This window comes from Danaus plexippus, chromosome Z (assembly GCF_018135715.1).
Source record: "Danaus plexippus chromosome Z, MEX_DaPlex, whole genome shotgun sequence".
NCBI classification, from domain to species: Eukaryota; Metazoa; Arthropoda; class Insecta; order Lepidoptera; family Nymphalidae; genus Danaus; species Danaus plexippus.
The window spans coordinates 11,897,501-12,467,500 of NC_083559.1; the positions used below are offsets into that span (position 1 = coordinate 11,897,501).

Sequence of the window (570,000 nt, forward strand, 5' to 3'; positions counted from 1 at the left end):
ATCAAACGTGCGTTAAACGCTCACTTCCACCGTCTAAGCCCCTCTCTCTACCTAACCTAATTTGAAAAGAACCTACTAGGGCTACCTTCGAAGTACGTTCCAAGAATAAACTGATCTGGATAGGCTCAAGTCTTTTTGTAGGTTGTAGAGAGATTTAGCCATTACACCTCTCGCTCCCACTTCTAACGCGTACAAATCCACGACGAACCTATCTAGAGTGAGTTCCTTGATGGCGTGTTCTTTGGGGATCTCCCAAGGAACCGGAAGTTCTGTTATCACGTGCTTTAAAATTCGCGAATACAAACAATGTCTGGTCTGGAGGCCGACGCAGAGATATCTTCTGGGATTTTGTATTGTTTCTCATACGTATCCATCATTATAGTCCAGTTAAATTAATTTGAATAAAATCGCCGAATATATACATAAATATGCATTAACAAGCACTTAGGTCAAGTAACACTAAGAAAAACATTAAATGCTAATTAATTAACGTCATTAAGAAAATCTAATGTCTCCTCCATTCTACATGATACTGGCAGAATATAGTGTGCACAGTTGGAGGCCGTATTTAAAACAACCAACCGACCAACCAAGAGAATGGAATGACCGTACATCATAAAAATTTTGAGTTCGCATGTCTACAATCTCGACTAAGGAGTGTTTTTTATTAAGACACAAAAGACAATATAAATTTTTTTAAGACATTTTGAAACTTATTACAATTTATCTTGTGTTTTACATTTTTGTATAAACAAATTTTTGCTGTACATTTGGAACTTTTATTATTATAATACATAACTACAATCTGCATTAAGTGATATAGAATTATCAATAAATTTAGACGAAACAGCTAAGAAAGGAAAAATGTTAGAGAAACCGTTTAAAAAAAAAGTAAATAAATTTCAAAACACTTTATTAATAAACAAATAGCACCTTTTGGTAACTCGTTTTAGAAATTACGAAAAAATATCAATAAAAAAAAATATACAATTCATTAATTATTACTAATATTAGTTGAGATTAATTTAGCCTTTAATTGTTAAAATAAGATCAATCGCCAAAACAAAGATGCATATTCAAATTCTTATACATATAAAGGGATACACAATATATAATAAAAGAATAAAATCAATAACCAGTGTGCTGTCGTGTCCAACGTATAAGCCACTGCAAGTGTTTATCATACAATTCAAGAGTAATACTAAAGATTATATGTCAATACATTTTTTTTATATATAGTCTATGTTTCTTTGGAGCAGAGTGGGCAAGCTAGGGTTCCCATTGGATCCCAGGCTGGCAACATTTTCGGTTGCTGCTTAAACACATCAAGTACATCAGATGGCACATACTTTTTGTCTACAACCACCTGAAATTTATAAAATTATTTGTTTATATGTAATGAAAATGAACTGTTTTATTGATTAAAAAAAAAGTTGCAATAGTGATACATATTGAGGAAATATCTGTCAATATTTAATTCCATGTGTCCAGTGATTGTTTCCTAATTTAAAACATCAACAAGGAAAATCATACGTATTAGTAATATAAAAAAAATCACATACAACTATAAAATAATATATATGGACTAGCTATGATAATTTGTGCGGAAGGTTCTCATAACTCACATAAAACATAATATAGGTGAGGGTGAAAAAAAAGTTTAAAGATTTGTTTCTTAATATTGCATTAATTTTAGTGATACTATGAATTACGTATTGTATGTTTATTTGCTTATCTTTAATAACAAAGAAAACTATATATATATGTATGTTTATACAATAATTTAGGTGACTTTTTAAATAACATGGGCTTAAACTATAAGAAATGTGGTTCTACCCATCCAATTATGGATATACTCACTTGAAACCAAGTTTTTGATATTTTTGTAATTACCTCAAAAACAAATTCCTCAAACCACGACTTTGTCAGTAGCAGATATCCCTTGTCGTATTCTTTGTCACCATACGAGTTTTCCACTCGGAATTTTTGAATGTTGCCCTGTTCCTGATACATCAAAGTAATGTTATTGGCTTAATTTAATGTGTATAGCGATAATGTAAATTACAAGTTGGTTTATAAATATCAGAAAATTAATATTAGTTTGGAAGAATAATAGATCTTATAAGTATAATGATATTTAGGATACAATGTCTCTAAATAAAAACAAATTTCCCTTAATATGAGAGTTCTGACAAGTAAGGTAAACATTGATAGTAAATTAAGTTTGAGTAAATAGATCAAAAGAACATTTATACAGTACAAAAAGACCAGTGTAGGTTGATGAGAACAAACATTCGAATGACTTTTAAACTAAATTACGAGATTGCACAAATAAATATAATATATAACACATATAAGTATATTTATAAAGAAAAATCGATCATTATGACAAAAAAAAAATCATAAATGGACATGTTATACTACAGATATACTTATATATATGTACATATATCATATTTGTATACAAGGTGTTCATTTGTGCACTTTGTGTATTTTATATTATTATTATTATTATGCCTGTGATTATATTACTAACATCTATTCCTACAGCTGTAAAGACCATTGCGTGCGTCATACAAGAGTCCCCATACAAGAGACGGTCTGCTTTGCAGAGACCTATCTGAACCTCCGTGTTGAATACCAGACGGTAGTCCTGACTGTGAACACATTATGTTATATTTTTAACAATATTCTATTGCATTTTAAATATTACTATTGGAATTCAAATCAATAATGTCCCTTGTATAATGTGATAATCAGTAAGCCATTAACAAATTCTTCTTTCTATCTTTGGATTCTTGAATATCTATAAGAACGATTTTAAATAGATTTTTTGTGTTATCAATTATATTTAGTATGTATGTAGTAATGAGTTTATATTCCTAACTAGTAAATTAGGCTCAGAATACATGATTGGGTTTAAATATGCATGACAACATTTTGGGCTATAACAAAATATTATTCTTGTTATATTGTTGATACAGCATTGATGACAATATTAGCTTGAACCAAACTTTATGTTTTTTAATTTTTAAAAAAGCAATACTCTAGAATAAAACATCAAATTTAAACATCTTTTCTAGTCTGTGGAAGTCTGTGTTTTCTCCAAATTTTCACTGCAAAAGGGAATAGGTTTTTACTGTGACTATACTTGCATCAGGTGGTATAAAAAGTCATATGCTATCCAGTTCTTATATAAAAAAGTTGAATTATCAATATATAGTGAGGAGACAATGTGGCAAAGTAATATATAATTGGTATGATGTGTCTTAACTGTCTTCACTTCTAAGTTCCTAGATAATTTATATTTTATATAATAGGGTGTGGAGAATCAGGAATTTCATTTTCGTGCTATATATAATAAACTTACGCGTCCAAATCTTCAAGACCATTTTTCCTTTCGAATCTCTTACTTACTTCGGAACCAAACCAGACAGCCTCACCACCCTCTATACTATCTGCTACGACTCTGCAATAAAAAAATGATTAATTTATTTATTTCCGTGTGAAGTCAAAATTAGGTTTCAATATTTAATAATACAAACCGCATGAGAGTCTCTATGGGTTGATTGTTGTAGGCTGTTTCACGTCCTCCTACCACGTTACCGAGACACTGTAGGGTGTAGAGTGCGCCAAAGGGATTGGACGACCGCGGGTCGCTCACCAGACATACCTGGATACGGGATATTCTACATTAATTTCTAATACGATAAGCGCTTTTAGATACTTTTGATAGCCGATTTTTACACAAACTAATAAGTCTAATCGACTTTACTATCATACTTTTGACAGTAAATATTTTATATGGACTGCGAGACAAAACTCAAATGTTCTAAATACCTTGTCATCTACATTGTACAATGGCTTCACATGCTTCTGGTAGAACTCTTGAGGTGTTAGAGGACCGAAGCTATTATAAGCCTTCTCTTTGTTGTAATACTCAAAAGTGAACTTGTCAGGAGGGGTCCCTGCAACAGATAAGCGTAGTGACCAATAAAGTTATATTAAATTCATAGTATATATACTGTGCTGGGCAAGACTGAATGACAGATGCTGATATAACAAGGTGATCTACCTACATTACACTAGACATCATATTATTTAACAATACCGAGCAAGTGTAATTAATATATAACAAGATGTTACAAACATGTTGGTGATATGCAACTTGGAGAAGAGAAGCGTGGAAAACATACAACCTAGTGGAATTCACAGACACAAGAATTGGTCAGTACTATGTAAAATTTAATGTAGGCAAATTTTGTAAATGTATATATATTAGTAACGAACCTAGGCATGTAGCTACGATGTTGTATATGACAGCTGTCTGTTTGTCGATTGCGTTCTGAATGACGTCTTCCGCGACCTTAGAGTCGACCATGTCACGCAATTCCTTGGCATATTCGCGTAACTGTACGGAAGTAAATGTTTTTAGACTAAGTTTTAAAAGAGACCCACTAGAATAGTGTTCCAGTAACATAAAAATAAATTAAGTAAAATCTATAATATTATATTTTATGTACCATATATAAATATTTTGATATCAATATATAACAATATACCTTGGTCTTAATTAGCGCGTTCATGTGCAGACTTCTCCTAGAGCTGAATGATTCCGGGAAGCATTTCTTTGGCATCAGGCCGTACTTGTTAACCAGATTCACTATCATGTCCCACTGACCGCCGTCGTTTATTGGATCCTGAAACAGTATTATATAATTAATCAAACCTCTTTTTAACATTTGGCTAGTTTTTTTTTGTTAGGTAATACAACCAGCCAGTGATATATTAGATTTTTTTTAAAGTAATATAAATCTGCATAATAAATAACAAAAAATTAATTCGCTTCAATTTGCAATATATAGATAGGAAAGCATATAAAAAATACAATATTAAGATTGCTTTGCACAAACATAGCTATTATATAATTGTGTTCATCTCAATAAAGCAAAATATGACTTAAAACACTTAAAATTTTTATGTATATAATTGAATTGATTATTAAAAGAGGTTTTCCATGAAATCATGAACTGTGAAGTAAATAAACATTTTCAATTGAATTGTGATATTATTGTTTATTATTCATTACGAAATCTGAGTAATTAAATAAACTCAGGAGTAATGTTGGCTATTTAATAACATAGTTAATTTTTATAGCAATAAAATCAATACACTCCATCACTTGGGGGTCTCAAATACGGCTTATATTTTAAAGTGTATGTTGCAATAGCATTAATTAAATTATTGTGATAAGTGTAATGAATAATAAATGCTTATCATTTTATTGTTCGCACATGCTACATATTTGATAATGGTGATAAAACAACACTCAACATATCTTTCTATGAAATTTATCTAATATAAAAATCTCTGTCTTTTCATGTTATAACCAACTGAATTGATTGAATAACTTATATATATATATATATAATATGCATATTAAGGTATGATGCGAAAATCAGTAAGCCATCAATGTTTACATAAACCATCAATTCTCTTTATAGTTCTTACTTCATAGTTAGTGTTGCTTGTTAAAAAAAATATTTTATTTGTGTAATAATCAAGTCTTTTCAGTTCTAAAATATAAATTAAACTGTTTTTATATGTATTGTACATTATCAGGGAGTATTAATAAATTATGTAAAGGAATAGTTCATCAAAATGAATATGTAAAAGATAAGTATATGAAACAATGAAGTATTATGAAAACCAATAATCCTATTGCAGAGATAAGTTTGACTTTATCAGTAATTACTACACTTGTATTATGAGAGATTGAGCAGTTGTTATCAGAGTCAATATCATTTATTACCAGTAAATAGTGTACAAATGCATACACATATAGTTTACAGAATGTTTGTAGAAAATTAAGTGTTGTATGATATATATGACATATTGCAGTATGTAAATACATAATTAACACCCATCAAGCTGTTTGAAAGACATATTCAAAAACTTATTAACAATGTATATAGATATGAGACAAGCAGATAACAGGTATATATAAATATTAAAGTAATCATAAAATAACATGTTTGCATATAAAGCAACCTGCCGGGCATAAGACATCCAAGAACAAAGAATATTCTTTATTCAAAAAATTCATTATAATGTTGGATATAACATTCATAGACATACATTAACATATTACATTACAAATCTTTGAATTTATATGACAATACCTTAAGCAGAAAGTTGACAAGTCGTCCGTCAAGCTTCTCCCCTTGTTTGGCCGTTTTAACAATGTTGTTCAACCAGTAGTGAGATCTCTCAATCTTATCCCAAAAGAACAGGTAACTGTAATTTAAATAAGGCAGATTAAAGTGATTATATGGTATCAGTTACATTTGGTTGTTTAATATACTGTGTAACACTGTTCATAATGAATATCAATCAAAACTTAGTCACTGTTTTATATTAATGAATCTGTATATACAAAAAGATTGAAATTTGGATTACATTTTACAGAAGAAATTTTCTATATTCACACAAACAGAAAAGTTGTCCATTAAGGATCATTGTTATCTGATAAGTATGTGTATAAGAATTATAAATATTTGTTGTTCACATAGTAATTAATTTAATACAACTAATATTTCAATTTGTCAGCATCATATTTCTATAGATATAAGATTCATAATTGCTTAAGTTTGTATACTACCAACCATACCACAATTTTCCCTATTACGCTTTTAGCTAGAATGAGTAAGAAACATAAATATACCTTTGCGAGAATTCAAATTCTTCAATGCCATATTTCTTCATGAACGGCAGTCTTATCACATTTAGAGCGGCAAACAGCCAGCACCGACCAGAATTTTCCTGGTTTGTCACAGGCTTTCCTTCTGACTCTATCTATAAATGTTGACAAACATGAAATTTTTCTATAACACTATTTGAAAAACATGTTTGTCTAATAACCTGTTAGTTTTAAAATAGATGCCAGTGATTATTACCTTAACATTGTAAACATGGAGAGATCTATCAGTCTTTCTTCTGCTAATAGCTACTTCAAATGGATCAAAGCGGGTGCAAACATTTTGAGCTAGTTCATTTTTAGGACAGCCATAGAAGTCATTTTTTAGTTTTTCTAAACTTTCAAGAGTCAAAGGTTCTGAAAGAAAACAATATTGAAAAATTATTAGTGTTATATCTCTCTTGTGGTATGTTTATATATTGCTATATAATAGATTTCAGTTTCCTTCCAATAACTTCATATAGAGTCATAAATATTATTGGGATACACAAAAATTTTCTTTTTATTCTATCAAACAACTTTTTGAGGGGTCTGATAATAATTTTCTTTTGACTATACTCTTTAAAAGCTATGACAATACAAACCCTGACTCCCAAAGTCTCCTTCACTTACACTCTCCAGTTTGTATTTAATTAAAACAGATGTTTCATACAAATGAACTCACTTGAGAAACATTTAGTATTCTTGTATCTTAAAAATGTTATATTCACAATTCTATATAAAGGTAGTTTCATAAACACGTTCATTTCATGTTGTACCCATTATAATAAAATTAAATATAGAGCATCTTCAAGGTTTAAATCCCCTATATTTCTGACGAAATAATGACCTGACAAATACTGATTGACATGGATTTTTTTTTCATCTGGTCTCCTATAACATTTATATACGGTCATACTGTTAATTTAAAATAAAAGAACGTTGCCACGTTCTTAAATACAAAGCAAAAAGGTTGAAAAACAATATAATTAACAAAGGTACTTACTGGAAGACATAGCAGCGGAAGTTATTTTTATTCTAGAAAAACTGTTAGTCAAAATACGTGTTATCAACTTGGGATTTATAATCATTTAATCCAAAACTGAAGATAAATTACGACAATATGCCTCTAGAGTGCACTTTATAGCTATCTAGCTATGCCTGTAGAGGTTGAAAATTGAAATCTGCTAAGTAATTTGGTAGGGTTGCCAGTTTAGACACAATAAAAATTTATTATTTCATATTTAATTGACAATCCTTAAAAAATGCTATTTGTACGTTATACAATTTCTATTTCAAACAATTTTACATAAATTTTTAGTATGAAATACATTTAAATTATAATTCATGTAACTATAAGGTTTATAGTAAAGGTACTCACTTAAATAAATAAGTAAATGTACCTACTTATAATAAATCTTTATAGATACTCATACAAGATTCAATCTAGGTTCTTTCTTATTATGTTTTTGATAAGAATTGGTATTGTCTTATTGTACTATAATTTAAGATAAAAGAAACCAATAACTGCAATGATGTCTATATATAAATTAGGGCAATAACACGAATTTTAAAACACACAACTAAGTATAATAATTTAAAAAAGCATTCAATTAGAATTTGCGAAAAAAATCAATACATTTTGTTTTAACACAGTTGGTAACACCAACACTAGGGGTGAGTTATGTAAAGGCTGAATATATTTCACCCTTCAACTACATAGTTAATAAATTTATGTAAGTTTTTAATTATTCTGCGACTATTTAATATAACAATTGAATAAAAATGGCATTAAAAGCCTACGAAGATGCGTGTATGAGAGCTGAATTATTTGGACAACCTAAGCCCGACAGAGATGAGTTTCTGTCAAAACATAAACATTTAGATGTCTCGGAATTTGAAGAAGTGGACATAAACAGCACAGAGGTAATTTTCATATTATTTGCAAAAAAAAAAAGTATATTCTCATGCTCCAAAATATTCTTATCATTATTGAAACGTCGATCGTCAACTTTGCTAATGTTTTTCTGGCAGGATTTTGTTTTCTTAATCGATTTTTCTATGCAAGGCAATAAATTTATGTACCTAATGAGTATAGTATCGTATAGTATCTTTTTGGTGTGTCTTATAATAAAAAATAATGATAAATCTTTTAATGTGGCTTAAAAACAGTACAAACGTCCTTTATGTAACTATAGTTATTGCGTCATAAAAGCGAATTATAATGCAGTTATATAAGTTTTAACGAAATAACGTAGATGTCATTGCAAAATACTTTTGAAACGAACTTGTATTATGGGTTATAATTTTTATAGGAAAACTTTGTTTAATATGTGCTTATAAACTTAGAATTAATTGTATATATTAATTTTATATAACTATAATGCATATTTCTAAGAAACCCTTTTTTTTTTCAAATTAATATTTTAAGTTGTATTGTGTTCTAAGTAATAAAAATATTTGCTTTGTATATCAAAAATTCTTTTCAAATTAAGAAGCTATTATGTAATTTAAAATTTTACAATTTTATTATATCTATATACCCCATTTAAAACGTTATTGCTTTGCGAGTTTTAGAGATAAAATATTATCATATTAACATGATTTGTTTCTTGTTCTTTGTTTTGATAGGTAGAGGTTTAATAGGTAGAGAATGATATTATGGACTGTTTTCAAAGAACCTCGAAAGTCTAAACCGAATAATAATAGGTATAAAAAGAGATTTCACAATATTTCAGCAGCCAGATATAGGTTTCTGTTAAATATACTACAATTATTGTATAACGATGCCTATAAAACAGCCTACTATTAATTTACCTACTATTAAGTTAATAAGATATATTAGTCTCGTAAGTTTTTGAGAATTATTATAAATGTATGCTAATTAAACTTCAAATTTAAGTGTGCAAAGACTTGAAGCACTAAAATAAGGGTATTTGAAATAGATATGTACATACTTATAATAACAGAAAGAGCTCATGAAGACGTTAAATTTTCGTTTAAACTGGTCTCAGCGGTTCATATGCAGAACGTGTATCAGATATCAGAAATATCAAATTTGAAGGAAATATCACCAATACACAGCTGATATAGTTTTGCAGATATCATATACCTATACATAAAATAGTTCAATATGGGCTGTAGAAGGAAAAGTTACTGAGAAATGTGAAAAGTTTATAAAAAAAAGTTCGACTGCAAGGCCGGGTGTGAAAATTCCTATTTAGTTATCGTTATTGAATAAGATCAGTAAGCGCTTTTCTAATTTGTACGCTTAGTCATGTTGTCATTGTCATGTTACATATGGAACGTTAACAGTCTTTCATTGATAAATTTCTTCATATTATAATATTTACGTAGCTTATTTAATGAGATACGTATCTGCCGATGCAAGCTTGGACTATACTAGCACCATCTACGAATGTAGCAAATATTATCAAAGGATATCCGTGTAGTAATAAACCGCGCCTGGACTTTAGATAGCTAAAAAAATTTCGTCCAGGTTGAATTATAAGTCCAAACATTAAACTTATTAGAATGGCTTTGACTTAGACCAGAAAATATAAAGCATATGAAAACTGTAGCATTAATATATATTAATAAGAACGTTGTAAGAAATATTGGGAAGGAATAACTAATATTATGATGTAACGTCTCTGTCGAATGCAGACTACAAAGTCGGATACCCTAACAGCTTGTCAGGTCATTTACCCATATAGCGGATGTGTATAAAGGTGTAAAAGATGCGAATTTGTTGATGCCCATACCGGATATCTTAAGGGATATGTGGTTATCTTTATGTGTCCCACCATGAGGGCATTAAGAGAATGCAGATTCACCATTTATGGTATTGAAAAGATTGATAGTATTTTGTGGAAGACCGACAAATGTAAAGGCGTCAGAAAGGAGTTTTTACTAACAAATGTCAAGGTGACAGCAGATGAAGAAACAAAGAAAACGATCTTTTAGTGATTTGATGAACAAATAATCTTTTATTAATGGGATTGGAGGAGAGAATTGTACTGACAGTTATAACAGGAACACGATGTAAAATAAAATTGGTTATTTTTACATTACTTATAGGTATAGAAAATAAAGTCAACAAATTTAGTTAACAGTCATTAGGTAGCAGCGAATTCTGTCAACGTTGAGAATCCGGAAACAATAATATAAAATTATCTCCTATAAGCGGTGACGACTACAACTAGCAGAAACCTTCAATGAAATTCATATTGTCCTAAGAATATCGTGGCGGTCTTCCATGCATCCAGCACACATGTTTTAGAATCACGTAATAAAATTATAAACCACTTGAAATATTAAAATAAAAGAAGAAAGCAATAAAAGTATTTGATAGTTTTATATCATGTTAATCAAGTTTTATATCATGTTAATAAAAGATCTCTTAATTCAGAACCTATGATTAGCGGTTTTTTTATTATTATTTTGAACTTATTAAATTGGTTAATATTGATAATATTGTGAAAGATTTTAAACAAGAAACAGTTCGTGTCATCAGGGAACTCAAGTTTTGATCTTTAATAAAGTATCTGACCAATAAGTTGTGTTAAATATACCTAACTAGATTACAAAGATTTCAAAGGTCAGTTTTACAACTATTTACATTCCAGTAGCTTCAATATAAATAGCTGTAGATATACATGTGACTATTTAATAATAAAAGTTTGTGCTTCAATGAACAATGTGACAGATATTTTATGTTTTAAAAAATGAGAGAACAATAGGTACATGAAAATACACAGAGCATTATATTAATTGATTTAGTTGTACCTATTGATCGATTATTTTATTAGTCTTTAACGTATGAAAGTCAAGGATTGATCATAATTTATGTATTTGGTGATCAACACCAACATTGGACATTAACAGTTAGCCTTTTTTTTAATTTATAAGTTTTTATTGTTTAAGATTAGCTATTAAAGATATTTATTTAAAACGTAAAATGGAATTAAGAACAAAAGAAATAATAATAGTTAAATGTCATTTATGAACTACACTATATTTCATCACATATAAATTTTTGTTTGATGACATCATCCATCTTCATAGTTATTATCTATATATTTTTATGGGAATAATAATATTGTATGACAGCCAGAAATATTATTTGACACTTTTTTTTTATTAATCTGTAACAAAACTGTATATGTATCTAACAATCGAAATTTAAATTATGAGATATTCAAATCCTGTGTTAAGGATCCCTTTTTCAAAGACAAGATTTTATTTCCTTTTTTGTATCCTATTGATATATTTTATTTGATTTATGCTTTTTCTATATTTTTATAAGAAGTTTATTATTACATTATTAAGTTACAACTTATACAGACATGATAATTTCTTCTGTAATCTTTATCTGTGAGCTATTTTTGTACGTGACACTTTTCAGTTGTTCTCCAAGTTGAATATGTAGCTGTCTAAAGTCTATATTTAGAAAGATTTGAGTGAATATGGGATGTGACCTGTGAATAAATTATTTGTAGTAACATAAATGTATACATACATATATGTATGTACAAAATGTTTTATTCATGAAAAATAATAATGAAAAGATGGAAAATTATGGAAATTACGACTTTATGTATTGGTTAAATGATTTTAAATACATAAAATTAATATTTGATTTTGAAAACAGCTGCGTAAATTTAATTTTCACGAATATTTCTTTTTAAAATTTAAATGTATGTGTTTTTAATATATGTATATTTTTTCAAGTGCATCCGATTATTTACATGATGTAATTATATAAAAGATCGCTTTAATATTTTTACTTGGTTTCTGAATGTATGACATGACCTTTCATGGATGTATTTATTGGTTTTCTATACCCAGAAATGTTTAGGGTTGCACAAAAAAATGCAAAATTCTGTAACATTCACAGACATAAAGTTATTGTAAACGTTGAATAACAGCGTCCATAATTAAACTAGACGTTTTGTTATGTAAAGAGCATCTGTTCTGCAAAATAAAATTCACGTGTTTAAAATATTGTGCAACATACTATTAAGGATAAAAAATTTTATGTATAAATGGGGTGAAAGTTTTCTAAGTTTTCACCCCATTACACGTGAATATCTCAGTTTGTTTTATTTAAGATGCTTTTTAATTATTTCAGAACACGGCCATGTTGGATGAAGAATTAAGAGAAGCCAGTGGAGCTCTGACTGAGTTAAATACAATCCTTAATTCAACTCAAACAAAATTAAACCGACTAAAGGTAAATGAAAATTTATTCGAGTTATCAAAAAAACATTTATTAGATACATTCACTTTTATATTGTTCTTTCATATAAAACATTATATTACTCACCGTTTTAAATTGTATAACAATAATTTTGGTAACTATTTATACACTTAAAACAATTAAATAAAACGTCAGTGTATATAAACGTTTAAACATTCTGCAGGGCGTCTGCGGCACAGTTACAAACTTCTTCCGCATTAAACTTGCGGCGAAGGACAATTTATCTTACTCCAGCGAACCAAGTTATATCGGTCAGACAAATTACGATAAGGACTATATTCCTCCGAAAAATTCAGACGTGGGTTTTATAAATACAGGCCTTGGCCCCGACGACAATGAAATGACACCTCGCGCGAGCAATCACAAACAAAAAGGCGCTGACATTAATTCCGCGCTAGCAGATTTAGAAGCGATGGAAATTGTCGAGAATACATCTTTATTGGGTCAAGCGGCTGTTTTGGATCATCAGAGGAAAATTACATCTCAAATAAGCAAGTTGGATAAAATGATTCTTCAAGCAGACAGAGCTCAAGAGTCACTGAACAATCAAAATAAACAAATGAGGGCATTTCTTCGATAATTTCCTGGAAGTTACGCATGTTTTTTTCCGCTATAGCCAAATTACTTCAATCATCTGTTAAAGCTTCAAGACTTAGATATTCGTAAATGTGGTGTTGTTTGGTAAATAAGTACCTGTATAAATATATTAGACACTGTTAATTCCTTCTAATGTAAACCAACTGTTAGAAAATAATCTTATATAGACTAGTTGTGATTACTAATATATAATTGTGTTTAATATATTCCTGAAGTAATTTTAGCTCTAAAACAAACAAGAAGATTTCTTTCAGTCCCGAACCAATAACGTCTCGTAATGAAATATTCATATAGTTTTTGTTCTATAGTTTAGAATGATGGAACTTCTTCGTGCTTGCAAAAAAAAAGTTACCGACTGTTAACTGTTCGAATTTATTCCCCAACATTTCTTACAAAACTTTTCCGGAATCATGAAAATAGTCTCTATCGTGTTTCTTTATTCTGTCAACAATTGTGTATACTGGTTTTTAATTACTTAGTTGTTTAGTTAGGAGAACTTTTTTAATGTCAATCGTATGTCACGTTTAATTTTCTTTTTACTGACAGATATGAACTAGGGTTCTCAGCGAATTTCTTACCTAATATATACGTGTACTTGAAAAATAAATGTGAAAAAAATTATGTACATAAGTACTGCGAAATAACAAAAAGAAAAAAAAATATTAAAGCTAAGTATGAATCAAAATGATCTTTATATGTAATATAAATGTTAAATATATTCTATTTTCTGTTTTAAAGTAAAAGTTGTGTAATCCTCTTCGCAGACTCCCATGCAAGTGTTTACTCAATAAACGTTATTAACGTTTTGTGGGTATTCGCATAATATTAGTTGTGCAGCTTTGTATAAGTTTCCCTGGCCCTATTGTACTCGCTTTAACTAACTTCGTTACTAAAATATTACGATTTCTGTACAACTTATTTTCGTTCTCGTTAGCTGATGAGGTTCTAATGTTGGTAAATCTTATTGTGATGTGATGTTGGTGCTTCTCTTGTTATAAAGTATACTCTGTAGAAAGTGGTGTTAAAATGCTGCTAGTGTAGGTTTTGTAATCATAGTACGTTGTATTGATTAACGATATGTATATTAACATAAAAAAAAAATCTTAATTATTTTTCATATAGCTGGGTATTTATTCATACTTATATTTCGATTCAGTATATTTTTAACTGTATATCAATGATTTGATAGCTTGTTGACAAATAATAGCTGTGTGTATAGGGTGATATGAAATGTCAGATAGAATTCTTTAAATACATAGAAATACAGTTATTTTAGGTGCTTTACTGTGTGTATTATTTTATTACTTATATTGATTATTCCCGATTCATGATATTATAAACATATTAGTTCTTGTTATACAAACCTTTATAAAAGATTACGTAATATTCGTACATTATGAAATGTTTTCCTACTAGTCGCATTATTATATTATATAATAGTAAATACATATACGAATATTTGTATCATACCTCTTATACTCTTCCGGTACGTCATTTGTGAGCTGGCAGAAAATAATATAATAATTACAATATTGAGTGCAGTGTTATCATAAAAATTATATTGTCGACTTCAAAGTCGTTGTTCACAATGAAAGACCATGAATTAAATAGCTATTTATAATAATGTCTTATATAACAAAAATGTAGGCAGCGTAATTAAGTTGTAAAGATAAAATTTTATCCAATAAAACAGTTATATTAAAAAGTGTTGATCAAATTAAGTCAGTGTTATCGGAAGTGCATTCTGGACAGAATATGAACATCAAAGACCTATCGACATTGCCTTGTCAAAGAGACAAGGGCAAACAAAAACGTTAAACGCAATCACATCAACCGTGAAGTCTTCGAATATATAAATGTTCTTATTAGCCCTGAGCTATCAATCTTGCTCAAATTTCCCGTAGAAATGTTACTGCTATTCGTTCTCACACATTTAATTATCTTCATAAAAGCCAATACATACCATAAATACCCGTACGTATTTCTTCTCGACGTCGGCAATGAAGAAATAGATAAAAGTGATATTGAGCAAATCCGATTGACCATTCCTGGAGGGTCAATGGCGGTGAAGTACCCCGCTGAAGGTGATGGTAATTTGATAGCGCACCTCAGAATAACTGCTATAGATTTTGGGATTGATTTAAAAGCTAACATCGCTGAAGGAGGCCCCGGCTACAAATACGTTGTGATAGTATTTTCTGGTAAGCCAGGAAAATCTTATGACGCTGTTGTTTCTATACAAACGCTGCCACTTGACGATGTTGATGACGTTAAGAGCGATGGTTGTAATAATAATGATCTGTCAAATGCTGTTGATGATGAGACCGATGATAACAATAATGAAAACACTGTCCAAGACGACACTGGTTCAGAATCGATGTCTGTATCCAACAGTCAATCTGAAGTGATGCAATCCAGTTCAAATGTTTATAAATATGCTGTGAACGACGTCTCTGTTTCTGGAATGCAAGAATCTCCAGATAACGATTTTCATGAATCTGTTGGAAATGTTGAACAGGAAGAGACCAATGTAAATAGTGATAATTATTCCCATGGTAATAGTTATATAAAAGACGATTCTTTCGAAAGTGATTCATCTGTTGTCTCTGGTAATAAACTGTCCGATAAATATATAGCTTTTAAGCCTCACATCTACGGAGGTATTAGATTTTACCCTCAAGCTGCTGTTTACACCCAAGGTACTTATAAACAAAGTGACGTTGACACGCCCTTATCTTTCGATGATGGTAACCAAAATGGATATAAATTTAATAAAAATCAAGCTGACGATGATGACGATGTGTCTGTAGATTATTGAAAAGCCAAAAGTTTACTTTAACCATTTTTAACAAAAAAAATTGTTTGGTCCTAAATAACTTGATAACTGGTTACACTTTTAAATGTTAAGCAAATCAATTGAAATGACTCGGTTTATTTTAAAACCGAAACAACATGTATCGAAAAATGTTGTGTGTTTATTTATTAAGGAATAAATATTAAATAGATAAAAATATTCACAATATTTGATTGTAATAACAATGGTGAGTCCTGGTGTCTAAGATCGAGTCAATGACTTGCAACTAAATCTATTAGTATAGATTCAATAAGAACTAAAGAAAATATTTTTGGGACATTCAGTTGACTATTTCTATATAATATCATCGAAGTAATTTAATTAATAATTTATTTAATTAAGTCTGAATTTTTTATCCACACAAAAAAAGTTTAACATAGAATGAAAATCACATGAATTCACGTGTGATGCTTTCTGTATGAATGATAAATGGACAGATAATGCAATGAACGATACCGGTTTATTTTTTAATAAACTATAATTACGTAATAAGTAATAAAGCAAAACACTGTTCTAAGGAAGCTTTTACTATGCCTTAGAAAATTATTGTCCTCATGCTTCGACATAAATACGTATACGTAGCTGTTATGTAACAAACTGTAAAAAGGTTTTTTAATTCAAAAATGACCTAATTTTAATGAATATCTTAAAATTACTATCGGGTTTTTCTTAGCGATACTTACTAAAATTCATTATTTTAAAATCTAGATTAACTGGAAATTTCCGCGGAGGTAGCATTCAATAAAAATATAGTTTTTTTGTTGTTTTGAGTGGCAGATCTAAGTGTTTTAAATTATGAATGCTCGATTAGTGGTTTAGGTACAACGAAAAGCAGAAAATTGATCATCAGAGAAAAGGAAAAAAATAGGAATTAAGTTTTCAAGAAAATATCAAAATCTACAAAGGACCTCTCATATATTGAATTTACGTCTTGAAGAGCCTCCTTCAAACCAATTTAAATTGAGAACAGAAAAACAAACACTTTGTATTTGTTATGCATTTGCATGCATATGTTTTATGGCAAGCGGCATTTCAATTTACTTTAATGGATACGTGTACAAATCGAGCCCTTGGATATCGATAAGCCACCATTATATCAACGTACTCGTGTGGTGTGGGCGTACACGCGCTCGCTCCATATATATCCACGTGAAAGTAATTTTTACCGTCAAAATGATCAACTCGGATAAAATAACGAAGTCGTACTCTGTATGGGGTAAAAATCAAAAGTATTGAAGTTTTACACGTTCCGTCATTTATTTCAATGACAATGACAGGTTCGTCATTGAAAATCGTAAATAAACATACATTTATGATTATATCAGTTAGTCTTTTATTGTTATATTATGAGCTAAATCTCCAATATTAATCAGCTACATACCTTATTTATCTTAATAAAGTTTCCTTTAAACATTTTCCATTTATTTATATACAAAATTTTAATTTTTTTGCGAAATAAGTTTAAAACAGACATGGAATTTTATATGAAAGAATATGTTTAATACTATGTATTTCACTAGACTTTAGCAGTGAATTCTTCACCAAACAAATAAAAAAAAAGTTATGGAATATTTTAATAACTAAAAAAATTTTAAAGATGCTATCAAAAATTTTTATTTGTAATTAATTACCTCCACAAGAATCTCTTACAAAATAAAAAAAAGGTTAAAGAAAAATAAAAAAAACACGTTAAAGAAAAAATACGGCGTTTAAAAATGGAACAATATTCGTTTATCTCATACAAACAAAACAAACGCTTCGATAACTGAATTCACATCTGTATGCACTGACGAGTGACGTTACTTGGTCGGGCTGTGTAACGGTCAATAAAATTGCAAATTTTGCTTTTTGAGGCAAAGAGATCTATCGAGATCAGCCCGTTCCATTATTCCAGATGTTTTAACAATCACATAACAGTTCCACGAAATAAGGCTAAAGTCAATAGTTTTCCTTTTATCGTTTTGTCGACACGAATGGGAGCGAACGTATTTCTGTTAATTTTTTTGTTACTTATTATGCTTATTTAACTTTTGTCTTGTCATACCTTCAATATAGATATATATATTATTGTATTCTATTTAATTACTAATAAAACGTTTTGACATTTTTTATAGTACATATTAATTTTGAGGGCTACACAATAATAAAATATGAACAGCTGAAACACATTTTAAATATATTAATTTATTACATAATAAAATATGTTTTTTATTATCACGGTCAGAATACAAAAACGTTTTGTTTAAATACGCCCTAGAGCATTTTAAAATGCGTTATAAAATATTTCATGTATAAAACAAAACTTTGCGGCTGGACGCTGCATATTTAGAACAAAAACGGTGACCGAATGAGATTTGAAATGGAAATGTCATGTCGAAAATAGAACGAGAGAACCGCTATCAAATAAGTACGTGAGAGTTAGACAGTTATATTTTTTTTTATTTAAGTTTTTTACTTGATATTTTTTCAGCTATTCATATAAGAATAAAACAATAGATCTAATTAAAATGAAACAAAAGAGATTCCTCTACAACTTTCTTTTATTTTCATCTGTCCAAATACTATTATGACTGTGAAGTTTACTTACAAAAAAAGTACCTATAAAGGCAAGTAAACCTTATGGATGCAATATACGAGTATATGCATCATAATTTTCCTGTTGGTACGCTATATACATTTTATTTTCAATATGTTTAGAATTGAATTAACTTCAAGGTTTTTAAAATAAGATATGGACGCCAAAAGGATTATAAAGTTTACAAACATATCATTTGAATGGGTTTATTAATATCTCTAATGTAGATCATTGGGTGCCCTAATTATTGTCGTATGATTCACAGAAACATTTATCGTTATGTTGGATTTATCGCTTATATTACAAATAATGATTTTGTTTATTTGACATTAACTTCAACAAGTTTTTGGTAACCTTATAATTTTTTTTTCATAATCTATAATCTCTTTCATAAATTTACATTATATATCTGTATCATTAATTGTAAAGACAAAGGTCCATTGGTTAAACATATATTTCAACAATCTATTGTATAAATACAAACAATAGCCCTATATAGAAATTAACTTTCAATTTTATTTGTGCTCAATTGAAATAACGAATCCGTCCTTCGTTCAAATGCTATCCATTAAAAAAAATAATGACAATAGAGTGCAATTTCAATTTTACGAGATCCCTGACATTTACAATTAGAGTTGATTCCAGGTTGACTGGAGCACGTGTAATAATTTTGTAAATAACACTAAGTGGAGTGTAACCAAATGAATCTTATTTTAGCCGAGGGTTTACTTACCTACTGGATGTTGGTTGCTCGTTTTTCTAACATCTAATTCGAGCGGTCGACTCACTTGTAGGAACGAGGAATCGTCATTTTAGTCTACAATAGTTTAATTTACTTCCAAAGCAGGACGTTACGCTTATTTTATATAATTTATACAATATTTTTTATAATTAAAGAGTGGTATTATTGTTTATTGAATTACTGATTGTTTTATTTGCTCTCTTATAGTCTATCTATTATGCTAGCCATATCATGAGGTGTACGAGTTTCAGGTCAGGCTAGGTGAACATATCAATCTAACTCATTCGGCCTTCAAACAACGAGGCTCTTACGTGATTCAATTGTTATTATACATCATATAATATTATCACAAGTGAGAAATGTTACGTATTATGTTCACGATTTTTTCCTATACCGAGAGAATAATAATAATAATTTCATAAAAATAAAAACTAAATGCAAAGTTGGTGACATAAAGTTGATTTCACGATTTCAGTTGAAACGGAAGCCGAACTCTTTTATTATATTAATAGTTCAGGGCTTAAACCATCGATGAAATGTTAAGAATTGCAGGTCATATCTTGAATCGCCTTCCAAGATATCCTGAGACCTATCGAACTTATGTGGACTGATAAAAAAATAATTACAGAACATATAATTTCTTCATGACAGAAGTTCAATTGCCAATAGAGTATTTACGTCACCAAAATAAAAAAAAATGTGATGACTAACTGCAAAACATTTAAAACAAATACATATTGAGATCAAAATATGAGTCAGATTCTGAGGAGAAGTTTTCATTTGGAGAAGAAAATACGAATTGGTTTTGTAATATAACGATATAAAGCAAAAATGTTATTTTCATTAACTTCCTAAGGTAATACTTCATCAGAAATGTTGAATTTTTTGTTTATTCTGTTCGATTTCAATATATATTACATGAATTTGCCCTTTACATTATAATTAAACTTAATAGAAAGATTCTATCTTGGTTACCTGGAAATCTTTTGTCGTCAAAGAACAGGCGTCAAGTCCCTGTCAAATGCCCTTTTATCCCCCGTCTAAGCTTTCACATAGCGCTGAAGGTGGCTTGCATTAGCGCGAGGACAATAGACCTGTCTAATTGGTTAAGTCCTCGAACTTTCTATACAGATAATCTGACTCCAGGTTGAAAAACTTAAACAAAGAGGAAAAATGTATGCTCTTATAAAAAATATACATTTAATTTATATTTATTTGTAATAAATCTTTTTAACTCAAACATTATCGGGAATTATAATAACCAATCCGGTTTTAAATAATCTTCGTAGTGTGAATATAAATTCTTGGTAATTTTATTTGTATTTATGACATAAGTCATAAATTTTCTATTTCAAAATATTAAAGATAAATAACAATAAAGCATAATTTCCTCACCTTGATATCCAGTATTAATTCATTATACCTCAAAAGTCATATTATTGACCGGAATTTTCCATTTTGATTTTTTTTTTTTGTAATAAGCGCATGATATTAAACATATTTGCAAGAATTCCGTATATAGATTACATGAAGCAAATATTGATAAAAGTGAAATTTTCCACTTGCAACATAAATTCTACGCCACCTGCTACATTCAAGGTTCAGGTGAATAAATAAATTTGAGAGTTTACAGTTTAAACGTCACCAGTTTATTGTTCTCTGCACCAGAACTACACTTGGCTCAATAACGTTGTTTCATACTAGTATTTTTGAAATCGCTATAATGCTACGGAACTAAAATGCACTAGCATTTGCCAGCGACTCCCTCCGCTTGGACCTCAGAGTTGTTCTCTGCCGTTACGGCCAACGAACCCGGACTGCACTTCATGGTTCCATCTGTGTAGTTTTAGGATCGGGTTGGAATTGGGATAAAAGGTAGCCTATGTCCTTCTCCAGGATCTATCTCTACACCGAACTTCTTCATAATTGGTTCAGTGCTTTAGTCGTGAAAAGTTAGGAGATAGACAGAGATATAGACAGAGATACTTTCACATCAGCAATATTAGTTGTGATTATAAACTCTTTGAATTTTCTCGGAGTCCCTTCTCCCAAATCGTTAATGAATTTCATCATAGTGACAAGTATCATATCTCTTAACTCTTAAAAAAATTAATTTTCAGTTAAAAAGGGACTATGTTAAAAATCTAGTGAACCTGTGTAAGGACGTCACGTTTACCTTTTATACAGACCATATATACCTTATTTGTTTTACTCACAAAAAATATTTAACGAATAATTTGAGTTGTCTGACAACGTTAATTCGTAAACACCAGATACCAGGCTACCATGTCCATGTAGGAGATGGGATTGAAGTTTCCTTTCTTTATTTCAACGCAACGTTTTTATGTTTTGGCTCTTAAGGACGAAAAATCAGTGACAGCTGAAAATCCATGAATTCCCTTCGTACATTTTCCACCAATAGGATGATTCTTTTATATGTGTTTAATAAAATGTTACTGATAGTTAATTCGTCATTCTAATCGTTTTAACTAAAAAATAATACATGAAGTAAATTTATTATATATTTTATATTCTACATAAAAAAATCATAATAGTTTTTTATTTAGGTAATGTGAATGCGATAATCTTCTTTCCGCATTTTTATGTTACATTTTTACTTTACTCTTCAGATTTTCATGACGAGACGGAAAAAGTTTTCACTAGCGTTATAACGAAAATAAATAATATTTCTTAAGCTAATTAATTTTCACTTCCGGAAATCATTCTTTATCAATACAAAAGAGGGATTTATAATAATTGCCAATGTATTATTTAGCACCTTTCATTCGTCTTTCATCTTTATACACGCGAGGGAATAAAGGTTAAATTTATGTGTTTAATATCGAATTGATACAGACGAGAACTCATCCTCATCAGAAAAACACATGAATGCCCGTTCTAGTAGTAAGTATTTTATGGCAAAACAAATTATAAAAATTCTATCTGAAACACAAGTCACAAGTTTGTTGTATTAAAGATATCATTTGTGACTTTGAATTTGTAATTCGGATAAAATTTTCCTTATTTTGTCGCGGTGTGGAAAATTTTAACAATTTTGTTGCGTGCTAAGTGTATTTGTGTCAGCGTGCATCAATTTGTTTAGACTTTAGTAGGCCTAGTCGAGGAAAGCTTGATCGTTATCTCATCTCATCTCCATCTGAAATAAAACGTCCTTGAACCAAAACATATGCACTGGTTTATTGACTTCTCTGTATTCGAGGACTCCTCTATTTAAAATATTTAATATTATTTTCTAATTGCCTTTTATTAATAAAATATTTTACACTGAATATTTCTAGATTATTAATATATCCTTATGCTTTTCTTTTTTATGGCTTCTATATTTTCAGCATACGATAATTGAATTAGTTGAATAGAAAGAGTCTTTGCCACGCTGAAGGCTATAAAAGATATATGGTTACTTCGTGTAATATTTGGAAATGTACCTATTATAATTGTAAAATATTATAATAATTTATGTTGTTGAAGATGTATTTTGTGACTTAAAAGAGATATATAAAAAGTTCAACTACGCTGACAATATTCCGTTTTAAAAAAACCTAAAAATATTTAAATTAAAACCATTCTTAACAATCAACATTTGTATTAATTACGCTTACATGTTAAGAAAAATGTTACCTGAAACTAAATTAGTGTCCGAGTTCATCGGTCTTATTATAGGAGTTCAATGAACAAACAACAATAGAGAATGTACTCAGTCGAAATGACATCCAATAAGGATATAATATAACATAAGATTTTGAAAATGTTGCATTATAAGTTGGTTAAGTAATATTTTAATGTTAGTTTAAATACGTTACATGCATTGATGTATATTTTATGAGTTATTATTTAAAATTTTAGTAATTCACATACCTTCACTGATTCACAACTTATTTCTGTGGATAAAATGCTAACAGAGCGCGGCCATCTTTTTTGCAGCTGTCAATTAATATGACGCCATTTTATGGTGAGTTATTGCTTCTTCGTTTACGATCTTATAAATTGATACTTACTTTAAAACTGTGGTTAAATTACTTTATTTTAATTTTATATATGAATTCTCATCGAAAATATTAATAAGCTATTTCACTAAAAAAACATCTTATTGGTTTATCTTATCAATAAATCAATTTAATAAAACGAATATTTTAAAACAAAATATCGTTATGACGCAAGATATGTTTATATTTCTTAAAATTAGTTTAATATCTTTGGCTTGTTATCAATAACTTTTTATACCTAACATCGCAAGGAATATACGCGTGGAATAATTTTAAAATAAAATTTTCAGAATCGCATCAAGATCAGTAAATACTTCTGTCTAATCTTGGGTCCTCGACGTTGGCGTTTAATTTCTTAAAAAAACTAAGGAATATTTTTTTAAACAAATTAAGTTGACATGAAGAATCATCGACCTCAATGAAAACTCATCAAGTATAACGAAGGGCTTGTTTAAACTGACCGCGTTTTAAGTTTAAAATCTTTACTTCCTGCCTTTAATAAAAAGGCGGACGCTCCTGTTTATTATAACAAGGGGAAATATATGATTAAGTATTTATTGAACGGATACTTCCGTGAGTGTTTGACATTTTAGGAAATTTAAACACTATTATTTTAAATTCACAAAGCAAATAAAATAGAATTAAAACAAATTGTGTGAGACAAATAAATTGAAGGACCATGGCGCTAAGAACTCACTCGACATCATCTGGGGAACTTTTTCTTCTGTTAAAAAGTAATAAAAATACAATAAAACAACGAACGTAATTATATGTTTTGTGTATTTCCAAAATGTGTGTGTGTGTGTAAGCATTTATAAAGACACTTCAAGTATTGAAAAAGACTCAGAAAATATAAATTTTGGAAAAAGAAATTAAGCATAATAAAAAAATATTTCAAGATAAAGATTATTTGTCGTTTTAAGTGATGCTGATTTGAGACGGATAAAATATCAGTCACTTCGTCTCTATGTAGGTATAGTTTACAATTTTCTTTATCTACCCAAACTAGTAATTTTTCATTCTGTGTTGTTATTACTGCTAATTTGAGTCATCAGTCAGTCATAAGATCATACCGTAGAACTAGGAATCATGTTTAGGATTGACAAGGTCGATAAATACATCACATAGTATAAAATTGTACAAAGATTCCTCTTTCAAAAGAGTACCCTGTGATGTCTTACATCCAAAAATAATATCTCCGATAGCAAAAATAACTTTTAACGAGCTATTCAACGTTTTGCTATTGTTAATTATAGACGGAAACTATTCCACACAAAGTCACATCCAACTAAAACAACTTGTGTCTTTTCACAAGCAACGAACGTCTGCATCACTCATTGGACGTCATTACTCTTTACGTGTGAATATAAATAGGATGAAACAAAATTAATATTTAAAATCATAAATAATCAGAAAACAAATTTCACTTGTCTTGGGTACTTTAGTTTCACTTGATTGATGTTTAATAAATATTATTCCCTGTCATTAACAATTAATACACAATTACGTAGTGTCATAATATGGCCTAACACTTAGTAATTGTTTAAACGAAGGTATTTATTGTTTGTGAATATAGGATTTTAGTGTGAGAGCTCTGATAATGATCTGTTTTTATATAAGTATTGAGAGCATGAATTATTTATTTAGGATATTGGTTCTTTAATAGTGGGCAGTGCTGTAAAAGAACCAATATCTCCTTTGGACTCCTATGTTATTGATATAATCGTATTTATCAAGAACATGAATACAAATTATACTCAATTCTGTAGGCCTGTTAGATTTACATAAAGGTCCAGGCAGAGAAAAAATAAATAAGTTCAATAAACAGAGCGCTTTCATTGTATATAAGATTACACTAAACTTGTCTGTGACAATTATGTCTTATTGAAAATAAATATTATAAAATATATGTTTTAGACAGATATGACGCAAATGTTAGAACTGTCTTATATATTAAGGCCAAGCTCTTACAGAACCACTCAATACATATCAAATATAATTTATTTAAAAAAATTAAATTATGAAAAGCAGAGCTTCAATTTATTACTTTCAAATGAAAACGAATATAGACTTTTAATTTCAAATAAATTAAAAGTCTATAAATATCGTCAATAGCAACTAATCAATACGGTAAGATCTTAGAGCTCTACTTATTACAAAAATATGTATAATGTTTTTAACTCTTCATATTATTTATATTATACTAATGTTCCCTCTTAAATAATCATTGTTGTACCGGATATAGATCGGTCGTCTGCGTATTTCAATCCAAACAGATAATGTTCGAATCTAAAAATAATACAAAGAGGATTTATTCAGTAACAGTAAATTGTAATAGCTAGTGCGGAAGTTGATTAAATTTTCTACGTAGGTTTTAAATAGCTTACCTGCAATGCTATTAGGATACTTCCGTTATGTCACGGCATAACATATATTGATAATATATCACTTAAATTAAAAGAGGTTATATCGATTCGTACAGAGAATCAAAAATAAGGGAGTAATTTCTATAAGATCATTTCGTTTTACTTCCGTCTATCGGCGACGACATTCTAAAGGAGACGCTTTGATTTTAATGGCTTTAGATAACTGACATCTGAAATTAATATCAAATACGTGACATGAACTTCCATAAATGAAAGTCGTATGTTTTCTTATTTATTTTTTTAGTTCTGGCAATGTCACTTGTTATATTTTGTCAACTGAATCGTCAAATAGTTGAATTGTTGCGAATTATTGTTATTCGGTAATCTTCATAATTGTCTTATCTGTTTATTATCTGGAAGAAATAATCAGACGGATAAGCGGACTCATAGAAAAACATACAAAAACATTATAAAATAGCTTTTATGTTAAGTTTGATTAAATGTGTGAGCTATTTGAATAATAAACCATTTATTTTTGCTCACAGACACATCCAACTCATTCATTCAGTATGTATGTATTGATTTCATAGTGGTTTTACATAATTTCAATTCCCTAACTTATTGCTTAAGCCGACTTTGATAGACTAATGGCATATAAAAAAAATCATGCAATAATATAAAATGAATTGTTAGTATTTGTGTATTTTGCAAGTTGTTAAATATTTATAAATTATGTATTCAGTACACTTAAGGAACGTGAATTATTACGAATAAAACAAACATACGTCTTATTTTCCTCATAAAACGTATAATAAATCCTTTATACGTCCTGGTTTACGTTTATTCATATTCACTGCAATCACATTTAGGATTGCATCTGGTGGATTGAGGTTACGAAGATGTTCCTAAGTGCAGTCCTAAGTTGAAATTTATGGATAATTCTGCGAGAATCGTTTCACAATATCATTCCATGTTGTTTAAGTTCGCAGAATTTAATTGAAGTGATATTTTGTTTTTATGATCACTAAAATCCAATAGTCTTTCTATTTGTCGATTTATTGTTCTTGTATGTATTTCTTTTTTGTCTTGGTTTGGATTCCTGTGTTTCCATCTAACAATTTCCTTATTGGTTGCTAAGCCAACCGATCTGTTTAGGTTTTTTCATAACTGCGCTATCAAAAACTGAAGGTTGATTGAAAATTCATTATCTTTTTAATTTTCCTTGAGCATCACTCAATCAAGCCGGTGGAGCACGACAACCTTGCTTTTTGTGTCTTCCTTGTCTAAATCGTGACTTTGCAAAAATATTTGTTTACAATTTCTTTAGCAGGACGTTCGTCTCGTTCCATTGAGTCTCCATTGAGTCTCAATTGAGTCAGCCGGGAAATCTCTATGTAAAACCACTTAATAACACGTTGATCGCTGAATGATGACTAAATTTATAACTTCTATTAAATAACAACTAGTTAACATCTATAGAAAATCTCAAATATATATATTATAAATATAACAAAGATTTTTTGTTCTCCAATACAAAAAAAGTGATTTTTCTTTTAATTAAATGTGTATGTATTCCTATACAGAGCTCCTGCTCTGAACAATTTCATTTTCTGTTGCTCCATTAAAATCTCTTGTAATTTAAAATGTACACTCTTATAGTAAAAGTAAAAACGGACTTATGATATTTAACAAAATAACGCAATTCTTAAGAGAAACGAAATTATAAGCGTAACACGAACTAATAATAAAAAAATTATGTATTTCATTATTTTATTCTACATACATACAATAGGTGTCGACTTTACATTTGTTTGTAAGTAATGAAAATGTTCCCTTCATCTGTCGTTTAAGATTTATCATTATTAAGAATAAATTTATTGTTGTTAAAGAAATATTGTAGCTCCTTTTAAAATCGTGGTACTGAACTAGTTCTATTCAACGATTACCAAGAACCAATGGCAAGGTTACGAAGGTCAAATCTCACTAACATTATAAACACAGTTTATGAGACTTGGTTTATTATTGTTTGTTTTTTTTTTTTAATAACTGAAAAAAATATATATAAATTCCAGACTTAAAGGCTGAAAGATTTCAAATTAATAACGGCAGATTTCTAGGCATTGTGTTGCTTAGCCTTGATTTTAGTGTCTGCGGGGGATTTTCTGTGATTATCAACTACGTTAAAAAGGGTATCCTTATATAGCAGGAAAGTATGAAAAATTCAAATAGTGTTCATAGCTCACGTTTCTGTCAACGTGTACGTTTTGACACAGGTTACAAGTCGTTATTATATACGTGATGTAACAGTAATATATTTATTTTTCTGCTATTTAAATAACCGCTTTTGTGGCCATTAAATATTTTAATGGTATATTAACCAGATTTATGTATAAAGATAATGTTTTAATAAAAATACCCTCAGATTTTTTTTATTTCTTTTGTTTGTTTTTATAAAGTTACTAGTTTAGATTAATATATTTTTTTATAATAGATATGATCGTTTACATTACATTAAGACGCAGGTAGACAATATTATTAGGTTTTTAATTTTCAAAAAAGTAAGTAAAATGATGTATTTTAATATGTGTAAATTTTTTTAATGGCACAGGATTCGCAACGCGGATCACGTTGTCTGAAATTTTTGCGATTGATTAAGAATGTTAATTATAGATAACATCTTAAAATCAAAACGTGGTCACGCGAACGTTTGCCGGTTTTTCTTACAAAATTAAATGATTACTGTTCAATATTCATGCTTCGCTACATTTATTTTATTTAAATAATTAAACATTTTTCTATCTTATTTTCTTTAGACCTGTAATAATTACATTATAAAAGCGAGGTAGGTAGAGTTAACTTCTTTGTTTTTATTTGTGATGGTTTTGTCTAAAGTGGATTTGTAGATATAGAAAAATAGAGTGAGAATATAATTTCGTTTATATTGTTAGCTCTCTAATGCATATAACATGTATTTCTTGCTAATCGAGTAGATTTGTATTCTGGTGAAGGAAAAATAATTTTAAAAAATTGAAGATTGCTACATCATTGGCGTAACTGTTTATATTTGGAAATTATTTAGTAACCCTTGCTAATGAAAATCACTATCAACCTCCACTAGTTTCGTCTTTTGTGACAAGTAGTTATCTTCTATTTAAAGTTTAAAAGAAAGTAATTCTCGCCAGGTAAATGAGATTCTTATCGATAGATAAGTGAGATGCGAGATATTGATTCGGGGGACTGTAGTAGTCTCTCAGTAAACTAATTGTTTTAAAATATAAGACACTATAATTTCTATGTAAATATTATATATAGTATTCATTCCTTTACAAGAAAATTTTTCTCCCGAAGTGACACTATATTTTAATTTCAAATATGTTATTTAATATCTCCACCTCGGGATAGAAAGCTTATCTCGGCTCAATTATCTTTTCCTAGAGAAGATTTTATGAAATAAGAAAGAGAAAACATTTTTTTTTTATGTGCATCACTTTGCGCGGTATAAGATATGCAAAGTTAGTATATTTTTTATATAATCATATGATGAGGTGCTTAATATTTTCAACGATACCCAACTGAGTCAAAACTTGAATAATACGGGTGCAAAATGTATGCTATACCCAGCGATCTACCTACATAAAATCTCATATATATGACTGGATATTCTTATAATATATTTGGCTACAGTATCTAGACACATTTGCAGTCATAATGGCCTTCAAAAAGAAGAGATCTTGTTAGAAATGAAGCCTTTAAAATTTTTACTACGTCACGCTGAAAACGTGAATAACAAAAATAGCCACGAATTTTCCTCAGAATATGAACGCCTGTATAGACGTAGTTACTTACCTGAATTTTTTAGGTAAATCTTATAACCGTCTGCCCGTGATCACGGTTGCTGCAAAGTAACCGAAACGTCGGGATTATGTAGTTTTTAAATAATAAAATCCGCGTAGTAAATCCGAATAACACTAGTTTCATTTAAATGAATACTCGCGAAAATCTTAGATCTCATTAAATCTTATAACCTTTCGTCCATTGGCACCTTGCATAACATCAAATATTTGATTACTAACTCCTGTTTGAAGACACGTGATATGCGATATTTAGTGCATATAACGAGAATGTTCTAAAATCAACTGCTCCATATAAGTTGCTCATCTCCTGAATGAAAATTTATCGACCGTTAAGTACTAAAACATTTTATTGTCTAACGATAGCTGTGGATATTGTTAGAATAGTGCTAACGTAATTTAAATAAGTTCAGCTGTGTATTATACTAGATTTTGCTCGTGAATTCGTTTACGTTAAAATGCAAAAAGTTAAAACTATTACCCGTAGTAGTGCAAGTTAAAAAAAAGTTTTATAACCTTCAGCCAACAAAGCTAGCTGGTAATTATCTTAATATTACATAATTTTGATTCGTCACGTCTATTGGTTGTAGAGTTACGGTGTAGAGCAGCTTTTCACGATAAATATGATATGCAAAGCCAAGATTTTTTTTTTAATTCGGATTCTTATTTCGTAAGAGAAATCCTTTCAATGGAAGAAATAAAAATTATATATAATAACATTAACTTAGATCACAGAACCTTGTTTTATTTAATGAAATGAATTGAATCTGTCCAGCCCAAGTTTAGTCTGAAACAAATACAGCTACGGAAAAGTTTTGAAGATATTTTTTTTTTTTGGTATAAATATTTCCGATATTTTTTCTTTAAGAAACAATCAGACAAATTTTATTCCTTTTTATACATAGATATACAACTTATTTGGCAACAACAACTTTTGTGAATAAATTACATACTATTAAAAATTTATTATTTCTTCAACAGCTCAACTAAAGCTTCATGTAGGTACTAACTGTATAATATAATTTTAACAAAACGGAGTAAATAATTTTAGATTATTTCAATAGCAAAAAAGTTATGTTCTCAATTACTCCACTATACGACATGCGTAAATCTATGAGATTAAACCGTTTAATTGAAAATCTATGCAAACTTTTTTCTATTGTTCGATAAAATGATAAATTCAAGATTCAAACTTGAAGTTCGACTACATGAACATTATTAAACAGTATCGAATTAGAACGTGTTTGTTGTAACATATTTAACGTGTTCACTTTCAACAAACACATGAATAGTAGAATTCTTCGTGTATTAATAACACGCCATCAGCCACAAGTCTCGTTTGAGTACATGCGTTCCGCGACCTCATTGCATTTAACAGGTATATATTGTATTACAATACGCTATTAATATTGTTGTCTATGACGTTTTGATGTCCACCATTCGTTTGGATTGAATTTTTATTTACAAAAACATCTAATTTATTTCGTTTTTGTCCGTTTAAAAATAAAGTTTAATTTTTATTATTGTGACCTCTATCCGTCTTTATGTGCTCCTGGTACGTTTTGACAATGTGACGGTTTTACGGAGCAACGACGAAGATTAGAGCGTTATCAATAGTGGAAAAACTGTTCAGTTGGGGTACTTGGACTCACATTTCATAAAGAGAAACCATATGTGCATTGAACCAAAGAAATCATAAATATCAAAGTTGGGTAAGTTATAATAATAAGAACATTTTTTTAATCCAATTAAGAAGATTTAAAAAGATATTACAATTACTAAAAATATTCTTAAATAACAATTTTTATTTTTCTCTTTATTTAAAATAATTATGCAGCTTATGGACTTGTAAATCAGCTAAGAATATCGTTGTTCACTTTTCTCAGAATTTGTTTCATCTTTCTTAAGTTCGCCGATAAAAATATGCACTTTAAATAGATTTTTTTTTTTGCAGATTCTGTAACTTTTTTCAAACTTCACATTAAATTATTGGTTTTAGCTAACTGGGTCATAGGTGAAACTTTCCAAGGACTGTGTCTGGACTCCGAAAGTAACTTGCTGTTTTAGATCCCTTGTGTATTGTTCTGGTAAAAGTTATGCTTCTGTATAAGTGCGGTTTTAAATGCATTTCTCAACAAATATGAGTTATCTTTTATGGACTTGTTACCTTTAAAAATTTACGTAATTCTTAAATGGAAAATATGAAAAATTTATTCAATAATAACAAAATATAAGAGTGATTCGAACGACTTGCAGAATTCGAATAAAAAGTAAAGCAAATAAAATTTCATTTTTATTCTCATATTTATAAATAACAAAAGCGTTTCAGATAAAACACAATATTTTTGAAGTTAAGTAATAGCCATTTATTGTATACTTAATGATAATCAGATTTCTTATGTAATGTTTCGCATACTATGTGATGTATTTACTCAAAAAAAATCTAACTTAGATAAAAATAAAATACGAAGTGCGTCCAAAATACGTTGAAGTAATTTTCTAGCGAGAAAAGCCGAGTGTCGGATATAGGTTTTGCTTTGCGTATCAAGTTGTTATTTTTGGTGAACTTTGTAAGTATAAAAGTAACGAAGAGAAATAGATGTAAGGTTTGTAGTGACTTGCAGATCATCAGGGAGACCTTGAAATAGAAGAAAAAACACACATATAGTACATATATATTCTATTAGTATTGAGTCTGTTAACAATATTTGTTTAATTTTAAAACGATTCACAATATATGATAATAAATTTAAATAGACTATGTCTAACTATAAGAAAATAATGTTTGAAAGTATTAATGTTATTTATCAGTATTCTGAGGACACGGGATGTGACTGTCTCTGCAGGCAAAAAATTAGGCTTGCTCCATAATATGTTATCTTGTGTCCTTCATTTAAGACCATTCATAAGCAATCCTAAACATATATTTATAGACAAATTTTAGCTGAATCCTTAAACAGTACTACGATAAATATCATAATACGGTGAATGCTATTTCTGTTCTGAATGTTAGAAAATTTGAATTTCTTTAAATAAGTTATTCGTGAGACGCTATAAGCAGTTTGTAGCTTAAAAGCCTTGAACCAAATTTCATAAAACACTAATCACGTTCCGCGATTTCTCTTATGTTACTTTTTATGTCACCTTAGATGTTATTATATAGACGTTGTATTTTACATTGTGATAACCTTCTGTGGATGTGTACTTAGCTTAAAATAAACTCGAGACGAGCTTCAGTCAAAGCGAAGTTTAATTTTTAAATTAGACTTCGCTTTGACTTAGGCTTGACTTTCCGAAATTATATAGTGAAAATATTTGAACAAAATATTTTATAACGCTATTATTCTTAAAATAAATTACTATAAATATAATTGTGTCCAAAGGTTATAATAATGTGCCATTTATATACGTACGTACGTTCCAATTGTATTTATTGTTTGTATGAAAGGGCGTTGTACCGTTGCTTCTGTTTTAGAACAACGTGAAGAATGAATAACTAACATTATTGTTTACTCCTCCATGTGGATTATTAAAACAAATACGGTACATCAATCTAAGTATTCGTATGACGCGTTCGAGTCCTGTCACGTGTCACAGAATTACTTAGAAACTGTATGACATTACGTAATACATCGTGGTTTATTGGCAGTGATTCAAATCGTAAAGTTCATATTTAAATTGATGTGTAGTGTTACGCGTATTTTCTATTTACTTTTTTCATTATAATTTTTTGTTAAACTTACTATGTAATTGTTTATAAAAGTGTGTCTTTGTAATTTGTTTCAAAAAGGGTTTCCTTTACTCGATGTTCTAAAATATTTAAATTAAGGTCAAATGGAATTGTCAAAAAAGCTAGAAATCTATAAAGACAATATGTGAAACTATTTCAGCGTTGGGAAGCTGTTAGCGTTTTCAATGACTCCTGAAAATAATAAAATTATTTGATTTCTAAATACATACATACCCACGTATGGACACACATAAATGCATCTATCTATAATCTATATATATTTTAGTAAATTATGTCAGAGTTTCCATAGACTGTATAAAATTACACATTAAAAAATTAGCTTTCCTCTTTACTTTTTCATTAATTTTAATTATCTCCATCTCAATATATTTTTTGCCTATTACGTAATTATATTTTGTTAATTTCTGTTTATGCTAATTCGCAAAAAAAAAGATTTTCAGATAGTCGCGTTCATACTTCACTATTTTGTTTTGTTTGGATTTTTTCCCTTAACGGTTACATTATACGTGAGCAAGACACATTTCCAAAAACAATTCCGAAATTTAGGTCACAAAGTCCTGTTACATAGATGCATATTCAACATCTTTCGTGAAATTTCGTCTCACCTACCCACAATGTAAGTCATTCCTGGCTTTTATATTACGAAAACTGAATCTGTAACGTTCAACCTTCTACACTGCAGCACTTATGTATAATACACAGAAGCTGGTCACGTGTACATAATAATTTTATAATTCACCCTCGGAATTTACACGAGACCAGTCTTTATAAATTCAGTGAGTTAGTGGACAGTCGTCTAGATTTTTGTCTTGCTATTTTCTAAGGCACATCACTGTAGCATCTTTACTATTTTTATTATATTCTACAAAAAATGAAGGTTGTACGGATTTTAAAAAAAGCCGATAATATAATTTGGGTAATCGGAAAATGATTTAAATTATAATATTTTTATAATATATCGTATGTAATGTATCAATTTATTTGACATTTGTCTAGATTTTATGCCACTTAAGCTTTGATACCAATTGATTTAATTGCAGATCCCTTTTAAGAACGTTTATTTATTATTTCGTATCCGCTTACGTCGTAGGCAGTACAATAGGGCCGGCAAACTTGCGATTAGTAAAATAATGTCAATGCTGTATTTTTGTGATCATTTATCATTCACTTAAGCTGTGATCTGTTTACAGTGTTATCAAATAAACTGTATCTACTCTAACCTTCATATTTTAGTTTGTGTGTTAACGTCCTTTTAAAAATAGTCCTAACTGAATTGTTTATTGATGTATTTGATTCATAATGGGCTAGAATGTTTTGTAACAATTGTGTTCACTACCAGATGTGGGTCATCGTTAAAACTACATACCACTTAAATATGAATCTCATTAATTTAATAATATAGTATGTTGGTTTTCTCTCCTCTTATTAGTTTATTGTTTGTAAATACTTATATAAACATATTTTTTAAAGAAATCGTTAAAATTAATTTCTCAAATTAAGGATAAAAAATATATATATTATTAGGGGATTAACAAAATTTGTCTGTTCCTAGCACAGTTTATGTTTATACAAACATTATAGAAACAATTATAAATAAATAAATAAATAAATAAATAAATAAATAAATAAAGAAAAATTCCAATCGGTGCTATCGACAAACATTATAATCCGTTGTAAGTAGAGAGTGAATGACATAAAGCCACATATTTGACAAACATTCAAGCTATGGTATGTAGCAAATAAACAATATGCATTCTGTTAGGAAGTGTAAATACTCAAGTCTGTTGATTCACGAGTACGAGAAACAATTATAACGATGTACTTGGGCTCGCCTTGCGATCAACCTCGCGCTGAGTGCAAGTGCTGTAATAATTACTTATCGATAATTTGAAGTACAATGTAATTTAAGCATAATGTTAAGGAAATATTGTAAATTTAAACATGATTATTTTTTTTTTTACTGAGGAAAATAATAGGCACAAACGCGGTAACGGCTTAGGTGACAAGGGCTGCCACTTTGAGAAAGTATTTTCTTGTTGATTTATCTAATGAATAATAAGATGCGACTAGGGTTTAATGGTTTCATTGATCCAATAGTCCATTTAGAAAGAACGTATTGCTTTTCGTAGGGGTTTGAAAAACAAAGATTAATTCATTCGTAATCATTAAAAGATTTCTGTATAGACATTATTGAATAATGGAAACCAAGAATGAAGATTATTTAGTCTTTTGAAAGAATATGGAAAGAAAATTTTGATTAAATTTATATAAAAGTTGAAACGTTTATGTATATCGACGTATGTGATGATCATCCCTAAATCTATAAACCCCATTACCGCTATCTCGACCCCGGACTCGAGTGCTGCAGACGCTAGTTCATCCTCGCGTGTTCTGCTATTTCTTAGAAACATTTATTCTATTGGAAAATATTTCTTATTTCAGCTGAAATTCATCACAAATCAATATGATTTATTATGAAAAATTCTGTCATTGTATATATATGGTCTATTAACATAGTTTCTTGGGTCATAAAACATTCAACGTGATTATAATTTCACGCAAATGCAGTTGAGCTCTGTTTAGTAATATTCTGTGAATGCATTTTAAAAAAATCTTACATATAAAAAAAATATACATATAAAAAGAATAATGCCAAAAAAATATAATGAAATTTCCAAAATTAATTGATCCATATAAAAATATTTTGTATCGTTGAAAATATCCTGTCATAAATGAGAGAAAATTGAAGTTTTAGTTTATTTCCTCCTATACAGTAAATCTCAAACTGAAATCGAAATAACAAAATGTGCATTTTTGAAAAATTTTGGTGATTTAGTAAGCGGATAAATAAAAAATATCACAAGTATATGTTTATAAATGTTACTTGGTCTACGTATTAAATGAATGCATTCATTAAGAAGATATGCATCAGTTACTAAATATTTATTCCAGAACTGAATTAACTCAACATTAGCCAAGTCAGTCATAATATAAAACGCAGCTGGCGGAAAATTAACTCGTAATGTGGAAGTAAGTAATTGAAATAAAAAATACAATCGGAGAATAATTACGCGGTCTTTGTTAGGACTTCTTTTGACTTTGAAGGTAAAGTTTTGAAACTATTGACTTATTCATGATATTTAGTATACAATTGAAATTTAAGACCATCTCTTATATTTTGAAATTAAAGAATCTGATAAAGCTAAAAAGTCGGTCTCATTATTTGCTCACAATGTTTTGTCTGTTTACTCTACATTGTATTACAGGTGGGCAGTAGTTAATGTGTAGGTGCGTCAATGACAAACATCATCTGAATATAGGGTTTATATTCTCACTAATTTCTGCAAGTTTTTTCAGTTTTGTATGATTTGATCAGGAATTTTAATATTTTACCTGCCTTTATATTCAGAATTATTGCTTTATTTTATAAAAAAAAAAAATATTTCGAATATAATACTTGTCTTAAATTTAATTGCAATAGGTATAAATAAAATACGAAAATAATGAGAGGAAACCTCTTAGCATTCAACGGATTCACCGTGCGGGTGCCGGGACCAACGCGTTGCAGGGAGAGGAGCTTCAATAGTGCTTGGGACTTGCGACCCAGGTGTAGGTTTAAAGGTCCCCTATCTAACGCGCGTTAAACTTTCACCTCCACCGTCCAAGCTCCTCTTTCTACCTAACCAAATTTGAAAAGAACCTACTAGGGCTGCCTTCGAAGTACCTTCCAAGAATGAACTGATATTAGTTATGGACAGGCCCAAGTCTTTTAGTAGGTTGTAGAGGGATTTAGTCGTTATAGCCCTCGCTCCCACTTCTACCGCGTACAAGTCCACGACGAACCTATTTCGAGTGAGTTCGTTTGTGAGCTATTTATTGACCTTGATGGCATGGTCTTTGGGGATGATGGTTTCTCTATATCACAACGGTAAGCTCTATTATCACAACGCGCTTTAAAATTCGCGAATACATAAAAAAGTCTGGTCAGGAGGCCGACGCACAAATATCCTCTGAGATTTTGTATTGTTTCTAATATGTATCCATCATTATAGTCCAATCCGAAGTCGTTTTAAGGATAAAGTAAGGCTTGACGTTTCATTTTATTAACTTAGTACTTTCCTTCACAAAACCTACTGATCGCTCGTTTGTGGTTATTTCCTTTTGCGCTCTGGCTACCGAAAGACTAAACGCTTCATGTATAATTTCCAGAACCCTATCATGATGACGCCAGTATTGACCGCTATCCAGGTATACTTTACATCTCACCAACAAGTGCTTAGCAGTTCCAATTGCTTTCCCATAGATATAGCAAGTTTTTTCGGTACTTTTACCGCATCTTACTAAATTCTTCTGATCTAGGAGAGTCATTTGCAACGCATTGAGATATAATTTTAGCAATGCTGGCGACCAATCATGAATTAAGGTGCGCTATTTTAGTGCTAATGGGATACTAAAATCTTCTATGTCTAACCACTCGATCTGCATCTCTAAACTTATTGCATGGATCTTACATTTATCATTTTCGTCTTGCCGAATAAAAGACTTCAATATATCTTGGGCTTTCTTACTTGATCGTAACCCTACTCTGTTATTCTGTGCTCCTATCATAAATTGCTCATGGAATTGAAGTCTTGACTCTAGCTCTGGGGCAGCTTTGTCTTTTGGGAGCGATGTAACGACGTCATCATGGAATTTCCCCAGCATATATCTCTTGGAAAATCATAGGTGTTTATAGAGCTCTCATGGCCGTTTTAGACTCATCCCAAAACTATTGTCGATCAGCTGACAGTGAGCTCGAGTCACAACTTCAACACCTTTACGACTCCTGCATCTAATTTTGACAAAAGGGTTTTATTAAAATCATAGACGAGGAAAGGCCAATTTAAACGTGAAGTTAGGTAGTTGTCGTAGATACAAGCTTTTTTGACGTTACTGATCTTGGCTATCTACCTTGTTAAGATCGTTTAAAAAGCTATCTACTATTCCTTCTAAAGATGAAGTACGACCTATATTATCAATGTTACGACCGAGAAATTTAAATGGTGCATTTTCCGTAATCGTTGAAATGCATTGACCGCCCAACGATAATCCCGGATCGTATGAGGTATATCTTGTATTCTGCTTACCGAGACGCAGACAGTGACATTTATTTGGTTTTTTCCTCAATCCATTCGTCCACTTACAGATTTATCCACTACATTCAATAGTACTTGAAAGTGTTTTCGGTCACGTGTCAGTATAGCTAGATAGATAGATCATCAGCGAGGCTAAAATGGATTCTGTGTATTTATTATTAAACTTGAACCAATAGCCCCATTTTTTCTCGTTGCTGATTAGTTTATCTACTATAATATTAATTACAATATTAAATACTATTGCAGATAAACAACTGCCTTGATAGTCCTACATTGTAATTCAAAGTTCTTGAAACGCCTTCTTGAGTTATTATAGAAAACTTTAATTTTGAGTAATATGACGCGTTCATATCACTAATTAGGGGAAAGTTAAGCATCTTAGCGAAAATAGCATCAATTCATGTTGTATAGACCCGAACGCGTGCTGTAAGTCTATTCAACAAACTGTAATTTTCCTCTCGCTTATATTTATGATAATTTGTCGTATACATAATGCTCATTGATAAGATCGATAACAGCTCTAATCTGGGCTATAGAGCTGAATGTGTACAATTATAGTTCTATTCGAGCTGTTAAAAAAAATGGTGTTCTAATGAAGAACCGATGGAAATTTCATTTCTAAATCATTGAAGTTTTTGAAAAAATAATGAGATCTAAGACTTTCGCGAGTTTTATTCATTTAAATGAAACTAATATATTTCGGATATACTACGCGGATTTTATTACATTACAACTACATAATCCCGACGTTTCGGTTACTTTTCAGCAACCGTGATCACGGGCAGACGAGATGTGATTGAAAAAATATTTGACCTCGTTTACTGACGTAGGTTATTGAATTTTAATTTATTTGAAATACTAATAACTAAAATGAAAAACATGAAGTAAATTTTTTACGTGAAGTTTAGACTTTCATAAATTATAGCAAATACAAAGAAAAGCTTTTTATTTAACTATTATTCTCAAAATATTTGTAATAAAATTATCACCACACAATATTTTAGAATTTTAATTAGAACAGGTAATTGACAACTGTTATGACGAAATTAATAAACTGTACACAAACTTTCAATTGATGTGATTGTATTTTTATAAAAATAGATTTTTCTTTTCCGATCAGGCAGTTATTAGTGGCAATAAATTATACATTATATCATACGTAATATATATTCAGACCCAAGGGTCATATGCATTCTGCCATTGCATTGTTTTAAAATTGATTTTACAATTAGTTAAGTTTTATGACACATTAATAGTGATGGCAACATTGTGATCTGAATTATCGATGAACCCACAGTAGAACATTCAGCTACAATAAAGGTAATGATATTATGTATTATTCACTCTAGCTGGTATCCACGTGTCTCTCGACATTTTAGACAATTACTTCTGATTCGTCCACAGAATAAGTGTATTTATATATTTTTATATTTATCTAATAAATTAAATTATACAAAAACACACACAAACATATATATACATACAGATATATATATTAATGCAACAAAATATTGTTTTCTATTAGACTACGTATCAAGGTCCCTTACATATTTCTTGCATCGTCCACCCGATAAATTGTATATATAAGTTAACGGTAACAACAAAATCATTGCTCTATTTAAAATATATTTGTTATAATAAAGTTAAGGATAAAGTCAACAATGGCTAAACTTAACAATGTCAAGAACATCTATGAGGAAAGTAAAGCGAGTGAATCCCCTTATTTATTTATTTTTATAATGGAGAAAATCGTCAAATGACCCCTCTTGTCCTGGGTGGGGCGAGAGGGAGTGTCAGACTACTACTTACTAAAACCCATCGTATCTTCTTCTGCTCCTAGCCATGCCGCGTTACTTCAATACGCTTGCACCCGTAACCCGGCTTGGCAACGGCTCTAGGGCCCCATCTGTGGTGGTGGTGGTCTGATGACTCTGTGAGGCGCGCGCAGTAAGCTACGCGCCGTACGGTTGGCTCAGGTTCTGATCGGACGACAAGCTTCCCTTGCTCGCCGTCCGCAGACCTGCGCTTACGGTAGCTGGAGATCGTCTCATAATCCCCAACGCCTGGAGCGTCCTATAAGGCAGCTGGGGCGTGAGGAGGGTCGTTTCCTCACGAGCTCCGCATCCTCCTTAGCTAGCATGATTACTTTGCAAAAGGAGGTGGCAGCTTCCCAGTGCCTCTCGCTCCGCACCATGGCCTGAACTAAGGCCGGGCGCGAAAGATCGCCGCCGCCTATAGCTACCCTGAGAACACGACGGTGCTCAGCCCAAACTGGCCATTCCGCCACCGCGCGTAGCGAGTGATTCCCCTCGCTTCCAATTTATGGTGAAGAAACAATTCATCGTTTTAAACGTTAGCCTGATTTGGATATGACAGTTTCTAGAAGATGTTTAAGATCTGTTTTGTTATTATTTTTTTCAATGTAAAAATTGTACGAAAAAATTTCATGAATATTCACATAAGATGTTTTCTTTTGATCTTATATCTGTCATGTTCTTATTATCATACATACTCGTATGTTAGAGCACATTTCATAATAGTAGCCAATTATAAAACTTTTTTTTAATATATCAAAATGACATACACATCATTTAATTAAAAAATATTTGAAAAAATAATACAATGTTTCCGACACTTAAAACTTTTATGAATCGGTCAATTTGTCGAGAATTTCATGTTCAAACCAAAAGTAGTTAAATATTAATAAAATCCATTTTGAACACAAATCGCCGTATTCATCTGACGTAAAAGCCTTAAAACTGTAATAAACACATCCTCATAGTCATAGCATACATTGTTTTTATTTTACCCTCACTCACACTGTTACAAAGTTTGTATACCATGTGTAAAGGTCAGTAATACACTTGGCAAACAAAACATCGCATAAGAATTCCTCTAATAAAGACCCCACCTACAGACTGTGGTAATGAAATAAGCAAAGTAAGGCGAGATCATTCCGTTAGCAGTTACCCGGTCGGTGCACCCGCCAACCACAGAAGACGTATAACAAAGTCGGCGTGGAAACATACCGATATAGGTCACAAATTGTAAGACATGTCAATGGGCTATCCCGTTCTAAGCCTTCTTTACGATATTTTATTATCATATTTATTGTGACAAATGTAATGACGTTTCTATCGTGCCGCTTCTAGAGGTTTTATTTCAATTTTTTTTTTGAGGAGCGTGAAAGAATGTCTTATTTTTGATTACACAAACACCTCTTTTGTTAATTATTTACATAGATGTAACAATTCAATGATATTCACTTACAAACTTCAATTATCCTATATTTTGTTTTCGTTTTATAATATTTTTCTACAAAAAAGTATAATACCAAAAATGTTATAACAGTGATAAAAAAAAAATATAAAAAAAAATCTTTTTAAAGTTCTGACTTAACTTGACTTTGACATTGCAACTACAAATCAAATACACGGAAACTGTATTACGATGAAAAGTAATTTTCAACAATTAACTATTTTCGCATGTATTATATCGGGTTCAAAAACTGGGCTGGCCTAAAATATCTTTAATATAGATATCTAGATTGACGGGAGAATTAAGGGATTTCAAAGTATCTTGACCTTTTTCAAAGCCCGATGACGTCATTAGATGACAATTACCCCAAAGGTAGGAAAAATATTAACAATGGAATACTTAATGTATACTAGTCATTTTATTTGGTTGTAAAAAATGCTTTTATCCTAAGAATGTGCGATCTTGACTGACTAAGATATATTTAGTCAGCGCACTTTCAGTGAGGCGTACTTTAAGTTTAGTATGGCATGTACTTAGTAAAATTTTTGGTTACAAACAAAAACTGTTTGAAATTTATCACAATATGGTCACTTCACTAAAAAAAAACATTTATATGCTTTAATAAAGAAAAAAATAAAATTCATTTTAAAAATGAAATGTAAGTTTTCGATTGACGTACTTACTTATTTATTTGTCTTGGACTGATACGGATAAAGCTAGAAAAAGTCGACACCATTTTATATTGATAATTATATCCTCACTAGCTTCCTTCATTACGAGTTAGTAAACCATTAAATATAAATAAAATCTATTACATACAAATGCTGGTAGTTTACGTTTTAGCGTTAGTAAAGGTTCAGGGCTGCACTCGTGGGGATCGTTGAACCTTACACGTGTTGCATTTGATCTCTGACCCGACAGTGCATTTTCTTGGAAAGTTTTTCATTTCCATGTCATTCTTTTTACGTCAATGCTCTGTTATAGTTGTTTGTAGCTAGAAAGCAAATTGATGGCAAATTTGATGGGGCTGTGACCCTGTTTCGTTGGAAAATTTCGTGTTTTCCTTTTTTTACATTGATCGCTAGGATCATTGGCGTGTTAATAATTTGATTTAAATGTGTGCATTTAGAACAAAAGGGTTTTGCTGTGAAGTATTTTTTCTATAAATTTTGATATTTTATTAAACTCTCTGTAATAAAATAATTAATTTGATGCTTCGTAAATTAATAGCATCAACAAGTAAACAGTTTATAAGTCTAATGAAATTTCAAACAGCTCGATTATGGTAAACAATTAACCCGCCGTAAAAAGTTTGAAACGTGGTGGATTATTGTTTTAATATAAGCTCAAAAATATATATAAGGATTCGGCATTCAGGTTCCAAAACATATAACTGCTGTATTACATTTATAACTTAAAAGTTACCATGTCTTTTGTAAATTAACGAATGGCACAAACACATTTTGGTCAGAGAAGGAGTGATTGAGAAGCCGTTGTTTAATATTTAAATACAGGCACTATCAAACAAACACTACAATGTTGTTTTAATGTTAAAAATGTAACGATCGTTTTCTTTTCATTGTATTACAACAGTGTTGTATTAATAATATTTTAATAGTTTGATACACGTGTAGCATTTGACTACGCTAAATAAGTGTAACTAAATAAATGAATTTAATTGTTTCTTTGTATTAACATTTGTAAATTTATACGGAACTTTTCTTTTTCTTAAATTCTATTTCATGATAATTTATAACGTCTTGTGATTTAAACCAGAAGATTATATTTAAATTTAGTTTACCAGACGGTCTCGGTCAAGGTTTGTCGCGAGCATATGATGGTAACTGTATATATTTGTGTATGCGATAGCTCTACATGAACTATGGTTTGAGGAATACGTCTGATGATTTATCATAATTATTCATGACGTATTCCGATGGACTAATGGACTAGGATTGATGGTTTAAGGATTGAAAGAATGAAATTTTTTCTCATGTATGCTATGTAGCTTTAGAAAATAGACTCTCTATTCGTGATAGATGTTGATCGAACGAAAACTAACAGGTAGTCTAAAACGATACATGTCTATAATAAAAACAAACTTTTCAACATATAATGGATTAACGTTAGTTAATTTTTATAATATCTATTGATGGATTAGAATTAAGTTTTATATGAATGTATTTAAGATTAAAAATTGCTATCTTGATTTATAGAAAACTAGTACATGTTTCAGTATCACAATCCATTTTCGATAATCTCAATGTTATTGATGAATAAAATATAATGAATATTTCTTTGTATCTATCTCGGGACTTGTCTTTGAATAGTAATATCTCGCATGCTTCGTGGTTCCAGGTGTTCGTTTCCAATTTTTCTGTCGTTGCGCAAGAAACACATTTAAATAAAAGCTTTTAAAACATTTGCATGTTTTTAATGGACGCAGCGGGTCACTTGACTAATGGCTTAAAGTCATTCCGTTGGAATGTTTTAAACATGCTTCTAAATTATTACAATATTTAGGGTGAATAGATTTCTATACAAGTATTATATGTAGAAAACAAATGTATATAGTTAGAATTGATAGTATACTCTACCCGATCTCAAACTTATAAATGATGTTTATAACATATCTTTATATATTAAGGAGAATTTATTGATCTTTTTTGAATTTTCTATCGTCGAATGTTGATTTACTTAATTTATTGTTAAATTAACTAAAGGACAAAGCCCCGTCTTCTCTATAATTTCTGAATTGGCAACGCTTATATTGCCTGGTGATAGCCAAATGTCCTTGCGTGTTGATAATGGATGATTGTTTTCATCTGAGAATAGACTTCTCTCGCTTTAAGTAGTTTATCTTTTAAGATAACTTATGATACAAATTTTGATGGAGACATGAGTTTTTGTTATTCTTCTGGTTTGATGAGAATTTTTTTATTTTTTAATGTAATAAAAATTACATACAGCAATTAAAGACTACGTACAATATAATTAATAATTATATTTCGTGTAACGAAATTCTATATATGCCGTTTTTTAATCTAGATCAATAAATTATTTTTTAAATAGTTATAATAATGCGTAGGCTTTAAAAAATAAACCCATGTAGCTGATGCCTCAAAGGTTATTTCTTCGTAGTTATTAAAAGCTATCTTTTTAATTTCTTCATTGGCACTGAATTGATCTGTGTAATCAAATAATCAATTAATATTAAGACCTACCAATAAAGATTCAGTTCAAAATAATTATTAGAATAAAATATAGTAAGGTGTCACAAGGGCGAAGGATTTCCTTTATCATCGATATAGTAATATCATTAAAATTTTCGTCGTAACAATTACCGACAAAGACAATAGGACACGTGAACTAAAATTTAAGGAACGTACACTTTTATTGGACCTGATTAGAATATTATTACACCAATAAAGATTTTAAATTACATTGAAAAAATCAAGACTGATAAAACATAATAGTGTGTTGTGATTAATAAAAAAATGTTCTTTAGTAGTTAATAATTACTTACTCTGCTGCATAAAAGATGTGTTTATGAAGATATGTTATTTTATATATTATTCAGTGAAATTAAATTAAATTATTTAATATATTTGACGTAGAACATGAGAGTCTCAATTTCAGTTTGCATGGAACTTACGAGATTGTTGTTTAAGGTGTTATATTAATGTTTATCGGAAGATTGGTTTGAATAACAGTTATAGTTATTTCTGTGGTTGAGACTTGAAAAAACTGAAATATCCTTACGTTCCTTTTTGGTAACATTTCTATTTTTGTCTCGTCTTTAAATTTCTTTCTTTATTGTGAAATCGCTAACAGCTTACCACGTGATAAAGTTATACTAACTATATTTCATTGTATAAAAACATAATAATTTTATATTAATAATAACTTTTCGTAACGACATTCAGTTACTCGAGTACAACAGGTGGGGAGTGCAAGTATTTGCGAACTGTCTACGCACAAATACAAGTAAATATATTTGTTGTATCAGATGGCGATTTAATAACAAATGTACGCAATATGAACCGTAGGAAATAATAACTATGACTATATATACTGTCTGATAATCATACTTTGTTTATTCCCATACTGATTGTGTTGAAAATAACGAATAATATGTCGTACCTACTGAATCCAGGAAGAGGTAATGAAAAAAAAATACACGACATGTGTTCGTTTTTTTTTTTCAGAAAAAAATATTTAAATACAATTGAATTTATTTACCTCTAACAAATATGACTATTGTTTACAATGATTTTCTTCAACAGTTCGAAAAATTCCGTACAAACTTCTGTTTATATAACATATAATATTTTTCTTTTTAATCTCCCCAGGCTTCCTTTTTACGTAAGAAATATGTTTTTACATGCAACCATAGATAAAATTTCATCACTACAGACTAATCGATTGTTTCAATATAATGTAATGATATAAAACGTAGCAACAGAACAATGGAAAGCAAGATTGCATTTCTGTTAGATGCGTACTTCCGCGTACGCAAGGTCGCGAATGATCTGGGACGGACGTGATTACCTACTGTAATAAAACACATAGAATTCTTCTTCTGATAACATTTTATATATTTGATTTTAATCTAAGAAAGGGCCTGATTTTCATATACTTGAAATAATCCTTTCAGTTCAAAAGTAGTTACAGATAACCGGATTGTTTACATTTTTCTTGAATAAATTTCGTTCATGTTTTTGTGCATTCGTTAAAAAGACAAGAAACGATGTAATATTTTTGAATGCTATTATCCAGTACATTTTGTTTTTGTTTCTGTCTTTGTCGAAGTCATTCGACAATAGTATAGATAGGTAATGACGCCACTGACTATACCAATGTCTGGCAAGAAAATTATTCAATGTCTTTATAAATAGAAAGATAAATGGTAACATGGATGTGTTCTGGAAATTTCGTAATGTAATGCCATCTAACTAATCATAGTTTCATTTTGTTTTTATTCACACATAAAACATAATATACATATACTATAACAAGCTTATAAATGTTGCCGTATAGTGATCAATTTATAGTTTATTATAGAACTGTATAAAAATTAATACAAATAGGTTTAAATCTAAACATTGTTTTTTTTTCTATACATTTTATTGTGTATTCATAATAAACTGCCGCAATCCGAGATTAATAAAATGGCGTAATGAGATGCCTGTATAAAACTTATTACATAACGTAATTTTATCTGTGGGTAACATTTACACAGCTATCATATTTTTATTTTTAATAACTGCTGTGCTTTGAAATTTTTGATTATATTATTGTTTATAGAATCATTTTCATGCAAACGCATGTGAATATGAGGAGAACAAAGTTTAGATCTCAGTAATGATATCATGAATCTAACATTGTTGCTATGCCGATTTGAATACCACCAGTAGCAAGCGACACCAGTGTTAGCTATTTGAACCATCGGTAAATATCACATCTAATACGATCGAATCATATATTTTTAAGCTATGAATTTCATATTGCAAAGTTACATAACTTCTCAAATAAGAATGTATCTTTACAAGATAATGTTGATAACAATCTTAACGCTGTCAAAGAACAGGATATAGAATTCATTTAAAATTCATAACATATTCGTAGGTAACATATAATATGATATAAGTAAAATATATGACTGTCTATAACAGAACAATGATCAGTAATTATTACATGTCAAAAATTATGTATACTCAGAAGTAAATGGGATTTTGTTTATGGTAATCTTTTTTTTTTAACAACGTGTGAATGGTATTGTCAAGGGAATAGTATAATTGATGTTAATAGTTTCTCGTTACTATGATTTGTTTCTAAATAAATTATGTTATTTTATAAAGAAAAAAACACTTGTTTAACATTAATAAAATATGTATTTATTTTACAAGTATGGTTGATATTTTTTCATGAAATGCTAAGACGATTCGTAAGAAATGGGTTAGGTTTAGGTTAGTTTAAGGTATAACATCTTGACATAATTATAAGTACCTTGAATAAGTGAATTTTTTGTATTGTTTGCTACAGCCAAGACATCTTGTTTCGGAAAACGATTTGGGGCTGTAGATTAATATTTTGTATGGGCTCATTTTAATTAGCTTAAGAACTTCAAAACAGGCAGAAACTTTGACGAGCTCTACTTTAATCCAAGGTTTTGTATCTACCAATTAAATACGAAGCCTTTTAGCTCTTCATTCGTAAAAATTTATTATTGCGAAATTCATATATGCGGTATATTAAAGTATAAAGATGGAGTTTTATTATCAAAGAAAAATTTGAAGCGTTTCGTTTCGTTTGAAGTTTGACGATGTAAAACTCAATCTTGGAGTAAGGGCACATTCATATAGAGTAAGTTAGTAATCGCAAAATTTCATACAGATTTTGCATGAATTCATTCTTAACTTTCGCTCACACATAGCGCTCAATTATTTCATATAACTAAGCAATGTCTGTTACATAATGAGATCTAAGATTTTCGCGAGTTTTATTCATTTAAATGAAACTAATATTTTTCGGATAAACTACGCGGATTTTTAATATTTAAAAAATTACATAATCCCGACGTTTCGGTTACGTACGGAAACGTCGGGATAATGTAGTTTTTTAAATAATAAAAATCCGCGTAGTTTATCTAAAATTATTAGTTTGATTTAAATGTCTGTTACATTTATATTCCTTTTACTGAGAGGAAATAGGAATCAGATAGTCCTGAGCAAATTGTGTTTCGATAAATCATATTTTCAATTTCATGTTGTCATATTTTTATTTATTTTTCCGCTTGAAATCTTTCGTTTAAATGTTATACAAAATACAATAAAAAAATATCATTTCATAATAGACAGCGCTATACAAAAGGTTAAACAATTACCATGAAAAATGTTTTTTTTTCTACAGTAATATTATACTATATAGTAAGTCATAATAGTGCAATCGTAATAATTATATTCCTTACTCTGTTTCCGGTATTGCGTTTGTTACTAATGATGTCGGGCGGATAGAGCTTTTCACGAGGTACTTTTTTAGTTGACAAGCTACTTAGGTTACTCACTTTTTTACTTATTTATCATACGATACATGCATGTCACATATGTTTGATGGTGACCTGTTTTAGGACAGTAATGGGATTAGAATAGAGATCTTCAGTGGATCAGAAGAGAGTCTTTGGCGGATGTGATTGAACATGATAGAAAAAAGCTTACAGATGTCTTCTTCTCTACATTCACAATTCCAATTATAAAACCAATTACACCAATAAATAAATCTTTCATAAGATAGAATTTTTATAAGAAATTTTATTCGAGAACATTCAGTGTTCCGGGTTTAAAATATAATCTTTTAGATTAACTGCAAACACATTGAACAAAGATTAAACGTTCGTAACCGTTTACTTTAGTTATGCAGGGAGACTATGGATTGTTAGATGTAAATATTTGTATTACGTTTACTGCAATAGTAGTCGGCGGTATGCAGAACGTGATGAACACGTTCTCTATCACGAGCTTCGTATTGGGCAACACACACGTGCTGTGTTAGAAAACATAGCACATAATATCGCTCTATCACAGAGCAATATTATATCAAACAATTGAATATGATAGACATGAGAGTTTTCATTATACTTGCTCATCATTTACAGCCATATTATTTGCTTTATCCAAAAATATATTTCAATAATTGCAATTACAGTTCAAATCAAGATTTTGCGTGAATGATCAAAGAGAACATACATAACCAAATTAACCAAACTGTAATGTAAATTGACAATTGGAAGATTTTTTACATTTTCAGAATTAAAAATATCAAATAATTCTACAAAATCCAATTGGATGGAAACCGATTTAGTCTTGGAGTCATATATATTGATGAAATGAGAACTTCCTTTTGAAAGGTCATCAATAAGTATCATGTTAAAATATATATTGAAATCTTTTTTTTAGTATGACCCAAACAACATATAATTAAAAATTAAAAAAAAAAACATAAATCAACTTTTCTTATAAATATAAAATGAGTTAGTAGCGTGTTATAAATGTGAGGAAAAATTATGTCCGTCATACTCCGTGGTGTAATTAATGACGTGCAATCGCTTTACAAACGTTAATTGCGGCGATGTCTCTGGCATTTTCTTTTACGGTGACGAAATATGTCTTACGGGAACATCGAGTGATGTGACATTAAAAAATAATCCGTAAACCATGTAAGGGTTAAGTTAAATCCAAATGTACTGATTTGGTATCACGTTAAAGTTCACTCTTTGTTTCCTTACGCTGGACAATCCATTACATTACGAGATCGCCTCATACTTGATAGTGTGAATACGTCATTGAGACTTTTTCCTGACTTTTTTTTACAAAAAAAGTTAAATTACAGCATTATGTTATGATTGAGTCATGGAGGGAAAATTATTGAATGGCTGGTTTTTCTAAGCCCATTCATAAACATGTTTACGTTTAGTCAAATATTACTCAATTATTTTTTCCCGTGTCAGTAAGATTAATGACGTAATAGTTGACGGGAAACAGTACAAATTGGATCACAAGTTATTTGAATGGTGTTTTCCTGTTCCAATGTTGATAGCTATATTAGCACACGTTATGCACGTGCGCTTCAAGAATTGGTCATGATTGTGTCTGGAAATTGATAAATGTGTAATGGATTGCATTGGAACTAAACAAATAATAATAATTAAATGTACAGTCTAATAAGATATCATGTTGAAAATGAGTGTTACAAGTAATAAAAATTAAATAAACATTTTCTTCGATTAATAACATAAAAAGGCAAATAATAAAAATAAAAAGAAGAATAAAGAGAAATATATTATAAAACAAATTCAATTAATGTTCCTATAATTAATTTTATTTTATAATTATTGGCTCTCAATTAATAAATATTAAAAAAAAAAGCCCTAATCTTTGGGAAACATATATTAATGTACCAGGCTAACATGGTATCAGAAGAGTTTAAAGCGTTATTTAGTTTTTGGTCAGTGGGTGAAGACCTTCTATATGTGTAATGGTATAAATTAATTCCCATCACGCCACACCTCTTTGTTTACTTGTTACTATGTTATTCTTCGAGGTCACATTTTAGAGCGATGCCTGTAAAGGTCTTTCTATGAGTATTTCTATCTATAGAGGATTAGTGTTTAGATTATTTTAATAATAACAGATCCAATTCGCTTTCGGTATTCGTTTTGTAATATTTTATAATTAACAAATTTCAATTCAGGGATCTTGTTTTCATTAGGTAATCACATTTATACTGAGATAAATGGTGAGTTATTATAGTCATTGTTTCACAACGAGTAGTTAAAAACAATTTGATGACATAAAATTTTAGTGTTTTCATAAGTCAGAACTTGAAAATGTCATATTGTTTTAAAGTATTAATGGAAATAAATGATAAAATGTGAAAATAATGTATGATAAGTATGTACTTATATATCAAGAGATTGTAAACATATTTGTCACTTTAATCAAAATGTGCAAAAAAATATGAGCATAGCAACAGGAGCTTCATTGAGATACAACGTTTAAAAGTAATTTGTGGAACTTGCGTATAACCGTTATAATATAACCGTTTATGAGTTTGGATTTTTGTGAATAGTTGAAATAAGTAAATAAAAATAATTCTGATGTCTATTTTGAGTCAAAGTAACTTTTATGTAAAAAAAGAAAATAGTTTTAATGAAAGAGGTACAGTGTTCATTGTGTCGGAAAAATACACACACACACATATATATACCTACATATATTACCTGTCACGATTTTTTTTCATTTTCATTTCTAATTGATATGAAGGATATTTTATTATAACAAAATAAATTGATTTCTTTCATACTATACCCATCCATTTTATAAAGTGTGGGTAATCACCAAATCATATCCGTTCTTCCCTAACGCCTAGGAAATGTAAAAAAGGGATAATATAAATAGAAATATAAATAGAAATTAGTTTTCAAACTATTTCAAAAAAGAAAAGTCCAGCTTAAACGATCAGAAGATCCCGACCATCCCATCGAAAAACAAAGTTTTTCGCGATAGAGTGCCATCACGTCACGTCACAAGAAAAATATTATTAAGAACTATTAAGGTAAATGTGTATAAGATATATTAGTTTTACAGAATTCTTACTCTCAGACACATAGACATGTTCTCGACTCACAAACAAATACATATACATAATTTTATAAAACAGAAAGAAAAGCAAGGAATAGTCTCTTGGGGTAGAATTTGACCTAGTACACTCTCCTCTGTAAATACTTTGTAAAGACAGGAATACCCAATTATTATTTATCTACAATGAATAAAACGACAAATTTTTTTTTTCCTTTGTACTTTTCCTTCATAATGATTTCCAAAACCTTCCACCACAGTTTTGACAACTTTATTCCGTAAAGCCGGTACAGTTGGCAAATTTATCGAGCAAAAAATAAAGTGAGAATTTTAATTTGTGAATAATATTCGTGAAAACTAAGCCAATGTTATTTGTTGACTATACCATCATACTTCTTGAAGTGTAATGCTTTACACGTGTACTTGTGAGCATTGACTATAAGCATTTACATATCTTCTATTAACTCTACATTCTCATATTCTAAATCATAAATCATAAATCATATCTCCATCAGTTACATTGTATTCATGATTTATCACACATGCTGTAACAAGATTTAGGGTTGTCTATATTTACTGTAATAACTCCGGACATTTTCTAAGTGTTGGCAATCCTTACTTCATAGATCACTCGACTATTGCACATAAATGTAATTGTGTGTGATGTCGTATGGTCAAATGTGAATTAAAAAATAATGTTTTATATTTAATATATTTCACTGTACGTATGTTTTATACAGATTTTGTTTTCAGCTTTTATTTGGATTTATAATGGAAATTATTACTTATTTAAATGAACCTTTATACTTAATAAATGTTATTGTTTTAGAGTTAAATTTAAAGACATTTTATGTCATAATATTTAAATACAGTTGGTACTGATTTTTTCACATGAAATGAATCTATATGAAATAAAGAATTTTCAAGAACTCGTAGTCTCTGAATATAAATGATTATAAAAATTGAATCACTTTAATGTATCGCGTGGTTTTCAGGAATGATAAAAATACGTTCTTTGAGTGTTAAGTGAATAACATCTTAGGAATTCCTTATCAATAATTGTCTATAAAAGGTTTATATACTAAACATGTCTACATGTCTGTTGATATTCTTATTTTCATGAGAATTTTTTTAAATTTTTAAATATATAATCTTAATTGATTATGTATTACGTAGAGATTGCGATGAGGGGATTATTCTTTGTTCCACTATAATGAGAGATATTAAAATAGGAGATTAGCTTTGACATAAAATAAAAAATTCCTTATATTAAATTCTTTATAAAAATTCTTTATAAAAATTTCTTATAAAAATTTCTTATCTTAGAAATTATATCCCATACAATTTAATATAAAATAATAAATCTTACTTATATTAGATGAAAATCCTTACTTTTTAATAATATAAGAGTATTAAAATATTATAAAAGCACCCATGATTAATGCTTGTTAATTAGTTACTTGCTTGACAAAATCCTCTATAGCGAGCAAACTCGAGAGAAAGAGCTAGTGTTTACTGATATCATATTAACTCAAACGGTATTACACATTGAGTTACAAAAATATATCATTTTACTTATGAATCATATTTTATTGGTTTAAAATAAACATTTTTTCTTACACTGTATAATATTTTTTAGCAAGGGTATAATTATAGTTATGGTGAATGTTATAAGAGTACATAAGAGTGACATCATTGTTAGCGTTTATTTATAATAAAACAATGTAATATGGACGTATGCATCTCTGACGATTTTTACCGCCGCCATTCTTTAGATTATAACTTATAAAACGAGAGAGATCCAGTGTCAATATCAAAGGTCGAAGACTACCTTTTGAAATAAAAATGTTAGTTTATTATTTTTGTATTGAACTTTACAACGTTACGTTAGTAGGTCACAAAATGCATCTAATCGTTTAAGTAAGTGCAATGTAGGTGTTTCTGTGACTCCAAGAATTTATTATTTGTTACTCGAAGTATTAAAATGTTAATATATAAATGTAAACCAGTTTATTTAAGTCCCTTCATGGATGTTTGCTTTTCATACTTGTAGCTCGTTTGTAATGGTGATAGTATGTAAGAGCCTTGTGTATCCAACAAATATTTTTTAGTTGTTTTTAAATTTATTTCATATTTTTTAATGTACTGTACTGCATTTGATAGGGGCGCTTTAAACCTGAGTCGCAAATCCCAGGCACTGTTGAATCTTCTCTTTTTACAACGCGATGGACCTGGCACCCACGCGGTTAATCCCTTGAATGCTGAGAAGCTTAGAATTTATAATTTATCAAAGAGTTTTTATTAAATCTGCAATCAGTATATTTATATATATTACAGACTATTGATAATACTAATCACCGTCTGACAAGGGAAATATGCGGCTGAGTTACGTCACGGTAGCAAATTACAGAATTCAAGTAATTTTGAAATCTATGTAATGATTTAACACGGAATAGATTGCAAACGTCGCTGATAAAGGGGGTTCCCCTTCTAAGTGGGCCCTCATAAACTACAATTAACGAGAATCCCATAAAGTGTGTGGACACTTAGAAAACAAAAGAAAACGTGGCTTAATAAATATGTATGGAATATATAATAATGTGTAGTTATACTATATTAGGTACAAAATGACATACTCCTTTATAGACTTCTGGAATATTTACTTTTCAAACCATATTAATATTATTACAAATTATTAAATTTTAATCGAAGTCAATGGAATGTTTTATGACAAAGTATGAAGACCGTCCAATATTTTGTTTATTGTAGTAATTCTATAGGTTTCATTAATAACAAAATATTATTCTACATCCTCGTATAATTATTTACTTAAAACTATATATCTAGTCTGAACTATTTAATTTGCTTTTGTATATAGTGTGTACTGTGTAGCTGTTTGTTATGACGTAGGTGGTGTTTGAAAATTTCAATGAAATCTGAGTCTAGTATTCGATTAAAAAAAAAAAAAACAATTTAAGAGGATGAGAAAACTCATGAAAGAAAAATATTAATATCTATAGACAAGGTGTGTGATAATTTTCGTGTTGAACGAATATTATAAAGACATCGTATTTAGTTGCCCTTTGTTATTCTAATTACGTTTGGTGGCAGCGAAGGATGCAGGAAAAACACTTTTACTTATAAAACTAAATTCAATTCTGCTTGCTATATAGATGTCATTAAGTCGACGATTGACTCTCGACGGAATATGTGTTGAAATCCATTCTCCATTCCCACCGGTGGTGCAAGGCGTGAGGTGTCATCTTCACTTTCCCATTCCCACCAATGGCTCAGAGTCAACATTCGGTACTTAAGACCATTGATTCACTATAAGTAATAAGGTTATTTCTCGGCTATACTTAAGATTCTGACGCCTAACATTCTGAAAAATATTTATGTTTTATAATTATCTGTGGGATCGTATTGCATTACGGGAATGTAAAATAATCCTTTGTTCTTTGTTTTCTTATTCCTCGAAAGCTATCCAATCCTCAGGCGATCCGGACGGAATGAGTTCGTAAATATAATATTTTTTAATTATAAAAGAATCTGCTTATTTAATAAAATTGCCTCAGGCTTATGAAATGCATCAAAACACGAAAGTATTTCTTATAATATTTCCATTACAAATAATATGAATAAACCAAATAGAAGAGTAATATAACGGAATATAATTATAATTTATATGAAATTAATTTATAATGAAATTAATTTATAATGAAATTTACACAATTTAGTTGCACTTTTGCCTCAACTCGAACAGCTGATTGGCATTGGGTTTTGTATTAGCGTAATCGTCTGCAAACCTAGTATCTTTTTGTTCAAAAACTGTATTTATGTGTTGAAAAGTACAAGAAATTGTTAGCTATATATATAAATATATACTATATACATATCAAGAAAGCAGGCTTAAACATACTTTTGAAAATTATATTCATTAAATGCTACTAGCTATTCATTTGTAGAGGAAACAGAGTTCCAAAGTTTTCTAATTAGAGAAGTCGTAGTTTGTCGTCGTATGTGACGCAGATTGCCAACGTCCGCTCTGTTTATGGTAATATAACTGTTAAATGCTATTCAGATATCAATTATGATCACTTATTAATACTAGTTTCATACCATGGCGTTCCATCACTTAATGTTGCCATGACGTAATTTAGATTATAAATATATTTGTAAAGCAAAGTTATCCAGTTTATGTTACCTTATATATATGTATCTTTTGTTATAAACAAACTTGATTAACATATTATAATTCATAGTATGATGATTCTGTCCATTCACGTTCATAATTGCTTGTAATTTAAGTGACGTTAAGTAAAAGATTGCACACTGCGTGCTAAAAATGTTATATTAATATGTTCAACTGACGCCATTTTAATTTTCAAATGTACGGAATGAATGACGGTTTTGTAATGAAAATATTGAGTTAATTGATACTTTTGTTACTAAACGTTAAAACATTTAAATAATAGTTAGGTACTCGTGCAATCTCTTTGTAGGTTTATGATATTTTAAATTGCTATTTCTTAGTTTTCTAGCCACATTTAAACATGTCAGTTTAGCATATGCGTTTATGTTAAGACAATAAATATGAATGTATAAATGGTAAGTATGCTTTTTGTTTTTTTTTTCATTTCAATTTCTATTCAATGTATAATTGGATCTGTTTTGAAATATTTCATCTATCCGTGATGATTTTCTTAAACTAAGCAAAGCATATCATATCTTTGTTAAATTTGATAAAATTGTAATGCTTATCTCCACCAGATAAGGAATTACAAACTATAATAAGTGATTAACGAACAGACGATAATAAAACAAATAAATGTCATCGTTATTTTACATCAATATTAACGAATACACATTTATCAACAGTAGGCAACTAATCTGACTGGCAACTTGTAATAGTAATCATTACAAATTCTTTTTAATTTCAATAAATAACATCGAAAAAGTTTCTACATGTTTCAAAAAGGAACACAAACAAACATAATACAACAGGTATATCAATGAACGAAAATCATGACACTTGCAGAGAAAGTATCGCCCGTACAATGTGTAACATTGAGACATAAAAATTTAATAACTTTCATGATGTTTATTATTTAATGTTTATTAGTTCGTGCAGTGAAACATCAAGATATTATTCTAGAATTTGGCAGCATTAGACATCCACAGGTAAAGTTAACGACCGGATGACATGACCATTTCTGGATCAATGCCAACATCCCCGATACTAATTCACCGTAAAAAATATATTTACTATTAACTTCTTCTACAGGATATATTATACTTGGTCACTTTTACTTTTAAGGTATTTCATTTATTTGTAATATGAATATTTATAGAACTCCAGACATATACAAAAATATATGTTATGGATTTATGAAAATAATTAATTAAGGTATCTTTTTTACGTAGCCTTGGCCGCAAATCTATATTTTGTATACCAGTCTAGAAAAAAAAAAATTGGATTACTAGCTTGTAATCTTAAATGTAAATGTAAATTGGAAGGTACATTATAACCGTAAAAAAATATTTATTATTCATTAGGACTACAAAAGTTAAAAATTATGTATTTGAATTATTTACAAATATGTAAATACATACAGCATTTAAACACTAAGATGACTATTTTGAAAGCTTTTACGCATGCTTTACGAGTTAAGCGTGTTCCAATTTTAAGTTCAAATCCTAACGGCCACGTTTCTCAATAATGCGATACAAAGCTCCGGGCTCTGGCTGTATGTATGCGGCTCACGGTTCAAAGTGAATCCGCACGGAGTGGGGATACCAGTTGCCACGCGTTTCTGACTGCGATACGACCCGCTCAAATAACCAGTTGTCAACGGACAGCCTTACGAGAAAGACGCGGCCGCTAAGACCAGCGTGTTCTCAAAACTTCACGCAACTTTATTGCAGTTCCGAGCGAACTAAGTGTTAGATTGCTTGCAAAGTGCTTTAGTACTAGTGATGACATTTGTTTGGAACGTTAGTTGTTTTTGTCTCCTGGACGAACGTTAAAGTCAGAGGGGATGGAAGCGAAGCACCGGCTCGTTGAGGAGGTGGTGCTCCTTGTTCTGTTTCTGGTATCGACGGCCAGCAATTCTTTGGCCCTCTTGGTTTTCTGTCGTCGACCCGGACTAAGGACTATTTCTAATCGGTAAGCTACCGCTTCTTTTATTTTTCTCGTTTTTCATATTTTATATTTATATTTTGCTGTTGTTAAATAAATCAAAACTTTAGTGTTGACTTATATAAATTAAAATTATTATCAAGGTAGACGAGTCACTCAAATTAAATGCAGAATTGATAAAAACCTTCAAATTCTTATGCTAAATTCCATCGGAACTCATCACGTTGAAGTCACCCTCTTGGAAAAAATAACAAAACTAAGAGACACAAAGTTAAACACTGGTTATAGTTGCATAGAAATAATAATAAAAAAGATCCATTGTTAATATTTTAAGAATAATATACGATAGATATTTGAAAACAATAACGGAAAGACAAAGAACGCATTGTGAAAGTCTAGAAACCCCGCATTTGTTTTAAGTACTTTTTCCTCGGAGTGGATAGATCCCATAGCAGTTGGTTGGAAGCCAAACCTCATATTATTATTAGATCATTAGCGTCGGTCAGTCCTACCACTCCTACCTGCCTCTTATGTTTACTTTTGCAATACATTCTGTTGTACGTTCCAAGTTATAAGGTAAAAAATTGCTTGATAAATTTCGTCAGCATTAGAAGGTCGCGATCCGCTCCAAGATAAACGAAAAACCTTTTGACCATTTAACAGTTACCAGATGATTCACACTAACTCCGATTTGATATACGATACTAGTATTAGCGTATAAATTTGATAATTTTTAACATTTTAACGTAACAAAGACACTTCACTTAAGTTTACCACAATGCATTCTGTATGAAAAACCAGCTGTAAAAAGTTTAATTGACGGCCAAGCTTCATAAAATATAATGGATTTAATTTATTACGTTATTAAACTATTGTCAAAGTAAAAAGTACTTTTATTAATAATATGAACATTTTACACTAGTCTGCGAAACGACGCTAAAATATCCCAGAAGACATGTCCCAAATAGCGGCGGAGACTCAAACGGCTGCTCAATTACAGATCGTAAAATAAATCGTTTTAGAATAAACCCGACTGAATTATTGACATCGATTTTTTATAAGTCATTAAAATTAAATGTTTATATATATTCTTACCATTTTAAATACAATATAACACGAGTATTAAATTACAATATACATCTATATATAGCCAGTTCTAAGATAAATTACAAACGCCTGTATTCCATTAATGATTCATAGAAGACGATGTTAAGTAGATGGTGTCGTGGAAAATAACATACAAATAAGCAAATAAGGACTTTACCCCTCATACAGACGAATACAGTCCACTCCATTGACGGTACAAAGATATAAACAGATAAGAGGGAATTGTGTCGACAAATACACACGAACTGGGTCTATCCCCAATGCTGTGACATAATAATATTATCGCGTAATGGATAATAAGTCATCACTTTCTACCGGGTCTTTGAACTTCAATGTTTATTTTAATTTAGTACGTTTATATACACTTTAACTCCGTATGATTATATCCCGAATTATTCGCTAGACGATTGTGTGCTAAGAGCTGTGATGCGCGTTTCAGGGTAGGTATACACTGTGTGATTTTCGGCACTAACTTATTTTATGCTCTGCATCTTTCTGTGGTTGCTTTACTTTTTATATACAGTATATACGCGGTTTTATTTTAACACCAAATATATTTGATATTTTATTTATATTATATTCACAAAGGATAACTGAAATCAAAAATCATCAAAGAGGAAAATCAAAAACAATAATATTATATTATTGTACGCGTGGAGGAGAAAAACCATAACTGTCAATTATGTAATATATTAACATATATGGATGATTGAATAAAGATTTAAAATAAAATAACGTTTATGTACAAACAAAATCAATAATGTTTATAAATCCTATATTTGTATAAAAAAAATTATTAAAGATGATCGGGTGTTTGATACAATTTTACTAAAATTTGCAATAAATCTTCAGTTTTTTAGCTTATTTATCAGAATAACGCATAGACAAACATTTTTAGGTATTTAGTCGACTTTAACCATGACATCCGAGTGACTAAGCGAAGCTGCGGGAGGCAGGTAATCTTAAAATAAAACCAGTTTTTTTAACATTAACACATGTTTAGCTATATTTTTAAGTTGTACTTTATTCGATTTTATAGTAGTATTATGAATTAGCGAAATTTATAATGTAAATACGGCTGTGAGACTTATTCAGTAACTATATTGTGATGTAACAGCGTTTTCATACGCACTAATATTGTTATGGCGAAAGTAACTTTGTATGTTTGTTTATCTTTTCACTGTTGAGTAAAGTCGATTTAAATCAAATTCATTTGATAGGACCTCGGAGAATATGGCCTACTTTTCACGGCGGCAGCCGAGAATTCCAAGCGGGCGAAGCCGCGGGTGAAAGCTATTCATTTATTTTTCCTGTAGCAGTTATATCCGATAATACATTGCAAACGACACATGATTTACGAATTGAAACGTAGATAACTTCAACTTATTCTATTATCAATACAATATGTTTTATAAATATGTTTTTGTATTTTCTTTTAATCATATATAACTTGAGCTTGAGCGCATACTTTGACTTAAAAAACATCACTATTATTGAAGGACACACACGCAGGTCTGTTTGTATTTCAGATCAAAACTATAAAACGGATTTTTTAGTTCACAGTAAAGCATCTTATTGTGGTGTGATTTAGAGCAAGCCTGACGATGAATCTGATCGAGGAGGTTGCTTAAATATTAAGGTATATACACACATATGTGCTTTATCGCTGCGAATGTTTTGAATGTTGTATGTGATGAATCTTTTTATTGTAAGCGTTTCTATCGTAACTAGCACAAATCACAGCGAAATCCATTTTATAAATCAGCTGACGTAAGTACTGTAACTTTCAGATGTTAAATTCTACTTCACCTATGCTCTGTGTGTTCAGGTGTAATGTTAATAATTGCGAAGTTTATTTACTGTTCGAATCGGAATCAAAACATATTGTTGATTATAAAATTATCATTATGGAAAAAACCAAAGGACTCTAAACGAACCGCAGTCAGCATCAACCTTTTATTCATATCTTGAAATGGATACTTATAAACAAGTCGAACTGTTTTTCAACAGGCTACCTTATTACATGTACCGTTCATAACATTTTATTTTAAATGGTTCCATTTTTAAACATGTCAAAGGATATTTACTTTTCCAGTAATGGCTCAGATAAAATTATGTCCATTGCACTCGTTCTCGTTCATTAACAAAGCGATTAGACAAATCGTTTTGGCTTAAATAAACGAACGTAATATGAAAATAATTGCTTTGTTTCCCTGTGACGTTAACCTTAAAAGAACAATCGTTCTAAAAAACGATCATTTTTGTTTACAAATAACGGCGTATCGATGGTCCTGTGTTTGAAACAACTTACATTTAACATTGCATTACAAAAATCAATACAATTTATATTATATGTGTTACTGATGCGCAATAACAGTAATTCACAATCACACAACGCAACGCCGTCGGTCGCTGAACCGTCAATGAAGGAGAAAGTCATAGACAATTTTAAAAAAGTCTGCTTAAGACAGGTTGAGGTCGTTATAAACCAGGTCGATAGATTAAAAAAAAATCAATTTATGAACAACACTGATAATAGAAGATTTTTTGATTTGATACACTGAACAGATCGCACAGACCATACGATATTTAATCTGTGTCAAGAACTATCTGGCTAGACCACTTGAAATATAATTGTAAATGTCTGCGCGTGCTGCTTTACAATAAAGAAACAAATTATTAAATACAATTACGAAGTTCAAGGATTCCTGTTTAAAGTAAACATTGGTTTAAAAAAAAAAAGATTTATATAAAAATTAAACGAGTACGGATATACATATATTGTAATAGAATGTAAATTAGTGGAAACCAGCTACCATGCTTTTACTGAAGCCATAAAGACAGTATAGAATACACTTTCTAAAGAGCATATTACATCTGACTGCGTTTGTAATTCGCGTGATTTATGAATCAATCAAATGAAAAATTAAAAAAATTCAATGACGATAAAAAAGTATGTCGTTTCTTCAATCTATAGTAAACTCCATAACAAAATACAATATTCATAAAAATCTTCAATAATTGTAATATACATGTATTAAATAAAATAATATATTATAATCATTAAAATTTATTAATAAATTTTAGTTAGAAACTGGTTTCTAAGAGGAAACATTACGTCATAAGTATAACGGTCGACTTAGAAGCAAAGAGTTTGTTAAAATAATCACAGGTAATGTGATATTGTAATAGTAGGTACTCGATGAAATAAATCGTTGCTGAAATTTGTATCTGTAAAAAATATAGTTGGTAACCGTTGATATACATTTTTTTTTTTAATTCGTATCATGCCATACTTTTTGTTTATTAATATAGTAAGATTTTATTCTCATAATAATCATCATATGGTTAACAGAAATTCGAAATTTTCGAAATATTATTATATCCTGACATTTGACATTTGCTAAATTATGATTTTTTATAGCATTATGTATAAATTGTTAAAGTACCTAAAATTTTGCTGTTCCTTTTAAAATGTAGATTGTAAAATGAAATAGAAATAATGGTACCAATTGACAGAACGACTGAATCACTGATGACTAATATGTATAACTTAAAAAGTTCCAAATAAAGAGGCTTTTCATTCCATATTTAAAATATTTCGCAAACTGACATATTATGACTGCACTTATTCCTATTAAAATATTTTTAACTTAGCAATATTATTGGAAAGAAATTCAATTTAAATAAATATTCTCTATTCCTTTTATTTTAAATATCTTCAGATATCAATATCTCTTCCAACATCATTATTTCTCTTCCAATATCATTATTTCTCTTCCAATATCATTATTTCTCTTCCAATATCATTATTTCTCTTTCAATATTTGAATACTAGAACTGTTTTTGATATGATTGTATAGCATAAGATGCGTATAATAAGTATATAAGGATATATGTTTCATGTATAGAATAGCTATGATATAATACTTCATGCATGTATGTATACATTTGAACATAATACATCGGTTCGGTTATCAGCTGCCGACGATATTGAATTTTTTGAAAATTAACATATGAAAAGCGCCGGAAACGACTTAGACAATCACGACTTGTAAGAAACTTTTGGGAATTTACGACGTTCGAATCCATCAACGACGAACGAAATCACACGGGTGTATTTAATTGATACGTAGTATACATAGTTTTCTGTAACAAAACCTGACACAGCCGACATCTGTGTGTAGATATCTTGATCTTGCGGTCAGATTGCCTTACATACGTAAGGTTGGTTTGTTATATAGATCGTATTATATTATTCACATCATAAGCTATTAAATTAGCATCAAATATAATAAGCCCACGTTTGCAGTGCCAACCATATGCTATATAATTTTAAATCACTCAATCTCAACAAAAAATTTTAAACTTCTGAATTCAATCCATCCCTCTCCCTCTTCAATTATTTATTGTATTATTTATTACATTTTAATAAATAATAAAAATCTATAATGGAACTTGAAAGTCGTTTAAAACAACTACAATTCAGCCTTTGTGTGGGAACTGGTTTTCTTGTTGAAACCATTTTAAGCTCTGTTCATAAATGATTAATGCAAAATTGTTAAATAAGATCTGTAACAGATCTATAGCAATTCTTCTTATGAACAAAACAAAAGTAAGAACGAATGAATAAATATTTATCTTGCTATTTGAATACATTTAGGTTGTGATTAATATTTTAAAGTATTAGTCTTATATTGTTCCACATTGTACTAAATTATATCCTATTATTTGTTAAAACTATTGTCAATGCGATATGGGCTCTAACATAATGGAATACATCATAAAATTAATTGAACGTTCCGCATATTACAGCAAGATTAGTTGGCACTTAGTCATGTTTAAAGATAAATGAAATTCTTAAATAATTGTGTATGACAGATGTTTTTGAAATCCTCACAATAGATCGTGTAATCGGCAATGAAGACGCGGTAGTGTGATTTATTAAAAAAAAAAAATAATATGTAATGTTTTATTTCCACGTTCAGAATAATCACATTCACGATTGTTGCGTTAAAATTAAACAAATAACCATATAATTGAAATAGTATGCAGAAACTTCATTAGATTACATTTTAAGGTAACAGTGACCGTGGCACGTTAAACGTAGGAAGTAAATGGTAATTATCTTTGAAGAAATAATTAAATATAAAACGGTAGTTGCATGTCTCGGTGCTGAATAAATACACCGTAAATATTAATGAAATAGCATATACGGGCTTTAGGTATTGACAAAAATATATGTAAAACAGATCGATTTTCGCTGTTTCGTCTGTGTTTCCCCAAATTAATTCTAAATCTGACAACTTTTTAGTAAATATCAATGTATTATGCAAATATATCAAGAGATTTTGGTTCTTCAATATCATTTTACTAATATTGTATAGTTTTACGATTGAATTGTAAATCTTAACTATAACTTAGTAAACGCTTAATATAAAATACAATTAAATTTCAGTTGTTTAAACATTAAAAAAAAAATATATTTTGTCTATCATTAAATTGATAAAAAGAATTATATTTAATATGCGCATTCACTGAATACATAATTAGGTAGAAAAAATATATATCCATTTGAATATCACTCACCGTTTCCATGATTTACGAGTGATTCGGCCGTGTTGCGGATTACATAGCGTAATTGATTACAAGTTGGCTGAATAATGTTACGTTACGGGATGGCTATAATTATAAAACAGTTATTATCTTTTCTTTAATTATCTTTTGTTCAGAGCGTTGGCTGAGAAAAAAAAATATATTTCTAAATCTCAAAAGTAACGATATAATAAAATTATTCTTTCACATTTTCCTTCCCGTCATTGTAATTTGACTGGTCTTTTTGTTCTCAATTCGGTAAACCAAAGTAAGAAAAATGACATATAAATCCTGTTACAATCGCAGGTACAAATTCCGCAATCACAAACGAGCTGGACAGTGGACAATAGCAACTAATTGGCGGGAAAACGTCATCAATTGTTTCAGTTAACACACATCCACATGTTATATGTTATTTTATTTTTTGTGTCCCACAATAGAATGTTCGGAGAATTACACAACTGGCATTCAATTGAAACGACTTAACGTATTTACTAAAGTGTAAATAATTTTGTATCGGATTTGCATTTTATTTTTATCGTTTCATTAAACCTTCAGTGGGCTTTAGTGATCTGTTGAAAATGAGAAAATAGACCAGATAAAAAGTAAAACTTGTGGTGAGAGTCGTTTCAGCTATTGTTCCAAGATATTTCACGGATATTGGCCTACCGATAGTAATCGTTCAGAAGCGAAAGAGAACGCTTTGTTGTTAATATTAAAAACAAACTGAATATCTAAGTGAAATGTTTTGTAATTTAACAGATTTTGAAACATTTGGTACACGACGCCATTATCTAGATTAATTTGAAGCTAGTTTGCGGGTCAACCTGGCATTACGCTGAATAGTTTCTATGGCTACATTTTAAATTAGGTCAGCCTGAGTACCTGATGTGTTTTCAGGTCAAGGTCAATGCATGTAACACGTACATATAGAGAGGGTCGCCCTTTTCGTATTCATTTATTCCTATCCGCATAAAGAAATCGATCCTTGCCAGTTAATTAACAAAATTGAAAATATTCACTGGTCATTTCTATTGCTTCATTATATATGATATATATTATGAGGTAACTATTGAATAAAAGTTAGGAGTAATTTTCTTTATTTGTACCATTTACTGTAAGTGAATAAGATTTATATATAATGAATGGGAACATTAGACTCCGTTGAAGCTTTCAGCCCTAATCGCGGGGGTTCCTTCGCTGCCTAGTCGAATTTCATGGTCGGTTTCGCAAAGCTTTTTACTGATACATCTTGTCCGCTTTTTAGGAATTCTTAAAATTAATAACCACTTAAACATCGTGTTCCTTTTTCTGGTACTTCTTTTGCTATTTGTTTTTTATTCTTTACCATTTGCTAATTTACCCACCGTATAGTATGTGTGGTACCATTCTGTTCCTCTGAAGACTATCTGTTATATTGCACTAAGAAGTTCACTGAATAACAATTTTATATACCACTGTTTTGTACACCTGATCCATGTTTAGTTGCGCATACGCACGAACAATGGTGGCACTTCCTCAACAATGGTAACCATTGTGACATGTATCCATAGAAATTTCTACATACAATACGTAAGAATAAAGTCATGTCAAATTTATTACGCTGTAAATGGATTGAAAAAGAAAATATGCCATTTTTTTTTATTTTAAGTACTTAGTAATTTAAACTTTCCAAAATATCTTAAATACTGTTGTGATTTTATGATTGTGCCATTAAAGAGTATTACCACAAGGAAGATATAAAAATTAACGACAATATTTATCAATGTCTACGCTAATTACTTGCGCTGACTGACCAGCAGGGCTTCATTGAATTATCAAAATATGCTACGCCCTTTAAAATTCCTGGCATTCATCATCACAATGATGCCAACACAACTCTAATAAAAAATATCATACATTTAAGACATTGAATGAAACGTTCATGTCCTGCCAAGATTTATATGAAGAACAGCTTAAAGTGTCGCGTCATAAACGACAATTGTTAATTGGATGACGTCACAGAGTTCGCAAGAATTGCCGCGGGGTTTTGAAATATTGTCCACAAATTATTTACGCAACCACTATTTATATAATGTTTAGAAGTAAATCATTTACTATTATGGAAATAATAATACCTAAAAACACGTATTGAGGGGAGAGGTATTCAATTAAAACGGAACTCGTCTGTCTCCTGCGGGACTAAGTTATGCGAAACGTATTTTTAAAATAATCGTGTAATAATCCATACATTATTCAACGTCTATCAACGAGGAAGGTCGTTGCATCCCGCAGACGATTGGTATTCAAAGCGGATGGTTCTTACAATAAAAAAACAAAGAGCCGAAAACACTGATAGTAAATCATAAATTTATTTTATTCACGATACAAGGAAGCTTCACGAAGGGCTGTATTGTTTTTTTGTTTGGTACAATACATTATTAATAATACTGAAATTTAAAATACGTTTGTCATTATAACTTATAGTATAGCATCGGAATAGATATATTAAAAAAAATATATAAAATTCATAGCTTCATTGATTACAGTCCTATCGGATCTCCTTGTTTTCAATATATTATTTATTAAAGTGAATATTAATCTCTCTTGTAAATTAGTGAAATTGTACCCAATGTGTTGCAGAAGGAAATGCGAAAGTTGGAGAAACTTTGAGATCGGTTACAACTTAGGCTTAGAAATGTTAACTCTTACAAAAACATTTCAAAATATATGTGAATTTTTTTCCCGTAATCAGTGTGTTAATTACAATGTATTGGTAATGCAATCCGTAACAATTTTTTACGTTCAATAATTAGTGATACATTTGTAAATATAAATCCGGTTTCATGTGTAGGAAGTAAGTTATAAATAATAGAATAAATATTTCTCAAGTTAATAATTTAATATTAAGTAAAAAAATATGCTTTTAAAACTATTCTATGTATTAGGTATCTTAAATTTAAAATGCCACGACTTTTGTTTATCGGGAATTACCGGAAGAAACCGAATGAAGTAATTAGTGATTGCTTCCTACATCCTATGCCTCTATATGTACACAACCTTTGCTTGCGTACGTCGAGATTTACGTCAGCACAACACTATTGTTTAAGCATTGATAAATATGGTTGAGAACATCGTTTATTTTCTCCACATAAGTGAACTTAATTCATCCTTAATCATTTTATAAATAACGATTTTGTACATCGGTTACAATTTCACATCTGATAAATAATATTGATGGAATTTGAAATACGTGATGTCAATAGTTACAGAGAAAATAAAAAATTACTATTGTTTCCGAGGCCTAATATTTATATGATTTACTATCTATAATATTACCTGTTTTGTAGCTCAGGCGAAAGAGTGCGGTAAACCAATATAGACATAAAAACATTTTAATGTTTATTATTTCATTATGTATCTTCACAGCAAAATAAAACAAGCAAATGCGCAACATTCTATCCAGGCTGGTTTGAAACCAGTTTATAAGAATCCCCTTTCTCTGCACTTGTGTAAGTCTATCTAAGCGAGTTGTAACGGAAAATTTTCAAACGTTGCCGAAATATAACAATGAATCATTAGACCTTTTCTGACCATCCTTTTATGATTTACGGATACTTTTAGAGGTCTCTCTTGATGGCTGATTAAGGTTGTATAAATATAAACATTATACTCGACTTTTATAATCAATTTGTAACAATTTAAACTAAGCGTATTATTTTTTTTTTCGTTAAATATCCATTGCAGTTCCGACAACAATTAAAATGTATTTTGTTTTAATATTTATGTCATTGGAACAATGGATTCTTTGTCTTTTATTACAATGACCGCAACCGTTCAAAAGCAATGAAATAACAATATTCGTACAATCATATTCGATTTATTACAGACAAAAAACATTTCGACGTCATTAAGTTTAAAGTTCTGCAGCTTAATGTGTACTTGTGTTTATATTATGTAATAACTGAATTATAAATGATATATGCAAGCCGACTCATAAATGGACGAATAAAGATTTTCATATTACGTTTTAAAATAGCATGTTGTAGGTAGAAGTTGATCAATTATGTATATCAATATCCGCTTTACTTGTTACTAAAGGCTCAGCTATGCTCAAGTAATCGATAAAGTAACATTTAAATACGAATTTGTTTTTTTACGGTCTATGTATGGGCTTTCTAATACGACCTTAATATTAATATATATGTTTATAGATGTATACAAATATGAGATATAATTTTCATGATTAAAGTTTAACTTGTGTTTTATGTACGTTACAGCTGCATACAGTTAATGGCCTCAACTTAAGTATATTTAGATAAAACGAAACGAGGGCGCCTATAAACGTTACAATTGTTATATTAAAAGCAAATTTTTACGTTGACTCTCCACTCAAAGTCAAATATGAAAAATTTGTAGAACGAATAACGAGAAACTACGAGTTTTGTGTGGGCGCAATCAAATATCATCCAGTGTAATTAACAGTCTTTTTCATTTTTGGAAGTCTCTCAGAACATAAATAAAGATTTCTCAGAATTTATTTTATGTTCTAATTGTCAATGTTATAAATACGTAGAGGAATTGATTATCATATGTAATTTTAAAGTGGAATAATTTAAACATCGGGCCATTCGACTCGAGCTGTACTGCAGTATATGTATGTAAATATTGTAATCAGCTGTAGTATCTGCTTAGGAAATTTCCCCGACATGTTTATATTTTGGTTCAATTTAACTAAATCTGTGGTGACTTTGCTCTTTGACATTTGCTTCAAGGTGATCGAAATAAAATAAGAAAAAAACTCAGTTATTTGGAACATTTAGAATGATATACCATACGTACCCGGGTTTCCCCGGCCTTGATGGTTATTTGTTAATAATAATAATAATTCAGAATCAAAGAATTCAGATGTTGTACACGGCTGTAACATAAACATGCTTTTAACCGGCATATTCATCCTAAGTAAATCAGTAAAAATTGCGCACAGGTATTATTTTTATTACCAATATTAAAGAAATATAATTATATGACATTGACTTAAATAGCGATCGGATTGATTCATGGGCTATAAAATTTGTAGGGAAAATTTTTTTTGCTACTTAATTTACTGGTATTATATTTGACACACTTTCTGGTTCTAGTGATGACGTTCTTATTTTTTTTATAGATTTGTTTGTTCACCTTCGGAATAGTGCAAAATCATCTTCCGGTCAAATGGGACATGTGGCGAAAAACTTATTTTTTTTTTAGTCTAATTTCATCTTCAAATTCCGCTTTAGAATGTGTTTATATAAAAAAATAAAAATCATACCTGCCTCATATTTTCGCAACGCTATGAAAACTCAAAGTACATAATGTAAATATAAAAACATAGACAGACAAACTAACATGCAATGTATTATGGCCGTCCTTGACATAGTTTTAATTGCTTGTGTTTCATTGCAGCCGCATTTTAGTTAAAACAACCACATTTGTGTTATATGAGTTAATATTTATGAGAGTATTAATTTTAATAACTATCGACTTCTATAAATAATTAATAAAGTAATGTTGGTCCGTTTGAAGTCATCTTTTGATTGAAACTAAAGTAGACGCATCCTTGGCAACAGATTTATTCAGTCATTCGAGAGTGATTCCGCCTATATAAGATATATATGCATGTTGCATGTATGCAATATTAAAGGAAAAATTTGCTTTTCAAATCTGACATGTTGGAAGGTCTTGGGTTAACAATGTCAGCATATCATGAAGGGCACAAGGGCTGCAAGGGCAGTTTATCCTACATATGCTAATGGGAACATTCTGGAACATTATTATAGCAATGTGTTACTATGAGCATAAATAAGACTGGCTGATCAGTCACTGGCAAACCAGCGACAGAATGTCCATTAAAAGTTAAAATCCTAAAAAGGAGAGTCCATTTTACATAATATATTTGTTTTATATTTATTGTTAATTGTGATCATGATTTTGAATATCTGATTGCCAGTTGTTTGTCCGTTAGCACTCGAGAGGCAATGTTTGCTTTAATTCTTTAAATAACCTTGCCTTGAAATTGGAATATAAAAATAATTGATAATGTTTGTAATGTACAGTAACAGTTTCTTAATATAATTAATAATTTGTTACATTAATATTTTATGACGGATAGGTCGAAATGTTTGTATGCACTATGTTACAATCGTTTTCAAAACCTGAGAGAGCGGACGCCGAACATGTTATTTCATTTTCATATATAGATTCGGGTTTGAATACAATAAACATTGTTCTAATGGTAAGTTTGTTGTTTAATTTTCTGAATGGTTATAGTCTCCTGACCCGGGCATAAGTTTTGAGGCCAACATTTGTAATTGAGACCGGAATGGTAAATAGCACGTGAATAGTGTAACTCGGTCGTTCTGCAACGCTTTACGAAAGTCCTCCGCACGTTAGGCGTTTAGGTATTATCTACGGACATATCTAAGTTGCAAAAAAATATTGGAATAGCGACCGATGATGCAAAGTAAACTCTATAGCTTGGTGTCAATGTAGACATAGGCTTGTAAACAAATATCATTGTAACCTCAAATTACCGTCACAAGTCTTATGATGCATTGTAATTCGTTCTAAGAGTTTGTATACTTCTATTTTTGGTATATTGATTTAGGACTTGGTCGAACACTTTTCATAAACTTGGAAGTTGATACTTATCACTAAACATACGAGGACAGGTTGCACTGTTTTGGATTCGAATATTATTCATAGCTGGTATTAAAAAAAAAAACAGTTAAAAATATATATTTTAGAGAATGTTATAAATGTACCTCTGATTCTGAGCTGAACATTCTTGGTTTTATTAATTAACATCTATTTCTCTTTGTTCTAGGTTTGTCATTAATCTACTGGCGACAAATTTGGTGACGACCTCCCTTCTTGCGCCCGCGCTGTCTGGCGAGTACTTTGCAAGGGAGGGAGGCAATTGGATAGAAGCTGGTGATGTTGCGGCTTCGGCCTGCAGTTTGGCTGCGCTCTTGGCGGTCATGCTGATTGCTCTGGACCAACATCATGCCATCACTGACCCTCTCCGGTGCCACACTCGCTTGCTCCAACGCCGCCCAGCAGCTTTATGCGCAGCTACTTGGCTCGCTGCAGGTTTAGCAGCAACGATTCGTGCTACCATTGTAGTATTCCACCATTATTATCCGCAAGAACTAATTGTGCAAAGAGTGGAGCTTTCTTACTATGTCGTGTACTTCATCGCTGGTGTTCTCCCTCCAGTGGCAACAGTTTGCGTCATGTACACAAGAATATATCGTGCGGCTCGGTCTTCTGGCTTAAGAGCGAGGGCACATGGAGCCAGTGCTCTACAACTTCACGAACCGGCAATCAATTTACCAGACTTGGTCGAAGAAGGCGAAGGTCTTACTTTAAAAATTGATGCTCCTGACAACGTCGCTGAAAGTAACCGCAAATTTGGACCGTTTTTGCTTCCTCCCGAACGACCTGCCCGATGCCCCTCCGTGGCGAGCTTGCGAAATGCAAGGAAAGAGGGCAAATCGAGTGAGGATCTACGAAAATGTTTACCATCGGTTAGCTCCGCTCCGTCTCTGGCTGCGCCATTATTATCTGTTCCACCTCGACCGATTGCAACACCGAGCTGTTCAAGAATATCGTCTATTAGGTGTAGAATTTCTAACGCTTCTTTATTTAGATATAGAGAAGAATCTCGTGCTGCTCGAGTTGGACTATTGACGGGTGCACTAGTTATGTTGCATTTGCCACACGCATTGGCAGCTTTTGTGTCGGCCGTAGTGCCAGGATTAGCAGTGAGCGTTCGAACTCCAGCGCTTGCTTTACTATTGCTCGCTTCAGCGGTATCTCCTTTTCTTTTTGCTCTGCGTTCACGACGGGTACAGCGTGAAGCACGGCGTATGTTTCTACGAGAAAAGAGCCCGTGGGATCGCGTAGCGGGTGCAGCGTCGTCAGCGGCTGCTGATGGACAGCGTGCTCGTGCTGCTTTAGATTTGCTGCGAACGTTGACACCGGGAGTTGATGAAGTGGAGAATGCAGATCGTGGTACGGCACCTGAAACTGGAAGCGAAGTGTACCGCAGCTCCTTCAGCTCTGGTGGTAGCACACAGCTGTCATCTGCTTCAGAAGAGTGACACACTCTCTGGCGCCCATCGAAGTCTTCGAAGGTGCGCTTCACTACCCGACCCACCGCTGTTTTCATCTGTGATACTAGTATAAGAGGACCAGCGCTCGGCGCGACCGTCAGACTGATATAGTGTAAGATAATTTATTAGTAAGTCCATGTACCTTTCCGCTGAGCGGACAAATTTTATTACCTGACATTAATGTATTGAAGAAAAATAAAAATCATATTATAATACATTTTATTGTTTAATTTATATCACTTGTTTAATTCACTGCTAAGAACATAGTTATTTAAAGAGAATTTAAAATAATATAGGATACTGAAAAAAAAATAACATCAAATTAATAACAAATTATAGAAATTATTAAAGGTGAAATCCTCATTATATCCTCATTAGCTAACAATATAATAATATCATTAACAAAGAAAAGCGAACTGAATGTATAAACAAACTGAATGAATTTAATAAAAACAGTATCACAATTCAATAAACAGTTAAATGCAAATGAAAGCCTTCATTCAATCAATTTGAATGTATTCAACAATTCTCACGATGTTTACCTTTACACCACGTGCTATGTCCAATCTAACACTATATAATTCTAAGCCCACGTTTATATTATACAAACTTAATTATACAAAATAATTTTGTATACGACCGCAATATTTGCACAATCTAAACAGTGGTCGGTTTTAATTGAATTTAAGATGCAAATATACTACAAACAATTCAACATTGGGCTAACGAATCTAATTCAACATTGGGCTAACGAATCTAATTCAACACTGGGCTAACGAAACCTTAGGCCGAATAATATTACATATTTTAGATTCCTAAAACACAATTTACTGCTATTGTACTAACTAGTTAACACTTCAATGTTATTGTCTTGCCCTTAAGAGTATTAATAAAGTTTGAAATTTGAAGAGGTTTTAATATGAAATACACCTTTTACAATTTTAAGTAGGGAGAGTTTGGCTGTAATTTTAAAATTGTCAAGAAAAGCCACATCAACACACTAAACGCAGTAACCAAAACATGTTAATAAGCAATGATAATGGTGAATACCAGAGTTCATTATTTAATGCTATTTGATACTAGCGACTTTGTCAATGTCACTTCATATATAGTCAAAGTTTTACGTATACGTCAAAATTACATAACTGAACACGTGGTCCGTAAGAACATTAGGGCAATGCATCTAAGACCTGAATCTTAGAAAATATAAGGGCCAACTATCTAAAATATGAAACTGAGAGGTGTACTTGTCATTTATGAGGCGGTTTTCCGTACCGCACACACGACTGCAGGTCTCGTATATCTTTTATGTAGATAATTAATAGATCAAATACAAATTATCGCAATCAATATACGAGGGTAGGAACTTTATATCCGAAGGTGGGTGTACAGACTTGATTATCGTCTCTCTTGAAAAAAGGAAGGCTTTAAAATCGTTCTATTAGTGTTCTCTAAAAATTATTATAATGGTCTTTAGAAGAAACGTAAGAAATAACACAAAAAAATTAATCTGTGTTTACCGTTAATAGTTGAAATCTTATTATCTTAAAATTGCTTCCACTTTAACCCGGCTGGTTGTTTAAGCGTGGTGTTCAGATTTTAAATTCTACGTCAAAAGGAGATTTAGGTAAAGTTAGTGAAATTTTAAGGACGTATGAAGACCCAATGTCATATTGAATAAACAGATCGAAATATGATGCAACAAGTAATATAAATTACTTAAAAAGTAAACATTAAAATCATATGATTTATTTTATCATTAAATGTAATAGATACAAAACGTAAGCTTAAATATAATAAATATATCAATTGTTTTAAGATAATATTTTGTATGGCAATTATATTATATTAACCGTCTAATATTTTTTTTGTTTTTTTTTTCCACACATTTGTCTTTCCTGTAAAAGTAGTTTACTTTTAACATTATAAATTGTTAGTCGAAATTTATAAGAATATATAATATAAATATTGATGAAAAGTTTTTGGACTCCGGTGTTTCATTTTGACTCTGGAAAGAAATATAACGACGACAAATACTATTGGCAAGTTTGAACATGGAAAGTTACAAATTTAATCAAATAAATCTCAGTACAGGAGACACCTGAAAAGCATAGTTATTAGTTAATCAAATTCGAAGAGTAGGTAAAGCAGATATTCAATAAAATATTTAGAAAAATAGTTTTTTTTTCGTATGTAATTTCATGTATGTAAAATTGTATTTTAGAATAATGTAAATTATTTAACCTCGTGTTTCTTATCCCCTGAGCTTGTTTTGGGGTCTTTTGTCAAGGATGAAAGATGTGTGCAAAATGTACTTCTATTCTGTTAGACGAAAGGAAAATACAGCCAGGATTTCTGTTTATTTTGGTATAAGGTAAATAATTTCATGCCTTACGGAGTGATAGATATTCATATCTTCGGGACAAACATAATTAGAAGGTAAGATAAAAAATCGAGAAAGTAAAAATTCAAGTCAGCATTTACATCAACAACCAATAGCAGCATAAAATCTATCGCTTGTATAATATTTGAAGAATTAAGTTTACGTATAAATATGAAGCTTGCACTTAAATGTCATATGAACCCACCAGTCTAGTGAAGTTTATTTATACTTTAATAATGAAATTGATTATTATATTTCAACTCAAAAATCCCTTTTTTAACGCTCTTATATTTAAACTGAGCCGTATAAAGCCACACAGTTCTTATTAAATGAACTTTACAATGGTGCTTAGTATTTTTTTTTTTTATTGAAAAATACATTAGTAATGCAACTGAATGGAGTATTTAGCTCAAAGGCATATGTACAATAAATTTTAACTAAGAAAGGTTAGATACAAAATAAAAGAAATATTTTACCTCCTCTTTTCGATGTGGAAAATGTTTTCACGATAATTTTTTAGATATATGTATTTTTAGTTCGGTCTAACAACTAATTAATTAAATTTTTCTCATGTCTCATTTCATTGTCTATATGTAAAAGCGACGTCTAACATAAGCTTTCATGTATGTTTTTTCATATGTAATTCGTATCAAACACTACAAAAATATTTGTACAAATGAGGCGAGTTTCTAGAAAAAAATCAATGAAAAAAGTGCTAGTAAAAGCCTTTATATAAATAAATCATAAGAACACACAACAAGTCAATTAAAAGTAATTCGGACAGAACGGGACAGACTTCAGAACTAAGTTGGTTTCTTAAATGATATTATTTTATTTTTGAACAAGATAGACTTTTGTTTCATAAGTTTAGCCATCAGTATTTCGTGGTTGCATTGTTAATTTATACTTTACAGTCTTTGTGTTAATTGAATTTTATAATTCTTTTGAGTGCAAACGATTTTTTTATTTTTTATTAAAGCTTTGAAATTAATTCCAAGAATTTCACTATTACTGATCCGTAGTAAACAAAAGGTCAATGAACAAGACTATCAAAATCTTAGTTCACAAATTAAAGAAATTGATCTTTTAAGTTTAAAATTTTTTAGGTATTTGGTGATTATACACTGGTGGTAACAAAAGCAATTTATTATTTATTAATTTCTTTGATGAATAAAAAAAGATTGATAATACGCAAACAACAATAAAATGTTTCGAGAATGATAAGTTAAATTCAATTTCCTGTGAGGAGATAGGCGTGAGGTTGGTACTACTGGGTTTGCGTGCAAAAAATTTGATTCCCGGAATCCCTAATCTACCTTTCGCCGGCGGTCTTTTCTCGTAATTTGCTCCCATATTCCAAGGCCCCGGGGCGTTGACATCCCTTGAAAAACAATTTAAGACGTTCATGGTCGGAGGTAGATCCTTCCAACAAAAATATATTTACATATATTTATTAATAACTAAAAATATTCCTATTTATCTAACATGAATTCAATTCATTATATTACATTTTATTTATTTTTATTTTATTTTCTCTCTGTTCTTTGTTTTTTTTTTTATCCGAGGCCGTCTAAAACTTGTCCCAATTGATGAATACATAATTCTAATATTACTTTACGAATGTGACTAAACTTGGTATTGGTATGTACTGACCAAATTAGTTGACGTTTGTGTTTGCATTGTGCATCAGAGCATGTGCGACTCGTACAATGTGTGCATCTAAATATTCAGTTAACCTCACGAATATCAATATGTACTGGAAGCTGTATGAAAGTTTGTCCAGTAGTTTTAGACTGACCGACACTAAAAAGATAAACTCTGTTTTATAATGAAACAGAATTTATCGGGTCGACATTATCACTTGTGACATTCGTCCAAAATGAGACTATGTCTGGGAAAGATACCATTTTTTAATTGAAATGATGTAATTATAGAAACATATTTCATTAACGGAGATATTTTATATGTTGTGTTTACGATTGTTCTTCATAATTTTTTAATATAACACGGTTCTTACTAAGTTTATGTCATGATAGTGTACAATATATGATTATTTTGCAAAACTCATGTCTACTGTAACAAACAAATAAGAGGTAAATTGTTTTTTGTTAAAACAAATTTTTCTCTACTCGTAAACAATGCATCTAATTTATCAGAATAGCTTTAACACTTTTGAATATAAAGTATTTTGTCACCGGCTCTATGCGAAGGTAAGGGAAGCTGATAAATATTATGTTGTTGCTTCGTTCTAAATTTATTCAATTTTAAATTAAATATTTATATTATGTGTTAATGTAATGTGATGATATTAAATTATAATTAACCATTAATTTAAAATAATTGCGATCATGTTATTTCTGCGAACGAAACCAAAGTGTCATGGCCGAATGACGTAATTTTTTTTTTTAGATCTTGTTTTGTCTATGGCAATATATGGTTAACACGTTAAATATCTAAAAATAATATGAATTTCTACTTAGTTCTTTAACTTCAATATACTTGTATATCACACATATCTATTTTCTATATTAGTCAATTATTTTTTTAAAGTATTTCAAAAACCACACACGAAATTTATATTGGAAATGTATTACTAGAATGTTCTGACTAAGTCGAAACCATGAAAGACATAATGGCTGTCCTCACATCGCCATTGCTGTAACCAGATTAGGTGCGCTAAAAGCATAAAACATTTTCATTGCCACATCCTTGTAGATAATGCAAAAGCTGTTGACGTAAGAGCGTTCGAGAATTAAGATACAGCGAATTTATGCAATTGATTTATGCTGCCCTTGATTACTTTCAAAATATTCTATTACTGCGTTCGTAATAGAGAAGCACGTGAGCGAACATATACTATGACACGTATTAAAAACTTTTTAATGGTTTAGTAGTTTCCTTGTAATGGACAATTTTGTTGTTTTACTTTATTTTATAATTTTTTTTTATGATGTGAGAGATATGTAAAATAATCCGATGGGTATCGATTTAAATGAGATTTCCAGGATAAACGGTTGTGAGCTGGCGAAATGTTAAACTGTTTTGATTTGAATCAATACCGCTACACAAAATAGATTCAGGCCATCGTGATGTTGTTTTTAAACGTAAATTTACATTCACTCGTATAAAATGGATAGGTAGATTAAAAATAATTTGCCTTAGTCGAATAAAAATAACATTATGTTTATCACAATAATAAGGTTTGAAGGCATTAAGGTAGAATTAGATACGAACACGGTAACGAGAATATTCAGAGGTCAAGTTTGTGAATTTAAAAAAGTTATAGATGGCTTAAAGATTTTGATCATACATATCTGTTATTTAAATTCGATGTCCTTTTGATTTTCATTAGAATAGGCATTGTCGATTTCTTTATCTAGTTAATGTATTTCCATACGTGAATTTCAAATAAGCTATTGTTAGATGGAAAATTTTGTATATTTAATTTTATATTTTAAACAAATAATATATATATCAAAAGCGTACCGAGAACTTCAACCACCATCATTGTGGTGGACCACTGAGTGTTGACATTTGATGTCGCAATAAACTCGCCTGGTTTAGAATAACGAAACATTATAATATGAACCTTTCTTTTTAAACAGAACTAACATTACTCCGCTTGTTTCAAATGTGGCAATACGTAATACATTTATAATGTTTTGTAACGCATCCATAAAATAAAGACATTTCGTAACAGGAAAATCGATTCATAGAAACACATTAAGATGTAACGAATATTGTAATAGTTAGCTCCGGGAATGTCATAGTAAATAAGAGATCGAGATATGCAAAGTATCTAAAGAATGGTATTGCGTCATTATTCATATGAAATTCAGTTATATTGTTGAAAATATAAAGCATGCTTCTTTAATTGGCACAGCCGTCTACATATAGCAGCAGTCATGTGAAAAACACAATCACATAAAGAAATATCTGATTAATTTCATATTCTACAATACATAACAAAGACCCATAAAACAGTTCTACCATAACATACATATCCAACAAAATTTCACATATAAAAATATAATAAAATCATTAAAAATTAACATCACAGAAACGATTTATTAAGTGTTGAATCTGCATAAAAATAATTAAAGGAAGCCGTTATCTTTTAATTCAATGTACATTTTTATTCACAAAGAGTAAAGTCACGAAATAATGTTTGAATATATACAATTTATAGTCCTAATGTCGTGACAGCCCTGCGGCGCCGGTTGCTAAAACTGTGCGACTGACTTTCCTTTGTTTAGCGGTTTCTTAATATCTTAACTAACTCGCCTACATGATCTAATGATAAGCCCTTGTGGATAATTCTAGAACAAATTTTATTCGCATTCAGGTTATTGTATCGACTAATTTGCTATCATTTTTATAGCTATTTAGGTTTATTCAGGGCTGCATATTTATGCACTTTTATTTGTATTATTTATTCAGACAATTTTAGAGTTGCAAGGATAAAAAAACTAAAGATCAGTGCTTACTCTAATACAATATTGTATCAAGTTATACATTAATTTGGTGAATTCTTTAGATGAAGATTTTGGTGATATTCTTGATGATAATGAATTATTTAGTAATCTCTGTCTTCTTGTTCTTCTTGTACTGTCGTGTGCAGTGGGGTACTAAAATTATAATTGGTACATTTTTAAAACACATCTTAAACATTTTCGAAAACACGTGGTTGTAATTGTAATTAAATAGTTGTAAACTCGATAATGGTTTTTCAAATTCAATATTTATTACATTTGAAAAAATTGTACCGTTGTAATTTAATAATATTTACTTACTTATATTACTCTGTCGATTCTGTCGTGGAACAGACATAGAGATGACATTTTTAAATACTTTTAAATGACCGTAGTTTGTATAGACATGCAACATTTACAGCTAAAATGTATCGACAAGCGTTTTAATATTAGCTAATTAGTTTGTAAACGGTTTTCCTTCATAAACAGTCGCTTTTATAAATATGCATAAAAATGCATATTTATTAAAATTTAATTAAGAAGCCAAAGCGATGAGCTATTTCTTTATCTATCAATTATATTGACATTTTAAAAATAACAACTGTTTAATTAAGTCACTTTATTGACATATTCAGTAAAACCTGTATAACAAATATTTTGAACCCGTATCTTGAACAGTTAATGCATATTCATAATATTTCAGTTAAATTTAATTTAAATTTATCGAAGGTCAAATTAAACTTAATATGTGATATAAATATTGAGAGTATTTATATAAAGGTACATCCAGGCTATTTACATACTGGCTTATTCAGATATCAATTATAGCTACCTATATACTACACATTAATATTAAATACTAAAAAATACTATATATTATCATACGCACATTTAGTCATTTTAATACCGCTGCTGTAACTTCGAATGTTATCGTCTGTTTGTTTGTTTGTAAATTCTTACCAGTCTTACATAAATAGACTGAATCGGAACAATGGATGTTGGACGAGGAAGTTATTTCAGCTATTTAGAAAAAAACTATTACTGATTATGGTACCTTCACATAGTACATGAAGTCCTGTTTGTGTCTTATATTAACATTTAATACTCTCCTTATTAAATCAATCACAATAATCATGAAATATTACACTATTTATTATACTCTTATTAAATTCATGTAAAATATTAAACAACTATGGGAATTCACGAGCTATAAGCTATGTGACAACGTCACCTAGTTATGTAGGTGTTAATATATTTTTTACTTAAGAATTATTTCAGATCTAGAAAGATTTATGATACGGATGATATTGAAAATATAGCAAATTTATTAAAATCTAATATTGATATTTGGGCTAAAAATTTTGTAAGATTTTTTATAATAAAAAAAATTTACATGGATCTTACGATATGTTACTTAATGTCAAAAACTAACGCAACGCAGAACATTGTTTAATAGCTATGTCATAACAGTGATATCAACATATTGTGGAAGTCTATCTTATCAATACGACAGAAACGTTGATGTAAATAGTGGTAATAATCAAAGGGACGTACAGAACACAAACAATAAACAAAATAATAAAATCGTAATGTAAGAATTTCCATATGAAAAATAGTTGCTATGTTATATTTTAATAAAATATTTAATTTTGTACTTTGCCCTTAAATTGATGACTACAAGTTTTGTTTCTAAAATTGACAGTTTTTATTGTAAGGCTATGTATTCACTGTGTTGGTCGTGATTAAAATAGTCTCATATGTCATATCTTAATCGATCTTTTTGTAAGTTTTATTCGGAAAATTCACTTAAAAACATTTGTTTATGTAGGAATTTGTAGATCTAGATACTTTGTAACAAAACGGTGTAATAAAACGATATAGAATTATTTCATCTTGCATTTGGATGGTAACGAAAATATGTTTTATTAGATAGAAAGAAAACATTAAACAATATATGAATTAATTTTTTGAATTTAATACGCTAACCACTTTATGTACGTTGGTTTAGTTATAGGAAGCGATCAGTTGTCGTGTGTGAATTATAGGTTTTGACAAAAAAATTACTAGTAACTTCTAATTTTATGTAACATGTTATACCCTTTACTTGTTTATCTATATTTAGTTTGTTAAACATTTTTACATTGTTTGCATAATATTACTGTGTTTATCGTTTCCTAAGTTTAGTTGATATATTCATTAATAATATTGATCATGGATATTTTTTATTTCTTTTCGCTATATTTAATTATTAATAAAAATATATGATTCGTTATTATATTTTCTTGTACGATGTTTATTTTTTAATAATGTTCTGTATTAAGCTAATATTAAATATTGGATTATTGAATAACACAGAAAAAAACAAAAAATAATAATAAATTACAAAAAAAAAAAATACTTTCAATGTTTACGCTTTTATTATTTCAGTTACTTTACGAAAGAGACTCATATTTTAAGATTTACCCGATTATCATACAAAATAAGCCAATAAGTGTACAAATATAAGCATAACTAAATAAGTCAATGGGTAACTTTGTCCACTATTTAACACAGACAATTTTTTCTTTGTATAATTTATAAAACATTCCCGATGTCAAAAAAATTATGGCATATGAAAATTAATAGTTTAAATTAAAAAACACGCCATGACAGTTCTTTAGGATAGAATGAATGTGCAATGCCTAAGGAACAAATAATTTCATCTCCAAATTGGCCCATGTCATGTGCTCAACGGAAATTCTAATAGAATTTCAAAAATTTACATAATACTTTCTTGCAAAAAAATTTTCATATTCATAATTTTCCAGAATTGAATATACCGAAGAATACCAGTTGATTCGATTTTGTTATATCTTTTATTGATCTTTTCAGATTACGTTATCTTTCATTTCTTCTTAATGTTATACGATTAGATATGACTGTTTTAAGGCTTGAAAGTAAATTTACGATAATGAGTATTTCTTGAAAGTAAGTTTACGACAATTTATAGCATAAAAAATTCTTGCTTGAAATATCTTATCTTTTCTCAAGCATTTCTAAATAGCTTCAAAACATTTTTTCTTTATAATTTCGACGATCCTTTATAACTTTAAGTTTCATTCACTTTATATCCTAGGACTGATTATACGAATAAGTATCTGTATAATTCTTACTTCTTAGTATTTTCTTTGGTATCAAAAAGTAGTTTTATGATAGAGGTCTATCGCGTCATATAATTAGGACATCTGGGGGCGGGGAACGCGTCATTCATTCACAACACCGATAAGTGATCGGTATACTATGATACGTCAGAGACGTTTATGAAAATAATACAGAAGATCGTAAATACATATATTTATATTTTTATTTTTACTAACAATAATATTTGTTATTCCTTTTATCATTCAAACTCGTGCCCGTATAATAAATTATGTGATGAAATTGATTTATTAATAGAGTATTGTGGAATGGTGAGATAAGTGATGTATAATTTTACTAAACAATATCATTTTATGTGTACTCCGCGTCGATAACTTGACCTGTGGCGATGTTAAAATCTTGTTACTTCTATCTATATACGTATCATCAATTTAGACATTGACACAAATAATTCGTCGTTAAAAACTTATGAAATTAATACATTAATTGTTTTTTATATCAATTTGTTAAGATTTTAAATGAAGTGATGCTCTAAAATTACAGAAGTACATTTTTTATGTTTTAAGGAAAAATGTGTTTTGTATTTAAATATAAAAAAGGAAAAGTCTTCCAACATCTCATTCAATACATTTTCAGTACACAATGCTACTTCATATGCACAGCGTGTAGCAACTATTTTGATTATTTCTTTCTTTAAGGAGGTTTTATAATAAAACGTATAACACTACATACTCGATCGTATTCATTGACACGATAAAAAAAACTAAATAATTTATAAAAAAAATACTATTCTAAACCCATACTTAAAAACTAAATTCCGTATATATGTATGTAACATATGTTGGTAGTTTATCAAAATTTATACTTTAGTAATAGTTTTATGAACTTATCATTACTTTGTTAATGATCTTAGAGCCAACTTAATAAGTGAAAATACTTTATAATTAAATTTCTATAGAATATTGATAAGTCTTTGGTTTCAATCACATGACAAAGAAATTTTGTGGAATAGAGAATTGGTCTAAAAATCCTGATAATAATAATTTAAAGAGATATGTGTTTCTATAAATGGGTAGAATGTCCCTCGTATTGGTAGAGAAGGGATTTGATGTGTTGTCAACTTTAAATATGACACATAAGACGAATCTATTATGTACATACCTACTTAAAAAAAAATTAAGGACTTTTTACAAAAATCTTCATTTTTTGTAATAGTAACATTCCCTTAGTTTGCATGTTATTTAATTTGATATATTTGCCTTTTTTTGGCATAATTGTAAGTTTAGACTCCACACTTGCTATGGTACTCATACTGAATACGTAGGTTAAGCATCCTTGTGGGAACAGGGATGTTTGTAGATGCCATATATTATTGTATGTAAGAAATTCAAATATTAAACAACAATATATAGAAAAATTTCGGGATAAAAGCAAAAAAGGTATGAAAAACAGGTGATTCTAAAAGCACTATGTTCACACACAGACGTTGATGTATCGCAATTTTTATCCTGTAAGTTTTGATGTTTTATTCTGCTACGAGTTGTATCGCGAATCCGTCTTATACAATGACACTTATTGATAGATTTTCCTCAAGAATAGAATATTCATAAAATTTTATAAAGAAAATTATGCAACCTATATGTTAAATTTCGTTGAACATAACGCTTATAACAACATTTGTTATCAAAATAAAAATAAATCTCATAACATGCAGTAAATTAAAAATAACGTTGTGAATTATCAAGTGAATGTACGGAACCTTGAACTGCAATTAAACTTAAATAACGAATGTAAGGAGTAGCAATACAATATACAAAGACTTCCTAGGTCGATGTCTGTAATATAGAACTTGAGATATAATCGTTTCTTTGTTAACCTTCTTGATAAAAAAGAGGTTTATGTTGCTAATATTACATTCGAAAGTTTCAAAGCAACCTTCTCATTGATTTTAGGGCACTACAGAGATTTTGGGGCATCACAGTGAATTTTTTACATGTTCGTATATAAATCTTAAAACTGGGAAACCATTTTTATTCATTGAACAAAACCAAAAAAACTATGAATAAAAATCGAATGTCAATTCTTCTTTAACATGGATGCGTAAAATACGTTCACATTTAATTATAAAACGAAATTTAATTTCTCGGTTGAAATTTCATTCAATTTATTCATTATTATTAATTACCACACAAAAGTTAGACATAATATAATTAAATCAGTATATGTTGCAAACACAGACACAATCATAGGAAGTCTGTAGTCACAAATACAAATTTAATTTGAATATGTCTCTTTGTTTTGTTTGCTACAGTAGAACGAAGACTTTAGGGACTTCCCCTATTCCAAAAAAATAGAATACTAGTAAAAACAATTTAAAAAATATATGATGGAATGAAGGAGCTTGTATTTATAATATTTATTTTAATTATTCTAACAATAAGTATGGCTTATAGACCGTGAAATTCTGTTAACAAGCTGGTAATTCTATAGCATAATTTATCCGCGTAATTAAATTAAATACCTGTGTTTATATTGATTACATGTTGTTAAATTTTAAAATATTGAAAAATTTATACACTTATTCATCTCAATGGAAAAATAACCGGTGTCAGCTAGCAACAAATTATATTGAACATTAATTAGTGCCATGAAATGCGTGAATTCATTAAATTTTCCATTGAATATTTATAAGCCATACATTTCATAAGTGATGGCGAAATCTAAACGAGTGGGTCATTTGGAAAATTCGTAAATAAATATGGGTTCAATGACTCGTGATTCATCGGTGGGTGTGTGCAAAGATGAATAAAAGGGAACGATGGAATTTCATGTTGAACTCGATAAATGTGTTTGATAATAAATATTAGAGACTTCATCCGCCGTATCGCAGACCAGGTTGACGATCTGTGAGATGTTGAACTTCAATTTAATTTGCTGTATCTATTCCTAAGCATAGAATAATGAAATGATACGTCTAATTATATTTAAAAAAAGATAAAAATACGTACATAAACCTAAATTACTATAAACATTTAATCAATAAGTGATTGACATTATATACAAACCTTTATAAATAAGAATAGTAGAGTTTAAATAGGATTAATTTTCTTTCTGTTTTAGAATTATTTAAGCCATCTGCAGTATTCCGGTGGTGTAGTATTCTTTGCCTTCATGTTTTGTCGAAATCGATAGGGCCTACCTGCACGTAACCTTGACGCTTTGCATGTTAAGAAGCCTCTTACGTATCCTGAATATTGTCTATATGGAATTATAATTTTACAGACGTGGAATTAAGGTCTGTTATCGTATAACTACATTTATGCTATCAGTTTGGAGCTGTAAGTATAAGCTGTAAGGTATTCAATGCGTCAACAAATGAAACCGTAATTTGACCAGAGCTGACGTTAGATATTATTATTTCATATAATTCTTGTAATAAATATCTGTTGAATAAAATTTAGGTGTCTGATATAACCACGAGTCTTCTGGAAAGAATGCTATGAAAATTATATTTATAAATATTATAATATAAGAGTGTGTAATCTAAAATGGCAAATGAAAAAAATAAATGTATCTTTGATAATTTTCAAAGGCTTTGAATATAATTTGATTGCAGATTGGAAATTTTTCGTCTTAGAAATGTACTATGAATATCAGATAATTACTTAGTTACTTTCGTAAGTTTCCAATACGGGATATTAACTATTGGAAAAAAAGATACAGTGATTTTCAACAGTCAATGTTGTCTTACTTTCGAAGTCCAGTTCCGATAATATTCACATTCCATTTCTATACCGTTCATATTATACCGACGTAAGATATCACCACAATATAATAAAAAACTATTGTCAATGACGCATGCACTTAACCCGGTAAATATAAACAATTATCTCATATCTAAAACTTGTTTAGATTTACGTCAGGTTTACGTCAATTTTTTTTGACAAAAAAGAACTATTTTTTTTTCTTATTCATCCAGATTGCATCTAATGTCTTCGTTAATTTATAATAAAACCGGTTGTTTGGTTTAATTTAATGAAATATATACATCAGATCAGATAAGAAATTGACAAAAAGTTTTCATATTAATATTACATCTGTATAAAATCGATTTTCCAAAAAAAATTAATGTGTATCTGGTTCCGTTTAATATTTCATTTCAAATTTCAATATTTTTTTACATTTATTAAAGCTACAAAATAAATACAAAATGAAATTTATGACCGTATTAGTCAGAAAACAAAGACATGGAAAAGGATGACTACTAGATAATATAGAAACATATTTAATGAAATCCATGGTCATAGTTGTGGGGTTTATATGGCTTAGGTTATGTTATATCGGTACTGAAGCAGCCTGACCAAAATGACACCCAAATCTTTTCGATACATTACACACACACACACACACACACACACACACACACATAAAATTTAGCTCTACATAAATTAATGATATGTTAAGGTTTTCAAATAAACTTTCATAATTATCCGTTCAGAAACAACGACTAAAGTAAATCAAGGTTTTTCACATATATATTTAATAAGATAGATAGATAGACGTTCAGAAATGTTTATAGTCTGAACTATTTCTAAATTTATTATAACGCTACATTCTATATATCTATATATATCTATATATATCTTTAAAGAAATATCTGGAAACGCCCAACTGCTATTGGTTGTTTTAACGTCATATCCATCAAAGTATTGTTTCGTAACCACCTTTTTAAAACAAGATGGATGTCTTGGCTGTGGTTAGTACCCATATCATACAATCAGACATATCTTCGAAGAGAGAAGAAGAAGAACTATAAATTACGCGTAGTATACGCGTTATACGAAAATATTAGTTTAATTTAAGTGTATAGATATATAAGGTAAACATATATTAAATACATTGAATAGCACTATCCTAATCAGCAAGACGGTTCTTTATGTGATTATTCGTGTGTTTTTGTGTGTGTGTATGCGGGTGTGAGTGTGTATTTTTCTGTGTAAATAATAAAAAAATAAAGTAGCTATTTTCCTGCCACAAAAAAATCTGTTGATAGTTAAAAAACCTAAACATTACCACTGTGTCTACCTTTTCACACCTCTAAATATAACATCTGCGTATCTATTTCTGAGAATTGTGAGAACGAACTTTGACATCAAGTTATTTTTGATGAGATCTTGCTCTGGGCCGGATGTCATTCGGGATTCTTTGGAAAATAAACCTGTGTGTGATATTTAAGTGTTACAGATATATGCATATGTTATGTCACTGTTATCTTGATACAGTTAAAAACTCAACAAATAGAAACACACACACACACATACACCCAGCGCAATAAAAGTTATTAGTCAAAAATTCATAAACTATTTCTTTTATAAGAAACATTTTTTGAAATTGCTCTCTTTTCATAATATTTTAAAACCAAAATTCATACTATAATTCTCTGGTTCGATTTACGAAGTAACGTATAAATTGTATTGACTTTAAATAAAAGCGCGTCGTGCGAATACATTACATCAATATTTTCCTGGAGCGTGCAAAATAAACTTTTCTCATTGTAATAAAATTCATAATCGCGTACCATAATCTTATATGTTTCAACGTTGTTTAATATGGTTTTTCCTTATTGTTGAATTCGAGCACAGAATTTTGGCAACTGATAAAATCGCTGAGTTGAATTTATAACTTATTTACAATCTGGTAACGAATAATTCAATAACATATCATACTTAATAACATACATGATTGAAATGATAGCAATCAAATGATAACAAAGAATAAGGTTTTATAAGCACCCAGATTGTTTAAGCAGATATATGCAATACACAAATTTTAACACAATTTGTGGATTTTGTCAACGATTAATATTTTTTTTTTATTGTTAGCAGGCAAACATTTCTATGAACCCCAAGTGATTATGTTGAAATAATATAAGTGTAACACATTTTAAGACCTTATTTACCCACTTCTTTATCTATTGAATTAAACAAAAAATAAGTGATGTTTATAAATTATATAAAAAAAATAATTAATCATTTTTATTTGATAAATTTAGTGAACAAAGAATATAAATGAAATATTGTAATGTATTCAACGATTGCTTCTTTTGTGGTGCTATTAGGTAGTAGGAGTTCCTCTTAATAGTAAATACTGTCTATTATAGGTAAGTGAATCTCATTTTCGTAATTTCAACGACTCGATAAAACTCTTCTCTTTAAAATTTGTTATGTAAATTGCTGAAGTTATATGTACATATTTATGATTTTCATAACCATCCCTTAAGGTTTGTATGACAAAAATTAAAACCTAGTTACAGGCTTACACGATGGCTTGAAAAGCTTATAATAAATAAAATTATATGCAACTTCATCGCATAAATTATTTTCCATATTTTTGCTGTCTTTGTACTCTATATCCCTCAGACACGAAAACCTCCAGTTTACAAGGCCTTTATCCTCTATAAGACGATCGCTCGCAGAACATGTAAAAACGTATTGAATTATTGAGGAAGAGATATTATTGGAGTCATATCATTCGTTCTCTGCTGATTTAAATCAAGCCTACAGAGCAATTGAACTTTGCTCTTGGATTACTGAGAACGTCAACCTGTATAAATGCTTTTGTACAAATAAATATTAATATCCTTTTTGATGTCAGACTCGTTGTATTACAATTGATTGATATATTCCTATAAAGGCCGAGGACCTCTATAGATGTTCATATTTAATAGTGTAAATTTAATATGTCATATTGTTAACATATTTACATATGTCTTCTGTGTATGATAAAGGTTTTTATTATGTATATTTTCTTGTTCTTTTTTTTCCTACATAAACTATTTTCCTTAAGTCACCTGCGGCGGAATGATTTAAATGTATTGGATACATTATAAATTGAAAATTTACACGAAATAGGAAGTTAATATTGATGTCAAACCAAAGGTTTTTTTTTGTGTCTCTTTATTGTAAAGAAGTTACTTAAGACATTTGATGAAATCTGGTTTGAATAATCGCTCTGAGTGAGTTTTCATGACACCTTTTACCTTCCACCTGGGCTTTTTTGTTTCTACCTTACCTAAACCTAAGATTTTTTTTTGCTAAGCTGACCTTAATTTTTTCCAATTGTATGAAGACTTGTATGTGACAGTTATTAATTTAAGATATAGATTATTTTTCTTTGGATTACATTCGGATTAATGTTAGACGATTCAACGGAAGTGAAAAACCGAACAATGTGGTATTAATGGTTGTCAATGACTTAGGCTTAAAGCTTCAATTACCACCGATTATCATACCCGACACGGCAAATATGTGTCACATAGTTTGTTAATTTTTTATGTTGTCAGGCTATAAATGAGAATATTGTCTATCTGTTTGAAAATGACTACTCAACTCATGGACACCTATAAGTCCAATTCAGGTAGGTTGGTCGCCAGTATCGTGGCTTTACAAACAAAACTTGTATAAATACGAGTATGTATTGAATGTATATAACACATTTTCCGTGCTATATTTTATAAACGTATCACTATATGTGAAATTAAATTAGAAAATCTCTGAACTGGCAAAATTTTATCTGAGAAATAAGATTGACCCAAAATATAACTCAAATTGTGTGTGAGATTTGTTTACCAACACAAATAATGTTTACTTTCAGTAAGGGACACTATTGTTGGACCACAAGGAAATTGTTATTTGCTCTCTGTTATTCAGTTGAATCTCTTCAAATATCTGGGTTACCAGTATCAAATGTGATACGTGAAATAAATGTTCACAAACTTACCACTACATAGAACGGGATACCTTAATATGGTTTTAGATTTGGAATGAAAGAAAATACTGAAGTAGACAATATAATATGTGTCAGAGAAATGTTTTATCTACTCATCAGCCAGGTACTATTATTCTGTACTTACAAAATATTTATACCTATGTAATATCTTTAGTAAAAATTATGAACTGTGATGAAACTCGATATTGCCTTCTACTTCATAATTTTTATTTACAGTACAATAAATATGTCTTACATGACGCGTCCGGTCCGAAGACATTTATCACACTATCTCAATCAATAAAGATTTCTTTTGTTGTCGTTTTTCTTTGCAATTAATTTGTTATACAAAGAACCATTATTTACTTTTGTGATATTTTAATCATTGGCATTAAGCTTGAAATTCACAATTGTTAGCCCGTTCCATTTTCATTTCAACAACTATTGTGTGTTGCTGTATTGTATTCTAAGTACGTAAAATAAAAATACATATTTATATATGTTATTGTTATTATAAACATGATAATAATATGCAAATAATATATGCTTTTGGTAATTTTTTTTTCATGTCAAAGGGGGCCGGCCTACCTAATGGAGATAGTACCGTCACCCATGGATCTCCGCAAAAAAATTGCGGATGCGTTGCCTTGTTTGGGGAAGAGGGAGAGGAAAGGGTGGGAAAAGGGAAAGGGCAACCGGTTCTGTCATAATCGGAAGAAAAGTAGCCGTATTAAACTACTTTACTTCGATCTTCTGTGAGAGGGTGGTACTTGCCCGGTCGAGCCAGTCGTTGTTCGAGCTGCAGTAATTTGACCACAGCTAGGCTCTACCACCTTAATTTATCAACACCATGAACAAGGTGTTTGTCAATAATTAATATGTTGAACGAAAATAACATTTAGTTCTTCGTAGGTGTCAGAGAAAGCTGACCTTATTATAGAAGTTTAATTTTATTATTATTCGAGTTCGAGCGTTAACCCTTTAATGGTGAGAATAACACTTTGAGAGCCGAACACTTTGTTAAGGGATGGATGTTTTTGTGATAAAGAGCGCCCTATTTTTGATTTAGGTGTTGTGAAGGTTATTCACCTTGGAACGTTTACTTTTAATTTATTTAGCATCAGCTGGGTGGGTTCCTATTCGTTTATTTACAATTTAAAATAAACAATGATTGCTACTAATCAGAAAATTATTTTCATTATTGTTAATAATGATAATGAAGGTTGTTCTTCGTTGAATTTCTCATGTAAACGCAGTTGTTAAATATATTACGTTACGTTATGTTACATCTCATCTTTTAAAGCAAATTTTTTTGCTATTTTTTTTTTCTACGATATAAAAGGAAAAGAAATGTAGAGACTGTCTCGTTTATCGTTTAAGATGGTATTCATTACAATAATTTATTATTATTAATAGTCTCGTACTCCTGAGAGATTGTAAATAATGGAAAAAAAATGTATAACATCATGGTATTCGAATTCGAAAATTATTAAAATAGCTACGCAATGGTTTATCATAGATGGCTACATCTACTTAAACATGACATAATATGTCATACAAGTTATATGTAGAAATTGATACGTCCGCGCCATGCTCATAGTCTTTCCATGAATACCATTATCATCAATAACTAACACAATAATTATCATTCACTATATTTGTGAGGGCTGATGTAGAAATATTAAAGTAGACAATGTGATAACTAACACTACTAAGGAGATTTAGTTAAGTCTTAAAAAAGTTTTAAAATTAGATTTATATAAAGTTTTGGTTTAGAGGTAAGCCGATAGAAATATTCAGATATAAAAAGATTCATAATCATCGTCTGTCGTGAGTTATGACACTATGTTATATACTTGTTAAGACATATTTACATGATTGCAGTTACTCAGCGCCAGCTTTATCTATATATATATACTAAAAGATAAAAATATCAAAATATTTTACTTTCCTCTCGAAGTAGTTCCTGAATTCGAATATTCTCATACATACGATATCCACGGTAGCTAATGATAAAGGGAAACAATGTTGTAATATATTATGTCGATTGACAAATAGAGTTACAAGTTCGGATTACAGGTGGAGTCGGGTTCGTGTTCTCACGTACATTCTGGTAAACAATATAATTGCAAATCTACGTTATTTGATCAGTCCCCTCAATAATATACATCAGCACACGCCTATCCACGTGTTTATACACAGGATATTTCACTATTGAAATTAGATGGCAAAATGCTTATGAAAACAAAAAAATATATACATATATATATATATATATTTATTTATATGTTTAAATAAAGCATTCTGGATACAAATTCGAGCTTGTGGAGATAAGATAGTCCTTTTATTATTTACGTTACTTATTTGCAAATATGTAGCCAATAATGTTTTGGTTCAGTCTAGTTTTTTAGTATATGCTTTCAAACATTTAGATGAAAAAGCAACATTTTCAGGTTCAGGTATTTAGGTTTAATTCGATTTTGCTCTGTGATACGCTTTATTTCAAAAAACAATTATGTGACTAACTAAACAGCCCTTCCCGTCGTCGTAGTAGACGTCATTCGATGTCTTCGAAATGGCAAGCATTTGTTACATTATATTGAAACTATTTTTAAACATTGTCATGAGAAAAGAGAGGAAAATACACGTTCATATTCAATGTTATTATAAAGTAAAATTAATTTTGTCGCTTATACTAACTAATGTAACCCGAAGGCACATAAGTTGTATTACTTTTGCTTTAACTGACGTTGTAAAATCATATAATACAGAATGTATTAGTTTAATAAATCATATAATTAACAATTCTAAAAATAAAAGTTGACGTAGAAAAAGAGTCGTCGTTTCTTGATACAAAATATTACTCAATATTATTACGTAATCAACTTTTAGGACAAAGAAAATTTGTGTACACGAGCTTAAAGAAAGAATAAGTAATTATACGGTCTAAATAATGTATACGTAAAAATACATCTATTTAAATATATATTAACTTATTTATATATTTTCACTTTTTAGTAAATTTAGGTAAAAAATAATCATTACGTAAAAAAAGTATGCAATGAACATACTTAAGCAAATATTCCGAACGTAAGCATTATACGTAGATATGATGCTCTTACGATTCTGAATTTAGATACGTCATTGAATTAATAAAGAAATTATTAGACATTTAGTATCCGATGTCGATCAATTTTAGAAATTAATAAAACTTAGGTATCTGTTAAAATTTAACATCTAAACAGTATAAGAGGAATAATACAACTACTTCAATTTTGTAATGATTTATCTATAACATATATATATTCCTTCATTTGATTCAAAGCGTCACTTACACTTGAATAAATTATTTAATAAATTTACAGTAACCTTCGAAAAAGCATAGCCAAGTTAGCGACAAGAAAAGCTGATAGTGCGCAGTAATAAAATCTCGTTAAGAATAGCTGAGTTGTAATGCATAGCTCGTGTGACACAGTTTGAATGACCAGGTTGGATTTAGGCAGTTGGTATCAATCCGAGACAGGCGGAGGAGAACCAAGTAAAGGACGGCTGCATTTTCATGACTCGACTACAGCAAAACAGTCATCAACCAATAATTTTTGTAAGTGATTTTTCGGGAAGTCTATTTCCTTCCATATATATATACCTTAAATTAGTATAAATTAAAAAAATCTATAATTATTCTTGTGGTTAATTCTTAAGGCGTGTAAGAAGGACACACAGATTAATTATATTTTAAGTATATCTTTAAATTATAGCGAGACGATGATATGAAAAGTATTGTTTTTTTTTTCTTTTGCTATTCACAGAAAACTTTTCCTTCCTCCTATTTAAACTTACTAAGCAGTAGACACCTGTGAGACGTCGACCTCAGCAGAAAAATGTGAAATCATGAAATATTAAAAATATAACATCTACTGTTAATTGTTTTATATTATTTAATATAATTAAGCAATATGTAATATTAAAAAAAATCTATTACATTAGAACATGGTTATGAAATTTGTTAAAATGCTGGCAAATTAAAAATGATGAATGAAAGCATTGTTTTAAACATTTACGTAACTAACATAATTTTTATATGACATAATCATGTGTATTGTAACATTGAGAAGAATCGCTGAGAGATGTTATTGTTACAGCGATATAAAACAGTGCTGTGGTATAATTACTGACAAATAAAATTAAGATGAATAGTCACTGCCGTGAGATTGGGCAGTAAACTTGATAAGTTAATTTCGACCTTTTCCTCTCTTACAACATGACTATAATATTTTAATTTCGTTTACAGAGAGTTTCTGTTGACTATTTTAATGGTTATTGTTTTTTTAAAAGCGGTTTCATATAAACAATTAATAAATTTAATATAAAGCTGTGACGCATGAGGAACATGTTTTTTTTTAATTTAAGCTTCTTGGTTCACATAACAAACATACTTTCATAATTCGTTCTTCCGATTGAGCGAAAAGTTTATGTCTTAAAATTAATATCACCCGACGAGAGATTCATTACAAACACTGTAATTTTTGAATCAAGGGCAACAGACGTATAGCCACAAATGTGATCCTTTTAAAATGACTCAATCGGAATGTTTAATGTAAAAAATTTAAATCAAAAACCAATGAGCGAGAGTTCATAACAACGTTAATAAACAAAAGTCATTTTTATACAAATTTTTAGCTAAATAAAAAAAATGTCTCATAGATAGGCAATGTTTTCAAATCACAACCGTAAACTAAACTAAAAAGAATCTAATAAAACTTCGTTATTACTCAAGAGATAATATAATGTTATAAATTTAGCCTAATTCCGTGACATATCTTTGGTGCGAATAGACCGAAATTGGAGTATCTATTGAGGTGACCAACTGCGGCATAATTATTGCCCCAAAAGCTGTAATACGTCGGTCGTAAACGTGGAAATAAATTGATATCTAACTTAGTTACTACCATTAGGGCCAACTAAAGAAACTCAATCCGCGTTATAAACTAATCATATTTAATTATTACAAATACTTCCTTTATTTTGTGATAACTGATGTAGATGGGTAGACTATGTGCTGGAGTGGACTTTCTTGTATTAACCTAACCCATATGAAACTCATTTTAACTAGGACAATACAATAGCTACTATAAGTCCCTCAATCGTTGAAGTTATCGACAAACTGAATGTAACTCTTAAATTAGGGACAACAAGAAACATTATTCATCAATTAAGTGGTACACAACCAACATTTTGAAATCTTATAAATGATTATTGAAATTGTTTTATTTTCTGTAAACAAATGACAAAAAAAAATATATCGTTGTTTGGTACAATTAAATAAATAAAAGGAATCTGTAGAAATGCTTAACACAAATTGAAATGAATTTATTTGTCAATGCCAAGTTCGTTGTTCTGGAGGTTTTCTGGAGGTCAGAGACTTCGTTATGGGGATGTGGCTGGTTTTAAAGAGTACTTTTTGGTAACTAATAAACGAGCCAAATATTATATTAGCTTTTCTATTAGCTTTAATAAAATTATCTTTATATTACTACTGATTTTCAAACAGGTGGGTGTTCTGAATTAAAGCCTACGTGTATAGCTTTAAAGCTGTTATTAAAAGTAACTCGCAAATATATAAATAAAAATATTTGTAACAGTTTTACATATGACATACAAGAAATATATATTTTATTACGACTGCTCGGCGAAATTAACACTTAAATTCCTTAAAAAAATATTCAATGTATTTCCTAAATTTTTAATTGTTGTGTTTCAATTAAATTGCAACAGATTTAGATGTCTTTTATTATTGTTATGGAAGAACCGCTACAATTTTTGAATGACAAATAAAACTCTTAACAAGTTATTTGTATCCGTAGAATCGTTGTTAACTAAAGATAAAATTATTTATAAAGTATAAATTATTTATATATTCTTTCCTAGTCCCGAAACTTAACTCCTGAAGTAAGGTATTTTTCTTTTAAACGGAACTAATATTTTTCGGATAAACTACGCGGATTTTTATTATTTTAAAAAACTACATAACCCCGACGTTTCGGTTACTTTGCAGCAACCGTGACCACGGGCAGACGAGATGTGAATGTCTGTCATTTGGTCCTTGTTATTTATCACCTACCGCCATCGATTTCTTAATTTTCTGGCGTACCGCTCTGGACGCCGACAGAATGCGCTTACGGTGTCTTGAGGTCCTGCGGTGTGTTTACGGACATACATAATTACTATATTATAAAAGAATATTTACAATTTTGTCATCACTTTAAAATAAACGAACTTCAACAATTACAAAAAAAAATCAGTGACAAGAGTTATTTTGGAGTCGATTATGTAAATTTTCATATTTCAAAACTTCGCTTGAAACATTTTCAACATCGTGACCAACCTCCATCAACTTTTGTTTCTTTACAGAATTTTCTTCCGCGCCAAAACTTAGAGATTATATAAAAGGACATTTTGCATATATTGTAACAAATTATATTAAAATTTTGAATAACCGTAATAAATACCACAGCATTTTTTATAGTTCTAACATATTCCTCATAATATTACTAGAATACGCAAAGAAATCTTACTCCTGATGCCATAGAAACAAAGCAATCGGTTACTCATTTGGTTATTTTAAAGCTGTATTTAAAGTGTGCGTGCAGTTAAATGTGAAGCCGGACACGCATCCGTTGGGGGTCGTAAATATCAACATGTGTGGAATTCCCTTGGGTAATAAAAAAACTAAATCGTTATTTATACCCTTCAACGTTTACAGTCCATTAATGTTTAGAGTATAGAGGACCTAGTGCGAAATTTCTTACTGTATCAACTACAATATATACCTAATATGTGACTGACTGTATATATTTTACTGATTGTCAACACGCTACAGGACGTAAGTATAACAGATTAAAAAAAAACTCTAAAAACATTAATTGCTTTAAAAATATTATTTTCTAAAATAAATATAAATTTAAAAAATGATTTTTTTTTTCAACCTGATGATAAAACCTGATAGAATAAAACCATTGATTACCAGGACATCATGAAGATAAAAGCGATAAATGGATCGCGACACTACCCTCAGTATTTTCGTAAAAGGTACCTATAGAAAAAGATTTTTTTATTTCTTATATTATTTACACTGTAATGACAACAAAAACGACCTTCCGCATTGAATTTATTGCCATCAGGTAATAAAACATAATGTAAAAAATATATAAAATAACTTCCAATATACTACTACTACACGATAGCAGTAAAAATTATATAAAAATATCTCAAGCCGAGCAAAGATGTTTAAATGTCCAAACATTCACTAAACTTGCGTTTAATTTAAGTATTTCTATTACTCTCATATGGAAGTTACAACAAAATTTACTTTAAGAAGTTTTTGGATCAATGTCTCAAAACCGTCCAAAAATATTTACATACTTCCGCATTTATTTTATATCACTAGAAATTACCTTAAAAGTTTTTAGTACTCACAACGATCTAGATAAGAGTTACAACAATGAGTTATAAATTGAGTGAATCGTAAAAGGAGTTGTACCTCTGCCCCACTTAGAGCCAACTTTCAATGTCTTTAAAATATTGTCCAACACAATTTGCCATCGGCCATGACATACTGAGGTGAAATGTCATTGAATAGTTTCCCATTCCCATAAACGGTAATCGAAAATAATATGGTGTCCTGATGTGAGATGAATGGGAGTCTCCATGGCGCTGAAGGACAAACCTTATTATATAGTAAACTAGAAATTCTTATAAAAACTATATAAATCATTAAACTTAAATTAGTTACTCTAATTCATTACATTTTACATGGCATGAGTACGATTAAAATTTACTATTTTATGCTTACCTTATTTCTTGACCTAAGTCGAGAAATAATACAACCTGTTTTTAATACAAGCATATTGTTTGCCTTTGTTATAGGAACTGAAAAAATATAAAGATGTCTTAGAATATTAAGGATTGATTTATTTTATTTTAATATTAATGAATGCCGATAAGAAATGACAAGTCGGCATCATCAATCTAAGCATTGACGTTTTTGTTTATTTATTTTATCAAACTGAATTTTATTTTGAATAATAAAACGTTCTTATTCAATATATACTTTATATTTAGTTAATGACTAAGTATATAAGAATAATAAAATATATGCATTGACAACGTCAAAAATCAATTTAGTTAAAATGACACCTTAAAATAGCAATGAACTCGAACTTTTAATTTAACTTTAGCGTTACGAATATAATTTCGATACCAGGAAACATATTATGGCTTCCTCCGATAGTGATTCTATGAATAAATCAGCGTTCTTTGTGAGCATAATTGGGTTTTTGTACCAACGAGATCAGTGACTCAATAAATTCAGGTCTTTTGTATAATAATTTATTAATTAAATTTAGCACGTCTTGAAACTGTAAATCTTCTCCTGCTCCTGAAGCAACATCTGGCGTTTGAAAGCTTTAATTTATCATTAAGTACACAAAATGTTTTAAGGAACAATTTAATCTGAATTAATTGAATTTATATGTGACTAAGAGACACAAGACACAGGTTTAAAATAATATATTTCTTCTTGCTGGACTTAGTGCTTGACAGTCATTCTAAATGTTGATAAATGGAAATTTATATAATACTAGTTTATGCCCATGACTTCATCTGGCTTCAGTTTCAGAATTAGAAATGCTGACAGGGTGAGACCCTCTTCCACCCTAGAGGCCGTAAATAACCAGATTTTGGATGACCGTACACCCGTTCTATATAGTGTAACTAACAAGACTTTCTTTTATATATACGTATGTATATAGATTAAATACCTGGAATATTTATCATACATAACTTTTTAAAAAGGTTTTTTTTTTTATTTTTTTATCGTGAAATGACAAAACACACAACATTGTATGATGGTAGCAGTAGGGTAGCAGAAGCTACGCGCAGCTTACGCACACATTGATAAAGTCGCCCGACCAATAGTATACCAATAGTAAATATGTGAGAGCAGGATACCGTAACATATGAGAAATTAAACTTTAACCCACACAAAATACGGTTCATAATGAAAATACGTTATGAAAATGTTTCAGACTTGTTCCATCATAAGCTACCCTTTCTATTTCAAGGTACTTATGCTCTCCTAGTACTTTTATTTAATCGAGACGTTCTATGACAAACTAAAAACATGTCTAAAAATCTGTCAAATGACGTAATTTAAAATAAGTTCATTGGCAATCAATAATTAGCATATTTAAATGCGATAAATAATTAATTTTAACGCCATATCTTATAAGACTATTTATAGAGTCGCCCTTTGTAGCTAAATTATATATATGTTCTTAATGTCTATTATCCCTTTTCTTTATGTCTATTATTCATAAACATGTTACGTGTAAAGAAAAATGTGACTAATGGCTACTTTGCAACAACAACAAAATAAGAATTTTACGTAAGACTACCCAGGAAATTTTCTATTTGTGGAAACCCGTGCTGTACACGATCTTCTCGTTAAACGTTTTAACAATTATTGCTACGTCATTATAAATATACGAGTTTATAAAAAGTGTAGCATTACCACGTGGTCTTATTGCGACACTAAAAATACTGGTGATATTCCTTTGGCCGGGAAACCTCGGGGTTATCATGGGTCCTTGCCTCTTTCGTACGTAGAATGAGTAAACATATCTCGACACGGGAAACTATCGCCCCTTGGCTTAAAAAGTTAAACGTGGTTTTATTCCTATTAGAAAATTAAAAATATACTCGTATTAACTGCATTTTATTAAAATAACTGCTACATGTCAAAGCGTCTTTTCAAATATTTCTATTTAACATCATAGTTATAGCAATTTATTATAATTATAGGAAATTATAAATTTATGGAAAACCCCGCCCCCTCTTAATAACAAACTTAAATATTTTTCTGCGTTTTGTTTTTGATGTAAATCTATATTATTATCTCATTAATTGCGCTGCAGTTATTTAAGGTCATTTAACAATTATTACAACATATTACGCTCTGGTTTGCGGAAACTAACCATTTTATGCAACTTAATGTATATGTTAAATATAGTAGTGATATATTAACTTAAATAAAATTAACCACTTATTAAATGACTAATCCCGTCTTTTATTTTCCAAACATTATATGAAGGAAACCGGGTTTTTTTAAAAAATGACTACCTAATTGATTTTATTTTCTATACAAAACTGATTATATAATTTACAAGTACTTCCCCTACACCGGGACTTGTTTTCATTATTTTTGTGACTCCTAACTCTTAAGTGAACAATAACTTCTTTGTATTGTTCACGCTCTTACAGTGATGATATACATGATCTTCTTACATCAATCTTTATAGAAATCATTTCAAACGAAATCTTCATTATTAAATTAATTTGTTTCTAGGACAGTGGGACACAGATAAGCCATCCGTATCTTTTTAAGCACTGACTAGAGAGCGGAGGGCTACCTATTATGATCTAATAAGTCCGACTTTCAACGCGTTCCAGACTTGTCTTCCTCATTTCTGACGAGAATTAAATCAGACAATGTTGATTTAATTGTCTTTGATTTAATCACAGTCAAAATGTAATGAATTGTTAGTAGAAAAGTAAAGTTAGTTTCTAAAGAATGATGTGATCTACCTTATATTTTCATAAAGACTTTAAGGTGTTTGTAAGGTTCGTGTATGTATTATAAAAAGCAATTTGTGTAGTAATTTTATACATTGTGTTATCAACTCTAAAACTACGTATCGTAATATGAGCAGCCTCTGACGTCATCAGTTATTTGCTTTTTATGAGGCCTGCGCTGCGTAAGTTGTCCTATTTTGCCATTTACGTAACCAGACCGTGTGGCCTAATGGATAAGGCGTCGGACTTCGGATCCGAAGATTGCAGGTTCGAGTCCTGTCACGGTCGAAAACCACTTTTTGTTATTAATGTTAAATTGATATACGAGTATATACTTTATATTATATATTTTTTTTAATCCTTAATAGACTTTCAGTATTACAAGGTTTAGAAAAATCCTTTATAAAAGTGCTTTATATGACTAGTTACAATGATATAAGCTCATTCTATCATTAAATATATAAAAGTGACATTAAATTTATAGAAACTATAAAAGAGCTGAACCATGACACACAAATATATAATATTTACGATTTATATCTATATAAATAAAAATGGAGGTTGCTAAGCGCATATGTTAAAAACGGCTCAACCCAGGGGGCTAATTCGTTTTGTAAGTTCCACGGAAAATTTTTATGCTAAAAAAATTAAAATTGAAAAAAATTACGGGGAATCGTAAAAATAATAGGATTTCAATAAAAATTTGCTGTCAAAGAGAGGACGTAAATTGTCAACGTCAATATAGAACAAAAAATGCGCGTTTGAATTATTTATGGTATATAATATTCAAATTGGTTAGACTGTTTGAATACAATTTTTATAAAAAAAAAAAGTTATGTATTGTAATGTTACGGGAAGTAAACGACTGCAATTTCCACTGCGATCTGCCTTCGCAATGACCATAAGTAAATCACAGGATCACTCTGCAACTATTTGCGCCGTTAATCTGGGAAATCCATTTTGCTCACATGGATAGTTTTATGTTATTAGCTCCAGCGTTGAAACTTTGTTAACTTATTTGTTTACGCGCCAAATAACCAACCAAAAAATATTGTATACCATGAAGCATTAGAACGAGTATGTATCATTAAGTTTATAAAGTATTGGAGTCTACAAAATATAAAACTTTTTGTTTATGATTGGGACATAAATAAGGTAATCGCTTGAAAAACGTCGCATTTATTTAATTTTTACTCTTAAGTTTGGACAAAATGAAGTTTGTTCCGGCAGTTTGTGTATATAGTTCATTTCAATGGAATTTGACAATCTTGTAAAAAAGCAATTGACCACGACTACTCCGTTCTTGCGTGCAATTGAATGTAAGTCCTCATAATAATGACATCTCAATGAACCCACCACTGTTTTTAACAAACTTTTCATCACTAATCAACTGTGTGTATATGTTTATTTTATATAATAATTTTGAACACGAAAATTTATTGCGTTTGTCAAATTAACACGATCATTTTTACTCGTAAATGTCTATTTGTGTTTGAAAATTGAGTGTTGTACATGATAAATATATATGTAATTAACTAGTCTTTGTCCGCGTCTTCCTCTGCGTTACTTTCGAATTTATAAATGTATAGCTGACCGGTCGAACTCTGTTCCTCCTTAAAGGCAGTAAATAAGAAGATTTTGGTATTTATCATATTTATTTATTTATTTCGATCGCATGATAAGTATCTTACGTCCTTTTCCTGCTTCTGAGCTATCTCTCCACCAATTTTCAGTATATCCCGTAAAGCCGTTCTTGAGCTATAAATAGTGTACTAGTAACTAACATGACTTTCTTTTGTATATTAAGATATTTATAATCTATATATAATATAATCCATATACAACTGTTATTGTTTGAAAAAAAAAAGAGCCAAATATCTAGGGGTTACCCTGGTTAAATATTTCACATTTAACCCCCACATTCAGATAGGAATAGGGTAGCCTACATCTTAGGTCGCCTATACCTTCTGATCTGCAGTAAAAGTAAATTGTCCCTTAGAAATAAAGTCACACTTTACAAAACCTGCATACTTCCCGTCAAGTCCCACGCAAGCGCGTACTTCGCAACGCCCGTCCCTTAACTCACAGCCACAGGCGCACCCTTGTACATCAGGAATTCTGATCTCCATAGGGACCTCCAACTTCCTACGATAGCTGCGCATTTCAAGACGATCTCAAAGAGATTTTTCGAAAAAGCAAAAGTACATCCCAACCCGTTAATAGTTAAAGCGTGTGACTATTCCCCATCACCCAACTCCCCGATAGGCAAGAGGCGTCCCAAAGACGTTCTCCGAGACCCTGACGATAAATTAACAACCAACAATACAAACACAATGACCCCCATGACTCAAAACCACACCTACATACACCGCCTTCACCGGCGAAATCGAGGTCCCGTTTCATACACGTCGCTCCGGCGTTCCGCCGTCGGGGGACGTCATGCAATCTCCGGATGTATCCCTCCGTCGGCTATTAGGCCATTAGGGCTAACAGAAACAGACAAATCGAAACAAAAAAAAACAGGCTCTGATGGATATCAGGTAAAACTTAGTAAAATTTCATTTTTTTTCTGGTATTTAGCACGCGGAACTCAACATAGAAAGCACTAAAAAGTACAAATGAAACATTTTTTACATCGTTAGTGAGCTTGAAACACTTATTGACTTTGATGGCATGGTCTTTAGGAATGTTAGTTTACTAAGGAACCGTAAGCTCTATTAACACAATGCGCTTTAAAATTCGCGAAAACAGAAATATGTCTGGTCTGGACGTTGAAGCGCAAATATCCTCTGGGATTTTATATTGTTTCTCATACGTATCTATAGGTATCTATAAATACATAAAAAAAATAGTAAATTAAAGTATTTTTTATATAAATACTTTAATACAATAAATAAGATTAAAGTATCTTAAAGAGTACTCACATCACCAGAGGCATAGACAAGTCTCTGTCAATATCAGCCGAACACGTTTGTTTACAAGTTTGTTAAATTCTATTGAAATGAACTATAACAATAACGAGAACTATTTTCCTCCTTTTCCTTGTTACCTTTACAAAATGCCTTTTTTTTGTTTTCAGAATTTATTCGAATGTCAAATAGGTTTTTAAATGACATATAAGATAATAGTATTAAATACAATACCAAGTTTTTTTAATTGCTTACATGTCTCTATAAGTAAGTATAAAAATGCCTTTTTACTAGCAAGAAAAAATCCTTTACTACCATATTTATTATACGTTTATCTAAATGTTATGTTAAAATATGACTGGAATTCACAGTCCCATGAATGTATTGTAGTCAAATAAAGTGTCTTGATCAAGGAGATCTAAAGTGTTCAAATTTCTTATAAAATTTTTTTTTCATTGTATCTCTATTATTCTTGTCTGTTATTTCGGTCATTCAAAAAATCACCTAAACCCGGCTCGTTAAAACTTATATATAATTTAATCTGGATTATTTTGTTTCTTATTATTGATAAATAAATATATATATAACATTAAGATAAACAAACAAAAGTAGAATCTGTTATAGAAATACCACGGCTTCCCTTCAATTGTTCGTCAAATTTCCACCAACATTTGTGGTGACGTGAACGAATTTCATATAAAGGCACAATAATAAAAATTAATGTGGTTTCCATTCAGCGCATCGCTAGAGGAAAACTTAAATAAACACAAGGAATCAATTTTGATCATCACTGCATACTTAAAAGCGACTTCAATTGTCATATCAAGAGGTATTAATTTACTGGCTTCTGTCCCTGACTTCGTCCGTGTGAACTTAAGAATTTAGTTTAGTAACTACCGAATAATTTGTTAATTTGTTGTAAATAATAGATACGTCAATCTATTGCAACGATATCTATCATGTGTAACGTGTCTTCATACGAAATACAACTGCTATGACATGTCATTACGGGAACTTATTGGATTAAGGGATGTTTAGATGATATGTTATGGTATGTTCAAACTATATTCTTGTGAAGTATTTCCTAATCTAATCATCTAAACTGTGTTATTGTCAAGTATTTCCACAAAGACTTTCATATACGAAACTGTTAACATCTACCATTTATAAAAATAATGACAATAGATAAAATTGTATTCTTCTAAAGTTCTAAACGATAACATACATTCTACTACTACATACTACTACTACATACTAGTAGATAGATAATAAAATAAAACAAGTCACAATTTACTAGTTGCAGCGTGGTCATTTAAAATTCATAAAAACTCTTTGTCATAACAATTTAAATTCTATAGGCGATTCTTTAAGTTAATCATTATAAAAGACCTTAGAATATGTTAAGTGGTTCTTTTGTACAGTATACATTCGAATTGGTATGTAAGGGTTATTTCCCATATCATGATTTTAAGAACGATTGAGGATAACGTTTGCTCGGTGACCTCATGATTACGTCGTGTCCTAAATTACAGTAGAACATTACATATTGCTCATCACAAATACGACATTTCGTAATAGTTTAACAAAACAAGTTCAAAACAGACACAACTGAAGATATTTTTATAAAACTTTATAATAACTTTGATTTTCATCTTATATTTTAATAACATTATCCGCAGCGAAGCTTCTGAAAGCCATCGTGCATAGCACATAAAGGAGGTTTATCATATAAATTTGTATATAGAACACTACCTTTACTGAAATTGATATAATTAGTTACTAGGAGAATATAAAAACTTGAAAGTTAACTTAACTTACCTGTTAAAACATTAACATAATAAAAAAAAACTGTAATTAATAAAAAAAAATTACACACGTACATTTTTCAGCTACTAGGTCGTGATTTAAAATTTACAATAATATCTTGTCAGTAATAGTGTCAGTATGTCAGTGTATTTTATTTTTTACGTAAAAACTACTGAATAGTTTTTTAGATGACCATACAATGAATTGATGCTTTACACACCAGTATAACAAATATACGTATGTAGGAATACATACGTAAATTATAACTTTTTTGACTTGATAATTTAAAAAAGTTTTATTTTAAATTTATATTTAAAGAATGCGAATTACATTGTTGTGACTGAGAATTTGGTGCTTCGTGAGCTTGTAGCATACTCACCTTTCTTTAAACTGAATGCTATGTTGATTCCCAGAAAAGAAACTACATTTTGCAAAAAAAAAAATCTCAGAGTAACGACATACAACTAAATTTCAACCTTAAGAATAAGTCATTTGAATATTGAATTGTTTAAAAAGCAGCAGAACATCAACAATTATTGTTGTGTTGGCGTACAATAACTACTCATCACACACTTCCATTGAACCCACACGGATGTTTTTGAAAAAAGTACTTAAAGCTGTTGTTGCCGAAAGACAATGTAGTTAGAATTTTTTAATATGCACAAGTTTTAAAGCAACAGTTTCTGAGTTCTTAAGACGTGGTTGTTTAACTGTCATTAAAACCAAATACATAGCTTGTATACAATTAAACAGCATATAATATATTCTTACTTACATATCTCTTACTTATTATTACATATATATACTGGCCAGTGGCCTTTGATTGCTGATTGTCACCAAGACTAGTATATGACCCATAACATTTTACCAAGATGCAAACTGCCCTAAATTATATTTTATTGCAAATATTAATGCTTAAGAAAAAAATACCAAAGATACAGTCATATATTTTGTTGTATGTATTTCATATATTTTTGTAAATATTTATAGAATACTTTCAAACAGCCTGATAATTTTGAAATCATAGTATTACGGTGCCTCAACGATGTGTATAAGGTTTGTTTGTACTTATAATCGATTTTATCAAAAACCCTTATAGTGTAGTTTGGTTCCATTCCTTATATTAATTTATTTACATATATATAAGACCTATTTCAGTTCGACTCGGCACACGACAAGGAATAATCAATCCACTTCAAAAAAATAGAATGAATTTTTAAATAATATTACTGTTTTGTTTTAAAGCTCTTAAAATTATTTAAAAAAAACGTTATAGAAACAAAACCTGTCACAGCTTGCGAGGCGCCTATAATACATGTAACTTTATCCATTTCTTAAGAATAGCGACAAATTAATATTAATTCCAGGAGAAGTAAACTTAACCTTGGCATTAATTTGTAGTTTTCTAGAATCACCTATCGATTGACAGGCAATACTTAACGGCGAGTGATCGCTGTGTTTCCATTATATACAATGACGGACGTTATTCGTCCAATAAATAAAAATGTTGACATTTGGAAAATATTCCACGATTACAGTGTGAATGAAGCCATAGCATAAAAAAGACGGACGTTAAAATGTTATGTTATTCTTCATAACTCAGGGAAATGGTTTGTATAATTGTTGTTAGAATTTTTTTCTAGATTTAGTCTACTTTCTAAGGCAACTTAACCGAGCCTGTATTATTTACATAACTCCTCAATTTTCCAAGCAATTTACTGCTCGTTGTATGCTGTGAAAGCATTCTATTATTTTTAAATTAATGGTATTAAGACTCGACTAAGGCTTATATAAAAACCATAAGCAATGTAATGCCGATTATTTTATTTTCGTATTTTTTTTTCTTATTTATAATTTAATTAATTACTATATTCAACTTGACTGGTTCTAATTTTTAAGTGAAATAGATTTATTAACATAATATCCAGTCATAATTAAAATATAATGCAGGTTTTTTACTATAATGCAGCGTTGCAGGGAGAAGATCTTCAACAGTGCCTGGGACTTGCGACCCAGGTGTAGGTTTAAGGGGCCCCTAACTAACGCACGTTAAACGCTCGCCACCACTGTCCAAGCTCCTCTCTTTACCTTAGCGAATTTGAAACGAACCTGCTTGGGCTGCCTTCGACGCACGTTCTAAGAATGAACTGATGTTTGTTCTTGGCAGGCCTAAGTCTTTTAGCAGGTTGTAGAGAGTTTTGGCTGTTATAAGTATTATAATACATATATTGAAGTAGTTTTGGTCATCAAAAAGAAAAATCGATCTTCATAGTTATTTTTTATCTCTGTGTATATATATCTACTTATATTTAACAATACATATAATATAAAAAACAATAACCTCAAAAATATCCAGGTGATAGTGGACATATTGCACATTGAGTTTTCTGCGAAGCTTTTGTTAGATTAATGGAGCACAAGCATGACATTAAGACAAGCCCATACACAACAGCTATACAGGAATGAATGGATGATGTAATTACATAACAAACTATAAAAAATATATTGACATATTGTACGTTACTATGTAGTCCAAATCTAGATTAATTATAATATCAACACCACACTCCTAAGTGACCAGTATTATTCATTGTGATTTTAAATATTCAAACTTCGTAGTAGGTGGTAGAGCCTAGCTGTAGTCATGTTACTACAGATCGAACATGGGCTGGCTCGACCGGGGAAGTACCACCCTCTCACAGAAGATCGGCGTGAAGTAGCCTTTAACGGCTACGTTTCGTCCGATGGGTGAGAGCCGTTTGCCCTTTCCCTTTTTCCACCTTTTCCTGACATTCCCTCATTCCCACCCTTCCCTATTCTTAAAAAAACCAAGGTTGGCAACGCATTCGCAACAGAGATGTCCATTGGCGATGGTAGCTACTGCCCACCAAGTAGGCCGTCTGCTCGTTTGCCACCTTTAACAAAAAAAAAAACTTCAGCAAAAGCTAAATGTTACTAATAATAAAAATTATAAAGACGTTAGTAGTCTTTATGATATTTAAGCAAAAGGAGATAATGTCAAAGGGAAAATGAAATTGTACTATTTGTGCATATTTTAAAAGACTGTTAAGTCATCAGAACAGCTAATTTTAGTTAACTAAATAAGAGTCTAATTTCATTACTTTACTAAATTCATTACTTTTACCCATTAGACTAACTACTAAGAAATGATACATATTTTTAATTCTGTCCAAATGAATTGCCTTGTCAAAAGAGAAATGTCTGTTGGTTCTGAACGTCGTTCACTCATAGTATTATTTACACACCAGGGCACACAACATAACTCTATAACGACGCACATGACCGGTGACGTGGTCGTTGGTAAAATGCGTCTATGTACTTAGTGTTTTAAGTCAACAACTTTACAAAATTACAAAAAATAGTCACAGAAACCACAAATTCACAAGAAAAACGGTCTTAAATTATTCTTTACTGTATTTTGTCGGTTGAATGAGTGAGATAAAATAAATAATACCCTATCTGATACTCAAATAGATTTATTTCCACCTTAGCCTTTCAAATATGGTTGCATGAATGGACCAGATAAGTTAGTAAGTTGCCAAAAATATGTCTTTTCTGTTGTTACTACATGTAGTATGCCTTTTGAGTACCAATAAATATTTAAATTGCTAATATTAACGCCCTAAGATTTTTATATGCGGTGCCAATTATATTTTTCAAATAACAAATGTAATATAATAGTGAAATTAATAGTGCCGTTATCATTTCGAATTATATATATAGAGAAGAAATATTCGGAGATTATTATAAATTAGTTAAACGTCGCAATGTCAAATAATTGGTGAAAAGATGCAATAAAAGAGTTTCTTTAGCGACTACTGTAATGTGCTTTAGGTTTATTTTTAACATGTTTTAGTAAGACAAAAAGGCAGCAGTATAGTCCATAACTAACTAGTTGGTATAACTCGAAATACCTTCGAGGGATTCAGTAAACTGTTTCGACTTTAAAGGTTCATTGAACCTAAGAGGAAAATATAACTAAGGGTGCTTGGAAAATTGCTAATGCATATTGATTTTTCTGAGCCCTACATGTATAAATTGTAACACGACATGGCATAGGGAATAAGATCCTACAGTCACCATTTTCACAAAACATAAGAATAATAATTACATGCCTCAGATACAGCCAAAAGAAATTAATGCTAAACAAAACTTTTTATTCTAGTGAAGATTAAAAAAAAATCTATCGTGAATATCCGATTGTCGTGTATTGCAATTATTAAATATTAAAAATAAAATAAATTCTATAATTGATTTCACATGTCATTCCTATTAGTATAATGCATTTGATGGTACACGGAATTCTTTTGAAAATCACAACTATTAAGTAAAACATTAATTATTGTAACAAAATATTGTATATTGTGCATAAGTTTCTAACGTAAATTAATTATGAAGTTTAATTTGATAAAAAGGAAATATCTCTATTTAATTACTAGTAATAGCTTTTAAAATAGTATACTTGATTACAACGCTGTCGTTATGAATATTTTTTTAATGATTCCTGTAGGGTACATGTCTATTACGGTAAAGTTAGACGCTAAAGTTAGTTCCGTATCATAATTATAGTACAAGTATCATTATAACATACTTAGAGAAACCATTTCCATGACATAAACTGAAGAAATAAATTTACAACAAATGATATACAATTCACTTTATCCAATTTGAATTGTCTGTATGACACGCTTAGTTGAGATCTCCTAAGTTTTAACTCATTAAATTTTCATTATTAACTTGCAAGGTGACTAACAAGCCTGGCTTGGTGAAACTAATTAACCCATCGTCTAACTAACTCACCGTGCACCTTGCAAAAAGTTCCGTCGCTCAAACTTCCAGCTGAAAGCACATAACGTGCCTGAAAGCTCTTGGGATATTATTAATTAATAAAAGTCCAACCTCAAAGAAGCATATACACTTACATATGTATAAGATATAAATTATTACAAATGTTTGTTGCATTTTAAATAAAAATGATGCAATTGCAATGATACTCTTTTTTAATAATTTGTTTTTACAAATGAATGAATATTAAACGCGTTGCGTTTTAGTAATATAACTACTAAAAGAAGGTAGCACTTTGATAAAAAAAATTAGTGATTTTCATTCAAAATTTTCATCCATCAGCAAAGCCAATATACGAAATAATTTGATTAACCTACGCTAGCGAGAAATTTTAACTTTGACATGGCTCACACAAAAAGAGAACTGAATATGGCTGGCGCAGGCTTTTAAAAAATTATATTCACTAATAAAATTTCCTGTTCTATCCAACTAGTTTTACCTTTTAAAGTCACTTTTACCGCCGATACCAAATATCTATTACGGGTACTTTTCAGTTAACCATAATATATTTATAAGTTATTGCAATTATTTTTAACTAGCACGAGTTATTGATTTTGATGTTCTTTTTTGGTCATTTATGAAAACAATACGAATATAAGCAGGTAAGTGCGTTTTATATAAGTTTACATAAAATTAAAATTTTATTTGGCGAATCCATCGAAAAATTTAAATTATTTTATTTGAAAATTAATCATATTGGGGATATCCAAGTATTAACTTCATTCTTAAAAGATAAGAGCCATCACTTAATGGCGTTAGAGAAATTAAATAGGAATACAATAGAACTGTTTGGTTTTGATCATCTTAAAACTTAAGTTTTCATGTGTTAATTAATATTTTCATCAACTTATCAACATTGCAGTTGAAGGCGATAAGATGAATTAATTTCTTACGTATATTTTTTCTTACCTAATTGGAACAGCTTAAATTAATTGTAAAACCTTTTAACAAGCATCATGAACGCTCTGTTTTCTATTTTATATTCTTCTAATCCAATATTTTCTCAGTATTCTGTTTAAATTTATTTCATACTAAGAAACGTTACTTCGAATTTGAAAGGTTAATAGCTAATTAACAGAAATAATAAAAAAAAATCTTCATCACTAGTCATTTTTGTATTCGCTCCTACATTGGAGTTAAGTTAGGTAATATTTTCAATATGTCTGTAACAATTCCTTGGTTAATTATATTAATCCGTCCAGATAAAAAAATGCCTTCATTCATTATGAAAGCAAAAATAACACCCGTATGGCAATAGGATAATATTCTACACGAAAAAATTTCAAGATCTTTTAATTAATTTTTATGATAAATCGTACTTGTTTTTGTTTTGTTAATAGGAATCAAAAAAATATGCACTTATATAAAACGTATAATAAATTGCAATAAGAAAAATACGAGTTTTCAATTGTTTTTTATTTTAGTTGTTATCGATAGACAATGAAAGGTTTGTTTCTTGTTCATTAAAATAATACAAATTCTCAATTATATATTTTATCTTTAAACAATTTTTTTTTTCAGGTTTTCGTTTTTGATTCCCCTATGTTATTAATTTCCATCTAATTAGTAGACTACTTACTCTTTACTTATTTTACTTTTAATAAAAAGGGCTTTTTAGGGCTCCCCTACAATATAATATATATTTCCGCTGTTCGTAACGGTTTTGAAATAAGGGGTTAATAGAATCCAAAACATCCTACCAGGAGAGCATAAAACTATGAAGATGTTGTTTCGACAGGGGTTGAACGAGATAGCTATATTATTATAGCTATATTCTAGCTCGATAGCGCAGTTGCGTAATTTAACTATAACGTAACGGAAATTGTGTTGAAAGCCGGAAGGGGGAGTTTCCGCTCTTGTAAAGTGTGTGGACCCCCTCTTTCACTCTTCAACATTGGACAGTTTATCTCATTATAAATATTACGCCACAATTTTCTACTGGACGGTTTAGATAACGCCCAACATACAAAATAATATAAATTAAATATAAATAATTATTTAGATCCCACAACGTGAAAACTTTTACTAGTTAAGAAGATGTTGAGGAGGAACAGGATTAATTTTATTTGTTAAAATTTTGTAAATATTATAATAGACATGGAGTAATGCACTTTTTTATATATTTACTAAAAAGAAAGCTAAAATGACCAAGTAATAACCAAACTTTACGTTTAAAATACAAGGTTCCGTTTATTACGTAAACTCTTAAGCATAAGTACCAGGATATCATGAACTAAAGGAGTTAGTCAGAAAACTTAGTTGCTTCGAAATGTGATGTGGTATTTTCTATGCATTACTATGGAAAAGGACTTATATTTCTGCGATGGATCATGATAAAATTATAGATATATGGAAACCAACCAGAATATATATTATTTGAAATTCAATCTTCATTTCCATGTTCAATTTATTTTTATACATAAATGTATTTTAAATGTATTTTTTTTGTACATGTTCTATATTCGTATAATAAGTTTTAAGAAATTAAATAAAAAAGTGTATACAGCTCGTTTGTTAATTACGTTTTAGAAGCCCGCATTAATTAACAAAAACATATTTAACATTGCTGAAACAAATATAACAGCTGTATTAATTTATTAACTTGTTAGAAAAGATTTCTGTAAATCTGTTAAAGGCTGGTCTAAATGTACGTGAGTGTACAAGTTTTATAGGACAGCCCTGTATTTCTGTTGAAGCAAGCTCTTCCAAATTTATATTCTCCTAGTAGCCAAAGCTCTGAAACAGAAAAGAATTTAAAAAAATTAATAAATTTAATTTACTTTTAAAATAAATAGTCTGAAAAACTGTCTCTCTGTCCAACTGTCCGATACAGAGGCGAAACTTTACAGAGAATTTATTTTTGTCGTAACAAAATATCATAAATAAAATTAAAGGTTTTATTTACATTGACGTCTACAATTTTATTTTACTATTTATAACATTCAAATTATTTTTATCAATGATAACTTAATAGTAAAATTTATTTAAAATTATTTCTATTATTTACTATAAATTTATTACTAAACTACGTACATGATGTAAACAATAAAGTTGATGATTTTTTTTCAACTGGGAGAATATTTTATTGTAAAAAAAAATATTTTATTTGAAGATCTATTAATTCTGCTGTCACTAGTTCTCCATAAAGAGGTGTCTTAAACTTCTCTTATTCAATTCAGAAAATCAAAGCTACTGACTTAATAATAAGTGAGTACTGAGTTGAGTTGAAAGAAAACTCACATACTTTAAATTCATTATCATAATTGTGGTTCAATTTCTCAACAACTAGAACATTCATTTTTATATGATATACGGAGAGAAATGTATGCACAATGAGTCTTTTTTCTTTTATTTACTTTCCAGCCTTTTCAAAGACAATGTATATGAAATGTTACAGCACTCATGTATAGATTCAGCATAAGTCATAAATTTTTGACAATGAAATTAAAGGTGGAGTCTAACAACGAGTTAAAAGCAGTGAAATGTTTTCTTTTGTTACAAATTATTTTAATATCAAGCCCCGATAACTAAGTTTGTAAAATAATACCCTCGGTTAATGAACTTGAATCATAGCTTAAAAAGTAACTGATAAATTACGCCTAATTAAAGGTATTCTGAGTAATCGACGTGGATTGTTTATATTTATTTATTTGCATGGCTTAACTTTATCTACAAAATATAGAAAATTATTCCATTAGTTCGTATAGATAAAATTAATTTCTCTTCAAAATATCCTTCCTCTCTCTTTCTCTCGCAAGGTTGGCGACCTTCTCTGATGTTAGTTCAAACCTACCCCATTCACTTCTTGCTTCTGTTCTGTTCCATCCAGAGTACAGGTACCAGGAGAATAGGACACATGAAGTAATGGTTTCAACGAGGAATAAAAGCGAAAGTAGTACTAAGCCAGATGCAACAGGCCATTTGATGGTACATGTAAATCAAAACTTTCACTTTCGTTGCTCTTTCCCGACTGAGTTATGATATCCTAGTAATTGTGCTTCTAAAGACAAACGTTTTTTTTTGCAAATAGATAAATAACTATAATTTTGTTTAAATCGGATGCATATTGTTGGAAAAACCCGAATCTCTTTTTTTATTTTTAGTATCCATATTTTTTTACAGTGAATTAATTATATTCTAGTGTTTTTAGTACTGAGTATTTTTTTTTACAAATTAACTTTTAATTGAATCGATCAATTGTAAAATCTAAGTATGGTTGGAATGACAATCTGTACTGTAATAAGATTTAATCAATACAAAGGTTTACTTAATCTCAGTCAATCAATCTCAATATCAAATGTTTTCCAGGATTATGTTATTAACTTGTAACCTATAATTTAGATTTAATCTCGCACGTGGCCTACTATAATCGTTAGACGACAATTAATGAGTTGGAATTATAATGACAGTTCCAAAGATTTTCCTCTATTATTTTCATTCCTTAATGTTAGAGACACGAGACTAGTAATTAAGATAAAAATAAAAAATAACTAGCAGCTACCAAACGTTTTGTATAATTTTATGCAAAGATAAAAATTTTAATAACGTAATTTTTTTACCCGGCCGATTAAATTCGTACAATTTACAGTAAGTACATTTCTACAATTCGTCCATGATATCTGACAAAAAACTTAATACCGATATATCCTTTGTGTATAAGGACGGTTTAATAAAATTTACTATAATTAAATTTTTGATTAACCTTATTTGGTAATTTCCACCCATTTCTTCTATCTCAATAAACTTAATTTAATAAAATCAAAAATCTCAAACATCTTCAGAATCCTAACTACAAATGAATACTGTATATGTCCAAATATCATACTAATTCAGTACAACAACAACAAGTAATTGATTAATGAAATTTTTAATAAATTCTATTAATTAAATTTATGAAAAAATATAAACTGGAAAATATCGATATATATATAAAAGAAATTACACCATTTGTAACGCAAGACCGACTGTAGGGATTTGGATAAAATTGTCCGAGAGCTAGCTTAGAATCAAGAGCCGAACAAAGGATACTTTTAATCACGTTCAATCAAAAAAGGAAAAACATTAACTCTTAATATATTCAAAATCAGCTTATTTACTGCCTCTAAGGCGGAACGGAGTTCGCCCGGTCAGCTGTCATTTCTAATTTTGAAATTGACGAAGACGAAGTTGCGGGCAAAAACTAGTTCATATATCCGCAATTTTATTTAAAGTGACATATACATAAAGATCAGTTATTTTGAGATGAACAATAATGGTGCGCTCACCAACTTTATCTAAGGCAAAATTGCTACTGTATATGTTTTTATTCAAATCTATGTTGAGGGGGTGATGGACCTCATTGGTGGGCATTAACTTAATATATAGGACAATTTATTAATCAAATGATGTGGGTCATTTTGACTTTGAGCATGCAGCTGCTATTCAGGAAAACTCTATAACAAAACAGTACGATCTCGAGGCAGATCACATTATCTGCACCTGAGATGGGCAAAGTGTTGAAAGTACATGTGCCCTGACCGTCCAATTAATGTTAAAAGAATTTGGTAAGAATTTGACAGTGACATTTAGGATAACAAGTCTCGAAAAAATATGATCACTAGCGTCAACTTTAAAAAGCCCTCATACGTAGGTATAAAAGTAACTTTTGAGGAATAAATAGGATGTTCTTGGATCTTATGTGGATTGGAATCTTTAACCAAATTCTACAATTTTGTTTATTTATGGACGTTCAACTTTCAGTTCATGTACAACAACGATATCCTCGACAGATCTTGCGCTTTTTCATGCACATGTCTCTTGAACGAGTGGACTCAAATCATACATGAGATTATAAATATTTCTCTCAGGACGATGATTATGCAAACCGAAAAATGGTTGAAGCTAATAGTTTCTTAAGCAGAAGACAAATTTTGATAATACCATTTTATTACTTGTACGTATATTATCCGACCAAGGTGTTTTGACAAACAGAATGAATAAAAGTTATAAGTTAGTTATATTTAAGTTATAATAAAAAAAATATTTAAGTTATAGTTTCCATAACATACCCGTTATCAATAGTTCTGAAATTCCTGGTGAAAAACCTTTTGTTAATTATAAATATTAGAACAAAAATATATGACGAATTATTAACTGTTTGCAACTGGCTGTGTGTGAAGTTGCTGAATGGTATGCAAAAGCAACTGTTACTTTTTAAGGAGTCTGTTTAAGTAACTGAAGTATCTAAGGTAATTAATTTCTTTAAATGTTTGTATTAAGAATATTTTTTTTATAAAGTTTTATCATTACCGACTAGAAGCATAAGAATTGAGGCAGCAATATTGTGTCAGCCGGTGGTAATGCGACCGGTGATAAATGAACGAAAAGTTTCGAGGCGATTAAAATGAATTTTAAATTTAGAACCAAAGCAATAATTAGAAGAATTATTCAGCATAATTGTCAGTCCTTTTGCAAAATTAGACTTTGATACATAACTATACATTGAGTATTTTTGCATTCATAGATAATTGTTTATATTTACTACTACACTGAGTAATATGGACAAAATGTCAACCTGTTTTACTAAGTTATTTTTACGTTAATATTACCGACAGCCTTTTCAAAAATATTTAAACACAATTGAATTAAAATTTCCTCTTCTTTTTGTAAAAGGGAGGGAGAGTTGAAAATATAAAATATTATATATACTTAAAAAAAAGGCCCTATACATATCTTTTTTGTTATTAAAAACAAGACTCTCTAATTTTTAAATAATGCAAAAGAAATTACTCGCAAAAAAATATAATTAACAGCCGCTTTAAAACCTTTAGTTGCTCTAAATTAAACTATCTTTATGTATTTGATTTGTTTTTGTTTATTGATGTAAAGATTTTTTTTATTTCTGGCAATTTGACTTCATTTATATTTAGGTGGCAACACTGAACACCGGCACTGCCGCAGTGGTGATAATTGACAGATGATTAAAGTGTACGTCCGCATGTGAAGAAATCTTGTAGGTGTTTCCTGAACATATTGCTTAAATAAAATTTACAATGCCGGATATTCAGAAACTTTCTTTAGGTAAGTTAAAACTCTTATAGTGGTTATTGTGTGATTACTAGGGTTAGAAAAGAAAATAATTATATGCTATGATTTTTATAGACGAACTGTACACGTCTGAGAAAAATGGCAACGATGAAACTGGAGATGGCTCTTCCGAAAACCCGTTCAAGACAATCTTACAAGCAATGCGGCACGCTGGAAAAGAACCTTTTCCTACCATATACGTTGACTCCAAAGAAGACGGTGGTAAATACGATGTTGCAGCGAAATCACAATTAAAGAAAATACAAAAAATATGGGTTAGAGAGATGCATAAAGCAAACAACAAAGAAAAATTGGAAGAAGAAAAGGAAGAGAAAAGACGCCAGAACTTAGACGAAGCTAAGAAAATAGTTATCAAAGAAGACCCCTCATTGCCAAAGGCCATCACTGTGAAAATACTTAATGGTAAAAAAATTTTTCATATAAAATGCAGACTTTTATTTATGTGTAATGTAAGCATGGTTGAATCTCATAAGATGATGCAATAAGTGACTTCATTGAGTATATTCCTAATCAATTCAATGCACTTTGCTTGTGACCTCATATCTAACAAATGTCACTTTAGATCTTTTAATTTAAGAAAATTAACTTTCTCTCATGTATGAACTGCTAACCTATTACTATCTTTTGGCTATTTCTTAGTCTGAATGAAATATTTTTATCAAAATGTAATTATTTGTTATAATATATAAAATAATTGTTGTTTAATTAATAATATATATAATTTTCAGCTGGGGAATACCGAGGTCAAAGGATTTGTATCCGTGGCTGGGTTCATCGTATGAGATGTCAGGGCAAGGCTCTCATATTCTTAACCGTAAGGGATGGTACTGGTTATATGCAGTGTGTACTCCACGGTGCACTATGTCAGGTTTATAATGCCCTAATACTGTCAACTGAATCTTCTGTGATTATGTATGGAAAACTCGAAGCTGTACCAGAAGGACAAACGGTGCGTAAACATTTGATTTATATTTGTGATAGATATTTCGCAATAATAGTTTATAAAATCCATTGCATATATTCCACTATACATATAAATTATTGTTACCTTTTGCTAAGCAATTACTATAGCATAGCTGCTCGGCAAATTTTCATTCCATTTATATTTTGGCTTCTTCGTTTCTATATTTTTAGCTGTGTATCATAATTAATAAAAACATAATTTGTTTTACACAAAAACATATCTTATTATGTACAATAATAAAAAAAAATGATATCTAATGCTGTGCAAATAGTAATTGTGTTAATTTTGTAGCAAATTAGTTACATCTTTTGCTTGTTTTATGAGCATTTTTAATTCCATTGATTATCTCTTTTTGGTTACACATGCATATAAACATTCAATAACATAATTTATAATTGCTATGCTATTGCAAAGCAATTGGCATTGCTAATGTGGTCAGCGAAATTTGTATCATATGAACTGTGTTTTAGAGTATAAAATTGACCGTATTATAAAAATACTAGCTATTAGAAAATTTCATGAATTTAAATATATATATTTTTTGACAAATTCTCCTCTGAATGTGATCACTTCTTAAGTTTAAATAAAAATTATTCACATACATACATAGTTTTTCTTGTGTTTATGATGTTAGTTTTTAAATATTGTATAACTTAGTATAGCACAGCTGAATAAATAGTATAAGAATTGTTTTGAGTACATTCTATTCAATTTTTATTTTAACTTATATAACTTTATATTTATATTGTCTTTAAAGGCACCAGGAGGACATGAATTGACGGTGGATTATTGGGAACTAGTTGGTTTAGCTCCAGCTGGTGGTACTGATGCTGTTCTCAATGAAGAGGCACATCCTGACGTTCTACTGGACAACAGGTAAATGACAATTCACAAAGAATAAGACATAGTTATTGCTTCTTATATATCTGGATATTGTTATGGTCAGCGGAACACATTCTATTTAATAGATGTGGTGATACTGAACTGATTGATATTTTTTGGTTGCTGTTAATATTGTAGGTATTTTTAAATAAAATTTTTGTTACTTCAATGCAACTGTACTGATAATTTTTTCTATGTTCCAGGCATATAGCGATCCGTGGTGAAGCGACCATAAAAATTCTTCGCGCACGTGCTTTAGTGACTCGCGCTTTCCGGGAACATTTTGCTTCAAGAAACTACACAGAGGTAACCCCACCCACTCTGGTCCAAACGCAATGTGAAGGTGGTTCAACTCTCTTCAAGTTTGACTATTTTGGGTGAGTATCCTTCACCTTAGTCCCTGGAAATATATGCACCTCAAACACACAACATTGAAATGGGTTCCAGTTAATTAATTTTTATCCTATATTTTCTATTTGAGCTAAGTATTTAGATCATACACATTGCTTATATTTTTTGCATCAATATATAAAAATACCTCCATCCTACAGACAACAAGCTTATCTGACGCAGAGCTCGCAGCTGTATTTAGAAACGTGCCTGGCGTCGTTGGGTGACGTGTATTGTATAGCGCAGAGTTACCGGGCGGAACAGTCCCGTACTAGAAGACATCTGGCAGAGTGAGACAACACTACATAAATATACTATTCTATTTCATTCTATCCAACTCTACTAAGAAGTCTCACTTGTTCACAGATACAGCCACGTTGAAGCTGAATGTCCCTTCATTTCTTTCGACGAATTGCTGGATAGGATCGAAGATCTGGTTGTTGATGTTGTGGAACGTGTTCTTGATTCACCAGAGGGGAACCTTGTTCGTGAACTCAACCCGAGTTTCCAGGTAATACATTATATAATTTTAGATAGAAAGGAATTACTATTTAAAATATTGCATTATTTCTCGCAAGTTATAAGTTATAGACACTTCTAAACATTCATGAAGTCACAATTAGTTACTATACTATAGTTGATTACTATAAATTAATTTATTTTGTCCCCAGCCTCCTCAGAAGCCTTTCAAACGCATGACTTATATAGAAGCAATTGATTACTTGCGTGAGAACAACATTACTAAGGATGATGGGTCGTTCTATGAGTTTGGAGAGGTGAGTTTTGATAAAGATATTATATATAACAAATTTAATATTCATATAAATGTAATCATTGCAATGAATATATCAGACAGTACAGAATTGATCATTACTAAGAAAGAAATATCAATCAATTTTAACTAAATGCTACATGATTTTTCCCCTTTGACATATGCTTTATATGTTACTTAAATTTTATGTAACTTTATTAGTCAATATAGTTGTGTGCCAGAAAATATTAAATAGCTTCATATTTATTGGAGTGATACATGTTACAACACTCAAAAACTAGAGTACATTAAGAAAGAAGAAGTAGGTTAACAATGTTTATTTACTAAATACAGGACATCCCAGAGGGTCCAGAAAGGAAGATGACGGATAAAATTGGGGTGCCCATACTTCTTTGCAAGTTTCCAGTTACAATCAAATCATTTTATATGTCGAGATGTCCTGAAGATGAGCGTCTTACTGAATCCGTGGATGTGTTGATGCCCGGTGTTGGTGAAATTGTTGGCGGGTCCATGAGGATATGGGACAATGAGGAACTATTGAAAGGTTTGTGCTATATAGAATTTATCGTAACATTACTGACAACTGTTTCGTTGCCTGGGATTAAAATTATCATCGATAGGTTACTTTACCTGGTTTATTTTTCATATAAAATAAATCTTACTCCATTCCTAAAAGATTTTTGTATCTTTATAGTTTAAACTTAGTATGACCATAAGTAGGTGAATATATAGTTATAAAGCGGAGCCCCTACAATATCCCCTTGGTGGTTATAAAATTCAATTGATTTTTATTTATTGTATACTATATACGTGTATTGTTCCAGGGTATGAACGCGAGGGCATTGACCCTTCCCCATACTACTGGTACACGGACCAACGTAAGTTCGGGTCGGTTCCTCACGGTGGTTACGGCCTTGGCTTGGAGCGCTTCCTATGCTGGTTGCTGGACAGATACCACATTCGCGAAGTCTGTCTCTACCCACGTTTCCTCGACAGATGCACCCCTTAAAATATATATGATTTTTTAAAATTTTATTTCTTCCCCATTAAAATGTTTTGACTTTCATTTTTTTCGTCATTTATATTGGTTTGAAATTCAGTTTATCTGTGCTTGGTTTGATTTTATCGTTTGTTTTATATAAGTTAGATATAACTTATACCGTCTCAGATATTCCTTAAATATTTCTCGTTTAACTAGAAGTAACTTTAATAATTAATTTTGAAATCGTCAAGAATATATATTGAATAACTAGCATGAAGTATATTTCCTTATGTTTACAACTAAAGTAGATAAGTTTAGTCTCAATCGAGCCACTGGTTGTTAGTTAGTTGTTAGTTAAACATTTGCTGTTCTACCCCGCGGCATGACATGTTGAAGTTTGCAAACGAGCAATGCCATTATAATTTTATCGACGTACGAATTGTTACGGAAGTAGCTATCTAGGTGAAGGATTACATCAAAATAATATTATATATATAAATATAAAAAAATATATCGTGTTTCAATAAGATATAAAATTAGGAAAATATTTGTTATCATGAAGAATAAAGCTTACCTACTACGTTATCAGTTTTGCATAGATTTATTCTATAGGTAATATTTAAATAACAAAGCCTTTTGTTGCAGCACTAGTTGTATGCCAGTGAATATTATATATATATGCCTTCGTGTTCAAATTATTACACCAATAAGAACCTCATTCCATAACAGTTTTAATAACCGTTGAATTTGATCGTTTTTAAATGTCATAATAGTATAATATAGATATTTGGAAATCAATAATATAATGGATCTTTATAACGCTCGTATATGATGTTAGATATTTCATTAGATAATAAATTTTAATCACGCTTGAAGGAGCTTTTAGTTTCATTTAAACATCTTAAAACTGAACTGGAGAGAGTAAATAGTTTTGCAAGTCGACGATTAAATGAAATATTTTATGGACTTTAATGTTTTCGTCAAAGATGTTAATGGAGTGGTATTTTGCCAATGGCAGCATTGTTATTTGTTGAACGAATGATAATTTCGATAACTGTGTGGAGGAAAAACGGAATGAAGATTTATATTCGCCAAATGTGTCTTAAATTGATTCAGATCCTGTTGACTATAATTATTATGAAAAATAACTAAATGGCAGAGAATTATTTTTATCTTTTAACAATGAAGTAAGATTTGTTAGTTGTGTTTTATAGATCTTCTATTTCATCGGATACATTCGAGATATCTTTTATATTTATATATCGATACTACTTAAATAAAAATCCAGGGTTTCTAATAAACGCTTGGAAATTACATGTATATTAACGAATTCTATGTCTTGGACAGTTTCAAATACATTGAAATAGTTCAAAAATTTTTACGAACGCAAATAATAGGTTAGTATTCTTTATTCTATACCTATAAACAACAACAATGTATCATTATCACACTTCTATCTTTAAATATCAAGTGTCGACAGTTTTTTAAATATGTACCTTGAAATCATTATAAATACACAGATTATAAATTCTTAAGACCTAACAAATTATCACCAAAAGTTACTTCTTTATTTTGCAACTACCTGTAGTGAAAGTAGATAGTATTGTTTTTAAATTCTAATTTATAAACAAGTCTTATTATTACTATAACACTAGCTTTGCTCGCGACTTCGTCCGCGTTTCTGTCTTTTTTCGTAAAAATGTAGAATATGTCCTTCCTTACGGTTCAGTGGTTTTAATGTAACAGCTGTCTGTTAACTTTCGTATTTTAGTAGGGCAATATAATATGTCAATCCACAATACTGGTGAAAAATGCAAGGAACCGCAGAATATTAATAGCTGTGCCTTCGACTCCGTCAGCGTGTAACTTCTTGTTTGTTATTAAGTTAATTTATTGCTAATATTGTTTAGATCACTTTCACACGAGGGGTTTGTACCTATGGAACGAAAATACTTCAGGGCAAAATCTCCGGGTAAACTATGTTGAAAGTTGACCTGTCCGGCACGTGAACATGAAGATTTCTAGAACTGCTAACCCGGGAAAGAGCGACGTAAAACTGACCATGCGAGAAACAACTGACATCGAGATCTACTCCAGCAACACGAAAAGTCTGCCCTTGAGCCTTATTATTTGAAATTGCATAACACACCGATACTAGGAATTGCGTTATTTTAAATTGGAATGGAAAATTATTTGGTACTATGGGAATTCTGGGTATAAAGACAGTTTTTCCTGCACCGCAACCTGTTAAAATTTGAGCATCGATTACATTATTGCAACTGGGTTACTTTTAGCCTAGATCCATTGCTAAGTTGTGGTGGTCTTAAAATTCGGAGCAGAATAATCGGAACGCCAATTTTTAAACAAATTTCATGAGAAGGAAGTCCGGGGATATTTAAAGAATTAAAAAATTCTATCGCATAATTAGTGGCTTCTTGTTCATAGACCATTCTATTTATTGAACTATTCTATAAAATAACAACACAATAAATGAAAATAAACTATCTAAAGTCTCTAAAAGTCGCGCTGAAAAGCACGGTTTATAATATCAATTATTGTCTTTCAATAAAGTCGAACGCTCTGAACGCGTCAACAGCCAAATACGCGCGGCGTCCAGCGGGGCAACCGTTACCCAAAAATAGTCCTAATATCATTATTCAGTACTAACGCGCGATGGCTTATTAGCGTATTTCATGTATAAATTCGATGTCTCTATACCGATTTCTATGAATCTTTTTTTATAAAATAGTTAATTATGTTGTTTTTTTTTATTAGGGAGGAGTGAGCGTATTATATACGTAGGAGTGAACAAATATAATTCGAAAGCTCCGAACTGCTAAGCTATCGGAAGTTACACGTGTTATTATGAGTCAACCATAAAAGATAGACATATGCTGTTCGGGGATATTTTTTATATAATTTTATGTAGAATTTTTCCGTCATACACAATTTCTTTGTAGCTTTAGCCATTAAGGCTGCACACGCGACGGAAGCTTAAAAAATTAAGTAATCTCCCGTTTTCCCACCATTTCCCTTCACTGCTCTACTCCTATTGATTGTAGCGGGATGAAAAGTATACTGTAACCTGCCTAGGAGTATGAAAAATAGTTGTACCTAGTTTTGTTAAAATCCGTTGAGTAGTTTTTGTTTCTATAAAGAACAGACATAAAGACAATAATTTTACTGATTGCATTTGTGGCATCAGTATCGATCACTCATCATCCTCTAATATTTATTTTGAACATATTTTTCATGTACAGAATTGACCTCTCTACAGATTTATTTTAAGTATAGATTAAGGCAATTATAGTGTGAAGCTTAAACTAATTTTCACACATTAAAATCATATTAAACTAGTAACTATCCTCCACTTAGTGATGTTCTAGTAAGTTTATAATCTGTTGAAATCAATTTTGACAGTTGAATTACGAATAAATCAATTGAATGGTATAAAATTAATTTAGAAAATAAAACTTAATGCCTAATATTTAGAAGCTAGAGACGCTTGATTGTGTAACTTTATAAATGTCGTATATAAATAAATACAATGTTACTGTTATATAACTTTAATTTTGGTAAATACCTACGTTGTAATTTTTTTTACGTAATACGTTTTTATGTTGCAGTATTATTAGTGTTCTTTTAATAGATATTAAATCTTTATACATCATACCGATGCCACTTTAATTTAATATATAATATTAAACTCATTATACGATCGCATATAAAATGCACATTTGAGTTGTTATGCTCAGAGGTTATATATCAGGGGTTACTAGTACATAATAAAGTGGCCATATAAAGTACTTTGAAAATTTAATGGACGTTTATTTCGCATTCAATGTTAATATTGTTTTAATATTTCGCTATTTTCCATATATATTTTTTAAGGAAAATTTATTTTCTTTTAGTCCTTTACGAAATCAAGAACTCTTTGACTAAATTAAAAAAAGCCACTGGATTATCCGCATGCACGTTATGACCCGCATCTTGAACATATTTTAACTCAGCAGCGGGAAAATAATTCTTAATCCCTGATAAATCTCCTGCCCTGAAAGTGGATATATTTTAAATTTCCTACCTTATATATAATTTTAAAATAACAGAGAATTTCTAAATCAATTGTTCAATTCCTTTTGAAATTTACAAACAAAATAAATTACTAAATGGCTCACTGCAAATATCTAGAATTTTCGCCACCGATGAAAAGTGTTTTGCCGGGGTACTGCTTTCCATTCAGTTCATTAGGAAAAGAGGCAATATCAGGAAAATATTTCTCAAGGACGTCTATATTACACAACCAACCAAGAGATTTATCTTCCTTAACTCCGATATTCATTAATATGAACCCTACAGCATCACCGTCAATTGCTCCTGACGCTACTAATGCTTCCTTTGCAATATTTCTAGCTTTATAAACGTTCTGAGAGTCTTTAAAATTGACTGTTTTCATCGCTTTTGCCAACTTTGGAAAATAATCGCTTAGTGTTCCTGGTGTAGAAATCGGGGATATATCGACCACAATTAAACTATTTACTATGTCCGGCTGAAATGTAAAGGCTATGAAATATATATCATCAAGTGAATCACACAGCGCACTTACGAAATAGTGGTTAATATGAAATATAATATTGCCGAGGATAGCAATCATAAAAACTAATACAACTCGACCTTGGTTAGAGCCACAACCATCCCCGTTCTGCCTCCCATACTGTGTCCTATAATAACCGTCCTAGAGATGCTTAATTTATTTAATAATTCTAAGACATCAGACGCCAGGTCCGGGTAAGTGTGGCTATCTGTGTGCGGACTCTCTCCATGATTTCTCATATCCACAGCGATTACCGCCTTGTTAGTAGCTACACTGATTTTCTTAGACATAGTTTCCCAGTTTTTCTTAGACCCGAGTAAACCGTGTATTATTATGACAGGAACATCGCTCATTACACCGTGTATTTTATACGCCAAACTAACTGCAGTGCGTTTGTAATACCTAAAACCTCTCCACTGTATTACTTTCTTTACTTTGTAGAAACATGCACTCATTTCTCTTGATGCTTTCCATCATTTATAATTGAGAAAAATGACATTCTTCACGTACGTACATATTTATTGTCTATTATCTGTGGATAATTGAACCAAAAAGTTTATTCGTTAAGAACAAATATGTTTATATTATGAATTTGATGTGTCGTTACGCCTAATTAAATTAGTATGAGAATGCCGCTATATTAAATAATGTTAAAGGGTAACGAAGTCCATCTAAGTAGGTAGGTACGATACATGGTTCCAAGTGCACTATTACCTAAGGCGCTATGTCTACACTCTACAATATATGGAAATGAATTATTGAATTTCATTGTAAAAAAATTAGGATAAGAAATCTCCCTCGTCGCATACAAACTCAACTGTAAGGCTATACTCTGTGACAGCGGTAATTACTTCTAAGCTCCCCTATTTCCAGCTCAAAATATAAGACAATTTCATACATTCCATATGATTTATATAACATTTAAAACCAATTGATTTGAGATCCCGAATCACAAAATAGTTACCTTCAAATCGTTATTACATAGCAAGGACATAAATCAATGGACTGAAATCTTTAAACATAATCTTACAGCCAAAAATAATTGGCATACTGTATAGTTTAATTTCTATAACAGTGAAAACCCAATATGTATTTTTATTTAATTCATATTTATTTGCTTAAAGTTCACACACTGATAAATACGAGATATCATTTTCACTCTTGACTCTTCATGAAAGCTATGACAAGTTCGAGAAATGTCTTCGGATCCTCGACATGAATGTTGTGGCCAGTCTGTGGTATGTACGTAATGACAGCACGAGGAAACATCTCTCTTATCGACGGCAGGTCGTCTGGACTGGAAAAATACACTTCTTAGTTACGAAAAACTTAACATAAAAAGTGAATACTTAGATTTTATTATGAAAACAATTTATCAATGTATTTCAATTTAAATAAATCACTTTTGAAATAACTATATAAAGCTTTTTAAACTTGTTTACGCAAATGTTTGTATAGTTCATCCTACAATGCTATTTACTGTTTCTTATAACAATTGTAACCTTTTTAAACTCTGTTAAACATTGTACACGTATAACATTGTCTATTTAACATATAATAAAACCTCTTTAGAGGTCATATATCATAAATCAGTCTATAATAATACCAATAACCAATTCAAATGATCAATACAATAACTTCAACAGATACAGATTTAGTGTTCATACATAATAATAATAATTAAATATTATATCCAATATTACTCCATCTTATTTCTTACTCAACTATCCACTACTGCCGATTTTGCGTTTTGTAATTTTATATTGGGACACATGGAATTGATTTGAATAGTTTTTTTTCATCGTTCACTTATTTTTCTTATAATATATCTTTAAATTATAGTCGTATCAAAATCCATCCCAAATTGAATCGTTACAAAAACAGAGACGTCATATTTTCTTTATAACACTCTGTTAATATTAAAAATTTCACATGACTTACGGAAGATAATCTGATAACTGACCCCCTATAAATAATGTGGGGCCATAATACGTTTTTTTTCTCAAACTCTTCGGAAAGGAAGATATGTACTTGAAGTGACGTATCAATATGTCCAAATTACATGCCCAGCCAATGGTATGATCAGATTTCATTTTTACATTTGACAATACAGCTTTCAGCAATAATTCGTTATTTATCGTATTCTCCAATTCCTTTCTTGTATCTTCCTTCGCTTCTTTAATACTTTTATGTTTTTTAAAATTGACTTTCTTCATGGCGGCTAAGACTGTGGGTAAGCCTTCAGAGAAATCTCTGGCAGTTGATGTAGGTGATATATCTATTATTAGCAATCCAGCAACTTTTAGTGGCTGTAAACAATAAAAGGGGCTAAGAAAGTATAAATTAAAAAAAAATCAATGACTTCCGTTTCCTCATACAAAATATATGAATTGCTGCCTCCCGGTATAACTAATACTTATAACTACTAATTAACATGTGATATAAATTAAATAGCTTTCCGTTATACTAACAGCTAGTAAAGAGACGCTCATTGAAGCTCTTCCACCCATACTATGCCCTACTAGATATGCTTTTTCTATGTTTAACTTTTCATACAATTTCAATATATCCGCAGTCAAGTCCTCGTATTTATGGGAATTCATGTGTGGGCTGTCTCCATGATTTCTTAAATCGACTGACAAAACCGACCTTTTAGTCACATTCATCATGGTCTTGCCAATACTATCCCAATGTTTTTTACATCCCAAAAGACCGTGTAATAGAAGTATTGGAGATTGGTCACCATCTCTCGCAGCTTCTCCATATATTCTGTAAGAAAGGTTCGCAGCCGTTTTCACTGAATAGTGTGGTGTTATTTTAACTTGCGATTTGTAGCTAAGGATTGGAAAGAATTTGGATTCAATGAGAAATATTAGATTTTTGTTAAAATAAAAATGTAACATGTTTTGACAAATATAAATGTCATTTTTAAATGGCGTTTGTATTAGCAGTCCAGCTAAAACTTTAATAATTACTGTTTAATAGGCATTGGGTCTTTGGACGCTTGAAGGAGAATATGATAGGAGGATATGATTTTAAATATATATTGAAATGATCAATTACGATAAAATGATCGCAATAAATTCTACACAGACTTATGCAAAGATCAATCTATTAGGAGATTGAGAAATCAAAACTTTTAAACAATGACCACATATACTTCACACAAAACAATCTCTTTATCCAAACCTCTTTAAACGTTGGCTTAAATAACAAGTGTTTCGCCTTAGCTATATTTTTTTAATTCACCCGAAGATGTCACTAGTTTGACTGTATAGATTTTATTTTCAGCACCTGAAAAATATGTGACATAAATCTATATATCCAAGAGCATCTCGTTATTTTGTATAAGTATGAATCGATAACAATCGCAAAAAAGATTTCTAAGGATAACATCTATTTAAGCTAACCTTAAGCATTTATTTCGGAATATGCAGTTTAAAGGTTAAAAAGTTATTGATTAATGAATTTTATCATCTGTAGATTGCGTTATATTTACACCCTAATTTAGAACCACAGCTTTCAAATAGACAAGTTATCTTCTGTAAAAAAATTTATTTCTCGTAAAAGTTTTAAAATTCGACATTATGTGGAATAAAAAACTGGCGTTAATTAAAAGTAGATTATGTTTCCACAGATGAAGATGATCAAAAGTCTAAAAATTAAATTGGAAAAAAATAAATTTAATGATGTGTGAATATGAAATATACCACTTCATTTAAAATTATATTTTGTATATCTTTCATAACGTGGTAAAGTAAAAATTACAGTAAGTAGATAAAATAGTATGTGAATAGGTCTATTTAGTGATAATATTGGAATATGATATATTTAACGTAGATACATGTCGAAAATGAGAAACTTGCACTGGTGAATATTTGCAATTTACTGTTACAATGTAATTAGCATGTAAATTTGTTAAGAAACATCGCCACGAACATACATATATACGACATAGGAGGGATAAAAGAAAATAAAGGAGAAATTCGTATTGAAATAAATTTTTTGTGTATCATACAGTTAATGAAGTCGTTTCTGATATAGAAATAAATCACAACAAAATCCATTGAATATAAAGGATTTTTGCACAAATCATTAAAAAATCAAATTTCAAAAATGTTTTATTATTTCGGATGGCTTGGAATTAAATATTTTAAATACTTTTTGGCTTTTTTTCGGAGTGACGTAAGGTTTTTTTTATAGTCATTCTGCAGTTAATGTAATTCATTTACACTTGAACTTTAACACTTCAAGTAAAATGTCTCGGCTAGCCGGAATTGTACAAAAATACGGTTTTATTACATTATTAATTTTTAAGTATTTTAAGGGTATATTCGTGATGATCATTGAATTCTTAGTGCCTAAAGTAAACAAATTCTCATCAATCAAGACTTCTTTGAGAATGCTTTGAACAAAAGTGAAAAAAATATATTTTATTGGTGTCATCTTCAGACTACGTATGTAAATTATGCAAGAAGTCTTTGGAAGTCTTATAATAAACATAGACAAACTTATGTCTTAATACATCTGTCTCTGTCTCTGTCTCTGGCATACATTTTCATTTTTGTTGAAAATGCGTTAAATGTGTAAATTATACACAAGTTGAGGTTCACTGAAAAAATTGTAGATTGTTTTGGCTCCAAGATAATAAAATTATGCTCACAGTCAGTAACATTGTTATCTTATTTATATATATTTCATAAATAAACAGAATATACAGTACCGATTTCAAAACTGATTAATTTTTCTGAAGAGAAGTTTATTTGAAAGCATAAAATTTATCTAATCAAATTTAACTTCAGCTACAAAATTAAAAAGCACAAAGTCTCGTGAGACATTTAGTATTAAAATTACTTAACATGGTAATCTTAGCCTTGCAGCTTTCCATATTACCGCAGATGTTTGAAGTATGAATGATCCTTTTTTCTGCATAGCTATTACATAAATAACTTATTGACTAATCAAAATAATTGCGTGTTATTCTATGGTACATTTTATATCCATTCTATTTTCCTGCACCACAACCGTCCAGTTTCTAACACGGGAAAGTAAACTTAACGTTTTGTCCGAATAAATCCAACCAGATATGTTGCAAATTTTTTTGTATTATTGATTTTATTAAATACCACTATTAAACAGTTATATTAACCCGGGGTTTGTATGTAAATATTGTATCAATTTTGATAATTTTAATAATAACCTTTCCGTCTTTACAATGTAATACATACATTAATGTTAATTTAGTGCATTTGACTCCTAGTGATTTCATTTAAATAAAAATTCTGTCAAGCGAGAGTGGTGTTGTTAGTGTGGTTCTTGTACGTCACTTATTCATGACATTAATTTTTTAAATATTTATAGAGCTATAAGTACATACAAGCTTTTCTCCTCGACATCGTTCGGGTAAACTTCGTAGATAAAGAATGAATGATGTGTGATTTAAAAAAATATTGGAAAACTACCTTTAGGTATATTTAAGATCGTTGTTACGTTTTATTCGATTTTTTTAAGGTATGTCGTGGTACTGAAAAAACGACGACTTTTTATGGTAATATTTTACTTACGATTTTATTGAGAAACATAAGCTATATCCCAAAAAGATTTTATCAAAGTCCGTTCCGTATTTTTCGAGTGAAAGAGTAACAAACAATTCTCTATCCATCTTCACAAACTTTCGACATTATAATTAAATAAGTACATTTTACTTCTTAAATTAATTATTATTTCTAATTTTGTAACACAAAACAATTATTATTTTCATTTAACGATTTGGTCAAAATTTTTAAATAAATGCTTAATTTTGACAAAACTATAATCAATCAGTCACTGGAAGAAACAAAGAAATAAATTGTGGGTAGATGTCGCAGTGCAAACCAGTTTTATTTATATCATGGACTTTAAAGAATTAAATAGTGCCAGACATCAAAATATTAATTATTGATTTACCCACATTACAATATTAGACATAGATTACAAAATTAATACAGCAAAATATTTTTCCTTAATACATAACATTCTAATAATAAAAAAAAATCAGCTCTTATAGAAAGGTTTTGAGTGGTTTTCGAACAAATAGTCTCTGATTTTTTATATTTATTTTTTTTTATAAGTTCTGCGGATCCCTAATATATTTCATCTATGTTAATTGTTAACAACACTTCGTACAGATTGTAAATACGAACACAACAGTCTACTGGGGCGCGGGCGAAAGACGTCCGATTGATTGTAGTGAGTGACATTCAGAAGGTATTTATTGGACTTTACACATTTATTCGTAATTTTAATTGCAACATTAATTTGAATATGAACAATACTTGAATTATTTAAAAAAAAATCTAATAATTATGTATTTTTGCGATTATTAATTGTTAAAATGCTGTAAACTAAGCGATATATATTTTTTTTTAATTTACAACAAATAAATAATGCGTATTAATTATTTGGAAGTATTGAAAACAATTTAAAAGGTCAATGTATATGATTTTCATTGATCATATGCGTAACACATGTAACACTTGAACCTCATAATCATGCTGTCATGCATGCATATGCATTGTCTAGTTTCATCATACTTTTACCTATACTATATACTGTTTGTTCGAATATTACGATTTTATCCTTATAAAAATTGCAATTTATATTAGTTTAAGCAAAATTTACTTCAAGGGATCATGTCTGGAGCATATTTTATTTAATAAATAATAATTATATTATTAGTTTGGGCGATAGTCTATTATAGTCATTGTGTTTCTTGTCTCAGATAATTTTAATTTACTTGTGATGAATATTAATATACATTTATCTGAATCCAATCAGTATAAAAAAATTACAAGTAACTTTTTAATATTTAAATAATCTTAGGGTAATTTCCACCCACCCTCTCTCATCGGGTCAACAATTAACCTATTAAATTTTATTAATTTTATACTAACATATCATTTGTTTTTATCATTTTCATTATAGCATGTTTCAAAATCGAGTGTTGCGAAGTTTGTGTGTTTTAATATCGTTCCTTTGTTTAAAACGCGATTTACTTCGAAATAATTGACAGCATTTGAAGTTAATTTTAGGCTGTTCAACGCTATCTTGGCTTTCTATTTATTATTGCAAATTATTATTTGCTAAAATGAGTTATGATATTGTGGGATCCATTTGACAAATGTGTTCTACATGACAGATAAAGCGAAGACAAGTGGACAGACAAGTCTATTTTGTATATTATTTTAAAAATTCAAATACTTTTTTACTTTAATTTTGTACACAACATTTATTGATAGGGAATAGTAATGATGTCGTTCCAGTTAACTGTGGTCGGCTAATTTTCATCAGGCTTGTAACTTGCTGTTCGCCATTTAGTATTTAAATGGTCTATTGTAAATTAATGATTTGTAATCCTTCCTTTATATCGCGTGCTTCTATTTCATAATGTCGTTTTCGGTGGGTTTTTTTCTTCGCACATGTAGCAATGGCTTACAATACACTGATATAAATCTTCGTTAATTTTTTTATACGTTTACTGTCTTTAAACCTACAAACAAACATACACTCACACATTCGCACACACAAATATTCAGGCCAGGCTAATTTTTGCAATTTTAAAAGTTATTAAGCTGGGTAATTCATAACTTTAACTGCTTGTATTCTTTAAAATTTCATAAATATATATAAATATATAATATATATATTTCGTGCTAATTACGTTACAGAAAACAGTAAATTTCTATATAAAAGGCTTGAAAACTTAAAAAATTAGAAGCAGTTAGAATTATAAACAAAATGTTGTTTAGTTCGCGTTTTTATAAAATAAACAAAGGTTTAAAGAGGTTTTTTAAAACCAAAACCTTTCAACGATCACTTTTAAGTTCAAAAGACAAAATTAAGCACACAATAACAATGTGCTACTTTTGGATTATTAAAATTATATTGCGTGTAAGAATAATAAAAAATATATCACACACTAAGGTTAAGGACGGATACAAAGGTAATATTGCTTCACGAGTGCTCGTTTCCAATACCTTTGAAGATATCAACTCTTAATATGATACAGAAAAATATACATATGATTAAAAATATATAATAAAACGCCCTCATTTATATATATATATCTCCTCAGCTTACATAAGTATACTGTATTTATAAGAAAATATAATTATAATTGTACCGATTACAGGTTTTTGTTCTTATGTATCTTTGTTTTTTTTTTTTTCAGAAGGCGCCGGTATGGGGACGCTTATCGCAAATATAACAAAATATTACAACTACCTGAACGATGACTTGGCAGGTATTGTAAATGTTGATACTTAAAAAAATATCAAACTATTTCATACAGGTCAAGATTATGTTAAATTTTATTTTATTTTATATTGTTTACGCTCAGCCTCACGCGATAACATTCCCTTTATTAGCGCCTTGCAACGATTACTTTTTGTAATCCATGAGTATTTTAAAATAATTTGTATAACATCTTTATAATACAGCATCGCTTCACACTCACTATGGTAAGCTTGTGTTAGATGAGCAGAAAATGAAAATTTCCATTTATAAACTTAGCCTTGATAGTTGTTGAAAATATAAAACGATAATGGGAGATTATAACGCACAATTTACTTCAGATCCTCGGACTAACCATTTCTTCCTGGTCTCCACGCCCATACCGGTGATGTCGATCATGTTTCTATACCATCGATTTGTTAAATCTTGGGGACCAGCGTTTATGGCCAATCGACCTGCATACGATTTGAAGAGACTTCTTATTTTATACAACATCATACAGATACTCCTTTCTGGATTACTCGCATTTGAGGTAAACTTTCTTTTTCTAAAATTAACACTTATAAATGCTATGATTTTTCAAAACCTTTCTATTCATATAGTGCCACACACTTAAAATGCCCAATGGATAATTATTTGACAAAAAATATATATATGCTTGTCCAATACCAAAAATAATTTACAATAATTATAATTAAATACATTCGAACAGCTCGTTTTTACGAAAAATATAGAACAAATTAATTGTAAAATAAAATAATTCTCATTACTATGTTTGTAATCATATCAAAATTCTGAAGCTATTATGATGAAAAAAATATATATCCGTCTAATGATATAAATGAATAAAAATCATCACTTACAATTTATCTTGTGACCAGACAAAATATCTACATACAAAAACACTACTAAATTATACATCAGTACACAGAAAATATAAATCTAAGTTCCTTCAGCTAACACTGCTCTTGCTAATCATGTGCCTGAAAAAGTTTCTCAGTGTACTTAGTTCGTACGAATATACAATAAATGTATTTTATATGAATACACGACCCGCAGTGTCTTCGATGGCTTTACCTACCAGGTTACTACAGTCTCTGGTGCCAGAAAATCAACTACGAAGACACGGAAGTGGAACGTATGGTCATCAATTACGTGTGGTTATATTACGCCATCAAACTTGTAGATTTATTAGATACGGTAAATATAAATTATAAGTGTTATTGAATCTATAAATTATTTTTCATAATTTCTTTTTAATTTAATAGAAATATGTATGTATATAGAAATCTCAAATTAAAATCATGAGACCACTTTTATTTATCGCGTCAATTGATTTTACATTTATTTATTTTCACAATTTTTATAGAGATCATGCAGTATATAATTCTTTGTGTACTTTATTTATTATGAATGCTCCGGATATCAGGTCAAAGATCGTATAATGTACGTTTGTTACAATTTAAATTTATGCATCTTGTATGAACTCCGAAATTCCTATAAACTATGAATTAGCATCAAAATTTCAATTTAAAATTTATTATAATTCCAGTATATGTACACCATGAACAATGAAAATATTTACAATTGCTAATCGTTTAATGTTTGCTGTTTAAGGTTTTCTTCGTCTTCCGTAAGAAATTCAATCAGGTATCTTTTCTGCATGTTTACCATCACCTGGGCATGTGCTTGCTGGGATACGTTGGAACTAAATACGTCCCCGGTAAGACAACAAAAAATTTAAACTTAGACTTTGGACCAATTACACCAGTTTCGGATAACTTAACTTTCTCTGGACCTCTCTGACCTGATATAAAAACATGTTGGATTTTAGTCGTATTTGATATTAATATGTTAGAAGAAATATGACGAAACTGGATAACACATCAGCAGGCTTTATCAATTATAGAGGTAACATAATTTATTGGTCTGAAAACTGCCCCTAAAATTACCGGCTACTAAAATTTGTGTTTTTCATTTTCTATAGATATATTTTGTGATTATAACGTGAGACGCATTTTTATCAAATAACATTTGTTACAAGTAATTATCAAAAGGGAGGTCGTCTTCCTTGTCATATCAAATTACCTAAATTAATCTCTACGACAATTAATGAACGCGCTATTAATTTTATTGTTAATATTTGAGGCATAAAAAAATATTACAAATGAATGATTACAAAACACTTTTACCGTATACGTTAAATTTTATAATTGCGTGACCTTTAACTTCGATAAGGTCATATCTGGACCAATGCCACAAAATGTCAAGTACCTTTGAGGTCAAAGTTCAGTAAATCTTGTGACATATGACACAGGTCCAGCTTCCAATAAAGCGTGGCGAGACAAAATTATCCAATACTTGTTCGATTGAATTAAAATAATAGATATTGAAATGGAAATGAAAATAATTTAAAATTAAATTATTTAATGCTGGTTATTAAATTTAAAATGTCACTCATTAAACTAAATTTACATCCGCTTAAATTATTATTGCTAGTGTATCAATAACTAAAAATTTATTGATATTACAAAAAAAAAGGATGTATTGTGAGACATTTTCGAATAGGTTTAAATAATAAATACGTGTTTGTACTTTATGGTACAAAAATATTTAAAAAATAATTTTAACTTTAAAAGTAGTATCGTTACATTATATGACTCCTAACCCTAAACCCTTTAATGTTCATAATATTTCGTCCATATATTTCTTATATTATATCCAATAACAAAATAATTCGCTATATGACTGTTACGTGATAATCATTTTCATATAAATTTTAGGTGGACACGGTATAATGTTGGGTTTTATAAACTCCTTCGTGCACGCAGTGATGTACACCTACTATTTAATATCGGCCGTTAAACGTGAGTGGGTTAGAATATGGTGGAAGAAATACATCACACAACTACAGATTGTAAGTATTAATGCCATAATGTTTACCCCAAATCAGCATCGTCACTAAATACTATACGTTAATAGTATTTCATTCATACATAGGTAAGATAAACAAAATTTATGTGTGTCATTAATTCAAAATTATTTTTTGCAGTTACAATTCCTTCTCCTGATTATACACTTCGGCCACATCTTATTTGAACCCTCATGCGGTTATCCAAAATGGGTGTCCTTTGTATTTTTACCCCACAATATATTCATATTGTTCCTATTTTCAGATTTTTACCTTAAGGAATACATTCACAAAAAGAAGAAATAAATTATTTTTATTATTATATAGCCAAATTGTAATATCGTTTATAGAATAAAGCAAATTATTTATATGCATTATTGTATTTATTAATAAGTGTACATTTTTATTTTACTTTCCCGTTCCATATTTTCAACTATTTGAACTTAACGTAAAGTAATTAATAATAATTAGGTACTCTACATAATTTTTTAATATGCTTTTACTATACATATAAATATACTTATTATTATCAAAACTGTCCGCTTTATAAATACAGCAATAAAATGTTCCTAATCAGGCATACAACCAAATGAACGATACAGTCTTAATCAGATATAGAAAAAAAAATTGTGTTGTGAATTAAAATTCTCTGTCACTACGGAAAAAACTATAAATGTTAAGGAATTCAAAAGGTACGAAATTTCTTTAATAGACTGTTTACTAAATACTAGTCCTCGTGTTTATGCCGTCTTCACTGATATTCCATTACCTGCCTAAATCTTATAACTATTGTGTAATAATTACAAACTCATATTTAAAGCTCTCATCGTTTATTTCCAACCTTCACGATAAAGATTTTTAGTGGACAAAGGTTTTACGTGTACAACAGTACAGGTAACACTATCACCTCTCTCCTCTCCGAATTTATCTAAGAGCATTTGTAGGAATGCTTTTATTTACGTTCGTAACCCTATTATTTCCTTTATTATTCTAAAATCTACAACAACTTGCAATTTAAAATATTCTTTCCTCGTAATTCGTGTTCACTCCTTAAATCTCCTTTTTAGGACTCGTCGTCATCGTGTTGTCCAACTTGGATCAGTTCATACTTTTTGTCTTTGAAACTTATTTTCTATACTTCCTCTCTCTTATACGATCACAAGATGACATTGAGTTATAGAAAAACGAGTATCACAAAACAAATTTTTTGTAGTTTCTGGAAGTGTTAAAACTTTGACTACTCACAATAATACTCTCCCATTTCTTAATCTTACTTTTGTGTCTTTACCCAGGAAAGTACTGACTCATCGTTACTTATCCTCACCTTGCATACACCCCGATCGATTATACCTATCATATAACTTCTCGATTCATAAAAAAAGCGTAAAATAATTATATACATATAGTTTCACCTGGCTTCTTTGCGGAGACAAAGGCCGGACAAAGGATTATTTACACAGTAGGTACGGCGAAGATAACTTTTAACAACATTTTTATACAGCCTCAAGACTCCCATGCTCAGTTGAAATCTATGCGAACATAAAGCGTTTCTGAACGATGGCTCTAAATATTAGAAATATAATATTGACTGTTAAGGAAAAAGATATCATGGCCAGAAAGAAATATTTCTCTTCGTTTTAAAAAATTGCTTGATCTCTGCAACATAATACGGAGAAATGCTAAGTGTCAGTAGGGATATTTTAAGATGGTTCCATTATTAATAAATGCACTCTAGCGAACATGCAAAATTAATACTTAACAAGAATTATTTTATCTATCCCTCTCATCAAATATTGTGAACGTAAACAGCATTAGAAATCATTACTATCACTTACAATGTTTCATTAATTTCTATTACTTCTCCTACCATATGGAAAAACTACTTCATTCCTTTACCTAAAATTTAAAAATCATTCTTCTCATCTACATCTCATCTGTATTTTTTGACTTTGCTGTTTATCTAAACTTTATAGTTGCTGTGTCTCTGTATGCATGTACATACCTATGTACGATAAAATAATCGGAATATGATATTATTACTGTTATGATTTGTTTATAATTATTTATTTTAAAATTTACTACTTTAATGAGGTTACCATTTGTTTGTCCCTTATACTTATTCATGTCTAAGAGTACTAAACTGAAAAAATCTTTTAAGTGAAATAAGTTATCCACGATTTGTTAGATCTAGCTACATATAAATAAATAAGAAAACATTTATTACATCATTTTATATTCAAATATTTTTTTTTAAATATATTACTATGTTTAGGTTTCTTGATATATTCGGCACAGGTAATCAAAGTAAAAATTAATCTGGCAAAGCTGTCAACAACCAATGACAATACAATGCAAGACGTCAAATTACAACACTGACGCAAAAGTTAATATTTGTTTTGTTTAATTAATAAAATTATCACGTACCTGATTGTTGTCGACTTTGTGTTAAAGTAATTTAATTCTTTAACTTATTAAGTGTCACTTAAAACACACTATTTAATATGACACAAGAAAATACAAAACGTCCAGGTGAAACAGCCCTGGAGAACATGAAAATACTTAAAAATGAAAGTTCCCTTTTTAAGGTACCTAAAGTGCCACCAATTAAGAGAAAAGTCACGAAAACACATATCTTGGATGAAGAAGATTATGTACAGGTAAATATAAACTCAGCTTAAGAACTGTAAAGATCAATCTGTTATTTCGTCACAATCATAATTTATCCATAATTTTGATATTTTTCTTCAGGGAATAGCACAGATCATACAGAGAGATTTCTTCCCAGATTTAGAAAAACTTAAGGCGCAAAATGATTACTTAGAAGCTTCTGAAAACAAAGACTATGCCAGGCTACGACAAATTGCCAAAAAATACAGTGGGCATAGACCACCTACAGAACCATGTGAGCGTCTATGTTATCTTCAATATGTTATCAAGTTATTATAGTGATAAAAAACAATAATTTGGACGTGTTAATAACTTAAAAATTACTTTTTGTAGATAATTCTCCTGCCACATTTGACACACCAAATGCCGATAGACCTTTTTCTCCATCCTCAGCAGAAGCACAATCAATACCTAAAGAAACTGTTGAGACCTTTAAGGATATAACTGATAAACATACTTTAGGTAAGTATATGTTTCTTAGTATGTTAAACTTGATATTTTTGACCCCAAAATCAATTGTATTTTTTTTCATTTATTGTATATTTAACTGAACCTCTTCAATATCACAAACTTTCTAATTGAACATACAGTGTTAGTTGATATCTAGCTGGTGAACTTAAATTTAACCAACCAGATTCCTTCCTTGCGCTACATACAAGTGAAGACAATGCAAGCTACAATCGCGTTATAGCACTTGAAAACAAGAAGAAAGCAAGTAAAATTGCTTCCCAGTTGCAGTCAGAGGTCACCTCAGCTATTCAAGCTGACAATGCATTAGCATTGCCATCTTTGGAGCAACAGGCTAATCAAGAAGAGAGACCTCATGAGGTAAATACCCAGTAATTCTAAAATTCAGTCTATGGTATACTAACATATGTCTAGATGCCTTGATGTATGGATGGTAGGTAATCTCTCATACAAAACTACTATTTTATGATAGCCATAGTATATTTCATATAAGCATGCTATAAATATATAGTTAAATTTTTGGTTTGTACTGGTTACGTTATCACATAATTATTTAAATTGTTAAACCGATTGTCTGATTTGTTTATTTTAAATTATTAATAGTATAAAATTTTCTTGTATTTTTGACAGTTCTTTTAATCATACATAATTCCTTCCAGTAGAAATGCACTATTAGTCATGAAACGTTTTCTATAATTTTAGCTGGACACATGGAGGTATCGGGCCAAGAACTACATAATGTATGTGCCGGACGGGGCTGAATCTCAGCTGCCTAGCCCCAAACCAGAGCTGCAACACCACAACACTAGACTTACAACACAAGTATTTGATTCAGCTAAGAACAAAGAAGCGATAACTGCTTTGGCAAGAAGTCAGGTGATTTTATATGTCAAAATGTTACATTAATAAGTTACTAAATTGATAATGAAGTGTCCCATAAAGTTATATTAAATTCATAATATATATACTGCGCTGAGCAAGACTGAATGACTAATGCTGATATCTACCTACATTACATATTATTTAACAATACCGAGCAAGTATAACTAATTACACAAAAGATAAGTATGTTGTCAATACTCATTTTATTTCTATATAAATCAATGTCTCAAAATGTCAAAAGTGTGGGTACCGACCATGACCAGTAAATTTTACCATAAGTTAAATTACCATTCCGTAATACAACTTAAAAGAAAACACCCTCATATATAATGACTATTCCAGGATTCAGCTATCCAAGGCAAGATTGGTGTTGATGGTGTCAGTATAGGCGAGAAGCCGGAGTACAACTTCGTGTCGACTCCATCACCTAGACCAGGAGCTGGTCCGGACCAGTCCCCGCTCATGACCTGGGGAGAGATTGAGGGCACTCCATTCAGGCTGGACGGAGGGGACACGCCTCTACCTGCGTAAGACCCACACAAACATCATCACATATAAAAATAAGAGATAAGAGACTAAACGAAAGAGGCGAGTGCGTTTCAGGGACAGAACTCATGAATTAAAGCCTACACCATTATAGTATTCAACTTTTAAAAATTTACTCTTATTTAGAAACGTGACAAGATATATAAGCATTGCGTTGAAATTCATTAATTGATTCAATATGAGCATTTCTTGCGTACAGTGTGGGCGCAGGCATGGCTTATCGTATGCTGGAGTCGGGCTCCCGCGAGAGGATCGCACTGCAGCTGGCGGAGAGAGCTGCGAAGCGGAGACGACCAACAACACCAACACATACCATGAAGACGCCTGGGAGGTTAGTGTACACTCATACAGCACAGGAATATTACCCGAGTTGAAACACCCTGTATGATCATGAGTATGAACATTCTTGATCAGGCACAGTAATTAGTCCGGTTTGACCAGATCCATCTAATTGAAAATGCTGATGTTTGATATATATTATATAGATATGATATTTTATATATTTATATATGTAAACTTTTTCTAGATGAAAAAAATATTGCACATTATGGTGTCAGTATGTATTGGTTATTATTTGTGATTTTCCCTCGATTCATTGTGCATTGGCTGATATTAATCCGTTTGAATTTTATGTTTCAAAGTTAATTTGTCAAAGCATATTAAGCTTTTTATCTTTTAAACAAGAGTCATATGAATTCGCAGTTCTTTATTATTATAATACATGGCATCGCATTTAGAAATTTTTCTATAAATAAAATCGCTTTGTTTTGATAATTGATGACGTTATAATTTTATTACAGTTTCAGAACCAACACAGAGAGGTTGGCAAGCATGTCGCCAGCGGCAAGGAAATTGGCGGCAAAGCATTTACTGTCGCCACGCTTGAAATTAACACCCAACGCCATGGGTATATCGCATAAAACACCAAAAATAACCCCATCCCCAGGAACACCGTTGGTGGCAACTCCAAAAACACCATCTTCACCTAAAACATCTGAGAATCCATCTCAAACTCCAGAGAGCAGTTCACAGACGGATAAAAATCTCACAGATAATCTATTACAGATAAACCTTGCAAAGAGGACAAGGCTAAAAGCACAAGATTTCTTCAAATAAATTTACACGTTAATAAAGTCTAGCTTTCATCAAGTTCTATTGAATTTTATTTATATTTTTTCTTGTCTCATACATATAGTCTTAGTTATAGCAATAAAAATGTAGTATAAAGACTTTTTTATAATGTAATATCACTACCCTCAAAACTTTTCTTATGTGAAATCGTTATTTATGACAGTTTTACAAAAAAAAAAAAAAAAACAAAAAAACATTAAATAAATATAGTTATAGTTATAATAATTTGTATGTCTTTTATTGCTCAATTCCACAGATAATTAAATATTATTTTGATACATTCTTTAAATTAAATTAAATTAAACAATAATTATGTATTTTGTTTTCATAAGCACAATATTAATTACCTTAATAATACTGTATAAATTATAGTTAAGATTAATTTATTAAGGTCTTGTAGTTTTTATTAAGGTTTGTTTTACTAAAATAAATAAACATCAGTTATAATACCTCTTTGGTAGTTTCCTTATTTAATAGATTACAATAAAACAACATAATAGATATAATAATGATTTCTTTTAAATATTTATATATAAGATTATTAATTATAATTATCGGTACAATATCATATGAATTAATAGTGGTCTCTAAATACCTAGAATGATTAACTGATAGGCTATCACAAAGATGATAAAAATGATAAGGCAGTAGTGAAATAATTCGCATTACAGATTACAATACACATTTTGTATCTGACCTAAAATTTTTACGTATCCCTCTATTGAGGAAAATCATTGCTTTTATAAAGATATTTGTTAAAACAATGTTCTAATAACTAATTAACAATTAATATCATGTTGGAAATAAAACGTTTGTCCTTGATATTAGTAATTCTTTTATAGATTTATGTATAAATTAATATATAGCTACTTAATAGTTAATATGTTTACAACGACCACCACCATACAATCCCAAATTTTCTCCCTTAGAACTAGTCACAGTATTAATACCACTCATAAAACTTACATAGAAGTGCCCTTCGCGCAAAGGCAATAAAGGTATTGTCATCATTACTATTACAAAAAACTAGATGCGTATTACAAATCATTCATTTGCCCACTATTTAGGTATTTTATTTGGAATGTGAAGTTTATTTAAAACACAAATTTTACTTCTCAATTTGAGAAAAAGCACTTATAACTGTATCACCAGATCAAAGACAAAAGTTCTTTGTAAAGTGGCAAAGGAGGTTGAGGTTTCTCATACTCTGAGTTCGGCTTCAGTTCAGCGTTGTCCATGGGGTCCTCTTTAAATATATTAACATATGATTTAATAATTCCAAATCTAAAGAAAGCCATGTACGGGAAATACTTCATTAAGAACAAGCTAAATCTGAAATTTAAGTTCAGATATATCCTGCCTATATATGACGTGTAAAAGGCAGAGAGTATATAGTAAAGCGCCGTTTTATATTTGCCAGCTAGTGGTAGCCGTTTATATGGCGGCACCGTTTCCAAGCTGTCGTAATCTCTAATGTAAATAAGATGTTTCCTTGGAGGCAGATCAATTAAAGGCTTTGCCATTAGTGATGATGTTTCGATACCTGGAAAATATTTAACATGCGTCAATGAAGATAGAATAAAAATTTAAAAATATTTTAATATAAGTATGTTAATGTCACTATCGGTGTTTATTTTTTGTGCTAAAATAAAAGTAATTTTTGATTATGATATATTCATGCAATATATTGAAACACAAAAGCTTTACCAATTTCGTCCGACCGTCCATTTAACTGCTTCATACACTTCTGCTGCAGCTCGATCCTGTCTTGTTCCGTATAAACATACCCTGGGACCGAGCACAAGTACTTCGTAAAGTATAGCATCCCATCGATATGTACCGTGGGATTGACACACCACAGACCTTCCAGCATGGCGCGTGATACATGTTCGAAGTATTCTGGAACGTTCTCTAGACAGGGGGTGTACACACGATCCAGCAGTATCTGACAGGCCTGACGGGTTTCATCAACGTTCTTGCGGCACAGATTATACCTGTAACGTACGCAAAATTAACTCTACTATTAGTAGAATCTTACAAACACATGTAATTTTTTAATAAATATTCTATATACTTAATAATATAGTATTACTTGTCCTCCAATCCGATAAGATGTCCGATGGTCCGCCAAAAGTGGTTGTATGCTTCCCAATCGCCAGTTTCAAATTGACGGATGCCGAATTTGTCCGATTTGATCATCGAGAAACCAATGAAACCGAATTGTGTGAGTGCAAGGTCCCTTTGGGAGACTAGCGGTTGATTTTTGAGTTTCGCAGCTAAACTTGCTTTGAAGTGACGAGTACGCACAGTGAAAAGGGATCTCCAAGATCTGGAGAGACATGGACAAATATAATATCATCTTACAAATAATTTGGCACCTTTTATTATTAATAACTGCTGTTCCAACTCGTATATAATAAATATGTATATGTACCTACTTTTTAATAAATTCTCCTCCTGAGTATTGTCCTTCCGCCCTTACCAATAACTTCATAAAAAATTATATATAGCATTGTCTGTTATAATGGATATCTTTATTAGCTAATCGTGTATATACGACAGATAGGTTCAGCCTTCAGGTTACGCAGTAAAAATATGAAGAAACTCACCTACTACCAGGTTTCAATTCGTGTTCGAACCAGCTAAGCGTGTGAAGTAACGTTGAGAGGTAACGTTTGTACGCCGTGTACGGGGAGTTTGAACGTTTTGTGCCAATTAAAACTTGTAATATGGATGGTATAGCGAACACAGCGACGAGGCCGTTCAGCATCGACGACGACAGCATATAACAGTTGTTCCAGTAGAATCTCCTGGCTCTGCAAAGTACAGTTACTGAAAATCATTAAGGTGTAAAAAATAGAATAGAATATATTGGAATAGATTTTGTATGCTAAGTTACGATTATTTATATAACGGGAATTTTTAAAATAGGGGATATATTGAATCGTAATTCAAAAAAACTCGCTTATTTTTTTTCTATTACTATTTTTGTGTATTGTTTACGATATTTTCTTACGTGTTTATGTTCGAATATCATAGAAGACTTTTAATTGCAATCCCATAGGAAAGAAAAGTTTTTATTTTTTATATAAAATATAAAATCACAAAGATAAAGAAAGCGCGCACAATTATTGTACGATATTATAATTAGATACAGAAACCGCTAAAAACTATTTTTGTCAGCGTCGACAATTTGGCCATTGCTCAAATCTAAAAATGTTATTAAAAAACTCATTGACGAGTTACATTAATTACGAATTATATATCTCATTACAATACGAACCAAATATTTAATTCTTATTTACACCATTCTTCTACTCAATTTGACCTAAAATACGTTGTTCTATTTCGTCAACGCTCTAGACACAGGTTGCCAATTGACTTAAGACATTAGCGGTTAAATAATACATACTATAAATATTGGTTTACGTTTGACGGTATGCTTAGTAGAGTTCTGCATCCGCAAACTTCATACGAACCGTTTCCCGTTACTCAATAACATACATTAATACTCTAATCTGCGAAGACTTATGAATGCAATATTGAGCTTCAGTGACTAATAATTTATGTTCGCAAATAATATAACATACTGTTTTATGTATAGACAACTTGAGACGTCGCGTATTTAATTTAACGTTGTGAACTTGTGGTAAGGACATGGATATCGGGTTTCGTGTAATTGTGTACTGAAGAAATATATATCTCTCAGTGATGTTGTGAGCGTCTTGAATAACATTGTCATGATTTTTACTGTTAATATAAATATAAAAAAACATAGGAGTAATTGATGCCTTTAATATATCGAGGATACATTTTCTTGTTAGATGTTTCATCTTTTTCATATCTGTCATACAGTTACCCTATCGTAATGGCTGAGTTATTGCTTTGAATGGCTTGCCAGCATTGTTTAGTGAGAAACTACATTTTTGATTAAATGGCTAATTAAGCTAGTTAATGGAGCAAATACGGGATAAGAAACTTATTAATTTATTAACAAAATATTACACGAATGCCTAAATATGAATTGCGGATCTTTGCCTTATTAATTCCGAATGTTTCCAAAATTAAATTAAATAAAAAAGTCACGAGCAAAATAAAGTGACATCACCTACAATTTCTAGGTCATTGGCCCTTATGAAAATCCATTTATATTTGGACCTTTTTTTTTTTTTTTTTGATGACGCAGGGAAACTCTTTTTACGAGCCGTCTAACCGGCCTTGGTGGGACCGGAGAGGATGTGTGAGACTCGGCCTGGGCAGGCCCCTACTCACTAAAACCACTGCGAAAGCCATCGGCCGCTATGTTGGTGCACCCCGGATCTGTCAGCAACAGGGCACACCAGCGACTGGCCGGTCCTGGCAAAGACCGGACTTACTCCCTCGGAGAAAGGGGGCGATCCCGGCAATTAGGATCGCCCCGACGACGCCGGGCTTTCACAGGGGCCGGGTTACCAGCCCGACCCCAGCCCGGAGTGCAGGGGCGCTATTGGAGCCGTTGCAAATATCGCCTCCGGCGCACCCCCGTCCGTCGTCTGCGGAGGGAGGGTGCATCAGCCGCATCCTCCCTTTCCCGCTCAGATGCCTCCTTCGTGGACATGACCGTCTCACAGAAGGAGGACACCGCCAGCCAGGACCTGTCACTCTCGAGCATCTTCTCCGCGATACTCGAAAGCGACAAGTCCACTCCGCCGAGAGCCGCCACAAGGTCTTGGCGCTGCGCAGCCCATCTCGGGCACACCTCGAGGGTGTGCTGGGCCGAGTCCACCGCAGCGCCGCACTCATGACAGCCTCTTCCCGGCTCTCTCCTGGCCGTCCGACACAAGTAATCACCAAAGCACCCGTGCCCGGTGAAGACCTGCGTCAGACGGAAAGTGAGGGGTTTGCGTTTCCGCCTCATCCAACGCTCTAGGACCGGACGGAGCGCTGCCGTTGTACGTTTACCGTACGGCTGCCCCGCCAGGTCCTCCTCCCACTCCCGCATAAGACGTGACTCCCCCTGCCGGCGAACCGCCCGGATCTCTTCTGATGAAGGGTTCTCTCCGAGAGCCCTCCTACCCGAGACGTAGGAGAACACCTCGGCGAGAACCGACGCCACAAGATCCCAAGGCGGATCGCCGGCAAGAGTCGTCGCTGCGGCCCAGGAGACCGTACGATACCCCCTAACCACCCTCACCGCGGGTGCCCTTTGCGCCGAGCGCAGTAGGGCCTTGACCCCGCGGCTCATCGAGCGATCAGCCCAAACGGGAGCACCGTACGTGGCTATACTCCGACAGACCCCAGAGTATAGCCGCCTGCAAGCTGCGCTGGGTCCTCCGAGGTTCGGGAGGAATTTCCCCAGCGCACCTGCCATCCTCATGACCTTCGGCCCCAACTCCCTGAAATGGGGCACGAAGGTCCACCCTCCGTCAAGGGTGAGCCCCAGGTATTTCATGGTCGGGCTCACCCTGACCCTCCCTCCTCCTATGAGGAGGGTGGCACCCGGCGGGGGTCCTTTCCGCCCAGTCCCGCGGAAGAGAAGGGCTTCGGTTTTGTCGATTCTGACCCGAAGCCCCAACCTCTCTATGCGGCTGATCACGAGGTCAGTTCCGACCTCGGCCAGCCGCGCCGCCTCCTTGTAGCTCCGTCCCCGGGATAAGACGAGGATGTCATCTGCATAGCAAATGACACCCATCCCGGGGAGGAGGCGACTCCGCAGGACCCAGTCGTATCCGACATTCCACAGGACAGGTCCCAAGACCGAGCCCTGTGGAACGCCGTTTTCGACTGTCCACCACTCTATGAACCCCCTCCGGTTCTCGACTGCCACCCTCCTCTGGGAGAGGTAGTCGCCTATCAGCCTCCTCAGATACAGGGGCACTCCGAAGTACTCGAGTGCCACCTGTATCGCGCTGTGTGGGAGGCTGTTGAAGGCGTTGGCGATGTCCAACGACACCGCCAACACTACCTCTCCTCTGCGTTCCGCCTCTTCCGTCACCACCCTCAGGCGTTTGAGGGCATCGACGGTCGACCGGCGGGCTCGGAACCCGAACTGGGACTCTGACAGTCCCGGGCCCGAGCCTTCCTCCAGATGCCGAACGAGACGGGTAGCCATTATCTTCTCCAGGGCCTTCCCCGCCTCGTTCAGCACAACCACCGGTCGCACCGCCGAAGCCGAGTCCGGTGGCCGGCTGCCTTTTGGGAGTAGGCAAAGCCGGCCTTCCTTCCAGGCCCTCGGGAACTGCCCGGACCTCAGACAGAGATCGAACAGCTCCCTGAGGGCTCCCCCGAGGTGCACTAGGGAGAGAGCGAGAACTCTCCCGTGCACCCCGTCCGGACCCGGTGCGCTCTTCTTACTCTGGAGGCGAGCCAGAATCGCCTCCATTTCAGACTCCGTGACGGGCGGTGGAACGCGGTCGCCCTCTTCCAGCGTCGGCCGGGCCATTCTGGGGGGAGTGAATCCCGCAGGAGCGTCGGGGAAGAGTTCCCCGACGATCCCCCTCAGAGCAGCCGGCTGGAGCATCTCCGTGATGGGGGCCAACTGGGCGCAGATTTTATTCCGCGTCCGCTTGTATGGTCGGCCCCAAGGGTCTCGGTCGAGACCCTCCACCAGCTCCAGCCAGGCTGCCTCCTTGGCCCGGCAGATGGCCTGCTGCAGGATCAACTTTTTCGCCACGTAGATCCTGTACAGCCGGCCATCTCGCTCCTCGTCCTGGGGGCGGCGACGCCTGCTCCGGGTGTATGCCCTCCTGGCCCCGTTGCAGGCGACCCGGAGGTCGGAGATGTTGTCCGACCACCAGTACACCGCTCCCCGAGGGGGGGACGCCCTACGGGGGGCATCGCCGCTCTGCAGACGTTTTGGAGAACGTCTCCAAAGCGACTAGCCCCTTCATCCACCCCCAACTCCGCACTCTCCGGGAGGCTCCAGCGGCCGACAACGGCCGCTTCTTCAGCAAGTTCCCGGTTGAGCTTTGACAGCGCCCAACGCGGGAACCTACTTCTCTCCCGGGGCGACGAGGAATTCGACGCTGGACTCCGGCGACCGGCAGGAGAAGCAGACACTTCGAACCGTATGTAGCGGTGGTCCGAAAGCGTCTCCACTCCTGCCTCAACCCTCCATCCCTCCACTCTGCGTGCGAAGGTCGGAGTGGCGAACGAGACGTCCACCACTGAACCTCCCAACCGTCGCACGCACGTCTGGACTGTCCCCGTGTTGAGTAGGGACAGCCCGGCAGTTAGCGCCCATTCCTCCAGTTCCCTTCCTCTGGGTGTTGTGAGGGGGTTTCCCCACGCCGTGGACTTGGCGTTGAGGTCCCCCATCACAACCACCTGGAGAGGCGCTAACTGCCCTACTACCGGCCCGAGAGAGTCGAGAAATCTCTCGAAGGCCGGCAGGTCGCGGTTCGGGGAGAAATATACCCCGACTATGGCAATCTCCCCGCGAACCGCAGCCACATACCCGTGGCCCCTCGCTTTGACTGCGAGGGGGGGCACCGCGCCCGGCCGCGTGACGATCACGACGGAACCGTCCATGTCTCCCACCCAATGAGGTTGGGCAGGGACACAGTACGGCTCCGACATGACCGCCACGTCAACGGCCCACTCCACCATGGACTGCAGGAAGAGATCCTGAGCCCCGGCGGAGTGGTTGCCGTTGGCCTGCAGGAACCTGAGATGTCCGGCCATTACTCGGACATCTCAGCTCCTGACGCCTGCCTCGAAACCCCAGCCCTTGTTGGCTGGGCCGGAAGTTTCCCACGGGTGGATGGGGGGCGGCACGAATGACCCCCCATCACATGGTCCGCCGGCTTGCTCGCGTCCGCGCACACAGCGCAGCGTGGTGACGCGGAGCACTGGGCGGACCTGTGGCCCTCCTTGCCACAGCGGTAGCACAGACCGCTGCGGTCTTTTGGGCTGGGGCACGCGGCCGCAACATGCCCCATTCCCAAGCACTTGAAGCAGTGCTTGGGTCGTGCCTCCATGTATGAGAGCCGCACCTGGCTCCACCCCACCGATATATTACCCAACTGCAGCAGCTTTTTGGCCGCCGCAGCCGGTACCTCCAGCAGGGCAGAGCCTGTGCCGCGAGGCCCAGATCGCACGTTGCGCACCCTGACCTGGGCCTCGGTGCAGCTCCCCTCTTGCGCGACCGCGGCTACTAGCCGGTCCGCGGTCGTTGTGTCGTTGAGGCCCGTGACCCTCACGTCCGTGAATTTCACAGGCCTCGACACCTCCACCTCCCCTGCCAGTGCGGATTTCAACCTCGCGGCCAAGGCGTCAGCCTTGTCCGCACTGGTGGAGCCAGGCACCTCAATGATGCGGGCCCCCGTTGCCGTTGCCCGGATTTTTAGGGGCCCTATGCCCAGCTCCTTCCTATCCACCTCCTTTTCGGCCCTCAGAAGGACCGACAAATATGACGCTCCCTTGGCCGCTGCCTCAGGCCGTAACTTGAGCATTACGGCCTGTGAGCGCGGGAGCGTCACTTTCTTAGGGCCCTCCTTAGGGCCCGCCTTCTTTTGTTGTGGTGCCGGCGTCTTGGGCACCGGCACCACTTCCGTCTTCTTCTTGGGGGCCTTACGGCGGACCACCTCCGTCCACTCCGCCGCATTGGCCCCGTTCCCCACTTTACCCGGTCCCTTTTTCCCGGTCCCTCCGCCCGACGTCGATGGACCGAACGCGGTCCATGCCACTTCCTTCCCTCCATTAGTCCCCTTGCCTTTCCCTTTGGAAGGCGCAGGGAGGGAAGGGAACTCATCCTCCGATATTAACACCGGCGCCGATGAAGCCGGTAAGGGGGCCGATGACTTCACCCCTCTCGAAAGGGCTGCCTGGCGGATCGCCGTCTTGGCGGCTAAGGCGACGGCCGAATTGTCACCCGCCAGAGGGGGGCGGGTGAATTCTTCCCTCATGAGCCGGGACTCCAGCGCAGAAAGCCGCCCATCGACCAGGTTGCCAACCAACCTGGCGATGTTGGCCTCCAGCATCTGGAGCTGATCATGACCGACCAGCCCGTCTGAAGCCGCCTTAGCCGCTGCCGTCCTCTCCTTCCTCATTTCCTCAAATTGGAGGCGGTGTGCGCGCACCTCCTCCTTGAGACCCGCGTTCTCTCTCTGGAGCCGACCAATGTCAGCTCTGAGACGGCGGGTCTCTTCCGCCTCCGTGCGCGTAATAAGCACGTCCAACACCTCCCTCAAGAAGGCCGAGGCCTTCATGATCTTGGACGAGTACCCCCCTTTGAGGTTTGAACTCTTCCCGACCAGATCCTTAATTAGGTTGAGGCTCTTTTCTGCCTCAACGACGATGGCCTCCGCCCCCATAGTCTCCAGTTCTAGAGGAGCCTCCCTCTTCTTCGCTCTTACCCCGTCCCTCTCCCTCCCGAGGCTCCTTTCCAAGCAGGAGTCAAACGCGGCCTCTAACTCCTCTTCCTCCCGTTCCCGCAGGAATTTCTTGGCTTTACCCAGCGTACGAACGCGGCCTCGCCTTCCCACCGGATCCGATTTTCGGATAACACCGCCCCCAGTCTCGGTGTCGGAGCCAGACACCTCCGAAAAGAGTCTTTTTGCTCCTAACGCTGATTCTGGACGCGATGACATCGAGTCATCCGCACCACAACTATCCTCCATCGACTTACCCGGAATCCCCCCCGGGCACCCCCCCCACCATCATACTCCCTATCACCCATCTCACAACGAACCAACAACCACAAATCAACAACGAAAGCACCGAAAAACAACAAAAGTAGCGAAAACCGGAATTTTCAATTTATTAATCCATTTATATTTATATTTGGACCTACCATAAATATTCATATAGAGAAACCTAGATAAAATTAGTTTCATAAAATATATTAATTATTACTCACTTATTGAACTGTTTCTCATCGAACCATTCTGGTAATTTCATCTCCAAATCTTCAGGCTTTTTGGAATCAGATGGTTGTTCGAAGGCATCTTTAGAAAATAAGCCCTCTATGTATTCATCCACTGTAAAAAAAAAATCATATACTTACTATCTCTGAAGATTAACAAGGTTTAAGTTTCGTGAGTCCAACTTTTTAAATTTTTGTCTAGTTATAAATAATAAATTCCAAATGTCTCAGTTAACAGTTAAAAAGAAAGTTAACATGTTTGGGCTCATTCAAAGTATCGTGACGTAGAAAACAGTCTTCTTCACAGTCACGAGCGAAAACGAGTTATATTATTAACTAGGTGCCAGCCCCGGCTTCGCACGGGTTCTTTACAAAAAAAAATATCAAACAGAATATTTAATTTTGTAAATTATTAAACTTATATTATGATAACTTTCAAATGGTACGCCTGAGAATACAATTCTTATTTTTAAATGATTTAAAAACTAATTTACAGACATTGATGTAGGCTTCAAAACGAACTAATTTATTTTGCTGAGACTTAAAAGCGTATTTATGTAAATAGCTTTCCAATAATCTCTTTAGGAATGCCAATTTTTAAAAGTTGTAAAATGAGTATAGTATAGACATATGCCATCCCGGACTTTTCTGTAGACCCATATATACACATTAATACACAATTCCACCATATATTATTTTGTTATATCTCAAAGACTTTAAAAGTTCTCAGACGGCTCATGTTTTCCCGACATCTTCAACAAATATCGTTAATGTACACACAAGTAAATACAAAAACTTATATACTAAAACCTTCCTCGAGAATCATGCTATCAGATGGTGATCATTGTTTGATAATCTGTGCAGTAGTTTTTCCGTTTATCGCGTACAGACAGACAGAAGGACGCAACGAGGGACTTTGTTTTATAACATGTATTGATTGATATGGACAGGAAGTAGGCGTTTAGAGTGACAGCGTATTTGTGTTTATTTGTTTGCGCAAACAAATATTCCTATTCATTTTAATAATAAGGATTTAAGTTTAAATGATACGTTAAAAGAAAATGTATGTAGTTTATTTAAAAGTATCATCTATCTCGGTTTGATAGATCTGAATCATAGAATAATTGATAATTGAATTATTCAGAAGATTTAACATTGTTGCAAATATATCTAGAGATAGCCAAGTCCTAAGAACAAAATTATCATATAGACCCATAAAATTATCTTAATTGGTGTAATTTTAAAGAGTGGTTTGGTTTGAGGTGAAATTAATAAATAACAAAGAAAAACTGGATAACATTAAAGGGTATTTTTATGCCCAAAAAAATTATGGTTTACGCGAATAGACGGTACAAAAAAAGGAAGTACATTAAACTAACAGTACGATACTTTCGGGGTCTACTAACATCGTTTCAGTTTAAAAATTCAATTAAAATGGGTTCTTATAACAAATTATTAGTTATTTTGTTAACAAACAAGCTTTGTATCTTTACAATCTTGTCAACAATCCTAAAAAGTAGCAGAAATATTGTATAAACATTTGCAATGTCCGAACAAAAGCTAATATTGTTTCAGCGGTTAAATCTTCTCATAGGCGATTTAAAATTAAAAAATTATACATATTTTTTAATGAATTTTGAAAGAGTTCTATTTACCACTAAATACTTAATCTTTACAACAATAGACATTCACGGGCGTTACGTTAGAAAAAGACATTATAAACGCCAGCTGAATAATAAAAAGAATATTAAAAATTTTATTCTATTCAATTGCTAGAATACTTAAACATGACATATTTAACAAAGGTATAGCGCGTTGTTAGTTGATAGGTACGTAATTATATCGAATAAATAATACTACAATTCCTTATAAGGAAATAAACGACACTACACAATATGAATGCAAAAGACAATATTAAACAAAACACCATCGTCATGCTGGCTCCTTCATCATTTTAATGGCGGCCATAAAGTATCAATAAAATGTAGTTTTCTATTCGATATGTATTTAAATATCACTATAAATGAGTTTTATTACTACACCACTTTTATCTCTTTTTGTCCACCCGAGTGTTTATTCAAAAACATTAATATAATTCGATTTCCCTTTCGCTCTGCTTGCCGTTCCATACAAATAATTTCAGAAATTTATTATGCCTATAAATAACGGCATAACGGCAGCGAAATCATGTTTTATCTCGTACAAAGATCTTTATCGTTTACCAGCATATTATGTAAAGAATTTAAATTTACTTGTTTAATAATACTACGTCTTTATGTACATTGGATTTATGATAGGGATTACTTATTATATTTTACACATTAAATATTATTATTTTTTTATACATTCCTTAAAATATACTAAATTTCTAGAGGTGTTGATTCTAGCCATCTCATTTTAAAGGCGTAACAGATAAAATAACACTGACAGTAAATAAAAAACATCTTAGAATATCATAAGGAAACGAATTTGTGTCTTTTAAAACTTCATAGTATTAAAAAAAGTGAACAACTAATGAAAATAACTCAACTCAACTCTAATGTTAGATACCTATTGTGTCCCATTACGTGCTCGTATGTATTATATCCTTGTACCAATCCAATGGTATTTTATTTAATAAGAATAATCTATGATTGTTTTACTCATTCTATTCAATAATAATAAATAAGTACTTGTAATGTACGGTCAAAATCGTCGAACCCGATTTATTTCTGGAGCGACGACACGCGGGTGTGTTGTCATGATAGTTCCAAAATGATTCTTTACATTTCGATACTAGCAAATATAAAAAAAAATTCACTCACAAAATATACATCATTATAATTAAAAACCACACTTTGTCCTTTTTAGATTGTTAAGATTCTCGTTGCATTGAAAGAAATTAAAAAATATATATGCCAATATTTTGTTGAAATAAATTGTGATGAAAAAAATAACAAAAAAATCGAGCACACCTTGATCTTGGTGTATCTTGAACCACGAGAATAAAATTAGAAGGCCTTAGAATTTTAACAATAATACATTATTAAATTTATGTTTTCTTTTATCACAAATAGAATAAAATAATCTTCAGATTATTTAGAAAAAATAAAACTTAAACAGTCACTCAAAGCCATCTTCTAAATTAATTTATAAAGAAGGTTGATCTTCCATTGAATTAATGTTATCTTTATTTTATATTATATAAATTTAAAGCCTGCTAATTAACAACATCAACATTTTCTAAATGATAAAAACATAAGAATAATGAAAAATTCTTAAAAGAGATCCCTTAATATTCTGATAAAAAGTAAAAATAAAACGACATATTTAAAAAAACTGTTCCTATCAAATCTATATGTTTTCTTTTAAAGAGAATAGGAATAAACACAAAAATTATCGTTAGGGGCATGTAATAACGTCATTGTCTTCATATACTTACCCACACGCTATACAAAGGCGAGATTGGTTGATTGGAATTTTGATAACCTCTAATAAAGTTGGTCTCAAACAAATTAGATATAAACCTATTCAAAAATAAATGTAACATTGCATAACAAAAACAAAACAATAATTTTTCTCTTCTTTTACTTTTTATATATATAAAAAATATATTTTATTTCATTAAAAGACAAAACATTAAAAACTTGTTTAGTATAAAAATTTGTTACATCACACATTTAGAAATTAATGCGTAGAGATTTCAAAACAAGCGACCATCATACCACTCCCAACTAACGAAGTAATTCACTTTGAGCATAAATGATTTAGACGACGAAACCTCTTAGCATTCAATGGATTCACCGAGCGTGCCGGGTCCATCGCGTTGCAAATTTAAATAAATTTTTGAAGAATTGCAATTATTAAATTGGTTTATAAAATTCGAATATTTTTACATATGTGTGTAACATCGGCTTGTAATGGCAAATGTGGTAAAAACATGTGATCCTTCAAAAATAACAATATAAATAATGGGTAAAATTTCAACCGGACTGATTTGATGGTTTTGAACTATGATTGAGAAATATCAATAGCTATGAACAAAGTTATCGTCGTAACTCTTAACGGTACAAACGGTCAATATTGCGACATTATTACCGGTTATAAAAAAACAGCACATTTATCGGTTCTCCACAACCCATACCCAATCAAAAACAATGGTGCCTAAAAAGTATGTGTAGTTATATACCTAGGTATATAATTTGACTCTGTTAAGTGATATTTATTATATATAAACAGTTATTTATTACGTCAAACAATTTGTGGCTTATTATATATTATTAGGTGGAATGAATAGAACCTTCTTAAATACTGACTCAGCTGTTTTATAGTTCGAAAAAAACATATTTTGTGTAAAAAACGGACGTCTAAATAATATAAAGTCAAAGGTAATTATTTTGTTTTTTCGGTGTCTATGGAAAGTCAGAAAATTCAAGGTACATTTATGGAATTTAAGGTTTGCAAAACCAAAAAACTATGTCAATTCGATCAATAAAGGTAGAGATTTCAGTTCATTTAGCCAACAAAATCCTAAGCCTTCCATTATGACACAACAAAAGCATGGCAGTAAGAACTCACCGTTCAAATTCATTCTAAGCAACTCAGCACTACCACGAAAAAAGAATTTGTAACTGTATTTTCTACCGGGTTTTATTCATAATAACGTACGAAGCAACTGACGCGTCTGCCGAATGATAAAACAAAGTGACATAGGATCCGACCAAGGCCAATAACCAGTAGAGCCAAACGAAGAAGAAACTCTACACTACAGAAAATACAAATCTAGATGGCGCTGTATAAAAATACTATATTTTAGGATTTCACTTGTTACGTGTCACATATGTAGATGTCCCTCTTACGATTTATATTTCTTACAGTTTTAATTGTTAGGTTTGTATAAACTAGATGGCGCTTTTAGTAATAAATAATAAACCTTAATATATCATTTTGATTTCAATGTGTCTATGATTAATTTCTGTCTAACTAAATAACGTTGATATTTTCTATTTTCTTAAATAACAATTTTAGACAATAGCAACAGATCTGTGATGTATCTACGGTTTTTTCTTCCTTATATCTTTGTGACAAAATATAGCCTTTGACGTCTTTATCAAATTATTATTATATTCTCAAGGATATTAAATATTCTTTTAATATTAAGTAATTAAACTGATATGACTGCAACCGTTTCTCATAAAACGAGTTTATCTACAAATCACAACTTGTTAAAAGTGCTAAAAACTTTCACAAAAATGTTAAATTTCATTTTTTTTTTAAATCTAAACTTTTTTAAAGATTTAACAAACGGGCAATATAATCCATAAGACTCAGAATTACATTAGTAATATGATGTATGTAAGCGATCTATTTATGAAATTGATATTGTTTTTATAATCATAATCTCAAATGGGGTCGTACCTATCCAGACTCTTTTATGTTTATATAAAATTATGTCATTGTTTTTTTTTAAATTCAATCACGGATATTTTTTTCTAGTTTTTATGTTTTTACTGTTTTATATTAAAATAATTTGACAAGCGTGGTTTGAGAGCGTATTTTAAAATAATCTTTATACAACTAAGGCTTTAGTTAAACTTAAAACCTTTGTAACTTTCATAACCTACGTGTGGTTTGAATACAGTTCAATAGCAGTTTTAATTACTTTAATGAGCAATATTTATATATAATAGACGTAAATTGTATTTACAACATATATTTTAATATACGTCGACTTAAAAATCTCATTTTTTGTTCCTTTTTATTCCAATGTAGGTCAAGTATTTTATGTTTCTAGTGTTATTGTGTAATGCATTGGAATATCTCAATGTTTTAATCATAGTTTTCAGATCGATTTTACCATATAACGCCTCCTCTATTTACTTAACAACGTGAAATTGAAAATTATTTTAGTTTACCTTTTCCTGTTCACGCAAATGTGAAATAGCTTTGTTTTCTTATATTATTAACATACCTAATTCATTTAGTTCTTTAGCCTTTTTAAACATTTGATCTTTGTAAGACCTGTACTATTTTATTAATGATATACGATTAATGTTCGAGGAACAAGGGTTAGCGTGTATTTAACAGCAAATTTTATTTTATTTATTTCTATCCTAAAATATTTGTATATACATATTTCTAAAACAACAAACATTTTGAAAAGAATTATATTACGTATACTTTGTGTTTATAAACAGCCACAACATTTCTTTGCACATTTAATTTAACAATTTTATCAAATACATATTTTCGTAGATTATATATTATATTTAAGAAAAAATTAAGTCATATTTATGTATGTAATTAGCTTCTAGTCAGTCCATTATTTGGAAGCCCAACTATTGGTACGTCTGTGATATTCGTAGAGAACTAGATACACAATATTTAATATATATAAATTGTTTGTACATCCAGTATAATCCGGAATAGAAAACGTTGAAGATATTAGATTTTAATTACCAAGTGAAGACGTTAGTCTACAGACATCAGCTTCAGTAGACATCCTGGCAACAAGAAAATACCTTCCCGCCATAATTTCCTTATTAGGCGCCCATTCAATTACAAAACATTTGTAGATATTGAATTCTATTCCGTTTGTAATATTGGCACGAATACTCATTATATATAGTTAATAAAGTTAAAAGTATTTTCGTAATCATAATAAAAAGATTTATTTGTTAGAATTTCCTAAATTTCCACAATCAAGTATAATCATATTAAATTATTTAAAACACAAAAACATTTTATATTCAGACATTATTGATGCAAATTTATTAAAATTACAAATGACAAGTATCCAAAACCTTGTTTATTATGTCGTATTTTTATTTTATTTTACAGAACTACTTTCAAATGTAAATACTGCTTGTTTCATTAAATAAAAAAATATTGAAAACTGGTTATCTTTACAAGTTTTACTGTTTCCGAACACTTATTGTACTTCCTCGTTATGGTTATTTTATTGGCGTACAGCTCGCTGGATACAGACGCGAAAGATACGCGCCTTAAAAATATGATAGCAAAGTTCCTGCCAATAAGAGATATTTACAAAGTTAAACAAATAGGAAATTAAAAATGAATTTATGTAATACAGTGCAGCTACTACTAGCTTACGGTACTCGTATATCAAATAAAAGCATTATAACAACACAACCTAATTTTTCTCACGGCCATTTTTGGCTTCTAGCAAGTGGCATAACACAAATAAAAAAAAAAGACGCCAAATACCGGACTTGTTGATGATGAAAACAGAAATGGAATAAAAATAAAAATTAATCTTCCCTTTTCTCGTCAAGTATTCTTTATTGTATTAAAAAATGTAATATTCCATAAACTTTAAACTTATAATAAAATAATCATAATCTTCTTATTCTTTATTAAACAAATTCGCTTATTGTATTATTAAAACATATATATATTATATACATCCATTTATACCCGAAATTATTATTAATTATACTAAGAGAATAAAGTGATTTTTAAAACTTATATGAAGGTACTTTGAACTTATACCGCTACCAGAAAATGCCGTATAGTACTTTGTACCAGGGCTCTGGAGGCTGGGGCTTATTATATTCAGAATTTGGGATCAATTCTGTATCATCGACGGGGCTGTCTTTGAACATGTCCACGTAATACTGCATTCCATATCTCCATATAGCGATATACGGGAAATAAAAAGCGAGGAATAATAAGCACTTAATGTAAAAGTTAAGAAAAATGCGCCCTATATATAAAGAGTGGATCTCCCTTAGAATGTCAAGTAAAGTAAGCTTCCATTTGGCGACAAAAGGTAAGCTTTTGTATGTTGGCGCTGACTCCAAAGTATCGTAATCGTGGTAATACAGGATCCTCTTCGTGTTCTTCGTAAGACCATCTATAGCTGACTTTTCTATTAACATGCTGGAATCAACACCTGAAATTATATATTCTCTTGAGATGGAGATTGAGGAATTGCATATTTATATTTTTTAAATACATATAACATTATATATTTCTTATAAGATTTTAACTTCTCGAAAGACTTAGCTTTACCTTTACAACTTCTCGAGTGTTGTTTTTTCTATTAAGAGCAAAAAATTGAAGATATAAAATAAAAGTCATTAACCTTCATCGAGTGATCTTCCCCTCAAACACTTTTTGATCCTCTCTTGTAAAGCGATCCTCTCTTCCTCGGTAGTGATGTACCCAGGGACATTGGCTAGATACTTGGCCTTGTATATCAATGAATTGGATTCTAAGGGAGTGAGAGAAGCGTTCAAACCTTCGATCATTACACGCGACATGTGTTCAAAATATTCTGGCACATTGTCCAAACAAGGTGTGAAAACGCGATCCAATATTTGCTTACAGACTTCCCTAGTCTCTTGAACCGTCGCTCGGCAAATATTATACCTATAAGAAATATTTACAGTGAATTATAAAACAAAATTAGTAGCTTAGTATGTTTTACGAGTTAAAATTAAGTATCACTAAATAAAATTAAGAAAATATTATATATGTATTACATAAAACTTTGTCATACCTATCTTCCAAACCTATCATATGCGCGATAACTCCTAACATATGATTGAAAGCTTCCCAATCTCCTACTTCTAATTGCGTCACAGTAAATATATCTGGCTTCAATATGACGAAGCCAATAAACCCAAACAAAGTCAAAGCCATATCCCTCTGTGACACAATACCTTGTCCTTTCATCTTTGCTGCACGACTAGCACGAAAATGTCTGATTCTTACAGTTTGTAAGGATTTCCACGACCTAAAATTAATGCACCATCAACGAATCATTTTATAAGGAAATTGTCCATCGACGGTATTACAGTAGTGTACCAACAAGGATCCCGGCTTCAGCTCTTTAGTATACCACGTGAATATATGCGAAAATGTTGAAATGTATCGCCTGTAAGCGGTAAACCTCGAGTTGGAACGTCGGCTTCCGCAGAGGACTTTCAAAATGGATGGAATAGCGAATACACTAACTAAGCCAGGCATTAAAGACAATGATAACATAAATGAATAGTCCCGATAAAATCTCTGCCCCCTGCGAAAAAATAAAAAGATATTTTATCATTTATTTAAAAAGAACAGGAAGATAAAAACAACGAATGTCCAAGGTACTAGAATAGCGTATATGCTTACTGCTTATATTTTTTCTCATCAAACCATTCAGGCAGTTTGAACTCGAAATCCTCCGGTGAGATATTATCAGATGACCTTTCGTGAGCTTCATCGCTAAACAAACCTTCTATAAACTCATCCACTAAAACAGAATAATAATATCAATAAAATGTACTATTTCATATATAAACATGTGGATTAGCGAATCACATCAATGATTTGCTTAGCATATGACGATAATTGTTTTAAATTATCATATCAACTCATTAATGGAATTTAAAAATGGTGTATATTAATAAATATTTCACGTTAAATAACTTGGACTTCCTCAGCTTGAATTTTGTATTTTATTTTTAACCAAATATATTTGGCACGTTGAAATCTCTCTTCAAAGAACCCTTATATAGAAGGAATATAATTTTATAATATTTTTACTTGGACTTGTTACGGACATGTCATGTTACCAATATTATTCTAAAGTTTATAATGAGAGAATTGTTAGAGTGGAATCAGTGTGTTTTTTTTTTTATTTTTATTATTTAATGCTTTGGAATCATGGAATACTTTGCCGATGCCATTGTTTAAAATTAGTTCTTAAAAATATATTTTCTACTTGTCAGATATCGAGAAATCTAATTAAAATTGCGAAAGTGACAAATTAACGTTCAGCCTTCCTTTATCTGATTAGAGTAATGACCGAAAACGGATTAGGAAAGATATAGAAAAATATAAATATTTGATAAAAATAATAAAAAAAAATCCACAGTGGAAAAATAAGTAGACAACCCAGAGAAAAACAAATCTTAATTTTTCAGTAACAGCGTTGCATATTTTTCTTCTTCTTCGGATGTTTCAATGTATTTTTATAATATCTTTAAAAAGAAAGCGCAATAAGTTGTTTACGATTCAAAATTAAAAAACAGTATACATGCACCTGCTCTAATACGATTAAGAAACGTACTTTTTTAAACCTTTTGCTTATTCCAAACAATGGCTGGTTACACCCGCAATCATTTATCGGTAGTTTGAAAACAATTTGCTCATGCATTTATAATTTGACTACTGAAAGGGGTTGACGAAAGTTCAATATATCTTAATGTTAATAATAATGCGATTGTTCTGGTTCACATTAATTTTAGGCGGAAGTTTTGCTGACTGGGTAATTTATAAACATACTTATTGCATCCTCGTCCTTCTCCTTGAACATGTTTAATTTCCCCTCCATTTATGATAAAGTAAATTATAACTATGTTTTTCGGATATACAACACGGCTTTGTTACTGTGTTTTTAAATTTTCACGAAGTTTCGATTAAGTTACAGCAACCACGGTCAATGACAGAGGAGATGAAAGTGACAATTATAGTATCTCTAAAAACCATAGAGTTATATTAAACGGACTCACGACAATCTTAGATATCTTATATAACAAACTGCTAAATAACTTATTTTAGGTTATTACTAATGAAACTGTTTTTATTAGGTGTCAGAGTGGATGACTCCGGTGGAAAATGAATTGTAAGTATTTATTGAGTAATGATATATGCATTTCTAAGCTTATGAATGCTAATACCTCTCACATCTAGGGATCTTTCTCTAGAACATTTTTCCCTTTACTGCTACAATATTGTTTACAATCGTTGTGATGACGTCATCGGCAATTGTTCTCTCTGTGTCGTTTATCATTAAAATTTGGACAGTCATCACGAATTTTAAAGCTGATAATACAGAAGTTAGCATATGAATTATTTTTTTATTATTCTATAAACTTGATTAATGTAATCTGAGATTTTTGTTAGAGCCGTAAAGGAAAACCTTTTTAACTGCCTCCTTTACCATCTCTAAAATTTATAATGAATTAAAAATATTTGTTCCAAAGGCTACTTGGTTGTAATGAATACTAGAAATATATTATACTCATAAAGAATATTAACATAAATTAATTTTTTAGCAGGGAGTTACTTCCACAAGCGGAAAACGATACCATAACATCTTTTGCAGTCGATAAAGAAAGAGTATTGCCATCTAATTATAACTACATAACAAATGTAGCAAATTTGAAGAACAATATTCAAAGCTTCAATGATTTATCACCAAAATATCTTAAAAATAAATTAGAGGAAACTCTTAATAACGCTAAAAATTTAGCTGCAGTTCTGAAAAAACAAATCCTGCAATTAGAGGACCGAGAAAGGACCTTGAAGCAAGCGATTGTAGATGGCAAGTAAGAATAAATTTATGTCAATTTAAAACGAAAAATACAGTTAATTTTATTTTTATTAAAAATCTCTTATGTTGCATAATAAAAGTAGTAATATAAAGCAATATAAAGCAGTATAAGACGGCTGAAAATATAATAATTATTTATTTCACCTAGATTTTATTTTTAGTAGAAAAAATAAACTACTTTACTCTATATGTAATGTTATTTAAAACATACATTTACTCGATATTTGCTAACCCTAATTTCAGATCAGGCGTGACAACCCTGACTGTGACGTCAACTGGTCGTGCCCTCCATTCTTACATGATCAGAGATGGGTTTTGGTCGTTATGTGAAGGAATAATACAATATCCGAACGTCCCAACCTCTAACAGTTATACAGATATGTACTCAGTTCCGAGATGTATTGGGCAGGAGGTAAGACGACTACGAGTACCCTAAAACTTTTAACTAAATATAGCCACATAATAAGATTATCGAATTGTCACCAATTACGCGCACATAAAGAAATTAACCTTCCTATTAGATTGATTTTTTTTCAATTTGTCCTCTTGGACAGGCTAAGACCTTAGAACATGCTGCCCCTACTATATTGATACTAAAAAGTTTTTTATGTGAGACTTGCGTCTTTTTTGACCAACGATAAACTTGGTTTAAGCAACTAAATACTTTTTTTGTAAACAAGACATATATATTATCAACGAATGTGATAAACAAAAACGTATGTCTGTACTAACTGAACTAAACAAATGATGTCTACCTATTTATTTACAAATATATATCTTTTTTAATAAAAGAAAGTACAAAAAAATAAGTTTATCAGTGTCCCTGATAATTTAATATTATTTTATAAATATTTAATATATGTAAATATCTAACGACTAGAAATTAAATATGAATTTCTGTCTCAAATACATTTACATAATATAAACTGGACCACTTGTACGAACGACTTAATATAATTTTAAAATTTTTATATACAGGTTACTTCGAAGAAAGATCCGTGCGTGTTTAATTCGATAATACAATATGAGACTATCCCTGTAACCAGACGTTCCTCGTACTATGAAGACAGTTATTTATGTTTGAAGCCAACATTCAATAACACAATGGAACAATATTTCTCAGTGCCGAGACGTGTGGTAGACGACACTTGTAACGGTAATTGACAATTTTACTAAACTCAATTAAAAATGAAAAAACATTGAAATTCGTAAGTTACAATCACCAATGTCAGGATGTACTTTGTATCTGAAAGTTTAAATCATCACACTACATACGAACCGTTTTCCGTTTTTCATTCAATAACCTACGCTTATATTGTGAGACGATTTATGAAAACTATAGACTTCCGTATTTAGGGTGACGATTCTTACTTAGATTGAGCACACTGCTCACGAGTAGGGCATAAGCTTTCAAGGTAATGTTTTCTTTAAAGAGATAATCCTAACTGAAGGGAGTTTTTTCAGGTATCATCAAAAAATTGACGGACAATGTATCAGAATGCGGAGTGAGGATTTTATCTGAATACAGTTACTATCCACAAAGCCGACAGACTCAATTCCCTTTGGAGTATTGTACAGAAAAAGATGGCTCTTGCAGATTAATGGTCGGATGGCACCTCTCCAACAAAACCATAGAAAATTTTGAATTTTTAAAACACGATTCCAATTTTAAAAAGTTTTTTATACAGACCGAACCTAATATGGAACTTTTTATATAGAAAGGAAGTCAATTCTAGGAATTTTGTATAAATTTCTTTGGTACTAATAAAAGTATGTCATATATTTTATTTTAATTTTAAAAGTCGTGAAAAAATTTCATGACTTAAAATTACGAATTAAAATATTCAACATGGAAATAACAACAAAGAAAGAAATTTCCTAAGCTTCAATTGTTTTTAAACTATATAATCACGCATTACAAAATTGACTTTTAGTTTTTAAAATCCGAGCCTTTTTAAACGTAGCTAAGTCATAATAAATTTCTACAGCCGTTAAAGTTCTGGATTCATTTTAAACTTATAAACCGATACTTTTATGTCAATTGATATATTGTCAGTGTTTCGCCAAAGATTTATAACTGAAAAATAAAAAAGTTGGAATCTCGCTAAAGAATAAATACAACCCGTTTTAAGCAAACCTTTTGCTGAAAGACAATACAATGCTATTAGCAAAATTACGTTTTAATTCTTTCCATATATTATGAGTAATAACCATCATTATCATCATCATTAATAATGAGGCACTTTTGATTACACATAGTATTAAATATTAAAAACAAGAGATTGAGAAAACCCATTAAGTATCTCTGAAAAAAAGTGACCGTGAAGTTAAAAATAGAAATAAATACCACTTGCAAACATAAAAACTTATGTAATCACTAGAATTTTTTTTTTTTTGAGATTTTGGTGAAAACATGTGCTTTACGACAGGAATATTTTTTTACATAGTTTAGCACCTCAAATATCAATAAAACTGAACCTCTCCATGAATATCCCTCAAATAATATAACACTTAATGATTTAAGTATTAGATGATATACCTTTGTTGATTTATAATTTTCTACATTATTATGATTACGTAACTTGTCATTTTTATCTACTTCTTATTCTAAGACCTAATGAACTGGTTGGAATAACTTTTCACACCACTTTCTGCCCCCAACATCTTTCAGAAGGACCTCATGAGTAAAAATTATAACAAAGCAAGCAACACTGTTGAAATTAACAAAAAAAATTACCTAAAAACATTTTACGCCAGTATTTTATTAATAACAGATTCGTAATTGTTCTTACGATAAAAATGTTAATATATATATATATATATATATATATATATATATGCATTTTAAATTAAATACGTATATATATATTTATACGTTTTTAAAATTATATACTAAAATAATTACTAACCTGTCAAGTCCATACTCGGGATTTTTTTTACTTTGTAACTGGAACTGGAAAATGTTTGGAATTTCCTGTTAATTACAATAGCGTGATTCGTGTTGTGAATTCATTAATTGTAAGAAATTTCCTTAATTTGTATGAATGATAAGTACTGATAAAATAGAGCGATTACTATTTGTATTTTAAAACGATAGATAGTCTGATTTTCAGACACGATAGCTGTCTCTGTGCTCTGTGCCACTGCAGTGCCTGTGCTGTGTTGAGTCGTATATATATGTTAGCAACCTATCGTACTGATCAACATGATTACATACCAAAAAATCCTCCTTAGGTATTTTAATTTTTTATTAAATAAGACGGGATTGTATTTTACTTATAAAATGCCATATTATGAATTTGATCCATTATATACAAAAAAAAAATATGCGTCATACAAATTTTTATCCAAGCCTTACAAATCGGATATTAAGTATTATCTCAATTTATTAAAAGAATGTAAAGATTACATTCCAATGTTGTTGTGTAGTTTTGTCTCGATAGGAAAATTAGAGAATCTATATTTATTCTGGTTTTAAATTGTACTTGTAAAACAAGAAATTAGCTTCCTCTATATATATTATTTATAAACATCGAAACAAAGTAACAAAACTCTTATTCAAATCAAACCCTCTAAGTTCCAAGACTTACGACTATTCTTTTCATATCGAAGTTGCCAGATCTAAATACATTGAAATCTGACTTTCTTAAAAAAATAAGCAAAAATAAGGCCACAAAGTGTTTAGTCCAATGCGATTTACTTTAATAAAAACAGTCATGTGACCATAAACAAAAATAGTGTGTTATGGACAATTTCAAATACAAACATAGCCGGTGTGTTGTCCATACAATAACTTTCATCCTTTGGTTTTAAGCTTATATTTGTATAAAATATCATATAAATAGAGAGAATAAATATCAATATTTAATGTTATTATATACATTTTCCTATTTGATATAGTAGAAGTATATATGTATCATGTTTTAATCCCTTTTTAGCCAGACTATATCAAAGTTTATGTTAATCCATAGACAAAATAAGAAAAGGAATAACAAGATAATGGGCACCTTTTATTGATTTTTTAATTGTATAAATTGAATTCCTATGAAGATAACTACTTATCAAATATTTTTACGTCAAATATCTACATAAAACACCACAATAGTCTGTATCAAAAGACGACATGACATAATACAATATACTTAATAGTAATAATTGATGCCTGTAATAATAAAAAAAATATATATAATGTTAGTAACTGTTGCGTACTTTATATCAACGTCAAAAGTTATTCCATTTTAATATTTAATACTAAGTAAGAATAAAACTGGAAAATACAACAAATACTTAAAATTCAGCAGTGTGTTTTTTCGTCTAGAAGTTATAATGTTCCATTTTTCTATAAAATAATTATTACATTTTAATTAAAATAAAAATGAAATGTCACGTACCTGGTCCGAATGTTAAAGGTTCTGATTTTTTAAATTTTGTTTTATACTTTTTTTACATTATTCTTATATTAAAGAAATGTCTTTCAGTTTTAGCAAGAACTGTTCATGCTTTAGCAAGATTTGGTGATGAATTGTATTTGGAATCCCTCCCAGATTGTATACTATTGAGAACACTCAATGCCTCCGAAAGCGCCTATGCAATGGTTAAATTAAACAAAAATTTCTTTTCGCATTTTAATTATAATTATTATTCTATAGAAAATGATGGATTAAAATGTAAAATTTCCATGAAATCTGCATTAAATGCTTTTAAATCCCCTGCACATATGGACAAACAGGTTGAGAATCTTGAGATTAAACTTGATCCTCACTCTTCAAAATTAATATTTCAACTCAAATGTAAGCATGGTATTGTTAAGACCCATTATGTGTCAATATTGGATTGCAAAGCCATGCAAGCAATTTACACAAAAGATTTAGTGCCTAACAGGTAATAAAAACCTTATATTTTAAGAATTTTATATAATGATGTAGATATTATTATGGAATATTTTAATTTTTTAGAATAACATCATCTCAAAGGCTGTTCTCAGAAGCTATAGGAAATTTTCAATGTTCAGATGATCAAGTAACGCTAGAGGTGACAAGTGAATCACTTATAATTAAAAATTTTGGCGATACCCCTACAGACCTTTCAAGGATTATTAGAAGTCAAGTCACAATTAAACCGTTTGAGTTCAGCAGTTATACTATTGGGACGGACACCAATATTACATTTACAATGAAAGAATTCAGAGCATTGTTAGGCTTTGCTGAAGGCTTAAATCTGCCCGTGCAACTACATTTTGAGATTACCGGTAAACCTGCAGTATTTATAGTACATAATGGTACTACTATTGAGGCACATTTTGTATTAGCTACCTCAAAACCTGATATAGCAACTCAATATACATCTCAACAAACAACAAATTCAGAAAGAAAAAGGAAAGATGACTCAAATGATAACAATATCTCAGCTAAAAAGGCACATCTAGAAGAAGATCTATTGAATCAGTTCCAAGAAGATTCAAATTTGTTTAATTATATACCAAATAATATATCACAGAATGTGATTGAAAATATAAATAATTTAGAAAAGGCAGATTCCATAGATACAAACCGTGATAACATTCCAGCATCGCCGACATCCAAAATGAAAATAGCATCAGTATTTAAAAGGTGCTTTGAGAGCACTTTTGACCCTAGGATAATTCATGGTGTAGTGTTAGCTGAGAACTCTGATAGTGACTAATGAGATTTAAAGTGTCTGCTGTGTTATGTTAATATTTAAGGGATAAATAAAATATCTCTTCATGGCTTTATGATTTTATAGTAAAAAATTAGTACACACTTCACAAATCATTTATTTGAAGGTTTTATAAACATATGCAAATTTATATTTATGTTTTGATGCATCACTATTTCTGCTACAGAGGAACCCTTGCAAGTATACTAGCTATTGTATATAAAAGAGATAAACAATTCCTATGAACTTTCTTGAAAATTTAAAAACCATAGTCATCATTCTATGAGTAGCTAATAGGTTATTGGCTTATTTAAAGTGATGGTTACTATTTAAATTTTTTTTTTTTCTATGGGTCAGGTTGGAAAATATAAAAAAAAGAATTGTTACGAAACTTGCATTTATTCATTGAAGTTATTCAGTTTTTCATTATTACTAACATTGCATTACAGAAAGACATTGTGGTTAAAATCGTCACAAAATCTTAATTCACATTCAATGATTCATTGCAATAGATTGGTAACTAAAATTTATACATATACAAAAATGTTTTTTACCATTCATATGCAGCCATGTCTATGATACACAATTCTAAATAATAGTTTACATCGATTATATTTTATAGATTCGGTCTGGTGATAGAGATCACCGACCAAAGAACAAATGCAGATTTGTTGTATGCAGAAAAGAAGATCATACACCATTTTGTTATTGTAACAATAGCGATTAAAATGTCTTAGAAAAGATGAAGAAGACGTCCAAGTTCTACTTTTTATTTAGTTTTCATAAAATACTGCAGCAATACAATTTTATTACAAGTTAGATATTTAAAATCAATTTTAATAATGTCTCTGGCCCAGATGGGTGGGCGTACACATACAGGTCATGGTGAGAAGATCTTGCAGTAGCAAGATGTCAAACTATTTCACCAAACACTCACTATCCAAATAAATAAATGAAAAAGGGCACTGATATTTAAGAACAATCCTCTTGACTCTTTCTCACACACTGTGCTACTTTTCTTTTAAACTCCGAATATGATTCTCTCCATTCCTTCTGTAAAAAGAAAGAGAATGAACTCACAGCTACTACTATGCATGGCATGGTTTATAGCATCAGCTAGTGTGTGCAACCTAAAGAAAAATTAATTATGTCTTGTTTGAATAGTGTCAGATGGCCCTTTTCCAACACAACACTCCTCTGTAAAATAGCCCCACGCCTAAAAACAATCTTCTTGACTTTTCCTAACACATCTGGCAACTTTCTTTTTGAAATCCGAATACCTCTCCCTCCATTCTTTCTGTGGATACAAACAACATGAATATGAGTATACATTAATGACATAATATACTTGTACGCCAAGACTAAATTTACAATTCAGTGATAAATGTGATATAATACATTTTAAAAACAAGCAAAAGGAATGATTAGAAATGATAAGTGAATTGATGACTAGAATACAAGTAAAACAACATTACTGATTAAGTGTTGCAAACAAAACTTACTCTATATTAAAATGTGTACCTGTAAAACTTATAAAATATGTCATACATGGTACAACTCTTACTGAGAATCTGTACTTACAGCAGCATCAACATTGGCAGGACTCTCGTCATTGGGATCAGCAAGCATCGATATTACACTTATGAGGATAGTTTCAACAGTGTGAACTGGCAGCCATCTTTCTGACGCCTTCTCATAACCCCACTTGTCATCTCCCGGTTCATGCAATATTGATATGCAGACATCGCCATTCTTCTCAACTAAAATTGATACACTTTTACTAGATCTCATTCAAGAATTAAATGATCCTATTATAATATTCCACATTTCAATATAAAATAATCAGCAATGGATCATAACTCACTGTTTGGATGCCATATCTCAGTAACAAATTTCATTCTTGGTGGTCTTAAAGGATACTCCTTTGGAAAATGCAAGTGTGCTTTAAAAAATCCACCCTCACTAAAACATAAAGAATCTGATTGTTAATTTCATTTTAGTATGAAAAACATAAAACAAGAGTACAGTCTTAACCACAATGGACATGAAATTCTTTGTTTCAATTGATGTAGCCAGGAAAATATAGCACATCTATCACAAAGACTCACTAGGATGGGATATTTCTAGATTTTCACTTTGTTTTCAGAAATTTATTTTATAAATATTTTTTTTTATTCTGAATAGATGATATCTAAATTAAGATCTCTAGAAAATTCCATGGATCAATATTTTGGAGTTTTGCTACTGATTCAAAAATATCTAATCAAACTAACTCATAGTATTAGTTATAGACACATGATGCTTTTTTCTTGAAGGAATCCAACTTTTGATTCAAGATGTATCAGTCTCATACCTTAGTATTTATTATTATACTTAGATAAAACCCATAATGGCCAGATAAATTTCTTGTGAAAATGGATGGAAATTTCCTATTTTTTGGTAGTCATAATTTTCTGAAGACCAGTTTATATTTCTTTTAATAGAATGCTGTATTTTATTTGTATTATATAATAGTAAAATACGTAGATGTTTTTAATCATGTCCAGTGTAGCTAAGCCCAACCCAAATTATTCATGAAAAGATTACAAGTTAATTAAAAAGCTTGTTATTATAAGGAAATTAACTGATTATTTATAATATATTGATTAAAATGCTAAGCCCAACGAAATGAAACGAAAAACTTACTACAATGTATCAGGAGGACCGATAATAAGAACCTCCCATCTGTATATGTCATTGTCATCTATTAAGCCAGCAGAAAATCCTTCTACTGGATTTTTGTTCAGTTCTGTAAGAGGAAACTCCGGAGTGAATCATCGCATATAAAACAAAGTCTACTTCTATCTCACACTTTATATATATAAATGAGAAATGAAACTTTGCCAAATACAAAACGCCTCAATTATTTGTCTTTGGTGCCTAAAGCCGTCACTGCAATGCGTATTGATTTTACATGGCTTGCTTTGTTTAACAATGACATTCGATATTACATTACTTTAATGAAATACCGAAATAACTACCACGCTTCTTTATCCACAAAGAATTCTAAAATTTGACCCGCTAAGGTCAATGATTGCACGAAGAATTATGTCGCTTCACTTTCTTAATGAGACGATTCCTAGAAATACTCAAAAAATGAAATGTGCACCTACCTGCTAATTGCTTTTTTAATAAAAGCGAAGACTGTGGCTCTGACATTAATTACAAATATGAAATTTACCCTGACGACACGAAACAAATGATTTTTCACAAAAGATGGCTGGCTGAATTTGTGCAGGTTGTGAAACATATGAGATGTGCTTGTTTCCGGTACGCCAATGTTACCACTTCCTTGAACCTGCGCAAACAGATAATTTAACTAAAAATCAATAAACGTACAATACAAGAACTAATAATTTAACTTTAAATTTTAAATTTATCATTCCAATACTAGAATAACAAATGATTAAAATATTAAGTTATTTTTCACATGCTATTTCGAGGATAAAAGGTGGTGAATATATAAAAATAAATTATCCAAAAGTTATTACCAATATTTAAAAAATTGCATAGGTTTAGATTTTAATATTAATATTGCTAAAATACAAGGATGTTTTAATATAATAAGATCTTGCTTATTATATTGAATGAATTTGATGAATTAGAATATAACATTCTATAGTGTTAATTAAAATCATATTTGTTTTAAGATAAACGAGATTGCTTTCAATGTAAGTTTTATTTGCTTTGTTAAATTTGAACGTTGATAATTTGGTGTTAAAAAAATATATAAAAATAACTTCCTAAAATGTATGTCATAATATCTAATCGTCTGTCCGATTTAATAAAACTTTCATTCCGAAACTTCTATACTTTTGGAATATATTTAGTACTTACAGAAGTAATAAATTTATAGTCTTGAACCTTTCCTATTTATAAAGTATTTTCAGAAGCTTTGACATAATTTTCTTTTTTACTTATTTACGTATTTTTATTAAGTACCCAAGCATTTTTTTTATTCATATAAATAATTTAGAAAATAAGAAATCTTCAGAACTTGGTGGATGTGTAGGGAACGAAATAAATAAATTACTTTTGATTACATGATGCATACTTTTATTCAGTCTTATCATAGTTGTATGAAAAGTCCTTATCTTAGCACTGAAGGGTTTTTAAAAGTTGGATTTTAAATTTATTTAAATAAAAGAATAAATATAAAGAATATTTTATTGTAATTCACAATATTTACTGAAATTTTGCAAAATAAAAATGTGGAGTTATTTGATTTATGGAATAAATTTAAGATATTTATTCACTTATATTGTTTTTTGATTTCTTAACCGGTGGGTCTGTAACCCCATTAGTTAGAGCTTTTCTTTTCTTTTTTTTGTTTTGCTCTTTACTCGGCTTATTTCCATTTTCGATGATCTGTTTTGATTCTTCAACGTTGTTTGTACTCTTAACAGCTACTTTGAAGTTCGTTAATGCATTGAACATTGATTCAAAATCAAGTTGGGATTCCTGATTACATTGTGTATAAAGATTTTTCATAACATTAAGTAATTTCTTGAGGGAATCAATGAAATTAGGTTTAACGTCCATCTCATTGCTTTCAAGTGTGGCTGTAAAAGATTCTTTGAAATTTTTCTCTATATTAGCTAACTCAGCAAAACAGCTTTCAGAGATAGGCTTGAATCTTTTCATTGATAAATAGAAGCCAGACAGGAGTTGTACTCCTTCGTTCCGTTTAAATTGTCTCACTTTAGGATTAAATACATTTTTCACTACAATCGATGCTAATTCATATTTACCAGGCCATTCTAATTGAAGAATGTTATGGAAGAAAATAATTGGTAATAAGCAGCTACGATTGTGGAAAAAATTGTCAACAGTCTCTTTCAGAAGGTCATTTAAAGTAGATATCTTGTTTTTTTTAGATGTCTGGGTCGGTTGGACTTCAATCCTTTGTGAACAGTTTATTATAAAAACTGAAAAATATGTTAAAACGTCACCAAGAGCTTGGTACATGAAGTGGGACCGTTCTCCCTTTTCTATTACGGATTTCAAATAAGTGGCCAAAATGTCAGGTGTTATGTCGTCAGTGGATGCGAACTTCTTTATTTTCGATAGACCCTTAATAGTTTTCCGTACTCTATTTTCCAGTTCCTTAAACTGATTATCCTGCATGCAAAACTCGAGACATCTAGTCAATGGGGCGATCATATTTAAACATATGTCCATAGCCGGATCCTTTTCCAGATAAATGTCAATTAAATCTAGTACTTTGATTCTGAAATCTGAAAGTGATTTTTTATTCTTGCGTTCCTTTTTGGTTTTCTTATTTTTGCCTTGATGGAACTGTTTGAATGCTTCAGCAAGAGCTTCATCCAGTTTCTTGCCTTCCTCTTCTGTTATCATATCAGCGTCTATACTTTCGACGTCAGTGTCGACTGTAGTATTTCCGAGAGCCTTCTGAATGGCCATTCGTAACTGGTCTGGAGTGTTCAAATCCTTCTCATCATCATCGTCATCATCCATTTCACTTTCACTTTCCTCGCTATCATTGTGTTCTCCATTTTCTTCATTTTCTTGACAATTTTCATTTCCTTCTTCATCAGAATCATCAAATTCTCCTTCATCGTCTTCCAAATCGCTTTCTTGTCCTAACGGATTAGCTTCGCTCTCTGGGTCGAGAACCGAAACAATTTGCGCTATAGAGGATGGTGTCAAATACTCCCACAGAAGTCTGAAAACACATTGTACTACTGAGCGCAAAACACTTGACTCAATCGACAAAATCGACAGCAACACTTCAGTCACAACTTCTATCCACTCAGGTTCCTCTTTGATGGAGTTTTCTTTCTTACTTGTCTTTGCTTTTCTGTCTTTCATATAATGCTCGTAGCAACTTTTGAGTTCTATAATAGAGCTGGAGGCAATTTTCACATGTGTCGGTTCCGAGAAGAGGAACAAACCGAGCTGGTATAATAAAATAAGAAAGACATTCTCGACCTTCGACTTAGATTGGTTCTTTTCTATTTTGCCGCATACTTTTGTTAACATTTCCCAACAGTCCATGTTCTCTTTGTCGAACTGTTTCTCGAGCTTTGATCGCACCTTTTCTTTGGCCATCATAGATGTAATGAAACTACTGAGTGATGACAATACTGTTACCAAACCTTCGACGTTTGAAAAGCGGGATGTGAAGCATCTGTAGAAGCAAGCTTTTATAGACCCTGAAATAAGATTGTCACTGAGAATGTTTTTTTCCTGAGTATATTAAATACAATAAGGGTTTGAATTAAAATTCTAATACATATAATGAAAAGTACTGAAAATTAGTAATTTGAATTTGGTTATTTAATTATGAATTTATTTAATTAATAACTTTAATTGTTGAATATCAAATAATTTATATAAACTCATATTACCTGCTAGGCTACTACTAACGGCAACACTTTCATCACCGCCGATTTTGAAAAATCCAAAGCACATAAGCAATTGCATGTATTTTATTTTAAATTCAGTGTCGTCCTTCACAGCTTCATGACTGACCATGTATGATATCAACTCAGCTGCTTTAACCCTTTCATTATTGTACCAGTTCCTTTCCACACCCTCTTTAATAACTTTCTTTGAAGAATTGAGGAAGACCTTTTTCAATGACTTCGCCATTTTCTTGAGACCATCAACATCTAGACCAGCAGTAATAGATTTAACAACTGTAGATCCAGTTATCTCAGTGAAATTAATTTCACCCGGGCTAAATAACAACTTGTCCAAAGTTTTCACTCTTATTTTGCTATCAACAGATGGCAATTGTAATACCTTGGCTAGAGACATGAGGACTTCTTTTTGTTTTTTAACCATTATTTTGGAATCATCTTCATTGTCTCTCTTATTCCTTATTTTGCTGGCTGTCTGTAAACCTTTGAACCAGTCCATGAACAACTTGAAAAAGTTGTCACTCAGCAGATCTGGTATGACTTCAACATTGTCTTTTAAATTCAGGAGAACAGTATTCAAAATATTTAATGAAACCAATTCTCTGTTCCTGTTATGTTTTACAAGATGACTGTCAATTTTATTCCAAAAAATTGAAAGATGTGGTGAGTTAGCGATCTGTTTACCACATTCCTGATATATTGGGTGGCTTAATGAATTGAAGTCTACGCCTGTCTGGAATTAATAATAATAATTTATGTAAATTATTCCATATAAAGTGGCAATACTGATTTTCTGACTAGGATTTTTTTCTTCAGAAACTAGGATTTTTTTTCTCAACAATGTAATATGTTTTATCAAGTAAATTTTTATCAGTTGTTTTAAATGTTCATAACAATCTTTAGTGGGATATTACTGTTCATATAAATTATATTCTACCCGAAACATAGTTATTTAGAACCAAAATCATAGGCAATCACTTTTTAAGACTGCATAGAAACAAAATTACACTTAACATACACAATCTGAATTGGGAACATAATAATTGATTAATATCAATACAAGTATCTGAGTCACATTTGTTACAGTATACATAAAAATACTGTAACACTGACATAATATGGAATAAACGAATAGGATATACTACACGAAACATATGTTATTCCAAATATTTTTTGTATACAATTATCATTTGATAAATAGCAAATAATAAAAAAGTTGTAAATCAAAAGGGCCTAACAATTTATTTTAAATAAACATGTAAAAGGATAGCATATTTCAAATTTTCGCTTTCTGACATTCATAATATTATTTTATACATATATATTATATCAAAAAAAAAAAAATTGTTACCATTAATTTATCACATATATCTGAAATGTGATCTTCGTGTAACAGTTCTGGCACACCAATCAACTTCCTCAGCTTGACTTTCTTAGGAAACTTTTCATTAACAATCATTAAAAAATATAAAGAGTCTAAACTGTGTTCGTTTATAGCTTTTTTGTAGTTCTGCTTTATGTTCGGCCAAACTATTGTAGCAAATTGTTCTTCATCGAGCTAAAAAAATAGCAAGTAATGTATTCAAAACAGAAAGTATTGAAATTTTGTAAGATCATAGAAAAATATTCACATAAATGAAAATAATTCTATAGATAATTGTTAAACTTACATTATTAATAAAATCAATAAAGACTAGGGTTGCCACAGTACTCAAATATGACTTCTTACTGCTAGCTGTTTCAAAAAGTTGCAATACTTCCTTTTGTTCTTCCTCAGTACATTTTAACATAAGGCCTGAACGAAAAACAGCCCCGCATGCCAGAATGTGACCTAAAGCAACATCCCCAACTTCCTGCAAAACAAATTATATTCTAAAAACAAAAAAATACATAACCTTACTCAGTTTTATTTTCAAGTTTATTGTTTAACATGAATTATTTCACTAAGCTTTTAATTTGTATTTTATGAAATTCTCTTCATTATAATATAATACGCACAAATGAATTTTCAATTGAAAATGGTTTTATGTTAACTACAAGATACATGTTATCAATTATAACAAATTTTTTATATATCAGTATAAAAAAAATAATTGCAGAGCAATCATTACTACCGTGTTTATTATGCAAAAAGGTTTCATATCAATATGAATAAACTCTATAGAGTTGACTATAGTCATGTATGACTATAGTCATTCATAACCTTACATTATAACCAACAAAGTTAGAACAAAAAAATAACAATCATATAGAACACTATTCGTAATAGATAGTGAAGTTAGATTTTTGTTCTAAAATCTACAAATTTGCAAAGCTTGCATAAGACATCAAATACATAAAAAAGGAAATTAGTTAAAACCATTGAAATGTCAAATCAATATCGCAACTCGTTATTATTGCATTATAATCTTTCAATAATTATTCAATATAATAAATATTGGATTTTGTGGCATGCACTAATCCCTTTATCAGATTATCTAATATAAAAAATGAATTTTGTTTGACATACAAGTACCCTCAAATTAGAGCTCTCAACATTACTAAGGACAATTTTGTCCTAATTGATATTATTTATATGTACATGAAAAATTATTGAATTTATCACTATAAGAACTCTGGTGACGAATATACCATTTTTCAAGGAAATTTTCAGTTTATTTGAAATGGTTGTGATAATGTCACATAAGTAAATGTGGCTTGTTACAGATTTAAGAGGTTGAAGTGAAATATTATTGTATACAACTAACAAAAAAATACCTTGCTTCTAACCAATGTAACTTTTCTAAGTATATGTCTTAACGTTGGAAAATATACATATTTGAACAAATTTTTATGTAAGCGTCTAAGTAAGCCTTTATTATAAGTATTTATCAGTTCAAACATTTTCAACTAGATCTTTTTAAACTCAGATGTTTACCACATTTTTATCAATAATTGTCAAGTGAAGCTCTTTACTTGTTATAATATATTTTTTTTATATAATAAAAATAATACAAATGAATTTGCATAATATATTCAAATCTCGCATTCAAGTATTCGCAATAATGAAATTTAACATCAAGCAAATTGTCAAAGAGATAAATATATATATATATATATATAAAACTATACTTAAAATTATCACAAAATTAGCAAAACAAATGTGATATTGTTTGCTCATTATTATTTTTTTCCATATTCTTTAATTTACCCATAAAAATATAATATTTTTCATTGTCTAAACTGTAGATATTAAATAGACATATATTTATTTTTATTAATGAAATCTATAAATAGATAGAAAATCCAATATGGTAGATCTACATAAGCAACTAGCGATAGCCGATAGAAATGTTTTAATTCATCACTAATTAATATTTTATAAGTTACTGTGCAAGTCTTTGCATGGATGGAAACCATATTCAAAACAAAGAACCAACTATCCAATATTTTATAATTAGCAGAGCAATATGTAACAAACTTAGTAAAATAAAGTAAGCATTTATCTTACACTCTTAGATGATCCGCTGGCATGGAGTTCTTTTTTGATCAATTCTAGCAGCTGCGTTACTGTTATCTCTGGAAACCTAGTCAGGATTGTAACAAGTGCAGCAAAATAGCCCATCCGCAACTCAGCGATGTTCGCGCCAAGACTTCTAACTAGTCTTTTTAATGTATACTGTAGTTCCTTTCCACCCTGGTGATATACAATATTTACTTAATTATTATAAATGGTACTATGGTAAGTATTTATACAGATTATATTTCAATTATTTTAAGAACACTCTGAACAGTTTATATGTTAATCGCTAAGAAAACTTAAATTTAAAACTAACCTCATTTTCCCGTAGACGCGAATGTATCTTAAGGCCAGCAAGGATTTTTAAATCATCTGTCGGTGACTTAAATAAATCAAAAGCGTCTAGCAATGAAGCAGTTACTGCTTTCTCAGGTTTATCCATATTGATCTCGTTTTTCATATTATTTAACCATAGCAAACTTTACTTCTAATTCTACCGTCGTTCTGCATTCACACACCGACGAGCGTTTCCACATGGGATTGTAATTCAGATTTCAGAAGTATAGTTGTCAGAGCCAAGATACAATAGTATTTTTTTTTTTGTAAATGTTTAAACGGCTCTGGATACGAGTCCTTTTGAGCCTGATACAATAGGAACAATTACGAGTATTGCCAGTAGTCTTTTTGAATATGTTCTACGTAATAAAGTCCTAAGTTTTATTGTTACGGCAAAATGAACAAAAAATATATCATAGAATCTCATAACACTTTTATTGCAAATAAATTTTTTAGCTAAGTAATTAATTTTTTTATTGTTTATAAATGTTTATTAAAAAAGTATCTCAAAATGTTTTTCTTAACGTAATGTAATTTATAAGAGTAAAAAAAACTAATTTAATTTCGAAAAGCCTAAGATTACATGGTATTTTTCTCTAATATATACATAAAACATTTTTGGTCGTTCAATAATGATGACGCAATTTTATCAAAAAAATATTTTTTTTATTGATATATTTTATTAAAATGTTTATATTTATTTTCATCCGATAATTTCTGTGATAAGTATGAATAAAAATTAAATTTTATGTTGTCTCATAAATTCAGAACTAATCTGCAAAATAAGGGGACCCCTTCTAGAAATTGATGCGCGCGCAATTAGTATTCCATGTTTCTAAACATGGCAGGTCGCAGTGGTTTTGACGATGGTAATCCGAGGTATTTATTCCTGAAATGTGAAATTACTTATAATATTTACCATTTTAACTACTTTTTATTAAATATATTTGATGAAAAAATTATGTATATGACATATTTTTGCGAATAAAGCATTATTTTAAGTTTTTCTGACAGTGCGATAACATTGAATGAAAGTGGTATTTTAACAAAGCGTGCGTTTGTAATATAATTTGTCAAAAGTCTTCCGGCTCACAGTGATGTTAGTGAATGCATGATCAAAACCTAATAGTGTGTGATACGTGTTTTTAGGTTATAATTTTTATCTGGTTACCATGATTGTGCAGGGACTATGGAGGCGGCAGGAGAACTGTGGGCGGCCGTCCTCTCCCAACCGAACCACCATACAAGGCCTACGTTGGGAACTTACCCTCTGGTCTCATTCAAGGCGATATTAACAGAATCTTTCCAGTGAGTACACATCTGGTTATGTATGTTGATTTTGGCGCAAGTTTTTATCGATTATTCATAACTAATCGAATAATAAGTAACCAACAAATGTTTAAGAATTTGTTTTTGTTATTTGTTAAATATTTGTAATTTAATTACGTTAACTACAGTCAGAAGGTCGAAAAAGAAACCAAAGACAGGTTTAAAACTAATTTCAATAAACTAGTAATTAAATTACATTTAAAACTTATATTTAATACTATAAGAGCTACTTGTTGTAAGTGTGTACAAAAAGTGAATAATATCACAAAACAAAAATATAGTTCTAAATTATAAGATGTCATTCCTGGTAAATGCATGTTATCGTTCATTTCGAGGGAATTCTACATCAGCATATCATAAAGGGATATGTGTGCATAACTCCTCCACCCTCAGATCAGCAACTATTTTAGAACATTGCTATATAATGTGGCTGGCAATTTGCTGTTGCATGCTGACGGCCCTTCCTCTTCTGGCTGTGGACTGCCGGTTTCATATCGGTACATTTAAAGTAAAAGTAGTTGTTTCTTCAGGCCCTTTTGTTCTTTGTAATTTATAACGATAGCTTAAAATAGTTATAATATGCTCTTAAGATGAAAATATATAAAGGTATAGTACGATAGAGACTGTCTGGATTTGATGTCTCTTTGTAATGGATCTTCCTTCATTATTTTATCTTCAACACCATAGAGATCTTGTAAATCATTTTGAGTTTAGGTTAAGACGAGTAGGATGTTAACTTTGACTTGATGTGCTGAATGGAATCTTCATCAGTTTTAGTGGCTGGGCCTTAGTTTCATGGTCTTGATTTATTATAGTGAATTCTGAAGTCTTCATATAACATTTCACAGGAATGGTATAATAAGGAAGCTGCCCTGGAGCAATGTGAATTCTTCTCTTTCGCAGACTAATTGTACTTTGGTAACAAGAGGAAAATAAAATACCTAGTGTTAATCATCCAGTTTATCCATTGCCTCTTTTCTTAGGGTTACTTTTGTATACTGGCAGTATCCCTTGAGGACTTAATGTAAGATAAGCTCTTGCCTGCGGTCAGGTTCGGCACAAATACAATGATCTAGTTCTTTTCCACAAAGATATCATCTTTTAAACTTCGGACATTCAGTTTCTATGCACAAGAACAACTTCTCGTTAATTGCTATAAATGGATATGGTGGTATAGGGACATTTTGAAATTTGTTGGGTATAATAGAGAGTTTATAGAGATAATATCAGTAGAAACTATTGGAAATTTAAAAAGTATTACAATTTGCTTTTCTGTAAAATAACATCCTGGTTCTATAGTCATAGTATTCCCTCAATCCTAAGCTAATTATTTGCTCTTTACTTTATAATTTTCTCAACTTATCCACCATTAATTTGAAAATGCTTATATCTAACATGGAATGGTGTCACACCTGAAGCATGAACAAAAGCTAACATGTTTTCTATTCTAATTAATTCTTTCATTAAATCCTCTATATTTTTGCCAGTTATTATTAATCATTGGGAGAATTTTGCGTTTTTTATGTGAACCGTTTTATCCACAAGCATTTGAATTTAGAATAAGTTGTTAGTCTTATTAATTTTAAATTGATTTTCGACTAATTTCGTAAGTATTTCGCTTTGTTTCGACATCCATTCCTTACTTAAACTAACATGATTATTAAACGTGGATACTACTTTATATTCATTAATTTCTAATAATTTTATTGCATTGTTATTATGCAATATATCTTCATAATCTAAATTGCCGGTTCTACTTTTTATAACAGAACCTAGGCCATTTACAATACATCTTTTGTCCCGATTCGGTTCTAAGGATCTTAATTGAAGTGAAACTTTGAGAAGCTTTTCAGTAAGGCAGTGACGTGCACACCATAGATGCAAAATAATCACTGCTTACCCTCCCCAGACAACAACTAAACCCATATTGCTTAATTCTTACCTCCTATACTGCTTATATTACAAAATACGAATGTTTATAGACATTTAAAATGTCATTTGATTCCCGATTTAGTAAAATTGTTAAAAGTGCCATCTATCAACGTAAAAACTAACATTTTCGATTCGCCGCTGCTAGCCGCCAGCGCCGCTCCCCAGCTAGAGCGGCGTATGCACAACTACTCGGTGCATATATTACAAACAAATAATCTCAAGAACGATCTACAAATCTCGTGTTGTATTCAGGAATCATTTTTATGTGTGTGTGCAAAAACTATGTATGTGTTAGTGTGAGAGGCACTGCGTTCTTAACCCTACTCGTTTAAAACGTCATAGAAACTGCCAAACGAAAAGGAATTATTTAATTTGTTGGTATACTGTTCTAATATTTTTTTCGCCTTCTTGTTATTGTTGTCTTTCTAAGCACAAATGAATAAGTTTTAATTAGCTAATGAGTGAATTTATTAATGAATTATAGAAAATTATAGTTGTGAGCTCTGTACTGGTGATGGGTGCTTAACGAAATTAATTACGAGTACATTTTCAATTGTCGTTTGAGTTTTGAATTTGTCGTTGTCGTTTGTTGTTGTTTGATGATATAATTAAAACAATTACAAAGGAAATGTGGGTGACCAGTTTAGATTTAACTAAAAAAGGTAATGTTAATCGTTTATAAAAAAAGTATTACGATAGTTTTAATTAGCTAGCAGGTTGTGTACACACAAATAAGTTATTCTGTTTCCCTTGTTTGTTATTTTCAAATAATAATAATAAGAATGTTTGTATCTCCACTGGATATTCCGATTTAAATAACCTTTATAAAGCGGTGATTAACAGATCATAATGGTTTAAGGTATTTTTCTGGCTCAGAGGTAGTAGATAGATTCATAAAATCTATAGATGTTAGTTCTGATCGGACTGCTGTAACTTTGAGCGAATATTATGAATGTTTAAATGAAACTTATATTTTTGGATTGCTATGCGTATTTTATTATTTTTAAAAACTTCGTACTCCCGACGTTTCGGTTACTTTGCAGCAACCAGACATCATGGCAGACATCTCGTTTGCCCGTTAAAAATAATAAAAACCGTGTAGTAATCCGAAAATATAAGTTTCATTTAAATGAATACTCGCGAAAGTCTTAAATATCATTATTATCAATGTTTTAGACGACAAAATTATGATGAAAATTGCTATTTTTTTTTAATATATTCTGCTTACCCTACCCCAAATCTCTGCACGTTCCTGTTGCAAGGGTTGTATTTATGAGAATACTTGTTTTTACTTTCGGATTAACGTACTCTTTTATTGTGTTAACAACGTCTTCTTCAAGGTTAGATTCTGGTAATTGTATAGATGTTCGTGTGTGGTTTTCAAATGGTTTAGTTACTGATGATTTTCGCTTAATATCACCAAAAATTGTGAAATATATTTGACTACTAAATTTATTGAGAGGGTCGTTGGTAATCGGTATATTTAATATAGCATTTTGGTCAGAATGTGCTGTGTCAGTTGAAGAGCTAGGACGGGGTGGTACGTTTTCAGAGGGGTTGCATAAGAGACAATTCAATTCGTCAATTTTCTCGGTTGAAGTATGTATTAGTTTCTACGATATGAATTTTACCGCTTGAGATCGGCATCGGCATTAGTGTTTGCCTTTCCTTTCTTATAAATTATTGTAAAGCCATATTCACTTAGTCTTAATCTCCACCTAGTGAGACGAGAACTTGGTTCTTTCAAATTCTTCATCCACTGTAGAGGCTTGTGGTTTGTAATTATTTTAAATTTGCGTCTAAACAGGTATGGTGTAAAGAATTTGGTCACCCAAACGATGGCAAAAAGTTCTTTCACGGTCGTTCTATAATTAATTTCATTTAAATGTAACATTCGGGATGCATAACATATAGGTCTGTCAGCTCCTACGGCTCCTTGTGATAATATGGTTCCAATTGCTGAGTTCGAAGCGTCAGTTGTTAAATTCGTTAAGTCGGGGTATTGTAAGATGTGATCATTAGTTAAGCTTTTTACATTTTTGAAAACAATTAGTAAAATCGGAGTCGAGTGACATTTATACCATCTTTACTAATTATATGTCCGAGGTAGGCTGTTTCAAGCATGAGAAATTCTGAATTATCTAACTTTATCTTGGAGTCTTTGAAAAATCTTTTCTAAATTATAAATAAAGCTTCTGTAAGATGTGCTGAATACTATTACATCGTCTAAGTTTACGGTACATATTTCATTTTGTAGGCCACGAAGAACATTATCCACCACTCTCTGAAACTTAGAGGGGAAGTTCTTCAACCTCATAGGCATTCTAAGAAATACAAAATGGCCGTATTCTACATTAAACGCGATCTTAGAAATATCTTGAGGATTCATCTCCACTTGATAGAATCCGCTCGCCAAATCGAGAGTGGTAAAGTAATGACACTTCCCGAACTTGTCAAAAACGTCGTTGATCTTAGGACTCGGATATTTTTCGTCTATGGTCTTTTCAATCAATTTACGAAAATCAACTACCAAACGTCACTTTTGTACGCGAAGCATCTGCTTTTTTCTGCACTACCCATATCGGAGAACTCCAAACAGAGTCAGATTGTCTAATTATTCCTTGTTCTAACATTTTTGTTATCTGCCCCTTAACTTCTTGTCTATGTACAAAGAGATAGCGATAGCTTTTCGAATGTACGGAGATTTCGTCAGTTGCCTTAATTCGATGTTTTATTTTGTAAGTCAAAGTCAAATCTTCACCTTTGATATAAAAAGAGCTATAAGTTTAGCCTTTTCTTCGTCATTTAAATGGTTCATTCGTAATCGCGATGTAACGTCGTAACGGGGACGGTCAAGCAAAAGTATAATATTACTTGAAGTCGGGCTCAAGACTTACGTAGCCGCGATTGCTAGTAACAGTGGTAATACATTCATGGCTAATCTGGATACGGAATAAAAGCTTGTCCGTCTTGAGAATTTATAGGAATCCGAATTAATTTCGAAGAACAAACCGGTATTATGTCATCGGAGAGATTGAGATTACATGAATTAAACACACTGATCGGATTTTGAAGTCATACGAGTAATTAATTTTCCATCCTTTAAGTCAGTTTTAGCTTCCCACTTTATTAATAAATCTAGTCCTATAACCCGACGAAATAGACATGAAATTTATACTATTAATAATTTTATATTATCCATAAATTGTTCAAAACACGATAATGTTATAGAATATTCATTTCTACTTGTCGTATGTATGTTCCTGACTCCAAAGGGATCATAACTGAGGGTATGATTATAAAAAAAATATTTATTAACGGCATTGATTTGCACCTGTGTCAGTCAAAAATTCAAGTGGGGGATTTTTAATTCGTATATATGGTAGTTGTCTCTGTGTCTGTAAGTTAATTCTATTTTGGTTTGGATGATTTCGGATCCGACCGAAAATCCTGATTACAGCAAGATGAGCCCGATTGTGGCTCAGTTTCGTTATTTCGTTGATCGTCGTATGTTTGGTAAAAAATATTATAATTGTGTTAGTTAAAGTCGGATCTGTAGTCAATGTTGTTCCGGTATAGCATTTGAATTAATAGTAGCAGCGACAGTTCCTGTGTCTTTATTTAGTATCCCTTTTAATAAGCATACGTCAGTTAATTCGCTGCCGTGCGGATTATTTAAATTTAGCGTTACTATTTGATAGTAAATATTAACAAATACAGTAATATATCGGGTTCTCGTCAAATTCAGGCACAATCCTGAGGATTATATAAATGGTATCCATATCTTGAGACATTTAAATTTATATTATTATTTTAAAAAAACTTATTATTATACATATTAAAATCTTAAAATTATCTAAACTACGCTAATGAGTCTGCTGCGATGCAGATTCAAGATAACTACAGACTCTAGGTTATTGGGATAGGATTACAAATAGGATAAGCAAAACGAGAATATTTCTTATGTACTCACATATAAATCATATCTGGTTTCTCTTCGTGAATCGATGTTTGGATTCTTCTCCCGGTGCCGCAGCTAGTACGTAGATTCAGGATACTAGCGATGACCTAACAGTCCCTATTCTAGTATCCTACCGACTGCGCCAATTACGTTAACTACAGTCGGAATGTCGAAAAAGAAACCAAAGACAGGATTAAAACTAATTTTAATTAACTAGTAATTAGATTACATTTAAAACTTATATTTAACACTGTACGACCTACTCGATGTGTGTACAAAAAGTGAATAATATTATGTAATAAACATATAATTCTAAATTAGAACATGTCATACCCGCTAAATGCACCTCATTGTTTCCTATACATAGGGAATTCTACATCGGCGTGTCGTCATGGGGTATGTTGCGTAACTATTTAGATTCAAAATGTTATGTTCATAAAAGAATGAGGTTATGTTTTTGTAATTGATAATATTAGGTGTTTAATTAAAAAAGAAGTGACGAATAACAATGTCAATTAAATAATTAAAATTGACAAAATCGCATTCTATGCACATAATAAATGTATAGCGCCAATAAAATATTCAAACTGCCATTCAGCACACATATTGAGTAGTGTTGGCCTTATCTTATTTGCTTGCCTTGATTTTGGAGACCTTGAAATGCGATTACGTCACTAAAGTCCAGATCATTTACTCATATATGTTAAAAAAAAATTAAAATACTCACTGTTTATTGATTCCATAAGTGAATGTGTTATTGATTTTGAATGCAGTACGTCAGATGATAATAAACGTATATTTTGTTTATGGTAACAATAAAGAAACTATTTTATTTAAGATGCACATTACGTTACATTTGTATGTAACAAGCCTAATATTCTATTGATCTCATGAAATAGTCCAGAATGTATTGTCATATATAGACATATACTAACATTTTATAAGCTTACTTTAATAAAAGTATATTAGTCACAAAATTATATTCATGGCAATGAAGAAATATCATAGTGGAAATTCTCAAAATTATTAAAAAAAGAATATCAAGTTATTAAAAAGGGAATGTGTGTTTTACTTAATGCATAATAGTAATTGTTTCTACTTATTTTGTTGTGTCTTTTTTTTTAAATCCAACCAAAAATTTTTACTTACATTCCACTGGCTGTATATTAGGTTAGGATGTGATATTATTTATTTTCAACGATTTTCTAATATCAATGTTTAATAAATATACTGAATTTCACAATGCAAGTTATAACTGTCATGTGCCAAGTTGAATTTTTGTGTATATTAATTACGTGATTCATTATTTGTAGAATCTGGCCGTTAAAAATGTCCGGCTGGTTATGGATAAGGAAACAGATCTATTCAAAGGATTTTGCTATGTGGAATTTGAGTATCTCAATGATCTCATAAAAGCAATCGAAATGAATGGTTCTCTAAAGGTAGATGATAAATTTGTAAAAATTGATGTTGCGGAAGAAAAAAGGAATGATAGGTAAGTGTCTCTCATATATCAAAAAAATTAACGGACATATATATAACTCTTGCATGACTATAATTCTTTTCCTTTTTTTTTATTCATTAATAAGACTTGAAGGACTTTTTTAAAGCTTTTATAAGAAATTTAATGACTAGTCTTACTTCACAGTTTTATTTATATATTATTATTAATCATCCATAATTGTTCACAAATTTATTTTAATATAATAGTTTTTCTTTCATTGATTGGTTCACTTAACAGTTTATGACAGCGATTATATTCAATAATCCCTTATAATATAACCTTGTTTTTATTATGTTTGTTCCAGAGGAGGTGGCTTCGATCGGGGAAGACGCGAGGGTCGTGATGGCGGGAGGGACGGTCGTGGTGGGTTCCGGCGAGAGGGAGGTGGCCGTGGTACGTACGACGACAGGAGGACCCCGGGGTTCACACATGGTAACATACTAACACAGCTTTGAAGGGCATGGATACATTTGATTGTATATTTGATATTAGATAGACTTTTACTTTGCGCAGACCATGTCCTTAGTATTGTTGACTCATCCAAAGAAAGGTATGTGTGAGAACAGGAACAGCCCTCTATGCGGTATGGATATAAATCATTGCATCCTTGATATTAGATGTACTCTGTAAGAAAGTTTGTATGACAGCAGGATGAACCAGGATATTACTCATGGTACCCTGCTAACATACCTCTATGTGTTATTGATGCATATGATAGCATAGTCAATGTTGAATGAAATTTTTATCAAAAATTTTGTTAGTGTTGTCAACTTGTATCTATATTCTTGTATCTATGTTGTCTAAGGTATGTATGATGGCAAGATTGTACAGAATTTTCACACTCATTGTAGCTAGCTAACACAATTCTGTATGGCATGATCACATTTAGATGGTTTTGTACTTTAAATTATCTTTAAAGCACATGAACATTTGCTCTTTTAAGTTTTACAATATAATTTTTTAACTTTTTGACTTTAATGGCAGTTAAGGTGAGTATTTAAGTTTATAAATCATTCATGACATTACTGTGGTGCTTGTAATTTAGTTTGTGATATATATATAATAATAATAACAAATAACCTTAGTATAAGTATTTTTCAAGACAGGAATTAGTATGAAAACTATTGTTTAACTTTAATTTGGTGCTTCTCATTATTGGAACACAAGTTTTTTGTATTATACAAATATATCTGTTTATGACACACGGACATACTTATTATAATATTTTGATAAATAAGTTGACAAAAAGTACTTGTGTGACATTAACAGTTTATTGCATGAGAGTTGTTCCTAATATATATATATATATACGTGTATATATTTTAAATTTTAATGACTATTTTATGTAGCTTGTACTATTATCAAAACAATGCCTGAAACATTATGATAAGTGTAATCTATAATCTCATCAAAGTTAGTTTTCTATTCCAAATATATATTTTTATAAATCAATTCCATCTAAGATCACACCTATCACGAGATGTGAACAACAAAACTCGTGAATGAATTAAATTATTTTAACCTGGTTATTTATGTTGAGATCAAAAATGTGTGAATTTAATACATATATGTGTGCAATGTTTATCTGGCCTTGTCATGCCAAGCTTGCGGGTAATTCGCGGGTGATGGGGAAGGTTTGGATGGGATCATAACGATAATTTGATTATGAAACAATAGACCTTAGTTTGATTAATACTATAATGATAACAGAACGCGAGCGTGGCGGCGGGGCGAGCGGGGAGCGATGGAACGACCGTGGCGGGGAGCGGCCGGAGCGCGGGGGTGAGAGGTGGAATGAGCGCGGCGGGGAGAGGGGTGCGAGAGGGGGCAGCGAGGAACCCCGCGGGGGAGACTGGGGGAGGATGGGGAGACAGCCGTCAGCACCCAGGCAGCAACCACGTCGCTTTGACGACATGCCGCCAGCCAGAGCCGGTATGTGATAAGGAGTTGGGAATTATATAAACGTTGTGACGAAAACTTTGAGAAGTAACAATTGAAAGCACAGACATTATTGCGTTTAAAAACAAATTGATTCATTAAAATAACAGTAACAGATGAGTGTGGTTTGCAATTAGAACTATATGTAAATTAATAGTCGGTGTTATTTTCAGACACATCAGGTAGACCGAAGCTGGTACTGGAGCCGCGGACGGTGAAGGAGCCTGTCAACTCGCTGGCTGCTACAAGCCAGGCCTCCTCTATATTCGGCGGCGCCCGGCCGAGGGAGGAACGACTCAAAGAACTCGCCGAGGAATAGTCCCATCGACCCCAAACTCCTCTGTGTATATGTATCGCCCATACTTCCATACTAAATTCGACCTTGTACATGAACCGGTTTTTTTTGTTAGGTTGTGAAGTTGTAAATCATTTTTTTTAATAGCTCTACTGTAACGCTTGTTCAAGGCATCATTTTAAATTTGCTAGTTTCTCGTCCGGGCTTGTGTGTATGATATTTGCTTTCATATCTAAATTCAACTATAATTCACTTTGGGTGATATAAAGATATTTTTATTGTTTTTTTTTTTTCTCCAGTTTGCTTCTTTTGAGAATTAAATGAAATTAGTTCTCTAATGTAATGGATTATCATTTTCTTGTTTGTTTGATTTGTTAGGTCGTAAAAATTAATCATTGAACGAGTAATAATGAAACATAATTTAAGAGTTGATTAATATAATGTAATTATGGTGTCATTAATAAATTAAACTTCCACGTAAATGAATTTCTATTTTATTAGATATTGTTTAATGTCATTACATACGTGGCAGAGAAAAAATCGCAAAATTGTAACGAATGTTAGAAAGAATTAATAAAAAGAGAATTTCTATGCAACAGATGATTTGTATTAGCTTTCTCCATTGATCCTCTCCTTAACCCATTTCAATATTATTTTTTATTAATGATTACTACTTTAAAATACATCGACATCTTTATATGTTTGCGTTTTTTTCTCCGTAACCAAAACACCCTTCCCTTTAATCCTGAATCTATGAGTTTTCGATGAAGTAATCATATTACTATGGCAATATGACATTCATATTTTGCCACTAAATTAATTTTATAATAATCAAAATCATAAACACCTAGAAAAGTTATATACTTATGAATGATTTGATATAAACTCTGATACTGATTTATTCTAAGATCACCAGGTCAAATCATATTAAAGATAAAAATGAAGATCTTGCTATCTTAACAATTTTACATCAAAGAATCGATACTAGTAAGTAGTAACGCTACACAATGACTAATTGTAAGTCTGATAACCTAAAAATTCATAACTGTTTGCCAAAGTTAAAAATATGTATCTATAAATATAAAACAAACTCAAAATTTTTAAGAACAAATTACACAACGATATATAAACAACATTTGTTATTGATAAATTATGTAATCTCTAATATGCTGCGAAGACATCTGTTTTCCTATTTACTTTTCAATTTTACTTTTCATCTGTAATGACAGATGTATGTATTTTTTTAAACTAGATAAATATACATTTCATCTAGATTAAAAGGTCTTGATAAATTTCTACAAATCATTTAATAACATTTAAATATATTTAACCTTCTTCGCAGTCCCAATAACTTGCAACGTCAAATGACAGCTGCTTCTAAATAATTGTTAGACTATGCATTTCTTTCGTAAATGCGATCTTTATCAAATTTACATACATGTTCTTAATTTAATTTTATTGAAAACTAAATCGCAACGTGTTTTTAATAATCGTTTTGAGATATTTTTCTACGGGATTGAGTATTAGCATTTAAAACCTATCTCATTTAATATAAATAACTAAATTCAGTAATACTTGAAAAAGACAGAGTTTGTTAATCATAAATTGTTTGGAAATTCCAAGGCTGTATTGATTTCCACATGCCAAGGTTTAAGGCATGTTTAAGGCAGCGAGGATGTTTTTTGATACTTTCCATTAAGGCTGTTAAGGTGAAGAAAGTTGAGAACTTCATGATAGAAAAATTAAAGAGAATTATTACATGAAAGATTTTATTCATATATCTAAATCCTCATCTGGGTCTTCATCATCCCAATCATCGACAACATCGGGTTCATAAAAAACTTTACCCTTGCCTTCATTAATTTTATTCATGTATGGCAGTTTTAATTTGTTTTTCTCCAATTGTTGTATTTGATCCGTCTCTATTTTGAATGTTGTCAGACTCCCCGGTGAAACTTTTTCAGATTGAGTGACTTTTAGATTATCCTCTTTCAATACAGGAGACAACTTAAATGTTGAAGTTGGAGCATCATATGACATGATTTCTTCACTTTTAAATATTTTACCACTCTTTTTCACTTGAACCCAAATTTTATTTGCCATTACTTCATCAAATGATATTACAGCATTTGATATATGATGGAGATGTGTTTCTATTTTGGAGTTAGGAATCAGGCAATCTCTGTGTAATATTAAGATTAATTTTGTTACATTTGAATTTGTCTGAAGACTTTTAATATTATTTAAACTTGCACTCCAGCCCAGATCTAGCACCATTTGGTTTAATGAGTCTATAACACATATACTCTTCGCAACGGGTTCATTGTCAAATCCTTTTAGGCATTTGATACTTTTGTCTTGTAAAATAGTTTGCCAGACTGATAATGGCTGCTCATAACATGTAACTTGCACCATGCCATCTGTATTTTCTAGCAACTCTATTAACAACGGCAATATGTTTTTATTGATATCATCTTCTATCAATACTGTAAAGGCACTTTTTATTTTAAACAATGCCATAGCTATAGAAAGAAACAACTCTTGTTTAATGCTTAAATTGTTTGTATAGGTTATAATAAAAGCTTTTTTTTATATATTTAACGTAAACTCAACAAAACCTTTCCGTTTAAATAATGATAGTAAAGAAAAAAATGTGTTTCTAAATAATATTATAACATACATCTATATACATATAAGAATAAGCTGATCTATGATATACATCCACATTCGTGTTTTTAGCCTTTAAGTCTTCACAAATGACATCAAATTGACACATTATTTTATAACTCGGTAACCTAAATTCTGTCTACTTTGTTGCAAGAAAGAAATTATTACAGTATAAGAAATAAATACTTTTAAAGGAAAGAAATATAGAATTGATTTATTTTTATTTATAAACACTTCCTTATAAATAACTAATTTTGTTAATTAGTTTATATGTATAATACTAATAAAATATTGTATGAAATAAAAAAAAAAAACTAAAATCAATAATAAAAGAAGTCAAAGAAAATACTAATGTGTTTTCTTACACGTCAGTATTTTATCCCTTTGGAAATTATGTTTTTAATGCTTACAAGTATATATAGGCAAACCGCCGCTATAACATAATATCTGGAACCGTTTAATGGAACGCCGCCATTACAGGGGTAAGTAAGTACGGCATCTATTAAGAATTAACAAATGACAAGTATTGGCTACCTCTGACACTGGCAATGGCATACCGAAGATTTAGATTGCCATATTAACAAATTAAAAAAAAAAAAGTGGTAGGTACAGCTGCTGTTTTTATCTGGAGTTTTAAGGATTTATTGACATTTGACATATTTCATAATGTGTCTCAATTCTATAAAAGTATTTTATAATTTGTGTGTGTAGTGTGAAATTAACAAAATGTTTAAACGAATCATTAAAAACAGAATATTTGTTCGACACACTGCTTTTGTACCAGCTTATAAAGCTCCCGTCCAAGAAGATTTTGATAAGCTAAGAGAATTTCTCATAAAAAATAAACAACTTCTTGTTCTTACTGGAGCTGGTATATCTACAGAGTCAGGTTGGTTAAAAAAATATTTAAGTATTAATTTTTATAATTGCGTATGATTTATACTAATTACATTTTGTAATTTTTAAGGCATACCAGACTACAGATCTGAGGAAGTAGGATTGTATGCCCGCAGTAATCATAAACCAATTCAATACCAAGAGTTTGTAAAATATCCAAGAGTCAGACAGAGGTATTGGGCAAGAAATTTTGTAGGCTGGCCTAGATTTAGTGCTATAAAGCCTAATGCAACACATCATGTTATTAGAGACCTTGAAAAGGTAACAAATTTTCTTGTACTCTTGTAAGCCAATGTAATATTGTGTGACATTTGTTCAATTGGGTAATAAAAATTAATTTTATATTTTAGATAGGAAAAGTATCTTCAGTGGTTACACAGAATGTCGATAGACTTCACCATAAAGCGGGTTCAACGAATGTTATTGAACTCCATGGCTCAGGTTATATTGTGAAATGTTTAAATTGTCCATATGAAATAGATCGTTTTAAGTTGCAAGATATATTAATGAAAAACAATCCTAGTATGAAAAGCAGCTTTGATATGATAAGGCCAGATGGGGATGTGGAGCTATCTAAAGTGAGTTTATCGGTAAAAAGTACTTCAATATATACAGCAGCTTCCTATAACACTTGTTTCTTTTTTAAAGGTGATGAAACATTATTTTACAATGAAACTTAGATGACACGATAAAATGATCACTGTCATGGGTTCGTGGTAACTTTTAACTGAGTTTTATTTTAACATTAAATATCTTACAGTATTTCCATTTCTTAGAAAAATAACTAAAATGGTTACATATGATTTTATATAGTCAGCTTTTGTCAGACAAAATAAATTTATATATATTATACAGCATAATTCATAACATTTTCAGTAAATGTAACAGTTCCTTTTCAGGAACAAGTGGAAAGTTTCAGAACTCCTCTTTGTCCGGAATGTGAAGGTCCTTTAAAACCTGACATAGTATTCTTTGGAGATAACGTACCAAAGCAAAGAGTGGAACAAGTTAGGAATGAAGTTAGTTGTAGTGATGCTGTATTTGTTCTTGGCTCCAGTTTAACTGTCTATTCAAGTTATAGGATAATTCTCCAGGCCAAAGAAGAAGGGAAAGAAGTAGCCATTTTAAATATAGGTCCTACAAGAGCAGATGATATGGCTGATCTTAAAGTTTCAACCAAGTGTGGTGACATTCTAGTAGATGTATGCAAAACAATTATGTGACCTTGCTATAGAACAAATGTTACATTCTGATCCATTAAATGAATTTAATTCAAATAAATGTGTTGCAAAGAAAATACAGTTTGTTTTAATTTCAATTTATTATAAAAGGAAGTATTGATACAAATTGATCATTTTAAGCAATCAGTACTGAACTAGTTTAACATTGAACATCCATTTAATTTTTATCAGTGTTACAATAAAGAGACTGGAAAGGAAGACAGGTGAAAGAAAATATAATGCTGTTATTTAAATCAACTGAGATCACTGAATTCTATTTTTACTACTACCATATCGATAATCAATTAGTCAGACAATTTTTTTTTTTTTTAATTTTACTTACATCTAATGTTAATGTCTTTAACCTCAGTGTACATATGAGGTGTCAATATAAAGGATAAAATGGTTATTATAATGGTTACACTATGACAGGAAATTAAAAATATATTTCCCTATCATCATAGTAACTAATTCTGTTCAGGATTATCTTTTGCTACACTTGTCTATAATTATATACTGTGACATTAGTGTCAATTAATATTCTAATTCTACACAAGCTGAAAAATATATAAAGAAAACACATATAAGAAGACTTGTGAAAAACTTGGCATAAACAATTAAGTTTATGGCAGTGTTATTAAGAAACCATATTTATATATTAATTAATTATAGGTAGTGGCTGACCATTCATCACATATGCAAACATAAAATAACTTATATTGAACTATAGTTTTAAAGTAATTTTTTAGTTTACTGAAATATATATGCAACAATTAAAATTAATATTAAGTGAAATCATTCAATCATATTCGATCATAAGATATTTACCACAAGAAATTGAGTCATTCATTAAATTTATGATAATTTTCAAAAGATTACATTAAGTCATAAATCTTACAATAAATATGAAGTGCGTCTTACAAGTAGTCATTATCAGCATCAACATAAACACATTCAAACACAGTCTTAAAATTACCATGAAATTCACATTCAAATTGCTTTGTACACTACATTGAAACCGTAATACTTGTCTAATGTTATTATAAGAAGTAGTCTGCTTGAGGTTTTTTAGATGGAATACCCCTGGATTCCTGTGGAGCAGCTTCAAATATGGTGAATTCTCGCTGAAGTGTCTCATTCAGCTCCAATATGGCCGCCACATTTCCACATCTATAGTATAAACAATATTGCTTTGTAATTTTGTTGGTGCTTGGTTATTATAACAATATTAGATGACCACCAAAGTCTTTCATATGTCCGATCTGAATTCACACTATTTTTGCACTCAAAGAACTTTTTTATAACCCGCTTGAATTATTTGCATTAAATATATGACAAACAGTTTTTTTTTATGTAATAATTCTGAAATATTAGCATATCTATTCAATGTGACATGTAAAGCTACAAATTCGTAAAGAAACTTAAAATTTGATAGGAAAATCATTAAGAATTTAAAAGATAAGGTAGTTTGGATGCTGCAATATGCTGAAGTTACTGTGTACTTTTAACTAACTTGTAATTATGTGCTTTCAACTAAAAATACTGAAAGCAATGTCTAAGAAGAATATAGTAATCCATCTTAGAACAAAACACAATCATAATTTTTACACTCCAATGTTCCATTACAGTTAATCTTAATACAGAAACGTTACCATGAAATCATTAGCAAATGAGACAGATCAATATTAAGTACTCACCGATAGCAGTAATTGGGAGCCGACCATACAGTGAGTACGGTCTCATTGAAATGCCACTTGTATCCTTCCATAACAAGCTGGTGAGCCCGACAGATCATGTCAATGTCATTGGATACATTGAATTGAGCCACAACATCCGAACCAAATAGATAACCAGCTCCACGGGGAGACACGCCCCAGCCTTGTGTATCTAGAATTGTAAAACCGATCAAACAGTGTCTCATTTGCTCGTTGTTGATGAAGCCTAAATAGATATTAGATAATGTCTTTGGAATTCACAAGTTTGTGATTCTTATTTAGATAAATTGTTAAGGGTTCTTAACAGAAATTATTTTTTATTTATATGATGAAACAAATTAAAATCTCTAACACAATCTATATTAGGAACTGGTAAAACTTTCTGTAAGAATGAGGCTTTATGGTGTTGATGAATGTTAGTCTGATGAATGAGTTCATGACAAAAAACATGTTTATAAAATGTTGTTCTACTGGCGATTGATGAGTGTATTAAATGCAGCAGTGTAACAAGGTCTCGAATCTTCGTAGTTGGCAAGCTAATAAACAAATTTATGTACCTTCGGGGTCACTCCAAAGCAGGTCGCACATGGGTCCATCATGGGGGACCTCTTGTTTGCGATCAATAGTCCGAATTTGATCCAATGTTTGTATAGAGGGACTAAGTCCTCCATGGACGCAAAATATCCGTCCATCAATGATCGCGGATAGAGACAGATAGTCAAAAATTTCAGTGCAATATCTGTTGAGAATAAGTTAAATTATTATTCGTCACAAGAACTATATCACCTAAACCACGCTATCAGACTGAGAAGGTTTCTTATCTATATTGTTAAGACTTTTCGGATTTCATTATTGAAACTATCTTTATTTATAACAAAAGAATATTGGTAATTAAACACTATGTCTAGTACTTGTAATGGATGGTATGTTAAAAATTTGGATTCTACCTCCATACTGTGATTGAGCCATATTTTCTTATGCATTCATCATAGAATCCATAAACTTGAGTTATCTGGCGTGACTCATGATTGCCTCTTATCAACGTGATGCGGTCTGGGTAACGCACCTGCAATATACATATCTCATTAATTCTATATTTATAAAGTAATATGTAAATAAGTAATAATTAGGTATATATTAATTAATAAAACACATTTTGTTTAAGTTTAAACAGTCAATTACCTTTAATGCGAGTAGTAACAAAAATGTTTCAACAGAATAGAAGCCCCTGTCTACAAAGTCACCCATGAAAAGATAGTTTGTCTCAGGTACATCTCCACCAACTTTGAACAGCTCTTTGAGGTCATAGAATTGTCCATGGATATCACCACAAACCTAAAATATATGAAAATTAATTAAGATACTAAATATTAAATAAAGAAAATAAAACATTAAATATGATCAGTAAAATTAAAAGCAAACAGGGTTTATCTTTATGAAGATAAAGGCGAATGTTGAAGTGGCAGTTAATTAGAAAAAAAAAATTCAGAAAATATAGGCTATAAATGTTTCGATTTCTGATTGATGATTCCAGTGAGGATAAAAGTTAAAGTAGTATAAACAAGGGTAAGTAAAGTGCAAGTAGAACTGGCTGATGGGAGAGAGGACATGCCTGTATCTCATTCAAGATCACCTGAGCTTCCTCGTCACAGTTTGAAAGTAAATATAAATGTATTATGAATATAATTTATTAATGTTCACCGTGTGGAATGGAAATCGTATATAAATTTAAACCCTCTAGCAATTTAGTTATTGACTTTTCAAGAGAAAAAGATTATACAAAAGAAATCGTCAAGATCACAGGAATAGTAGAAATATGAAGTCGAATAGATGAGCATTAAAATACATTAATTGAAAATACTCTCAAATTAATATTGTGAAAAACTGAAAAAGACTTGCCTCTATCAATTAGATACTAAAAAGGCAGGCTTTGGATGTACTGGACATTGTTATAAGTTATTAAGATATTTTTTTTTTAATTAACAATCATTTTGTTAGATAATAGGAATATTTTTTCATGTTAGGTTATTAAGATGATTCCACCCAGGGAGTTGAATTTTTTCAACCTTCTGCACTTTTTATAAAGGTACTTTGCTGAATTTTAGGAATGACTAGTTCATGACGCATTTAAAATTAAAAAAAATTATAAGATTTTAAATTTTAGTTATTTTATTAAGAAGGTTTGGCAATATATAGGGTATTCAAAATATAAAATAAATATAGTTTTTAAATTTTTTGCTGTTCTTGAAAAGGGTGTGGTAAAATGCCTGTCAACTAGACCAGATGTGTGTATAGGGTTGGGTGAAGCCTTCTTCCTCACAGAGGAATCTGTTGTTTTTCAATAGGGGGATGGGGGTTTTAATGCCATCTTGGAAAGCAAAACCATTCTTGTGGCACTTCAGTATATGGGTCACCATGATAATTAATGAGAAATCCTACATAGCCACATCCTTAATCTTATGAATTAAGGATAGAGACATAGGTAATAAAATCTTTTCTTTGAAAAAATAAAGAGGGCAGGCTAATGGAAAACATAATAGAATTTAAATTAAAACAGATAAAATAGGTCTACTACGTGAAATTTTCATAACTTCTTTATAAAAAAGTTATTATTTATAAGTATTGTAGACTTTTTTTAGAAAAATAAGTTATTTAATACTCTGTTCAAGTAATTGTTTCCGAAGGATCTATAAAGGAAAAGCTAAGAAAAAGACCTTTGTAAAGGTAAACAACTCACAAGTCTCACTAGAAATCCTAAATAATCACAAACAAAATTATATGTTACAGTTTAAATCTTTGTTATAAAATAAAGAAGGTAATTCAATAATACAAATATAATAAAAGGTTGTCATAACAAATTATTAAAGATTTTGGCTATGTATCAATCTAATTATAAAGAAGTGATTACTTGAATTGTTAATGGAATCTGACCTTAATGAAGGCTGTAGAGATTTCATTAAGGTCATATCTCTGAAACAAATTTCATGGATATCTATTATGAAAGTAAGAAGTATATAAAAAGTATCTCACAGTCACAGGGGAGTCAACTCGTTGGACGTTGCTTTCTTCGACAAGGATCTCGCGGGCTTTCGCACAGAGGGCTTTAACCTCTGCCTCCAATATTAGCTTACATCTTTTCAGCCTTTCAATTTGACGGTCCAAATCACTCGTATCAGACATGTTCGCAAGTTATGAAGACCTAAAGCAGAATAACTAAAGAACGTTACACAAAAGGAGGGTAATTCCATGAAAATTCAGCAAAGCATTCGTGTCAATTATGCGAACATGAATGAATACGTATACGGTGCAAATTACATATTTTAGTTTTTAATAAAACGTACTAATAGATATATTACAATAAATTAAGTTTATTACCTTTAATAATAGATTTAACTCCTATTTCTGTTTCAAACAATCGCAAAAATCTGTAGTACTCGATATTACCACAGACAAGGATTTATTTTAAAAACAATGTTGCAATGTTTAAATATTCATGTTAACCACCTACACTGCATGTAACTTCACTGTAATAATTACCGAATATTAAAAGTAAATATGATTTCAAATGCATATTTGAAAATAATTTTCATATATAAAAAAACACAAATATCTTGCTTTTATTCAACTTTTCTTTTACAAAATTTATTATTCTTGTATAGTTATCAATTTCAAAATGCGAAGCTACAAAAAGTTTTAATTATTGTTTTGAGAAAATTTATTATACCAATGTTAAATATACTTGTTGTTAGTAAAACTTAATATTTCGACCAATTTATAATAATGTGATATCTATTAATAAACTCTTGAAATCATAATGGAAATAAATTCGTTAGTATATCTGACTGCGCGCGCATATTTGATTAAAGAAATAGTTGGGCATAGACAATGTGATATGTATTGTATAGTTGTGTGGGTGTGTCACAATATTGTGTTGTTACTTGTTCTAGTTGTCAAAAATCAAAATATATAGTTACGTTCTATAAGTGTTAATTTAACTCGATAACTGATTTATTAATTATTTTCACTAAGTGAATTTAGTTTTGTTGTACTGTAGTTATCTCCAATATGGGAAATATTCACACCGTCGGGCCTAATGAAGCACTTATAGTATCAGGTATGAATTGAAATGTTTTCCTCATTTGTTTTAGTTATTTTGTAAGATTTACGAGGAAAAAGATAACAATAAGTGTCATCGCTCAATTAATATGTATGTTTTATTTAACTTAAAAAAAAATGGTTTCAGCTACCATTTAATATATCGCAAGGCTAAAAGGTGTTTTAATTAATAATATAGCTCGGGGTCTATTAGTGTTTATGGCCTTGAAGTGCCTATTGTTATATGAAACCATGTTTATTTTTCAATGTTAACGAATTCTGTGAGTGTAATTCACAGGAGCAAGTTATATGTATGTTCTTTCATAATGTCAAATTGGTGTTGATAAGAATTAAAATGCTTAATGCGGAGGGATTTACCATCTTATCAGTTTCAGCTTAAAAGACAAATATTTATGAGTAATCAAATGTGATGAGCATCGTATAATGAAACAGCAACATATAAAAAAATATTATCTAATATATTGTCCTACAAAACTAGAGCAGACCCCATGTACGTTTTATTAAATCCGCACCCTTCTCCCCTATCATAATAGCGGGTGCGTTAGTGTGTGCTACTATTGTCTGAGGTATAACCCCTGAGTCTATAACTCGTAATTTTTTTATTCCATAAACTCGCAATTCGGGGTCCACAACTGCTTCGGGGTCTTGCGGGGGGCCCATTTTACATGTCGCGATTTGGTGGTGAAGTGTTGACGTCACCGTTCTAATAGCACACTCCCAATAAGCGTCACTGTTAAATTGGTATGACATACAATTAGGGAATTTTTTAGTATGTAATGTAGCGCCATATTTTTGATATGGCGGGGTGTCTACTAATCGTAATATGTATCGAATAGCTGCAATCATGGTCGCTACATCTTTAGGGTGTGTTAAATAGTTGCCATAGAGATTTGGTTGTTCAAATGGATTTTTCGATTTTAACTTTAAGTGCCCTTTAGATTTCGGATGTAAAAGCATAAACAGTATTGTGAAACTTTCGACATTTTCTATAGGTCTGTAGACGTCATTGTATAGCCAATCAGCGATTCTTATTCCCCGAGCTACTACATCGCCTTCGTCTGACGCCAGAGAGGCGCAGCTACCTAAGAGTTCAATGTCAGGATAATCACCAGGTTCATCAGATAGTTCTGTTTTAATATATCCTATAGTTTCTACTCCAGCCAAAGAAGACATCGGTCCGTCTCCATACTGTGTGTACTGGACAACATTATCCAACGTGGCAAGTTTTCTTTCTACTAAAGTCAATCTCGTCGCGTTTAAAGTAAATGCTAAAGCCGGGAAAGATATATGGTCATATAGAGTCTCTCCAACTCTAAGATCTTGTATCACATTAATTCCCATGCTTTGAAGATGCTCCCTGGGTCCTATCCCTGATAACATGAGTAAATGTGGCGATTCGATGGGTCCAGCACTAAGTATGACTTCCTTTTTAGCTGTAATATTGTACATTTTTCCCTCCCTTTGGAACTCCACACCGATGGCTGTTTTTGTGTATGGATCTATAATAATTCTTGTCACCCTACTGTTTGTCAAGATGTGGAGGTTCTTTCTTTTCTTATTGTTGTGAAGAAATGCTCTCGCGCTACTCGCTCGTATTCCTTTACTTATTGTTGCTTGAATGTAACTCGAGCCAAAGCTGTCTGGGCTGTTATAGTCGACTTGTCTCTGTCCTAATAATTTTGCAGCATCCATAAATGCTTTTGATAGTTTCGATCTGAAGAAGATTAAAAAAATATACATTTACATATATAACTCTTATTGTTATATGATATTAACATAAAGAAGCATATAGTATTTGAGTTTTATATATTTTGCGCAGTGGCAGAATGAAATAAATTGTCTTAACTGTTTAAAGACTCAATTGGTCGTTTAATTGAATTAGTACTGGTCATACCTAAAAGGAACATCCTCTACGCTCAACTCGCCATCTTTCCCGTGCCACGGGGATTTGTTTAATCCACGAAGTTTTGCTCTCTCGGATTTTATGTAGTACGGGATAACGTCGTCGTATGACCTACAACATAATAAATTTAAAATAAATACAACAGCTATTTGATACTTCTCATCATAATGATCACAAAGTGGTCTCTCAAAAATATCACAATCCATTAATATAAATTTTTATTTTTGTCAGGGCTCGCAACATATTAAAAACACATTTTTGTTGTTAAAAATTTTCAATAAGAATTATAATAGCCTTTAAAGTGACATGTTGATTTATTTTTTTGTTCATTGTCATAGATGTATTAAAAGTTTTTGGGATCGTTGTAACTTATCTAAAAAAGTTATTCCAGATTATTATAGTTTACCATCCATAATTGCCTTTAGCGGCTATTCTGTCCCAGTCTTCCTTGAATCCTCTTGTGTAAATCATATAGTTGACGACGCTTGTGCCACCGACTGCTTTCCCTCGCGGCCAGAAACAACGCCCGTTTTCCATACCTTTAGTAAAAATTTAAGTCATCAATTGTTATTGTTATTTTACGATTTCCAATTAGTTTATCTCGATTCTCGGTTTGACGTTCATTATTGCTATCTGCGAGTATGCCTTCCAACAAAGTAAATCCTATATAAAATAAATAGTATTTTAACACTAATAATAAGAGAAACTTGCGATCACAATAGAAAAAAAAATCGGCATTTTTTTTTTGAAGTTGGGTCGATGACAATTCAGGTTGATATAATGTACATGACGGAACTTATCTCAAATAAGGTGTAAAGTATTAAGATAGCAGGATATTAATAGATTTATACAGAGATATACTTATATTTATTGAAATCTTTGAAATAATATGGAGCGTATCTCATTTGAAAGAAGATTTAATACATTACTCAATTTTTTACAAGCTTGCAACAATAGCTAGTATGAGCCTTTAGTATTATTGAAAGGTACGTATATTATGAAAACTATAAATAAAATTGGTTTAAATCGTTGTATTGACAATAAGAAACATATTTTTTTTGTAAAAATATTTTAAAAGAATTAAGAATTTAAAATAAAATTAATTATCTAAATATAATATGCGTATTTATTCCATGACCATGTCTAGATCGCGTGACTTTGAACTGACTTCCGGTGTAAGAATATGTTATGTTATTATATACGTAAGCCTCTGGCAATGTGAAAATTGAATTAATAAAAATTGAATCAAATCTTCATTGAACTTTAGATTTTATTCATACTTCCTTGTCTTTTATAAAACATTATATTCCAAGGAGCCTAATTAAGGATATCTATAATTAAAGTTTTTTCGTGTATTAATTAACCGAATGGATAATTTAAATCTGATACAAACCCATGCATACTCCTGGTTGATACTCCATGAGGTAAGGCCATACGTAATTAGTTCGTTGTAACATTGGTGCCAGAATGGGCACTCCTGTAAGGATAGCTTCTCCTTGGCCAGCCTCTAAAAGTAGTACTGAGACTTGTTTTCCCTCACTAAGTCTCGAAGCCAGTACACTCCCTGCAGATCCTGCGCCTACTACAATGAAGTCGTATTCCTTCAAAGGGCCTTTGAATTCTGTAATAAAAAATCAGAAGTGTTGAGTAATTAGATGAGCTACGGGTTGTTACTTATCCTTAGAATAAAGTACAAATACAAAACTGCAACATAATTAATTTTATATCAATTATGAAACTGTTAAAAAATTCTTTAGTTTAAAATATAACGTTATAGTTTATAATATTTGTAATAAATTTTTGAATTCTAAAATAAACCAATTTAATGAATGTTTATATTTTATGTAGCATTTTGTGTTATTTGAGTATGTTTTTGTTAATGAATTAAAGTTCGTAATTTATTTATTAAAACTAAAGATATGTATGAGCCGAGTTCTTAAAACGTCTCGTTCCTTAACGGTATCAAACGTACCATTGAATGGCATGACTTCAACTTTTTTAAGCTCAGTTCATTAACCTTGAAGGATCACGATTACATTATATACTTATTACATATTATACATATAGAAGCTATTGCATATTAAAAAATATATATTATTTAATTCCTCTTTCTATGTGTATGTACACTTTTACATATTTTCTCATCCTTGTTGTCATTTGAGTAATGATAATGACAATTAATAAATTATTTAAAATTCTATAAATTGAATTACAAAATTGTTATCTTACCTTTTGGCAGTTCGTAGTTATCTTTGAACGATGCAAATATATTTGGCGTGGTCTTTTCGAACTGATACATTGGAGTTTTCAGCATGACATCCAAAATTCTGCTTTTCAAAGGATATCCAGTTTGTGGGAAATAATCATCACAGTAGTTTAAACATGGTTTCGGTTCTGAATAATTATTGCTTAGAAAAATATTATTATTAGATGTCATTACACCTTTTATTACCACGATGTAAACTAGCAATGTTGTCCTCATGTTTTATTATAATCAACCCTCACGTGTTGAATGTCAAAAAGAGACTGAGAAATCTCATTCGAATGTTTAAAATATTTATTCGTTTGGTTCATTTTACCGTTACATCACATGTCTTATTGTTAATAATTTAAAATAATTTTATAAAAATGTAATAATTAAATGTGCCGTTATTCTATTTCAATTGAAGTAATAATAATGTTTAGAAAAACTTTGATAAATTAAATATATATATAAGTATTAAATTTGGAGTGTCTGTTTGTAATATTAAAATAAATACTTGTTGTATGATATCCAGCATACAGATGCAAACACTACATATATCAATGTAAAATTTATATAATTTTTGTCCTTGTTTCTGTATTTCTATTTTGTTTGGGTTTGTTTATGAAACGGATGGATAGATTTTGAACAGTCACTGGCACTTAGCTGATCTCAGCTACCTAATAAAAAGAAACTGTGGTCGCTTTTATTTTATATATATTATTATTATATTTCATTTATAAATAATGAAAAGCGTATATTCCGCGCGGACGAAGCCGCGGACACTGTTAATTAAATTATAAATTGATTTTGTTTCTGTTTTATTATTTGATATAAAATTGTTTCTAATTAAATGTGTTTTGGAAGAGAACCGAAAAAATAATCAAGTTAATTTGGAACTATTTTACATAAATATAGGTATACGTCTTTTAGGGACACTTCTAAGCGCTGATCGTAACAAGTTGTTTCTTATTAGACGCCAATTAGTTTAGGGATTTAGTCTGTTTTACTAGTAACTGTCAATAAAAATCCATCTCATGCTTGTTATTTTGTGTGTAGACACTTATTATTATTATGTTATGGTTTTGATAATGAAATTCTTTGATAATTTCTAGCACTTGATTTTATATACAAACATTCAAGGACAATTTTATCGACACGAACAGGATTCTTGCAATTTTTTTTAGTATTGATAAACAAAATTCTGTTATATTATCCTTTCTTTCATTTTGGTATGGTTGCACAGAAGTCCTTTTTTTGGAGGGTAGCATTAGCAGGTAAGAAATATGCATAACTTATACGACCAATTTTTCTGACAAATTTTCGCATTTGCAATATGTATAATATTTTATTATTGTGACTTATTGTTTATAACCGTATCAGTAAGCGAATGTAACAAAATGGGATTATTGTTCTTATATGTTTATTATAATGACCTTAGTTTAAAGCGTAGTTTCCGAAAACAAGGATAACCACTCCATTTAAAAAACTGAATAGTTTGTTATTTTTTTTTTGTCTGGCAATCGTAAAAAAACCTTAATGAACTACATAAAGTTTAAAAGAATAAAATGAATGTAAATTTAGATGTTATTCTGTTTTTTTTTGAAGTATTAAAAGTTAGATCCTAAAATTTTGTTGAATAGATTTTCTTAATATTTATGGTTTTTGATAGTATATTATAATATTGGTATTGGCGGTATATACAACAGATGGCTAAATAAGTAAATTCTTAGAGCAAACATTATAATAAGATTATAAGATGGATATAGGATGAAGCCTGAACATTATCCTTTAATCATATATATGATATACAAAACTTTAATATCTTCAACGACTTCATGATCCAACTAAACTTTTAAATTAAGTAATACTTTTTTAACTGTTACATTTAGAGCCAGTTAATATTAAAGCCTTCACATTAAATTCTTTAGGGCCTTGTTTTGGCCTTTGACGACTATATTAATAAAAAAAAATGATGTAACAAAAGACATTCGCTTTAACGCTGGTTACGTTTATATATATATATTTTGTTTGGTGAGGACAAGTTCATAAATAGTTTACAAACGGTTAATAATGTATGAAAAACATTGATTTGTATAGATGCTGAATACTCGTTGTGACGTCACTATTGTTTCATCCGTTTTATAAGATAACGTCCACACTTTAGCTCCCTATAGTGTCCTATGTCTATACATCGCAATGTTGTACCACAATTCAAAGCAATAAAAATTCTTATGAAGCTTAGTGTTGACTTCAATTTTTTTTTATTACGAGGTGCTATTATTTACTGATTTATTCATTTTGTTTCATATTATTATTGGTTAGTATGAGATATTTATTAGATTATTTATATAATAATAATAATACAATATCACTGAATTGTCGAATGATATTTCCACATTTTTTTTGTGTATGAGGTGGTGTTATCTCAGTCTAAAATTCCATGACACTGTGAATTATTACTCTTCTAGGTGTACATCTTAAGACAAAGTGTATGTGCGGCTGTTATAAATGTTTAGCTCTGGATACGAAATTTTATTTTGATTTTATATTAAGAATCTGTCTTATATATTTAATTTTTAATAGTGTTTCATAGTGTATATTTTATGTCTACAATTAATAGTAGTGTTATAATTTTAATGATAACACCATAGAAGTTTAGTTTGGAGGTAAAAAAAAACTAATTACATGTTTGCGATTATTCCATCAAACTGTTATTAGATAAATATATATGAAAGCGTATAGCTAAGCTAAATGCAAAATTTTTTGAATTAATATATTAAATCTATAGGTTATAAGTCTATATTGTATTAAATTACCGCAGTTAGAATGTAATATTTAATTAAGTAGTTTTTAATGTTTAGTTTACCTGAGGCCTGCATAATAAGTTTAGCATTTTCATTTGCGTACTGAAGTTGTCTCAAATAAGCATAGGCGCATATTATATAGATACTTCTACATTGAAAGAAAATATTTAATTATTTACTACTGATATACTTATAATACTATATTTAGCACAAAAATCACAATTTTCTAGTTGGTTTTTTCACTATTTTTGTAAACATCGATTATATAAGATTTAGTACAAAATTTACTTGGGGAGTTAGTATAAAAAAAAAACTTTACTATGCAATAATGTATTAATTACTTACAATACATTAAAAATAAATTATTAGTGTAACTGATATCTCCAGTTTTACTTTACTCACAATTATTCGTTATTCCCATTTACTTAGACAGACAGACAAACAGTGTTTATTAAATTTTAGTATACCTTAGGTATCCATCGAAAAGTTAGATTGAATTAAAACAAATATTTAATCACAATTCGCATTTGAAATAGACATTCATCTCGGGTATTGAAATCACCGATTATATTTTCATTTCATCGATTATAAACACAAATGATTTATAAACAAAGTCATCAAATATTTAATATTTATTAAATTACATGTTATTTACTATTTTTATTTAATATCTTATATATTCCATGTCTTTCTTATCATATCCGCCGCCTTATACCCTATCATAATGGCTGGACCATTTGTATGTGCTGATATAGTACGAGGTATGATACCTGAGTCAACAACTCTTAAGTTTTTAATACCTCGAACCCTTAATTCGGGGTCAACTACAGCATCCGGGTCTCCATCTGGACCCATGCGCGTTGTGGCTATTTGATGATGTAGGGTCGCAGTCAATGTACGTAACGCACATTCCCAGTATTCGTCTGTATCAGGTACGTGCTGTACGCAGGTTTTAAATTTGGGCAGGTACGTTTTGGCTCCATATTTTTGAAGAGCAGGCGTTGCTGCTAATGATTGGATATACCGGAATGATGCTAGGAAGGTAGCAACGTCACTCGGATCGGTCAAATAGTTACCATACATTTTCGGATGACTTAAGGGATTATTATCTCTTAGTTTAATATGACCAAATGATTTAGGATGTATCAGGAGTGGAAAAACGGACCATGAATCTTGCCCATCAATAGGTCCATATGCTTCATCAAAGAGAGTCTCAGATATTCTCATACCCCTCCTTACAGCCCTACTTGCACCAATACCACCGTCAGATATTATAGAGCCACCGATATTTATAAGTTCAATATCTGGAACTGTCGGGTCGGGATCGTTGGAAACTGGAGTTCGGATATACCCAATACCTTCTACTGCGCCAGGCGTTGAAAGTAAATTATCCCCATGTTGCAGCCAGTCTAATATGACCTTCAGAGATACATCTCTATTCTCAATGAAACTGATTTCTGTCGTGTTCAATGTGAATATCAAACCAGGGAAACAAATGTGGTCATAGAGTCTTTGTCCTACTTGAAGGTCTTGTATGACTGGTATTCCCACGGATTTTAGATGTTCTTCGGGTCCAATACCAGATAACATAAGCAATTGTGGCGAGGCTATGGGTCCGGCGGACAATATAACTTCTTTGCGTGCGAAAACTGTGTGGAGAAGGTCATTTCTTATATATTCTACACCATACGCTGTTTTTGTTACAGGGTCTATTAATATTTTTGTTGCTCTACTCTCGGGTAAGATATGCAAATTTGGTCTATTTTTATGACCATGAAGAAAAGATTTGGCAGCACTGAATCTATGACCTCTGCTTATTGTGGCTTGTACACGTCCGAAACCAACTTTGTCTGGTGCATTGTAATCGACGGTCGGATGTCCAAGAATTTCACCAGCTTTAAGAAATGCTTCAACTAACCTCGTCCTGTAAAACAGTATATAGTACTTTAATTTTTCTTTACATATATTTATACATATTTCCAACCTGTATATAAAAAAAGCAACGTTTTATTTATTAAAATATTTACTCTTAAATAAACAACGTCATTATTAAAATAAAGCGTTCTAAAACTTTATGAGTGAAAATATAGTAAAATATATCGTTAGTAAGAAAACTTTCGTAAACTTGCTTTATGGGTGGAAATTCCACAGGCAGGTCACCATCACGACCTCTGTGCGCCGCCTTCTCGTAGCCCTTCAAATCAGATTTTTCCATTTCGATATAATACTTGAGAACATCATTGTAAGCCCTGTGAAGAAGTTTAATCCAATGTAGCCTTTTGTCTGTTATAAAACAACACAAATTTACATTAATAACATTTTTTGTTAGTTTGTCATAACACTATTATGCTTATTTTTAATTTAATATTAGTCCCTTGTACTTGTATTTTTTATTTCCTTGTTTACAATAACAATCTTGATATAAATACTGCAATTTGAACATGTATGTTTATAAAACTTAAGTAAAAAGATAATATAACTTTATAAGTGATATTTTGTGTATCCTTATACATACTTATTATTAGTTTGTGTGTGACAACCATAATAATTAGTAATGAAACATAGATGTATGTACAAGAACAAATTTGGGACTGCACTCCATGATATATTTTTGGCAGATAGGTACGTGTTCGGAATACCAATAATACATTATATTATGACTGAGACGTCCGTCTGCATACAAAAGTACGGAATATTTTTTTATATCAATTCCTTGAAAACAACGATATTAAATTTTATTCATCAATGTATAGATAAGTGTATAATCCTCGTTTTCACTTGGTATATATATATTTTAATATACCATCCGTAATTTCCATCTGCAGCTATTCTGTCCCAATCCTGTGGTCTGCCTCTGGTGTAGATCATGTAGTTGATGACGCTAGTTCCGCCGACTGCTCTGCCTCGAGGCCAAAAGCAGCGTTGATTTTTCATACCTTGGATATAATATATGTAATTGTTTTTTTATCAAAAACAGTTCCAACTGAGATCTGAGATAAAACTGAGATCTTGAGTTAAATGCAATATACTAGTTATTTTCAGATGCTATACCTATTTATATGTGAAAGCATTGGATATTAGAAGTGGTTTCCAAGAAAAAAAACAATAGTTTAATTAACTTAATAGTAAAGAAGCAGTTTAGGGAACGTCCTAATATAAATAAGGAAAAAATAAATTTAAGCTCAGATACCCATGCAAACTCCTGGTTGAGGTTCCATGTAGTAATGCCAAACATATGGTGTGTCTTGAAAATATGGTGCCACCACTGGAACATCTGTTAAAAGCATCTCCGGTTTTCCAGCTTCTATGAGTAACACAGTCGTATTTCTGTTTCTGGTGAGTCGTGACGCTAAAGCGCTGCCAGCAGAACCAGCTCCCACGATGACGAAATCATATTCTGAATATGGTTCTTTTAAGCCTATTGTGGCAAAGAAATCTCTTATTATCAAAAAAAAAAAAAAATTAAATAGAAGTAAGACGAAATTCCTCGGTGACATCTATGTGTATATAATATCAGAAAATATCCAGAAAAAATATACGTCCTAAGAGCTATTTATCCTTATCAATCTTGTCTCACAAGTTTAGTCTTTTTTCACCTGAACGGTCCTTTATTTCCATCCTTGCAATACCATCGGGATGAAATAAGCAAATATAATCAAGCATACCTATATTTGCAATAAAATATAAACAATGATCCATGTTTGCATTGCTTAAAAAATACATAATTAATAACTAACTTTGGTTTATTTAAAATGTTACTGATCTGATTACTGATCACTGCTTTTTTTTTGTATAACACATACAAAAAAAAGCAGTGATCTTTATAACGGTTTGCTGTTAAAATTCCGTTACAAAAACTTTCCGTTAATAAATTTTTCGTATGAGATTTATGCATCATGATTGATTGTTATAAAAAAATTGAAGATGTTTCAAGAAATAACATGTTATGCAGAGATTTGGTGTATAGAAATATGTTTATTAAATATTTTTTCTATTTCAGGTATGTGTGTTGTTGACAAATATTTTCTACATCTTTCACTTAGCACTGGTAAGTGTTTTTTTGAGGGTAAGAGAGTATATAGTTTTTAAAATTATATACTCATATACATATATATTTTTTAAATAAATTTTCGAAAGGCACTTTATATATATGATTTTTTTAATACGGTAGTCGCAATTGTATGTTAAGATACTAAGATTTGATCCTATACATAGAATATGTCGCAGCTGAAAAAAATTCCAATCAGCCAAAATTCAAAGTGAAATTTTAAATACTGTTTAACAAAGTTTCAAAAGTGCTTTACTTACAAATCTATTATACAATATAAATAAGTTTCTTTTCTCACAATCCCGTTATTTTTATTTTTTAGTCTGTTTCATTGAACTTGTGTACCTTAATTACCGTAATTATTAATATTATATTTAAAGGTTACAACAGCAACGTCAGATTCTAAATCTTTAGGTATTAAAAAAACTGGTTATAAAGTTATAAATGTCACACTTCTTCTTTACTCAGGACATTATAATTTATTATTATTTATTAGAAAGTTGTATGTAATGAAGAAAAATTTGTAATATTTATCTTGTCAATTAATTTTTTTTTTCTATGAAATCACAAGAACGTCGTTACCAAATATTCTTAGATAGAATTGATTTCTATTTATTAGGTATAAAAAGATTTAGCATTACATATTTATAAAACGAAGAAAAGCTAAATGTTTGCCTGCTGTTTTTGTTGTTTTAATATCATTCGTAACATTAAATGCACTATTTGAGCGTTTTTACTTATCTAATTGTCAATAATTAATTTATTAAGAGTGATTCGCCTCCGCCCTTCACAAATTACAGCATTTTCGCTAATAATATTAGAAGAGTAATAATTAATAATAATATATTAAGTTTATTACATTTATATTGCGTTTTTATGATTTCACATGTACATAATCACTAAATAGCTTAAAACAAAGTCTCCAACCGCGTCCGTTTTGTTTCATTGCGTGTATTTAATCTCTAATAAAACATTGTTAATATGTTGTGCTATAACTACCTATTATAATTATTAATGCGAAACTCTTTCATGGTACAACAGGTAATAGAGCATTCAAAAAAGTTTTACACATTTTCGCATGAGATATTTTTTCTATTCACAATGAAAAAAAAAATATCATTCAATCATTCATTCACCATATAGTTCAAAATGGAATATTCTACATGAATTAATTACGCGTATTAATTAGTGTAGATGTTATTTTTTCGCAGGCAATGATTTAAAAAATGCAATGCTAGTGAATTAAAATGAATTTAAATAAATTAATTTACCTCTCGGCAAAGGATACGAGTCCCTGAGGAAATCGAAGAAATCTCCCGTCGCGTAAGGATTCGCTCCTACTGCACTCATAATCTTTTCAACAACAGGGTTTCTGTACTCCGGCCAGAAGAGTTTTCCAGATCTGTCATCATTTTCTTTAATATCACTTAATGCAACCGAAATGCACGATATTATTAATAGAATAATTTTTGTCATTATCATTGTATCTAAGTTACTCAAAGCAGGTACTGCACCTACTGAGGGCTAAACTGTTACTGGCATTTTATATCAGAACGTTTCTCGGTTGCTTTTTATCAATTTTAAGAATTTATTCCACTATACAAGTATAGGAACACACTTGTGTGAAACCAGGTCTTTATTGTAGCTTTGCTTGCTTTTTTATTACTTTTGTTTTTTATTTTGAAATTAATTATTCTTTGTTGTGGATAAACTGTACTGTGTGAAATTTTCTGTGTCCTTGACAATATGTATATACTGGCTCGGTATCTTATGCGAAACGAAATAACGAACAAACGGATTGAACCACTAGAATGTTATTTACTTAATAAATTAACATAGTCACCAAGTACCGTAACTGACCCAATTATTGATTATTTATTTTAAATATTTCGTAACGTTATTTTGGATATTAGGCTTTACCATATCTCACATAAATTTACATATATTTTTTAATTTGTATTTTACTTATATATATATATATATATATATATATATATATATATATATATATATATATATATATATATATATGAATAATGCTTTAAATATAAAACTTAACGTAACAACGTCAGTTGCTTTTACAATCGAATATATACTTTTTAGATGAGCTAATCTATTTTGATATTAACTACTATATGATAGTACATAGGTAGAGATACAATTTCGACATTATTATTATAAAAAAAATGTTCAACATTTATGACCTCATCGCGGTTCGTTGACTCGCGAATATATAAGGGCTTTGACCCGTACTTTAGCAGGACTTGTTTGTCGTACATAATAAGCAAGTATTAATCGAACATTATATTATATTAGTAGGTCATAAAATATTTTTTAGAATCCTGTTTTTTTTACTGAAAATTCATTTGCGGACAGTCCTCTCATTAAAAAAAATTAATAATATGGCAAACAGATTACAGCAGACAGATTTTTTTTTATAATTTGGCATTCCAAAGAGGCTGTTAATAATTATATTTTGCACCTTTTTCGTATACCATTTTGGGATTTAGGATCACTTCAACGATACCACGGATGACGTTATATGACCATATGATAAACAATTTTGATTTATCTTGAACGTCTTTTTATATGCAGTGCTGCTAATGTTTCTATTTTAATTATTTAAGTACATGTAAAACCAGTGTTTAATATGGACTTCGGTGATAATTAAATCATCAATGAATATTGTGTTTGAATTAGGTCCTTGTAATATATAATCCATTCAAGATGCAGACAAGGAAAATCTCCAAAAGCAATAATGCACTTGATAGATGTTATATTTTTAATCCATTGCATGTTTAAGCATTTTGATTACGTTGAGCGATGGATAGGGGGCTTGAGATTCTTTTAATAAAACTACTGCTGATAGATCTCTTGTTTGAAGTAGTTGTTTGAAAGAAGGCTTTTACATTAATTTATAGCAAAAAAAAAATGAAATGAATTTGCTTTCCTTGTAATAATATTTGATCTGATTATATTTTTCTCATTTTTTTAACCAATTTAACGATATTAAAATGTATAAAGATCACGTAATCCGTGTATCTCCATCTGTTTTTTGGATATATTTTTTTTACGCGTCTGACGTAGTTTTAAACTGAAGTAACGGTAAGAACTCGTGACTAATGACTCGTAATAATGTTTTCATTCTTTTTGTAGTCCACTTTATTCCTGATTCAAACTGTCATAAATTTAACAAACCTTTATATGCCAACGATCTAAAAAAATATATATACTTATAAAGTAGCGTTACATTATAACAATGCTTTTGTGGTACTTTTTGAAAACATTTTTCAATTGAATACAAATATATATGTTCGAGTATGTGAGTTTAAAGGATTAACTGGGCGTTGAATCGTTCCCAAAAAAAAGAAGTTTTTTTTATGATCGAATTTTGTTTGCCAGAGCTAAAGAGGCTTTAAAGCCTTTTTTTCTTTTTGGATACTCTCTAAAACGGATAAAAAACAAAAACTGTTTTCGTATATCTCCAACTGTCAGAACAATAACGACGCTGAGTTATATTACGTGTCGAGATGAACGAATTTTTATGTTGGTAAGATCTAAGTGTGCACATAAGTAATATTTATAACCGCTAGACGGGTTGTTTTACGGTTATCCAATTATTGTGGGGCCGTCAGAGTGAGATTAATCAGTATGTTTAAAGGTAAATGAAATATAATTTAATTTTAATACATAAATAAAAAGTCTCCCATAATTGGTGACGTCTATTTAAAATGTTAATTAAGGATCTATCAATGTTTTACTTTATATACAAAGGCAGACAATGTATTATATCATTATTCTTTATTAAAGCTTATAATACTAAGATGTATTGTTGTTTATTCCATATGATATATAATGTAAAATTTTATATAAATGAATATATATAAAGAAAAAAGGCTTATAAATGTCTATATACTATCGCGTTTCTATTAGTAGGACTAGTACAATATCAGCATTCTGTACAATACATATAATTATTTTTAATGGTTGTTTTATAATTGATTTGTTGTGAAGGAACTAGTTATATTAATGACAGTAGCCTCGATATATGAATATTATATTTAGTTCAATAATAGTATTTGCCTACACCTCACCCTCGTGAATATCGGAATAAAGCTGAAAGAGAAATGTATAATCTGAGTTAAAATAATATGTTTGATAACAAATCGGCAGCGACATCCAATGTTGCGTCACGATTTCCTTCATAAATTCTATCTTAAGACTTATTCTGATGTCTGGACTACATTATTGTAAAGTTTAATTGAAATCAGTTACATGGTTTTTGCTTGAGAAACCATTAAACATCAATCAATAAATTAACAGCAATATATATACCCATACATTTACATAAGCTTTTGCATTTATAGAATGACTAAGATGACCGTATTAAAAATTATATTTATGTTTAAATTTTTACATTTTTAAACAAGTAAATAATTATTCAACTGATTTGATACGTGAGAAACTTCTTTGTATAGTTAATGATATTCGTTGGCAGTTTTATTTTGGATCATGGCTGTAGGAAAATAAGAATTAAAAACTTAAATACATGGGCAGAAAAGTGCCGGGTGGTATTTATTATATTGTTATGTAACAAAGAAAACACAGTTTTTTTAGTCGAAAATTAGCTTTATTCATAACCGTAATCTCTATCAAGAGTAACCCAATCATTCCAGCGCCTCTCCAGAATGATTTATCTTTTGGCTCAAAATAGACCTCATTTTAAGCGACAACCTCTTAATTCGTGCGAAATTATTACCGGCGAGCATTTTTTTCAGGTCTGCGAACAGCCAGTAGACGCTGGGAGCCAAATCTGGCGAATAAGGTGGATGTGGGAGCAATTCGAAGTTCAATTCATGTAGTTTTGCCATTGTTTTGATTGACTTGTGACACTTGATGGAATAAATTTTTTTTCTTTGCTATATGCGACCGTTTCTTTACAATTTCGGCCTTCAAACGCTTCAATAACGCTATATAATATTCACTATTAACGGTATTTCCTTTTTCAAAATAGTCAATGAATATTACACCACACACATCCCAAAATACTGAGGTCATAACCTTTTCAGCCGATTGTTGTGTTTTTGGGCACTTTGGACGAGGTTCACCAGTTGCTGTCCACTCAGATGACGATCGTTTTGATTCCTCAGTGTTTTGATCCATGTTTCGTTCATTGTCACATGTCGATCCAAACTTTCCGGTTGGTTACGTTTAAACATGGCCAAACACTGCTCAAAATCATCAAAACGTTTTTGTTTTTTGTCAACAGTGAGCAAACTCACTTACTTTTTCGCTCTCAGTGAGCACTCTCTTTGAACAGAGCTTTCGCATAGACAAATGCTCGTACAATATAAAGCCAACAGTTTCTTTGATATTTTTACGATGTCTGCTAACTCACGCAATTTCTCTTTTCAATCATTCAAATTTAGAACGATTTTGTGGATTTTGTATGTTTTCTGGTGTTACCGCCTCATTTGGTTGTCCACTGCGTTCTGCATCATCGGTGTCTTTACGATCACGTTTGAAGTCAGCAAACCAAAGTTTTGTTGTTGTTTCTAAGCGATTGCTACGCTTGAACGGTATTTTTCCCCATCAAGATATCCCGATCCCATTATTTGAAAATAACAAAAGTGTCGTCACTCTTAGCATAATAATTCACAAACTAATCAATAGAATATCATGAAATATTAACAGCTGTCTTTTGAAGGTTACTATAAACTGAAAAAAAGGTGACTGCTATAAAACTAGCACCATCTAAGCATTAGGCCCGGGACTTTTCAGCCCATGTAATATGTGAAGCATCTAAATAGTAGTTGCTTTTGAATATAAGTCTTATGTGGCATTGTCTATATATAACTATTACTAAAACCTCGGCGGGACAGGCAATGAAAAATTGTGATCGGATGATTTATGGTCGGTAATCGTAAACTCTGGACGTGAAATGTTTGTAGACGTCGTTAATTTAAATTGACGACATTTTTACTTGATCAACAACATTACTATTTTTATTACTATCGTTGCTAGATTACCGAAATTTGTTCTAGTACACGTTGATAGTTTATATCGGCTAAATTGTTTCATTAAGTTATATATAGTTTTAAACGATTAAAGTTTTATTACATTAGTAATTTTAAGGCTTTATATTTATAACATTATATATATTTTTCATTGTATGATGATTAAAAATAAGAACAAATTCTTTTATATATATTTGTGCGTGTACTTATATTTCATATAAATTCCGTGTATCAATTAATATTGAACATAACAGTATTTATGGTTTAGTGGTTTTTATTTATTTTAAGGAGATTGTAGTACAATTTGATTGTTCAGTCGATTCAAGAACTTGATGCTTTACTCACACCATAATTTGTGAAGATCGATAACCATTCAACGTATTTTCGACTATTGACGTCATACAATGTAAGACTTATCATTTTGTTAAACAAACCCCTAAAATATTGTTTCATTAGAAGAACACTAATACATTTCTTCACCTAGCATTCCTCTCCCGTTTGTTAAGTTTTCAGTAAACGTAACTTTGATAAAATAAATATATGGTATAATTGTTAAAGTATTTTTTGTATTTAATCTCACATGTGTTTGTATGTAAAGAATCTTAAACCAAGAAATGCCACTTCACACATAATGTAACATGTCAACCAAGTTTGCGAAGGGTACAATTAATTTGCTTGTAATCCATATTTATTATAATAACTACCATTAAGGGCCTTGGAGACCTTTCCTTGATTGTATCTCTACTTTGTTATTATTCGTCGAATCTTTATTGCTGTCTGTAAGAATGTCGTCTTATTTTTTTAATTTTACTTTTAGTAATTGAAACCAAATTCCCTTCCTTCGATTAATGTTTTTTTTGTATGCTATGGTTTAAATCGCACTGGAATCTCTTGTTGCCGCCTCTGATTCCGTATAATTTCATTCCCTTGATTTTTCATTGATGTGCTCATATATTTGTATTTAACTTTTCTTGCGTATTGTTGTATAGTACATAGTTATAGCTGCGAAATTTTTTAGAACATTTTAATATAACATCATGGCTGCGAATTTTTTAATCATATTTTAGTCTTTTCAAGTTTGTTCGTTATCTTTGTATTTAAAATGCCCTCTAGCGGCAAATAAAACTATAAATTTTATCTGCGAAATGAATTCTTTGCTACAGATCTATTTGTAATAGTTTTAACGTTTGCCGTAAGATGGAGCTGTTGCTGATATTTTAAGTCAAAATGATAATTGTGTACTTGCACTTTCTTTAATATTTAGGTTTTTGATAAATTGGATTTACAAAAATAAAGTAACAATATGCGCAACCGGGAAGAAATAAATTTTGAAGATTATTTAATTTTTTCTTTATAAGTGTATGTATAATGTAAAATAATGATGCGATGCTTAGCGATGCGATGCGAGCTCATTATATTTTACTACCATTTATTACACAGATGCCTTAATATTAATGTATTTCAGTTAAATTACTTTATTATACGTTGAATAGATGACAGGTTTTAAAGAAAAGTTACTGAAAATTGCTATCGGTGATTTCATAATATTATTAGCCAACGATTATTGTCATCCTGACCGCAGTTCCTTTTTCAATGTAATAAGACTTAGTATTTGATCACATTTGTGATGACTTCTACTGAAATTTTGTCCAAGTCTTATCATTTCTAATCATACATCCATATTTATTTAGTTAAAGAAAAAGAATGAATAAAACAGATATATAATTATACTCTTTATTTGTAAGATACGCACCGTGCTGTTTGTCAGCTTATTATAAAATAAATAAACCTTATTCTATTTGTACATGTACATATAACTGAGACACCGTAGTAAAATAATAATTTGAACACCGCAACAATATTTTATCCTAAGATTCTGGTAAATAAAAAATTACATTTGCGGAAAATTACATAAGGTTTTTACATTACTAGCTTAGCTACAATTTTGATCCAAGGATCACTCTTCAGAATGTCATAAATGCAATTAGATGTTATTAAATGAAATTTTAATATATAATTTTATTTAAATTTTCAAAGGTTTTTTATCTAGATGCATTTAATTACATTTTTATTATATATCTATTCATATTTGGTGAGGTAGGTTTTTTTGATTTTCAATATACCAAAAATTAAAACTACTAAAGTGAATAGGGATTATCAGCTTAATTTATGTCACAGTAAACTACAATCCCTCACAGCCAACAGTTTAGTTCCATTTACATGTTCTGCGACTTTCTCCCCCAGTCTTCTTTAATCATGTCAGCGCCCTTTTCTGCTATCATGAATGTTGGGGCATTTGTATGACTTGAAACAATTTCTGGCATTATACTAGCATCGATTACTCTTAGATTTTCTATACCATGTACTCTTAGTCTAGGATCTACAACCGCTGTAGGATCACTTTTGACACCCATTTTACAACTCCCACTTTGATGGTAAATTGTAAAAGTGAACATTTGTGCTTGACACGCGAAGTACTCGTCACTACCGAAAGGCCCATACTTCAGACAGTCAGCGATAGGGACGTCATACAATTTCGTTTGTATCTTTTTCATTGACGGTTGACGAGTTATCTCAATTGCCACTTTGATGCCTTCCACAATTTTTTGCAAATCTTCTGGATCATCAAAGTAATTTGGGATTAATATCGGATGTGACTTTGGATTTCTGTTTTGTAACATTACCCTGCCTCTTGATTTTGGTCTCATCAGCATTGGAAAAACCATAAAAACTTCATTATTACCTAGAGCTGTATAGGTGTCTGTGAATATTTGTTCATCGAAACCAAAATTTCTTCTCAACAAAGGATCTGAATTTAATCCCCCACTTATAAAAAGCAGTTCTAAGTCCGGCCAGCCGCTCACGTTAAATCTATCTTTTAAATCCAAAAATACTAATGCTTCGCAACCACCAGGCACAGACAACGGTCCTTTATGATTCCGCATCCACTTAAATACCAATTCTAAATGGTTTAAAATATAACCAGTAGACAGACTAAGGTTCTGATGTTGAACAATAAATTGGAGTCCACCGGCTGCAATGTGGTCCATTAAATTATATCCTACAGGTAAATCTTTTACAACTGGAATATTTAGTGACTCTAAATGCTTTTTAGGGCCTATTCCTGATAACATGAGGAGTTGAGGTGAATTGATTGCACCAGCCGATACAATGATCTCTTTTTTTGCTAATATTTTATAACGCTTTCCTCGTTTCTCGAATTCGACTCCAATTACACGAGTTTTTGTTGTATCGAACAGTAATCTCGTAGCCATGCTCACTTTAGATACGTGTAAATTATTTCTTTTCTTTATAGGATGAAGATATGCTCGACTGGAACTGTGCCTTGTTCCGTTCTTCATAGACAGTTGTAGGAAAGATACACCACTTGGATTTTGTCCATTGTAATCATTATACTTAAAGCCTAATTCTTGGGCCCCTTTAACCCAAGCTTTTCCTTTTGTTGTACGAAATGGTGCATACTCTACATTAACATGGCCGTCATGGCCGTGATATTTAGGATCGTCAAAGGCTGGTATGTTGTAATTTTCAATTTTTTTGAAATAATCCAGTACATCGTCCCATCCCCAGCCTTCATTACCTTTTGATGCCCAATTGTTATAATCATCTGCAGCACCTCGTGTGTATATCATATAATTTAGGACACTTGATCCACCGACAACTTTTCCGCGTGGCCAATTACATTGCTGATTTTCGAAACCTGCACAATATTTTTTCGAGGGTTTCGTCTTGTATCCCCAGTTCGCTTCAGTGAACTGCAGATAATTTGCAAGAATTGGTATGTCCATAACGTAGTTCTCATTAACTCCAGCTTCTAAGAGTAGAACTTTCACGTCCTTTAATTCTGTTAATCGGTTAGCCACAACGCACCCAGCTGTTCCCGCACCAACAACAATGAAGTCATACTCCGTCAACAAATTAACTTGGTCGGGTGGTTCATTGTCACGTTGATTCGTACCTTCTTGTAAGAAATTCATAAACGATGTTATCGGGTTGACGGACTGAAGTTTACTCGGTGATGGAAATAGTAAAACTCCAAACAAAACCTTGAAACATAGAATCCAATGGCTCCACATCTGAAAGGAATAACAAAATATAATTATAATGTTATTGATAACAACAACTGTTCTAACAAATTGTTATATATAATTTTATTTATAAAATTGCATTATATAAGCAAAATTTACACATTAACCATGATACTTTCACCATTCTTATTTGAGATCATGATTTTTTATTTTCCTCAAGCAGATAAAGTTATTATTGACTTTCTTGTCTACGCTAGGCATTTAATTATAATAAGGCTATTTTATTTTATTTTTATGATTTTAATGAATAAATTCATGGCATAATTCTTATTACGTTGAATGTAATTGTCGAATGGTGCATAATAGGAAAAAGGAAATTCTTGTAAATTACACTTTGTGTCAATAACTAGGTTTTACTCTCTTCTTTGTTTGGTGACGCCCAAAAAGGACTAAGAATGTGAGGTTTTGAGCGTTTTTAATATAAAAAAAATTGGAATAAATATACTATGGTATACGATAACTACGTATACATACATAGTATATGTAATTGTCATATACCATATAACCAATACTATATATGTAGTTATCATAGAAAAAAAAACAAATATTTCTATTATAGATTATATGAATAATTAAAAACAAATATGATAAACATAGTACTTCGTGATTTAATAAACCACATCCAACAATTACAGGTAATGTAATTGTTTTACGCATATTTTAAAATGGGAAACTTACTATGAGGGTTTTCCAACAACAGAACTTCGTGACCGGACATGTCCAATCATGTAATTTTATATTTCTTTAAAAAATTTCTTGTCTGTGTCAGTATTCAATTGTGTTATGAACGTCAATGTGAGAAGAAACATGATAATTACGATACGGTCACTCACTTACTTCATTATATAGGTGTATAAACACATACAAACAAAGATAAATGCATGATATTACAATATAATTATTTAACATAATATTGTTAAAAATTTGATTTGATAGTTTGATGTAGTATATTAAATTGTGATGACAAGAAAATCCAACGGTCGCAGTTTCCTGTTGAGGTTCTTGAATTAGATCTTTGCCCCGTAACGGACGTTTAAAACTAACCTTAGCCTGGATAACGTATGTGAATAAAAATTTTATACTTACCTGGCTATTGAGGCTGTGGTTATCGTAATTAATTTATAAATAAATAGGTACACTTCAAGGTAATTAATATTGATTTAGTATTGTTATAAATACAAGTACTAACAATTAGATAATTATTATATACACACATATATATCATTTTCCTAACAGAGTTGTGTATATTTATAATGTTGGTGAAATCAGTCCTTAAATGTATTGAATTGGTAACAAAAAGTAATAAGTAAGTAAATAGAAGTGTAACCTTCATTATCTAAGTTGTAGATGTTCCAGCATTTTTTTGTCTTTCACTTTATGAACTAAGATGAATAAAGAGTCGTGATTAAAAAAAAGGTCTATATTTAATATATTAATAACCGTTCATAAACAACAGGTCTCGTAGATATGTTACATTTTGAAATATATTTGTAATATAATTGCAAGAACCATATTAAATGCATTATCTTTGTATGTAGTAATATATGATAAGTGTTATGTAACGCTTTGGTTTGTTCGCGTCAAGATCAAGGTTCCGTTTCGTTTTTGATACACGTCTCGACAAAAAATACAAGTCTTCGATAACACCAAACTGATAAAATTGGTTAATATAATTAAAAATGACTACATGTCTGATGGTTTGTTTTTAATATTTTCCTTTCGGATACCTCTTGACAGATCAGGTTTACTATCCTTGCCACAGTCATCTCACGCAATAGGTCTGAATAAATTAAATTATATATAATAACTGGAAATGATCCTTATTTAATGTGAAGCTACAAACATGTAAACCTTTAGCACCGGTATCGCTTCTTTCTTTTAAAATATATTCAAGTTCAATATGAATAATAAATGTGATTTTATTGTATATATATATTGAGGTTCGTGTTAACGTTCAGATGTTATTTTTTATAAAAGCATTTGAATTTGTGAAGGTACTGCTTTTAAGGCACTAAGTTTATTCTGTCATCCAAATTTATTGATATTAATGCTACTAAAGATTAAATTGAACAAATGAAACTTTATATTTCGTCTTGTTATCGATTACATTCAGTTGTGCAATAACTCAACCTTAAAATAGCTGTGTCTTATTTATAAATATTAATACATTCTAAATAGTAAGATATTATAACTCTTTGTCTTCGAGATGTTTAAAGTCATAATATAACATAATACAATTTATATTTAAATAAAAAAACTAGTGTTAAATTGAATTAATAAGAGAAAATTACGTAGGAATACCTACATATATTTAGAATGTTGTACTATATTTTTTTATTATTAATCTGTGTAACTATATAATTATATAACTATCTAAACATAGTAGTTCAATGCAAGTTGTCAATCCTGTTATTTTAATAATTAGTTCTTGTTTAGACCAATGACTTATTAAAGGATAAAACCTTGATTCGCAAAGGGCTACTTTGTTACAGCTGGCTCTATAAACGGATAATAGATACGTGCCAATAAATGTAGGTTACATAATTCATCGTTTGAAATTAAAAAAAAGTCCTTGCTATGTTGTTGCTCAACTGTGGAAAAGAAAAATATATGATTTGTTTTTGTCTTGTTTGCGATAACGTTTATTTTAAAATATTTTTTTTCTATAACTGTGTATGTATATGTTCATAAAACAAATTATCTTTAAATTTTAAGTAGTAATTTAAAAGTATATTTTTTTAATCCAACGAATGAAATATAAAGTGCTAAATAAAAAAATATAATAAAAATTCTTTATCCACGGTGAACTGATTGCGTAAATCCATAAATTTGTATAAAACAATTGCTTCTTTAAAATAATAAAATTTGCGTAGTGTAATCCGAAAAATATTAGTTCATTAAAATGAATACTCGCGAAAGTCTTAGATCTCATATGCTTCTTCGTCGTATTGCAAATTATTTTATTTCTATTTTTTTTTGTCGTATACGAATAAGATGATTTGTTTATATAATTTACATGTAGTAGAAGTATTTTAGGTGCATTTATATAAATTTTTCTAGAATGAAGAGGAAAAACGGTGTCTTAGGACTTTTATAAACAATTAAAGTTGCACAACAATAATCAATTACTTCGCGGGTATAAATGTTTTTATAGTCCTCATTTACTACGAAGAACCAGAAAAAAAGCAACAAGAAATTATCTTACACTGATGGTAATGATAACAAAAAAGATTAGAAAAAAAATAGTATAGGCATACTTCCATAACTCAAAAATTGTGGTAAGGATACACCGGATATTTTCATTAGCTTACCTCAGGACGTCACAGTTCACTTCAGTTAACAGTATGTAATAAATAACCTCACCCCATTTATAAAATAAATATTCATTACATTTTATTATAATAAAGAGATTATTTGTTTTTCACGGAAACTTTTTTAAAAATATTTAGACCACATTAAAAATATATTAACCATATTTAAACTTGTTATGATTAGATGTTGATTATTTTCTCATTTATCATTGAAGTCTTATAGAATAATATCGTTATCAAATGTACTTAAAATACAATTATGTTCTTTCAACCTGTTAGAAATAATTTTACGGATAGTAAAAATGTTAATTTATGTCTGCACGTCCGCTAAGCTAAGAGCAGTGAATGTTTTAAACAAGACGATACGACTAGATTGAAGCGTTTATATATTTCTCATAAAATTCGATAATTTTACTAAAGTTGATATTTGAAAATGTGGTGAAATTTCTATTAATTCTAAAAGAATGAAATAAACAAAAATATTATATTAAATCAATAAACAACTTTAATGACACGTAATTAGGTTTCGTTTTCAATAAGCCCAAGTTCTTGACCCCGTACTCAAAAATTATTATTAGCTCCATTAGTAAATTTATGTTTTAATGATAACGTATTACGATCTATTAACAACAAATAGAAATGTTATTTGATTAGTTGTGAATAAACCTGTTTTTATAACATTATTAAATATTTCTGTAATAGAAATATTTAATAAAACTATTTTTAACGCAAGATAACTAACACCAGTAAAAGTAATATTAATTGTCTGAATTATGAGAATTAATATTAACAAATAAAAGAAATTTTTATTACTTTAAAAAGTAAAGGCATGTCGGCTTTGAATAATCATACCGTTTTTATTAATGGGTAACGCTATAGTAGAGCCATCAGTCTGACCTCAGTGAGATCTTTTGAAACAACACCGATAAATATCGAATCCTACATAATTAACATTTAAAAAATTTATAACATATTTAGGCAGCTACCGGTAGTTTGGCGTCATTTTACACTAAATATCCACTGATACTACTCATAGCCGATTCTCCTCAGTGCGGTTACACATTTATTGAGGTAAAACTTTGGCCCTTCTATCCCAAGAAGTAGATAGAATTTTAACTCGGTACGAAAGACTTCTTTTATACCGAACGTGATCATCCAAATTTATATGCTGAATTTGTCTTTGTTGCTGTCATTTCAATAACGAAAAGATTCGCGTAGCTTGCTTTTTACCTTGGGAGTATACAAATTGTTTTCCTACAAGCACTGCTGAACTGCTAGAACAAATACATGGATTTTTTCTCTAGGTTTGTACCTTTTACGACCTTATTCCTGATTTATTAATTTCTTAAATTCTCAAACGCTAAGTAATTATAGAAATTTATAATGAGGTTTTCGTTTGAAGTAATTTAGATACTGTCTTATATGAACGCAAGAGTAGTTAGTTAATTTTACAAAATAATAAATTTTTATATCCTCATAATAAAATATAGACCCACCTACGGACATAAAAATATAACAAATTAACTTAAAATTAATTAAATTTGATTCATAATGTTCAAATTATTTTCTCCATAAATCAATAGTCGAATTCTATTAAGGGTGAAGGAAACTTGAATTAATAATTATATTATGGAAATATGTTGTTAAAAACCTTCGGTGGACTTGTTTCTCTTAAAATTAATTTATATATAGTTGTATATCGCCATTTAAAGTTCAAACGCTACAATAAAGCGAGACTCTCATCTTTATATTTGTTTTCGTGTACAGTGGTATGTTTAAGAAGTGTATTATTTTATTTCTATTATTTTTACTTATATACATTAAGTACTTATAAATATGTGAATGATTTATTGTTGTTGATAGGAAATTGTGCAATGGCTTCAATATATATATATATATATATATATATATATAGTAAATAAGGTATTATGCGAATTTTCTTTTGCTGTGCTTATAATATATATTTGCATTAAAAATTTTACTTAATGATGAAAGCGAAATGTATTGTGTTATGTGCAAGTGATGGTATATTTGTATTCAATAGGAGTTTATACGTGACAAACATAATCAGGGTGTTCCCACGATCCATATCATCCTACTTTATGTAAATAATATTTATACCCTTTACATAAAAGGGAAATTTTAAAATATATATTTATTGCTCAATATTACAATTCAATTTAATGATATATAAATACTATTTCCCGACTCATAATACATGCGAATGGTGGATAATTTTTTTTAAAACATAAGTATGTCGTGTGTTGTTATTTGCGATAAAATTTAATTAATTAATTAAATTCTATTAAATTATATATATATAGAATTAAATTTATAATTCTGTTTGTTAACATTAAACTTACTTTTAAAATAAACGTTTAATAAATCCAATATCACAAAACAAATGTACACTCGCACCGCACTGCATTAGTGGAATAAAAGTAAAAAATCGCCGATGGATCGCAGGACCTGGCGGCTCCTTACTGCGGATAAACTCTTGACGGACCATGTTATATTGTATAGGAGATACGACCTCTGGTTGATGACGTAGCTCCATGGATTGCTTGCGCGGAAAATGTCTCACTAAATCATGTAATTGTTTTATCGTTCGTTTTTTGCTTCAGAGATTTTTAAACATTTAATATATGTAGTTAAGTATAATTAATAAATTATACTGGTAAAACAACTTCAAAAAGTTACTTTTTTCAAAAATGTGTTCGTTAAACATTGTATTTTTGTGTGGGTTTGGATATTTTTAGCGAGACAGAGAAGACAATTAAAATAATAAATATAATTTTGACGCTTGAAATTCGTTTAAAATTTAAATGTAAAAATTTTCAAGGATTTTCTTTTTGTTTTTTTAAGTACTTACGTATATTTTTAGGGTCTAATTATATAAGGTATTGATGATTTGTTTTATGATTATTGCGACTGTAGGTACTGAGATGATCTCTGTAGAGACGATTATTATCGATACATTGTAAAGAGGCCAATCAGATTATAATTTAAGAAAAATATGTCTTTTTACGCATGATGAATTTTTTTATATAAACCAACCTATTAACTCAGTATGATTAACATTGATCCTTTCCATTCTGTTACTGTCGTTTCTTAGATAGATAAATCGTGTAAAAAGTATTTATTGTTAATATATTCTTTTAGGTAAAAATATTTTGAATCAAGATTTCCTGTTTATTTATTAATGACTTTTACTATAAACTACATTTTTGTAAATGTCTTTGTATTTAATAAGTGAATTGCCTGGACTACGTTCGATATACGGTGGAAATCTTTTTATTTAAGATCAGTTGAACTAAATAAGAACTAAAAGTTACAAAATGTAGCTTTAAATTACAATTCTTTAATTCTTTTTGGTTGATTCGTACAGATTACTTACCATATTAACATTTATTTGGGACTCTTTGTTATGCTTATTATTATATAAACGTTTTTAAGATTTAAAATATCATCACATAACAATAACACATTCTTTCCAGACTTATCAAAGAACTATTATTGTAAGTTCATCTATATATATATATTTTGTTTAGAGGATTTTGGATTCATACAAATACATTTAAAATATAAATTACTTTCTAAGTGTTTGATAAAGATAGAAATTTTTGAGGAGCTTTAATGAAATTTAAGTATTCATAGGGGTCGATGTACTAATAAAAGACGAAGAGATGAAAAAAAAAGAACAATCTTTATATAACAGTTACTAAAAAAATACTTCTGTAAATTATTAAAAGAACATGTTTTAATTTAAACAAAAATGTCTCTGAAGAGATATATATTTAAGTATATAGGAATCATTTGATATGTAAACTATGTATATGAAATTAAACATAATTTATATAAATTACATTCATCTTGATAGATAAAAAGTCCAGTAAAGTGGGTTACCTTGAAAACTACATAATAAGGACTTTTATTCTTGTTTTATCAAACCTGAATGTCGTATCTCTAAAACTGACTTTGTGAATCTAGTTAATTTTAAATAAACCTTATTTAAGAATGATAATACAATTATATAAAATATGCTTAAACAAATCATAGTATTTGATCAGTTTGATATTGGTATGGGTATACCCCAGTCTTCTTTTATCATGTCGGCGGCCTTTTCAGCGATCATCATTGTGGGTGCATTTGTGTGGGCCGCAGGAATATTTGGCATTATACTAGCATCCACAACCCTTAGACCTTCCATACCGTGGACTTTCAAACGTGAATCGACGACTGCTTCAGGGTCATTACTTGGTCCCATTTTTGCTGTGCAGCAAGGATGGTATATAGTATTCGTTAGTGCCCTCATAGCGCATAACCAATAACTATCTGAATCGAATTTGTGTTGAGCGCAATTAGGAATAGGAATATCGTGAAGTTTACTCCCATATTTTTGAAAAGCTTTTGTTTGTGATAACTGTAATACTTTCCTTATACCATACAATATAACATGATCGTCGTGTCCTCCGTCAGTAAAATAGTTTGGATTGATAATTGGTTTGTCGTGTGGTTTATTACTCCTTAGTTTTATGTAGCCTCTCGATTTAGGGAGTAACAGCATTGGAAATACCATCCAGGTATCACTATTGGCAATTGGTCTATAAACTGTGTCATACAAAATGTCATCGATGTCAAATGCGTACCGGTAAGCATTTTGGGAAACAATTGAACCGCCCACGAACAATAGTTCTAAATCAGGATAACCATTTCTATTATTTGGATTTTTGGTATCAATGAAAGCAAGTGCTTCCGCACCGGTCGGAACTGTTAGAGGACCGGTGTGATGACAAAAGTATTCAATGATGTTATTCAAGGTTGCAATTCTTTCAAATCTAAGAGAGTCTGTTGTATTGATTATGAAAGTTAGACCACCCAACGCATAGTGATCTTGCAAATTGTATCCTACCGGTAAGTCTGAGACTGTCGTAATATTTATTTTCATGAGATCATCCCTTGGTCCTATTCCGCTCAGCATCAATAACTGTGGAGAGTTCACAGATCCGGCGGATAAAATCACTTCTCGTTTTGCTCTTACTACAATTTGTTTACCATCTTTTTCAAATTGTACGCCATAAGCGCGTTTTTTTTTGTGATCTATGAGAACTTTGGTCACTAAAGCATTCTTAATGATATTAAAATTACGTCGTTTTTTTATAGGATGTAAGAAAGCTCGACTGACACTCATTCTAGTTCCATTCTTCATAGTAAATTGAATAATGGAATACCCAATCTGTGTTTTACCATTATAATCATTAATATTTCCACCGATTTCGACTCCGGCATCAAGGAAGGCATCTGATAGTGGGGTTCGCCATCTTGGCTCTTGTATTGTCATCGGCCCCTGAGTTGAATGATATTTTTTGTCATTTACCAAATGTGGAATTTCAATATTTTCTGATTTTTTAAAATATTTCAATACGCTATCATAATCCCAACCTGGATATTAATTATATTATATTAGAAAAAAAAAGTTTTATTCATAAAAAAAATATATATTATTATTTCATTTCAAATATAAAATAAACTATCTTTATTTATTGTTGATGCTCTTATTGAAATTTATACCTGGATTTCCACTGGCTGCCCATGTATCATAATCTCGTTTATTTCCCCTCGTGTGCATCATTGAATGGAGCACGGAAGACCCTCCTACGACTTTTCCTCTTGGCCATGCGCACCGTTTATCACGCATACCCATACATCCGGCCTTCTGAAAATGGTAAGGTTAATATTACAATCATCGCCTTGATGTAATTATTGTGCAACTCAGTTACAACTTATTAGGACTAGACAAGATTGAAGTTCACTGCCTTTAATTCAATCCGTCATTTAAGGTAGCACGTATCACGTTGACATTGATATATCAGGACATCTGACTTTCGCCTCTTACTTCCCTTATATATGCATAGCCCCTTAAAAAATAAATGTATATTTACAAATTTCCGCCCCACACGTCCACTCGAGGACGGAGAATGTTTTGTTTAAAATTTGCATACGCCACAAGCCTATCACGTAGTTGCGTATATATTGACAATGAAGGGTATATCACTAATTAAAAATTTTATTAAGTGTTTTACATTTTTATTAAATATTTGTAGGAAATTACTTTATGTTAATTTTAGCTAGGAGTTTAGCGGATGTCTCAAAAACATTTATATTACTTGTGTATAGGCGGTTTTTACCATTATATTTGTAAATATCAGCCAGTGACCTTAGTAAAGCCATTACTCAAACCCGGCATGGCAGTTGGCTGGTATGACGACGTTCAACATAATACATATATTTGGGATTTGATCTATACTGAGAAACTAAAAGTTATTTTTATATATCATTTCCGCGTCGATTCAATGTAGAGAATATATGATGTCTGATAAAATAAAAATATACAAGAGCAAGTGAGCGAATTGGTAGTTAATGTAATCGAAGCAACTTGAACTTCCTATTTTTTGTTTTAATGTTTATTTTTTTAAGTCCATAACAGGTATGATTAAATTAAATAACATAAATAAATATTTCATAAAAATATTTATTATCTGAAAGGCTGTATAAAAGAATGTGGCCTGAGAATTAAATATTGTAAAAGATTTTCTTATAATAGGAAGCGGAGGAAATATCGATCCATTTAATTTATAAAAAATATTTTTTCTTTTTTAGTTTACATTGAGATAAATATATTTGGTATGTGGAAATGTATTTATGTAAATAGGCCAACATTTTTTATCTTTTTTTTTCACTAGTTAAGGGATCACTCTCTAGGGTTCTCTATTTTTTATATTTTTTGTGTTTATGCTCAGGTCAGCTCAATTAATGTGAAAATGTATGTACATTTATCTACACTCAGTTTTATATTTGTATGATCTTGAATTGAACTTAATTCATTAACGATGTGTACATTTTCGTCTTGAGGTAGAATTAAATTCAGCCTTACGAATTGTGTTTAAAATTCATAGATCACATTATTTCATTGCCATTTAATTAATTAGAATGTATCCAGCATTTATCCTCACAGATCAGAAACTACTAATGGTTACGTCAACTTTCATGACTATAGATTTTTTCGCAGAATAAAGTAACACATGTTTTCACTGGACATTCTATGTTAATTTTATTTCTATTTCAATCACTGGATGTTTTATGTTGTTTACATACAACTTACTTAGGATACCACCTTACATATAACAGTTTGATCATAAATATAATAGTTAGTATTACATTATTTAATAACAAATTAATTAAATACACAGTGGGATACAATTATAAAAGAAACACAAGAATTATATCATCTTTATAATATGTATATGTATTTTCCTTACTACTTTTGTGATGTTCGTTTGTGGAATTTTAAATAGTCGAGTGAGCTTGCTGACCCTTGCATAGCCTTGGCTGATACATTATTTGAATTATAATAATAAACAGGGGGCTCTATTTTTTAAACATATGTGATTGTCGTGTAGTATACGTCAAATTCTAAAACTATAAGGCAACAGTTTCCCCTCATTAACGTTTTATAGATTAAATATATGTTTTTAAATAAAAATTGAACAATGAAAATAATTTACAACATGTAATCGTGTCTGAAAAAGATTTAAGTCTGTATAGTTTTGTATTTTAAGTTTAGTGGTGTCAGACCTTTCAGTACAAACACTAGTTTTGTACGCAAGTGTTGCTATCGTATTCCAAGTTATTAACTGTTATGTCGTTGCTATTGTCTAAAAAAGTGAATTGTTATCTTAAATGCCGTTTTATTTCTATTATCTTTATCAAATTACCAAAGAACTGCAATCATTGCAGAATGCCTAATAGGTCTTTGCTTTTAACTTTGTTATCGTAGCAGGGACACACATGAAAGAAAAATTGGAAACTGTATTACGTTCATGGTTGCCAACTCTTGATAATGGTACAGTCTCAACTTTAATGAGCTAAATTATTATTTAGGGTTGAAATCATAGCAAAATCTTGAATATATAGTTTGATTTAAATATTTGTTACTTATCAAGTCTAATGATTCATTATTCGTTCAATTCCCAGTTTGTTATGAAGAATGTAAATAATCGGATAACATTTATTTATTAAGATTCATTTTAAGATTTATTTAAGGTGATGAAGTTCTTCATATAAATATATTTTATTTAAATATAATTAACTTTACTTGAAATTAATCAATCTTTCAAATAAAAAATCACCACTTTTTTGGAACAGAATATGAAAAAAGTATAAGAATAAATATTAATTTTAACAATGGTCTAAACATTATTCTTATATATATTAATCAATTTTTTACGGTCCAAACATTTTCTAGAAACTCTTGGTTTTTATTTCATAAATCTTATAAATCTCCCATTATTTTAATTAATAATGTTTCTCATATAACCAAATATTGTTTTATAAATAAAAATTTTATAATTATTGAATTATTACAGTAAATATATATTAATCTTTTTTTTTCGAACAGTCTATTCGTATAAGATATATTATATTATCATTATTTCATCTGTTAACTATTATTATTTCAAGTCTTACACACATGTGCGTATAAAGTTTTCTGTAGCAGTTGGTAGTTATTTTTGTTTTATAAAATATTCTACAATATTTCGGTACTTTCACATGTTAGCTGAAATTTTGACCGACATTATACTTACTTTCCATACCATGCGTTCTCTAAAACGTTTGCAGTATCAAAAACCATTAAATATATATATATATATATATAAAATCGTGTAATAAATATAAAATATTGCATAAATTTATAAAGCATAGTTATTTTTAAGATTAAAAATAATAAGCTAATAGATATATAAGATGATTAATCAATAGTAAGTTTAAGAAACGACACAAAACCTTAAAAAGTCACCATAATGTTAGAAGATTATTGTAATTTATTGAATTGTTTTTCAATTAAATACAACATAAAATTTTACGAAAACAGAATCACGTAGGCATAAACGTTTGTTTATTAAAAATATTTAAATAATTTATATACTATGAAATATTCATAAATATTGAATCGTGGGTGTTTTAGGAATACGTGATGTTCAAATATTTTTTTTTTAATAAAAACGTCGATGAGAAATAATCACCATCTAATCATATAATTTGCAAAAAATTTTTAAAGAACCTCCTTATATTTTATATTCGAAATCAAAGATTTTTTATTGCTTTTAAAACATATCTGCAAAGATTTTATGGATTACGACTTATTTTAAAACAAAAAAATTAAAAATAGATTCAACACAACCTACTCAACCTATCTGTATTTTACTATTAAAATCGATATATTTTAACAGAAGTAAATATTTGTTTATTAAAGAACGTGGCTTATAACAGATAATGCTGTTATTTGATTTCTAAATATCCAGCATCTGGTTGTCGACTATTTTGGATTTGATTCTTCAGTGTGGCTGCTGTTTATTCCTTTTATTTTACGTACGTTACGTTTATTCAATTTATGCAATTATTATTATAATGAACACTGTAATTAAAGATAATAACAAGATATTATCTGATAATATAATAAATAAATCCATTCTAATGTGTTTTCATAAATTTATAGTTTGTTTATGTTGATACAAACTAACAAAAACTTTTTAATAAAAAATAGAGTCTTGATATAAAATAGAAATACGGTTTAATGTTTCTGTGACGCTTTTGACTAAATTATCTATTTAATACGGGTGTTCTTGCTTATTTTTCTTGTTATTTATACGTAAGGTTTTGTGAAATGTTGTATAATATATATAATACCTCGAGTATGTGTAACATTTATCACGTAGTACTAAGGCAATCCCTACTGCGATGCGAGCACGTACTGGTTTTGTAATATTTTACTTATAAGATAAATGAAACGGAAATAACATTTTTTTTTTAAATTTAGAATCGCTGACATTAAAATGTATTGCTAGTTTATTAGACGTGTAAGGAAGAGAACATGTCGTTGGTGGGTTTGCTGGCGTGGGAGTTTGTTTCATTTTTTCTTTCTGGTTAAATTTTTAACATTGATGGATGAATTTAACAGTGATGAAGCAAGTTAACGCCTTTTCCATACTTTTTAACATAAAAGAAATTTATTTTTCAATATTCGCTCTTTAAATGTTCTCAAAAGATCCATTTAAAGTCTGTTTGAATTTAAACATTTCATTACAAACATCCACAAGATTAGGAATTTAAAACGTGCAATAATAAAAAAAAGAACGCGAACTTATAAAATAACTAAAATTTAATTTGAATAAACAGATCACACATGCTTATTAGTGAAGATCTGTTTTATAAACATTGTATATAATTCTGTTATTTAAATCTATAATTATGTAATCGGTGACGTCATCTGATCTGTTCATTCATCGGGAAACTGACTAATTCATTATAGAAATAATTTTGGAAACCGGTCCATAATCGCAATATTTATGCAAAGGATAACATATGCATGTTTAGTATTTATAATTTCAAAAATGCAAATGTCTTCCGCATACGTTCCGCTGTGCAATGCCGTAAAATATATCTGAGAAATATATTTTATAAAATAAATAGTTATTGGATTCCGGCTTAATTTATTTTCTATTTATTTGCTTTAGTACATTAGTAACAGATAGGCACTGATAACACATCCTGTGTATGTTTTAAATTGATTAAAGGAGAGGAGATGGAGAATTTAAACAATAGCTTATTTTAAATTTAGTAACATAAATATTGTTCTCCAATGAAAAGTATATTTGTGCTTTAGAATAAAATGGTCCGTTAAAATTTTGAATTAATATAATAAAAACTTTATTTTATAGTATTTATATGGTTATCAAACAACGTTATAACTTATTTGCATCATATGATGTTAGATGATTTCAAAACACTATACCTTTGTCCTCTGTAACAGTCAGTGACGTCAAATAATTAAAGATTACAACTGTTTTCCTCTTAGAGGTAATTATATTACGAAAAAACGTTTTGATCAATTAAATAAAAATATCGTTACGTTCAATTACAATAACGTCTTAGATTATACAACTGAGAATTCAATATAATATATAAATTTATAAGCAATGCCTGCCTTCGATGAAACATTGCCGTTAATACTTAGTGGTTTTGAATAACAAAAAGCATTTATTTATATAATAAAACCTATAGTATCTGAATTTTTATTCGTTATTTTTGAGGAAATTGTATTTGACCTGTGTAATTAAATGAAATAATGAGGTATACTAGGGATTTTATACATATAAGCCAGAATTACGTATACAGCTCTATATATATATAAATATACCAAACAATGAAGAACACAAAAAAGTTTATAGTTCACCCATCACACTGGAAACGATTGGAATGACATGACTGATAGCCGAACGCTTCTTCAAACTAAAAATGTACGTAAAAAAATCTGAATAAGTTAAAATCGTTGTGATAACACATGTTAACGTAACATATTAATGTAATATTATTAATTTTTATTATTAATTCTGACAAAAAAAATGTTTCCCACTTCCCCCTACTAACTGGTTTTAGATTTATTGATATTTATTATCCGACAAACTTCATTAATTACTTGCATAAATGCCGCATTTATGAAGGAATTTGTATAAAAATCAAATTGTAAATATAATGAATGCAAAGTATTTCCTATACTTTTTTGTACAGACAGGACTTTTTATAATTTTTCCAATGTATATATTAAACGATTTATAATTTACCGTGTCGGCATAAACAATAGCAATAAAAAAGTCGAAACTCCAGAAAATGGAATTATATGAAGTTTGACGTGCTTACTGTTTTTTTTACTTGTCCTTTGTCATTTTCGTGGTATTGTTGGATAAACCGAATGTGATTTTTTATAGGAATTACGTCAATATTTTTTTGTTGCTGCTGTAAACGTTTTTTGTTTTGTTTTTGTCTGTAATAATTTACGTCTTTAAATAAAACGCATGTAAAAAATAATTACTTGGAGTGAGATGAAACAGATGAAGCATTAATTCAATGTATTAGTATGTTATTATGAGTGGGGCAGCATCAGGCAGTTAACCAAAGTTACATTTGGAAGCCGAATATTAAATTAAAATGAAATGGAGATGCAGGACTATTGTAATATGAAGGATTTAGTCAAATATAGAACGTATATACAATGAAAATATTTCATTGATAATTTGATTTTGGAAAATGAGATGTGCTGTAGATAAAATCGGTTTTTCTACTTGTTCCAAAAAGATTATATCAATAACAAGAGATAATTTATCAATAACGTGCAGTACCGTAACCAGTCAATTATCAAAAATAGTATTAAATAAAAATCGTGTAATAGTTACTTGAGGTTCTGTGCGATACTTCCAATTTGCGTCAGTGAATTGCAGCATTGTAGCCAGAACGGGGATGTCCATAAATACTTGCTCTGCTCCACCTGCCTCTATTAAAAGGACCTGTAATGTATTGAGGTTTATTGACTCCTTAATATTGAAAACGAAACGAATATAAGAATATTTTCCTTACGACGAACATTGTATATTTTTAATTGGAATTAAATGCTTTATTTTTAACGGTACACACGTTTAGTGTAATTTTTGATGAAGCCAATGAAGGTTGAAGTCGAAAGGGTTTTGTAAAAGTATTTGCAAATAAAAATATCATTTTCTCTATTACAATTCCATCGATTATAGAAACTATGAGTTGATATGATCAATTAATATCTAAAACTGTTATTGATAATTTTATAGACAGATTAGTGCAGGAGTCAATTGTAAATTTTTCTTTATGTAGCATGCTACCATGATATAAATATACAACGGTATATATAAATTAATTTTGCCTTTAGTTGGCAACGAACCACAATTATAATAAATCAACATTTTTTATTTCTTTTTAAAAACGCAAATATTTGGCGATCCCTATAATGTGCCATAATTTCGACATTATAACTTAGCTGGCTTGACCAGTTTTATTTTATATTATAAAGCTAGTTTTTCACTTCTTGCCAGTTATATAACTATCTGGACATTTCATTGATTTGGCAGAATTAGATCGTGTGTCAGGTATCATGACGCGTTGCCTTTTTTTATAAGATGAATATATATTCCTAAGTTTTTGTTTTATATAAGTAATATGTAAACATATATCGGTCCTATATAATAATTTTTTTAAAAGTCACCTAAAGAATAAATAAATAAAAAACACGTGCAACCGATTAAATCCGTTCATCGAACTTTGCTACTTTGAATAATATAATCAACGGTGAAGGATACCGTTTTTCTAAGAGTAGAATATTTTAAATGATATAAATATATATATTGCCTCTTCGCGGTACGCCTGATATTTTCTATTCGACGAAAAAAATAAACCTATATCCTTGGTAACAAACGGCCCAAAATATTGTCAATAGCACATCCTTTACCTATTAAAAATATTTTGAATACAATAGTATACTACTGATGCTTGTTATTAAAATGATCGCAATCTGGGTAACATTAAATTGCTACATCACGTAATGCTATAATTCGAACAAAGCAATGTGACAATAGTGACTGCAATATAATATGAGGTCGCGCCTACCTTAATTAATACTTAATTCAAGGTAAACCGTAATTGACCCACGCCCAAGCAAATTAGTGGCTCGTCGTTAGATTTAAGTGCGTGTTATTTTTCGCCTAGGAATTAAAATAATGCTAATTACAAAAACTTTTCTATTTAAGTTTTGTTCGATTATTTATTTACAAGGACGAATGTAGACTGTTCATTATTTGATGACCGGTTATTATAGGTTCGAGTTTCAAGATAATATTAAGCAAAACTTTATTTTTCTATGGCAATACTGTTAGTACAAATGTGTCGCTCAGTTTTCAGATCCATTTTTAAAGTTAAGAGATGTTCTTAGTGAAGCCCTGTAAAATCAAATCAAGCAGTCACTTCAACCTTGGCAGAAATAAGTATTGAAATGCAAATTAGGCTGACCATTTTATATATCAAGACAAATTCTGTGAGATCATAGACTGGGAAAACCGACTCGAAATAGCGTTCCGTCGTTAATGATGCTATTTCGGTGTCACGGAGGGACGTAGGTCGTAAATAGCGGTAATCAAATTTGTTTAACCTTAAACTTATCGACTTCGGTCAATCTGTTGCTAAGTATACAACCAGCTGTGCCAGCACCGACGATGATGAAGTCGTACTTGGGTAAGATGAAGTCAGTCTCGGCTGGCTCACCGTTATGTATCTCCGCTGCGTCACGGAGAAAGCCGGCTATCCCATCGAGGATAGTATCCCTTCCAAAAGTTGCGAGAGGGAAGTAGCAGAGGCTGGAGAAAAAATAACAAAAATAAAACAGTCTAAACTATAACATAGTTTAAATATATATATATATTTTAATTTTTTTAAAATATAAAACACCACGAAAAGCAGCGTTTAAAACGATTGATATAGTTATAGTACAAAAACGAGCTTAGTAACAATATGCGCGATAAAGTATCTTTTTAAAGATATTCTCAGTTATTCGTTAATGACATTTTAAAATAAACGCGTATCCTTACCAATAAACTTATTAGAAGAACAAGTTTAAAAGTTTTTATCTTTTCTTACATCGATATATAATTTCATTATGTTCCACGGAATTTTAATTTTGTTAGTTAAAGATGTCTCTATGGGTTTATTTTTTGAATACAAATTTGTGGTTTTATACGTCAATAGTAAAAATTTGGAAGGCGCGCCCAAGGTTGAAACTAACTTTTTTATGTATGCATACTGTTTTCTACAATAAAAATTTGCAAATATTTAAATAATAATAATTTTACAATGATTACGAGGTATCTAAAAGGTGTTTCCAACTACTTCCACTCTAAATGTCATTAAAAGCAGGACCCATGATGTATTCAAGTAAAATAAGAAACGTCCGATAGTCAGATATTTTAGATATCTGTATATATTTTAATATTACTGAAAATTGTTGTTAACAAAAATAATTGTATAGGAATAACGCTTTATTTAGTTAGTACATTTTTTTTAATTTTTTTTCTTCCTATAATCTGTAATGATTTTTAAGGCACCTAATTTAAATTATCAATACAAATAAGAATGTATTTTTTCAGTCCTTCTCATTGTAACACTTGAATTTGAGTCAAGTTATTATTATTTTTGATTTTCATATTACCTACCCGATAAGGTATCACGATATGCAATGAGATTACGAAAGCATTTAACAAAGATAAACACTTTTTACTATTAAATAAAATTCTTAGTTTTGCTTTTTAGAATATATAAATCCTTTCCTTTTAAGAGTTTAAGAATATATACATTAAATTTATTTTTAATACATATAATTATGTGAAAAGCAACGTCCAGTAATTAAAAGTTACTGTGAACAAGGACTTGTTTAGAATTATTATTATAAAGATTGCTAAAGAAATATCAAATACACAACAAATGCTTTTGGTTTTCAAAAACTAAGAATAATTATAACAAACTTTGTTATAAGTCTAATCTTGTCTAGCTAGTAAAATTTTATTAGAAAAAAAATAAGCATAAAGAAAATACCTCGCTAACACAAACAAAAAACACCACTTCCACCTCATTATTCACGGCACGGCACTCGTTTTAGAAAATCGAACATAAATAATGGCTGTTCCAAAGTTATTTAAATTTATAAAATTAAATATCTGCATTACGTACATGAAATGATTTATTGACCGCTAACTTAGGAGATACATTGTGGTCATAGGGCTTAGAATGTCATAAATATATGTTGACATTGTTACGCAAAAATATTCATCGTAAATTAATGACTGTCATTTAGTAACGGGATTTTAATTATATTTTTTTTTTTTTTATTAAATATATGCATTTTTTTTTTGTTTCATTAAAAGGTATTCAGGTTGCAGTGGAATTTTTTTTGAGAGGAATATGTATAAAAATAATACTAAATAAACAACAGTAAATATTAATGGCTATGTATACTTTACCGATTACATATAAAATACGCCAGATTTTCTTCAACTGAATTACTTACAAGAAAGTATCTTATTTTTTCTTAACACTATATGGATATGATTCAATCCCTGGATGGTACCTGATATTATTTTGCTGAATCGAAGACTCACATCGCCTTATTATTTATTTAAAAAAAACACCTAATTAAATTTCTTTTTATATTACACAAACCTGAACGCCTTTAGTCTGCTCTTAGTGTTTTTGGTTGGTCATGTCTTGAACATATGAATTATAAAACCTAATTTTCGTTCATTGACTTTTTGAGTGCAACGCCGAACTGTCTTTGTTTTATTTGATAGTGCATTTCATATGATACAGTTAGTTCATCGGCTAAAGGAATTTTCCGAAGAAATAAATTAAAAGACAGTAATAACTGAAAATATGTAAATAATTATTATTGTACGATTATATAAATACATATTCTTCTCTTATTGCAGATTTTATTTTGTTAATATTTGAATTCAATAATATTTTAATAACATAATTTTTGCATTTAACATACTCAGCGCGGTAGGATTCCAGAGATTTGTTTTTTACGTTATCGACAAAATCGAACCATACATCTGCTTCTTCAGAAACAAGTTGGTACTTAAAATACCAACCATAACTCGCGTTTATCATTTAGTACATACCTATACTTATTTGTATAACATCGGGGTCTTTAGAGCTTAGGCATTTAAAAACGATAAAAAAAAAGACAGAAAAAAGGAAAAACAATATTCTCATAGCACTGTACATAATTCTTACAGTGGAGTTTGGTTAAATAAATTCCTTTCCGTCAATAGTAATTCAATTTACAGACAATCTTACATAAATTATACAAAACATGATAAGGGAAAATCCCTTATACAATTAAAACCACAGCAACGATATCGTGGCATGCTTGTTGATATTTCCTTTAATCACAACCATTTTAGCTTATTATTTTTGCATTTAATAAAATTCGGTATGTCGTGGAATACCCACTTTTGTCCGTAGCATTTAAAGATCGTAATTTTATCGATCGTATTATAAATTCACTTGTTAATTTTAATATATAAAATATATAGAATTATATACATTCCGAATATTAGCTCTATACAAAGTGGGAAACCGGATGAATATCAAACTTAATGTTTTAAAATATAAAAAAGTTTTTAAACTGCAGTTAACTCAGATATTCCAATTATATGACATAGAAGAAAAAAACTACCATATAAGTTAAATAATTAGAGGAGGATTATGTTTTAGAAATGTTTATTAAGTTATCCATTGCGAGAGTTTAAAAAAATCGTCAATGTAAGTTATAGTTATGTTAAAATTGAATTAAAACATGATATGTTTTGTTTTAATATTTATATCATACGTAAAAAAATATATATCTATGTCCGAAAATAAAAGTAAAAAAATTATAAGTAAATTATCAGGATAAGGTTAGTAGGAGAAGGAGTATATAAATGTATTTAGAAAAGTAATTTGATTATCCTAAACTTATATGGATCTGCATTTATTAACTTGGATTTTTTTTAATTCTTTACAATTCACTGGAGTTATTCGTAAACAAATGTTTTTAAGTTATATATTATACATATATCTTAATGATTACTCCTGGCCCACTACATCTTAATTAGTAAATGAACCAATTAAAATAATATTTTATTTGGCAACCTAAAAATCTCGAATATTCTTCTCAATTCTCTCTATTTTGTCATTTCATTTGTCCAAAAGTGGCTCTAGTTTTTGTATTGAGATTTTAATAAAATAGTATTTCAATAAATTGTGATTCACGAAATATTTATGAAAGCGAAATAACAATTATACTGTAAAATCAGAATTTCAGAATGATGACGTGTCACCTAAGTACCAAGGTAACACTGAAAATATTTAGAAAATAAAATATGGCTTAGTGTAGAAAATTCCCAATACTTTTATTCTTTTTCTAAGTGATCTCCTTTCCTCTCTACACATCGTCGCATTCAATGGAACCCCTGTGAAAAGCAGTGGGCCCATTCTTCCTTAGGGATCTCTTCTATGGCATTTTCGAACCTTTTCACCGCATCTTCAGGACTCGTAAAGCGAATACGTCTTTTTTTATTTTTTATTCGTAGGAATAAATAAAAGCCTCAGGGCGCCAGTTCCCGGCTGTATTGTGGATGACTCATTATCTCAACACCTGCCTTAATCAAATATTCAACAGTCCCTCTTGTGGAGTGCGCTAAAAAATCCTGCTGCTGAAAATTTTTTCCAAGACAACAGTCAAACGGCGATTGACATACCAGTCTTCAGTACTGTCCTTCCATCTTCTAGTATAATTGTCGGGAAATAACCTTTCTGACCCAATAATAAGGTAATCATCTTTTTTCCTTGACTTCTTCCTTTCTTTACCTTAGTTTGCCGATTCTCGAAAGGAGCTGATTGTCTTTTGGTTTCGGGTTCGTAGCAATATATCCAGCTTTCAACACCTGTGACGATTTCAAATACCACATTTGAGTCCCCGCCGTTAAACTTATCTTACATTTAGAGATACTTATCCATGCGAAGGTGTTTCTGGTAGTCGGTTAAAGTATGGATAATCCATCTTGTACAAAGCTTCCTGACGCCTGAATGTTCGTGTAATATTTTTTGAACTCATACCAATGCGAAGATTTATCCGTATCTGCTGATAGGTCACGCTCTTATCATCCTCTATTATGCGTCGGACAGCACTGATGTTATATTCAGTAGTCGCTGTTCCGTCCCTCACGCGGATCGTCTTTGTGATCGCTACGTCCACGTTTAAATTCGTGAAACCAATTGTAAATCGTGACACGAGATAAGACTTCATTAAGTAATATCTCAGCCTATCATAGCTTTTTTGTTGAGTAAGGCCACAACGAAAGTCATAACAAATCATTCACCGAAAATTTTCGTGCATAGGGTCTTTTTCAATTGTAACGACAGTTTTATATTAAATTAACGACAGTTTTATATTAAAAAAATGACAAATGAATGCAATTTACTACATTAGAGTACCAAAAAGTTGTAAAATTAAAATAAAAAAAAAGTTTTTATTAACTTAGTTTATAACTGGCCCGTTCTAAACTTTTTCAGTGTTACAATTGGTAAATAAAGTAATGTCATTACACGGTAGTAGGTAAACAATTTTTTAGGAACGTGGTCTTAATTGAATACAACTTTTTGTAAATGAATTCCAAAGGTTACATAGTATTAATTTTTTGAATTAAATTATTGTATTGATTTTCATTATTATGTATTTATTTTTTCGTATAAATAACTCTTAAGTTCCTAGTAAGTCATGTGTATAACTTGCTAACCCTATTTCTAAAACCTAATAATAATTAAAATATTGTAATCACATCGTAATGTGTTGATAAATCCTCGCTTACGAAACTATATATATATATATATATGTATGTATGTATATATATTAATTTTTTTCGACATAAAAAAGAATGGAACTTACAATAAAAAAGTAGTTTATAAATTTCACAATGCCTTACTCAATTTATTTGCAATTACTCAGACTGAGAACAAAATATGAATATAACATGTTGATAATAAATTGTAGGTAGTAAATTCATTCAAGAAATAAAAATGCAATTCCTAACACGGAGAAAATTTTCTTTTATATTTTCATTAATGATTTATTTTGATTTGATTTATTAATAACAACAACAAAAAAAAAAACAACGATAAAACTATTTAATTAAGTTTTATAATAAACAACAAAAAATATTTGGTTACAAATGGTAAATGAAATAATTATTCGAATCGTAAACAACCAAACTTAATACTTGTTCAAATGTTACAATCAAGAACAGTTAACAAAAATCTTTCAATTTATCTTCAACGACTGTGACCCTTGGGTTTTTACAATAAAACCACAAATATAAAATTTATTGTTAATGTCCACTGTATATTTTGTATTCACTGTCTTTATTTTGTAATAGTTCATACTAAATTCAATAATTCAAATACGTTCAGATATATCAGCAACTGAGTAGTACAAAAAAATGGTCGTTGTCTAAAAATGTTGGAGTCATGAATCTCATTGCTATTAAGTTCATAGAATTTTATGAAATATTATTGAATAAAGAACAATGAATACTTTTGAAAATAAACATAAAACTATTTTCATGGGTCATTGAAGATTTTAAAGCTTTAATTCATACCCGCTGGTGTAAAGGTATATAAGTATAAAAAGCATGGCACCTATCAACAAAAGTATTACAAATAATCTTACTCTTGTAAAACGTTTAAATATATTTATAAATATTCTATTTACAGTATATTTATTCTATTTAAACTTTATCTCTACATTCAAAGTAAGGGCAAAAAGATGAGTGAAATATTATTCTAAAGATATATTCGTGTGTTTTACACAGATTCACTTTTGATGTCATCCTTAATTTTTTTTACCCCTCCTACACACATAATAAATTAATCAAATTTATGGTTGTTATTATGTCTCTTCTACCTATTCAACCAATCTTCTTTTATCATGTCAGAACCCTTTTCTCCTATCATGATTACTGGTGCATTTGTGTTTCCACTAACAATAGTTGGCATTATGCTAGCGTCTATAACTCTTAGTCCTTCAATACCAAACACCCTCAGTCTAGGGTCAACAACAGCACCCTTATCCCAAGATGGTCCCATTTTAGCCGTCCCACATTGGTGATATATGGTCATACTTATTGATCTAACTTGACATTCAATATATTCATCGGACATAAATTTGTGTTGTTTACAGTTTGGTAATGGTTTCATATATAATCTTGATCCAAATTGCTTAAATGGGGAAGCGTTCGCAACTTTTAAGGCAATTTTTATCCCTTCCACAAGACGACTTACATCTAGAGGATCTTCATGATAGCGTGGATTCATTATAGGATACTCAAAAGGATTTGAACTTTTTAATCGAACGTAACCTCTAGTATTAGGCCGTAACAACAGTGGCATAATAGTCCACCCATCTTTATTTGCTATAGGTTTAAAAACAGTGTCATAAATTTCGTCTTTCAGACCTAACACTTTTTTCACAGTTTGTCCATTATCTGAAGCAAATGTTGCAGGAGCCATATGGAATTGAATATCAGGCCATAATCCGGAGCTATTAGCATATTTTGTATTTACAAAAGCAATACCTTCAAGTCCTCCTAATGTGGTCATGGGGCCTCTTTCGTTTAATACGTAATTCATTGTAACAGGAAATGCCTGAAGTCTATTTTGGACAATTCCGACTGGTTTATCGACTAGAAATGTCAGTCCTCCCACTCCCACATGATCCATTAAATTTTCTCCTACTGGTAAATCTTTTAGGACTTTTATGCCAACGCTCTGTAAGTGATCTTTTGGACCAATACCAGAAAGCATTAATAATTGTGGACTGTTAATGGCTCCTGCCGACAAAATAACTTCCTTTCTAGCATAAACCACTTTCTTAATACCATGTTTTACATATTCTACTCCGTAAGCTTTCATTGTCATAGGATTAATGAGTATTTTAGTAACGTGTGAATGCAGTGAAATATCTAAATTTTTACGGGTTCTCACTGGTCTTAAAAATGCTTTAGCTGTGCTGCATCTAGAACCGCGTCTTATCGTCCCTTGGGCCATCATGAACCCGGTTTGGATGGCACCATTTATATCTCTGTTGTCATAGCCAATTTCGACCCCAGCTTCAACGAAAGCTGCTACAAGGGGTGTTTTCCATGGTGCTTCCTGCACAGTCAGATAACCGCCTTGACCATGATACTGATTTTTGGCCAAATAAGGGTTTCTGTTATCTTCGGATTTAATAAAATATTTAAGAACATCTCGATATCCCCATCCTGGATTGCCAAAAGATTCCCATTGGTCGTAGTCGTATTTATTACCTCTTACGTAAATCATATAGTTTAAAACGCTGGAACCGCCGAGAAGCTGAAATTTTAAAAAGAATTGAATTAAAAAAATGAAAAGGGATCATTCAATGCTCTTTGGTTATTGCAACTACATAATTTAAAAAATCTAATATATTGGAAAGATTTGACGTACATATGAATCCTTTTAAATAGGGTAATTAAACAAAAAAAATCCTACTTATTTAATTTTGTTACAATTTAGTTGCAATAATGTAACTATCGTGTTCTTAATTCGGTTCACTTTAGCATTCGGGATGGGGTTCATTATTTGGGCTATAGTCTATGGCAATTTCCATCGATCCGGGTTAAGAAAAATTACAACATAACAATATTAAAAACATAGGTGCGTTGTGTAATACGAGTATAAGCGAGAATTATACAATCTCGTTATAAATATCGCAAAACGAATAAATCTGTTACTAAATGTGATGACTAATAGCATGGTAAGAAAATTGAGCTATGTAAGTTAGCGGCTACCGCCCTCTGCGTTCTCTCTCGCGAGTAAGGACTATGTCACGTGGTAATAAAATATACTAATCACAAATAAAAAAATATGATGTAAATTTCCCCTAATTTGTTACAATGTTACCTTTCCTCTCGGCCAGCTGCACCTGTTGTTCTTAAAACCCAAACAAGCGTAAGGTGTCGGTTCAGTCTTGTATTGCCAATCCAACTTCGTTAGTTGCAAATAAGCGGCTAAAGAGGGGACATCAGTAATCTCGTTCTCGTCTGGTCCTGGAAGTTTTAGGTACAATATATGTATTAGTACGCTATTAGTGTTAAATACACTGAAGACTATTCTTCCTAAAATAATTTGACCTTCCTTTTACGTAAAATTTGGTCATCACTGATAAAGTATCCCTATATTTTTGTTGTCATAGTTACCATAGTGAAGAATACGGCTCTCAACTATTTGGTTTTAACATATAAAACAAAATCTTTAATAATTCCTTTTCTTTTTTAAATTATGTCACTATATATTATCATAGTATATACAATTACATAGTATACACATATATACAATTAATCATTTAACATCTTAAATGATAACTTCTTGTATTTTTAAGTCTATTATTGTCAAGAAATAAATAGAAAATCCTTTTTTATAGTTATATATATATTATAAATTAAGTTATGCGATAAATAGTACTGTACGTTAGGTATATTATAATTAACTCACCACTTTCTAATAAAAGTAAATTCCAATCTTTGATTTCGGTTAGACGATTGGCAACGACTGCACCAGCAGAGCCTCCGCCAACTACAACGAAATCATACTCCCTCTTAGGTTCTTTTTCTAGTACCTTCGATTCTGGATCGTAGGAGTTATAATTATGATACGTGAAGGCCCCAAGCAGAAGTGGTATTAACCACAGACCAGTAACGCTGACTGATTTTAAAGCTGTCGATGCTAAAAGGACTTGGATAGCCATTTTTTCTCACTTTGGTATAATTATTACTACAGATGATAATGTATCAGTTATTCTTTTGATGTTGAATCTATACGGTGATTAGTGGCTCTCTATAATATTAATTCTCTTCAATAAAATCTGTCATATATCTTAGACACCGTCCGGTGGTTTGCTTCTTCGCAAAGCCTTCTTTGTTTTTAAAGATGGTTGAAGCTGCGTCATATTAAAAAATACAGGAGAACAATCTATGACCTTCCAACTTTTGGACCTGAAACATATAAATTATTATTTAATTCATGTATTTAGTTTAAAAAATTCTAACATCTAGATATATTTATATTACAAAAATAAGTCATAGAAATTAAAAATACCTAAAAATATTTTTTTCTTTTACAGGTAATGCATGAAGTAATGCGGATCAGAGTTACATATCAAGTAAGGTGTTTTAATAAAACAAAATTATGTACGTATTTGTGTAAAATTAATAATATGCTGTAGCCAACTGTAACATATAATATCCACTAATTCACAAAATATTTTATGTTTTTAAAAGTACTATGGATTTTTTTTATTTTACATCATGTTGGTATATCATTTTTTAATTCTTCTATGATTTATGTTATCTAAAACTATCAGCATTTCGTAATTTAAACCTTAAACGTCCATAATTATGACACTATTATATGCGTCGTCATAGAAACTAAACTAGAAAGTGACTATTTTAATACATATTTTATATAATCCTCTCGTGTATAAAAATAACTGAGTAATGACATTTTGAGACAAATTTATGTACAGTGCTATGAGTTGAACAGAGAAACTAGTTTCCTTGTTACACGGAAGCTGCGATCGAATTTCTAGATTAGCGAAAGTGATTGTTGAGATTAAATAAAAGCTTTTTAGACTCTATTATAGCACAGCTTCATTTGTAATAGCCACTATATTTACTTATGTTATTGTGTGAGTTCTAAGTTAATTATCTTATGGAGTAGTGGTTGACTGTTGCCTAAAAGAACAGTTGTTACTTTATTCTAACAAAGCAATCAGAGCATGACCGTTACTATAATTGACACGTCATAGATTTATTTATTTAGTTTTTAGTAAAACGCTTCTATATTGTATTTGGTTATTTAATGTTACGAAACTCCTCGTAATAGCTGTGATCAGTATTAATCTTGAACAATGAAATATTTTTGTTGCTTTATTTCTAAGCAGGTAAACGAATTTAAATGAAAACAGATACAGTTGTAAATATGAACATATTCTCTAAATACTCACTCAGAAGTAAAGTAATAATTTTGCAAATTGTACGAATAAATCTATTATGTTGTAACGTTGTTTTTTTTACAATTGATTTTAATTTATAAGTGAGTCCATGGATATTCTCACGGTTAAATTAGGAAGCTAACCTGAACTTTTTTTATCATTAAAACATGCATTGTCTTAAGTTTTCAATTATGTTATATTGTCACTGATAAGAGGTTATCTTCACATACAAAACCATTGAACAATTTAATCGTAAAATGTATTCAAAATTAATATTTTTAAATGACTATCATATTACCTCGCGACTTCCATTATATAAGATATAGATTATACACGTTCAATACTATTTATTTAAATTATATTTGCATCTTTAGAAAACTCATTGTCATTGTCAGTGCTTTATAATATTATGTGTCAATGTACGCAAAGGATTTTCTTTAATGTATTATATCTATTCAGATCTCATAATATGTCGTGTAAAGGCGATACAATGTCTTTTTAACATATTATGTTTTCCAATATAAACCATAACTTAAAGAAACATATTAGACCGGTTGTCAAATATCAAATGTATATTGCGTGCCACAATTATTTATTTGTAAACAAAAATTATGCAATATTACAGTTATTAGGTGAAGGTCGTTTGTCGAACTATTGATTTTGCCATACGCCCTGATATTCGTAAGTGACGTGATATTACGTAATATTTTAAAATAATTTTGAATTAATTAAGAACGTCAAAATGGTAATAAATTGCAACAGTGTGGATTCAAATTGAAGAGGAAACAGAATTCTGTAAGTATTGATATTTATTTTATGAAGCTTAATAGTAATGTGTAATTTTATTATACACATTTTTCTATTGGAATAAAACTTTGCGTCTTCGGGCAGCTCTGCAGGTCTGGGGTTAAGTATTAATATCAAAATTCTTTTCGATACCAAATCTTAGGAACATTTCGTCTAATGACGTTAACATCTTTAAGTAGACTATAATTACCAATGTCATTTGTAAGACGACCCGAATCTTATCAGACGAAAGCCCGTACTTTCACCGTTTCTCAACCTGTCGTGGACAATTTGACCTTCATATTATGTAACTTGTGGTAGGTCTTTTAGGACACTATTACGATGGCACATACTGATCGGTATGTTCTAATTTGTCATTAACTATTACTTTGAAATACTTTAAACTCACCTCCCTTCCGTATTATGAATTATGTTCTTGGTGATGTTTTTTTTTTGTTTTGAAAAGTGTTACAAAATAAAGGGAAAGATTATTTTACTAATGCGCCTTATTGATATAGAGGTCGCATTTTGTTTTTCGTCGCTAACAAATAATAAAAAAAGAATTATTTCAGTTACATTACGAACATTATATTTTTTTTAAATTTGTTGCAATAAAATTGCACAAATATGTTTAGCTGAATGTGAATATTAAAATTTTGTTGCAATGACGTGTCTTCGTGACCTCCTTTCTTTTATTTTGACCTCCGTTCAATTTAGAGTCTACGCTAAGCTTTTTTTTTGTATGTTTAAATATATTTTCAAATACATTTTGTATTTAAAAATCTATAGAGTTATTAAATTAAACATCTTGTTTGGTCAAAATCTTTGGTGTCATTTAGTAAAAGGTTTCATAGTGACAAAGTATTATTAAGTAAATTTATCAAAGTACGTTATACGTTATATCACAATGTGACGAATAGGAGCGGAGTGTCAATGAAAAATATTGAATAAATGGTAGAAGTTTAAAAGGTCGATATTGTAAGTACTTCTAATTAAATATAGAACAAAATTATTTCCAACAACTTCCTACAGTTACCCTCATAACAAGTTTATAAGATCCAGTAGTTTTATCTAACGCTCTAAAATTCCACTCGTATTTATAACGACGTTATGTACTCAAAACCACTCCTTAATTCTATTAATACCTTATTTAAAATGTATTAAACTTTAAACAAACATAATCTTGGATAAAAATTACACATCATTTTAATATTTATAATTTCTCCATGACATTATTTACGCGTTGATTTTTGACGTTCTACTATTTCAGTACAAAGTCGATCGTTTTGTTATTTAAATAGATAACGTGTTAGATTAGTCTTATATTTTCTCGCATGTTTGTAGTCTTCATTAGCACTGGTTCGCGGTTCCGCATGTGTAGATGACAGGTTATTTCAAATATATATCGTATTTCTAGGCTGGTAAACTCCTTTATTTTTATAAAGAAACGTATCAGATTGGATATGGTTCGCAATTATGTCTGTATTACACTTATCAGTGTTATTAAAGAAAATTTTTGTTTGTGTTTTATTTTTTCACAAATATTTAATTTCGATATATCGTCAATTATGTTAAATGCCTTTAATTTTTATTATTTAAAAAATATGCCTTCCTTAAAAGTTAATTTGTGTGACTCAAAATTATAAGAGAAAAATGCAGTTTAATTACAAACGGCGCTTCAGATGAACACCGAAAAAAAATTTATATAAATTCTTTTTTCTAGACTATTTCACATACGAAAAATTTGCGCGAGCGTATGAAATGAATACGTGATATGTACAGTTGGTGTCTTAAAATATGTGAGAACGTAATACATAATCACATGATAAGGCTAAAAATCATCTTTGTAATATATAGCGAAAAGCCGCTAATTCTAGAACGCGTGTAGAAAGGAAAGTAATTCCTAGTAACCTCGTCCCAAACACTGGTAGGTCACGTCAGTTGAACGTTGAGCAAGGACTCGGCCCCGATACGGTTGAAAACGAGGATGATTGAGCATTATATAACATTATTATGACTCGACATCTAGAACATTCATGAACATTCGATGTTTTAGTGGCTTAAAAAAAGGAAGTATAGTTGCCTTATCAGTATCGGTTACTTGTACATAAATTGAATCAGTAATATTGAGGGATATGCGTAAGATCTTCCGCAATAAACGATTGGTTTCATTAAAAAAATTCAAGAGTTATGTTAATCTAATTTTATATGGTTTGCGTGACGTGACCTCGTTTCGAAATACAATTCAGTTAGGCTTTCGTTTATGGTGATTTTTAATGGTTATCGTACGAAACGATGCTATCCGTGGTTTTGAAATTATAAAATATATTCTTATATCCTTATTTTTATTTTTATAGTAGTTAGTCGACTTTATTCATAAAAAAAGATATTGCAGAATGATAATGTTTATAAGGATTATAGTTTTCAATAAAATAATACTCCCTTAAAAGGAAGAGTTATTTAAACATTAAGATACATACATTTTTATATAAGAAACATATTTTCATAACTTAATTTTTAGCAACCCATATCTATGTTATTTTATACTTTGATAAAAAATTAGTACGATATTTATCAAGTTAATTAGTATGGTGTCAAACAAATCAGAACGAGAAGATAAAATCTTATATCGATTGTTAATTTAGGTTAAGTTTGGCAACAAACTCTGTTAGCCACGATACTTAAGTGGATATCATTAAGTTACGGAAAAAAAAAAACAATTAAATAATTTCTTAATACACATGAATGAATGAAACTAAATCACTGTTTTGTTTTCGGTATCTCAAAATTTATAAATTATAAAGAATTTAGGTGTATAAATGTTCATACACTTCTTCAAACTGATTTAATTATATCAATATTTTTTTAAAGAATTAAGTTACGTATTTGTCAATATTTGTTAAAAAATTTAATGTAATCTCTTCTTCAAAAGTTACAAAACTTACGGATATTAAGTACAAATTTAATTAAATTAAAATTTTATGACAAGGAAATATATCTGTAGGTCAGTAGAAATTCCAATCATTTTTCCATTATCGCATAGTCATTTGGTAATATTGACTTAAAATTTAAGACACACTTCCTTATTCATAATTGTGTAATATGCTTGTAATGCTGACATGGCGTCTCTTTTTTAAATCTGGCGTTTATTATTTCTTACGCATATACAAACATTGCGACGACAAATTGTTATTAAATATAGTTTATTTCAAATGTATTGGCGTCACACTTTTGATGTCGTGTAAAACGCAAAATATTATTAAATCGTTGATTTTGTTATTCTCTTTAAACACATACTCGTAACTGGAATAACCCTTGTGTAGACATCGCTGAGAATGGCCGCATGTAAATTTGTGCCAAAATGAAATATATATTTTATTAGTATTGTGCGTTGGAGACGTTATATTATATATAAAACTAAATTTATAAAACTAATGATGTTTGTAGTAATTTAGAAGTTATAGGTTAGATGGAAGGTGAAAATGTAGTGACGTGTTTAATTTTATTAAAATTATTTATTTATTGGGAAAAATAACATGAAAAAAAAATTTTTGAACATGTTTTTTCGGTAATTATTAAATACGAAATAGATACACACGAAGTTCTACATTTATGTATACATTTAAAAAAGTCAGTATCGTAACAAAGGATTTTTTTTATTTGATGTATAATATAGGAGTACATATGTACATACTTTTGGATCTTTAAATCGACAATATCAGTTTTCACTAATAATAGCAAACTAATGTTTAATCTGTCAACGCACGCACTATGAACTCAAAATTTTATGGTCTCATACAAGATGTAAGCGAACATCGCTCATTTGCTTCGTTTATGTCAGTGTTTTACGTAATGACACTTCCCTTGGCTTATTGTTATATAAGCAGATGGTTCTGGAACTTGTGGTCACAGACTATTGTGAGTATAATAAGTTTCATTCTCTTTATCGCCACTCAATCTCTTCCCAGTTTTGAGTTGTAAAATATTTATATGTGTATCTATAATGATAGTATGATTGGGAGAAGTTGGACGTATATTTGAAATATCACACGACATGTGAGAGTATGGTTGACTTTTTAGTCACTAACTCAACTAATGCTTAATTAATTACGGATTCAAACAAAGAGGACCTTTTTTTTAAACAGTTTATATAGTAACAGATGTAGGTTAAGCCATTGTCAATAATTATTGTTGATTCGACCTTTTAAGTTTAGTGTTTTCTAATCGATTTATTTGTAATTTCTGTAGCGCCGCAATTAATATTCAACAATTGTTGAAGTCTGCTTCGATGTCTGAACATCATCTTACATAACGTATCAGAAATTCAATGAAACGCATTTTGTTTTTACGCAATTGGGCAAGTTTTTTTGAAAATAGAATTTAAATAGCGCTTAATATTGTTAGAATTGTAAATTATATTTATATTAAAGGCCTCAGTGAGGTTTTTCGTAAAATTTTATGTTTTTTTTTTTACATTTCCAGAAAGAAGTTAAGTGGTTATGTACGACTTTAATTCCTGGCAGTACAAAGTCTTTTCTGTTAAAGAAAGATATAATATTGGATTAAAATGATGACGTTATAGATATTTCTGTAATTAAATTCTATTCCATAAACTAATCGATATTGATATTGGGTTAGCCAAAAAAGAACCTTTTTAACGCAAAAATAAGGTAACGTCTTTCGAGTATATGATATTCTTTAGCAGGCTCCATAACTAAAAAGGATTGGCACATATTTTTAGTACATGCACAGGGTACATTAAAAAATTTAAAGCGCCAAATACTTAAAAAAAACTGAGCTACGAATTAATTTGCTTAATTGAAATTTATATTAAATTGTCACGAAATTAATGATAGTCAATTTGAAATATGTCAATAAAAAAAGTTTAAACAATGGTACATCAGAAGAAAATATTAACGAGTTGTACTTACACACATTTCAGAAGATTCGAACACTGAACTGCACTTAAGAATTGTCTCTTAATACTCTAAGTTATTTAAATTCCAATACACTGATAAGTTCACTGCGATGTTTATTTATTTGTCAAGTCACTCTCCCGTAAGTTTAGTTTTCCTGAAATTAACCAAAAGAATAAAATAAACATATATATATACGTTTGTATAAAATAATACACACGATAATTCAATATGAATTTAATTATAAATTCTCATTTCTCTTTAGTATACTGTTATCTTTATACAACAAAATTATTACACAACTTAGTGAGATCGAATGAAAATCACGAATGGCCTTAAATTTTGATAACTAATCATATTCATCCGCAAGCGTTATATTTGCAACATAACACATAACACTTACATCTTATTAAGTAATTATAACACGCACAAATATTTCTTATAAACAACTTCATGTTGTATCTGGATTTTACGTAACGTTCCGCCTACATTACGTTATATTAGTTAAGGTTATAGCACCAAGCGTTGTTATAATAAATAAACATTCGCAACGGCCGATGAAATTTGCATTAGAATAATTCAAAGCTATACCAACACGCGCTTTAAATAACTATTCAGATATTTTTTTTTGTCAAAATGTTTAAATATATTTAATATTACTTTTAAATAAAATCCCGATACTAACTTTTGTAAATTAATGGTTTATGTTTGTCCGAAGCGAGTGAGCGTTCCGAGAGCGCGTGGTCGACTGTTGTCTGCTGTTGCGCGGGCGTCGATGAAGTAACAGGGGTCGTAATATGTGTTACGAGTGCGTTACTTATGGGTTGTGGGTCGGCCCGGGGTTGAACCTGACGTGGGTCACGTTCTGATGAATGGACCGTCCCATTTATTATATTTTTGTATTTTATTATTATTATTTTTTTATATTAGGTATATAATTACAGTACTTAATCAATGTTTTATTTATGTCAACATTCGCTCAGACGTCACAGTTAATATATTTTTAAAATTTGCTTATATTCCATCGGTATATATTAGGTGAAGGTAATTTAGAGCATGCAGAATTCTGATTACCCTATTAATTTCTATTCGTGTGTTGAAACCGATGTATGTACGTAATACTACTGATTGCCTCATCACTGCACTCAACCCTCGTTGCCAAATCGTTTACACTTTCCATACTAAGTTTATTTGAATTAAACTTTCATATTTTTTTTTAAATATTAAATTTTTTTATTTCTGAACGCTAGTTAAGATATCATAAAGTAATGTAAAAGGCGTGTCAACCAGGAACTGGTCAGTACAATGTTGGTTACAGCTAAGGAAACACTTTCGACTTCATCCAGATATTGAAAGTAACATTACGTCATTCCTCTGATGTCTCAATGAACGCTCGTATTGTACCAATGAGTGATGATATTTAATTTTAATAAATGTTATTTTATTTAAATAATTTTATTGAATATCTAATTTTTTTTTATCTACTCATATGTTTGTCTGCGTTATTGTGTCTCAATCTATACATTAATCTACTTTTAGGCACGGATTGTATAGTTTTATATCATATATATTTTTGTGTAATAACTGAATTAATTATTCTCTATTCTTCAATCTGTTCTGCTTTCTGAAATAGCTCAACAAATAATTGACATATTTTGAAAAGAAAGTTTTACTTATAAATATTCAAGTTATGAAATTTGATAGCATTTTATATAATTGTAGTATTCGGGTGTTAATATACGTCTTACGACATATGTAAGCGTAAAGGAGGTCGACGGATGGCACGCACCTTGCCTTTATTCTAATTCATGGACTCTCCAACCGACCGAAGAGGTCGCATTATATAAAACATAAATTAATTAATCGTACCTTATTGCTATTTTTATTTGTACACTTAAAGAGAATTTAGAAAAAAAGTCTATGGATACACATACAGTATACATTTTATATATTTTTTTATATATAACGAAATGACATATAAATAGAGATAGTAACCTTGTTATAGAAAAGGAATTTTGAGTCAACTTCAAATTTAAGGGATTCATGCACACTCTGTTCGCTTCGACACTTTTGTTTGATTTTTCTATACTAATATTATTTTATTATTATTCTAAAATTAAGTCTGAATCGATTTAACAGAACTTCAAAATAAATTTAAAAATTTATGTATCTAGTAAATAGTACTAAATATGTTTTATTCGCTATTTATTAAACATTTTATATAAGTCTCAAATAATATTGTAGCATGACGAGATATTTAATTGTTATTTTCTAGTACAGGTTTCTTCCCTAGATATATTTTCTATTTAAAACAATTATTATAAAAAAAAGGAAAATGATTTATATACTTTTTACTATATAATTGTTTAACAAACTTTTTTTTTTCGAAATATGTCGACGTTTGGAATTTACCGTAACAGAGACAATTCTTTCTTATTAAGTTAAATTATTTATTCGAAAAGCATTTCCCAGGGATATGAAATAGTATTTTCACTTCGGGCCGTGGGAATACATTTAGATAAATCTCATATTAAACTTACGTAAATAAAAAAAAAAAAAAAACTGACTTAAACATAAAAGGAATACCAAAGAGTTTAATTTTTATTTAAAAACACTATCAATGTGGTTCTTATAAATGCGAATCCTATTTCAGTAACATTCCTTATACATATATAGGGTTTTCCAATAGGGACGCTTGAACTTTGACAGCTGATTGCGGCCATGTTGTTTGAGTGACAGCTGTCAAATGCAGTGTGTTATATTCATTCCGTCCTCCCAAACCACCATGGCAGGTTACAGTGTCGAGCAGCACGTGCAAATCATAAAATTGTTTTATGAAAATGGGTCTTCAGTTCGAGCAACGTTCCGCGCACTTCGCCCGTTTTACGGTCGCGATGATCGTCCTGCCGAGTCGACTATCCGTCGATTGGTGGACAAATTCGAGTCAACCGGGTCAGTTAACAATCAGCCGGTTCCCGTGCGTCAACGTAACGCGAGATCTGCCGAGAATATCGCCGCTGTGCGCGACAGTGTCCTCGAAAACCCGCGGCAGTCAATTCCGCGTCGCGCACAGGAACTCGGCCTTTCGCAGACGACAACTTGGCGAATTTTGCGTTGTGACTTGAGCCTGCACCCGTACAAGATCCAGCTGACCCAAGAGCTCAAGGTTAATGACCATAGACAGCGCCGTGTGTTCGCTGACTGGGCATTAGAGCAGTTGGAAGTTGACGCCGATTTTGGCAAAAAAATCATCTTCAGCGACGAGGCGCATTTTTGGATGAATGGCTATGTCAACAAGCAAAATTGCCGTATTTGGGACGAGACCAATCCACACGAGGTTCACCAAGTGGCAATGCACCCGCAGAAAGTGACTGTTTGGTGCGGATTTTGGGCCGGAGGCGTGATTGGTCCGTATATTTTCGAAAACGATAATGGTGTGGCCGTCACCGTCAATGGTGAGCGATACCGGTCGATGATAACCAACTTCTTTTGGCCTGAAATCGAGAATATGGATCTGGACAACATGTGGTTTCAACAGGACGGCGCTACGTGCCACACAGCACACGCTACGATGGAAGTTCTGCACGAGCAATTTCTGGACATGGTCATCTCGCGCGGAGGCGACGTGAACTGGCCACCGAGATCGTGCGATTTGACCCCGCTGGACTTTTTCTTGTGGGGTTTTCTTAAGTCGCAGGTCTATGCCAACAAGCCGCAAACCACCGATGCCCTCAAAGTCAACATACGCCACGCCATCGATCAAATACAGCCCGATTTGTGCGCCAGAGTCATCGAAAATTGGACCTTTCGTGTGCGCGCCACCAACCGAAGCCGTGGCGGTAATTTGAATGATGTCATATTCCATACATAATGGGGTCGATAGACCTTCCAAATAAAAAAAAAATTTCGCAAATATCTTTCCTACATGTATTTTTTTTGCATTTCAAAGATCAAGCGCCCTTAATGGAAAACCCTATACATCTATAATCATGGAGCAAGTTCAGTGTTAAATAATTTTCTACCGGATTAAATTAATTTAATTATATATTTTTTTATTATAGTTATAAGAACAAACGAAATGTATTTCGTAATTCATTGCGTTATGTTAATATAAATAATAAGAGGATGTTTAGAGATATGTCTCAACTATAACTTATGTTATATAATTAGGATAACTGGATGTGAAATCAAATGAACGAGTTGTTTTTGTGAATTATAACTATTGTTAAAAGAAGAAAAACAGTTTAATTCGTTCAACAATTTTTTTAATTTTATTCGCCATAAAGAAATAGTTTTTTAATAGTGTATTCTTATCATGTGATATGAAGTTATTGAATAAAAAAAATGATTCTAATTGAGATATGGTTTGTTATGTGGCGCCAGTGAAGATTTATATAAACAAGATCTGTGATGGTAATACATTTATGATTTTATTTTAGGTAGTAGAGCCTATCATGTAACTCCAGATCGAACATGGGCTGGCTCGACCGGGGAAGTACCACCCTCTCACGGGTGTCGGGATCGGCGTGAAGTAGCCTTAATGGCTCCATTTCGTCCGATGGGTGAGAGAGCCGGTTGCTCTTTCTCTATTCCCACCTATTCCTGTCATTTCCTTTTTCCCACCCCTCCCTATTCCTTAAAAACCAAGGTAGGCAAAGCATCCGCAACAGCCTCTGTTGCGCATGCTTTGCCATGGGTAGCGGTAGCTACTGCCCACCAAGTAGGCCGTCGCTCGTTTGCCACCTTTTACGTAAAAAAAATAATGAAATTTTTCACGTTTCTGTCGCGCATTAAACATGTAATGAGGTTTCATATCGGTCTTGCCCAATATTATTTACAGTTGTATATAAATAAGAACATAGCTTCCTTTTAACAGGAATATGACTAGCATAACAAGAAAATTAATATAGTTGTTGAAATAATTTAAAAATAAGAAAAGCTGTTTATAATGTTGTCTACTTTGAAGATAAATATTCAAGTGAGTGCCGATAAATTGTGAACTGTCATAGTTTTATAAGATTTTACTTGTTAGTTTTAGTTTCAACACGCGGTAGCGTGCCAAGCCAAGTTCAAGTAAAGCAACTGGCTAGCCAGCATCTAGTTCATTACACCAACCACTTAGTGCCACTTCTGACTCTTCTATAGCTCAAAACCTCTTCAAGGTAAACAAATAAAACTACGTCTTTTTAAATTATATCTATAAGGATATGTAGAAGCTCAACTTCATGAAGCTAGCTCAAACGGTTATAGAGATATGAAGGTCGAAACGTTATCAATTTTAGCTGTCTGACTGACTGACATAGTCCTAAACCTAACCTACTTCAAGATGACCTAGAGAGATGAAATTTGTAATCCAGCTCAGTAATTGTGTCTAAGCGTGGGGGAAAAAAAATAGTTTATACAGTTATACAACATTTTAATTCTCATAAAATCTGGCCGAGTCAAATCTAATCTACATTAAGATCTCACATTTTTAAATAACCATTGTTACAGGTATCCAATAAAACAAAGAAATAGAGTTTAATACTTGTTCATAATAGTATTTTGTTTCTATAAATACATATTTCGATTTTGAACTAGGCACTTACTTAGATCTCCAATTTTTTTTGCGGAAAAGCCCAAGCATAATTTTTGTGTTGAATTTTTTTTTACCTTGGCCATTAAACACAATCGATATAAAGTTAGTGCAGTGGTAGCTGGTTTATTGTAAATTGGCACTTGGATTTATAGGTAGAAAGGGAAAAGCGGAATTAATAGCGAATTAAAATAAAGTCCGGATTATTACATGTACCACAGACGCAACAACTAATTCACTCCACACATTATCAATTGACTACTGCAAGGGACCTATCACATCTCTGTTCAGTCTATTATTTTACTTTCATACCATTACTAACTTTCGCTCGAAACTTCGGCCCTCCTAGTTTTCGACATTGTGCCGTGATGGAGAATTATAATTTGTGTTTAATATATGTTAAATAAAAAATAGCTAGGGCCACATAGTTCCGCCAGGAACTCCGGCATGTCAATTGTATGTAATACTGTTTTATAAACTACGCTGAGTCATATAGGCTATATACACAAATCCATTTAGTAGTTTCAAACTGAAAGAGTAAAATTACTCGAGCTTACACCGTTCTCAACAAACTTTTGTGTTTATAATATTAATAGGATATCATATGTTTATGTATAACTATAATAAAAGAAAGCTAATACGTAGTAACCACCTTAATCTGACAGGCGTTACGTGAAAGCTCTGATGACGGAACTGTGGCAAGCATCTATCTTGTTACTTATTAGAGCCATTGTGCAATAGGAAATGCATAGTTCGCTGCATCTTAACCTGTTGGTTGCATATACACGATAGTTACAGATATACTAATAATTATCTTTATTGGTGTTACATGCACAATAAATCCTTTAATTTTATGGCTTTTAATAACGTTTCTAAATATGTCTAGTAAAAGTAATCGTTCAAAAACATCATGAAAGTTTTCAGACATTTGTGTATGCTTTGGTGATAACGCATAGATGGCGCTAGCGTAAACAACAATTGACAGAATTTATTTCAACTACTCGCCGGTAGATGACGTTTATACCAATTCCTGATCAATATTTAAGAATAATATAATATTAATGTGTAATATTTACGATTTCATTTATTTATTATTTTAACAATGCTTAAATTTATTTAAAAAACTTCACTCAGACCTTTTTTTTTCGTAGAATCCGTTAATATATTTTAATACTAAGGATAAGAAAACTGAAAAGGTTTATTACGTTCTTTATTAACAATACTGGATATAATAAGATTATGTACATACTTAATTATAATTGTTTTAAAAATAAACAACTAAAAGTACTTTGTGACATAAATAGTTCCTAATGATTCAATGACTTCAAACACAGCAAAACAAAACACTGTCATAATACGAGCCAGTCTTCTTTGATCATGTCGGCGGCTTTTTCGGCTATCATAATTACTGGAGCATTAGGGTTGCCGCTGATGATCGTGGGCATGATGCTTGCATCCACAACTCGAAGGTTGGCAACCCCGTGAACTCGTAATCTTGGATCGACAACAGCATCCTGGTCATGATTGGGACCCATCTTACATGTGCCAGTTGGATGGTAAATTGTGAACGTGAAGTGTTTAAGGCTGCATTCCCAATATTCATCACTGAATAGTACATGCTGCTGGCAACCTGGCAATGGAATGTTAAGAGGTCTCGACCCGTATCTCTGGAACGCAGTGGTATTTGATAAGGCGAAAGCGATCTTTATACCTTCCGTTAGCACTTTAATGTCCTCTTTGTATGCGAAGTAATTGGGCTCAATCGATGGCGCTTGGAACGGGTTTCGACTTTTTAATTTTATCCAGCCGGAACTTTTGGGTCGCAATAACAAAGGTAGTATGGTCCAAGTTTCAGCGTTTTCCATAGGTTTGTATACGGTATTGTAAACTCTGTCACGTAAATTCAAAATTTTTCGTATCTGCTCCCCTCCATCAGAATTTACTGAACTAGGTGCAAAGTGAAATTGAATATCGGGCCAGTTACCAGAAGTGGGAGCGTATTTAGTGTTGACAAATGCCAAACCTTCAACGCCTTGTGTCGTCATCGGTCCATTCTCATATAAAATGTAGTTCATTGCAACTGAGAATGATTGGAACCGGTCCTTTTTAAATGTGACCGGTTTGTTAACGACAAATGTAAGACCACCTAGGCCCACGTGATCTTGCAAGTTGTGACCGACTTTAAGATTTGCAACAAGTGGTATACCGTGCTCTCTGAGATGATCTGCGGGTCCAATTCCACTCAACATCATTATTTGGGGCGTTGCTAATGCTCCTGCGGACATGATTACTTCTCGTTTTATTCTGACTTTGTGTCTTTGGCCGTTACGATAAAATTCTACACCATAGGCTTGTTTCTTGACCGAGTTTATTAATATACGAGTGACTTGCGCTCCCAGAGCTATGTGCAAATTATCTCTATTACGTATTGGTCTAAGAAAAGCTTTGGCCGTACTACATCTGCTCCCACGACGCATAGTTGCTTGGGTCAACATAAAACCCGTTTGTTTCTCGCCGTTTATATCGCGAAAATCATAACCTAGTTCCATTCCGCCTTTTAAAAATGTAATGGATAACGGTGTCCGCCACGGCGCTTCTTGAACCGTCAAATATCCACCTGCTGAATGATACGGTGTTGAGGCCAAATAAGGATTTCGATTATCTTCAGATTTCAAAAAGTAGGGTAACACTTGATCGTACGACCAGCCCGGATTGCCTAGAGCCTCCCACAAATCGTAGTCGTTGCGATTGCCTCTGACGTAAACCATTGCGTTCAGGACACTGCTTCCGCCAAGGACTTTTCCTCTAGGCCAATTGCATCGGTCACCGTTCATAGCGAGGCAATAAGAACGGTTTTTAGATGGCGTTGTTTGGAACTTCCAATCCATATCCGACAATTGGGTGTATCCGGCTAATGCAGGGATATCAGAAATCTCGTTTTCATCTTGACCGGCTTCAAGGAGCAGGACAGTCCAATTACCAATCTCAGAGAGTCTTGATGCCATAACCGCACCTGCAGAGCCTCCCCCGACCACCACGAAGTCATAGATTGGTAATATCTGGAATAAAGAATTAATACAGTCTTAGTTACTCTTTTTATATGCCATTGATAATTGCAACTGAATTCATGACATTTTCTGTCATATAGACGTATATATGTATATAAGGCTATAATAAAGTTTGTTTTAGTTACACAACTAGAATATTACACACACATATAATATCAAAGTTTACCTAGATAAATAATAATATTTATTATACGTTTCAGCAATATTGTAAATAGTCGCGTGTGGATGATAATTAATTACTCTGTTTATATTATACTCACAATGTTTGTGTCTGTGATATAAGATTCCGGATCATATTGCTGATATCTGAAGTAGGTGATCCCAAGTGCTAAGAGTGGTATCAGTCCCAGCACGGTAATCGGCGATGGAGCTAGACTCGCCAATGCGCCAGCCGCCTCCATGTTTACCTTCCAAATACATCTACTCCTATACTAATATATACAACTTATTTTAATCTCCCTCTAAATCCAATTTTCTAATTTTTTTCTCTGCTCTTCGGCTGATAAAATTTTAGGAGTGTAATTTCTTATACCAGCCTTTTTAGTAGAGGAAGCTACTTTCGATTTTGCCTTTTCGGTATCAGTAATGTAACCCTTCAATCTGGTGTTTTTTGTGTCCTCAGTATCAAATAATTGTTTGTATCTTTTATCTTTCGGTATCTTAACAGGTCTATATAAATCTTTGTTGGCGTTTTTGTAGTGATCGTTCTTATATAACGACGAGCAGAAGTAATAGCTGCTGGATGACCTGTCGGAACATTCGTTAGCACTGGAACTACTTCTATAACCGCTGCTCTCTGTTGAAGAGTTGTCGCTTTTATAACTTTCAGTACTTCGTCTTGGTTTATATCGTATGTAATCCTTCCTATCGTATTCGCTCGATCGATATTCGATATTCGATACTGTATATTGTATCTGATTCTCGTACTTATCTTGGTATTTCTTTACTGGTGAGAGGTTGCCTTGTGCAATGTACGACTGTTCTTGACCCATGTTGCTGCAGAGCACGTACTGCTGTCGAATTTTCTGTAATTTTAATAAATATGATAAGTCACAGTTTCAATTAAAACCCCAAGAATGATACTACTTATTTTTAATAACATTTTATTTGTTCTCCATTACACATGTTATTTCGGTATTTATTGAATATCTTTAAGCCTAGTTATTGGCAAAAGGTAAATTCGAAGTAGGTAATTCATCTGCCTAGCCAGACTAATCTTCTGGCTTTAATTAAAAAAATAAATAATTCAAAAGTAATTTCGTATGATTATTTTAATTTATAATTTTAAACATTTCTGTAACGAAACATTACATTATACACATATGCAGAGTTAAAGAATTAACAAGTTACGCGGTATTTAACCCAAGCATCCTTAATGACCCATTAAATTTATCGTAAATTTAGGTTCGAAAGTAAACATTTTAATACTTATATATACACAAATATTTATTTAATTCCTATCTTTTTAAACGACGAATAACTAATCCTTGAATTTTGTAAATAATTTTTTTGGTGCCAAAAGATCTGAATACATATTTTATAAAACAGATTATTATGCCCTATTTATCTAGATTTCTAAAAAATCGTTGTCGAAAAAATATGGTTATATTTCAAATTTTTGATATAAATTTTACAAGTGGAATCAAATTTCCTTGGAGACGACTTTTATTTTATTAACGATTTTTTTTTTATTTCATATTAAATTTAGTTAGTTATTTATGAATATCGCGTATTCTTTTAAATTCCAATAGAATGTTAACTTTTTGTTACTTAATCAAGAGTTTGCGAAGGTGAGGAATGTTCTGGAATGATGTTTCTTTAATATAAGTATTATTTTGATACCTAAAAACAGCGTCATCATCATTTAGCTTGTCTGAGATAGTAAAGTTATTAGTGAGCGGAGTTAAATCACAGAGATTTATACGAAGGACGCCATTCACTGTTTAGTCTAGTCAGTTAAAATTTTAATAGTAATGGGTATTTATATAAAGTTTTAATATAAACCCTACCATGAAACATATCGATAGCGAATAACTTTTATAAACAATTTAATTAATAATAAGTGTGCTTCTTATTTTTTTTCATAAAGCGCCATCTGTTGACGTGTGTTATAATTACAACGGACATTGAACTTATCCAGATCCCGTTATGAATTTAATTTTACGATATAAACTTAAATTTATATGCTATAAGTTTTTCCTGTTATCCTTTCTAAAATGTATATATATATATTGCATATGCAAGGTGTAATTTATTAGCATGGTTTGTAGAGTGAAGGTAATTGTTTATTAAATATTGCAGTAGAAATTTTTACACGGTTGAAATTAATTTGTCAGGGATAATTATTTCGCCATATATTTGAGATTATTTGCGGCCATAAACTTTCACCTAGGGTTTCAATGTTTGATTGGCCATATCTTTTTATGTGACTGAAATTGTATTCTCTGTTTAAATTAATATAATAATTCCTTGTTTCCAAAAAACGTGAATGCTGATATTGAAATAATAGTTTTATACTTTGGTGAAAATAAAACAGAATGTTTGTGAAAATTTAAAATCGTAATATATATATTAACATATAAATTATTAAAAATATATGTTTGTTAAGAGAAGTTTACTATCTTGCAGTTTTCACTCTCAGTTTGTAAGTGTTAATTTGTGACGAAACATGGTCTTACTTCAACTATCGCTTTCATATTTAGTGACATTGACATGCCATTATTTTCATGGATGTACAAAATATATAAAGATAAATGTTCTAGATAGGTTAAAAAATATTCATACATTGTTAAGCTTAGACTTTTAAATATATATAATATTTCGTGTACACGATTTCTTCTGTCATATTATTTAATTTCCAATAACACTGCCTTCACATATCGATACTATTAGTCGTTGTTATTTAGTTGTCGTTTTTTACTCTAACTTTAAAAGAAGTCAAACAGAATTTGCAAAATTAAGAGAATGGTGTGTTTTATAAGTCTTACTGAAAAGATGTACCTGCGTTCTATTTCACCGAAAGGATGTAGGATTTTATTGCAAGCAAGCTATTGAGATGACATATATAGAATATTGTTATATCATCAAAATAGAAAACTCTGAAGATTTAACACTGAGGAAAACAATACAGTACTAAAATATAGAATACACTAACAACGAAGGACTTCTAATAATATCCAGATACAAACCAGATCATGTAATATGTGAAAAAGAATAAACGTGTAGGTTTAATTTTTACAGTCTACGTTGATTTTCTATGAAAGGAAAACTATTGCTTGCCTCCATATAAATTTATATGGGATTGTATGGCTATAATATATAATGAAAGAAATATTGACTATTTAAATTTAATATAATTATAATTCAGTCTATAATTTTTAATTTTCAACAGGTTTCATCTTCATATATGAGTAGTTTAGTAAAATTATAAGGCCGTACATAACAATGGTTGTTATACCTTCACGGCTTTGCACCGTTACGAAAAGTACCGTGACAAAAGAGCGCTCCCATTGTCTAAAATATAAAACAATTAATGAACGTTTAAATGAATATAGCTTTTAACACCTACGGAGGAAGGTTTAAGAATAAAATCTTGCTACACGACTCGAGTTTACAAGTTCAATGTCAAGATTTGAGACAAAAGTTTAGTAGAGAATTAGGTTTCCACAAAGATATTTATCATTTTAAAGAAACTACATATATTAAACATAATTATGTATTACTAACATTAACAACGAAAGTTTCCGAGCTGTTTCGCTTGTAAATTATTGATTTCTTTATAGCTTTACAGTTTTTTGACTTACCTATCAGATCTACAAATATATAGCAAGCTATATGGTAGGCATTGCAACAAAATTGTGAGAGAGAGCTGTTAGTATTATGCAAGTGAGGCATAATAATTTTTTGAGCATATCTTAATACAATATTTCAGTAATTTTTTATTACATTTTTTAAAACTTTACAATATCGTAACAGACAGAAAGATAGTAGTGAAATTAATGATTATTCAGCTAATAAAAAGCAATAATAAAAATATTGATGTCAGTCAGTCAGTGGAACGTGGGATAAAGGAATGTATTTTTATCGAAGGTTTAACTTAATCTTTATTTACATTTTTATAATAGTTATTTGAACGGTGTCATATGTCGTACACTCAATGCTTGACCGATGACCCGAATAAACGTGTTTTTTTTTTGTTTAAAAAGTGAACTCCGAATTTAAACGAAGCCGTGTTACTTTAAATACGTTTTAAGAAGCGGTAGAATATTTATATTAGAAGTTAGACAAACATTTGTTTATCACAAATAGGCTTTGAAGGACTTATCTTTTTTCGTTTATAAAGAAAATTCTCGTATTTTAAGAAAATTCTTGTATTTTAGTAATGCTTAAAAACTTATTTTACTTATACCTGCCGTTCTGGTATTATACTTTTAAAGTGCATTTTCGTTTGTGAAATCTTAAATAAGTAAATTTTTAATGAAAATCTAAAAACAATAGATAGTTTGGAAAAAACAAGTGAATTAAGTGGGTAGTCTGTAAACAACCGCAGGCTACTCTAACATGTCGGATGACCTCGTAATGGCGCAATACGGACTCTGCAACGAGATTCTATCTTACAACGTCGGTTATTACTATTGGCTAACTAACTTTCTGTTAAAAATATTTAAAGATATTGGATTTTTGTTAACGTACTACTTTTGAGTCCGAAAATGTACACTCAAATTAGTTAGGAGCAGCGTCATCTAAACAGGACAGACTCTTCGATTTGTCTCCATAACCAATGGTAACTAGTTGAACAGATTTACAATACTAAAATCAGTAGAGCTACTTCGTAGTGTAGAGTCAAATATTATATTTATAAAATTAAAACATCTTATTCGTAAACAAATTGTTTTCAGACCATTAACTTTTACTGTAGACGATGATGATTATATTAATTCATAGCTATTGATCGCATTTAAATATTTATTTACCCTAGAAGTATTCTAATAAACAGGGTGTTTTTGTGTCATATCTAATATAATATACGGCTAGAAAAGTAAATATATAATTCATTTCTTAGTAATAAACAGTCCCCAACAAGGTTGCATAAAATCCTGCATGTTATATAAAGTGATATATATACATATGTATTAGTAAAAAGAAATGTTTAATAGTGATCAAAAATTTTATTAATAAACAAGTTAGTCAAAACAAATACTGTTTATGATTGCTACGTTTTCAATTACGTTACAAACGTGCAGTACCCATTTGAACCTTCAGCATCCGGGATATCGCGTGCCAGTATTTTAATTGATGTTTTTAATACAACATTACTTAAACATAATTATACATATAGGGATATAATTACGTATATTTTCACCTGATTACATATCTATTTAATCACGTCATTTAGTAGCATTTGAAAAATTAATGATTTCATTCATTGATAATTTATCATGACGTCATTCGACATGTTTGATCCTCCCACGTCCTGTTTCAAATGACACCCAAAAGGCATCATTCCATTGCATTCATATTTATATCACGCTTTAAATGGCCACCTTATTCTGTACACAGGATGCTTGCCTTCATTTCATGATTATAAGGTGTATTATGTAAAAAAAATATATAATATGTCCAAATATTTTTATGTCAAATTATATATTCTATAAAATGCACTGTTAGAGTTCGAAATACGAAGGTAATGTTTTGTTAAGATTTTTAGAATTATTGATCGTTTCACTATCAGACCTTGATATATTGTATTTCATTTTACTTTTAAAGCAATGTGATTTTTTGATAAATTTTCCGTCAGTTTTGTGTGTATGGCCAACGTTATACTGAAATGCTTTTTTTTTATTTGACCAGTAGTCTCTGAGACTATCTGATATTAACGAACATAAGGAAGCAAGATGTGCAAAAATATATCACAAAGCATGCATACAGAAGTGTACGGTGGTTGAATTTATACGGTCGTTTAAAGAATCAGATAAAACTTGAAGCATGTCGTCACAAGCAATAAGAATTTTAATTAAAAACGCAATCTCTATGTATGTCAATATATCCCAGTCCGTGGACGTCGTGGATGTGATGCGAATAATTCAGTATATGTTAAGTACTTAGAGTTACCCACCACAACGGAGATGCGTGTATGCGAGCATGAAAATATGCATGCAATGTGCATGTACATGCATGGCGATGTCTGTTTTTTTTTTTTTTGCAAATTGTAAATCGCAACGCCATTAATGTAAGCACAATTGCTAAATAGCTAGAAGCCAACTATGACTTATGCATGATGTTGTGTATGCACATGCCAGCCTGCGGTACAGCGGCAGCGCGGACATGTACAAGCATGGCAGAGATGCTTTATGCATTACCATGAGTATTTCTTGATAATATTGTTAGTTAGTGTCTTTGTAACAATATTATCTAATGTTTTATTAGTTAAAGGTTTTTATTTAAAATACATTTACAAAAAATTGTTAGTCTTACCATAAAAATAGAATTATAGAAATATCTGTACGACTTAAAGTGTTTGCTGTTCTTTGAAACTTTTACTCAATTGGTCTAATTTCTAGAATTTAAAATAAGAGATTCAAAGAATACAGCACTGTTTTTTGTTGTAATATTTTATGTCGCAATACAAAAATAATAATCACAATCGCAGTCGGCAAAATCGCAATCGCAATCTTATACATGTTGACAATAGCAATCGCATCTCAATAATATCAATCGCAATGCTATTAAATATCACAGTCGCAAATAACAAATTTGCCATATTTGATAATTATACATTTGTAATTTTAAGAGGATATGCAATAACTTAAGATTTTATAGAATGTAAGGTATATCTAAAAGATCATCAGATTTGTAACAATACAGTTAAGATTTTTTTAAGATTCTGACATTTAAATATATACATATAAGTCATCAAGTGAACTTATTATAATTTAAGAACAAATATATTTTGAACTTAAAATCGTAAATAAACTCAATTTTCTAACATTGAACATTCTTGGGCTTTTTGACACCGCACAAATAAAGTCGGTACACAATCAACCTTGTGATGATTATTGTAAAGAGACGGTATCAGAATCCGTCAAATTGTTGTTGACAAACATCAGCAAACAAGCAAGCTCTCAGTCTAAACGCATACACTGTTTCATCAAAGAATGGTTAAAATTTAAGACAATGATATTACACTGTTATTCTCAAATTTTTGAAACCACGGCTGCACTTCTGTCTTGCGTTACAAACGTAACACCTATTATAAATTTCACTACATATATAGAGTATTTGTGTACGTGAGCGAAGACATGTAATAAAATCAGTTTCGCGGCCGACTTTATTTTGATGGGTTATTGGAGTACCGGTTCCATCTGATTTCTACGTGAAATTTAAAAATATTATAAAGTGAAAGGCTTTTTTTATATGCTTTTTGTTAGGTTAAAAAAACCGCATATTGTTTGTGAAGAGCGGTTTTTTGAGCATCGACTCAGTTATATTTAAAAAATATATGTAACATTTAAAGTTAATTTTCGCTTGTAATTTGTTCGTCATGTTAATATCTTAAGTATTCTTGTTCATGATTAATAATTACTGTATGGATTTTTCAGAGACTTCCATATGAATGTAACCAATTATTGAGTTTTTTAACTGATTATATACTGATAATATTTTTTAGTTATTTTTATCAAATCGTACATAATTAATGATAATAAGAGTATTAATAAAACCTTTTATATGCTATTAATTGTATCATTTTCATTTTCAATCTATTAGAAAGCATGCTTGCTATCATCTATTGGTTCGGCGTTCGAGAAGCAATTGCCAATTCACCATGTGATGTAACATCCAAAGGAGGAATCATTTCTATTGGCACGTAGATGTCGACAGAGTTTTAAAATGTTTATGTTGACTTGTACGTAATTATGTAATAGGTACATTAAACTGTCACCCGTGTTCTAAAGTTATGATGTCATATGCTAGCGAATGTTCATAGTAAATAAAATGGCTATGTCTAATTGATATCAATTCGTCGATATTTGAATAATGTGTCAAGTGTCTTGATCAATATAGGAATTAAATTAAGCAACGATGCCTTTCGAATTTTAATATCATATGTGTATCTTTAATGATTTCTCAATCATTGCGTGAACTTTGTATAAACAGACCATGTGTTTATTTATTGCGAAGCGAATTTAATATTTACTTATAAATTTGTGTCTGTTATCGCAACGCTTCTAAATTCTGTGATGAATTTTGTAATCCATTAGAAGATTTAATTCCATGACCTAATTGCATGAGATTTTGAAATGATTCTAATTACGTATGCGATTTACGTGTAATGATTCCGATTTATATATAATTTTTTTTCAAATTTAAATTAAAGTTTTTGTCGGTGTGTTTTTTTTTCATACATTTGCGTAAGGGTTTTTGTTTATCCACCTTTGATTTGTCTTTGACTTTTTTTTAAAGAATTGTTCTGTACATGAAATAATATAAAATTGTTACTAATTTGTGTATACTGATACAAAATATATAACGATAATTCGTATATCATATATGTATGTATTTACAAATTTTTCATAACCACAGTTATAATTTTTATAAAAAGTTGTTAGAAATTATCAATATTGCAATGTGGACTTTATATTCCTAATTAAAAATATTAATATCATTACAAATGCAACGTAGGTAATTCTTTATCTTTAGTAGGACAAGTTAAATATCGAATTAGAGATGGTAAATGTGACTACTTCGATCTGAACAAAAAAGTTAGAGCTAATGTCCGCTAGTCGGGAATCTTGACAGACCGGTAATTATGGTTCAAAGAAATGTGAAATGGAATCTCTTAACTATTACCTGTCAATAAAGGTCCATATTCCGTGTATTGTCTGTAAGTTTACTTAGGTTTTTATTTTCTTTTTTACGTTGGTACTATTGCGAGTTCATTTCGACTATTTATAATTCTGTATTCGAAATATAAATTTGTATGAAAATAAACTAACCCATTAAGGGACCAGGTCCCTTACATAGAGTATTATTTACAAAGCGGTTTTATGTGTAAACCCATCGTAGTATTGACTCTTAAGACATAGCGACTAGTGTTCCAATAGGTTTACGTATATTTTAGATATAACATCTTGTTATCGTCGTTTAATTTTTATAAATGATAGTATATTGTTTAAATCGAGTTGCGACTTTCTATTATAATTAATTCAGCGCGATGTTCCGACCTGTTTGTATGATGTCTTGACCGTTATTGTGTAATGAGAGCACATAAAGAATATTCTAGAATAGAACTTTATTGTCTTTGGGGTTAAAATTTTAATGATTATAAAACTATCAGGTCATCGAGTTATATTCATATATTTTTTTATCTGTTTTAAAAAATATTTATATTATTAATTCTAGTACATGGATATTCAATAATTTGGTTTTCGAAATGAATATTCTTTCGAGGTTATCTCATTTTTTTTGTGATTTCCATGTCGCTAGAACCTGTCTGTTGTCCCCATTGCATAGTAGTCGTTGTTAGATACGTGACAAACAATCGTAAGGATTAATTGTGTTCATGGCGATGAGTTTATTTACAATTTAAGATATAATTGACAGAATTATTCATATATATCATTAATAACAAAATGGAAAAACAATGCTAGTATATAAGCAATAAACATGATCGAAATTGCATGACATTTTTAATACCTGATTATAAGTAGACAGATAAAAAAAAAGAAAAAATATAAACAAATAAACGTTTACCTTAGATCCATTTTGGACGAACGGTTTAGGAACAGCAATTAAAAAGAAATCCTATATTGTTGACGTCACACCAATAAATGTCTCAAATTAAAGTTTTATCACAAACAAAACAGAACATTCACCGCGATAGAAAGTTGTCGGGCACTTTCATCGAGGCGTGTGCTGGCGCGCTTGGATACTCAGCGAGTGAGCTCTACTACAAACTGGGACGACTCTTTCACGTAGGATCTTTGATTTGTCGCAATTTTGGATCGAGATTCTATTGCTTGATTTTTTAAAAAAAATTTAATCCGTCATTCTCATAATTTCACAACCAATATTACTTTTTAAAATTTCCGAAGCCAGTTTTATACAACTATTTTATTTACTTCTTTTTAATATTTTTTTTTAAGTCTTGAAATTCTGTTTTTGAATGATATTATTAGAAGAATGTGTGGTATAAATTTATATTGTTATTGTTTTGCTTGCATATAAATGTTTTTACATGTGTTTTTTTATAGCTTCACGTAATTTTTAATCTTTGTTTTGGATTGTTTTTTACTTATTTTTTTTTCGAAACAAATAAAATGTGTTAAGGAAACATAGATTATACTATCGATGTTGGTAACTTTTAGAATCTATTATTTAACTTCGTAGTAATAATCGAAACATATTATGTACGTGGTTACGCAGGAACCAGTCATTGAATGTAAAAGTTTGGTAATGTACAAGGAACTAATGAATAGTTCCATTCCAACAAATATTTTATTTGTGTCGATAACTGTACATTCCGTTTTAATTTTTCATCGTGAAGTACAAAATTTTCTATTATGTATTCGTATGTATTTATTTAAATGACAATGACCTGATAATTAATTATTTCTTCTCCCGAAATACGATTAATACTTAAGATTTAAAAAAACTCCGTTTTTTGTATGTATGTATGTATATATAGGTCATTAAATGTTTATTTGTTTTCTAAAATAGAAGAATTTTTTTTTTATTCTGTAACTTAAAGTTGACTATATTAAACTTTGATTTTGAATTATGTTTTAAAATTTGTGCAATGATTTAAAAAAAAAATTGTTGAAATCAAAATGACTTCGCCTTAAATAAGAATGATTGTCAGTTTTAAATAATGTTATTAATCATATGAACAAACTCTTTTTTTTTTATTATTTTATTAATTAAATTAACAGGCTTAATATTTATTATTAGTTTTTAAACAAAGAAAATTCTGATATTTAAATAGTTTTGTATTATATGAAATTAATTAGCTAATGCTTAAAGTAATTCAACACAAAAAAAAATATTATTGAATCTTATTTACTTCTGAGTTAATAAATGATACAATGTACATTATTATAACACGAAAAGTAGTAAATTTTGCCATTTGTTGGTTTCTCAACAGCGCCACCCTTAGTGTAGTAGCTGTAATCGAATTATGGAGCACAGCGCCATCTCACAGAGAATAGCGACAACTACTATTATTTCAAACAAAATATAGATGTCACTTTTAAGGAATAACAAAATTGTTCCTTAAAAGTTATGATATTAATATTTATTTTTACATTTTTGACCTGTATGAATTTATATAATGCTAATATTTTCCACTAACACAAAAACTCGGAATAATTAAATTTTATTTTAATTATTCCTTATCTATTATTTGTTATTCTACGCTTTGTTGTAAATACTAAATTTAGTTATGTGGCACCAATCCTATTTGATACAGAGTTTAAAATTTTAAGACTTCGTGTCTGAATGTTTATTTGACATAATAAATTTTGCGAGACGACAGTAACATGAAATTAGTTATGTGATACTGTTACGTTGATATTGTTGACACAGCAGTGCGGATGACAAACACGCAAATAGCGCAAATTCCTGTCATTATTTCGTCCTCACCCTCGCTGTACATAGTCTAATGTAATATATAAAATTGGATAGCTGTTAGTGTTGAATATTATAACTAATAAACATGAAAACTGCAGTGTCTGTACCTCAACCTCAACAACAACTGGTACAGGCGTAGCGCGGAAAATGTGCGCTCTAGAGATTTCTAAGAGAAATGTCGATGCTCTCGCCAAAGTCAAGTCACTTACAAACGTTACGTAAATATCTCGATAACTTACCTTCAATGATGAACTGCACGTGATTTATTTTAAAAATCATTTAAATAATAACATTGCTAGCAGTTGATATGTCTATATAGAATGAATAATTACTTTATTATCAATAAATATATATATATATATATATATTATAAAATCACAAATCAATTAATCATCTTTTTTTTATGTAATAATTAATTGCAACTTCGCTTTCTCATAAATTAATATATAAAGTTTTATGTATTGTATGTATAAACAAATTATGTTAAGATATATATATGGCATGTCTGTAACGATTTCACTATAAAAATTATCAAATGTGTACTGTCTTATCAAGTACATTAAAATAAATAAACAAAATCATTGTAACATTTTAAAGTGTACTTAAAAAGCACGATTATAATTAAATATTAGCCTTTTAGTAAACCTTTATCACAATTGTTTTATGTAAAGTCGAGTATAATCAGGATTAGCTTTTTGAGTGTATGATGACGAGAATTAAGACGAATTGACATTTATTTTTTTTTTTTTAATTTATTTAATACAATATTGATATTAACAAAAATTCTTAACTGTCTCTAAGACAACCATCAATTAGATTCAACAAAGTTTCTCATGTTTTGTAAAGCAAGCAGATGTTCCGCGAGGATCATAAGACAGCTTACCATTAGAACTGTGCTCATATTATTTTTGTCATGTATTGAAAGACTAAGTCCAAATAAATAAGCAAATCTTAGCAGATGTATCTGTTTTGTATTATGTATCTACATATTATATAACAGAAGAATTTTAACGTAATGTAACTTTCATAAATTGAAATGTGATTTAATTTTAGTATTGAATTAGTTTATGAAATTTTATGAAGTTTCTTTATTGATATCTATATCATTTTTCTTATAACAATTGTGTTTGATACTGTCATTAGAGACGGATTAATCTCCAATAACTGCTTCCAATTTATGTACATAATACGATATATACTTTATTTTATGTTTGCACCAACGGAATTACATGCGTCTAGTGATATATAAAGTTTGTTTTCTAGACAATGGACACATTTTTTGTAATGAAATATATTGTATCGGATGTAATCCGCAATCATCTTAAACCACGTTTTGGATGCTGACGTGTGTGAGCGGAAAAGCCAGTCATAAACGCATTAGTGATTCAGTAATTTTCGCAATAATTACGTAAACTGTTATGGAATATTATATTAAAGTGGCACTTGTTGCCGGAAGTATAATCATATTTGTTTATAATTAAATTATTATTAATCAAGACACGAATTTAATTTTATTAGTATGTGTTTCTATTAATATTATTTAAATTTTAAAGGAATTTCTGAGATTCCACATATCGATATAATTATTAAATTTCTATATACATATAAATTAATATTATGTAGAGAATGTGCTATTCGTAATTATTAGGGATGTTAGATTTTTAATTAGTGACTTACAAAGTTGTATTTATAAGATCACTTAATTTATATGGGTACTTGACAGCCCTAGCTAATCTCATCTCTGAGCTGTTTTTGAGTGAGGTATGAATGTTTAATTAAAATTCTTATTAAATTATTTGATTAATTATCTCTGCCAGCGAATCTGGTAGCATTCATAATTATTAATCTTTACAGTTGCTTTGTTACGACCAAATAAATATATATATATTTAGTTTTTTTCTTCTTAATGATATAAGTTCAGATACATTTGTCACATATATATTATCAGACAAACATTTTGGTTTAAAACAGTATCATTATGATAAGTGTGATGTTTGTGGTTTAGCAAGCTGTGCAGATGACATTAAAATATATATGTATGTATTTTATTATTTTATTGTTTTCCCGTCATCAATTCTTTTTGCCAAATTATCCTAGAGTTGCGTGAATTTTAATGTGAATTTAATTAATTGTTTGCATCTTACGTGACTAATTTCGTAAGTGTTACGACGATGGAGTGTTTTTTTTTTGGTTATAACAAGTGTAAAACAATACAATGAGTAACGGAGATCACAATAAATGATGTATCTTTCATATAATGTAATTTAGTGGAAATTTATCAAAATTTAAAACAATAGAAATCTGTGAAGATTAATATGTATATATGCTTGGAGTAATTAATGTCTAGAGTAAAGATTGCTTTCAACTTTATAGTTGTATTATTTTTGTCTTTAATATTAACGTGACTTGAAGCGATTTAAATAATATCAAGAAAATGTTGTAAGGAATAAATGAGAATAAACTTACTGTTATGGTCTAGGCTTCTTTTTTATGAAGTAGTTTATACCAATGTTATCATTATAAAGATAATAAAATTTGTTGCTTCTTATAATAGTGTTGTAGGTTAATTAAAGCATAGTATATATTGGAGAAAATAATTTGACTTATGTTTTGACAAACAAATAAATCATATGTTTATCATATATTCTACATATATCCTTATATCTTATCCTATTCAACATTTTGCTCCCCTGCGCTTAAACTACTTTAGGAATTTCGATAAACTGGACGGAAAAAAGTAAATGTTTAATCGGTGTTATGAAACAATGGTCATTTAAATTATAAAAGCGATTTATATTTTCAACTATAATTTTAAAGTTCTTTTGGAACCGAGGATTTAAATTCTATATCCGCTGTTTATCCGCTTCGGTTCGTGGCCTCAAACAATGCATTGTGTACCGTTTGTATGGCGATTTAAGTGCTATTCTTATTTATAAGCTAAATTACCACAAACCCTCATACTAACAAGCATACATACAGAAACTTTCAAATCAATAACACTAATGACAGCGTAAGGTTTTGACGTCAACAATATTTTTTTATATTATTTTATGTCAAAATGATCGTCTACTTTCTAAGTTCAGTATCGCCGAAGGTGAGGCACGTGTGTAAAAATTTATGTGATACACCTTGACATTTCATAACGTTATATGTTAGTTATTTGAAATCTTCAATAAAAATTAATATTTCTATAATATAGCTTAAGTGTTGTGTTACAATAAATGAAATTGTAAGCTTCGGTTAAGGCATGATAAATCAAATGATATATAATAAGGAATGTATAATCATTGTTTAAAAAAAAAATCTTGTTGGTAAAATGTTTTAAAGGAATAATCGAAATGTCCTTATATTATTATTAAATTGCAATGGATAAAATTACTTTATTAATCAAGCACTTGTAACAGGAATTGAGATCTATAACATATTTATTGAGTATTAGTATTCAAAGTATACAAAGTATGCTACTATTATTTCAGTTATACTAGCATTAAAGTCGAGAAAATTTTGTATCTAAAAATATTTAAAACATTATAATTTTACAATCTATAAAATGAATATTTAACTAATCCATCATGTTTATTAGAACATAAATATGTTTCCGGTAGTTAAAATATTAAAATGATATGTGAAAGTGCATAATCAAATCATTCCTAATTTTCGGTAAGGGCTCGCCATTACGTATTACAGCATCTGGGTTTACTATTGGCAATAAAACATCCAACATTGACGTGAAACATATTTTTAATTTATAAGTAAAATAACACCAAATATGAATTTCTAAGATTATGTGCATGTGACGTAAGTGGATCTGTATTCAAGTATTCTGTATTCGACTTATTTGATGTTTTCTTGTTTGATATCGTTTAAATATAAAAATTGAAGAATGTACAAACAGATTTTCTCAATGTGATCCAAAATATATAACACTCACAATACTCACTGCGACCATTCTTTAAATAAGGAATTAATCAAATGGCATGAAAATTTAAAGAAATATGAAGTAGGATCGACCGTCGAGGGTTTTTTCCCTTAACCTCAACATCAGTCTCCATAACGTAAAATAAACTATTGCGCAAATAGAAATTATAAACGTAGATAACAATACAGTAATTCGCAAAACCAAAGTATACGTATAAGCATAGAGTATAAATATTTAAGTCATTTAAAAAATGGTAAACTTCAGTCATAAACTGATACAATTGTACTGTTTCAAATCATCAGACGGAGATATTTGTGAATAAATATATTAATTTCAAGCTCAATACACATAACAGTAATTTAAGTTCTAATAAAAAAAATTTTTTATGTAGTCAAAAGTATTACATATAAGATGAAACTGGAATCATTGCACTGGCAACACTTTGTTACATAAATAATAATATATGATGTTGTCTAGTACAAGTTTGTAGTCAACGGCCATTGTTGGTTTATTGAAAGCGAAACGTAATGCAAGTTACGTAATACATCGCATTTATGAACAATATTTTTACTAGGCTATAGTCACTGAAAAAAAAAACCATTTAAATTATTTTCGATATTCCAGTATATGGATATTTTTTAATACAATGAGCTATGTTTATAAAAATCACGAACATGCCATCTTTGCTCTATTTGTAGTGTAATAATATTTGTTATAACTTTCATAGCGATATTTCATCTGGTAACGGTATTTTGAAGTATTTAGAACATGACGAGATTGTTTAGAAATGCAATATGCAACGTACATTAATTTTTGATTTTTCTTCACAAACTATTAGATTCGAAGTCTTATATTAATTGGCTTTCATAACTTTACGTGTTATTCGATCAGCGTCTGCTGTTTTGTATAATATAACACTAAATCTTTCCCCCTTCTTCTGTTGCGTATTTTCAATTTAAATTGAATCTACTATAAGAAAATATATTTAATTTTTTTGTGTATAAAATGTTATATAACTAAAATTTATTTGAAATTATCTTAGTTATGTGTTATACACAAACATACAAAGACTTGAATTTTCAATATGTTGATTTTAAGATCAAATCGTAAATGTTAAAATGTCTGTGAATTCGAAATTATGTTTAAATGGATATAATTTAATATAAATAAGCAATACTTAATAGATGCCTATATTTATTAGTGAGTTAAAAATTAACATTATTTAACCAATATAAATCTCGTATATTTATTCAGCAAAGCAATAACTATAGTGCCAGTGTGGAACTACAGCGTGCATCACATACATAAAGCGAACAAAGCCTCAGGCGAAAGCTTAAATGTATAATAAGTTATCTAAAATTCTACAAAATATATACAATACTTCGATTCCAATTAATGCTAATAACCAAAATAATTGGATACATAGTTTTATTTTTAATTTATTTTGTCTTTAATTCAGACATTAACTGTCAAATAAATATTAAAAAATCCTATCAACAGAAGTGTCTGGTGAAAACGATTCCAATTAAGACAGTAATTAAAATCAGAATAATTGTCCATCTCGTGATGCATACCACGAAAATAAAATTCGTGAAAATAAATATATAACGCCAACGAGATTTTAATTTTAATGATAATATATTATTCTTACCTGGTCATGTATAATTTTCTTCCGGGCGGGTATCCGTTGTTTCGTTGTTTTTCAGTTATTGAAAGCACATTTTCCGTTGAAATGGAAAGTCCCACGAGGTGTCGCTGGCGAGCGTGCCTCTCGGACACTGCGCAAGGCCCGTCTGACGTCTCGAATCTCCACCTCTTTCGATAACTGATGACTTCCTAAAGTTGCGATATTATTATGCGTTTGTGGTGCATTACTTTTACGTTATTATAATAGCAATTGTTTTCTTAATATGTTTTTTGTATTTTACCAAAGTCAATAATTTTATTACTCATTCCTTCCATTCGATTGTATTGCATTAATTATCATTAAATTTGTTTTATAACAAATTACAATATGTGTCGATAGTTGTCATGCAGAATAAAATATAGCCTCTTAGTTAACTCCGAGTCTACAATATCTATGGAATTAATCACGAAAATCATCATTTATCAGAAGTGGATAACTATTATTATAGTAAAGGGATGAAAAAAAAAATAAAAATAAAATGTTTGTTTTTATTCTAAATATATAAAAAGTTTCTCTGTGTTGTCTACGTAAGCCATTGTCTGTGGTTCAAATATAATTATGAATAAAGCTGTATAAAGTATATTCAACTCATTGCGAATTATTTTCCTGTATTATATCAAACAGTAACTTTCGAATTAATGGTATTTGAGATGCACTATGGGCAAACTAACATAGCAACGCAACTTCCTGACTACGTAACAGGAGTCGAGAGCTGAGAGCCAAGTAGAAAGCGAGATGATTTATTCATTTAGAACAAGCAATCTTTATCCACGACAGTATCAGTGTACTAGCCTGATTCATGTTTGCTCAACATAACATATTTTAATTACAATAATTACTGTTAATTGATTGTTAGCTTTGATGTTAACGTTTAAATATTGTTTGGGGATTTGTTTATTAGATGTTACGGTAACTGCGTGATGACAGTCGAATGATTTCTGATGATTAACAGGCGACTAGCTTGGACAACTGTTGACGTAAAAAGATATTTTATTTTCAGTACTGGATAGACAATAGTATGAGTTGAGTAAATCTGGCTTATTTCTGTGCTATGCTCTATCTTGCTTGTTGTCTATGAGAAGTGAAGCCTTTATTCACCCAGATAGTAATATTTTTTCCATCCTATCCATCCCTTTTTGTTCCTCGCTCCACACAAACAGTAAGTTCAACGCTTTCACCAAAGCTGAATGTTCCACGGTTTTCAACTTAGAGCTTTAATGTTTTTAATGTAAGTTTCATCGCAATGATTTGTATTTCTGCTATAACTAATATAATAGTGGTTCCCATTATAAAGTTTTCTGTCTGATATTTCTCTAACATCAGCTATATATAATTAATAAAACATATATTTCAATGAGAAGTATGTGGGAAGACAAAATTTTCGAAGTGTGGAACGATATGTAAACTGCAATTAATTTAGTTTTTCTTTCACAGGTAATGTACCAACAAGTGACATGTATTTTGTTGTGATTAAGAAGCGCACGCTGAAATAAATACGAAAAAAAAATCAACAAGAATGTTGTTACAGTAAGTTTTTAGTAGTTCCGACCTCATTTTACATTTATTTTTGTAAATTTTCTTATGTATTTGGTATATATTTTTTTAGTCAACTTGCGTTTGTCATGGTCAGTCGCGGATAAGTGAAAGTGCCTCGGTTTTCTACTCGCAGAAATTGCCTTAGAAGCCGTCATCACGCATTATGGCTATAAATTGACATGATTTTGATTAGTGTCTTGATATGTTGTATGTGTATTTAATTTGTGTGCACTCATCTACATCTGTTTACGACGTTGAAGCTTTCTGGTCGCTGAGTCACACACACACACAAACGACTTTCATTTTGACTTCAAATATTTTTTTATTTAACAACCCATCTTCGGTGTATGCGTTGCTTTATATCAGTTTTTTGGGAATGTCAAAGGATATCTGATATCACTATGAGTGTATGTCAGGGGTTCTAAATATATCGGCATTTCGATCACATTTAACCTCACCAAAAACATAAAGGTTTTCAGTGTGAATTACTCTTATAATATTTATTTAATAAACATAAAACGACTGACCTCATATTTGTTTTATGCAACAATTACTACTGTTATATTAAGCGTGTAACAAAAACATAACAGATAGAAGTCCACCGACAACTTTTCGTTTTTCTAGATCGGACTAACAAGTTTCTAATGTGTTATTATTATTTTTTTTACACTACGTCGTGTGGCGACCCCGTGGCCGTGTTTTATATTACGACATTGATTTTATAACACAAAAACAAATAAATAGGAGTGACAAGTGTAGATCCTTGCTAATGCGATGGATTCCTAAATTTTAATCATACCATTCGTCTTGAAATGGGTTATAAAGAAAATGATATACTTAAAAATCAAAAGACAAGCATGAAGTGTAGGTTTTTTTTATTAAATTATTAATGCACGGATTATAAATAGGAGTTCGATATATATTTTTTTTATAAATAATTCATAGTTAAATAATATTGAGATGTTGAATCATAAATGGAAAAGAACCCAGTTACCAACTTATATCACCGGATCTATGATTTGCAGTTTATTTGTTTCTGTAATACGTTACGTCTAAATAATAATATGAATAATGGTGCTTGAGGTCAAGTGTTCTATTGGAGGGCATACAAAAGAGTCTTTTATTATCTAAATTCTATGGGATAGTCTAAAGGAAGTCTTAAATGACTTTAAATAACTTGTCGCACTGAAGCTGTTTTTAGTTATAAAGTATGAACTATGTATAATGCAAATTAGTTTTCTGTTGATATTATATCGGTATAAGCTTAGCTTAGCTTCGCTTAGCGCCAACACAGCATATGCGAGTGGATTTTAAATATATATACATTTTTTCTTATAACATTGTGACAGAAAGTTTAAGTTTTGTAGTATAGAAATGATTCTATTAAGTCTATAAAAGTAATCCTTATCCCCGTTTTATCATAACAAGAGCTTGATCTAGAGAAATATAGGAGAAGATTAAAATTGATAAACACTAAGAAAAATAATTATTTTGCTTTTTGTTGTTTGTTTAAAAAAAATGTTTATCAATAACATCCTACTGTAAACAATTTTCTCATATTATGCAACCCTTCCCTGTCTTCTAAGTCAAAATCACTCTGTGGATAGTTACGTAATGATTTTTGTATTATTTGTAATGACATTTTGTTTTTGTTAACACAGTATTCGAGGAACGTTACATAATTAGTCTTCTGATTAGTTTGAGATATTTGATGTATGTAATTGTTAATTGTTACTCTGTTATCATAATTTAAGCTTTTATTACTAATTCCTATTGCTGATTTTATAAAATATGTCAACTTTTTTCTTCAAACTATTTGGTTGAGTTTATTTTTACACACAATCTTCCGTTCAAGAAACAAGAACAAAATCTTACATTTATTCATATTTCTTTGCATATAGTAATAAATTAACTTCAAAAATTATATTAAGACATTATACACTATAAAAATTAGCTTAGAATATTTATTTATTTAAAATTATGCAAATTATTTCCCGACAAATCCATTTGTGGTAAGCGACATCTGTGGCTGGCATACGGTATTATTTCTTAAAGATCTAGTAAATAAATGTAGATGGCGCTTTATGTAACTTATCGAAACCTTGGTCTTATGTATTTTAATGAACTGTATGGAGTAATATAGATTCGTTATTATTTCGGTGTATTGTTTGCAACTAGCATTTTAAAATTTGTCTTGTAACTGCCCAAAAGGTATTACGTATTATTTTTTAAGTTGTTTATTGATTATCGTAAAACATTTCAACTGTTTATAATGTTATAAGCAGTTGAAATATTTTCGTATCCTGTTACGCTTATTTATTAAACACTTATATTAACAATATTTTTATTTCATATGAGACATACATTTTATACATTTTTGTTACTCCCTTGCTCCTTGATAACATTTATTCTAATTCATATTAATTTACTCGGTCCGAAACTGGAATTTTTAAATGTCATGGTATATTATGCTTAATGATCTTTACTATAACTTTATTTCAATATCACAATTGCTTAGGTATACACGAATAAGATCCTCGTCAGAGTAGGTACTAGTGAAAGTAGTTCAACATGTCCTAAAGGTCGTACGTAGGTTAGCGTTTGGCTCGGAATACATATGGCGGATAACTTTGATTGTAAAATAGCTGGTGTAATACAAAGAAGTTTTTATTTATAAACTTTATTAACTACAGACTCATTACTCTATAACAATTTATTTAAAAAGTTTTATTGTTTAATTTATTTATTTATTATAATACTAATTAACGATCACCACATTCATGTTCCCATCACAAAGGCTTCTATAGTCTATACCCACTTATAGATTTTTTGTACACTGAAAAATCTGTAACTTGGAAGTGTTCTCTTTTACGACTAGAAGCGTTACGTTTATCATTTGTTAAATGACTATTGAAATATATATTTATTTTTGGCATTAAAACGCGTCATGGCCAAAAGTATTTTACCTAAATATGTATCATCTTTCTTTCTGGCATTGTGAAGTTCGTTCTATCTTCAGAATTTGCTCCAATTTGGAACAATTCGAAGATCTACGGCTTCTACTTTTTTGTTTTGGCTTCCAAGTATTTTTAATTAGATCTGAGCCTTTTTCTGCAATCATAATTACTGGGGCATTAATATTACCATTGGTAACAGCTGGCATTATACTTGCATCAATGACACGCAAGCCTTCGACACCATAAACACGTAATTCAGGATCCACCACGGCCATAGGATCACTTGATGGGCCCATCTTAGCTGTGCCAGACAAATGATAAATTGTCATGGTATATTGGCGTATATAGCATTCCCAGTATTCATCCGTGTATAGAGGTAAATGTTTGCAATTTGGGACAGGTTTACTGTTATATCTAGCACCCAAACGCTTCATGGCTGCTGTTTCAGCTACAGCTACGGCGGCTTTTACACCTTCTCTCATTACTCCAACATCATCGGGGTGCGTCAAATAATTATGGTACATCAATGGATAATCTAAGGGATTTTTAGATCTTAATTTTATAAAGCCCCGACTTTTTGGTCTCAACATCATGGGAAATATTCCACAGACGTCCTTACTAGTTAGATGACCAAAAACTTCTTCATAGAACTCATCAGTTATGCCGTGAGCAACTTTAACTTGTGTCCCGCCATCCGACGGTATAGATGCAGATGTCATCATGAACTCAATGTCTGGCCAATCTTCAGTTTCATTAGCATATTTAGTATTAATAAAGGCTACAACTTCTAAGCCAATGCTTGAAGTTAATGGTCCATCTTCCGTAACAGCGTAGCGTAAAGCTGAATTAATGTTCACAAGTCTATTCATAACGATGCTAATAGGATAATCGATTTGAAAAACTATACCTCCTACGGCGATATGATCTTGTAAATTTCTTCCCACTCCAGCGGAATTGTAGACAACATCAATACCCACTTCTTCCAAATGTTGAGCTGGTCCAATACCAGAAAGCATGAGTAATTGTGGAGATCCAATTGCTCCTGCAGCCAGAATTACCTCTCGTTTTGCATAAACGACCTGTTTGATTCCATCTCTAAAGAACTCTACGCCATAAGCTCTTTTCTTATCTTTGTCTATCAAAACTTTTGTAACATGAGAAAAAAGAGCAATGTGAAGATTTTGTCGTACTCGCACAGGTCTCAAGAAAGCTTTAGCCGTAGAACATCTTGTTCCTCGTCTCATAGTAAATTGGTACCAAGCATAACCTGTTTGCTGGGCACCATTAATATCCAATATGTCATAACCCATTTCTTCACCAGCCTGAAGAAACGCTGCTCCGATGGGCGTGTTATATGGTGCGTCTTGAACCGTGAGATATCCACCTGAAATGTTTGAGTTATGTCTGTAATTAACTTTATAAATATTATATTGTATTTTTTACTTATGATATACTTCCTTTCATGTGCACAAAATGTATGTGTACAGAAAAATCTGCATAGTGGAATATTACTATAAATTATTCTTAATGATTAAATTGGCTTTATATAAAAATACTAACCCGTGGAGTGATATTTTGTATCTTTCGCCAAATAGGGGTTCCGTTGATCTTCTGATTTCTTAAAGTAAGGTAAGACGTCTTCGTAACCCCAGCCCGGGTTACCGAATGATTCCCATTGGTCAAAGTCTCGTTTATTTCCTCGGATGTAAAGCATTGTGTTGAGTACTGATGAACCGCCGAGAACCTTCCCCTTAGTCCAACTGCACCTCTTATCAATCATTGCCTGACACGCCGAATCTTGTGGTTGAGTTCTGAAAGTTATTATTAATTAGCATGAGTATTTTTTTAGCTGCAGTAGCATTCGTAGTATTGCTTACAAGGTTCGATTTCAATACAACAATAAAGATAATTTCCGTCAGAGAGCATGTAAAATAAATAGAGAATACAAAGTTATTTATCAGGCAAGCATATAGTTCATGGCATAAAAAAAAACTTCTTGCTTTCCAGTTATTTCTAAACGTAGCTCACCGATATTTCCAATCTAATTTGCTTTTGTGCAGATACAAAGATAATAATGGCACGTCACTAATATCCGTTTCGTGACCCCCAGCTTCCAGTAGTAGTACATTCCAGCCCTCTACTTCTGTTAATCTATTCGCTAGCACTGCTCCAGCAGAACCGCCTCCGACTATTACAAAGTCGTATTCTTCTCTAAGGTATTTTTGATTGAATGGTCTGTTTTCCGGGTCCAGCAAGTCGTAATGGAAATATGCGAGGGCTGCTAACATAGCAGGGATGAATGTCAATTTGCTTATACCGCCAATGGTCAGTGCTGCCTTGGCGGCAGCCGAAGCTGTTGTTAGTATGGCCATCGTGAATCAGCTGTTCATAATTCTGAAATAATATGTGCTTAATTCAGTTATAGTAACTAAGAAAAAGAAAAACTATTTAAATTTTATTATGACGGTGTTATCGTAATGTTTACAAAAATGTACTAATGATATGAACATTATCGTGGCATTAAATTGAAGAACCAACTTATTTTAGACCAGCAAACTAACATAATTCTGAGGCCAAGAATCCGTTGGAAGTTGATATGTTTATGTGGTGTTCAAACGGTAAAACTAATTAAATAATACCTAACTAATTAATACCAATAATACTAACTAATTAATACCAATAACATTGTATAGTACATATATTTAAATTCGAATGAAGTAAAATCTTTACCATTATAAAAAGGGTCTGAAATACTGTGGTATTGTACTTAGAAATATCATGCCGAAACATATTACAAAAACTCGAGCCTTGATACTATTGTTTGATTGTTCTTTATGTGATTTTAAATTCCGATATAGTTTCATTATTGAGAACTATTGTCCGGATGTATATCATGTTTTTGTGACAAATGAACAAGATTAATCAAATAAGAATGAAAGGTTCACTGACCTGGTATTTCGTATTTTTTTAGTTATTTTTGTCAACAAATTATAAAATTCAGTTTCATTCAAAGAGTATTTTTTTTACTTATTTATCTAATGTATTAATTTTAAATGTTACGGATACATTGGTCTGCCTTTTGAACTCTATGAGTATTTTTTTCTCTTTGACTAAAATTAAGAGAGGGCAAAACTTGTTTTGATCATTAGTTTGTTGCCAGATAAAGTCAGATATAAATTAATCAAGACTTTTACTTTATAGAGTTAATATTATAATATTTTGCCCGCATTCGATCAGTTAATTTTATAACATTTCTATGAAACGCAAACAGTTTAAATTCTAATTAATTAGTATTAACATATAATATTTTGTCTATGTTAAACTATAAACAAAATATATTTGGACATATAAACCGTATTCGAAAGTTTGTTCCAAATAATTACTAGTGACTCTGACGCGGCCTCTTTTTGGTAATTTTGTACTACTATAAAATTTTGGTAGTAATGGTTTTCTGTAACAGCGCTTTCAAAGCTGATGTTAAGATTGAACGTATGTCGACATTTAATGCTTTCTTTATAGGAATACATAAGAATTTCGACCTTTTATTTACAGCGTCCAAATATAAAAATGTATAAAAATTCGTCGCTTCTTTTTCTGATGAAACATTTCCTTCTATGTAATGAATATAAATCAATTTTTTTTTTATTTGTCTGCTCTACATTATTATAATATTTGAGTATTTTAAATATTTTTTGTGTAAGATAATCGAACCGCTGTGGCACTAACCGCAAGTGCTCTTATATTTTTTGTAAGGTTTATGTAATTCAAAAAGCGCCATTCTTACCGATCGAGAGCGATTCTATTCAATGAGATGTTATGTGCTCGTAACGTAGATGTTAAAGTGAACGTCAACTGGTAATATCTTTCATTTATATAACTTTAAGTGAATAAACTAAAATTAAATTCGAGAATCAGATAATTTTTAATTTCTGTTTATTGTTTCACAAACCTAATTCGTTTCCGCGTTCGAATAATATTTGGAAAAGAACTTTCACTAGATAAACGTTTTTATTCGGGTATAAAAAGTTAAGACTTTTAAATCCATCATTGTGATAGTAACATTATCCAAGAGATTTATTGTTAACTTATTTTGAAATAAATAGCATTAAAAGTACTGTAACTTATTATATTTGTCTCTATTATGGTTCTAGGTTTATGTATAAAATATCTAAGTACGATTTTCATGTGGTATATACATGAAATTTTAATATGCATGCGTGCAATGGCGGCGACGTTGTACGTCAAATGCGGTTGACCAAAAAAGGTTCTCGAGGTCTGATTTGGAAACGGTCTAGGGTTAAACGGTTACTGTACTTGGCCCACTAATGTACCCTAGTTAAAAGCACGCGATATCAATTATTTTGATACAAAAAAATCTTTAAAAATTTATGAAAATTAACGGTTACAAACAAAACCATATAGTATAAAATATAAAAATCACTTGGAAAAGTTTTAAAAAAAGGTAACAAGAAAATTACAAAATTCCTGTCAGTTATACTTTTTCGCTGTACGAAGAATAAAGTACTCAAAATATTCCTAGCTTAGTTTTTCCAATTAGGAATTCAAAATTTTATTTTATTAAAGATACATTGGTCATAGGTTATGGCACTATACTTTTTGTTGTATAAGTTATTTGATTAAGTATGATAATAATGTTAAAAATACACTAGAGAAATTTTGTGCCGTTAAAGGTTAAAGAGAGCACTTTATATTAATTTTTTTTTGTATAATTTAAACATAAATATTTATTTTTTATTATCACAAATAGCTTTTATTTTTTATTTGGCCTTGGAATCGCATGTTAATACAGTTTTAGAAATCACACACTAGTAAAATGAGTATATTGTTGCAATATGTGGTGGTGTTGGTTGCGGGCGAACCTCTGCCAATGACCTTGTGCTGAAAATGACATGTCTTGCCCAACTTTTATACATTCATATTAAAAACTGACTTTGTATATGTGCAATATAATATATTCGTTTCCCTCCAGCTTTAACCCCTTGACACAAATTCTAGCTTTGCCTAAAATATATAGATTTTTTTTTAGTTTTCATTATATTAAAATAACACACTTCGATGATTTATGACAAATATATAAAAAACAACAAAACTAAAAGAAAATAATTCAGACAGCAATCAGAGGGTTTCTATGAGTTTATTTTTATTTCTATCAATTTTAAGGAATATAAGAATATAATATGTATCTACGTAAAATGTAAATTGCAATATTGATTAATGTGACAATGAGTTTGGAGTTAATAAATATAAGGGAGACTTTTTAAAATCGCAAGTATAAAGACTTGTAGTTAAATTAAAATTAATGAAGACAATTATAAATTATTTCATTCTTCAACCGATCGTCAACGTAAGGTAGATGTTCAGGCTTTATTGCAACAAATATTGGCAAAAGTCCTTTATTATTTTTTCTATCGCATCGCATAGAACATACAATTGTATAATATTATATCGAAATAATTGTATTTAGAATGTTTTAAATATCAGCTTAACAACCAACATCTATAAAAAATAAAAATTCTTGTATCAAGTTTTGATTCTGTAAACTTCAAAATTTAAGATATCTAGAGTGTGACAAGCAACCATCGTGACCAATTTTAGAGGATGGTGTGTTACATTACACTATAAATTTTTTTTATGTCACCGTTCTAAATTATAATAAACGCATTGAAGGACTCAATATTATTAAAATTAAGATATATTCGAAGTTGTTAAAGTCAAATGCGAGTGTTTGAAATACATACATATCTATGGTAGACAGATTTTCTGTTCTTAGTCGATAATTATTTAAAACCTATTTACGTTAATTTTTTTAAATAAAATTCCTATTCAATTCATTATACCGTCCACAAACAAGGATACTTTAAAAAGTTTTTTATTGATAAAAAATTTACACGTAATTTATCCGATTGTTAGTTACTTACATAAAATACATTGATATACTTTCATTCATTAATGTTGAAATAAAATAAAAAATAAAAAATACGCTAGGCACACAAAAAAACTTAGCGATTTAAATGTCAAACATAACTTTAACAGACAGCATCTTAAATATTTAATATAATATAATTCGGTAATCGTACCTGAATGAATTTAAAAAATCGTCTTATATCACTTACAAAAAAAAAAAACAAAACACGCCACTCAAAACACTGTTATACAATTTATTTGCGCTCGCGCTACTCGCCCGTTCACACCGCACTGATAGAGCTGGAGACGGTACAGTGTTGTTGGAAGTAATTTGGTAATAGCATCTCAGTGTGTTACAAAATTAATGGCGTCATGGGTCAGGTCTTGACCACTATATACAGTTGCTAATACGTACGTAACTAACATTAAAATAAGTTCTTTCATTTGTCCTTGGACGCATGTTCCTCCTCTGTGATGATATCGAAATTAATTTCAATATAATTTGACCGGGACACATAAACATATTGGATAAATTTATATTTCCAATAAGATTTTGGTTTTAAATTATTTTTTTTACTGCAAAGGTTGTGTTGACGACATGCTGTGGGGAGTTTATGATGTTTGCAAGCCTCATGCCCTTTATGGTAATCGTCGTATTGCAAGACGGGAAGTGAAACCTTCCCTCTCAAAGCCATTGTGATCTTTTTACAAAATTACATATACATTCCGCAAATTAATGTTGGGAAATAATTGTTTCATAATAAGTCACTATTTATTAATGGCTCATTTAGTTTTGTGACAATTAAATTAATTTTACATAAATCGAAGTCGTTAAATAATTAATATACATACATATCCATTGAAAAAGCCCTTTTTTAATGATTTTTTGGGTCATTTGACTAATATTGTAATTCTGCACATTGACACTTAGTTTTAAAACAGTTTGTTTATATGTGTATAATATATTTATTACTATATTATATCATAAACCATTTTATATATTGACATCCACAAGAAAATTTCGCATTCATTGAGTTAGAAAAATGTATCAAGGAGATATTCAGTAACGGCAAAAATTGTTCGTTTTATATTTCTGTGATAACTCATTGTCGAAACGAACGGTGTGACTGGCAGTCGTCGTTATTATTTCATATATTTTTTTTGTTATAAACCTCATAATTGCCCTGTTTTGAAAATGGTAAGAAAAATGTTGTAATTGTTTAATATATATATATATATATATTAAGTCTGACTGCGCTAGTTGGAAAACCTTTCTATGTTTTGCATTGCGATTTTTTTTCTTGTATACATTTCTTTAAAAATACAACTAACCTGCAAATGGTGCGAATATGCATATGGTCTACTTACATTAACTGTGCGTACGTGCAATGTCAAGCATAGCATTTAATTTAAATTCGTTACTCGAATAGTTTCGTAATAAATCCCGCTTGCCTTGGAAATACCATTGCAGCTACAAAACTGAACGACCATCGATGATTTGTGTTAGTAAAAGTATAAAATTGAGTATCACACCACCTATAAAGAGTTACACAATTATTATATAGTTCTTATTTAACTTTCTTACTAACATTATATTTGTGAATTTTTAATTTGTTTGTCCCTGTGCTGTGTTATTGTTCTTTGTAACTCAATAACGCGAAAAATGTAAATATAGATTAAAACTTATTGCATTTGTCCTAACAATTGTTTAAAAGCTTTGCTAAAACTATTGCGAATTACGAGCTCTATACTTTAACTTATTTAAAATACATAATCAAAGTGCGAGGTCACTTTATTGGGATTATAGAGAGACTATTTGCCCTGTACTACTATTCTGGCATAATTCCCGTACGTTAGCCTAATAGTTATATACATTTGTAACATCATAATATCCGTTTGCTATTAATTTGACGGGCTGAAATTATAATGTGTGAAGCGAAACGACGATTTTTGTTTTGTAGCAGCCCTTAAACGAATAGGTAAATTAACCATTATTTTAAACGTCCTACCTGGAAGATCCGAATCCTAATTGATAAGTTTATTATTTCCACATACGAATATGAGAATAGACTAGCAAATTACCTAACGTTGCTTATGCGAATGCGATGTCGTTGCCGTAAGACTAACGAAACAGCTTCAAGGTCACTCTTGTCCGTGATGTAATGTCACACTGATACAACTTGTGCTTCATTTTGTCATATTAAGGTGGAATAATTTCAATATTACAATAGTAATTACGGTTCGTATTGCGAATGCTGGGCGAGCTCAGAGGTGGTTATCCGTGATTCAGTTAGAATTAAATCTACAGGTATTTATGCTAAGTGTATTCTTTCAAATTCGATGTTCTTAGTAGTATTCTTTTCAAAGACTCTTCGGAGAAAACTTAGAAGGAATTTATAGGTAAGCTTTTCAGTCGATATATAGGTGATTAAATATATTTTTTAATTCTATCAAAGACCTTTATAGTTCCATTTATTTTTTCATGGAAATTGAACATTAAATTATTACATTTGAATTATATTTTCTCTACTTTCTCCCCATTATCTTTTACAAATTATGAAGAAAAGAATTATGTAAAACCAGTCAATGGGATCAACAATAATATGGGATCAATTCTTATATAAATTCATTCGTTATGACTGCGGAAAAGAAAAGGAATGAAGCAACAGTGGCGTCTTCTCGTTAGCGTACATTATGTACATACACATGTGTATTGAGTGTAAATACTCAATGATTGTAGCTCATCGACTTAATATGTTATGTTGTAATTTGTATTTCATTTGTATTCTAATATAATGTCAAATAATATTTGTTAAATGAAAACGTTGGGAAATATAGTTACTGTGTCATGTTACAATGTGGCTATAATTTGTTGGTGTTTAGTAAAACTATGGGTTAAGATTTTGAACCCATCACCTGACCCTACCTGTTTTATCTTACAACATTAATTTTGCAAAGCGAATATATTATGTTTAAAATTTTTTTTTTAGTATCTTGATTTAGATTTTTTTTTACTCTATTTTTAAGGTATACATTAAGATGTTTATTTTTAGAAATTTTAATATTGATTGGCAATGTACTGTTTTGCTAAATATTAGTCTAAGGAGACGACAATACTAATATATTTTTTAATCCATATATGTTATTGTGAATGAACGTTGCGAAAATGGTACAAATCACAAACCGATTTCCACAGAAGGTCTATTAGTCACACATTTTTGGTACCTAACAAATATGACAAATACTCCTACTTGTGATCAAATATACGCAATAAAAGAAATTTGTTTCATAGTGAAAGTTTATTATCTGAATAACAACAACTTGTTAATCCAGACAAGTCAAAAAATTTCAGTGAAAAATTACGATCATTGTGTCGTTTATTTTTTCTCATTTTTTTTGACATCTTTAAATAATACGATAAGACACATTTTGCGGTAACGCTGTCGACATAATGACAACCATTTGTCGTATTGTATACTATTCAAATACTGTATCTTATAAATATGTTTTTTTTTTTTATATAAAGTACATTATGGCACACTAGTTTTGCTTGCGACTTCGTCCGGGTGTACTTCGTTATTATGCTCAGAGAGAATGGTGTCATTTGTGTTAAAATCAGTTGATATGAATACCAACCGGCAGCGACATCTATAAGCTAAGTCATGTGAGTACATACATGAAAAAATTTAATAGCTTGACATTGCGAGGATTACATTTTGGGACACAATGGTAGTTTACTTCTTATTCTGATGTCTAAGCTACTACAACTACTACTACAACTATTGTTAAGTTTAGTAATTTCGCTAGAAAGAACAACAAATATCCATAAATCCAGGATGTGTGGACAAACTTTCGAATTTATTATATTAGTGGAATAATTTTGAAAATAATCGAATTTTATGATTTTTACTAATTAGGTTCGGCTAGATAAATATCATTTCTAGACTTAGAACGCAACAGTTTATTGTTTTTTCCAATAAAATCATGTTTATAGTTCAATGCCTCGATCGCATGTACGATTTCACTTTGGTATCCTACGAGCTCCAAGTCTGCTCTTGAAACAAAATTATCTATTATTAAAATGTTTAGATTGAAGAAGGATAAGGAAGGTTATAATTTGGAATGTAGTTTCTGTGTGCTATAATGCCAATACCGTTCGTTTAATAAACATTAGTTTGGTTATATTTTCTTTACTTATTTTCGTGTTGTTTTTTTCTATATGTTTTTTTTTTTTTCAGAAATTACTAGTTAAAAAATAATAGAAATAATGTATGTGCTTACAAATAGGTACACGGAGTTGCAAGTAGTAATTAGTGAAACCTGATACGAATACTTGTTGGTTTAAATATATGAAGTTTTTTCTCAGAAAAATTTATAAATCTGGCCTTGAACCGGATCCTTATAACCATTTCAAAATTATAATCCGAACGCTAGCATTAGCCATCACAGTTAAGTAATTATAAATGTTACCGCTTACTGTTAATGCTATTGAAAAAAACAGTTTCGGCATTTATATTTGCTGACAAAATCTCTAAACATGTTTTAGTGTTTTTAAAATTTCCTCTTTGTCATTATTTCTTGTATTACGGATCTTAGATAAAGTGTTGTCATGTCTTAAACGTACATACCTATAATATTATATTGTTAATTTATTATATAAGGAATTTATTAAATAAAACTACTTTTTATTTATAACTTCTTATCTCTAAAGTAATCTCAATAATGATAAACATGTTTAATTCATAATAAATAGATTATTGTAAAGGGTTAAATGTTACATTCTATTTTTAAATATCTATTTCAATTTTATTCCCGTTATAGAATAACCAGTGACGACATTTTTTATTTTGCTCTCTTCGGCTATTACTGTAGAATTTTGGAGATATTTGTTGTGTTTGATCAATAAACGGAGGCACGTATGCAATATCTGGAATGTGTACATTTCTTTGATCATGTTTTATAATATTTTTTGAAAATTTTGAATAATCATTAGTAAATTCACTTGGATTATAATTGTAGTATGGATACGGCTCATATAAGATATTTGGTATTGTAAAATCGAAGGAATAAGGCAATATATAGTTAGTTGGTTCGGGGTAATGATTGAATGTCCGTTCATAGTTATTGTAAGGTGTCATAGCGTCAAAGTCTGCCTGAGAATTAAGAAGATCCTTCCCACGATTTGAAAAAGTATTTAAATAATTGGGAATATATTTATCAGTATCTTCTATAAGATATGGATTGTTGGTCGATTTAACTGAATTATACTCATTAGTATCAGTTTTTATTGCAATTAGATCATCCTCTGTTGTGGGTGAGCCCCGATTTTTTGCATCAATTACAAAGAGCTTATTGTTTTTGTCACCGTGTTTATTTGAGTCATGTTTTTCTAATATATTTCCTGTTCTTCCATAGTTTAGGTTAATATCTTTCGGTAAATGTGGAAAAAGGTGACTTATTTCTGAAAATAAGTTTGGCAATGTTTTCGATTCTTCAATCTTTCTGTAATTTGAATTTTGTTCATTGTGTAAATATACTTCTTCGGAATTTAAACTGCCTGTTTGTTGGTTATTTTTGGTATCACTGTCTCTTAAATCAGTTCTCACTTGCTCATAATCGTCTTTAATCATGTCTGATGCCTTTTCTGCTATCATGATTATTGGAGCATTCGTATTTCCGCTTACTATTTTCGGCATTATACTTCCATCAACCACTCTTAAGTTACTTACTCCGTACACCTGTCAATAAAGACCGGGTCTTTAGATTAATTATAGTAACAATTAGCTAAACCTTTTTGTGTTATTTTCTTACATTTGCAAATTATTTTATAAAATATCTTCATGATAATGTTATTTAGAACGAAAAAGCTTGTTGTTATAATAATACTCACCCTTAGTCTAGGATCTACCACAGCATTTGGGTCTCCGCGTGGACCCATAGCGCAGGTACCCACTGGATGATATATTGTTAAAGTATGGTGGCGTGCTTGACATTCCAAATGTTCATCTGACATCAATGGATGTTCCGCACATCCAGGGTTACGATTCGGGTTAGGTCTTGCATTTAATTCTTGCAGCGCTGGTTGTTGAACCAACTTTAGTGCTATTCTAGCGCCTTCGGTCTGAAATTATATGAAAAAGTGGTTCAATAATGAGTTTTCTTTTTCTTTATATAATCTTGCATATGTAGTTTCTTTTAAAGGAAATAAAAATACTAACATTTAGATTTATGTTGATTTACCCTGACCGTATAACATTTATAAAATGTCATTGCAAGAAAATCACGTATATAAAATAACTTTAATCGTACAATTAACATTGCTATATATCTTTTCTTATGTGAAAACTATTCAAACGTAATATTACCAGGACATAACTTACCAATATTTTGACATCCTCTGGCTCTGTGAAATAGTTTGGATAGATCAGAGGAGCGGAAAAGGGGCTTGCATCTCTTAACTTTATGTAGCCGCGACTCTTAGGTCTTAAAAGCAAGGGAACTATAGAAAATGAGGAGTCGTAAAGGATGTCCTCATACAATTCAGCATAAGTTTCATCCGATATTCCATTAGCACGTTTCCCAAACAATCCACCATCCATATTGTCTGCTGTCGGAGCAATGAAAAACTGTATATCCGGATAGTCTTCCGCTGGATCCTGGTACTTTGTGTTTACAAATGCCATAGCTTCCGCCTCCATCATGCTGTATAATGGTCCGTTTTTATTAATGGTGAAGTCAATGAGGCTTGCTAATGAAACTACTGTGTTCAAATTGAAGCAATAATCGGTTCCATTAGTATAGGGATTATCAAATAAAAATGAATGACCGCCCATGGCGACGTGATCCTGGAGATTCTGGCCAACACCAGGCGAATTTATTATTGGATGTATACCGAGTTCCTCCAACTGTTCACTGTCACCAACCCCAGATAACATCAATATTTGTGGGGATTGTATCGCCCCAGCTGATATAATTATTTCCCCACTAGCCCTTATAACATACGATTTTTTGTGTTTGGTAAACTTTATACCATATGCAACTTTTAGTTCATCTATTAATACTTTCTCTACAAATGAATGCATGCTCACATGAAGATTGGGTCTTTTACTCGCCGGTCTCAGATAGCCTTTTGCTGTACTACAACGAAGACCATCACGAATAGTAGCATGAGATCTAGTAAATCCAGTTTGCGTTTCGCCATTTACATCTAAAATGTTGTAGCCAAGTTGTACACCAGCTTCCAAAATTTTACTTGTAATTGGTTGCTGGTAACGAAAGTATTCAACTGTTATCGGACCACCAGTTGAGTGATAAGGACTATTCTGGTACTCTGGTATTTTCATATCCTCTGCCTTAAGAAAATACTTCAAAACATCATTATAAGACCAACCTTCGTTGCCCATGTCAGCCCAATTATCGTAATCTCGTTTATTTCCTCTTATATAAAGCATAGCATTTAGTGTGCTAGAGCCGCCCAATACCTTCCCTCGAGGCCACTTGCACATTGTATTATCCATACTTAAGCAATATTTATCACTAGGTTCAGTTAAGAATTGCCAATCCACATTCGATGTTTGTAGTGCAGGAAACATTACCGGTACATCTGATAATACATTTTCGTCTGGTCCCGCCTCCAAGAGAAGAATATTCCATCCAGGATTTTCTGATAAACGGCTTGCAACAACAGAACCCGCTGATCCACCTCCAATAACGATAAAGTCATACCACTCATACAAGTCCTCCGGCTCGCAATCCTTTACTCTGTTTTCTGCATCTTCTATATCAGGACGATATAAATGTATCACTAAACGTAATAAAATAATGGCTCCAAGTCCCGGTAAGAGCCCGAACATAATTCTAGTACTAGAAACTAAAGGTTTAATGGACGCAGGATTGTGCCTTGCCATTGTGCTCAAAGGATACGTATGAAATCACTGCTCTCATTAAACAGATACAGTTTGAATAACGCAATGTAATTTGCAGATTAAGAATACTTTTACTTATTGTTTGCTTAAATTACATCACCAATTATTTTGCACAGAGTAATATTAATGAAGAAAAAATTCGTATTCCAATCGCATAAAATGCTAAAGTAGCATAAAAGTATTATTTACACAGAAAAATATTAGGTTAACCAGTAAAATAGAAATTAATATCTCACTACGAATCTGAAATAGTATCCATTTTAGCCAACTAAACTTTAAATTACTTTTTGATTTCTATTATTAAGCGGTTATATATTTTAATTGTTTGGTATAATAACAATTCTCTGTGTTGAATTAACCTACATCAGTATGTGGTAATTTTGTAGTCAGCGTTTTGAATTCAGTTGGCTCTTTTGATATTTTACAATAAAGATTGTGCGTTGATTTGACCCAGATTCATCCGTCTTTGATTCTATATTAACTCTCTTTCTTGCGATTTTTTTTATAACTAATATAAATTGAACCTCTTGGTTAGCAAACTGACTGATAGTTGGACAACAAAACTAATATAAATTGAACCTCTTGGTGAGCAAACTGGACAACAAAGCGTTTTTATGAGGATTCTGGTTTTTAATTCGAGATGAGAGGGTATTAAAATTTTAGACCCTAATATGTAGAGAAGCTATAAATAAGTGAAGTTTTGTAAAAAAAACTAGAAAATAACTTGAATAATTGCAACAGAAACTAAATTATTAGTCTACAAGATTTTGTCTAGATTTCGAACTCTTTGTTTGTACATACGCCTGGAGAAATAAATTAATACGTTTGTTAGACGACCAAAACACTATATTAACATGGAATTAATTATTAAATTTTTACAATTATTAATATGTCGCTTAGTTTTTGTGATTATTTTTAAAACAATAATAATATTTTTTTTTTTATATAATAAAATATAAAGCGAAGTATTTGAGAAGAAATTATTTAATTGAAAAATAGATAGAAATTAAAGTCACATTATGACAACAATGCCATATATAATTATAAATATTTATTACATCTTTAGTAGACGTCAATTAAATTTAGTTTCTCATTTTTTTTTCCAGAATTTTTTAATCATATCACTTGCTTTCTCTGCAATCATAATGATAGGTGCATTTGTATTACCGCTCACAATATTCGGCATTATACTACCATCTACAACTCGTAGACCTTTTACGCCATATACTTTAAGTTCGGGGTCAACAACAGCATTAGGATCGGAATTAGGACCCATTTTTGCCGTTCCGACCGGATGATAGAAGGTAAATGTGTACTGTCTAATCATACACTCCCAGAACTCATCAGTGAATTTTTTAATTGCTTTACATGCGGGAAATATATTTTTATTGAATTCTGAATTATATTTCTTAAAAGCTGTTGTTTTGGACAATTTATATCCAGCCTTGACTCCTTCGATTAAGGTTTTCAAGTCTATATCTTCGGCTAGGTAATTTGGATGGATAATGGGATAGTCATGAGGATTTGAGCTCTTTAATTCAATGTATCCTCTACTTTGTGGACGCAATAATATCGGCATAACACTCCATGTGTCTTTATAGTTTATTGGCTTAAACACAGCATCATAAAATTCATTTGTTAGACCATGGACTTTTTTTAAATTTCTTCCACCGTCGGAGTTAGTTGCGCCGGGTATAAAATGAAACTGTATGTCGGGATAGTCGTGTGACGCATTCGCGTACTTTGTATTAATAAATGCTAGTCCTTCAACTCCGCCTAAAATGGTAAATGGTCCATTACGCGATATCAAATATTGGAAAAAATATTTTGGTTTCAGCATCCTTGTTTCTACAATAGAAACCGGTTTGTTTATAGTGAATGCTAAGCCGCCCACACTGACGTGGTCTTGGAGATTTTTACCCACTTGAAGATTTTGAATTATAGGTATTTGATGTTTTGACAATTCGTCTCTTGGACCTATACCAGATAACATTAATAACTGAGGCGTATTTATTGTTCCCGTTGACAAAATAACCTCTTTTTTAATTCTAATTTCATATTTTTTGCCTCTTTTTTCAAATGAAACACCGGATACAGTTTTAGTTTTAGGATCTATCAAAATCTTAGTTACAAATGATTGTTTTGATATATGTAAATTTTTTCTATTTTTAGCCGTATCTAAAAAGGCTTTTGCTGTAGAACATCTAGCTCCGCGTCGAGTAGTCCCCTGAGCGAGAGTAAATCCAGTTTGGTATTTTCCATTGATATCTCTATTTTTATAACCTAATTCTAATCCAGCTTCAATAAAACTTGTTGCGAGACGAGTATGATATGGTACGTCAGAAACAGTCAAATATCCTCCCGTTCCGTGATATTTAGTGTGAGCATAGTTGGGATTTTTGTTATCTTCAGATTTTTTAAAATAGGGCAGTACTTCTTTAAATCCCCAGCCTTTATTACCTAATGACTCCCAACCGTCGTAATCTCTACTGTTACCTCTTAAGTATAACATGTAGTTTAGAACAGAGCTACCGCCTAAAACTTTTCCTCGAGGCCAATTGCAACTGCCGTTGTTCATTGCTGTGATAAATTAAAAGAGTTTTTTTTTTGTTATCATTTATAAATGAATAAAGGCAGATGTAACCATTTGCAATTTTATAAAACGGTACATTATTAGGTGAAGATTCGATACTGTCGTAGTTTTATTAATAAAATTATTTTTTAGTATTGTTACCTAGACATGTTGTTCCTTGCGGGCTTGTCTTATATTGCCAATCTTGATCTCCTAATTGAAATTCAGCAGCCAGAATTGGAATATCGGTCAATATGTTCCTGTCGCTTCCAGCTTCTAAAAGCAATATGTTCCAATCTTTTATTTCCGACAGACGATTTGCCACCACAGCTCCTGTAATAGGTGCGTTCTGTTAAACAAACTTAACAAAACTATTCTATTATTTTGTTTAAAGTTTTAATATACGAATGGTTCTCTAAACCGGAGAAGTTAATTACTATTATGAATACTCAAAGAATATTATTTTAACTTAATGAAGTAAAGTCGTAAACGAAAGCCATAAAGAAAATAGAATAAAAAAAATCTGAGTAAATTTGAATATCAGAGTAGCCCATTGCAGGTTGCCATCCATTCAAGTGCCATTAGGTCAGCAGAAACTTTTGCGAGGATTCCGTCTTTCTCGTGAAGTATAAATATAAAATAAAGGTTTTCAGTCATGTAAGTCTTCAAGTTAACTTAGTTATATTTTCCCACAATTTCAAGAGATTAGTGATCTGAGCATTTTAAAAATAAAAGCTATTGCTAGACTGTCTGACCTACTGGTCGAGCTACAATTTGATTCTTTTAGGGTTCCGTGTCTTCAATTTCAGATCCGGAACCCTTAAAAAAAGTCATTAAATGATAACCAATTTTTTTTCATTTTATGGTTTATATAATTTCTTACCAGCAGATCCAGCCCCAACTACAATGAAATCATATTCAGACATTAGTCGACTTTCTTGAAAAATATCTACAAACACTGTGTCTAATTTTATGTCTTTAATCCCAAATGCCTGTGTAATCACCAGTCTCAAATGTATTAATAGGTACTTTAAACAAATTATCTAAAAACACAACATTAATAAATAATTGAATGAGTTAATTTAGGTATCTTAACGTATTTTAAATGTAAATAAAAAAGAACGGTACCTTCAGATTTCTAAAGAACATCATATTTACATCTACCGCTCACCTTTCCCCTATAACAAAACATTCTGTGAAATAATGTACACAAAATGTTTTTTTTTTATATATAACTGTTTAAATCAAAGTAACATGGACGTAAAAATGTATTTGACACACTTTAATAGGCTTCCGTGTCCAATTAGTTCATTGTTAAATTAAGGATAATTAGGCGAATAAATCGCAATAACACAAGACAAAGTTAGAACTTCCTCATAGATGAATCCAACATATGCTTCATGGCACAACACAGAATAAAAAAAACGATTAATATCTATATCTGTGAAAATGTTTCTTTCATAGAGAAAATACCTACGTATTTTTTTATTCATAAACTATTCTAAATAATTTCTTGTATAACTATTTACTTGAGAATAATAAAACTGCAAAATTAAACTGTCTTCACTGAAATAAGTAAATTTGTTTTATTTCATAGTAAAACTTACCATCCTACTAATATTACAAATGCGAAAGTTTGTCAGGATGTGTGGATTGTGTAGATCTATGTATGAAAGTGTGGATGTTTGTTTCTCTTTCAGATAACAACTTCGTTTAAATGTTACATCTTAATTTTTAATATAGCACCGACATCAATATAAGTCATAATTTAAGACCTTGACTATGATTTATCTCGAATTTCTTTGTAGTTCGTGCGGAATGACGGCATTAATGTTATATTGTCTATAAAGTCCCGTGACACTGTCTGTAAAAGTCGCCGCTGGTTGATTATTATGTCGTTTTAATACGCTTTATAAAAATATTTCTGACCCCATTTCTCAAGTAAAAAAATGTATAGAGAAAAATGATCTGTTTTAAAAAAAAATTATATATGTTATGACTATTGCATATATAGTATATAGAATTTAATTTTCGAACTATACACGTGTATTATTTAGCCTTTTTCTCAAATCATCATATATAATATATGTGTTGTATGTTATATGTATGTGTTGTCTTTTAAACTGTAATCCTTGTCATACCGTGATTAGGATAGCAAAATTTCAAGCCTACAACTTATCAATAAAAATTTGTCATAGATATACATATATTTTTTTTGTTAATATGTCTTTTGCGCAAGGGAACCATTTATTTCCAAATATTTTTATGAATTACATAGTTTGTTAAGAAATATTTAATTGATCAATGTTGCTTATACGAATGCGATGCCGTTGATTTTAGAATGACGAAAATTATTCAAGGTTATTTTTTTCTATAATGAAACATCCCGATGGAACATATATTTCTTTTGATGAAAATGTATTATTTATTTTTAGATATTTTTCATGGGCCATTTTTACTTACTTATACGATACTTTATTGCGGCCACACTTGCGGCCACACATCATAGCGAAAGTGGCCACAATAAAGTATCGACATTTTATTGCATTTACAAATTATAATTTAACTTTTCAATGATTTGGTCAATTATAGGTAGCTAGCTATAAAGGAGCCGAGGATAAATACAAAATAAAAAATTCTGACATTACAAAAGTGACAATAATGCGAGAGATGGTAGAATTATATAAGTTTATATAAAAACATATTACGATCAATCCTTGCGAAATAATATGTAATGATTGCGGAAAAGGAAATTATTGAGACACGAGTTACATCTTCTCCTTAACATATATTACAAATATCGATAGTAAACCTTAGATGAACTAAACGCTTATGCTTTATATGATTTAAATACCAAAAAAACAGCCATAGCACTTAACAAACGTATCATTATCATGATCAAGATATTAAATTTTCATCAGACTCTTGCCTTTACTTTTTTTTATTTACATAAAACTTTAAAAAATCTTTATTTACACAAATTTTGTTTGAAAGATGTAGATAAGCTTTTAATTTACACACAAGAAATATATTCTCTAAATAAAATAAAATTATAGGTGTTTGATTATATAACTGTATAATAATTACAATTCATTTTTTAAGACATATTTCTTTTTGACAATGTCGAATGCTTTTTCGGCGATCGCCAAAGTCGCTGCCATAGTGTTACCTCCCGGTATGTTAGGCATTATGCTAGCGTCAACAACTCTGATGTTTGGTGTTCCATGAACAATTAATTCAGAATTTACAACAGCAGACGCATCTTCTGGTGGTCCCATCTTGGTAGTACCGACGGGATGATAAATCGTCGTCGCCATATATTTTATATAACATTCCCAATATTTCTCAGTGTCAAATGGATATATATCGCATTCAGAAATATTAATATGTAACAATTTTATATTGTATTTCTCGAACGTGGAGGTTTTTTCGAGTGTGTGAATAAAATCAATAGCCTCTATCATTGCTAGCATGTCGTCAGAATGTTGAAAATAATTAGCATTTATAATAGGTTTTGATAAATCACGTTCTGAAAGAAATATATCACCCCTAGCCTTAGGATGCAATAATGTCGGATAAATGCCTAGAATATCGTTTTTGTAGTTCAACGCCTCTATGGCTTCAATGATTTTTCTTTTATAACCAATGCCTTCTAGGTATGGCCTTAAAACAAAATTGTCGTTCTTAGTGAAATATGTGTAGTGAAATTGTATATCTGGATAATCTGATACGTTTTTCGTATTTATAAAACCCATGTAATCTGTTAGACCGATGTTTGATATTGGTCCCGATTTCGTTAACATGTACTGTAACAAAAACATTTGAATAACAGAAGAAGGCAGTTCCATTTTTATATTGGTTTTAAGAAATAATGGAAGAATAATATGATCTTGTAAGTTTTTTCCTACGGGTGAATTTAAGATGATATCGATGCCCATAACTTTAAGGTGATCTTTAGGTCCGATTCCTGATAGCATAAGAATTTGTGGAGTTGCAATCGAACCAGCTGCCAATAATATCTCTTTGCTAACATCAATTTCCATGATGGTTCCATCTTTGTGGTGTATTTTGACACCAGTAGCTCGTTTAGTTTTTGGGTTAATTATAACCTTCTCTACCTGCGTATTTTTCATTACAGTCATTTTTCCTGCCTGGTTAAAAAATGCTTTAGCTGTGTTCATACGTTTCCCATTTCTTGTTAGCAGTCTCGTTTTCTTGGTCCCGGTTAGGGCTTCATGATTTTCGTAATTATAATTTGCAAAAGATAATTCTTTCCATGCATTATCTAAAATTTTATACCATTGGTTTTCGTATCCGCTGAAGTGAGGGTCAGTAATATTAAAAATATTTTCTATTTTATCGAAATATTTAGACATTTCCTTGTATCCCCATCCCGGGTTGCCTAACTTTTCCCATGTGTTATAGTCTTTAGGGTGCCCTCTTAAATAAATCATCGCATTAATAGAACTTGATCCGCCGAGTCCTTTTCCTTTACTCCAAATGCATTTTTCATTATTGAAACCCAAACAACTCTCCCCACGTCCCTCTGTTGTATATGACCAGTCATTGCTTGAGTTTTGATTTAAAAATAAAAATGCTGGGATCTAAAACAGAAATAGACTGCGTAATATTAAAATTATAGATGATAAAATAAGACTTTAAAGCTACCTCACTATCAATTCCGGGATCATCACCAGCTTCAATCAGAAGTATATTCCAAGACGGATATTGCTTTGAAAGTCTGCTGGCAATTAAAGATCCAGCAGTTCCTGCGCCAACGACTATGAAATCAAAAGATATTCCTGAAAATTAAAGACATGCTTGAAGGAAACGCATCTGTACATTACATTGCAGTTCAATAATTATATTAAAAAGTGTAGTCTGATGGACAAGCAATATTTAAAATGTTATTCTTCTAAATAACTATGAGTGGGAAAAGTATTTTTAATGGTTATACGCCAACAATGTGTCTGGATTTTCATTTCCGAGAATCATTTTTTGATTTGAATAATTAAAGATTATTTGAAGTCCTCTCAGAAAAACACTTACCAGATCCTTTATTGATGATATCATAAGCATCGTCTGGGGGCCATTTATAGTCATCCATGATTCCACAATGTGCGGTAATCACCGTTGTAACTGCTTTTAAAAAAAGTTCTCCAGCTGTGCCACCAAACGATAACGGGCATGTTGCAGTTATATTTGCCGCCAGAGATTCCATGATGATGTTGTTTCAAAAAATTAAAATATATTACACCTTACTCATATGGTATAAGTGACCGGTAAATATAGATTCGTTTAGTTCAAGTCCGAGACACTTATGTTCAGCTTCAATAAATACTCTTTAGTTACTAGTACTATGTAACTAGATCTCCGACTTCTTTAATTCCATAGAGCAATAAAATCCAGATTAAGGTAAACTTTGTGTTTAAGCATAGATATGGTAATTATATTAGTATGAAAACGACAATTTATTAATTGAGTTTTCAACAGATGCTTTATTTCCATCCAGCAATAACTGTTAATTCGTGAATGTGATATTAGACATGGCCATCAATTATTTTAACTTATTTTATATGACAAACTTTTTTCATAAAATATATTGTAATCATACAAATTGCAATTAAATAAGTGACATCCTGTTCAATTCGCTTTTTTTGTGAGCGTAGCGCAACGTTTTCTATATTTTTCCTCAAAAAGTTATATATGTTTCCAGAACGTTTGCATAATTTATTATATATGATTTGGAACATAATTTGTTGACTCAAATTTGGGCTTTCGTGATTTCTTTGTTCATCTCATACATATCTTAGAATTTTAATTTATTTGCTTTGGTTTTATGGATAATTTTTTTATTTTATTTTAAAGTAATATCAATTATCTTATTTTATTCTGTGTCAATCAATTATTTTCAAGGTCTGTGCACGGTTTGTAAATATCTATAAAAAAAAATATTTTTATGAAAAATCCCCAACACGTTAACGATCTGTAACAGCCACTTAAAAGCAGGTGACAGAAATGATATATGTTATCGTTTAGAACATTTTAAGTGCTTCTGACATTAATGACTGCTCTTCAGTCACACTTACGATTCGGATTATTTCTTGCATAAGTTCCCGTTGTGCCAGCTGTTGAACCAACTGGTTCTAAGGCTGTTCTATCGCAACCTTTAAATTTTCATAGCAAATAAAATATATGGTTTTAAGTCTCGCTGTTTAAGTATATAATTGTTGTGATTAATAAATTAAACAGTGTTACAGGAATTAGATATGATATTATTTTCAATTATTCTGTGGCGAGTGACTTTGCACTCATGTGACCGTGGCTCATCTATCAAATGTCAAAGTGATTGAAGCGAGACTTATTACTATCTATCAATGACTAGTATTGAGGTTCGATTTTACTTTCGAGTAAACTTTAAAAAGTTTTGTTTTTATATATTTCTATCTTTTATAAAAATAAATACCCAAATTCTTATATTTTCCATTTTCAAGTAAATGTACAATTTTATTGAGGTATCAATTATTACTTAAAAATTGTTTATTAATCACAACATAAAATACAAGATGAAAAGCATACTTTATTCTATAAAATCGAGAACAACTAAAATTATCTCTGGAAAAACTAAGGATATATATTATTAATTGGTATTAGAAATGTCTGGTCTATTTTCCAAAACTTATCGAAGTAATAATTGTTATTTAATTTCAAACTTTAGATTTTTTATTTTCACACGCTTTTTATTACCTTCACCTGTATGTTTGTATGTTTGTAATTGACTTCCTTGAGCGCGATTTTGGCCCACTTTAAACGGCCAGATTTCGTTCGAACTTTGTAGATTTATCGAGGACCGATGACAATACACTAATTTGATGAAATTATTCCATTATAATTTGCAAAATATGATTTTTGTTAATTTATATAATTTTCATCTATAGTCGATAGGGTAAGAAACTTAATTAATTTATTAATTGTAACTAAACGACTCTGAATTAATTAGCCATTCGCATTCTATGATCTACAATTGTCGAAGAGAATAAAAAAAAAATATAACTCAAATAATTGATTTTCTCATACGTTACAGTGTTTCCGGAGTTTCATTCATGACGGACAGGAATTTTTTTGACCTATTCTGATATTTGTTTCCGTTTCTATTGCACTAAATTAATTTTTAGCAAGTATATAATTAATCTCCATTAAATCATCTCGACAATAGTATGTAAAGATCTTGATTCCGTTAACTAACAAGGCTATACTATACTAAAAATAGTTGCCAAAATGAGGCGAAAAAATTTTTTCAATAAAGTTGCTTCAAAATTAGTAATTGGATAGTATATTATGAAATATTACATTTTATTTTTATTATTAAACACGTTTTTAATATAATGAAGTCAATAAATCAAAATAAAACAGTCCTCTTAAACTTAAACATATGTTTATTACATAGTGTTTACTACCTAAATGATTCTCAATTTAAATACCTATAATAAATAAATAAATTACTTTAAAAATAATAATCTTGTGTTTGTACATTTAATCATGCATAATATCTAGAAATTCGTCGTTTCAGCCAGAAGTTTTTGATCATATCACTGCCTTTTTCTCCAATCATAATTATAGGTGCGTTGGTGTTACCGCTAACCAGATTAGGCATTATGCTTCCATCGATAACCCTTAGACCTTTGACTCCGTATACTTTCAGTTCGGGGTCAACTACAGCATCGGGATCCCAATAAGGGCCCATCTTTGCGGTACCCACTGGATGGTAAATTGTGCAAGTGTACTGTCTTATCATACATTCCCAAAAACTATCAGTAAATATTTGAATATGGTTGCAAGCTGGAAAAATATGTTTGTTAAACACAGACGCATATTTCTGAAAGGCTTGTGTTCTTGATACAGAAAAAGCAATTTTTACACCTTCGACTAAAGTCTTTATATCCATCTCGTCAGTCAGATAATTAGGATATATGTATGGATAATCATAAGGGTTAGAACTTCTTAATTGAATATAGCCTTTACTTTTTGGTCTCAATAACATAGGTATTATACTCCACACATCTACATTGTTCATCGGTCGGAATACGGCATTATAAAATTTTTCCGTCAGGCCGTGTATTTTTCTCAATTGACCTCCTCCATCAGAATTTGTAGCTCCTGATATAAAATGAAATTCGATATCAGGAAAGTCATCTGACGCGTTCACATATTTTGTGTTAACAAAAGCTAGACCTTCAACACCGCCCATTATAGTTAGTGGTCCTTCTCCAAGTACAGCATATTCCATTAATGTACTGACAGTATGTAGTCTATTTTCAACAATCGATATCGGTTTATTTATCATAAATGCTAATCCTCCTAGACCTATATGATCTTGAAGATTCTTTCCAACTTGAAGGTTTTGTATCAAGGGTATTCTATGTTTAGCTAGTTCATCTGCTGGACCTATTCCTGATAAGAGTAGTAACTGCGCAGAGTTTATTGTTCCGCCTGAAAGAATGACTTCCTTTCGAGCTCTTATCCGATAAACCATTTTATTTTTAACAAATTCAACGCCAAATGCGATTTTAGTCCGGGGATCTATCATAACTTTCGTAACGAAGGAATTTATCGATATATGTAGATTTGCTCGATCTTTAGCTGGCCGTAAAAATGCCTTGGAGGTTGAACACCGGCTGCCTCTTCTCAATGTTCCTTGGGCTACCATGAAACCAGTTTGGTTTTCACCATTTATGTCTCTATTTAGATAACCCATTTCCAGACCAGCATCTATAAAACTGGATACGAGAGGTGTATGATACGGCGCTTCCGATATCGTTAGGTACCCTCCTGTGCTATGATATGGTGTTTTGGCCAAATAGGGATTCTGGTTATCTTCAGACTTTTTAAAATAATAAAGGACATCGTTATAACTCCAACCTTTGTTTCCTAGCGATTCCCAAGTATCATAGTCTTTTTTATTTCCTCTCAAATAAAGCATATAATTTAGCACAGAGCTTCCTCCTAGAACTTTGCCCCTCGGCCAATTGCAGCGACCACCCTCCATAGCTGGAAAATCATTGTAAAAATCATAATTATTTTTCATAATATTATAATATCTTGAATTCTGTGTCTAAAGTGATGTGTACTAATACGCTTTTTAATGTGTAAATAATACTTCACTTAATAGTCATAGATGTAATTATTAAATTATCATTTTAATTGATATATTGTAAAAGATTTTTAATTATGTTTATTTACCCAAGCAACTGGTTCCTTGAGGCTCGGTCTTGTACTTCCAGTCCAGTTTGCTAAGTTGTAAATATCCCGCTAGCAGAGGCACATCAGATATTTCTGTTTCATCGCCACCTGCTTCCAAAAGTAGCACTTTCCAATGACCAATTTCGGATAATCGGTTTGCTACTACTGCTCCTGAATCATTAAAAAATCATTTTAATAAAGGATACCCAATCACTAGTATTATTTTAATTTGTAGTCTGGATGAGTGATTTCTAGGTATAAAAAGGCTTTAAATAGAAATATAAGGAAAAGAAAAGTGAAGATACAACATTATCTTTCTTTTAATAAAAGCGTGCAGTAAATATCTTCCGTAAAAGTTGGTGCAAAACATAATAAACTATGCAAATAAGTAGCGATGTATTTTGATATAAATATTTCCGTTTATATCTTTCTCATTTACATACAAACTAAATGTAAAAATTACAAATTGTTTTCAGTAACTGTAGTCTTTCGAAAGAAGTGTCTATATATAAGGAATCAGTACATTTAGTCTTAGTTGTCATCGTTAAGGTACACAGCTTTAACAGTATTTCACTTATAAGTCTCGCACTTTATAATATTATTTTAGATGATCGAATGAGAAACGGGAAATTCTTTGTATACATACGGTGACGAAGCAAACTTGAATAATTCATATAGTGCTTTTACTAAAATAACATAATGAAATTATAATAACCAGCTGATCCAGCTCCTACAATTATGAAGTCATACTCGAGCAGCAACCTTGAGTTTGGAATATCAGCAGGACGACCTTCAGGATCCGTTTGATCAAACTGGTAGTAGGCTATCGCTGCTACCAACATTGGAATAAACCATGCCACCTGAAACAGGAAACAATAATAGTCATACATTTTTCTATAGAAATTTATTTGAAATTGAATGATAAATATAACTGTTTTTTATAGAGTTACCTGACGTCAGAACAGTTTATCAATAGCTAAATGTTTGTATTCAGTTGATATGTATACTAATAATATAAATATTCATGAATTCAAAATCGGAACGATAATTTTATGAAACAATTTAAGGTCTCGTTGGTTTTCTGACAATATTATTCAAACAACGTGTTATGATGTGTTTGATATTTTTGTTGGTCAGGTTTACTAAGGATATTTCTTTGAAACTATACTTTATAGCGATACTGTAAAATTTTTGATGCAATTGTTGAATACCGGTGCAACCTTTTTTGTAAATTGGGCTAGATTTTTTTTGCGTTAAGTAATAAGTACTTTAGAACATTTCTATTCGTTTACACATTGTTTTATAAAGACTGTCAATTTCTTTAAACCACTACAATATACGTATGAAATCAATCTAAATTACCTGGGTGCCAGCAGCGATGGCCGTGCCGGACAGCACGTCCGCAGCTGCTGTCACTATCGAGCTCATTGGACCTGCAAACAAACGGTATAACGTCTTTCAATGTCCTTCTTTTGAAAACTTGTTTATTAATAGATAATAAAGACTAAAGAATTATCCAAAGGCCTTTCTTTATTCGTTGTATCATGGTTAGTGAAGTCAATTTTATGTTGATTGCGGAAGTGCATAAAATCGGTAATTACTGGTTTGCCATATGAAGATGCAATAGATATTATTTACAACAATGATAATAATACTTTTAACAATTAATTTTTATTTTAATTCTATAAATTTTGTTTATTATTATCGCTCGGGTTCTAAAATTAATTTCAATTTCGTTGACTAACACACTTTACGCTTCATAGAAATAATCAAGTTATCTCATATTAGTAGAAAGTGAATATTTCCTCTTTATTGACATGTACAATTTATATGTACGTATGTATTTGTATCCAGAATACAAAGTTGTTCCGGTGAAAATAATTAATGGTTATGTAACTTAAATTTCAAACTTCACTCTACTTGAATATTGATTGTGTTGAGTAATAAAACCTTTGTCATAGTGAGTTTGATACTTATCATACACCACTGTTTGTACCACATTAGGTAATGGCATCATTGGAAGGATTTACGACGGAACAAATTGAAGAAGGATTAAAAATTGTTTATTTCCAAAATAAATTATAGAGAATACAATTCAATGAGTTCAATAGTCTAATCTCCTCCAGTATTTGAATTATTGTATTTGTTTGTTGTATTACGGTAAAATTACCTTAAAAAAAAAATTACAAAAAATTTTTTACTTGTTTTAAACATTTATGATTTTCAAATACTAAAGAAGTTTCTTAATTGAATAAAAAAAACTCAAAATTACTTTTATTTAGTCACACAAATATGTTTAAAAGTAAAATATTGAAGTTGACACTGTGTTACAAATAACGAGCGTGTATTTGGTTTACTTTTTGGACAATTGATTGAAATGTGACATACTTAAGATTGTCCATGCCACGAACAAGACATCGTAATGGTTTGATTTACCACTGTCCTTCGAGAACAATTACTGCAGTATGAATTGGACTGTGGTTCAGCCAAAAATGGTTGTCCATTACAAAGGAATATGGTGCTAAATAAAAAATTAGGTGAAAGGTTCTAGACACATCTAGAAAAGCGCCGCTTAATGGAAATAGTTTTGTAGATGTTTTCGAGAGATTAAGTTGGAAAAATTATGTGATATAAAACGTAACCGTATATATGACCGTCATTACAATACAATGTCGTGACATAAAAAAATAAAATGCTACCTGCTATAACTGTATCTATCATTTTAGTCACTTACCTTAATGTCCTACGCTTTCACAAAAAAAAAAAAAACAAACCACATTATCAAAAAGTTCGATAGCGACCTACTAGGTCTGTTTGTTTCATTCTATTAAATGTCGGATTTCCGTTACGAATTAAAAATCCGTACTTTCTTTACACAGTTTTTCGTGTATTTTACGCGCTATTTATTCGTCTGCTAGTGTCAGCTAGCGTCCGATAAGTCAGATCGCGTGTGACGAGCACTTTCTTCGAGAGTCGGAACGTTACTCCTGCGCGTGTACCCGTTATGTTGTACGGGGAAATGGTGGGAGGACATTGCTATGAATCACTACTCACACACACTTTTTTTTGTGGGAAATAGATTTTTTTTGATATGACTCAATGGAGTTTTTTTTTAACAAAATATAAAAATTTTGGTGCAACATGAGTCGATTATGATTCATTTACAACTGTCGATATATGATTTGGAAAAAATCACAAAATAATTCGTTGTCGCCTATTATTCGGATTTGACTGTATTGTTTACATATTTTTTCCATTGTTGACTCTAAATTAAATTTTAATAATTATTTAAAGTGTATGCTGAATGTATACACCAGAGTCGCGTGTAAATCTTAGCATTTTAGTAGACAGGCTAGTTGATAGTGAAAGTGAAGATGTGAGGTTAAATTAACGACCATTGGATAATTGAATACGGAGTATAGCAAAAGATTAAAATTTAATGCTTGATTAATATGTATCTCCTTTGAATAATCTATTGTAAAATATTTTACAGTTTGACGCGTTTAATAAAATATATGATGAGGATATTTCTATATACATAAAGTACTGATATATATGTTTCAGTGAAAGTATACCAGCTTCTTGATCTAATCTTGTTATAAACCTCGGGTTCGACACCCTTTGCTATGTTTCTCTATATTCTGTTTTTGTGGAATGTTTTTCAAGACATTCATATGTTTTATATAAACCAACGCAAAATCTATGTGAGTTTTGCAGGCATGTTTACGAAATGGAAAACGTACAAATAATTTTTTAGGTGTTTGTTTGAAATCATAGGACTATCTTAATTATCGATATATTTTGAATATTGATTATAAAATAAATTAATAACATTATATTTTTTTTGCAGGGGGTTGCTTCGGGTCTACCCAGAAGAGAACTATAGTGGGTGGCTGGGCGTGGGCCTGGTGTCTCGTGACTGATGTTCAACGTATCTCACTTGAGGTAAGCTCGTAATAGCTACCAAATATATATACATATAAATAGAAATTTATTTTACATATATTTGAAGTAGATAAAAAACCTTTATTCATTTTTGCTTTTCCTGAAATATAGTTATAATAAATTAAAAACAATTAAAGTCTGGTTACATTGGTAACTTTTTGTAATTTAAGTTACGAAAATTGTAACAGAGGACGTTGAGATTTAATGCCACAGTGTCTTGTTTCATCTGTAGGTTATGACATTGAACCCAATGTGTGAGTATGTGGAAACAGCCCAGGGTGTTCCCTTAACTGTGACCGGAGTCGCGCAATGTAAGATCATGAACGAGGATGAGTTGCTCACCACCGCCTGCGAACAGTTCCTGGGGAAAACTGTGAAAGAGATCAAGATGACAATCCTTCAAACCCTCGAAGGCCACTTGCGTGCTATATTAGGTGAGTTCTAATTTGAAAATGTTATTGTTAATAGCGCCATCTACAATTGATATTTCTTTTTTTACACATGCGTCATCTGCTCGCTGGTATCCGAACTACTTCTTAAGAACTCTATCATTTTCTATCGTAAATTTCTGATTAGACAAATTGCTGTCATCACCATTTTACTCCTATGGGTATCTGCTATAAGATTTTAAAATACAATCTTTGCTGAAAGGGCCATTTAGACTTTGTATAAAAATTGGCTTTCCACGTATTAAAGCCACTTCCTTCCAGCTGACGTTAACGATGATAACGAAAATGCGATTCTATTTAATACAATATTATCTGTTTGCGTTTTTAAATTAATGTAATGAATTGTAGATTATTACTGCGAAATAGTAGCGCCTGCAAAAATATTAGAGAATTATCTTCAGGATAAGTATTGAATATTTTCTTTATGTAATAGACGAAATTATTATTTACCTTAAATTTGGTTATGTTTAAGATGTTATATGTATAATCCAGATTATCATTCTGTGTCACAAAGCCGAATACTTTCACATCGGGCGTATCATAGAAACGAAATAGATTAAATGTGTTTCGCGTATATATATATATATATATATATATATATATAATCACATATACGAGATATATACCTTTACTAGATTTGTTATCTTATTAAGAGGTAACAAAGTAATTTAATTCTTATACAGACTTAAAATATAACATTCCTTTTGGCGGATAAAAGAGATTTATTATTTTCTTACTTTCTAACAAGCACGAACGAATCTCGAGTGTCGTATGATGACGTCATTTCAACTGTGACCTGGATAAAAGAGGTTATACTTGACCTACTGAAGGTCGATGATCCGAATTGATCTTCCATATCCTAAATCAACTGTGTCAAAAAGTATTTAAGGAAATTTACCAAGCCTTCTAAACTTCTGATCCCTATTAATATTAATGTTTCTTTTATGTGTGATTTTATTAAGATTTTCTATTTTAAGAGAATCTGTAGCTAATAAACAAACCAGTTCCCATAAAGGGCAAGTCAACATTGAATCATCGACCTTGGAAACCAATTCATCTGTTGTTATAAATGTGTAACACGTGTTTTCATTACGTATTGAATTTGAAGAGAAAAAAAATTATCCACTCTTTTGCTTCTTCTGTATAAGACTAGTCCTTAGTTGGTGCCATCAAAAGTAGTATAGTTGAAATTAAAAAAATATAATCCTTAATGTATGTAAGGATTAGTTATAGTAGATTTACACTCGCGTATGAGTCGCCAGACGAGGCATGAGCCGAAGCACATGGTGAGAGTGTAAATAGTCGCTCGCGGCTCGCCTCGCGTCTTGTCTCGCGTCCCGCAGCCCTCGCATCCGGAGGTGCAAGCTGTGATATGAGATGAAGCACAAGAGGTACGAGGCGAGAGTGTAAATGTAGTATTAGAGTAAAAAATTGGGACATACTGATTTAAATATAACAGAAAATTTTAATGACTTTTCTGACCAATTGCTGTCAGACTGCGAGTAGTTAGATTTACATATTCATACGAAAGATAAAGATCCTCGATACCACAATACCTCGCAGTGATTATTTTCAAAATAAAGAATTTTGCGTCTGTAAATTCATGCATTCGCTGTATTGTTAGCATCAAAACATAGTTCATTCATTATTAAAATAATATATGAATATGGAAAAGCATTTCCGTATCTGAAATTTAAAAATATATTTGATAAATATTTTAAATATTGTTGGATTCGACGTTTTCTTTACGAGAGTCACGGTTCAAAAATTATAAACAAAATAAACATCGGCTTTAGGCCTCGTAAAAAATTTTTGTCCATTGTTTGCGAACACGTTTTTGTCACATACGAGTATATTTTCGGCTTGCGGGTTTTTGTTATTAAAAGTTGCACGTATTCTTCTGTCTGTATTTAGGTCGTTCGTTGTTTAGTTATTTTTCTTAGTTTCAAATTCAGGTTACAAGAATTATAGTTATTAATTAATCTTTATCGAACTTTGCTTGTCCTCTGAGCTTTTTGAATTCATTTAAATAATGTGATGTACTTTCGATAAACCCTTTTGGAGTATATTTTTAGTAAAGAAGTTTTCTCTATCATAATTATCTTTTCTTATAATTTACTTAAAATAAACAAAAAAATAAGCCTTTTTAACGTCGATAGATCGGGTTTAAGTGAATTTGTGTAAAATTATAGCAAAAGACGTCATCTTTTAAGACAGACAAGACAAGACATTACCGTGAAATTCTATGTTCATTACATTCTATTATACAACTTTTATTTCCTATAGATACAATACGTATTTAACTAAGAGGTTAAGGTTAGCTTTAACTAAGGCAACATTTCGGACGGCGTTTTCAAATCGGATCAGGCGGAGCTGCGGGCAAAAGCTAGTAAATATTAAACAAACCTGAACTTGTGGGTGGGGAAACTAAAACTTGTATTGTTAGTCTAGCAATGATTTTATGTAACATTCATTTGTCGCTATTCGGCAACGCTGTATATCGAAGCCTCGATCCCAATTTGTAATTTGTAAACTCTGATTGTTGTTTAAATTATACTCACGTTCCATTTATGAATTTGTTTTTTTTTTGTTTGTTGTCTTAATATTATGTACAATTTATATTAGACTCAAAAAAGAGGTTTCTATTCGTCCTTGATACTATTTAATTTTTTTTTATATTAATGTTCAGTACGGTGAAATTTATACAAGTGTCATGTCATTCTTATGGATGAGTTTTTTTAATCTCGGACTTACAGTTTCCGCAACTTATGTCATTATTAAAGGGTAAGTTTAAATATAATGTAAATATTTTTTTAAATTTTCTATAATTTAAAAACTTTGACTTATTATTGATGGAATAAAAACATCACTATATATAAGAGATATTATAAGAAAAATATGCAAAATAAGATTTCGCCATACGTGAAAAAATATTATTGACTTATGACTGTAAAAGGATAGGTCAGAATCAGATTATATTTGATAATAAACTCATACAAAATAATGAAAAGCTGTTTGAGATGCTAATAGCTTAATGTAATTATTTTTTAATTAAACTCTTTATAGAACACAATCACATGTGATAATGTTTTGCGATATTTCATTAAAAATTATATTGTGACGTCGATTTGTATAACGAAGAATAATTTAATTAATATGTACAAATTGCTCAACACAATACGATATTTAATGTTGCGCTGTTAAAAATATGAAATGAATTTAATAACATTTGGAACACTAATCGATAATATTTATATCATGAAGTAATTTTACATTGTATTTGATTAAATGATTCTCTAGATAAACTCTAAATATGTCTTAAATCACACCGGTCCCTCATAACCATGTATAATTAGGTCAGGCTGCATCGTACATGTTCACATATAAACTTACAAATATTCACTTCGCACATTTCAATATAAACCCGTTTATCTTTCAATATACCTTTCGCCTAAACATATCCCTTAATTGTTTAGACGATGATACCAGGAAAAATAAATACTATGTTATATTTAGAATATTCAACACAATACAATTTCACATTCTCAGAGATCAAAACTCAATGCATTATGCGTTTTTTTGTTTTAAATAATAAATTCCCTGTATTTTTATTTGCTTTTTCGATGGTTTAGGATGTTGTATTGTTTTCTGCTACTTAATCTAAGTTTATATTGGAGACTAATTATTACAACGTATAATATAGTGTTGGGATATTAAGGCTATGTTTTTTTTTTTTTCATTAAATAACATAATGAATGAAAGAAGAAGAGAACAATTATGAATGAAAAACTATTGACGCGACGTACATAGTATGATTATGACAACTTAGACTAAGCGTACAGATTAAAAACCATCTTGATTTGTTAAAATGATAATTGAAGTTCAAAATGGAATTTAAATTAAAAATAATTTTTGTAAAGGTTAAATCAGATTTAGTCAATTATATAAAATTGATATTAAACCATTATGTAGACGCCGCGCTTAGTATGCGCTTTACATATTTAACGCCAGCGTATAGAAGCCATAAATCTCATATTTAATTTTCTAAATGAATCGTAAAAATGATAAGTGATATTTTAATAGATGAAATAATTCTTAATACTAATAAGTTGCCTTCAATATTTTCAGTGGAAGAAACTATATAAAGAGAAACTATAATTTTAAATATAAACTATAAAAATTATTTATGATATATACTAATATACAAAAGATAAAGCGCACAGATCATGTCATAATATATATATATATACTCAATACGTTAATGGAAAAAATACTATCTTTCAGGATCGCATTAAATCAATTTTAATGATGAATATATATATATATAGCAAACATTTATTTATATGATAAAATGTAATCGTATAATATTAATTTCAATTTTGTATTATTAATTTTGAGCAAATTTATTGCTCTTTCCCAATACCTCTTTAAAATTTATCAAATTGCTTTTGGTACGTTTTAACTATAAATGTGTAATCCCTTTAGCTTCAGCTAAAAGTTACATCAAACCATTTTTCATAACAAGTTTTTAAATTGAATAAAGGGATATTCGTTAAAAAAATTAAAACCAAACGAACAAAATAAAAATCAAATTTTACATAATAGGAATCATCTGTGCCGGAAAAATTGCGACATGATATAGAATATACAAATATTTATTTTCTATCCAATAAATGAGAAGCATTTTTATCGTAACGTTACGGTCGAAATTCTAGGGCAACTACGAAAAAAGTGTAATTTTCTATTACGACTATTTATTTACGTTTACAAACATTAGTTGAGGATCAGATACACATCTTAGGCATATATATACTTTAAGTGACTCACTATTTTTATCTTTAAAAGAGCTTCTTAGAACATCTTTTAAAGCGCCTCTTTAGGTCTATATAATGTTTTTTTCAAGTAAATTCGTTTTTAAGCTTCAAAAAACGAAGCTGTCATAGCCATAATCGTTTATGTAGTGTCAAGAGATGTGAAACAGAGATGTTTTTCTACGGCTATTGTACCGCTTGTGTTGACCCAATTAATAACGGAGATTATGAAGGGCTAAAGTTGTCGATAATACTACTAAGCTGGGATAAAACTCTTAAGATATTAATTGAAAACTAAAAAAAATTTAGACAACCTTTACTTAGCACTTTCTTTAAAAGTAGTTGCATTTTCTTCATCCAATGGATAGAAAACAGCAATTTGATTTATTTAACACATTAGATCAGTTTAAAACTATAATTGTAACATTTCTCGTTGTATCTTATTGGGCCTAACTAATTATAGCGTGCGATTTGTTTTTATTAATTTATAATAATTTATATTTTATAACTTTGCTCCAAAATAATCATTCATTCATTCATTCATGTGTAAGCTATGCTTAATTTATTCTGTAAATATTGTAGTACATCTACAGTACTAGAACTATAAAGGTCTTTATGAAATGAACATTTCGAAGCGGAAATCAGTCCCGCCGCGTCCGTCGCGAGCGGCGGGTGCGAGCAGCGCTCTGGTTACATCATTGTAATTAATGTATGAAAACTCGTGGAGTTGTTATTAAAGCTTCATAATATTAATCTGCGGAAGTGAAATGCCATAAATTCTATCTCCTTCTCTGGAATCTGTTAGTTTTTATTAGATTACACTTAACAGAAGCGGCGTTGGGGTTTTGGTTGTTTGTAAATTCTTTTTTTATAATTTTATGGGCGCAAAAGTTTTAATTTTTTATGTGCTGTATTTAGGAAAATATAAAAATTCAATGAAACTTTTCCGGCGGTATTTACGTGTTCGACCCGACATATAAATAAATTATAATCATCCATTTTATAACTCTTTCCGTACACTTATTAAATGGATCGTAAATTTTATATAGTTACAAATGATTTATACAATTCGAAAATTAAACTTATTTTTTGGCTTCACTTAAAATCATACTAAAATATGTCGTAGTTATAAAAAAGAATAATAATAATTAAATGTAATTTTTTAAACATTTTGCCCTGTTTAGTCGGAGATACGAAATTTTATGGCAACCTTGGTAAGAAGTATAGTATCAAGGTTAAGAATATGGCCAAACGTTGTAAAATTTATTTTGCTTCAGTTTATTAAGAGCCCTTTGTACAAGTTGTTAAACAGTAAAACAGACCTTAAATTTAAGTAGTTTGTAACCTTTTTAAAGCAAGATCAAATCCCAAATCAGATGAAACAACAATTTACCTAAGAGAATAGTCATATTGAAAGACAGGAGTAAAGCGTTGTCTGAAATGACAGCTTAGTAATACTTCGAAATAAATATAAAGATCACCCTCAGATTCTCATGGATTTTTGTAATTAAATATCGTCATTTCATCAATGTATTAAATAGAAAATTATATATATTTTTTTAAATTTAAATATAATACTAATTGAATTCCTAATATTTGAGAAAAATATAAACTTAACAAAATTATTAAACCGATACTGAAAAGAATTTTCTCTATACGCACAAACAATAGGTAAACAAGGTGACCAAATCGAAAAATCCTTTTTATCATAAAGATAAAATAAAATCTTTCCCTTAAAAGTCATGTGGAAAATTTATAAAAGCTATATAAATCCAATCTTCTTTCTTAAGTCTGTGTAAATATACAATGAAGGCCTTTGGAATCGGAAACAAGAATTACAGATATTGCAGTGATAGCGACGTATAGCTTTAGTATAGTTTATTGAATTCACTATCTCAGAGAAGTTAAAATTCTTTGGTTTCTAATACCGATCTGTTATTTTTTAATAAGCGGATTTAAATCATAGATGCCATCAATTGTTTTAATGTAACATTGTCCTAGACCTGCCCTTTTTTGTTATCTATCATAGTGAACGATGTTCATTGTTTTTGCTTACATACATCAATATTTTATTATTGTTTATTTTATTTTTTTAAATATGTACAAACATTAAAAAGTGCTTTTGCCTTTTCTGTTTCTCCTTATGAAATTATATAACTTTATAAAGTAAAATGAATAACTGCGAGCCGATACAATTCTTCAGTGGTTTTTCTATGGTATAACACGTAATTGTGTCCAAACATGCGTTTGATAACTTGGAGAGCACAAATGTGACTATAAAAACGAATTGCTCTTCGCCTAAGCTGATAAATATCGTAAATTATTTAGTTATCATAATATTACTATTATTATTATCGTCACTTAAAAACCACTTTGATTAGTTAGTGAGTGTCAACTTATCAGCACTCAATAAAGATCGTATACATATAATTTATGTTAAAACATAGTTCTATATGAGGTTCGGTCTGAAAACGTCTCCCGATATAAGTGTATGTTTTTATATCATTTTAATTTTTCTGATGATTGCTTAGTGTAAATAAAAATAATCGAATAATTATCAAATTACATTTGTAATCTCTAGTTAAATCATTACTACAAAATGACATTCTGTGCTAGATAATAATATACAGCTTTGAGATAAATTAGCAAAATATGAAGTATGGGAATGCTAAGGATCGCATTGGTACCGTTGACGCTCACCATAGGACTGACCTATTTCAATGTCAAAAAGTGAGTATACCTTAAAATAATAGTAAATTGTGAAAATTTAGAAAAATTTTTCAACGATTATTTTGTGCTCTAACGGTATACTAGCGAGCACACTGTAATGATTTTGCTTTAAAAAATTAAATTCAGTGAAAAGTTTTACTTTAGAAAAGAGTTCCTTCTACCGCAATACTCTATTGGCCAAGGTCGATCTTATATTATCCTTGACTATATTCTATAGATATGATCCAAGCTGTTAATTGTAATTTTAGTTTAATTTATTAAATTAATTGTCTTTAAAATTATATCTTATCACGTTTAAACAAACAAGTTTCTTCACATGGATTTATTTTCAAAACTTTGCATTTGTCACGATTTATATACAATTGGTATATAAATATTATTTGAAATTAATGATATGTTTTCTTGATATATGTAGGCTGCCCCATAACAGAACCTCTTTATCAATTATAATATAAGTCACTTTTATATGTATTATATCGTCCTCTTTGTGTTTTGAGTTCTTGTTTTAAGTATTTTTGTTTCTTACTTCCGTAATAAAGAAATCATAGACCTATTTTATTAATATTGAACCGAATTGATCGGAATGTCTGAACGAACATTAAGAATTGACTGCCATCTATTTTTGAATATACATACATATGTATATTTATAAACATGATCTAAGCAAGCGTTGTATGGCATTGTAATCTTTGTCTTTGTTATTCATCGCCGGATAGTATGGTTCTAATATGGTTTGCGAACTCCAATTTTAAGATGGTACATAGATATTTATTTGACATTTCTATCGTCTGTATACGGAAGACAATCGGGTTGTTTAAAAGAGAGTTAAAAACTAAATCTGATGATCGTGGGTGTTTGCCGGTATCAAAGCTTAAGCCTTTTTTTTTTAACGATACCCTCATTTTATTGAAACATTTACCTTATTTTTTGTCTATATTATCATCGAAATATTTGACAAAATTGAAATTCCTTACATTTAATTCATCATTTAAATCGAATAATATATTCAGTTGAGTTGAAACTTCTCTTTACCAGGAACGCTTACAGTCGAAGAGGTGTACAAAGACAGGGACCAGTTTGCTGGCCTTGTTCGGGAAGTCGCAGCACCGGACGTGGGTCGGATGGGCATCGAGATATTGTCCTTCACGATCAAGGACGTCTACGATGACGTCCAGTACTTAGCCAGTCTGGGCAAGTCGCAGACAGCGGTGGTGAAGAGGGATGCTGATATCGGAGTCGCACAGGCCAATAGAGATGCGGGGATAAGAGTGAGTAATTTACTATGAATGAGACAATTTAAACTTTACTGTATCCCCCTTAAGGTTGTAGCACAGTAAGACGATTATCCGTCAAATTTCAAGTGGACGACTAGGTTAAAGTTAAAAATACCTTTTCTTAATCTAATAGTTCATTTGGGCCTAGTATTTGGATTCATAAAATTAAAATATTGTCAGAAGAGTAGTAAGCATAATATTTACAGTATTATTGGGAGTCAGGTTAAAAAAACTTGCTTACAGTCAAAGTAAATCTGACCGGAAGATTATATATTAATATCCAATAAAAAACTTAAATTTTTTAGAAACCAACATGTGTATGAAAAATATGTGTAATTTTAAATTTCTTATACAACAAAAATTATTATCAAACAAAAGGTGTTTATTCAGTTTATGAGGTTCTTTTAAATTTCATAATCTGAATTTTGCATTAACTATTTTTTTCATTACAACCAAAACATTTGAAATAGCTTTCAACTCTCATAAAGTGAAAAAACAATTAAGGAAGGTTATAAATATTATAGACTGAAATACCAACTAATTAGCATTAATTGAAACTAGTGATTGCTGAACGCTCAACAACGGTGTGTAATTTAATTAAACAATAAGATTAAATGCTGAATACGAACAACTATTAAAAAAATGTTGCCCTGCCTATGTTATTATTGAAAAATTATGGTTACAGATAATAAAAAAAATATTTTATTTTTATATATAATATAATTATTAAGTATAACAAACTTTAAAATATTTGGATACCTTTTTAAAATTAAATAAATTATTCTGTCATGTTTTTTTTTTCTAATCGAAGAATAGTTATACATACATATTTGTATGGGAGATACAATTATTTGAAACTTTTATTATTTATCACTAGTGCGGTTAATAGATTTTTTGATCATTCAGATCGCTCCTTCAAAACAAATCGGTGAAAATTTATATATCATAATCACGTCTTGCTTTTCACTTTTTTCTTTATTTTTTTATGATATTTTTATAAACTTTATTAGATCGTAGTCCATGCTTAAAACTATATAAACAATGACTGTTCCGTCTAACTACATATTATGGAAGCCAACATTTTATAATATTAAAGAAATATCTCGATCATTACTTTAGGAAGCGGAGTGCGAGAAAAGTGCAATGGATGTAAAATATTCTATGGACACGAAAATAGAAGACAACACCAGACTTTTCAAACTACAAAAGGCACAGTTTGACCAAGAGATTAACACTGCTGTGAGTTATAGAATTATCTAACATTATATGTATAAAGTTATTTAGATAAGAGATCGATCAATAAATTTTTAATTTACAGAAAGCCGAAGCTGCTTTAGCTTACGAGTTACAAGCAGCTAAAATAAAACAGAAAATTCGAAACGAAGAAATTCAAATAGAAGTTGTGGAGCGTCGCAAGCAAATCGAGGTTAGTGCTTTGAGAAATAAGATTTTAAGCTTCGTACTTTTCTAAGGGTCTTCGTTTTGTTATAACTATGACATTTTATCCTTTGCTGTTGTTTGTTGCCTACTAATAAAAAGATTGTTAGGACCTTATACTTTCTGAGCTATAAAAGGTAAATGAGAATTTTATAAAACAAATATCTCTGTGTTCTTTGTTTTGTAAAGAGTATACAATGAAAAAAATAATAATAAACAGTCTATTTAAACGAATTGTACAGTGAAAAATTACTCGCACACCAGGTTGAACAACAAGAGATCTTGAGACGCGAAGAAGAGTTGGCAGCGACGATCCGTCTGCCCGCGGAGGCGGAGGCGTACCGTCTGCAGGCTATCGCTGAAGGAAAACGGTAGGCGTTTTACGATATTTTGATACTTTGACAAAGGACTAAAACATCCAGATTTGGACTCATTTATATCTTAGTTTTATTTTATTTCAGAACGCAAACAGTGGAAGCGGCAAAGGCAGACGCTGAGCGCATTAAAGTGCTAGGTCTAGCTGAAGCTACGGCTATAGGCGACGTAGGGAAAGCTGACGCCGAGCGGATGTTGGCGAAGGCTAAAGTATACAAGCAGTACGGCGACGCAGCGATTATGGCGCTTGTTCTTGAAGCTTTGCCTAAGGTTAGTACCTGTGAAATATTTCCATGAGAGACATTCTTTTTTTATGAATTTTTTGTTCTAATAGATTAGGTGCGTTGGTTCGAGTTCCGGTAAAAGATTTTCAGTTGTTTGCAGAGAAATTTAAATTGAGAACACATTTGAAATAAATAAGACTGGATATCGAGGTTTATGTTTGTAACATTAAAGTCACACATTTCAGGAAAAATTGTCTTAATTTGCATGAAGTGCAGTCTACACTGACTCCTTTATAGTCATGATGGTTTCAGTATTTCTGCTGCGACATCCTTATAACTTAATAATTTTTGTGAATCCTAGAAACATTGTAGTTTTTTTAGTAATTTTTAATTGTATTAATTATTTTAGATCGCAGCAGAAGTATCCGCCCCGTTGTCTAAAACAGACGAAATCGTGTTAGTGGGTGACAATGGCGCCACGGGTGAAGTGGCTCGTCTCGCTGGTGGTATCCCACCCGCTGTGAGATCTCTGACTGGTCTGGACATCAATCAAGTGCTGAAGAGACTCCACCCGGGAGGAAACGGTGAGTGAACATACCTTAATATATCCGAGATATATTTAGGTTGCCAGATCTTTAAATAATAGGAAATTCAGCTAAGGTTATTATGTGGAGAGTTTAAGTGATTTTGTTTTACAGAAGAGCCCAATTTGGCTGCAGCGACCAGCAAGAAGAAGGAGGTAGCGGCGTTCTGAGCTGAAGTTGCGCTATATCTATAACGTGCCATATTTTATTTCATATTATACGTGTTTGATGCATAAATGCAGTTACCTACAAGATGTTATATTTTATTTCCTAGACATGATTTAAGATTTTTTTAACGTAAAACGTAATATATTTAAAACTTTTTGTTCGTTAATATCCGTAATGTCAGGCATTTTTCAATGTACTTGACAAATAACAAAAAAACCGATATCTATTTTAGTATTTAATGTCATAAATTAAAAAAAAAATGTCTTCTATATAATCTTTGTGGATGTAGACTTGTAGCGTTAGATTTTGTACTTTATCTAAAAAAGTAAACAGAGTGTTCTATAGCACTGCCTTCTTGTAGACACGTTAACTATACCTTCTTTAAAAATTATAATAAAGTAACATTCAAAACGTCTTCTTTATAGATCCTTAATAAGTATAGTTGTGTTAGTGTTGTACCAATGTACCAATGATATATCAAGAACAAATGTTGTAAAATCTTAGGTGTGGTGTGATTTTAATATGTCGATGCTCAGTCGTTTTCAGTGTGTCAATCAACCTTTAATATTATTCTGAATATAATGCACAAATGTTGGTGTTTATGTTTTGTTTTTATGATAATAATTTACTTTACAAATGTATTTAATGATAGCAATTATAATATGTGTGAACAGATATTAATCCTTTTATTGAAACAGCTCTTATACTACAATCCTTTCCGCCGTTTAAAAAATTACGTCACAGTGGCCTGACTTCATTATTTTTAATACTATATATTTTTCAATAATTAAACATTTACATTGAGGATAAAAAGTATCTATATTTTTTAATTTCATTATAATATACTCTATACAATCTCGGAATGAAGTGGCCTGGAAGTAAATTTTATTTCTAACATTTCCTTGGTACGTGTGTTGAATATGACGTCCAAGATTGGATTCGTATGAAAGAAAGTGTAAAAGAAAGATATCATGTTAATCGTGATCCGATTTATGCTTGCAAAAAACATTATCAGATCTCTTATTGTGACGGTATAACGTAAACACGCGTGAAGACTGCGTAATCTGTAGTTTGATTAATGATTATCCATTAATTTTCCTAAACAAATATCTTAAATATATTTCCTTAATAAATAACGTGTTATAAAAACTTTCAAACACATTAAATTCATTGTTGCTCGCATTTTAATGGTGTCAATTTGACATATGCTATTTAGTAAATGTCACTCAGTTGAATTGACAGTGACAAAATACAAGTCCATCAACGTCAAAAAGATTTGGCGTGTCACAAATACATGTTGTATCAATAATTTAAATCACAACTAGAATACGTTTCGAAACTCCCTGTTACTTCGTTGGCAACGTTCAGTTAATAGTGATTATGTTATTAATAAACATTTTTCTAGCCTTCGTGATTCATACAATCCGTCTGTGAAACGAAGTAAAATTCATGAAAAACATAGAAATATATTTTTTTAATTATCAAATTGGATACCGGAAATGCTTTCAGAATCTAACTAATGCAAACTTGAGAATATAGTCTTAAGAATTAAACAGCATTAAGGTTGTCAGATTGTAAGCGAACAAAGTAAGAAAAAATGTCCTTGATTGAAAAGCTAAGTCAGAAAATATTATTCGTTAACTGAAAACTTTGAAACCAATCGTTATTTAAAAGTAACTATCACGGATAACCATCCAAACTCCCTACGATTATTCTTCCAACATCTAAGTATGTATTAAGAACGAAAAGATTAAAATCATGAAGTTAATCATACTTAAAATTTTGTAGTATTTTTTTATCCTTTAAATTATGTAATTCTGTTATAATAAGGCTTGTTTAATTAAATTTTATTGTATATAAAGAATTTAGAAGCCAATTAAAGTTTTCCTTTGAAATTTTTCCTCCGTATTTTATATTTAACATAGTCTATTATTTTTTGTATTTACATCGAACCTGTTGTGTCGATGGAAAAAAAATCTAACCAGAACAAAAGATAAAACTTTATTTGCGGACGGTTTTCTTGTGAAATAAAAAAAAAACCTTTATCTGATATCTTATACTGATTAAATTTTAAATATCCTCAAATGTAATAAATAAATAATCTTCATACATATTTAGATTAATAGGTATGCTACCAGTATTTTCCCATATTGTCCATACTAACACTGGAATAACATCCTGGACCCATTTCTTTCAAATTTTCAAGACTAAGAATTAGATATTTTTTAAGGAAAAAAGGCCAAAATTTATGTTTCCGAATTGAATCGCCCGCCAAATAGTCAATAAAGATATAATTGAATAAGTTCAGATTTTGCTTAAAATAATTTAAATACGTAAACTCGCCGATATATTGTGGAACTTAATCTATTCAATTAATAGTGAAAGAAAATTCTAACCCAATTATATATTTCATAATAACTTGAAGGCGGTTCCTTAACGTCTATCTTTTTAACAAAGCGCTCCTTGTTTATAAGTTGCACTTTGTATTGAAAATCCATTACCGATAAAGTCGCTTCGTGTGATGTAAAACGAACGTTTTCAGTCCAATAACAAGATGACGAGATAGGTCACGTTTTGTGTAAATTGTTACAAATAACGATGCAGTAAACTTAACATTGTTAAAATTTAATTCAACATTAAACATTTAATTAAAAGAACGACAGAGCAACATTCAGACTTAAAAAAACTTTGTATTCATTTCTTCACAAAAAAAGTAGTTTTCTATATTAGCGTTGAACCGTTTTGATCAATTATAAAACATCTGAAAGGATTTTTTTCTCATTAAAAATAAACTTAGTTTCAAATAATATTTAATGAGTGATATATAAGATTCTATCCCGGCCAATGTGACGCGTCTCCGCGATTGAATGTTCTTTGAACTGTGACTAGGTCAAGGCCGTGTTTAATTACTTCCTCAATTGACAAAATTAGGTACCGTTCTCAGTGGAGCGTAAAGAGAACAGTCTAGCCTTCATATGGACTAATGATATAGATTAGGTTGCAAAATTACCTTAATTGTATCTATATAGGTTACACTGATTACAATATTTAACCAATCTATTATTGTTCTGAGGATTATAATACAAATAAAAATAGATTTGTCTATTGTTATAAATATAAAAATATATTTGCCTATTTGAAGAGAAACTAAGTTCCTATTTTAGTTTCTATTTTAGTTCCTTTTCTGTTGAGAGTCTATACTCTAAAGGAAACTTTTGTTAAGTACATAAAATTGCACTAAAGTTTGTCTGTAACAGAAATTGTTTGATAGTATTGTCATTGAAAATAACTGCCATACTTTATGAAGTTCCAAATGCCTTGCTTCTGTTCATTTAATTATTCTTTACTAAAGAAAAAGCCACTTTCATTCTAAAAAATCTACCTTCTCACGGTGCTTGAGAACAACTTGTCTTTTTCGAAAACATCACATTTTTAACGTAATTGCGAACGGAATCAGAATAAACAACGAGTTACTTTCAAAAATGACGAATAAATTTAATTTCTGTCCATAAACGCCGACATCGTTTAATCCACCTTTATTTTCGATTCGCCTCACTTGCGAACAAAGTGATTTCATTCAAACATAAAACATTGATCATTCAATAAGTTTTAACCTTTCAGGGAAAAAATTTTATTCTGTTAAAAATAAATTTCCGTTATAAACTCATGATATCCGCTTGACAATACGAACATTTCTGATTTCGATTAATTCAACCTTTCATATAAAGGCCCCTGTTGACGCACTTTACAGTTTCACATATAACTGCTATGACAATATTGGCCCTGCTCACCAACTGATGCAGAATATATCCATATAAATTTAAAAATATAATCTAATATAAAAATATCTTAGTCTGCCTCATTTCTCTTGTAAATTTCATCTGCCCCGCTTCAGAAAGTCTTAATCTTTAATAACTTTTTAAGTTTGCGAAGACTTAAAATATATATATATATATATCCTATTTGCCAATAAAGCTATAGTATAAGCCCTCTATTGAAACATTTGTTTTGTTTGTAAACGATGAATGGAACCAATGAATTATACTTTTTATAAAATAATTACATCTTAATTATTAAATTTCCAGCGAATTCTGCGAGGCTCTGCTTGCGAATAAACTAATCAAAATAAATCTATAGTTATAATTTAATTTACCGTTTATGGTATTCCCTTAACAAAGTTTTAAAGAAAAAAAAAAATAGACTGATTGACCAAAACCCTGATCCCTGTTCAAGTTTCAAGTGTCACAAATTCTCGCAAATTGACTTTAGAGTATTAATTTAGTTTGACATTCATTAACTATATTTAATTTATTTCCGTTTTAACCTAACAAACTTAATATAAAGGAGGTTATATTTGCAATTTCATATTATAAGATAGTAAAAATTATTATAATTCAAATTTTGTTATGTGAATATATATTTTTTTCTTTTAAATTGATGCAACTATTATATTTTTCTATTATCAAGTAATGTTAAAATGAAAATCATTGGGTTTCCATAAAGAAAACTCATTAGTGGGCGATCGCAGTCCCCGAGATGTGAACTGATAAAGCTGACATTGGCGATGTACGCTATCGATCTATGTCAAATAAGATCCATATGTCAACAACAGTTGGTAAATTAAATCAATGCAATCATTACACACATAACATAATGCAGACAGTGTTGTCGCTAACAAACATTTTATATGATACAATATTGCCAATGACTGAGAGAATGGAAGGAAGTATATTAAGATATTCATAATTTACACACTGTTCATGACACACTATGAAGATTTACAAGATTTTTATCGGTCAATATTGGAATAACAGAAAATGAGATGCGCTATATATTTAAAGAGCAATAGCTATTATAAACAACGGTGCTTCAGATTATTCTGGAATATAAAAAAATGTGCGAAATAATATTATAGAATCATTGTTACTTTCCATCAAATCTGGATACATATAATATAAACAAATAATTTATTCGAAAATTGAATTAGAATGGCTATGAAAATTATTGACTTCATAAAAAAATATACTTAACTGCGTGTAATATAACTTTTCGTCTAACCAAAAGCACACAAAGACCTATTAGAACTGTGACATTAAGAGACATGGCTAAATTGTTCGAAATCTAGTTTCTTTGTGGTGTAATCTCTATAATCAATAACTGTCCACTATGTTCCTTTAACACTCCCCTGAAATATAAAATGCAATAAATTCCAACAAACGCCTCGTCCACAAGGGGAATAAATGGATCTTTTGTATGTTTCAAACACTCCATAACGCTGGAAATGACTTACAATATTTAATAACAAACACAAATTTTAATAAACCAGTAAAATGTTGTCTATTTGATTGAGACGAAGCCGAAAAATACATTTTTTTATAAGGATTTCTTCATAACATTTATTACTGTTTATTTCTCTCTAAATTTAATATAAGGATTTTTTTCAATAGTAGAAAGTAAAATATGTTTTTCATATTACTGACTTTTTTTTTATAAATAGATTTTGCTTCAGATTTCATTAAGACTTTTGTATTTTCGACTTTCAACATGTTTCAGTAATAGCTGGATTAGTATCTTCTTGAATACATATACATACAGCTTGCTCATATCGATTCAATCTTCAACATTTTATTTTATCTATCTAAGTATCTAATAACGTGCACATAACACGAGACGCTCTATTTATTTATTACTATATTAGATTAATAGAAAACTATTTGGAACATTATTTCGTAATTAGATTATATCACAGTTAATAGCATTCTAAATTTAAATCCGACACGCATTTCCAATCTTAACGTATGTTATATATTTTTCTACATCACTTATACGATTGTGCATAACATATGAAAAAGGTTTTAGTTTATTTTACATACATATTAACTGAAGCATTATACATTAAGCGTCCTAACATCCATGGCGACCAAGGTCTTTTGATTTAAATAGTTCCTTTTTTATTCCCAGCAAATTACAATTACTTGCAATCACGTAGGGATTACATAACCGAGTATGGCTGTGGGCGGATCGTGAGGTCACTTGAGACCATGCGATAATTTATTATGATATCGTATTAATCCTACAATTCAAACTTTTCCTATTAAGATTATAATAAAATACTTCCAGACTAACTATTGAAGGATTTTCTGTAAAATTAATAAAAAAATTTGCTTTATACATCAGAATAACACTGATAACAATTTGTAAATACTAACATTGCTATGAAGCTGACTAAAACTAGAACTAATAGATTTATATTTCAGAAATTTCGTCTCATTAACTAATGCATGAGAGTAAATAAACTGTTCATAGACATTTGTATCTATGTGTAGAGCAAAATTACGTCCATTTATTTTTTACATATTTAAAAAAAAAACTATATAAACCTTTTACGTCGTCTTATTTATTTTCTGTAATTCTAATATCAATGCATGTTATATAAGGAATTCTAAGTACAAAAATTCCATTAATAGAATAAATTACGTACTGGTCTCCTTTGTGGCTTATTGTTATAATTATTTATGAACTAGTTATGGCCCTGATTGCTTCCTCGTGGAATAGTTATTGTTTTACTACTTGTATTAATAAAAATAAATAAAATTAAAGCGGCCTTAGTTATTCCCTATACCGACGGCTATCCCCCAGTAGATGTCCTGTCAAAATTTGTCCAGACATTTTAGATGCATATTAACAAAAAGGTAGACAGACAAAAGTAGTTAAAATTTTGTTTTAGTTTGTGTACCATATCTATATCATTAGCATCTGGTGTAAAGCCATTATTATAATATTAAAAACGGGTACTAACGTTATATTTATTTTTATGCTCTAAATTACAATAATCATTGAGCAATTCTAGGTAAGAAAAACCTTGAACTATTCTATTTAATGCGATATCCCAAAATATGCGTTCATATTAATTCAATCACTTATCAAAAACGTATCGAAATTTGATTCAAAAAAAAGAAGTATAAGATAAAATCTTACCGCAGTATTATCGATATCATTGCAGAGTGATAAGCCGAGTGTCAGGGGATTCTCTAACTTAATGACCTGTAAATAAGAACCATATAATATTAATATGTAATCACCAAACAGTACGCTGCTATATCTTGTAAGAGCAGAACGTCTCAGTGTCATTACGTCTGCTTTTTTATTGCATTTTTATAACTCGGGATAAAAAATTACTCACAATAATTCTTAACTTTCATGGAAGCTATTATTTATGTTAGGATAAATTGTATGACATTACTGCATACATTCATATCAGATTAAAATTCTAACTGATATTATAAATTATATTTCCAACGCGTTTTATATATACTGCAAATTAAATATGGATATACTAAAGCTGGCATTGGTGCCGCTGGCTTTAACTGTGGGTCTCACTTATCTCAACGTTAAAAAGTAAGTAATATTAAAAATATTTATAGCCATAAACATTCCAAGTCTTACGACTAACATAATGACTTTTCACGTAACATATAATGAATACATAGTTTTTAAATTATGTTTTATTAATTTAATATCATGAAAATGAAGTATTGGCAAAACATTTCATAAACTAAGTATGCGCGTGTGCGTTTGTTCCTTTGTTCCTTTAACTCAATAGAATAACTTTACTTGAATGTAACATGACCGAAGTTGTAAGCTAATCTTGTTAGCAAAGAAATCCTACTAATAGTTCTAACTATTCTTGTCATAGTAACAAAAATGTTACACATGTCGTAGTAAATGTTTTAAGACCATTGGAAGCGTTATGTATCAGATAGCTATGTACAATAATAACTTATAATCACTCATATTTTTAACGTAAACCTTTTAGTTTGATAATGACTAAAACTTTTAACTTCACCAGAAACTCTTACAGTCGAAGAGAGAGGCGTGTGCATAAGCATAAATCTGTTTCTGAATTCTGTACACGGAATGACTGTTCAAGGCCAGGTTCCCACAAACATACAGTCCTAAATGATCAAGAACGTGTACATTGATGCAGTACAACACACGCGGTCTGGGAAAATAGGTGGCCGTAAGGAAATATCTATAGAGAATCAATACTTGGTCAGCTTGGGTTAATAGATGTCCCGCGTGTAGAGCTTCCATATTGGAGTTAGTCTTGTCAGACACAGATAACGTCGGGGTGGAAAGGGACACTAAATATAATAAAGGTTTCATATCACTAGCTTTACGGAAGACAGCGTTATTATGGCTGAGGATACTGGGTTGTTGGATTCATGTATACTAAATATATATATATACTTTTTGTGTACCCAATGTTTTAAGTCTCATTTATTATTAAATGTAAAATATCGTTTCAGTCTGATATATGTGACCAGTGTCGTCTATTGGGACATATACTTATATTGATTGAGAAAATTGGGCTGTGCCCTTAATAATCCACTAAAAAAATGAACTCAACCCTGATTGAATCAGTTACAAGGGCAAATATATTTTATAGATTTGTTACACCAAAATTATATAAAGATTTTCTTCCCTTATAAAAAAAATATAAATACTTCTTGTATTTATATTTTATTCAATTATTTTGACGAAATTGATTGTTTTTTTTAATTCTCATAATATAAAATTGTTCCTCAAGCAAAACTAGCAGTCATAATTTGTTTAAATTAAAAATATTAGAATGAAACGAGAAAAATATTTTTAAAAATACAAAATTTGTGAGTTCGGAAATAAAAATGTTTTTCAATTATTTTTTTTAAAACCTTTTTAAATCGCTAGATTTGAAAGTATAACAAAACAACATCACGCAATTGATATTTTTTCAAGACGGCCTAAATCGACATTTTTTTTTTCAAAACTGTAGTTATCCTGTGTTGTATATTCTATAAAACAAGATATTGTACCTGAAAAATACGTCGCGTATATTTTTGTCTATTTTTTATTTTAAAAATTAAAATTAAAAAAATATATAAAATATCAAACGTAACATGTGTAATGTGCATCTACTAATTTATTAAATTTTAAGTAAATAAATTGTTCTTAAGTTAAGTTCTTTTATTTCCATATATTGTACTTTCGTTCACAAAATATAAACTTTAATTTTTTAAGCCAATATTAAGCTACGAACAAGTGTATTAAGGAATCTTTAAAGTAATTTAATTTTACCTTATACATTCAAACATAATATGTAAATCGGCAGTTACTTTTACCTTATGAATTCTGTCGCATGTGTACTGAGATTACAGATAACCTGTCTGTTTGTTTGTCTAAATTCGTTGAAAACACAGTACAGAGTGATAATTTTTCACGATCCCTATATAATACAAAAATTATCATATATTTTTATTATTTAATCGCTGATCCTAAAATAAAACTTAGGTATATAGCTCTAAGACGTATTTGCTTTTATTAAATCATTAGGCACTGTAAATATATTATTAGAAAATTATAAATTAATATTAATAACAATAACATGTTATCAAACAGTTTTTAGACGAGAGAAGACAGATAAAGCTAAAGGTCAAAAGTGAGAAGAAACTTTAGTATGATGAAAATCATTTCAAAAGTTCTAAATAAATTTTGAGGTAATATTGAAAAAAACTATAAGCAAAAGTCGCAGATATTTGTACTGGCTCTAACTTTGTAATTTTTTGTTACCTCTAGTACTTGTAATTTTGCCGGTTATTTTGGCAAAACTATTTTTATTCTTCATAATTCGTCCCAGCTACTCTTTCACCTTAGATCGTCCGTTTTAGTTTTCGCATTTTGTCATATTATTTTCCTTAGCAAACAGGTTTCATCCGTCTATAATTTTTTGATTACAAACATTATTGACCCTACCCTTTAGTATCTAGAGGCACATATACATTAGGCAGTATAAAGTAAATGTTACTTCCTCACAATCTAAAAATTTATTTTTGAATTGCTAAGGCTCCAATCAAATGATACGATATTTAAAACAATTTTGTAACTACATTCTCGAATATCCAGTCAGCGTTTTATTACCCAGATAGAACGATAACATGTAATGGAACCCTGCTTTAACACATTTTGAAGAACGTCTAACCGCAGAGATGAAGTAATCTTCAGTAACCATTAGCGCCCGAATCGATCAACGGAGTCATATCACATACTCGTTATAGTTTTTTTCCCTGATAATCTGGTATAAAGGCAAGAAAAACTTATAACTTTTATAATTTACTTCATTAAAATATTATAAAAATGTTCTTAATAAATTTTGTGATAAAACAACGTCAATTTCTTCTAGAAACAAAAACATTAAATAGTTGAGAATAAAAAAATTAATTCAAATTTTAAAATAAAAAAGTGGCCTGAATTTAAACATTTCTAGAATAGTGGTGGAATAGACAGGACATAAAGAATGAATATATTGGTATAGTTTTACATGTATTATGTAACACTTATACCAAAGAATTTTATTGTATCTCTTATTACTTTTAGAGAAACCTTCTTTTTTAATGTTGTTTAAATTTAAAGTAAATATTATCATAAGCACGTGAAGGAAATGGCGTTTAGGATATAATTTATTACAATTGTAAGATAAGTTAATACAATGTCTCTTGTTTATGTATATATACACACGTTTATCTACTTCTAGCAAAATTTATCAATAAAGTACAAATAAATAATTAAATACGTCAGGGCGCGGGTTCGAAACCTGGCAAGTACAAATGTGATCTTTTCCGAATCATATGTACTTTCTAAGAGTATTTAGACACCACTGACGGACGGCCAAGGAAAACATATTGAGGAAACCTGGTTATTTAATTTCAGATTATAAGATTGAAATCGCCGACCTATCTTGAGCAAGCGTGGTGATTAATGCTCTATCCTTCTCCATGTGAGAAGAGGCTTTTGCTCAGCAGTGGGCTCCGATAGGCTGATGATGATGATGAAATAAATATACCAGTTGATTTAATACAATGAGATTCGTTGAAAATCAAATAGTGTGTCCATTTTTTAATAAATAGTTAATATTAGGTAATAGTTCGTGGTACGCACTACTTAGAAAGCACCAACGACAAGCGTTATTGACTAGCCCTCATTATAAGTAGATTTTTCGTTATATGTTTATTTATTTTATGTTTGCGGATCATAATTCTTTACGGAACGTCATTTCACAAAATGCGTTCTCATCGCTTATCCCTCGTATTCAATAATAACATATTCACACTCGACTCTGTTATCTGTAAGAGCTGCTCTCGATTCAAATCATAAACGTGGTTACTCTGAAGGGAATAGTTCGTTTTATACAATACATCAATAATGGCAGAACTGAGAACTGTGCTTGTCATTTATACGGGTGGTACCTTGGGAATGTTAAAAAATGAACGTGGTGGTGAGTTTATTTTTATCTTTCATATAAAATTAATGTAAATACATATATTGCGTCAGAATTAATTTTAATTATTGAAGACTCACTCTCTAACCTCCGTGTCTGTTATTATGAAGTATTTATTTTATCAATTTTAAAAATATTTTTTAATTTTTGTAACGACATATAAAATATATTAAACCAAAACTGTGATCTGTCTTACATCTATAATAATAATATTTCCTGTATTTGAAAAAGACATTATATTTAAATCTGCATTTATATTTATAAATTTAACGAATCTAACAGGGAACATTATGTAATCTTGTTACATAAATTTCAGAACTTACACCTCAGAAAAACTTGGAAACAAGAGCAATAAGAAAGTTGCCACAACTTCATGACAATGATTATTGGACGCTACATTTAGCAAATGGAGAAAAACAGGAATGTCTGGTTTTACCGAGTAAGTCGCTTAGAAATTTTATGAAACAAACGTAACTAGTAAGACACGCTTACCTTATGGACAGTATGTTTCTTCATAAATTAATTATAACTATTTGAAGTTCGGACTTTTTTCTATTTTTGAAACGATGCTTTAGAATATTAGAATATAAGTAGGCTAACTAGACTGACAAAAACATCTTTAGAGCGATATCAAATGAATTGTCTATCTATGACGATGATGTTTTATAACTGAACTCTTAATGTATTTAAAAGAAATCGTTACATCAAAGTTCAGAAGATTCAATTAGATGATAAAAACTTTCCTTAAAGATATCTTTCAGTTTTGTTGAACACTCTAAGTTTATAAGATACAATAAAGAGCGCTCAAACTAGTTCCTTGATAATGGACAACTGTTGTGTAACATTGGCCTTAAGACTGATAAGAAGTATTTACAACTAATAATATTAAATTTGATATCCGTGTCAACAGAATAGCTGTCTGTATATAAAGTATTTTATTACAAATAACTCAGTCAAAACATTTTTTGCATATACATTTATAATATTGCAATCGATAACTTAGTACTAATTAGAAACAACACACTAGCATACATTTATAACGTCATGAACAATGCAATTTTTGTAGGCTTGTTTTTCATTATTAACATAATAAAGTTGCATTTGAAGTAATATATTCGTGAATATTTAATCTACCTTTGAAATATTATAAAATATTATGAACACAATGAATTAATTAACTAAAAATTAGCTTAAGATCTGGTTGATAGTGAAACAGAGGAAATCAGAAAAAAAAAATCCTAACGGGACCTCATTAAACATCCTATAAGGCCACAATATTAGAAATATCAACAGACTGCCATTATAATTTTAGTATTTTACCATTGTGTTAATTCTCGTTTAAATGATAGAATACAATTTTTTTTTGTAGACGGCCACGACATTAACACAAAAATCTTTTATAAAATTTACGAATATGATGACTTGAAGGACTCGTCTGACTTTACGATTGATGACTGGATTAAAATGGCACGTGATATAAAGGTATGCATAACTGAGTAAATACCTAATTATATTTGACTATTACGGTGGTAACTGTTTTTATTAAGTATTGGCTGTTACAAGCATAAAATAGTGATCGTCGAATTGTAACCATTTCGAGGCTAGGTGAAAGGATCCTTAAAATAAAGCCTAATAAAAATGTAATGAATTTTTATTTTATACGTTGGCATTGTAAAATACTATCATGTTTATAAGATACTAATTATTACAGTGTATTTTCCATAAATATCCATTTTACTTTCGCTGGACGGAGTATTTTTTTATTTTCTGTACGATCAATAATTTTTAAAGTATCCAATTTTGTGCCTAGGAATTAATAGTTTAAACAAAATATCTTAAGTGAGATTCATTGTGAAAATTTTCTGAACACTAATAAATTTTTTGTTTATTTTAAAACAATTTTGTAAGTATATTATGTATATTTCATTAATCATCACTTCAAAAACCGTTTTAGAGATTTTACAACAACTATGACGGTTTTGTGGTGCTTCATGGGACGGACACCATGGCCTACGGAGCTTCCGCCCTATCATACATGTTGGAGTGTGTGGGCAAGACAGTAGTGCTCACAGGTGCACAGGTAAGTTGACTGCCTAATAGAGCAGAGCTGAAGAAATTATAAAATCTTCAAACAAACTTCCATATAGGACCATAATTCTTTCCGAATTAAATACTACTGACAGCTTATTTGTAGACATAAGTCACCAATACAGAAAAATCGACTAAATAATCATATGTTTATTGAAAATCTACGGTGAAATAGGAAGTCATTAATTTTCGTAAATATTTATAGGTTCCTATATTTCAACCGCGCAGCGACGGCACTAACAATCTTTTGTGTGCCATTCTTATTGCTGCCACTCTATATATTCCGGAAGTAACAGTATTTTTTGGAGCAAAACTCTTCAGAGGGACAAGGTATACTGACATAATTAAAGGAAAATATAATCACGATTAAAATCTCCTAGACGTTTTCTTCTTCTCATTCTACTTTTCTTCTTCCAATCTACATAATATAAAAAATAAAAATGCATTATTAATGAGATAAAAAACCTAAATAGACATTATTTATTTTCACTAGTCATGACCAATTGTCAGGAGTCAGAAATGCAATCTCTGAAGGGCCGCCCCGTAAATTATTCCTACTTAATGTGTACAATACTTTTTTCTAGAGTCAAAAAAGTGTCTAACACCCGAATGTATGCTTTTGATTCACCAAACTTCCCGCCACTGTTAGAAGCTAAGACTACGCTTCAGGTAGACCCAAAGATGCTGATCTATCCATTAGGTGCAGTACCAAATGAATGCAGATTACATGATCAACTATCGAAAAAGGTATATATCCTTAAGGTTGCCCCCAATATAACACCTGAAATTATGAGAGCTGTATTTGAGGAATTTGAAGGTAAGAAGAGATAAACTCTAAAACTAATTATTTTGGTATATTTTTTAAAGCTTTGAATACAAAAAATAGAAACAAGAGTTTTCTATTAACACTTTAGATCAAGTTATACCAGACCAAACAATTTTAATTCCATATATTGGTTTCGAATAAAGAAAGAAATCATTTCAAACAAAATATCTCACACCTTTTGCTCTTAAACGTACAATTTTTTTTTTTAAATATATCCAGTCTGATTAAGAGTAAAGAAAAAATATTTAAATTTAAAACAATTCTTACTTTTTAAACTTAAGTATTTTATAAAGGCGTAATATTGGAGACGTACGGCAATGGCAACATGCCCATAAAAAGGAGAGATGTGTACAGAGAGATTGAGAAAGCCGTCGCCAGAGAAGTTCTTGTCGTGAACGTCACTCAGTGCATCAGTGGAACTGTGATCGGAAAAGCTATTTACGAAACCGGCCGAGTAATATTATAAATACCTACTATATTTATCAACTCTTTTAATGAATTAATGTATAGCAAAAATGGTAAAAATATATTTTTCTTCCATTCAGTTGCTGATAGAATGTGGAGTAGTGCCGTCATATGATATGACGACCGAGGCTGCATTCACAAAATTATCGTATGTTCTTACAAGGACTGAACTAAAGTATGCGGAAAAAGTTGAGGTAACATTGCGTTTGTGTATTTTAAATACGTTTATATATGTTTAAAATAATACATTAATATATATATATATATATATATATATATATATATATATACATATATGTAATTATATTAATCTGTCCAAATTCATTTGAAAGAGGTTTAAATCTGATAAATTTATTTTCCAGTTAATGAAGACAAATATAAGAGGTGAATTGAATAATCCAAATCATGAAACCTCTAACGTAAAATGTGTGTAAGAGTTTTATAACTACAAATACGTTGTACTTGTGACTGCACTAAAAACGAATTCAATTCCAATAAATCTAAAGTATATTAACAAAACTTCTATTGTTTTATTAATTTTTCTTAAATAACACAATTTTTAATGTCGTTTATTTTAAGTTTCTAACAATCACCAGATACTTTAACAATAAGTAGGCGCCTTTCGGATTACATACTAGTATTTACATTCAGTATTCAAAAATTCTGTATTCAGGATATTTTTTTTTTCTTAATTTCTTAAACAAAAATAGATATTTTTCATCACTTGGAGTTACAAAACTGCGAATAATATTTTTACGATTTAATATGAAGTGTTTTTTTGACTTCTGGATTTCAAAATGAAACAATGAAATGAAAAAAACAAACCTTTAATATGGGGATTAAAAGGCCTTGTTCGCTTATTTAACTGATTACATTTTTAATATCCCAGTTACATCATGTCTTTACACTTTGAATTACTATTGCACAATATTTATTTATATAGCGTATTTCCAATCCGAAAATTTTATTTCCGTATATAAATGTGACGGATCGTACCTTTTATAGCTTCATTTTTTTACGTAATAAAAAGGGCCAATGTAGTGTGGAACCCTCATTTTTCCAAGTTATAAAAGACGGTCTTCATCAATTACAAATACCCTTTATCTTCTTTACTTTACTGTACAGTTACAGAGCTTCTCTTGATTTGAAATTAATTCTTTAATGTATTTCATGACAGCATTGTACTATTTTTCCCCTTTGTTGCTCTTTTTTCTATGTGCAAAAAAGTTAAAAACCGTTCAATAAAATTTACTATTAAATGTGTATTCCCTAAACGCGGTAATGATAAGAAAAGTTATTTATAATTAATAAAAACAAAATATTTGCATACTGAATAACAAATAAAAATGCATCTAAAACATTCTAATTTATAATAACTCTGTCATTTACATCTGTTTATCAATAGCTAAATTACAAAATGGGTTCCGTCTAAAACTCAATCTATGTAAGATTTGTTGCACAGCCACTTATTAGTAGTCATTATGGCACCTCTTCACTGTATATAAATTAATGTAAAAAGTCATATGAAGTAGAATTAATTAAAAAACAGTTATGTACAACCAACCACAAAAATTTCTAATAACTCTTACTTTTCTACAAAGCTTATTGCTGCAATAGAACAAAAATGCTTATAATGAACAAAATCGCACTAAATTTGTGAACGCTGTAAGAACTTCCTGTAGAAGGCGTAGTAGCTGGGGCTGGAGTAGTAGTTAGATCTTCAACATCATGTTCTCTGGGCGGAGAAGGATCTTCACCATCGGTGTCAAACCGTCTGCCCCAAACTCCAAAAGCATATAATTCATCAGTAGCTGCACTCAACTTCATAGAGTAAACATTGACAAGTAGAAGTGATACTTCATCAAAGGCGAATTCTTCGTTCTTCAGAGGCATTATGGATGTGGTCAGAGATATAGGAAAATATTTAGAATCTGATGCTTGCAGATCACTATTTTCAATCGGAGTAGGAACTGCTGCTGTGATTTCGAGCTGTTCAAAAACAACCGTAGTGTTGCCCGAATAATTGTCAAAACTGTAACATTACATGTGTTAAATAGAAGTACAACGAATTCTTTATATAATACGTAAACTATCCCACGTTTATCGTACCGTTTCCCACAAGTATCAATAGTATCTCCCGTGCATGCAAAGATGGCGCACACCCTCGCTCCACCTGTGGCCATGCCGCTGAAATCCCTCACTCCGCTAAAGGCACTTGCTCTGTATCTATACTTCTGTAAATATGCATTTTTTATATCTAGTTTTAATTTGCTTCATATCTTTTTCTTTCTCTTCAATTCTTTTTTTTTTTTACTTATGGATTCCGTATCTAATGGACAAATAATATAACGACAGATTAAAAAAAACATTATTGAGGCATTGCGTTTGCACAAATGGATATCATACTGAACATATGATGGAATTTATGGAACGGGTTATAAAAAAAAAATCTTTGATACACATGGCCAAAGTTGCAAACCACAAATATGCAAATATATTTATGACAACCTCTCAAGAGCTATTTATAATTAACATGTATTTAATATTAACATATTTAATTCTTTACTAATTTTTGAAATGTAAAACAGCTTAGAAATAATTTAGTTATAAGAGTTAAAGAAATAAAAATATACGATGAACTTTATTTGCTAAAAATAATATACATTTCATTATAAAATATCAAACAATGTCTAATTACAACTAAAAAAGAAAAAAACTTGTTTTTGTTTGAGATCTTTGCGGAATAAATTCTCAAAAGACTAAATTATCAAAAGATTAAAACAAAAAATAAATAAATTTAAATTCGAAATGATATTAAAACAGTTTTCAAATGAGATTATTAAGAGATAGCAGTTAAATATTCGTAGGATTTTTTTTTAAATTTTGACTGGATAGTGATTGACTAACATAACACTCATTGAAAGGTGTAAATGAAGTCGTAGGTGGTGAAGGCTCTATCTCAGTATTAGCCAATTAACCCTTTTCTTGATAACACACAAATTATATTATCATCACTAGCTTAGTAGTCTTCCAATTGTCCTGTTGTAAATAGATTATTTACGACGAGGAAGTCAAATGTTCGCGGCCTTTATCGCTGTCGTAAATGACGCTTTCGATTTGCTGGTATCGCCGAATGTCTTCCTTTGTGCTTATTGTTATAACTTTACCATCCCTAGTATATATCCTTCCCCAGATACCAAAAGAAATTAAATCATTCTGTGGTGTATTAATTTTATATGTCATACGCATCCGGTCGCTGTTTATAGCATTTGTACTTTCAAATTCATTAATATTTTCTACATTGTATGTAATGTTTTTGGGATGAAGTGGAAATTTATTGTTTTGTAACGACTCTGGAAAATATACGATGTCATTGCATTTCAATGTGGAATTATAATGTTTTCCGTATGACGTCATTGTTATCTTTAATTCCTCTATACTTGTGTGACCTTCGTTATTATCGAATCTGGAAAAGAATATTATTAAACATTATGATTCGAATCATTTAAAAAGCTTCAGTTTTTTAAAAAGTAATCCCTTACTTGTAAACGCAGCTTTTGGGATCTTCTGTTTTGCAAGCAACTATAACGCAACCAACATCACCAACGTTACGCTTTGCGTAAACATGGAGTCCATCTTGAACAAATGCCCTGTAAAATGGTGCCTGAAACATAATAAACTGTTGAAAAACAAAGTCAGTTTCAAAGAAAAATATCTTTAAGGTGCCTTAAGACATCTTTTATTTGGATATTAATAAGGTACCAGATGAATTATGAAAAAAGGACGACAGCCTCGCCAAATTTCCCAAGAACTGTTGATATTATTTAATTGAATATGTATTTATGCGAAATTATTTTAAATTTCGACCTAGATATCATCATATATAATAACTCGGAAACTACTAGAATGATTTATATGATGTAAGTTTAAGATTACGTTCATCATTTTTTTCTGTAGCATCATCTTAAATTCCTTATCATCAGACATTTTTTGAATACAACGATGAAGACTAGTTAAACGGTGAGACAAATCAGTCTAAAAAATTTGACACAGTGTTTAATACTTAGACCACATTTTACTTATAAGTGAATGACAATTATCCCAAAGATATTATTTTCTAGATATAACTGCGAATTTTAAGTGTTCCTATGATGAAATGTGATTAATAAATTGTATCACTTATCAATACATGCTGGTCAGTTTTATGACATCAGACGACTTTATGTTTATAAATATTTAGTAATATGAAGATAGCGAAATGATACAGAAGCATGCTACATATATAAGATTACATTCACAAACATCTAGCATACGGAGATTGTACTTACCATCAAAATTAATTAGTAATTTGAAGCACCAAAACATATTGGAATTAATTTAAGCTAATGTCATGCGGCATGCGTACAATTTAATAAACGGTGCGAAAAAGTTAAGAAAAAAATCGTTTTGGTTAATCCCAGCCGAATTTTGTGACTAATTCATTGAAATCGTTTCAACACAATAGATATAGCATACAAATACAAATATACGTAATAGATATTACATAATACATGCATACATTATTAAATCTTGCCTATAAAATATAATATTATGCAACATTACAATTATTATTAACGAATTATATTTACATCTGTTAGAAGCTAGTTTTTAAATTAAAACCGGGAAGTAGGCTCTCTGTTGTTGATGTTTAGTCGATTATTTTTAGGTAAACAAGTGGATTAGTTATTTACTAGCATCATTAAACTAACCTCTTTATTGTTTACATGCGTTTTTTTAAACAGTATTCTCACTTTTGTAAAGTAAGCATTACTTACCATATTCCCCTCTCTCCCACTCATTCGCACACGAAAGTGACAGAGCACGTCTCTATCAAAGAGCACAAAATCTTCGACATCATTTCTTAGTAGTCTTGTCTGATGTGAGGGCAGCGAAGGGTCTGTTATAAGTGTCAGATTATCCTGGATAGATGGACTGTCGAAGATAGGTCCCGTTACATTGCCGGTTACCTGAAAATATGTTTGTAGTGTAATCATTAGCATGTATTTGAGCTAGTCGAATTTAGACACAAATAAATATCAATTTAAGACGCTCAGTTCACTGACACCAAAAAACGATTGGCTTATTGATGAAGAAACCAAAATGAGATGGCAAGAATGATTTGAATTCTTTCTGGGAAGATTCTTTTAACGGTAAAGAAGATGATTTTACTTATTTGACTGCTCTTTGCACTTCTCCAATTTTTCAAATGAAAACATAAATTAGTACAAATTTCTAAGTATCTACGTTAAGGGTTTTTAAAAAAAATCAGGTATCTGGATTAACCGGTAAAAATTTTAGTTGTAATTTTTTATTGCGACCATATTAATCTTAATATAATTACCTCTCCTGGCACCTTTGGCACAGTAGCGACCAACAATCTTGTGGTTGGCTGACCAGGCATGATGCTGACTAATGCACCAGCTTTCCCCGAGTAGATCCCTGAACCTAAAAAATACTATTTTATTAATGCCATATATTTATATAAGTTAAAAAAGTGGTTAATTGAGATTGAATTAATTTCGCGACACAATACGTTCAGTCATTAGAAAGACCATTAATCAATCCTTGTACGTGTGTGAAAGTCAACGTTATAAGTTAACGTATTTTAAATAATTAATTAAAGTTGTGGTATGCAACGATTAGTTTTGTAGTAGTAATATTCACCAGCACTTCCAACTCTGGGATTATTTGCTCCAGCGGCAAGGAAATTAACGTTCATGGAGTAAGCGTAGGCCTGCTGAATCTGGACGGCTGAAATATTATTGCGAGGTATTTATTTCATTTGATTTACTTGCGGATAACACTTGTGCCCATGTCATATAATGTATCAGACATTATACTTATTAAATTTAATACGTTTTATTTTGATATAGGTATTAAAATGTGTTACAAACAGAGATTTAATAATATTTTTAGATGAAAATAGTAAGGAACATCCGTATAATATAAATTTTCTTACCAGTTAGATAAGGCATTTCAGAAAACCACATAGTACTGAAGACGATGTCAGTAATGTTCATTTTTTCAACAACCTGTATAGCGGGAACTTGGAACATAAGGTCAAAGCAAATGTAGTGACCGAAAGTAACTCCGAAGTCTGTCTCGAACACCCCAAGATCTGGTGAAAGTGCCGGTGTACGAGTGAATTCACCGAAGAGATTTATTTTTCGATACCTAAAAATGCAAAATAATATTTTTTTCAATCATCCATTTTGAAAAAGTTGTGTAAGCGAGAAAGTTCAGAAATTTATTCGCTTTTTCGTTAGTTTCAAGCTAGAAATAAATCAAAATTCGACAAACTGAACCAAAAATTACCTACACCTAGTAAATTTTCTATTATGTATATATATATATAATATATTCTTTCTTACCTATCAATAACCGCTCCCGACCTGTTGAATACGACATTCGTATTGAACAAGTATTGTTTCTGTTCTGGGCAGTTCTCACCCTCAGCTTGGGGATTTGTACAATTGAGTATCTCTTGAACGTTGATAACAACATATATCTCATTCTGTCTTGCCGCAGCTGATATTGATACAAGGATCTAATGAAAAAAATTATTTATTCTTTACATTATAGATTACATGTTCTTCCTAGCGTGATTTCAACTGTACATTTATTATTTATGAGTACCTACGCTTTAATTTTCTATTACTAAATTTGATATTAAAAACTAAACTAAACCTAGGTTGTTTATGGTATGGAGAAAAACAATAAAGATGTTTATTGTTATAACCTTTCCTATCACCATAATATATTTTCAAATATGTATACAGAAGATTTTTACCAAAACTATTTGTTCCATTTTAAACTAATAACATACTTATAAACATGTTAATGTCACATTACGTGTCTCAAGATTCTACTTATTTTTGCTCCATAATAATAAATAATAAAAACATATAAGTATTTAAAAAATCCACCTCATCATACAATTCTGGCGCCAAAGCTGGTATGGGATTCTCTTTAAGCAAGCCATGGATGGGGATGACAACGCTGTTGCCTCTTGTCAAGGTCATCTCGGGAAATACCACAATGTCAGCATTCTATAATTGAAATAAAAAATAATTTTATTGATAGTGGAAAGTTAGGATACAACCATAAAGTCCTTATAAATGTTCACAATAAAAAAAAAACTCCTTTTGTCATACCGCCATTAGTATAGTATTTTTTCAATGAAACTATAATTTCCTGTTAAATATATTACATTTCGAGATATATTATAATATTTAAAAAATAAAATGAATTATATTTTCTTCAAATAATTACATGCGACTATTTTGAGATTAGGCGGTTTGTAGAGCGACTATACCGAGTAATGTTTATATTGATACACATGGCCAAGATTTTTCGCCGGATGAAATAAGCTGGATCTGACTATACTATAATGAATGAATGACCAGTAATTCATGGAAGGGGATATAAGAAAATAACAAGGGTACAAACACATGTTTATCTGAATCACCTGGGATGCAGCATCTTGTATTAAATTGATGTAATTCCTCAAGTTCGTCTCCACATTGCTCTGCACCTGGTATTCAACAACAGCTGCAACATAGCTGTCAGCTTCTGGAGTCGATCTCTGGAACATTTATCTTATTATTTCTCCAATACTCTATTATTTTCTCTGATAACGTTAGTCATGTGCTAAACGCATTTTTTTTTATTTACGAGTTGTTACGTTTTGGTTATAAAATTATTTTAAATGAGTTAGAAATAAATGAATGTGTAGATTACTTTAATAAATCGACAGCAACACAAAAACATCTATCTTAAGAAAATATATTGAAAATAAAAAATGACAAACGTCGTAAAATCAATGCGTAATAAAAATCCGAGAAAAATTATATATATATATATGTGTCTCCGACAGCTAATACATATATTTAATGCAAAATAAAGAAATAAATGTACAAAATTATCATAAATAAATACCTTGAAAACACAACAAAACTTATTGTGGCTTATTTAACATATAATTGTAAAATTATTTAAATTATTTCCAAGCGTACGTAAATAAACAAGTATAAAAAAATTGTTTCAGAGGCGATTGCACTCACTTGATCCGAATATGATACACAAAGAAATGTCAACAATAACAGCGAAAGCATTGTAAAAACAATTGGAAATACGAATAGTAGTGGACTTTATCACTTTAAACGGACATGTGTTAATCGAATGATGTGATGTATCACACAGAACACGTCAGTATCCGGCACAGAGCCAGATATACTGATGTTTGTGTGTGCTTTTCCTAGATGGCTTGTGAACGTGAGTGTGTAACTAATTATCTTCCTACAATAAACAATAATTTATAACTATATTGAAATCACAACAAAACAATCCTTTTACTGAATAAATATGTTATAACTCAGTCTTCTCTAGTCTATAACACGGTTAAAAACTTTTTGAAGTGATTTAAATAATTTATTAATTCAACGAAATGCAAAAAGCAGGCAGGCCATAATGTTCAGCTATTTTTGGAAATGTTCTCAGCGGACCAAATCTTCACTTCAATAACAACTACGTTATGAAAACATGCAACTGCACATATATGAGGCTTTTTAGTTCCTTCTCGTTACAACCTTACTATTCATTTCTGCTATCACATAACTTCCGGTGCTCCTATAAAATCTGTCCATTAAATTTTAAAATGGCCAATAACCATCATCCAAACAAAAATTATTTAAAAAAATATTATAAAGGCTCACATCACGTACAATGAGCATATATATATTTTATTTATATACAAACAAACCAATCAATTAAAGTGACTATGTATAAAAAATAATACTTTAGGGTCTGTTTCCATTGACCGCAATGACCTCAGTATCTACTCATTGAATTTGTGACTGGGCATACGATTCTGAATGCGGGGAATTACATTTTTGGGTTCAATACCTACTCAGTTGTCTAAGTTCGATTACATCGTGACATACATGAAACCAATACGACATTAACATTTTAATAATAATTTGTGTACTACTTACAAGTAAACACTAGTTTTGTCATAATATCATTTATTTATTTGTTTTCTTTGCTCACTTAGACATGTTAAGGAAAAATTATATATGGGGCTGTGCTAAAGTTATAAAATATCTGCTTAGAATTAAATATATGTAATGACATAAAGAATTTCGAAGAAGAATAAAAAAGCGATGGGAAAATGAATGAAAACAATCATTTTATACAAAATGTAAAATCGGTAACAAGGTAACACAGAAATAGGAGTAATCATATAATGCTTAAAACCTTCGCTTCCTTGAGATTAATCGGAAAAGAAGAAAAAAATATTCATTAGTAACATGCAAAAAAAAAATTGGACACGATAAGAATTGTTTTAATATTTTGAATGTTTTGCTATTACTAACTAACACACTTCAGGTGTGTCGGTATCAGTGTAACTGTTGACGAAATATTCGAAGTTTTTTAAAATGATCACAGTTTTTTTTTATTTTTTTTTTATGGATGAATTCATTTGCATAATATGATGAATTAAAATCGATATAGAACATTAAAGTTAAGCATCAACACGTGAAAGCTGAAATCTCTAATTTGTTTTAAAATTCAAAGACCATTCATTTAACAGACTTATTATTTATATTATTAATTCTTAATTTATTTATAATCCATTCACTCATTCATTCTCATCTTTCTTATTCACACAGTAGAAGGTAAATAGTAAGTCAAAAAAATATATTAAGCATTTTAATATTCCAATTTTATTTGGATGTCCTTTTAACGAACGTAATTTTTTTATTAAAATAATAAATATATTAAATTTTTCTACTTAACTTTCTATAACCATATTTTTCAATAACACTGTTAATGACAATGACAATGACAATGAGTCAAGAGCGTATTAGCTAGACATTAATAAGGGTTCCACAGCCAATTACTAGCGTAGGTATTTTCTAAAACACCTAGACAAGATTTATAAAATCAGTATAACTTTTAGTTTGCTAAATAAATGATAAGTAATATCTAGATGTAATAAAACTATCTTTAAAAATGAAAACCCTCCAAATTGATCTTCATTTTTTTTTACTGAAAATAATTATGTACTGCTTAAAATTTTCTAGAACCCAGACATTTCAATTTTAATAGATAAAATGGAATTTACAATATCTATAAATTAACACCCAACTTCCTTCACTAATACCCTTTTATAATAAATACGATAATATTTATTGGTATAGATAAAAAGAGTATTGCACAAGGACTCTTTTTTTCATCCATAAAAAAATATAAAATAATCATTATATTTGTTCCACAAAATAAATAAATATAAAATTGTCAAATACAAATTATTCTTTGAGGTTTTTTTATAAGGCGAGAAATGACCAGTTCGATACGAAAAGTCGCTCTGTGCGTGTGGCATCTAATACAATTTAATACATACTAAATTGGCCTTCATAATTCATATACAAAGAACAATATTATATATTTGTTCATGAGAATATATATGTACAATTATAATTAGTCTTTATTCGAAAACGAGGTTCTATAAAGCTTTAAAGTCAAATTAAACCTAACTTTAATTAAAGCACTCGAATTCCTTTCCTATACAGAAAATTTACTCAATTCAACACAACCAATTCAGTGGGCACACTTTCTTATAAATTTATGTGGTTTAACGTTCGCCACATAATATTTAGGAAACGCGAGAAAACTTAGCGCTGCGTTACGCTATTATACAAAACACATATTAATTTGAACATTTTCTTATAAAGTAGTGTAACAATCATTTAATAATGAGATCTAAGACTTTCGCGAGTTTTATTCATTTAAATGAAACTAATATATTTCGGATATACTACGCGGATTTTATTATTTTAAAACTTCAACCGTGATCACGGTAGCTGAAAAGTAACCGAAACGTCGGGACTATGTAGTTTTAAAATAATAAAATCCGCGTAGTATATCCGAAATGTATTAGTTTCATTCCAATCATTAAATAAGTTAAGTAAATGTTATGCTATTTTAAGAATATGTACAAAGATCAGAAGTTTCATAAATTCTTGTTCTGTATACAGATTTTTTTTTATTATTATTATTTATAACAACAATATTTATTTTATAATGAAGTTGACATTGTAGAGGTCGTAAATATAATTTTATTTATCTACATGACAAACATAATTCAATTAAACCAATAAATTATTCGCTATTTTATTCTTTTACATTTCAATATAAGAATAATTTATATAGAGAAAATCACAAATACTAACCTGTACTGTAATATCTACAGCGCATAAAATCGCTAAAAATATAATAATACTCTTCATATTATTTAAGATGACACGTGCTCTCCCTTCTCCTTATTAACACAAACTGAAAAAGTAGCCACGAGAACACTTTATATAAATGACTATATCTGTTTTCACTGTCATCCGATAAGGACGATTGGAGACGTCATACAAAATATCACATCTACACAAAAAATAATAATAAAAGTTTTGAAATAATCGTATGAAAATTAACTGGCCTTAAATAAATTGTCCCTGAATACATAAAATGATATTTTGAGAATTGACTTTTTATTTTTTACAAAAAAAATATCTTAGCTTTAAAAAATAAATATGGAATACTATTAAGTTTTTCTTTATTTTTTTTTTCTTGCCTATTTTTTAGCATTTACATAAGCTTATCTTATAGTCTTAAAACTTTTCGCATATATTCAAATAAATACTTAACAATGAAACTGGCATTAACACGACATAGGTTACTGAAAGCATCATATGTTTGAATATTATTTCACTTTTTTCCTGTAGAATGTTAACTAACGCTCATTTACATTCCAGTTTAAGGGGAGATCCCTTTTACACATGCGTTAATGCTTTCGCATCGCAATAGGTCAATGAGCGAATAAGCCATAATACTTTAGTGATGTCCTTTCTTCCTTATTTGACATGTGCAAGAATGTTTGGATAACAAACATTCTTGCAATTCCTATATCCTACGGTTCTATGCACTCAATTTGCACTTTTAAGTACCTAATTGAAGTGATTCAGTAAACAAGGTGATTCACAGCTCAAGTGGCTGAATATTCACAATCAAGTATCCGTTCCGGAAAATCTTTGAAATAAGTTTAATTTAAGACCTATTAAAATTTTGCTGAATATTGCAATGTTAATGAAATATATACGTATAACTTTTATTATCTTTTTTTCTCTCAGGTCATTTCTTTGTCTTTCGAACACATTAAAGTGATGCGTTTGTTGACCACACTTTCAAAATTTTATAAAACTGATAGACCGTAAGGCGACGAGATCAATCCAACAAAAAAATACCTTAAACCCCTGGATTATTTCATAAAAAATTAAAGAGTGAAAGAACAGAAACAAAAAGTTATCCCATCCTAGACTATTTTTGAGGCATTAAAATACAGACTTCAAATAACACAACGCCTCTGTCTATATTTATTTTTTGTGGCTACAATTTTTTGGTTAAATTATCTGAAAACGATATAAATTTAAGTAAAAGTGTAATAAAATCTAATATATAAATATATATTATCTAAATAACGAATTTATAGACTAAAATCCCAACATATCAGATTGTTATATCAAAATCTTACCAAAGTAACAAATATGGTCAGATATGATAACGTAACATTAAATAATTTATTATCTTCTTATCAAATAATCTCCAATTTTGTTCCTGAACATTTTCATTCATATTTTGGAAAGTCATAATTGCATATTTTTTTCTTTTGCATCAATCATATCATCAAAAAAAACTCTATCCGTTCTTCTTAATTTTAATGTGGAACACAATTTACGAGCAAAGTTTAAAAGATATGAATTTATCATATATCTAATAATAAACAATTTCTGTATACCGATAAAGTCGTGCCATCTTTCTATCTTATCTTTGAATGTAAAAACTAATCCTCTCGTTCCTGAACATTTCCTTAAATAACAAAAAAAATATAAAGTTTTTCAAAAAAAAAATTAATGCGATAAGCATTCAACAGAATTTCCAATACGGATATATATTATGATTTCGATACATAATTTGTAAAGAATTAAAAGTATAGTATGAAATCTATTTTAAAACATTATCAAAATCTGTTATATCTTAATCGCAATACAATCCCATTGATTACTTTTCTTTATTCCTATCAGAAATTCAAATCTAAATGGATATTATCATAGACTAATTAATAAGTAATTAACAGTAAATACAGTGTTAATCCTTCGTCATCGATCATGTTTTAGTTGTTTGTATTTTTATTAATTATTCTCAATGTAATAATATAGAAAAAAATTATTTAAAACACGCATGCTTTTATTATTCGTGCCTCAATAATTGATATATTAGTATCCTGAGCTCTTATGCTATGTGCGTTTTATGAATTGACATAAAATAATTTACCAATTACACAGACCTTTACAGAAAAACAGAAAGGAATTTTTTCAAGAAAAACTTAAATTTCGATACTATTGAAATCTATTTGAAATCCGTGTAACACAAAAGTATCTACAAAAAAAATAGTTGGTCAGAAATTATATATTATTAATCGTACTATAATACCTTGGCCATTTTACAGATAGTTGTTTAATGTTTGAGGGTAAAAACCAATATAACATCTGTAAGTGGTTGGGGCTGTCACATCAGCGTTGAATTTTGAAAGCAAGTTTTCTTTGACGTCTGTATTTACGTGATCTCTACCTTATTTAGTATTATCAAGAAAAGCAGTGGGCAAGGATGAGTGAACTGATTTTTTGTTAAATGCTTTTTGAAATTATGGTTTGTAATTATTAATAATGCTACAGATCTGACGTTAAAGTCTAGACTGTATTTCTTAGTCAACTTACACTTGCGAGAATTCGACCCGTTCTTCTGCGTTTTCATTTCTTTAGTCTTCATTATTAAAAGGATTAAGTAATATTTTTGAGATGAAAAACATCTTTCCCATTTACTTTAAGAAACTAATGAATCTCTTGTTGCCATATCACCATTATTTTCACATGGAAATTTTTTTTTTTTTTCTAATTTGAAATTAGTCTTCAGACCCACATCATTTGAAACATGTTATTTGAAAAAAAAAAACAACATGTTTAAAAAACTTTTAAGTTATACTTTATAATCAAATATGACATCGAAGAGCATTATTCGACAGTTAGAAATTTTATTCCGCGTCAGAAAATCGAATCTATGGACGTTAATTCGCTGAAATCCGATAACGGGTTAATCCATACAATAATAAAGAATAAACTTTTTTTAAAAATTACCACAAAATAATCCGTTAAAAAAGTTATTGCAATAAAATATATTGCATAAATTCTATGAACGTCTCTTATTTTAGTAACATACACAAAAAAAAGTAAACAAAACATTTTTACTTTGAATCGTATTTCTATGTAAGCTGTAACCATAAATCTCCTTTTAAAATATTTTAGCTCCTTTTAAAATATTTCCGCATAACATACATAACAAGTAGTAAAATTGACAAAGTTTTTTTAAGGTTCATTAAAGACAGTATAAAATTATACAAAATAAATATACTCAGATTAAGGAGCGAGTTTAAAATTTTAATAATTTAACTAATAAGTACGTCCGAAAAATTTTTGAGAATATTCTAGAAAGCGTGGATCAAAACAAGAAGGTGGTTGGAACAGTTTTGTTTTCTTAATCTTTATTTCTTTTATGATCGTAGATATAAAATTACTGAAAAATTATTCTAGTCTGAATGTCACTACCAAGACAACCAAGGCATAGATTCCCTAATATCTTATAAATACGGATACCTAAATTCTTATTTTCACAAAATACTTTTCAGAAGAGATAATAGCGGTTAAGTTTGCATTCAAACCCTTACGAGATTAATCACAGTTGTAAATCTCATTCAACAATCCTATTTTTGATAAATTTGGAAACTTCTAGAAGTTGAGGTTTGCGTACCCTCAGCAGTGCTGCTAAGTTTCTATAAACCGAACTAACATCGCTGATAGGTAACACAAATTAGGAAATAAACTATTTCTTTAATTTTCCACTCTTGATGAAGCCTGTTTCGAATGTTGAAGGTGACTCCTCAGACTCTGGCTGTTCAACTTTTGTCTCCGTAAGGCCTGTGAACGAGAACGTCTTTTGCCGACTTCAGACCTCCAGCGAACGGATCTTCGACGGTCTACTGCGTCTTGAAAATTACAAGTCAATAAATATACTTAGCATATTAAGTAGTTACTGTGTTATCAATAAAAAATATACAAGCGTTTGCATAAATTGAAAGTTTTGTAAAAACTAGATATTGAGACGAAACCTCTCAGCATTCCAAGGATTCACCGTGCGGGTGCCGGATCCATCGCGTTGCAGGGAGAGAAGCTTCAACAGTGCCTGTGACTTGTGTCCCAGGTCTAAGTTGAAGGGGCCCCTACCTAACGTGCGTTAAACGCTCACCTCCACCGTCCCAGCTCTTTTCTCTCCCTAAATGAATTTGTAACGACCCTACTAGGGCTGCCTTCGAAGCACGTTCCAAGAATGAACTGATGTTAGTTCTTGGCAGACCCAAGTCGCTTAGTCGGTTGTAGGGAGATTTAGCTGTTATACCTCTCGCTCCTACTTCTATCGCGTACAAATTTACAACGAACTTATTCTCAGTGAATTCGTTAGTGAGCTCCTAATACTTGTTGACCTTGATGGCATGGTCTTTGGGGATGTTGGCTTCCCTAGGACCCGTGAGCTTTATTACCACAACGCGCTTTAAAATTCACGAACATAAAATAATTTAATAACATATATAAATATAAACTTACTCTTTAGTCTAATCAGGTCAGTCCCCATATCCAAATCCTCACTCCCTATATTTTTTATTACCTCTTGACTGGTTCTCAATAGTTGATTGTAAATCATATATTCCTGATTGAACTCCTTTTGAAGTGTTTTTTCTAAACTTTTTACTGCAGAAAGGTCCAAGGCCTTTGAATATGAAACTTCCATGCCTTTTTCCATCTCCGGTATTGAAGTGACATTCTAAAATATATTTTGGAAGTGTATTCAACAGCAAGTACCTAATAGACAGAAAATGTTAGTGCCTTAGCAATAGAAATTGAGCTTCATGTCCAATATTGCTCTCAAAGACGTTTAGGGATTTAATGTTTATTTATATTATTATAGTAATTTAATGTTTATTATTATACGTTAAATTTAAAGCCATTATAAATATATAAAAATAAACATTGACAACTAATTGTGTTAATGTGAATAATATCTATATCTTAATTTTTATAAGTGTATATAAGTCGTAGACATACCAGATTTAATAGAAATCGAAGTTAAAATTGACATTAAATGTGCACGTACTAAAGTATCGGGTGCACCACATGGGAAAGGTAATAGTTAAATTATACGGGGATACCTCTATGACTGTAAATATTAATATAACTAACGACCAAACTACGTCCATCACGTAAAACACATGAGCTGAATAATCAACTTTCTTTAAACAGCTTCGCCGGTGAAATGACTATTCTGTTTCGTTCATTGTTCAAGTAACAATGGAAATACAATCAAAGATATCTTCAAACATTGTGCAACAAAAAAACAAACAAACATGCCCTCCTTAAGTGACTAATAATTATAAATAGATAAGTGACGTATGCGTATTTTCAGTATTAAGTACTCCATGAATAACCCATATTATATGTTTCTCCATAGTCGAATGCTACTTTTATAATACGATTATTTATAAAGAATTTAAGGTACTTGGTAAGAATTATTATTTGTCAGAAAAATTCTATAGGTACAGAAGCCTCACTATTTTTTAAAAAACTAGATTTAAGAGGTAATCGATAAATAAAAAAATTATATAAATTATAATTCAGAATGTATACAGCCATCTCTTCGTTTAAGCTCTCCAAAAAGGATTTTTTGTAAAGCCTCTGAAACTGGGAGGTTTATGTGTGTTAATGTGTTGATAGAAGTTAACCTGATCTTTTTCTATTCCATGGCTAGTGATAGCCTTGGATACGGACGTTCTCCTTATCTCTCTCCTGTTGAAGACTATACAGCAATGTTTATTATACTCGAATATACTAATTATTAAGAAATGTTAAATTTAAATATCTATAACATTAAAAAAAAATATTATACACTTGGATTTAAATTTAACTACCCCGTATTCAACTGCATCTTACTATTTCTGAAGAAGCATTTAATTTTTTTCTGACAAATCAGTTTTAGATTAAGTTTCGATACTTAGTACATTAATAAATTAAAACCTTACTTCATTAAGGAGGTTCATTAGTATGTACTTAAGGAAGTAAGATTAAATAATGAAATAAGGGGAGCCTAACAAAAAGGCGTTATATTCAATTACACCTACCAAGGTTATTACGTTAGTAACAGACAGGTCTTAGAACATTCTTAGTAAATGCAAGTAAAAACATGTGTTAGTGTGGATTAATAAGCTAGTACCCTAACCAATACAAAACCACCAAAAAAAATGTAGCTAGTCATTTAATTTGATATTCAAAAATTACCTAAAATTCTATTTTTTTGTTTCCTAATGTTTTGTTTAATTGAAAAGAAATAATCTTAATACTTGCTCAACTTCACTTTCAGGTTTAGTTTAGCAATTAGTAAGCAATAAGTGCGAATAAGAATTGCATATGTACCGACTAATGCGTCAGTATGCTCTTGAATATGGTCTTCATTTCTTTCCAATAAATATTTTTTTCCCAAGAGACTCTTTTAAAAATTCGTGAACCATAAATTTCATAAAAAAACACTTAAACATTCAAGTAGTCTTTAGGTAAGTCATAAATTCAAAATGTATAAAATAAACCATTTTCTTTACATTTGTTTCACTTTATTTTAAATCACGCCAATACAAACAAACAGAATAATCAAGCAAATTAATCATTAGTAGATTTTCGTAAAAATATTTTAAAAATACCGTGAGTTTTTCTTAAATATTTTGAGCCATTTGTATCTTCTGTATTTTGTCTTAATGTCAAATATCATAGATTCAAAGTAAATCCACTGAATTTATATAAAATTATACAGTTTTCAGATGGCGATAGACAAAATATGACCTTAGGCGAAATTTTTACTAGTACATCAATTGTTTCTGTATACAAAAAAATATACATACATATTAATGATCAATGAACGACCAATTGACCTTTCGACAGTTTTTTCGCAGATTTCTAAAGGCGGTCGATAAAAAAAAATATTAAAAGAAGTAAATTATGTATATTAAAAACTTTTATTAGGAATATTATTTATTAATAAATCATACAATATACGTACAAATATTATATAAGAATTGTCTAAAGAGACGTTTTCTCGATAGATTTTCTCAAACTATTTATCACATGTATTTTAACAGTAGATTATTTAACTATAATAAAACAACAATCTCCCAGAACTAGAAACAATAACTATATTTACGAATAAAATTGTGATATGAGAACAAACAATTTATTATCTGTGGGTCAAATAACTAGTGTAAGCGAGGAGCACGCACAAACCAGTTTAAAGCGGTTTCGTTCAAATTAACGTTATTGAAAACAGTACAATATTTTCCAATTACTTTTGATTGTTCCATTTGTACATTCAGATACTAAATATTTATGGGTTGATTACATGTTGAAGAATTGTTTACTATAAATTTGGCGGCAAAAAGCAATCGATTTGTGTAACGAATATATAAATAAAACTTATTAAAACTATAATTCCAAAAAACCGTTAACTTTTGTGTGGAAAGCCATGAAATATATTGGCACCAGTGCAATAACCTATCCTTAGAGAGTTTCGAGTTTTTAAGGTTATAAAATTAACGTTCATTATAATAATAATTTCCTATGATTGCATGATTTTATGTTATCGACTTATTTATTTTTTTTTCATGTGAAACATCATTATCTTGGGTATGTCAAAATATTAACTATATGCTTTGTATTACGTTGAATAGATTCCGACAATCGCCAGGTAATTATAGGAACCTTTCCCCTCGATGTCGACATAACTGCTTTGAACCGGTTATATGAATTACTTCACTATCAGCTGATGTTTTTACTACACCGATCGGCGACCTCTGATAATAAGAAATAATATAAAAATATGTTATTAATATCACATAAGTTAAGCAAACAATTTGTTTTATAGCAATTTATGTCATCGAAATACGTCTATATACTTTGCATGTAGTAAAATATAAAATATTATAGATTTACTTTGCTATTTTTCAATGTAATGCTTACAGTGGCTACTGTTATGATTACCAAGAATTAATCTTATGCAACTGAGAGCGATTTTTTCTAATGAATTGTTTGTATATACGTATTAATCTTTTCTAAGGCTATATAAATTTTTAGCATGAATTTAATTATAAAAGCATTACTATTTTATAATCAAAAACCTTCATCCCACTTCCGGTTATTACTTAAACTATGAATGTATGTTTGAGATTGTAAATTAAAACGTGAAAAATTAATTTTTGGCAATAACGGGTACCAAAGAAAGTTTATACATCAACATAAAATCTAATGCCAGTTTATGCTCGTGAAATTTCCAATACTTGCTCATCTTGTTATGTATATATTATAATTTGTATTTTATAACCGTCTGTCTTCCTGCCATTCCATTAATATTATTACATTTACCTTTAATTATTTGTGATCTTAAATTTCATTTTTTTTAAGTAACGTAATGTTTAAAAATGGTCAAAACTACATCAACCTATCTTTAAAAATTTTATGGGCTGAATCTAACATCGTGGATGTTTATATATTTTTTTTAATAAATAAGTTTGTTTAAAACATACCTGATTTTTGAAACTAATCACCCAAACCAAGAATTTAATCTCACCCTCAAACAAAGGTTCACATGGAAATTAGACGAATTACGGTCAAACATCAGCAATAAAATTTAATCGCCACAAAAATATAGATAAGGCAAGAAGTTTTGCATTTCGTTGAAAAAAAAAACACAATATGATAAGGAATGCCAAGTTCGGGGTGAAGACGTTGCTTACTGAAGTTCAGTTTATATAGAAACCAGTGTTTGATTCGCAGTTAGTCGGTTGGCGATCGTCTGACAGTCGACTAGACGAAATTTAAAGACAGCAATCATGCCACCAGTAGCTGTGCCCGAGGAGGTAGGTCCTATATATATACTTTATAATTTTTTGTATACCCCGGTTTTTAATAAACATTTTGTTTAACGTTTTATTGTTTCTATAAAATTTGCGATGTGTTTTTTTATTATTACAACCACTTTGCATGCCTTTCTATATTTAGAAAGGAAGTCAAGATTTGCGATTGCTTTACTATAATTTTATGTTTTGGGCGTATTGTGAAAGTTTTAGTTTATAATTTACTTTATACATATATTTTTTATTTTATAAAGTTTAAATAGGTTTTATGAGTCTTGTTAACAGTGAAAATATTAAGAATTTAAAACGAAGAAATAATTATAGTCTCAAATAAAAATCAGATTATCTATGATTGCAAGTACTTTCTAGTAATCGTAGATTTTTTTTAAATTATAGTTTTATTAAAATTTAACAAATTTTTTATTCCGAATGTAATTACTATTTATAATGAATGACTTCACTTTAAAACATAAAATTTCAATAAAATAAGGAATAAAACAAGTATTGCCTGACAATTAAATAAATTAATTTGATTGTAAGTGAGGAAGCAAGCAACACTATCTTTTAAATTCAATAAAATAATTTAATTTCTTTATCATTATTTAAATCTTCAGTTCTCCTAAATTTTTCTTTATCTGATTTCTTGGCGTTTCTTTTCATTTAACTCCAACTATTATACTATTTTTAGTTATTATTTTAATTTTTATTTTCTTAGCCTTCCAAGAAAAAGCTCCGTGTAGCCATAATAGGTCAGAGTACTTTCGCTGCTGAGGTGTTCAAATTACTACAGAGAGATGGTCATGAAGTGGTCGGTGTATTCACAGTACTCGATAAAGGAAATCGAGAGGACCCGTTGGGTAAATATTAATGCTTTTTTTTTCTTCATAATCTTAGATTTAAAAAAAATGTTTATCTTTAAATGGTCCAACATTTATTGAATATAATCATTAGAGTTATAATACTCTGTTGAATAAATCACAAACTAAAACATATAATTTTAAAATAATTCCATTTATTTCTTTTTTTCTACAAAATTTCGATTGTCCCCGTAGCCACGATCGCAGCCCAGAACGGTAAACCAGTGTTCAAATACAAGACGTGGAGGGTGAAAGGACAAGTTATACCGGGAATATTAGAGGAGTACAAATCTGTGAGTCTAACGTACATTATATATGATATATTACATAAGTTATTATATATTTACGACGTTTACTAGAAGCTAATAAAATAATATTAGCTTTATGTTTAAAATATTGAAGGCAAAAAATGTTTTAGACAGTGACTTTTCCAAGTTTAAATTCCAATAATAATTTGAAACAAAAAAATATATATATTTAGTATTTTATTATGTTTACGCTGTTTCAACAAATTCCGTTTAAACAATAGCGGAAATCAGCCCGTCATGAGCTCGAAGTGTGCCAACATGACGATATTACATCGGGCCACGCACCTACTAAACCTTATGACCTATGATATGTGTTATCAAATAAACCAAATCTCAACGAACTAAAGCATATGTGTCTGATATGTTGAAATAATATTAGTCTAGCGAATATGTAAAATTTCAATAACTATCACCATTTTAGTATAATTACTTAGAAATACAAAAATACTTAATTGCCAAACAGTCACAGATTGCTATAAACTGTGAATGCAACTTCTTTTAATTTATTGATCTATGATTGCTATTATTTTAGATAACTCGAATTCTAATGTTACAATAAGGTTTTTCAACTAATATTTTTACATCAAAGTTTCTGTTGCCAGGTCGCAAAATATAAACTGCATTTTATATTCATTTGTACGTAAATGTTATCTGTTATATTATATTGAAAAGCTAATGATTACATGTATGCAAATAAATAGATGATTGTGTACAGCTGGAAGCAATTTACACTGGACCTTTAGTATCATTTGACTAATATTTTGGTTACAAAGTAAAAACGAACAAAAATTTTTCATATTTTAAATAAACTGATTTTTTTTCGTATTTATATCCGAAAATTACGTTTAATCGTTGCGTATGTGAGGATCGTTTATACATTTTAGTTTTGCTATGCGCCTTTTATCGTCTTAATGTAAAATTCGACTGTACATATTAATTTGAAGATCCGGTTAAAACCGAACGCAACTTGTTATTCGACTTCCCTAATGAATTATTCCATTTGTATTATCTGCTGCCGAAAATGATTTGGGATTTCAAATTGCTTTATGTATATAAAATAATGTCTGTATTATTTTTATTTCTCCCATTAAAGTTAAGTTGCTGCACCTAATTTGATAATCCATAAAAAACACGTATCAACGTTTCTTTATTAGTACGAGTAAACATCAAATACATTAGTTATGAAAATTCAAGTTTAGGTAGTTACTATATTTATAAAAAAGTTCAAATTAATTTTCAAAGTATTGTTAAATACAAATAAACTTTGATTTTATAACTGGTTGAAGAATATTTTTAACAACATCAGTTCTAATATACCTAGTGTAGGAATTTTATTAATAATAATAATAATTCTTAGTAGAAAAACATTTTCGTAAATCAAGATATTAAAGAATATGAATTTTTATAAAAATTAATTTCATATAACCATAATGTCATTTCGTCATTTACGTTTGTAAAACATTATGATAAGTAGGATATTTATTATTATAAAACATTATAACGAAATCGTTATTTTAAATAAGTGATAAACCACGTGTTATCGACGTAAATTAAATCTTAGTTATATAATATTATAAAGTATCACAGATTTAGCAAGACATTCAAAAACATACATTTGTTCGTGTTAACAAACAGAAATTAATACGACGCCTTTGTATTTTTCTGAGATCTTTGTTTAAAGTTATAATAATGAAAGCCAGTAAACGTGTTAAACTGATATCACGTTTTCTACCGTCTAATTATAATATCAATAGTAATTGTTCATACCACACGTATAGTAATTTAATATTCGAACAACATGGCTTAATACTAAAAACTTAAAAAAAAAAACTGATTTTAAAATATTAACAACATATATGTGAGTTTTCGCTTCGACTTAAATAAAAAAAATATTTCAGGTAAACGCCGACATCAACGTTCTACCATTCTGTACTCAATTTATTCCCATGGAAGTTATTCTACATCCGAAATATCAGAGTATCTGCTACCATCCCAGCATCTTACCCAGACATAGAGGAGCGTCGTCTATCAATTGGTAAATATACAATGACTTATCTTTCAGACCAATTAATTATTTTAAAAGTCACTGCTGTTCTACAGAATATTTTTTTTTTTATGTCTCTTACATAACTTCTAGCTTATTATTATTTATAAATATTCTTTGTAGTTAATTAATATTAAATCTTTCATGCAAGAAACTACACATGTGAATTGCCTATGTACAATTTATATTTCTATCAACGAATAAACAATTCTTGTTTATCCAGGACCCTTATCGAAGGTGACACCACCTGCGGTCTCACTATCTTCTGGGCAGATGACGGCTTGGACACTGGGCCCATTTTACTACAGAGAAGTTTTCCTTGCACTATTGATGACACTGTTGACTCACTGTACAATAAATATTTATATCCTGAGGGTGAGTAGTAGAAAGATTTTTTTAATCGAACTGTACATGTTATATATAACAAAGACTCTTTTAATTCCCTGAAGAAGATTATAGTGCTGGTCATGGTGGCTTAATAATATTTTGACATTATAGGCATCAAAGCATTAGCAGAATCTGTGAATATGGTGGCTAATGGAGTAGCTCCGCGGATAAAACAAACCGAAGAGGGAGCTACATACGATCCAGCACTCTTTAAACCCGAGACACATCAGGTATGATTTTTAAAAATCCTTGTTTTATAACACCGTTTTTGAAGTAGAAAAAAACAACTTATAGCAGTCCAAAAAGATCGAATAAGCATTTTATTTAGACTAAAATATTGTCTTGTTAATACTATTATATAATACGTTTTGGAACACTGTATTCAAAGAACAACTGTCTGTAATTATTTAGTCAAACTAGTATTTTAGTCAGATTACATTTAAAATTTTAATAATCACCTGACATGTCCCAAGGACAAAAAAATACGTATTTGAATACTTATATTACAATAACATCAATTTCCATAAACCGTCATACTTTCAGAATTTACATAACATTTGGACTAATGCGTAGTAAATAAAAAAAAAAGTAGAATAAAAAGGAACAATAAAAAACAATACTACTTGCTTTGCATTTAGTTATATTTCAATAATATTTTATTTCTTATAATGTCACATACAGATTGATTGGTCTAAAGGTGGTCTCGCTTTACACAATTTTATACGTGGTCTGGATTCATCCCCTGGCGCTACCACCTTCATAAAACCACAAACCAAAGACGGCGTTGATAAAACCAGTGATGCCAACATTGAAATTAAGTTCTTTGGTTCCTCATTGTGGGAAGCGGAGTACGAAACAGAGGGTGATAAATTATTTATCACAGGATTAAACAAACCAGCCGTGGTACACGCTGATGGTTTATTAATAACAGCTAATGATGGAATTAAGGTAAGTCTGCAAGTTTAATAAATTAACTTTGATTATTACATTATCAAAATCTAATTTACTCTTGGCTTTTTTCAGCTTAACATTCAGAGGTTGAAAGTAAACGGTAAGATGATTAATGCCCAAAACTTTTATAAAGGCAGTGAGAACAAAGTCTCCCTTGATTTAACTGCGGAAGAGAAACAGTTCATAGAAAAAGCACGTGATGTTTGGAAAGCAATATTAAGAATCGAAATAGAAAACGATACCGATTTCTTCGCTTCTGGAGCAGGCTCCATGGACGTTGTCAGATTAGTAGAAGAAATAAAGGATATATCAGAACTCGAATTACAAAATGAAGATATTTACATGAACACAACATTTGAAGATTTTTATAATGCAGCTATACTTAAACAAAGAGGTGGTTCAGGTAGCAAGGAAGTTACTTACGACGGGGTAGAGATGGAAATTAATAAAATGAAAATTAAATTCCCGACGCAACTATTCATCAATGGAGAATTCGTTAATTCTGACGGCGGAAAAACAACAGCTATAGTAAATCCCACAGATGAATCTGTTATATGCAAAGTTCAAGCTGCCACAGTATCTGATGTCGACAGGGCTGTTAAAGCTGCTGAGAAGGCCTTCGAAGAAGGAGAATGGTCCAAAATCAGCGCAAGGGAAAGAGGACAATTATTATTCAAGTAAGTAGAACCAATGTCAACATTAATATTTTTATATCTTCAAAATATTGTGAGAAATATATTAACTAAATCCCATTAATCAGGTTGGCGGATCTAATGGAGCAGCATAAAGAAGAATTAGCCACAATCGAGTCAATAGATTCAGGAGCAGTTTACACTCTAGCACTAAAAACTCACGTGGGCATGTCCATCGAAACATGGAGATATTTCGCCGGCTGGTGTGACAAGATTACAGGTTCAACCATTCCTATTAGCCATGCAAGACCAAATAAAAATCTGACGTTGACAAAAAGAGAACCCATTGGTGTCTGCGGACTGATCACTCCTTGGAATTATCCATTGATGATGTTATCCTGGAAGATGGCCGCTTGCTTGGCAGCTGGCAACACTGTCGTTATGAAACCAGCAGCGGTAAGATTTTATCTACGTTACTCGTACCTTTCAAAAACTTATTTTAATAACACTATTAAATAATAAAAAACGAAACAATAAAAAAACTTTTCTTTCACTCCATATTTTGCTTTAACAATTCCTTCAATCCAATATAGCAATTAATTATTTGTTAGTCGTGTTTTTGAGAAGAGGACAGCGATCATATTCTAGGTAGATGCAAAATGTCTCATATCCATCTTTTACTCCTTAGGTATGCCCACTCACCGCACTCAAATTCGCTGAGTTGTGCGTGCTAGCCGGCATTCCACCGGGAGTTGTTAATATTGTAACGGGAAGCGGAGCCCTGGCAGGACAAGCCCTTGCTGATCATCCTCGTATCAGGAAGCTTGGATTTACTGGCAGTACTGAAATTGGTAAATTATTATTGTTTTTCATTTTTTTGGTAACGTAGCTATTTAAATAATTTCTTTTTTTAACCTTTTCTAAGAAGTTGGTGATAGTAATATGAATGATTGTATTATTTTATTTATTTTAGAGAGATATTGAGTATTTTTACTTATTTTGTATAACCATTGCAGGACAAACTATTATGAAGTCTTGTGCAGCATCAAATTTGAAAAAGGTGTCCTTAGAACTGGGAGGCAAATCTCCATTGATCATCTTTGAAGATTGTGATCTCGACAAAGCAGTTAAAAATGTAAGTGATTTAACTATATTTTATGCGGTTTTCAATAAACCTTGTGTTGACATAACAGAATAAAAGTACGAATGGGACTAAATACACAAATGCCATGTGTTACAGGGTATGGCATCAGTATTTTTCAACAAGGGTGAGAATTGCATAGCAGCCGGTCGTTTATTCGTGGAAGAGAAAATACACGACGAGTTTGTTAGACGTGTTGTGGAAGAAACCAAGAAAATGAGCATCGGAGATCCATTAAACAGAGGAACTGCTCATGGCCCACAAAACCACAAAGCCCATATGGATAAACTTATATCGGTGTGTACATATTTATATTATTTTTAGAAAGCAAACGTTACCTTTGTTCGCTAAAGTGATTATGTTTATAAACTAAATACTTTGTTTATTATTAAATTGTCCTAAAATTGTTATTTTTCACAGTACGTTGAGACAGGAGTAAAGGAAGGCGCAAAACTGGTTTACGGTGGAAAACGCCTAGATAGACCAGGATACTTCTTCCAACCGACTATATTTACTGATGTCACCGATAATATGTTCATTGCTAAAGAGGAATCTTTTGGACCCATTATGATCATTAGCAAATTTAGCAGCAAGTAAGTACATGCTATAGTTTCCTGAAAAATATTTTTAATAATGAAATTGCAATAACATTAAGGTGAAATGATTTTACTATCAAAAAATATTAATAGCATTGTATGCAAAACAAAATGGCACTAATAGAATCATAATTTAATTAATTGATAGATTATAAATATGATAATCTCCGTTACAAATTACTTTATCAGTAACCTGGATGAAGTGATCCGTCGTGCAAACAACACTGAATATGGGCTAGCGAGCGGCGTATTCACGAAAGACGTTTCACGTGCACTGCGCGTCGCTGAGCGCGTGGAGGCTGGTACCGTCTTCGTGAACACATACAATAAGACCGATGTCGCGGCGCCGTTCGGCGGGTTCAAACAGAGTGGTTTTGGAAAGGATCTCGGTAAACATTCTACTTCATAATAACCTAGTTGCCAACGAAATCAATGCCTGCCGTCTTAGTTTTTTCAATCTGTTTACAAAACGCAACGTAAAATCTAAGAGTCACTTTATTACAAGTAAAGTAAACTTACAAATTTTATCCGATGAAGTATTCCAGTGATAGAATTTTACATCTCAAAATTTTATTTAATAACACCTGCAGAATGCAGGGTTAATAATCTTTTGTTATTGTTTCAGGTCAAGAAGCTCTTAATGAATACCTCAAGACTAAATGTATTACTATAGAATATTGAAGAAAACAATAGAAAAATAGACGATTTTAAAATGGGCCACAACATTACAACAAATATTTAAAGACATGAAAAATTTCGATTAAGTTATGTACATAAATGTTATTTTTTTTTTTATTAATTTTATTGAATATAAAAATAAATTAAATATTTTTAATACAATGTTTTTTTTTTCTCACAACAAAAATGACGGGTAAAAATGTTAGGAACGAATTGCGGGCTTATATTCTTATTTGACTGTTTTATCCTTATTTCATTATTATGAAGACATGAACGTGAATTGTGATTTAGAAAATCACTGACTATGGACAGATCTTCGAAATCTAATAAGCAGATACTGAGAATTCAGGTTAGTATTAACGTGAACAAGGCCAGTGACTGGATGTTCTAACAAGATTGTGTTGCTTCAATTTATAAGGAAATATCTTGCTAAATCTTGAAACCTTGCTAATTTGTTAACGCCACTAAAACACAAACTTTTTCTTAGTAATGCCAAAAGGAGTTCGAGTATCTTGAAACCAACTTTTTAGAATTTGTCCTAACAATACATCGATAGCCTTCAGTTAAAATACCTATATTTTACTTTGCTCAAAGCATAAGTCCGGTAGTGTGTGGACTTGAACTGTGTACTTCTGTCACATTTACATAGTTACTGAAAAAATCACCTCATTTCTATGGATTCTGTGGAAAGATTCTAGACAGCCTGGAGTACGGGCTGTAAAGATAGCGTAAAGTAGGTTTTTTTTTTTATAGGGCACTTTTTTAGGAGTGGCACAAATTAACTCCCCATACTCCTCCAGACTCAAGGAAACTTCAATCCTTTGTAGACCTTCCTCATATCAATCACGCCCACATGAAAGGACTGGAACCTTTCGCGTTGGTCTGCGTTTTCTTTTAAGGGGCTTTCAAGGAAAGTGTTAATAGCCTATTACTGGGATAGTGGGTTTTCTACCTATGGTTTCATTTACACCTCTCAGGTGGTATGGTAGTCAAGGACTATCGATTTTTAATATGAAAAAGTTTAAAATAATTAATAATTACAACATATTTATTCCAAAAGTAATCTGAAAGACTTATTTTCAAAACCTTATATCTTAAATTATTCGTAGTATTAATCCACAAAAACTGAAAGTTTCTAATAAATTTTATTTGACTATACTCAGGCCTTATCAAAACAAAAAAATGTAACATAATTCTAACACATGCTAAGTTAAGACGTAATACGTAAGAAGTCGGAGAACGGCTCCATATTTTTTATTAACATATAATAAATATGACAAAGGATAGTTGTAATAATAACTTCTTTTACGTTCATTACAAGTTTCGTCTCACTTCAAAGTTCCAACTTCTGTTTCTACAAGGCTCGAATTTGGCGTTCTATGTATTTACATAGAACACTTGTCAATTGCCTTTATGTTTTATATTTTTTTTTGTATTTATGCTAATTTTACAACTAAGATTTTAGATTTAAATACTGCAACTAATTTTAAAAGAATACCACTTTTTTAGAAATGTCATTAGCATACCTTTCGGTGGTATGGAGGATATGTCCAACGAATAGTAATCTTAGGTTACAAATATGTTTAAAACAATCACATATTGCAAAAAATTAATAATGTTTTTGAACTAAAAAATAAAATAAAACAAGCTTGATAGATATTTTTATTATTTCCGCGTCAAAAATTGGTTCGCGAACGCGATTGTCACGAATGCTTAGCTGATCGCGACCATAATGTGACATACAAATTAATTTTGACATTAGCCTACCTTATATTCAAAATAAAAGATATTTATTGCGTTTCCCTTAAATATAATATTGTAAAATGAGTAAGGTTAACTTCAGGGATATATCACCAATTTTACAAGCATTTAGAAATTTCCTACTCGGTGTAAGTATTACAAGAACATTTTTTTATTGTTATGTAACCTATACATAATAAAATACAGGATATTTTTTTTAGAGAAAATTAACAAATCCCTTGAGGTTTGAGCCATTAATTGCAGCGAGAACTCAACCGCCTCCACAGATTCCTGATGGAGTTAGTCACAAGTATGTTTCATTGGCTTTATAACGTTAATATTAAGAGACGATGTATGTTATACTCATATTGATAATTGATTTCAATTAGACATGCTCACAACTATTACTACACTCGTGATGGTCGACGAGAAGTCATGCCTCCTCAGGATGTGACACAGCTGTTGATTCCTGACAGTAGTGCTGACAAGGGGTAAATATATACATTACACAGTTCCTTGGAATGAAAGTAATATTCGAACTTTATACAATACTAAAAATCATAGTAAATCACTTAATTTTTAAATTCTAAACACCAATTCCTAAATATTTCCCAATTTCCAACAAAATATCAACTGGTATTTAAATTTGTGTTATTATAGTATATCAAAAATATAATGAAGCTTTATGCAACATTTACATTCTAGTAGACTTTCCATTTATTTATAAATTTTAGTTCCCTATTCATTAAATTCAATTAGAACTGTTATAATCTTTTAGTCATTCCTGCTTATACTATAACTGTATTTACCCTACATATATATATCTATTTTATACCCATTTTATGATAAAATTTATAATTTGATCTAAAATGTTTGTATTTTAGTTAGTTTATATTTGAGACTTATTTTCAAACCTCATCAGTATAACGATGATTCTACAGTGTCTAAGTCAAAGGATGTCACATTATTAAAATGCCATAGATATATATTATATCGAAATTACTCATGCTGTTTGTTATATATTTTCACAGAACTCCTAAAACAGCTGCAAATGCCATGCCAAAGCCTGGAGCCATATTCCACTGGGACAAACATTATTAGTATCATTACTTGGCTTATTAAACAACAGTGTAGTTCTGTCCGTAGCTTGTGTTTAATAGAACTTATGGCTTAATAAACCTTTAAAAAAAACTTCTTTTATTTTTTAATTTATAATAAAATCAGTTTCGGAAAGTTCATATTTTATTACAAGAAAACAACACAGTAATTAACACTTACAAAAATAACATTAATTACAGCTCCAGATTTGTATTTAGATTAACAGTAGTCACATTAAAAGCTTTGAAAAAACTATCTCCTGTAGATAAACAACTCGTCTCCTTATAAACATAATTACTATTCAGAACATAATAACTACTAAGGATAGATTACAATCTCATATATCTATATAAGCCGCCTAACTTGAAAATTAATTTTTATATTAATGTAATACTATTCCAAAAAAAAAATCTTAGAAACAACTGTAAACTCATGCACAACATTTAATAATTAAAAAGCTTTATTTCATTAGTTCACGGACTAATTCCTTATAATCTTTCATGTATATTTTTTTGTTATTCTTAATACAATTATGTAGCAATACCGCTCTAATAAAATGTCAACCTTACATGTCAAAATTTCAGAGAAAATTCATTTATTCTTTAAATTTATTATTTGATGTTATAATACATTGTAACTAATACATATTTATATAAACACACCACATTAACATATAACTTCATCTACAATCCAAATTTTAATTATTCTAATGAATAAAGATATTAAAGAATACTATTTATATAAGTCGCAATGATAAGTTATTTTTATTTTATATATTAATATCAGATCTGAGATACTAATAATGTCACGATTAAATTAAAAAAAAAAAACAAACATGCAAATGTTAAGTATACATATTTAAAGTACTTCATGTCAACAATTAACGGCAGAGTTTGCTTGAACTATAATATAATTTTATAAAATGATTATTTTCAATCACTGGAATCTGTGGTGTCGGGTGTTCGTATATGCATTAAAGAGAATGTTCCAAAGGTGAATGCTCGTGTACGAATCGGTCTCCTGGACCGATATCTAAACCTGTGTCATTTATCACCGTCAACCTGCTTCCGGAACTGCATTGCATCACCATAAGCCTTCTTGACAGCCTTCCTGTCGGTCGGTTTCCGTGACTCCACCAGTTTGGCTTCATCTATCTCCTTATCTAGGCCCAAGATTTCCAACTTATTTGGAGGCAGCCATTGCCACGTTCGTTTAACGTCGAAAAATAGAACTAGGTACAATACTGGTTCGTGAGCATAATTCTTCTTGAGGTTCAGTACATCTTGAGGAGGCACTGGTAGAGGAACTCCGTTGTATATGTAACCTTTTGGCATCTTCGGATCTATTATTAGTGCGGGATACCAAGGATAGCCTCTGTAATAAACATCAAATGCTTATATCTTTACCAAGTTCATATTAAATGTAACATTATCTCTGCTTTATATTTGACCACATTCTATTGAAGAGTTATGATGTATAATAATGCAAAACAAACTTGTCTTGACGTAATTTTTGTATAAAATTAAAAAAAAACAATAAGTAAGTTATGACAATAATTTACCTGCACTTTGCCCATACTAACTGCAACGGCTCAAGCAGAACATCTGATTGTGTCACTTTCACCGGAGTCTTGGACGTAGAAGATCTTGTACCACGGCCCTTTTATAGTAAAAAAAAAATTAATAAACATAATTAACTTTAAATATGTGGAAGGATAATTGCCTCATCTGATGACCTTAAAGATTATGTAACTGTATATGCTATACAGAAAATGTAAATTTGCCTTTAGGCACTAATTTAAAGTAAATACAACAATGTATGATCACTTAGAGAATTTTAAAGCGAATTAATCATGTCCTTGTACGACCTAAGGTAATATCACTATAACAATACAATTACAAGTTAAAACCAACTCTATCCAACAAAGATTAAAGCTGTATTGCCTTGAATGAACAAAAAGCATTAAAAACTGCGTCACGCTAAAATAGACTCATATTATAATGTTATAAGTTGTTAAATACCTTGACGGGTGTTGCTGGCTGAGTGCGGTCGACTCCCTCATCGGCCCGACGGCCGCGACGTCTGGGCTCCGGACCGCGGCTTTCTAACGAATCCAACGTTTCATTGTAACTAGAACTGAGAGAAATATAATAATATACATATATTAATTAAGAAATACCACAATACAACGCTAACAATCACTTTATAACTGACTTATGAAGAGAAAATATATCGTAAGTTTGAAAAACGGAATGCTATTGAAGCCATAGCATAAAAAAAAAACAGGATTAAACGTGAGATATAGATAATTAATACACAGATAATTAATACTATTAGGTTTAATTGTTTACCCTTCGCTGGAACTGTCATCGCCAGATCTATCGTCGTCATAGTGTGTGCACGAGGAACATGACTGCGACCACGCTGAACTACTGCTTGACGACCTGCTCAAGTATACGTGGTCAATAAATACCTCTGTATGTGCCTTTTTTGGAAGTAAAACTTATTATTCTAACTTATATTTCTTTAATAAATAGATATGTTAACAGAACATCATTTAGTGTTTATTGAAACATTTTATTTGGCATAGAAAACGGTTTTTTGTACTTATATATGATAAAATTTACCTTGATAGTGCCAAATCGCTATCCGAGCCGACTTCCCCGGGAGGACCGCGGTATTGAAGGAACGATGCTCCTCCTAGGACCTCCGAGTCCCCTCTGATAGAATGTATTACATGGAATTAACATATTATGTGAAAAATCTATGATAAAATACTCACATTAGAAATTAGGACAAATAAATTGTTCCTTAAAGATTAGTAACAATTTTATATATTTTACTTTAATTTGTGAGGACTCACTTATACTTAAACAAGGGCTTTGAAATTTCTCAGTCCATAATAAATAACCAGCATATATCGACCCCTAGTGAAATAGTTGAATGTACTGTTTACATATACATTTCAAATACCTGAATAGATCTGTTGTCTTGTCTTGTTTCCGTGGACGACCGCGACCCTTCTTCCTGGGCGAGGGTTCTGTGTGTCCCAAGCTGGCTGATAGTGTTGGCAAAGTGGCTAGTAATATAAAGTTATGTTTATTTTTCGGAAAATTAAATTGAGACTTGTTTGGACAGAATATAATAAACAAAAGTTATACAGAAGTAATATGGTATGATTTAAAAAGCTTTGACAATATCGTCAGCGTGTTAACTAAAAATATGGTTCAAACTTGAATAGACGTAACATGTGTATAAACTAAGGGTCACAATAAAATGGTCATCATACCATCAGAACCAAAACTCTTCGGAGGGGTGGTTATCGAGGGCGTCACAAGCAAAGTAGGTTTTCTCAAACCACCCAGCAGTCCTAGACCTGTTCATAAGATTTTTATAACATTTTAATCATTCAATATCCACAAATCCTACTTGCATATAATTACAACAGATAACTGGATTTTCATAAAAAAAAAAATTGTAAAGAAATTGAATGAGCAATGCAATTATTAAAATAAATTTAGATTTACAATTTTGACATAACTTTTATGTAAATGTGTTTTTACAAGTTTAAAGGGCTTTTGACCTATTAAGGCTAGTCTTTGGGAAAAATTTTAACACAGTTGCAATTACATCAATTATATGAACAATAAAAAGAAGGTTTACAATGTCTAGTAGAGCTTGTTCACAAGAAGATTAGGAGAAAATATCTGATACTTAGACCGAAGATATTAACCCAAACATGGGTATGTATATGTATGGGTGACACTTATGTGAGAGTACATATATATGTATATGTGTGTGTAGGAATGTATGTGTATGTGTGGGTGAATAAGATAGCATTTTTGTATAATAAATTATATAATTTTGGACTACATACCAGTACTTTCCAGTTGCTTAGTTGGTGACTTTTCTGGTGTGACCAATTTTTGTGTTCGCTCAACAGTCTTCGATTTAACTATAGGAGCTTCTGAATCCGTCGTCGGAGTATCTGTGGTTATATCATAAAAATATATTGAACTAAGAAATTACAGTTACAACTAACCTAAGGACAACTAACTAATCTGTCCTGGTGCTTTTATAGTACCATAGATAATAAGAAAATACATATTTAATCCTAATAAAATCTAAATACCTCTATATTTCTGTAACATTTACAACACGAGTTAAGCATTCTGTTTAAATTAGAATTAGTAATTAGTAGTATCTTAGGGTAAAAACAATTTCAATTAGTCATTATAACATTACCGTTGTCTCTGAGTGGTCGAGGCGACACGTGTCCCCCTCTCCCGCGGCCCCTCCGCCCCCTCCTGCCCCTACCACGACCGCGGCCACGCCACCAATTGCGGTTCACCTTGCTCTTAGCCGGCGACGGCTCGCGCTAAAACAATTCCAAATATTATAATATTAATTAATTATAACAGGATTTTTTTTATAGTTAATAGTAATGAATATATATGTATAAAATTAAATCTTTAAAAGGCATATAAAGATAAATTTATTTTTATTGCATAATCCTAGTTTAAAGGTTTGGAAAGCGTTTCGAGAGTCGGATAGTATTCAATGTAAGGTCAGTGTCAGAACGATTTTCAATGCAAGGAACGTCGTCGTTATAAAGCTTAGTTTAAACAATTATAAATTATTTAATAACTAAATATGTTGTATACCGCATTAATGTCGTCGTCACTGTCTCTCAATGCGCTGGTGTGTCGTCGTTCGCTACGTGCCAGGGAGACGCCGCGCTCGCTTCGAGTATCTATAGTATAATATAAGAATTAATGTCATATAGATAAAACTCCTTAAATATTATATATGTGACAAAGGTAACCCATTATTAAGTTATAAACAAATGTACTTAGATTTTCAATTTCGGGGAACCACTAATAATCACATATTAAATTAAATATTTGACATTGGATGTGTAATGTAAATATTCTAACCGGCTGTACGATCGCTGTCGCTGCTTGTGTTTCTTACACTCCTGCGCCTAGACTGTGTGTGTTTCTGTGCGTGTGTGCGTCCGGGTGTGTAAGTTTCCTCTGCGTCCCCTTCCCCTGCCAGCGACGGCAGACCCGCCTCTATGACGTCACGACGTGCTTGACGAAATATAGACGTACACTGCTCCCTCATCTTGACACCAGCTCTGAATGGTTATATTTTCTTAGTAATATATAGTATTACAAATATTATAACTAATTTATACGTTCTGATAATAATTTTGTTGTTCATAATGTAGCAAAGTTTATAAGAAACTTCTGAATCTTACTTGTAAAACACTGTATCCTTTTTATTATATGTGAGGCAGTTGTCTATCATTAGTTGGAAATCTGCCTCTACGTCATCTATGGTCTTATAAATGCCTCTGTCCAATTTCTTGCCCATGGTACTTAAATCCATGGGATGCTTTACGACGGTGCTGTAATCTGGAACCTAGAAATGTAATAACATTAAACCTATATATACACCTATATATATACAGCACATATACAGATTTACGTTTAAAATATTCCGAAACAAATACATGTTCATGTTCAACTTTTTTATTATGAAATATAATAACATCAGTTAAATATCTCACTATCTCTATCCCACTTTATATTTTTATATATAGCTGTCTCACCTCTAGCGGGTCGACCGGCTCCGTGAACACGTCACTGTGGTCAGCGTGTCTCATCATCCGCAGCATCTTGCTCAGCATGGCACGTTCAGGTCGGAGCGTATGCAATACACAGCGTTCCCAAACACGAGTGTATTCCGCCTTGAGACGCTCTCGTTTACGTACCAACTCACACAGCAATCTGAATGTTACAAAACATGTTATTACACTGTCTCATAAATAGTTATGAGACTATTAATTATAGTTACATTATTATTATTATAAATATAAAACTTTAACTTATTAAATAACATTATTTTTATCTGACCCTCCAATGTTGCCATTCACAAACAGAATGACGACGCGGTAGCATACTTACCAACATGTACCATAGATGGATTGCCAGATTGATAATTAAAGATATAATAAACTAGATGTATATTAACAGTAAATAAGCATAACAAGAAAAAAATACGACAAAGTACATATATAGGAAGTGAATTATGTTCTGAGATTATGTAGACATAATTTTTTAATCGTGAGTTATGTAATAACTAAACGAATATATGGTAATGTACATATATACATATGTAAAACAATTATAAGAAATATGTATGTATTATATATTACCTAGCCCTCTCCAGATCTTGTCTTATCCGCTGCCAGTACTTGAGTTGATTGCAGAGTTCTCGTACATTCACAGTGCCATCTTGGATACCTCGGCTCCCTATAAATATTTACATGAAACGGTCCTCTCATTTTATATAGGAAAAAATATTAAGAAAACTGGTAAAATAATTTGCCAAAGAAAATAGGTATGAATGTCATGAAATCATCAAATTTAAAGGAGGTAAGAAAGCAAAATAGCAGCGCTGTTTTTATTTTTAAGTGTTAAAACGAAGTATAGTGCAGATGAAGGAAATTTGTTATGTTGTTGGGACTAGTGAAATAGTAGCCTTTAACCTACAGACGGTACCGATCATAATATACGGATATGTGAAATTTAGTTCAAATAATTAATCATTAGTTTTAATTAACTGTGAGTTTTATTTACTGGAGTGGATATATTCAATGTGGATTTTATAATATCAGTAATATATTATGTAAATTTACTAGATACTCCAGAGGTCTATAATCATATAGAAGTCTAAACCGTGTTGACCCTCACCGTGATGGCTGGTCAGGCTTTGTAGCCTCCTAAGGAGTGGAACCCCGTTCCTGCTGTGTCTTTTGAGGGTCCAGTAAGCGAGAAGTCTTTTCATCAGCTGTGCTCTAGCCGCGGGCGTCCCGTGTGACAGTTGGGCAATCTCAGCAACACGTTCAGGTGGTAATGTCGGCACCAACACTACCGGCGCCCACGTACGCTTCAACGCTAACACTCTCCGAGCCTATAAAATCAATTGGATGTTAAAAAAAATCACTGCAGATTTGTGTTTATGATATCAACGATATACTATCTTGCGACAATAAAACATTAGAATTTTACATGATATCCAATAGATAGTGATTTAGATAGTTAAAATGTAATTAAGTAATTATGTCTTGGAAGAATATCACACCTGTTTTATCTTCTCCCTTCCTTTCTGTCGTATGGAAGTCAAATCTGAAGATTTACTTTCACCTTCCGACTCCAAAGCTCTCCTCTCCTACAAATTACTTCGATTAAACCAGACACAAGTACATATCATGCTATATTTAACTTATTAAAGCATTTCAATACTTAAACTCATTTTATTATATCCATTTCATAATTGAGTGCATGAAACTCTTTAAATAAATTTACTCGTACACGTCAAAATACAATTTAAACCTGTAATACATGTGCTGGTGTGTGTGCATCACAGTACGCCATTTTGGCCACCTGAACTGGTTGACTGGGATCACGGCCAGATCCGGCCGCTTCCATCTTCATATACAAACTACAAGAGAAACAATGTAAATTAAAAAACATTACATAACATAACTCATATGTTATATCTGATGAATCAAGAACATTGACTTGACAGGAATAACAAATTTTTTTACGTTAACATTGACAAAATATTCAAAGATTCCAGTGCGAATGCAGCCTTAGCTTACAAAAAAAAAAAGAATTAAATATAACTCAGCAATAGTTATAATGGTGTGACTTAACTTGATTTGGACTAAGAACTAGTATTGGATAACATTTTTCAAATATTATCTGATATTTCAAGTAATTTGCAGCATTCGTGTTGACTGCAAGCCCAGTGAAAAAAATCTGATGAAAATTTCGAAGTCATTAAAATGAAAATGTAATCTATATACATAACTTGAATCAGAAAACTTGTAAAACTACTGTATAACACCAAATATTAAAGCAAGGCCTTCCTTCATATTTTACTAAAATGTATTACTGCAGCTAGAACATGGGCTGGCTCGACCGGGTAAGTACCACCCTCTCGCCGATCAGAAGATCAGCGTGAAGTAGCCTAAAGTGACCGCATTTCGTCCGATGAAAGAGAGTTCCAGTTGCCCATCCCCTTTCGCCACGATTTCCTTTCCCTCTTCCCCAATCAAGGGTCGCAAAACATCCTCAAAACTTTGTCCCTTATGTTCATGAGCGACGGTACTACCACCATCAGGTAGGCCGTCTGCTCGTTTGCCCCCTTTATCATAAAAAAAAAATGTTCAATACTAAATTAATATAAACTAACCCGGCCTGCTGGGCGCATGTGACATGGAAGGCGCTGTAACAGTTGCTACGGTGACATTGTATGCAAGCACCAGCACCCCGCTGCTTGCACACCATACACTGAAGCTTCCAACGAGCAGCCGGAATCATCTCTATTGAATCTGTTAACAAATAAAATGTATTCTCTGTATGAAGGTCTCCTTTTTTTTATTGATTTCATGACTTGCTTAATTTATCTGAACTTGAAATACTCAAACAGAAAAAAATATGAAATATATGTTGCTACAAATACATTTTCTATCGTCCAAGACAAGTTAAGAAAGCCATCTATCTTTAAGAAAGAAACTAATAAGGGTAAACGCAAAGCGACTACGATTATTTAATTTCAGTATTACAATTAATATAATATTTATTTCACTTGCCAATAGGTTCCAAGAACACTGTATTTGCAAAGCGAACTTCTGGTATCCAGAGGGCGCAGACGACGTGCGCCCAAGTGCCTTGATCTGTCTGCTTGAATGCTCCTAAGAAAAAAATTATTATAAAATCTTAATTACAACTGAAGATTAATAAAAACATCTACAGGGTTGGAACATTTTCCTAGACCCTACTAACGATAGCTCTGTAAAAAGTTTAAATAAATTAAAACTTGTACCTCCAGTGTTGGGACATAGCACACAGTTAACAAGTCGTGATGGTGATTGAAGACAACGTCTGCACAACCATTGTCCCTCTGGTATATATGGCACCTTAAATATTTTAATAAAATATTAACAACTTAAAGAGATAACTACATGGTTAAAAGAAACATTTATAAGATCGCTCTGCTTAATTACAGCCTCAAAGTTCAATGTAGAATTCCCTCACTAATCCTTCCTTTACTTTCTTGGCTAAAGAAGTGATTATTCAGAATGTATATATACTTTTGTACATATATTTCTATATATATGTATATTTTTCAGGCAAAAACCAGACTACAATCCCATCAAATACATACTAACATTGTTACTTTAACACCAAACAGGTTTTGTTGGAAATTCACATTTATTGAAACAATTTTTAAATAATAAGTTGGATTTAACAGTGGAGAACATATTATGCCAGTATTATAAGGAAACAATATAAGTATAGAGATATAGATCACCCCATAACAATCCTGGTGGACGGCCAGGTTACACATATCACAAAACAGGATCACATTGGTGTTCTGGCATTCCCCGTCCATGCATATACAGCACACAGCATCTTCGTCCACCGTTGCCGCAGGTTGCTGGCCGTTCTGTGTAGCCTAAAATTTACAAATTTTCCTATTTATAGTACAACTACTTCCTAGATCATGTCATAAATTAATGCATTGATTTTTTTATATCTTTTTACCTCAAATCTCTTAATCTCCTTAATATTCTATTAAGTCAAATATAAATAAAATATTATATTCATGACATATTTTAAGATAATTGGATAAGATATTTTAAATTTTGTCTTATAACTATAAACTATAACAGAATATATGTAGGACACCTGAAAATATGATTCCTTTTCTAATCTATCCATGAGTAGCTCCAGGGTATCTACGGAGACGGGTGGTAGACCTTGTTTGGTTCTGTTCTTATTGATAATGGCCAGCCAGGCTGTGTCTTCTTCATCAACATCATATTCCACTTCACCATCCAATTCCTCGGCCGACTTCTCTATGAAACGTATGTATGCATTTGGCCGAGGTGGTGCGTCACATACCCGTGCATTATAATCTGGTATTAGCTGCAATAATTTCATAAATTTAGGTTTATACCAAAATTCTATATTAAGATTTACATTTTCCTATTTTGAGTGAATAAATGAATAATAAATATACACTACTGACTTTTAACCAAAATTAAAATGAGTCTGTTATACTAAATAATTCTGTACTGATGAGATTAATAAAGTAATTACTACATAAATATTTTCTTATCAAAGACACTTTTGTGATTGCAAGTATACTAGAACATAGATACTGTCTCTTGAAAATAACAAAATCTTACACGGAATGTAGCCTCTGGTAATTTAACATGAGGCTCTGATGGTGGCTCTACAAATGGCATAGGCTTTTCTAAATCTGCATTTTTTCTCTCCCACTCTTCCAATGAAACTATAGGCAGTGGCTGGTCAATTGGTATTCTACTAATTTTTCCATCAACTTCAAACTGCACCACTTTTTGTGCCTCAGCAAAAGTCAAAGCTTCCTTAGGTGGGCTTTGAAGTGCGATATCTCCAGTAGGCACAGCAGCTCGAGTTCTGCCTTTCTTGCGACTGCTTGCAATTGAAGGTGTCGCCGGTGTTGGATTGTCATGGTCATAGTTTACTAAGTGATATTGCAAACCACATAAACTCTTGTATACTTTATCACATTTCTCTAGTGGACACTGATACGGAGGAGGCCTGTTCTGACGCAATTTTTTGCAGAATTCAAAGACATCAAAATCCAAACCCATTTTGATATTAAACGTTGTCAATAAGCCATAGCAGCCCAATTAAAAAGGTTTGTATTATTAGAATATACAGGTGCGAAAAGTTAAACAAGAGCCATTGGAGGTTGAGATATTCGATGTCACGCTTTTTACAGTAAATACTAGTTTCCTAAGAAAGTGAAAGGTTTATAGCGCAATTTAAGCGAGAAAACATCACATTTTAATTCGACAGAAGACAAGCAAACAGCAAACCCGACTCCCGAGTCCAAATTTTGAACTGACAAAAGTGTTTGACAATTATCGATAAACTGTGTCTTACAATTGTATGTACCTATATAGCATTTGCTGCAAAAAAAAAAAAGACAAACGTAATAGTAAATAATATATATTAAAAATACTACATATTTCATGTTTGTAATGAAACTTACTTTATTCACTATCTATCTTAACATAAAGCAGCTATACAAATAATGTTAAATTCCAGAAAATTCTGTATCTGTGTTTCTGTTAAATCTATTACATTATAAATTTCTAGAAGTCACGAATTGTCAGTCCTTGTTTTGTATAAACATTTATTTTCAAGTCGCCAAGTACTTGTTGTAGTAAAAATTCAGCTGTTATTTGACGAATTACTACAGTTATTTCATAAAAAGCGCGTAAAACAGATTGTTTTATGAAAAATGGATATCTACGGCTACTCTTCATATCCATACAATCAATCAGATGAATTGGCGAAACAAATGTTTGCCCAACAAGCTTTAGCTTCATCAGTTCGAGGAATGGAACAACCCCATGATATGCCGGCACCCTCAGGATCCCCATGGAACGTTCAGGGTATACCTTGGAGTATGCAGTCACCTCCAAATTTAGTTCATTTTACTGCTCAGACTCCGGATACTAAAGTGACTACAATAGTACATTGCAAAAGAAAAAGTCTTGACGTAGATCCTCCAATGTAAGATATAAAGATATCTTGTTTTTTTTATTTAAGCCTATATTACGTCTAAAATTCTGACTCCATTTAATCTTTTCTATTATCATAGTAGTTTTTAGTATTACAAATTTATAACAATGATATAATTCTTTTTAATTTTGATAGACAAGTGTTAAATTTTTGAATGACTCACAGATAACTCTTTACATGACCAATTTAAATTACTGTGTAAATCATTTACATTTTACAATTTTGCTTTCTTGAAATAATTGCCTTAGTAAGATAGAGACTAATGTTCAAAATTCAAATCATCCTTAAAATATGTCACCTAAATATTTTTGTATAAATTATTGAATGAAATGAGTGGAATGTTATACTGGCAGCTAATGGCAGTACAATGCCCAATAGAGTCGAGGTTTTATTGTTTAATTGCTCGCCCAGTTAGCTGGAGTGGTTTTTATCACAAAAAAAGGTTTTGATCATACCATCAAATTCAATTTTAGGGCCAGAAAACAGATGTCAAAAAAAATGGCCGGTACGGAAACACTGAAGTTGCTTCACTTAATTTTAAACCAAGAGCTTTTTTTCGTGCAAAACAAGAAAAAATCTCCTAAAACACATGTATTTAACTAAGATAATTATTCTAGCAAATTTATTCACTAAAATTGAGTGCCAGGAGATATACAGAGCATAAATAATTTTTTGTTGTTTTAGACCAGCAAAACAATTTATAACAGAGGAGAAAATGGCAGCTCATCTCAATGCTTTGCACATATCGTCAAGTTACACACAACACTCCTTAGCTAGTGAGGATGTGATGGAGGTAGTTGTGGACCCAACAGCACCAGTTACAACAACTAGCATCAGCGAAAAACTCAAGGGGCATACCATTGTCCTATCAGATGACGTGAAAAAGATTCAAGATGAACCCATAATACCAGCGTCACTCATTGAAAGGTACATGTTACATAATATGACATATTTCCAAGTAAAATTTAATATCCAGACATATCTAAATAATGTACTCGATTCTAAACTACATGATCACTGTTAAAGGCTTGTGAAAGGTTTTTTAAGTTAAGATTATTTAATAGAAATTTTATTCACTGTACAATTAATTAACTGTTAGACTTTTTTTCAGACTACAAAAACCACAGATGTCTCTTGTAGTTTGGAGACCAAAAGAGAATATTCTAGAAAAGATGAAAGAAGAGAAAGACGTAGACTCCGAGGAGGAGAAACTGAAGAAGAGAAATGGTGTCCTTGTGGTAGAACATTCTAGAATGGATATGGAAATGTGACACTGTTTGTCATTATTAATAAATAAATACTGTGTAAGTTTGAAAGTGACGAATATAACAGCTTTTGATACAATTTGATTACAAAACAAAAATATCAAATCCGCATTTGATGTTCTCTCAACTAAATAACATTATTTTACTTCAAATATAACATTATGGTGTACTTTTAATGTACGTTCACTAATTGGCCACTGTCATTTTGATTTGTATTTACTGTCCCAATTTTGGTCAGACGCTTAAAAAACATGTTCTTATAGTTAATGACATTTATATATAAATCAATGTTTATTTAAGAGGAATGATATATGTAAGTGTTTGAATTAATGTGGTCAAATTGGTGAGATAGGCATGATTATGTAAGTAATAAAATTGTGCGTTTTTTTTTGTGATTTTCTTCTTTTGGTGCCTTATAATTTGATGTTTCTCTTCTCCTTTCGATATATTTATGGAAAATACTTATTGGTGGTAACTTGACATTTGAAAATACAGATAGTAAATTTAAAAAATATATAATTGGTATTATTTTTTAAATTCCCATGTATATTGTTTCAGCGTATACTGCCAATGTGTCTAAATAATTTAATGTTAGGGCTTAAGAAAAACATATATTTAAGTATTTTGTTGTAATTACTTTGTTAGATCCATTAACCTCATGTGAAATTCTTATCCATATTTCATATTTGATGTTCATTTGTTTCTTTCTATTAACTCAACAATAATTTGTAAATTTTGTTTCTACTATCAACACATAAATGCATTTTGATTTTGTGAATCTTTTTTAAATTAGTTTTTAAGTGACATTGTCATACTTGCATGTAATCATTTTTACCGACCTTGCATGGGATGAATGTGTATGGGTATTGAAGACTGTACGTTTTTTTCTACTATATTAATAATAAAACATTATATATTTGCTGTAGATCTTACAAATAGCGTTTAAATGCATTACTTAACTAAACAATCTTACTCCATAACCTTTGGATTGTTGAGTCAAACTGCATATTTAACATTCTATGAATGTTAATTTAAATTTCATAGCATTGATTTGTGTAATGTAGACTTTTGATAGTAAAATCCTCCTAGTGAATAATTTAGAACTAAACAAGGAATTTTTTAAAGATTTCTTACCATATGACAATGTTTATTCTAACTTTGTAATACATAGAATAGTAGATGATAAAATGTAAGAATAAAGGACTATACAAAATTGATTCTGTTTTTATTTAATAAAGAAAACATCATAAATTTCACAATCAAATTATTTAATAGCTTCAATAATACTACAGTGTATTAAGTTAAAAATTGTGTTTCATATAAATATATTTAAAAACTAACAATTGGTCCATAATGTTTATAAAATTTCAGAATTAATCTACCTCACAATCAATATTTTTATGTAAGCACCATAGGCATCACATGTTTTTCATCTACTTTATACTAATCTTGATTACAGTCTTATGAATTTTAAGTTAAAGGTACAAAATTTTTATGAGTAATTGTATACTATATTATTATATATTATTTAATTTCACTCAAGGCACATTTTATATATTCTACTTTATTATAGTATGGTATATAATTTAACACATCAACAGTATTTTTTTTTTTATATCATATACTCGACCAAAAAAGTTTCACTTCAGAATAATTTACAATAGTTTGTCTCATACCATTGTTAATTGGCATATTTGTTTTGTTTTTGTGGAATAATTCAACTACTGCATCATCTTAGAAACCTCTTTTATGTAAATGTGTGGTGGGCTAATTAGTTAGCAATAGTACGTTAACAAAACAGCAAACCTTAATACTATAATTATTTTCTAAGTTTTAATAACAGTGCTGCACACATTTTCTTTAACATCGTTTTGGCAATTGTCAATACAAGTTTCAACTTTCAACTGTAGTCTTCACAGATAACACATACTTCACTCGTCACTAATGTCTAATACATATTAAATTATTAACATAGTGCTGACAATTATTATTTTTTATAATGTTTTGGCATTACAAGTTTAAACTGTAGCTTGCACAGATAACAAATACAACATCACTAATGTCTAATACATTTTAAGTTAAAACAGTGCTGGAGAATTCATTTTTTATATTGTTTTAGAATTACTAGTTTTAACTGTAGCCTTCACAGATAACAATTAAAAAGCCACTTGTGTCTAAAACATATTAACTTTTACTGTAGCAGTATCGAGGTCTCTCTTCATGTTTTCTAGTTGTTTGATGTCTTGGACGGAAGTCTCACACTTCTGTACAACTAGCGAGTGGTAGAAATGTATCGCGAACGCAACGAACACTATCAATACTGAAAAAAATTTGTTTAATTTAAATATCAGTCTTACTTTATAGTAATATTATTTATATAATACATATTTAAATATTAGTGTAACTTAAAGATTTTTATGTATTTTTACAAGTTACAACTTGGTTCTTTTCCTGATATTAGGTATTTTTTAATAACGAGCTTTTCGTTGTTCGGATACGTAATATGCTAAATAGTTATATAAGTTATCTAACAAATTACATTTAGATCTAAATTGACAAATTTTTTAGTTTATTACTTATATTGTTAGCATGCTGGAATACCTGGTATAACAATAACTGTGGCTGCGGTTGCGGCCGCGAAGGAATAGTCCCAGAACTTGACCCAACACAATATAGCTATCTCCACTAAGAATAAAAATAAGCCTGAAACAAAATTATAAAATTGTTATATTAAGCCTTATTAAATCCTTTAGATTTGGAAACTAGCATTTCATATTAATAACATTTCATGTAATTGTGTTTCTTTTAGTTAAAATAACAAACTAAGCATTTATAGAGATATAGTACAAAATAAAATTAATTCTATCGAAGTGTGTAATCACTCCTTTTTGTTTTTTTTTTTTCAAACGAAACTCTAAAAGCATTTAACAAATGCCTGCACAAAAAAGGATCCATGAGTTAACCTCAATAGTAACACTTAATACTAATTTAATATTGAGAATAACATACCTAAAACAGTACTAAAGGCCCAGGCGAGTTCTATGAAACCGCGCATTCTCTCGTGCGGGGAATCCCTCAATGCTCTAGCGGGATCCCCCGGTGTGTCCATCTTGCTGACCGCGTCTATATTCGGCAGGAGGTAGGTAGAGATCATGAGAGCGAAGATGTGAACAGCAACTAATACTGTTGTACACACAGCAAACATCACAAACAACCACTCGGGCACATTCGTCGGTTCGTTTATTTGAAGTTCCACCATCGCTACCATCGCGAAACCTTAAAAAATATTATCAATTTGTTAAGCTGCAGCATATTCTATATATATATATATATATATATATATATATATATATATATATATTTATTTATTTATTTATTTATTTATTTAATTGTTATTGTAGGTATATTTTTTTTATTAAGCACTATTCGATTGTTTAAATCAAATATCATCGATACCTTTATAATTATATGTGAGTAAATGAATACTAGCTAAAGTCTTATGTGTATGTATTTTTAATTGATATTTATAGAAAAAAAAACGTCTTGTATTCTTGTAACTTCATTATTTTAATCGGCTTAAGTATCAGTCAAAATTACCATATAGAAAACATTATTATAATATTATTTATAATGTAGGTATTCTATATTAATTTACGTCATCCATTCAAAAGTATTCTAAATATATAAATCTGTTATCATAAATGAATATTTTTTATGATAAATAACGTATTAACTATTAAATAACTGTATTCATAAGTATCATAATATCAGAATAACATTAATTCATATGAATTAAAATATAAAGTGTTACAAGAAAGTTGTACCTTTAATTATTATTTATTATATTAACTGTTGTTGAATATATTCAATAAATATTAAATAATTACGTGTTATTTATTTATATAGATTCTAAATTGTTTTATTCATCTAGTAATGATTTATTGTTTTTTTTTTTAAATCGGATATTAATCAATGTGAAGTATTTGTTTGTAAGATATATTTTATATGTAATATATAATCTACCTGAGAGCAATTCGGAAGTGGTGGCGGTAGCTTTGAGCTTGGCTCGGGACATGTGTAACCTGCGCCACGAGAGTCCATCCGACGAAGCCTTTTCCTCACTCCACGGCATAGCCAGAGCTACTTCACTGCCGCTCTGCCAACGAAATGGGGATATTGAATTTCTGTCGGTATCTATAGCGTCTTTCCTTTGCTTATATTAAAACGTTCTGCTTTCTAATTTAATATTATTTATTATTTGATTTTATGTGATGGATGGAAAAATAAACAAATATATTTTGCTTCTTAGAACTTAGAAACAAAGTACTTACTTGTTTCTTTAGAGACTAACATTACTCTCTAGTCATAATTAATATAAATATTTAAATAGCAAATTCCATACATTCAAAAAAATTTAAACCAAACGGTTCTTTAGCATTTTAATCGTTTTCGGTTAATTTTATAGTCTATTGTATGGAAATCTTTACTGAAAAGTTATATTTTAATTTATTTTCATTATAGTTAAAGGCAGAAATATAATGAAAACCAATTCGACATAAATCCATTGTTCAGTTCTTAAGAACTCCTCACTTTAAGGCCATAAAATGCAAAGTTATAACGATAACTACTTTGACGTAGTTAACAAAACGTTTGAAACAAAATATAAGATGATGATAAAAGATTTTTTTTTTAATATCTTAGAATCTTTTTAGTAACCCGTAAGTTATTAAAACATATGTGGAATTTATATTATTTCAAGAATTTCCGACTCCTGAATTATTATTTTATCGTGTTTTTATTATTGCAGCACAGATAGCAAAACCTTTTTTATTCAATCAGTCTATTTTATTTTTCTGTCACATGTCGAATAGCTGAATAATTTTAATGGGAATATCTTATGATTCCAGCAAAACGTAAATTGGACTTATAATTCTAAGTTTAAATAAGTGAATACGAAAGTCAGTGTTCTTTTTGGTGTATTGGATATTAATGTCTACATTGACAATAGATAATTTCTGTCCTTACCTTAATGGACTGGGTGCATTGACAAGGGCTCTGTAAATATCCAGGGCTTAAGAGCACTGTCGCTGGTTTGCTTGTAATCATTGTGGGGGTAACAGTGCCACTGCTACCCTTGGGGCAGTCGTACTCCAGGCTGTGGGGGGGAGTCACTGAAATAGTCGGACTATCTGACGGCAACTTGACCCTAACAAAAAATTTAAATTAAAATTTCAAACAAAATATAAAAAAAAATATAACGTTTGTAAACGTAATTGAAGATTTTTTATCTTCTTATCTAATGTTTTTCATATCGAATGAAGTTAAGCAGTTTACAAACCGAACAGATAACTATAACTCATTCAATAATATGTTGTAACGTCTTAAAATAAGGTAAGCGGAACTAGCCATTACGAAACGTCTGACATTAGGCGGTTTTAACAATTTGAAGGTATCTTGATAAAATCTTTATAGCCATTACCTCGGTTCTTTGAAAGGCATGGCCACTCGTAGCTAACTGAACGTAATAATACTCTAACGGCAAATAAATATTATTTAAAGGACAGTAGTGCAAACTGCTTCTCAGTTTTATCATTTGACAGCGCAAGGAGAAACATCATAACTTATTTACCTATTTTAATTATTATGTCAAAATGTTTACTCTATTCAAGTGAATAAGTCCTGATTTTAATCAACCTTTAGTCATGTTGCGCATTTCGAATTCATATAAAACAAATGTAAAACTATATAATGCGAATGATTCTAGGGACGGAGGTATAAAAGTTAGATTGGATAATGGCGTATTTGCTAGTTTGTCTGTCCAAGCAAAACTATCTATTATAGCCACAATAAATGTATTTGTGAGCAAATTTTCGACAATTTAAAACGTATATACGTAGTTGCAAAAAGTTTTAAAAACCTACAGAGTATAAACAAATATAATATTTTATTTATTACCTATATAAGCAAATTGATCGTCACGATTATTGAATATACATAAATGATTTCAAATGTAAAATATATTAATAAAGTTGTTTCTGTTTCTTAAGATTATTACACGTAAATATGTTTTCAATGCCAAAGGGATAATATAATGATAATAAGCTAACTAACTACGAGAAGTTATGAAGAATCTTCAAAATAATTATCTGTTTTAAAACAGTACATCTTGAAACGTATATCAAACATTTCCTCATGAATTTTTTTATGTGTTTGTGGCTGTTCATATACAACTTGATGTAAGCTTAGCTATTTAAAATATATCAAATGAACGAAATTCATAGACGCTTTGTCACATTTCACTCGTGAAATTGAGATAAATGCTGTGGGATGTTGTTTTTATTTTAATAAAAATTATCTGACACTCACTTGACTTGACAGCCGCTATCATAGCTGGGAGGTTTACCGAGGCACTGACTTGACTCGCATAAACCCAAACTCTTCGGTCGGAACTCTCTTAGCCTATAGGGTCTGGGTCGTTCGTATAATAGGTGGTCGGTAGTGTTATATCGTTGTAAAGTTTTTGGTCTAGACTTTCCAACCGGCGGAGTCTGCGTGCATTGGTCTATCCGAACAGCTTCCTCTACGCTAGTTACGAAGCTGGCTTCGGAGATCTAGAAGTAAAAAAGATACGATGAATCTATGCCGCTTGAAATTAGAATGGTTATTTAAGAACTAACTCGCCGTAGAGTTTCAAAAAAACCAATTGTTTAAGATATTTTCAATAAATAACTTCAAACAACATTCAAGAATTCTAAAGCAGACAGCAATAGATTATTGGTTCGGAAGAACGTCAATTGTATATCATTTATGTTGCACAACTGATAAAAACAAGAACAATGTTAGCTTTAATGGTCCAAATACAATCTATTTCTAATTACGGAACTCCTTTAGATTAGAGTATAAAAATAAAATATATCTATTAATTAACACAAAAATAGAGTAAAATTCGTATTTCATAATATTTTTTTAGATTTTTTCTTTCTATATACTCTATACGTATTCTGTAATTCGCTATCAGAATTTTCTATTTTATTAAAGTCTTCGCTGTCATGAAATATATGTTTTGCTTATATTTCGAATGACATCCTACAATACACAGAATTTTTTAAACACATTTAACACATTAGAAGGATCTTAGACAAATATATATCCTTTACAGTGAATCGCTTATAAATAAGGTATTACGTCATTTATACAGTATAGTGAATGGCAAAAAAATATTCTTTACGTTCGGTTGTATTCATGACATCATCAAACCAAATACATACGAAACTTTTGAATTGGATCATTTTTAATATGTGATTATAGTAATCGTTTGTTATAAAAAAAAATGTTCTGAAGCATAAATCTTCACACGATTCGAGTAACTTAGATTAAATCTAAAGGTTTTCATACAAGTTATCCTCAAGAATGCATGCAACTATTATATTTTATGGTTATTATTTTCTCAGCATTAGCTCTTACATAAGTATTCTCAGAAGTTCCAATACAAAGTTTATGATTAAAATAAACGTTTCAAAGTGTCCAAATAACAATGTCATCATTATATTATTTATCATATGTTCGCACATTTTTTATGGGGACAAAAAAAGACGTTAGCATTTAAAACTGTACTCCAGTTGACAGGTAGTAAAAGAAAGATAAAAAAAAAAATAACCCATTCTGCCAATGTCAATGTCAAATTGCTATCTATTACATGCATAGTAAGTAATCAGCGAAATGACTGTCTTCCACCTTACCTCTTTTCATGGTTCGCTTCACTCGGGTGACTCTAGAATGCGTCAATGTCGTTTAATCTATATAATCTTATGATGACAGGTCAGAAAATAGTTTTTTGGACAATAGAATATTTCAGTTTTAGCGCTTCAATTTATTGTTGAGCAGAAAACTTTTAAGTTATAATTTATTTCTCGACGAGTTAGATTCATACATTTACTACTTTGCTTTAAAAGTTTCAAATTCACATTCAAAATATTTTTTCACGTATGATTTTTCTGACAACATTTGTGTTTTCATCTCTTTAATTCACGTTTTGTTCTAAATTTGCATTCCGTATCTAAACATTATTCCGTTCCACCAGTTTAATCGCTCTTAATGTCAATCAAATCAGTACAAATATGTTAGCATCAATTGATTCTGTACATTCTTTTCCCTTATATAAAAACTAATCAAAAAAGAGAAAAAAAAAATATTCCGAACTCAAATGTATGTTGCTATTTACATTAAATTTTTCAAGCGTCTTGGAAATGTTATAATGAATAATAAATGAAAATGAAAATACCAGACGACATAGGATATCGTTGAAATTTAAATTACTGTTTTCATAAAACACCGTTGTCTAAATAAATAATGTGGATAATATCGAATTATCTCTCGATACGTTTTGCTTTAAGTGCTAAGACGATTTATGGATTGATAAAAAAAATGTATATATCTTTTCTTACAGCAATAAAAAAACATCCAAGTGTTCTATCATTTTGGAGCTTCACTAACATACGATATTACTTTCTATGTACATATATATTAAGACATGCCATTTATAAAACTTACCTTAACTAATGTGGCAGAGCGGTAACAAATTCATAAAAATTTTTAAGTGAAATGCTTTAAAGAAATAAGTTTTTAAAACGTGTACAATTTCTTTAATTATTCGTGATTAATTATGATTAGAAAATTAGGAAAATATATTTCTTAAATGGAAGAAATCGACATGCCAAAATATAATTTTAATGTCCGTACACATATTTTACGTCATCAACAAAAAAGAAAACATAAAAATTTTATAACCGATTTATGTATTTTAGTATTGTATGAAAACCGAAGTTTTCTCATACTATCAACATTTTGCAGCCTGTAAAGCTTGAATTCTTCCTCAACAATCCTATGTTTATTAATTTCAGGATCGAATGGACAAACTAATAGCTAGATGTTATTTAACATACATTCAAATTAAGTAATTTTTTATAGTAAAACTTAAAAATAATGAGGAATATTAATTCGCATTAAAATTCGCAAATGAATTTATAAATTATATAATTTTATCGTCGCACTTCGCAATGGATTCTAGTTTTGTGGTAAAACAATTTTTCATATTTTAAAACAAATTAATAGTTTCGCTTTCAGAATACTTTCATAATCCCAGAGAAACGTGAGTTTATTTACTTACGAGATTCCCCGGAAATAGTTTTATTTCTACATAAAAGCATATAAATTTAATCGTACCCTTCTTTATACTAGCCGTGCGGGGATATTTAAATGTTCGAATAAAAACGCACATGCAGTACTATAATATTGGTATTTTTAAATTATAATCTAGTTTAAGAAAAAAAAACAATTTTTCGGAACTTAGTTTTTGTATATATATATATGATGAACAAAGAAAAACAACATACACCAAGAAATTTCACACAAAATTTAATGTAAGAAACAAAATTTGCAAACCTTAGCGGCCATACTCGAAGAGATTTCCCAAAAATATATATATATTTATTAATCACCAATCAATTATTATAAATTAATAATTTAGATTAAATAAGTTCGCGTACTTGGTTGGTTCGTAACATTGTATGGCAAGACGAGTTCCTACCACCAAAGGAAGAAGGTCACTGAAGCAGCGACATGGCGCGCTATGTTTTTACAACAGATAAATAATTCCGTATGATGTACGTGTAATGACTGTCGAAGATCGCCCCGCGTAATAAATGGTTAACAGGTCAACTAAAACACAGGTTGGAATTGATTATACGATAAAAATATATTACGAGGAAAAAAAACTCACTCATTTTCTACAGTTCATTTTTGCATTGTGTAATTATACATACTGTATTATTTATTAATGATATTTACAAGTTGATTTGCAATAACTAGAGCTGGATTCGGATGTCTTAGGATAGGTAGAAATGCCGATTTTTTTCCCATCAAATTTTTCGGTAAATGATAAATCTAATAAAAAGTACTGGCATGTTAATAAGTTTAATTGATTTAATTTAACGTCTTGGTTCCTGACAAACCATTTTTCTCATTGAAGTCAGCATTTTATTGCCTATTGTAGCTGTTTTATGATCGTAAATACATATATTTTTTTCCAAAATAATAGCTTTATTCTTATACCACAAAACCACTATTTGTATCAAGATTATAAAATGCAATATTTACCGCAATTCCTATTGAGATCTTGTCAAAACCATCTATAATAAAATTCTATATAATTGGCTACGTTATATATATTAAAACCATTAAAAATCATAACATTATCTATACGTATAATTTTTAGAAATACTATAATAAATAAATAATGAAAAAAGTAGTCATAAATAAATAACAAAGTGCATCTTTCAGACTAAATTAGCACTGTTTTGTAAAAATCCAATTTATAGTTCCCAAATAGTGAATATAATACCATTAAAAATTATACAATTTAGGCCTCTTGTGCGGAATAAACAAATGTAGGAATCCATTATAATTTGGCACTTAGTTTTCAAGACATGCTAAATGTTGACATCAATATAACAGTATTAAAATAGTAGTTAATCTTAAAATTCATCTATTGTGTAATGTTACTAAATCTTTTGATATTTTTAACTAGACTTTTCTATCGATAACTTGCACAAAAAAAAAAATATTTCCGTAATGACGGAAATAGTTACTGAGCGTTTTTTGAATATCACAAATAAACTTGTATTTTATTTGAAAATCACATATAAAAAACGTAACTTGTTACATTTGTATTGTACAGTATTGTTTCTGTACAAGGGCACAACTAATAACTTAGGTTATCTTTAATCATTTAAACCATGTTGATCACGATGGTGACGTTTGTGGTAACTTAACCCAACCTTGGTTGTGATGTTCATAGATTTATAATTATAAAGAAACAATAATTATTGGGTAGAGTTTGTCTTGTTCAAGTTCTTGTGCATTGCGCTACGTTTAATACAGTTATTATATATGTACGTTACGTATTCTCTTGATCTACGTAAAATGGATAGTGTTTTTTTACTGTAAAAATTTATGGTGATTGATACATTTTCCACACAGTTTTTTTTTTTTGCCAGATGTATTTCAAGTGAAGGTACATGAAAAAGAAAGAAGAAAGTTATCGCTAGCATTATTTTTTTTCGTAAGCAATACGCATATCTACTCGCTTACCAGTACTGGGTTATGTTCAATTGGCATATTGGCAGGCATTCCAAACAGAACGATTCGGTTGTCTTCCTCGCTCAGTCTAGAGAAACTAGAATATCTGAAGAAAGATCCAGAGTCATCCTGTCTTACCCCGGACTGACAGTTAGGACCCTCCTAATGGGGTACTGGGTGTCAAATTTTCTACCGAGTAAGATGAGTCAAATGTCCGGATTTGTACCCAACCCATTAAAGGGAGAGAAATCATATGTGGTTCATTGAGATTTATCGAACTTACTTCCATGGTTTCTAAGGGCTACGCAACAGGTGACACAGCGTATCTACGCTACCCCAATCATTGGGAAAGTACAGACCTTTTTTAATGAGACCCAGGCACTTCATATCCTACATTGATCAGATATATATATATCAGTATAGCTTCACTAACATGAAGCCGCGTGTCACTCGAAGCCAGATAAGTGAAATTTTAATTTTAATATTGAAAAGACGACTTTTAAAGCCAAATCTTTGATTTTGGACTTTAATTTTGTTTTGAAACTAAAATAGAAAGTATTAAATGAGAGAAATTTCTATCGACTATCATGGTTTATCCACAACCTTCATTTTATTTTATATCCATAAATAATGATTTAAGGTCAAAAGTTTTGTTTCAACATTTTAATGATACTCCATGAAGAGAATATTATCTCTACAATGTTATTGAATTAGTGCCTGAAGAAATTGGGTAGCAGTTTTTAGAGATGGCGTGAAATGTCAAAATTTTACAAGTGATTTTACCAAATTTTTATTACAGAGTTAAATTAAAGGTGGGAGCTAAATCCACAAAATATTACATCATACGTGTTAATATTATATCACAATCACTAAAACTATGAAATCAAGTTAATCTTTTCCCCTTATTGTTTTAATAGTTTTACTTTTGAAATTGGATTTTACGAACAAAGTGAATTGGTACCACCGATAAGGAAAATTTTTGGGTTTTTTTTCAATGTAAATTAGTTTGTAATTCAATTTCATGTATTTATATTCTGTCATTGTATTAGTTAAATGTATCAGCTAAGTAATGCAACCTCGAACTTGCGTTGCGGGGAGAGTTGTATTCTTTAACTAGAAAGGGTTTTCGAATAGTATTATAGTTATTGTAAAAGATCAAAATTTCATCCACAAATCTTGAAAAAAGGTGTATATAAATAAAAATATTAAGGTAAAATCTAGAAAGTGTCGCTAATAAACTCCAATGTAATAATGGACAACCTTAATAGCCTCCTCCTCACTCCACTGTTATTCGCGTGACCGTTCAGGCCGTAATAGACAAAGATTGCATTATGTCATATTGTACTGAAATAATAAAAAATATTAAAAAAAGTCTGTGCCTATTTCTCCATTAAATATCTCTTAACTGTTACTTTCATGCAATATAACATCATGTGAATGTGAAGTTATAAATATTATCACTAAATAAAGTAACTAAGTAAATAAAAAATATAAGACAAAGCAAGAAAACTAATTGCGAGTTTTGCTGCGATTGCACACATTTGCTCAGTTTATGCATGTGATGTTCAGTAAATTTTGTTTGCGTTTTAAATGTTTATTTGGCAATCATCACTACTGTAAAAGGCGGTTATACAAAAAAAAATACAATAAAAAAAATTGTTTTCGACTACGTTCATTCAGAGTCAATTTATTTCACAGGTTTCTTAATTTGAATGGATTGAATGAATTCCTCATCTCAAATGGTTTCTACAATTTTGAAGGTATTTTTAAAATTTCAGATTCAGATCAGAACTCTAAACCTCTGCTTCCTCTTACTTGAATGATAACCATTCTTAAGATTTCAAACAATCTTTAAAACCTTCGTATTTAATTTTAATGTTTTAGAAAAAGTCAGAGACGATTATTATAAAGGCAGAGACGATTATTATAAAGGCCTAGACATAACTGATGAAGAATAAAATGAAGTAGATAATTTTTTTGAATATTATAATGAAATAACTTTTTAAATCATAAAATTGTTCATGTAGCATCGAATTTCATGACTATCTTGAACAGTCACGTTAGTCAATAACCAGCGAAAAAAAAGAAAGAGTAGGTTATATTATTGAAACGTACAAAACATTTTTTATTAAAATTACCGTCATACATATGTACGTACAAGTATAATTACATAATACGTATTCAAAAATCACTTGTACATATATTTTGTTTTAGATAGTCCATGAAATGATGAACGGCAAGGATTTGAGGGTAGTTTTAGATTTTGAGTCTTTAAGTGCTTTTTTTATTCACGCTATAAGAATGATTATAACAATTTTTACAACAATCGAAGACGATATAGGTTAATATAGTTTAATCATGATTAATATACGTTCAATTACAGTACTGAAAAGTACTTACAGTTAGTGAAAATGTTAAACTTACCTCTACAAGATCGATTTCTGAACGTAAAGGTTTCCTCACAGTAATTGTTTAACTGGTTGTACCGAAGTCGATCTAGCTTCAATCAAATATATCCACTAAATTTATCTTATTGAAATATACGAGAAAAAATACGCGATATGCAACTTCACAGCAAGAATGACCGCAGTCGACTAATGTTCTTGCAACTCATTAATATGGGATAATATACTTTAGTTGACCTACGAACAGGGTTGGGTCGAGGAAAATTAATTTTATTTAAAAAAATTTAAACTAAGTTGGGTATAATTTATCAAATCTTTCTTTATTTTTATACAAAAATATATTAATCGATATTATAAAAAATATGCAAATGGAAAGAACTTTTTTAAATAGCGCGAAAAATTGATTTTTATAGTTAATATATTTTTTTTATTATTAAAATGAAATACGTATATATATGTACATGCTTACGCACTTCTTTTAATATTGAAAACATCCATTTATTTTAATTTTAAGTTCGTGTCAGTCACGATAACATTACGGCTACCGTGCAAATCCTCATTTAAAGATAAGGAAATGACCATAAAATTTCATTCTTGATATAAAAAAAAGTAAAAGTCAAATTTAATAATGTTAATAAAAAAATATATATATATATATACATATTGATTATTATAGAACACAGATAACAAAAAACATAGGTATATGAAACGTCATCAGTGCCGACCCTAAAAAGTTTGATGAGCAAATAAAGTAAGTTAATTTGAACAATGCAGATAGCGAAACGGTTTTAAACTTGTCTGAATGACCTGGATGTTCTAAATTGATACCGCAAAGCCGTAAGGTTCTTCCGTAATAACGGGAGTCAAGTAGCCAATAGAAACTCTTAGGTCAACCACTTACATACATGACCAGTTTTCTTCCGTTACTGCAAACATTTGCTTTGTTTTCTTTTTTTTTTAAACAAAACTATGCACAATTTACAGTGAAACTGATTTTTATTTCGCCATAAAAGAATTTATATCTGTAACGTATTTACTTAAAAATAAGTGTAAACAGCGTTTACATTTTATTTAACAACACATAAACATGACACTCGTATTTGCTTAACATATGATAAAATTTTATGTTCGTAACTACTAACCTTATCTATAAATTGTTGTGTACCTACACTCCTCTTGTACATAGACATCGCTCAAAACATCATAAAACCGTATATTTTTAAGAACAATTTGTATTCCATGTAAAATAATTGGCTGTCCTCTACGATTAAATAAAATAAGCCGGAGATATTATATCACTACAAAGTTCGAGACGCTACGTACTTTGGAGATTTTCCAAACAAGATGTCAGAGATATATTTATGCTATAAATAACGTTGTTTTATATTATTTTTGACTGAAAGATTTGGTTTATAACGATAAATATTAGTACAGTGATTGGCATTTGACAAAAATCCAAACAGTTTTACTTGAATATTGAGAAAAAAATCAACTGAAGAAAAAACTTTTCAAGGTTAAAACTCTTTATTGTGTAACTAACAATCAAGATTCTTCCCTTGATGGCTCCCTTGGGCAGCCGAATCTAATTTATCTGTGTCGAGTGTATATTATGCCTGAAATACATTTATTTATGCCAAACCAGTTTATTATTATTTTTCCCTTGATGTCTCAATTAACACACTGTTTAGACAAATGAAGGCTTTTATATTATAGGTACTTGGATTAGCTGAATATAATCATTGTATCACGCCGCTGTGAATATATATATTTATTTCTCTCAAACTATTCATTGCTTCAATATTTGATAATGTCGAATTAACGGAATATTAACGGAAGTTCCCTCTATATTTTACTACCGGTTTTTTGTTACAAAAATCTGATTCTGTTTTATGTATGGACAAAAACATTTTTATGATATTTTTTTTAGTTTTGTAATTACATGTATATTTTATAATAAAAATGTTATAGGCTCATAAATAATAGCCTTTTTACGTAGGGTTTCATTTTTTTGTCGCTTAAAATACTACTTAAAAAAATTAAATCTAAAGTTTCAGCTCAAAAAACAATAAAAGTAATATTAAATAAATACTGGAGCTAAAGAAAAAATAATAATGAGAAAGGCAACTTTTCGGACTTTAGTTAGATATTTAGTCACCTATAATTAAAAAGTAATCTAACTAATTTCAAAAGTCTTTGATAAGCGTAAAATGTTTACTAAAGTATCCATATAATTTTTTGCTTTGTTATCTCATACAACATTTGTTAATGCATTTGTACGCAAAAACATAGTTTTTACTTTATTACGACACATTTAAAACAATTTGATATCTTACATTATCCGGTACTTCCAACATTTCTGCAGATAACTTTCAAAACTAGGAGCATCACCACGATCTGGGTTCCTCCTGTAAAAGAAAAAGTTTCGTTAATAATGCATTCATCATGGCTTAATTTTACATTTTCGACTTAAACAAAAATAAACAATATAACGGGATAAATAATAATATATTGATATTTGTTTCTAGTGAGAATTAAAATATAATTTTTAATATTATCATAAATTTCTTATTTTCAATGAATATATTTCTATATTGTCAATTTGGTTATAAGATAAGTACCAACAATTTTTAGTTTTGTATTCATTTCTAGATTGAGACTCATGGATTAACAGATTAAAAATTTTTAATGCCACTACACCCCTGTCAAAACTCAAAGTCAAACATTCACGCATGTTTATACTTTATTTACGGTTTGTGTTTTTCAGAACTGCTAAAAACAAAATTGCGATATGATTATTTTTGATAAATTATAATAACTTACTTGGAAAAACCATAACGTTCGAAATGTGCGTTGGGATATAATAAACAAAATTTCATTCCAAAAAAATTCGTAAGTATTGTTTTGCAATTATTTAAATACATATATGATAAAAAAATTAATTTCTCGTCTTCAAAATGAATAACAACCCTTCATAATGCTTATTGAAACTAAAAATATTGTAGAAAATTTGAATGCTGTTGTGGTTGTTTTAAGCAAAAACTTTTAAATGTATAATAAGTTTTATGAGTAATTTATTTGGAGAACCTATTTTAGGGAACACCAAGTTACAGCTAAGTCACAGAATCCTAAGCATAGACTAATATGTTTAAAAAATATTGTCTACCTCAAAAAGTGTATATATATATTTATAATTAATATTAGTTGCTCGCAATACTATCCTTTCTTTAAAATTCACATTTGTTTCATAAAAATCCAATTTAGTATTTTCCATAAATGTTCAACAAACATTTATACATCATAGGGTTATTTGTACCAACATTATTGTGTTGTAAGCTGTACAGTTTGTACAGTTTCCATAACCCAAGTTTGGACGGCTCATAGTTTTGTGGTGACAAATCTTTTGAATTCCATTTGCGCTGAACCATTTTACCATCCATATGATTAATTGGAAGTCTAATCCAAATGAGTAGAACTACATTGTTCGAGCTCAAAAGCAATTGATATAAAGGTATTATTTTATGAAACTGATTTAATTTTTTATTGAAAGTATTAATTATTATTATTATTTAAATAAATATTTTTTTTTATGTTAATTAATACAAACAGTTCTTAAAACACATGAATAAAAATAGGTATTACTAAAAAAAAAAAAAATCAGCATCTATTTCATTGAATTAAGTGCAAAGTGTGTCATGAAGGATGGAAAGTCGCGTTGCACTACTTTCTATTGAAAATTGAACTAGTAGCCTATATGACGCAATTAGAACGAATCTGCCATAAATGACGTCATCTGGGCCCACAGATAATTTAAAATATTTTCAATACTGTATACATTTATAATAAGTCTTACATGAATTATGGGTTATTGAACACTGAACAGGAATAAACTTCCTTATCTTATCTCTGCATTTTCCATGGATATGATATAACCAGAAAAATAATAATTTAGAGGTTTTATTGTAATCGAGTAATACAAATATAAACATAGAAACATTAACATTCAATATATAGGAATACTTGCAATACAAATGGCATGGATATTTCAAATCACATTGGATTTAATTACATATAATGACAAGTTGGTATTTGAATTTATTTATTCTTACCAAACAACATGTTTTACTGGCAAAAGACACTATATATTTCTTTTAAACAGCTAATTAAAATTAATTATAATAAAGTAGCATTCAAGAATTGATGTTAATTGTGAAAACCATAAAATCAAGGAAGCATTTGTAGAAAATACGGTATTCATAGACACGTACTAATTACCAGTAAAGATCTATCTATTTTAAGAGTGCTGTTTATGTGTCACTGTAATTTTTTACAAGCTTGTGTGAACGATTCACAATACTGTTTGAATACATTGTAATATTCATAAAGGAATCAGCGCCGCCTTCCTTACACTAGATGATGTTTTTAAAATAAGCTTACGACATACGAAGGCTTAAGACGTTGTTTAGAATTGTTTACTCTTTACAATTCGACATAAATTCTTAACGATCTCTCGCCACGTTCAAAGTCGACAAATAATAAGATTGAGTTATAAGTGATAAACAGTTATATTACATATTGATGCAGTTAAGGTAACATAAACGCTATTATAACTGTTAAATTTTGTGTTACGTTTAAAAATATTCGATATAAATTATTGTTGTTTTATTAACTTTGTTTTTAAAGTATAAAGAAACAGTGAACTTATTAATTTGAAGGCATTTTAGTTAAGCACACTTTTTGCGAAAGTTAAATAAAATATTTAAGTCAAGAGGATGTAAAAAATAAGTTTAAAAAAAATTAAGATTGATTTTTAACAACATACGAAGTACAAATTAAAATTATATAAAATATGTTTTTTATAAGGAGAAGAGGCCTTTGCTCAGCAGTGGGCTTCGATAGGCTGATGATGATGATGAAAATATGTTTCTTTCGATTTTGAAGATTATTATTATTTATTTATTATTATTAATGATAATAGGACAAGTCATGGAAACCAACGAATTATTTCTTTAATTGATAAAAAAATCTTTCGGGGAATCCCCATATTTGACAGCATAAAAAAAACCTCTCAAGAATATAACATCATAACATATTTCAATTGAGATACTTATAACGATGACTAGGAAATTAATAGCACAAAAAAATCTCAAATGTTCTGGTAAAACAAATATTATAAAAAATGTTTATCTTTCTGACTATATTTTTATCACTAGTTGAATCTTAATATTTACTAGAGGGCGCTGGGTTGGATTCAGCTGATGTTTATTTGACGAAAGCAGGAGTATTACTTGGATTTATATTTATTTTAGCTTTATAGAAATTAATAACGTGGTTACAGACATAATTATTCTAGTCGTGTTTCGTTCCCGTCTTCGGTGGTCGGTCCTATTGAAGATCATATGACAAAAAATGGAGAATACTATAAACTTCGTCTACAAAAGAACGATTCTTATATAGGGGAACAAAAAAATTCTTTCAGCCGGTATTAGAGCAAAGTCTCATTATATGACTTAAAAAAAAGTTATGTTCTAGCTACTGTTGTAATGAGACGTACTTAAAAATACAAATAAAATTATGTAGTATAAGTATGGTTATCCCCAGTACATCATACCATAGCATTTGCAGCACCTCTTTTAAAATATACATCCAGCTTCGCCTTTTCTGGAATTATATTCCTGTTATTTTTTTTTTTCTATCCAATTAAAGCGGTCAGACTCATGTACGGAATTCTTATAATAGATGTTACCGTTGTGAATGCTTGATAGTTATTATTGCTGATTTTTAAAACAGGTTCCATTGATCAAATTGTATCCGGTTAAGTCTGAGCGAAAAAAAACTACGATACAATGCTATTTTTTTAACTTTACTTATCAATAAATTCAATGGGATGAATTTATCGATCGATATCTTGTTTTGAAGCCTTGTGTAGTCTAGGCTTGATCTAAGTGGCTACATCCTTATAATATAATGAAAAAATTCCTCTCTCAAAATAAAAAATGTTGCCAAATAAAGCGCACGTGATAAAATTTTTTTTAATCAAACCAATTGTTATCGTCACGGCTGTAATATGATTTGATTTCTTTTCCCTTATCGCCATAAAACGTACATACGCCAAGTTAATTCTTGTAAATATTGAATACTTCTAGTATCTTCGTTCTAAATAAAAATAAATGGTTTTGTTTAAAACGCTAAACTTTAAGGATGAAACTGATTCCCGATATATGATATATCACGTGTTTGTTAATTATTTTCATATAAACAACACCTATAATAAAGTACGCTTTTCCCAAACTTATAATTTGTACTGTCTATAGTGGGTGTAACAAAAATTATAATGGTCTAAGTAGTTACAAAAAAAAATATACACGTTATTATGAAATCATATTACAAAGGCAAATGCTTTGATAACCTGACATTCATTGCAAATCATTCTTTGTTGTACTTAAGAATGTGACGCGTCATTTCGTTAATTGAAAACTAAGTACATACATGAATATTTTAATAAATTCGATGAATCATCGATTAAAAGATATAATAGAATTGACTGAAAACTAAGAAGTCTTTGTAATCGGCGATAACAAATGTCAAACGTTCTGGAATAGTGATTCCAGCAAAATTATCGCATCCTACTGAAAAAAAAAGGAATTAGTGACAACAATATTAAACCGTATTTTTATATAAAGATGGAGATATACCTAATTTAAATTTACTGAAGAGATTTACTTCACCCTCTTAGACATTAACAATAAGTGAATAGTGAAGTTTTCCTGCGATTATACTATAATAATGGATAACAGGAAACGCTCCGTATTTAGTGTGCCCAATCAAACTTATCGTAAACATACGGTTTGACAGCGAACGACGATGCTATGCATTAACATAATATGCAAAAGTAATAAGTCTATACGGCAGAATTGAACCATTCTTTATTGATGTCGGTAAAAAAGAAACGGAAATTTGGATTTCTTTTTTGTTTTCATTCGTTAGTTTTTATATACACAAAGAAACAAGAGAAGCCATCCTCTTAATGGATCTGAGTCATACTTAAATTATAGACGTATATTTGATAGCTCTAACATTAATACTTATTTGTAGTCTTAAACAATATGATGCTATGTCGTTCTAAAATATATTTTACTAGTCATTCTATTTATTTATTATGAGAAATCGTATACATATTTAAAAATTTTAAAGTGTCACAAAACTTTAAAAAAATATATAATTACGGATGCTGTAAAGCAACCGAAATGTCAAATAAAAACGTTTTGTATGTTTAGAAACAGTGCCTTTATTATACTCGCCAAAATCTAAGATATTAAAAATATGTTTTAAAATTTTAAGAACCCTACCATGTTATCTAAGCTACGGCAAAAAAAATACACAGAATACAAAAATAGATGTATTTTCAAGACTTTATACTTAGTTAGTTAAAATCCTTGAATGTAGTTTTTTTTTACTGCCGCTGTAACGTACAGGTGAATCATATTTGAAACTGTTTGTTTTGTGATATCATTTAATGTTATTTAAACAACAGATGTTATGTTAATTATATTTTATTCTCGTGAAATATTCTTGCCAAATGTTTCTGACATATTGTTAATTTTATGTCGTCCATTTATGTCTTATATTTTTTTTGTCTTTTTCTGTACATAGTTATATATGTTTACAGATATGACGTATACTATCTTTCCATATTACTCTAAATCCTTTATTTTGATTTCTCTTTACTTACAGGACAATAAAGGGCTTCAAATATTCTCAGTTTTTTTTACATGTAATTCTTTTATAACTTTTCGTTATAACATCATTGTAATTCAATACATAAATTAAAACTACCCTCATTTATTAGTTCAGTTCAATTTTTACTATAGGTTCTGATTAGACCTGGTTGATAAATAGTTGTGATTTAATATACATATCTATATATTAATCAAACAATCCGCCCTAATTTCTTAAAATCGTGGAAATTTAGGAGCAGTTACGGTATGGTCAGTCAATATAGATTCTGATCTATATTATTGGGTCGACTATATGGCTTGTCAAAGATAAATCCAGTAATTGAAATTATTACGTTTATTACAGACGACAATTATGATAATGAATTTAATTTGGCTGTTATTTTTCTTATAAACTTCTATTAAGGAATAAAACACAAATGTATACGAATTAGATTCCTTACACGTTTTTAGTCCAATTAAATATTTAAAATTCTTTGTTATGTTATTCACTTCACATATACAAATAGTTATAATATATTAACACTTTTACTGAGTTTACAAATTAATGTATTTGATATTAAGTTTAATACGTAAATAAAATAAATATGTTAAGTTTATTCTCTCGAGTGTGTATTTTTTTGTCCACTGTCTGTTATGGAAGAAAAATAATGCTACTCTTTTGCCCGTATTTATTAATAATGGCGTCTTTTAAACTCTTTTGCTATTGTTGTAATAAAAAGTTCACTAGAAAGGTTAATTTGATGTTTCTTAAAAATAACTTAAGGATGCTTCTTAATACCCGGGACATAAGTTCGTTTATGAAGATATTTAATAAAATTATTGTATATTAATTTTTAGTCTGTTTATTGAGTCATTGGTACCGTGTAGATTTTTTTTTAATTTTTGAATCTAGCAATAGCCAACATACGAAATGAAAAATGTAATGGGTCTAAAGCACATAAATTAAAAAAAAAAAGTTAGTAATTCTTCCATCGCATATTAACTGTAGCTCTACATTAAAAGTTGCATAGCAATTATAACTATCCCACACCTCTATAAACACGCCAGCATTGTTTGAGGCAAAAAAACACTATATTTCTTTAAACATAATTGTTTCTATTCATTAAATTATTTTTAAATCTTTTTTATTATGTCACCGTTAGACACAACTGGTTGTTTAGAATTAATTTATGCTATTTTATTTTAATTTAACTATGTTTTATGTAAAAAACACTGTTTGTCTTGTCTGTTTTTTTTTTTATTAAATATATAATTGAAAGAAAATTGTAATTATCAACGCACTTCACCCGACACCGCATGACAAATCAGTTTGGTACATCAAAAAATTACTAAAAAATTGACAGCCGTGACAATATTTTAACAAAATTCTTTCATAATTTGTTTTTTTTTTGGTTTTCATAACAATAACAGTTCAAAACTGTTAAGGTTTTAATTAAATCTTTTGTTATGAAAATCTTTTTAATTCCGCCATTTTGACAATTCTAGAATATTCCACTATTTTTTGTCGGTGATATTATTCTTTTAAGTTAAATATAGATATGAGATATTTTTTATGTGTTCTAACTATTAAGGTTACTTCTTTATAAGATTTCGTTATTCATTTATTTTTATTTATTTTTTACAATTACGATCCTATTCAGTGCATTGTTGATATTACTTTTATATTTATTATAATCTATGTGATTACCGTTGTCGTTATCCTCTAACTTATTTTTAAAGAAATATCGCTTTAACAACGTTCTAATTTTTTTTAAAGTAATTAAATTAATAATTAACTTAAAGAAATATCCTTAAGCTTAATAACAGATCGCGTGGTAAAATATATTTTCTATTATTAAGTAGTCTACTGTAAAGTGTACCATACCTCAAGTTTGCACCGTCATACTACGTACGGAGCTTTACAAGTTTTGATTAACAAATCTCGGATTATAGTAGTCATATGGTTGAATCAGAAACTCAAAACGCTTTGTATGTAGAGTCACGTAACAAACTTGTGACTTGTGCTAAGCACCCTGAAGACAACTGCGTAGGCAAGGAAGTAATATAAAAAGACAACAATTTACGCATAGCAATTTAATTTTAACTAGATTTATAAATAATGAGATGCAAAATACGGAATATCATTCAATTGCAACATTTGACCTTCCAGTGAACACGAGGTCGAAAAGACCGCGAATACTCATACTTGAAATATGTTCAGATTCAGTTTTAGTTTAAAAGATAGAGTAAACTGTCTTAAACATAGAAAAAACAATTTAAATTTAGAACAAATTATATATAAATTAAGAATATAAAAATAGCAATGCGATTATTCGATACTTATACAGCCGCAAGAACATGATGTCGCTTAGCTTTTTAAATTTATTGTAACCAGTGACATTGATGGTAATTCTTATTCTCTAAAATATAACAACGAATGCATTGTTAAACATTTAAACAAACAATTTAGAATTTATAATTTAGTGAGATAATAATTAAAAACCATCCATTATTAGACGAAACGACCTCGCAATAATTTATATTTGCAAATAAAGCACTTAAAACTGCAACTGAATAACAGTGATTTATAGCGATGAATAGAGGGAAAAAATTGTAATAAAAAAATATAAAAATGATGACGTATATATATCATACCTATCCAGCCTTCAGCATCAGCCTTGCTATTGTCAGCTAATCATATAAAATTCTGTTTGTAGTTTGTACATTGCCTCTCACACATCACAGACAAATATGTTAATCATATTCTCAGCTATCGTCATAACCTTGTGTCTCTATTATAATTTTAATTGATATTATCATTTAAGAACAGTTTAATATCACAGTTTTAACCCTATGTTATAACCGAATGTAATTGTAACTTATTTTTAAATATTCCGATATGTAAACTTAATCACTTTAATGTCATGAATATCCGTTCGGAAATTGTAAGAGAGCAAATTTTGTAAGAAATATTAATATGTATATTTATATAATCATTTAAATTTTTATTAATATGTAATAAATGTTTGAGTGTTATTATAAATTAATATATATTAATAGATATAAACAGATTTTTAAAGCTTAATTTGAATGTACATTTTTTAAATTTGAACTTAAATTATGCAATTCTTGAAATCATGATTTATTATATGAATGGCTAAAAATATACTAACTTTAGGATGCTATGTAATATCAAGTGGAGAAAAATTATAAGCAAGTTATTGTTATTACAGATTAAAATTTTTACCACAAAAATATATAACGCTTATGACGTTAAACTGGTCACATAGTGAAATAAAAAACATTACCACATAAGATTATAAGTTAAAAAATGCAATTAATAATATTTGAAATAAAACATATTTTTTTTAATAAATTTCTACGACGTGTAACTTTCCTCATTGTTATCTGTAGATGTTTTTTTTTTTAATATCCTGAATCATCCCAAACGTTATAATTTTGTCAGGGACACTGATGACGTCAGACTTCCTACATTTTAGTCACAATTGAAATCAAAACATCATTAAAAACAAGAATATTAAATGTCGATTCATAACTGTATTTACAGTGATGTTTGTAAACAATATGGCGGAACGGAACTCGTTAAATGTATTGCTTGATACACGACCACCTCCTGCTGATTCGATAATGGTTTCTTATTAAGAATAACAACCACGGCAAACATTAAAAAACTCACAATGAACAATTGTGAAAAAACTTTGAAATACAAGAATGACTTAAAGATTTACAGCAGACGAATCCTCGAAGAGATTACCATACACAAAGATGTTTTAATACTGTAACACATTACTAGAATAAGGTGCTTTTATTCTTTACATTATGCATAGATTTTGTTACCTCTGTAATTTTGTTTTTCGCTCTATCATCAAGGCTGGTGGCTGTAGAGTTTAATTTCACAATTTATTTTAAATATCAAAAAGAGATCCACAAGAGTCAAGCTAGAACCTATTTTCGACGAGACATATGTAAATGATGAGCTAGTTTGATTACAGGGAGGGATACTAGAAGCATAAAAAAGCTGAGTACGCTTATGTCGTATATTTAGCATTAGTTAAAATATTATTCTCACGCAAAATCAGTCTTGGTAAAATAAGTATTGAAGATTTTTGAACGTTAAAAATGAATTGATTTTTTAGCGTAAACTTATTACCGTCGCCTTTAGATGGACGATGTAAATATGTAATTTCATTGTCACTATATTGATATATTCACAGAAATAGCAAGTTAATGAGAGTCTTACGACTTATAAACAATTGTTAATTATCTTTCCGCGGTATTATCGGTAAAAAATTAAAAATTTAATTATTGTTTTTTTTTGGTATAAAATTGATTATTCTTTATAACGAATATTAACAATAATTAAATTGGTATAGTGTATTGGTATAATTATTAAATATCTTAGTAGAGTTTGCGATGTTCACCGCATTATTTATCAGCTCCTCTACGTGTTTCTACTGGGTAGTATAAAATTACTGTGTAAAGTAAAATGTAATTTTTATAATATAAGGTTAATGGAAATATGTTGTATTTATAATATAAATTTTGTAGTAGATCGTTAACCTTAAATTTAAATAGAATTCTTCATAATGTAGTATATAGTAGTCTTTTCACATTCATCTAGAAAAGTGTATGTAAAACTGTCTAGATAAGTAAAATCTTTGCTTCAGTAAATATATTTAAAAAAAATCAATCGTGAAACAAACATTTCGAACTACTCACCTATCTTATTTGATCACTGGTTGAAAAATCCATAACTCATTCACTGAACATGACAAATTTAACACGGAATTTCTTTAAAACAAAGAAATTTCTCTATTTATCGTTCATACATAAACGTGGTATACGTGCTGCCGACGCGGTGCTACCTAACGTTCTAATACTGAAGACAGCGTTCAAAAGCCTCGGTCCGTGTTTAAGAATCAAGTTATTAACAGTCGACTTGATCAACTGCATGGTTTTAACGAACACATCTTCGGATGTATCACATGAATACTAAAGTTATGTATTTCAGTGTGTTTGTTTATGAGTATTTATGACTACATTTTTCTTGTCTTAGGTATATCGTTGCGGACAGGAACAAATCATACATAAATGTATCTATGCATTAGAATTTCCAATTATGTCAGATTCTATTCAGATAGAGTACTGTTATTTTATACATTGTAAAATCTAGTATAGGACTTATCATAAATACAAAGGAAACATCATAAAACCGGTTACAGTGACTTATAAATCGTGGTTTAGTAGACAGGTAATCTAAACGCCTATATATATATATATATATATATATATATATATATTTTCTTTATTTATATACAGCCAATTTAATACAAATAATATTCTAAATCTCGTTTAAAAATGTGAATAATTATAGGTATTGATAAAAATTATACAATAAGTCTACTTAACTGTTATAAGATAGTTAGAATAATATGTAATGTTTATATTTCAATGTAATAAGGACATTTGTATTGAAGGTTACAATAGTGACAAACTGATTTTGTTATAAAATCAACTCTGCAATAATTACACAATACATAGTGACATCGTTTGGTTTATGCAACAAATGGTGAAGATAAGTGTTGACTCGTTTTAACATTATGCTAACTCATTAATGACGTATCGATATAAAATAAATTAAATTTGAGGTTGGATTTAAAGATAAATACATCGTGTCAACGTTGTAAACAAACATCCTTATATTGCTATAGCAACAATAATTTGAATATAGAACGCACATAAACTACGAACACAGTCATTAAAAGTCAGTACATTCGTGTCATGCTTCTGAGATTGATTTCCGCAGTTTCTTTTTTCACATTTTCCAACCTGTTGTTCGTAGAAGAACCCACATAACATCATTAACGAGTCATTTGCTACCACATTCCTCATTTGAAACTCTATGATTTATAAATATATTTAAGCATTTTCTCTTCATGATTTTATCTAAATAAATTTTGATATTCGTTATTGATTACATACATTTTTATAATATCAGAAAGGAAAGGAAAGTTATTTACCTGACTCACTGCTCAAGCTTGACCCTATTTTATATCAATTAAATGCCTCCGACCTCTTTTATAAACAAAACTAAGTACCGCCGATCGTTTAACTACGTTAAATAAAAGTTAGCATAGTGGTAAAATAAAAATTAAAAAAAATATAGACTTAAATTGGTCTTCTATGTAACCTATAAATATATTTTCTCTCAGTTGTATATAAACTTCATTATTTAAATTAAAATTGTATTAGAATTTTATTTATAATAAATTTTGACGGTATTAAAAATGTATTTAATAAAATTAAAATTAAATTAATATTTAAATAAATAAACATCTATAGATTTTTATATATATTACATAATAATATATTGGAACGTTTATATCATGATTACAAACCTCTTCTATATTGTTGTAGATATTTATTTATAAATTCAAAATTCCTTCAATCAGCTGGTTACGTGAAAATCGCAGAAACATGTAAAGTCCCGTACATTTATAAGTAAAGAAAGGTTTTGATGTATTATAAAATCATCCAACAGACCATATTTTGCAAATGGCGGCTACATAATAACATTTTACTCTATAGATGGCTGTCAATCACGCGTCAATCACGTGCTGCCTTCACACTACATTTAGTCGTGTTCTGAACAGCGATGGAGACGCACGTATCGACTACGCCATACATAGAAACGAATCAAAGCAAAATTGAATTAGAGAAAGAATTTATATTCGCATGGAGGTCATTCCCGGCTTTGTGGGACCCTAGAAATCAATACTACACAAATAAATATAAAAGATTAGAATATCTACACAAGCTTCTGGAGGTGTACCAAAAAATTAAACCGAGCGCAACAACAGATGACGTGCGGAAGAAGATTAACATATTTAGAAGCAATTATAAAAGAGAATTGAATAAAATAGAAGAATCTAGAAAACGCGATTGTGGTGACGTGGTCTACTCGCCGAGGGTGTGGTATTTTCCATTGTTGAATTTCTTGACCGAAACCAAACAGTCCATGAAGTTGGTAAGATTTGTTTTGTGTTATAAATAATTAATTATTATGAAAGGTTTTTCAACTACTGTTGATATTTCTTTTTAAGATATGAAAGATTTCTATGAAATATTTAAATGATTTTCTAAAATTAAATTAGTGTGTAATTCTAGCCCCATAATTCATTCGATTCTGAGGAAGAAGTGAATACATCGAGAGAAATTGAAAATTTGAACAGTGATATGACAGAAGAAACCAAGACGACCATCACAAATGTAGGGGAAAAAAGTAAAATAAAAGAAGAAATATTTGAAGGACACGTCTGCGAGAACTATGAAAACATTTCAAAAAGAAGAAGATGTGAAAATCAAGATATACAAAGCAGTACTTCAGATTCTTGGCCAATGCACGTATATAAATACAATCCCCTAGCCGTAATCTGGTCTGAGAAATTAGAGAGATTGTGTCCTATACAGAAATTATACGCTGAGAAAGCCATAAATGACATCTTGTTCGAAGCCGAACTTGGCAATCTTAACAAGTACTCGGTTCTTATAAATCCGCCGACATGTTCGAAACCGCTGACGTAATAAATTTAACAGCTGGAACGAAATTCACAATCGATCAATCAATCAATCAATCAACCAGTAAAGCAATCAATCAAGAGTTAAAGAACATGACGCAAGCGACCGTTCCGACAGCTTCCATTATTAAAATAGATCACACAGATGACATTCAAACATTTCATTTAATACTAGCTTTTGCCCGCTTCGTCGCTTACAAAACAGAATGACTATGGTTTCTGACGTAACAGTTCATATTTTGCATTAATTTTTTTTTTGTACATTATAGTAAACCAAAAAATAATGTTTAATTTTTAATAATTACCAAAATATAAAAACCATCCCCTATTAATTACACTTTCTCCAACACCCCTGTCGTGAACTAACTATGTCTGTTAAGATAACTAGCCGTATCTTAAACAGGATAATTAAAAAAAAAATACTTTGTGTATACTATCCCTTAAGAAAATGCGATGTGGCCTGTAAGTGAGTCGAGTTAGGATTTCCATTTTTATTATTATTTTTTGTGACATCTAGCGGAAGAAATATGAAACTCTGTACTAGTTTATTACTCACCTTGTCTATGGAATAGTTAGAGGTAATTGCGAAATAGTCTTCAAAAATATGCGTATGATGGGGGAAAATATAAAACATGTAAGATCATACAAATAAAACTGATTGTTCAATGAAAATATCGCATGCTCTTGGACATAAACTTAGTCTCTGTAAAATTTCAATGTGCCCAAGCAATTGAACACGTGAGTTTAGTCAATACAGCAGCTTTTATAGCTTTTTTTACTGCTTCAACAATATTGACTTAAACAATAAATGGCCATTGACAAATCCTTATTCGTATAAAAACCTCGTAGGCTTTGTACTACTAATACACACCTATGATATAATAATAAAAATCGTTATTGACTCTGTTATTTGTATTTGTCAGCATTCAGTTTTGTAGATAAACATCACTTTTAATTGTTTTATGTCTTTAATATATTATGAACCCATATTGGATAGTTTCTACAATTTTATACCTGATAAGTAAAAAGCTATAATTTTAATGTATTTTATAACCAAAATAAGATGTCCAATCATTATTAACATTGATTTTTTGACCAACCTACAACATAATTACGAGTCACTAAACACGATACCTAAATGAAAGTAATGAGTTTGTCTTTCTCTTACAATGCTGATGGAAAGTAAATTATTTATGTGCGTTATCATACAAAAATATTTCGTGGCTTCACAACGTGTACTATTAATAATTAATATTTATATATATATGATTACGATGTTTATTTTTGTAAATATTGTTTTTTTTTTGTAATACGCATTCCTACCCAAAAATTCGGAATGTTAAATGACCTATTTTAAATTGTTTTTGTTTTCAGGTGTTTAAAAATGTCCGAAGAATTTGATTGTATTAGCAGTTTCTTTGATGGAAACAATGTAACTCTAAGTCCGGATACATTGTCAGTTGTATCGAATACAGATTATCAGAACACCAGTCAGAATTCTATGAATTTGGAGAACGACTTGAGTTTATCACAATTAACAATAGAAGAGCCGGACCCATTAAACATACCGCCTTTCTTCAATCTCACACCTCGCTTAATGCCCGAATCACCTCACTATATAATAGAGGAGGAATTCTCTCTCAACCCCTGGGCAATGTTAGTAGCAACTATATTCCTAACAAAGACGTCCGGCAAAACAGCTAGGCCGTATATAAAGAGTTTTTTCACGGACTATCCGACACCTTACCAAGTTTTGGATGAAACTCCATCGTCATTAGAGAGGTTCTTCGAGAACTTAGGATTAAAAAAACGTGGTAATATGATTTGGAAGCTGAGTTACCAGTTCGTGTCTGGTAAATGGCGGCGAGCTAGCGATCTCTGTGGAATCGGGAAGTATGGGGAGGACGCTTATAGGATCTTTTGCTTAGGTCACACGGATGTAAACCCTGACGATAGATATTTAAAGCTCTATTTAGATTGGCTGCAGTGTCACACTGAGTTCATAAAAGACAGTAGCGTAACTGACAGCGAAAACCTATTACAAGATCCGGTTCTGAAATACTATAGAATTACTTTGAAAAGTAATGTATAAAATATTGTTATAATTATTCTTTATTTAATAAAAGGAATAATGTGAAAGTTATTTCTTTGCTGAAGTACCTAGTAAGCAAACAAAATCAATTTCTTAAGCAATATATATAAAAAAATATATATTTTAGTGAATATTAATTGTAATAAAATATTTCAACTGGAATTTTTATTAGTCATGTGCGTACTTATTTAAGAGAATATAATATATTTGGAATCAAAAAAAAACTTTGAAAATGGAACTTTTTTTGAAAATTGACGGTTGCTTTTGGCGTATAATAATAATTTATTAATTATCTACATAACCTTTGTATTTGTTTAAATATAAAGTTATTAGTACTGTATGTTTAGTACCATTGAAACTCTTAAAACGTAATGTATACGTAAAATAATAATCAGTTATTGTCTAAAAATAGAATTCAGTAAATGCTTTTATTACATGTTATTATTATAACGCAAATATTGATTATAATAATTTTGATAGTATTATGCAAAGCTTATTAAAATATAGCTGATAAAGAAGAATTGTAGTTATTGCATAATAATTTTAAAATTGAAAGTATCTTCAGGTCGTAACAAAAGAGTTGCCATCGTTTATAGCAATTTGTGGAGGTGAAATGTGTTGCTATTCGTTAATTTTGTATCCATTTCATTGCTTAAGAAAAACTTTTAATTATTTCAATCTCTGGCAATAAAGAAAAAAATTAAGTTAGTATCAAAATAATTAGACACAGTATTCGATGTAGAATTAAAGTTTTTTACTATATTAATTAAAAAATGTATAAAAAATAAATTTATTTTGTCAGTTAGTGCAAAATAAATTTAAAAAGTTTTTACTTACCTGTTCGTCTTTACTTAAAATTTTTATTATAAGTTATTTAATTGAAAATGTAAATATTTCATTTATTTTCATTAAAGGAAATATGTCTTTTAAAGTGTTTTTTCCTTCATTGTGTAATAAATCAAAAGCAAAGATAGCAATTATTTAAACGGAAAGTACTAAAATGCAATATACTTTACATTAAAGAAGCGGATACAATCCAGCCGCCTTTAAATTAGAAACGACAATAGTGTTTCCTTGAATAGCTGTAATAATTTTCTATCAGGCACTATCGTGTCGTTTCTTTTATTTATATGTCACTTTGTTAATAAATATTTAAACTGAATCAATTTTTCATATTATAAAACTTATTATAATAAGGTTAACATATGATTGTAACAAAATATACTATTTGAATATTTGTATTCCACTCATGATCAAAACGCCCTCTAAAAGGCTTCAACCATTTGAAGAAGGAAAATTAACTAGATAACCGTGAATAATTTCCCGTTGACTTGTTATGTTTATATATATATATATTTATAATGGTATTTTTTTTTTGTTTGAAAATGATAAACCACCGTATTTCCCAATTTTAGTTTTAAATATTATTTCCTGCTATTTAAGACTTAAATACATTGCTAGAAGTTAATACAGTCACCCTCTCGCTATTTCGTTATAGATAACAAAAATTTTATAAATTAGCAATCGCAATACATGTTTTGTAAGATTGTATAACTATTTATTTACATACAGTGAAATAAAACCTTGTTCCTTAGTATAACTAGTTTATTTTAATTTACGAGCTCCAAGTTATATTCGCGATCTTTCAAAATTTCGCGCCATGAGCATAAATAAATAAACCAATAAGGCGCTCACAGTGGTGCCAACATACAGTAAATTGCCGGAGTGATTGCATGCCGCATTGTTGGCAGCAGTGTCGACTGTTGCAAATGGTGGATTGCGTTACTTTTTCTCGTGCTCCGTCTAAAATATTTACGTAAAATAGTGTTAATCTTGTGGTGCAGTGTTTCTGACTCTCAGAAACATGTCGGAAACACTGCCGAATAACAAAAAACAAGTTCCAAGGCAACTGGTGAGTGTTTATTGTTACATTTTTACGTATTTAGTCCCGGGTGACGCCATGGTGGCTTTATCTGGGATCACGTAAACATGAAATGGTGCATCGCTGCATCGTGTATCGATTTATGTAACTTATAGAAAAGTGTTAGAAAATGTATTTTAGGTAATAATGTATAATACTATTATAATCAGTGAGGGTCATCGGACTTGATTTTTTGTCACGCCGCGAGCAAGTTTAAAACGCGGCGGCCGTATGCATTCGCGCATGCGAGAAGGTGTCAAAATCTATAATAAATTCGCTTTCGAAGATCGCAGCATTGCGATGTAGCGACGTTGAGAATGAACGCCGCGTAAATTGCGCACAGCAGCAACGTCGTTATCGGGGCATACCTTGTGGGCATCTGGTAGGGACGAAGGCGTTATCCTCCCGCGACTGCGGAGGGCAGGGTGCCTGGGGCGTGCGCGCGACCACACGTCGAGACCGCTCGTAATCTAGTTTATTACTTAAATATCTTCCAACAAACAATTATACAGTGATGGCAAGATGAACGTCCAAAACATTGTTATGTATCCAACACAATTAATTTACTAAATGAATATCATCAGGCTTAAACTTGTCATCTACAAGTAAACAAAAACGAAAATAACACAAAACTTGTTGTTAGGTATGAGATATATTTGAAACAAAGAACTAGCTGTGAATATCTGAAACAACTTATGTATGAAACAAAGTGATAAAAGCACTCAACGGTTAAGCAAACTGTAAAACATGTATTATTATATAAGGTTATCATGAAGTTATATATATAAATACATTTTCAAAATCAGATATATAATTTAAAAAGTATGGATAATTTTACCTCACACAATTATCTCTACACAATCCGAGCAATAGTATTCAAATATGGTTACATTGTTTAAAACTGGTCAAGGTACCTACTATTTATTATTACAATAAAAATATATACCTATCAAAATATTTCTATTTGTAGAGATGAGTCTTGTTACATACATCATGGATAAAAGTTAAATTAATTAACTTATAAAACCTCTTCGGCTCGTGAAAATATATTATTTTATAGAGTAGGTATAGTATCGGGGCAGATGTATCAAATTCAGTCAAATGAAATATCAGTAAGAAAGTTATCAGATTAAATGAAAATGAAAATGAAAAATAATTACCAAATTAAAAAAAGTTTTTTTGTATAGTGATTGAAATGTTGAAATATATTACAGTTACAGAATGACTTCAAGAAAATTAATGATATATATATATTATAAATAAATTTTTATTCTATTTAATTGTTTTAAATATTCACCTTGAAAGAATAATAAGGCATTGATTAAATTTTATTAGTATCATTATCATGAAAACCAAGTCTGTAATTGAATTTCATGTAAAGGATTGAAAGAAATAAATTTTGTCAAAATATTTAATAAATCTGTTATAAGTCTCAATAAAGTCTATATGTAATCAAATGATAAATAAAAATGTTTCAATATAAGTAAATAATTAAGACATATAAATCCAACTGTTACCAGAAGTCAAAAGTACCAAATAAAAACTAGCTAATTGAAAATGTTCATTTTAGATATTTTATCATATTATTCTTCCAATTAGTGAAAACGAATATTTAAACTTGTTTGAGGAAATATCCTCTGACAACATTTTGTTCCTCAATAACTGATCTATGGTGAAGTTAAATATTAACTGGGTCCCTAAATCGACCCGTAATGTTTGAACCCCACGCCATTGTACACATGCCCATCATACATGAAATGTTATGTAAGTTTTCCCAATAAAACACTTATTATTAATTATATGTCGATTGTAAAAAGTTTCGCTACTGATTTTATATTTAAAAGCAGTAAGAGCATTGTACGTAACTTTTTCGCCTACCGCATTGATATCGTCATCCACATATACAGTTTCAGTGTGTAATATTCACTTATATAGAACAGCTGATCGAGACCTCCCCAGAGAGATGAAAAACGTGTTGTTTAACTAACGTAAAGACATGTGTTGTTAATGTTTAAATCGTAAACCGATATATTTATACGCAGTTTTAATAACACTTTCGATTTGCCAATTTGTTGTAATTTCCTCTCTAACATTTCTATTTACTAACTAAACTAAACAAGTTAAATACCCTTCACGATATTTATGCAAAAATTTCAGGACGATCGGTTGCTTAGTTAAAACTTAAAGGCGTTACAAAACAAATTCACACTGGCGACTATACTGTTCTATTAGTTTTCTACTGTTCTGATTCCCGGTTAGTCGATAGGGTTGCTATAATTAGGTTTAAACTCTTTGTACTCAAGGACCAATTCGTTTCAGCTAATTATTCAATGTTAAAGAACATTCATTTTTTTTTTGTAATGACAACCTTTAGAGTCTAAAACATCACAAAAATAAACATGATAATAGAGAAGCTTTATTTAATCTAATGTTATGTAACGTTAAAATTTTCTACGTATGCTCTGTTTTGGGTTTTCTTTTCAAATATAGAAAGATTTTGGTAGTTAATTCGTCAATTGTTAAATACTTCCTTGCCAACTAGACTTGGGATTGAAGTATGCATCATAAAAATGTCTACTAGTTTTTTATATTATCACAGTGTAAAGGCTAACATACTATTGTGTCAGCTTTATATTTAGAAAAGTAAGTAAAGTTAATATATATTGTTACAGAGAGAAAGGAAACAGCGTAAGCTCTATTCAGATGAGTGGGCGCTGGGTGACGACGAGGCGGAGGGCGGGCGGGGCTTCTCGCTCGCTGACAAGTTGGAGAGTCCGCGCTTCGAGCATGCTGGGGCTGTACTGGAGATGAACGGTGCTGAACTCACAGTGGCCTACCTCCAGAAACATGGCTTCACAACCCCATTGCTTTTCAAAGAGAAACTTGGGTTGGGTTTAAGGTGAGATAAAATCCATACTTTCTTCGTCTTTACAATCGGCCGTCAATATTCGTTAAGCCAATGAAATGGAAAAAGAGTGGGAGATAATTTTCATAACAAATAACGTCATGCCCTGATCTGTTAAATAAAATAAATTAAGTTTTATTTTAATACCAATCTATTGAGATAACACCGTGTTAAACAATTTATTAAACCACGCAGATTAAATTTATTAGTTAGGAATTTGTGTACAAACATTTGAATGACTAGCAGTACTTATTAAGGATTATTGATGCATCCATGTTGTAATCCGATTCATTCATGATTAAATTATTATTATTATCCGGTATAATCTCTGCAAATGTTAGAGAGCATATTTAGCTTGGTACGAAGTATTCGTATTAAATCGAATCGGAATTTATGGCGTAGAAATTCAGTGTCATATATTCAGTATGATAAATATCGTTAAGCAATAAATTCCGCTGAGATGGTATTCAGTTTTGGTCTTCTAATGAAAATTTTAATAATATATATTACCCGCAATTTCTTTATGATCGCTGATTTATAATCGAGATGAGTTTTTTTTTCTACCAAAGCACATAGCTTTAAATGACTCCCAGCTGTGTAGATAACTTATATACCTACAAAAAATACCAGAATATTTTCAGACATGGAAGTTTATTTGTATTGGTAGCTCTATGAAAAACGTTAAACGTCAACTGTCAAACGACTTCTTGTTTTTTTTCTTTTGACATTGGCAAATGTTCACAAATTCAGTGTGAAAGTTGCCATAGCAAAAATAAAATAAAAAGATATTGGTTTTGACGACACAGTCAAAAACCTAAAAAAAAACAGAAAGGCGACATTGTACTATTGCAAGATTGTTATTTTGGTTTTAAGGCAATTAAAGTTATTTACATAAAGTTGTCAATGGAAGAGTTAAATTTTGCATTTTATGAATATACAAAAGGATGTTTTTTAAGAAGATGTCTGTATGTGTGTTTGTGTGCATATCTGTTTCTGAAATCGTAGCTCACAAACGGATCGACCGGTTTTGATGCGGTTTTGTTAATTTGAAAGCCAGTTTGCTCGTGACCTTTCCTGTTTCTTAGCCATGTTTAGTCAATGTCTATGAAGAAGTTAAAGATTTCCAAAATATATACTGTAGTATTAATATAAACTCTTTTCCAACATGATGAGGAATTGTTGGCCTATAATTACTAGATTAAGTACTCAGGCGTGCCATTATAGTTGTTAAACGACAATTAATACGCCGAGATTTTAATGTAATAAAATTTTGTGTTCCAAAATTTTCAGTAACATTTTATAGAAACGATGATCGTTTTTAACTACAGAGAAATTTCCTACGCGCTGAATTCATGTTTGGAACAGATGTCTGTGAATATAGGATTTACAGGATTTACAGTATAGGTGCGGGAATTCCTATTGCATGATTTCACGGTATAACCAATAAAAAATAAAGTCCATCCAAAAATCACACACGATTTTTCGATCAAACTAAACAGTATTAAAACTGTATTTTAAAAAAAATATATATTTGTATATTCGATGAAAGTTTTAAATAAAAAAAATGTTTTAATAACTGATATGCGTAGGTTTTTATATTGGATAGCATCAGTAAATATGTACAGCGGTATAATTAATTTTGAGGAATAATAAAAGTAGTAATTAATTTTTGAATTGTTATATCTAGTTCAGCCATAAGTTCTGTTACGAATAAAAATGCATTTCCTTTTCAAATGTAGTAAAGTAATGATATTAAAATTCATACAAGCATATTTATTTAGTTCTCAGCAAAGAATAAAAAAGTATCTTTTCGAAATGGCCAGCTTTGGCTTTTACACATGCCTTTAATCTCTTTGGCCACGAATATAGAGTGCATTAGTACAGCACTAATGCACTTTTTCCAAGAGCAATTTCGCCTAAAATTGTCGCCTTGTCGCTTACAGGACATGTACTCTAAATCTGCGTTTAATTTGAAGTTTAAAGGGTCGAGTTCTGGTGTAGTGAAGTACAGTCTTAAGCCTTTATAAAGTCTGGAATATTAATTTGAAGCCCGACTTGGTTAGTTCGTGCCTTTTGACCAGATGTAGAGTCCTGTTGGAAAGACATCAGAATATTTTTAAGAAGGGTATTGCTAAGATTATTATTTCACAACATGATCCATGACGGTATCTTAATACACTGAGCTGAAGTTTCCATTCTTTTTTCACGAATATACAGTTGTGACTCCTTGATAAGACACGCCCTACAAGACTATCACTGACGCAGGATGATGACCATGTTGTATTTTTTCTACCACTTGAGGCAGCTTTAGTACTGTGATTGTACACTTTATCATTTTTCTTAGTGTAATTCAACTGTGAAAAATTTCTTTCATCGGTATAGAGGATATTTATGTGCCTTTCACCTCCGTCACTCGACAGAAGGCGTTTGATCGATCCACACTCTATTATAATAAAGATTGACTTAGGGGATGTCCTGTACATCGACGATAAGCACCGAGCTTCAGGTCATGTTTTATAATACGCTACAGAATCCTAGGGTTAATATTCATTTTTAGAGAAAAGATGTTTAGCTTCCTAATGGGGTCTGGACGAATGCTGGATTTAAAAGTAGTAAAAGCCTTTTCAGTTCTAACAGCACGGAGCTGTTCCGAAATTTTCTGGTCTTCGAAAGACGAAGTGTTGTAACTGTTGATAGTTCATGAAGACTGCTACCAACCCAACTACATAAAACACCTTGTGCAAGGCGACCACTGCAATCTTATTTTATTTACACCCCATACCATAACGTCATTTGATAATGAACACGAAAAATTCCAAATACAAATGGATTAAAAATTGGAAAAACAAAAAACAGTTTTATGTACCAGTATTTATGACCATACTGGTTTTATAAATACATAATTTTTCGACTGATATTTTATATCAGATATAGAAATTGAATTACCGGATTTGTTTTAATTGTTAAGTTTTATTGTATTAAAAGTAACTGTGCCTTCAAATATATTAATAACATCCATCAATTGTTCACTTGTGTCAGCTTAAGACGAAACAGGAAGTCGTTGAGGGAGTTTATTTGCGATAAATGTCAGCCTATTATTCAGTTTAGAATTATATTCGATAATGATCGGTATATTAAAATTAAAATATATATACGTTATTAAAGTTATTCATATATGTATTTGTTTATATTGTGTTTAGTATAAGTTGGAAACCTTCAGTTGGTTGACTTGTGTTACGAATGAACTAGAATGGACAAGCTTTCGTTGGTTACAAAACTCATACAAGGGTACGGTACTGTAAAACAAATATTTATCGAATCTTTCACGTTTCGTTGCGTGTAAAGGTCATGTCTTTGGGTATTGAGCATGTTCACGGTCTCAATATATGTAGACATTAAACACACACACACAAACACACACCCATATATACATATATATGTAAAGTAATTTAAACCATTAATTTTATTCATTAGTTTTTCTGGTAATCGCATGTTATTCCTCAATCCATAAATAATATCCAAGTACGAAATTTTGTCTTTGTAAAATTTTGGCTATTTTTTTTAAGCAATTAATTTTATTAGTTTTTGAGTGTGAGGACAATCTCAAGCATAATATATATATATATATATATATATAATAGCAACAAAATAAAATAAAAAAGAGAACATAAGAAACTATGACACCCTGTTATAAATGACGGCCCTTGAATCATTATTAATATACTGCCATACCAATGAAATTGTTAAATAAAAAAACTATAAAACTTGACTGTTATCGTTATTTATTTTCCAGATTCACAATTAAAATTCATTTAAATAAATGTATTTTCTAATTTCAATTAACGGTTCTTTCCGTTCGTTAACTTCATTCATAAAAACACACACACACACACACACACACACACACATATATATATATATATATATATATATATATATATATATATATATACACACAATATGTTTTTTCTATTTTCCATAGCAAATATTTTTGTTTATAAAACACTTGTATTGAAAAAGTTTGTTGTGTTCATTTTCATGTAAACCGAATGAATGTATTTTCAAACTCTTATCTAGTTTTTCAATTTTTCCGTTTGGTATATTCGTGACTGTTGTATAAATAAAAAATATATTTTTTTCTCATTTTTCGCTTAAATCATTCAATCCTACAATACTGTGTATATTTTTTACTAACCGTCCGCTGGAATTCAAACAGTCTCATGTTAAAAACATAAAATGTAGAATCTATGTCATTAAAATTATATCATTTGCTGATATCGTCGTCTTATCAATCGGAACAAACTAGCTCAGGCCCTTTTATTCGAAGTTGGCTGTGTCATATAATAAATAGATTAATATTTTTCAATACCGTCTGTCTGTACATTAATAAACGGTTTTCAATTCAAATAACTAGCCCCAAGAGAGTTAATTATGACGATTGCGGACTTTAAAGGAACACTTTGTTATTATTAAAATTCCCGGGAAAGGGCTGTATAGAGGCGATAACTATTTTTCCTGTCTGTACAACAAAGTAAACAGTATTTTTGTTCGATGGAATTAATATTTTCATGTTTTTATTATTATTATTGTTTTATAATCTGTATATTGTGTGGTGTTATAAATTTGTCATTATAATTACTCGTCACTCGGTGTTTTGATATTTTTTTAATGGAAATTTACTAAGCACTTAGAATTGGAAATTCTACAAACGTTATATGCATATAGGATAAAACGTCCCTTACATGGTGCTCTAAAAATTCTCTATAATCTAGTTATAGCCCAATCATGTCAATTTAGACGTTACACGATTTTCCTCTGACAAAGAGATATGGACATAGTCGGACAGACAGAGACGAGGAAGAAAAGTTTGTTTATATGAAAATGTAACTTAAGTGAATATAAGTACTTTACGACATGGTCATTTTAAAATTATTGCATTACATTTATATAAATTTATATACTTACATTTAATCAAGTGATTTTTAATGTACAAAAATTTCAGTGACATCCATATTGTGGTGGAGATTAAATAAACAAAAAACTATACTTGTGTATAAAATAAAGTCATTGAAATTAAAATCAGTGACGCGCTTCAATGAGAAGAGTAAAAGCTGAGTGGATCGATAGATTTTTTACAGTTTGTATGACTTTTGAAGCTCGGCAGTTTCTATAGCAGCATATATCTAGTGAATGTAAGTGTGGATGGAAATTAGGGTGCGAATTGATTGGATCACAGCAAGCGAGCGTGGCGGGGAGATGTTGAAATTTTATTCGATATTATAAATCATAATTTATTTATTGTAAGTACCTTCTCCATGCGAGAAGAGGCTTATGCTCAGCAGTGGGCTTCCGATAGGCTGATTATGATGATGAAGTAAATTCTAGATTAACGTCTCCTCTACATCAAACGAACACCATAATATTTAATAGAAATGGTTTTGTTATTGTTGCAAATTACATATATTTATTTGTAAAATATATCCGTATAAAAAAATTCGACTCTGTAATTTTAGCGTTCTGACCTTACTCCTAAATCATGTTACGCAGTCCGCAGGCTGTGTGCATCGGAGCCTTTTCCAGGAACTGGCTGGAGCGGAAACAGCCAGATTCAATTATAGGTAGTCTATTGACGTAGGCAATATATGTGATGTACAGTGATGGAAAACTTCGTATCTACATAACGATATAGCTTTCATAGAATATTTAAATCAAACATTTTATTGGATGTATCGCATCGCGTATGACTTTACTACTTTTTTCTTATCAATAATGCATGTTGTCTCTCAGGAGTAGTGTAGCATGACATCGTATTGAGAAAAAAGAAATGTAATTATTTCATGTCCTCTATGATTAATCTTTGTGGATTTCCATGAAATCTTCTGTTTTTATTGATTTTTAAATGTTCTTACTCACACTTGCAATGCAGCTGTAATCAGACTGGGCTGATAGGTAATAAAGGATACTAGTATTATAGGCGTATAGTGTTTTTTTAAAGATTTAACGATTATTACAAATATATAACACAATATAAGTATTACGTCTGGAACTGAGATTGATCTTTAGGAAACTGAGTGTATTGTTTGTGTCCTAGCATGGACGATAGCAGTACTCCTACCACGAGTTTGCGTCATTAAACTGAACACTAAAAGTTTACAGTTAGTCTATCACTCATATATATATTGATGATATTTGTGCTAAGATTTATTAATGAAGAAGTGGACACTGTCTGTGCTTATGTTGACGATACAAACATTGATAAGCACATAGGTTTATAGGATCCGCGAAGATACTCTGTTTTTTAAACTCATAATTTTCCAGTAGGTACTGGTAATGTCCTTGTTTAACTATCACGTGATCGGAAGCACTTCAGATGCTATAATCGAATCGTAAATAATAATAATAATAATATAGAAGTAATAAAAAGAATAATAAAACTCTTATCTAATCTTAAATAAGTTAAAACATTTCCAGCGATGTAATTATATGAAAGCAGTTGCCGTATTCTAAAACATAATTTTCATCGTCTAACATGGGAAAACGCTTTTTTATTCAAATTCAAGTTTTGTCTCTAGTAAGGTTTTTTTTTTTTTGATTCAGCGCTCGCGATATAGGAGAGCTTTAAAATAAACCTGATGTTTTTCAGTTCACTATGATCGTTGCATATGACTATAAAACTTTAACAATTTAGCCTTTTGGCAACCGAACTCGTTGAGCGTATTTTTTGATTGGATGTCCATATGGTTGAGTTGCTAATAAAACTGAAATCTCGGTGTAATATAATTTCATCAAATGAATGCTGTAGCAGAATACGTTTACAAACACAGACACACAACATCTCAGCTACCGGCTTAGTGCTTGTAACAATCTAGACTATTCTACGACTACATATGTTCCTTGTAAATAATATTAGTTTGAATATATCAAGTTAAAAATTACGTAACATTAGTGCTATTATTATGTGATTGAATTATTTCTAATATTTATAATTTTTTATCTTGATAATATCAAAGGATATGTTTTGATCAAAATTTCATCGTGACATTATGCAATACAGTATTAGAAACAGAAAAATATTAATATTTGTAATTTTATTCGTACGTATTATATATGAAAATTTTTATATATTTTTTGTAATTCTCATCGGGATAGTATAACGTTGGAACGTATAAGTTATATTTATAGAGGTGGGTTAGAAACAGCTTTTTGCTAGATATAAGTGCAATGCGTTTAGCAGGTGCATGCAGTATGAACGAACACACCGGTTGATAACGGACGACATACATAATATAACTTTCGCTTGTCTGGATCTTAATTGGATGATGCTCTCTGTTAGATTTAACGTTTAGTTCTAGACGTCTGACCGACTTTTGTGTTCTGTGTTTTAAAAGTACGTTTGGCAATGACTGGAGTATTTTTATTCGGATTATTGTTTTATTGTGATACGACCTTTTGTCATCTACACTTAAAATACAACTGGCTGTACTTTAATTTTAAAATATAAAAAAAAAATATTTTTTTTAAATATTCCGAATAAAATATCGAATATACAATTGATAGTTGTCGTCATATACGAAATGCTACTAACTATTCTCACAATGGTTAAGGTTTTTTGTCCTGTCCTGCACGGTTTTATCAACTTGTTATCATAAATGGTAGTTATGTTAATAATTTAATCATAAAGTGCAATTAAGCACGCAAAGGTCAAATTATGTTTAACAATGAACCAGGTGTACCCTAAAGCTCTGACTATAGGCTCAAAGGCTTCTATTAATATTCAAGTGTTTGCACGTCGTTGGAACCAGGTTCCTGACACCGTGAAATTTCATAAATATTAAGTGATTAGTAACGGCTAGGCTTAACTTATGTAGCATAAGTTATGACCCTAGATTACTAGTTACTGCCTGCGGCTTGATCCGTTCACGGACGTAATGCGTTCATTCGTGTATGTTATGTTTTTATATTTCTGTTTTGGTAATATTAGGTGATAAATAATAATCACTACATTTTATAACTAGTATCATATTATATTTTTCTATATAAAAAAATCACGTATAATTTTGTTATCAACTAGAGATTCGACATTTAAAAAGTTCATATTTTTTATGTAACGGAACTTTTTCCCTTTTGGACAGAGAGCAATCAATACGGCGAAGGTTTAATATTAATATATTGAATTTAAATACATTTCTTGAATGTATGCAGCAGCGTCGAAATGCATATTAAAATACACGAACTAAGGAATGAATTTTTAATCAATCTCTAACTTCTACAGGCACACTCGACAGGCAGCCAATGTTGAAGTACCAAACCCTACTGTGGGGATTAAAATGAGCGGATCTGAATTGTACAGGCTATATATTTTTCATTCAATTGTACTCAATGGAAGAGTATCATAGATTAATTTTGTGAATCCGATTCCATTCGAACGGTCATTAATTAGGATACTGGCGATTGTTTGATCGGATTATGTGTTCGATGTTAAAACCGAAAGTTACGATCGATGTCATGAAAAAACATTGGATACGTGCGTCTTCCACGATCCCTAAGGGAAGACTGAGGTCTGCTGCGGTCTGAGGACTAGAGGTCTTTTGTAAGAAAATCATGTCGTAACCAATAAAAAAATACCTAGCGACATCAACTCATATAACAAAAAATGTTTTGTAATACAATATTAAACATTATTTGTTGTTGAAATGACTACATCCGGTGATTTTTTTTTGTATGTGTATGTTATTAAATTGTTTTGTATTCGACTTCCTTTGTCTACAGAGTGCCAACCAGCAACTTCACAGTTAACGATGTGCGCATGTGCGTCGGCTCGAGGCGGCTTCTCGACGTCATGGATGTTAACACACAGAAAAATATTGAAATGACAATGAAGGTAACTGAACAACCAAACTTGGAACACCCACAGGCGTAACTTATATTGAAGTTTTTTTTTTTATTACAACATTGGTTCTGATAAAACGTATAGAAACCAAGTAACTTTAAGTCCGAGCTTATCTTGAAAATGTTGTTTGAAGCATTTACAGATGAAAACTGTATTATTGTTTTATTATGACGTAGGTTCTGATAAATTAAATATATAAACTTGAGTTACTAAAACCGAGCTGATATGTTCTGTATTTAAAACCTTATCATATTTTTTGATAAAAATATGAAGTAACTTAAAAATGTCGGTGTAAGTTACAATAAAATATGTTACTATTAATTTTATTATGAAAATCAAGGATACAAAACTAAACCTAATCATAACGAAATATATAAAAAAAAATAATATAATACGTTATGAAACAACGGAGTTAGTTAAAATCATGTTTCACAAGAATTCATATAAGGAATTTTACTAGCGACATGTAAAATTCAAAAGAGCTCGCCGTACGCGTGTACATATTCAAAAGCCTTTCAAAGTGTAATGAGCAACCCGAGCGTGTGGTATTTCAGTAAAAATATTCAACGTACAGTTTGTAACTATGTTAAGTTTTATGTGTCAAAGTGGAACGTTTAAACGGTTTGAAATATAAAATTATTAAATGTTTACATATATCCGAGATTAGAAATTTTGACTTAGTGTTTATGTAACTTAGACGTAATATGTTATATGAAGGATTGGCAGCGTTACTATGACGACGAGAACAAGGAGAGGCTGCTGAATGTAATCTCGTTGGAGTTCTCACACACACGTCTCGAGAACTACGTCCAGGCGCCGCGTATTGTGAGACTTATTGACTGGGTGGATACAGTCTGGCCGAGACATTTGAAAGATCAACAGGTTACTATAGAAATTGATAATATTATTAGTGATGTGAAAATATTAACACATTTGATATGCGATAAGCCGATGATGTTTGTTTTGAAGTTGAAGCGCAACGGCGATGCGATGGCAAGTTCTCTATCAGATCGTTACACTGATGTATACACGGACCTATATCATATGTGATGTGTTACTGTGTTTAAAGATATACATAAAACTGTTCTTGTATACTTGCTAAAAATAAGTCTACTGTATTGCTCAGCCCGTGATTACCATGCTGCAAGCGTTTTATGAATGTACTCTTGCCATGCATGCCATGCGCATAGACATGCAGGCGATCATTATAAAGACGGTTGTCAATTTCAGACTGAATCGACGAACGCTTTGGATGAAATGATGTACCCGAAGGTCCAGAAGTATTGTCTCATGTCCGTCAAAGGTTGTTACACGGATTTCCACATCGACTTCGGCGGCACGTCAGTCTGGTACCACATATTGAGAGGTAATTATTTAAATTAATAAAGTGTATAAGACATAATAATAAAAACACACTTTTAATATGATATTTTAATTACTTATTAAAATCCTTTTATATATATCCAGGAGCAAAAGTATTCTGGCTTATTCCACCCACTGAAAAGAATCTCCAGCTGTACGAGAAGTGGGTGCTATCCGGGAAGCAATCGGACGTTTTCTTCGGTGACACGGTCGAAAAATGTATAAGAGTTCATGTGAGTAATGAACTAATAACGAACTACTATTACAATATACTCCAAACAAAATACCCCCTTTTTAATATTTAACCACACATATAACAGGTTACGAGATTAAAAGTAACAAACTCTTAAGTAGATTTATTACTATGTATCAAATTTGTTTTCAATCTGTTCATTGTTGTTAAGTATATATGAATATTTTTCTAGTTACAAGCCGGTTACACATTCTTCATACCGACCGGTTGGATACACGCTGTATACACACCGAGTGATTCACTCGTCTTCGGAGGCAACTTCCTGCATCAGTTCGGTATTGAGAAACAGTTGAAGATAGCTCAAGTCGAAGACGTCACTAAGGTAAGGATTTGTTGGCATTCATTGAATATTAAGCTAAAACGAATATCAAGCTTTGCGGTGTCTTATCATAGCGTTGCTGGGCGGCGAATATATGTAACAATGAATTGTATTAGGTTTGTGTTCGAGAAGCTATTTTATTCTAAGAGTTGATGTAATTTTGTATTCAATCCCCAGGTGCCTCAGAAGTTTCGTTATCCGTTTTTCACTGAGATGCTGTGGTATGTACTTGACCGGTACGTGAGCGCGCTTTTGGGGCGGTCGCACCTCGCTCAAGAGGGACAGCCCGCGCCCACGACGCCCACGACGCCCACGCCGCCCGCGCCGCCCAAGGAACATGTTCATCTCACGCAGAACGAACTTCACGGACTAAAAGTATGATTTAAATCAACACGATAACTCCGCCATTTTGAAAATAATCTTCTACTTTGTTATTTATATTTCGTCATAAAGTTTCTTTAAAAAATACAACGTTAAACTTAGCCAGCTTAATTGGTTCGAGTTTAATCACGACGGTTACATGTTTAAAATTTCTTTAGAAAGACAGTATTATTATACAATAATGAAGTTATGTCAATATTATTATAGGAAAAAGTGAACAAGCTATGAGGAAATTATTCTTCTACTTAACTACATTATTTAATATATAATACGATATGTTTGAATTATGGAAGCATTACAATTCATTGTAATTTAATTTTTGATACTGTGACAAAACAAAACAAAAAATTGTTAATGATGTTATATTCAAAAGAGTTTTCTAAAAGAAAGTAACAATTCTGAGAAATTTAATCTGAGAAACGCTGGCGTCTTGATAGTTACATCTACAATAATTACAATATACTCATATCTGGTATTAAAATATATAACAATAACTCCTGTTCTGTATTTCCAGGCTATAGTGGTATATCTTCATCAGCTCCCAGCAGCCCGTAAGTCAGTGCCCGAACTGCTAACGGATCCAATAGCATTGGTCCGTGATGTCCGTACTCTAGTGGAACAGCACAGGCATGATAAACAACAGCTAGCCATCACTGGTCTCCCATTACTTAAAGGTACAATAGTCATTAAAAGTATTATTATACTGGTTTGATATCAAGTTTGCTTGTTAAATAATTGAAAATTTACAGCTTTAACATCAGATGGGATAAAAATAATACATCTATATATACACAGACACATACATATGTTTTAAAGTAAAAGAGCATTTCAGTTTATGTACTTATCAGTGATTGTTTCGATTGATATACTAAACAAGTTAATAGTTTCTTTTTTATTTTATTACTAGATTTTTTTTTACATTATTTCAATTAAGTTGTTTATTCTTAAATAACGTAATGTAATTTTCAAGAAAATCCACATCATAATGAGAATAGAATATAAACAAAAAAATACTAACATGGGAATACTCAGTCCTCTAACGATATATGGCTCAAATATATCTTGTATATGTTAGAAAACATAATCTCCTACACCATCGTCAGACACTATGTGGACTAGGTAGGGTGATTGAACTGTAGAGAATGCGTTCAATCAAAACAAGTACTCTATACACTAACTTAATGTTCATGTATGTATATATGTTGTATCCAGGTCCAGACGAGCCGTTGTCCGGAGAGCGTCGTCAGTCAGGAGGTCGGGGAGGTCGTGGTGGTCATCGTGGTGGTCCCGCGCGACCACGGCCCGACCACGCCGCCAACGCGCCACGTCGTAGGCGGACCAGGTACCTAAAGAATACTAGCACATAGTTAAAGAACTACTTACATATATACAACAGAATTAAATTCACGAGACACGTCGAAAGAAATATGATAGCTATTAGATATTCAAAGCAGTATATAGTTGGTGGGTAGTTTTAAATGTAACAGATTTGTTTTCTGAGTGAACAGAATTACATTTTAAGCAATATAATCATAACAAACTTATATAAAGATATTTTCTACTCTACAAGTTCTTGTCAATTTATAAAATATTTCGAGAGAATATTTGTCAAATAATTAAATATGGCTTAAGAAATTGTAAATATATAGAAAAAAAATGTGTTGAATATTTTCAAAAAATAATTCATATTGTTTTGTATACAGATGCAAGAAATGTGAAGCCTGCCAGCGTACAGACTGTGGTGATTGCGTGTTTTGTCATGACATGGTTAAGTTCGGTGGTTTGGGGCGAGCCAAACAGACTTGCATCATGAGACAGTGTTTACAGGTATATACATTACAATGCTAACAATCAGACATGTATTAGAAAAAAAAGGTTGAGGTTTTATATGTTAAATATAATATCTAATAAATATGTTTCATCTCGCAGCCAATGCTACCAGTGACAGCTTCCTGCGCCGTGTGTCATCTGGACGGATGGATGCAGACACCTGTAGCACCGCAGGCTAAAGGCAATTCAGGTATTTTATAATTATGTGAAATAAATCAACTATTATTAAAGTCAGAGATGCATTGTTTAACTCGCACATATGTATGTAGCTTAATAATCTGTGAATGTGTCATCAGGTCGTAACGGTCCATCAGTCCTGCGGGAATGCTCTGTTTGCTACAGCATAGTTCATCCAGCGTGTGTCCCTCCCGGAGGACAGCTCAACGAGGACCTGCCTAACTCATGGGAGTGCCCCACATGCACCACCATGGGTCTCAACCACGACTATAAGGTGATAATATAAATATTTGTTGCTTCCTAAGCGAGTCGCGTAGAGTACTTGTTTTATGTTTTCAGTTATCAATAATATACCCACGGAAAAATTAATTTAGCAAGACCATATCAAATATGCTACCAATTCAACTTTAATTTTTTTTTACTAGTTAAGTTTCTATGAACTTTATGGTATGTCGTTATATTAAACAAATTTATTTAACTCAAACGAGGAGAACAGGCTTATCACACACAATTATTTCATGTATCATTGATATAAACGCATGTCGAGAAAAATAAATTAATATACAATTTAATGCTATGCATTACAAATATTTTCTAGCCACGTCACTTCCGAGCCCGACAAAAATCTTCAGACTTGCGTCGCATGAGCGTTGGATCGGATGCCAGTCAGCTGAGTCAACAACATAACACCACAACGGCACAGGTTCAGTAACTTTAAATATTAATAAGAGTTCTTTGATATATAAAATTAAGAAAAATAAAATTGTAAATATGATTTTCAATGAGAGTCCAAGTTGAGCAAATTCTGGTAGAGAAATACTTATTGATTTTTATCAAACGTAAAAGAAGATCCACTTTTTATATATATTTGCAAACATATAAATTAAGTACTAATATATGTAAATTAATTATAGTTGTGTGCAAAAATAGCTACTGGAAAATAATTGACTATTCACCAATCGAATTCATAAATGAAGTAGAGAAATAAAAATCAAAAGTAATAATTAAAAGAAGAACAATAAAAATAGTAATTGATAATTATGTAGCTTTTTCTTACAGACCAAAATTATATGTCAAGAGATTTTACTCTACTAAATTGTATATAATATGTTCGCAGACAAAATTACCAGCCCCACCTCCACCGGTGACTGTGAAGTCTGAGGCGGGATCAGACAGTGAAAGCAAACCTGAAAGCACTAACGTTAAATCAGAAGAAGGTACATTACTTATGATTTGAAAGTAAATAAACATATCCATCTATAATAAAAGCGATTAATAACAATATATGATGCATATAGAAATAAAACGCGAAGAAGATCCATCAGAAGCACCCGAGGCGGAGGGAGTTGAGTGGGAGCCGACGGCGAAGAAACGGCGAGCCAGCGATGAAGACGAGGCGCCTAAGAAACAAGCACTGAGAGCACATCTGGCGCTGCAGCTGACACACCATTCAGCTAAAGTAATAGTCATAATATATATGTATATATAGAGGCACTGTTTAAACTACCTTTTAATGAATGTATTACAAAACATTTCATTATGTGACTCTTTATCGCAAACGGATCAATCAGTCAATAGTTTCGTATATATTGAATTTGTTTTTTTTAATTTAATGGATGCTTGTAGCATAATACTTTTATATCTAGGGTCTAGTTTATGTCTGTCTAAATACTAGATATAGTAATAAGTATGTTATATAGTGTATATGAGAACCGAATTTTTATCATGAGAGATAATCTTACGGTAGCAATCATCTATTAAGATTGTATAAAATAATTTCTGTTCTCATCCACTTTGAAGATTAAAAGATGCTCATCAGTCAATTTACCACAAATCAATTTGCAATACTAATATATTATATAATATTTGTACGAATATAAATAAACGGTTATTCAATGTTTGGAGAAATGCTAAAATAATAAATGTATTGTTATATTTAGGCTTTAAAGAAACCAATATATCCTGTACGTCCGGCTCCTCTGAACGTGGCCAATGTGAGCGGTGCGTGGCTGGATCGAGGGGCGATGCTGCGTGTCTTCGCTAAGCTCACGCCACACGAACTGGCTACATGTGCCCTGGTCTGCAAGGCTTGGGCAGAGTATTCAGTACGTTGCATTAAACGATAATATAATATATTTAAAAGTCAAGATTCTGTCCATAAAGGAATTTTTTTAATTTTGGAAATAATATATATGTATATATCTTTTCGGATAACCTTTAGACTTTATAATTCCTTTCTTGGTTGTAAAAAGCATTTAAAAATTAGTGTCACTTAAATTTTGTTAAGAAGTCACAAGAACGTAAAAGTTAATGCTTAATAACTATCTTGGTTTAAACCAATACATCTTATATTTTCTTGAAATCTTTACAGATTTTGCTCATTCGTCTGCCTTCGATACGGTTTGCGTGCGAGGTTCTAATTAAGAAATTCTTTTTTTTCAATTTAAATCTATTTTCCTCGGTTGTATGTAGAACGTCTTCGAAGCATTAGTTATATGTCTTTGACTTTAATTTCTAGATGGACCCATCCCTATGGCGAAGTATGTCATTCGTTCAGGTGCGAGTGTCGGCGGCGCAGTTGGCGGGCATAGCAAGACGACAGCCGCTCAGTCTGGGACTCGAGTGGTGTCATCTAGCGAGACGACAACTCGCCTGGTACGTGTCAAATAGCAACACTCAGTTTAAAATTGTGGTTTATGATAAAACACTACAATTTTACTATATCTACTTATGTTCATAACTAATGTACAAGTATAAAATATATATGATAAACGATCAAAGGAAGCATTGATAAACTGTTTAGGATGATCACTTTAAAAATCTTTATATATAATATGTCCTTCAAATCCAGGTTATTGGCTCGTCTACCAGCCTTACGGTCGTTATCCTTGGCTGGTTCCCCGGCAGAGGCCGCTTTAGCTCTTCGCTCCAGTACATGTCCGCCCTTGACAGCCCTGGATTTATCTTTCGCTAGATGTTTAGATGATGCTAAATTACGAGGAATTCTAGCACCTCCTGAGAACTCTAGACCGGGAGGCGGAGCCAGGTCAGGAACCGAGCCTTCAAGGTTGGCAGCACTGGCTGTTCTACGTCTACCAGGAACTGACATCACCGACGTTGCCATGTTGTATATTGTACAGGTAAAAAATAAAAATGCTTTATATATAATAAAATATAGATATATTTACTCTCATTTATTAGGCGACACAATTATTCAGTTTCTGATATATAATTTATAAAAATTTCTAACCCTGGCGTCTGTAGCTCCATTGCAAGATTTCAAAAAAGAAAATTAAGAAATAGTTAGCATTACAAAATAAATAACCTTATTTGTCTGACGTAAATCGTCGGCTATCCACTATAACTAATCAGCCTTATTGCGATCAACTAATATAATTATTTATCTGTATCGAAGGCTCTTCCCAAGTTATGCGAGCTGGATGCTTCATCCTGTGCCCGTCTAACAGACGCTGGCGCGGCTCAGCTCGCGCTGCACGGCTTGCAGCGACTTTCGCTGGCGGGCTGCAGGCTGCTAACAGAGGCCGCATTGGACCATCTCGCAAGATGCCCTAACCTAGTTAGGTGAGGAAGAATATATACATGTATTATCAGTCTATAGATCATATGTTATGTAGAAATGACCTGCTCGTTGTTTAATATACATTCAGTTGACCCTCACAGCTGCTATGTCTAATTGTAATTTTAATTGTAATCAAATTAAAAATTTTAATATTTACAGGCTGGACCTCCGACATGTACCACTTGTGTCTACACAGGCTGTCATCAAGTTCGCAGCCAAAGCTAAACATAACCTCCATGTTAAGGATGTTAAGTTGGTGGAGTTGAGAACCTGATCCGAGGACCAGCCCCAAGGGGCTGGGACAGATGCTGTCGATAATGTGGACAATATAGACAATGTGGACAATTTAGTCAGTGTTGATAATGTGGATAACATGGACAATTTGGATAGTGTGGACCTTGTGGATAATTTGGATGATATGGATGACTTAGATGATTTGGATGATTTGGATGATTTGGATGATTTGGATGATGTGGATGATATGGATGATGTCAATGATGAAGATGATGCGGATGACGCGCAGAATGTGGATGATGTGGATGATGTCAATGATGAAGATGATGCGGATGACGCGCAGAATGTGGATGATGTGGATGATGTGGATGATGCGGATGATGCAGATGATGCGGATGATGCGGATGATGCGGATGATGCGGATGACGTGGAAGATGTGGATCATTCGGATGATTCGGATGACGTGGATGAATCAAGCAACTCAAAGTGAAGCGAAAGTGTATGTGTTGGTTGCAAATGAGCTTATAGTGGTATCGTGATATTGATTAACCCAACTGCAGACTTTGTTTTGTATGATGTCTTATTAATACTCAATAGATGCTTAGGACATAAATTAATTATCAGTTTTCAAAGTCTTGTGTACACAAACAGCTGATTATACAGAATTGAAAAGGTTTGATTAAATCTCTGAACATTAACTTTGAGATATTATTATTAAGACATTTTGCATAACATATCAATGTTTCTAAGTTATGAAATTCTAAATTCAAAGAGTGCAAAGACTTCAGTTAATGTAGAATATGTTGAAGTTGAGAAGTTATAAATATAAGATAATTAATTATAAATAGATGCCACGTTATTAATATAGCTCCAGTGTGGATTATCTTTATTCATATTTTGGTATTTTCAAATATTGTTTGCAATATATACCACACCATTTGTACGACACCAAATAATAGATTAAACATAAATAATTGTAAACATTTCAATAACTATACATTGATTTTAAATATCTGTTATAAAGATGATTTCATTGTGTGTTAAACATTTTCAATCTTACGTCTATGAACATTAATTTTACTGCTGGTTAAAGTGAGTGCCAATTCTGTGGTTATTTTATATGAGCACATATTATACAGCACAATGTAAATGACTTATTGAAGGTTAAAAAATTATAATTTTATTGCATGCTGTTGCAACGGTATATATTTTATTGTTATTTTTTTTTTTTTAATTTATGAGTATTTCTTTATGTTCCATTCATGCAGACAGCTATTTCGTTTTATATAATTTCTCTGTGGATATTTTTTTTTTATTATCTGTAAATATTGATGTTAATATTGTCGTTGTATACCTATCCTGTTGGTGTACACACAATTCATGCATCTAATAAATGTAATAATTAAGTTAAATTAGTATTTTGTCATAAGAATATTTTTATTAAGGATTATTCAATACTTTACCACATATTACCTACTGACTTAAAAAATATATTGTAAATATTAACATATTTATTGCACTGCAACAAAATGCACACTTTTATTTTAGTTTCATGACAATTGAAAATTGCTTGTATTCTATTTAGTTCTAGTCGCTTATTAATTTTTAGGCATTGTTTAAATAATTACTGTAGTGGGGGTGACCAAAAAAAAAAAAAAAGAATGCAAATTTCTTTCATTATGATTGAGGCTAATTTTGAAAAATTGTTTCTGATTTCATATTAAGTATGTATAAATTAAAATTAAATCAACTTGTAAATAATGAATCGACGTGTATCACAATTTTTACAATCAACATTGGTTTTAATAGGAAGTTACAAAGGTTTTGTCAGATTTGATATGTACAATACATAGTAATAAGTGAAGACCAGTGGTCGCAGTATGTAAGGTCGGAGGGCCGCCTATAGTATTAGAATAGTGAAATATAATCTTATCTATTCACCATAACCGTACGACATTCAGAAAACTATACTTGACAAAATTTTAACATATAAAATATCGTAATGGTATTTTTTATATAAAATTTTGCCATGTGTAAGTTTTTGTTTGAAGTGTATTTAGATTTAAGAATTGTGTGCCTCCGTGTATAAACAGATAATTATATGAAGGATGGTAAACATCTAAGTGATGAATGTTTTATTGAACTTATGTAACATAGATATTATATAGTATGTAAGGATCGCCTTCGGGATAAGAGACTTGTTTTGTATGGAGCGGCAACACGTACACATGTATGTGATATTATGGCTAGGAGCTGACGATGTTATGGGAATTGATTGGTTTGAGGCGTAACATTGTATCATTGGTTACCATAAGCACTTATAGTATTTGAAATAAATATTTACATTGATTTTTGACTTTTTGTTTAATCTTTCGATCTATAGGCTTGTGTCGATGTATTCTTAATTATCTAATAGTTGCATGTATTTGTCATTATAATGTTCTAGGATATAAATTAAGTGTAGATTTTCGGAGTAGGGGCCCGCCATTTTCGCAACTAATATTTTTTTGTTTTTTCTAAAGGATTTATATACATGTATGTCTGGAGCGTCAATTTAATTAATATAGATGACGTTGCAGATTGTAATTTTAGAAACTCTTGGCTCTAGTTCTTGTTGACTTATAAATTGTTTATTAATCTGCGCAGTATATTTTAGTGCTGCATATATATATGTTATCATTGTTTTATTATTAAAAGTTTTTAAAATGTCCACAATTAAAGTGCCCACAGTCTTGACACGGGTGTTGGGCCTATTAAATGAATTTCTTAGAAATAGCAGTTCTCAATTTATATCGAGCCGTGTGCTTAAGATAAGAATTACCTTAGTTTTATAGTTACATGTTCTACAAAATCTTTTATCTTTTATTTTTAAGTCATCTAGTTGCTGCGTTTCATACATTTATTGGAATCTGTTTAGTTTTCCGAATGCTCTACTGTTGTTTCGATTTTAGGGCTCTTACGTTACGTTCTGAATTTAGGTATGACAGAGTTGGTTTGTTCAGCTTCAGTCTCACTTTCTCCTATCCTTCATTATCGTCTTCGATCTGCGATAAGTTAAGATTATTTTAAAGAAGTTATTGAAGTGAAACTTCCAACGAGGTTGCGTTAAAGGTTTAACGTTCCGTGGGAGGGGGGGGGGGTGTTTAAAATAGACAAAGCGAGAGGGAATCCGTTACGCTCGATCGCATGCGAGCAATCAATTGTGACGTGTAAGCAACGTTAATAAAGTTTATGTTAATGAAACCCTAGGAATTTCTTGAACATCAATTTCTACCACTACCTGTTTTCATTCCAACATCACAAAGTTTCGCTTCTTAGCGGAGAGACTCCACACACAATAATTTGTTTTTCTTAAAGTGATTTTAAAAGAAACAAATTACTGTAGTCATTTAAGAAATAAGAATCTTTACGGACGAAGTTGAAAGGTTTCATAACAGTAGGCTTAGTACAAGTTTGCATTACTACACTACAATATAATCTTTCAACATTTTCTCATTAAAAAACAAAACTTTGCAAAGCTTTTAACCCTTCAAATTTAGTGTGACGACTCATACTTGGGGTAATCATACCGAATAACAATGGTTATGCAAAAATTTTTTAAGAGAACAATTCTAAGTCATTTTATTTTTGGCTGTCGAATTAAAAAATTCAGACTAATTGATAACCTCCTCCTGTTTTAAGTTGGTTCAAACCAAAAAATATAAGCTTTAGTAGTACTTATTATGTAGTAGTAGTACTTATATTTTATTCATCATCATCATCAGCCTATAGGAGCTCACTGCTGAGCAAAGGCCTCTTCTCAAATGGAGAAGGTTAGAGCATTAATCACCACGCTTGCTCAAGACGGGTTGGCGATTTCATTGTTATAATTTGAATTTATAAGACCAGGTTTCCGCACGATGTTTTCCTTCACCGTCCGTCAGTGGTGTCTAAATACTCTTAGAAAGTACATATGATTCGGAAAAGATCACATTGGTACTTGCCAGGTTTCGAACCCGCGCCCTCACGTATGAGAGGCGGGCCTTATAACCTCCAGGCCACCACGACATATATTTTATTAATTACTTTTGTATCGATTGGGAAAAGATTTCAACTTTGTATCTAATTTTCTTATTAGGAATCCTTTTAGACACTTCATCACCACAGCTCTTGACTCAGAATTCATTACTTCCCTCTGAAATTCACCAATATGAGATTTTTTTTTTCCTATATTACATAACTATCCACATCGAAGGCGTTAGCTGTTTCAAGTAACGCAACGTATGTCTTCTAATATCTTTATAAACTTCTAAAATAGTATTCAAATGTCATTCTCTCTACTACACATTTCTAATAATTTAAATACTATTGATTACTCTATTTAATAGCCAAATAATAATCATTTTCGCTATGGCATAATACACACAGTCATTATTGTAAGAAAGAACTATTTGTTAGTCAACCTAACTGATTGACGTGCTTATATTGAAGTATGTTGAGCAACATTATTTATAAACAAAGGATTTTCCTATTGTAAAATCCCATCAAAAGACCTCTGTTCTCTGGCTAAAAGGTATCAAAATTTATCCTGGCATAAATTATGGGCTTTTTCAAATTCTAAAGGTAAAGTTTCTTCAAATTCTAAAGGTTATTTTCCCAAAAATCTTCCTCTAGGTGGATAATTTCCACTCTTTGTCATCTCCGTTTGGGTCATGCATGTTCTGCTACACATTTACACAAGATTAGGATCAGGGATCACTCTATTTGTGTATATGGCCTTGACGAAGGTTCCGTTCCCCATCTTCCCTTCAGCTGTCCTAAACTCCTTCATCCCATGTATGATGTCCTCCCCGTCAACATTCCTCGTCCTTTAAATACCGAATTTTTGTTGTCGTTGGTGTTTGGTCCCTTTAGTAAATTTATATGTAAATATATTAAAATGAATAGAATTAAGTAGTAATAAATTGTTTTACCTTTATATAATATAAGTCTTAGTTTTACATTTTTTATGCAATATATAACTCCTATGTTTGCATTTAATTGAATTTGTGTTGTTTAAGATCTACCAACCTATGTAGTTCCTAAGTGTGAATTCAATCGAGACTTAAATTTTATTTCATTTAAAAGTCAATCCCGGATCGTGTCTCTTCCATTCTACATGACACTGGCAGAAAATATTGTGCACGTCTTTGCACGGATTCAGGCCATATTATAAAAAAAACAAAAACAAGGGATTCAGAAGTCTTCTTGTAAATGCTTCAGAGACATATGTTATTTACATAATTTAAAAAAAAATATGTGAAAAAAATAATACGAAATAGAAAGAGTAAATGATTTGTCTATAATATGTTTGATTATTTTTATACTTAACTAGCTAGTAGCTGACTGGACAATCTTCGTTCTATCAAAAGTTATTTGTAAAAAATAGTATAAATTAAATAAATTTGACGTTTTTCGAGTGATCATTTAAATTTCATCAATAAACAAAAATAAGTTTTACATTTTGTAGACTACAATACTTTATAAACTTGATGATACTCGTTCAAATGCTTAATGGTATAAAAATGTTTTTGTTTGGTTATTTGGCGCGTAAACAAATAATGGTGATGGTTTCCCAATGCGGGAGCAGGCAACATAAAACTATCCATGAGAGAAACATGGATTTTCCAGATTAACGGGGCAAATACTTGAAGACTGGTCATGGGATTTGCTTATGGTCATTGGGAAACCAAATCGCAGTCTAAATTGCAGTCGTTTACATTGGGTTAACCAAACATTACATAACTTTTTTTACATGTTAAAAATATGTTTAAATAGTCCAATCCATCAGCTTGAATGTTTTAAAAATGGCCTTTGCCCGTGCCAAGATGTGCACAGTAGTATTATCTGTCAGTGTCGTGTATCAAGTATCAATTGGAATGTAAATACTTGAAAAACGCGTTTATTTTGTATATTCTATTGACGTTTACCATTTACGTCAATTTACTCTTTTAGCACATTTTTATTTAAAAAAAATATTGTTTTAAAAATGATTGTTTTAACGATTGTCTGTGCAATTATTATTTTTTTTTTTTTTTATTTTTATTATAAACACCTTCCGTGGGCTTTAACGAATATACGAAAAAAATAGCTCAATTGGTAAAGACATTTTCAAATTATCCGCTTAGTAACATCGATTTTTATTTATATAGATTATTATTTTCCTTAGAACGTTACAGTTTGACTAATGGATAATTCTTCTAATAAACCATAGATGACGCTGATTGTACCTTAAATCTCACAATATTGTGTTTTTATTTATAATATGAGCATGCATCCCCTCTACGTTGGTCAGAACCACCTTTATGCTCTAGTCTTAGGGATTTGGAAATGTTTTGATTTGGATTTCATGTTAAATTTGTTGTAATAAAATATTGTTAAGGTTATTTATTTTTAAGGCTCCTTTACTTCAACTTAGTGTGAGGTTTCCAATTATGAATTAATAAAACGCTCAGTAGATTCTATACCTTGGAGTAGTTCCATAAAAGAACTCAGGTAGGTCTAGACGGAAGATACTGGGAGTGGTCAATTAAATGGACTACAGATATAATCGGGTCGTCTGGATTATAGCACCCTCTCATTGAGGATTTTTTTAAATTACCTAGCTACACTTCCGATTCATTTAGACTTATTAACTAAAATTTAGTAGACGACTTTAAATATATACATATATATAACTTAATATATATTCTATTTTACCAAAATTTTTTTCCATTCGACACATCAATTTTACTCATAACGTCCATGTACCTAGTTTAAAATTAGAAACATAATGTTCAATTTTAGGATTCCTGAAACAAGTTGATTAACACCGATGTCAGTTATATGAATAAATCCTAGAATTAAGTTCTGAATACTTTATACTGTAAAATACATCGTTAAGCTGAAAGCAATAAATAATGCTCTGATTGTCTCCCTTTACAGAATTGATTATAAATTGAATACCTTACTTTTGTCGTTGTAAATAAGTTTTAAATAAGCTATAAATATATAACAACATCTAAATAACTTGCTTTTAAATTGCGTCATTGTAACATCCCTTTAAATTAACAAAATCTCATTTGGATCACAAATACATTTTATTCTAACTGCTTTAAAGCTTCGTAACTAACAAAGGCAAGGAATAATTTCACATATACATACAAACACACACCATAATATACAGGTAATATAATATAAGTAACATTTTGGCTTACTTTTTCCTGTTTGTGATAATAGTATCTAAATGTTTCTAATAAAGTCATCTATGACTTATAAATTTTAGTTCTGATTAAATCTAATACCACCAGGATGACTCATTCCTGGAATTATTTAAAGTAAAATGTCATGGAATAACGAGACTTCTTGACATTAAATGTAGAATTAAACCTACCCACTTCTATAAATGAAAAAACTCTCAAAGTGAGATGTCAATAGAGTAAGCAAGTAAATACCTAGGCATTAAGTATAACTTCAGCTCGTCTTCAATTCTCAAGCACTTTCCTTTCATAAGAAATGGGAGGCGTCAAGATTAGTCAAGAATCCAATTACATTTTCCAAATATCTCATTTTTCCTGCTGCGGGTTCAAAGCTTACAGAAAATTATTTTCTTTGTCCCTTACGAAATGAAAAATAAACGTATTCCGGGAATTTGCTACAAGGGTGAGCGAGATGGCGTCATTTGAAATTCCGTCAGAAGAATAAGGATATAACGATTCGGTCATAGTTCACACTGCCTCGACGGGATTTGTCAAATGAGTCAAATAGTGTTTTTTCTTTAAGACGGAGGCGAAGTCAATTGCAAATGAATCGGGGTAAAACTTCGCTCGTGTTTGAGGTAGATAAGAAGAATTCACTTGACGTTAAAATGAATTCAGTTTTACCCCATGGCAGCAATTTTCATTCCAATAGATGGGATTTCTTAGAAATTTTTAATGTTAAGATTATTTTTATTGAATAAAGAGTAAATTTTTCACTCGTGTTCTGTTTCTATATTCATTCCCTTATTTAATCCACCCTTAATTGGCCAGTATAAACAATAATTGCATCACACATCATTTACAATATCACAAATCGTTACCCCAAAGTTATTTACGTAATTCTCCCAAAATGCTATTAGATCCCTTATCGTGGTTTGCTGGCAGGTGGCAACCCAATATCAACTAATTTATTTCAATTGGTAATTTAAAATTACATATTTAATTTCTTTACATTTTTAAATTTTACTGACCTTCAGATGTCAAATAAAAACTGTTGTTATGAGCTCGTCTATTTTTGACCAACGAAGATCTAGAACAGTTCTTTTCGGGAGAATTTCTCTTTTAAGCGCTCTGGATATGTAACGAATTTACTTCAGTTAGCGAAGGAAGTTTGACGAAAAAATTTGTCTTACGGCTCCCATTTGGTGTGGGATAGGATAATTTTTGTAGTATTTGGGTCTTAGGTTTATAATTTCGCTAGTTCACCGTAGAATGAGCACTGAGGGTAGATATCGATCGAATTCAAACCTGTGCACGCGATGCTAACCACTGATTCTCGCGTCGCCGTTGACAAGTGACGTATGTCTAGCAGAGTCGGTACAGACGACGGAAAATGTGTTTGGTTTTATGAATTTTATTAAAATTTGTATCTATCGATCCTTATAATAAGACATGACGACTTTTACTTCCTCTCTTTGTTATTTCTCAATCACGCAAAGGCTGTGTCATCAAATGTACTGTAAGTCTTCATTCAAACAAATAATGTTTACCGATGGTTAATAGTCTTGCTGTTGATCTTTAGTTTCTAGTACAGTACATTTACATAACTACATTTACAGTAACTTTTAAATAAGTGGACGGTTTAAGAGAAAGTGCTTACCTGGATTATGTATAAATTATCGTGTGATCTCAACTTGACTAGAAATAAATGTATAAAAGAACGAGTCTAAACAAAGGTTTAGTGTTTGAGGGTAGGATTGATTACCAGAAATTAGTTTAACTTTTAATTTAGTTATAGAAGATTTATGCGAGAACTCTACTTTAGGCTGTAAAATATTTTTATAGGTATAGGAATTTTTTCAGACAAGTTCAAGACGTATGGGCATTGTAACAGAGTCATTTAAAGTATTATTCTATTTCATTCTTCGTATGGGTATTATGAATAATTAAATATTGTAAGCAGATGTTTTTGTTTTATATCGTTGCAGAGAACATTCTTTTGAAATAACATCGTTAGATTTTTTTTTATATCAATTGTTAAACCGGCTTACACTTGTAATCTTTTTAACCAGATCGGGACGAAACTGAAAATAATCTTCTTTCCCTCTTCACATTACACCTTTTTGTAATCAACCTCCTTACTGATATATATTGATAATAATCAATTTTGATGGACTACTTGCTACAATTTTTTCCTAGGTTAAAATAAAAACTCTAGGATTGGGTTTCTTTGGTGGGATATTTTTTAAATATTATGTTTCTAGTAATAATGTTCGCAACAGTCCATTAAGGCTGAGGTTGGTGTGAGTGGCGTGCACGCAACGGTCGCGGTGGCACGCATCACAAACAAAATAAGCCTTGTTACACTTTGTACCGACATTAAATATCTTTGACCGTATTTATACTGAGTACTCATTACCATCGCTAATCTCATATAATTTTAAACATCTGACGCTATAAGCTTATGTTGTTTTGGAGTCTTGGTATTTAGAGTTTCCTGTAACATCTGGGTGATGTCTTAGTGGAAGAGGAAACTTAAACTTTTGGAAGAAGTTGGAAAGCTAAACTTTTTTTTAGAATGTTTATATCAATTTGCTGTTTTGTTAGAAGTAGAAAATAGACATTCTTTATTACTATATTTCTTCAATAATAATTTATATCCAAAGAAAGCAGTGCATCAGACTGATACCTTATACTTATGTATCGAAAAAACTTTTCCTGTGATACGTTCTAAACTGCTATCTCAGTAGATTTTATTATTTAAAAACTACATAATCCCGACGTTTCGGTTACTTTGCAGCAACCGTGATCACGGGCAGACACACCTGCTATCTCAGTATTTTTGTATATATTATATGGTATGGACTATAAAGTATGAGACAAACAACAAATTAACATTTCTGTGCTCTTAAACATCTTAAAATTTGTCTAATTGTACATTAACTTATATTTTTAAATTGATAATTTATCCTGAAACTGTTCTAATACCAAATAGGTACCAAATCTAAATTCCATAATTCATCAGCCGTCGTACATCTGAGTGTTAGGAGGTGTGGGTCGAGTATTCCCTCAAGTAATTACGATCGGCGGAGCGAATAACGAAGCTCTGTAAATAACTGGAGACACTCATTAAGTGACATCACAAACATATATTTTGGAATACAATATATTCTTATTTTATTTCATAACTTATATGTGAATATTTTAGACATTTTAACATAGTTTGGTAGTCTAAAATAGTCTCAAATTTCACCTTTGTTATGCCCAATCAAGCTATTTTATTAAATGTTTATGGAGTTAAACCAACGTATGTGTTATTTGGCCACATTTAATGCATGTTTTATTTTGTGCATTTATCTTCAAAGCTGTTTCTTATTTGTGAACATTAATAGATTGCCACGACGATGTGGGATATTAAGTTATTCTTAGTTATAATTTACATATAACATATATAAACTTATTCAATGAATACGACGAATCGTACAAATTAATGAACAATACTATTATATTGATATATGTATGTATAATATGAAATAGATTTAATTAACCCTGTCACCAGCTAACTGATTAGGATTTTTGATGCCACGGTTTGTTACAATTGAATTTAAACTCTGTTATTATGTTATTTAGAGATCAAATTAATATCACGTAACATTCAGCGTGAATTCGCTAATAAAACGCACGGATGCTTGAGTTTAATTTGGTTACGGATATAATTTGGATGCAATTCACTAGCGAGCGATTAATAATGCAGTTATTATAAACCGTCTAATAACATTTTCAGCGTTGTCGTCTTAATCCAATTATAAATTTTGATTGATTACGTTTCCAACTAACTGATGCAACTTCGCAACCACTACATTGAATTCTAAAGTCCGGACGTTTAATTGAAACAAAACTTTTTAATAGATTTTATAATTTATATAACCCTTGAAATTTATACAACGTGTGTGTGATAATATACGTCAAGAAGTCGTAACGTCAAAAATTGGTATAGTAGAATTAGTGAATATTTGTGATTTCGTTATAATATCCATTTAAATTCGTTTATTGTGTATCATGAAATCATATTTCGTCCATATATTGTATCAGATCAATTCTGTCACCACACAATCAAACAGAGATCTGGGGACATCTGCACGTGAGACGACGCGATTGCTGTAATCGTATGTACATAATGAAATGAGTACAATATGCGTCCATGCCCTAGAGACCCTGAACGTGGATGAAGTGATATTTGGATGCGGCATTTGAATCGATATTTGTAAAACATTATAAGTAATAACACTTTCTAATGCCATAGAAGAATAAATATGTGTGGTGTCCTAAACATATGAATAGCTTTAAAATTTTTATCATATTTTCTTAGGTTAGAGATGTTAAAACAATGTCAAAAAAATGTACTAATTTTTTTTTTGTTAATTAAATACTTAATGCTAGTTATAAACCAACGAACACATGAATATTATGTGGCTGTTTATTTTTGATATATATTATAAGTAAATGAGTTACAATTTATTTATCCATTATTTCTTCGATCCTTGTTCTATCCAGGTCTCCTGAGACGCGGCCCCAGAGCACACGATCAGCTCCTGATTTATTTGCCCCTCTGATGGCACAAGTGTTTACCCGACAGCATCGCTTTGTTTAATGTTCATTTATTTTTTACGCAGCGTTTGATTGATGTTGTAAATGAAGTTTAAACTTTTTTATGCATAGATTTTTCGATTTTATTCCGATAAACGATTTCGTGCTGCCTGTTAAACTTGTGTTTTGGACATGCTTTTAAAAAATGTCGTTTGAGTGACGTTTGAAGTACATACTTTCGTTATTTTTATTAAAAAACTATTAATACATTCAGTACTAGGTTGAAATTTTTTTTTTATATATATTTTAAAGACAACACAGATAAAGCGATACACCCGTGGGATATGCAAATAGAAACTCTAGAATTACGCATTTATAATTTAAAACTAACCTAGCTTAGCGAATTTCCACCCCCATATACAATTGACGTCTCACCCGTGAACCAACGCTTTTGTGCTCTAGACGTGAATGCACCACCTAATCTCGTTCACGTGTCTGCCACGCGCCTTCTGCGCACGACAGTGCATACCAACCTTTATAAATGTTTTTATTAACCACCTCCTATAACGCGTAAACGACCTTATTCGTCTGTCAATAAATTTCAAATTTGATCTGTTCATTTTTGGCGCTTAAATCGCAATGGGAACGATTTAAAAAAAAGCGTGTCCTTTATCTTAACTGATTGGATAATCTGTGCTCAAATGTTATAGTATATCGTATCGGAAACAGCCAACGTCCTGATTAAGTTTTCTGCTATGGGGCGTTTCTGGTGTAGGAAATTATGGTGATTTGACATCTGTATTATATTTCCTTTGTTAGTGCAATTTTTGGCGAATCTGTCGAAAAAGTAGGACCACTAATTATTAGCTTTGTTCAGTGGGATACAGTTTGTAAATCCATTCAGAATTATATTAACAACAATGTATTGTGCGATTTTTGCTATTATTGTTTCATTATTGATCTCTTACAACTTAACACCGAGTATTCATTAAATCAAAATAGAAAACTTGAGTAATTAACATAAATGTTAACTTTATTGTATTGAAGAGCAGACCGTTAGGTTCACCCTTATTTTGTATGAAATAAGAATAAAATCTATTTTTATAACCCCAGGATATGATAACGTATTACCTATTTTATGTTTACAAACAAAATTGAAAACCCTTAATCTTTACGTACTAATATAGGTAACGTCATTTGAGAACAAGAATAACAATTTACAATCATGGAAAACATGCCACTGTAACTAGTAAATGTAAATTTTTGTATCAAATTTTATATAATTGATACACAACTGTCAGATATTGGCAAACATTAAGCGGTTTGACTTTTGCATATAGATGGAACATTTACCGCGTCGCCGCCGATGTACGATTACGTATTCATGGGGGATAAGTTGGGCATTAGTCATATCATGATACCAAGCTTATTGTCTATGAGTGATTTTAATACGTGTTTTAACATAAAAAATATATCAGTGAAATAGTAGGAGATCATAGTTTTTTTGTATCTCCGATATATACTTTTTTGTAACGTTATCTGCCAATGTCAGTCATATGTCAGTTATTTTTTGAAAAATTTTCAAGCATTGCAACCCTGTTTTTACCGAGTAGGCAAGAGGCAGTGATATAAAAATAATTCTTATATAGGGTGACGTATTTGCAAAGTATTTGAGCGCTGATCCCGATATTACAGTACAAATATTTGCACAATATCCGGCTTCATATGCTGATACAATGTGAGTAAATATGCATATGTCTGTATATTATTTGGTTTACGTAAACATAAATTGTATATCGATACTGCTCAGATATTTTAATATTTGTAAACATATTCGATATCACATAGATTAAAGAATTATTGTATCCAATACTGTTTTCATTATATTTTTGTACAACAGACAGAATGAGGAATAAGTTATTACCATTAAATCTCACATTTTAGTCGTATGTAACTTTTATGATTGTTTTTTGGATATAATATAAAATTATAGGGACGTTTGTTTGTCTTTATGGTTTTCTTTTTATAACAATACAGAAATGTATTTTATATAATTAAAACAACAGTACCCGTCAGATAATTATCAATTGAATATAGTTGTAACATTATCGTAGTAAGTGAAACTGTGAAAAGAGTGTATTTACTGATGGAAACTGAAAATTAAAAAATTGCGCCAAACGCGATAAAAATATCCTGGTTTAAAACTATGATACATTCTTATTCCTACGCGTCTAAAGATGATATTGTAATAAAATATGTTTAATACAACTTAAAGTTGATATTATGTTTCGCGTTTGTCTTTATATATTATTTCTATAATACTTTACAATTGGCCTTTCCTCGCCTATGATTTTAATAAAACGCTTTAGTCAAAGTTAGATGCAAGCATCATAAAGGTGTTTAAGTTGTAGCTCGGACTCGCGCTACCGGCTGTTTCGTCAGCCTTTTCACGGATCGTAATAGTTTTGGGATGAACCTAAAAAACCATCGAAGCTCTATAAATGCCTAAGAGTTTCCTGGGGCTATCCCATGATGACGTCATTACATTGCTCCCAAAAGACAAAGATGCTCCAGAGATAGAGTCAAGTCTTCAATTCTATAAACAGTTTTTGATAGGAGCACTAGTAACAGAGAAGTGATAGGATCAAGTAAGGAGGCCCAAGATACGGATATATTAAAGTTTTTTATTCGGCAAAACGATAATGCTAAATAATATATAACATCCTTGCAATGAATTTGGAAATGCAGAGCGAGTAGTTAGACTAGGAGATTTTTTTTTTTGAAATTTGGTTAGGTAGAAAGAGGACGGAGGTTTGAACGGTGGAGGTGTGCGTTTAACGCGCATTAGATAGGGGTCCGTTAAACCTACGCCTGGGTCTCAAGTTCCAGGCACTGGTGAAGCTTCTCTCCCTGCAACACAATAGACCCGGCACACGCACGATGAATCCATGGTACCCTGTGAATTTTCGTCTCTTAATAAAAATAATTCATGAAATACGAGTGCATTTGTAAACTCTTTTAAAAAGTTTTTTCGAACAATGTCCTGCCACTTGTTGTTAATTCGTATAAAAATTCAATAACTTATAATCCAAATAACGCCACACGTCCAAGTGCTTCAAGCACACTTCAATGTATTTGGGCTCGGAGCTATGTTGACAATTATCGATAATGTCACAACTTTGAATAATCTTTATTTATTTTTATTACATAATATCACATGTCATAAAATGTATAAGAATATTTATAGTAAACATATTTCAAACTAATCTAGTCTGTGGAAAAGATGTACAATACGTATTGATAAGATTTTTACTTATATGATTATAGTGTTAAAGAAATTTAAATATATGTACATACAACTTAATTTATTTAACGAAACTGTTATAATATAATATAACAACAGTTTTTCTAAACATTCGCCACTCAACACGTTGCCGCGGGGGTCAACATATTGATAACAGCATGATGTTCCAGCTGTTAAACTTCTGGTAATTCAATTGTTCGAGTGTTCTTCAATTTGGCTGAGAACTTGGAACAAGCGTGGGGAATAAAGCAGTGGATAATACAATATATAATATAATAACTATATCACAAGCGGTGAACAAATAATGTTCCTTCGTTTGACATACGAAATATAATATAGAAGATAACATTTATTCGCTAGCAGCCTTGAACTTCTTACTTATGAGATATAAGGATGTTTTAAAATTAAACTGTCTTGCCCTACTCTCAACATTCAGCATACGTATATGTAGCATTCGTGTTGCATACAGCAGAATATTGGAATAAAAATATTACTTAGAAATTGCTTATTTAAGATAAAGTGTTACTAGAAATTGAGATATACCTTTCTAATACCTTTACTGGAGGTAGGTATCACGTATCACAATTCAAAACCAAAATAACCAGTTATTTGTTATGTTCACATACAAGTAATAACTATCTCTACTTAGCTTAACAAAGTTAAACAATTTTTATTTCTTTAGCTCTTTTTGGACGGTGAAATATATTTTTAGATTATAATTCTTATCTATAATATTGTTGATTATTTGGCTTCGATAGTGAAAGTTTGTAGTATTGGATTCTCTGTAACATATAAGGATGTTTAGTAATCACATATAATTTAAATGTAGATTAAGCAAAGCGGACGATAATCTCTTTACCGCATGTCCATAGTGCATGATAACCCTGGCTTGCTATTACAGTTAATATCCTAATTACTGCACAAAACATGGCCTTTCAAGGGATCTTCGTGCGGTGTGCATTCTACGCCCAGTTGGGTCATGACTGCGATTATGAGTTAGTCAGAAGCGCCATAGTTTGTTATTTTATTTTTATTGTTCATTTTAAGTTAGTGTAGATTTTCCTATTAAATAGTTTTTTGCATTATTTTGTACTTTGTACTTTGAAGAAACTTTTTATTTTTTTATTTTTTAATATTACTGATAATTGAAGTGACGATTCCTTGATACTGTAATAAGTGAGTTATTTCTAATATAATAAAGACTATGTCTCTAAGAGACATTAAAAACTTTTTTATTCGTTGGTCTGTACCTGTCTGTTTAATTTTAACATCTAGAAATGAGTTAAGCACAAAACAAATCTGCAACAAGAGGGGGCGTGGCGGCGTCCCGCGGCGCACGTCTGTCGCCGTGTTGCCAATAAAATAAAAAAATATAATTCCCGCCATTGTACTGGCAGCCCCGATGACAGGTCGCCGTTAGACACATGTTTGAGGCATTTTAGGGCAATTCCTAAGTAATGGGTGGTGTTTTAATGTTCTCAACAGATTTATAGTACAGGGATCACCCTCGGCTTAATTTGGATGATATTAACACAAATACATCCTATTACATTCATGTCATGAATGTTTTGTTTGCATCTTACCTTTTATTCAGAATATATAAAAGAATAGACCAACGGAGGCATAGAAAATATTTTACTATATTGTCATATATGAAAATAAAATACCCGTTGTTAAACGTCGGAACGCCATTTATGCAAGTCTTGAAATACGTCGCTAACATAAAAATATAAGACATCATCGTCCAAAAGCTTTTATGTGAAACTTCATCATAAATCTTCATAGAAATTACGCTCATAACAATTTCTTAAAGAAACTAGTTTTGTCAATGAACGGTCATCAGACATCATTGATCAATCAGCCTTTGATATTTGTTTCGTTTGATTGGCATTTACAAAGAGTTAATAATGATTGCTTTCATGTTTAGGTCAAGGGTTTTCGTATGTTAATTTTTGAATGTCTTCAGCCCAATACTATCTACAAGTTAGATTTTTGCTTTGTATGGCATTGTGATATTTAATTTCTAATTATAATTTTTACTGGTTTTAATAAAGTTTCCAAGTAAAAAATTATCAGATGCTGCTTATTTGGTTTTAAATGTGCTAGGTGTTAAGGGACTTGTGGAATATAAATGATTTATTTCAACACATCTCTTGTGGATTTATCGTACGTCATAAAGTCGATTCCATTTTAAAATCTCCCCTACAAAGTGTCGCGTTACAGCTTATCTATGGACGTTGCAGGCGTCCAGACCCTTTGGCTGTTATCGCGATACTGGCAGATTTTATAACAATAACATCTCCCTTCCCCACTCTTATCTTACAACCAATCATGAGGGGGGCTTAACTGCGATCGGTTTTGGAACCCCATCACAGACGATTTTATACCATCAAAAAGTTTCTTGCCTACTGTGCTGAAAAGCGATATTACTATGGAGTTCATATACACTGTGGTTTTAGTAGGTCCTTAGACAAATATTTAAAATTGTAGGGTGAGTAGACATGATAAGGAAGCTGTATCAACATAGATAAAATTAAGTGAAGTGCAGGGTTCGCTAGCTTGGTGGGGATCAGAAAACTTTTTAATAATAAGATAATTCCAAGAACAGCACAACTATTAATTAAATATATAAATGTTTCATTAATGTTGTTGTACACATAACAGCAAAATTTTGTAACATGTCGAATTTAAAAAAACGTCATATCCTTATGTATTAAGATTTTTGCAATTGTTTATCCCTAAGGGGAGTCCAAAATTAATAGTTGATAACCAAAATCGAATTGTAACATCCACGCCATATGTATGGGGCCCGGAATCTTCCGAATGAGCACACCCCTGAGGGCGATTGCGAACATACCGACCAACTGTTACTATGATATGTTTTGTATTATAACTAGTACGAATTAACTTTAGTGGCTGATTCTGAATGAGATTTTTAATTCGGTAAGGATTATCTGTTTGTTACAGTGTACTTGTTTGAAGCGATCGCTTTTTGTTTAGTAAGCTCGATCAAGTCGTTCCGAGCACTCAAAACGTAATCTCATAAAGTAAAATGCAGCGAATAATTTATTCGCAACGTTTCAGAGGTACTAGTATTCATAGCTAAAAATCTTTAATATCTAAAGTGACATTTAACATAATGCCAACAATTGTTTGTACTAACAATGTAATATTTTAAGTTAAAAATTTTCATTTCCATTAATTTAAAGTTTAGTCATTTTATGATACTTACATAGAAAACATATTAATGTTTCCTTAGTGACATACAAAAACGCGCGACACATACAATCTATTACGTTTATAATTTTGGCTTCCAAATTGTTACCATTTAGTTAAGGGTTAAGAAGCCATACATTACAACACAATGGGGTGTCTTTTTAAAGCTGTATATTTTGATGGCACGGGTCTATTTGCCCCTTTAACGAAGGGTTAGTGCCCCCCTAATTCGAATTTTTTTTTTATTCCATTTGTACTTGTAAATCGGAAACACTGCATTGATATAACAAAAAAGTTGATTTGCCTCGAGTTTACGATTTGATTTATAGATTCATTATTTTTTTTTATTTCGGTTCAAATTATTTAAAAGATACGTCTTCAGTTTTAAGTGTTGACTGTAAGGACGGATGTCCTAATGCAGTTATTATTGTGGTTATCTAATAGTTACCATTGACCCGATGTACAAAAACAAATACACTTTAATATTGCTGTAGTTTGAGTTTCCATTTCTAAATATAGATATTTTTTTTCATCGTTACGAACAATACGAAGATCAGACAGCTATAATTCAACACTTGTCATAATCTAAGCTGATCTACATCATACGCATCTGCGGTAACATCGCACGACCGTTTTAAAAGTCGCTAGTGTCAACCAACATTTGGTGACCAGCAACCCCTTTGTAAACACACGGCTAAGTTGTAGAGAGGGAACCGGTAGCGTTTCGATTTATATCAATTTTAAATATATACTATCTCAATATTATGTTTTCAGAAGATTTTTTTTTTGTACTTTGTCGTGAGATTTACAGGCAGTGTTTTTTCAAGTTAGTCTGCCATTGCGATTAATTACAGAATATTCCGCTGTATGTACACGACGCAAGGGGATTCCGAGAATTAAATGACAATTTCAACAAGTAACAGCCTGGTGATAAAATAAATATCGCTACGAAGCTGATGTGGGGTTACGATTTTATAAGGACTCATGTTTGTTATTATGTTGTGTAGTAGTGAATTTAACTACTAATTCTTACTGTTCTGTTGTCTTTTATAATTTTTAGATTAAAAATTTGTTTCGTATATTTTTGAGGTTCATTCTACTTAACACTAACACATTTATACACAGTAATTTTATTTTAAAGTGTCTGCATAAAGTGGGAAAAATATTTCCAATGTTTGAATAATTTAAAGAAATTTGTATGTTCCAAGTACTTAAAACGTTATAAAATGCTCAATAATTTCATTTGTCACATCAGTAAAGATTTGAATATATTTAAAATCGATTTTAATCAGATGACACCATTTGTCAACGTTGGGGCTGTATTAAATGATTCCTTTGTCTGCCGACACTTTGTAGGATTCATCCAACCTTGTTTAATTGTTTGTTTACAGTGATAAATGTTTAGTTTTTTATGGCTGCGCACTTGTAATAGTTAAAGTTATTATAGTTAAGCTTCAAAAAATTAGGCAGTTTACTTACTTTTACGATGGACTGTACCAGTTTATACTCGGACGGCACTGACAAAGTAAAATTTTAGAAAAAAAATAAATTAAATGATAACTTCATTATAAAGATGCAAAAATAAAAATAGGAATCTAAACTTGTTAGTATAAAACATCACACCCACACGGCTCTATGCTCGAAGGATTTGCCTAATTCAATGTGACACGGGCTTGACGAGAAAAACATACAAAAAATGTCTGACAGCACAGCGCCTTACGACATCGTTAAATCCCGTCCGCGCGATAAAGATCTGTGACACCTTTCGAGTAACAAAATTAAAAAATAAAAACGTCAGATGCCACCTGGGCTACTGTATTCAAATGATTTTTTTAAGAAACCCTGTGGTTTTCGGGAAACTACCCTTGAAATGCGTGAGGTCCATGTTTTAAGCTCATTTGGGTTTTTGTTGATATACTTTTTACCGATGTCAATGACATTGTTGTTTGTGGTTAGGATAGTTTACGAATGGGTTTGTTTGGATACACGTGGTCCATTGAGCGAAGTAGCGGATTAATAATATTCATCATTATACTCATTTTTGTAAATAATATTAAAAAAATATACAACGATACATCGATAATAACAACAAACTGTTGTTTTTTTTATTTAAAAAAAATTTAAATCGATAACTTTTTTTACACGATTTGGTTTGTGTTAAATGGATATATTGGAGGAGTTTTACTTTAGGTATGACAAATAACATACTTAGTTTGTTTTATAACAAAGAGGACGTATAAATATTTCATTATAATTAAAAAAATACGCAACACTTTTACAGTGTTACGTATTATATTGACCTTTGCTTGCAACAATGACTGCATTTTGAATTATATAACTTTTTTTATTGAATAAAAACAAAAAAAGTAAAAAGTAATGTTGGTATTTGTATAAAATTAAACTCTTCACATTCATTTATAAATATTTTACTAAAGAAAAGTAAATATTTGTATACAATACAATAATCAGTACCTTCCGGAGTGTGAAAAAGTGTTTTTGGTTCTAGTGACTATAGAGTCTATTCAAATATAAACTTTATGAGAAAAACCCAAAGTTCAAATGAACATTTAACAATGTATAGTAACTCGCCCATCCCATTATAGTCCTGATCTGGTAGCGGCATTGTATTCAAATAGCTATAATTTAAATACAAAACGCGATTATATGACAAATAAGCACATTATAAGCTGATGCGTCCGCTCTTAGATTGGCATCTTTGTTACCTACGCAGTGGACTAAAACAGGACCATCATTGTGATTTGTTATGAGAAATGAAGGATATTATGTTTTACCCTCCGTTTGGATTGGAAAGAATGAAAAAGTTATTATGGCGAAAAAAATGCAGTGATAGAATGTTCGAAAAAGTATATTATTTTGTTATTTTTGACAAAAATCTTCAAGCTGCTTACACACTGCTGACGGATAATCAAGATAAATGTAGAAAAAAGCGTCATGGCACTGAGTGACAGAGTTTTAAAATTTCGTAATTCTATATCTAAAATTATTTTAAATTGTCGCTTTTGGCGTAATAAATATGTGCCTAAAATATATATATAAAAAAAACATTCAAACAGGTAATATAACAAAAAATATAGAAAGTTTTTGTTACCGATTTTCTTAAGCAACGAATTTATTAGTTTACAAATTTATTGCCAGAATAACCTCCCTCTGAAAAACTCAGCGGTTTTGAGAGGTGTGCCGTGTGAGTAGTCTTGTAAGATTTTGTTTGCAAATGTCCACTTAAAGCGGGCCTTTGTTCACTTTCTGGTTTATTTTGTTGTTAGCAAGTCAAACACATTATAAATGTACTACTTTATATTGTATATATACAATCTTGAACAGACGTTACTTATCTGTACCTATATACGTTATAAATGTTGTCCTATTTCCTAAAATACATTAAGTCCGAAATGGGAAATATTCAATTTTTAAAACAATACAAATAAACAGTAAACAAGGAACTTTCATGTGAAATTGAATAAATCGTCAATTTATATTAAGTAGTTGGAAAATAAATTATCAGAATTAGTTTCAATATTTTAAATTCTTAGATAGTAATATTGATTAACATATATATAAATCACTTTTTTAGTTTGTATTTTTTGCGTGCTCAATTGAATTAATACGATGAAGTAAGATAAAATTAAACCTAGCTTTGTCAAGTCTTCGGATGAGTTAAAATAAAGTTTCGACTTCCGTGAAAATAAATGAATGGACATAAAACGTTTAAGATTTAAATTAATTTCACTCATTTGTTTACTTTTGGGATATCATAGCCAAAAAAAAAAATATAAGAATTCTAAAGAAAAAATATTTTTCAAACGGAATAACGGGACAACGCTCTTAAATATATATACTTATATATATAATACAATTTATTTCATTCCGTCAACTCACCAATGTGTTAAAGCGTGAGAAAATGTCACAAAGAATAATAATCCAGTGAACAGTATACAGATGCCTTTTGTGCAATGGATATTTTTAAATAAATCCACTGAGATCAATACATACCAATAAATGTTTTTAATCGTCGGCGCGAGCTGTTTGACATCTCACAAAGAATATTTAAATGAAGAAGCTCCAAACGGGTGAAGTTATAAAAACGGATTAAATTTTTTTTTACATAGCTATGGAAAATCTAAACAAGATTTAACACTTCCGATCTTAATTATAAGTCTCAAATTGTTCTCTATCTCAATGTTCAACTCAATAATCTTGTATAAGAAAATCTTTTTAAAAAAATATTAACATATTTTTTGTTAGCTTCTATAAAATCAAAGGTCATGCGATATTAAAATTGATAGCATATTTCATGCCACTAAAAAACTAGTAAAAATAAAAGAGGTCTAAATCAAAATCAATTGTCTATACTAATATAATCTGTGGAGAATCGTATGTCACTGGGATTATGCGCGCGCGCAGGTAGTTTGAATGAATTGTCACTGTCTACGAGAACTGACAGCTCCTTCAGGGTTATCAACTTTAAATACGATATTTGCATCACATGTCTAGTCATTAATGGATTACATTATATTTATCTCTAACTTTTATAATTTTTTTGTCGTTGTGAACGAATTAAAAACATTATAAGTGCAAAGGGGATTTTGCTTTTTCACTATAGTGTTAACGTTGCTACAAACGCTGTATTAAATATATAAATTAATTTTTGATTAGTTTATGATTTCTTATGATTTATACTTAGTTGATTGGGACAACCCTTATCCGTCAAAATAATCCTCGTCTAAGCAACACGGGTAGCGCGTGAGAACGGTTAGCTGAGCCACAACCTTCACAAGGTCGAAATACCTACAAGATATAGACGTAATTAATTAATTAATTAATTGTTATTTATGATACATCTCATTGTATGTGTGTTTTATGCCTTTGATTCGTGGAATGGCACTGGCATGTTAATATGGTGAAGATAAAATATGAAAAGTACGAAATTACAGATAAAAACAAAAACTTTACAGATAATTACAAAACATAATTTTTATGAAATGGGATGAACTGCTTTGTATTATTTAAATTTGCATCCTTAAAAAAGATTCTGTATATTTATAATACTTAGAAGAATTTGCTACTTTTTATAGATGTAAAAAAGTTTAATGTACAAAAAAATTATTTCTCACTAGAAACTTTTTGTACAAGTTGTTATTAGTGAATAAATTACAAAACAGTCAGATGCGTATCACTGTCAAGCGTCAAATTTCGTACGTAGTTCTTAAATAAATTCATTGCTACTCTTAAGCCTATATTTATATCCGAAAATTCATGATTTTCCAGTAAGAGGGTGTACTGCTTGTATATTGTAAGCTATTAAATTTATTTGATAGTTCCAATTGGAGTTACACTTAGACTAAAGATAATTTAAGGAGTCATAGGAACAATTTTCACGTGAATACGTACTATAAAAAATTCTATTGTGTTTTCTAGCTAAGAACGCAGAATTTAAACACTTGGTTTATTTTTAATTGAAAACTATTTTTTAAGTTGAGTTTAATGGTTTAATCGTTCTGCATTAATTTTATTTACAGCCGTTAAGAAAGTAGTTTATAAAAGAGAAGGGGAATTATTGACTACTTTTATATTGTTTTTATATTTCTTGGTGTAACAAAGAAAAATGGCACAATTATATAATAGTTAACGTTTTGATACCTGTAAATATTTTGTACTTTTCAAAAGAAAGGGTTTTTTGTTAATCAAAATTGCCTAATGCATAATTCGATTATGTTTAACGTGAAAGATTATTTATACGAGTTTGCTTCTCCTTATACAAATTATTAAAATTTTTTATTTTAATAATTTGTATAAGGAGAAGCTTATTTTAGGAGAAGTTTATTTGTTTATGGACGGAAAAAAAAACTTCTATTCATTCTGGAAATGAATAAAAACGTCGAAAACAAACGAAATAAAACCCGAACCAAAATTGGTATATGAAAATAAATTTTATCTATTTCTAGACACGCTATGCAAATTGGATCTCAATTTAAACTATCTACCGATTGGGCACTGGATACCCATTATGAGACGAAGCCTATGATATTTGTCGTAATAAAGAAGCGGATTTATCTCTAGTAAACAATGGAATTAGTGGTCGTATGCTGAATTTCAAAATCATACCCTGAGGTATTCGGCACCGAAATCTCGCCAGACGTGCCTGTGACGGCGGCTGCCACTCAAAAGGGCTTTAACCTAATCCTGGGTTGGATTAAGGAAAAAATAAACCGTCGGACCCCTCATGTCCCGTGCAAGTGTTCATGCTTCACCGCGCAGCAACACGACAACATTACATGATACAGTGGGTAAAGAAGAATTATACAATTATAAGCTATGTGACCAATGGATAGGGTCTATGTATACTAGTTGTACTGTTTAAGATATGTTTGCAGTTTGACGCATGAGGTTTCGCGTGTAATGTAATTGTCGTTGAGTTTTTTTTTGTTTATTTTTTTTTGTAAGGTATCCGTTGCATAGGTGTAAGGATCTTAATATTTGATTAGCGTTCACTTTTTGTCTATTATAGAAGGTTTAAGACAGTTTTTGTTGGTTTTGTTTCGTTTTACTTCATTAAGTTTTTTTAAGCTAATCTGTATGGCAATGTGATATATTTTTTAAGTATACTATAACGTGTTACTGTATAAAAAATGTTTTGGTTCTTATTGCCGTATTTTCACACATGGTATTTCTGGCAATCATCCAGGTAAAATTGTTTCCTTGTAAAAGATCATCCATAAATCAATAAATATTACAAATAAATATTTAAAACCCTTCACCTAAAGAATTCTGAATATTAAGTCGTCGTGTGCAAGTGATCGTAAAGAAACCACAATTTTAAATTCACTTTCTTAAGAACTTGCGGTTCCTTAGAACCCGGAAAGAAAGAGTGTTTCTAAATACAATTATTACAAAGAAAGGCAAATTGAAAGTAAATCTAGAATGGCGTACTAATATAAAAAAACTAAAATGTCAACTGTCAAATCTGAAGGGACCACACAAACTAGCGAATTATCGTACTTTGGGATTTAAGTTCCTTTTGAAACACCTTTTATTCAATACACGGATAAACCAACAAAGAGGCGTCGAAATCCATACCATCTAAAAAAAACAATCGCGATAAAAGTTGCTAGACCGAAAAGTAGAAAAGGCGCATCCAAAAACAGATTATGACAAGCCCCTATTTTGTTTGTAAACAAATGTACGGCGTTCACAAAGGAGGTATGTAATCTGACACCTCCGTTGATTGGATGGATGGTAAGTTGATCATTGATACGTGAATTTTGTATTGTGGCAACACTAAACGCGGATGGGCGTTCGAATAGGCAAATTGTTGACGTTGAGGCACTAAACAGCCACATCTGTTCGGCGAAAGGCCTTTATATTATTTAATTGGATTTGAAAAAACTATTTAAATGCATCCGGATTTACGAATTAACGGAATTCTAAAAAATAATTTCGCTACAATAAGACGAAGAAGGTAAAGGTTAAGAGATTGTTTCTATATGAGGCTTAAAGAATAAATAGTTGCAGATGTTTTAATTTCGTCGAGATCTATTGGTAAGATATTATCATCTCTATATAGCGAGCAGGTAATAAAGAATGTTTCTACATTTAGGACAGTGATAAGTAATAATTACACTTATTAACATAGAACACACAATACATAGGAATTAAGTTAGATTGCATATAATTTGAAAATAAATCAAAACGAATGGAATCTTATGTAATCTTAATGTGTAAAATTTTAATTCCATATTGTATAATAGGTACGAATTTGGTAGGATTCAAAATTTCAAATCCGCTGAGTTAGCGAAGTCATTAGTCGAGTTACTTGGGACAGTTGGTAGCATGCAAAATTTTGTCTGGCCACTCGGGGGCTAATGATAGCGGATAGCGCTCTATCCACCCAGGGGTGGCAAGCTATTAATAATAATTCACTAATTACGCCTGTTTGGCAACACTGAACGATTATTTAAATTCCAATTATCAGAGAATGAGACGACTTTAGTTTTCTATTTATATACAGCCTTGCTTAATGTGTTCCTATCATTATATACATAAAAACGTAATGTGAAATATATCATGTTCGAATAAGATTTAAAATTTTATCTGTACTAGAAAAGGAAAGATTCATACAAAACAAAAACATTCAGTTCCAATCTGCAATGTTATTTAGGCGAAAGTTTTTCTTTAGTGTAGCCGTAAACCCCATTTTTCCCAGTAGACAACCCTACACTCCGGCGTCTAGTTCTGTAATGAAGCAATTTAAATGCATGAGGCAGGGCGCGAGAGTCGCTTGGTGGGGGGATTAACTGTTATAATAATAAGGGCTTAAGTATGTCTACATTCGTAAAAATGTATACCTTATTGCTTATAATACACGGATTATATTGGCACGGAAATTCTTTGTACATAAGTCGTTTGGTGTCAGTAAGTTAGTGTAGGTACGGATGATAGTGGCTGCGAGGAGTAAGCACGGTATATCTCTGCAGGTAGAGGATTATATGAGGGCATTGCTTCGTTGGCGAAAATGTTTTCCTAACTTATTTGATGTAGTGAAAGGAAAAGTGGGGAAAGTGACAACGATTTCGGGTCAACTCGAACTTTACATGGGGCTGTCGATGTACCGGGATTGTGTCATAATAATGAACATTTAAATTTATGCATGTTATTATAATGGTTTTATTATAATGCATTAATAAGACACAGTTCCACATTCTTTTAATCTATGCCCGTATACAATTCTACAGTAAGCTTCATGTCTCAGACGTCTGCGTCAGTTTCTGCTAGTCTATAAAAGTTTTTATGAAACTTTAATTCGTTTTAAACTTTATTATAACTTTGTTATGGAATTATAAATTAACCTCTTTATTTGCTTCTATTTGAAACATAACACTGTTAGGCGATGGCCCACATATTATGCGATAAAACACATTTCAGGAAAAAAATAATTTCTATATAAATTCTTTATTATAAGAAAAAAATAAATTTACCAAAACATTATTAGGTACTTAAAGGAAATAATTATGTAAAATCACATTTTTTTTTTAAATTAAAACATATGGTCGTATGAAATAGCTTTTATACTCAGTTCTCATTGTCAATTTTTTAAATAGCTAATAAATCTACTTCTATCAATAGATACTACATCTCTTTACAGTTAGACCACAGGATGTATGACATAGTTTCAGTCTATTAAAATGCTGTGAAGAAATTATTACACACACACACATATATACACGCATACACACATATGTATAAACATATAAGTAATGTAAATAATAAGTAGTAGATTGTAGTGTAAATGATACTTAATATTGGCTTTCACTTGTTATATTGAAGGCTGAATACAAGGTACTTGATCGACGTCAGTTTGATGTACAATTTAATGTTTACTAGGGTTGGTGTTGACTTATTAGAAAATATTATTATCAATAATTATATATATATATAAAAAAAATCTTACAGTAAAATAGTTACCGTTTTGCAATGCACTAGAAATTCTATCTTTTAATTATTATAATTAATAAAACTTATTAGTATATAACAAAGCACTAGGTAATACAAAGAGCATTTTTTCTTTACTTTCACTTCCAACACCTTAATATAAAAGTCCAATATATAAAAAAAACTTCGTTAGAAAATTTCAAAGAAACTTTACCTGCTCTTCAAAGTGTCGGGATGTAAAAAAAAAGTAAAATTAAATTTAAAATAAAGTATATAATAGCACATCAGAATTACAATTCAATTGTCAAATTATGTTATTTGTATAAAATTATTTAAATAAGCACAAAGAAGTATGAGAAACTATATACACAAAGAGGCATACAAAACAAATCAATTGATAAGGATTGTGTAGAATGATACGGTCATACAGGAATAAGTCGAGTGGTAAGGAGTGTAGAATACTCTTATAATGTATTATATATATGACATTATTTTCCTCAGCCCTCATAAGAGCTCCGACTGCGGTGGTGTCGCTGTGTCTGACATAACGTTCACCTGATCGAGGGGTTGAATGCTGCTTTTGAAAGATTAATCGAATTCACATTTCAAAAGAGCTCGGTTAAAATGTTCGAGAACTATTGTTTTGTCCGCATTGGTTGTGTAACGAATGTTTTTTTACTTGTACATTTATGCATTTAGATTCTGAAAAATAAAAGTTTAAGAAATAAAGCTAATTTAATATGAGTATCTTCAAATTGCGTTCCCTAATGTTTTAATAAAGACTTCACGTCTGGTATTAAAACAACTTCCCACTAATTAACATTAACTACAAATGGTTTATAAGTGGTATATTTTTTATTACAATGTTTAGATAAAACGCTGTATAGAAAGTGCATGTTAGCTGCGCCTGTTATAAATTATTTGAATCCGCCCCTTTGCTACATAAATATTACTTCGTGTTCATATTTCTTGATCTATAGATATAACAAAAATTATACCGTAAATTGAAGGTACGGACCATTTACTCGTTTGTTTTACTGTTTTTTGTTTTGTGAAACTTTAATTTGAATATATTATGTATCACAATATGATTTTTATTGCTGATAAGGAATCATTTTTTCTTACTTTTATTTCTATTATATCACAACAAACTGCCGATTGTGTTTTCTAACGAAAGAGGTTATAATGAGCGCCGACCTTTTTTTTCCTAATAATGTTTATTTTTTTTAATTTCAACTGGGCGGGCTGGTCATTACGTTATGCTGTCATTGCATAACGTACTGATAATGATATTCCGCCCACCAATTCCACCTATTCTAGATACGCATCGGTGGCTGAACACGCCTACACAAACGAGTGCTGGCCACGCAAACATTTTTGACCATAATAAATATATTTGTACACCTTTTCATATTTAATAACCGTTATTGCTGTTTGCAGACCGTTATTGGAACAGAGCCTGAATTTCAAGAGTAAAATTGATAGCAAATAATATGTAAGGGATAAATAAATACAGAAATAATTTCTGTATTTAATTTAATCTCTAGAAAATTATATTCAGTATCAATAAAGAGTTGGATAGATTAAAATGTAAATGCTTGTTATTTAAACAGTTCTACATTTGTAGTCCAAACAATAGGACAAGAATGGAAATGTTTTAAGAAAACACAAACTTTCCCATAGCCATCATTATAAAAGTGAATCGAATGTTCAGATGTCGTACATCGATAATGTTTGTTGATCGAGTAATATACGCCATTATTTTTAACTGTTTAGTATGTTCAGTCCTCGGTCAAATGTTGAAGCCGCAATTTCTAGAAAAGAACATGGAAAATTGCAAGAGAATCATGAAAAACCCATACTTTGATATCGATGTTGTTGTTGGGAAACCCTGGAGAATCTACTACACGTGGAATCTGAAGATCGATGAGAGATGCTTAGACATGGTGTTCAAAAATGCTACGCGTGGGGTAAGAAAACGTTAAGGAGTTGTTTTTTCGCAAAAGTTATACATTAATATGACATAGCCTTGAAGATAGTGCTTTATAATTTACTTGATCTTCTTGTATCAAACGAATGTCTAATTAACGAATGTCGTGAAGCCGTTTTAAAAATTAAAAAATTGCACCGACAATATAATTTTAACCCAGTTAGAACTTACTGAATATATATGTAGTCAAGACACCTAAATGTCCAAATAGTAAATTAGAAAACTTGCTTGTCGGAATTAGCAAGTAATGGAATTTAATTTGCAGAATGTAATGAGAAATAAAAATTGGATTATATTTTGGAGATTTGTTAATATAACTGTGACGCTAACAGCTAATATTTTATGTTGCAGATAGTCAATAGAATTTGGTCCGATATGAATGAGTACTTGGAGCAGCAGCCTGTATGGGGAGCGGCAACATTACACATGTCTATGGGATCAGCGAAACACGAGGTGCTTCTATTCGCAGATCCAGATGGCGCTGGTAGCTTTACAGCTGTTCCTAATGTGGTTCGCGATGCAAGTAAGAAACTTAATACAAATTGTTTGATATTAACATCACTATGAGCTTAAGCAAGATACTTTGTGATCACCTAATTACCTGACTAGTCAAATATCAAATAATAAAACTTTTATTGTCACGAATTTAAATTTCTGATAAAGTCTCCTTTAGATTGCTGTTATAATTTTTTTATAAATAAGAATAGATTTAATTTAATTAAGATACAGTTATCTGTTGACGAATAGTAATTTTATTGTCGCGTGTAGTATTCGAAAATGCAATTCAAGCGGCATCGTGTCCCAGACGGTTTACCAATTAAACTGGCTCAATTTAATCTAAATTCTAAATGTTTGATTCGTCTCCTCTCGTAAGGATGCACTATCTTAATTGGAAAAGTGACTGAATATCAAGAAATTCTTAAATTCGTACCAAGCACGTGTCATAAAATTCTTTGTCTTTTAATTCACACTCCTCAAATATTTCAGACTTGAATCCAATGCGAAAAGCGGTTCCACTGCTAAAATTCCAGATGAAGCTTCTCCGAGGTGGTAAGTTTCTACTGGTAATGGACTGCCACGTGGGCGGTGCATCCCTCGCCAGCAGATCAGACACCCCCCCATACAGACTGGAAATTGCAGCCGAGGCCGCGGCACTTGACTTGGGAGACGGCTATCCGGCATGCATCAAAGAAAAAAATAAAGAGGAACAGTTCTTTGTTAAATAAATGATTTTAATCTAGTTTTTTTTTTTTATTAAGCCAGGTTCACAAACAGTTATTGAGAATAATGAAATAAGCGATCGAACAACTAGGCACCATACTAAAAAGTCATTTTAGAAAATTTTAAGATTGTTATTCAGAGTTTTTGTTAAATATAATTCTAACTTAAAGCATTATACTGTTTTACTTTGACATCGAAACATATTTTCATTAGAAACGCAAAACTCATCTACATTTTGTTGCTCTTTTTTTTTAACAAATAATTGTATTTTTATAAATATATGACTTTTAATGGTTTGCTACAATAATCTACTATAATTCTTGGTCTCTACTTTTGTCTGGATAAAGTTTTTGCTTGAAGAGGATGCTCTGAAGAAATCGTTAGTCTGGGTCTAAATTTACTTCTTTAAAATTTGTATCCAACTGAGACTCAATTTTTAACTATATTTTATTTAACTATCATTTCTTCACAACATAGTACAAAGTTATTTATAATATTTTTAGTTAATTTACAAAGTCGTAATGCTTAAACAAAGTAAAGTCTTAACGCTTTACGGTTTCCTAGAATTTTTTTTCTATAAATTCTCAAGATATTGCAAAGCGAATTATCCTTGTCATAATTCCTCTTTTAAAATAAAGCTTGTAAGTTGGTTTGTTTTTGGACATACATTATTTCCTCTTTGAATTTTCCCTTGCTGAGGTCGAGGAATATCTCCTTCAGGTGTAAAAATCCCCTTTTTGTCCCATTTAGAGGTAATAACGAAGGGCATTTCGGGACTGAGTAGGATGACTCCGTTGGGAAACCACAAGTTGGAATCACTATAGTGTATTTGGTCGTAATACCATTCGTTTGACTCGAACAAAAATAATTGTTATTTTCCATGTCATTCGCCTTCGTCCTAGTTAATCATACATCAACACCCAATGCCTAGGTTTTTGCTTAATCCAACTAAATACGAAACCAAACAAGCTATAAACTTTATGACAAACCCAGAAGTTTTCTTGAAGCCTCATAGGAAGTCCGAGAATGAATAGCATTGTTTTCTCTATGTGATGTGATAATAAATAAAAATAATCGGAGTCCTTTGAACAATGCGTTGCATACCTACTAACTTTGAACTTAAAACAAATAGTACGTAAATATTTAATGCAAGGGTGAGGATATAAATAAAGTTATTCAAACAAATAGACTTACTAATACTCAGAAGTTAATAAGCAGTTGCGCCAAAATATGAAAAGATTAACAGATTGTTTTTTATCATTTCAATAAATTTAAAATTAACAGATTTTACAAAACTTCATAAAATTCTTGTTATAACAAAAGTTTTATTTAATGTGATTATGATACAATAAACAAAATATTTACTCGTCAGGGTCTGTTGAAAAAATGTCAATATAAAACAATAAATAAAATTACTCATCCAATATCCGTTTGCTAATTATTTGTTTCTGAATTTTTAATCATAACAAACAAATATTTTAATAAAAAAAAGTTACAACAATTCGGCATGACCAATTGCTCGCAAGTATTTAACAAGCTAAGATACTTAGATACAGCGGTTGGAGGAATAAAATAATACATTAATTTAAAAAATTGGTATTAAATATACATTAGGCTCAATAATAAAGCGTCGCTATGTTCTTTATTTGGATGTTATACACTTTACTTCAATGCTATAACACCCAAAAAGTACCGTCAGTGGAACCTACCAATTGGACTTCTTGTGATGAATTTCTGAACGGCACTAACAGCTTTAATGTCAGCAGCCTCTTCGATATAGACTGGAAAATTTTCTACTTCTGGAACACGATCGATGACGAATCTTATACCGTGAGATTCTCGCCAGCTACTCCTGTGGTAATATTTTTTAACATACCTTAAGTTCGAGCAGTTTCTAAAGCAATCGGTTTAATTAGATGCAACTATTGTGACCATATACCATTTAAGACTGTTTTTATCAGAAGTGTCTATATTGTCTCCATTTTATTGTTAAAATACACTTAAAAATATGAAATATTAATTTTCATAAGAATAAAAACCTATTTCTCTGAACTCACACGCAATCTAAAGAATCTCATCACTGTTTCTCTTCACTTCATCACGCTTGGAATTGGTGATTGATATATTTTTTACCCTTTGAAGGTTAAATGTTGACAAATAAATTGTCCGCTATCAAAAGGTTTGTTATTAGCACATAGTTATAATTTGGTGTTGCATAGTTGTCATTATAAAGACGAGTTGTAGCTTCGGAGGCCGAAGAATCGAGCTAGCTCATTCTCGCAGAACCAGGCTCAGGCGCTTTTTTTTACAGGCTTTTTACAGGCTTTTATTTAGCTTCACGTGTATGTATGTTTGTAACCGACTTCTTCCAACTCGATTTTGACCCATTTTAAACGGAACTATTACTTTTTTCATACGATTAGTTCAAAATTAGTATGAAAGATATAGTACAAAGCGCCCCATGCTTTTCTCATAACAATACTATTTTTTTCCGCCCACTGTTATTGTTAATGTTACAGATTATTTTTTACTTTTAAGTTGGGTTAATTAGAAAGGCATGTATTTTAGTTTTTTTTTTTTAACTATATTTTATTCTTTAAAGATAATAAATATTCATAATACTAATAAATAATGACGTTCTTTGTTACTTCTTAGCGAGTGAGTTAAAGTGATATTACTTTACCTTTAACAGTTAGTGGACCGTTTTAAAAACGAACTAAAGAGCGCAAACAAATCTATAGATTGGGATGACGCTGTCATGTTTATGGAAACTGGGATAGACTTCAGCGCTCTCTATTTGAAGACAGAAGTGCCTGGAAAATTCAGACTTATATCCACATTGATATTTCAAAGTAAGAAATGAAATTTAAAAGAAATCAATTTTTAGTCGATTGGTTGTCTCCTTTAATGGGCTTGATTATTTATTTCATTTAGGATTGAAAAAGTATTTTTTAAGATCTTATTTTACGTTTAGTAAAAATTTCAACTTATGTACGTGATACTTACTCTAAAGTTGTTATAACTTTTATCAAAAGATATTTTATATTGTTCTATTTCTTCACGGCTTCTCCCGCGTGAATTTCAATCAAACCGAAATAAAAATAGTTCCATTAAAAACTATAAATCATTGAATTATTAACCAGGCATTTTGGCAACGGATCACTGCACTATAGTTTTATGTCAATATTTCATCGTTAAAACTATTACACCACATAATGATAGAACCCTTTTTCTTTGCAGCTGAGAACGTAGATATATTAGTATTTGGGTTGAAGTTGGTACCTCCGGGATATTTGGGAATAATGAATTGTAAATATCGTTTGTGCTACGCTCTGGCTCCTGTTGACAAGATGCCCGCAGATAAGAATGTTAGTTGAATGTAAACAAACTACATTCATAAAACAATAAAACTTCCTTCCGCTGTTTTTGAAAAATCAAAAAAAAAATTTTTTTCATGCACATAATAAGCTTTTATAAATATTATGCATTAAGTGAAGTATAAAAATGTATCAAAAAATATATATATAATAATGTAAATCTCATTTCATAGATCTTACCATCAGCAATGACGATGGGTTTCAGTGGAGATAGTAATTATTCGTACTTGATGAAATATGACATCCATCGCATGTCACCATACAATGAGGATGATGTTGATGATGATGAACAAATGGAAGTGGATGCAGCACTGAATATTGATGATGAGGATTAAATTATTTAGTACCGTAGAAATAAGGTAGCAAAAAATACATTTACGAGAGCAGGAGGAACCACAAAATAATCATATTTATTAACTTAATGTTGTGCAAAGATTTTTGGTGTATGAAAGCAAATAAAAATAGCATTTCCGTAACATTCTGTCATTCAATATTCTCTTTGATATCCAGGAAGTTAATATATGCTTGTATGTCGATTTTGTTATTCATACGAGTTACAGAAGTTCGAAACATTTCCTTTACATAGTGTCTTTATAAAGATAACGCATTTTCCAAAACGAATATACCTATTTTACATCATAAACGCAACACTAAGTTATAATATATACTTATAGTTTTAGAATTCTTCAAAGTTTTCAATGCGTTTACTTACTATTTATGTAAAAAATTAAGCATTGATGTTTAGTTTTTTATTTTGATAAATAACCTTAAAGATTAAAAAAAATATATAGTTACAGTTTTATAAAAAAAAAACCATTGCTGAACCCTGACTTGTAAGGTGAGCATGTATAAAAGAGAGCTGTTACGAATTTGTAAACATAATTGACATTACTAGGAAGCATGGACATACTCATAATTTTGTTGTGTCTGTCGTCTTTCGAAACAAAAGAGTTACAAGACGATTTTGAAACCGACGACGAAATGCCTGCAGTCGGTCCCCCAGAAGACATTGAATTTCCTAGACCAGTTGATTTTTTAAATATTAAACGGGACGGTTTTGGGGACGTTGAATTTAAACAACCGATCAATTATGTAGAGCTTGATATGATTAGACCAAGAAATAGGGAACACGCAAAAGAATTACTTAAAAAAGCGAAGAAAAATAAAATATTGTGGATTCCTAAGAGTGAGATTATGGTATTTAACAGTCCTCGTGATGAATTTTTGTATTATAAGAGGCTATATGATACTGTCAAAAATGCAACGAGTGTTGGTACAAAGTATATACCTGATTTCTCAAAGAATTTAGAAAGAAACTTAGCACATCCGTTAATCAACCCGGGAACATCAAGTGACACAAAGCTAAGACCAACTGAAAGAAACGACAGGCAATATATCCCTAGAAATAATATCTCTGATTATTTCGCAGAAAACTCTTTTTACATAAAAACTGATTATTATCAAAATATAAATTGGACAACTTGCGACGAATTTTCTAAAAAAGCCCTTTTCCATCCGGACGACATCGTCGATACAAAATGGATACCATTTTACATTTGGTCAAAGCGAAATTTTTCAATAGCCGTTATACACACTTTTACATATCCAACGAAGAAGGTAATTATTAAATTGTCATATCGGCTGTGATTAAGATGGCATATTATTTTTTTGTTATGGTTTTAGCGAGTAAATTACTATAGAACAAATTTTGGACCTTATATCAAAAACATAGACTGGTCTCAGCCTAAATTACTCTTAAAGGGAAATAGAGAAACTCTTTTGATCGCTGGCGACAGGAAAGGACTGTTTTATGAAATTCCAGATCAAGAACCTCCAAAGCCTGAACAAGGTAAGTATTTTAGGACCTATTTTATCTCTGTAATACAAAACTACTGCTATTCATTAATCACTTATTTTGATATTAACTATATAGATGATAGGTTTAATATATAAATAAATTCCAGGTAAAGTAATATTACCTACGTTGAGCTTACGGATAAAGATAATTAATCCATACATAGCACTGATGTATTGTGAAGAGTTCTATGCAACCATAATGGCTGAACTGGGAACGGAACCACAGGAAACTGAAGAAAAAATTAGTAAGGCAACCAAATTACGTTTTAGCGGTATTGGAATTCCGGCTGAAAGGGATATTGAAAATGAAAAGAAACTAGAAGATCTTAAAATTTCCAACGAACAAAGGAGAGCTGATGATAAAGTTGGATAAGAAGTTAGATATTAGCTGTAATAAAAAATTCAAATATCTGTAAAGCTGTACTTCAATAGTTCTACAATAATTTTCAAACGACATTCAGTTCAGACGATTGGTTTGTAAACACTTATAGTGAACGTCAATATTACGACTAAAATATGTTTAAAAATGTAAAACATCCTTTCTGACGGATATATTAACTGTGAGACAGCGAACATGGAACAGAACTACTGTAACAATGTTAAATTTTAATATCATATCGGGATTATTTGTGACTGTGGTCATATTAGCGGTAGGGATGGTACAAAACGGTTCATTCCCGACTATGGATACATCTGAGACGACTACATGTGAGGAATTCAGCCGCTTCGCCAGATTTAATCCATACTCCGTTCTGGATGACGAGTGGATGGTTTTTTATTATTGGGGACCCTCCCAAAGCCCCATGTTCGTCAGATTTTTCATACCAACTAAAAAGGTTTATAATACATTTTTAACTTGTTCACTTATGAGTGTATATAGACATATATTATCATCGTAAAATAATTAATTAAATATGTTGGTGAGCAAAAAAAAAATATCACAAAACATGTGATTCTTTATTATTTTACTGTCATTTATAGTATTTCATGTGTAAGATTTTTGGATAATGTTGTTGGTTAGTTATTTTTTTATCATTACTCTGTTATTTAAGTAAATAAAAAGTTTTATCATTATTTTTCTAATAAGCATATAGCTTATATGAGGTATGAAATGGAGCATCATTTAGTAGCGCCAATTAATTGGACAGCAAGAGGTGTGTTCATGAAAGAGAGGACTAACATGACCTATTACTTAGAAGAGGTCTCAGACAGAGGACATTATAAATTGTACGAACTCTTCAGAGGTGAGTTTTACATATTTTAATATTAATACAAATTTTAATGATGATTCTCAAAAAATTCCATAAAGCAATAACTATGATTGGAAAGTCGTTGGAAAAACTGGCCCAATTACTGCTCACCTCAAAATATTAACTTACTTAATAAACAATTACACTGATAGAATTTGTTAATAATAACCTATTGCCATATATTTTTTAAAATTAAATATTGAACTATTAATTATCATCTAAAGTTACTAACCTATCTTATCTGAACTTCAAGTATTACAAATTCACTACCTAATTTTTTTAAATTTCAGTTAGATATCTCTATTAAAAACTATTAATTATTTCTAACAAAGCGTCATGATAATTCCAGACATAAAAGAAAACGTTGTACTCACACCCGTCGACGTAAGATTTAAACAAACCAGTGACACTCGGTATTTCGCTGTCATGAACTGTGCGGTGAGTCTTGAATCAGATTTTTTGTTGCTCGTAAAACAGTACAAAATCTAATGAAGGACGCTAGAAGGGAAAATTTTATCTGCGAAAACTAATTCTCATCGTATGAAGTCACTAACAAATTGAAATATATGAGTGATACCTTTTCATAGATTGTCACATCAGGAATTTAAAATCAATATTCGTTCAAGTAAACCTCCTTCGAAACTTTTTTAAATCCTATTAAAACCATTTTTGACTTTCACATATTTGACTTTTAGGATGATGTTGTGTTCCTGTTCTCAAGAGTCGCACACGTGCCTAAGAAGAAAGAGATCCCGGAGGTGGTTTCCATCTTTGGGTACCGAGGTCGTGGGGGCAGGTCGTATCTGTACCAGGGACACCACTGGATGCCTATTGATGAAGCTGATGATGCGGACTATGAAGACGCCTTGAAACGAAATTATTGACGTTCTTAATCGATAAAATATATTCCATTTTATATCGGTATATAAATATAATAAAACTTTTAAAATCGAAGCAGAGTTACAAATAATATTGACCTACATGCGTGCAGGTTTATCTACGAATAAAATAAATCAAAATATGATCCTTGATTGTAAATTTAAATGTTTATAATTAAATGTAGAAATTGTTATTTTTCTTTAAATTGTTATATAATAGGAACTTCTTTTATTATTATTTAACTTTTTAATTTTTGAACATTGAAAGTATAATTATACAACAATTTTCTGAACAAGGAAGTTTGTTCAGCTAATTTGTTCAAATAGGATCCTATTAAGAGTGTAAATATTTAACGCTATTGTAAGGACCGCTTCGGGCGCCCTTTGCAATTACCGCAGTGATAATTACTGTTTCATATAATATTTTATACAACGGTATAATATAAAGTTTATTATTAATATAAAATATAAAATTACATAACTGAAAATAATTAAACAAAAGCATCTAATACAATCAATAGAAATTGATTTTTGTTAAAATTGTAAAGCATATGCGAATTACGTTGGCACAACTTTGTTTTGCTAAGCTGGTAGGTACTTTGTAAGAAATTACGCTCAGAATATGATAATATCCCAAACGGTTAAGAATACTTAGGATGTCAGAATGGATGTTTAATTATTAATTATTACTTATTAAACATACCGAATAACTTACAAGAAGCATAAAATTATTTCTGACCACCATCGAAAAGGCATTAGGCAACAAAAAGGGGACATATAGTTTGCTTTACAGTGACTTTTACTGTCTAGACTTTAATGGTTAGGAAGCGGCGCAGTAAAGAGACGATTATACTGTTACCTCGGAGCTGTCTCTGACAGAAATAAATTATAATATTTATGACTATTTTTTGTGGCAGCTTTTACTCGCACGGAACTCTTTGATTCTCTTTACGCTCACCTCAAAGTTTCCCTTCTAGTTCACCTTTAACATTTTATGATGTTAAGGATTGATATACTTTACATAATTACGAATAAAACACCCAAATAATGAGAAGTACAAACTGTTGTGACTAGAAAAGAATAATAATAATTTAATATTTATATAATGTTATGATCTCATAAAACTCTTATAGCGGCTAACTGATATTGTGATTTTTTTATTATATTCCCCATAATTTAACACTGTAAAAAGTACGAGAACGCACCTTGCGTTAAAAATTAATAAAGAGCGAATTATCACCTGATTCTAACAAAACCTTATCGGTAATTATTGGAGGGTTTTTCATCCAAACGTTCATCAGATCATCCATCTTGTCCAACATTGACGTGTGTTGATGATTAATGCTTTGACTTGTCCTTTATCTAAATAACGCGTAACGAGCGACTTCGTAATTTTCTCTAAAAATTATAATTACAAGGGCTGCCTCTATCATGGTATTTTTAAAAATAGATTATTATCTATTTAGAAAATAAAAGTAATATATAACCATAACTTCGATTTATCTTGTATTATATTATATTTACATGTAAATAACAGCTTGTTAACAAGAACAGGTCTATTATGAAATTATTAACTTCTACATCTATGTATTTAAGTGATCATTACATAATGTGTTATTATTACTACATGAACATGTTGCTTTATTGTATATTTTGAATAATCCTGTTATCCTATAATTCAATCGCTCATGATGTTTACATTTTTTTTTTGTCCTACATCATAAACATACGTATGTACATAAATTATGTGATACGATAGATAATTATATTATCCATTATGATATTTCTTCAAATTTGATAACCGTCGAAAACTTGCAGGTAAGTTCGTTCGAAGAAGAAGCGACGTAAAATCAAAAGCAAGAAAAAAAAAAAACTACAAAAGTCGCTGAAATACTTGTCATTATTAACACTTATCAGCGTTAACAGTTCCATTATAATTAGCCACAGAACGCCGCGGGAACCGGAATAAGACGCAGGAATAGATATCAATCTACCCGAGTATCGTTTAAGATGGAAAAAAAAAAAAGTTGTATGTGTTGCAACCAACCTGTTTACCGATCGTCCACAATTGTCACATTAGAGACGGCTACGCGTTATTCATTAGCCTTTACGGCACCACGATTACCATAAAACTCTAGTAGAAAATAATCTTTGAACGTTCGATGTGAATAAATATGCCATGAGGGAATTTAGGAACGATAGTTGTGTATCCCGCTGCGACTAAAGACGCCGCTGAGTTTCGTGGCGCTACGCCCTTTATATTTTATTGTAACAAAAAAAAAATGACTAATAAACCAAAAACCGCTGTCCGTACGTCTGATTTTTCTTCCACAATAAAAAGAAACACAATATTATATTTGGTGTAAAAATAATCTATAGTTATGTTGTTTCTTTGAGGCTTGCTTGAAAATAAGATCAGGCAAACCGTGATGATCGCTATTGTATATATTTTTTGATCTGTCATCGGGAACTAATTTGGAAAGGTTTTAGTGCTGTTTTCTTATTAATTATTTTTTTGTCGAACGCTGTAACTGCTATTGAGACACATGGCTGAAGTCATGGTCCTTTTGTTTAATAAAAAAAAATACGATATTGAAATATATATTCACTAAATAAGATCAAAAGTTTGTTAAATTTAGAAGATAATATTTTAATACGTAAAAGTCGTTACAACTGATTTACAGCTTTTGAATATTTTATTCAAGATTTATGTTTAACAATAAAACCTTTTTTTGCAACACAATAGGTACTTTTTTTTATTTGGATATTGGAATAACAACTGGTTAGTAGGCGTTTAGTATGTGTAATTGTTATTTATTTTTACTTTTACTTAACTCTCAGTTATACAGTTCTAAAATGTTATTTAATTACAATGATTATAAAGGTCCAGTTTTTTTCATTTCTTTGGATCTTGATTTTTTGGTAAGTTAATTAAAAATGTGATGAATTCAATTAAAAGGTAACTTTTCAGCAAAGCGTTGTAGACATGAAAGTAGAATAATAAAGCTATACAAATAGTTAATTCCTTTCGCTTTGCTATAAGCTTCTTTAAATATTGTTGGTTGTAATTTCTGTTGTCACGGGAAAATTTCTCTAACGAGAGGCACGAGGCAAACACGCCCCCAAAATATACGCAGAATCGGGTGCCCTAGACGATCCTATTTATCTATTTCATGCTTATAAATCTTTAACCGACTCCCTCCATCCCATTTCCATCTAACTTTCGACTTAATATATAATTCAATAAAGTCCACATTGCCGTGAACGTGATCGCAATTGATACGGTATTAATTTTTGATAACTACCACAGGCGTAGCAAAAGATGGCGCGTGGCGATGCTGTGGGAAGACTGTATCGGTTACCAGAAACGGTTAATACAATTTATATTACGTATAATAAAAAAATATATATACGAATATATACATTTATTTGTCTTTAATTTGCTAAATATTGTTCATATAGTTAAAACCACACTGGTTTGTGTTTTGTTTTTGTACGAAAGTTATTAACATTTCAGATGAGTTGCGTCAAGCGGAGTAAATTCGTACTTTGAAGTAAAGATATCAATATTATCGCCATCGCGACATCGTGGTCATAACCCACATCTGGACATAGATCTCCCCAACTTTTCAATCCACGAACCTCCAGCCACACTGGCCAGGCCAGGTTTTCATATGTTATGCTCAGGAAATGTGGTCACATTCACAGAACCATTAGACTCCATTTCCCGTCGATACTTGCAGCTTCCTGCTCAGCTCACACCAATCTGACTTTAGCAACTCTCAAACGATATTATCATATTTGTATGTTACTCTGATATACTTTATATTATCGTAAAGCATTATAGAAAACAGTGTTAAATTTGAATAAGACGAATACGTAAATCCAGATATCCTGACGAAGCAATTAAATAAGTCATATTTAACGAAGACATTTTTTATCATACAGTTTTTATTTTATATAAATAACTTTTCGTGGAAATATCATTCTAAAATTTATTCAAGGTACATTCGTTACGCAAAATTAATAATTATTGCAATCGTCATAACAGAGGGTCCAGCCTGAGGCGTTTAGGGCTTGAACTCAATTTGTACAAACTCGCATGGAATGCAAAGGATGTGCACTGCTTGGAAGATACTGTACTGTCGCTTAGAAAATATATAACGCAACTGATCAAATCTGATTCGTTAATAGATATTTTATCCTATTTAATGTCTGTCCTTTGAACGTATTCAACGTACAAAGTATTTAGTTTTGATTATTATTTTTAATTTCTTATGATTTGCATACCAATACACAAATTGTAAATATCACTTCTGTACGTAACTGTACTTCAACCCTAGCTGGGGCTGGACCCCACGTAAATGCCAGTGTCAGAAAAACAACTCGCAGGCCGCAATGAATAGCAAAAATGTAAATTTAACGCAACCATACATAGATAGAGACTTCGGGTTTGAGATATACGGAAAATAAATGCCCTTTTTTTTATTATATCTGTCGTATCTTTAATGTTATAGATATAGAAAATGTATAGGAGTTGTATTATTTAGGTAATGCACGGAAATTCTCGTTATTTTTGACGTATAAGACTATTTTACGAAATGTCATTGGAGTTCAAGAACAGTGTACCTTTATTTATCACATATGTAGATTCTAATTCCGATGGTCCCAGCATAATAACTTTATGCACTGGTCTTATCTTATTCAACATTCATCGAGCCGTTGTTTAGTTTGTTATTTTCTACTATTTTTTGAATTATTTACACGTATTACGGCTTTGTAAATGGGCCGTAATAGACAGTATTATTTTTTTTACATTATTTTATGTGCTTGGAAGACCCGAGTAATATAAAACGGCAGTTTAAGCTGAGCACATAATGTACCTAAATAATGACATAAACTAGTAAAAGGTAATAATAACGTGATAATTGTATTGTAAATCAATTTTAATTTTGTTCCGTGTCTATTTTGACAGTTGTTGACATTTGAATACGTACCTACGTTCTAATTTAAAAAAAAAAATCTTATGCCAATTGTTTTTGTAGTTCTTTATAGTTGCAATTATAATATAGTTAAGATCTTTTTTCTTATATTATCCTTTATACAAAAAAGTTATTAATCTCATGGTGTCACGAAGTTGCGTGTAGCGAGCGCCACGTGACCACGGACGCAGCTCCGATGAATCGATCAGTTATGGACATAGATTATAAATATTATTTGAACTTTACTTAAAACGGATTTTTTTTTGACAAATAATCTTTTACACATTATATAGTTAATATACTAGATAATAATATAATATAGTAGATAATTAGTGTAAAAAAAACAGTAACCGCAAGCAAATACGTATAAATATAAAAAAAAGAACAAGGAAGGAAGTGGCGTAAGTTAAAATAACATAATACTTGTTTTTGCAGATAAGACAGAAAGCTCATATTCTTTAAAACAAAGTATGTTAGTAGTATAGTGTCTTTTTCGTCAGTTACAAACCCACTACTTCTTGTTCTTGGTATTAGATTTTCACATCTCTAATCTTCTTAGCGTTACCACTAAAACTATCGAAAAGTTTGGACTACAACTTTATTAATCCGCGATGTTTCAGTTAAATTTTATTATTATATAAAAATATTTTAAAAATTTCAACATATCTAAAGATAAAATGTAAAAATTTTATAGTCTTATATTATATACATATGTAAGTGAAAACTGTCTCTCATATCTCACAGAGTAACAATTTTGAAAGGTATGAAATGTAGATGTTTTATAATCTATGGTACACTTTAATGTATGTATGTCGCCATGACAGATTGCGATGTTAACCAGGCAAGGGGAATAGTAATTTTGATATTCATACTGATAACTTATCTTAATGTGAGAAAATCAACACTACCTACATCTTTACTCTGATCGTTTTAAAGAATTAGATTGAATTTATTGAGTAGATGTGAAATTAAAATCTTACATTATCCTAACTCCGATATGTTGGTAAAATACATCCAACCAATAGAATATGTTTATATATTATATAATAATGAAAATTGAGTTTGAGAAATATATAAATTATATTCCTTATTTTTGTCATTATTTATATTAATGATTAAATGTTTTTCTTATTTTAATTCGTTAACATTTTCGATATATGTATTGATTTTATCTGTGATTGATAACCCTATAATTACATACATTAAGTTAGTCTGTGCATCTCCGTCTTTTACGTTTTACCTTGCAACCTTTGTTCTAAGTTTTTAAGGTCTCACAAAAACCAGCTCCACCCATCAGATTTTAATAAAAATATTTCGCGGACCTCTTGTGTCATCCCATATCAGCTTTGTGTTCGTTTTTATTTCAATACCAAAGGTTGGAGGTCGAATACGGCAATGTCATTTTTTGTTTACAATTACATTCCTTTAAATTTATACCATATAATTCTTATTTACACGGCTGTTGAAAGATCATTGTAAAGAGGATGAACGAATTAATTTTTGTATTTTATATAATTGATTTCAACAAACATTGAAATAAGACGAAGCGAACAAACACAAAAAATATGCTCTTTGCATTCATTACAAATTAAAAAAGCTCATTTTTTTTTATATCTTAAACATCTTCCGTGGAATTTAAACTACGTATTACATATATTCGATATACATTATAGTTTTTTGAACTTTCACGTTACAAGCTATGTTATGGGCGTTCATAAATAGCAATCAACATATTTTATTAGATATCAACGATTTTCAATATATTATTGTTTATGACCATATATATGGGTAATAACCTTGCTATAAATATATATATATATATAAAATAGAGTACTTATATATATATATAAGTACTCTATTTTCTTTACCTCATTGTTTTTATTGAATGAATTAGAAGTTTTGAAATGGATCGGCAAACTAAAATTTATTTAAAGCATTAAGCTGACGAGAAAGCTCATAGGACAACCATGGAAGAAGTAAGTTGTGTAATAAAATGATGCATACAAAACTATTCACGAGGCATCAAACCACTATACGAGATAAGCTATTCATTGATGTAATATAGATATTTTTATATTTCAAGTAATCCGTACCCTACAAGTATGATGTGAATAAATAAAAAACACGTGTTCTCAATCAAGTACAAGCCACTAACCAGATAGACCGCCGCTAACGCAGTTAGCTCCTAATGTCACGCTCAGAACAAGGGGTGGTATTAGATAGAACATTTACTAATATTACTATTAGTACCAATAAATAATAATAACATTTAATATTAACATTTCAATATTAGATTAATGTTCTACTTAGTAAAAGGATTAATATAGATTTTTTTTACTAAATATTTCAGTATTTTATTGTCAATGACAAAAAAAATCTATGTATAACATATGCAAATTTATACGAGAAAATTTAGACATAGTCCTCTCGAATGCTATCAGTAATCATTATAAACAATGATGTAATATTGCGAAGTAATATTCAGCAGTAGTGGAAACATTCATCTCAAGTAGGAACATGGCGAAGACCCAGCATCACGTAGCGGGTAATCACGCGCCTCTATAATTTATGATATTGACCGCGCGGTAGCTTGATTAAAAATTGAATAAAATTGTCTATGGATGCAACGGTGTGGGAACCAGATTTACAATTCCATGCTGATTGCTGAATATGCTGAACATTACTACCTTCCTTATATACATATGTATTAATAATATAGTTATCTCTGTATATATCAGCTACCAAGCTATTGTAGTAAAACTTAAATAAAAGCACTGAAAAGTTATTTAAAAGTGGAAGTTAAATGTCGCTTATTATTATTGCTAAATTTGTTGAAATGCTACAATTTTTTTTGTTGTATTACGTAAGAAATCTACAAAAATTTGTGAATAAAAATAATTTATGACAAATAATGAGATCTAAGATTTTCGCGAGTTTTATTCATTTAAATGAAACTAATATTTTTCGTATAAAATACGCGTATTTTTATTATTTAAAAAACCTACATAATACCGACGTTATGACGTGTTTACACATAACTTATGTGTATTAAGTAATCAAATACATAACGAACTGACATATAGAAACATCATGTGACATAGGTATGTAATAATTTAAACATTAAATATTAATTTTATTCTATAGATTTAATTTAGGTATTTCAAGGGTCTTCGGCAAGCTGCACAAGAAACTCATTAGATTACATAACGTCACTCCTCTCTTCAATCTCCTCAGCCACTATTACGTAGTTTGGTGGGATATAACGTAATTGATAGCACAGCTTAGTACTCCACGAGATTTGCGATATAATAATCTGTATGCAAAATTAATTTAACGTCAAGGGTACTAACAAAATAAGTTAAACTCTCAGTGACATAAGTTTCAGTTACTGTTTAATGATAAAAATTATTGTATAACCTATATTTTCTACTTTTAATCATACACCTCGAAAATTGTATAGACTTTCAAACAAACATTCACAATACAAACTAACTATTGATATTATATTAAAACATAGTTTTTTTTCTCTCTACGACTTTATCACTACAAATATACAATTCAAAAGATACTTTGACAGTTTTAATTTCAAATCATACTCGTGATAGGTGCAACAAATCACACCCTTGCTTAAATTACGAAGGGCGTTAGTAACATTCAAGCTACATTGACTTGCAAGTGTGGAAACTGTGACAATCACATTTATTGCGCAAGGTACAAGTGTTTATTATTATATAAACATAATATATATATATATATTGAAATACTTCGATTGAGATACTAATTACAGCTGTATAAAATTATGCTCTCTAGTTCTTGATACAGCATTCTTCTTTTAAATAATAACCATCAAGACGTAATTCACAAAATCTAGCTGACTTTATATATTTTATAGTATTAGTTGAATTAAACTATTTATAGATTTTTTTTTTTGGATTGAATAAAAATACTGTATAGCAATTTGGATGCGCGTGCGCCGCCCACATCGCTTCCTGCGAATAACTTCCGGTAGATGGTAATCGTTTAAATTGCTCGTATTATGTTATTATACAACCTTCGTGGTCAGAGCTCATCGGTTTTTTGCTATTCGTCTAATAGTTTCGGTTATAAAAAGGTTGGTTGTGCTTAGTTAAAATATAAGCTGCTGTAATAACAGTCTTTTAAACTAGTAATGTTTATTAGGAAATTTCGCTGGCCTAGATTTTATTTACGAATTTTTCTTATAACTATAAATTATAAGTTTAATAATTACAAATGGTTGTGTAGCTGTATTATGTGTGAGTACATCCTTTTTTTTAAATGTCGCTGACAGGTACAATGAGATAAGCGAAAAGTTCTTGCAACCCTAACAACAATTGTAAAACGATTAAAATTTCGTTTCCATATACAAGTGGTGCCGCCATATGCGCCCGTCAGAGCTACCCAGCGGGAGATTTGTACACTCTAGAAACGAGCCAATGCCTCATACAATCATGATACACAATTGTGAACCCTACACAATTCTCTTAGAGTTCGAATTCTATTGAACGGAAATATATTTTATGTTGCTTTGTATACTTGAATAATAATCGTACCCCGTAGTCTTTAGTTGCTAAAATTTGTAGCAAAATTGATGTTTCGAGATCGTTCGGAGAGTTGTGTTTATAAAGCATTCAAATTCAATACGTATGTAGGTACACTTAATGCATATTACGTTGTATGGTCTATGTAAAGTGTAAACCTTTAATTAATTTTGTCTGCTTTGTAGTAAGAAACAAGTTTTCAGTCAAAATTATACTAAACAGTTATTTTCTTGATATGATATTTCTATGAGGGAATGAAAAAGATAATCAGATAGAAAAAGAAAGTAAAGAATGACTTCAGGGCAATCTCAACTCTCACCCCTCGAATGAAAAGCAGCCAGAATAGCTATTTCCCTTCGATTTTGTCTGAGGAGGGCGTACCGTACAAGTAGATTAAGCCTTAATATAACCTCCCGTACCCCATATACCAGTAGTCAGTACAGTTTTAGACAACATCTGTACAAGTGACAGGAAATTGTATTGTGAAACAAAATTTTGTCTTTTTCTAACTTTCGTTCAAAATCTTTCATAATAGGTCAATAAAGAGGGGTGTTCCGTATAGTGATGTTATATTCTATGTGAATAGCTGTTCAACGTGTTTTACACAAATCATGATTAATATTATATTAATGTGATATATATAATGTCGGTTTAAGGTACAAGTGTTGAACGTGTCGGCAGAATGCTTAAAGTTTGATGGACAAACCGCTGTAGGGGCGTCGCAGGCGGGTGTGCTCTGAAGCCTGAAATGAGTTTGTAACGAGAGCTGGTCGCGATCAGAGCGGATAAATTGTAAAAGAAACAGATTTAATATCATTTACACATCCTAAATCAGTTTGATAGTGAGTTGCAACAAAATTTGCAGGTGAATACAGTAACAGCATTAAAAAATGGGCTATAAATATCAAAATTGTTGTTTACTCTTTTTCATGATCTATATCTTTATCATATCTATATCCAAAATGTTCTGATTATAAACAAAAAGTCGTTATGTTGATAAACTGTATACTTCGGTAATAGGAAAGCAGTAATTGATATTGGAATGAATATATTTTTTTCCCCGCTATCAGTGGCACCATGGAAGAACCCACGACGCCCGCCTTTAGCGAAAGCCCTGTTTAAATTTAGGAGAAGCCATGACATGTCTTTGAGTCGTATAACAAACCGTATAACATATATCATGTATTCGTTATTGACGTGTAAATATCTATTAGGGATGTTCTAAAATTTTAAATAATACAAGAATTTACTCGCGGTTACCTTCGCGGCGAATTTATGTTCACAGTCTTATAATTACTATAAAACAAGAAGACTTCTTTCTATCCTAGAGCTATGTCAGATTGATTCCAATATATAAATACACATGTGTTATATTTTTATGGAATTAAGAGGATTTTGTATAATTGGAACTTTGGAGAGACTTTTAACTTAGATTTAAATTTCCGTCAAAGCTCTGATAGTGTCAGAGTCACTTTCATAAGATAACTTTGTCTAAGAAAATGTATTCTTAAATATTTTTTCTTTCCAATCGGTTCACAGATATAACACTCTCATTAATTGCATTACTGTGAAGATGTTTATACATATAATATTCTGATACTAACCTTACAATTATAGGAGCTATTTAAATTAATGTGTCCTTAACCTTATCGACACGATTGTATGAAATTTATATAGTGTATGGTTAAGGAAATAATCTTAAACAAACGCAAATCTACATTTTATTTTGATATTTGCGTTTTATTGTTACCTCTACTCGAAGAATGTCAATTTTAAATCATTTTACATACTGTTTCATCCTATTTCATCTCATTTTATTTCCATTTCGTTACATTTCTCAGCAGCTAGAAGAAATGCAATTGGCGCGTTTCCTTTTCTGAGCGTCTTCCTCTTCCGGCTTTTTTTTATATTTCTATTTTGCATCAATTTTCCTTGTCGTTCTAAATTCTATTTTAAATACGGTACATTTTATTTTGTTTTTTGTACATAATAAATTACGTGCCAAAACAAGGCTTTGTTTTATTCAGCCATCAACTAATTAGATTAGTAAGTTCACCCTGAGGCGTATACAAAAACCGATTGCCACACATAAATAGTTCGTTTTATCGGTTTTTATCGGTTACCGATTATTTTAATCGGCCCGGGTGTCCGTCTGTCGGTAATAGTGGTAATCGCCAGCTAATCGGCGGACAATTTACAAAATTGTCGATCCATGTCGGCGGCTGAGTCGATGATCGATACAACAGTGCTGTGGTCGATGATATCGATGTTTTGTTTTTTGTTTATGGTAACATCTTACAGGTTTTTATACGTGTGTATGTGTACAGCTACTTGTATAGTTTGATATCTCAAACTATTTATTTTTTAGTAAACCGTAAATTACTAACAGTAACACAAACATTCTTTCGTAATAAAAGATTATTAAAAGCAACAAGTTCCGGTAAAAATATGCAATGGACATAAAAAAAATTAATTGTAAGAAACACGGAAATTTTGAGCAAAATTAGTAGTTGTTTTTTTCTCGCAGCGCAAATTTTCTCGAAGATGTAAAATTTAAACTTTAGCCACTTTCCGTTGTGAAGTTATCGACGATGTGATCAACCGCATTATGCTACAAAAATTTTATAAAAACAAGATGTAAAACTGGCAGCGGACGGTCTAACCCCTGTATTGATCACAATAATCGATCGTGTGCCGCGTAATTGCGCGGGATCGAACCCGCGACCCATTAAACCATTATAGCCGATCGACCGCAACAATAGATAAAAAATATATAACAAAAAATCAACCTTAATCCTACTAAAACAAATTCCACATTCAAAAAACTCGCATTTACTTTGAAACCATCTTACGTTGGAAATGCATTTTAAATGTAGCACTAGAAAAATAAACTTTATAACGATGCAGTTAAAGGCATATTTCTATATACGGTGTTTCAATAAATAGTTTCCGTTCTAAATTCAAAATTGGCAGACATCATCGACGGGCGCCGGCGCACCTGTGACGTCACACCGGTCATGACAGATGATATCAAGACTGGAATAATAAAACAATAGCATGATACTCATTTCAGCAAAAGGCTAAACGTCATTCTTATTCAATATTTGCGTAAAATGTATTATATAATGTAATTTATAAAATTAATGGTTCAGATCACGGCACATTTTAATTCTAGAACATCAACAAATGACGCAATAAAATTTTTATAATTTTTTTTATTTTTTAATAAAATTTTTATTTAAAAAAATAATTTGAAGTTATAAGTAAATCGTGAAATGGTCATTTATGATAAAAAAAACCTATTTTTGTAAGCCGTGATCCTCATTGAATTATTCTAGACCTTTATTTTTTGAATCGTAGGAATTTGAGTTAAAAAATTTCAGATAATTGAGTTCCGGGTCGTAAAACTGATGGGGAACTAATAATTAAGTCCTTTAATCCCGTATACGAGCATTCAAATCGTGATCACTAAATAAAACTCAGAAATACTGTGAAGTACTTACAATGGTATACGGTCAGCTGATGTAAGCCAAATTGAGCCTGACATTCACTTTACTGCTAATCTTGATGGTGATTGGTTGTAATGCGACATGCGATAGATGACTAAAAAATCTAAAAGTTGAAAGTAAAGATTATTATCATCCATTGTTGATGGTCGCGCTATCTTTAGATATCTTTACGAAGTTATTGCATGTTCATAAGTAAAATAGTCTTATAGTGAAACAAAATATATCAGTATTTTTGTATACCTTAATATTCTGTTTGTTATAAAGTAATAATTGATTTGATTTTTCTGTGATTATCATTAATCTTTACTTCCAAACTATAGGTATATATGACTTTTAACTTATAACATACTCAAATAAATGGCACACATCAACCTAAAATCTAATAGAACCTTAAAAGTAACATCTTTTTTGCTGTGTTAACATCGTGTTCTACAAACAAACATAGATCTCCAACTTTCGTGACCACCAAATAGTTTATTGTTCGGTTGACCGCAGACACCTGAACTTTGTGTTCCCGCCGACGCAAATATTATAAGAATCGAGACGGAAGACTGCTCATGACCACAACATTACATACATTACTGGAAACGTTATTACCAATTTTTTTTTCTCACTTGAATAATGTTGCAATTAATTCTGACAAATGACGTATTTCATTCAGATGTTGCCAGATGATGGATTGGATAATAAATATTCCTATTATTTAAACATTATCTTTGACAATTTACTGTACTATCTGCGTAATAAGTTATCATTCATTAAGTTTTCTGTATAGTGCTAGGCAAAAATATAACCGGCTTCTGTAGAAACGCCAATAATGAATTCGCTTATTTCCTTGTTAGGCTTAAAATTCATCTATTTACAAAATAAATTTATGTTTCAATACAGCAAACAATACGTTGATATTATCATAGTGCTCGACAAATTCAGAGTAAATTTATGGGTTAGATTAAAATAATAAAAAATATACTATATAGGTAGGCATAATTTAAAACTTTCACATAAAAATATTAATTTCATTCGAAATTATTTAGTCCCTGGTTCATTTGAATCAACATTTACTACATACCGATTTTTCGTATCAGCTGTTTATGGTTAAGAAAATCCAAATAGAATTAACCCTTATAAATATATACCTGGTGTCGTCGCAATCAGATCGTAATTTTAATTAATTCATGTTAATCAAAGGAAATAGTAGTAATATTTATCGTTTGAATGATTTAAACATTCAGTTACATTTTATATCAAACAAAATTACGGCCATAAAAATTTTAACTGATAAACTTTTTTTTGGCTATTAGTAAAAGTTAATATTGTCTATGATGCTGCAGCACGTAGTACTGCCGCATCATTAAAGATTTTCGTTTTAATTATTAAAAAAATAAGTTATAGTATAGTAAATATAGATATTGTAAACATTTAATAATAAGCTCCACTAATCATATAATGAAGTATCAAAGCTCATTTTCTATGTAAAATACATCTAAACTTAGATCTCATTAGATCTAAACTATTTGCAACATGCAATAACAAGTCACAATACATGACACAACTACAAATCATAGATAATCAAGAAATACAATTTATATATAGCCGATTAATCCAACGTAAAAACTAATCAAGACTATCACAAAATCGACAAAACAAAACCTCAAAGCTAAAAAACAAATGAATGGAGGCGTTGCAGGCTCCTTGCAACATAAATCATGGCGGGACTTGAGATACTAACCAAGATTTTAATAAACATGGCCCTATCTCAGAGTTCATTCATGTTTTTTTTATTATTTTAATTAGGATGCGCGTTAGTGGTCAAGATTAGATTGGGGTCGTTTGTATATAATTTTTTAACTCTAATTTTAATGTCCTTTGGAAGACTTTACTTGGATGTTATTAATGTTTATCACTTTTAAATGTTGCCATAACTAAATACAAATTTTAATTGTGTCAGTAATCATATTTTTCTAATACAGACATGATGTAATGATGCAGACGAAGACATCGAACGAACAAAAACTTTTGAACTGTAAATACATAGAGGAGTAGACGATATATGTATATATAACATTAAAAAGACAATAACCACATAAACTCTGCCTCGAATAAATAACTCCGCCGAAAACATATCATTACTTCCAAGGAATCAGTACATGGCTGCCAACAGAAAAGTGTGCAGTAAAAAATAAAAGAATGTCTATGGAAAGCTTGTGGGCGGCGAACATACAGCAGCCTTAATTACGGGGTAGCGAGCCTCTGCGGCTTCTTGCCTCGTATAGATATTACCCCGCTAAAGTACCTTGCACATGAAACAGATTATAATAAATAACATGCAAAAAGGTTTTATACTTATCAAATAATTCGTTTATGTTTTACAGTTAACCCATGAGTTGCTTGTAATATATGTAATATTTTTTGTTACCGTTTAGACATCCTTAAAAAGACATGAAAATAATAAATAGACCAGAAATAATTAAAATAGAGTATTGCGGCGGTAGCAAATATGAAGAAACTCCACAAGTAAGTTCATATTTTCACATAATATTTCCATATAAATATAATTTCAATGATACGTAATAAAAGCTTTTATTTCAATATGAAAATACTATTCAAAAGTAGTTAAGACTATTTACATTTTAATTACATACACTTTATTTTATAGTCCGAAATAATTTCATCGCTCTTCTGTTTACACGTGTACAAGCTCATCAAGTTATTTTACCAATATCTTAGAGGTTCCCACGCAGTGGACTGTTATATAGGAGACAATAACAAAATAAAAGAAAATCTCACTTCAAAAATTAATCAATACAAATTCATTTTATTGTAATGATAGAAAAGGAACAAATTAAAGCGTGAAACAACAATTGCAATTAATGCCAACTGGTCACAAGTAAGTAGTTGTAAATAATTCATTTTGTTCTCGTCATGAACAGAAGTCACATAGACGGATCTAATAGAACCAATAGAAAATATCTACAAAAACAGCTACCTATAGAAACAGTAGATTAAACTATGATTAAATTTCATTTCATACAAAAAGTCGAGAGGCCGAATGACTAAACAGTTTTTACTGGGCGGGACTGTGGGAAAGGCATAGATTAAAAAAAAAACTCCATGTAGGTTGGACTGGTTCTTATCAATAGTGTGTTGGCTGTATGGCTGTTAATTGTACGTTGCTGGCTGTATAGAGTGTATCTGTGTTGTTTTGTACTTTTGATTGTAGATTCTTATCTTTTTATTTCGATAAAAAAAGGAAATAGGAAAGTTTATTAATCGTTAATGTTTTTTGTTTAATAAAATTAGATATTCATATATGTGTAGGAACTTTTAAGTCTAATTTTAATGTCGACATGTTGACCAAATAATTGTCTATTATATTTCATCATTTTTATTGCTTGCAATACCCTTTGATATGTCGTATTGAATAATATTATATGATACAAAAAAGGTTTTTAGTGCAATATGATAGCCAATATGTATTTGTTAAGTTAACTGTCAGTGTCGAGTATGCTTCTAAAACGTTTAAATTTAATCACTAACATCTCGAAAATAGTACAACGTTTTGTTAATTCAAAAAAAAAACTAAGTGCTTTTTCTTTAATTTGAGTTTTGTTCCAACATATGCCTACCAATTCATTACCTTATTTAGATCTTACGATCTTATTGCAGAAATATATAACATAGAAAAAGGGTGTTTAATTTTTATATATTGCTTGAAACTTTACATATGTAGCAATCGATGATGTGTGCTCAACTTTATGATATATTTCAAATTCATCAAAATTAGACGATTAAAATTACAAATATAAATAATTGTCAAAGAAATTTGTATTTCTTTCATATAGAATATTTTGAAAATAAGTTGTTTTTATCTGACTATAATTTTTATAATGTATTGAAAAAAAAATCTTTAAAAAAATTGACAATTGTTTTCTATTATAACAAAATTTTGTTATAACTAAGCGAAATCATTAATTTGTAAATGCTATATCTTAGTAAGGGTGTGGCCACGTTGCCCGCGGCTCAGCTCTTAACAAGTAGCCAGGCCGCCTCCGCTCCGGGCCTCGAATTGTAAAGTTTGTTTTCTAATTTATATGAGAAACCGAATTTAAATAACTGCTATTAAAACGGAGGGCTTATTAAGGGATTTTTTTAAATGCCTTTTCATTATGTAGAATTTACGTAATATCTGGCATTTATTATAACGGATTAAAAAATATATTTATTTACCTACCTATTATATCAAAATACAATAAACTTCCTTAAAATATTCATAAACAATAGTAGCAATTTCATTTAATCAATGATTTGATATCGAAAATAATCTCATTAGTTTCGGTATCATAACTGAAGATGGATCTGCAACAAGACAAGTACGTTCTGAATGTAGATGAAGATTTTTGAGGGCGTTAATGAATTCAGCCCCGAGGTAAAACGAAAACGAAGCGTATACTTACAAAGAAGCCAATGCGTTATTATAAACTTGAAAAACTATCCATAATAAATATATTTGAGAACGTTGACAACAGAAAAAAAACACCGAAATGAAATGTACATATTTTTCTAATACAAGTTTTTCTTATTATATGAAAAGTATCTGTTCTTTTTTATTTATATACTTTTTTTTATCTGAATTTGAAGCTTAGATCATAGCAAAGCTTTCACTTTTATGTAACACTAGAAATATAAATACCATAAATATATAAAACCTTCGTGAAGCTAGCTATGATCCTCTAAGATATGGTCGCGAATGTATATCTGTGTAATAAAATGTCAAGGCACAGTAATATCATATCCTTAAGCGTATACATTAACATTTACATATGTTGTTTACGATACGTCTGTCCGTATACGTTAATGACATTCAGACAAATATATTCGACATACGCGGACGCATCGCCGCGCTGAGCGTATTGTTTTGCAACAACAACCACCGTCACCTGAACCAAATCCATTCAACTGATACTCGTTTTCGAGGTTCTATGAATAATGGTCGCTCAACCTCGTTTTTTAAGTTATAAATCCAAGCGATGTTTAGTTTTTATTTTGTTATAATTTCGCGAAGATGCCGCAGGCGAAACACCAATATGAATATTAAGAAATTTTTTGTGAGATGAAAAGTGTCTGTTTCCATTGCGCCATTTAACAATTATATTAAACTATGACACGGGAGGTGTCTCATTTCATAAAAATTTAGATCAACAATAAATCTCAAGTTTATCGTTATACAGATAAAAATCGAGAAATAAATCGAGAAATAATACAGATATTCAAAAGCTATGTGCAATATAGCGTGATACACAATAAAAAAAAAATACGCCAAATTAAAATATGATAAATTTATAATAAATGTTTAATAATTAAATTAGATTTAACAATGGGAACGCGAAGTAACGGTGACCGGTCCAATTTGAGTGACGGGTGACTAAAATTTATGGCGTCTATGGTATTAGTAGTAATAATACAATATACGAGGTTATAAAACAGGAGTCCGCTGACCCACTCACATCCGGTTAAATTCTGTACGGTTATTTTTACATAGTTAAGATATATATATATGTGTATTTATTACTCATCTACTCTATAATTCTGTTTTTCGATCGATTATAACCAGCGTATTAGAAATATTAAAACTAAATATGTTTAGAGGAAATATTTTCGATATGAAAATAAATTTAGTCAAAATGATAACTCATTATAAAGTTATATATACAAGAAACTAAATATAAGAAATCTATTGAAATTTTTTCATATATTAGCTTTGAAGTACATAGTATTTCAATACGTCAGGAGTTTTGGTACCTAGTGGTAAAATCTTTCTTGAAATATTAAATTATATTAAGACAATTGGAAAACATCTTTAAGTAATCTTTATAAAATCATCGGTCTTTATTTGAATGACTTTTTTATATTAGTTGATAATGTTCTTTTTTTAAACTGGTTTATTTTTTTTATTATCTGTCATTTCAAATTTTTATGAACACATTCAACAATGAAACTTGAACTAATTAATGCTTATTTTAAGGTTTTTACAATAAATATATTATCTTCAATAATTCAGAAAAACTGTTTGTCAGACGGAGAGTAGGTAAACAACTGTCGTAGTAGTAAACAGGAGTGCCATAGTAATCCGTTGCAATATCGAAATCTATATCTATATATATAAGTTTTAGAGTGAATTAAAACTTACCACCAATATATATTAGACACTTATTGCTTTGGACTTGAAACAGGTAAATTTATAATTATAGAAAAGAGCTGTTGTCGTCGAAAGTTTCTCGATATCCATTTTCATTTCTTTTTTATTGATTTCTATGTTGGACATTACTATGTAAATATATTCAAAATAAAAGCACACTTGCATCTATTGTTCACAGAAACAACGGCCACGGACATATATTTGAGGGCATAACTCAAATTCATTAGCGCAGTCCGGTCAGATCAGTAATGGTCTACAGAACCCAAAAAGAGAATCGACGAACCAACTCATTAATGCTTTTCCATAGAAATATATTAATCACATCTCGCCACGCCCTCCGGCGGCTAAACACCAAATAATTTCTGCTATAACATTTCGAAGGGCGCATTAAAAAAACAATAATTAATTTCATTCTGTGGCATATTTGAGGCGGACGTTTTTAAAACGTTTTTTTTCGGACAGGTGAAGCTAGTTTATGAAATATTGCAACCATTATTAATGTTTGATTTCAGAAGGTATTTTTAGATCTTAATTTATTTTCTCCTTTTTTTGCGTTAAAAAATTCTCACGCCGTACCTAAATAGGTTTTCTTAAAATGTAAATTTCTTAAATTTTATTACATAAAAGACAATATTAACTATACTTAAACCTTTCTGACGTAACAGTTTTGCATGGCAGGTATAAATTTTAAATCAATCGAAACATTCAATTTTCATGTCAACAACTTGTATTATAAACCGTTTTAATAAAACATATAATTTTTTAAATCACACGGTATAGAAAAATATCATATGAATTTTTTTATGTTATACATAACAATTGTCATTTCTTTAATACTTGTTCTTTAAATTTTGTGTAAAAAATCCCATCGCATATGAAGAGACATATTTTCAATAAAGAATATGAAAAATAATCAAAATTGATTCTTTTATCCCAATGTAATCATTTGTACATTTGTAACAATAACCAAATATAAATTTCACATTGACAGGGCGAGTTTAATTACTCATTAACTGTAACTGTACTTCGTATAGCTAACCTTTACAAATACAGTAAATAAATAACGCTGGTTTTTGAACGCATCGTGACCACGCGGCAAAGATCACACGATTGACCAATGGGGTGCAATCACGCAAATGTCACCGTACACACGTGCGGGTGGATATGTCGAAATAAAAATGAATTTAATATAAACTTAATTTAATGTACAAAACAATGGAAGTTACGCACCAGTTTCACCTTTTAATTGTTATTTTTACGTCTATACATATATTTAATTAAAATTATTTTGTGTATCATTTCTCCTTATAAGTTAACGAAATTAGAAGTGGATTGGAAGAAGGCGAATATTGTTTGTTAAACGGTGTTTTAGTTGAGATTTTAGTTATGTTTTATTATAGCATTAAAAGGTTATCTTTGAAGATGACATGATGTCGTTATTTACTCGTGAGGTAAATTAAAATTAAATATAAATTACTATCAGACTGTTGTCATAAAATCGACCATAAATAATATATAATTAATGTTTATATTTGTCGTAAATGTTACTGCTTGTTTTTATTATTCTTACTATTAAATATTCGAGCATCAACCATCTCAACGTTTTGTATAGAAAATACTATTTTATAAGCATTTTGATAATTTATATGTTACATTTATTTATGTTATAAAAAATGAGATCGTTAATGTTCTCGTTAACATTATGTTATGAATTTTTATGGGGACTTTTTCATTTTGAAAATATATTTGTTTAAAGTTGTATTACTTATATATTTTTTATTATAAATTTATAATAAACAAAAATGGAAATTTCCATACCATCACCCAGCTGCCATTTTCATCTATTTGAAGCGTGTTCATGTAAAATTGTCCTAATAAAATATAATTAACAGTTAGTTTACTCATAAAGAACGAATACTGATCGTTATCAAATAGTAATGGCCTCTTTACTACGAATTAGTTTCGAAACTAGTGTAGGTACCTCCCCCAGCAATTACTATTAACTGACAGTCTCGTCGTGAAATGTCGTCATGGGCTTTAGGGTTTGTTATAAAAGAAATTGTACTCATTGATTGACAGATATTTAAATATTTATTTGTAACAGTATATAAAAATGTTAAGTTGGAATAAATAAAATTGGAGGATCAGTACTTAATGACAGAAATTTACAGCCGTTATAAAAGGTTTTTGTACAAAATAAACGTGCTTGCAAATCAATGTTGACGGTTAGGTGCAATTTTATGAACGAAACGAAAATATCGATTTGGGTATGCCATTATGGATTCCATTGAAAGAAAAATAAATTTTATTATATTTATAAAATTTTCATTACATACAAAAAGATTATTGTTATTAATAAATAATTAAAATCAATTATGATCCGAGCCACGTTTGGGACCGTCGGTGTGTAATAGCTTTTCAGAGCACGCTGTATACGGGTTATAGGTACAAAACTAGTTAGTGGACTATGGAAGCGATAACCAATCAATCTGGATTCGACACGGTCAGCGATCGACGTCAGTGCCAGAGTTTATGATCATTGGGAATTTATACTACACTCGATGTTTTGGATGTACTCGCATAGTTATTTCCTGTTCTACTGAGATAATATGCTTTAACACATATTCTTCTTATTAGCTATATTTTCTCGTTGGTGTGAATCTTTTGCTTTCTATTATTGGGTCTCATTTCACAGCTTTTAGATAATTTTAATATAAAATTCCTAATAATCTACATATCTTTTAAATTTTAATTCTTTTTTCATGTTCCCACTATCACGAAATAACATAGAATACTAAATAGCTTCATTGCCGCTAATAACGTATCTATGTATGGGAATGCTTTTAATCTTTTAGAAGAATCCACGTACATATATACCACAGAATAAATAATTATGAAACACAAATACAGAACGGGAAACACAGGCCCAATTCCAATTACTGCAACACCATGAAGACCGCAGTTTATTCGTGTGAATCGTCATGTGCTGCTCGCCCTTCGGATCCCTTTACGAGGGTTGTAGGGAGGGAGGTAGAGTAACGCAGATAAGGTTTGTTTTGGTAATGAGTTTTCGTGTTCTCTTATATTAAATTGACTTTATTCTCTGATGATACACCTTGTAAATTACATCGGCGATAACCTAATGGTAATGTTGGCAATGATAGGAGATTTGAATCTGTATGATAATTTGATATAGCACCCGGACATGGGAACACTGTAGGTTATAAAGTTTGTGTAACTAGCTGTTTTTAATAATGTCTACACTAAATCTTTTTAGGTAGGTACGTAGGTATATTAAGTTAGATCCTACGCCAATAGTTCTGTATAAAATGTGTTGACCATAAAATGTAGAATAAAATGAGTTGGATTAAATGAAACATGTATCTATTGTTAACGTGTCAGTTAATATGTAATAAAAATAATAATGATAATAAAATATTTATGACTTCTTAGATTTTAAACGTTGCTGGTATTAGATATCTTCTGAGAATTGTTTGAAGTATGAAACAATATTGATATAAAACCTAATATGGCAACTTTGAAAATAGTTTAAAAAAAAAAAACATATTCCGACTCTCTACTTATATTATATAGATTAAGAAATAATAGCCACATTAATTCATCGAATAGATTTTATTCTTACAGACAATTCCATTACATTTTAATCTCTAAATACAGATAATAAATAGTATGTACCGATCATAACTTAGTTTAAGTACATACATCCTGTGTCCGTTATATTTAACTTTCATCAACTATTAATTTAATACTATAATTATATTTTATAATACAATACAAGTAAACTTTCGTAACTTTTTTTTTTTTTATATATCTTTCAATAGATTTTGGGATAAACATCGATTTGCTACTTTATATTGTAAGTGGTTTGTCGGAACTACATATATACTGTTTATAAATATTAAAAGTAATACGTCGTTAAAACATTAATTCTGCCGATCAAGTAATTACAACACGTACTATATAAAATATGTGTCCTTAACAACGGCTATAAATTTAGATTTACATATTGAATTTAATACATTTATAATTTTATGTTAATAAAAAAAAAAAAACAAAGGATATACTTTACATATAAAATTATGATTCTGTAAACAGAATTTTGTGTTTAATTCATAGACAGTGCAATCACCCATGGTGTATATTATTGAATATAATACTTAGTACAAACTGTTATTAATGAAATTTCACCATATAATATTTACATGTATTTACTTACAGATAGAACTACTTGTATTTTATCTATCATAATATGTATTCGATTGCCTAAATTATGAGCTATTTTATATAGAAATTAATCAATAAATACAGACGAAATAAAAATGCTTTAATTTCTATCTTAAAGTAGGAACCAAAATAATATCGCTTTTTATTTTCAAATTTCTAAACTGTAAATAAATTAATATTATTAAACTTATCATAATCACTAAACACAATATCTGTACACTATTCACATTTAAACACTATATGTTCTATTAATTATACATTTAAAACAAAGATCGGAATATATTAGCTAAGTTAAAACGACCGCTGAAAATAATATATAAATCAGTAACAGTCAGAAAAGTTTGAACAATATACCAAGCAGTTAAGAAGCTCGTATAATATTTACACACAGCTACATACACATATATTTCGAAACTACTAACTAAACAATGTTAATATTTGAAACATTCAATACACTGTTTTTAAAAATATATGCATAATAAGATTAAATTAAACAAAGTATCCGGCTGAAAATTATTATACGATCAGAAAAAAAAGAGATGTCACTGTCATATAAACTTGGAGACACATTGAACGTCACTGTCAACGCCACTTTGTCCACTTAAAACCCCGTCGAGCCGCATCAGTCGTGGTAGTCTCGCGGCTCCGGCTTCAGCTACCAGACCAGCCCCTCGGGGTGTAGGGGAGGCGGGGCGTCCCCGAAAGTGAACTCCGGGGACGAGGGTCGCGGCAACACTAGGTGATCGGGCGGGGGGAACTGTTCAGGGAACTCGCCGCCCTGCAGCGACTCCATACCACCTGCGAAACGACCTGCTCCCCTTAGACATGGCTTATTTGTTTCACGATTACGTTGTTGCACAAATATTGATAAGGGAATTTAGAGTTACATTTTTTAATTATATTTTGGAATTGACTAATCTGTAATCTGGCTGGCTGGTAATCTGTAATCTGGCTGTGTTAAAACCATTTAATTTGTGATAAAGCACTTAAATGGTGAGAAGTCTACCTGGCTGGTTGAAGGGCATGTTCGGTGGAGGATGGAAGAATGGAGCATCATGGTGGAACGGCGGGCCATATCCAAACTCGAACTTCCCATCTGCTGTCGCGAAGTATGGGAACCCCGGAGGCCCCTCCTCCAGTCCCCCGGGGGACAGATTCATTGGGAAGCCACGCATCTTGCGTGAGGAACCAAAGAATGGACCCCTTCCCATAGATGTCAACTGTTTCAAACGTCTCTCTTTTGATCTCTTGTTTTGAAACCAAACCTAAGACAAACATTTATATTACTGGCTTTTATTCATAAAAAACATAGCTCTATATAATAATTTGGTCTAAACAAACTGAAAATATCATTTCTTTGTTACAAAAGCAAGGGAACATATCGCCATTCGGAAATTTCATAGTCGGTTAGCGCATTCACATACTTTTGCGGTTTCAAATTATGTTTGTTCTATTGTATACAGTTATATCATGTAACCAGTGACCGCAGGTACAAAGAAAACATTTATTTGTTTTACTACTTAAAGTCTTCATGTAAAATTAATATGCGAAAAGTTTTCCGAACTACATATACATATTTTAATAGTATTTTTCGGGTTGTCAGCCGATTTAACTTGATTAAATAAAAATAATGTTTTGTTATTGGAACAATTTTCATAGCTGAATAACGTTTTTATTAGTATTAATTAAATCGCAGACATTAGTTCACGGTCGGTTTGCGCGTGCGGGTAAGCTATAAATGGCGAGTTTTGCACCTCTCGTGTCCGCTTGCAGTTTAGTTTAGCGTATTAGTCATGGCACATGACATACATACAACACCTGAAGCACTAGTCTTATCATTGAAATTAGATTGAAATCGTATTAATTTGGTAATCAAAATCTTAAAAAAAAAAAACCATTAAAAACATGCGCACAGATACTGTCTTATGTTTATAATAGCAAGGAATCTAAGTTTAAATCACTTATAACGATTTATTATCGCTATTAATAATACAAAATCAACATCCAGCACAGACTCTGTGAGGGGTTTTAGGTACATTGAATAGATAATATTACAATTTAACGCTAACATCTATTGTTAGATAGCATTTTAAATGACGAAACCAAGGTCGTGTAGCATTCCCCTGCCAATCCAACATCTTGTAAATAATTAAGGAGGTGTGAAGCAACTTAAATCCGGCGACAAATAAGCCACGTTCTTATTTCACACACATTAAAATACAATTTGTTTGACTTAACTAGTTTGAACAACAGCAACTGATTTGGATATTATTAAAAAATGTTAAAAAAAAAAACTACGCGTTAATTTCGACTCTAGATTTTGCGTTTCGAGCTCCGGGATATATCATGTACAGGATTCACTTCGAACATCATAAGTAATTAATGAAATAACTAAGCCGTAAATGGCTTACGCTTACGGTTAATATTGATATATCTAATAGTATATACACAAATACCACTAACATCACAACCTAAATGTTTACGAGTATGTTGGAGACAATCCACCTAGTGGTAGTCCAACATACTTATACAATATTTACGGCCAATATACGCCAACGTTTCTCATATTTTTGAAACCAAAGTTTTAAATTACAAGTACCTAAACTTATTTGAGGATGCAATATTGATTCAATACTTTATTCATTTGCTATTTATAAATAATAGCAGTAGATATTATTATGTAAAGATACAGTAAAGACTATTAATTTTCAGGCAACTTGATTGCTGATATATAATATAATATTGATTAATCCTATAAAACGTCCTGTTTACTTAATGATATCTTATATATTCTTATATACACTGCTGCTATTAAATTTGTGATTTAGCATTTACAATGTTATAAAATTTAATATAATATAGTGAATTGTCATTAGAGAGGACTATATTCTATAAGAATTAACTAGTGCGTGTGTTTATAGAAATGCTGGTCTACTGAAAATATTAACGTAGATATACCTATTTGGATGAAAGGAAGTTTTTTGGTAATTAATTTTTTTTTTTTAATATAAAACTCACCAAAATATTAACTTACATTTAAATTTTAAGAAGAAACAACGGGTTTCAGATAGATATTTTATGTATGGCAACACACAGTACATATAATTTATTGCATGTATTAAAAAAACCTAAAAGTTCCTTGTAATAAACACGTGCCTGTTAAGTGTGAGATATTTCAACCGTATAAGTATACAGCTGTAAAACAACCATTAGAATTTTAAATGAGATAAAATGATTTGTATTTTAGATAAACTAATTGCATTTATTCGAGCAAAAAGCCACATCCTCCATTCCTCGACGAGACAGATTAAGACAAAGGAATTATCGCTTTATCGAAGTACGAGAATATGCAATGGTCATAAAACAAAAAAGAACACAGTCTCTCTCTTTTATTGATTTCATATCGTGTGTATGTAACTTAACATTAAATTTTTACGACCGTCGGTAGCTCGGACTAGAGCTTTTCAATTTTTTAAGCCATTCAAAATATATAAAATTCGACATATCCCGTTACGTTAACTTATTACGGTAATTACTTAATACACAGTTCAGTTCAAATTGCCCAAACGTTGAGCAATTTCGTATGGTTTTATAACCTCTAATTAATGTTACACAGATTATTTTATATCCAACTAACCGCTTCCCGCAACTTCATGCGCATGTTATTACTTATCCGAACACTCGCCTATAAACCTGTAGACTCTGTTTTTCTTTGTTGTTTTTTTCTAATGCACGGTACTGTAGTTTTATACGAATATCGTTTAGTAGTTACCATACGAAATAATATCAAAAATATCAGTTCATTTGTATGTATTTGTTATATTATTATTTATTACGAGATACAATACGTTAACATCAGTTGGGACTCGTCTATCTTCTATAGTAAGCACGTATTTGGGTGACGACGCCGAGCCCACAGATCTGCCCAGCGGGGCTCCTCGAGAACAAGCTGAGTGGTGTTAAACTCTATATTTCATACGCCGCGAGAGACTTCACTTTTACCGGCCTTATAAATACAATTTTAGTACATTATTAATGAAACTAAAATAATTAAACGTTTTTATATAAACATTCAATATTATATTCCAAAAAGTCAGTTGATTTCGTTAACATTACAATAGTATAAGAACGTAAGCAACTCTCTTTATTATCGACAAAAATCTATTCAGGCTAACCGTCATCATCGAAGGATCAGGTCGGCAGAAAATAAAGAGATGATTAATATAAGATGCGGACATTGTTCTCTTCACCCTTAGTATAAATAACGCTTTACCTGCGGCGCCCCCCAGCGCTAATGAGTCGACATTACGTTGTATCGGCTGTGTCTATAAAATACGCCATCGACATATTTCGAAATACTTTATGTTACGGCCGCGACCTTCGTTCGAGAAGTCGTTTTCATTAATTGCGAGAAGAACTTTCGAGTAGGAAGAGTTTGGTTACCGAAATCGGGCTGGATGTTACTAGATTCGGTGCAATTTGGCAAGTAAATGGTAAGATAGTGTTTCGGTACTGGAGTTGAAGCCGCAGCGGGTGGCTGGCTCCCCGCCGCGATCCACACAATACCTAACTATAATACTTAAGCACCGAACAGTTGTTCGGGCAGCGTTTTGTTTTCATTTTTCTTCCCGCCATAAACAATGTCATGCGCCATATGGGAACGGGTAAACGCGAATTTACACCCCAGCGGTTAACAAAGACTAATGACGTACTTTTAAAAAGATACATATTTTAGTACTTTTAAATTAACTACAAAAATAAAAGGTTGACATGCGTCTAGGATGAAATATTCTAAAAACGATTGATACATTTACATAAATGAAATTATACAAATTAAGATTTATAAAGTATAAACTACAACAATAAACACATTTGAAAATAATTAACATTAAAAAAGGAACGTGGAATAAGATGGCGTCACTGAAGCCGCGGCCACACCGTGCGCTGAACGCACCATCTACACTCAATTGGCGTGGCAAAAGGTAAAAGTAAATTATTTCCTCGCGTTCATACATCTTACTTGTGTACATTTCAAATGAACTCCGCTGCACGCTCGACGCAAAGATTTTAAGGCCACGATTAAACAACAGCTTAGGTTGTGTTATGTTGCTTATATATAAAATCGAAGCACTATAAAGTTTTAATACTAGTATTATATGTGTACCTTTTCTCTCCACTCCCATACCTTGAACGAGATCGTTCTGTTATTTAACGACTCTACGCTGACAGATTGACATATAAACGCCATAAATAATACATTCAAGAGAATTGAATATTTATAAGCTCATTATTATGTTTTCTCTTGATTATATATTTTTCATTTATATTTATACTTAAAAACAAGATGTCCCGCTAAAATTGTTGTTATCCCATTCGTGACACGTCTCTTAGTTTTATTTTAGTTAATTATTTAATCTCGGCTGCGTTCTTGTTCACTTTCTTTTTAAACTTTCCCATTCATTTTGATATTTTTTTTTGCTTGTGTTATAACATGATGTTTGCATTATTGAATATTTTTAGAAATCGATTTCAATACACGCGAATATATCTTGAGTTAATAGTAAATGTGAATGTAAATGAAAACATAGGAATGATTATTTTAAATATATTTCTATTCTGTAAATGATATAATCTGTATGGAAAAAAACATTCTAATTATTAGCTCAAGTTAACCAATCAGTGTTCAGTGCTTACAAATGGAACTGTTATCATTCTGATAACACACGGCTCCACTATTGGCTACGGTTTCCAATATGGCTGCCATTATCTGAATCCATTTGAGCGTAACTTTTATTTATTATCAACGGCGATAAGTGTATTTGTAGTGACAAAATGCGTTGTGTATTTATTCAAGCAGAATTTATATACGTATTTGTTATGTTACAATAATTTAACTTTAAAAACATTAAATATATGTATATTGCAGTACATATATTGTCATTATTTGGCCTAAGCAAAAAATGCTAAATTAATACTCTCTTAAGTGATGAACCTTCAAACGTCCACGAATGTTCTTGCTTGCTGCCTCCAAAGCAATACAATCACTACAAGTTTCGTAGCAAGAAAAAGTCTAAAAAACCGTGATAGTACAAATAGGAAGTCTCAAATACGTCAGTTGCGGAATACGATTGATCGCTCGACCGTTGCTTAGTGTTGGCACTTTGGACATAGACAACGACATAATTTGCTTTAATTATAATAAAGTATAAATTCTTTCTCTGTGATTATATTTATTTAATTTGTTCGAAAGATCAGAAGAAAACAGTCTGTCTATAAACATTTCTTTCAAAAAATATTTATTGGATATTTAATTTTACTGTTATGGTCATGCGAAATAAAAAAAATAAATTAAATAAACTGAGGTAAAACAATTCGATATGGATAAAAGCAAAACCGAGACACGTAGCGGACGTATAAATCGGATATTTATAGAAAAACCTCAGGAATCAATCGACAATAAAACGCCACTATATAGTCACGTCACTAGAGTCAGCCGTGACAGCTACGTGCCCATCTCGGCGAAACGAAGAATCTTGAAACAGGTCGACGAACTTGGCCAAAATTTTTAATACACCAACCTTATCTAAATCAATGTAATTAAAAATATATATCATTGAATTCTATTCAATTATATATAATTTTTAAATGTAAATACCTATGACATGAATTATTTTTCCAAAAACTTAGAATCGAACTGGCTGAATATAAAAAAAAAATTCTTATAAATATTTGAGATATGTCGATGACGTTAGATTATGTGAATAGTTTTTATAGCAACATACCGAGCATGGAGTGCACCGGTCATCGAATCAATTTGCTAACGGCGGACACCAGCCTAGCATCAATCAAACTCGGTGATGGATTGTGTGCGCATGCGCAACTGAGCACAGCTACTGTCATTAATACACCAGATGACTGATAGAGTTTCTTAAAGCCACACAAATTACAGTTCGGCTCATTCAGCTTCGCAAGCAAGAAGTTTTAATTTTATAATATATTCATTTTAACGATTTTAGAAAAAATTAAAATTATATGAGAACAAATAATTGACCGCGATTTTAATTAAACCACTCACTTCAAGCACCAAAACAAATACGAGATGGTATCTCGAACTGTACTTTCACTAACATAGTTACCATTTAAACGTACAAAGATTTACAATCGTAAACAGAAAAACATTCTTGTACTAATAATTAAAGATGTGTATAACATTTGTAAAGGAAGTGACAGATAGCCAGCCTAGGGCGATGGAACATTAAGGCCCTACGCAATATTAATGTAGCACATTCTCACCCACGGCAATAAAATAAATGATGTCATTTTTTGTCCGCGCGGGAGACCCTTTGTCCTTATTCCGTCGGCACATCACTAGACCTGCCCGAATAGAACTATCCACAGGGTGTCTTTACACAAAAGACGTTAGGCGCCTCTCGATTCTCTTGATTTTTGCGAATATGACGCGTCTTTTTATCATAATTAATAATTTATAGCTTTCGTCAAGAGTCTCTGGGAGACACCTGCATGCAAGGTGCTTCTGTCGCACAGATGATAAATCATACATCTTTGTTATTTTAAGATACCGTGTAGTCATACATAATGGCTGGACACTAACATTAAATTGTTAGCAGATAATAAACTAGCCGTTTTACGTATTTTATTAACACTTTCCCGCTCGGCGACTTTTAAAGTTTCTGAACATTAATTTTATTTCCTTATAAATAATAAAAATAACCAAATGATATTCTTGTCACCGGAAGATGTTTACATTTATCAAGTTATCCGTTCAGTCTAGCTATTTAGTCGTCGATACCTTGAAATTCAACGAACAAAAGAGGTTATATCGTAGTAGTTTTTTTCTTTTTTTCGAACAATACGCATTGCGTAGGGCATTAAATGTCAAGTATTGATGCAAATGTTACCGCCGACATACATCGGACATTTTTACGAGAGTCTGCACCAGTGCGACGTAAAACATCTATTTTACAGTCCGTACACCTCGTTGTTTTGATAATAACGATTAAAAAACATAATTTATTGTCATAACATCGACGTTTTTAGAAGTGCGGATCCGACAGCGGGAATCTGTTCAAATTGCCGGAGATAATCGTTGTCGAAAACATTTCACGTTCGATGACATCGGCTGATCGTTTGATAAAATAACATTTCATATTTTCAAATTATTTTAACAACATATTTTAATATATACACGTTTTTTAGGTAGTAAATTCATTTTTTTATCATCATAATGCTTTCGAAGAGAAAAATAAAAACCTTAAATAACACTCCATCTCTATATTCATTTTAAAATAAGAGACTTTCATAATATTAATTCCGAGAAGCTAATGCGGGTCAATCGATGCGCTTAAAATTAAATAAGAAAGAACGGCATTTCCAGTCATCGTAAACGTTACACAGATAAAACAATAGTTATCCAGGTTTGTGAGTTTGAATTAAAAAAAAAAGTTGTCTCGAATTAAAAGACGAAACAATTTGTCATAAAACTTCGGCTGGCTGTAAAGCTGCGGTCACACAAGCTCTTACCCGTTTACCTCGTAACTCGTGAAAGTTATAGTATTTAGGGCAGTTCAAAGCCGCCGACGGATATTAAAAGAAGAGATATGGTCGTGCGACCAAAATGTACGGCTCATTCAACTTGGATCCCGACGTTTCTATAGATTGGAGCCTGATTGACCGGTTGCTGAAGTAAAATTTTTATTTTTTACTAATAACTTACAACAGGGGCATGTTTTATGATCGGCATCAATATCAATATGCGTATCCAAGGATTTAAAATTCGTTCATTGAAATATAAGAAGTATAGTCTATGGTCAAACCCTTAGCTAACTGACCACAGACAACTAATAACTGGCGAGTACACAAAGGCTGCGAACATTAATCAGGGCGCACATCAAGCAGTGACATCATAACTCGAACACACCGACAAACTGTTTTTATCACACTGCTATCAATCAAGAGTCGACAGAGGCTTCCGCGTGGAAATTACTTTCTATATATATAAACATAACATTCAAGAATACAGTTTATAAAAAGCGAACCAGCCACCTTAACTAATTAATAGCAATTGTTAATATCATGAGTTTTATTTATTATTCCCCACTAACAAATGACATACAATTATATGCGTGTAGAATATTGTTTAGAGCCTAATTAAGAGTGATTAATGTAACTGTTTGATTTTGTAAATATTATTTAATAGTCACTAGATATAATTTGCCTTAAAGTAATTCTTAAGACGTCACTTCCGACTGCATTTTATATACAAAATTTAATACGTGTGACACTATATATCAAATATTTTCTTTTTATTATAAACGTAGTTTGTAAACCTATTCTCGAGTAAACAACATTATAAACATAATTTCTTGACACGTTGTCAGTAACTACTCGTCTTCATGACCTGTCAAAATAAAATATGAGCCAATAAGGGCGCGTCGCACGACGACAGCCGTCACGCTCTTACGATATATGAACTTATTAAAATATCTACTTTTTGTCCCTTTAGTTAAAACGAAATGACACGTATGTTTATTTTTGGTATTCATTACGTTGTCACTCCATTATAATTGACTAATTTACAAGTCTAAAAACAGAAAAGCAATTCGAAATCCCTTCACGTTGATATCTAAATAATGAAAAATAAATTTTCATCGTACCGAATAGACAAATTTTTATAATTATATATTTAAATGAACGGCTGAATATGTTAATTGATCAGATGTATAAATGTCGATGATTAAAATATAAATTGGCATCAAAGGCGCCGACCGTCGGCTTCCTGAGATGCTGGATCGTTCACACGGACCGGTGCTAACTAGTTGAATCCGGTATATTATGACAAAAAGCAATACAGTTAGCCAACATAGCCACATGTGGCGCGAGCATTTGACACGCGCGATCTGGCGGGACTTGACGGATGGCGGCAAAAAATATTGTTTACAAACCCACTTAACATACCCGGCATTGTTCAACTTATCGATACACATAACCGAGAAAATATTTATCTTTTAAACACCGCCTACAATAACACAGATTCTTGTGGCTGACAACTAATTTGTTCTACGTTAGTTATAAGATATTTTAATATGCATATGCTTGCCTTATTAAATTTTTTTTTTATGTTATTATGTAATTTTTTTTTATATGTATGGATACGAGTTTTTTTTTTAAATATAAATGGAAGCTGTTAGATTATAATTAGACGTAGGATGGGCAGGATATAGGTCCTTAATTGCAAGATCGACTTTGGTTTCTTCAGGAAACCCCGTTATGGTAATTAGTTTGCCGAGTACAATAACAATGCGCTAGTAACTATATTATACATATATGGTGGTTTTCGTGCACGGATTCTCCCGCTAAATGGTTCGTTTGTTTTTAACGTAAATTATATTTAAATTCGAATTATTTTCGATTTTAACATCAGATTGAAAGTTTAAGTAGTTGCAAAAATATAAAGGTCTACTTTTATACAAATCCGAAACATGTTATTTTCTTTAGCAAAAAGGATTTTTATGATTGTATTACTAAATATAAATATAACTTATAGATATACTCGTCTACCATACAAATAAAGTCTATAAAGTTGTTTAAATGATTGTTCACTAAGACGAATGACAATAAAAATAATTTTCTTTGATTCCAGACTGCCATATAATACCTATGAGTGTCAATAATACAAACACATTTATTAAAAATCATAAACGAACGCTTAAATTTATATATCTAAGTACGTTATCTCTTAAACAGGTACTATAGAAATGGCGTCGTGTCGAAGTCGTTGATTCATAAAGCAATAAAATTAAGATGAAATCGATGAGGTTCATATAGTTAATAGATCACAACCAAAAAATAAAGCCCAGCGAAGGTCAGGAACTTGAACAGTGGAACTTACGTTAGGAAATTTAATGCAACAAAAACTGAAACAAAGAGGAAGGGGCGCAAAAAGCGTGACGGACTGACGGATCATACCGCTGACATCTGTTGCTATGGCGTGGAGAATTCACTGGATACATGTGTTGGATTGGATTATAATTTCTAGAAATCTACCACCGCCATCTAATTTTGGGCCACCTTGCTTCCGAATCGTGTTTTAGGCAACTGTTTTACGTGTTCTTAAAAACCGGCATGCTTTATCATTTAAATTATTTAAGACATCCAATAGTTATGAGAAGTCAAAAAGAAAAATAATAATCCTAAATATTTTAATAACAACAGTTGGTAGGTAATCCTCGTTGGTTAATTAAATTATTTGTCACGTCAGCACTGTTCCCGAACGGATGAACGCAATATTCAATTTTCGAACGATTCCGACGCCGCCATGATGGAGTATCGATCATTTGTAACGGCAAGCGTTTTTGCCGTGATAAATAGGGATTTGGCAAAATGAATATCATGTAATTTACGCATATTACATCATTCGTGTACATTTTCAATTAAATAATGCTATTTCTAATATTATGTGTCAGTTATAACAAACAGAAATAAAGTCGAAATAAAATATTTCCATTTAGTCATAACACAGGGTAAACGCGAAGCTGAGTAAAGCAGTTAGTAATGATATGAACAATATGGCGCAATAAGATTAATATATACATATATTTATAATTAGAGAGATATATTCGCATACTTTACCTGTATGACCCTCATCGGTAATCCAGTTTCCTTGGCCAGCTGTTCCCGGATATGCCTCGTTGGCTTCGGTGTCTGTGAGAAGGCAGATTTCAGTATCTCCAGCTGCTTGGCTTTTATTGTCGTCCTTGGACCTCTCCTCTTGGAGCCGCCATTTCCGTCGTCTGGTGACTTGTTCTCAGCTTGTGAATCCCTGGTCTCCGGATCACCGTCTAACGAACCCTGGGATGGGAAGAAGAAGAACTGAATGCGACTATGTGGCCCAGTCTTATTGACGTGATGTTGGATGGTAACATTTTATAAATAGAGATAACACTTTACTTGGATCTAAACGTAGCTGGGTGATGAGAAAAAAAATTTATAGTTTAAAAATAGATTCTCTGAGAAAATGGGATATAAAAGTGTTCGTTATAATATATATTTTACTTTTCACTATAAAAGACCTTTCCGATAATTTTAATTACTCGAATTTGTTATTTGTAATTCCCAGTCTTATCCTACATTTGTTCATTACAAGGCTGTAAGATGATTCAAGCTTTAAGTGATATTTATTGTTATTTTATTATTGACTTCATAAAGTTATGATGAAATTCAAAAACAAATACTGTTTATAGAAAGACATAAAATGTATGTGGACACAAATAAAATATTTTATGACGTCTTTGATAAAAGTTAATACACGATAATGTTAGTTGGACGTTTAAATTCAATCATTTTGTTGTACCTGTTCTGTCAATTCAGAAATGTGGAAAGTACATATCATGAGTTTCACTTGTAACTTTTGACCCTTTACGAAATACCCACAACTTTTTCATCTCCATTAAAACTTTAATTATCGCTTTTTTTAATTATATTGTTTAAATGATTCTACGACATTGAAATTGGCTTTAAGAAAGTTTCATTTATATATTATATGGGATGTCATTTTTATAGGTCCCTTCCTGTAAATCGAGTATATTTAAGATGTATATACTAACCTGGTCCTCTGAGTCCTCATGAGGTTTGGCATCCCCGTTATGCGAGAGGTCTGGGTGCAAGGCTGGGTGGGGAGCGTGAGCGGGGCTGCTAGAGTTGTTCCCCGCACGGGATTCTTCTTCCTCCTCTTCGTCAGAGCCTGAGCCGAGGAGGGAATCCGCTGGTGAGGAAATTTTCGATAAGTTCGATAAACGATCGACAAAACCGCTCGGAAGTTTCGGGAGAGATGTGCCGTTGTCTCCGGATTTTCCTTCAATACGGACTAAACCAGAAATATAATAGGTACCTTGAAAAAGGACTTTATAATTTTTGATTGAAAGATTGATGATGATTTTTATATGAATTTTCTTTACATCTTCAAGTAACGGAACTGTCAAGGTGTTTAGATTTAGGTTAAATTCTAGTTTAGAAAATTAAGTTTGTATACACATTTGGTTGCCTTTAAACGATAGCATAAATGTTAATAAGATGAGGAAAAACTTTTTTTTTGAGATCAGATAGAGCGATTCCCGATAGAAACTTAAAAACCTGCTTTATTTATGGTCTAGGACCAATTATATTTTTCTAATTTCGTAGACTTTTAATACAGTCTGCAACCCAATTTGCTATATTTGCATAGAATAAACCATAATAGCCCTATACGAAGCTAAAATTGACTTATCAAAAAGCAATCGCTCGACCCTTCGCCTGTTTAACCAAATAAAAATGTAATTCCGACCCCACTCCAAGGCTCAAGGGAAGAAATTGCCCGCAAAAACAATTATTTATGATAGAAACAGCAAAAATATAATATTTTAAACGTCGTCCGCAAACACACGACGTTTGATATCAGAGAGCGCTTTAAAGTGTATTTGAAATGTCTTTTAATATTTCTTAGATGAAAAGTAATATTATTTCTATGAAACGAAATGTTTATATAACAAAAGTAACTCTACTGAAAATACAAAGAAGCCTTGAGGAATAAATTCTATTCTATTTGCGGACTACATTTTAACGTATTTTTTTTTTATAATATGGCCTTCAACAGTGCAAAGACGTGCACAGTATATTCTGCCAGTTTCGCGAACGTATATTTTTAAAACGACCTATAATAAAAAAGATACATAATATGTCAAGTTGTCAAATATGACGTACCACAGCTCTAATAAGACTAGATATAGTACATACATGCACATTATAATAATAATTTATAGTAAACTTTCGCATAATAAAATAATAATTAATAAATCGATTAAAATTTAGTAACATTAAACAGTATAACATTTGCCAATCAATCACACGTCGCTTCGCATCAATAATTGATCAATAAAACAGTTCGCAGTAGAATGTGTTGACTGTGTTTTAAGAATAACAAATTATTTCAATAATAACTGTTATTTTCCAATAAAACACTTATCATTATGATACATTATAAATATAATTGATCACACAATTATATCATTGAACATCTATTTCCTTTGTATAACTGTCGTAATACACCAAGTATTCAAATAAACGCGAGACAATATTATAAAATAAGTAATATAAATCATAAAACAATCATTTTCTATGTAGAAATTATGCTGGATTATGATTTTAATTTCGCTTATTTTAAACTTAAACTAGCGTTTATTTAAACACTGAATGATGTCCATTTATTGATTAACTAAAGACAAAACACTGGAACAATTAAAATTCGCTTGCTTGTATGTTTGTTGTAGCATATAAATAAATTTTGATATACAAAATTAAACTTATATTTCTACACAAAACACGCCATTATCTATAGTACCTTTTAGTTTAATGACACTGTTGAAAACAGTATTATGAAAACAAACCTCGAAACATTGTATTGATCGATACTGTGTGATAAAAAAGATAGAAATCAGCTAAAAATCTTTGTGTTAAAGGTAATGTAATGAAAATACACGATATTAAAATTCTTCAAAACGTCACAGTCTGCTATGAAGACTATTAAAAGCAGTGAATTTCTTATTTTCCTTTTTTTCCATCCTTATCTTCGGAAAAGCGTAATATTTCAACACAATATCACCAAAGTTCCAGCAGTGAGTGTCTCATAGCTTCAAGCAATCTCAAGGCACTACAGTTTTCTGCAGTTTTCAGACATATTATATAAAATATATATAAAGCAAGGATGTATTTGAGCCTACGATGTGTGATATATTTTTTTTAAATTTTATTTCAAGTTAAATTTACAAATTTCTTAGTTAAGTATAAAAAATAAAGTAATATGATATTGTTAATCGACTATTGAAAATAATTTAATAGTAAACGTGTATATTGTTTATATAGTATATAATACGAAGAAAAACAAATAAAAATCAAAGCTTTAAGATGGTCATAGAGTATTACGGAGGTTTAAAGGATTTATATTATTTACTATATGATGTATGCACGGCGTGGCGTACCAGCCGTGATAAGTTGGACAGACGTAAGATTAAGGTGGAGCTAACATTTGTGAAAATTTCGTTTTGCTTCTTCATATACTATCAAATTATGAAAATAGTTTTATAAAGAAGAAGTCATTTTAGGTCTAGCAAAAATAAACTTTCATTTACTCGAGCTGCAAAAACAAAATTTAATTCTTTGGAGGTTTTTATTGATCGTAAAACCTTCATGATTCTCAGAAGAATACATTTTGATGGAAGCTATATATATATACCTACACTTATATACACCTATGAATTTTCTTTTGACATTTTATGATTTTCTAGTTTAAATGACCAACTCACTATGCTGATATTGAAACTAATATAATTTCGGTATTATTTTATTTTCGACCGTTCCATCGAATCATTTAATATTTAATGAATAGAATTCAATAAAATTTAGTACAATTATAGTTATGAAAATTATACATAAATTTTAATATAAGCACCTACAGCCGTAATGCGGGCGAAAGCTAGCTGAGAATAAATTACATACAACAAAGCCTCCCCTACCGTGTGAAGTCGCAAGTACGCGACCAAACGAACACTAGTATGAAAACAACTCGACAAGTACTATAGTACACTCGATTGTTTCAAACGATATCGCCCGTGCAAACACTCAAAGTGAACAAACACCGCGGAAAAACTTGAGTGGTTTGCTTTAGAATTAGCGTTGAATACGAAAATACACCGGCTGATTGATGTTTAATAAGGGTTGTCACTCGATGTTATAGTGTTTGTTAATGGACGCTTATTATAATTTGTTTGGTGTTAGGGTTGTAACGCGATTTGTGTCAGACGATTTTGTGCGGCCTTTATGGGTTGTCACGCATGAATATTTTAAAAGCGTATTACCAGATTTAAAAAATACTATGCATTTGTTTCATACAGCCAGTGTTCGATAAAATAAATAAAGCTATTCATATAGTACCTACTCTTTACGGAATCTCATTATTTTGAATGCAGCATTTAACATTGTGTACACAAACGTACATCATTATAAGCAGAAAATGTTTTAAATTGAATGTTTAAAAGTAGGTATGTAATGGAAAATATATTAAAAATTTTCCATCAGCCGCCCACGCCCCGGTAGAATCAATTTTAAACCGCCCCCAAATAATCGGTTTCTTTTGTCCCTATTCTCTTCCCTAATCGAATTTTGGCGGCAAAAATGCCTTTTATTGTCCCCACGTTACCAGCGAACACTCTCCCTTTGATATTTTGAATGAATTTTGCGGTTAAAATAAATTTGAAATTAAAATTAATGAAATGTCGCTTTCCTAAATAGGTACATATTTAAACATGTTGTTCATGAATACATTGTTCTACATTGAATATAAGATATTTATTGAAAACATATACAGACTTTTTAGTTGTTAAAGTTAAATGTTCTATACAAGACTTCGTTTATGTCTTCAACTGGGTATAGGTATTAAGTTAACCACTCGACTCAAACCATTTGAAACGTCCGTAATGAAAATCATAAAAGAACGTTCGTTTGCTGTTTTTTTATTTTGCGGCTGTAAAAGAAAATAGCTAAAAGATATTCCCGCTCTTCTTTTACGTATTATTATATTTCGTTCTCTCCGCCGCCATTAATAGGATTTGTTCTAGAAATTACTTCTAACATCTATATTTATAGAGTATCTATTAAGTTTGTAAATTATTCATAGAGCCTCAGCCGCCACCGAACTATTCTCACGTTAATTCACGTTGTATTTGGATGTTATTTGAAGGGTAGCTAATAGCGCTATTACAATGAAATAACACAATCTTCAATGTTAATCAACAATTACCTAAAATTAACAATTCTATCAACATGATTCATGACTCATTACCTAAAAATATTAAAATCCCACTATCAAAGGATCTATAACAAGCTATTAGCGAGCTAAAAGCTATAAAAATCACAGATTATTTCGTATTACTGGCATATTAAAGTATGTTATAGCGTGTTTATGGGGCCGGCCGTTAATACGAGACCACCATCTTAAATGTAAAATAAGAAACGGAGAGATAAGAATCTAAGAACATAAAAGATATGGGAACCTTTGTGGAGCCGGTAGCCGCGTATACTTATATACAGCCGTATACAGACGTATACAACACAACCGGCACGCACACAAGCACAGCCAGCCGGCACACATGAAAGGGAGATGGACGCACACATATAACTCTACAATCCGATTGGTCCCCGCCACGCCCACTTTTATCGACGTTGCGCCAGGAACGTGCGTGCGAAACATCCGTATATGTAAAATAGGCTATAGCTTAGAGCCGAGAGACGTTTTTGAAATGTCATTTCCATTCGCCGAACCATCACCCGTCAGCCGTCTGTGGGAAAACTATGGACGGATTCTAAAACGGGGGTCCATTCAGCTTAGTTCAGTTTGGATTTTTGTTTCTTTCGCTTTTTTTTATTCGAAATGGAAGCGTTTCCGCTTTGAGCGCTTAGAGCGCAAAGGGATTTGTCATAACAAGTTTGACGTACACGAAAATATATAGGATTAGTGATAGAGTTGGAATAAATATTCTGACATACCTACAAAAGTATGTAGATTGTTCTGCTTTAGGTATCACAATTTGTATAAATGTTGCCTTTTAACGAAGCTAATGTCGAGATACACTGGTCAAGTAGGAAGTTGTAGCACGAGGGTAGTACATGTTTGGTAACGTGATTTGAACCTTATTAAACATTTGATTAGCGGCTGAGCGGATGTGATGACTAATGAAATAGTTTTTTACTGTAACTAAAACGACTGCATTAAATAAGTTCAGGTACTTAAAGAAATTTAATAATATTTTAACTCAATATAAATACATTTCAGTTTCTTGTTTGGAAAATATATAAAATCTATTTTTATGAGTGAAATATTACTATTATATTTGTAATTAAAAAGAAATACATACGACATCCTAAATTAAATTTTTATTTAGTATGGATATTTTTTTTGTATATTACCGTATTTCTTTACTGTCAAGATTTTTTTCAAATTAATAATATAAGACTTTATAACATTTCAAACAAAAAAGAGACGAAATTCACTCATAAATTATTTTCAATTGATACTTCTCATTATTCCGTAGATAATATCCAAAAAAATTTCAACGCAACAATTTCTACGTATATTTAGTTCAACGTACCTACAACTATTCATATACGATATTGGTAACCAATAAGTTAATATGATACATATTTGGGGGTCAGTCTCCTGACCTCGGGACCATAAAGCTTCCAAGATTCCAAATAAAAAAACATCAGCGATATATCTTCGTCGCGCATTAGACTCGATCTAATACAATTCCCGAATAGATTGAAAAAAACCATCCATCTACTGTGAAATATTGCCATCATTTCGCCCTTACCGTTACTAATTATCATCAATATGTCTTAACAAATATTATTTTTTATATTCAATAAGTTTTTTTTTTTAAACATCACTTAAGCAAATAGAATTTTAGAGGTTTCCGAACGTACAAAAAATACATTCCTTTCAAAAAAAAAAAATAAAACGCCCCTGAAGTAAGTTGCGCATTACTTTAATTTCGTAAGAACATGTTGTATTAACGGATGGTGTTGTGAAGGAATACATTTTATTTATAAGTTAATGCTGGTTTAATAACCGTCAGGGGTCAAAAACTAACTATAGGTACACCGGTAATGGCGTACTGAGAAATAGTCATCAAATAACGATTTGCTGTTAAAATATTGTAAATAACTTTGATGTCAATGAGTCAATAAGTAACAATAAAGCATATATGTTATTTTATTTACATACCAAAGCGATTTAACGAAATCGTTATATGTTTAGTGCGCTGCGTATTTCATAACTTTTGTTGCTCGCTGTATTGAAGATATGCAAGAACGTATGTACGGGGTATCCATTACCGCAAGTCTTGTCAGTAATCCATCATCTCTGGTCTCATACGAGTTATTACTGACCAGTCAAAATGTAACTCTACTAAGTTATGGTAATGATGAATGGTTTAACTAAACAGTCCGAAGTGAGTGGCATCTAATCATTATACCTTTTTGAGATATATAGTAGGTTAGGACTGATTTTTTCTCTAAACCAATTGAAAGCTTCAGCCTCACAGTACTCAATTTGGCGTGTATGTGAAGATATCTCTTTAGATATTTTTTTTACCTGATATCATCAAAGTACAATGTTAAATTTACTTTTTTATCAGTTACACTCGTATCATTCAGCCATAAAGAGAATTTATATATATTTTTTCTATCTGAAAAACATAGTCGGAATGTTGATATTATTTTGTACGTTAAATAAGCACGGTATATAAGACGGATCCGTGACCGCAGTTCGTGAGCCGGCGAGATTGGCTTCGACCGCTGGCTTTGTTTGTTTTATATTTCATAACTGCCTCCGTGAATTGAATTTTTCCACTACACACACATTTTTTTCTTTATTGTTCTATTCTGTTAGAAAGTTCATAAAACATTAAATTTTATCATTTCAACTGAGAAATATCGCTCGGCATGGTGGAGTTGGTGTTGATCTATTCGCGCCTCAAGCATTACGGAAGCTAGTATACAACACACGATTAACCATCGATTGGTAGACAAAGGATTTCTAAGATCCTATATTTCACTATAATATGTATATTAGCAGTCACAGAGTTGATGAGCCCGGCCAGGATTCAGACGCTATAAACTGACTAATAATTTTTCAACACAACATATACAATTCTGTGAAACATGACGTTATGCAATCAATAATTGACGGTATTAAGAAATCATGTGTTACAAACTGACAGATGAGTGCAAAAACATAATGCAGGTGAGTAATATTGGAATAAATAAACATAGTCAGGTAATAGCATGCTTGACACTAATGACGAATGGGCATACGAAATCGTACAATGAGATAAGAACGAAGCACGCGCCTTCGCCGACGACGCGGCGTGTCGAATCGCTGCTGCCGGTTTAGGATTTTGCATATAATGGCATCAAACTCGTACAATATTATAGTGGATTCACAATTCATAAAAATTCATAAAAATAGCAAGCCTCTAAAACAAAATATATGATGATGATTAGATAGACCATGTTACGTAATGTACTTTACATTACGCTACCAAGTGACCATTAATTGAATAGAATGATATTAAAACCCGTCCATGCCTCCAGGTGTGTATACTATATAGTGTACGGTAGCATCTACCAAACAGCCAACAAAGCCTGAACGCGATATAATTAAAAGGGCCGAGAGAAACACGATCAATCTTGTCCCCATCTCCCCACTTAAAGTCAAAATAATAGATGGCCAACTCTAATGTCACTTTTTTGTTCAGCCCGGCGTTCAGGCGTACGTACGAGACGGAATTGACAGGTCATCAGCGGCGCAGGCGCACGGTGACGATGCTCTTTCTTTCAACAGCCAACGACGCGGCGAAACACTCTGACAATACAAACGTACACGGAATTATAATCCTTATTCGGTAGCGAACAGATTCAAAAACTCCGTGAAATCAGCAAGCCTTTTGTGTCTGAGATGGAGCGCCTCCTGTTCGGTTCTTTTTTCCAAAGATTATCTTCGGCGGCCGAGGCGTGAAGGCCGAGTGCCACACAACATGGCGTCGACAGGTTTCTTCCCGCTTTTTTTACTTCTTTGTTTCTCTCCATTATTGTCTATCGATGTTTCCCGCCGTTCCATTTTTGAATAAGTTTTCTTTTTATTTTATTTATATATAATATTAATATTGAGCTTGCAGTGATTTTGTTTCTATTTACATACAGCCCGACCCGAAGAGGATTTCTTGTGGGAAAGAGTGATAAAGCGTTTTAGTGGGTTTTAATATGCTTTCTTAGAATGGAGGTTCGAATAAAAATGAACCCCATCAAAATTTATTAAGAATTTCAAGGTCACCTGTACGTCTTTCGCAGAAAATAATGATTTAGAGGCCGTAAAATTTTGGAAACAATAAAAATCATGGAGGTCCAATTCGGTAGCGCATTTACGAATTTTTAGGAGTTGTTTGTACATAATTGGATATACTTCACACGTAAGGCTTAAAAATCTATATCGTTATTATAAAATCTTCATGTTTTTGACAAACTGGCGGGAAACTCTTCTCAAACGCTGTGATAGTTTCTAATATTGGTAAATTAGAACCAGTAAGAGAAACCTACCCGCTGGTCTAAGTGTTGAATTACTTTATTAGTGTCACATTATTCTTGACTTGATTTATTCTGGCAAAACTACTTGGAAGCCAAGTAATTTGCATTAGCATCTTTAAAGCACTACTAACCCTAACATTTTGTGTTTAGGTTGAATTTTAATTGTCTACCTGTCCTACATGTGATTTTTGTGTTCTATAACAATCAATTAACTGTTCAAAGTTAATTACAGCAACATGGACTTTAATAACTTTCAATATGACATAATATCCATTGTTTATAGTTTAGGAAGCCGAGTGAAATGAGGCGTCGCGTTCGATACCGATTCAGGCTATTAAAGTGTTAAGGTTAACTTGAATAATGCCACGGTCGGTCTGTTAGCATATGTTTTGTGTATGAATGGGCCGTTTTCACTGAACAAGCGTTGGATTGAGTGTCGGATGTCATTATGTTTGTATAGATGAGTTATGTTCGGAACATTTGGTAGTTTCGGTCAATGAACTGTTATATTCGTGATTTGTGATCCTCTGCGGATATGTCACGAATTTTAATACTATTTAATGATATCAATCTTGTTCGATGTCCAATTACGAGCTCCGTATGGTAGAATTTTTCATTATTTAATTATAACAAGTACGAAATATTAATTACGGAATAATTTCACCGCCTCAAAGTCTATTCCATGCCGAATTTTAATTGAGTGTAATTGAAACAAAACTAGTTAATTATCAAATTAATTAAGATAATTTACACCGACGTGTTTTAGTTTCTAAATAAAAATTCGAGGATAATTTTGAAAGAAGAGATTTAAAGGCATTCAAAATCTATAAGTTACTGTCGCGTTCAGAAGCCATCCCAACCCTAAACACACCGGGGTGTGGAGGGTAGATAAGAAAGTAATATCCTGGTCCCCCAACGTTATAACTCCTTGTGCTTATATATGTATATAAATACTTATGTATTTTGTAGTTCAACGCCCGCATAATTCTACTTTGTATATGTTATAATATAACTTAAGAATAAAGAAAATCTTTGATATCACAACAGTAATTTTGTTTTTAAAAATTTTTCGAACATTTTAAACGTACAAATATACTTATAATCTAATATGACGAAAAAACAAAAAAATATTATGAAAATGGTTTATGTTCCAAATACAACTTAATGGAAACAGCAATAAACAAACAGTTAGCTTTCGGGGGAAGACCGAATTTTTAAAATGTTTTTTAAAATATCGGGTACGTCTGATAAACGTGAAATAATCAAAGATTAATCCTAAGAAAAATATAAACGTTGCAAAAGAGATCAGAGTGCAATCAATATTTACAAGTTTCATTTATGTCGTCAGGCAGAAGTGGCTGAATTACAAAACAATGTCTACACCGACGAAGGTCATTAGAAATAAGTCACGAGACTGACGCAATAGAAAAGTTCACTTCCAACAAAATAACGAATGAATGAACGAAGATTAATGAACTTATGTACTTGAAAAATATCTTCACTCTTGAATGAATTTTTACATTAATTTGAATAAGTATTTTTTTATTATATAATAACGTGAATGGAATCTGAGACACGTTGAAAGGATTTATGTTATATGAATTCGGCCGAGTGCACAGATCATATAAGTTCTGAAACAAATACTGACCAGCCTTCAATTTCACGCCATTTACCCGCGCACAATACATTCAAAAAAGGAACAAAATTAAAAAAAATATCATAATAATAACTCATACGCAGCGTTTTCGAACGACCGAGAAATTTTTGTTGTGATTCGAATTATCGAATAACTGTCGTAAGTGGATTTATTGCAGTAAATATGCAGTTCACCTTTCAAATAAATATTTCATTGATAAACATTTTGCGACACCAGTTCCACTGTTATTTATAGGTAACGTAATATTAAAAGTATTACTATACATTATTATTAATTTCTTTATAAACTTAACCCTAATCATGACTGTTATTAGATAAAGTCGACCCCACAGTTTGACAACTAATAATTACTAATAAACCCCCCAAAAGCTCTTGAAATCATCCAAATTACGCTAAACGCCGGACTTTAACCCTCAAAACGTCGATGACAATTACGGCTAATAAATAATAATTTCAATAATAAGCGTACACAAAAAGTTGTCGGGACCGCCATTATAAAATGGACTCGTCTGTTCACCTATACGGATCGTGTTTGTTATGTGTGGTTTGAAAGTGATAGGTCTTATTATCTGGTTTTGTTTTAAAACGCCGCGCACGTCCTATAATGGCGACCGGCAACAATCGCGGCACTAGCGATTATAACGATTATTGTCGATAACTTGTATCGACACCGGCTATTTGGTTAGTCCGTCTATTATCGATAATTTGCCTTGGGGGTACGCTTCTGACACTAAATCGTACACCGATTACGTTTTTTACTGACATAACTGAAGCTATGTTATATATATGTTTACGTACATTAAACTAGATATATTTTTTAAACTATATGTTCAAACATTAAAACAGTTACTACTAATTGATGTTCGGTTTTCTTTGTAGTAAGCTGGCTTTTAATACCAGGTACATGTACAATATATTTAATATCAAGATAAAACACGATCGGAACACCGTTAAATCGCATCAGCGCACATGTTTTACTGGCTATAATTCTATTCCACGAGTCCATATAAAATAGAAACTCTGGAGTCGCGAGCTTTCAAAAACGCTGCATTAAAACGTCATAAAACTCAAACATAAACGTTTACTGCGGCGATTTTACGAGCACGCTACCTATCGATCGCTTTAACGATAAATAAAAATTAATGGCCAGAGAATCGCAGTGGCCGCTCCGTACCAGCCGAATAACAGACCGCATCTAGAAGTCTAGCTCCGTGTATCATACATATCGCGTACATTGTTCCGATAGGACTTTAAATCAAAACAATCGATCCCTAAATATAAATGTTAAGATATTTTATTCGTGATTATATTTAGATTTTGATATCAGATTAAAATTTAATGAAAACAACTTAAATCGGCACAACAGCCCTAATCTCACTACAGACTTCTATAGTTTTAAATTTTAATCTATCGTATAATCCGATTTCGCTTCTAGCAAAAAGATTATCACAATGGGAAATCATTTTTTCGCGAAAAATTTACGTGAAAATCGAATTTTAATGGTGTATGGAATTCTCGTGGCGATGTTATTAACTCGATCGGTCCGTCGGATGCAGGATAACCCCCCAATGGGGTTGGGAGGTACGAAATAGGATTCTATCGTCCTCTTTCATTCCACGTACTTCGCCTCCCGATCCGACGCGATAGACCTTATCCCCAGGCCGCAGGGTCTGAAATACCCCGGCACCAATCTCCACGCTCCAATGGTTCTGTTTACGTCTGTAATTTCGTGTATTATACTTTTTTCTCCAGTTGACATTCGTGTTAGACGGAGGTCGTGAATACTTTTACTGAAATAGTTGTTCTCTCGATCATGCAGCAATTCAAATTTACGTACTTAGTTTTTTTTCATTATTATTTTATATGTTTTTACTCTACATTTTATCATTTAATATATTTGTATAGTTTAAGTGATTGTGTTTTGTGAAGATAGCATAGTTTCAGAAATCAGCTACAAAGGACCGGTTTATCAATATTTTATTTAACCTTAAACGTGGGGCTATATATCGTATGAAAACAAACAGATTAATTAAGTAAAAAGTACATATATGTATATGTAGTAATTAAGAAGTAGAAAACTTTGTTTCAATTACTTTTTCTAATTCGCGGTAACGTTCATTCTATTGTTATAATATATTAATTATAAGAAACAAGTACGTACATTATATAAATTTATGAATATGATCCAGCACTTACCAAGACTGTCAAGTATATCCTACAGAGTATTACAAAAAAAAAAACAAGTGTTTGGTGTAACAAAAAAAATATAAAAAAATAAGACTATCACGAATAATTTAAAAAAGGAACAATGACTAAAAAAAAAATCGCCAATCAGTTATCTAATATCCAAGCAAACGGATTGTAATATTAAAGTTTAAATAATAACACCCGATGGAAGTTCGCTCGGCGCCGATTCAGAATTAATGATACTTTTTTATTGTCTGCCATCCTCTTTATTCTGAAAATATTTAATGGACCTTTTGAACGGCAACTTGTGCCTCGCAAATTATAATATATATATAAAAAATTAAAACTTCGGTATATAATCGAACTCTTTAATATCGTAAGCTAACTATAATCGCGCCCCTTAAAATAGCAAAGCTAATACCGCACGCGATGTTACTCCTAGCTTCAGGCTGTTTACTCACAAACGATCCAGCCCGGAAAAATTTTTGTTCACAGCCACGCTCTGCCGCCTCCACATCTTTTTATAAGCTGTTTTAAAAACACGGTAAGTTTTTATTATTAAATGCGTAGGCCTAATATATAAATGCTCTACGTCGGCTAAATGTAGCTATAGTTAGTTTCGTATTAGTTACTATCAATCAGACCATCGTACAGATAGCATTATAAAAAAAAAATCATCCAAATAATTCCTATTTGTCCATTGTTTAATTTATACAGCAATATATTCCTCTATCAAAATATTTTTCAGAGTTAATGTTTTTAAATTTTTTGTTACAATATTATTAATTATTGCTATATTTTTACGTTATTACTAAATAGAGTAACTTTAATGACATGCATATGTCAACAGCATTTAATCTGCAAGATCCAGGCATTCAGATTAGGATCGTTTGGGTTAACACCAGTGGGTGGAAACGCTGCATACCATGTGTATCGAGCTCATGATCAGAGGATTAGAGGATCAGAGGATATTATAGTTAGGAAACAGGGTGGCACTGGCAACTAAATGTTTTTTTTTTATATTTTTGCAATAGAAAAAATTAAGAATATATAACAATAAACTTATTAATACTAATACATTAACATTGTATCTATGTACATATCGAATAACACAATACAAATACGTTTTTCCTCTCATTTCTCTGCACTGGGGGCTGTTTATTTCGAGTACATCGTCTAAACACAATTACCCAACGCAAATATAGCCGTGGGCTTACACATGCTGCTTGTTTGGGTATCCTTATATGCTACACGAGGCATGTAGTGATCACGCAGTCATTTATAAAATTGGTACAGTAAAAAAAATACACAAAGACCAAAATTAGACATAGAATGACAGGTTGGTTTGATATAGTCTCATATAAATCTCAATTTATTATTATTATTATTATTATTTTATATAATAAAAAGTAGCACCAACTACTATCATCGTAGTTTTATACTACATTTTATATACGAGTTACTTTAATTTCACACGTAACGTATTTAAATTAAAAATACATTGTCAATTTCATAATTGGCCGTCAAAAAGTATTTCTCTATAGCAACACTGAAATCATTTACTAGAAACTCAAAAGCAAAGACGATACAGTAGCTCAAACTGAATACATTAACAGTGCATACTAATCAAGCTAATAACCTGAAAAACCGGGGCCACTGTTGACAGATACCCTCTTTAATTCAAACCGAATTAATTATTACCATAACGTTATCTTAATCAGACGTCTTTCAATTATGTGGTGGGGTTGATATCACCCCAATGAAAATATTTATATACGCATGTGTTATAACACACTCCTCTCGCCGGTGTGTTATATTTTTTTTGTTTATTAAGAAAGAAAAAGACTACTACCGCGTGACGACGTGGCTAATGTGTAATGCGGTTGGGTTTTTTGTCGGCCATCTTTTTGTTTCCTTTTACCGTGGAATCGGTTACGGTCTGTATTGATCGAAAATCCGATTTCGAAATGGGTGCGGGTTTTATTGTGGGCGCGATGCGTTCCTAAACAATAACACTATTTTTTTTTATATTATTATTATATTTTTTAATGCAATTCTCACATGTCACGCACAGAAATTAAAGGCGACTTCGAGTTTTAGAAAAGTAATTATTGTTAGTCGATTGGCTTCGTTTTGTGGTGTGGACAATAAAAGAACTCATTTATTTTTTTTTTCTTCTAACAACATAGAGAACGTGCCAGAATGTGTCCACTCTAGATTGGAAGTTACGCAAACAGTCGACGGTAGCGCAATTACAAATCAATCTCGGTGGACATGTTCTATTTCGCGACACGTACCATTTTGTGGCTGAGGTCATTTTCCTTTCTACAACGTTCCTTTAATAACAGTTATGGCCACCTTTTAGTTCTATTACATCAATTACGCGTAATTACCCAAAATGTAAGCTCTCAGGGTCATTTACATAATTTTATGAGCCGTATCCATAGTTACGACAATGCCATAAATTCTTACGAGCGTTTTTATAATTGTTAAGTGTTAGAGGACCTTAATGATAGATATAGTGTGAAGACTTACGGTGCTGCGTCGGCGCCTTGCCAGCTAAGTAATCCTCTTTGCATATAAACTTGTTGTCATCCAGAACGTAAAGCTCCTCGCCAGTGGACAGTTGCTTCCTGCAGACGAGGCAGGTGAAGCAATTGAGATGGAAGACCTTCTCTCTCGCTTTCCGGACCAAGTCTGATGGAGATATGCCGTGGCCGCAGCCGCTGCATTTAGTGCCGTAGCGTCTGGGAAAATAAACATGCTTTATTCTTAAGTAATACAATGCGGAATATAATTTAAACAAAAAAATATGATAATACATAAAAAAATATACTTAGCGCAGACAACGCCACAGTCATCGCATGTTTCGCTATCATTCTATTCAAATTCATTTTTATATGACATTGAAAACACGATTGCCCAAAAACAACCTACATACGAGTTTTTTTTTTTTTAATCACACATACATAAATATCGACAGCTAAGTCTAATGACAATTTATGATAAAATAAACTTATTCATATTATAAACGGGTCTCGAATTTTATACATCATGGTCAACCTATCGGAATATAGACAATATAATTCAGATTTCTTCCGAAGGAGGAATTATACTAACGCTACCTACTTGTAATCTTAAGACTGAATTAAACATTCTGCTTAAAAGTCAATATACACCAGAATCATAAAGGTAGATAAAAAGCCGGAAATTTGTACAATAATATTAGGTTTTATATTTGTGTTGAAAAATGTATGCTTTGTAGTTTGTAAATTAATGTTTCATAATATAACTTAGATCGAATAAATGTTATGTGCCAGATATATAAAGAGGTTTAATTTTTAGTACATCAAATATTAAATTTGTTAGGGTTATAATGATTCCCGTGTAGATGAAAATGTTTATGTGACAATTAAATCAATATATATCTTCCATACTTGCTTCTTAGAAACTTTTTGGGTCAATATCGTAAAAACATAGAGCTCTATGTCCAATGACACTGTTTTATGAAGTCCTGTCACGCTACATTCTTATAATTGCGGAATAGTTCAAAACATTTGTAGCTGTATTAATGTGGTTTAAATGATGACAACTAAAAGAGAAACAATTCCGAAACGTAGTTTATAAATCACAGATATTTTCTCTATAATTGTATTAATTACTTAAGTGTCAAAAACATTATTATGATCATAAATGTTTTTCGTTTCGGGCTATATGAAAAAGAAAGCAAAAGAATGTATAATTATAATTTTCTTACAAGGTTTTCGTAACAAGCATATAAACGATCAATAAACCAATAAATAAAAAGAAAACCGATTATTATAGAAATAAAAATTAGCTTATGAACTTAAATACAGTAATTGTAGGATATTTACACATGTTGATAAAAGAAGTGAAGGAACTAAAACCAACAGCCAACGAACGTGTATTATAGCTGTTAAATACGAACAAGTTGGCTGTATGTATTTTTATTATTTTATCATCCCATTGAATTATTACCAACTCCATTTGCATAAACGATGGAGGCCGTATGAATAAAACATAAATGATAAAAACTTCGTTTGGCGCGAACCTGACGGTCCGCCATATTGGTGAACACCGACTATATTCAGATTTGCATTAAAAGAGTTCGAATTCGGGGATTTTTGTGCAAATATTAGCTTCTGACTTAATTAAAGCCAATTACTTGGCGTTATATAAGCTGAGATGTAAAAGAAACCTAGCCACAAGTATTTTTTTTAAATGTTGTATAAATAAGAAGTCAGTCAATAAGTTGAAATGTTGATTATTTTACATGAATTACAATTATGGTAAGTTTAAAAGTTTTTTAAAATGTGCCATTGATGAAAATGAACGATGAATTAAAGAAAACTTTAACTTTAACTGTACTAAGCTCTTAAGTGTCTTTAAATCATAGGGCACATAGTGGGCAAATTTATTTTATGGGAACAAAAGACAAAACATTTTTATTGTTTTTAAACGAAGACAATAATGGCGTCGTAGCGGAAATGACGCGCTTAAACAGAGGAAACCAAAATGTCACCGAATGAAGTCATCAAACAATACATCAAGATATGAGTTAACGACTTAAACGTTACATTTTCTTAATAACCTTAAATAAAAATAATCAAAGCTCTACCGAGTAATTATTTCTATATTTAAAGGTAATTAGAAACATACGTAATTTAATTATCTACATAAAAACACTTTAGCCCAAAAAATTCTTAAATCCTTATTATTTATTGTATAGGTACATTATATTTAAACTTTTTTTGGATGAAAAGACAAAAATTTCAGATATTTTACAACAGGAAGTTAATCGTTTTCCGGTAAACTAAAACAAAATGGTTATTTTGTGTAGTTTTTGGCGCCATTTGATTAAAAACTAAATTATATTTTTTTATACAGAAAATCTAATTATGGGTACTTAAGCTTCTAAAAACTAGTGTTTTTTTTTTGTTTTTATTACACTGAAACGAAACTTTAAGTGAAGCAGGAAAACCATTTTAAAAGTTTTCAAAATTCCTTCATAAACAAAATAATTTTTATATTTTATCTCAAACAAATAAAATCGTTTGTATAAAACTATTATATGTACTATTTTTATTATAATTATTAAAAATTAATTGTTTAACTTATTAACTTTTTTTCCAACTCTCCGTGTTAATTGTCAACGAGATGACATAGTCTTTGACAGATTATCTTATTTATTGAACGATTAATTGCTAGTGTCGTCTCTATGTCAGGTTATTTATGTTTTATTTACAAACCTAACTTTTTGCACATCAAACATTATTCTTACACATCGCTAAACACTTATTCGTTGTCGTTATATTAAAATAACAAAGCCCTTTAACACATCAATGTCGTATTAAAGAGGTATAATATGTTTTTTTGGACCCAAAACCCTCCGCAATAGTTTGAATTTTTTACAACGGCAACAATTAATCATTTAAATAAAAGAAAAACTACGTCCGAGTCATATGTATATTTGGTTTCATAATATTCAATATTTATCAATTATTTTTCCAGATAATTGAAAATAAAGAGTTTTTTTTTATATTGTTTGCACTATTTAAGAAATTATTCGGCCGTATATTTTGAAAATACAACTTACTTGATTAAAAATACTGTTATATTAAAATATTTTTATCTATTAACGATATGTGTGTATTTAAATGAAGCTAGTATTTTTCGGATAAACTACGCGTGATTTATTTTTGTAAAAAACTACATACTCCCGACGTTTCGGTTACTTTTCAGCAACCGTGATCACCGGCAGACGAGATGTGTGTATGTTTGTTTGTGTCCGTATATAGTATACATATACTGTGACCGATTGTAGTTTTATTTGAGAACCATTTGTAATAAGAAGTCATGAAACGCGGACATTAATTATGTCTCCATATTAATTTCATTAAACACTAAATATATTTGGTTCTATCTTATGACACTCCCTTCCAAGCGGCAGATTGTTATATCCTGTTGCAAGCACTTTCGAATACAAAATGTAATATTAAGAAACGTTACTGTTACAAGACCTGAGGCACAATTACTAGACGCTACAGGGTTTACCAATGACCTGAGAAAAAAATATTATTATATAATTTTTTATTCGTTTTAAAGTTTACACAACTTTTTTTATGTTCGATAGTAATTGGATTTTATAATAGCACTAGATCCTATTGCTACTTCATTTTGTAAGCGTAGTTTTTTGTTGCACTAAAATCTTTTATGAGGAATATGTCGTTTATAGGTCTTTTGATTCAGAAATTGATTTTGATCTGGGCGCAGTTAACGAAACACTTAATATATCGATCAGCAAAACCAATTTTGTTAGCCGTTATCTGTCAATTACCTGAAGAAGTCATTACGACAGAACAGTTTATTGTCCCTGGAATAGCACTTGTCCGCCAGTGGGGCCCTGCAATCGGCGCAACGGACGCAGGCTGCGTGCCACGCGCGCTCCAACACATGCAGGAGGAACTTGTCCAGGATAGGCTTCTCGCAACCAGCACAGGCCATCGCACCGCCAGCTTCCCCACGTCCTAATAACATATAACAATGTATGACACAGTAGCTCAGTTACAAGAATGGCGGTAAAACAAAAAGCTTAAATCAGATTCGTGTCTTTTATAAAAATATGTGCTCACTTTATTTTACGTACATTACGTAATATAATTTTTTAGCTTGTCGCATTTAGTAATTCATATAAAAGAACTGAGATTCACGATCATGCGACCTTAAATAAACAATTACTATCTACGTAGAATAAATTAAAATGTTTATTTAAAATATAACATATAAAAAATATATGTGTATTACGTTTAAAATGTTCTAAAGATTTTTGATAACTTTATAAAATGTCATAATAATATAAACGTTTGTTGTTATAAGTAAATTAAATATGACGATGGGTTATAACAAATAAGTAGTTTAAATAAAACTCCATGGAGGAATGCTTGAATAGTTCATTTTATCGCAAAGTTACTAGTCGAACGAAACCATAATAGGATTGTGTTTTATGACCGATAAAGCTTAGTTGAATAAAATTTTATTAGCATATGTTATTACTGGGCTTTGTACATAGGATGTTGATATATTATGTAACACACAAGGCTGAATAAACTACACGCACTCACTGTTACTAGAAACCTACTACAGTTATTTGATGCAGATTTGCTTCTATAAGTTACTATCGAAATGATTTGATTTCAATGTGAATCAAAACAATTTATTTCTAGCTCATGCTTTCTATAAGAATACGAGAAAAATTGTTTCCATATTAAATTCAACCAAAGTATTATTTTGTAAACAAAAATGTTACTTTCGCAAACTTTTCAGTGAACTATTTATTTTTTTGTAAAGATTTTTAATTTGAATTTTATATTGTTTCATAAAACTCAAGCTGACAACTATGACAAAGGCTCGAGAAAATAAAAACATGTCAACTGAGTGTTTCAAAATACTTCTTTCGAACATTCAAAAACATGACATTTATTGGCCGAATTTATGAAGGTCGCGGCGTCGGCGGTTTAATATTCCATATTCAAATTCGAATGTCCGATTGGTCGCGCGCCATTTCATACGATGCGTTCAAAAATCTGTGACGGCGATTCTCTGTAGTTATGGATATGCAGCGGTGCGTGTGATTTCTTGCTTAAAATTTATGCTGTCACGCTGCTTAACCTCCGAAATAACAAGTTGACAACGCTATCTCTGTTAAAAACATGATATTCGAGAATTTTTAATCCGACTTAAGTGATATATTGACTACATACATAAATTTGTAGTTTTAAAAACTTAAATAGAATTAAGAAGTCGTTAAGCGGTTAAAAAAAATCTAATCGTCTTTTAAAACACTCTCGCGAGAAATGCAACGGGTCTACGGATTAAATGGGCTTATGACTCGGACTAACGTTCCTAAAAAATATTTAACAGTTAGACAGCAAAAAGTTTCTAAGATAGAAATAATAATTAAAAAAAAAAACATCGTTCCACAAAAGACAATAACGAAAAGGTAAAATAGAAGTGAGAAAGTACATTACAATGTAAAAGAAACCATTAAAAATAAATTAGCAATATCCACAAAATGGCGTAAAATAGAATGTATGTTTGTATTTCAATTATACTAAACCGCTGAACTAATTTGCTCAGGATCCGGGCTTGCTAATAAGCTATTTCTCAAGTATTATTTTACCCGCAATGTTACTTTGTAATATAGGAAATTAATTATTCCTCATACACATTTTCTGTTACACAGATTCACAACATATTCTAAACTTTATTTATTCTAACTGCGTCACAGAATAATAAAATTATATTCATTCGACTATAATTTGTGTTGGGATTATATTTTCGTATTTTTATTTATGTAATAAAAATGTTTTTTTTTTCAACATATGAAAGTGTATGTTTTATATTTGGTCTTATTTTTTTTATTGACATAGTTCTTATACTTGGTTTATTATTTAAGAAAAATGTTATTATTGAACCTAAAACTTAAGAGTTCGAAATGCACCAAAATTAGGTCAAAGAATTCTTTGAAATTTTTATCTTATTTAGAATTATTAACTAAATTAATGACATTTTGATCTTATATTTATTTTAAAGCAACTGCATCATCATAAAGGGTATTTATAAACTTTTACCTCATATTTTTTTTTTACAAATTCATTTTTTTTCAAATAGAATAGAAAAATATGCAAAAAAAAAAAAATTAAACAACGAAACTCAGTGTTGAAAAGATCATAAGGTGCTTAAAAATGTACAATATTCGGATTATAGCAACAAAACATTCACCACAAACGGTTTTAAGTATCTACATTTTAGAAAAACAATACGCCTTTCATAATGTGAAAAGAAAAAAAAAATGGGAAGCGTGCCAAATAGACAAGAGGATATTTTTTTACATATTTTTTTTTTTATCCATAGATAGAAAATATATGAAATATACTTTTTATAAATACTTATTTTCAAAATGAGGAAACGGAATTTATACTCATTATTTATTTATAACACATATAACTGTCTTTTGGATCAATTTTGATAATTGTTTTAGTTTCCGACAGAGTTGATCGGCATATTGATTTTATATAAATATATTAAAATCTAACGAAGAAGAATGACGATTAAAAAGGTTTCCAAAATTCATCCAAAAGATTTCAAACGATTCAAATAACTCAATACATATGTATTCAATTAACAGCCAATTTATAAATACTCACTATATATTTTTTTTGATAAGAAACTGAAAGTATTTTTTTTATTTACATTTTTTTTTGATTCCTCAATTGCTCCAATATAAAAAAATAAAAAAACCTTTATAAAATACTCGATTTTTAAATATGATCATATCATAAATTATAATAAAGGTAAAAAAAAAAATGAAAATTATAAATATACATATTTTTAGGATATAAAATTGTCAAAAACCATAAAAAATTATTCGTTTCTTTAGACATCTCGTTGGTAATCCCTTTGTCTTCCAAACGTCTCACAGCGAGAAAATTTACGGATTAAGGAACAAGGACCATACTATGATTAAGAGTTCAAGTAATTTAGACGTTTCTAAATAAGGCACACTAATTATATCTGGTACAAATATTTGTATAAGATTAATTGTTATATAGAATATTTTTCTCAGAGTCAAATATATACTCAGATGGGAAACTTAACTTCTACCATTTTATTTCATATATACAGATGTTTCTAATAGAATATGTACTACATATCAAAACATTATAATCATAATTCCGATTTTAAAAGAAATCCTGAGTTAAAAAAGACGATATAGATTTAAAGAACAAAAAATATAGCTTCCCGGTTAAAAAAATACTAATTTAGGGCATATTTTGAAGTATATCTAGGCGATGGAATAACGCATAAACTTCTCCTAGGCATACAATTTTGATTCGCCCTTTTGTGAATTATCAAATAATCTGTTATCGTGCATATTACTAAGTATGCGGTTTTTTCCACACCAACACAAAGATGTGGTTGACATCGCGAACTCACCAGAGTTCATCAATCGTAGCGCCGTAGACATAGGCCTAAACTATCACTACTGTATATAATTATATAGAGACATTCTTTCTTTTGACATAATCACAAGAAGGACAAGTTTATTTCAATCAGCTTCTGTTGTAATGAGAATTAACATCGGTCGCATCAGATGGAAAGGTAGGTGGAAATTTATAATCATCTAACGTGTTGGTTTACTGTTTACTATTTTACTCTCTCACATTATATAAATATTATTTTGTTACGGCTGTTTTTTGTTCAATGTGATGAATAGAAAATGTCAAAGGATTTATTTCCGAATGAAACACAGATGAGTGTGATATGAAAAAAAGTAATAAGCATGCGTTAAAAAGCATAATAATAAGGTACAGTGACTAAAAATTAATGTAATTAGAAAAAAAAAACAAACAAAACCTCCATAAGTCGGCATCGCAGACGTTAATCACATTCAATGTTCAGATGAGAAAAAAAAAACACGTAAAGAATAGTCAAAATTCAATGGACACAGGACACTGACTTTTACCAATGTGGTGCTGGTGGAAGGGGGCATGTGCCCCCCGTCCTGAGGCTAGGAATCCCGCCACTTCGGTGACCACACGTCACTGCACAAGACACACCAACACGCAAGGCGTATGACACGCGCGGCGGCCGGACGCGTACTACCGGCGAGACTGATGGAACAGCTCCAGCTGGGCCCTGTCTGCGCATACAGTAGAGACGGCGCTACAACTAGCCGGCGAGTATGAAAGAGGTAGAGATGGTAGCGTTCGGAAACAGGCGTGGTTGTAGAGACGGCCACTAGCATCGAAGGGGTGGTGCCAGCGTCGTTTTTCTATAGTTTTTTTGGTGCGTGCTCAGCGAGGTGGTAGGATTTCATTTTGTGGGACACGTGCGGCGTTCGCAGTAAATTTAAATTGCCCAGGATGGTAGCTGCTTATAATTATAGAGGCTGTATTTTTCGGTTGCTATGTCTAGGTCCCATTCTGATGTTTTGACTGGGGGCGTGTGAAATGTTCACCGCCCGCCTTCCTTGCTATCCTTTATTTTGACGACTTCAGCTCTCCCTCGCCATGAGTTATGGTGGTATAGCCACCGTATACGTCTTCCTAAGCCCCGAGATTCCCCCTCAAATGTTTTTGAGCCTTCATGTAAATGAACGCTGTAGGAAAATAAATATCATTATTACGGAGTTAAACTTATTTTCTATGCAAACTAAAATATTTAATATTATCTATTTGAGATAAGTATAACAACATACCTACGTATATCCCTGAATGAGATTGACTCATACATTCGTTACACTTTGCCAATTCAGTTAAAAAGCTTATAGTTTACAACATAACTAAGGAGGTTGTTACAACTACCTCCTTAGTTTATAAAAATTCTTAGATAGTCTTACAATATTTTGTAAAAAAAAATATTATTATTATTTACATTCAAATTTAACCTAAATATTCGTAAAAATATTTAAAAAAAAATTCACCTTTTATGATTCGATATTTTAGACGAAATAAATTTTTATTTTTCGCAATACATACCTACTTATATGAAGCGACATTTATTTTCTTACCTACTGAGTTCTTATAATGAATATACTTTTAAATAATTTTGAAACCAATTCGAAGACACAGAAATATGAAAAGACTATTTTTAATGCAGTGGTTTTTTTTTATTTTGTTTAATCTTACAAGGAAGGAGGACTAACAAGGAATAATTAGTGACAACAGAAGCCCTTACTAATACTAAAAAATATATGCATAATATACAAACATATTATAAAGAAAGGTATATTTTACAAGTAAAAAAAATTAATTAACAAATGTCTAATAAAAATTTAAGAAAGGTCAACACCGAAAATTATAATATGCTGAAGTATTTAAAAAGATATTAAAAAAAATCTTATGATGGTATTATTGCTTTATAACATTAATAGCCACTACACAAATAATATATTTAAAGACTATAAACATGCACTGTTCTTACTCGTCGTGGAGATAAAAATATTGCTGTAAAATACAGTACACATATTAAATTTTATTTCATTTCATGGCATTAAATATGCTATGAGAATTATCTTGGGCTAATTTAAAATATATGAAACAATATAAAAAACATTCAACGAGAAAACATATTTGTTATACGAAAATGACAGATTATAAAAAAAAATCATTGTAGTCTATGGCTGTTTGGAGACTATGAATTATGCAAGAATAAGCACCTCAATTATAATAGCGTCTGATAATATATTATTAAAAAATTAAATAATAAATTTAAATATAAAAATATACCTGGAACATAAATGGCAGACTGTCATGAGTTATAATTTAACTAAGTTGTTGGGTTTGGATTTAAAATTAAAATATGTCTGGTTGATATAATTAAAAAGCTTCATAGAGCTCTGACTAACATAACCATACGAATGTTGACGTAAAATTCTATTTGTAGTCTTTAAAAAAAAGAACTACTGTTATATGTAACAAAATAAACATACATTAATAATAATAATAATAATAGCTTCTTAACGAAATATAAATACATGTATTTGTAATGTGTAAGGCAGAACTTAACTTAAATTAATTTGTTGTGTTGGCGCGTTAAGTGATGATTTATTAGGCGTCCATCAATAATACTATTGAAAATTGAGAAACGTAAGTATTGTCTAAAATACTTATGTCTGTTTTAATCGCGATTACCTATAATCACCGAGAGTAAATTGTTTTCCACAGATACATAGATTTTTCCCAATAAACTACCAATATCGTTTCTTTCATTTCTCCATTTTTTTTCTTTCGTTTTTATGTAGAAAATATTGAATATTAAAAAAGGAAACTGAAAAAAACTTCAAGAAAGTTTATATTATTTAGTAATAAAATGGATGTGTTTAGAAATTAGCTCTTATTTATTTAGAATTGCGACATTCAAGAGGGACTTTCTAGGATTATAGAAAATAGATAGTATAGAAATTCTTCTAGAGTACTAACTAGTAAAAAACTTCTAGGATAAATTCAATTTCTAGAATATTTACTGACTACCTCCTATGTTTTAACTTGTTCAATTAAAAGTCGATTAAATACTCATGATCTCGACATAACATTGACATAATGTTTTAACTGTCACACCGGAATTCTGAAAAAATTGCAAAACTTACATAAAATTCTATCATAGTTTTAATTTTGTTTTAATAACGACAACCATCGGTACCTTATATATGTAAGATGTATTCTGTTTTATAAACTAAAGTTTAAAATACAATCACAGTCACTGTCTTCCAAGAAGTCATTCGTTTCATACAAGACTAGCCGTTCCAATTAGTATCATGACTATTATTATTTCCTATACTGACGCGTCAGGTACAATAAAAATAAATGGCTCTTAAATGACTTAGCGAAGTGTTAAATTCAGGGTTGGTTTAGGGGTGTCCCACGCGTAATCTTTTATTTATAAACATATATATACAGAAGCTATGATGATTATTTTTTGCTCTATCTAAGTTTAATATTTACCATTCCAATTCCAATAAGACTACAACAATAGTAATATATAACAGTTCTGCAATGTGTGATCTGTGTAGATTAGTTGATTTTAATTAATGCAGTGCAACCTCACAATATCTCAGACACAGCATCAGCGGCAAAAATGTTGAAATAGTTGCACACATTAATTTTGGAGAAAACCCTGGAAAAAAAATTTTTGATTCATGTCGCATCTAAAATCGAAAAAGATTGGGAATCTCTGTTCTACATAACTCAAGTGACATCTAGTGAAAGCATTTTGATGCATACAGTTTAACCGTTTTACTACAGCGCCATCTGTGAACTAGTTTCATAGACATACATAGTGTAAAAAGTTTTGGAGACTTCCAGTAGATGTCACTAGTGCAATGAGTACCAACATTACCATAAATGTCAAAGAGTATAAAACTTTATAATCTGTTGTTGAACGTGTATATCTAATCTCAAATAATGACTCGTCAACCCAAACCATAGACTTCTTACTTTCTTATAGATTATACAATTTTTATCAGGTTCAATATGTGTTTCCACGTATGTTCATTCTCAGAGTAATAAACTCTGTAGCAAAATATACTACAAAGGTCCCTGATCCGAAAGATGTCTATAATAAACAATTGCGTATAACGAAAACAAATGATTCTTTAAAAATTAATCAACGTTACTTTTACAAAATCATTTTATAATGATAAATTTAGTTTCTGTACTAATTTATACCTTTTAAACAGTTTCCTTTTAAATATTACATCGTTTTCCTAATTTGTAATATGCGAGTAGTCCCGCGGAGTTAACAATTGTTTTGTTTGATAATAAAATATGTTCTTACACACTTAGTTTTTCTCTCAGGAATTTTTAATATCTATATTAAAGCTTACCATCCAACTCCAACTGAAGTTGCCGCCACGGCGAAAAGGTAGGTTAAAAATATTTATTTACTTTTCAAGAAAATAAATTATAAGGACTGCTTTAACTAATACATTTAAAATATCTGCTCTTCAAGCATCAAGATAAATAGTTTTTCTCAATGTCCTTAGTATATGTATGAAATTAAAGTGCTTTATTACTTCAGTTCATAAAAATCCATGTTTGTCATAGCTGTAGTTACAGGTGACAGATGCTTGTTTCCATACTTACCTTAATGTCAAACGAAAATTTAAGTATATCAAACAACAGCTCGGAACGTAGAAAACAGTCAGTCACTTTCAACTTAATTAAATACGAAATAAGATTGACAAAGAAATGTTGCTTCTAAATGTAAGTTTTTAAATGCGACAGTAGCAAGAACCCCGAATGTGTATCTCCGTTACAGTCAAAAGGACTCATGCGCATAGGTCTGAGGGAGCAAATTTTATAACGGAGATAATAATAAATTTTCGGCCCAAAATTTAATGACAATATAAAAGTAACTAATAACCAAAACTTTCCGATATTAACGGAAGGCCAGAGGAAATCTACTTGTTAAGACAATTTGAAAATAAACTCGAATGTAAATCGTTAAGTGTGTAAAAATTTTTTGCTTTACCAAACAAAGATAACTTTAACTTGAATTACATTTCTTCTCATTACGTCTCCTTTTCTACCAAAACCAAGGTTAACAAGGACACAAACCTTTCAAAACAGGAACGTAATGGGTGGTGATGGTTTATTCAGATGACCTTGATAATAACTTACAAGGTTAATATTAATTTAGAGAAAGATACCATTTACAATATCCTACAGAGTCATTTTCGGCCCCTGTCACCGCATTGCGAGGACGAGGTCCTCGTCCAACCAAGGGGTTCCCTCTTTCTGTCGTCAGAGGACCGATGTTTTCACACACCAAAAGCCTTTCAATCACTTTCTAAGTCCAGGCTCACAGTCTTAGAGGAACCCTTGGGACGGGCGTACACCACCGCGTCCTTCAGATTCAAGTTTCAGTGTTAGATCGCAAACACCACATCTCTTTACGCGGACGTCAAAGTCAATCGTATCAAGTCGAAAAATGTTTAAGTCAAATTGTGATTGAGAAATTGAATTTGTATTCATTATTAGCCGGCCCCTGAATACACGAATTAGTAACGCCGACTCATAAAAATTTTGCCAATGCATTAGATATTTTTCCTAGAGTATATAGATATTAAAATAGTGATTAGTGTATTTTATAAATCTTTTAGTGTTAAAATATGTTAGAAGAGGAAAAATTTTTTACGTCTTAATTCTTCGTTGCGCCTTCTTGTGTCCATTTCGTGAATTTATTTTGATTTGATTAATTAAAACTGCAATAATGTTATATATAAAAAAATAATACAAGCCTTCAATATGACAAGACAATAATAATATGTCAGAAAATATAAGGGTCACGCGTGACTTTCCATATCTTACAAAAGAACCAGGATGCACAAAGTTTGTTTTTTTCATAAATCGAGACTTACCTTCCCAAGGGATCTCCGGGTGTCCAGAAATTTGTTGACAAAATTTAAAGAGCGAAGCGAAGTTGTATAAAATATACGAAATAGACAACCAAAGGACAGAAAGAAGACCTCTATGCATACAAATAACTTCTTATTGGACGGGTTTTTAATTTTCCTGTCGTCATATATATTCAGTTCTCAGGACTTCAATGCCTCGTGAATAACTTAAAATCGATAAAAATGTGTGAAGATGAAATAGAACTTTTAATTTAGACATGTACGAAGCTCACTTTAATGTAACCATTCTCAGATAAATGGCAGCTATTTTTACAATACCTTTCTTAATGTTGTATCTATTATGCATTTAAAGTAAGTTGTGTGATACAATTGACCTAGGTTGTTCGCTGTTACGATATATTGTTTTCCTTATATTATAATTAAATAAAAAATAGAATGATTTGTTGTACATTGCGGCTTGTACGTGAAATGAAGATCGTTGAATAAGCAAACAAATGAGAAATTAACAAAACATCTTAAACACTGTTTTAAAATGATAATATTATTGTGTATTGCAATCTTGGGTTAGTTACATGGAGATGCAACGCGTTCTTTGAACTACAATGTTTCAGTTTTAAAAATATGCTTTTTTTTTTGCCTAAAGTAAGATAGTATTTATTTTCAAGTAAGGAAATTTGTTCTCAATGTCTGGGAAGTTGGGAGGTTATTGGGTATATGACACTGCCAGGCAACATACTGGGACGCTTTTTAAATGTGACTCGTTTTGCCTTCGAAGACAAATATACTCGTTTCAAAGTACGTACAGTAAAGTAATGTACACACTGTTGATAACGAGCTACGAGTCTGTTCGCATCAACATTTCATGAGGCTCGACCTCAACATTGCTCGATATAAGAAAATTATCGTGATTTTCAGAAGTCAGATTCTTGCATGTACTTAAGAATCCCATTAACACAAGAATATCTCAAGAGAAGTACCTACCATTTTTTATAATGCTAATCTAGGATTTGTTGCCCAACCTCAAAACTCTTTTAAGTATGAAAATACAAATAGCAATTTTAAGCGACCTATAAATTAGTTACATTTCAAACAGATGAATTAGTAGTTAATCATAAAACTACAAGAGAAATTGAATATTGTGTAAAATTTTATAAAATACTTATTTACATGACTGGAATTCGCTTTCGCTTAAATCGCTTTAAATAAATTCATAGTACCCCATTATTAAAAAAATATTCTAGGGATAAAATCAATCGAAATTGTTACAGTTTCAGAGTAAAGCAAAATGGTCTAAAATTTCGGTGCACAAATTAAAGCAAGAGCAGCTTATACATTTGAAGACTAGCTTTTTGTAAGTAAACGCCTCCATTATTTTCTTCTTTCACTTTTTACATAAATCTTTGTACATATATATACTTTTTGCCTATAGACACAAAAAAGATTCCGAATAATTTCATACATACATATGTACCTAATAAGAATGATCTTTTAATAAAGAATGTACCTTGTTTTGTTCAATACAAGGGACCGCAGTCACATTTCGGACAAGTCACATAAAATAGCAAAGCTAATGTCATACATTTCAATAACACCATAAAGTTATTTAGAAATAAAAATGTATAATCATAATTAAACATGTTAAGCATTCGCCAAATACCTACACCAAATATTACACACAAGGAACAGTACTCTGGCAATGTTATTAACAATATCTAGTCATAACTATTGAATAACCCAAAATAGGTGTGAAGTATTTCAATATAATCATTCGCATATACATACTTTTAAGCTTAAAAAAAGAAGGAAAGGAAGACGGTGAAGGAAAACATCGTGAGGAAACCTGGACTTATAATTTCAAATTATAAGTTTGAAATCGCCAACTCGCCTTGAGCAAGCGTGGTGATTAATGCTCAAACCTTCTTCAAAAGAAGGGGCCTTTGCTCAGCAGTGGGCTCCGATAGGCTGATGATGATGATGATGATGAAGCTTAAAACTATAAAGAGTTGTCTATGGTAGCAAAACTGGCGCTAAAAGATATACGTAACTAATCAATGTTTTTGCCACCTCCTCTCATTTGAGTTCCATTCCGAGTTAATAACTACCCACCAAATCTATACTGACATGTGATTATAACTGAACGAAACAAAAGTTCCTTCAAACGCATAAGCAGTGAGTAGCATAAAGTAAATGTCTCTTTGATTTAAATAATGCTCAGCGCAGATATATAAAAAAAATAACAATTTTCGATCTTGTAATAATGCCGTGAGCAAAAGTTATGTCATTTATAACGCAATTACATATAAATTACGCTATATTTTGAAAATGATAAGAGTAGACCAATGATGACCAAATACATCTGACGTAACGGCCGAAACCGGGGGCAAAATATACTCATAATTAATGAATACTCCTCAGGATATATTTGAGATAGCTATATATAAATAAAATACGATAAAATTCGCACATACTTGACTGAAAAGTTACTACAATATAATATATATATCTACGAAGAACAATTTACGCGAGCAAAACCACGGCCAAGAACATGCTAATGCATTGAATTTTTTTTTTATTATTTTAAATTGCTTAATGCTTGGAAAAGCTGAATATTTCATTAATATAATTACAGACAAAAACAACCAGTTTATCTTGAATGTAAACCAAAGACCAATTAAGGAAAGGTCTATTTCAAAATATAATATAGATTAGATATAGATGAAATGGCTCAGCATTTCAAAACGCATACACTTAATAAATATATTCTAACAAAATCAGCGAAAAAACTATAAGCAATATCTTATCATGACTCATGAGTGACACAGGGAATACATTATAACCAATTATTTGATATCGCATACATTTACAAATTTTGATAATAATAATAAAAATATAATCATGGCAATACAATGCATACCTTTAGATGACTTATTTGGGCGAAAGCTACACATGACTTGTCACTAACGTAGAATACATTTGAAAAAATAAGCATCTTAAATCGCATAAATCAATTATTTAAATATTAACTACGAACGTAAAATTGGGTTATTTAAGGTAAATAGATTATAGCCATTTATTATGTAGACAAAGCCATGGGAGAAAGCTAAGCTTGAGTGGTGTTAACCTATTAAATGCATATAAAAGTAGCTCAGCACACAATCGCAAAAATAGTCCAAAAATAATTTAGAGTTCAAGGAAGATAAGCTATAAGCAATAGCTACTCGGAAGTACCAGCCTTTCACGTCAATTTATTAGTCCTCGCGCTGATGCTTGCTACTTTCTGAGATATGGCGGAGCAAATATGGTGAAGACAAACAGATGCCAATCTAACTTAGTCCACGATCAATCAGTGACACAGTTATATAATTTAGCTGCCTGCGCTACTTTGTTCCTGACGCACGCGACATAATATCCTGTGATTGGTCCGTAAATATCATGATTTCTCTAACAAAAGGTTGACTAATAGCATGGAACAAAAAACTAAAAAAATATATATTTTTTAATACAACACCGATTACAGGATCATAATGTTTATATATAAACCAGAAACACTAAAGCGAACTTTCTTACATAATAAATAGATTTCAGGCCGAAAAAAATATACCACATACGAAATTTATGAGCACGCAGGTCATATCGTTATTCGTGTCCAATGTGTACCGATTATAGCCCCATATATCTTGTATTTGGTGATACTACACCAAGGAAATGAATAATTTCCTTCACAGAATAGTCATTATAAGGAATTGACCAGTGATTGCGAAGGTGTGGACGAATTTAGTGATACAATGACACTACTACAGCGATAACAATATTTTATAAAAGCTAAAGTTTGTAAAGAGGCATCGATGTTTTTTCCTCTATCACGATAAAACCATTCAACCGATTTTAATGATATGTAATATTGAGATCTAAGACTTTCGCGAGTTTTATTCATTTAAATGAAACTAATATATTTCGGATATACTACGCGGTTTTTTATTATTATTATTATTATTTTTTTTAATAATATATAGTCAGAATGAGACTGTTATTCTGTGTAGTTTTTGCACACCCAAAATATAAATATCACCGCCGGTTGGTTGGTAATTAATAATTTACTTATTAAGATATTATTTCTTAAATACATCAATATGTGTATTTATAAATTTTTATAATCTCAAAATTTTCTTTATGTAATATAGCAATTTACCAATTACATTGGTTAAGTCCGATTCTTGATTAGTTATCATAAGACTTATTTGTCCACAAACATCTCGTTTACATCCGGTCATTCACGCCTGACTCATCGCTCTTACCACAGGTGTATTAAAATTAGCGCAAGGACTATAAGTATAAAAACCAGTGTTGCCTCAACTATTAATCGGCGAAATTTCACGAATATCTGATGGTAGTTAAGTACAGAGTAACGCTCAGCTAAAATATGGAATCGCATTTTTTTTTTTATTGTCATAAATTGTTTAAAAAAGTAATGAAATTAACAAAATATAACTCGATATAAATGTATAGAAGCAAACCATATAGGTCAGCGAAGCTACGGACAAAAGCTAGTTAGAAATAATTAATTAATGTCTCCCAGAACAAAACTTAGCTATTTCCTATCTATTTTTTATTATCTGTATTATTTACTCAGACACAGCTCCGCCTTTATGGCAATCGGTTTTTGCGATCGAAAATGCCTTTGTGTATTAAACGCAGATCACCTTCAAATTCACTTAAATCTGCTCAGCAGTTTTATACCCAATTAAAAAATTATAATAAATTAATATAAATAAAATAGCTGTGCAATTTCATAGCATAAAAATGTTTAGAGAACATTTATAATGATTTTGTTACTGCAGCAAGGACCGATTTACGCAAGCTGACAAGTGGCCAAAAGCCGTACTGTAATAGCACGAAATCACTTAGTATTATTCAATCGCATACACTTTAAAAATAATTACTAATGCAATATTTATATGAATAATAAGATTACACGCAAATAAAAACAGTGGCAAAAGCTATGTTCCATCAATGTGTAGCATTCGGGGCACGTAAGAAACGTTTGTTCATACATGTATATATATGAGATATTCAATAGCATAATTTATACACAAAATAATCAGGGTAACAGATTATAACTACACTATAGACAATAATCGCGAGTGAAGCCATAGCTCATAACTAGTCGTAATAAAATTTTTCTTCTAACGATTCACAACACTTTGTGAATGACCATATAAATAAATTATTAATTATATGTATTTTAATGACATCTAATACTGAATAAAAAGTTACACTAAATTCGATTGTAGTAGACAGTAGTCGACAAACTTAAATGTAACATGTCTCACAGATAAAAAAAGAATTTAAACAAGCGAAACCGCGTGCAAAATCTTGTCGTAAATTTAAAGTAACAGACAGTCAAACTAAAGTATCTAAGCATTTTCTATCGCATAGCCATATTTGTGAAATAATAAGAATATAACGAAAGTTCTATATAAATTTGAAAAACACTAATAAGCGAAGCTGTGGACCAAAAGTAATTCAATGTTCAGAATAAATTAACCATTACTCATCTCATACTTTTACAAGCTTTTCCCAGCGATTTTACTAGCATGATCTTCGGTTATCATCTTTCGGGCTCTTTCATAATAAACCTCGCCATAATTGATTTAACTTATATCTGTTCAGTAGTTTCACCGTACACGAAATATAAATAAAAATTATGGTTTACAAAATACATACAAGAATACGCTGAGCATTGTCATCGCATACGCTTGTCGAGAAAATATTTAGAGTAAAGATAATTGGGATAAAGAAATTTAGCATAAGCAAAACCACAGTACAGCCTAATCATTAAGAGGGTACATAACACGTAAGGCTTAACATTGGATACACAAAATACACTTTAAAAAATTAACACGAGCGAAACCGCTGAACAAAAATTTGGCATATAGTCGCTTGCTGGAATTCGCATCAGACGTACATTCAGAGGTAATAACAATCTTAAAAAACAGTCTGTACAATAAAGAATACTTAGAGTTCATTTAAAAATAAAATCATCATTTGTAAATGGCTATTTCAACAACTCAAACATATACTAATATACTATTTATATATAGAATAAAATAATTATGACAATCTCATACACATTCAGAAAAAATGCAAGTTTGAAGTCGTAAATATTAATTTTGAAAAGAACATAGTTAGGAAAAAAGGCCAAATAAGAGTCGAATATCGCCGTCAGCAAAAACGAGTAGCAAAAACAACATACATATATATATGAAGTAATTAAGAAATCCATCGCGTATACATCTACATTAAATAAATCGGGTCTGGGTCGAAACTGCAATATAAATAAATAATAAAAAAAACATTTTAAGTGAGCAAAAAATTTTTAAATAGTTAAACCAACTGATTATTACGCAATTTATTAAGGATACCGATTTCAAAATACAATAAACATCTGAAAACACACCAAATAAGGAATCACGAGCAGAGACGTTGGCTGGAGCTTAGAGTTACTGATCAATAAGTATGAAATGGCTAAGCATTTTTTTAAATATAATCTATCATTAAATATTGCTAGCGACGAGATAAAAATCGTAGTACATACTATATAAAGTAAATTTACTCGCAAACGAAACCACGGCTAAACACTTATCATAACACTCAACACAGAATAGTCACAAATAGCTTAATTTAATAAAATTAAAAACATTAATTCAAGGAAAGTGAAGTCATTAGAATTTATATTTTAAATTACCAAGCAAAGAGAGAAAGCTTATAACTAATAAGTAATAGATGGAATATCAAATCGCTTAAAACTTCACATAGCATTCATTATTCAGAAAACAATGAAAACAATGCCGTTAAAATAAAACATAATTCCCCAATAGGGAATCATTACAATGAATTCGTGGCCAAGACTAAATATGATATATAGATAAAATCGCTTAGCACTTTAACTATAACTCATTTATCATTAATAAAAAAAAAAAAACAATTTCTTTCATAAGCAAAAGCAAATTTTTTTTATCGCTCAGCATTTTACATAGCATTTATGAATATATATTTTTTAAAACAACCACCCTAAATATATATAATATATGTATCTGTAATGATTATTTTTTTCCTTCCAACAAGATCCTGGGCACATATTAAAAAAAAAATTTATGTCAAAGCAAAGAAACAAATCTCTCCTAAAAACTCAGGATGATATAAAAATACAACATGTCATATTATAATTTTATTCTCACACCAAATCAAATCCTCTTTCGACATTTAAAAATATAAAAGTCTTTTATTATTCATAGTAAATTAAGTTTATTCTCCGTTCATATACATTTTATAGGCAAAATGTATAATTATAAAAAGTTCAGACTGAATTCATATTACAGTCCTTAGTCACAACATTATATATGTACTTAAGAAATCATGTCTTCATAAACCAGCCTTTTATTTCCTATACGACCTATTTGAACTTAAAAACTAATATTACTGTCAAATACTGTTACTATAAAATTCAGTCTCGGTTAGGTATTACCTTCTGGACATTAATCCCAGTTTAAATGCATATCAAGACTAATGAGCTATTGACATATTTAATGTTTAAAAATATAATAGTCGTTATGTAAAATTATTAGTAGTGGTAATTTCACTCATTCTAGATTTCATAATTGAAATTAAATTATATGTCATCCCATTAAAATTGTTCAACAGATAAAAAATCTCTTCCTCCAATATATAAACATCACCAGGTTTAATTATTAAATTAAAAATGCACATAACATATAAAATATGTTAATTCATTTTGCACACACACAATAAAACTCTGATAAAATATGGCGAGCTGGTGGTATTAATCTAATTTTTGATCTTAAATTAAATTATTTGTCAAAAATCATTAAAGTATTACTTAGGTTACGGTTAGTATAGTTAAATAAAAACCTATTTATTACAATACTCATGTCACACACAAACACACCACACAATAAAATAAGGTTTTAAAACCAACCTTGGAATGTTGGATGGAGGTGCAAAATCCGATACAATTAATTATTTAAAGGCACTTATTTTAAAATATCACTCACAAGATACCAGTGAGTGTGATGTCTTTAAATACGAGTATTTGTATAAAACCATTATAGGGAAATATTTTCCTAAAGTAAATTCTCATTTAAATTGTTATAAAATTGTCATCAAGCCATCCATCAAGTCATCAATCAAACCATCCGTCAATATATTTATGCCCAGGCCTTTGTGCTGCCCTCTCGCTGTACCCTTGCTATCTCAGCTCGAACCAATTTCTCCCTTAGAGCCTCAGCTCGTAGTTCCTCCTCCCTCTGCAATGAGTCCTCGAGCTGTGACTGCTGAAGGCGGAGGCTATTTAGCTGAGCTTGAAGGGTTTGTATTGTGGAAGTGGAAATATTTTTGAGCTGAAAGTAACAATAAATTATAAGTATATAATATTATATTATAGTATTTTATGTGTGCTAACAATAACAACACCAGCCCTACTTACATTATTATAGCAAATATATTTGCTGACTGTACATTTATAACAAATCTATTTCCATAGTATAATATATATTTTTTAATTAGTAACCAGTACGCATGTACTTAATATATATTAATTGTAAGTACATACATTAATTCTTATAATATCTAGAATGTTTTTTCATCATCACAACAATGAGATAAAAATTATCTAATTGAAAATATACAATCTGACAAACTAAATCAATCTAATACCGATTTAATTTTTCCTATATTCAATTTTGATTTTTAGATCTTAACCTTTAAATATATATAAAACATTCCATATTACAGCTTGCCACATACAAGATAACTCAGGGATGATATAGCCTTTGATTTAGAAACTTGGTCTCATTCATATGATAATTAGGACTACAAATATAATTTGCCAATACATTGTTATGTTTTGTTGCCTACCTGTTTTTCTTTCTCTTTGGAGCATACTTCCTGATTGAAGCTGTCCATCTGTTCCAGAATCTTCTCGCGTTCTAGAACATTCTCTCTCTGTAGCTTGATATTGTACTGTATCTTTTCATTCAATTGCTTTTTTAATGTTTCCACAACTTTCCTCATCAGAAGACTGCGAGCTTCTCTTTCTTTTTCCCAAAGCTGAAATAGCATTCATAATTGTCAAATTATATTAATTAATCTATACATATTATAATAGCTGTTAATAATAAAAATTTGGATATCTTTAAAATTTGATGAACATTTCTTTGTATACAATATTTATTATGACAGATGTATAAGCATAAAAGCTTATAGTAAAACAAATATAATGTACTCCTAAAATTGATATTATTAGTTATAAAGTGTAGGTATTATCGATGAGGTCAGAAAAATGAGACCAAATTGTTGTGTTGTAAAAAAAAATATATATTTTTTTTAAAGTTATGTTACATATAGTAATGCATAAAAATTTTGATGTATATTTGATGCTTATGCTATTTTCCCTTTTGTATTTACAAACAGAAGGACCTCCAAAAGCCGTAAAACTAAAATAGAGTGATATTATCTATAAAAAAAATACCAGCTCATATCCTCAGCTTTGTACTACTTGTTTTATATGTATACACTTCTCTTATGAGGCATTTTAACATTTAATATTTAGAAGTTATAATAATCTTATCCCTTATAATGCTTTAACTATAAATAAAATAAATATATATGAATAAAATTATGTTGTTTAGATAGGGTCCAACAAATATAAATAATAAAAAAATTAAATCCATCCAGTACTCAGCTGTATATCTGTATCATAATATTTATTTATAAAAGTAAAAGCTAATATAATGTTCTTTAGTTTGGAAATTACGCCACGATTGCTAGTTTTAACAATGTTTCTAAATAAATACATTAAAAATGTATTTAATAAGGTCTGAGAAGTTCCAGTATGGTAAAATATTAAATAATATGATATGTAATGAAATCTAAGACTTTCGCGAGTATTAATTTAAATGAAGCTAATATTTTCGGATCACGCGTATATTATTTTTAAAAACTACATGCTCCCGATGATTCGGTTTCTTTGCAGCAATCGTAATCACTGGCAGACGATATGTGCCCGTTCACAGTAGTAACCAGAAAATATTAGTTTTATTTAAGATGATAAGTAATTAGGCCAAATTATAAGATTTAACAGGTTATAATCAAGAATTGACACTAAAGTCATTTTTGCTATTGTAAATTATTACGGAAAGCGCCATCTATGGTAAACTAGTTAAGGTTAAAACAAGTACAAATAAATACAATGTATGACTAACCTTATCTTGCTTTTCATTTATCTGCCTCGCCTCACCGTCATACATGGCCTCGATGTTCTTTTGTCTCTGTCTCTCCCTCTCTCTGTGCTCTTCCAACTCTTGCAAAGCCGCGTCCAAAACGCTTTTGTATTTCGCGCTTTTTTCACGATCCGCTTCGTAATCCTTCAAACAAAATTCGTTATTGGAGTTAACTAATTCACAAATAGATATGATACATCCCAGCAAAGTTAAAGTTCATTTAAAACTTTTGTGTTTTATGGTTAAAAGGCTTTACTACCTAATCATGTATTGTGAAGCCTTATTCTCATTACTGTTCAAATTTCTCATTTATTCTCATTACTTTCAAAAGTAAATAAACAACAATTTACCTTCAGGACGCTTTTTCTAATTCTATCTAACATTTGCAATTCCAGATCTATTTCTGCCATAACAGCAACTACTTTTCGTTTAAGTTTATATTTATGTAGGCCCATATTAATGATTTGGACATCTCTTTCAGACATTAGCCTTGCGAATTCTTTTTCTCTCTCATTTGCTATAAACTGCAGTTCTTCTAATATTTGTCTTTCCCTCTCTTCTTGTTTTCTAAGAACTTTTACCGCACTCTCTTTCTCACTTAATTCTGCTATTTGATCCTGTAAGCTATTCCTAAGATCCTGAAATATAAAAGTTGATTGACGGTTAAGTTGTCTATAAGATTTTGGTTGAATAGTTATAACATGTTGTTCTTACCTTCATCTGTATTTCCTTTGTTTTTAGTCTCTCTTGCTCAATCTCTATTTGTTTCCTTAAAGCTTCATCCCTTTCTTGCAGGAGCTTACGTGTTTCCTCTTCTTCTTTTTTTTTCTGCAACTCTTTCTCTACTATTTGTTCCATCCTGTAAAAACGAGTCATCTTACAATAATTTCTTATTAGGTAATAATGAAGCATGGTAGTTCATGTTTTTTAAGTACTAAAAAGAAAATTACTACTTTACTCTCTTCTTGTCTTTGAGATACTATTGTTATAATTATTATATGAATCGAAATATGTTATAAAAAATTTACCAGGCAGATTTTAATTTTGCGCCATTGACATATGTAGTGGCGGCCCTGATCTCTGGCTGCCTTAACCTCCAAGCATGATAAAGCTTTAGTTCAGCTTCCTGCTTCCTCATCTGTTCCTCTTTGGCTATAATACCTTGATTGATATCTCGCAGAGTTGACGTCGGTACATCATTTAGGTATGACCTGAGTGTTTAAATATCAGCTATCATTAATATAATTATCAATATATTTAAGGTAAATATTTTTAATTAATATTTATAAATTATCTGTTTTCAAAAGATTAAAAAAGCTCTATCTAAAAAGTCTATCTATGCCCCAACACTCATTCAATCTTAGTCAAACATATTAAACTAAAATACATATTGTTGCATGCTACCGATGCAATACAAAATATAACTTGTATATAACTAATATTGACATATATGTAAAGCAATATATTTCTACATATGCTATAAATAACAAAAAGTGCTAACACTATAAGCATAACAAACAGGGTAATAAAAAGCTCAATTCATTTACTAGGTATATTTTTATTCTGCGCACATAAAAGTGATTGTATATACCCATTTTTATAGTATTTAGGTTGTGCTGCCAATACTTTGATCTCCTGCTGGTACTGTATGTTCTCTTGAAACAACATGCTCTCTAATTTTTTCCGCCTCTCTTCCAATTGTCTAAAACAAGACACTTAACTAATTTACACATGAACTTAGTGTTACATTGTTTAATTATTTTAAATAAGAGTACCTATTCTTTAAATCATTCTACATTTAATGAATAAATATTTTGTAACATTACATTCCATTTAACTTATAGCGTTGCTATAGCTATTAAAATTTTAGATACATTACACTGTAATCTATTAAAGTTCTTCTTCAAATTATTAGTTCTATTATATCATGTTTACACTTACGCAGCTTTAATTTTTTTTTCACTAAGTAATTCAGACTCTTTTTTAGCTCTCTCATAATATCTTTCTGTAGTCCACTGTTCATGATGTCTGGATTTATTTGTGTTAATTTCAAAATAATTGGCAACTTTCTTGACTTCTTCTGCTCGTCTTATTTCATTATCACGTTTCTGAGCAGCCAGAGCTTGTAATTGCCATTGGGGTCTTATACGTGACATTTTCTGTAAATGTTTAAAAAATCGAATACAATTTTCATGTTTCATTTAAAATGTAAGAGATGTTTAACTTAAACTTTAGAGAAAGAAGTTAAATATTTACTTGCACTTTGAATGTGAAATAAGAACGAAAGACGACAAGCTGAACGCGGAATGACTCACAATGCCAACAGTTTTATCCACGATATGACTAATATTGTGAGATCAATAACTAACCTCGGTTGACTGCACACGGTAAGGTCTCTTCCAATTCTGGAGCACTCACTTCCTATCACGCAAATTACATGATTGCTCGCGTCGCGTGGGCGCTATAACGACAATGAATTACTTCGTATGAGGTCGGCCCGTTCATTAAACAACATTCAGATCACTTCCTCGTAATTCGACAATTTAATTCTTGTTAATTTCTTAAAAACATGCAATATTCGTATTAATCACAACCAGAACTCATAAGCGTTTAATTGTACTTTCATATCACTACGTTTTACTTTACAAATTACATATCCACAAACGTCAAAATTGACAATGCCTAACAACCGATGTATCATCCTTATACAATCGTCATTGAGAATCCATTTCGAAAGTTTCCATTGGGGCCTTATTTAAGACAACCAACCAAGTTTTCATTACAATCTGTCAATTACGATATAAAAAATGTATATATATAAATTATAAAATATAAAAATAATTCATGTTTTAAAAATTAGAGATGAGAAAGTGCACTAAAACTTTATGTTCTTTCTCTTATGATATTAAGCATCAATTAATTTAATAATTATAATTTTTTTTAGTATGCAATAAACGGGTTTTAAACAAATATTGTTATGGGTATTGTTTTTGTACGTTGACCAAATTATAAATATTCGGTTTATTTGGTATTATAATATTTAATTAATAATAATATGACGGTCTAAAGTTAAAAATGTTTGAACGCTTAAATTACATATATTTTAGACTTTACATAGTTTACTTTACTTTACCGATATTAGAACTGCTTTGAATGTATTTTTGAACTTGTCAAAACTAAATTTGTCTTGTTCACGAAATTAGTTTTTAACAATATGAGTGAAAAGTACAGTCATATTTAATTACCATTTAAAACCAAAGCTATAAAATTAATGTTCATTTAGGTATTGTTATTTTAAAGATTATCATTAATAAAAAAAAAACAAATTATCTATGGTGCCATATAAATTTTTTAAACTTTAAAGTAATTCTACGTTATAGTTACCATTTCTGTATTAAAATCTAAAATAACAATGTTTTATTGACTAAAAATTATAACACTTCCAAAAAGCATCTTGTATGTTAAAATGTGTGTAAGGATTTTAAGTGATTTATTTGCATACTATTAAGTGCCTTATGTATTTTATACGCAATATCTGATTTTAACAATTTAACAAAAATAGTTTAACTGTATAATTTCTTGATATTAGCACTACAGTAATAGACCTAAGAATTAATTATTAGTTCTGGCTACTGTAAGATAAGGATACGTTTTTGGCTAAATACTTTGGTTCCATAGATTTTTATTTCTAATAACCTGAATCGGAGTTCGTCAAAACTATTTTTATAGAGAATAAAGGTGAAAGTGAGTTCAAATTTAAATCGAAAGTATATATACCTAGAACTGAAATTTCAACAATACGAGCAGGATTCGATTATTTTCCTTCTAAATTTAAAATTGAATTCAAATATTACTTTAACATTACTTCATGCTAAAAACATATTTATACAAAAGGTAAACATCAACTTCAAATATTTGCATATCAAGTCAAATTTAGTGAAGCACGTCATGAAATGCAGATTAGTGCTGTCTTCTATTCTTCAACCGTTACGAAGACGAGTAAATTTATAGTGTAATAAAAAAGCTGGTCACCAAACAAACGAGATACGTAAATTGCTGTAGTCAAATAAAAATGAGGATCTAAGATAAGCTAAGTTTACAATGTCTCCGATAAATCAGACTTTATTCCTGCAAATTACCAAAATTAGGGTATTCGAAGCAAAAAATATGATTCCGATAAGGGACGCCAAAATTATTAATTTTTTAATAACTAAACACCGATATGTAATAAATATGTCATTAAATATTACGGCATATGCTTTAATTGTTTTAAGTGTATGATCAGAACCTTAAATAAAACATATTTTAATAATTTTTGGAACTACTGTGTTTATTGGGGGACATGTTACGTATTCCATTACGAGCTAGAACCCTAACTTTGTCAAATATCTGAGACAATATCTCATATAGATTATGTGGAATTCTCTTCTTTGTATTATTTAATGGGAATGAACGTGAGACTAGCCGAGAAATCCATGCATTAGTAAATAACACTTCGGCGATAGTTTAATACGGGTAAATTGAGCTTTATTGACATATTAAAAATTCTATTATATGAGTAAAAATCAAAGTCATATTATTAAGTGTCTTGAAAGTTCAAAAGTCAAATACAGTTTGTGTAAGCGAATAAACAAATAAATTAATATTGACGTAGTTTTTTATAAAATTAAATAGTTACATTGACGTTGCCAAAATATTCCACAATTTCAGTATGAATGAAGCCTTAGCATAATAAATAGGTAAATATAAAATTGAAAAATCTTTTCCCAGGAGCACTGTTTTTTTTAAATTCTTCATTATCACATCGAATTTATGTATAGGGTGTAATATCTGTTCGGTTTAAAAACTGCTTACAAGAAATCTATTCATAAAATATCTGCCTACCTTCATGACTGTAATCTCCTTTACAATATAAAAAAACAAAAACAAAATGTATCTACCTTCTTAAATGCATGAAGCCTAGAGTAATAATTTATTATAATTGTTTAAGAAACAAAATTGTTACTCTTATATATTGTGTATGAACGTTTTTCGAGCCGTTGAATTCCGTCCAGATTTTTCTACAGCTACTTCAATTAAAGCACCGTTACATTCTATAAAACATCTCACCTGGGTTTAACTATGGATGATAGATTAAAAACAATAAATACGATTTATATCCAGAACTATGAGTAAAAATCAGGCTGCATCTTGAGTTTATAGACAATAGATTTTAAGAATAATTCTCGGTGAGCGTTCCAAAGTTTGTCAAAAAAAAATTGTTATAAATATATATATTTGAATGTGTGTGTTCTTGTTGTATGGTTTCGTATTACCGAATTCAATAGTAAGGTGGTAGTTGGCCGGAGAATACAAATAAATGCAACAAAAGCTATTATAATGGACTTATTTTAAATTCAATTCAATAAAGATTCTGTTTATAATACCTGTGAATAATAAATAATATAAAAAAATCCTATTTACATATATTAATACGGTTTATTCAATTTTACTCAAATTACAAGTGGAGGTCGGAAAGCTCTTGTTTTCATTCAGAGTCCGTAAGTTTACGGCCTTCAAGGTGATAGCGGGTCACATTCCGGCGTTGTGAACGAGACGGACAATACCCATCTCTGTCTAACAACAATGGTGGTTCCAAAGTTGCCACACGCGACATGCTCTTTCTAAAATGGTACATAAAATTGTCTTCTCATTTTCTAATTGCAAATTTCAAAAATCTACGTTTGTTTCTTAATTTTGTTATACAAATATATGATTATTGCAACAGTACTAAGACTCCACTTTTGGAAGAGCAAAATAGTATATACGATGAAAAATATAAATATATTTATATTGATATGTGTTACAGTAAAAATACTTTTTAATCACTTTATTCTTAAATTTAAGTCTAATGTAATGTGTGAGACTAAATAATGAAATTATGATTGCTACCAATTTTTAGTAGAAAATTTGGTAGTTTTTCTCCAACAATTTGTCGTCTGGCAGGACCAACGCCGGCAGTCAGTCGCGCAGAGGTTGCGTCTGCGCATGCATCTAAAAGAAAATACTGAATAATTACCATTCATAGTGATAATATTAATAAAGTGATTATGGTGTTATTAGCTGTCAGTAGTTTTAAATGTTTTCTGTGTTAAGTCGCCATTGGTTGTAATTTGTTCGCGAAACTTTGGTGCAACGCTCGAAACCAAGAATTGGTTTTATAATTGGTTCAAATAAAAGCCTGCAATGGTAAGATCAAGGCGTATTTTTCTGTAGTAACGATAGAGACCGTTCTACTATAGTAGTGCTGTTATGTGATAAATGTATGTAAATATATATGAAATAAGTATGTAAAAGCTCGACTTGTGTACACTAAAGCGCATTTAATGCCTCCTAGTATAACGGCCAGGCTGATAAATAGAAAGTTGTTTTTAGCATCTAATTGAACAGGTATGAATTCTTATAAAATGCGTGTGATTTATAATATACATATATATTTAGATATATTTTTCCTTTTGTTCTGCAATATGTAGAGTAAAAGACATCAACGAGCTCCCGTTGTTGTTAATATGTTGAGTGATGAATTTATAACCACTCAGGCATTGTTTAATCACATTTAACTAAAATAAAATTTATATTTATATGTATGATTAACCATGAAAAGCAATAAAAACTAAAAAAAAATTTTAGGACTGTTTCTATTCGAAAAAATATGAGTTTTGTATATTAAACCTAAAGCAAGTGAACCCGGGAGAATGAATAAGTGAAATTACATATATTTTGCAATTGAATCATCTGATTTACCTGATACCCGACTTACAATGGACATTCGCAATAAGACATGGCTGGAGGATCACGAAGAGCCAATGACGTGCGAATGTACACTCATACATTAACATAGACACTGACTCTTATATAAATAGACATAAAGCACATAATAACTTCACACAATATATATCAAATTTCACATTAATTAACAGTTCGTTTATCAAATCTAAGATAATATTTGAAGGCAAAACTATTTAAAAAAAAAACATTCGTTAATTCAAATCAAATAATTTTATTTTAAAATAATCATTTTTATAATCTTTTTAATTATTATATTATATAATTTTTACGTTTTGATATATTTTTTCGGGATATATATACATATATATATTCCTACGTATATATGCTATATAGATTAAAGCATCACTTACAATAAGAAAATTTTGGATATCACGGACATTAACATTATTGTAGATGATATAGAGATTCTAGCAATAATAATACTAATTTAAAAGAATCACTTAACTTTTACATTGATTAAAATAGAGTGTAGGCTTTAAATGCAATTCGAAATCGATATTCCTGTGGTTACAAAATCGATTCCAATTCGTATCGATAAATATTTATTCTACATCTACTATTAAAAATTTAATTCACTAGCTTATTATTTTTTTAATATTAAAAACAATTATACGTCGATAAAACTGACGAGAGAGAGAGAGAGGAAATTTGTCATTACTAGGCCTAAACTCCCTCTATCTCATCTATGTTAGTGTATGTCTATATAAACGGAGGTTTTATCCATGGAGTTATTCATTATAAATGCTCTCGTTATAAAATTGTTATAAACTGAACCTGAGAACCTTATTAATTAACATTACGTTCCTTAAACGATAATCAAATCATTCAACTGTTATACTGATCCTCTGATACCAATTACAACAGGAGTAAATACTTGTGAGAAATTATCAATTAATCAATAGGTATAACTTTGCCGTAAGGCATACCGAGTTAAGAGACATTCTGTATATAATGTGAGTCTATAATGTTTTACAGCCTTTAATTCGTTAAATAAAGGCATTATTATAAATAGTTATAAGTTATGTTATTATAATATTTCTTAATTCAGTCACTGCCCACTGGGTAGTAGAAAATATTTGGTGACGACACGACAGAATAGAGCATCCGCTAGACATAGGAATTGAATTCTTTCAAGCTCTTGTAGGTTTCCAGGACGTATGACATGATAACTATTATCATTGTGATATACCTGTATTGAATATCGTGACAGATATTTCCTTGTAATTGTTTAGTATATACTATTTAGTATATAATATTTTAAAACGTTCAATAATTAATATAGAAACTTCATATAATGTTATATAAAAATATCTCAGTTCAGTAAAAATATATGGTATAGGACTAAGCATAGAAATGAAATTTTTTCCCTCAATACCAATGCAAAGCGTCTATGACTTGGACATAGATGTACTTTAAAAAAATTTCATCCAAAAAAAATTATAATTCAAATTATAATCACAGAAATGTGAATTGTATTTTAAAAAACTGAACGTATATGACATTTAATTCACATTTTGTGGACATAGAACTGTATAAATCTAATAACATCTTAATAAGTAATGTTTAATTACCCTGGAAATGTTTCACCGTAAGAATATAAGTAGATACATTAAACAGCTGTAAAAATAACTGCTGACAATTTCCGTCTGTGATTATATTAGAGATAGTACGGATGGCGTTTATATTATTTGAAATAAATAAAAATACGTTTGAAATAAATAAAATTACGTCGAATTATTATCTATTATTAGCGTTCCTTTGTTTTTTTTTTTTTTTTGAAATATAAACTAAGACTATCATATTAGATTTATAATACAGCGATAGTTGTCCCTACTTAAAAGTTCCCTAACGGACAACTGAATACAATTCCTATTCCTCGTGATAACAGCAATGCAATTAGTAGGTTAACAATGCACTAAATTTATCCGTTACAAGACATGAATGGTATTATAAATATTGCATAATATATTGCCAGTTGTATATGAAGCCGAGATAAAAGTAATCGGGTTCCAGCAGAACTGTCCCACCAATGATTCATGACAGAGACCAACACATACAGATTGGCAATGCATTATGTTCACTGTTTGAATAAATGTTTTATTGTGCTATGTATATAAGTTAATTATATATTCAACCGCAATTATATTTAAAATGATAGAACATATTTAAAAGATTATAATATGAAAAATAAATTTTATGTGATTGGAATCTCTCAACTAGTGATTCTGATTTAGTAACCTATTCGTTCATTTACACACAATAACGTTTTAAATTCGTGCCTGTGTTTTATACTAACTATACTAAACTTTTGTTTCTTGAAGCTTTTCTAAGATTTGGAAAAAACGAACCCCATATAGTATATAAGTTCATTATATAAATATTCATGCTATCGGTGAAACACACACTGTATGTATAATGGTCATAGGATACGAGAACGTTATCAAGCAATTGGACCCGATAATTATATTTATCAAATTAATTTATCTTAATTTTAATGCCATTGAAATTATATATATTTTTTTTAATATTAAAATAAACATCATTTAAATAAACATCGAGTTTTTTGTTAGTTGCAATATTATCTTCATTTGATAAGTGCCGGCGCTGATATCCACGGAATATGATTTTTAAATGCCGTAACACGTACGACCTTTGATATCTTATATATATTATTTTACGAACCTAAAGGCATCACTAAATTAATTTCGTGTAATTAGTGTAATCAATAGTAATACCACGATAACGAAATGCAAAAAACTCAATATTCTAATTATAATTCAATGGAAGAATAACAAAAGACTACATTTCTTCTAATAAACTTTTAATAAATACGTTAATCTATAAATCTTTATCTATAGCAAAGATAAATTTCGTGATTCCAAAAAGACAAGAAATATATTAGATTTTTACTTTCTTGACAAAGCATCGTTAACTTTTATAACAACATAGGATTTAAACCTATTTAATATTGTTACATTGCAATCCATCATAGATTTTTTCCCGTAATCACTTTCGTAGTTTTCTCGCCAGGTTTGATGACCGCTGGCGGAAGCTACCATCCGATTAGCCACCACTAAGCTCTAGATACTTGCACTGAAATGCAGACTTAATGATAATATTGTTAGGGACTAATTTTAAACCACAAGACGGGTTTCAATACAAAATTGCACATAAAAACCTGCTTGCATGTAATCATAACTTTATCCCTAAGCGTATCAGACTTAAAGTGTTCTCTATTACACCCATTTCACTTTTATTCCTTGTTGATCATACAAGAACAAACGAATTATATGAAAATGTATGCTCGTTAAAATTATTGTTTCTGTTTTTTTTTTTATCATTTGGTCTGAATTTTCATAAAAATCATTGTTACAGATGCGATTAAGAAGAAGGTAGCTGATTGAATGAAATGTCACAACGGGATTTCTCGGAGGTTTGTCATTTTGATCAAATAATAACATTTTATTATATAAAATTAATCAACGAATAAACATTAATTTGAAATGGTCATATTTAAAAGATCTCGATGCTCTAAAGTTCACAATAAACTACATAATGGCTGTTAAAAACAAATTAAATTTTATGTCTAACAAAGTGGAACTATATTTTTATTTTTATTTATGAGATCGACATTTTGTAAAGCAATAATTTGTTAAATAAAATGTGTTTTCGACTTTAAATCATTACGGGCATGAAGTTTCACTGTATGGAGTGGTATTTACGTACGGACGTAGCCCACGCCTGCTTTTAATCATACCACATTTGAAACCATCACAAAGCTAAGGCTTTCAATTCGAAACCGTGTAAGCTACATTTATACTTATAACGTTACTGTTAAGATTCATTTCTCATATTTATATATAGTGACGCAGCATTACTTGAATGTTAAATTCATATATTTTCAATTTCAAATTTTAAGGTGCAGATGTGAGGAGTGGTGTGGGTGGGGTTACAAATTTGTAAGCTTCCTGCAATCACTGACTTGTCACAATTGTTATAACGATGTTTAAGTGGACTTTATCGATCACGTATGTACTTCGGAAAAGATAAAGAAAAAAATATAATCGAGAATTCGGTTCTAGAGTGACGTATTTTTATTGAAAGCCATAATTTAATCGTAAACAGTATTATCTCAATAAAACCGGCCATGATTCGTCGAATTAACACAGTTTTAGTACTTTCGTCTTGTCTGAATCAACTTTATTGCTTTTCAAAAAGAAAGGATAGCATAATCTACTATTCTTACGGTCGTTTAGTATTACGTTTGTTCTCTGACAATATTTGATTATACATTAAAGTAAACTTATGATTCGCCATCTGTAAGAAAATGTACAAATGTTCAAAAACCAAGAAAAATTTTGATTTCATGAAATACATTGTCTTAAACACTTTATCATACACACTATATTAGAATCTAATATTATTGATAGAAGCCATATAAAAACCTATTCGTCTTTTACAGTTTTCTAAGCTTTAATAGCTCTTATACGTTATTATCACGTCAATACTAACTATCTAGTTACTAATTGAGTTTTAACCGTATCTTAATCACCACAATTTTTTTTTATATTTTTGTATTACCTGCGTCATCGGTCTAACTTTCTTTATATAACATATAGAAAATTTAATTTCAATCAGTTCAACTGGATATTTTAAACGAAGAGACAAACGAGCAATGCATTTCACATCTGAATATAACGGTTGAAACAATGAAAAAGTATATAAACATATCCTTCAAAGCCTTCAAAGCATGGGGCATTTAAAATGTAATTCCACATCATTTGTTATTCGCGGATAACAAATTTCTTTCCTTCGGACATCTAGTGGCAATTGTAGTCGATGCACAATGCCTCGTATTTTATACAAGAAACATTAATTTTAAATATTCAGTTTCCCATATTATTATTACAGCTGTCTCGGTGGCGACTGGCTATCAATTATTATTTACAACAACATATATTACTTTTTAGTTGAAATGAGTTCTCATATCACTTATTTTTTCAAACCGTCAATTAATTTTAAAATACAATATTTTTATAGTTATTAATTTAAAAAATGTTATACTCGATATAGTATGTGTATGTTTGTCGTTTATATAAAGTAATATAATAAATTAGTATTCTGTTTAAGTATCATAACTATTCAAAAATATCCACGTATGTACGTGAGTCAGAAACATAATTGGACTATAAAAACAAACAGCGTCACATTATTTCAATATCACATGAGTCCTTTTCTATATAATATATATAAAAAATTGAAATTAAAAATCTACACTAGTATTTTTATTAGGCGTCACCTGTTAGACTTTAGATCAGAATGCAAACAAAAACTGTGCTTAGATTTAATGTTATGCATAAAATAAAGAAACCAACATCATCCCTTTTAAGAATGATCTTACTTGTAGTATTCATGTCTTTTAACCATCTGTAATTACCATTTCTATTCTATGTTTACTGTATTTATAAAATCGTTAGTCAAAAACTGTCCCATTTATAAATTAACATTTAAAACATTTACATTTTATTCATCTACAAAGTATCAAAATTTTGGCTTGTTACACGTTTAAGTTAACGAAAGCCTTGAAACGTTAACTTTCCAGTTCAACTTAATGAGTCGATAAAATTCTAATTAATTCTCCGTAATCATAACAAGTTATTGATAACGATACCAGGCACCCTTTCACTGATTTAAATGTTCCTTTAAATTTCATTTAGACTTCTAATGAACCCATTTGGTAAAGATTATCTAATTAATTTTTACGTGTCCCTTTTATTAATTTAAAATTGTCTATGGTTTACAAGTTTTATCATCTATAACAACAATATAAAATAATGTTCTTTTATAAAATTAATTTAAACTTTTTTATAAAGTTTATTTTTTATTTCGCTTTTTCTTTTCAAATTCATTGTTTTCTTACATGCGATAGAAAATAATTTTCTCAAATCAATAACAATTTATTTGATTAAGAAAATAAATCAGGGAAAATTTCATAAACAAACAGAGTATAAAAAATATCACTAAGACATTGATTATTATTGAAAACTATAATTAATTCTTCTATAAAGATAAACAACAAATCATATGTTTTATATGAGCCCAAAATGTTTTGGGTTTGAAATATATTTTTACTACAGGATAGCGGTTTTTTTTTGGTATATATAGTACAAATTGTCAAGAAACAATCAAAAAAACACATAACTTTAATTTTAAAGGTCTTCGTCAAACAAATAAAAACGTTGACATTGGCAAAATATTTCATGATTCTAGAGCAAATGAAGCCATAGCATAAAAAAAGAGATTTTTTTTAAAGTCACTAGAAATGGTCGATTTTGATTTGTTTTGTATCACACCTCATAGGTTCCAAGAACCTCAAGTGTCAAATCTCATCATCATTATAGTTGAATAACAATTACAAAAAGTTTGCTCACACGCGGTTGATACGGTCAAATGGGTAAGGGTGAGCCCTTCTGAATGGTTTCACACACCGATATCAAAGATCATTCAACCGAATAATTTTGAAAGTTTCTTTATGTTTTGTTTTCTTAAATTAAATTTTCATAGCACATAACCTTTATCACAGAAATAATAAAGTTAAATACATTCTTTTAGAGCCGGTTTCTAGCCAGTTGACATATCATCACCGACTTGTACAATAACAATATCTATAACACATAAACTTAAAAATTATTCCATTTTCGCTTCTTTCATTATATAAATAACCGTTTTAAATTTCCATCTAACAGATTAAATTCTATATAATACTTTAAAGTAATAAAAATAATTTGTTATTGTATAAAAAGGTCACTAAAAATATAAGTGCAAATTATACGTCCCCGGTGTGTTGGTAATTTAAAAGCATCCTACATCATTGCTACTTTTCTAAACCATTCCAAAGCAAAATGATGCTTAACCCGATGGATTAAAGTGTATTTTTATTCGTAGCATTAACACTGTCCATATAATTTAAGCATAGTTCTAGTAAGAACCTGCTACATTATAGCGAAAACTTATTAAGCAAGTTCGCTTACGTCTTAAAATTAAAAGCTGATCATAATATCATAATCGTAAATAGAACTAAATTACTTTAAAAATGATTTATGTGTTCTACAATTACAACGTTTTAATTGTATATTATTGATGATAAAAAATATAAAACAAAATAAATAAAAAAATAGCCACAATAACAACCACAATATTAAACAATTTTATGATACTTAAATCCATAAAAGTTTTGTTTTAGAACACAAAAAATTCAGCCTTTTGTAAAGTGTGTTTATTTTTAAAACACTCAATCAGTTCGGCTATTAAACTGTGAGCCAACGTCCATACAGTTCAATGTATACTTAAAAGAATTTAAACTTGTAGTTATAAGACAGGGTAGCTATAAAATGCATGTTGCCCGTCACGCCTACACTGGCTGGATCGCGAAGCTCCAAAAAAATAAAAGAGCACTTAATCCGCGATAATGTTTGGCGTAATAACAGGAAAGATATAATTAAACGAAGGTAGAAACAAATTTTATTTGATAGCAGTAATTAAATGTGAGCAGAATACAACAAATAAATACGATCCGACTTAGTATAAAACTTAAAATCGTTAGAGATAATAGTTTTAGTTACGTTGAATTACACACAAAATTATAAATCAACCGGTTAAAACATAGAAAAAATGGACAGATTGAATTCGGTACAATTGATATTTGAATACAGTAGCACTAGGGTTGAATGTCTTTGGACTATTATTTTGACTGCAAATAAAAAAATAAACTGGAATGATTACGCGCGAAAACGATCAGCACGATCGCATTCCATTCGCAACACGCGTGCCGGAACAAAAACTATGATGTGAAAGTTATTTTGTTAAATAACTTTATGTCATAAGAATGCGTAAAGCAAGAATCCAATGCGGAATTTTCTGTTTTAACGATATGGTAATACTGTGATGTCTAAAATAGGGAACAATGAAGGTTATCGTTAGGTCTAGTATTTATTATAGACCATTGAATATTTTATAACAAATATACCATCTATTCCTCTCAATAAAATAAAACTCTATGTTTAATTGAATTCTAAGTAGAATGGAAAATTAATATTATTATATATTTAGAATAAAATTACTCAACATAAAACTCGTGTATAGTGCAATTTTGTACGCAAATTATAGACCTATACCAGGCAATAATTATAAAGTAAATACCCATCACCGGGAAAACGGCCTATTAAAAATAATTAAGGGCCGGCGTTTACCTTAAACGTATTGATAGAGGACTCTAAGGTCGAAGGGTCGCTCACGAAGGTGTAATTGTGGTATGCGGAGAATTCGCATCGTGAGTGACTTTCAAACTAAAATCTTCGGATTAAATAGAAGTAATGCTAAGGAATCCATTTGCTTTGTTAACAAAAAAATATACGTCATCCTTTTAACATACTGAAACATAAAAGTTTTTATGGTAGGCTGTGGATACTCAATAACCGTTAAAGATAGAAAACAATACGTTATAATCATTGATGACTACGGATTATAAACAACGTACATCTAAAATTATCCACGCAATAAACTATATAACCGCAATCCATGGCTATTATGCTCGTGTGTGAAATGTGTCCACGTGGTCACTTATAAAAAGCTGGCTAGTATAAGGCTATTACCACATTACATCACTGGCATCCTCTAAGAATCGCTTCACCGTAACTTATTGCATTCGAGGTTCCCATAAAATCGTACCCGTGTATCGGTTAAACCATCAAAAAATACACAATCCTTCAACAATTGCTTGATTTGTCTTGGGACGTGCACGCTAATTGTTTTATACTAGCCAGGTAAAAGTCGTCATTATTTCGACCCACGGCATAAGAAAATGAGGGGAAAAAATAGACAAAGGGTGACCGACGAATATATATATTTTTTCTTTATATTGCATACCTGACTGGTACCCAAAAGAGGTTCTTTATTTCCTTTTGTTTTTATGATAGGCATAACCCGTTTCTTTCTACGCCTTGAAATGTACTGGCACTGTTTAAAGAGTATTCTGTTACATATAAAATATGAAGTATTGAAAATTTTTAAATAAACGCGACCAAAATAAAAAATCTCATACTTTTCATTCGTAAGGACCCGTTGTCAACTTGTTGCCATATAAGCAGAACTTGAAAAACAATTATAGATTTCAGATAAGACTTTTGCACCAAGTCCAATTAACAGAAAAAAGCAACATAGACTAAAAATTAACTAGAAATATTAAACGTATTTTATAAGAAAACCACTGTAGATATTAATGATAGTGTCAAAGCGAAAGATGGTATGCTTGAGCCCAGTTACATATTTTTTTTAAGATCACAACAATACGTGATCATATTACTATGTATGTTCTGTAAGCTCATTACTAGCTATTTGCCAACTAAAATGGATAAAGCTCTATGTCGGTATAACTTAATTTCTGATACATTTATGATAAACCGGCTCTTGAAGCGTGTGAACGTCTTGTCATGTTTTTCGCCTTCAAAAGTAATTGGGTGTTATTTTTATCTAGGTACACCAGCAATAAACTAGTCAATAAATATTGACTATACGATGTCCTACAATCAAAGCTTTTTTGTAACTATAATGGATGTGAACCACAAAGGCATCGACTTTAAATACATATTTCATACCTTGATACACTCCTAAGTTACCTGCCAGTTTATTGAGAGAAGAAGTGTTGAAAACCAAGTCACGTGTGAAAGCAATTTTCTACGTCCCACAAAACAATGGAGGCCATAGGTAAAAGGGCGTCCCATCGGGCGACCAAAAACCAGTCGAAAGCCGTGTAGTATTACATTACGTGCGAGGCTCGATATCACAACTCCCCCAGCCGGCAGTTAGTAAGCGTGACGCAACGGTGTATTACGTGCGAGAAGGTAACATCGCTGGTATTGGTAAAGGGGAATGCGGTCGAGAGAAAAAAATCTTGCTTCCGATGCGCCCAGCTAGA

General features: G+C 30.7%; 48 protein-coding genes, 2 long non-coding RNA genes and 1 other non-coding gene across 86 annotated transcripts in view; 23 read left to right on the forward strand and 28 right to left on the reverse strand.

Annotated features, from left to right (window-relative positions):
* Nucleotides 1–896: 896 nt before the first annotated feature.
* On the reverse strand, nucleotides 897–7,927 carry LOC116777518 (bleomycin hydrolase). The gene is made up of 12 exons (XM_032671120.2): nucleotides 7,743–7,927; nucleotides 6,957–7,114; nucleotides 6,725–6,855; nucleotides 6,183–6,297; nucleotides 4,563–4,700; nucleotides 4,291–4,411; nucleotides 3,841–3,968; nucleotides 3,546–3,673; nucleotides 3,371–3,469; nucleotides 2,537–2,657; nucleotides 1,894–2,004; nucleotides 897–1,366 (listed from the first exon to the last, which is right to left on the reverse strand). The coding sequence occupies exons 1-12, from the start codon at nucleotides 7,825–7,827 to the stop codon at nucleotides 1,241–1,243; spliced, it is 1,461 nt and encodes a 486-aa protein (XP_032527011.1). The 5' UTR covers nucleotides 7,828–7,927; the 3' UTR covers nucleotides 897–1,240.
* Nucleotides 7,928–8,405: 478 nt separating this feature from the next.
* Nucleotides 8,406–14,879, forward strand: LOC116777803 (uncharacterized). The gene is made up of 3 exons (XM_032671525.2): nucleotides 8,406–8,662; nucleotides 12,870–12,971; nucleotides 13,162–14,879. Exons 1-3 carry the CDS (start codon nucleotides 8,522–8,524, stop codon nucleotides 13,576–13,578), a joined length of 660 nt encoding a protein of 219 aa, XP_032527416.1. The 5' UTR covers nucleotides 8,406–8,521; the 3' UTR covers nucleotides 13,579–14,879.
* Nucleotides 14,880–58,084: 43,205 nt separating this feature from the next.
* Nucleotides 58,085–73,460, forward strand: LOC116777655 (probable G-protein coupled receptor No9). The gene is made up of 2 exons (XM_032671323.2): nucleotides 58,085–58,433; nucleotides 71,953–73,460. The coding sequence occupies exons 1-2, from the start codon at nucleotides 58,306–58,308 to the stop codon at nucleotides 73,229–73,231; spliced, it is 1,407 nt and encodes a 468-aa protein (XP_032527214.1). The 5' UTR covers nucleotides 58,085–58,305; the 3' UTR covers nucleotides 73,232–73,460.
* LOC133319978 (uncharacterized) lies at nucleotides 58,313–58,688 on the reverse strand. The gene is made up of 2 exons (XR_009753460.1): nucleotides 58,591–58,688; nucleotides 58,313–58,489 (listed from the first exon to the last, which is right to left on the reverse strand). It is a non-coding gene; the product is annotated as an uncharacterized LOC133319978 (long non-coding RNA).
* A 28,390-nt stretch (nucleotides 73,461–101,850) lies between the features above and the next one.
* Nucleotides 101,851–101,923, forward strand: Trnar-ucg (transfer RNA arginine (anticodon UCG)). Its single transcript has one exon. It is a non-coding gene; the product is annotated as a tRNA-Arg (tRNA).
* A 16,207-nt stretch (nucleotides 101,924–118,130) lies between these two features.
* Nucleotides 118,131–122,376, forward strand: LOC116777382 (asparagine--tRNA ligase, cytoplasmic). Its single transcript, XM_032670897.2, has 10 exons — nucleotides 118,131–118,275; nucleotides 118,357–118,704; nucleotides 119,031–119,251; nucleotides 120,024–120,142; nucleotides 120,352–120,525; nucleotides 120,700–120,828; nucleotides 120,905–121,049; nucleotides 121,210–121,314; nucleotides 121,644–121,854; nucleotides 122,135–122,376. The coding sequence occupies exons 1-10, from the start codon at nucleotides 118,248–118,250 to the stop codon at nucleotides 122,317–122,319; spliced, it is 1,665 nt and encodes a 554-aa protein (XP_032526788.1). The 5' UTR covers nucleotides 118,131–118,247; the 3' UTR covers nucleotides 122,320–122,376.
* Nucleotides 122,377–125,920: 3,544 nt separating this feature from the next.
* On the reverse strand, nucleotides 125,921–127,356 carry LOC116777729 (protein ABHD11-like). Its single transcript, XM_032671427.2, has 3 exons — nucleotides 126,964–127,356; nucleotides 126,468–126,838; nucleotides 125,921–126,343 (listed from the first exon to the last, which is right to left on the reverse strand). Exons 1-3 carry the CDS (start codon nucleotides 127,336–127,338, stop codon nucleotides 126,208–126,210), a joined length of 882 nt encoding a protein of 293 aa, XP_032527318.2. The 5' UTR covers nucleotides 127,339–127,356; the 3' UTR covers nucleotides 125,921–126,207.
* A 623-nt stretch (nucleotides 127,357–127,979) lies between these two features.
* LOC116777310 (protein ABHD11-like) lies at nucleotides 127,980–129,828 on the reverse strand. 3 transcript variants are annotated; one of them, XM_061526314.1, is made up of 3 exons: nucleotides 129,355–129,828; nucleotides 128,825–129,192; nucleotides 127,980–128,175 (listed from the first exon to the last, which is right to left on the reverse strand). In XM_061526314.1, exons 1-3 carry the CDS (start codon nucleotides 129,784–129,786, stop codon nucleotides 127,983–127,985), a joined length of 993 nt encoding a protein of 330 aa, XP_061382298.1. In that variant the 5' UTR covers nucleotides 129,787–129,828; the 3' UTR covers nucleotides 127,980–127,982. The 3 variants fall into 3 exon arrangements, with proteins under 3 accessions (XP_061382298.1, XP_032526675.2, XP_032526677.2); XM_032670784.2 differs by having other exon boundaries at nucleotides 127,981–128,180; XM_032670786.2 differs by having other exon boundaries at nucleotides 128,069–128,180; nucleotides 128,847–129,192.
* A 3,220-nt stretch (nucleotides 129,829–133,048) lies between these two features.
* On the forward strand, nucleotides 133,049–138,439 carry LOC116777311 (elongation of very long chain fatty acids protein AAEL008004-like). The gene is made up of 7 exons (XM_032670787.2): nucleotides 133,049–133,129; nucleotides 135,093–135,164; nucleotides 135,496–135,686; nucleotides 136,214–136,354; nucleotides 136,772–136,877; nucleotides 137,938–138,071; nucleotides 138,207–138,439. Exons 2-7 carry the CDS (start codon nucleotides 135,104–135,106, stop codon nucleotides 138,369–138,371), a joined length of 798 nt encoding a protein of 265 aa, XP_032526678.2. The 5' UTR covers nucleotides 133,049–133,129; nucleotides 135,093–135,103; the 3' UTR covers nucleotides 138,372–138,439.
* Nucleotides 138,440–140,424: 1,985 nt separating this feature from the next.
* LOC116777308 (splicing factor ESS-2 homolog) lies at nucleotides 140,425–143,777 on the forward strand. The gene is made up of 8 exons (XM_032670782.2): nucleotides 140,425–140,722; nucleotides 140,814–140,967; nucleotides 141,066–141,194; nucleotides 141,367–141,560; nucleotides 141,903–142,076; nucleotides 142,425–142,609; nucleotides 142,828–142,959; nucleotides 143,429–143,777. The coding sequence occupies exons 1-8, from the start codon at nucleotides 140,567–140,569 to the stop codon at nucleotides 143,742–143,744; spliced, it is 1,440 nt and encodes a 479-aa protein (XP_032526673.2). The 5' UTR covers nucleotides 140,425–140,566; the 3' UTR covers nucleotides 143,745–143,777.
* Nucleotides 143,778–144,256: 479 nt separating this feature from the next.
* On the reverse strand, nucleotides 144,257–158,303 carry LOC116777309 (uncharacterized). Its single transcript, XM_032670783.2, has 6 exons — nucleotides 158,161–158,303; nucleotides 153,598–153,718; nucleotides 146,369–146,575; nucleotides 145,852–146,088; nucleotides 145,467–145,753; nucleotides 144,257–145,302 (listed from the first exon to the last, which is right to left on the reverse strand). Exons 1-6 carry the CDS (start codon nucleotides 158,171–158,173, stop codon nucleotides 144,905–144,907), a joined length of 1,263 nt encoding a protein of 420 aa, XP_032526674.1. The 5' UTR covers nucleotides 158,174–158,303; the 3' UTR covers nucleotides 144,257–144,904.
* A 2,561-nt stretch (nucleotides 158,304–160,864) lies between these two features.
* LOC116778090 (uncharacterized) lies at nucleotides 160,865–168,074 on the reverse strand. Its single transcript, XM_032671959.2, has 6 exons — nucleotides 167,839–168,074; nucleotides 162,724–162,844; nucleotides 162,419–162,625; nucleotides 162,107–162,343; nucleotides 161,690–161,976; nucleotides 160,865–161,497 (listed from the first exon to the last, which is right to left on the reverse strand). Exons 1-6 carry the CDS (start codon nucleotides 167,849–167,851, stop codon nucleotides 161,097–161,099), a joined length of 1,266 nt encoding a protein of 421 aa, XP_032527850.2. The 5' UTR covers nucleotides 167,852–168,074; the 3' UTR covers nucleotides 160,865–161,096.
* On the forward strand, nucleotides 163,713–166,711 carry LOC133319987 (uncharacterized). Its single transcript, XM_061526456.1, has 6 exons — nucleotides 163,713–163,861; nucleotides 164,184–164,218; nucleotides 164,652–164,924; nucleotides 165,173–165,341; nucleotides 165,908–166,085; nucleotides 166,394–166,711. Exons 1-6 carry the CDS (start codon nucleotides 163,799–163,801, stop codon nucleotides 166,645–166,647), a joined length of 972 nt encoding a protein of 323 aa, XP_061382440.1. The 5' UTR covers nucleotides 163,713–163,798; the 3' UTR covers nucleotides 166,648–166,711.
* A 974-nt stretch (nucleotides 168,075–169,048) lies between the features above and the next one.
* LOC116777442 (cell cycle checkpoint control protein RAD9A) lies at nucleotides 169,049–170,677 on the forward strand. The gene is made up of 3 exons (XM_032670986.2): nucleotides 169,049–169,338; nucleotides 169,408–169,810; nucleotides 169,885–170,677. Exons 1-3 carry the CDS (start codon nucleotides 169,305–169,307, stop codon nucleotides 170,609–170,611), a joined length of 1,164 nt encoding a protein of 387 aa, XP_032526877.2. The 5' UTR covers nucleotides 169,049–169,304; the 3' UTR covers nucleotides 170,612–170,677.
* Nucleotides 170,678–170,985: 308 nt separating this feature from the next.
* Nucleotides 170,986–173,918, reverse strand: LOC116777443 (ubiquitin-conjugating enzyme E2 G1). 3 transcript variants are annotated; one of them, XR_009753381.1, is made up of 6 exons: nucleotides 173,758–173,917; nucleotides 173,291–173,393; nucleotides 172,470–172,567; nucleotides 172,187–172,365; nucleotides 171,736–171,902; nucleotides 170,986–171,658 (listed from the first exon to the last, which is right to left on the reverse strand). XR_009753381.1 is itself a non-coding variant. In XM_032670989.2 (5 exons), exons 1-5 carry the CDS (start codon nucleotides 173,801–173,803, stop codon nucleotides 171,578–171,580), a joined length of 507 nt encoding a protein of 168 aa, XP_032526880.1. In that variant the 5' UTR covers nucleotides 173,804–173,918; the 3' UTR covers nucleotides 170,986–171,577. The 3 variants fall into 3 exon arrangements, 2 of the variants coding, with proteins under 2 accessions (XP_032526880.1, XP_032526879.1); XM_032670989.2 differs by lacking the exon at nucleotides 171,736–171,902 and having other exon boundaries at nucleotides 173,758–173,918; XM_032670988.2 differs by having other exon boundaries at nucleotides 170,986–171,902.
* An 879-nt stretch (nucleotides 173,919–174,797) lies between these two features.
* On the reverse strand, nucleotides 174,798–181,103 carry LOC116777166 (uncharacterized). Its single transcript, XM_032670554.2, has 6 exons — nucleotides 180,846–181,103; nucleotides 180,521–180,706; nucleotides 178,701–178,883; nucleotides 178,382–178,588; nucleotides 177,016–177,763; nucleotides 174,798–176,820 (listed from the first exon to the last, which is right to left on the reverse strand). Exons 1-6 carry the CDS (start codon nucleotides 180,987–180,989, stop codon nucleotides 174,893–174,895), a joined length of 3,396 nt encoding a protein of 1,131 aa, XP_032526445.2. The 5' UTR covers nucleotides 180,990–181,103; the 3' UTR covers nucleotides 174,798–174,892.
* Nucleotides 181,104–181,586: 483 nt separating this feature from the next.
* Nucleotides 181,587–192,523, forward strand: LOC116777167 (eukaryotic translation initiation factor 4H). 3 transcript variants are annotated; one of them, XM_032670556.2, is made up of 6 exons: nucleotides 181,587–181,744; nucleotides 182,050–182,173; nucleotides 189,401–189,582; nucleotides 189,896–190,023; nucleotides 191,302–191,523; nucleotides 191,703–192,523. In XM_032670556.2, the coding sequence occupies exons 1-6, from the start codon at nucleotides 181,695–181,697 to the stop codon at nucleotides 191,846–191,848; spliced, it is 852 nt and encodes a 283-aa protein (XP_032526447.1). In that variant the 5' UTR covers nucleotides 181,587–181,694; the 3' UTR covers nucleotides 191,849–192,523. The 3 variants fall into 3 exon arrangements, with proteins under 3 accessions (XP_032526447.1, XP_032526448.1, XP_032526449.1); XM_032670557.2 differs by having other exon boundaries at nucleotides 189,896–189,984; XM_032670558.2 differs by lacking the exon at nucleotides 181,587–181,744 and adding an exon at nucleotides 181,824–181,964.
* Nucleotides 192,524–193,576: 1,053 nt separating this feature from the next.
* On the reverse strand, nucleotides 193,577–194,605 carry LOC116778050 (elongator complex protein 5). Its single transcript, XM_061526144.1, has 2 exons — nucleotides 194,505–194,605; nucleotides 193,577–194,346 (listed from the first exon to the last, which is right to left on the reverse strand). Exon 2 carries the CDS (start codon nucleotides 194,342–194,344, stop codon nucleotides 193,598–193,600), a length of 747 nt encoding a protein of 248 aa, XP_061382128.1. The 5' UTR covers nucleotides 194,345–194,346; nucleotides 194,505–194,605; the 3' UTR covers nucleotides 193,577–193,597.
* Nucleotides 194,606–195,107: 502 nt separating this feature from the next.
* On the forward strand, nucleotides 195,108–196,685 carry LOC116777406 (NAD-dependent protein deacylase Sirt4). The gene is made up of 4 exons (XM_032670937.2): nucleotides 195,108–195,380; nucleotides 195,459–195,649; nucleotides 195,739–195,966; nucleotides 196,288–196,685. Exons 1-4 carry the CDS (start codon nucleotides 195,218–195,220, stop codon nucleotides 196,609–196,611), a joined length of 906 nt encoding a protein of 301 aa, XP_032526828.2. The 5' UTR covers nucleotides 195,108–195,217; the 3' UTR covers nucleotides 196,612–196,685.
* Nucleotides 196,686–196,690: 5 nt separating this feature from the next.
* On the reverse strand, nucleotides 196,691–201,833 carry LOC116777405 (serine/threonine-protein phosphatase 4 catalytic subunit). Of its 2 annotated transcripts, none has more exons than XM_032670934.2 (7): nucleotides 201,699–201,833; nucleotides 201,354–201,522; nucleotides 199,506–199,658; nucleotides 199,271–199,389; nucleotides 198,881–199,062; nucleotides 198,306–198,495; nucleotides 196,691–197,778 (listed from the first exon to the last, which is right to left on the reverse strand). In XM_032670934.2, the coding sequence occupies exons 2-7, from the start codon at nucleotides 201,501–201,503 to the stop codon at nucleotides 197,649–197,651; spliced, it is 924 nt and encodes a 307-aa protein (XP_032526825.1). In that variant the 5' UTR covers nucleotides 201,504–201,522; nucleotides 201,699–201,833; the 3' UTR covers nucleotides 196,691–197,648. The 2 variants fall into 2 exon arrangements, with proteins under 2 accessions (XP_032526825.1, XP_032526827.1); XM_032670936.2 differs by having other exon boundaries at nucleotides 201,354–201,536; nucleotides 201,699–201,785.
* A 392-nt stretch (nucleotides 201,834–202,225) lies between these two features.
* LOC116777482 (flotillin-2) lies at nucleotides 202,226–329,798 on the forward strand. 6 transcript variants are annotated; one of them, XM_032671041.2, is made up of 10 exons: nucleotides 202,226–202,437; nucleotides 316,975–317,069; nucleotides 317,302–317,503; nucleotides 326,095–326,327; nucleotides 327,453–327,572; nucleotides 327,652–327,759; nucleotides 328,035–328,141; nucleotides 328,232–328,415; nucleotides 328,779–328,953; nucleotides 329,068–329,798. In XM_032671041.2, the coding sequence occupies exons 1-10, from the start codon at nucleotides 202,389–202,391 to the stop codon at nucleotides 329,121–329,123; spliced, it is 1,329 nt and encodes a 442-aa protein (XP_032526932.1). In that variant the 5' UTR covers nucleotides 202,226–202,388; the 3' UTR covers nucleotides 329,124–329,798. The 6 variants fall into 6 exon arrangements, with proteins under 6 accessions (XP_032526932.1, XP_061382301.1, XP_032526933.1 ...); XM_032671042.2 differs by lacking the exons at nucleotides 202,226–202,437; nucleotides 316,975–317,069; nucleotides 317,302–317,503 and adding exons at nucleotides 322,990–323,129; nucleotides 324,911–325,059; XM_061526318.1 differs by lacking the exons at nucleotides 202,226–202,437; nucleotides 316,975–317,069; nucleotides 317,302–317,503 and adding exons at nucleotides 323,010–323,038; nucleotides 324,911–325,059.
* On the reverse strand, nucleotides 202,877–206,855 carry LOC116777472 (glucose dehydrogenase [FAD, quinone]-like). Its single transcript, XM_032671028.2, has 5 exons — nucleotides 206,572–206,855; nucleotides 205,736–205,963; nucleotides 204,749–204,881; nucleotides 204,334–204,453; nucleotides 202,877–204,153 (listed from the first exon to the last, which is right to left on the reverse strand). Exons 1-5 carry the CDS (start codon nucleotides 206,822–206,824, stop codon nucleotides 202,914–202,916), a joined length of 1,974 nt encoding a protein of 657 aa, XP_032526919.2. The 5' UTR covers nucleotides 206,825–206,855; the 3' UTR covers nucleotides 202,877–202,913.
* Nucleotides 210,006–214,982, reverse strand: LOC133319985 (glucose dehydrogenase [FAD, quinone]-like). The gene is made up of 5 exons (XM_061526449.1): nucleotides 214,711–214,982; nucleotides 212,582–212,809; nucleotides 212,195–212,327; nucleotides 211,521–211,640; nucleotides 210,006–211,315 (listed from the first exon to the last, which is right to left on the reverse strand). Exons 1-5 carry the CDS (start codon nucleotides 214,919–214,921, stop codon nucleotides 210,064–210,066), a joined length of 1,944 nt encoding a protein of 647 aa, XP_061382433.1. The 5' UTR covers nucleotides 214,922–214,982; the 3' UTR covers nucleotides 210,006–210,063.
* On the reverse strand, nucleotides 221,177–229,376 carry LOC116777476 (glucose dehydrogenase [FAD, quinone]-like). 2 transcript variants are annotated; one of them, XM_032671033.2, is made up of 2 exons: nucleotides 229,240–229,376; nucleotides 221,177–223,553 (listed from the first exon to the last, which is right to left on the reverse strand). In XM_032671033.2, the coding sequence occupies exon 2, from the start codon at nucleotides 223,551–223,553 to the stop codon at nucleotides 221,673–221,675; it is 1,881 nt and encodes a 626-aa protein (XP_032526924.2). In that variant the 5' UTR covers nucleotides 229,240–229,376; the 3' UTR covers nucleotides 221,177–221,672. The 2 variants fall into 2 exon arrangements, with proteins under 2 accessions (XP_032526924.2, XP_032526925.2); XM_032671034.2 differs by lacking the exon at nucleotides 229,240–229,376 and adding an exon at nucleotides 224,244–224,375.
* On the reverse strand, nucleotides 230,888–232,245 carry LOC133319969 (glucose dehydrogenase [FAD, quinone]-like). Its single transcript, XM_061526407.1, has one exon. It carries the CDS (start codon nucleotides 232,215–232,217, stop codon nucleotides 230,943–230,945), a length of 1,275 nt encoding a protein of 424 aa, XP_061382391.1. The 5' UTR covers nucleotides 232,218–232,245; the 3' UTR covers nucleotides 230,888–230,942.
* Nucleotides 246,506–257,886, reverse strand: LOC116777477 (glucose dehydrogenase [FAD, quinone]). Of its 4 annotated transcripts, none has more exons than XM_032671035.2 (5): nucleotides 257,781–257,886; nucleotides 257,111–257,252; nucleotides 249,896–250,395; nucleotides 249,305–249,450; nucleotides 246,506–248,734 (listed from the first exon to the last, which is right to left on the reverse strand). In XM_032671035.2, exons 3-5 carry the CDS (start codon nucleotides 250,146–250,148, stop codon nucleotides 247,283–247,285), a joined length of 1,851 nt encoding a protein of 616 aa, XP_032526926.1. In that variant the 5' UTR covers nucleotides 250,149–250,395; nucleotides 257,111–257,252; nucleotides 257,781–257,886; the 3' UTR covers nucleotides 246,506–247,282. The 4 variants fall into 4 exon arrangements, with proteins under 4 accessions (XP_032526926.1, XP_061382392.1, XP_032526927.1 ...); XM_061526408.1 differs by lacking the exon at nucleotides 257,781–257,886 and adding an exon at nucleotides 257,499–257,651; XM_032671036.2 differs by lacking the exon at nucleotides 257,781–257,886 and adding an exon at nucleotides 257,399–257,431.
* On the reverse strand, nucleotides 263,867–266,139 carry LOC116777478 (glucose dehydrogenase [FAD, quinone]). The gene is made up of 2 exons (XM_032671037.2): nucleotides 265,999–266,139; nucleotides 263,867–265,729 (listed from the first exon to the last, which is right to left on the reverse strand). Exons 1-2 carry the CDS (start codon nucleotides 266,137–266,139, stop codon nucleotides 264,020–264,022), a joined length of 1,851 nt encoding a protein of 616 aa, XP_032526928.1. The 3' UTR covers nucleotides 263,867–264,019.
* Nucleotides 266,200–283,064, reverse strand: LOC116777483 (uncharacterized). Of its 2 annotated transcripts, none has more exons than XM_032671044.2 (2): nucleotides 282,934–283,064; nucleotides 266,200–266,763 (listed from the first exon to the last, which is right to left on the reverse strand). In XM_032671044.2, exon 2 carries the CDS (start codon nucleotides 266,728–266,730, stop codon nucleotides 266,200–266,202), a length of 531 nt encoding a protein of 176 aa, XP_032526935.1. In that variant the 5' UTR covers nucleotides 266,731–266,763; nucleotides 282,934–283,064. The 2 variants fall into 2 exon arrangements, with proteins under 2 accessions (XP_032526935.1, XP_032526934.1); XM_032671043.2 differs by lacking the exon at nucleotides 282,934–283,064 and adding an exon at nucleotides 275,489–275,680.
* LOC116777474 (glucose dehydrogenase [FAD, quinone]) lies at nucleotides 287,199–293,728 on the reverse strand. Its single transcript, XM_032671029.2, has 4 exons — nucleotides 293,561–293,728; nucleotides 289,491–289,856; nucleotides 289,023–289,273; nucleotides 287,199–288,846 (listed from the first exon to the last, which is right to left on the reverse strand). Exons 2-4 carry the CDS (start codon nucleotides 289,832–289,834, stop codon nucleotides 287,483–287,485), a joined length of 1,959 nt encoding a protein of 652 aa, XP_032526920.2. The 5' UTR covers nucleotides 289,835–289,856; nucleotides 293,561–293,728; the 3' UTR covers nucleotides 287,199–287,482.
* Nucleotides 298,127–301,294, reverse strand: LOC133319966 (glucose dehydrogenase [FAD, quinone]-like). Its single transcript, XM_061526369.1, has 4 exons — nucleotides 299,768–301,294; nucleotides 299,278–299,508; nucleotides 298,390–299,125; nucleotides 298,127–298,314 (listed from the first exon to the last, which is right to left on the reverse strand). The coding sequence occupies exons 1-4, from the start codon at nucleotides 301,292–301,294 to the stop codon at nucleotides 298,175–298,177; spliced, it is 2,634 nt and encodes an 877-aa protein (XP_061382353.1). The 3' UTR covers nucleotides 298,127–298,174.
* On the reverse strand, nucleotides 302,382–305,109 carry LOC116777479 (glucose dehydrogenase [FAD, quinone]-like). Of its 2 annotated transcripts, none has more exons than XM_061526220.1 (4): nucleotides 305,013–305,109; nucleotides 304,768–304,927; nucleotides 304,047–304,217; nucleotides 302,382–303,088 (listed from the first exon to the last, which is right to left on the reverse strand). In XM_061526220.1, the coding sequence occupies exons 1-4, from the start codon at nucleotides 305,034–305,036 to the stop codon at nucleotides 302,403–302,405; spliced, it is 1,041 nt and encodes a 346-aa protein (XP_061382204.1). In that variant the 5' UTR covers nucleotides 305,037–305,109; the 3' UTR covers nucleotides 302,382–302,402. The 2 variants fall into 2 exon arrangements, with proteins under 2 accessions (XP_061382204.1, XP_032526929.2); XM_032671038.2 differs by having other exon boundaries at nucleotides 302,382–303,892.
* LOC116777480 (glucose dehydrogenase [FAD, quinone]-like) lies at nucleotides 306,330–309,186 on the reverse strand. The gene is made up of 3 exons (XM_032671039.2): nucleotides 308,934–309,186; nucleotides 308,553–308,686; nucleotides 306,330–308,488 (listed from the first exon to the last, which is right to left on the reverse strand). Exons 1-3 carry the CDS (start codon nucleotides 309,103–309,105, stop codon nucleotides 306,968–306,970), a joined length of 1,827 nt encoding a protein of 608 aa, XP_032526930.2. The 5' UTR covers nucleotides 309,106–309,186; the 3' UTR covers nucleotides 306,330–306,967.
* Nucleotides 311,303–316,097, reverse strand: LOC116777475 (glucose dehydrogenase [FAD, quinone]). The gene is made up of 5 exons (XM_032671030.2): nucleotides 315,859–316,097; nucleotides 314,487–314,557; nucleotides 313,840–313,984; nucleotides 313,125–313,295; nucleotides 311,303–312,932 (listed from the first exon to the last, which is right to left on the reverse strand). The coding sequence occupies exons 2-5, from the start codon at nucleotides 314,550–314,552 to the stop codon at nucleotides 311,422–311,424; spliced, it is 1,893 nt and encodes a 630-aa protein (XP_032526921.2). The 5' UTR covers nucleotides 314,553–314,557; nucleotides 315,859–316,097; the 3' UTR covers nucleotides 311,303–311,421.
* Nucleotides 329,799–336,030: 6,232 nt separating the features above from the next.
* LOC133319923 (uncharacterized) lies at nucleotides 336,031–338,121 on the forward strand. The gene is made up of 2 exons (XR_009753378.1): nucleotides 336,031–336,519; nucleotides 336,971–338,121. It is a non-coding gene; the product is annotated as an uncharacterized LOC133319923 (long non-coding RNA).
* Nucleotides 338,122–340,251: 2,130 nt separating this feature from the next.
* Nucleotides 340,252–344,333, forward strand: LOC116777432 (L-asparaginase-like). Its single transcript, XM_032670971.2, has 9 exons — nucleotides 340,252–340,432; nucleotides 340,752–340,874; nucleotides 341,805–341,917; nucleotides 342,390–342,515; nucleotides 342,729–342,853; nucleotides 343,108–343,340; nucleotides 343,643–343,803; nucleotides 343,895–344,008; nucleotides 344,177–344,333. The coding sequence occupies exons 1-9, from the start codon at nucleotides 340,360–340,362 to the stop codon at nucleotides 344,246–344,248; spliced, it is 1,140 nt and encodes a 379-aa protein (XP_032526862.2). The 5' UTR covers nucleotides 340,252–340,359; the 3' UTR covers nucleotides 344,249–344,333.
* An 836-nt stretch (nucleotides 344,334–345,169) lies between these two features.
* LOC116777431 (vanin-like protein 1) lies at nucleotides 345,170–355,199 on the reverse strand. 5 transcript variants are annotated; one of them, XM_032670967.2, is made up of 10 exons: nucleotides 355,088–355,199; nucleotides 351,322–351,438; nucleotides 350,780–350,902; nucleotides 350,225–350,400; nucleotides 349,813–350,027; nucleotides 349,518–349,604; nucleotides 349,195–349,298; nucleotides 348,629–348,820; nucleotides 345,924–346,048; nucleotides 345,170–345,846 (listed from the first exon to the last, which is right to left on the reverse strand). In XM_032670967.2, exons 1-10 carry the CDS (start codon nucleotides 355,142–355,144, stop codon nucleotides 345,417–345,419), a joined length of 1,626 nt encoding a protein of 541 aa, XP_032526858.2. In that variant the 5' UTR covers nucleotides 355,145–355,199; the 3' UTR covers nucleotides 345,170–345,416. The 5 variants fall into 5 exon arrangements, with proteins under 5 accessions (XP_032526858.2, XP_032526859.2, XP_061382131.1 ...); XM_032670968.2 differs by lacking the exon at nucleotides 355,088–355,199 and adding an exon at nucleotides 351,917–352,096; XM_061526147.1 differs by lacking the exon at nucleotides 355,088–355,199 and adding an exon at nucleotides 351,792–351,934.
* A 2,780-nt stretch (nucleotides 355,200–357,979) lies between these two features.
* Nucleotides 357,980–360,306, reverse strand: LOC116777692 (uncharacterized). Of its 2 annotated transcripts, none has more exons than XR_004354073.2 (3): nucleotides 360,116–360,306; nucleotides 359,618–359,834; nucleotides 357,980–359,001 (listed from the first exon to the last, which is right to left on the reverse strand). XR_004354073.2 is itself a non-coding variant. In XM_032671371.2 (3 exons), exons 1-3 carry the CDS (start codon nucleotides 360,265–360,267, stop codon nucleotides 358,847–358,849), a joined length of 420 nt encoding a protein of 139 aa, XP_032527262.1. In that variant the 5' UTR covers nucleotides 360,268–360,306; the 3' UTR covers nucleotides 357,980–358,846. The 2 variants fall into 2 exon arrangements, 1 of the variants encoding a protein (XP_032527262.1); XM_032671371.2 differs by having other exon boundaries at nucleotides 360,220–360,306.
* A 3,509-nt stretch (nucleotides 360,307–363,815) lies between these two features.
* On the forward strand, nucleotides 363,816–371,716 carry LOC116777488 (cytosolic 10-formyltetrahydrofolate dehydrogenase). Its single transcript, XM_032671054.2, has 15 exons — nucleotides 363,816–363,963; nucleotides 364,676–364,817; nucleotides 365,013–365,110; nucleotides 367,024–367,160; nucleotides 367,393–367,544; nucleotides 367,668–367,786; nucleotides 368,238–368,504; nucleotides 368,580–369,184; nucleotides 369,268–369,595; nucleotides 369,828–369,990; nucleotides 370,156–370,274; nucleotides 370,380–370,577; nucleotides 370,701–370,873; nucleotides 371,066–371,265; nucleotides 371,502–371,716. Exons 1-15 carry the CDS (start codon nucleotides 363,937–363,939, stop codon nucleotides 371,555–371,557), a joined length of 2,784 nt encoding a protein of 927 aa, XP_032526945.2. The 5' UTR covers nucleotides 363,816–363,936; the 3' UTR covers nucleotides 371,558–371,716.
* A 1,566-nt stretch (nucleotides 371,717–373,282) lies between these two features.
* LOC116777378 (NADH dehydrogenase [ubiquinone] 1 alpha subcomplex subunit 7-like) lies at nucleotides 373,283–374,489 on the forward strand. The gene is made up of 4 exons (XM_032670890.2): nucleotides 373,283–373,443; nucleotides 373,516–373,604; nucleotides 373,684–373,785; nucleotides 374,326–374,489. Exons 1-4 carry the CDS (start codon nucleotides 373,378–373,380, stop codon nucleotides 374,393–374,395), a joined length of 327 nt encoding a protein of 108 aa, XP_032526781.1. The 5' UTR covers nucleotides 373,283–373,377; the 3' UTR covers nucleotides 374,396–374,489.
* Nucleotides 374,490–374,518: 29 nt separating this feature from the next.
* LOC116777376 (bromodomain-containing protein homolog) lies at nucleotides 374,519–385,375 on the reverse strand. 2 transcript variants are annotated; one of them, XM_032670889.2, is made up of 23 exons: nucleotides 384,663–385,375; nucleotides 384,160–384,399; nucleotides 383,783–383,926; nucleotides 383,294–383,387; nucleotides 383,061–383,162; nucleotides 382,661–382,799; nucleotides 381,805–381,904; nucleotides 381,545–381,631; nucleotides 381,154–381,373; nucleotides 380,616–380,712; nucleotides 380,010–380,187; nucleotides 379,656–379,819; nucleotides 379,330–379,532; nucleotides 379,057–379,145; nucleotides 378,638–378,770; nucleotides 378,270–378,380; nucleotides 377,682–377,768; nucleotides 377,366–377,471; nucleotides 377,020–377,112; nucleotides 376,744–376,836; nucleotides 376,414–376,528; nucleotides 375,954–376,051; nucleotides 374,519–375,766 (listed from the first exon to the last, which is right to left on the reverse strand). In XM_032670889.2, the coding sequence occupies exons 1-23, from the start codon at nucleotides 385,110–385,112 to the stop codon at nucleotides 375,436–375,438; spliced, it is 3,474 nt and encodes a 1,157-aa protein (XP_032526780.2). In that variant the 5' UTR covers nucleotides 385,113–385,375; the 3' UTR covers nucleotides 374,519–375,435. The 2 variants fall into 2 exon arrangements, with proteins under 2 accessions (XP_032526780.2, XP_032526779.2); XM_032670888.2 differs by having other exon boundaries at nucleotides 381,796–381,904.
* Nucleotides 385,376–385,609: 234 nt separating this feature from the next.
* LOC116777898 (uncharacterized) lies at nucleotides 385,610–388,534 on the forward strand. Its single transcript, XM_032671690.2, has 3 exons — nucleotides 385,610–386,043; nucleotides 386,737–386,979; nucleotides 387,164–388,534. Exons 1-3 carry the CDS (start codon nucleotides 385,769–385,771, stop codon nucleotides 387,321–387,323), a joined length of 678 nt encoding a protein of 225 aa, XP_032527581.2. The 5' UTR covers nucleotides 385,610–385,768; the 3' UTR covers nucleotides 387,324–388,534.
* A 34-nt stretch (nucleotides 388,535–388,568) lies between these two features.
* On the reverse strand, nucleotides 388,569–413,474 carry LOC116777459 (protein orai-2-like). Of its 5 annotated transcripts, XM_032671009.2 has the most exons (8): nucleotides 413,314–413,474; nucleotides 403,192–403,263; nucleotides 393,684–393,928; nucleotides 392,343–392,523; nucleotides 391,341–391,473; nucleotides 390,327–390,593; nucleotides 389,919–390,020; nucleotides 388,569–389,637 (listed from the first exon to the last, which is right to left on the reverse strand). In XM_032671009.2, the coding sequence occupies exons 2-8, from the start codon at nucleotides 403,210–403,212 to the stop codon at nucleotides 389,492–389,494; spliced, it is 1,095 nt and encodes a 364-aa protein (XP_032526900.1). In that variant the 5' UTR covers nucleotides 403,213–403,263; nucleotides 413,314–413,474; the 3' UTR covers nucleotides 388,569–389,491. The 5 variants fall into 5 exon arrangements, with proteins under 5 accessions (XP_032526900.1, XP_032526899.1, XP_032526903.1 ...); XM_032671008.2 differs by lacking the exons at nucleotides 403,192–403,263; nucleotides 413,314–413,474 and adding an exon at nucleotides 402,001–402,162; XM_032671012.2 differs by lacking the exons at nucleotides 403,192–403,263; nucleotides 413,314–413,474 and adding an exon at nucleotides 401,760–401,780.
* LOC116777458 (uncharacterized) lies at nucleotides 403,572–418,310 on the forward strand. The gene is made up of 4 exons (XM_032671005.2): nucleotides 403,572–403,747; nucleotides 415,183–415,621; nucleotides 415,762–415,994; nucleotides 417,546–418,310. Exons 2-4 carry the CDS (start codon nucleotides 415,250–415,252, stop codon nucleotides 418,261–418,263), a joined length of 1,323 nt encoding a protein of 440 aa, XP_032526896.2. The 5' UTR covers nucleotides 403,572–403,747; nucleotides 415,183–415,249; the 3' UTR covers nucleotides 418,264–418,310.
* A 1,714-nt stretch (nucleotides 418,311–420,024) lies between these two features.
* LOC116777370 (jmjC domain-containing histone demethylation protein 1) lies at nucleotides 420,025–440,181 on the forward strand. The gene is made up of 21 exons (XM_032670877.2): nucleotides 420,025–420,175; nucleotides 422,857–423,083; nucleotides 431,859–431,970; nucleotides 432,697–432,861; nucleotides 433,210–433,345; nucleotides 433,447–433,574; nucleotides 433,767–433,916; nucleotides 434,091–434,288; nucleotides 434,809–434,968; nucleotides 435,507–435,636; nucleotides 435,998–436,121; nucleotides 436,224–436,314; nucleotides 436,421–436,575; nucleotides 436,900–437,004; nucleotides 437,419–437,518; nucleotides 437,600–437,760; nucleotides 438,242–438,406; nucleotides 438,820–438,956; nucleotides 439,153–439,441; nucleotides 439,717–439,883; nucleotides 440,041–440,181. The coding sequence occupies exons 1-21, from the start codon at nucleotides 420,128–420,130 to the stop codon at nucleotides 440,153–440,155; spliced, it is 3,063 nt and encodes a 1,020-aa protein (XP_032526768.2). The 5' UTR covers nucleotides 420,025–420,127; the 3' UTR covers nucleotides 440,156–440,181.
* LOC116777758 (prostatic spermine-binding protein) lies at nucleotides 440,156–442,464 on the forward strand (the record flags this gene model as incomplete). Its single annotated transcript, XM_061526515.1, has 1 exon — nucleotides 440,156–442,464. A coding segment is annotated over one exon (450 nt), but the record flags the coding sequence as incomplete, so codon positions are not given.
* Nucleotides 442,465–469,596: 27,132 nt separating this feature from the next.
* Nucleotides 469,597–471,095, forward strand: LOC116777771 (uncharacterized). Its single transcript, XM_032671480.2, has 3 exons — nucleotides 469,597–469,835; nucleotides 470,207–470,378; nucleotides 470,843–471,095. Exons 1-3 carry the CDS (start codon nucleotides 469,662–469,664, stop codon nucleotides 471,079–471,081), a joined length of 585 nt encoding a protein of 194 aa, XP_032527371.2. The 5' UTR covers nucleotides 469,597–469,661; the 3' UTR covers nucleotides 471,082–471,095.
* Nucleotides 471,096–473,773: 2,678 nt separating this feature from the next.
* On the forward strand, nucleotides 473,774–474,889 carry LOC116778033 (uncharacterized). Its single transcript, XM_032671876.2, has 3 exons — nucleotides 473,774–473,928; nucleotides 474,317–474,444; nucleotides 474,627–474,889. Exons 1-3 carry the CDS (start codon nucleotides 473,835–473,837, stop codon nucleotides 474,786–474,788), a joined length of 384 nt encoding a protein of 127 aa, XP_032527767.2. The 5' UTR covers nucleotides 473,774–473,834; the 3' UTR covers nucleotides 474,789–474,889.
* Nucleotides 474,890–475,348: 459 nt separating this feature from the next.
* On the forward strand, nucleotides 475,349–478,676 carry LOC116777669 (uncharacterized). Of its 3 annotated transcripts, XR_004354071.2 has the most exons (6): nucleotides 475,349–476,070; nucleotides 476,137–476,302; nucleotides 476,418–477,146; nucleotides 477,398–477,554; nucleotides 477,910–477,998; nucleotides 478,256–478,676. XR_004354071.2 is itself a non-coding variant. In XM_032671343.2 (4 exons), the coding sequence occupies exons 1-4, from the start codon at nucleotides 476,907–476,909 to the stop codon at nucleotides 478,442–478,444; spliced, it is 675 nt and encodes a 224-aa protein (XP_032527234.1). In that variant the 5' UTR covers nucleotides 476,693–476,906; the 3' UTR covers nucleotides 478,445–478,676. The 3 variants fall into 3 exon arrangements, 1 of the variants encoding a protein (XP_032527234.1); XR_004354070.2 differs by having other exon boundaries at nucleotides 476,418–477,554; XM_032671343.2 differs by lacking the exons at nucleotides 475,349–476,070; nucleotides 476,137–476,302 and having other exon boundaries at nucleotides 476,693–477,146.
* A 22,622-nt stretch (nucleotides 478,677–501,298) lies between these two features.
* LOC116777867 (LIM/homeobox protein Lhx5) lies at nucleotides 501,299–537,667 on the reverse strand. 4 transcript variants are annotated; one of them, XM_032671620.2, is made up of 7 exons: nucleotides 537,399–537,667; nucleotides 533,320–533,509; nucleotides 529,497–529,708; nucleotides 514,553–514,710; nucleotides 513,579–513,818; nucleotides 502,936–503,194; nucleotides 501,299–502,727 (listed from the first exon to the last, which is right to left on the reverse strand). In XM_032671620.2, exons 1-7 carry the CDS (start codon nucleotides 537,412–537,414, stop codon nucleotides 502,585–502,587), a joined length of 1,218 nt encoding a protein of 405 aa, XP_032527511.1. In that variant the 5' UTR covers nucleotides 537,415–537,667; the 3' UTR covers nucleotides 501,299–502,584. The 4 variants fall into 4 exon arrangements, with proteins under 4 accessions (XP_032527511.1, XP_032527510.1, XP_032527513.1 ...); XM_032671619.2 differs by having other exon boundaries at nucleotides 501,299–502,739; nucleotides 537,399–537,666; XM_032671622.2 differs by having other exon boundaries at nucleotides 501,299–502,739; nucleotides 537,502–537,665.
* A 12,449-nt stretch (nucleotides 537,668–550,116) lies between these two features.
* LOC116777835 (trichoplein keratin filament-binding protein-like) lies at nucleotides 550,117–555,882 on the reverse strand. Of its 2 annotated transcripts, none has more exons than XM_032671583.2 (9): nucleotides 555,456–555,882; nucleotides 555,141–555,358; nucleotides 554,791–554,901; nucleotides 554,228–554,410; nucleotides 553,914–554,058; nucleotides 553,550–553,837; nucleotides 553,182–553,343; nucleotides 551,836–552,027; nucleotides 550,117–551,318 (listed from the first exon to the last, which is right to left on the reverse strand). In XM_032671583.2, exons 2-9 carry the CDS (start codon nucleotides 555,353–555,355, stop codon nucleotides 551,127–551,129), a joined length of 1,488 nt encoding a protein of 495 aa, XP_032527474.2. In that variant the 5' UTR covers nucleotides 555,356–555,358; nucleotides 555,456–555,882; the 3' UTR covers nucleotides 550,117–551,126. The 2 variants fall into 2 exon arrangements, with proteins under 2 accessions (XP_032527474.2, XP_032527473.2); XM_032671582.2 differs by having other exon boundaries at nucleotides 555,569–555,881.
* A 3,330-nt stretch (nucleotides 555,883–559,212) lies between these two features.
* LOC116777801 (tetratricopeptide repeat protein 28) overlaps nucleotides 559,213–570,000 on the forward strand; it is a 42,193-nt gene continuing 31,405 nt past the window's right edge. For both annotated transcript variants that reach the window (XM_032671520.2, XM_032671522.2), the window contains exons 1-2: nucleotides 559,213–559,427; nucleotides 563,403–563,460. In XM_032671520.2, the coding sequence (XP_032527411.2) occupies nucleotides 563,437–563,460 (24 nt within the window). In that variant the 5' untranslated portion in view covers nucleotides 559,213–559,427; nucleotides 563,403–563,436. The remainder of the gene's footprint in view (nucleotides 559,428–563,402; nucleotides 563,461–570,000) is intronic.

What these genes read in the sequence shown, in the direction of transcription:
- LOC116777518 (XM_032671120.2), bottom strand. Translation starts at nt 7,827, where the DNA reads ATGATTATAAATCCCAAGTTGATAACACGTATTTTGACTAACAGTTTT. An exon ending in GAATTTGAATTCTCGCAAAG is followed by an intron (nt 6,298 to 6,724) that starts GTATATTTATGT and finishes TTTAAATTACAG; the next exon opens with TTACCTGTTCTTTTGGGATA. An exon ending in CATCGTAGCTACATGCCTAG is followed by an intron (nt 3,969 to 4,290) that starts GTTCGTTACTAA and finishes TATCTGTTGCAG; the next exon opens with GGACCCCTCCTGACAAGTTC.
- LOC116777803 (XM_032671525.2), top strand. Translation starts at nt 8,522, where the DNA reads ATGGCATTAAAAGCCTACGAAGATGCGTGTATGAGAGCTGAATTATTT. An exon ending in TGGACATAAACAGCACAGAG is followed by an intron (nt 8,663 to 12,869) that starts GTAATTTTCATA and finishes TAATTATTTCAG; the next exon opens with AACACGGCCATGTTGGATGA. An exon ending in CAAAATTAAACCGACTAAAG is followed by an intron (nt 12,972 to 13,161) that starts GTAAATGAAAAT and finishes AACATTCTGCAG; the next exon opens with GGCGTCTGCGGCACAGTTAC.
- LOC116777655 (XM_032671323.2), top strand. Translation starts at nt 58,306, where the DNA reads ATGGAAGCGAAGCACCGGCTCGTTGAGGAGGTGGTGCTCCTTGTTCTG. An exon ending in CTAAGGACTATTTCTAATCG is followed by an intron (nt 58,434 to 71,952) that starts GTAAGCTACCGC and finishes TCTTTGTTCTAG; the next exon opens with GTTTGTCATTAATCTACTGG.
- LOC116777382 (XM_032670897.2), top strand. Translation starts at nt 118,248, where the DNA reads ATGCCGGATATTCAGAAACTTTCTTTAG. An exon ending in GACGTTCTACTGGACAACAG is followed by an intron (nt 120,143 to 120,351) that starts GTAAATGACAAT and finishes TCTATGTTCCAG; the next exon opens with GCATATAGCGATCCGTGGTG. An exon ending in TTCAAGTTTGACTATTTTGG is followed by an intron (nt 120,526 to 120,699) that starts GTGAGTATCCTT and finishes TCCATCCTACAG; the next exon opens with ACAACAAGCTTATCTGACGC.
- LOC116777729 (XM_032671427.2), bottom strand. Translation starts at nt 127,338, where the DNA reads ATGAGTGCATGTTTCTACAAAGTAAAGAAAGTAATACAGTGGAGAGGT. An exon ending in TGGTTGTGGCTCTAACCAAG is followed by an intron (nt 126,839 to 126,963) that starts GTCGAGTTGTAT and finishes TTTACATTTCAG; the next exon opens with CCGGACATAGTAAATAGTTT. An exon ending in GAAAATTCTAGATATTTGCA is followed by an intron (nt 126,344 to 126,467) that starts GTGAGCCATTTA and finishes ATCCACTTTCAG; the next exon opens with GGCAGGAGATTTATCAGGGA.
- LOC116777310 (XM_061526314.1), bottom strand. Translation starts at nt 129,786, where the DNA reads ATGTTACATTTTTATTTTAACAAAAATCTAATATTTCTCATTGAATCC. An exon ending in TGAGCGTCTCTTTACTAGCT is followed by an intron (nt 129,193 to 129,354) that starts GTTAGTATAACG and finishes TATTGTTTACAG; the next exon opens with CCACTAAAAGTTGCTGGATT. An exon ending in CAGTTATCAGATTATCTTCC is followed by an intron (nt 128,176 to 128,824) that starts GTAAGTCATGTG and finishes TTTCCAGTCCAG; the next exon opens with ACGACCTGCCGTCGATAAGA.
- LOC116777311 (XM_032670787.2), top strand. Translation starts at nt 135,104, where the DNA reads ATGGGGACGCTTATCGCAAATATAACAAAATATTACAACTACCTGAAC. An exon ending in CCTGAACGATGACTTGGCAG is followed by an intron (nt 135,165 to 135,495) that starts GTATTGTAAATG and finishes AATTTACTTCAG; the next exon opens with ATCCTCGGACTAACCATTTC. An exon ending in CTGGATTACTCGCATTTGAG is followed by an intron (nt 135,687 to 136,213) that starts GTAAACTTTCTT and finishes CACGACCCGCAG; the next exon opens with TGTCTTCGATGGCTTTACCT.
- LOC116777308 (XM_032670782.2), top strand. Translation starts at nt 140,567, where the DNA reads ATGACACAAGAAAATACAAAACGTCCAGGTGAAACAGCCCTGGAGAAC. An exon ending in TAGACCACCTACAGAACCAT is followed by an intron (nt 140,968 to 141,065) that starts GTGAGCGTCTAT and finishes TACTTTTTGTAG; the next exon opens with ATAATTCTCCTGCCACATTT. An exon ending in CTGCTTTGGCAAGAAGTCAG is followed by an intron (nt 142,077 to 142,424) that starts GTGATTTTATAT and finishes TGACTATTCCAG; the next exon opens with GATTCAGCTATCCAAGGCAA.
- LOC116777309 (XM_032670783.2), bottom strand. An exon ending in GAATTGAAACCTGGTAGTAG is followed by an intron (nt 146,089 to 146,368) that starts GTGAGTTTCTTC and finishes ATGTCTCTCCAG; the next exon opens with ATCTTGGAGATCCCTTTTCA. An exon ending in TGGACGGTCGGACGAAATTG is followed by an intron (nt 145,303 to 145,466) that starts GTAAAGCTTTTG and finishes AATATTTTCCAG; the next exon opens with GTATCGAAACATCATCACTA.
- LOC133319987 (XM_061526456.1), top strand. Translation starts at nt 163,799, where the DNA reads ATGTTAATAATAATGCGATTGTTCTGGTTCACATTAATTTTAGGCGGA. An exon ending in ACTCCGGTGGAAAATGAATT is followed by an intron (nt 164,219 to 164,651) that starts GTAAGTATTTAT and finishes TTAATTTTTTAG; the next exon opens with CAGGGAGTTACTTCCACAAG. An exon ending in GGTAGACGACACTTGTAACG is followed by an intron (nt 166,086 to 166,393) that starts GTAATTGACAAT and finishes GAGTTTTTTCAG; the next exon opens with GTATCATCAAAAAATTGACG.
- LOC116778090 (XM_032671959.2), bottom strand. An exon ending in GATGAGAAAAAATATAAGCA is followed by an intron (nt 162,626 to 162,723) that starts GTAAGCATATAC and finishes ATTTTTTCGCAG; the next exon opens with GGGGCAGAGATTTTATCGGG. An exon ending in GGGAAGATCACTCGATGAAG is followed by an intron (nt 161,498 to 161,689) that starts GTTAATGACTTT and finishes ATATAATTTCAG; the next exon opens with GTGTTGATTCCAGCATGTTA.
- LOC116777442 (XM_032670986.2), top strand. Translation starts at nt 169,305, where the DNA reads ATGAAATGTCACGTACCTGGTCCGAATGTTAAAG. An exon ending in ACCTGGTCCGAATGTTAAAG is followed by an intron (nt 169,339 to 169,407) that starts GTTCTGATTTTT and finishes AATGTCTTTCAG; the next exon opens with TTTTAGCAAGAACTGTTCAT. An exon ending in AAAGATTTAGTGCCTAACAG is followed by an intron (nt 169,811 to 169,884) that starts GTAATAAAAACC and finishes TTAATTTTTTAG; the next exon opens with AATAACATCATCTCAAAGGC.
- LOC116777443 (XM_032670989.2), bottom strand. Translation starts at nt 173,803, where the DNA reads ATGTCAGAGCCACAGTCTTCGCTTTTATTAAAAAAGCAATTAGCAG. An exon ending in TGAGATATGGCATCCAAACA is followed by an intron (nt 172,366 to 172,469) that starts GTGAGTTATGAT and finishes TATCAATTTTAG; the next exon opens with TTGAGAAGAATGGCGATGTC. An exon ending in CTGCCAATGTTGATGCTGCT is followed by an intron (nt 171,659 to 172,186) that starts GTAAGTACAGAT and finishes TTCTTTTTACAG; the next exon opens with AAGGAATGGAGAGAATCATA.
- LOC116777166 (XM_032670554.2), bottom strand. Translation starts at nt 180,989, where the DNA reads ATGAAAAACGAGATCAATATGGATAAACCTGAGAAAGCAGTAACTGCT. An exon ending in TTATTGATTTTATTAATAAT is followed by an intron (nt 178,589 to 178,700) that starts GTAAGTTTAACA and finishes CTATTTTTTTAG; the next exon opens with CTCGATGAAGAACAATTTGC. An exon ending in CGTTAGTAGTAGCCTAGCAG is followed by an intron (nt 176,821 to 177,015) that starts GTAATATGAGTT and finishes ATCTTATTTCAG; the next exon opens with GGTCTATAAAAGCTTGCTTC.
- LOC116777167 (XM_032670556.2), top strand. Translation starts at nt 181,695, where the DNA reads ATGTTTCTAAACATGGCAGGTCGCAGTGGTTTTGACGATGGTAATCCG. An exon ending in GACCCCGGGGTTCACACATG is followed by an intron (nt 190,024 to 191,301) that starts GTAACATACTAA and finishes TAATGATAACAG; the next exon opens with AACGCGAGCGTGGCGGCGGG. An exon ending in CATGCCGCCAGCCAGAGCCG is followed by an intron (nt 191,524 to 191,702) that starts GTATGTGATAAG and finishes TGTTATTTTCAG; the next exon opens with ACACATCAGGTAGACCGAAG.
- LOC116778050 (XM_061526144.1), bottom strand. Translation starts at nt 194,344, where the DNA reads ATGGCATTGTTTAAAATAAAAAGTGCCTTTACAGTATTGATAGAAGAT.
- LOC116777406 (XM_032670937.2), top strand. Translation starts at nt 195,218, where the DNA reads ATGTTTAAACGAATCATTAAAAACAGAATATTTGTTCGACACACTGCT. An exon ending in TGGTATATCTACAGAGTCAG is followed by an intron (nt 195,381 to 195,458) that starts GTTGGTTAAAAA and finishes GTAATTTTTAAG; the next exon opens with GCATACCAGACTACAGATCT. An exon ending in TTATTAGAGACCTTGAAAAG is followed by an intron (nt 195,650 to 195,738) that starts GTAACAAATTTT and finishes TTTATATTTTAG; the next exon opens with ATAGGAAAAGTATCTTCAGT.
- LOC116777405 (XM_032670934.2), bottom strand. Translation starts at nt 201,503, where the DNA reads ATGTCTGATACGAGTGATTTGGACCGTCAAATTGAAAGGCTGAAAAGA. An exon ending in GAGTTGACTCCCCTGTGACT is followed by an intron (nt 199,659 to 201,353) that starts GTGAGATACTTT and finishes CATATATTTTAG; the next exon opens with GTTTGTGGTGATATCCATGG. An exon ending in GCTTTGGAGTGACCCCGAAG is followed by an intron (nt 198,496 to 198,880) that starts GTACATAAATTT and finishes TTACAATTCTAG; the next exon opens with ATACACAAGGCTGGGGCGTG.
- LOC116777482 (XM_032671041.2), top strand. Translation starts at nt 202,389, where the DNA reads ATGGGAAATATTCACACCGTCGGGCCTAATGAAGCACTTATAGTATCA. An exon ending in CCACTTGCGTGCTATATTAG is followed by an intron (nt 317,504 to 326,094) that starts GTGAGTTCTAAT and finishes TCTCTTTACCAG; the next exon opens with GAACGCTTACAGTCGAAGAG. An exon ending in ACCAAGAGATTAACACTGCT is followed by an intron (nt 327,573 to 327,651) that starts GTGAGTTATAGA and finishes TTTAATTTACAG; the next exon opens with AAAGCCGAAGCTGCTTTAGC.
- LOC116777472 (XM_032671028.2), bottom strand. Translation starts at nt 206,824, where the DNA reads ATGAGGACAACATTGCTAGTTTACATCGTGGTAATAAAAGGTGTAATG. An exon ending in TAACTACGAACTGCCAAAAG is followed by an intron (nt 205,964 to 206,571) that starts GTAAGATAACAA and finishes TTTTTATTACAG; the next exon opens with AATTCAAAGGCCCTTTGAAG. An exon ending in TCAACCAGGAGTATGCATGG is followed by an intron (nt 204,882 to 205,735) that starts GTTTGTATCAGA and finishes TTTTTACTAAAG; the next exon opens with GTATGGAAAACGGGCGTTGT.
- LOC133319985 (XM_061526449.1), bottom strand. Translation starts at nt 214,921, where the DNA reads ATGATAATGACAAAAATTATTCTATTAATAATATCGTGCATTTCGGTT. An exon ending in CTCGTATCCTTTGCCGAGAG is followed by an intron (nt 212,810 to 214,710) that starts GTAAATTAATTT and finishes TTGCCACAATAG; the next exon opens with GCTTAAAAGAACCATATTCA. An exon ending in TCAACCAGGAGTTTGCATGG is followed by an intron (nt 212,328 to 212,581) that starts GTATCTGAGCTT and finishes ATTATATCCAAG; the next exon opens with GTATGAAAAATCAACGCTGC.
- LOC116777476 (XM_032671033.2), bottom strand. Translation starts at nt 223,553, where the DNA reads ATGTGGAGCCATTGGATTCTATGTTTCAAGGTTTTGTTTGGAGTTTTA.
- LOC133319969 (XM_061526407.1), bottom strand. Translation starts at nt 232,217, where the DNA reads ATGACAATACAAGAGCCAAGATGGCGAACCCCACTATCAGATGCCTTC.
- LOC116777477 (XM_032671035.2), bottom strand. Translation starts at nt 250,148, where the DNA reads ATGGCTATCCAAGTCCTTTTAGCATCGACAGCTTTAAAATCAGTCAGC. An exon ending in TTTACTTTTATTAGAAAGTG is followed by an intron (nt 249,451 to 249,895) that starts GTGAGTTAATTA and finishes TAAAACTTCCAG; the next exon opens with GACCAGACGAGAACGAGATT. An exon ending in GCAGCTGGCCGAGAGGAAAG is followed by an intron (nt 248,735 to 249,304) that starts GTAACATTGTAA and finishes TTAAAATTTCAG; the next exon opens with CTTCTCGGCGGTTCCAGCGT.
- LOC116777478 (XM_032671037.2), bottom strand. Translation starts at nt 266,139, where the DNA reads ATGGAGGCGGCTGGCGCATTGGCGAGTCTAGCTCCATCGCCGATTACC. An exon ending in ATATCACAGACACAAACATT is followed by an intron (nt 265,730 to 265,998) that starts GTGAGTATAATA and finishes TCTTTATTCCAG; the next exon opens with ATATTACCAATCTATGACTT.
- LOC116777483 (XM_032671044.2), bottom strand. Translation starts at nt 266,730, where the DNA reads ATGGGTCAAGAACAGTCGTACATTGCACAAGGCAACCTCTCACCAGTA.
- LOC116777474 (XM_032671029.2), bottom strand. Translation starts at nt 289,834, where the DNA reads ATGGCCATACTAACAACAGCTTCGGCTGCCGCCAAGGCAGCACTGACC. An exon ending in AAATTAGATTGGAAATATCG is followed by an intron (nt 289,274 to 289,490) that starts GTGAGCTACGTT and finishes AATAACTTTCAG; the next exon opens with AACTCAACCACAAGATTCGG. An exon ending in TACAAAATATCACTCCACGG is followed by an intron (nt 288,847 to 289,022) that starts GTTAGTATTTTT and finishes CAAACATTTCAG; the next exon opens with GTGGATATCTCACGGTTCAA.
- LOC133319966 (XM_061526369.1), bottom strand. Translation starts at nt 301,294, where the DNA reads ATGGCAAGGCACAATCCTGCGTCCATTAAACCTTTAGTTTCTAGTACT. An exon ending in CAGAGGATGTCAAAATATTG is followed by an intron (nt 299,509 to 299,767) that starts GTAAGTTATGTC and finishes ATATAATTTCAG; the next exon opens with ACCGAAGGCGCTAGAATAGC. An exon ending in TGGTAGATCCTAGACTAAGG is followed by an intron (nt 299,126 to 299,277) that starts GTGAGTATTATT and finishes CTTTATTGACAG; the next exon opens with GTGTACGGAGTAAGTAACTT.
- LOC116777479 (XM_032671038.2), bottom strand. Translation starts at nt 305,036, where the DNA reads ATGATGTTCTTTAGAAATCTGAAG. An exon ending in AGTTGGGGCTGGATCTGCTG is followed by an intron (nt 304,218 to 304,767) that starts GTAAGAAATTAT and finishes CACCTATTACAG; the next exon opens with GAGCTGTGGTGGCAAATCGT. An exon ending in GCAAGGAACAACATGTCTAG is followed by an intron (nt 303,893 to 304,046) that starts GTAACAATACTA and finishes AATTTATCACAG; the next exon opens with CAATGAACAACGGCAGTTGC.
- LOC116777480 (XM_032671039.2), bottom strand. Translation starts at nt 309,105, where the DNA reads ATGGAATCTCTGGCGGCAAATATAACTGCAACATGCCCGTTATCGTTT. An exon ending in TATCATCAATAAAGGATCTG is followed by an intron (nt 308,687 to 308,933) that starts GTAAGTGTTTTT and finishes TTTAATTTTCAG; the next exon opens with GAATATCTTTTGATTTCATA. An exon ending in ATCCCGGAATTGATAGTGAG is followed by an intron (nt 308,489 to 308,552) that starts GTAGCTTTAAAG and finishes TTTCTGTTTTAG; the next exon opens with ATCCCAGCATTTTTATTTTT.
- LOC116777475 (XM_032671030.2), bottom strand. Translation starts at nt 314,552, where the DNA reads ATGAGCTCGATAGTGACAGCAGCTGCGGACGTGCTGTCCGGCACGGCC. An exon ending in CCATCGCTGCTGGCACCCAG is followed by an intron (nt 313,985 to 314,486) that starts GTAATTTAGATT and finishes TTCCTGTTTCAG; the next exon opens with GTGGCATGGTTTATTCCAAT. An exon ending in TGTAGGAGCTGGATCAGCTG is followed by an intron (nt 313,296 to 313,839) that starts GTTATTATAATT and finishes TTAATGATTCAG; the next exon opens with GAGCAGTAGTAGCAAACCGA.
- LOC116777432 (XM_032670971.2), top strand. Translation starts at nt 340,360, where the DNA reads ATGGCAGAACTGAGAACTGTGCTTGTCATTTATACGGGTGGTACCTTG. An exon ending in AAATGGCACGTGATATAAAG is followed by an intron (nt 341,918 to 342,389) that starts GTATGCATAACT and finishes AAACCGTTTTAG; the next exon opens with AGATTTTACAACAACTATGA. An exon ending in AGTATGCGGAAAAAGTTGAG is followed by an intron (nt 344,009 to 344,176) that starts GTAACATTGCGT and finishes TTTATTTTCCAG; the next exon opens with TTAATGAAGACAAATATAAG.
- LOC116777431 (XM_032670967.2), bottom strand. Translation starts at nt 355,144, where the DNA reads ATGAAGAGTATTATTATATTTTTAGCGATTTTATGCGCTGTAGATATT. An exon ending in TGAAATGCCTTATCTAACTG is followed by an intron (nt 349,605 to 349,812) that starts GTAAGAAAATTT and finishes ATAATATTTCAG; the next exon opens with CCGTCCAGATTCAGCAGGCC. An exon ending in TGCCAAAGGTGCCAGGAGAG is followed by an intron (nt 348,821 to 349,194) that starts GTAATTATATTA and finishes ACATATTTTCAG; the next exon opens with GTAACCGGCAATGTAACGGG.
- LOC116777692 (XM_032671371.2), bottom strand. Translation starts at nt 360,267, where the DNA reads ATGGACGTAGTTTGGTCGTTAGTTATATTAATATTTACAGTCATAGAG. An exon ending in TAATATTTACAGTCATAGAG is followed by an intron (nt 359,835 to 360,219) that starts GTATCCCCGTAT and finishes AATATATTTTAG; the next exon opens with AATGTCACTTCAATACCGGA. An exon ending in TGACCTGATTAGACTAAAGA is followed by an intron (nt 359,002 to 359,617) that starts GTAAGTTTATAT and finishes GTAATTTTCAAG; the next exon opens with ACGCAGTAGACCGTCGAAGA.
- LOC116777488 (XM_032671054.2), top strand. Translation starts at nt 363,937, where the DNA reads ATGCCACCAGTAGCTGTGCCCGAGGAG. An exon ending in TATTAGAGGAGTACAAATCT is followed by an intron (nt 365,111 to 367,023) that starts GTGAGTCTAACG and finishes AAAATATTTCAG; the next exon opens with GTAAACGCCGACATCAACGT. An exon ending in ATATGGATAAACTTATATCG is followed by an intron (nt 370,578 to 370,700) that starts GTGTGTACATAT and finishes TATTTTTCACAG; the next exon opens with TACGTTGAGACAGGAGTAAA.
- LOC116777378 (XM_032670890.2), top strand. Translation starts at nt 373,378, where the DNA reads ATGAGTAAGGTTAACTTCAGGGATATATCACCAATTTTACAAGCATTT. An exon ending in TTAGAAATTTCCTACTCGGT is followed by an intron (nt 373,444 to 373,515) that starts GTAAGTATTACA and finishes TATTTTTTTTAG; the next exon opens with AGAAAATTAACAAATCCCTT. An exon ending in GACAGTAGTGCTGACAAGGG is followed by an intron (nt 373,786 to 374,325) that starts GTAAATATATAC and finishes ATATTTTCACAG; the next exon opens with AACTCCTAAAACAGCTGCAA.
- LOC116777376 (XM_032670888.2), bottom strand. Translation starts at nt 385,112, where the DNA reads ATGGGTTTGGATTTTGATGTCTTTGAATTCTGCAAAAAATTGCGTCAG. An exon ending in AGCCGGTCGACCCGCTAGAG is followed by an intron (nt 379,820 to 380,009) that starts GTGAGACAGCTA and finishes TTACATTTCTAG; the next exon opens with GTTCCAGATTACAGCACCGT. An exon ending in GATGACAGTTCCAGCGAAGG is followed by an intron (nt 376,529 to 376,743) that starts GTAAACAATTAA and finishes TATTTCTCTCAG; the next exon opens with TTCTAGTTACAATGAAACGT.
- LOC116777898 (XM_032671690.2), top strand. Translation starts at nt 385,769, where the DNA reads ATGGATATCTACGGCTACTCTTCATATCCATACAATCAATCAGATGAA. An exon ending in CTTGACGTAGATCCTCCAAT is followed by an intron (nt 386,044 to 386,736) that starts GTAAGATATAAA and finishes TTGTTGTTTTAG; the next exon opens with ACCAGCAAAACAATTTATAA. An exon ending in CCAGCGTCACTCATTGAAAG is followed by an intron (nt 386,980 to 387,163) that starts GTACATGTTACA and finishes ACTTTTTTTCAG; the next exon opens with ACTACAAAAACCACAGATGT.
- LOC116777459 (XM_032671008.2), bottom strand. Translation starts at nt 402,048, where the DNA reads ATGTCTATGTACAAGAGGAGTGTAGGTACACAACAATTTATAGATAAG. An exon ending in AATGCACCCAGTCCATTAAG is followed by an intron (nt 391,474 to 392,342) that starts GTAAGGACAGAA and finishes TTTCGTTGGCAG; the next exon opens with AGCGGCAGTGAAGTAGCTCT. An exon ending in CACAGTTATTGTTATACCAG is followed by an intron (nt 389,638 to 389,918) that starts GTATTCCAGCAT and finishes AATTTTTTTCAG; the next exon opens with TATTGATAGTGTTCGTTGCG.
- LOC116777458 (XM_032671005.2), top strand. Translation starts at nt 415,250, where the DNA reads ATGGAGACGCACGTATCGACTACGCCATACATAGAAACGAATCAAAGC. An exon ending in CCAAACAGTCCATGAAGTTG is followed by an intron (nt 415,622 to 415,761) that starts GTAAGATTTGTT and finishes GTGTAATTCTAG; the next exon opens with CCCCATAATTCATTCGATTC. An exon ending in ACTTCAGATTCTTGGCCAAT is followed by an intron (nt 415,995 to 417,545) that starts GCACGTATATAA and finishes TTTTGTTTTCAG; the next exon opens with GTGTTTAAAAATGTCCGAAG.
- LOC116777370 (XM_032670877.2), top strand. Translation starts at nt 420,128, where the DNA reads ATGTCGGAAACACTGCCGAATAACAAAAAACAAGTTCCAAGGCAACTG. An exon ending in AAGTCGAAGACGTCACTAAG is followed by an intron (nt 433,917 to 434,090) that starts GTAAGGATTTGT and finishes TTCAATCCCCAG; the next exon opens with GTGCCTCAGAAGTTTCGTTA. An exon ending in TGACACACCATTCAGCTAAA is followed by an intron (nt 437,761 to 438,241) that starts GTAATAGTCATA and finishes TGTTATATTTAG; the next exon opens with GCTTTAAAGAAACCAATATA.
- LOC116777771 (XM_032671480.2), top strand. Translation starts at nt 469,662, where the DNA reads ATGTTGAAGCCGCAATTTCTAGAAAAGAACATGGAAAATTGCAAGAGA. An exon ending in TCAAAAATGCTACGCGTGGG is followed by an intron (nt 469,836 to 470,206) that starts GTAAGAAAACGT and finishes TTTATGTTGCAG; the next exon opens with ATAGTCAATAGAATTTGGTC. An exon ending in TAATGTGGTTCGCGATGCAA is followed by an intron (nt 470,379 to 470,842) that starts GTAAGAAACTTA and finishes CAAATATTTCAG; the next exon opens with ACTTGAATCCAATGCGAAAA.
- LOC116778033 (XM_032671876.2), top strand. Translation starts at nt 473,835, where the DNA reads ATGTTTATGGAAACTGGGATAGACTTCAGCGCTCTCTATTTGAAGACA. An exon ending in ATCCACATTGATATTTCAAA is followed by an intron (nt 473,929 to 474,316) that starts GTAAGAAATGAA and finishes TTTTCTTTGCAG; the next exon opens with CTGAGAACGTAGATATATTA. An exon ending in AGATGCCCGCAGATAAGAAT is followed by an intron (nt 474,445 to 474,626) that starts GTTAGTTGAATG and finishes CTCATTTCATAG; the next exon opens with ATCTTACCATCAGCAATGAC.
- LOC116777669 (XM_032671343.2), top strand. Translation starts at nt 476,907, where the DNA reads ATGTTAAATTTTAATATCATATCGGGATTATTTGTGACTGTGGTCATA. An exon ending in TTTTCATACCAACTAAAAAG is followed by an intron (nt 477,147 to 477,397) that starts GTTTATAATACA and finishes TTTTCTAATAAG; the next exon opens with CATATAGCTTATATGAGGTA. An exon ending in TCGCTGTCATGAACTGTGCG is followed by an intron (nt 477,999 to 478,255) that starts GTGAGTCTTGAA and finishes TTTGACTTTTAG; the next exon opens with GATGATGTTGTGTTCCTGTT.
- LOC116777867 (XM_032671619.2), bottom strand. An exon ending in CAAGGCGCCGACGCAGCACC is followed by an intron (nt 514,711 to 529,496) that starts GTAAGTCTTCAC and finishes TTTCCTCACCAG; the next exon opens with CGGATTCCCTCCTCGGCTCA. An exon ending in TACCGATGAGGGTCATACAG is followed by an intron (nt 503,195 to 513,578) that starts GTAAAGTATGCG and finishes TGTTTGTCTTAG; the next exon opens with GTTTGGTTTCAAAACAAGAG.
- LOC116777835 (XM_032671583.2), bottom strand. Translation starts at nt 555,355, where the DNA reads ATGTCACGTATAAGACCCCAATGGCAATTACAAGCTCTGGCTGCTCAG. An exon ending in GCAAAATTAAAATCTGCCTG is followed by an intron (nt 554,059 to 554,227) that starts GTAAATTTTTTA and finishes TCGTTTTTACAG; the next exon opens with GATGGAACAAATAGTAGAGA. An exon ending in TTAGAAAAAGCGTCCTGAAG is followed by an intron (nt 553,344 to 553,549) that starts GTAAATTGTTGT and finishes TTTTGTTTGAAG; the next exon opens with GATTACGAAGCGGATCGTGA.